At 39.7% G+C, this 529865-nt stretch overlaps 4 protein-coding genes and 1 pseudogene across 11 annotated transcripts; 4 read left to right on the top strand and 1 right to left on the bottom strand.

Annotated features, from left to right (window-relative positions):
* Positions 1 to 14750: 14750 nt before the first annotated feature.
* LOC131393679 (retinol dehydrogenase 14-like) lies at positions 14751 to 15714 on the bottom strand (annotated as a pseudogene).
* A 136688-nt stretch (positions 15715 to 152402) lies between these two features.
* Positions 152403 to 337599, top strand: SLC44A1 (solute carrier family 44 member 1). 3 transcript variants are annotated; one of them, XM_058523704.1, is made up of 16 exons: positions 152403 to 152665; positions 203320 to 203409; positions 212514 to 212656; positions 240041 to 240177; positions 252988 to 253081; positions 260446 to 260615; positions 262563 to 262652; positions 266170 to 266309; positions 267520 to 267706; positions 268973 to 269138; positions 269885 to 270041; positions 270983 to 271066; positions 281302 to 281439; positions 287966 to 288202; positions 290587 to 290667; positions 337524 to 337599. In XM_058523704.1, the coding sequence occupies exons 1-16, from the start codon at positions 152630 to 152632 to the stop codon at positions 337536 to 337538; spliced, it is 1965 nt and encodes a 654-aa protein (XP_058379687.1). In that variant the 5' UTR covers positions 152403 to 152629; the 3' UTR covers positions 337539 to 337599. The 3 variants fall into 3 exon arrangements, with proteins under 3 accessions (XP_058379687.1, XP_058379686.1, XP_058379688.1); XM_058523703.1 differs by lacking the exon at positions 337524 to 337599 and adding an exon at positions 293637 to 295989 and having other exon boundaries at positions 152404 to 152665; XM_058523705.1 differs by lacking the exon at positions 337524 to 337599 and having other exon boundaries at positions 152487 to 152665; positions 290587 to 291152.
* Positions 337600 to 345981: 8382 nt separating this feature from the next.
* Positions 345982 to 407282, top strand: FSD1L (fibronectin type III and SPRY domain containing 1 like). The gene is made up of 13 exons (XM_058523706.1): positions 345982 to 346097; positions 360379 to 360474; positions 362828 to 362959; positions 370100 to 370201; positions 377900 to 377922; positions 382091 to 382212; positions 386608 to 386817; positions 388008 to 388106; positions 388957 to 389083; positions 392758 to 392858; positions 393318 to 393569; positions 396656 to 396744; positions 402104 to 407282. Exons 1-13 carry the CDS (start codon positions 346083 to 346085, stop codon positions 402224 to 402226), a joined length of 1491 nt encoding a protein of 496 aa, XP_058379689.1. The 5' UTR covers positions 345982 to 346082; the 3' UTR covers positions 402227 to 407282.
* Positions 407283 to 423462: 16180 nt separating this feature from the next.
* Positions 423463 to 468577, top strand: FKTN (fukutin). 6 transcript variants are annotated; one of them, XM_058523707.1, is made up of 9 exons: positions 423463 to 423649; positions 428233 to 428292; positions 433674 to 433877; positions 441088 to 441365; positions 446540 to 446672; positions 452687 to 452816; positions 455270 to 455403; positions 456906 to 457033; positions 465914 to 468577. In XM_058523707.1, the coding sequence occupies exons 1-9, from the start codon at positions 423545 to 423547 to the stop codon at positions 466125 to 466127; spliced, it is 1386 nt and encodes a 461-aa protein (XP_058379690.1). In that variant the 5' UTR covers positions 423463 to 423544; the 3' UTR covers positions 466128 to 468577. The 6 variants fall into 6 exon arrangements, with proteins under 6 accessions (XP_058379690.1, XP_058379691.1, XP_058379692.1 ...); XM_058523708.1 differs by having other exon boundaries at positions 452690 to 452816; XM_058523709.1 differs by having other exon boundaries at positions 456906 to 457043; positions 465914 to 466016.
* Positions 468578 to 499126: 30549 nt separating this feature from the next.
* Positions 499127 to 500764, top strand: TAL2 (TAL bHLH transcription factor 2). Its single transcript, XM_058524729.1, has 2 exons — positions 499127 to 499243; positions 499991 to 500764. Exon 2 carries the CDS (start codon positions 500001 to 500003, stop codon positions 500316 to 500318), a length of 318 nt encoding a protein of 105 aa, XP_058380712.1. The 5' UTR covers positions 499127 to 499243; positions 499991 to 500000; the 3' UTR covers positions 500319 to 500764.
* Positions 500765 to 529865: the final 29101 nt, after the last annotated feature.

A 529865-nucleotide genomic window follows, 5' to 3' on the forward strand; every position in this document is an offset into this window, starting at 1 on the left:
AGTGGATATTTTTTGAAAGCCATCTGGGTTAATTTGAAAGTTAACTGAAACCTGCTGATGGAGTATGAAGACTCTCTAGTGGCTCATAATTACAAGATACAACTAACACCCCACATTTCATTCTCTCCTTTTGCTCTTTCTTTAGAGGCATTAATGTGCCCATGATGGGGCTTGGAACAACGCTCAGAGTGTGTATAAATGTGTAATAGCACATAACAGACCTAATAACACTGGGGCTGGGAATTAGAATTAGTTTTTCTCCAGTTTGGGTTTGAGGGTCTTTGAAGAATTTTATCTAGAAGAGAAGAATCACTAGTATGTTAAAGCTAAATGGACTGCTTAATGGTTACAGAGTTTCTCTTTGGGGATAATAAAAAAGTTTTGGAAATAGTTGTGATGGTCACACAACATTGTGAATGCAATTAATGCCACTGAATTATATACTTAAATGGTTAAAATGACAAATTTATATTATATATATTTTACCACAACTAAAAAAAATTAACAATGCAATGTGCCAAAAATCATTGAATGGTACACTTCAAGGAGGTGACTTATATAGTATGTGAATTACAGCTCAATAAAGCTACTGAAAAAAATGAAACCTCTAAAATTTAGTCCCAGAATCTCATTTTATAATTGAGGAAATAGAGGCCCAGAGAGGAAAAGGGACTCTACAAAGGTTTTACGTGTTTTTTCATGTTAAAAAAATACTTCATTTTAATTACATTATTGTATTTTACCACAATAAAAAAATACTTCATTTTGTATTTTGTAACAGAGAGACTCGTAGAAATCCACTGCATCTTAATAAAACTTAATGAATAAAATTGTAAAATATGATTGACTTATTAAGATTTTCTTGGTCCCCAGACTGTTGGAAGATGTCTTAAATAGGAAATATCTGAATAACTTCTCTTTAACAATAAGCTGTAAGACCACTTGAACTCCAAGATAAAAGAGAGAAATTGTAGTTCCCAAAGAAGAGAGGAAAACATGCTCACTTACACCCTAACTGACACTTTACAAAGAACCATGAGGTCTTTGGCCTCCAAGCCTTTGTCAGATGAGTGTCACTAGGCCCCAAACGGTGTTGACCAAAAAGAGGCCCATGAACACCGCCCCGCCATGAACACACCCCATGAACAACTTACACATCAATGGTTAGTCAGAAAATAAAGAGCTTATGAGCCAAGCGAAGAGCTGAGAAACCTTCCTCAATAATTCAAGCTAAAAAAAGAAATAGTCACATAGGAAAATAAAATGGAAAGTTCAGCAAAACCTCCTGAGCTGTTTGACTAGCCCAAGAATTCTCAGCAGGAGTGTCCCAGTATACTTAGGTGTAGAGGTTGGTTGAGAGATGCCTCATTGCTATTAAGGATTAAGATACACATGTTTGAAACTCACTTCTTTTTTTAAAAAATAAATAATTCCTGTGTAACCTACATAAAGCTAAGCCACCACATTGCCCAGTCTCTACATAAAGTTACACTCAATGATCCAATATAAACGACAGAATGAAAGTGTATATTAATCTTCACTCCCTCCCCAAACCCAAATAAATTGATATTAAAGGAATAAAAAAGTTTGTGTTTTTTTGAAAAAGAAAACTCATAAGAATAAAGATGCTGGGAAAGAATAAGGATGAAAGAGACCATTGATTTTTTTTTCAGTGAGGAAGATTGGCCCTGAGCTAACATCCATGCCAATCTTCTTCTATTTTGCATATGGGACGCTGCCACAGCATGGCTTGATGAGCCGTGTGTAGGTCTCCGCCCAGGATCAGAACCCGCAAACCCCAGGCTGCCACAGAAGAGCATGAGAACTCAACCACTACAGCGCTGGGCCAGCCCAAGACCACTGAATTTTTAGAAGATAAAAAGCAAATAGAGATGCTTTTTCCTCAGTGACTTACCAAACCAGGGGAAATTGCCAAGATACTGCAGAGGGGGATATTGATAACATGTGAACTTATTTTTCTAATAATTTTTTTTTCCCAGAAAAGCCTCAGGACTTGGAAACATCAGGAATGGCAGTAGGGATTGGTTCTAACCTGTATGCAACTTCCACTTCCTCTTAGGATGCAGAAAGCTGCAAAAAAAAAAAAAAAAGGATTTCCCCCACTTTTTTAAAAGCCACATAATCTTAAAAAAAGATTACATTTTTTGATACATCAAAGAGCTTAGGTCACAAGGCAACTGAGTAACATGAATTCCAAATAAATTCCTCCAAGGAGAAATAAGACCCATAAACTATTTGCTTTTGGCAGAGAATGGAAAAAAGTAGTGGTTGTCATATAACCAGGTAAAAAGAAATCAACTAAAACGTTAATGAACTGTTAAAGGGCAAGTAGGGGGGTAACATCTCAGCTTGGAATAGCTGGAGGTCCCAGACACAAAGGGAGTATCTCTTCTTTGTGGGCCTCTACTGGGTTGTGTTGTTAATCGGCTCTTTCAATCTGAAAACTCTTGTTCTTCAGTTCTGGAAATTTTTCTTCTATTATGTTTTTTATATTTTTCTTCCATCCATTTTCTCTGTTTGCTCATCTTGGATGTCAGACTTCTTGGACTGATTCCCAAATTTTATCATTTTTCTCTTTTCCGTTTCTTTCTTTTCTTTTCTCAAAAGATTTTTTTTCAATTTTGTCTTTCATATTTTCTACTGAATTTTCAACTTCAGTCTGCAGGAAAGAGTTAACATAGCAGGCCTGATGTTGCTATCTCTAGGAGGTTTAAGGATGCACCTAGAAACTTGGCCTCTGGTATGCACCAGCGCTATTAAGTGATAAGGTTGTTTTGTGTGCCTGGGGCACTGAATTCTGTTCTATCAGCCTGCCTAAATCATTTGTGCAAACAATGTGATTTGGGATGAACACCTGCTTTCCTTCTGAGAGTGTGGAACTTTGGTAATTGTGGCTGGTTGCACAGGCAGAGAGTGTCTGAATGACCAACAATAAAAACCCTGGACTCTGAGTCTTAAGAGGGCTTATCTGGGCAAAAACACTGCACACTTTCCTACATTTCACTGCTGAAAGCCAAAGCATGTTCTGTGTGACAATCCCACGCTATCCAGAGGGAAAACTTGGGAAGACTAGGCTGGCTCCTCCAAACAATTCCTGATTTCCCCCTGGCTGATCATGCTCTGTATCCTTTTGCTGTAATAAACAATAGCCATGATTACAACTGCCTCTGAGTCTGAGTCCTGCTAGAGAATCCACTGAATGTGTGGGTAGTCACGGGAACCCCCAAAACCTTTGGCTACCATATTTTTTTTATTTCTGTGTGTTCTGTTTTGTTCTCTGATTGTACCTCTTTTTTAAAAACATAGCACTCTGCTCTTGCTTATGGGATGCAATATCTTCTCTTCCCTCTTAGAGAATTTTAATTCTAAGCTCTGAAGGTATTGCTCCATATAGTGTCTTTTTTCCCCCTCTACTTGGTTTGGTCTCTCTTTTTAACGTTGGAGGCTTTCCTTAAATATTCTGCGATACTTGATTGTCCATTCATAGTTAATGATGGGGAACTAAAAAGCTGATGCACGCTGTGTTTGCATGGCTAAGGCTTGTTAAATGGTGGGCTTGACTGTTGGGCAAGCTGGCTTTCTTCACAGGGAGTGTCAGTATATATAAGCCTTTCACCTGGAAACAGTTTCTCCAGAAAAGAATCCTTTCATTTTCTCCGTGTGAAGTACATGCAGGGCTGCTGGATTTTTGTGACTAGAGTAGGCAGTGGTTTTCAAACTTCAGTGCACATCTGGACATATGTATATGGGCCTCTTGCTCTGGGGCCAGCAAGTATTTGGGATGGGCCTCCCCCATAGATGTCTGCCCCTAGACTCCCAGCTCCTGATATGTAGACCTCTCCTGCTTCCTCCAGGGTGGCCATTCCACCCCAATTTGGCACAGACCCCTATCTCCTTCTTGTGGCCCGAAGGACTGTCTGCTTTCTACTCTCTTGAGCTGTATGCCCCCTCTCTAGGCTGCCTCCCACTCTCACCCCTGTCAGACAGATCAGAACGCAGCCTCCTTTGCTTCCCCCATTCTCTGCTTCCCCAAAATAAGCCCCATTTTACATAAGTATACTGCTAATCAAGTCAGGGAAACAGAAGAATGGCAAAAACAACAAATGTGAGACCAAGACAGAGGTTTCTGAACTCTTACAAAGTTCTGGAAATTGTTGCCCTTGATTTACAGTTCCTAATTCTATTGGCTCCAGCCCCACCTTGCCACCTCCTCCACCCCATACATACTGTACCGTAAAAGTAAAAATAAAGAATAACTTTTTTTTCTTATTACACAAGTAATATAAAGTTATAGTAGAAAATTACAGATAACCTTCCCCATTTCCCACAATATACACCTGCTCAAATGGAAATTTATAAACCTCCACCCACTACTGTTAACATTTTGGTGTATTTCTTTCCAAGCTTTCTTCTCTTCAAGAATGTTGATTTACCCACATATATAATACATATTTTGCAAAACTAGGATTGTACTGTGTGTATTTTTTGTAACTTCCCTTTTTATTTAATAAATTATAGGCATCTGCCTAGATAAACAAATATAATTCACAAGTCCATTTTCATTATATAGATTTATCATAATTTATTTAGCTAATACCACATTGATGGACATTTAAGTTGTTTTCAATTGTTTGCCGTTATAAATGTTGCAAGAGTTAGCATACTTCCATAAATGTCTGCACATTTGCCTGATGTTAATCTTAGGTAGGGAAATCTAAGACAAGGTGTACTAATTTATACCCAGTCAACAGTAGCCCCTTTTGCTGCATCATTGCTAACACTGCGTATGAGTATCCTTTTAAGTTTTGATCAACTGATGAGCAAAAATTACATTTTATTTGTATATGCATTTCTTTGATATTGAATATGTTTCCACAAGTCTATTGGTCACTTATCTTTCTTTGTGACTTGCTTGTTCCTGCCCATTTTTCTATTAGGATGGTCAGTTTATTTTTTTCCTTTGTAACAATTCTTTGTGTACTAAATATATTAACATTTAGTCTGAAACATATATTGTGAATTTCCCCCAGTTTATCATTTGTCTTTTTATATGCCTCTGGCACTTATCAACAGTTAGAAGATATAGACTTTTCCTAGTCAAATCTGTCCACCTTTCCCTTTATGATTTCTGCCTGTGGTGGGCATTCTTTAAAAAGGCCTTCATTCCCTCCCACCCCTGCCAAAACATTTATCAAGATTTCCTTCCAGTACTTTCATCCTTTCATTTGTTTACATTTAAATCTTTAATTTATCTGGATTTATTCTAGTATATGGTGTGTGTATTAGTCAGGGTTCTTCAGAGACACAGAAGCAATAGGATGTGTGTGTTGAGAGAGAGAGAGAGAGAGAGAGAGTGATTGATTTTAAAGAATTGGCTCATGTGATTGTGGGGGCTGGCAAGCCCCAAAATCTGCAGAGCAGGCTTGCACCTGGAGACCCAGAGGAGTGTTGATGCTGCAGCTTGAGAATGAAGGCTGTCTGCTGGCCGAATTCCCTCTTCCTCCAGCGATCTCAGTCTTTTTTTCTCTTAAGGCCACCAAGTAGATGTGGTCCACTCACATCATGGAGGGTAATCTCCTTTACTCCAAGTCTATTGATTTAGATGTTAATCTCATCTAAAAAATACCTTCACAGAGACATCTACACTGTGGTTGGATGAAATATCTGGGTACCATGGCCCAGCCAAGCTGACACATAAAATTAACCATCACAGTGTGAGTCAGGGATCTAACTTTATATTTGCCCTACTCTTTCTGAAAGTGGGCCCCACGAAGCCCTGATTCCTTCATATTCTCTTCTTTTATTCTGAGGGGGCTAAAAGCAGGTGGTCAACAAATTTCCTTCTCTCTCTGAGTCCAGGCTTCTCTTCTCTAGATCCTGCAGATGTCTTTTCAGGCCCCTAGATCTCAAATAACAAATAGAGAAGAGTTGTGGGTATTATCCAGCGTCCTCTTGTCTCCAAAAGTGGAAAGCTTGAGCCATAGCAGATGAAAGGAATGCCCCATGCTGATATCTGCAGGGATCTTTGCCCATGACACTTCCCCTGTAGAAACAGCCACAAACATGTTAAGTTTCTACTTATCTTCACACTCTAGCAAGCCCCTAGCCCTTGTTTCTCAACTACAAAGCAGGAACCAAAAGCTGTAGTGCTTCCTAGCCAGGACATCATGAGGACATGAGAGCCACAGTGAAAAGTTCTTCCTAAACATATGACATTATTATTATTAATAAGCACTGGCCATTAACTATGAGAGTTTCAGATGAAAAGTTTCACAACCAGGCCAGAGTGTCATATAGGATGAGGATTATAAGCTCCTAAGTGTTTTACACTTGTCTTGTGATCAAAATAGGAAAGTTTTTACATATAAACTATTAAAAAATTTAGATGCCCCTTTCAAGGTGATTAATCAGGTCTGAATTTCCTTCAGACTCTATGATCACATTGAAGATTCACACCCTGGTCTGTCTGCTCCAGAACTCTCAGCTTTTGCCCCCCTGGCTTGGCAGGAATTTGCATGTGAGGCCAGTCCTAGCTCTGAGTGTGAAGGACCAGAAGTGGAGCATCATCTCTTGCATTTTGGAGGGTGCTAAATGCCAACTCCCATTACATGGGGCCCAGAATGGACTCTGGGACATTGGTAGCATGCCAGGCTGCCAGTCTTCTAGTCAGGCAAGTCAGCCAACCTGCAACAAATGCTGCCTGGTCTAGCTATTTAGAACTGAATAATTGGCACAGACATAAATGCCTGCTCACTTGCATTTGGTGCCCCCATCTGAATTTTAATTCTTTCATTATACCACAGAGCATCCTTTTTAAAGGCCCAGATCTTCCCATAATACTTAGGTCCTTCCTAAAGTACCAGGAAGGTTGAATTATTCTTCACACCTCCCTAATCTGGCTGCATTTAAATAAAGTGATATTTACTTTCTGAGTCAACTAGAAGAAAAGAGATAAGTAAGGCTCAACTCCCTTTTCAAAAGTGCATACAACAGTTCTACAAATGCCTCCTGCTGTCTAAGTGGCAGAGATGTGCCTTCTTGAACGCCACAGGAGGGGAGCCTTGAAAAATCGGACTTTTGGTGTGTGTTTCCCAGTGAATTGAGGCACTAACAGCCCTGGGAGGCTCTTTAAGGTTGTGGCAGTGTAGTTTGCGTGTGCCATGATAAAGGGTTCTATTGCTGCTTCAGTGCATTTATAAGCCCTTATTGAGACAGCAGGTGATTAGGGAGGAAAGGAATCCTGTTCAGTGTATTTTTTTAAATCCTTTGGAAAGTTGTCTCTAAGGAGCCAGGCTACATAGAAATGTAATTGTGATTCTCATCAGGCTGAGACTCAGTAACAGAGAGCCAGAAGAATGGGTTTTATACAAGCCATTTATTCATTCATTCATTTTTGATTCATTAATTCCTTTACTGAGTGCCTCTGTTATGTATCAGGCTCTGAGTAGGATCCAGTTCCTGTCCTCAATGAGCTGAAAGTGTTTGTATGGGGAGCAGTTTGTGGGAGCAGAGAGCAGAGGGCAGGGGAGATAGACAAGTAAATAGGTTATTAATACAGTGTGATAATTACTAAAACAGCAGTGGGTATAAGTACCAAAATTCAGATGGGAAGAAGTTATTAGGAATGGTGCCAGAGTAGGGTGGGAAGAGAAGGAAAGGCTTTACAGAGGACAGGAAGGTTTAGCTGAGTCTTGAATGTGAGTAGGAGCTTGTCAGGCAGAAGAAGAAGGAGGCAGAAAAGAAAGAAAGGCACTCACATCAAATACAGGAAAATGTACAAGACAGTGGGGATGTAAAACAACATGGTGTATGTAGGCTACTGTGGGCTAGCCTGCCTATACATTGGGAACATGGAGAAGGGGACAGCAAAAATGAGACTAGAGATAGTCAGGGGCCAGATCTACAAGGACCTTCAATACCATGGAACATACACCCCTAAGGCAACATGTCCAATAAGCTGTACTCTGGAACTTGAAGTCACTTGGCACAAACCATGGCTACCTGCATCTATCCGTTCATTAAGACCTATGAGCCAAGCAGATCCCCCAAAGAGCCAAGGGTATGGCACATTCATCGTTTGACCTGGTTAATATGCTAATAAAGTATGGAGAGGGACAGGCCCAGGGCCAATGCCCCAGAGCAGCCACTGGGGACCTGCTTCCTTATCACTATCCATCCATTAATTGGTATCCACTGGATACAGTTACACAGCCACTACATGATCCCTGTACCCAGCCCATCTTTCCACATTTTGCCTTCAATGATGTCACAAGAGACATGACTTGCTGTCATCTGGATATTCTGTGCTCACTCTACATCCCTACTCAGCCATTCTAATGGCCTTAATCAAAAGAGGAAATTAGATTACTCTGGCATGACCTGTTATACTGAAACGTTACTGGCTTAGAGGGATTGCTGCTTAATTTGTAAGCACTCATAAGCTATTAGTAGAATAATCTTTCGTGGAATTTTGCCTAGGACTGGTGCCAAACTCATGAATTCATAGTTGATGGAGAGCCGGCCCCGTGGCTTAGTGGTTAAGTGCACGCACTCCACTGCTGGCAGCCCGGGTTCGGATCCCGGGCATGCACCGACGCACGGCTTCTCCGGCCATGCTGAGGCCGCGTGCCACATACAGCAACTAGAAGGGTGTGCAACTATGACATACAACTATCTACTGGGGCTTTGGGGGAAAATAAATAAATAAATAAAATCATAGTTGATGGAGAGGGGAAGGGAAAAATTAATTGTATTTTCTAAAAATCAAGACATTTGCCCACCCTTAGTCCTCCAGTATGATTCCTATTTTCTATGAGTCCCTCAGATTATCAACAGTGGTTCTATGGTTTTAGCAGCAAATCTCCCAATAGCTATATAGTGATTTGTTTAGTCCAGAAGACGTGGACTCTTTCAGGACAGCTCTACCCCATTCCTCCCCTCTCAGGGGCTTTAGACCCTTTTATCAGTTTGTTCTAGTCTTTTTAGTCAGAATAGCCTTGTCCTTGACAGAGAAGAAACAGCATAATTGGAGTCACCCATTAATATTTCTGGTTCTTTCTTTTGTTCTGTCTCTTGAACAGATGTTATGTGTTCTTGGTGACTCTCACTTTTTTTTTTAAACTTTGGCTTGCTCAGAGCATTAACTCTCATATTCCATACATTTTGTTTCAATGTTTAACAGTCCTCAACAATCCCTCGTATGACTCAGATTGAGTTCAAATGTTTGGTTTCAGGGACCACCAATTGTCTCTTTGAACTCATCCTCTTCTTTTTTTGTTTTTTTGTGAGGAAGATCAGCCCTGAGCTAACATCCATGCCAATCCTCCTCTTTTTTTGCTGAGGAAGACCGGCCCTGAGCTAACATCTATTGCCAATCCTCCTGCTTTTTTTTCCCCTTTTTTCTCCAAAGCCCCAGTAGATAGTTTTGTATGTCATAGTTGCACATCCTTGCTATATGTGGGACGCCGCCCCAGCATGGCCGGACAAGTGGTACATCGGTGCACACCCGGGATCCGAACCCGGACCACCAGTAGCAGAGTGCGTGCACCCAACCGCTAAGCCACAGGGCCGGCCCCTGAACTCATCCTCTTCTGTACAATTTCGCTTCAGTATGTCTTTTTTGTATTACTTGAATATAAAGATAGATTTAGGGTTGAGAAGACAGATTATCTCTATGGACCTGAGTCTCTTAATTTATAAAATGAAGAACTCAGATAAGATGACTTCTAAGGTCCTTTCCAATTGGAAAGTTCTATAGCTCCAAAAAACTGAAGGGAAGGAGAAGAGAATTTATGGAAAACCTACCCCAGACTAGGCACTGTGCTAGACTCAACACTTGTGACTTCATTTAATGCAGCCAACAATCTTACAAGCTGGCCCTATTTGGCAGATAAGGAAGCTGAAGTTCACAGATATTATGTACCTTGTCCAAGGTCACAGAACTATTAATCCTAAATAAGGGGCAGAGTAAGAATTCAAATATTAATCCAGCTACATCACTCAACTGGGGAGATTTTGTCCCCCAAGGAACATTTGGCAATGTCTGGAGACATTTTTGGTGGTCACACCTAGGAAATTGTTACTGGCATCTAGTGGGTAGAGGCCAAAGATGCTGCTAAACATCTTACAATGCACAGACAGCCCCACAACAAGGAATTATCTGGCCCAAAATGTCAGTGCAGAGGTTGAGAAACCCTAATCTAGATATGCAGATCTAGATTTGCAGACCCAAATGATATGCAAATAATCTGTCACTTTTCAAAATCAGGAAATATTAATTAGTCATTGTTACACACAGTTTTCTATCTAAAGACCCCCAGCCACAGAGAAGAACAAACACATATCCCCAAAAGGGACATGGTCATTGTCCAAGTCTGAGAATTTTTCACTGTATTCCATAATATGCCCACAATTATGTAACAGAAAACAAATTTTCAAAGGCTTCCCTCTCAAATCTTTGGGCAAAACCCTGGAAGACACAATATGCTTATCCTATGGCTTCACATGCCCACTGACTCACTACTCAAATGCCATGAGTGTGGGAGCCCCACCTTGAAAAGCATGTCTTTAGATGGTAAGAAGGAATAAATTGTCTATTGGCAAAACCAGCCATCTCTTGAAGGTCTCTGACAGCAAAAATTATAGCTCTGAATGTAAAAGTGTTATAAAAGAGAAGAGATAAAAAAGTTGAATACGAGAAAAGACCTCAAAATCATCTACTTTGCCCGTTTCAATTTAGAGATGAGAAGGCCAAAGCCCAGAGAGGTCAAGTGACTTGCCAAAAACGCACAGAAAGTAATGGGCAGGTCCAAAGATGACACAGCACTCAACACTAATTAAAAAATTATTTCTTGAGCAAATAAATCAGCCCAGACCAGAAGCCCAGTCTTCTAATGCATAGTCCAGTGTAGCAGACCCTGTCCACTGCCTAAGCAACAGCCACTTCCACACACATAGACTTTGTTCAGATATTAGGCAGACAGCAAAGTGCTCAGGAAAGGTAAGACTCACCCTTCTCCAGGTGATGAATCACCTAAGCCAGTCATGGTAATCGCATTCCTATTTGTCAGTGACTGGTTTAGGAGAGAACCCATGACACAGCTATGGCCAGTGAGACTTTAAAAAGTGAGTGCCTTTATGGAAAGGAGGCCCTTTTTTGCTGTCACACCCAACTTCCCACTTTGAAAGTAGTCTTGAGAGAACACAATGCCTGCAGCTATCTAGGGCAGCCATTTTGTCAGCCAGAGGCCAAAATTCCAATACACTATGGATACAGAATAGAAAGATACAAAACCTGGGTCTATGATAATGTGGAGCTACTGAATCAGACTTTGAACTGCCTACCTCCCGTCTTATTGCCATAACAAATATCTGTAAGATTTAAGGCACTGCTAATTGAGGTTTCTATTGTTTGCAGCCAAACACATCCTAACCAGTACAGGCCAGTACCTGTAACGGAGTGATTTCAAGAATGTCTTCTTGCTCCATTTAATCTTTAAAATTTCAGTTCATAAGTTATCCCCACTTCCCCTAGTGAGAGTTAATCATTCTCCAGTCACTGGGGGTGCAACAGAGGATACAGGAGACAATTCGGAGTAGATGAACTATAAGGCTGTACAAGCAATGAGCTTCTCTAACACCAAGACAGTTTAGGGTAGTTATTAAGGGTGTCAGATTTACAGCCAGACTGCCAGGGTTCAAATGGCTTCTCTAACCGCTACTAGCTGTGTGATCTTGCGATATTTCAGCTTCCATTTTCTGATGTGATAATTATGGGTTAATATTGGGATAATCTGTACAAGAAATAAATGAAGCATCGGTGTGAAGCACTTAGAAGAGTGCCTGGCAAAAGTAAAGGCTTACTATATACTTGTAATAATGATCTGCTGCCATTAAGTAACATTTACTTTGAGGTAACTAGTTACCTATTCAAAATGGACGGAGGAGGCTTCTGTTGCTTGCAGCCAAACTACCAGGGAGAAGTGGTATTATCAGTCAGGGATTTTAGTTGTAAACAAAATCATTTGACCTAGTTTAAGCAGAAAAGAGATTTATTAAAGGCTATTAGGAAACTCACAGAATGCCTGAGAAGGCCAAAGGTTATGGTCCCAGGAATAACCCCCAAATCACACCACAGAGCTGCCCCAGGGAACGTAACTGCCACACCACTGGGTAGAGACACCAGCTCACCTCATCAACGCAGGCAGGGTCTGGAGGTCATCTCTAACACCTCTGCCTCTGATCCCTCCAGGAACTGCATCCACCTGTGACCACCATCACCAAAGTGGATTTTGTGGCAACCCTTCTTTGTGTCACTAGCATCCAAAACAATTCTAGTATCTCTGATTAGTGGAGTTTGATTCCTGTGCCTGGATGCTGGCTGCAAGGGAAGCTGAGAAGGCAAGTTTCTGGGCTTTCCCTTGGGTTGACATGGACCTAAAAGGTGGAGAATTCTCCCAACCAGCTAAGTATGTAAATTAAGGATGTCTAGACTGTTAAAGAGTAAAATTAGTTTAATCATCATCCTGATGTCAGGAAGAAGTAAAGGAGAGGGAGATGTAATTTGGGAGCTCCACCCTCTACCCAGCTACCCAAGCAAGAAACCTCATTGCCACCTGGTCTCCTTTTACCTCCCGTGTTAAGTCCTACGAGTTTACTCTTGAACTTTCTGGCGTCTGATCTCTCCCTCCATCACTGCTGCCCTGGTGTAGGCCCTTATCAGTTCTCACCTGGACTGCTAAAATAGCCACCTAACTGGTCTTCCCACCTCCAGTCTGATTCCTCACACTGCTTGAAGAGTAATGTTTGTGAAGCACAAGTCTGATCATGTCACTCCCCTACTTAAAGGGTTTAATGATTCCCATTGCTCACAGGATAGTATACAAAGCCCTTCATTACCTGACCCTGCCCATCTTCCCAGCTTCATCTCCTGCCACATCCCAAATACACCCTGGTGCAGGGGCACATACCTCAGCCACAGGAACTTACCGGAATCCATTATGATGTTTTTTTGCTCCCCTTGATTTCCTTTTGTTTCTTGTGCCTGGAGTTCTGCCCCATCTCCACCTATGAAATTCTCCTTTTCACTTATGGCCAGGTGAGTGTCACCTGCTCTGTTCCCAGAGAGAATTTGAGACTCTTTTCTCTGTAGCATTTCATCTGCAGCATCTTGCACATAAGTCTCCCACAACATCCATCTTGCGCTGTGCTTCTGGCTTGATTCCATAGATGTTCCTTCTCTAGATCATGAGCATCTTACGGGGATGGGTCTGATTTCAGCACTCACTGAGCACTTACTGCCTGGCTGAATGGATGATGGTTGGAGCACATAACCAAACAGGTAGCAACTTGGATTTGATCTGACCTCCCTTCATAGAGTATTCTAAGGTTTTTTTGGGAGGCAGGAGAGGGTGGAATTTAATTGTAATAAATGAACTGGATTAGGTAGGTTTGATGTTACTTGAATCAAATGGCCCATTAGAGACAGATGATTGGTAGACTGATAGATAGGTAAAATGACACCTTTCAGAATATCCTAGTTTTAAAATAGAGGTTTTTGAAATTTGATGTCTCAAACTACTCCTTTTATACAAACACAAAATTCATAACCTTAACATTTTAGTAAAACTACTGTGTTGACTGATATTTTCAATACTTCATTGCATGAGCAGCTGGAGATGTGCCCATTATCAGGAAGCAACCTACCTAAGAAGCCCTGTAAAGTGCTTTGAGTTCTGAGAGGAAAAACCTCCCGGTGTGCAGAGTTAGGACAATTAGAATTAAGACTGTGTTTGTGTCAATGCTCAGGACCCACAGGAGCAGTGACTTTTGCCTGTTTTGTTCACAGATGTATGCCAAGCGCTTAGAATAGTACCTGGTACATAGTAAACCCTCAATAAATATTTGTTGAACGAGTGAATGGATAAAGAGCTTGCATTCAAGATGGAGACTTTCTCTAAATTCATTGAACTTACAGCTTTACATCTACTGAAATTCAGGGATAGAATTTCCAAGATCCAGAGAAGCTAAAGGAGAGTGATGGGGGTTGCTTTAGTAGTTCAGCTGGTCAGGGAAAGCCTGTCTGAGGCAGGTACACAGGAGCAGAGACCTGAACGATGCGAGGGAGGGAGCCACAAGTATCTGAAAGAACAGTGTCCAGCTTCCCCTACCCCCACCCCAATGACCCGCCTAGCAGTTACATTATTAAGACACAAAAGTGCATCTTATTCTCACTTCCACAGCTCCCCTTGGAGATCTGCTTTAATTTCTTTTTTTTTTGCATTAGTAAATTTATTCCAAGTAAGAATTTTACACAGACACCAGGCATATTATTTCCACACAAAATCCAGCATTGTAATAATATTTAACACTTTGGCCATGAAACTAAAAGATATTTGAAAAACTTCTCAAGGTGTCTATTTTAAGTCACTGAATTCTTTAATATTTGTAATCCATGCTTGCTCAATTGTAATTTTTAAAATTGTATTGTTCATCGTACTTATTGCAGTATTCATTATGCTTATTATATATATTTAAAATATCTTTTCTAAAATTTTATGTTCTCCAAAAAATAACTTTTTAGTAACTGAAAATATCCATATGTAGCTCCAAACAGTACTATTGTAAAACGAAAAATGTGTTTCATGTAGCAGGCGCTCAAGCCACACCATTCCTAATCACAGATACAACTGACATCCAGGTTATAAATAGCGCTCTTACACTCTCTATTCCTATTTTAATACACCAACCACTACTTCACTAATGGCCCAGAGTTTTCTCGCAACAGACTCTCCACAGATTTGGGCTATAGTTCTTCCTCTTTACAATCCCCAAAGGACCTTCCTGAGTGTATCAGAAGGCGTACTTCCACCTCAGGTGAAGAGGCTAAATAAAGCGAAGTCTGGGCACCTTCTGCTGGAGTTGTGAAAAAGGCCCAGGACACCAAATTGAAAAGGGTTTTGACCAACAGCGGGATGTGTATGCACCTCCCCAGATCAGTCCGCACAACACCGCACACACATTGACCATAACGTTCGTGCCTCCCGAGCGCCGGGTCAATTCTCTGGGAAAAAGAATGTTAGCCAGTTTACTTCGACTGTAACAAAGCTGTTACCATAGCTTTGTTCACTGTTCAAGTCTTCAAAGTTGATGTCTCCATATTTATAAAGTTTGGAAGACCACAATCCTGCTGGGAGCTGAACTTTTGAGGAGTCCAAGGAGAAGACTGGTAAGTAGAAGTGCCCCAGATGGCTCACTCCAAACTGTATCTCAGACCCGTCTTCGGTCTTCATATAAGGGCACTGAAAGAGCCCTGCCTTACTGATCAAGACGTCCAGGCTGGGCTCGTCCTCAGCATCTCCTGACAGAAGGCGCGCACTGAGTGCAGTGAGGCGAGATCAAACTCGACAACAACGAGCTGCCCACGCCCCAGCCCCGGGCCGGCTGGAGCCGCCGCCCCGCCGCCTCCTCTGCACGCAGTCCCAGCAGCCGGTGATCACCCGCCCCCTGAAGCGCAGCAGCTGGGCGCGACCCAGGCCGCAGTTCATCCCCTCATCAGCACAGTCTTCCGGTGCATGAGGCTGGAGCCCTGCCTCCAGGCAGCCGCTGCACGCTGCGCCCCAGGAACCACTGGGTCGCCAGCCAGAGGGCCCCAGCCAGTGCGGCCAGTAGTGCCGCCACTGTAGCCACTTTCATAGACGCTGGGGCCGAGGGCCCACTGGCCCCTCTTTAATTTCTAAAATAATTCAGACATGAGGGAGAGGGGGTTGATGCTCCTCCAATTAAGTTGGTCTTAAAATCCCCACTAAATGCCCTATGGCAGTTCAAAGGCCTCCCTGAGATTCCATGGCTCCCCAGGGGCTCGCAACATTCCAAGGGGCTGTCTTGGATCATATTTCCACAGCTGTGGTCTCCAAGTTGACCCAGGTGTTCCACGAAGCGCTTTCCACAATGCCACCCTCCCCACAGGCACACACACACAAACCCACTCACACAATGATTCATGAATATTGATCAACTCTAGCGAAGATTGAGACATGGTGAAGAAAGGAGGTTGAAGTGGTTTGCCTCACTTAAAAAACAAACTCGACATTAAACATGTGGCCTCCCTATTTAAAATGCCTTTTGGGCACCCCACCACAGGGGGCTCTCCACTGGCCCATCACCCCACAGGGTCCTTTACACCATCTTCCCAGCTTCTCTTAGTCCCTCAGCGCCCCCCCAGCCCGCCCGCTTCTTTCTCTGTTCCTCACCTCATCATCCCTCCTGCCTCTTTGTTCTTGGGAGCAAAAGAACAAATTTTCCTTGTCTTCTACAGAGCTGTTTGGCCAGCATCTTTTACTGCCTGGGTTTCTGCTTTCTCACATCCTACCCAGGCAGATTCTCAAGGCATTTCTAGAAGAGTATCACCCAGGAGCAAACTCATAGTGCCAGCTGTCTGATACATTTTTTCACTTTGTTACACCAGGGAATTACAGTATCAGTTCTACTGTGGGGATCAACATGGAGGAGCACTGAGGAGGGGGACCCAAACCAGTCTTGGAGGAGGTGTTGAGAGGAGGGCTTTGCAGAGGAGGTGACAACTGAAGGAGGAATAGGAGTGAGCATGGCAAGAAGGGAGATGGCACAACCCAGGGAGCTTGGAAAATTTAGCATTTCATACAGCAGAACATGCACATGGAGAGGGAAAGCTAGGGAGGTAAGCAGGGCCAACCCATGAAATTTAATGCCTTAGCTAAAGGGTTTTAACTGTATTCAGAAAGCAATGTGGAGCCAGTCAAGGCTATTGAGGGCTAACACAAATAGATTTGCATTTTTTTTTTTCTTTCTAAAAATCACTGCAAGGACCCCATTGAGGATGGATAGACTGGAGGAACGGAGAGAGCCTAGAGGCAGAGTGCCCATGTACTGTGGAAGGGAGACACAGTGCCAGACTGTTGCTGTGGAGATGGAGAAGAGGGGACTATCAGAGAGCTATGGACAAGGTAGACCGGACACAACTAGGTGACTGACCGGGCAGTGAGCCAGGAAGATACAAGGATCAGAGTGAGGATCAGGATCACAGTGAGGATCAGGATCACAGCAGGTTTCCAGCTGGGTGGCTGGTAGATGGTGCGGCCATCTGCTGGGAGGTGGGACACAGACAGAACCACAAACAGGTTTGAGGGCAGCTGATGGATCCATTACCTCTAGACCTCCCTTCCTGCTCATGGTGACCTGATGGGCTCCCAGCCTGTGGGACATCTGTTCCTCCCCCATGCCTGTCAGCTGCCAGAGGAACTGCCACCTCCCCTGAGCTCTGTGCCAGCTGCAGCTGGGTGTCTTTGAGCACTTCCTCTCTTGGCTGGTGGCCTGCGGCCTCAGAGAGGGGAGGCTGGAGCAGCTGAGCAGAGGGAAGAAGGCACAGAAGGCTCTGTGAGGAACTCTGAGCTGTTTAATGGCTGTGTGACTCCACGCAATTCACTTACCCTCTCTGAGTCCTAGATTCTCTATCTACAACTTGGTGATGGGGAGAATACTTACTTCAGACATGTGTTTTAAGGATTTCACATAATGCATGTGGAAGTGATTCTGGAAGTGATTCTGTAAAGTGTAAAATCCTGTAAGGGGAGTGAAGGGAAATAATACTTGTGGGTATATGAACTAAGATTCTCCACCCACTGCTGCTCCTCTCAAGGAAGATCTGGGGGCCATGGATATGGTTTTTCTGGAAGTTTCAATCCATCTTCATTGACTCAGAGTCCCTTTGTAGTGAAAACAGGCCCTGGGAGGAGGAGAATGCACCATTAGCATGGTAATGTCAAGGTTAATGTTCCACAACATGTAGGGTCAAAGTCACTTTAATTGGAAGAATTTCATGTTATACTGGACTGTATGATCTTCATAAGTAAATAATTTTTGTACAGACATTTGCCCTAAGTTTAATCAAGACAAAAGCAGGCTCAGTCATTACTGACAGACAGAAACCAAACCAAAGTCCAGTTCTCACCCTCCCCCAAGGCCACCCCCAGGAAGCCTAACCCATTGCCCACCCACGCTACTCCCTGTAGCATTAGCAGGAGCCTGGGAAGAGAAAAGCTCTGTTCACATCCAGCTGCAGCCTGCAGTGCACAGTCTTGCAAGACACAAGGGACCAGGTACTGGGACTCTGTCATGCGGGGAAGAATAGAGTATCTGGAGGGAGGAGACACAGAGGAGGTCGTAAAAGGGGGTTGTGGGGGGAGAACAAGTAAAAATTGGGGATACAAATTTGGGCAAACAGGGGAGCACCCAGGTGGGACCTCCTTCAAATGCCTTAACAGTGAAACTTGTCCCCACCCCTCAAGGGATGACTTAGCCAGAGTCCCAAATCTCTGTCCTCCATCCTGAGATTCTTTGCAGGGATTTATATGCTCTTTGGTAAGAGAACAGCTCATACCTCCAGCAAAACTCTGTGAGAACCCTGTTTTAGGAAGCTGGGCCTCGCCTGTACCTAATCTCCTGGCAGAAGCTCCCTGCTGCCTTTGGGGATTTCCAGGCAGAAAGGATTAAGGAGCAGCAAATGCCAGTCCCAGCCTGGAGACACTGAGCCAGGCTCCTTGTTCCCCGATTTGGTAAAAGATACTCGCAGTGGGACAGACAGGAAGGCTCTCACCCTTTCTACATAGGACAGTCCAGCACACTGGGGAACACTGCCCTCCCTTTAGGGATGAAGAGGGTCAGAGGAAGAGTCCACATGAGCACCATCTCTCTTTTCCCCTAAAACTCCTTCCCCACCCCAAAATACACACACGCACACACACACACACACACACACACACACACCACAAATGCTGCTGCTGCCACTACCACCTCCACCCACGACACCAAGTTCCACCCCAATAACTGGAAATGGCCTTCCCCCAGGAAACATCACTGTCTCCCACAGCTCCCTGGGCCTGGCCCTGTGCTGGCTCAGGGAAGGGGAGACCCTGAGCTGCCCCTGCCCAGAGGAGCTCTCAGTGTCGTGAGGAGACAGTTCTAGAAGCATGTGACAATGACCTGCCCTCAAAGAGCATCTCAGTTCTGGGGTTCTGGGACCCCTCCAAAAGACCCAACAGTGCTCCCCACTCCATCCTGGCAAGTGGGTGCCTGGGAAGAGGGAATGTTCCCAGGTGGCAGAGGGGGTGTGTGGGGAGCCCTAGGGGGGAGAGGGAGCAAAGAGAGGCTCCCCGACACTCTGATTATTCCTACGCCACCAGGGGCCTCAAGCCTCCCTCCCCCTGCCTAGCTGCCAGCCATCCTGGTTGCCAGTGACAGCTCAGTGACTGGAGATGGTCAGTGTGGCTGGAGGAAACCCACAGGGTGACCGCTAGTAACCCAGCTACACGTGATGGTGGCCAGCTGCCAGTCGGCTCCCTCCTGGAGGCTTCCAGCGGGTAGCAGCTCTGAAGTCAGACAGGCAGTGGCTCCTGGGCTGTCCCAAGGGGATAGTAAGTCCAGGGCCTAAATGCCAGACTGGCTTCTAACACCCACCTGGATAACAGGCTAAGTCCAAGCAGGACTTCCTAAAGGCCCCGGGGTCTCAGGCCAGCTGGTGTGTCTAGACTAGAAAAAACAGAACATGCGAAGCTTACTCACTCCCAGCTGAAGCAGATGGAACAACAGTTCACAAAGCAGTTTCCATTCCATTATGTCATTTCACCTGCCTAACAACCCAGAGGAAGGTTCTGCCGACTCCGACCCTAGGCATGCTATTCCGCCTCTCCGTGCCTCAGTGACCATCTTTGTAAAGTGGGAAGAATAAAAGTGCTTATAGCTACGTGTTCTTTCTAGCTATGTGTTCTTGGCAATGTATTTAACTCCACCGTGCTTCAATATTTCTCATTTGTCAAATGGGGTTAAAAATAGAACCAACCTCATGGGATAGTTGGGAAAATTAAATACGTTAATTCAGTTAATAAGTTAAATAAGTTAAAACAATGGCTGACTACACAGAAAGTGCCCAGTAAATGCTAGCAACTATTATTATTTCTATTATTAATCATAGGATTGTTATGAGGATTAACAAAATAATAGCAGCTGACATTTGTTGCATATTAACCATGTTTCTGGCACTGGACTCCGTCTTTATAGGAATTACCTTGTGGATAATGTTGCGTTCAAGCTGAGTGCAGGACCCAACACATAGAGAACCCTCAATAAACGGCAGCCACTATCATAATTCACCCTCTCTCCCATTCTGCAGAGGAAGAAACTGCTCAGAGGTTTAAAGACTTGTCCCGGGCTACAAAGCTAATAAGTAGGAGCACTTCAACTTGAATCCAGGACTTCTGGAAAACAGATCTTCACGATCCTACAACCCTCACCTCCTCCCTTTGCCTTGTCCTCAACATTTGCTCTGTAGCTAAAGCTGGTTTCCCTTCAAGAAAGCTGCCAGAGGACATAGCTGCTGCTCAGCTGTAGGGCACCGAGGCCGCTCTGCACACAACTGCCATCAGCGCCTGCACTGGGAAGGGCTGAGCTTGCCTCCTGATGGCCTTTCCCCTTCAGGAGGCAGGATCCAGGCTCCAGCAGGCAGATGTGTGCAAAGGAATGAGACGGGGTCATGGACATTCCCAGGAAGCAGACCTGACCCCAACTCCAGCTCTGCCCTTCTACCCAAATGTCCCTCTGCTGAGATTCTGTGATAGAGCCCACCAGAAAAGAGCTCTAAGTCCTCCCTAAATTGAGCGAAACCAGTCCACAACCAGCACCAGCCAGCTGGAGGGGTGACAGGTGTTTGCCCGCATGTTACAGCTCACAGGCAATGTTTCACTGAAGACATGACTTCTGGACTGTGGGCAAGTTACTTCCCCTCTCTAGGCCACAGTTTCCTCTTCTGTAATATTAAAATACTAAGACTCATCTAGTTGGGTTGCTCTAAGGACCAAATGAGAGAATGAGTATCAGAGCATAGGGCCTGGCACCCAGTAACACAAGCAGGAGGGGCATTGGCACACAGTACATACTCCACGAACGCTCACTGAACAGCTGAAATCTGACAGTCCAGAGCACCAAGGTGCACAGTGTAAAGGGCGCATGAACAGCGTGGGGTGAAGAACATGAGGACGTGAGACCTCGGCCTCTACTGAAGGAAGAATAAAAGCATGTGCATGATGCAGGTGGCTCCGACCTGGAGAAGGACACTTTCCTGAGACTTTACAAAACTCCACTTACCACAGATGGTAGAGAAGCTATGTGGCAGAAGGCACAGATGACAGCCATAGGGAGATGCGAGCAGTGAGGCAACAAGGAAGCAATGGAGCTGTCTTTACATTTGATACCCAAATATTCATAGCATGAGCTGATCCTTGTCAAGGAACAGACATGCACTGAGAAGGAGCAGGGGCAGTGGTGTGCTGGGGCTGCCATGTATCTGCTCACAAGAGCGAACTGTTAAGTTTTCAGAACTTTTGCTAACTGGTTGTTACACATGCTTATTAAATATTATTAAAAATTATATAGGGGCCGGCCCCATGGCTTAGCAGTTAAGTGCGCACGCTCCGCTGCTGGCGGCCTGGGGTTCGGATCCCAGACACGCACCGGTGCACCGCTTCTCTGGCCATGCTGAGCCCACGTCCCACATACAGCAGCTAGAAAGATGTGCAGCTATGACATACAACTATCTACTGGGGCTTTGGGGGGAAAAAATAAATAAATAAAAATTATATAAACTTGCAATTAAGTAAATGATATTAAAAGCAATGATAATAAATACTCAAAACTCATCACTTCTATTTTACTATATTTTACTACTATCTATGCTCTTGAGGTTAGTTATATCAATGATATCTGTATAAAAGAAATACTATATCATAGTGTGCTACTGCACATTTGTTCCCAAGCCCATGTTCAGTGATATCACATTTTAACTTGAAATCAGCCATACAGTATTTACACCACAGAAATGGGCAAAGCTACAAATCATGATCCCCTCCCTGCCCTGGAGAGCTGGTTGTTAGACATTTACCAGCACACCACTGACAAAGAGCCTCCCCACTGTTCCAATGCCTCCAAGGGAATGGGATTTTGTGAGACTTTGAGTCGTGCTGTGTTTAATGCTTAGGTTGTGTTTTCTCTGTTAATTAAATCTCTTTCCACAACTTTGTGTTAAGAATGCTTACAGGGCATTTCATGAGGCTAATGGTCCCAGGAGTACTGAAAGGGTACATTTCTGCAATGACTCATACAATGTGGGGGGCTTCATGAAGTGTGCTGCTGGAATGAAGTTACGCAGAAAGACATCAAAAAAAGAAGATAAACGTAGAGACTTTTCTTGTCCTCCTTAACCCTCAGAACATTCCTGCAAGTATTCAGTTAAATAAACAGTTATTCCATACTCACCACAGTCAAGGCCTCAGGCCAGAGGGAGAGAAGGAATACACATAGTCCTATTCTTAGGAAACTTGCAGCATGGTGAGGGGAGCACTCTCTCTCACCATCACATTGAGGCCTATGCTGGCCTCCCTATTTTAAATTATAGCTCCCCCCTCCCCAGCATTCCCAATCCCCCTTACTCTTTTTTCCCCCATAACCCTTGTCACTTTCTAAAATACTATATAATTTACTTATTTTTCATGATTGGATTTACTGTCTTTCTTCCTCTTGTAGAATGTAAGCCCTCAGGGGCAAGGATTTTGGTTTGGTTTGTTTCAGTGCCTCGCATATAGTAGGCCATCAATAAATATATATATATATTTTTTTGGTGAGGAAGATCAGCCCTGAGCTAACATCTGCCAATCCTCCTCTTTTTTTTTTTTTTTTTTTTTGCTGAGGAAGACTGGCCTTGGGCTAACACCCATGCCCATCTTCCTCCACTTTATATGGGACACCACAGCATGGCTTGACATGCGGTGCGTCGGTGCGCGCCCGGGATCCGAACCGGCGAACCCCGGGCCGCCACAGCGGAGCGTGCACACTTAACCGCTTGCACCAGCAGGCCAGCCCCCATCAATAAGTATTTTTTGATATTTATACCTAATATACTAGAAATACAAATTCCAGTTTGTGCTCCCCCACTTACTATGTGACCCTGGGCAAGTCACTGTACCTCTCTGAGTTTCAGGTCCTCATACGTGAACTACAAGATTTGGACAAGGCTACCTCTAAACTGGACAATGAAAAACTCAAAATTCAATGAGTCTCTACTAGACATGCCAGTGAAGGTATGTCTGCGACATCCATAGCCACTTCTACAGGAAACTGTCTTTCTGCAGCCCCCAGCCCCCGACAGCCATGCTCTGAATTCCACCGTGCAGCCATCTGGCTTCCTCTAAACCCTCAACTCCTCTCTCCTGCCATACCAGCATGAGCACCTGACCCCAAGGCAGACAGAGGCTTACTATAAGGCCAAGGAGAGAGATCTGCCCAGAAAGAAAAGACTGCACCAACCTAATTCCACCCTTAAGAATTTAAATTGGGAAATACAGATAGAATCAGGCAGTATGCAGACGCTTAAAGGTCACAAGGTTGAGACAAACTGTAGAGGCCACAATTAGCCATAAATGAACCAAGTCAGAAGTCAGAAAAAACCATGAGGTAGAGAAAAGACACAGAGTATATAGAGAGAAAGATAGTTTTTAGCAAAAAGAGAAGTGGGCAGACACAGAGAAGCAGGCCTAAGGGACGGTATGTGTGGCGTTACTGGGGAAGCACTTTAGAGAAGATCCTTAAAGTCTGCTGCTGAGACCCTTAGAGGTGCTGGTCCACCCTCCACCTCCAGTGCCATACAGTTTGGCCCTATTTTGACTGCTGTTCTTCACTTTCCACGAGATGGTCTCCCCTTTGCCCCAAAGCCTTTCTCGGACTAGCGTGACCGAGTCTTTACGCATTGCAACCAAAAGAACCTGATTCAGAGACTGAGGGCAAGCCCCACAGACAGTCTGTGCTTGATTGAGTCTATGTCCTAGGAACTTGTCAAAATGGCTTGTGTGACTCTGCACCTGTTGACCTCCAATGGGGCACTGCTCAGAAATGAGGTGGACCTATTTAATACAATTTCCTTACAAGATCTAAACAAGGAATAAGATGGTTTGGGAATGCAATAGGAGGAAAGAGAATGAACGTTTATTTAGCTCCCACTGCCTGCAGGGCACTATACTAAGTGTATGTCACTTCATCTTTGCTGCGACCCTATAAGGTAGGTATCACGCCCATTTTGAGGTTTATTGATAAAATGGAGCTTTCAAGAAGTGATTTTTTTTTTCAAGATTTTATTTATTTATTTTCCCCCAAAGACCCAGTAGATAGTTGTATGTCATAGCTGCACATCCTTTCAGTTGCTGTACGTGGGACACGGCCTCAGCATGGCTGCAGAAGCGGTGCATCCGTGCGCGCCCGGGATCCGAACCCAGGCCGCCAGCAGCTGAGCACGCGCACTTAACTGCTAAGCCACGGGGCCGGCCCCGGATGAATAACTCTTTAACATTAAGATGCCAGTGACATCCTAATGCCTTGCCTGCCTACATATCACCAACACAAGCCAGGATGGAAGTTTGAAAAAAATTAAATGAATCTGCATTATCATTCTGGAAATGAGATGACTTGATTTTCAGTGGTCCATGGGAACATCACCAACTCTCATCCCCCTCTCATTTTTCCTCTCTTTGCCTTACTTGGCTACCTAACACTAAATCTACTCATGTCTCTGCCTGTGAGGTCAGCCTCCCAAATCAGTTCCCACTTCTGATAGGAGCAGGAAGTATTATCAGTAGCCTGTGTTCCCTCCCTCAATCCTATGAGTTTAGGAATTAGTCATACTCCCAGATCCAAGATCTGGTGTCCTAGCCTCAAAACCACTGGGCTTCCAAGATCCCACCAACCAGAGACCTGCATCATTTAGGAATAATAATAATGCAGGCTTTTAGGTTAGAAAGACTTAGAGTTAAATTCCAACTCTGTCACTTGCCCTTGCACAGGGACAGAGTATTAGTCAGAATGGAATAAGCAACAGTGATAAAAACTTAGCAACCTAAGAAAATTTATTTCTCATCACAACACATGTCCAACACAGGTTAGTGGAAAGCAGTGCTCCATACAGCCACTCAAGGACCCAGGCTGAAGGAGGCTGTATCTTGTAATGTCACCATCACAACACATGGTCTTCAGGAACACTAAGACAGTAAAACAAGGCTAAAAGGTCAAGCTTGAATTTTTCACCATGGTATCATGGAAAAATGACACAATTGCGCTTCTGTTTATGGTCCATTGACTAGAACTGGTCACATGGCCCTAACTACCTGCAAGGGATGAGAAAAGCATACCCTTCCATATGCCCGGGAAGTGGAGAGAACTGGATATGGCTCAATAACTCTACTATAGCCAGTATCACAGTATGTGATTTGTAAGCTTCCATTAAGCTAGTGGAAGACCCTGTAGTTGGTGTAACTACTCATCAGAGGACTTCATCCCCGCTTCTCCCTCACCCTCAATGGCATCCACAGTGAACTGGCTTATGTCCAGGGCCCTTCTTCCTGGTCAGTCTTGCTTTACTCTCCTGCCTGTCCACCTCCAAGCTTGAGGCCTGCCCCAAGAAAAAATCTGTAAGACAGGAGGTTTCATGTCTTGTCCAGCTCTTGTCAGTTCTTCTTAAGACCAGTCTATCAATGTTTTTAGCAGTGAAGTCATTTTCAATCTTCAACTTCTTGGGGGCAAAGGGGCCAAACAATCCACAGTCACAATAAATTTACTGCTGAAGATACAATCACTCAGCTGTCTTAAGGAAGTGATCGAATATGCAGAAAAGGATTATGTACAAAGATGCTTATTGAAGCACTGTTTATAAGACAAAAACACTGGGAAAAACCTAAATGTCCAGCAAAGGGGAAAGTGTATAAATATAAATCATCCACTGATGGATATACTGGTTCTGTCTGCCAAGTTCATCAGGGTAAAAACAAAAGACAAACTCAGATTATTTATTGTGATGGAGTTAACTGGGAGCTTCCCCGTCACTGTGGGTCACAGTGTGACCTGCTCTCATTTTGTCTGCCCTGCAATTATATTTTCCCAAGTGGATTTTACTGGGTCATTTTAGGGCCATTCTATAGAGAGCATCTCTATCGAGCAGCCTATACATAGTTGGACAGCCTTTGCCAGTGCATTGGTCCCCAATCTAATCAGCTGTGTTTACGGGAGCAGCTAGCTCTCCCTGCAAGTAAGGAAGGTTGTTCTGGTCTCTAATGAATCCCCCTTCAGTCTGTCTAACTCAGTGGAATATTATGCAGTCTTTAAAAATGGTATTTAACAAAAGTTTTTAAAGAAATGGGGAAATATCCAGGAAATACTATAAAGTTTAAAAATATTATAAAGTTTAACCTATAGTCTGACACATGCTACAACATGCATGAATTTTGAAGACATTATGCTAAGTGAAATAAGCCAGTCACAAAAGGACAAATAATGTATGATTCCACTTATATAAGATACCTAGAGTGGTCAAAATCATAAAGACAGAAAGTAAAATGGTAGCTGCCCAGGGCTGGAGGGAGGGGGTAATGAAGAGTTATTATTTAATGGATCCATAATTTCAGTTTTGCAAAATGAAAAAAGTTCTGGAGATGGATGGTGGTGATGGTTACACAGTAATGTGAATGTACTTAATACCACTGAACCGAACACTTAAAAATGGTTAAAATGATCAATTTTGTTATGTATATTTTACCACAATTTTAAAAATTGAATCTATAGTATCATCTCAAGTGTGCGTGTGTGTGTGCGCGTGTGCGTGTGTGCCTAGACCTTTGCCTTTGGTAATGAGGAGAAGATGCTACAGTTTCTTCCCAAATGTTCCTCCTTTAGCTAGTGCAAAGATTGGCAAACTACAATCCTCCAGCCAAATCTAGCCTCCCATTTGTTTTTGTAAACAAAGTTTTATCAGAACACAGTCTTGCCCATCATTTACCTATTATCTATGGCTGCTTTTGTGCTACAATGGCAGAGTTGAGTTGAGAGACAGTATTGCCCAGAAAGCCTAAAATATTTACTATCTGGCCTTTCACAGAAAAAGTTTGCTGACTCCTGCTTTAGTGCATTGAGGGCATACAGGTAGGCCAGAAGAATGATCAAAACTTTAGTGTGGGTTCTAAGTCCTATATTTCAAACCAACAGAGTCCACAGGCCTGGAGATTCCAGAGTTGATGTCTCTTCTCTATTGAATTGTTCTCTAACTTCTCAACAGGCTCAGAGCCTTCATTCTAGACTTGCAGGACACCCCATGAGGCTACCCTGGACCCTACAGGTGAAGGAGACAAAACAAAAAGAGGCTCTCATGGTGGATCTGATTCGTTCTCTTCCTGGACTTGTATTGCCCAAGACCTTCTTCAGTTACCCACAATGTGGAATGTACTAGAAAGCAGGGGGAAAGGACATCATGTCACATTTGCAAACACAGATATAGTTTAGAAATCTGGAAGAATGTGTACCAAAAAATTAACTGTGATATTCTGAGTTGTGAGATTATGGATAATTTTTAAATTCTTCTCTACAAATTTTTATATTTTATGATTTGTTACAATGAGCATGCATTGCTTTTATAATCAGAAAATTAAGTTATTTTCATATTTTAAAAATCAGTAATGGAGGGCCGGCCCCGTGGCTTAGCGGTTAAGTGCGTGCGCTCCGCTGTTGGCGGCCCGGGTTCTGATCCCGGTCGTGCACCCACGCACCGCTTCTCCGGCCATGCTGAGGCCGCATCCCACATACAGCAACTGGAAGGATGTGCAGCTATGACATACAACTATCTACTGGGGCTTTGGGGGAAAAAATAAATAAATAAATAAAATTATTTAAAAAAAATTAGTAATGGAAATAAACAGGAGCATGGCAGGTTGAAACTGAGGGAGAATCACATGGGAAACATTTCAGCAGGGTCAGAAATCTGGGTAACAATTAGCCAATCTGTTTGTTTTCTTGACCTAAGCTCTTCCCAGAAAGAGCTGAAATCTGGCAAGCCCAATATTGTCGTGGCATGTTCAGCCACATGGCCCATAAATTTCATCTGTGCTGGCATTCTCTGGTCTGCCTGAGAACTCCTGTGCCCTCTAGGCCTTTAAAAGTAGCTTCTACGCTGCCACATACTTTTTTTCTCTTTTTAAAGGCCACAGACATTGGTTCTGCAGAGCTGAAAAAGTGAGACAGACCTGAGTCAGACATGGTCTCTGCTTCTTAGCTGAGCTTGGACCAGTTACTCTCCTTTATAAAAGGGAAGTAATCCCACCTTCAGGAGCAGAAATTCTCCACTCTTCTGCCCACATACCTTCCTCCTCTCCTAACACTAATCTGAATTGTAGATGGTGACTAGGTGGGTTCAAAGCTCATGTAGACTGGCAGCCCTCCTCTCCTGTTCCTCCTTCCTGGGGGTAAGAGTGAACAAAGGAGCAGGGCCTTCTCCCACATGGAAGGAGGCAAAACCACTTTGCACTCATTCCTTTGATTACCTGTGAAGTAGCCGGTAATAGAGTGGTCACATCCTAAGATTTGGGTTTAAATTTAGGGAGAGGAAAAAAGACTTTAAAGACTTCACCTTGCCTATATCACAAGGATTTGCACTAAGTTTTGGACACAAGCCTAGATATTTTCTTTATATTATAAAATCAAGACATGTTTCTTACAAAATTTGAAACAATGTCACCTTAATCCATTAAACCCCACCAGTACTCCTTCCAATATCTACCTCACAGAACTATAGAGATGGGATAAAGCAGCTCATACAAACCTAGGTCCATAGTAGAAGCTTAGTATCGAGGAACTTTTTCTTTCTCCTCTTCCTCTTTCTCTTCTTCCTTCCTTCCTCCTCCTCTTCCTTCATTCTGATCTTAGAACCCTTCCTCTAATCACCACAGCATTTATCACATTGAATTATAAACACCAAATTTACTAGACTTTGAGTACCTAGGAGGACTGAGCTGTATTTTTCTCATTCACCATTTAATTCCCAGAGCACAATGCCTGGTATAGAGTAGCTACTCATTTAATATGGGACAAACTTAAACAATGAATATATGAAAACATAATGGCTTGTCACACTGACTCCCTAAACCTGTTCCTCCCATAGTATCTCCCATCCAAATTAATAGCAACTCAATCTTTCCAGTTGCTCGGGCCAAACATATAGTTATCCTAATGCCTCCCATTTTCTAATAATTCATACACAATCCACCAGCAAATCCAGTTGGCTCAAGTTATATCCAGAATGCAACAATTCATCACTGCCTTCACTGCTACCATCACTGCTAGGGCCAACATCTTCCCTAGAGTCCATTTTCAACACAACAGCTAAGGGATCCTTTAAAAATGTTGGTCAGGTCAGCTTACTCCTCAGTTCAAAACATTTCAGTGGTTCCTCATTTCACACAGAAGATAAACTAAAGTTCAGTTCCAGAGTCCAAGCCTGAGAGCCAGCTTTCTAGGGCCACTCCTGATACCAATTGTCTTAGTCTGGCTTCCCCCTCAAAAGCAGAGCCTGGGGGCTGGCCCCGTGGCTTAGCAGTTAAGTGCGCACGCTCCGCTACTGGCGGCCCAGGGTTCAGATCCCGAGAGCGCACGGACGCACCGCTTGGACTCCGGCCATGCTGAGGCCGCGTCCCACATACAGCAACTAGAAGGATGTGCAACTATGACATACAACTATCTACTGGGGCTTTGGGGGAAAAAAAGGAGGAGGATTGGCAATAGATGTTAGCTCAGGGCTGGTCTTCCTCAGCAAAAAGAGGAGGATTAGCATGGATGTTAGCTCAGGGCTGATCTTCCTCATAAAAAAAACAAAAAAACAAAAAGCAGACCCTGACACAAGAGCTGTCAGGGAGCGAGAGTGAGGAACTGGAGGGAAAGAAACAGAGAAAGGAAAAGCCAAAGTGTTATCAAGTTGGTCACCACTTGGAGGATCCGGACCTTAATCCTACCAGGACCTTCTGAGGAGGCATATAGAATGTGACACAGAAGAGAGGAATTGCCCAAAAGAGGAAGGTTGGGGTGGGGGTGGGGGAGCTTTATCCATCAGCTGCCACTCCCTGTTGTCAACGGTTACCCCATAGGGTGTTAAGGACTTCATACCTCCAGGCTGTATATTGTGAGTGCCAGACAGATTTCCATGGGAAATGGGGAGGTAGGGGGAGGCAGAAAGCAAGAGATGCTCAGTGCAGCTGAGGCCAAAAGCTGTCAGGTTACACCTGTGCAAAGTTGGTTGCCACAGCAATGGGATAAAAAGTGGGCCACGTCTGCAAACATTTTCTGTAAAGGGCCAGATAGTAAATATTTTAAGCTTTTCAGGCCACATATGGTCTCTGTCACATATTTTTTTTTTTAAATTTGGGTTTCCAATACATTCTTTTTCCATTTTATGGTTTTTATTGAGGTCACACTGGTTTATAACATTGTGTAAATTTCAGGTATACATCATTATATTTCAGCTTCTGTATAGACTGCATTGTGTTCACCACCAAAAGTCTAGTTTCCATCCCTCACCACACCTATGTACCCCTTTACCCCTTTTGCCCTCCCCCAACCCCCTTCCCCTCTGGTAACTACCAATCTGTTCTCCTTATCTATGTGTTTGTTTATCTTCCACATATGAGTGAAATCATATGGTATTTGTCTTTCTCTGTCTGACTTATTTCGCTTTGCATAATACCCTGAAGGTCTACCCATGTTGTTGCAAGTGGCACGATTCGTCTTTTTTATGGCTGAGTACTATCCTATTGAATATATATACCACATCTTCTTGATCCACTCATCCGTTGATGAGTACTCGGGTTGCTTCCAAGTCTTGGCTATTGTGAATAATGCTGCAATGAACATGGGTTTCAGATATGGGCTAAGGGTTTTTGAATTAGCGTTTTCATGTTCTTTGGATAAATACTCAGAAGTGGAATAGCTAGATCATATGGTATTTCTATTTTTAATTTTTTGAGCAATCTCCATACTGTTTTCCATGGTGGCTGCACCAGTTTGCATTCCCACCTGCAGTGTATGAGGGTTCTCTTTTCTCCATATCCTATCACTTGTTATTTCTTGTCTTTTTAATAATAGCCATCCTGACAGATGTGAGGTGAAATGTCATTGCAGTTTTGATTTGCACTTCCCTAATAATTAGTGATGTTGAACATCTTTTCATGTGCCTGTTCGCCACCTGTATAGCTTCTTTGGAAAAATGTCTGTTCACATCCTCTGCCCATTTTTTGATCGAGTTGTTCATTTTTTTGTTGTTGAGTTGTTTCAGTTCCTTACATATTTTGGAAACTGACTCCTTATCTGATAAATGATTTGCAAATATTTTCTCCCAGTTAGTGGGTTGTCTTTTTGTTTTGTTGATGGTTTCCTTTGCTGTGCAGAAGGTTTTTAGTTTGATGTAGTCCCGTTTGTTTGTTTTTTCTTTTTTTTCCCTTGCCTGAGGAGACATGGCATTCAAAAAGTTACTGCTAAGATTGATGTCAAACAGCATGCTACCTATGTTTTTTTTCTAAGAGTTTTACGGCTTCAAGTCTTATATTCAAGTCTTTAATCCATTTTGAGTTAATATTTGTGTATGGTATAAGATAAGGGTCTACTTTCATTCTTTTGCATGTGGCTGTCCAGTTTTCCCAACATCATTTATTGAAGAGACTTTCATTTCTCCATTGTATGTTCTTGGTTCCTTTGTCGAAGATTAGCTGTCCATCGATGTGTGGTTTTATTTCTGGGCTCTCAATTCTCTTCCATTGATCTGTGTTTCTGTTTTTCTGCCAATACCATGCTCTTTTGATTACTATAACTTTATACTACATTTTGAATTCAGAGAGTGTGATACCTCCAGCTTCGTTCTTTTTCCTCAGGATTGCTTTCACTATTTAGGGTCTTTTGTCATTCCACATACATTTTAGGATTATTTGTTCTATTTCCATGGAAAATGTCATTAGGATTCTGATTGGGATTGCATTGAATTTGTAGATTGCTTTAGGTAATATGGACATTTTAACTATGTTTATTCTTCCAATCCATGACCACGGAATATCTTCCCATTTTTTATGTCGTCTTCAATTTCTTTAAGTAATGTCTTATAGTTTTCAGTACATAGATCTTTCACCTCCTTGGTTAAATTTATTCATAGATATTTTATTCTTTTTGTCACAATTGTAAATGGGATTGTATTCTTGATTTCTCTTTCTGCTAGTTCATTGTTAGTGTATAGAAATACAACTGATTTTTGTATGTTGTGTACCCTGAAACTTTACTGTATTCATTTATTATTTCTAATAGGTTTTTGGTGAATTCTTCAGGGTTTTCTGTATATAGAATCATGTCATCTGCAAATAGTGATGGTTTTACATCTTCCTTTCCAATTTGGGTACCTTTTATTTCTTTTTCTTGCCTCACTGCTCTGGCTAAAACTTCCAATACTATGTTGAATAAGAATGGTGAGAGTGGTCATCTTGTCTTGTTCCTCTTCTCAGAGGAATAGCTTTCAGCTTTTCACCATTGAGTATGATGTTGGCTGTGGGTTTGTCATATATGGCCTTTATTATGCTGAGGTACTTTCCTTCTATACCCATTTTATTGAGAGGTTTTTATCATAAACGGATGTTGAATCTTTTTTTCTTTTTTTCTTTTATTTATTTTTACCCCCAAAGCCCCAGCAGATAGTTGTATGTCATAGCTGCACGTCCTTCTAGTTGCTGTATGTGGGACGCGGCCTCAGCATGGCCGGAGAAGCGGTGCATCGGTGCGCGCCCTGGATCGAACCCCGGGCCGCCAGCAGCGGAGCGCGCGCACTTAACCGCTAAGCCACGGGGCGGCCCTTGAATCTTGTTAAATGCTTTCTCTATGTCTATTGAGTTGATCATGTGATTTTTATTCTTCATTTTGTTAATGTGGTCTATCACACTGATTCATTTGCAGATGTTGAACCATCCCTACATCCCCAGAAAAAATACCACTTGATTGTGGTGTTTAATCCTTTTAATGTATTGCTGTATTCGATTTGTTAAAATATTTTGTTGAGGATTTTTGCATCTATGTTCATCAGCAATATTGGCCTGTGATTTTCCTTTTGTGTGTGTGTGTGTGTGTGTGTGTGTGTGTGTGTGTGTGTGTGTGTTGTCCTTGTCTGGTTTTGGTATCAGGGTAATGCTGGCCTTGTAAAATAAGTTATGAAGCATCCTGTACTCTTCAATTTTTTGGAAGAGTTTGAGAAGGCTAAGTATTCAATCTTCTTTGAATGTTTAGCAGAATTCACCAGAGAAGCCATCTGGTCCTGGACTTTTGTTATTTGGAAGACTTTTCATTATCGTTTCAATCTCTTTACTTGTGATTGGTTTATTCAGATTCTCTATTTCTTCTTGATTCAGTTTTGGCAGACTGTATGATTCTAAGAATTTATCCATTTCTTCTAGTTATCCAATTTGTTGGCATACTGCTTTTCATAATATTCTCTTATAATCCTTTGTATTTCTGTGGTATCCATTGTAATTTCTCCTTTTTTACTTCTGATTTTATTTATTTGAGCCTTCTCTCTTTTTTTCTTAGTGAGTCTGGCTAAGGGTTTTTCAATTTTGTTTATCTTTTCAAAGAACCAGCTCTTAGTTTCATTGATCCTTTCTATTGTTTTTTAAGTCACTATTTCATTTATTTCTGCTCTGATTTTTATTATTTCCTTCCTTGTACTGACTTTGGGCTTTGTTTGTTCTTCTTTTTCTAGTTCTTTTAGATATAGTGTTAGATTGTTTATTTGAGATTTTTCTTGTTTTTTGAGGTAAGCCTGTATTACTATAAACTTCCCTGTTAGTACTGCTTTTGCTGCATCCCATAAGTTGTTGTATGTTGTATTTTCATTTTCATTTGTCTCCAGGTATTTTTTGATTTCTCCTTTGATTTCTTCATTGATCCAATACTTGTTCAGTAGCATGTTGTTTAGTCTCCACATATTTGTGACTTTTCCAGCTTTCTTCTTGTAGTTGATTTATAGTTTCACAGCACTGTGGTCAGAAAAGATGCTTGATATGATTTCAATCTTCTTAAATTTATTGAGGCCTGCCTTGTTTCCCAACATATGCTCTATCTTGGAGAACGTTCCATGTGCACTTGAGAAGAATGTGTATTCTGCTGCTTCTGGATGGAATGTTTTATATATATCTATTAAGTTCATTTGTTCTGGTATTTCATTTAAGGTTACTGTTTCCTTATTGATTTTCTGTCTGGATGATCTATCCATTGATGTAAGTGGGGTGTTCAAGTCCCCTACCATTATTGTGTTGCTGTCAATTTCTCCCTTTAGGTCTGTTAACAGTTGTTTTATATACTTTGGTGCTCCTATTTTAGGTGCAAATATATTAATAAGTGTTATGTCTTTTTGGTGGAGAAAATGTCTCTTTTATCATTATATAATTTTCATCTATGTCCCTTTTTATCTCTTTTGGCTTGAACTCTATTTTGTCTTATATAAGTATAGCTACACCCACTTTCCTTTGATTGCCATTCGCTTGGAGTATCATATTCCATCCCTTCACTCTGAGCCTATGTTTGTCTTTAGAGTTGAGATGCGTCTCCTGGAGGTAGCATATTGTTGGGTCTTGTTTTTTAATCCATCAAGCCACTCTGTCTTTTGACTAGTGAATTCAATCCATTTACATTTAACAATTTATTTATTTATTTATTTTTCCCCCAAAGCCCCAGTAGATAGTTGTATGTCATAGCTGCACGTCCTTCTAGTTGCTGTATGTGGGATGCAGCCTCAGCATGGCCAGAGAAGCGGTGCATTGGTGCGCGCCTGGGATCCGAACCCAGGCCGCCAGCAGCGGAGCGCATGCACTTAACCGCTAAGCCATGGGGCTGGCCCAATCCATTTACATTTAGAGTGATTATTGATACATGAGGGCTTAATACTGCCACTTTGTCTTCTGTTTTCTGGTTGTTCTATATTTCCATTTTTTTCCCCTTGTATTTCTATCTGCCATTTCAGTTTGATGATTTTCTGTGATGTTTTTCTCAGTTTCCTCTTTATTTATGATTTGTGACTCTGCTCTGATTTTTTGTTTTACGGTTACCATGAGGTTTATAAAAAAGATCTCATACAGAAAGACAAACACCATATGATTTCACTCATATGTATAAGATAAACACATGGATAAAGAAAACAGATTAGTGGTTATAAGAGGGGAAGGGGGGGAGTGGGAAAAAGGGGTAAAGGGGTATATATGTATGGTGACAGATAAAAACTAGACTATTGGTGGTGAACATGATGCAGTCTATACAGAAACTGATATATATAATAATGTACACCTGAAATTACACAATGTTACAAACCAATATGATCTCAATAAAATAATTAAAAAAAAAAAAAGATCTCAGGGTGGCCCCATGGCCTAGTGGTTGAGTTCAGCATGCTCCACTTCGGCAGCCTGGGTTCAGTTTCCAGGTGTGGACCCACAACACTCATCAGTGGCCACGTTGTGGCAGCGACCCACATACAAAATAGAGGAAGACTGGCACAGATGTTAGCTCAGGGCAAATCTTCCTCAGCAAAAGAAAAAAAAAAAGATCTCATAGATTAGATAGTCTTTTTTCAGCTTATAGCATCTTATCTCCATTACCCTCTGCAAGTTCCGTCCTTTTCCTCTTCCCCTTCTATGTTTTTGTTGTCATAAATTATCCTTTTTTTATGTTGTGAGTTTGTTACCAAATTAAAGTGGTTATAGTGAATTTTGGTGTGTTCTTTCCTTTTAGCCTTTATGTTATAATTGTTTACTATCCTATTCTGATATAGAGCTGCAATTTTCTGATTCTGTCTATTTATTACCTTGCTCAAAGCTTTGTAAACCTTGCCTTTTTGTTTCCAGTAGGAGGGCTCCTTTCAACATTTCTTGTAAGGCAGGCCTAGTGACAATAAACTCTCTCAGCTTTTGTTTGTCTGGGAAAGCCTTTATTTCTCCTTCCTATCTGAAGAATAACTTTGCCGGATAGAGTACTCCTGGCTGATAGATTTTTTTCTTTCAATATCTGGAATATATCATTCCACTCTCTCCTAACCTATATAGAGTATCTGCTGAGAAATCCACTGATACCCTGATGGGGGTTCCTTTCTGAGTTATTTTCTCCTCTCTGGCTACCCTTAATATTCTTTCTTTGTCATTGACTTTTCACAGTTTTAATATAATATGCCTTGGAGAAGGTCTTTTTGCATTGAGATAATTAGGAGTTCTATTAGCTTCATGTACTTGTATATCCAGTCCCTTCTCCAGGTTTGGGAAGTTCTCAGCTATTATTTCTTTAAATAAGCTCTCTGCTCCTTTCTCCCTCTCTTCTCCTACTGGGACACCTATTATCCTTATGTTCCTTTTCCAAATTGAGTTTGATATTTCTCATAAAATTTCTTTATTTTTTTAAAAACTTAGCTCTCTCTCCTCTTCCACCTGAATCATTTCTATATTTCTATCTTTGAGCTTGCTAATTCTTCTTTCCATATGATTTGCTCTATTTTCAATGCTGTCTACTTTATTGTTCATCTCTTCGTGTTCTTCATCTCCAGAATTTCTGTTTGGCTTTTTTTTAAAGAGTTTCAATGTCTTTGGTAAACTACTCCTTCTGTTCATTAATTTTATTCCTGAGCTCATCGAACTGTCTTTCTGAGTTCTCTGTAACTCAAGTTTCTTCATGACAGCTGTTTTGAATTCTGTCAGTTAGACTGTAATCTTCTGTGTCTTCAAGTTTGGTTTCTGGAGAGTTGTCATTTTCTTTCTGTTCTGCTGTGTTACTGTAGTTCTTCATGGTGCTTGATAAGTTTTTCCTCTGCTGGCACATTTGTGGTAGTAAACACCTTTCTTATTTGGGTAAGGCTTTGGATGCTCTCCACATTGCTGGAAAGACTGGTGCCACTGCTGGGGGAGGGGGAGGAGGCTGGGTTACTGGCACCGCTCTGTGTCCTGAAGCTTCTGGACAGGTGCACCACCCGCCACCACTGAGGTGGGGGAACAGGGGCTAAGCCATGAGTGCCATGTCTGTTCCTGCAGGATCTAGCCACTGGTGCATGAGCTGGTGTGAGGATCCATGTTTTGGATCGCCATTGCCAAGGGAGGGCAAGGGGGCTGCTCCCCTAGTTCCACTACCTCCTGGAGGCCTAGCCTACCCACCTTCAGATGTATAGATGCACAGATCTCTCAGGCATTCTGGTTGCTGTGTAGGGAGTCCTTTGTTGGTCAATGGATGTTCAACTGGTGGTAACTGAGAGAAGAGAGACAAAGGGAACAACTCACTTCACCATGATGCTCACATATTCTTCTCTATCATTTTACAATCCTTTAAAAATGTAAAAAAAACAAAAAACAAAAAGCATTCTTTTTTGTGTGCCTTATCAAGACAGGCCTTGGCAAATTTGACCAGTGGGCTGTACTTTGCCACCCCCTGGCCAAGAGGATATGAGGCCTCTCTTGAGAGAGACCTTCCCTGACCACCTTGTTTATGAGTGCACCTACCCCTTACCCCTCTTGATCTCCTTTCTTGCTTGATTTTTCCCTTTAATATTTATCACTTTCTAAAATGTTATATATAATTTACATATTGATTTACATATTGATTTATTTTCTGGATTCTTCAATAGAACGTAAGCTCCATGCATGCAGGGTTTTTCATCTGGTTTGTTCACTGCAGTATTCCAGCATGAGTGCCACAGTAAATTCTCAATACATTTTTGTTAAACAAATTAAAATAACACAATAGCATGCTTGTGTTTAGCACTTTACAAATGATGAGAGTCTTTGACACACATTTTAATATCTATTTTTGTTTAATTTTAACAATCACCCTTTCAGGTAGGCATAGCAGGTACTATTACCTTTATTTTGAAAATAAAGAAGAGAGGTTAAGCAATGAAGACAGCATTGGAATAGAAGAAAAATCAGGGACTTTGGGTCATATAGACCTGGCTTTGAATTCTGGCTCTAACACTGTGTGATCTTGCGTAATCTCTTTGCAATCAGTTCCTTACCAGTGAAATGGAGATTATAATTCTTCCCTTACAAGGCTATGTGAAGATAAATGAAATAATATATTTGGGGAGGGGACCGGCCCCATGGCGTAGCAGTTAAGTGCACGTGCTCTGCTTCTCGCGGCCCAGATTCAGATCCCGGGTGCACACCAAGGCACCACTTGTCAGGCCACACTGTGGCGGCGTCCCATATAAAGTGGAGGAAGATGGGCACAGACGTCAGCACAGGGCTAATCTTCCTCAGCAAAAAGAGGAGGATTGGCATGGGTGTTAGCTCAGGGCTGATCTTCCTCACAAAAAAAAAAAAAAAAGAAAGAAAAGAAAAAATATATCTGGGGAAATAGTAGTAGTATTTAATGTAGAAGTCATAAATTGACAGCCCTTGAAGAAGAGTGTAGGCAAGGGCTTTGAGCCCAATACTTACATCTTTATGTTCAGTTCCACAGGAAGGTAACAAAAAAACACCAGTCTGCAAATTCTAGCCCCGTCCATAGGAAGAAAGGGCACAAACACATCTTTACTATCCACAGGCACCATTTACACCACCTACACCACCGCCCTCAGGCTGAGTTTTGTTTGACTGGTTAGTTTGGTTTTGTCTACAAGTATGTTAAAAGACAGTTTCTTTAGGCAGGTGTTCAGCTTGGTTGCAAAATAAGCTGCTTCTTGCCAGTTGACTTAATCTAGCTTGATGCATTTATTGAAACTGTCTGGCCTCTGTAGACATTTTGAGTTCTATACCCCTGGCTTAGTGTTAAGAGTTTTCGGCAACAGCCAGACAGAGATTTGAATCTTGACACTACCACTTATTTAATCTCTCTGAGCTTCAATTTCTTCATTTATATGAAACCAGGGTATTTTTGCCTCCCTAATGCCATGTACTCTAAAGTAGAACACTTAAGACCCCAGTTTGTAATACTTCCAGGCCAGTCCCTTTTCTGATTTTCCAAAGGGACCCCAGCCTGCAGATGTGTGAAGGAAATGAAGAGCTAGTTCTGTTTGCTCTCAAGGCTGTAGTCTACAACAGAAATCTCAGCATTCCAAAGAGATGCCTCCAATCCTTGCGCTGCCACTGCTGGTGCCAGAATAGGTACCCCTGGAGCTTATGGTGGTTAGTTCCTAAATATGACCTCCACACACAGTGATCGATTATTACTCTGGATATTCACTCTCTTTCCTTAAATCTGGACAGGCTTCGAACAAACTTTTGACCAATATGTGTGGCCAAAGTCATGCTGTGTGTCTTCCAAGGCTAAGTTATAAGAAATGATGCAGCTTCCATCTGAGTCCCTTGGAAAATACATTGGGAAAGCTAGCTTTCCTGTTAGAATTCTAACAACTCTGGGACAACCATACCATGAGGAAGTCCAAGCTACCCATGTGAATATGCCCTGTGAAAGAAATTCAAGCCCTGGTAGACAGCTCCAGATTTGCTCCTATTCAATAGTCAATACCAACTTGCCAGACAGAGAATGAAGAAGCCATTTGGACATCCAACTCACTTGAGCCTTCAGATGACTCTGGCTCCAACCACCATCTCTGACTGTTACTGCATGACAGACCATAAGTGAGAACTTTCCTACTTAGCCCAGAACAATGAGAGGTAGTAAAAAGGCTGTTATTTCAAGCTACTCTGTTTTGAGGAGGTTTGATATCTAGCAATAGATAATGAGTACAGGACTGTACATACTATTGTTGCCTGCACATCTGAAGCCACATGGCTGGGGCCAAGCTTCTGTTTCCAGTTGCTTCCAGCATAGCTGGTAGAAATTCTTGCCCAGAAGACACTGTTCCTCAAAAGGCAAAAGAGGATGACTCTTCTCTCTGCATCGCACTTGAACAAGGTTACCTCATGACAAAACTGCCTTGGGCTTCCAATGCTACAAATCCTTCAAACCATTCCTCCCACCATTTCTCCAGGACATAGCCTGTCACCAGGATTGCTGGGTTGGAACAGGTTCTGGGATCCACTGCCAAACTGAGTGTATCAAGCAGAGTCACAACAGAAAATATATGGTACTTTCAAATTAGAAAAATAAAGAACTATTTACAGTGTAGAGGTGTAGAGGACCCACAAGGAATAAGGGTGTAACCTCAGACTAATAACCCTAGTGGAATGTTACTACCTCTATGTCCATAAGGATGAAAGGAAGGAGCAGTTAATGAAACGTGAATAGAATCATGCAGAGAAGGCCACTTTGAGAGGAACTGTGTCCTTCAGTCTAGAGATGTAGCCAGCTCTAGTAACACTTCAGGGAACAAGCCAGAGGAAAAACTATCAAGATCTCCTTCCCATTCTCTCCCTCTGATTTCCTGCTAGAGCTTTTCATTGGCCAAAATCAAGCAGAAGCTAGAACACAAGGAAGTCCATTAATGTATTTTATTAGTCTATACAGGTCAGCTTCTTGGGGCTGAGATCAGGATGGAAAAGAGCAAATGGAAGATATCTGGCACACAGACCTGGAACCATCATTACCTACCCCCTCAGCCCAATAGTTCATCTCTTTCTCTCCTAAGAGACTCTCTTAGGAGTCTCAATGTCACTCCCTGCCAATCAGATGCAACCCAACAGCTTTCAATAATTTTGGCTCTTAGATAAGAAGGGTTCTGAATCCTTTCCCTCCCAAAAGGCCCCTGGGTTCCTTATCCAAGTTTGTCCACCCCCATCTCCAGTAATTTTAAAGCTTCAATCACTTTTCTCGCCCTGATATCCTCTCCATAAAACTTTAAGCACAGAACATTTCTGGAAGGCTAGCCAAGGGACTAATTATTGTGGTTATAGTAGGTTTGAGTTGGACAGAAACTTCTTTTATTTATTTTTTTTTTTGTGAGGAAGATCAGCCCTGAGGTAACATCCATGCCAATCCTCCTCTTTTCGCTGAGAAAGACCAGCCCTGAGCTAACATCTATCGCCAATCCTCCTCCTTTTTTTCCCTTTTTCTCCCCAAAGCCCCAGTAGATAGTCCAGTAGATAGCTGTATGTTACAGTTGCACATCCTGCTAGCTGCTGTACATGGGACACGGCCTCAGCATAGCCCGACAAGTGGTGGGTTGGTGCACGCCCAGGATCCGAACCCGGGCGGCCAGTAGCGGCACGTGTGCACCTAACCGCTAAGCCACGGGGCCAGCCCCTAGACAGGAACTTCTAATCATCACCTCTTCTGTTCTGTTTGAAAAAAAATGTCTTTTTGCCATGACCATGTGTTACTTTTTATAACTAAAGTAAAATGAGAATAACAACACCTGTCTCATAGAGGAGAATTAAATGAGATCGTGGATAATTCACTGTTGGACACACAGCAAGTGCACAGTTAATGACATTTTTCTTCTACTCTTCCTCATCTTTAAGTGACTTGCCCAAAATCACAGTAAGGGCTCAGATTTGACTTCAAAGTTCTGGATTTAAGTATAACGCACTTTCCACTACATCACACTTTCTTTAATCATGTAAACAAAATCATTTCCTCTAACAAATACAGGAAGAAATGTGACACCCAAGGCCCACTGACCTCTGTGTGCCTGCAGACACCAAATAAACTTATTTAAATCATATTGCTTCTACAATTAAAAAAAAATTACAGAAACCTTTCTTGTAGCACTGCAAAGCTGTATGCTTGTCACTTTATCCCTCTGAGTCTCAGGTCCCTTCTTATCTTATAGGGCTACTGTGGGGTCCAAAGACAGGATGTTCAGGAAAGCACGTTGAGTTATTACTATTACAGAACCTACAACCTCCTAGTTAAAATCTTTTCGAGTGGGAATCTATCCTGTTTTAAGAGGGTAAGATTGGAAATTATGGAAATCATACTTTTAGCTTTAAAAATAAGACAGATAGGCCGGCCCCAGGGCTGAGCGGTTAAGTGCGCGCGCTCCCCTACTGGCGGCCCAGGTTCGGATCCCGGGCGCGCACCGACGCACCGCTTCTCCGGCCAAGCTGAGGCCGCGTCCCACGTACAGCAACTAGAAGGATGTGCAGCTATGACATACAACTATCTACTGGGGCTTTGGGGGAAAATAAATAAATAAATAAACATTAAAAAAAATAAATAAATAAGACAGATAAATCAGAGCATAATTCTTTACAAATAATTTTCACTTTGCAGAAAGACAGGTTTTTCTGATTGTTTTTCAAAAATATTTTGATTCATCCATAATTTTCAGGAATACACATTTTGCTTAAAATGAGGTGTCAGAGTTCTAGAACAGAGGCCTGGGAGATGTGCTGAGCTCTAGGAACTTGAAGAATAGGAACAAGGGAAAGCAGACCATTACTTGAATTCCTGTGGCCCTGAAGAAAGGCAGAGCAAGGAGGCGAGACCAGGATGGCTAAAGAGAAATACCAGGGTCAGGGAAGTGCCACCTCCTCTAAAAGTGGTTTAAGAGTGACACCTCGTTCACCAAACCTGATATTCCAAGCCACAATTGTCCTCTTAACCCCTTTTCTCAAAAAACTCCCTCAGTCTTCTGGAAGTTCTTTCCAATGGAATGTCTTTCAACTAAAAAGGAAAGACAATGAACATAAATGATTTAGTTTCTAGAAATTTCCTTTGCCTATTACTTTACTGGAAACCATTTATTCTTCATAAACACACTTCAGTGGCCTTAGATGCTTTCCTGGTCAATGCACTGTGAAACTGCTGGAGTCTGTTCAGTGTCCCACCACCCTTACAGATGCCGTTTCTGCTCTCAGACCCTCAAAGGTTGTTGCAGAGCAGGGATATAGGGAGATGTTGAAGAGACATTATATTAGTTCTCTCAAAGGCAGGTTGCCCTTTGTAGTGTGACAGCCCCTGTCTTCACATTCCCTTAAGGGGCTGAATCACTGGGAAGGAATCATCTGATGCTACACACATAAATACCCCTCCCCAGTAACCCCAAGACAGGCTTCAGATCAGGGCTCAGCTCCTCCTTCTTTCTCTCTGCCTAACTGGGACATTCTGTCCATAGGAATGGGGCAACCTTGGTTTCTGTTCTCTGTTTAGAAGCTTTTATTAAATTATTCATTAACTAAAATATATTTTATATATATATATATATTTATATATATTTGGCCCCTGTGCTTCAATCTAACAGGGAAGACAGACAATTAAATAACTACAAAACAAAATTATAATGTTATAAATGGGAAATACAGGGAATGACAGAAGCTCATAGGAGGACCACCAACTCTAAAGGGGTGGAAAAATCCTCCTAGGGGAAGTGTCCTTTAAGCTGAGTCCTGAAGAATAAGTGGAACTTATTTAGGGGTGTGTGTGTGTGTGTGTGTGTGTGTGTGCGCGCGCGCGCGCGCTGAGGGTGGGGAAGCAAAAAAGAGTGTTCCAAGAAAGAAAGTGGCATATATGAGGACAAAGTCAAGAAAGGACAGAGATTTTAAGAAATGGAAAGGATTGAGTATGACTGGAATATACCATTGAGGTAGAGATGGACAAGGCAAGAGATGAACTGGACAGGTAAGAAAAGACCAGTCTCTCTTTCTCTTCCTCTCTGGATGCTTTCATATATTTGTTTATTCAATAAATATTTATTAAGTTCCTCACATTTGCCTATTAATGGGAGATCATGAAAGGCCTTGTAAGCCAGGTTAAGAAATTTTGTCTTCATCCTAAAGGCAGTGGGGTAACACTGAAGTATTTTAATCAAGACTAAGCTAGTGTCCTGGCCAAGCTGGTATCAATCACCAAGACCCTTTTAGGTTTTTCCTGAGGGAAACCTGGGAAATTATCACTCAGATAGGATACAGGAGCCTTAGCAGAGTGCAGAGAACATACCATTCTGGGATTCTCACTACACTATGATAAAGGAAACATCTAGTGAAAATGTAGGTTAGAGACAACTATGCTCCCTGCTTTCCTTGATCAGGGACTTCCTGGGAGACTTGAGGTCCCAGAACAGGAATCTCTTAGGACATCTCCTAGAGTTGAGGTTCCCAGAGGCACCCAGAGTATCTTTGTTATTGGGTGCATAAACTTTTAGGATTGCTATGTCTTCTTGATGAAATGACTCTTTTATTATTATCAAATGACCTCTTTATCCCTGGTAATATTCTTTACTCTAAAATCTACTTTGTTTAACACTACTTTAGCCACTCCAGCTTTCTTTCGATAGTATTATATTGGCATATATTTTTCCATGCTTTTACTTTTAACATATTTATGTCTTCATATTTAAAGTGGGTTTCTTTTAGACAGAATACAGTTGGATTTGCTTTTTTAATCAAATCTGACAATCTCAGTCTTTTAATTCAGTGTTGAGACCATTTACGTTTAACATGACTATTGATATGACTGGGTTTAAATCTACCATCTGGCTATTTGTTCTCAATTTTTCTCTTTGATTCTTTGTTTACTTTTTCCTCTTTTTCTGCTTTCACTTGAATTCATTGATTTTTTTATGATTCCCTTGTATCTCTTTTGTTGGCTTATTATACCACTTTGCTGTGTTATTTTATTCGTTACCTTAGGGTCTATAGTATACAGCTTGAATTTATCATAGTCTACCTTCTAGTGATATTATATCATTTCACATATAGGAACCTTAAAACAATATATTTCCATTTATCCCCTCCTGAAGAGGAGTTTCTTGGCAACAAATTATGTAAGGAAAAACTAATAGAATTTCAAAAAAATTTATTAATCCAATATCATAGTTAGAGACTTTAACATCCCTCTATCAGAAATGAACAGATCCAGCAGGCAGAAAATCAATAAGGGCATAGTCGAACTCAACACCACCATCAACGGACTGGATATAACTGACATCTATAGACTACTTCATCCAACAACAGCAGAATACATATTCTTCTTCAAGCTCACAGGGAACATTTACCAAGATAAAACACACTATAGGCCATAAAACACATCTTAACAAATTTAAAAGAACAGAAATCATACAATGTCTGCTCTCATATCACAATGGAATTAAACTAGAAATTAATAACAAAAAGATAAATGTAAAATCCCCAAATATGTGGAGATTAAACAACGCACTTCTAAATAACACATGGGTCAAACAAGAAATCTCAAGAGAAATTTAAAAGCATTTGGAACTAAATGAAAGTGAAAACACAACTTATCAAAATTGTGGGATGTAGTGAAAGCAGTGCCCACACAGAAATTTATAGTATTGAATGCATGTATTGGGAAAAAATGATCTAAAATCAATAATCTAAGTTTCCACCTTAGGAAACTATAAAAAGAAGAGCAAATTAAATCCAAAGTAAGCAGAAGAAAACAAATAATAAGAATTAGAGCAGAAATCAATGAAACTGAAAACAGAATATCAATAGAGAAAAATCAATGAACCCAAAAGCTGGTTCTTTGAAAGGATCAAGAAAATCAATAAGCCTCTAGCCAGGCTACCTAGGAAAAAAAACAAAGAGAGTACACAAATTACTAACATCAGAAATGAAACAGGTAACATTACTAACAAATCAATGAACATTAAAAGGATAATAAAGGAATACTATGAACAATTCTATGCCCACAAATTTGATAATCTAGATGAAATGGACCAATTCCTTCAAGGACATAATTTGCCAAAACTCACAACAAAAAAGAAAGACAATCTGAATAGGCCTATATCCATTAAAGAAATTGAATCAGTAATTAATAAGCCTTCCAAAAAAAAAAAAAAAAAGCACCAGTCCCATATGGGTTCACTGGTGAATTCTACCAAACATTTAAGGAAGAAATGATACCAGTACTCTACAAAATCTTTTAGATAATAAAAACAGAGGGAATACTTCCTAACTCATTTTAGGAGGCCAGCATTACCCTAATACCAAAACCAGACAAAGATATTACAAGAAAAGAAAACCACAGACCAATATTTCTCATGAACATAGATGTAAAAATCCTCAACAAAATATTAGCAAATAGAATCCGACAACATATAAAAAGAATTATACACCATGACCAAGTGAGCTTATCCTAGGTATGCAAGGCTGGTTCGACACTTGAAAATAAATTAATGTAATCCATCACAACAACAGGCTAAAAAAGAAAAATCCCATGATCTTATCAATAGATGCAGAAAAAGTATTGACAAAATCCAACATCCATTCATGATAAAAATTCTCAGTAAACTAGGAATACAGGGGAACTTCCTCAACTTGATAAAAAATACCTACAAAAAACCCACAGCTAACATCATATTTAATGGTAAGAAACTCAAAACTTTCCCACTAAGATCAGGTACAAGGCAAGGATGTCCTCTTTACCACTCCTTTTTAACACATACTGGAAGTTCTCGCTAATGCAATAAGACAAGAAAAGGAAATAGAATGTGTACAGATTGAGAAGGAAGAAATAAAGCTCTTTACTTGCAGATGACATGACTGTCTATGTAGAAAGTCTGAAAGAATCAACAAAAAAAAAATCCTGGAACTAATAAGTGATTACAGCAAGGTTACAGGTTAATATACATAAGTCAATCATGTTCTTATATACCAGCAATGAACAAGTGAAATTTGAAATTAAAAACACAATACCATTTACATTGGCACCCCAAAAAGTGAAATACTTAGGTATAAATCTAACAAAATATGCACAAGGTCTATATGAGGAAAACTGCAAAACTCTTATTAACAAAATCAAAGAAGAACTAAGTAAGTGGAGAGATATTCCATGTTTGTGGATAGAAAAATTCAATATTGTCAAGATGTCAGTTCTTCACAACCTGATATATAGATTCAATGCAATTCCAATCAAAATTCCAGTGAGTAATTTTCTGGACATTGACAAACTAACTCTAACATTTGTATGGAAAGGCGAAAGACCCAGAATAGCCAACACAATACTGAAGAACAAAGTTGGAGGACTGACAGTACCCAAACTCAACACTATAAAACTACAGTAATCAAGACAGTGTGTTATTGGCAAAAAATGAAGCAAAATATCAAAGGAACAGAATAGAGAGCCCAAAAATAGAACCCCATAAATACAGTCAACTGACCTTTGACAAAGAAGCAAAGGCAATATAATGGAGAAAGATAATCTTTTCACAAATGGTGCTGGAACAACTAGACATCCACATGCAAAAAATAAACCTAGACACAGACCTTACACCCTTCATAACAATTAACTCAAAGTGGGTCACAGATCTAAATGTAAAACAACACAAAACTATAAAACTCCTAGAAGATAACATAGGAGAAAACCTAGATAACTTTGGGCATGGCAATGATTTTTTAGATACAACATGAAAAGCATGATCCATGAAAGAAATAATTGATAATCTGGACTTCATTAAAATAATAACTTCTGCTCTAAGAAAGACAATGTCAAGAAGATGAGAAGACAAGCTCAGAATGGGAGAAAATATCTGCATAAGACACATCCAATAAAGGACTGTTATCCAAAATATACAAAGAACTCTTAAAACTCAACAATAAGAAAACAAACAACCTGATTTAAAAAAATGGGTCAAAAACCTTAACAGATACCTCACCAAAGAAGATATAGGGATGGTAAATAAGCATGTGAAAAGATGCTCCATATCATATGTTTTTAGAGAAATGCGAATTAAAACAACAACACAATACCACTATACATCTATTACAATGGCCAAAATCTGGAACACTGACAACACTAAATGCTGGTGAAAATGTGGAGCAACAGGAACTCTCAGTTATTGCCAGCAGGAATGCAAAATGGTATAGCCACTTTGGAAAAGAATTTGGCAGTCTCTCACAAAACTAAACCTACTCTTAGCATATGATCCATCAATCACACTCTTGGTTATTTACCCAAAGGAGTTGAAAATTTATGTCCACACAAAAACCTACACACAGATGTTTATAGCAGCTATATTCATAACTGCCAAAACTTGGAAACATCCAATATGTCCTTCAGTAGGTGAATGGATAAATTGTAGTACATCCAGACAACAGAATATTACTCAGTGCTAAAAAGAAATGAGTTGTCAAGCCATGAAAAGACATGCAAGAAACTTAAACTCATATTACTAAGAGAAAGAAGACAATCTGAGAAATCTACATACTATATGTTTCCAAGTATATGACATTCGAGAGAAGGCAAAAATATGGAGACAGTAAAAAGATCAGTGTTTACCAGGGGTTGGGGGTGGGGACGGGAGGAATGCATAGGTGAAGCACAGAGGATTTTTAGAAGAGTGAAAATACCTTAATGATACCATAATGATGGACACGTATGATTACACATTTGTCCAAACCAACAGAATGTACACCAAGAGTGAACCATAATGTACTCTATGTACTTTGGGTGATTATGATATGTCAATGTAGGTTCATCAATTGTAAGAAATGTACCACTCTGGTGGGAGATGTTGATAATAGGGAAGGCTGTGAATGCGTGGAGTCAAGCAGTATATGGAAGTCTCTGTACCTTTCCCTCAATTTTACTGTGAACCTAAAACTGCTCTAAAAAAGTAAAACCTTAAAGAAAAATAAAATAAAGTGGTCCCATAGCTCATTGATGCTTTGTTTGTTTGTTTTGCAGTCTTCTTTTCCCTGAGTATTTCATTTTGGATACTTGCTTTTGCTATGTCTTCAAGTTCACTAATCAATTCTTCTGCAGTGTCTAATCTGTTGCTAATTCCATCCAATGCATTTTTCATATCAACTATTATAGTTTTCATCTCTAGAAGTTCCATTTGGGTATTTTTTTATATCTTTAATATCTCTACTTAGTATGATGAATTTTTACTCTAGCTTCTTTAACATATGGAATACAGTTATAACTGTTTCAATATCCTTGTCAATTAATTCTATCATCTATGTCATTTCTGGGTTGGTTTTTATTGGTTGATTTTTCTCTTCATTATGGGTAATATTTTCCTGCTTCTTTGTATGTTAATATATTTTCATTGGAGGCCGGCCCCGTGGCTTAGCGGTTAAGTGCTCTGCTACTGGCGGCCCAGGTTTGGATCCCGGGCGCGCACTGACGCACCGCTTCTCCGGCCATGCTGAGGCCACATCCCACATACAGTAACTAGAAGGATGTGCAACTATGACATACAACTATCTACTGGGGCTTTGGGGAAAAACAGGAGGAGGACTGGCAATAGATGTTAGCTCAGAGTCGGTCTTCCTCAGCAAAAAAAGGAGGATTAGCATGGATGTTAGCTCAGGGCTGATCTTCCTCACAAAGAAAAAGACACATATATATATTTTTTTTAATTGGATGCCAGACATTGTGAATTTTACTTTGCTGTACAATGGATATTTTTGGAGTCCTATAAATATTTTTGACCTTTGTTCTGGGGTGTCATTAAATTACTTGGAAACAGTTTGATCCTTTTGGGTTTTGCTTCTAATCTTTGTTGAGCTGGACCAATGCAACACTTATCCTAGGGCTAATTTTTTTCCATTACTGAGGTAAAACTATCCTGAGTATTCTATTTGAAGCCCATAAATTATGTTGTTTTCTACTCTAGCTGATGGGAACAAAAACTAGTAGAATTGGATAGTCTCAGTCAAAATCTTGGCTCTACCACTGACTATCTGCACAATTTTAAGCAAGTCACTTAATGTCTTTGGGTCTCAGTTTCTTAGTCTATAATGTCAGGGATCAAAATAAGTAACAGATGAAACCTCTCATCAAGGGCTGTTAGTAAAGTCCATTTATTTTTCCTCTTTATTAGTTTTCTTCCTTTCCAATAGTGAAACTGTTAATCCTAGTTGTGAAGAAGGACATACCTTAAATATTTATTCTGTACCCTTAACCTACTCTTCTAGCATCATGTCCTACTATTCCTTTCATTTATCCATGCACAGTGAGTATTTATATTCCTCACACTGGGTTGACAGCTTAGGGGACTCACAGAGTAATAAGACATAGTTCTACTCTCAGAAAGCTTACAGTTCAGAAAGTATGTCCAGTACTCTGGTCATTCTGAAGTCCCTTCTTCCCGTCAAGTTCTCAGGCAGATGACACTAGGTACTTGAAGCATTTTAAGGAGAGGACAGGACTGGAAGATGGGCCAGATCTCAGAGCTGCCTGAGTAATTAACTGCATAGGATCAACTGAGTGGACAATGGATGGTGCCCAATGATGAGGGCAGAAAACATCATCCACGTGTATGTTCATGGTACAGCAGGGCCGCAGGTAATAGACTGGGGAGTGGGCAGCCTAATGGAGTGGTCAGATAACCAGGACAGCAGAAACCAAAGCTACAGGGCCATGGCTTCAGGAATATTATGGGAGCCCAGGAAACATGGAAGTTTTTAGATCTAAAAGGGGTGAAGACAAGCTACCTGCCTCTTGTTCAAGGCTCAAGGCCTTGGATTAAATAAGCTCTTTTTAAATTCTCTTATATAACACTTTAAAGTTCTTCTAATTAATCATCTTAAAGGTCTGTTTTATACTTTATAGTAGAGACTATTATTTTGGTTAAAAATAAAAACTTGAGTGAGTGCAAGTATATTTGAACAGTAAAATCTTGCTAAGCCTCTTACTAGCTTCGTACCCTTGACAAAGTTAAGCTCCCTGAGACTCAATTTCCTCCTTAGTAGCTACATTATAGAATTGTTGTGAAGACTAAATATTTTAAAAACCTAACACAGTAAAGAGCAATGGTAGCCAGAAACGCCAACCAGTAATTACAATGTAGCTTTAAAAATTAATTTTTTTAAATGGATTTTAAAATCAGTCTTCACAGGCCCAATATGTTGAAATACTAGTTCATTCACATTTACATTATCAGCCACTAAGAATTTACTTGGGAATCCACTCTTCTCTATCTTTGTTTGTGTCACTCTTTCTTCTGGAAAACCTTCCCTTCTCCACCTGATGAACTCCTAGTCACCCTTCATTGCCCAGATCAAATGTCACTTCCTCCAGGGTCTTCCTCACCTCCCCTGGGCAAATAGAAGCTTCCTAGTGCCACATACTTCTATGACAAGAGTCATCATGTGTCATTTCAAATACCGCATATCTTTATGAGTGTGTCTCCTCTACTAGACCATGAATGCCTTTCAAGGACAAGGATGAGCACAGGGCTTGGCACATGGTAGGTGCTCAATATATTTTTTATTGTTTGAATGAATGCATGAAAACAAAAATAATTCTTCTGCTTTTAGCTGCTATTTAGTAAATTCACTCATTATTTATAACAAGAATAAAGGGGAGGGCCGGCCCCGTGGCTTGGTGGTTAAGTGCGCGCGCTCCGATTATGGTGGCCCGGGTTCGGATCCTGGGCGCGCACCGAGGCACCACTTCTCCGTCCATCCTGAGGCCGAGTCCCACGTACAGCAACTAGAAGGATGTGCAGCTATGACATACAACTATCTACTGGGGCTTTGGGGGGAAAAATAAATAAATAAAATCTTTAAAAAAAAAAAAAAAGAATAAAGGGCAAGTTAGAGGCCTTGTGTAATTATACAGACTCAGGTGCAAGCTAAAAGAAAACTAACCAGAGTTTTCTAGAAATTCAATCTCAGATAGAAATAGGAAAGATTTTAGTGATGGTTACTGCCTCATGACCAGAAAAAAAAAATCCTGAAATAGAAGAATTTCAGCTCTACATGCTGTTTTTAAAAACATCAGAAAAGCTTCCAAACTCTTGGGAATCACATGGCTCATCTTTTCAAGTCAAGGCAAACAAGAATAAGAACAAACCCAGGATTAGTAGACTATAAGTGCCACCCAAGCAGGCTTAAAGTTTCAAACAAGTTAAATGGAAAACCATGATTTGGCCTATTTTTTAAGAAAATTATAACTCTGTTGCTCAATTATGGACGTCTGAAAACTTAAGCTGAATCATACACATTTATATTCTGGGATCTATTTTCCCAAAATGTAAGGAGTTCAAAAGTTTGAACAGAGCAGGTTTCTAGCCATCACTAATTATCATGGGGACCTTGGGTAAGTTATTTTATCTTTCTGGGTATTAATTTTGTTTATTGAAAAATGAAAGCATTGGAATAGACGATTTTCAAAGTCCCTTTTGACTCTCAGCAAAGTCACAGAAAAGGAGAAGCACAGGGTGTCGTTTGGAATGAAGAGAATTAGTATCAGCCAACATGATATGTTTTGAGAGTCAAGAAGGAAGAGCCTTCATGCAAAAATATCTCTATCCCAGTAGGACCAAACCCCACAAGTTAAGTGGTAGGGAAGCAGTGGAAGACACAGAGGCTTTGGAATCAGCAGACCTGGGCTCCAAACCCAACTCTACCACCAGTTTTCTGTCAGTGAGCAAGTTACTTAATCTCTCGGAGCCTCCATCATCTCATCTGTGAAATGGTAGTGTTCAGTCCACATTCTATTTTCCAGGGTAGATCAGTGGTGGTCAAAGCACAGCAGAGCTCTGAGAGTGGTAGGCCTCCCCACCCTGCAGGGTTAGTAATTAGGCAGCAAATAATGCGTTCGGATTACCAGTCTCTACCCCAGCAAGAAGCAGGATGAGAGGAGACCTACTGCCTTCTAAACTTCCCTAGAAGAATGGACTTACTCTGACCCCTCCAAAAGCCCAGCTCCACAGAGAAAATGAACCCCTCCCAGGTCCAGCCAACATCATAATTACAGTTAATCATCTCCAGATAATAGAGTTGACTATAATTTTGTTTTAACTGAGTTTGTAGATTTTTCTGAACCTGCCATTCCATCTCTCCCTGCCAATACCTCCACCAAATTGAGAGTTGGCTATAATAATATGTTAAAAGGCGATTTTATGGGTTATTTTCCTTTTGTTCAATGGATGTCAGAGAAATCTCCTTTAATGATCAACACTTACTTGTAACAGTTGTCATAGCTAGAAAAAAAACTTCACGTGGAAGTTCCAAATGGTACCAAATAGAAGAAGTCTCTCATTGACTGTACTTACTAAATCATAATGCTCATTTTTCATTCTTAACCACCATTTATACAGAGGTTTTTGTTGAAGTTTGGCTAATAAATTTTCATCATTCTTGATGCCAAAAAATTATTCCTACAAACAAATTAGGAGGGATTGCATATTTATATTTTTTAACAAATAGATTCAAAACCCACCAAAACTATTTGGGAGATTATTAAACATATTGGAAAATTATGTTTCCAAGTTTATTAAGTATGCAAGTGTCAAACGTATATAATTTCCAAAACTAAATGATATAACAATAGAAACACTCCCCAAGAGCCATTTTCAAGAATACCCTCTGGGTTTCTTTTATTTTATTTCTTTCTTTCTTTTTTCCCCCCAAACCCCTAGTAGATAGTTGTATATCATAGCTGCACATCCTTCTAGTTGCTGTCTGTGGGACGCGGCCTCAGCATGGCCAGAGAAGCGGTGCGTCGGTGCGCACCCGGGATCCGAACCCGGGCGGCCAGCAGCGGAGCACACGCACTTAACTGCTAAGCCACGGGGCCGGCCCTGGGTTTCTTTTAAAAAGGAGTTTGCTTCTCATGATTAAATGTCACTTTTACCTTGAAGAGACAACCTATTTAATCTGTGCTTATTTTTCTTTTAATTTATCTGCTAGGTTGCACACTACCAACAACCACTTGTTATCATTAAAAAGGTCAATAAATTGGAGATTTGTCTTTAACTTCAAAACCTTTTTAAGTTCTTTGACACAAGATAAACAGTGAACCTCCATGCTCAGGGCTATTCCTCACTCATTATAAAGCAGGGGTCAGCAAACTACAGCCCTTGGATCAGATCCAGCCCATTTGTTTTTATAAATAAAGTTTTATTGGAACACAGTCACATTCATTCATTTACATATTGTCTATGGCTGCTTTCACCCTACAATGGCAGAGTTGAACAGTTGTAACAGAGACCATATGGCCTGCAAAGCCTAAAACATTGACTACTTTCCTCTTTACAGGAAAAACTTGCCAACCCCTGCTATAGATCATTATAAAATTTTTACTATTAAAGGTTCTGTTTCACAAGATTCACCACATCTTTATTTCTGGAATTTTAAACACTATGGCTTTGAATTCTTTGTTGCAATAGCTACCTATGAATGATGCAGTGATTAGATTTCTCTTGTGGTTCTGTCCCTCTAGCCTTACCCCTTCTTTTATTAAAGAAGGCATTAATATATTTATAATTAATATCTTCCTTCTAGGATATCTTTTCCTCAGTGGAGAGAGAATACTTTTTCATGTATTTCATTACTGAAACAGAATCTAGCAAATATCATAAACTGAGATAAGTTAGGAACAGCTGTACTTTCATCCAGTCATATCAGAAACTTTCCACACTATCAAATCTATCCTAATGCTTGTTCTTCAGATCATCAGTAATGTTTTCTATGCATCTTCCAATGATATCTGCTGACAAAGGAACACATTTTTGCTTATTATTTAGCCAGTTTTTACCATGGCAGAAAAACAAGTGTTTCCTTAATAGTATGTAGGTTTTTAACTTCTGTTCTTACACACACAAAAAAAGTTACTGAAATTATATTAAGTGAATTTGAGCATTGCCTGACTAAAACATCACTGCAAAATAGCTGTAAAGATCTGACCTTCATGCTCTGGATGCTTCGTTTCTAAATGTCACAATACTTGTGACAGCTTTCTGGATAAAACTCAGGCACAAGGTACACTTTGGGACAACGTCTATTGTTAATGGTGTTAGATTTAAATCCATAATTTAAAGAGGCTCCACGAAAATTTCTAATTTTTTGGACTACTTCTTGTCAGATCTGACTAGACCATCATTGTTTTATCTCTTAACACGGCTGACAAAGAACTCATAACAGGAGCAGAAGTGCTTGCTCGGCCATTTTCTCATTGTTTCCTTGTGCTTCCATTAATAGGTATTATCTTCAATTCACAATTTCTTTACAGATATCTTTTTATGCCTTTTATTCATTTTGTGAGGGTTACTTTAGTTAAAGTTAAAACTAGATAATATACTACTCTCGGAATCCTCATCATAAACTGCAATATAATCACAGTATGCTGAAAGCCAACACCCACAAGAAAACAACTTGGTCAAGCCTTCCATGTTGTGGAAGCCTATGTCTTCCCTCAGAGCACTGTGTGAAGTACACTTGACATTTGACCCATGTGAAGGCACCACTGTCAATTTATGTATTTTATGTAAGTAATACTTAATTTTTCTTATTTTTTAGATATACACATATAGAGGTCATAGTATTTTTTTCATACCCCAGTGGATTGTCTCGTGCACTCTACTTTGGAGACCACTGTACTATACAATGATTCTGCCATTTAAAAAAGTACAATATGCAGAACAAGGGAGGTGAGAGTTATTTTGTTAATACTTACTGAGCACCTGCCATGTACAAAGAAAAACAAAAAAACAACAACAGTATATCAGGTGCTATATGAGTACTACAAAGATGAAACAAAATAAATCATACATAGATCCTGCCTTCAATTTCAGTCATTCATTCATTTATTCATTCACTCAGCAAACATGGACTGGATGTCTTCTAGTTCCAAGTATGGGGCTAGGCACTAGGGTTTGGTGGCATGGTGATTTTCACTTCAGACATGGCAAACCATTCAGCCAACCTGAGTTAGCATGAACAGATTGATATTACCAGGGAAATTTTCCATTTTTTGGCTGCCCAGAATTCATTCTCCCTTCCTAGCAGCACTCCAATTTCCTTTTGGGTAACTACCTCTCCCGCAGTGGGAAACACTGAACCAAGCTGAAATTACAGGATCAAAGACACCATGAATAAGGAGAAGTGCATGTTCTGCAGAGAGAAGACCAGAGTGGACTGAGCAGAGAAAAGAGACCAAAATGTCTCAGAAAAAGAACAGTTTTATTACCTTACTCTCTATTTCCCTTCTGCAGACCCTGTAAGGCCCAGCTATACTTAATTTCTTCTCCATAAACATCTATAACATTGCCTCACTGTCCAGGACATGGGGTGTTGTAACCATATAATAAACATACCATTTTGCTTGAGTTAATTTGAATGTTTCTCTTCCTTGCAACCAGTCTCTAATTGAAAATAATTTGGTCCCAGGAAGAGGAGTTACAAACAACAAACACTCAGAGGAAATTAAGAATGATTATTGTAGAAGAACTATGACGTTCTCCTCCCTTCCCATCACTCCAACCTAGATAAGGAGCTAAAAGTTTGAGATATACAACAGAGAATCAGCTGGTTAAACTTTTCCTTGAGTCTCCAAGCAACCTTAAGCAAAGTATCATTAGAAAGAGGAAAGAAAAAACTCAGTTCCAGATTGCCTGACTTGAAATAGACTGAGAAAAAGATCAATTTATTGCTATCCCAGCTTGGGGGGTCTGGTATGGAAACTCCTCCCCATGATTTCATTGAGAATCTAGGGGTCCCCTTTAGTCTAATGATTTTAGTAGAAACACCATAAGGGGTAGTTAGCCAGTGGCAGATACAGATTTACAGTATAAGCTGGTATGCTCAGGATTGCTTCTGCTGGAAGAAAAGCTTTTGAGGATGTCTGAGGTCAAATGATCCAGGTTTCATGAAGAATGAACACTTGATCTTAAAAAGTCCTGGGGATAGGCAATGTAAGGTTTTTAATCCTATGAAAACTGCATAGTTAGCTGGCAAGGTTTCTGATCCAATATGACTCCAGGGCCCAAAGACAAGGCCCATCACAGGAGTCCTCTCAACTCACTTGTCCAGATTTTTCAGGTGGTAGCCCCACTCTTGAACCCCTTTTCTGACTCTGGGTCAATGGCCCTTCTTACTTTCTCACCACATCCCTTTCATCCTTTCACATCTGAAGGCTTATTTCCTCTTGCCCCCAACCCCTCACTAAAGGCCTCAATGACTAGACTCAGGATCACCAGAAAGAACTTTTACGGCCAAGGAAAAATCAAAGCAGGGTAAGAAATCCACCCCCACCCTTCCTCAAAAGCATGAAAGCACTACTGAAACAACAGTCTTCAAAATACTATTGCCTAAATCTCTATTTCCTGCAGGGGAAGGAAAAGGTATATATATTCTATTTGGGGGAAGGTGTCCACTACTCAAAAATGAGTTGAATGATTCCTTGTAATTCAAAATAAAGACAAAAAAGTCTGGGTTTCTATTTTAATACAAATTGAACAAAGAAATATATGTAATCTTATTGAAAAGCCCTTTCTGCCTGCAGACAATCAGTTAAGTTCCACTAACATAAATGCTTTTATTGAAAAAGACTAGCATTCTAGATATTGGAATGGGGGTATCTGAGAGGAACCAGAGGGACTGAGAAAGCTTGACCTCTAGGCCATGTATAAGTACTTCACTTTGGTAAGATTCCTTCTAGTTGGGAGAATCTGAAGCTACCATATCGTGTCTAAGAAACTCCTTCTTTTGTCAGAGAGGTGAATCTTTGCTATCCCTGTTCAATAGGAGGTAATGTTTATCATAGAAAAATTACCACTGCATATTGTGTCCCCTTTTTTCTCTTTTCTAAATTCGAGGTTTTCATTATGGGTATCACATTCCTCAACTAGACATGGGTTGCTGAACCAAGAGAAGTCACATTCGAAGCTGCTTGAGAAGAAGGAAGATCACCCAGAGATTTGGACTTGGAGCTAAATTAGCTGGTAAAGACTACAAATTGTTTTTGCTTTGGGGAGGGGGTGAATATATTCTAGTGATCTGTATGATGGCTGTGTTATTTTGGCCTGGAACATTTTTGGAACATTATTTGTAAGAAGAGAGTTTGTATTAGTCTGAGTAGTCAAGGGGTAGATAACAGTAGACAGTGGTAAAATATTTTCCCTCCCAGGAAGCTTTTACATGTTCCTTCTATTAAAAGATTCCACTACTCTGGCCATGCGCTGGGCGAATGATCCAGGTCTGGCCAATTCTCCTGGCAATAGTAATGGTTCAAGGTGCACCATGGGACACAAGCAAAACCAACTAGAATTCTTCATCAAGACTGAAATAGAGACTCTGGGAGAAAGGTATTTTTTTCTTTTCTCTGAGGTTTCTAAGCTAGGACTACCAGCAGCCATGTCCATACGGAAAAGTAGGAGAGAATGACACCAACACACAAAGAGGAGCAAATGCAAGTAGAGACAATAATGAGAGCAGGAGAAAGAATTCCTGGTTGTATGGAGGCCTTAGCTCTAGTCCCTGAAGCCTTGATTCTTACAGTTCTTCCTTCAGTTCTGTGAACTACTCTATCCCTGCTCTGTGATCCAGAAAACCACCCACCTTGTTCTGTGGAAGCTAGTTTAAATTGGCTTCCATCACTTTAAAGAGTCCTTACTAATAAATGCCCAGAATTATGTGGTACTCAGAGAAATAAACAAAAGTTTAGTTTCTTTGTTGTTTTTTCACCAAAACTGTAATACATGCCTAGGGTAAAAATTCAAACAGTACACAAAGGTATATTATGTAATTATAAAATAAGTCTTCCGCCTACCACCCCCAGAGCCCCTCTGCAGAGGCAAAAACTGTTAACAATTTCTTGTGTATCCTTCTAGGAATTTTCTTGAATTAACTTCATAGCACTCTAAAGGGACAGGAGGGAAGGAAGGGAGTACTAGATATATGGTTCCCAGATCTAGCTCATCAAAGCAGAGATGTATCAATATTATCTCTATTTTTTTCCCTTTTCTGATTATAATGAGTTTAAATTTGCAGTTGTAAGACTGTTTTACCATGAACTTTTATGTTTTATATTTTCAAGGAAAATCTCAACAGGGAAGTACTAGCTAATGAGTTTTGTTTTGTCATCATGTAGGGCTTTTACAACATACTTTAAAACACCCAACATCTTGAAACAATTAACAAAACCATTGAACTTCACAGAAAGTTGGTTTGTTTTTTTAAGGCCTATAAACATAGAGAAATTTATTTTTAACTCTGTATCCATGCTGCCTAGTTTGAGATTTCTCTCCTGCAAAATAATCAAGAGATCAGACAATCTATGCTGTCACTATGGTTTCATTTTTTTTGTCTTTAAATTTGAGGGGCAAAAGAAATTGCTAAAAGACCATATTTAAAGGTACTGCTGATTAAAATACATTATGCAAGTAGCTACACAATACACACACATATGACCAAAAACAGATGCTGCACAACACTGTGAATGTATTAAATGCCATTGAATTATTCACTTTAAAATTGTTAATTTTCTATTATGTGACTCTCACCTCAATAATAAAAAAAAAATGATGCTTAAGAGAGTTTGACATTTTGTAAAGCAAATCTAAATTAAAAGATTTTTTAAAGTCATCATTTATGACAAAAATAAGAACTAACCTTTGTTGACAACCTACTCTGGGCAAGACTGTGCTAAAAGTTTTCTGATAAACAGTAGACATAATAAGTAGATTATTATAGTATGTTAGAAAGGATAGCTACAATGAGGAAAGAAGTAGAATAGGGTAAGAAAGATTAGAATAGACAGGGGGCAGGGGGCAGTGTTAAATAGGGTGGTCCTGGTAGGCCTCATTGAGAAGGTAACATTTAAGAAAAGACTCAAAGAATGAGAGGGAGTTGATCAAGCTGATATCAGATTTCTGGGAAAAGAACATTCCAGGAAGAAGGAAGAGCCAGTGCAAAGGCCTTGAGGTAGTGAGAACATGTGGGACATGACTAACATGTTCAAGAAACAGCAAGGCCAGCATGACTAGAATGGAGTAAACAAAGGAGAAAGTGATAGGAGATGAGATCAGAGAGGCAATTGAGGGCCTGAAGCCCTTGGAGGCCATGATGAAGACTTTGGCTTTTACTCTGAGTAAATTGGGAAGCCAAAGCAGACTTTAAGAGCCATGGCTGAAACTGAAGACTATGTTGAGAATAAACTGGAGGGAGGGAAGAAGCGGGGGCAATGGTAGAATCAGAGAGACCTAGTAGGAGGCTATTTCTGTACCCCAAGTGAAAGACAATGATAGCTATGACCAGGAAAGTAAAAATAGAGATGGTAGAAATGGTCAGATTCTCAATTTATTCTGAAAATGGAGCTCACAGAATTTCTGATAGATTGGATATGAGGTGTGAAAAAAAGAGAAGAGTCAAGGATGAGTTCAAGGTTTGGAACTTGAACAACTGAAAGGAGAGAGGTGCCATGCACTAAAATGAAGATGGCTTTGAGTGAAGCCGGTTTGAAAGAGGGATGGGCAGTGGGAGGGGAGGGGGCAAGAGTAATGATCAGAAGTTCCGTTTGGGACAAGTTGGATTTGAAATGTCTATTAGAAAAACCTGAAATGTCTATTAGAAAACCAAGTAGAGATATCTGAAAGAATTGAGGTGGCTTTTGGAAGTCTTGAGCTATTCAGTCCCTAAGCCTCCTTATGAAGCAATAATATTTAATTATGGTGATATCTATCAAACCCAATGCTTTTTTTTCCCTAAAGATCAAAGTCCTGACCCCGATCTACTGTCAAATTGTAACATGGTTTTTCCTTACTTCTCTTCACTTTGCATCCCCTTGCTTGTTTTTCTAGATGGAAACATTAATTTATGTGAGCCAATGTGTATCACTCTTTTTAAAAAGATGCTACTGCAACTTACTGCTATTTTAAGAAAACTATGACTAAATCTTTTACAATTACGTTAAGAGTCTATAAATGGTGGTTGTCGAGGTTTATTTTCCCAGACTGTACAAGAGATCTAGCCCAGTGAAGTGTGACACCTCCCAAAAGGAACCTAGCCTCTTATGACTGGGATATATCTGACATGAGTTAGAACAACTATATTCAGTCTCCTAGGAGGCAATATTTGGAATCTGACTGAATGTGGGTAAGAAAATTGGTAATAATAGAGACAAGATGAATCAATAAAAATTACCCCAACCATTAATCCGTAGTTTATGCAATTAGTTTCAAACTTTCTTCCACACCAAACCTCTTAAAAAACACGATACAATGAAACCAAATGGATTTTCAGCTTGGGTATGCACAAGGCACTGTGAGCATCTCACAGCCATGCAGAGCAGGCAGAGCGGACAAAGCAAAATTCTGGCCCTGGATGTACACAGCCCGATCTTCAGCAGAAGGAACAGGCCCAGCTGCAAAGGCAAATACCAGGCTGGCAGCCAGATGAGTGAGGCACAATGGCCAAAGGACAAGGCACAAAGCCCAAGCATGATTGAAGCAACTGGTCCAATCAAATGAGTGGAGCACAAAGGAGAAGAATCCAAGCATCCTGTCTGCTCTTCCTAGGCAGGCAGGCAGGCAGACAGGTGGGAGGTTATTTGTCATCAAATTGTCCACGTGCAGCAATAGACCGGTATACAGATCCAGTTCCAGTCCCAGGGAGAAGAGTTGGCAAGTGCCACATAGGATGTCAGAGCCCAGTCCCAGGCTGAGTTCAGTGCCAATGTCCAGTCCTAAAAGGGGACAGCGACTTTGGGCAGGAGAACTAGAGATCAGGTATAAGCCAGATCTGTGGTTTGGGCCAACAACAGACAGGGAGAAGGACAGATGTCACTTGGAAAAATATGTCACTAGACCATCAAACCCCAAGTTCAGGTGGATGACAGGCCACCAGGTCCTACCAATGGCACTGAGGTGGTTGATCTACTTCCTACCTGAATTGGTTTTGACTCAGAAATAGGGAGGTGGGGGTGGGGAGCAGGGGCAGAGATGGAGGGCAATTGAAAGTGAAATGCATCAATGGGCCCAAAAGGGAGCAGCTGGGCAACATAAAGACATGGAAACTGAGGCAGGAGACCAATAGGTTTGAGTTATTCTGCTTGCTCATGCATCATGCCCCCTCCGATAGAGGTGCTAATGGGAAAGAAATGGTTACAATTGAATACCCACTTGGAAATCTAAGGGGGTAACATTAAGAAATATTCATTCCACCAACATTTATTGAGCACCTACTATATTCATAGCTCTTGCTTTGGAGCATGCAAAATGCCACAGACATGATGTCTGCCCTCAAGTATCCTACAGTACAGCAAGCATGATAAAAGATCCACAAAAATAACCATGTGATAAGTCCTAGCCAAACGCTGTGGAGCACAGATGAAAAATGAAGCCAGTCAAAAGAACAAAAAAGTCTCGTAAGCTTCTTAGGAAGAGACCACAGCCATTTTTGCCTGGACAGCACAATTCTAGCCGTTGTTCTATCAAAGATTTCAATAGCCTCCATGTGGTACCAACTGCATCTAACTCTAGGTCTGAAGTCACAGCCATTCTGAGTTTAGCCACATCCACCTCAACTATCTTTAAGTCTTGGGCATTGTGGTCTTATAACAGAGGGAGCCCAAAACTCCGTATAACAGGACTGAAAATTCCTAGCTCTGTCACTTACTACATAAGTAGCCATGTCCACATTTCCTAACCTGCCTGAACTTCAGTTTTATTCCCCATAAAGCAAGAGTAAAGACAACACATACTTCAAAGGGCTCTTTCAAGGATTAAGTGAAATAATGTATGTGAAAGTGTTTTGTGAACTGAAAAAACACATCATTTTAATGGGGTCCCAACTTGAGCCTAAACTGAGTTCAGCCCTATCTGATGTGTTTGATGAACTGGTACATGGGGTGTGGGGAGTCACTCCACGTGAGGATGAGGAAGTGATTTTACTTATATGTCAGAAAAAGGGACAAAGATGGGTGGGAAGCTTCAGACATCTATGCCCAGCTGGCACCAGGGCCGAAAGTCAGAGCTCAGCGGAGAAAAGGCCTCCATGCGGAAGCTGAGGGAGCTGTTTCCACCAGGGGACACTACTGCTTTAGGGCCTAATGACCAACTAAGATGCAAAGTAAGGCAGGAGTGGAGGGGCTGGCGGGTACAGGTGGGAAGGAGTGAGGTGGGGAGCGCTCTTCCCAGCACAGGGAGAACTCCAGAGCATTCAATGCTGCCTAGTCACCTGGAGAGTTTCCACATGAGGGGAAAGTATTCTTGGTGCAAACATGAGCACATAAGGCACCCACCACACCTCACTCCCAAGCTGCCAAGTGATCAGAGATATTGCCAAAATGAGTGTGAGAAGAAGAATGAAAGCAGTACTTGCGAGCGGCCATGAACTGCTCCTAGCGGACGAAGTCTCAGAGGCAAGAGTCAGCAATATATAGGTCATTGCCCCTAATATGATCCCAACAGTGATACTCACAGGTTGGTGAGGCCTGGAGAAATTCAAGTCACATCATTACGAGGTTAGACTGAGTGTTCGATGCCATGTGAGTTCAGGTGCCTTTATATGCCGTTTCTAGTCACTTCTATTGCTTCGTTTTTTCATTCTCAGGGAGCCTGAGAATGGAGGTGTGTTATCCAGGAAAGCTAGAAGTGCCTTCTCTTGATGAAGACCACCCAAAAGTGAGCCAAGGCATTGGAAAGCACCCAACTTATGCTTTCAACAAACGCTGCTGAAATCAGCTGTGGCATCCAGTAAACCATTTCTCCTGGCTCTCATCTCAGTGTTTCCAAGTCCGGAAGAAGAGGGAAGGGCAGGTAGAAGGATGTGTGAGATTATGACATGGGAGCTGCATGGTGGGTTGGCAAAGGAGAGGACAGAAACAACAACTGTATGCCAGCAAGAAAATGTGAAACATCCCTTGTAAGTGGAGATGGAGGTGGAAGGGCAGTGCAGGGAGCTAGGGGCAAAAGTGAGCCAGAGAAAACAAAATGCATCCCCTCTAAAGATACGGCAGGAGGTCTGGCCAAGGGTGGGGACGCTGGGTTTTTATTCCTTCCCTGCAGCCCACCCCTATTAAGTCTAGAATTCTGGGTCAAGCATCTCAAGGGGTGCCTCGGACGTGCCCAGCATTGGACATACCACACAGACGCCTGCATTCACTCAACAAGGAGAGAGTAAATAATTCATCCAAGGTCTGCCAAGATAGCTCTCTGGCACTATAATGCTCTCTGAGGTTGAAGGTTGGCTCTTGCCAGACAGGGAGGAGCCCAGCAAACAACAGAGGTCTCCTTAGCAATTTGGGATCTCTGTCCAAACGCCAGCTCACAGGCCACCCTGACCAGTCCAGCAGTATCTGTGTCCCTCCAGTATGCCTTGGCTCAGCTTCATCCAGCAAACTGCTGCCTCTGACAGAGTTGATGCTCATTTCCCTGGCCCATACTGGGTGCCAATCATGGTTCTGAATAAAGGAGACATGGCCCCTGACTGCCTTGGAAGAGCTCAGTCTTAGGACAGATTAGGTGGGAGGTGTCAAACCCATGGGTCCCAAAATGGGCAGTGAGTGGCTAATGGGTGAGTGGACAAGTGTAGGTTTGGGGAGAGAGTGGGGTTTCATGGAGGTGGAGTTATTTCAGAGGAGTTTTAAATAGTAAGCCGGAGCTCACCAGGCAGGAAAGGAAGTAAAGAGGAATAACTAACTTTGGTAGAGCTTACTATGTGCCAGGCAACGTGAAAAGAGCATTTCAGGCAGAGAGAATAGCACATACAGTCTTAAAAATGTGAAAGTGCATGATATATTTATAGAAGGTGAACTCTGTGTAGATAATGATTAGTGCATTGTCGAAGTTGTCAAAAGATAAGGCTAGAAAGGCATAGGAAGTGAAAAGGCCCCCAAAATTTAAAAAATACATATATTTATGCATAGGTCTAGAAAGATAAATACCAGTATGTTAACACTGGTTATGGTGATGAAGATTCTAGTGAGTTTCATATTTACTTTTTTAAGTATCTATGTTTTTTTTTCTTTTCTTTTTCATCAACAAAAAGAAAAGAGGCTGAGGAGGTGGGCGGGTCTGAATAACATCTTAGAAAGTGCGCACTTGATTCTTCAGGCACTGGGGAGCCACGGAAATTCTCTGGGGGAAGACTGAGTCATCAAGAACTGCTAAGGTGGGAGGCCCTCAGTGACTGACTTCATCCATCTTTCCCCAGCACCGTCTTCCTTGTGCCACCTGCAGAAGCAGAAGTCAAGCCTGTAGGATTAAACCTCTCAGGCCATGAGATGGGAGGCCGCCGGCAATGAGCAGAGGCACAGTCAATGGGAGCGCATTTGTCTGCCCACACAGAGTCCGCAAAACTTGACAGTGGGCACAAAACAACCTGGCTCTGCCCCAAGCACAAAAACAAGAGGGAAAAAAGGACAGGTGGCAAAGCATTCACAAAAGCTAGAAAAAAAGGCAGATGATTTTTTTTTCTACAATGTAGGAGCTTTTATTACTAGAAAATAAAATCCTGTCTGAGCAAATGCCAGGAAAACGATTAAGGGCTCAATTTAGACTGGGAGGCTTGGCCGGGCACTGCTGAGCAGAGAGCTAAACAATGTCAGCCCCACTCTCTGTGCACATCACGTTTGGGGTGAGTGGCCCAAGCCCCAGCCAGGCCTCTCGCCGTCAGTTTCACAAAATTACAGTTAAGCTTTGGCCACTTGGTTTCAGTTAAAAGGATTGTGTGGAAGGAAGGATAAAAGGCTGTTGCGTGTAGACTAGCTACTGCATCTGAGGACTGAGGAGAGATGCAGCCAGGATGGTGCCGGGCCCTGCAGAAACACTTCTTCTCTGCGTTGCTCAGTCTCTCCAGCCTGACCCAGGAAGGGCACGAGATGAGGGAGCAGTGTGGGCTGGTTTTGGAGTTAGACAGGCCTGGGCTGAAGCCTCCATTCTACTGCTCATGGGGAACTTTAGGCAAGATTTTAATTTCTCCATGCCCCAGTGTCTTCATCTATAAAGTAGAGACAGTAATTTATAGAATTATTGTGGGGATAAAATAATATGATATATATAAATTATGCAATAAAGTAGGCTCTTAGTAGCTAGTAATTTCTTCCTTTCCCTTTTTTTCTCCAGGACCTCCTAAACCAAAGATTCGTGGTGCAGTGGGAAAAGCATGAGATTAGAGGTTGGGAAACTAGTGTCCTAGTCCTTGGTCAATTACTAATGAGCTGTGGTGGCCTTGGGCAAGTCACTCAGTCTCGCTGGGCCTCACTTTCTCCTGCTGAAAAATGTGGGTCTTCGATTAAATAATCTCTAAGGGCCCCTTCTAGCCAGCTCTGGTGGTCTAGTGGTTAAGATTCAGCACTCTCATCTCTGTGGCCCAGGTTTATTTTCTGGTCAGGGAACCACACCACCCATCCGTCAGTTGTCATGCTGTGGTGGCAGTATGTTGCTGTGATGCTGAAAACTATGCCACCAGTATTTCAAACACCAGCAGGGGCACCCACGGTGGGCAGGTTTCAGCAGAGCTTCTAGACTAAGACAGACTAGGAAGAAGGACCTGGCCACCCACTTCTGAATCAGCCATGAAAATCCTATGAATACCAGCGGAGCATTGTCTGATAGAGCACCGGAAAAGGAAGGTGAAAAAAGACCAAGCAGGGTTCCACTCTGCTTACACAGGGTCACTAGGAGTCAGAATCGACTCCACAGCACTAACAACAACAAAAGGCCCCTTCTATCTCTGACTTTCAATATTAATTATAATAACTACTACCATTAAGCAGTTGCTATGCGCCAGGCATGTTGCTCAGCAATGCATATGCATTACCTTATCAAGTATGATTATCCCTATTCTACAAGTGAAGAAAATGCGGTTTACAAGAGCTTAGGAACTTGTCCCAGATTGCATTGCTAGTAAGGACAGGCCAGGAAGTGTTTGCCCTGACTTACTTTTTTTAACTAATTAACGTATCTCCAGGGTTCCAAGTCTTTTTACTGAACTGGTAATAAAATCCAACCACTCTGCAGACTCTAGGTCAGGTTTACACAGCTGCCTATTCTTGGAAGTGTAGCTGGGATTTCAGGCCTGAGGAATACTGATCCGCTTGTAGCAGCGTGAAACAGGCCCCACAGAGAGAGAAACTCATATCAGGAGGTGGAAAGGAGGTGCTACAAATGAAAGTCCTGGGGCTTTCAACCGGGCCAGAGAGAGGGCACTGTGGTAGGGACCCAGGGAGCTAGGCAGACAGGCAGTTGTCAGCCAAGTGAGCAAGCAGTCAGCAGTCAGGGTCAGCACAGCAAGGCTGGCAGAGGCCTCTCAGTGGCCCAACACGAGTTCAAGCAAAGATGTAGACCATCTGGACTACAGCACTGGAGAGTAAGTGGGCAAGAGGGAGAGCTGTGACTCGGCAGCCAGCTGCTCTCCCTGAGGACACAAGGGCTCAGTCTGACTGGCAACAAGGAGACTCAGGAAGAAATATCAGAGCCCAGAACCCAGGAAGGGAACCCAGGCCATGAAACTCAGGGATGAGTAAGTGATGGTTGCTAAGCCCTATATCAATTGTCTATTGCTCCATGACAAAGTGCCCAAAAACTCAGTGGTTTAAAACAACAAAGATGTATTATTTCTCACAATTTTGCAGGTTGCCTGGGCTCAGATGGGCAGTTCTTCAGCTCCATGTAGTGTCAGCTGGGTTCACTCACGTGGCTACATTCAGCTAGGAGCTCAGCTGGGGCTAGACCATCAAAGATGGCTTTACTCACGTGTCTGGCAGTGGGTGCTGGCTGTCAGCTGAGACACCTCAGTTCTTTGTCACATGGCCTCTCATCTTCCAGGGCCTCTCTCCAGATGGTCTCTCCACCAGAATAGCCTGGACTTCTTTACATGACAGGTGGCTTCTAAGAGGGCAAAATCAGAAACAGGTCAATATACAAAGAATCAATTGTATTTCTTTATACTAGCAATGAACAATTTGAAACTGAAATTTTAAAAACAGTACCATGGCAATTCCAAAACATGAAATACTTACGTATAAGCTAAAAACTATAAAACACTGATGAAAGAAATTTTAAGAGAGTTAAATACATGGAAAGATGTAAATACATGGAAAGTTAAATACATGTTCATAGATTGGAAGACTCAATATTGTTAATATATCAATTCTCCCCAAAGTGATCTCTAGATTTATGGAAATCCAAACATTATTCCAATCAAGGATGAAAGTTTTACAGATATTTACAAGCTGATTTTAAAAAAAGGCAAAGGAACTAGAATAGCCAAACCAATTTTGAAAAAGAACAGCAAGTGAATTCTTAAACAACTTCTAGTACATCCATACAATGAAATATCATTGAACAATAAAAATGAATGACAGACTGAAGTACACAACAACTTGGATAAATCTTAAAGGCATTCATTATTCTAAGTGAAACAAACTAGACTCAAATTTTATATACTATATGATTCCATTCATATGCCATTCTGTAAGAGGCAAAAATATAGGAACTTACTATAATCAAGACCATGTGTATTGGGGATAGGATAGATAGACAGATCAATGGGACAGAATAGAGAGGCCAGGAAAAAAACACATATGGTCAACCGATTATTGACAGAGGTGCAGAGACAGTTAAGTAGAAAAAGGGTAGATATTTTAACAAACAGTGCCAGAATAACTGAACATCAATATACAAAAACATGAATCTTGACCAACACTTCATACCTTGTACAAGATTTAACAAAATTATAGATATAAATGTAAAATTAGAAAACTTTTAGGGGCTGGCCCGGTGGCATAGCAGTTAAGTTCGCACGCTCTGCTTCAGTGGCCCAGGGTTCACAGGTGCAGATCCCAGGCGCAGACCAACGCACCACTTGTCAAGCCACGCTGTGGCGGCATCCCGTATAAAGTAGAGGAAGATGGGCACGGAGGTTAGCCCAGGGCCAATCTTCCTCAGCAAAAAAGAGGAGGATTGGCAACGGATGTTAGCTTAGGGCTGATCTTCCTCACAAAAAAAAAAAAGAAAACTTATAGGAGAAAATATTTGTGACCTTGCGTTAGGCAAAGAGTTCTTAGTAGGCCAACAAAGCACAATATATAAAAGAAAAACATTGATAAATTGGACTTAAAATTAAAAATTTTTGCTCTATTAAAGACATTGTGGAAGACATCATTCTGGAAAAGGCAAAAATACAGGGGCATAGACTAGATCAGTAGTTGCCAGGGGCTAAGAGTTGATGGAGGGTTTGACTACAAAGAGGTAGTATGAGGGAATTTTGGGGAGAAAACTCTTTATATTCTGACTGTGTTCGTAGTTACATGACTTTGTGTACTTGTCAAAATCACAAAACTATACAACAACAACAAAAGTAAATTTTACTGTATGGATATTTAAAAATATATATATATCTTAAATAAAATTCAGCCAAAAAAATATCAAGTCAATATTCTTCCAGACCCACCCTGGAGAGAATACCGAGTATTATCCCCATAGCAAACAAATATTTTGAAATGTTCAACCTCCCTGTTAATAAAAAATAAAGATTTAATCTAAGAAATGCTATTTTGCCTCTCCATTACACATATTTAGAAACTTTTAATAATACCCAGTACTGGCAAAGGTATGATAAAATGGGCACAATCAAATGCAATGAGTAGGCATGTGAATCGGTACATCCTTTTTGGAAGGCAAAATGGCAATACGTATCAAGAGCCTTAAAAGTGTCCTTACCCCTTGGAAAAGTAAAGCCACTTGTAAGAATCAATCCTCAGGAAATCATCAGAGATTCAGATGAGGATCTTTATCTTTTCTGCATTGAAATGCTATCTCCCTCATCACAGGGATAGATGTGCAGCGGGTCCTAAACAAATGGTGCCGACTATCTGGATGGCAACTGACTTCCCTAAAACATCTGCTTCCAGCCAGGAGCCTAGCAGGAAGAGAAGCTTTCTACCACTTGGGCCTGTTTGGTCAGCATGCTGCTTCTGTGTAACAGCGTTCAATGATTCTCTACACTCACTGTGAATGACTACAGCGGTGGTTACATTCCTAATGAGTTAGCAAGTGATGCCCCTGGCCATGCCCATAGAGACAGCAGGGATCCTCATCCAGACTGACTGCTTCATGAGAGACAAACCTAGGAGACCAGATGGGAGACAATCAAAGAGGCAAGAGAGTTGCTTCAGCAAACACTGGGGACTGCTGGGAAAACCAGGGAATTTGGGCTGAGAGGACACTTCAAGATGGAGAAAGATCCTGGCATAGGACACAGGGTCTAGGCCTTGTGTCCAGACCCTACCAGTGACGCCCATGCCCTAATAACAATTGCTTTCTTTAATCTCAGCTAATGTTCCACTAATCCCCTTGCTCTGTTATTATCTGGACACTGCAACTCCACTTCCCAACTCTAGCTGAGTGGCTGCCTTCTACAACAGCCTCTGCCCTGGCCACAGTGCTTCAGGGACCCTGTCAGTCCTGCTACTTGGCCTTTCTCCTCTGCCCCCAGGCTCCTCCAGCCCCGACCCTACCCACCATCTACCCCACGCACACCTTTCATGCTCCCTTAGACATTACAACAGGCACTGTGCAGGCTTGATTGATGGGACCAAGCTATTGAGGAAGCAAGGAATCTTTCCATAATAGTGTCTGTTAAATTGGAGAACACTGATTCTGTATACTGACTATAATGACAAGAGTAACCATTCCTAACATTTATTGAGTAAACACTCACTGTGTGCTAGGCACTGTGCCAAGTGCTCTACATGCATTATAAATTATTACAATTTAATTCATACAGCAATATTATGAGGTGGGTACTGGTATTACCATTATTAACATCCCCATTTTACATAGAAGGAATTGAAAGCTCAGAAAGGAATTTTCCCAGAACAAGAGGGCTAATAAGCAAACCAAAAATTTAACTTTCAACACATTTAGCAAGTATTAATAGAGGCCAGATGATACTATGCTAGGCATGTGGGCTGTAGGGTGAACAAGACAGATCCAGTTCCTGCCCTCAAGAAACCCACTGTCTAGTAGATCAGGTAAACCTCTACAGCTGCCCTAATTAGCCACAGAGCAAGGATTCAAAGGCATGTTTTCTATGCCAAAGCCCAAGCGTATACATACAACGCTTTCTGCCTCTCTCTTACTGGAAATAGTCCCTTGGTGAGAAACATAAAGTCCTGGAAGTTCTTGGGCTGAAGTGAGCTACATACCTGTATGACCAAGTGTTGACAATGAGTATATATTGTGTATGAAAGTACAGGACACATGGAATGTTTTTTTAAGGCTTTGCTCAAATGTCACCTTCTCTATGAGGCCACACTAACCATGTGCCTTCTATCAGTACTTTCAACCTGTCTTTCCTTGCTCACTTTTTCCATCATACTTATCACTTTCTTTTATAGCATATTATTTATCATGCCTATTGTTCACTATGTGTTTCCTCACACTTTAATATAAGCTCCCCAGGGGCAGAGAATCCTTACCTGTTTTGTTCACTGAGTTATCCCCAGTGCCTAGACCAAGCCTGACACACAGAAAGTACCCAGTAATTATTTTTCGTGTGAATCAATGAAGGTGAAAATTATGTACAGGTTTAGCAGACAGATGGTGCTAATTACACGGGAGCCAAGACCTGGAAAGAAGAATCGAGCGGGGAACTAAGTTCCCAGTCGGTAGGATGAGAGTTAACCTCCTAACAGTCAAGAGAGGTGTGCAGGGAGAACCAGAAAGGGATGGCCAAAGCAGATCACAGCTAGAAAGCAGGAGACTCTGCAGGAGGTGGAGTGGCTATGCTTCTCTGTACTCAGAAGCACGTCAGATCTCTGACAGCCAGGAAGCCAGGGTGGATCAGGAAGTGTACGGCCATCTGTGTTCTGCAAGAATCCAGGGAGTCAGGGGGTCAGATGAGCAGTCAGGGTTTGGGGATCAAAGCAGGCAAAGGCTGAAATCCAGGAAGTCTGGAAGGGCAAGATAATAGTACTCATCCACCAAAACACAGAGAAGAGCTTAATCTGGAGGCAGGGAGTGTGGGAGCTAAGGTTGCTTTCAAGTTTTCTCCCAGGAGGTGTGTGGTCCTTAGGACTGCAGGAGTGAGCAGGGAAGGGAGTATGGTTTAATGGTATGCTACAGCTACAAAGAGCTGATTGTGCTCTCTCTTCCCAGCTTCAAGTTTAGTGGCTTCACATCTGTAGCATAAAATTGACCATGGTGGAAGTATTGACACCATGGAAATTGGCAAATGCTATAAATCAGGGATTGTTTGCTTGTTTGTTGGGTAGCTAGTTGTTCAATTTACCAGCACACCACTGGTATAGTTTATCATAGAACTGAGGCTGCAGACAGGCTCTGCTCCTGGCTGGAAGAAGGGGATGGAATTGCAGGTAGGTACTTAGGCTAAGGCACACTCCATGGAAAGCACCTGTGCCCTTGGGTAACTGCAGATAGAGCAAGGAACCAACTTAACAGAACCCTTCCCTGGGGTCCTCCTATTCACTATAGAACTTACACAGGGATTCTTTTTCTTAAATTTGGAAACCAGAGACTCATTTGAACCCATTTATTCGTGCATTCAACAAGTACAGATAGAGGGCTATCATGTGCTAGGCTAGCACTAGACTGCAGGGGGAGCAAGACAGATTTGTTCCTATCCTCATGGAATTTATTACCTAACATAGAAGACCACAAATTATGGCCCGAGGGCCTCATGTGGCTTGTGACCTCTTTTAATACAGCCTTCAAGTTAAGGATGGTTTTTACATTTTTTAAAAGATTATAAAGAAGAAGGAAGGGGAGGAGGGATAGAGACCACGAGTGGCCTGCAAAGCTGAAAATATTTACTATCTGGCCCTTTACAAAAAAAGTTTGCCAACCTTTCGTCTAGCAACTGAGATAAACCTTACTCCTACAGCTCCCCTAATCAGACGTTAAAAAGGCAAGGTTTGAGCCAGGACTTGGCCTGAGGAAAGAACCACAAGTAGAGGAGGTGATGCTGACACTTACAAGAAGTGAGGCTGGATGTCTCCTGGGCTACAGCTCAGTGTTAGCTGATCAGAAATGTATATTTGTGGGGCCGGCCTGGTGGCGCAGGCGGTTAAGTGCGCGGCGCCCGGGGTTCGCTGGTTCGGATCCCGGGCGCGCACCGACACACTGCTTGGCAAGCCATGCTGTGGCGGCGTCCCATATAAAGTGGAGGAAGATGGGCATGGATGTTAGCCCAGGGCCAGCCTTCCTCAGCAAAAAAGAAGAGCATTGGCAGATGTTAGCTCAGGGCCGATCATCCTCACCAAAAAATATAAATAAATAAATAAATTCTATATATTAAAGACTTAAATGGAAAAAAAAAATTTTTTTTTAAAAAGGACAGATGAAGGGACCACTGGAGAGCCCAACAAACATCCTGTGCCAGAAGAGAGAAGCAAAGGCATACATCCTGAAGAAGGTGGGTCAAAAGCCCAGCAGCTATTAGAAACAGGGGGGGAGGAGCAGGCAGCTAGGGAGCCCAGATCACCCAGCAGAAGCCAGAACAGAGCAAGCAGAGATGGCACAAGGGGACCTAGGCAGGTCTAGGTCTTCATACCATGCAGCCTTCCCTACCTCACAGCTTTATCCCTCATCTTATTTCCTAACACAGCCTCTCCACCAGCCTTATGAACCAGGAACTTGGTGCCCCCTAGTGCTGGGGAAGACCCGTGCAAAGTTAAGTATTTGATGCTAACACTCTTCCCAGGATGAGCTAATAGCCTTCCTCTAAAAGAAAGTGTCAGACTCCCTTTCTCACTCACATTTCTCCCCAGCAACATTCCACCCAGAGCTTAAGGCTGCAGGTGACCTGGCAATGCTGGTGACTTCACCATTCTCCTTCTGAGAACTGAAGCGACTCAGCAGTCATTAAGACCAAGATAATAGTGCAAGTCATCAGCAGTTCTTTGCAGGGCAGAGAAATGTCAGGGTTGTTGGGTGCCTGAATGGAGCCGCAGGTCCTGGAGTTAATATAGCAGAAAAAAATGACAGCGTACAGAGTTGCAGGCTAGTCCAACAATTATCAAGTCCCCAGGGAGCAACAACCAATAAAGACTTGTTGATTCTGCTCTAACAATAGGAAGGGTGGTATGCTAAACCATAGTTCTTCCTTCCTGATTTCCAGCATACGACCAACATGCCTATACAGAGCATTATGGCACACACAGTTGCTGCTGTGCTATTATATTGGACATCCGTGGGACTGTTTGCCCAGAACTCCCTCCTCCTGGGAAGTACTCACCCCATCCCTACCCACATGGCATCTTCCTATGTGGCCTTGTCTTCCCCCACACATTTGATCAGTCAGGGGTGAGCACTTGACCCAAGGTGGACCAATCAGAGCCCTTCCTTGGATTATCCCAACCGGAACAAGAGAATCAGTCTCTCTTTGGTGGTGGAAGTTGAAGTATGTAAACTTTAGGAGCTTTTAGTAGCTACATTTACAGCCAAGTAGAGAAATACTGTCTGCAGGAGAGAAGATTAAAATGCAGAGAGAAGCAGAAGTCAGGGAGATAAAAGAGATGCTTGGCAACATCCAAGTCTAGGTACCTGGTTGTCCCTGAGGCCAAGTTCCTGCACTTTGGTTATTAGATTGGTTATTGGATTCCATGAGCAAGTAAATTTGTTTTTTGCCTAAGCTACTTCCAGCTTGAGTTTCTTCTAATTGGTTATAAACAGTGTCTGAATCAACCTAGACTTCTGGTGGCAAGGACTATGTGGCAGCAAGGAAAAAGCAGAGCTCTCCAGAATGCCCCTAAAGAATTCCCTGCTTTGCTCTCTTAAAGAGGGTGCCAGTGTGTAGTGGCAGTCAGTCCCCAGCCCAGCCAGACCACACCAAGTCCAACATGTAAGGAACAAGAAGCATCACCTTCTCCACGCTTATCCACACCTCATAGACCCATGCTTGCTCTAGCATCTCTCTAACTGCTCATTTGCTCAGCCACTCCAACTGCTGTCTACTTGGTCTGTTGCTCTGCATTCCAACTGTTTCATTCCCGACTATTTTTTTCCTTTTACCATGTCTTTGAAGTATTCAAACCTTCCAGCTGGCAAGCTAAGTTAGCCTCTGCCACACAGCATCAAGGGCTGAGCCTAGGTAAGCACAGTCAATCAGTAAATGTTCAATGGTACAGCATAGACTAGAACCACCGCAGGAAGTCAGAAAAGGAAAAAATCAGTGTGGGGTCTTGTAGAACAAATGACCTTGAATTTGGAGAGATAGAAAGTACATTCCAATCTGGAAAAGATAAACAAAGACATTGAAGCAGAAAAGAGCTTGGGAACAAGAAGACTGGAGACCAGAAATGAGCCTGCCTGGAGTGACTGTTATCAGAATGGGATCAGCATTTACCTGAGAGATAAAATGTAGTCAGATTACACAGGGTCTTAACAATAAAGCAGAGGAGATTAGACCTGACATGTAGGCAGGTATTATGGTAGGTGTTTGATCACAGAAAAGAGAAAAATGATATTTTAGCTATGTATTTCTCACAGAGGATGAGAGAGAGAGCATGTCCCTACTTTACAAAGAAGACAAAAGAGGGTACAATTCTCTCTTATTCTCTCTACCAAAAGCATTCTTCTTTTTCCTAAAGGATTCATCATTGATTATTTTGAGACTTTTTGCTGTTGGGGACTGTTCAACAGAGAAATTTAGAAAATACAGACAGGCAAAATAAGAAATGAAAGTTCTCCCAAAACTTCACACACAAAATAAGCATTAAGACATTTATATACATCTTCCCAGAATGATTTACTATATATTTGTATATACACACTAATAAAAATTGATTTATGTTATAAAATATGTTTCTTCTGACTTAGCAATATATTTCCCATTGGTTGCTTTTGAGTGGTAAGTTCCTCTATTACATTTAAAATATTATTTGATTCAAAAAAATTAAGTTTACATGTACCTTTTTAGAATTTTATTCCACAGCTCAGATCAGCATTTTCCTAAATTTGTTCTTGCAACAGTTAGAGCTATAAGATATTCTGCCCCAAATAAGGGGGTTATGTTTAGGAGAGGCTTCATCCCTTATGGAAATTAAAAGTTCTTAGGTGTCCTACGATGAACTGATCAAAGCTAAATAAAGTTTGCTCCAGAAAATATCTTCTCAATGAAAATTCATCAATATTAGTATAATTCTCATTGAAATTAATGTATTCAGAAAGAGAGAGTTCAAAACACAGTTCTGGTCAAAATATCCTACACCCAACAAAATCATCAAATGAAGCCCCATTTGCTAGGACAATGGCGATTGCCCCATCACCGGAGGAGGCCAGCAATGGCCTCATGGCCACTTCACAAGGACATAGAGACCAGAATTCAAGCATCTGCTTGAAGTTTGATACAGAATTGCTGAGCCCTGTGAATATTCATTGAGAGCATTAAAAAAATCTTTCAAATCCAATCACTCATTTGCCAGCCTCAAGCAAGCCATTTCTCCTCTCCAGGTCTCAGTGTCTTCATCCTGAAATGAAAGGTCTTTGTGTGAAACCAGGGCTGCCATCCAACTCTGGCCCACAATCGCTAGATCCCCTTGGGGTCCCTTTCAACAGTGACATATTCACAACCCCCTGGTCTCCTCGTCTCCTAACTTCCACAGCCTCACTCAGGACCTCCATTCTTTCTCTTTGTGGAGGAAGAAATGGTACAAGCAAACAAAATCAAGAGTTGCTCACGTGTGCACACAGAGCATAAACCCAACAGCTGGAAAACAAAGAAAGTGGGTGAAAGGTGAAGTTGTTTTGCTGAATGGGTGTCAGAGGTCTGCATACAAATCCACAGGGAAGATGAAAGCTCCCCGGAGGGCTAACACTTGCTCTGAAAAAGCTGTTCACAGAACTTTCATCCCAGCAGCCCAGCCTCACATCCCCTAGCTGGTTTCTTCTAAAAGGCCTAGAGGCAAGGAAAGTCTTGCTTGTTTTTTTTTTCCAGGAAAACAAACAGAAGTTTAAAAAAAAAATTTTTTTAAGAGAGTAAGGCTCAATCAGAAAGAGATGCTCCTTCCTCCTCAGGAAAAAAACCCTCAGCTGTTCCAATGCAGCCCCAGGGCCCCACACGATTTGGCTGCTCTGAACCCCAGGAAGGGTCTTGTTTTGTGTGCTCCTCAGAGCTCAAAGAAACCAATTCTGTGCCCTTCTTTCCTCCTGGTGTTGAACAAGAACAAGGGGAAGCTAAAGGGGATTTTATCTGGGATGTTTTGTAATGTGGAATAAAATATCTTTGAGTGGTAGTCACTTCTTGAGGTGACCTTCCACCCATCCTCCAGGCAAAAATACCACAAAGACCAACAAAACTTAAATCTAATTAAGTCTAAGAAAGGCACAGAGCTGAATCCCCGGCTGAACCCCTGAGGATAGGCACTCTGCTCTGAAACCCCCAGGGCTCCTCACTGGCTGCAGAACCGAGCCCATCACTTGTGCCTGAATGAAGTATACAAATTCAACAAGCAGTCTAATATTTTTGGTGCAGTGCCTGAGATCTAGTGTTCCTTTTGTCCATAAAGGCTGTCACTTGAACCTACTGTAAGGTTGGCTGGTTCTGTCACCGTGACAGAAGTGGACATCCTTATGTCCACTTTAGAGAGAACCTGTAAGGCTAGTCCTAGTGCCTAAGGCAGAGAATGGGTCTTCCCCAAAGCCTTAAGAACCAGCTGTAGGACTGTTCTTGTACCTGCTGGCTAATAAACACTCACAGCTTTAGCGGAATTTTGTCTAAGACCTCACCTGGTGTGGAGGTTGTAAAGAAGGGGATCTATAGCCCCCACCAACCTGTAACCACCAGAGGTATGCAGACCAACTCATCCTGGTTTGCCCAGGACTTTCTCAGTTTTAGCACTGAAACTCCCATGTCCCAGAAAACCCCACAGTGCCAGGCAAACCAGGACATTGGTCACCACGTATCTACCAAAAGAATTTCCCAATTGCTGAATGCCAAATTAGCTTGAGTCAGTGTAAAATATCTTGTTTCCCTTCAAATAGCTTCTACAGGCTTAAGTTTCCAAAGGACTAATGTTTTCCTTAAGGACTAAGGGAAAAACGAGGTCTAGAGCCTTGCTACTCAAAGTGTGGTCCACAGATCAACAGCATCTATATCTCCCAGGAGCTTGCTATAAATGCAGAGTCTCAGGCCCCACCTCAGCCCTACTGAATTAAAATCTACAATTTAGCAAGGCCTCCAAATGAGACTTTGCACAAGGGCTCCATGCACTCACCCGGAGTCATTTATTGTTTCTGGGTGTGAGGGATGGGAAATAATCTGGGAAAGCAGGTTGGGGAGAGACTGTGGAAGCCCTTGAACATCAGACTGAAGAATTAGCCCTGTATCTTCCCTACTCTCTCTCCTCTCAAGGCTCAGTCAGCTACTAAATCCTTTTTTATTTTCTGAAAGCTAAAGCCCCTCTCTCCCCCTGGCCTCGTCCGTCGTCTGGCAGCAGCTGGACTCCCACAGTGCTAGCTGAGAAGGGGCATCAGGCCCAGGAAGACCCTCCCCCAGCGCTGCATTCAAGTTCAAGCTCTTCTCTCCTGGGACCTTTGAAGGGTCAGAGCCCTGTGTCTTTGGCTTTGGGAACTCAGTCTCTGACAGGGGAAGGCAGAAGAGATAGCCAGAAGTTAAAGGGATACAGAGCAAGGATCTCTGTTTCCAAATGAAAATTTAGCAAAATGAAGAAAAATGAGAAGTCTGGAGGAATTCTCTTCCATTCTGAGACATAATATGGAGTACCGGTTACTTAATCACTTTGTGCATTGGTATCCTAAGCCACACAATAGGGATAACACTTGTACCAACCTCATAGGTTGTAATGATTCAGTGAAGTAATGCATGCAGAGCTCTTAGATCAGTGCCTAGATCCTACCAGGAGCTCCCTAGAAGGTACTGTCTTGAATTCAACAATTGCCTCTGTCATAATGTGGGAGTTGGAGACATGACTTGCTGAGTGGGGAGCTGGGATGCGGCAGCCAGCCTCCAAGTCCACCCAAGGGACTGTCATCATAGATGCTGGCATTTGCAAATACATTATTCTTTGCTACTTAACATGGTCATCAAATACAGAATGCTAATCAATCAAACACAGGGTGAATTGAGACTTACTGTGTATATTAGTCAGGGGACAGTCAGAGAACCAGAGCCATGATGAGTGATACAGAATAAAGGATGTATTATAGCAGTTAGACTTCAAGCAAAATTGGCATACTACACAGCCACCACACTGTGTATCCCTAGCTTGGCTGGTCAATTTTGAGAACTTCACCAAAAAACTCTTATTCCATATAAGACTAAAGCCCAGGAGGCCTCTCTGGGAAGCCTTTCCTTTAGTCCCTCCCTCTTGGGGGCATATCACACACCGCCCTTGGTACACATCTCCAATAGAACCTTATTACTTGTGTTCCAACTATTTGCGTCCACCTCCCCCCCTGGACTCGGTAAGCCCCTTCAGGCCAGAAGCTGTGTTTCATCTCTGTTTCTCCAGCTCCTGGCACGGCTCCTGTCATATGTTACGTCAAACCATGTGAAATCACTGCTATTTTGTCATCTTTGATCCACAAAAAATTGCAATTCCATAAATTTCAGAGTATTAGGAGGCACTGGGCAAATGTGTGCCAAATAAATGAACACAGGACAACCAAATACCCACAAATCCTGGTAAGCATCAAAGAAAGAAAATACTTCAGGTTTTGGTGTGGCCTCAGGCTCCTTTTTACATACCTCAATTATCTTTGCACTCCTGAATGTGGAGGTGCCAATGAGTGATTCCCAACAGGTCAAACACACAGATTTTGCACCATTTTCATGTTTCTGGAGCTTGGCAGTGTCTCCACACAGAAGATTAGTGATTCCCCAGGGGTCAAATGCAGTTTTCTTTACCGTTTTAGTGTTTTTGGAGGCTGGCAGTGTCTCCACACAGCTGATAAGTGGCAGATTCCGAGAAGGATGAGATTAACTTCTGAGATGGCAAGAGTCCAAGATGGCTCAGAAGCAGGTGCCGAACTCCGCTTGACTTTCAGTCCCAGCATCGCGGGACAGCAAGGAGCCTCAGAGGTCATGGATCTCAACCATATATCACTTGGAACTGAAAATTAACAGATGCAAAATAACTTTTTTAAAAATCAAGACGTGTCAGTGAAAGTGCGTTTAAAAAATAAGAGAAAAGCAAGAAAGGAAGGAGGTAGCTGGTTACAAACTCCTCAGCACTAGGCAGGTGCACCTGTCAAACACAGCCCTTGGCTTCTACTTCTTCTGGTTCTAAGAGGTCTAAAATTGTGAGGTTTGTCAGGCTCCACCATCCAAACGGACCCCACTGGCCACCATTTGAAGTTGCAGAGAGGCCTGAGTTGGTGGGTCAGGGAGAGGTTGTTCTGAAACTGCAAAAAAAAAGAAAGCTCCAGAGAAACGTTATCCATGGAGATGTGCTCCTGCCTGGGCCCAGCCCTGCAATTCCCTGGGTTCTGGCCTCCCTCCTTTCCCCCTTCCTGCTCCTTAGTCCCCATCTCCCCTGACCATGCCTGCCCTCTGCCCTTGGGTACATGATGATTTGACTCTGGGCCTCCAACCTGGGTCCTGCCTTTTGGGCCTGCCCTAGTTATGGGGACAGGAAAAGTGAGCTAAGAGGAGCTAGTTGCCTTAAACAGGCTACCTCACTTCAACTTCACAACAAAATGCTGAGAGGTAAGGATTACTAGCATCCTTTTAAAGATGAAGAAAAGTTAGGTAATCTGCCTAAGGTTACAGAGCTGCTAAAGGATGAAAGAGGAATCAAAACCCATTTGTATCAGGGGGCCGGCCTGATGGTGCAGCAATTAAGTACGCAAGCTCGGCTTCAGCGGCCCGGGGTTTGCAGGTTCGGATCCTGAGCACGCACCAATGCACCGCCTGTCAAGCCACACTGTGGCGGCGTCCCATATAAAGCAGAGGAAGATGGGCACGGATGTTAGCCCAGGGCCAATCTTCCTCAGCAAAAAGAGGAGGATTGGTAACGGATGTTAGCTCAGGGCTGATCTTCCTCACACACACACAAAAAACCCATTTGTATCAGACTCCAAGGCCATATTCTTTCTACTATGCCACACTGCCTCTCTTTCCATGAGTCCTTTCCACCTTTCCTGGAGTCTCATGTGCAGGGTCCTCACCCGATATTCATTCTGACTCCCTCTTCAACCTACAATTCATCCCTTCATCTCCAGCAACTTCCCCTGCTCAGACTCCAGCCAACTCACAACATCTTCTAAGATAGAAGAGCTGCCCACCATTTGTAATCCACAAATGAAGTGAGGGCACCCCTGATCACACCTCACCTGCCTTCCTTGAGTTCCCACTGCTACAAGAAGGGTCCAAATATCTCATCGTGGCATAACTGCCATTCACAATGTGGCCCCTACAGGTCCCTCTGGGCTCACCTCTCACCTGGCTCTTCTATCTTCTTTTTCCACCAGATTTCAACTACACTAAATCTCCTCCCTGAACAAGCTGACTCCAAGACCAAGTGGATATCCGGATGGCCTCCAGTACTTATTGTAATAAGATGGAGAGCTTTTTTTTCTCCTCCCCAAAGTCCCAGTACATGATTGTATATCCTAGTTGTAACTTGTTCTAGTTCTTCTATGTGAGCCACTGCCACAGCATGGCAACTGACAGACAGGTGGTGTGGTTCCACGACCAGGAAGCAAACCTGGGCTGCTGAAGCAGTGAGCACCAAACTTTAATCACTAGGCCATCAGGGCTGACTCAATGGAGAGCTTTTTATTATCTTGGCATCTGGTACTAGAATTTCTCTTTGGGCAGAACCATGTTTATTGGACGAATTTCTTGATAACCCCCACTGGTGCAGAAGTTGAGGTCCCAAGGGTCCCAAGTGTGGGTAGTTTGCAGGCTGGGCTCTCCAGAAGTAGATGCTGAGATGGAGTTTGGGGTGCAAGATATTTATTAGGCCAACTCAAATGTACATCAACTGATGAATGGATAAGCAAAATTTAGTATATTTTTATTTCTATACTACATTTTGGAATATTATTCATCCATAAAAATGAAATACTGAAACATGCTATAACATGGATAAACCTTGAAACCATTATGCTAAGTGAAAGCAGTCACAAAAAGCCACATATAGTATGATTCCATTTATATGAAACATCCAGAATAAGCAAATCTATAGAGACAGAAAGTACATTAATGGTTGCCAAGGGCTGAGGGAGAAGATAATGAGGAATGACTGCTAAGGTGTATGAGATTTCTTTCTTGGGAGTCATGAAAATATTCTGGAAATAGCGGTGATCATTGTACAACTTTGTGAATATATTAAAAACCACTGAGTTGTACACTTCAAAGAGTGACTTTATGGTATGTAAAATTATATCTCAAAGCCTTTTTAAAAATATATTTATTAAGGGGCCGGCCCCATGGCTTAGTGGTTAAGTGCACGCGCTCCGCTACTGGTGGCCCGGGTTCGGATCCTGGGCGCCCAGTGACGCACCGCTTCTCCGGCCATGCTGAGGCCACATCCCACGTACAGCAACTAGAAGGATGTACAACTACGACATACAACTATCTACTGGGGCTTTGGGGAAAAAAAAAGGAGGAGGATTGGCAATAGACGTTAGCTCAGAGCCGGTCTTCCTCAGCAAAAAAAGAGGAGGATTAGCATGGATGTTAGCTCAGGGCTGATCTTCCTCACCAAAAAAAAAAAAATATATATATATATATATATATATATTAGGGATCGATACCTATGAAAAGGAGGAGGAGGAGGCAGGATTGGGAGAGGAAGAATCTGACCTGTTAGCTGACCCAACAGAGCCTCAGCTAAGCAGGCTGGGAGCTCCAGAGCAACTAGTTCCCATCAGACTGTCTCACATGAGGTTGAACTGGCCCAGGCTTTATACCCCCATCTCACTCAGTCATTGGATGTGGGTCACCCTGGGAATGGTGTGACTTTGGGGAAAGTGGCAGCCTGCTGCTGAAGTAGACCCTGAAGGAGCTAACAGTGGGAGACTGTCTGCTGACCCACTCCTTGGAGCTGGGCAACAAGTCCTTCTTAGAAGAGAGTCTGGGTGTAAATACCCTGCAGGCCACTAAGGAAGGAATGCGACAGTTGTTCCAGAAAGGAAAAAGAAGTTGACAGAAGAAAAAGGAGTGAGTGAGACAGAACCAGTGAGATGGCAGAAAGCTGTGCCGTACGCAACAGGATCCCACCTTATAACTCCTCACATTGTCACCTAAATTAAGGCACAGACTATAGACCCTTAACATTTTGTCAAATAAGTAATTCTACTCTAACACTCTACCTTTTGCTCTTAGGCTTTCACTTCTCCCTGAGTTCCAGCTACCTGGAGCATTTACTCAACAAATTTTTTTTTTTTTTTTAATTTTGTAGGAGAGGAGAGCATCTCCTTTTTTCCTTCTCTTCACAGACTTGTTAAAAGACATTAACGTTAAGGTATAATTTATGAATTAGAGTCAACACTATGCTTAAAATCTACGAACAGTGGTGAACAAGAGGACCAGTGAAAGAAAAAACAAGAGGAAGTCTACCACCAAAACCAAGTTGGACTTAGTATCAGGCGTTGTCTACTAGCTTTTCATAAAAAGCACATCTGGAAAAGCTGCAAGAAGGACTGTATTTCACATATTGTTTTTGGTTAAAACAAGAACAATGGGAAAACCAGCAGGGAAAAATGTAAACTCAGACATCTAATAATAAAAACTTACTTTTGCAAAGGTGCTTTCCATATATCATCCGATTTAGTCCTCTCAACAACTCCCTAAAGTAGGGAGTCCAGAATTATTACTAGAATCATCATTTTTAGGTTAAACTGTAACGTTCAGAGTTTAAGCAACTGGCTCAAGTTTACACAGCAACCAACTAACGGCACCAGGACTTGCCCCCAGAGCTAGTGACTCCAAATGCAATACTCTTTCCATGACTGCACCACGCTGTAGCACAACTGCCGCCAGTTCCCTACCTTCTGTGCCCAGAGAAGTAACCATGAGCGAACAGAGAGAAACCTGCTCAGCAATTCAAATGCATTTTCCATGAGGCCACAGCCATTTGAGGATTAACTTCCTAGAGGAAGTTTTTCATTAATTAGCATGGCTTTCAGACAACAAACAGAATGAACAGAACTACCTTCTAAGGAACTCCAGGGATGAAAGAACTCATTTGTGTGTGGTCTTCAAAAAGTTAAACAGTAAAACCCCAGATATGCAACCAGTGACCATTTTTAACCCCAGCTATGGCAGGAAGAGGAATTTTAGATAGCAAGATAGAGGACGAAATCATTGAATAAACGGCTTCTATAGAACAGAGTATCATTCAGCCCAGAGTTTTCCCTTCCCAACAAAAGTCACTACAACAACCCTGGGAAATCCAGGGCACTCATGGGCAGTGATGGTAGACACATTTACAGAACTGGAGGAGAGTGATACATCCAGCATTGATACGGATTGTGCAATTAGCAATGAAGAAGAGACAAGATTCCTTGGACAAAAAATATGTTTGGGAAAATAGGACTCAACCAAGTTAGATGGATTTCTTTATTCCAGGACTTCCCAAGAAGGCAATAGCTTATGCAGCAATTTGAGAAATGGTAAGTTGGAGCAATAAATATAGTTGGTGTTGTTTGTAACAAATGCAGAGAAAACCTGATCATTCTGGACTAGTATGACAAATACATGGCTTGTTCATTTCTCCCTCCACCCCCATGGCAGGCATGACTAATTAATCATGTACTCTTTGCCACTGATTCAGATACAGCCTCATAATCTTTAAAACAGCACTCCAAGAAACTGCTACTAGTTATACATAAATGCATTATCAGCTTTGAAACAAAAAAGCCTGGCACAAACCAGCATGGGATGAAGAAATAGACTAGATATTCTTCAGAGCGCAATGGATGAAGAGCACCCAGATCAGGAAAACCTGCTAGGTACCTCCGACAGGAGGAGTTAAGGGACCAGGTGTCATTATATCCTCCGCACCTAGCACAGTGCCTGACATATGGTAGGCTCTGGATATGTTTGGTTAACTAATGAGTTAACTCCAAAATCATATGGTAGTGATGATTTTACATAGTCCGTAGTTACTATATATGTATATTAGCCACTAGGAAAAACGTATATAATTGTTCCCTATTAGGGGCTCAGTTTCTTTCTCAGCTATTCTTTCTGCTATCTTTATAATAATCCTAATAAAGAACCTCATCCAGTTTAAAGAAGCACTGTTGGGGTCGGTCCCGTGGCGTAGCGGTTAAGTGCGCCCATTCCACTGCTGGCGGCCCGGGTTCAGATTCAGGGCACGCACCAACGCACCACCTGTCAGGCCATGCTGTGGCAGCGTCCCACGTAAAGTGGAGGAAGATCGGCATGGATGTTAGCTCAGGGCCAGTCTTCCTCAGCAAAGAGAGAAGGATTGGCATGGCTGTTAGCTCAGGGCTGATCTTCCTCACACACAAAAAAAATAAAAAAATGAAATAAAGAAGCACTGTCACCGATTAGGCACCTCAAGAAACTCAAAGGTGGGTTTGGAAGCAGTTAACTATTTTTCCAAGTGTTTCTTTGCCTTTTCTATGTTATTGAGATGTAACCACCAACCCTCCTGAAACTGACCAAGCGAGAAACTCAAGGGAGACCTAACCACCAACCATCCTGAAACTGACCATGCCTCACCACAAGAGCTACGCCCATGACCTTTCCCTTATTTTTAATGCAAAGATCTCTGCAGGAGGAGCTTAGGCCTCATTATGTGGAAACATATTCCCCAACTGAGCCTGTGCAAGCAAATACCCGCCTCACCCTTCTGAATACTCATTCCCCAACCAAAATAAAAACTTCTGCTTCCCTTTGTTCAGGGACACCATGACTTTGGAAACAATTTCTCATGGGCTCCTATTTGCTGCAAATATACTTTGCTTTGTGAGACAACTTCCACTGGTGTAGAGTCTTACTTAACTCACCAGGAGGCGAGCCCACTTGGTTTGGTAATAGCATCAGGAACCACAAAGGCTATAACACCAACAGACCTTGGTCTGAATTCGGAATCTACACTTATTTGCTATATAACCTTGAGAGAATTACTCCACCTCTCTGAGCTTCAGCGTCATCAATTGTAAAAAGAGGATAATAATACCTACCTTATGGGGTTGTTATGAGAATTAGGGATTTACTATGCAAAGCACCTAATACAGCTCCTGGTTCTTTTCCTATTTATGCCTCTCCTTGTTTCCAAAAGGATTTAAAGTGGCTTAAAAAGTAAACTACAGGGGCTGGCCCGGTGGCACAGCGGTTAAGTGCACACACTCCGCTTTGGTGGCCTGGGGTTCGCAGGTTCAGATTCTGGCGCGGACTGACGCACCACTTGTCAAGCCATGCTGTGGTGGCGTCCCATATAAAGCAGAGGAAGATGGACATGGATGTTAGCCCAGGGCCAATCTTCCTCAGCAAAAACATGAGGATTGGCATCGGATGTTAGCTCAGGGCTAGTCTTCCTCACAAAAAAAAAAAAAAAAGTAAACTACAATGAAGTAAATAAATTTAAATAAAGAGGTAAAAATTTCAGAGCAAAGGGAAAACAAGCATCGTAAAAAAATAGAGTAAACAAGGAGTGAGTTACAGCATCTTGCACATAGTAGGCATAAAATAAAATGGTGGTGGTGGTGGTGGTGGTACTAATTTGTTTGTACTAATTTATTAGTTTGTACTAATAACATTAGTCATCATTGCTGCTGCCGTCATTTCTGCCTGGGGAATTCCATTGATCCTTCAAGTCACCATCTGGAGACTAGCCCTACCAGATAGTAAACATAACATAAAACCTCTAAAATTAAAACAGTACGGTACTGGTACATGAATAGACAGACCAAGAGAACAGAACAAAATGTCCATACAAGATTTTAGTATATGATAAAGTTGCATATGTATGTTCATAAAGTTTACGATAAAGTTTAGTCTATGATAAAGTTGCAAGATTTTGAAGACTTCAGATAAAGATGTAGAAACTAAAGCAATGAAAAGTTAAGCAACAAGTTCACGGAGCTAGTAAATTATACAACTGGGATTTGAATTCAGGCATCCTGATTCCAGAGTCCATTTTATTAACCACTAAACAACAAAAGCAAAATGCAGACTAGAAAGACTAATACGCTGCCTTTGGGGTAAAAAGAAAAAAAGCTTATTTATGTTTGCTCATGTATGCATACAGAAATTCTGGAAGGATATGCAAGAAACTAATAGCAGCAGTTGGGAGAGCATGGGGATGGGCAGAAGAGTAATGGGGGTTGTGGGAGATATATAAATTTATAAATTTATTTTAAAATATATGCATATACATTTGAACTATATGAATGTATAACATGATCCAAAACTAAAATAAATGCAAAAATAGGAAGAAAATGCTCACCCTGGGCAAGCCTTTTCTGACCCGCCTCCCTCCCATCCCACCAAGCATAGTAAGCCCACTCCTCTTCTATGTCCCTGTATCACCTGTGCCTACATTTTTTCTGGCACATATCACGTTGCTCTGCCTTCATTTATGCTCCACTCCCCTGCTCACCTCGCACCCAGCCAAGCTGTGAGCTCTTCAAAGACAGGGTTCTGTTTCCTTCATTCCTGTATCCTCCCCAGCAGACGGTGCAGTCCCTGACGTGTGGCAAACATTCAGGACATGGAGAAGTGGAAGTGGGAAAAGAGAAGTGAGGCCAACCAGCCAAGTTTGTGGTATTAGCACTGTAGAAAGGGAAATCAACTGGGTCCTCCATGTAACAATGGGAGTCTGAAGAGGAAGTGAAGAGAGAGGAAAATACAACCACCCTTGCAGAAAAGGTGTACCCAATCAGCTAACGCAAACAGGTAAAAAGTTACTGTGGGTCGGTGCTAATCACGAGGAAAGGAGGAAGGAGAACCCCCAGCTGAGGAAGAGGTGAGAGCTGAGACTGGCCCTGGAAGGGCAGGAAATGGAGCACACGACTGAGACCCCAGGAGCCAGGGCTCCCAGCCACAGGCGCTTCAGCTGAAGACTCTCCGCCCCTCTGATGACTGAAAATGGGGCAGAGGGCATGTGAAAGATGGACACTGGAGGAGACTCTCAACTTGTATATGCCGACCACACAGTCGCTCTGTTGCTTTCTGTTCATTTCAACTCTTTGCATACACTCATCTGAGGGCTGAAAAAGAGTTCCACATCGGGTCAGGGATGCCTTTTCCCCAGCAGAATACATCTCAGATTCCATAGGAAGGAAACTGGCCCACTCCAGGCAGACCACACCCACCCTCTGCAAAGCTGGGCGTCTGTAACTGTGCATATCCTTATACTATGAGCCACAGGAATATATTGTTATTTGATTGTGTTAATCATCAAAACCACAGATTCAACAGTCCTTATTTTAGAGATACACACTGGAATTGGTATAGTGAAGCGAAACAGTGGCTGGGATTTGCTTCAAAAGAATAGCAAAATAATATGTAAAAACATGAAGCTTGGATTGTCCAAACAGTAGCCCTTAGGAAGACAATGTGCTTTATGTTAAGAATGCTTCCCCCTAAGAGGCAAGCCAGTTCAATGAAAAAAGTAAAATCCTGAATAACTATAGGAAGTGTTTGCGGGAGGAAATTTTATTTCATTGCCTCAGCCCTAAGTGGCATTAGCAAATATTGCAAAGTAATGAAAGAGGTCATTAGCAAAGAGCTAGAAACACCTTCCAACATTACGGAAAAAATTCTGACATCTTAATTATATTCTGCCACCTAGTGACAAAGGAAATTTAACATACTTACTTAGCCAGGCTCCAAGAGCAGAGAGGGCTGCCCGCCACCACCTGGACACCAGAGCATGGCCTGACCACTCGGGGACAAGCCTAACCCCGCAAGCATTTGGTGCCCGGCGTCCTCGCGCTGCTTCTGCTCGCAACTCAGAAGACGCTGCAAATACGGTCAACAGCCGAAGGAACTGCTCAATCTGTGGCCGACAGACTTCACACGGAGCCAGAAGGTCCACCCTCTGCCACTAAACACAGTCCACTGGCCCCTTTGCTACCTCCTGCCCATTGCTAAGGGCTTCAAGGGGAAACAAACAGCAAGACTGAGAAGACAAGCTGAAGCTGGGCATTTTAATCCTGAAGTTCTACTGTGAGGAAGGAGAAGCACGAGTAAATGCTTTCACCGCCTTCCTGGGAAACGGGATAACTTTTACTCACAAATCTTTGAGATCAGACAAGATGACGGGCACAAAAACTATTAATTCCCAAATATAAACTGAAAGAGTGGACGTTTTAAAACCGCATTCAGGTTCAATCGCACGGGGCCACCTTCCTCTCAGCGAGCTTCGCCTGACTGAACGCGCCCCATAATGCATTGCGAGGCGGGCAGGCGGCTGGGGGCGATCCAGGGCCGGAAGCAGAACTGTGGCAGCTCTGGCACTCGAGACCATCGAGTTTCTGTGCAAGTAAAGGACTCCCCAGGATTCTTCAGAGGGCTTGGGATTTTCCTTTGTCGGTCTTCCGGCTGTGTCAGTTTGTGGAAGACCATTCGTGTTACAGTAGTGGCCTTTAATACGGAATTTGATCCTGTACAGAAACTCTTGGTTGGCAAGATTAGAGAATATAAATCTAAGCAGCCAGCATCTTGAGGACCTATTATATTGGCCCAGAGGATCAGCAAGAGCTGGAGAGGGAGCGTTTTTAAGCTTAAACAGATGTACAGTAAGGCAGATATAAATATGTTCATTAACTTCAAATTTGAAGACCCCAAACTTGAAAGCATCGAAAAACCCCAGCCCTGAAGAAATAACATAAAATTAATCTGGTTATTTGTTATATATGGATTAGTTGTACAACTAGTAAGTATCAGACTAAACTTATGTTTCACAATTGAAAAAAAAAAAAAAAAGTGCAGGGCCAGCCCCATGGCTTAGCGGTTAAGTGCACATGCTCTGCTACTGGGGGCTCCGCTACTGGGGGCCCGGTTCAGATCCCGGTTGCACACCGTCGCACTGCTTCTCCAACCATGCTGAGGCCGTGTCCCACATAACAGCAACTAGAAGGATGTGCTGTGACATACAAATATCCACTCGGGCTTTGGGGGAAAAAAGGAGGAGGATTGGCAATAGATGTTAGCTCAGAGCTGGTCTCCCGCAGCAAAAAGAGGAGGATTAGCACGGATGTTAGCTCAGGGCTGATCTTCCTCACACACACACACACACACACACACGTGCATTCAAAGTTATTCATCTTAGATTTATTTCTAGCCTCCATCTTACCCCCTGCAAAGGATGTAAGGGACTTAAAGCAAGAACATACATAATGAAATTTCAAATTATAAATTAAAGCAGAAACCAAAACCATGTAAAAGTAGAACATAAACATAACAGTTATAAGGAAAAACATAGCTGAAAGACAATTCAGTGATAAGAATCATCTGGAGAGAATTTGTTACCAAAATATTGATATTCTAGGAACTTGCTGCTCGAATTGGGGTCACAGGACCAACAGTATCAACATCACCTGGGAGCTGTTCAGAAATTCTGAATCTCAGGCCCTACCCCAGACCTAGTGGATCAGAATCTGCCTTTCAACAAGATTCCCAGGTGACTTATAAGTACATGAAGTTTGAGAAGCGCTGGTCTGGCCGCGCCCCCATCCCCCCCCATGCCCCACCCCCCATCCCCCAACCTAAGACTGAGATTCAGGAGAGCTGTGTGGAGCTCAGGAACCTGTAGTTTTTTAAGCACTCAGAGCTGTTTCTTATTAGGCAAGTTAGGAAATACTGCTGTAGGTGAATATCAAGTATAGTTTTGAGCTTCCTGGTATACAAAGTAAAATCAGAAAAAAGTAAGCATGGGGGCCAGCTGGGTGGTGCAAGTTGTTAAGTGCACGTGCTCCGCTGCGGCGGCCGGGGTTTGCAGGTTTGGATCCCAGGCTCGCACCAACGCACCGCTTGTTGAGCCATGCTGTGGCCAGTCCCATATAAAGTAGAGGAAGATGGGCACGGATGTTAGCCCAGGGCCAGTCTTCCTCAGCAAAAAAGAGGAGGATTGGCATCGAATGTTAGCTCAGGGCTGGTCTTCCTCACAAAAAAAAAAAAAAAGTAAGCATAATTATTTCCTCAATGGGAAGCCAAGCATTTTAAGAAATTTTTCCTGTGGGACCTTAAGAATTAAGCACATAATGATCCAGTGGAAAATGTTCTCAATGATTTTTTTGTACCAAATATTGCAGCAAATATAATTCTATTATTTCTTATAAATTAATAATTATAATAATAGTATAAAATAATAATTATATACAATTATTATATAATTATATAAAATTATAGTACTAATTATAATTTCTTATAAATTAATTATTTGGTTATTTCTTATAAATTAATAAAAGCTGAAGGTTTAGCATCAGAATAAAGCCTCAATGAGCAAATGCTCATTCATTTACATATTGTCTGTGGATGCTTTCACGCTATAATGGCAGACATAAGTAGTTGCAACAGAGACCAAATGGTCTGCAAAGCCTAAAATATTTACTATCTACCCTTTACAGAAAAAGTTTGCCAACCTGTGCTATGTATGAATTACCCAGGGGAGAACACGGCTTTTAGCCTTTCATGATCATCACTTCTCCCAGCAGGCTTCTGATAGGAATTAGAGATTGTTCAGTGATGGAGGTGTAAGAATTCATTTTTTGGATTATTGGTTGATAAACTGCCACTCAAAAAGAAAAAAGGCCAGACTTGTTAAGTTTGCCAATTTCCATGGTATAAATCAAGGTTTCTCAACCTCAGCACTATCAATGTTTTGGGCTGGATAATTCTTTGTTAAGGGGTGCTGTCTTTTGCATCATAGGATATTGAGTAGCATCCCTGGCTTCTACCCACTAGATGTCAGTAGCAACTCCCCAGTTGTGACAACAAAATATGTCTCTAGAGATTGCCATATGGCGCCTAGGGGGCAAAATTGCCCTCGTTGAGAACCAATGGTGTAAATACTCCTGCTACGACCAATTTCAAGTTACCAACTTGACATCACTGACCATGGATGTGGGAAGAGATGTGCACAGTCTCACAAGCCAGAGAACCATCTCGAGCATACCACTGGGTGAGAACATACTTAACACAGGTAGTAATGTCCTTGCCCTATTTTAAAGATTGAGGTACCTAGCCAAGATCTCCACTTGAATCAAAAGTTACCCCTTCTCGCCGGCCCCGTGGCTTAGCGGTTAAGTGCGCAGCTCTGCTACTGGCGGCCCAGGTTCGGGTCCTGGGCGCACACCGACGCACTGCTTCTCCGGCCATGCTGAGGCCGCGTCCCATATACAGCAACTGGAAGGATGTGCATCTATGACATACAACTATCTACTGGGGCTTTGGGGGAAAAAAAAAAAGCTATGTGACCTTGAACAAGTTCCTTAACCTCATCAGGTCCCAGTTAAAAAAAAAAAAAAAGTTACCCCTTCTCTACAGAGATGAATCTATTGGCAATTTTTTTTTCTTCCAGTGGTGGCCTGGATCCCTCCAGACAAAGTTAGGTCACACAAAGCATGGTTGAGATTATTCTGAACTAGAAAATATCCAAAGCTGATGTTAACAGTCACCCCAATGGTTATTTTTTTTCCCCCCAAAGCCCCAGTAGATAGTTGTATGTCATAGTTGCACATCCTCCTAGTTGCTGTATGTGGGACTCGGCCTCAGCATGGCTGGACAAGCGGTGCATCAGTGCGCGCCCGGGATCCGAACACGGGCCACGAGCAGCAGAGCGTGCGCACTTAACCGCTAAGCCACGGGCCGGCCCATCCCTGATGGTTATTAAAAACTCTCAATAATGTATCAGTGAATCATGTGGCTTCCCAGTGGATTTGGCAGGATGAATTAGCCCCAAGAAAACTGAATGGTTGGACTTGTTATATAGATTTGGGTTCAGTTTTATTGTAATTGTTTTTGTTTTGTTATTTATTTAAATAAATTTTGGGAAATGTCTGCCAATGATAATGACATTTGCTTTGGAATACTTTGCATCAAAAGCACTGACAATGGGGGGGCCAGCCCTGTGGCACAGTGGTTAAGTTCAGCGTACTCCACTTCAGTGGCCCGGGTTTGCACGTTCAGATCCCAGGTGTGGACCTACACCACTCATCAGCCATGCTGTGGCAGCAACCAACATACGAAATAGAGGAAGATTGACACAGATATTAGCTTAAGGCAAATCTTCCTCACCAAAAAAAAAAAAAAAAACAAAACACTGACAATGGTTAATTACTCAGAACCAATTACTGAAGCCACTCTTGGGCCATGACATTAAAACTATATCATCAGCACCCAGGAGGACTGTTACCCTCCTGTTCTGGGAGGGCAGGCATCCACATTTACCTACGGTTTCAGGTCATTAGGATATAAGACTATTTCTATTGTGGGGGAAGATGGGGTATGGCCCTCTGCCCTTTCCCTTAAGGTTCTTCTGGCTGGCCAAATAATTAACAAGACAGGTTAGCAGGAGAAAATAATACCAAGTTTAATAACATGTATATATGGGAGAAACCAGGGATGCTGGGTTTCTCAACACAATAGCAGAAATTCTCATCTTAAATACCATCTTCAGCTAAAGACAAAGGAGGATGTTGGAGATGGGGGGTGTCAGTTACAGGAGATTACCACTAAAGCACAGTAAACAAGAGTAAGGTTATTATGCAGATTTAAGTCCTCACCTTCCACATTGATAAGTTTCTAGAAATGAGGTCGTCCCCCTTCTTCCCAATACAGGGAAGATATCTTTACAAATGGAGATTTCCCTTATAAATGTAAATGTTTGTCTGGCAACTCCTCGCAGGGCCATCCAGAGAATGTGGCCAGAGAGACAGAACTTCCAATAAGATGGGCCTGTTGGTGCCTTTCCTATTGTAACATCTATTTTACATTATATTACAGCCATCAGATAGAAGATCTGTCCCAGGAAGGAGTTACTACGTCAAATTCTTTAGGCAGTTAGTGGGGGAGGTCAAATGTCTGTCAGAGAAAACAATCAAGGTAAAGAGATATATTTCAGGGTGGCCAAATCTTGATCTCCCACACTATCAATCCTGAATTCTTTAACAGTATCAAAATGCAGATTTTATAGAATCATCAATAACAGAGTGTCTATATTGAGTTCATGATACTTAGAGTGACAGACCAATGGAAGGTCAATAAAGGCTGCAGTTATATTATTCTTGCATATTTCTGCATAATGATCAATGTTACCATTTCTGAGATTTCCTTTCCTCTTCCTAGCTGTGGCCTCCCTGGGTTCCTTGAATGATTAAAGAGGCCAAAAGCAGTTTGGATCACAGAATCATAAGAATTTTATCCACTTTGTGATAGCCCCTGGTATCATGTGATTGACAATGTAACCAATTAAACCCATTTCTAAATTCAATATGCACACGCTCACGTGCATTCACACACACACACACACACACACACTCTGAACCATCTACAAATTTGAAGTTCACCTCCAGGCTGGAGGTACTACTTTTCAAGGGTCTCATCTGATTATTTCACCTTCTTATGGGATCTTGGCATCTTGTGACATAGTGTTAACACCTACTCACAAGCATCGAAAAAGTATTCAGGTGGATCTCAGTGCTCCCAACATCTTGGCATCAAGATATTACTTAAGTTTTCATGTCTTCTCCTATAATAACAATAAATAAGATAAATACCAAAATCTATACATCAAATTTGGGAAAATTGAAGAATCTCAACTTGCATTAGACAGGATAAGTGCAAAAAACAGAGATGTTCTAATTATCATAAGGTGACCTTATACAGTGATTTTACATACATGAGCCTGCTGTTACTGCTCTGCTCAGAAACGTCCACAGCTCCTTAGCTTCATTGATTTAAATATAAACTTCTCAGATCCTCCACAATACTGCCTCAATTTATTTTTCTAAGCAGTTTTTCCATTTTTATTACCCAAATATATGTAAACACCTTTTCAAAAAAGTCTCAAAAAATTCAGAAGTGTGTAGAAAAAAATGTGGTAGCCCCACTTTAGCCTCCCCCACTCCGTTCTCCAGAGGTGACCACTCTCACCAGTTTAGTGGGTACCCAGTCAAGTCTCCTTTTAATGCATTTACCGTATATATGTATGAAAATATGGAAGTCTGTTTTTATAAATGTAACATAAATCCTAACATAAGTTGTATAACTGTCCAACTTCGTTTTTGAGCAGAGCAGAGCAGTATTGTTTGGACAGATGCCAAATACTATGACACATATGGTATTATTACTTAACAATATGCCTTACCTTCCCTTTCAATATGTATAGATCTGCCTCGTTCTTTTTAAGGACAAACTGATACTCATAAGGTGGATGCTTTATAGTACAGGACCATAATCCTTTATATGCAATTCCAGATTCCAAAACATTCTGAAAACTGAAAGTTTTTGGAAAGTTTGTAGCAAACTCATTTAGTGGTAAAATTTGACCTTAATTGACATGAAGCTTTTTAGACATTTTGTTTATCTCATTTAGTAAATAGTCATGATTTTCATGGCAGAAATAATGTGTTTGATTAGAGGGTGTTGCCCCAGACCCCACTAATGATGTTGCATAATAAGCAACCAAAAATTCTGAATTATGAAACACATCTGCCCCAAGAGTTTCAAACAAATGATTGTGACCCTATAGTTTGGGGGTTTGAGGGGGTGTGTATGTTTGCAGTTTCTTAAGAAAAGTTTATGAAATATGTAAAACTTACTACTACTAATTAACATTTATTGTGTGCTTATTATATACCAAACACTGTTCCAATGCTTTCCATAAACTAATTAATGCAATCCTCACAACAATACTATAGTGTAAGTAGTATTATGATCTGCATTTTACAGATAAGAAAAACTGAGTTGCAGAGAGGCTAAGTAATCTGTGCAATTTCTACAGTTAGTAATTCACGAAGCTAAAATTGATTCTAAATCAGTTTGGCCCCAGAGTGTGTGCACTCAACCCATCGTGCCATTTTGCCTTAATGCCTTCCGAGAATAGTATAGCAAACATCTAATTAGATCTTAACATTTTGCCCCATTTGCTTGACATCATTTAACAAAAATAAAATCTTACAAATATAATAGACACCCTTTTGTATTGCTATCCAATCCCATTCCCCTTCCTTCTGTCTTCAGTTTGGTGTTTATCATGGTATGCATTTTTTTGTACTTTTATATAACAACTTATAGTATTGTCTTTCATATTTTAAACTTTACATATAGCAGGGAGGGGGATGCAACTGAAAAAAGACTCATAGGACTTCAAATTACTAGTGTTCTGTTTCTTAAATTAGATAGTGAGTGTATGAGTGTTCATTTCATTGTCACTCTTTAAACTGCACATGTGTTTGCATTTGGTGTTTTATATGCATGATGACTTTAAAAGTTTTAAAGAAGGTTAGTATTAACATAAATAATATTGCAATATTAAATATTGTACCCATTTATTCAATCAAACACTAGTATTGCTCTGAAGGTATTTTTTAGATGTGATTGCCATCTATAATCAATTGACTTTATATAAAGGAGATTATCCTACATAATCTGGGTGAGTCATATCTAATCAGTTGAAAGGCCTTAAAAACAGAGCTGAGATTTCCCTGAGGAAAAGATATTCCATCTTTGGACTGTAGCATCAGATCCTGCCCCAGAGGTTCCAGCCTGCCCTTCCTGACAGCCTGCCCTACAGATTTCAGACTTGCCTAGTCAGCCCTCACAATCAAGTAAGCCAATTCCTTGTAATGAATTTTTTTATATTCACACATATCATACTGCACACACATCCTGCTATATATCCTACTAGTTTGTTTCTCTGGTGGAACCGTGACTGATACAGGACAGAAAAAATTATTGGTAGATAATAGCCAAAAACTTCCCAAATTTAGTGAAAAACATTAGGTCACAAATCCAAGAATCTCAACAAACCCTGAGTAGGATAAACAAAAAGAACACCACACCTAAAAGAGTTCAAAGCCAAAGATAAAGAAGCACCTCATCAACTCACATTGATAGGACACGTGGAAGAGAATCAGATCTGGAGTGCATTCTGAACTGTTCTGTAGGGCTTGAAGCGGCAAGCCCACCTGGAGAGACTTGCAGAATTCCTAAGGCACTGGTCTAATTTAAATAATCTAACTTGGAGAAGTAGTTAGATCCTGAGGTAAATTCAAGCCCTGAGGGTAAGTGGTACTTCCCCCAAAATGGGGAGAGATTTAGATGTTGAAGGTTTAAAGAAAGAAACATACCTTAGGATGGGATCAAGGGTAGAAACTGGTATTAAGTGCCAAGATACAATGCACCTCCCAATACTCTCTCCCAGAACTTAACCTACCCAACCAGTCACAGAGAGAGCTGGACAACCACTGTTCTCCCCCGCATCTCATGCCCTCCAAAGGCTTACTTTGTGACAGAGTACAGAAAGCCTGCATTCCCAATAATCTACTGGCTTAGGAAGAAAGAAGAAAAAAGGTGCTGAGCCACCATAATGGGTCCCTTTGCCCAAGCTCAACAATCATGTAAATTACTCTTCCTCTCTTAGGAAGAATAAGAAAAGAGATAGAAATGTTCTACCATGGTTGTGGAGTGGAAATTTTTTCCCCTCTATAGAAATATGGAGAGTGAGGAACAAATTGGTCTCATCTCCCAACTAGATTGTAAATTTCTTAAAGTCTGGGAAACTGACTTAATAAACTTCTGCATCTATCGCAGTTTGGAGCAGAGAGCTGGACATACAGTAAAGAGTGAGCAAATATGTATCAACTTGGCCATTCTGTACCAAATGTGTGTGTGCTATAAAGACTAAACATAATTTTAATGTATTCTAATTTTACCTAATATTTGAACAGTGATATACAGTTTATAAAACATTTCCGTATACATTATCTCATTCAATCGTCAAAGCAACAGAAGCTGGGTGCCTGAGGGTTACTGTAAATATTCAATAAGAACATGATTACCTTTTGACCTTGCTCCCAACACAAGAAGTAGATGAAAAGAAGCTAATCTTGTCAATTTATTGTTTTCTCGTTTAACCTGAGGGGTGACTCAAGGGTCACAAGGATTTATGAGTTTGTTTTGCAGAAGAAAAAGAATGCCTCCAAGGAAGTTATGATCAACAGATAACCAGCCCCTTGCTGCTGTTGATGCCCAGAAGTCGGATTGCCCAAGGGCTTATCTGGAGTGAAAGAAACGTAGATTAGCCCTTTCTTTCTCCAAAACTCCTCCTGCCAAGCCCCTTGGCTCTATAAAACGCCCTGCTTTCTTCTTTTGTTAAGGAGGATTTGAGAGAACCTATCCTCCTGCCTTCTCATTTTGGCCAATTTGAATAAATCTTTCTCCATCTCCAAGCAAGTGTCTCAGTGATTGGCCTACTGCACATCAGACACATGAACTTGAGATTAAGAGGTTCCGTATCATAACCAGTATTATGAATGAGGAAAATGAGGCTCAGAGGGGAGATACCAGTTGCTCAAAGTCATACAGCTAATAAGAACCTGAGTTGAGACTCAAATTCATATGATCCGTCTCAGATCCAAGTCTATCTCCTTGTGTTTTTGTGGTTTTGTTTTGTTTTGTGAGGAAGATCAGCCCTGAGCTAACATCCATGCTAATCCTCCTCTTTTTGCTGAGGAAGACCGGCTCTGAGCTAACATCTATTGCCAATCCTCCTCCTTTTTTTCCCCAAAGCCCCAGTAGATAGTTGTATGTCATAGTTGCACATCCTTCTAGTTGCTGTATGTGGGACGTGGCCTCAGCATGGCCAGAGAAGCGGTGCATCGCTGTGCACCCAGGATCCGAACCCGGGCCGCCAGTAGCGGAGCGCGTGCACTTAACCGATAAGCCACGGGGCCAGCCCTCCAAGTCTGTCTCTATCATCATACCATGACTACTTCACTATTGCTATTTCTTTGTTAGGCATTTTGACCTCCTTAAAGAAGAGGAGAATGTTGCACATGAAGTCTGAGGCAGCAGCTGTATCCCCAGCTGTCTGAAATGCCTCCACCAGGTTTGGCAACAGCTGTCTCAGCTTGACTTCTCACTGGGTTCCTGTCAGAGCCCCACCTTGGGAAATGACAAGTTTAATGAAGAAAAATCCAACCTTCCACCTGAACTCCTAGCTTTGCAAATGCAACTGACATCTGACAGGCTTGGAGGCACTCACTATAGGGAATGGGGTGACCCCAGCCTCTCAGCTCATAGATTATATGTTTGGCAGCTTTCTCTGCAATTGGCTGGCAACATTTGTGCCTTCTCCAGATCTTACCTCCTGGTCCCAGTGGTAATTTAGATGCAATTAAAACAAACACTTATTAAGTATTTCCTATATACCAGGCACTGGGGATATACAAAAAGATAAGTAACATACCATTCCTGCCTTGGGGGCACTCAAAGTCCTATAGAAGAGTCAGAAACTTTACACTGCCATTATTTCTATGGAGACAATACCCATTGCCATGGCAAATGGGCCCCTTTTGAAAAGAGACACTCTAGTGAGACTGCTCAAAAAATTAAATACCATGTTGACTATTTTGTTTGGCAGGAACAACAAGCTCAAATGCCAGCAAGAATCTCAGAAGGGCAAAGGGGATTGAAGAGCTGTGGAAGTGGCACTTTGAAATTAGTATTTGAGAACCAGAGCCTGGTTTTTTAATTTATTTATTTTTATTTTTTTTTAATTTTTATTTATTTATTTATTTTTCCATCAAAGCCCCAGTAGATAGTTTATGTCATAGCTGCACATCCTTCTAGTTGCTGTGTGTGGGACGCAGCCTCAGCATGGCCGGAGAAGCGGTGCGTTGGTGCACACCCAGGATCCGAACCCAGGCCGCCAGTAGTGGAGTGCGTGCACTTAACTGCTAAGCCACAGGGTTGGCCCGAGCCTCATTTTTTTAATCTTAAAAAATAAAACAGTGATCAGCATGAGCAAAAGCTATGTGAAAGCATGTGGTATTTTAGGGGAAAACAAACAGGGCTGTATCTTTGGAGGACAGGGTACAGGAGGTGAGATGAGAAAGAAAGGTGGTGAAGAGGCTTCAGTCTCACACCAAAATGTTTAGAATATATTCTAAATGGAGCTATAAAGATTTACAAGTTGGGCTTGAGTGAGCATGAGTAGGCATGTGATTTATGAAAATGATGCTAGCACTTAGAAGAGAAACAATGTTGGGAGACTAGTCAGAGGAAATGTTAGAATGTCCCAAGTGAGAGATGATGAGGGCCTAAACCAAGGAGGTTGTAGGCGAATAGAATTCTCTACCCGAAAATGTCTCTCTTTGGATTGATTATTTTTAAGAACAAAAGAATCTGGCAGAAACTTTGACCTTCCTCCTAACCTTCTAAAAGAATTTAAGACAGAAGGCCTGTTCCAGAAAGGAGCTCTCGCCATATATAACTATAATACAGTATAAGCTAGGTGTGGGAGACAGGGAGGAAGCCAGCAAGGCCCATTTGATCAGAGTCCTCCCCATGTCTCATTGTCTTTGCAAGGATGGCAAACATTTGTTTAGCAAACATTTGCTTCCCCATCTCCCTGTGAATTGCCTTCCTCCCCTTTGAAGTCCCAAACCACTACCCCCCACATCCTTCTTTGTCTTCAGCTGAAGATGGTGTTTAAGGTGGTGACTTCAGCCATTTTGGTGAGTTACTAAGTTTTCCTGGGTTTCTCCCTTGTATTCATCTTATTAAACTTTGATTTTCTCTTGTTATTCTATATCATGTTAATTTAATTCTTAGACCAGCCAGAAGAACCTAGAAGGGTAGAGGAATATTTCTTCCTCCCCTACAAGGTGGAAATGGAAAGAGGCGAAGAATCAGAAAGATCATTTGGAAGTGGAATAGTCAGGTCTGGGTCAAAGAGAGGTATAAGATATCTAGCCATGTGACTGGGCACTAGGGAAGGTCTGAACTGAGATAGGAAACCCAGAAGAAGAGGTGAAGGAGATGGTTCAAGGGGAAGCTGCTGAATTTGGTTTAGGCTTGCCGTGCTCAATGTGAAGTACATACAGACATCCCAGTGAGGACACTTCATGGGCAGAAAGAAAGTATAGCCCAGGAGTGGAGCAGGCTCACAGATTAAGCCATGGAAGTGCATGAGACCACCCAGGAAACGAGCATAGAGAGAAGGAAAACAGGTGAAGGACAAGGCCCTCAGGAACACTGACATTTAAGACACAGATCAGGAATCAAAAGCAGGAAACAGAGAGCAGTCACAGGAAATAAAAGGAGTACCCAGAGACAGCCAGGGCAGAGAAGGAAGGGTGAGCAATAGAAGCAAAAACTGCAGAGAGATCATAGAAGATTAGAGCTGAAATGGGACCTCTGGATTCCCTCTGGAAATTGATAGGTCATTAGATTTAGAAGGAAAAAAAACAGGAGAGGAATAGATGAAATAAGCTTGGCAAAATGTTGATCATTATTAAAGCTGAGCCACAGGTACAAGGGTGTTCATTATAATACTCTACTTGTGTACATGTTTGAAGATTATTTTCCAAATAAAAAATTGAAAAATTAAAAACAAATTAATACATAAAAAGAATAAAATAAGATGTCATTATTGGCTTCTACAATCAGAGTTTCAGTTGAATATTGAGTAGCAAATAAAAAACAAAGAAGCGGGGCAGCTAGTATTGAATGTCGTATTTTGAGCTTTGTTGGCAATGTGATATAGAGTTGGGGAGGAACTGGACCTTGTGCTTGTATCATTCATTCAGTGTCACTACAGGAAACAGATACACTCAAATTAGGATGGTTCCCCTCGGGTTTAGTAACGGGAGTATTTCTGGTGTAGGAGCAGGGTGTAGGGAAAGCACAAGGAATACTGCAGTAACCCTGGTGCTAGCAACAGTGGGGTGTTACCACCCTTTATCACGCAATCTCCATGGAATGCAGCAATAAGCATGTGTTTCTCATGGTTGTGTGGGTTGACTGGAGGTCAACTGGCTCAGCTGGGGGCTCTGCTACAAGTTGGTGGCCAGCTGGGCTTGCCTCCTCTCCAAAGATCAAGCTCTGATCTGTTCCACATGGGTTCATTCTAGGGCTCATACTGAAGAGGCAGCAGTGCCCAGGGGAAGCTCTTCTCATGGAGATGGCGGAGGCACAAAAATGGCACACAGAAACATAGCATGCTTCTATAGGCCTGGGCTTGAAACTCACATAAACAATTGGTTCCAGTCACATTCCATTGACTAGAGCAAGTCATAGAGCTAAGCCCAAGGGCAGGAGACAACATACTCCTTTTGTGAAAGTAACTGTCACCGGTGTATGGCCTAAGTGGCTCGAAGGAAGTCTTAAAAGTACTTAACACTTCCTCAAGGTTGTTTTTCAGAGTTATGTTAGAGATACCATCATCAACTGGCCTGAACCAGACTGAGCCCCACTGCAAGAGCAGCACCCGTGTAGAGAGCTCGGCGATGACCTAAAACCGCCCTCTGCCTAATTTTAATACTAAAATCTCTGCTCCAGGAGGAGCATAAGCCTTATTAGCATCACATGCAATGTATGTGAGAACATGTTTTCACACTGTGCCTGCGCAAGCTAATACCCACCTCTACACGTGATGATAAAACTTCCGTTTTAAATATTCATTCCCCATCTGAAACAAAGGACACCTGCTTCCCTTTGTTTGGAGAGCCACAACTTTGGAAATGATTCCACATGGTCTATTTGCTACAAATAAATTTTACTTTGTGTGATAACTACTTCTGGCAAAGGCTCTGATTTCAGCTCACCAGGAAGTGGACCCACTTTGGTCCAGTAACATAACTACAAAGTCACATCAGGCAAAGAGCATGGATACCAGAAAGGGCAAAGAATTGGGGCCAATAATTTAATCTATCGCATGCCCTAGGATCAAGGGAGGGAGTGCTTAGCAGAAGTCAGAAAGAGTCGTGAGAAGAGGGCCCCCTTGAGAGGAGCTCTGACTTTCCATCTGAGAGAGCTTGAGGAGATCCCACAGGGAGGACACTGGGGGAGTAAATATCCTGACCTACCCTGGGTCTCCTGCCCAAGCTTCTCACCTGCTGGACCCAGCTGCAACCCAGAAAGCAAAGGAGCTTTCTTTTTTTTTTTTTTTTTTGTGAGGAAGATCAGCCCTGAGCTAACATCCATGCTAATCCTCTTCTTTTTGCTGAGGAAGACTGGCTCTGAGCTAACATCTATTGCCAATCCTCCTCCTTTTTTCTTCCCCAAAGCCCCAGTAGATAGTGGCATGTCATAGTTGCACATCTTTCTAGTTGCTGTATGTGGGACGCGGCCTCAGCATGGCGGGACAAGTGGTGCATCAGTGCGCGATGATCCGAACCCGGGCCGCCAGTAGTGGAGTGCGAGTACTTAACCGCTAAGCCATTGGGCCGGCCCAAAAGAGCTTTCTGATGGGGTCCAAACAGGTCTGCCTCTCAGGGCAGGTAGCAGTGTGGGGAAGAGTAAGAGCAAGTCTGGTGGGACCAAAAGAGGATATGGACACAGCACTGGTCAGCTACTAGAAGAGCACAAAGTGAAGGCAGATGGGCAGGCTTGTAGGAGAGGCTCAGCACGTTAACAAAACCCTCATCTTCCTCCAGTACAGCCCAGGAAAATGGGGAACCTGGGAGCTCAGAAGTTGCAGGAGATCCTCTAACCGGCCACACTGCCATCCTGGGCATCTGATCCAGGGGGATGGGCAGGCACTAAGCCCTAAGAGAGAGGTTTTTCCTCTCACAAGGCAGAGGCACAGCTGGAGGTGGAAACAGGCAATTAAGACTGATTGTCTGACTCAGCAATAAAATCAGGCTGCTACAGATAATGATAGTCAAGGGGCGGCAAGTTGCTGGTGGCAGCAAGAGCAAGCAATCAGCATGGAGATTGACTCTTGAAAGCACCAGAGAAGAGGTTCTGTGTCCAAGGGCTCCAGGGAGCCACCTCCAAAAGGGCACCTTTTACTGAGACCAACCAACACTCCCCCAGTAGGCTGTAAGGAAGCTCTTAATGTTTGTGCTGGTTATGTTTCTGGAGACAAATTAATATAGAATGGAGCCAATGTAATAATAACAATTGACAGTAATTTTTTAAACACAATAAATATATTATTTTATAAGCAAAGAATCTTTACTACTGGGAGGGGGAATAAAATGAGCCCCTCGAACTAAGTTCTAGATTTTTATATCCAGAGCCCCAAATCAGGGCTACTTGCTTTATGAGGCCACAAAAAAACTGAAGTATTGCCCCAAGCAGGCCTTAGAAAGGCAGACGTTAGATTACAGTCATCAAGAGCGTGGACTCTGGAGCAGACCACCTGGATTTGTTACCAGTGCTCTGGGTTCTTGTCGTTCCCCAGGATAGAAATCAAGAGAGACCACAGGCAGGAGTGAGGAGTTAGAAAGTTTATTAGCTTGTGCACAAGGGAACCAATCATGAATAAGGGAGGAAGGGACAGAGAAGCGAGTGGCTCCCCAAACAGCAACCCTCAGGTACCCGGCTTCAGGATGTGTCTTCCGTCATGGCATGCAGAGGTGGGGTTGTGCTTGCGCCTGCACTCAGGATGTTACTACATGCGTCGCATGTATCATTAGCATGCTAGCTCTCCACCCCTGGGTGCGATTTTTACTATGGTAATGAGGCAAAGGTCACTTTCAGCCAGCTCCTGGGTGCTAGGGCGCATGCATAAGCCAGGGAAAGTCCTGAGGCTGTGGAATGTGGATCTTGGTGGTCTCGCTCTACTTCTTAGGTGTTGGGTACTTAGTTCATGGTATTTGAAGGTTAGCTCTTATTATTATTGGCCCCACTCAGCAGACTCGGGGACAGTCTCCTGCCCCAGATCCAGACAGCATCCCTATCTTCTGCCACCTCACCCTGTGTCACAGGTGGGAGCCTGGGGATAGAGTGTTCCCACCTCTATCTGAGCCTAGCTTTCACCTTGGTTTCAGCTCAGCACCGAGCACCTGTGAGCCAGGATTGCTCTATCACCTAAGGTGGAACCCAGGGGAAATTTCCTCTCTCATGTGCGCTCTGACCATCCCATCCAGCATGGACTTAAGGTTGATGAGAACAATTAAAGGAGCATGAAAGAGGCACTAGCAGCTGAAATAAATCAGCATTCTAATGGAAGGCATAACAAACCTACTAGAATGACTTTAGTCCAAGGAAAAGGAGGGATTTGACAAAGGCAATTAGCTCCCTGTGGCCCACACTTCCTGAGTGGTTGAGGCTCCCTGTGTCCCTGAAGCTTTCTGTCTCTGAGCTTTTGCAGGTTGGGGTCCCTCCTTCTTTCCCTCACGCCCTTCTTTCTTTCTCCTTCTTCACCTTTCCTTCTATCCCTTCTCCCCGAGCTCCCTCTCTCTTTCTTTTCAAAACCTGCTATACATTGGTTTTTATAGACACTTGGCCCTTGGCTGTCTGAGAATCCATAGTTCTCAGTACATAATTTTTTTCCTTTCAATTACAACACCTGGGATCTATTTCAGCTCTGTCACTAACCCACTGTATGATGTTCAGCAATAATAATAGCAAACATATATTATGCTTAATGTGTGTCACTCTTCTAAGTTCTTTATGTATGAAATTAGCTCATTTAGTTGTCAGGGCTACCCTTGAGGTAGGGATTTTTATTACCATTATCTTCATCTGTGGTAAACTAGATTATTATTTACCAAATATTTTGGTTTCCCTCCCTGCGGTGCTCCTGCCTATAGCAGATTTAAACATCTTCACCCCATTGGACCAAGAAATGACTGTATGATTTTCTTTAGCCAATAAGATAAGGGCAGAAGTGTCATGTGTCATTTCTAGGAAGAAGCTTTAAAAACCAGTGTGTGTGGGGCCGGCCTGGTGGTGTAGTGGTTATGTTTGCATGCTCTGCTTCGGCAGCCCGAGGCTCACTGATTCGGATCCTGGGCGCAGACCTACACACCACTCATCAAGCCATGCTAAGGCGGCATCCCACATACAGCAACTAGAAGGTTGTACAACTATGACATACAACTATCTGCTGGGTTTGGGGAGAAAAAAGGAAAGAAGCAGGAAGATTGGCAACAGATGTTAGCTCAGGGCCAATCTTCCTCAAACAACAAACCAACCAACCAGTGTGTGCTTTGCCATGTCCCCTTTTCACTGTGCCATGATGACTGGCAGTGTCCCAGTGAGTGGCTGCTCTGTCAGCCTGGGTCTGAGGATGAAAGCGACATGGAGCAGAGACATAGTCAACTCACGAAGGACATGCGGTGTGAACAAGAAGGGAGAATTTGTTGTTGCCCGTCATTGAGATTTTTGGAGTTGTTTATTACCGCAGCATAACCTCATCTATCCTGACTCACAAATGCCCATTTTCAGGTAAGGAAACAGAAGCACATTTAGCGTGTGTCAGGGAGTCTGGCTCAAATCTGAGCTCCTAACTGCTACACCGCATGACCTCTGTGAGCCTCAATTCCTGGTTTATGAGGTAGAGTAATCTGCGCCCACGTTGAAAGCAATGACTGCTGTTTCTTCCAGTCCCATCCATCTGCTTCTCACACATTCCATCGCCTGCTTTCTTTTTAGCTTTAAACATGTTAGGCATATTTATGTTACAGCTGATGCTGGTTAGACTCAAGGGAACGGGCAAGTTCACAGGTGCCTACGGATGTTCCCATCATGTTTATAAGCCGAGATCCCTACTTTCCGTGTTCCCAGCTCAGGACCACCTGAAGGAAAGACATCCCAAACCTCTTCTCCTCACCAGGCTTCCTACCTTGGGTGTTTTGGGAGGGATGATAATTGCTTAATAATTGCATTTATTAAGTAACTGCTATGCTCCAACAACTATTCAAATATGATTTCTAATTCTTTTGTTTGTTTGTTTGCTTTTGTGAGGATGATTAGCCCTGAGCCAACATCCGTCACCAATCCTCCTCTTTTTGCTCAAGAAGATTGGCCCTGGGCTAACATCTGTGCCCATCTTCCTCTACTTTATATGGGAAGCCACCACAGCATGGCTTGACAAACAGTGTGTAGGTCTGCGCCTGGGATCCGAACCTGTGAACCCTGGGCTGCCAAAGGGGAGCGCACGAACTTAACCACTATGCCACAGGGCCAGCCCCTGTGATTTCCAGCTCTTAAAGCCACACTACAAAGCAGGTATTATTCCCATTCTTCTTGGCGAGGAAACTGAGGTCCAATAACACTAAATAAGGTGTCTAAGGTCACACACCTAGTATGTTTTAGCCTCCTGATTCCACTTCAGAGCCATCTGACACTAAAGCCTGTGTTCTCTCCACCAGCCTGTTGCAGCAAGCACTGCTCCAGCTGCTCTTCTGGTGCGTTCTCTTTTATCATTTGTGACCTTGGAGATATCTCTGTCTTTCAGTATATTCTATGCTAAATAATATTTAAAATACTTCTGAAGAAGGAAGTAAAGGGGCAGTGAGCTGAATCTAGGCAAATTCCTAGGAAAGCCTTAATGTAACAGGAAAACAGAGTCTTGAAAAACAAATAAAATGGCCTTAGCAGTTTGAGGTTTTGTATTTAAATAATAGGGCCGAGCACAGTGCTGAGGAGTCTTTGATTCAAATCTTTCTGAGCAACATTAATGCAGCAAACCTCCAAGGGAGGCATCCCAATTAGCCTTATTTTCCAGACGATCAGACTGGGACCCTAAAGTCCGATTTCCTGTCCCTGGTGCTTACCTTGGGACAAAATTATCCCTATTGAGAAGCTATGCACCAAATACCACAAGTACAAATAATTCCCTAATTTTTCCAACAGGTCTACATTGAACCATTGATCTTCATTGTGCTTCAATAAATATTTTTTCCTGATAAGGAGCCAATTTGTAATCCAAAGCCAGACATTTTCAGGCCTGGGCTCTTTTTAAAAAAAATGTATCATCATAATTATTATTATTTGCTATTGCCATCTGGGTCGCATTTTAAAAAATAAAAGGCTTTCTTGTGCTTCTGGAAGCTACTTCGTCCGGAATACTATGTCCTCAAGACACCCCCTCACAGCATGGCCTCACAAATAGCAAGTCATTAGTGTAGACTTCTCAAAACACTTTCTGCTACATAATCCTATTTTCAACAAAACTCCCAAATCGTAATACCCCCTTATTCACTCAGCTGCCATTTACAAGGGCCTACAATATGCCATGCCTAATGCCAGAAGCTGTGAAGAATGCAGAGCTATGCAAGGCACAGTGCCCTCACCCCTCAGTCTAAGGGCATTAAATAAAAATTAGTACTATTATGTGATGTTAAAATTTGGAAGCCATGGAGAGTATTTCACTTTCCAGAGGGAAATCAAGGTTCCTTCTACTCTGCCAAGCCTTGTTGTGCCCCCACAACCAAGGAAAATGGTGTTGGTATGGATTGATCAGGCTTAATATTTCTTGGAACACAGTGCGAAGAAGTGGTGCTCTTGGTGTGAGAAGGAAGGAAAGGAAAGTGCTAAGGCCTCCTGGGGCTCTTTCTGGCCCCTCTTTGCAATCTTCTCACTCCCTAGACTAGAGAGTAAGAGAAGCCTGGGGCTACCTGCCCCCTCCAAAGGACCTTCTGTTTCCCAGAGTGGAACCTAAGGGGAGGCCACTAGGTCAACCTAGGCTGGCAAGATGCATGCTTGCAATTCTTCAGGAAACGACATTAGGGTATGAGTTGTTAAGAAAAATTATCCAAAATGTGATAAGTTCAAGAGAGTGCAACCTGTCCCTTCAATGTCATACTGAACCATTGTTTAACAGGCCTATCCAAGAAATATTTAATTTCTCATGAGAAGGTACCATTCTATGACTTTGCTATTGACTATTAATTAAGGCTCAGACTTGGTGACAGTGCATTTTAACTTGTAGATTTGTGACTAGTAGAGATGCAAATTATTTCTGCCTAGTAGATAAGATAACCCCAAAGGTTGTGGTTTTATTGCCTGGTAGGACATTCAACCAGTTTTGTATCTAACCCAGTGATATTATTCTTATGTTCCCTTTTTAAAATTGTCTGCAAGTATTCTGTCCCTCAAATACTCTTTGAACCAGCTTTACCATCTTACTGGTTCCCACACTAATTAATGAGTTAAATAAAATCTCTGATGTGTTTATTCTATATTTTTAAGAGAGCCATGTTTTCAACTTTTGAAATTTATACTTTGAGAGAGACCAGAGATCATTTGAGTGGTAGGGAGAATTCCTTTACCTGGCTTTGTCATCTGGCATTTGTGTCCCTTGGGAACCTCAAAGGGGAGTAGCTGTGGCGGGAAAGGACTCCAGTGTTGGGATCTTAGGTTCTGGTCAAATACCACCCCTATGTCATCTAGTCAAAACCACAAGCAATATATTATAAAAAGCAGAAGTCTAAAATCAAATTATGTGCAACAAAGTAAAGTACTATTGGATAATAACCCAAAATATAAAATAAATACCCATGAATTCAAACCGATATAAATAAACAATTGAATAAATAAATTAATGGGGGAGAAGAGACAAATCTCCTGGGCAGAAGAATTTCAAATAATTTACATAGGTACTCTGCCCTTAAGGAGGGGGAGCATATCTCCCCACTCCATGTGTGGGCTGCACATGACTTTCTTCCTAAGAGTACAGTATGAAAAGTGCAAAAAAAGAGTAAATTTACAGTGGAGAAGGCTGGTAAACACTAACTCAGCCAGATGATCCAGGTTAACATCAACAGTGATAAGAGACCAACTTGCTTTAACTATACTCAGTAAGTTGTCTGTTTGCAAAAGTAGTTAGACAATGCATTAGTAAAACCCACCCTATAGATAACATCTCTGACACTTGGGTCACCATGATAACGGGTGCTTAAGTTTTTCAGGAACTGAGAGTCGACTCCTTGTCCAGTTCAGGCTGGTTAAGACCACCAGACTCATCAACTGGGCCTGCAGGGATGACTGATAGGTGACTCTTTGACATCAATGAGCCGAAAACTCTACCCTCAGATCATGCAAATGCTGCCATTTTGTGAACATGTCCTATGAAGAGCCATGAAGCTTGACTACACTTGTGCAGATCATCAATTCCCTCACTTCTCCTTACCTCCAATCATCTATTCCCACACTTCAGACTACCCTCCCCCCTTATCCCATAAATATCCCTAATCCCCATTTTTGGAGAGGCTGATTTGAGATTTGTTCTCCCATCTCCTCGCTTGGCTGCCTTGTGAATAAACACTTTCTCTGCTGCAAACTTGCTGTCTCGGTGTTTGGCATAATTGTGCAGTGGGCAAAACAAACCTGGTTCAGTAATATGATGTCATGAATATGGCGCTTTACCTCTGTAGTCTTCCTCCCCAAAATATATAACTCTGGTCTAATCATGAGAAAACATCAGACAAATCCCAACTCAGGGACATTCTACAAAATACCTGACCAGTACTCCTCAAAACTTTAAAGATCATCATAAACTAGGAAAGTCTAAGAAATTGCCACAGCCAAGAGGAGCTTAAGGAGACATAACTACAAAATGTAATGTGGCATCCTGGATGGGATCCTGGAACAGAAAAAAGAATATTACAGAAAAACTGAAGAAATCCGGACAAAACATGGACTTTAGTTAACAATAATATGTCAATATTGGTTTGTTAATTGTGACAAATGTACCCTACTAATAGATGATAATAATAGGATAAAATGGATGTGGGGCATATGGGAACTCTGTATTATCTTCATAATGTTTCTATAAATCTAAAACTGTTCTAAAATAAAAAGTTTCTTTAAAAATAAATAATAATATCACATACAGATTTTTAAAAAAAATCAAATTAACCTGATTTGACTCCCAATTCCACAGCTTATTGACTATGAACTTGGATAAGTTACTTAATGTTTCTAAGTCTCATCCATAAAGTGATGGTAATATTATCTGCTTCACGAGATTGTTATGGGGCTGACATGCAAAAACACCTGGTTCTCCCCACTTTGACTTTAGGTCTATTACAATGCACTTGAATGAACCCGGCAGGGGGAATGCACTCTTTTGCCTGGAAACAGATCTCCTTTGCACCTTCTTGAAACACTCTTTAGCAGTGCCAGGTACAGGGCCCACCCAGCACAAAGCTGAATAAATGTAACCTCAATTCCCGAAATACAGTTCTAGTGCCCCAGCCCCTGTCTCTGAGGTTCTTGACCTACCAAAAAGAAAGGGTGGTGTGCAAAATGTGGTTGAGCCTGCCTGTGCTTACAGAGAAGAGCAAACCCTGAGTGGAGTATGGTGGGGGAGGGGCTGTCTTCACTTAGATTAAGCCTGAGGGTATTTGGAGGGTGATTAGCTAAGGAGACCAGCCAAGCTTCTTCCCCAGGAACTTCTGTTTGGATGGGAGAGTCAAACAGCACACATCGGGCTTGGAATTTGTTGGAGCAGGCTGCTGGGCAAAGCTGGGGTGCTTCCTGGCATGCCTTTCTGGGCCATGAATTGGGCAGTGGGAAGATGTTAGTTAGATGTTTGATAATGTGGGGGATCATAATTTGTCACCCCAAAATGTGTCTCTTTGGCTTGATTATTTTTAAGAACAAAAGGCTCAGGAAGAAACTTTGACCTTCCCCCTAACTGCCTACAAGAATTTAAGATAGAACGCCTGGGCTGGCGCCATGGCTCAGCAGTTAAGTGCGTGCGCTCTGCTACTGGCGGCCCGGGTTCGGATCCCGGGCACGCACTGACACACCACTTCTCTGGCCATGCTGAGGCCACGTCCCACATACAGCAACTAGAAGGATGTGCAACTATGACATACAACTATCCACTGGGGCTTTGGGGGAAAAAAAAGGAGGATTGGCGATAGATGTTAGCTCAGAGCTGATCTTCCTCACACAAAGAAAAAAATGATAGAAGGCCTGTTTCAGGAAGGAGCTAATATCATAGATAACTGTCGTGTAATAAACTAGGTGTGGTGGACAGGGAGGAACCTAGCAAGGCCCATTTGATCAGAGTCCTCCCCATGTCTCATTGCCTTTGCAAATGGTAAATATTTGTTTACTAAGCATTTACTTTTCCATCTCCATGTGAATTGCCTTCCTCCCCTGGGAAGCCCCAGACCATGACTGTCAACATCCTCCTTTGTTTTTAACTGAAGATAGTATTTAAGGTGGTGCCTTCAGCCATTCTGGTGAGTTACTCTGTTCTCCTAGGTTTCTCTCATGTCTACCTGTTGCTAAACTTGTTTGATTTTTTTCTGTTATTCTATCTCATGTCAGTTTAATTCTTAGACCAGCCAGAAGAACCTAGAAGGTAGATGAATATTTCTTCCTCCCCTACAATAAGCTGTCCCTGATAAGTTGTCCCTTTTTCTTATCCTGCTCATGTTAATGCTGTTACTGTGTGCAATAGGTTTCTCACTGCACATTTTAGGGAACTTTGGATGTGGTGGAACTGGTCAATTGGATCTGCTTTACTCTAAAGAGAAGAGACTCCTGTGCTAGGTTGGCATCAATATTTCCACAGTTTTGTTAACCAGGATTCAGACAACCAGATCCTTTCTCAGAAAGGGAGTTGTACTTACACATGCCTGTTTTATCAGAGATCTACACCAGAGGGCAGTATGGGTGCTCTGTGCTGGAGACACACTTTTCTCCTAGAGAGTACAGCTGAGTAATGGGTCTTCTCTGGGTGTTTTCCTGAGTAATGAAAGAGGAAGGTAGGTGTATTCATTTTCTATTGCTGTGTAACAAATTACCAGAAAGTTGGTAGCTTAAAACAACACCTATTTGTTAGCTGGCAGTTCTGAGAGTCAGAAGTTGATCGCTTTCACAATCACAGATACAAGGCAACAGTAGGTGTGTCTGGCTGGGAGAAGTGATTCAGGAAACTAGACTATTTACATTTGAGCCATAGACTTGGCTAGTGATTTCTCTCATGCTACAGTCATTTTAGTCAAGGAAAAGAAAAGGACAGGATTCAGAGTGCTTGTGAAGAGTGCCAAAGAGCAGCTGAATTGGGATTTTGCTAGGTTTGCAAACTTTCCTGGGTGTTCCTGAAATCTGACTTCAGATCAAAGTTTCATTTCCTATAACAGGATACTTGGGACTGTGTTCAATACATCAGCACACTGAAATTTTTCTAAGTCTCGGAAAAAAACCATCCTCACACTAGAACCTTTCTTCTATGATCTAGACTCCCTTGAGGCTGCTCTTTAATCTCTTTTCCAAGCTACCCAGGAAGATCAGGGCTTCAAAATGCAAAAACAGCCAAAATCCTCCCTCCACTTTCCATTGCTGTTGCAATAGACCTATAAATTTTACTTTGGCTTAAAAGGAGGGCACAAGCAGAATTGGGTTTAGTTGTACTGTTCCAGCCTACGACACAGAGAACTTGAAGACTGCCTTTCTCTTCTTAACTTTCTCAAACATGCTGCATTTTCACTTTTAAAGAGTAGAAGCAGGGCCGGCCCCGTGGCTTAGCGGTTAAGTGCGCGCGCTCCGCTGCTGGCGGCCCGGGATTCCGCTGCTGGCGGCCCGGGTTCGGATCCCGGGCGTGCACCGACGCACCGCTTCTCCTGCCACGCTGAGGCCGTGTCCCACATACAGCAACTAGAAGGATGTACAGCTATGACATGCAACTATCTACTGGGGCTTTGGGGGGCGGGGGGGAAATAAATAAAATCTTTAAAGAGTAGAAGCAGCTGAAGTTAGGTCTGTGTTCTCTCTTGGCTGGAGACTTTTTTTACGACCAACTTTGTTAACCAGTAAGGAAGCTTTACTTCTCTCTTACTTGGTATTTAAGATATATGGTGTTCCGCTGCGGAAATTTGGTGAAAAATCACGTGCATTTAAGTAGTACCTTTGGTTCCAAGATGTCAGGAGAGGCCGGATACCTCTATGTCAGTAGATCCTTGGGATCCAGTTACCAGGCAGTCACAAGAGAAAGAGAGTGTGAATGGGCTCTTTAAAGAGAAAGAGCAAAGGCTCCTCTTTCTGCCTCTCCGAGTAATAGTCCCATTTATGGGATACGGTTGTTAATCTACAACAGGAAAGGGATGCTAAATCTGGTGGAGAGTGGAAAAGATATTACAATAAGGGAAAAGGATTTAACCAATAAATACTTTGTGGGGAAAAGGCTTATTACTCTGAGTTGACTTTGAGACATTTCATTGCCTACTTCTGTGCTGCCAGCTGGCTTCACACGGAAAATAAAGTCCCCAAAAATACTTTGTGTAAGATTGTTGTTTGTCTTCATTAATTTTCCCTGGTGACCCCGAGTGAGACCACCTCATAAGGAGAGGTAGAGTCCCAGGACAGCCATCTAGCCACTCACTGAATTACCAACGGCCAAATTCTCACAAATAGCCAGTTACCCACTGCTTCCTTTTTGGCAGCCTTCCCTATGGTTGAGGCTACACCCTACTTCCCTACCAAACCTGATTTTGTATTTCTCACTTGTATCTGTGCATTCCCACTCAGAAACCAAGCTGTCCTTGGCCAATGGCACTGTTAGTCCCTATGCCAACACATAGCAGGCACTTAAGATTCCTTAACTAAACACAACACTGCCTCCTTTATTTCCAAATTATCATTTTCTCTCAGCTGGATGGGATGTATTCCTTCCTTATGTAGACGCAGTTTTCTCTGACTCTGTACCAGGACTTGCTACATGAGTAAAGACAAATTATCCCCACTTTCAATGACATTGCCCCACCTGGGTGTCACATACTTGTAAAGATCCTAAGCATTCATTTTGTTAAACCCACCTTGAGAATAGTTATTCATTAAGCTGTTGCTCCTCAGTTCTAAATGGACATTGGGCTTATTTAGGCCCTTTCTGACAAGTAGACTGTCAAAGCATATGGCTCTTTTCTTTACTGACACCACAGCATCTCTCCTTCAGGTTGACACCAGAAAAAACACTTTAAACCTCTAGACACATGAGGGCCCTGAGGAGAGGGAGGAGAGAAGAAGAAAAGGCCAAAAAGGAGGTAGAGTATATTGGAAAAAATGAGATTATGCTGAGAAATAATCCCAAAGCAGACAAATGCCAGGTATAAGAAAAATGTTATTGGCATTCTTGCCTTTCAAAATTTGAACAAACTAAGTGCCCAATATTAGAGGAATGTTTAGGTAAATTACAATCTATTCGTGCAATGGAATATTGTGCAGCGATTAAATGTTTATTTTGAAGAATGTGTTGCAGCAAAGAAAAAATGTTTATGTAAAGATAAGTGAAAAAAAGCAAAACAGAAAATCATATTGTACTATAATCTACTCATCAATTTGTGTGTCTGTACTACCTTTAGACTGAGAGAAGGGTAAGAATGTGGAGGCAGTCAGATCAAGGGTAGAACCCTGAGGGACCCTGATATCTATGGAATGTTCCAGGAAGGGGCACCTTCAAAGGAGACAGAAAAGATGAAGCAAAGAAGCCATGAAAACGAGTGAACCAAGAGAGCACGAGGTCACAGAAGCTGGGAGAAGATGGCACGTCCAAGGTTGGACACCCTATATCCATTACCACACCTAGTCCTTAGCAAAAGTGGGAGATCCTACTATAACCATTTTGCTATGAGCAAACTTTGAGCAAAGTTTCTAGAGGAACTTAGCAAGTCGGACAACATCCCAGGATAAGGGAGAGAGAGGATTTGAGCTGAGGTCTGCCTCTAAGCAAAGCCCATGCTTTCTGCTTTACGCCAAGCTGCCTCCCTGCCATGTTAGAAATATCTCCTGAGTGTATGAGGTCATGGTTTATGAGGGAGCAGTCAGTTATATGTTCTATTCAATAAGTACACTTCTGCTGCAAAGACAGAAGTGGCGAAGAAGGTGAGAGAATGGACCCCAGGGTAATGGATTAGGATGGGGATTGCAAACACTGTTGCCTACAGAGAGGGGAAGTAGTGTGGCAAACTGGAGCATGCACACAGTCTCAAGGGGGCACAAATTCAGGAATGTGACTCACTGTTGTCAGATATTCCAATTTGTTTAGAGAAGGCAGAAATCTGGATTTTATCTTTCTCTGTGTCATTTTCAATTTTTAAATGTTGGCTTTTTTGTATGTGTGTGTGAGGAGATCAACGCTGTGCTAACATCCACCAATCCTCCTCTTTTTAGCTGAGGAAGACTGGCCCTGGGCTAACATCTGTGCCCATCTTCCTCCACTTTATATGGGATGCTGCCACAGCATGGCTCGACAAGCCGTGCGTCGGTGCGCGCCCGGGATCTGAACCAGCGAACCCCAGGTAGTTTGTCTTCAGGAACTACACCTTTAGTTGTGCTCATTCTATGCAGAGCCAATCCCAGGCTAGGAGGAAATCCCTGAGCAGGCCTGGGGCGGAGAGGTGGGAGGGGGAGCTTCTCTTTCCATCTTCCTTCCCCGGCTTCTCTCATTGGGCCTATCACTCAACTTTCCATGATGAATGCTTTGTTGGGTTCTGTTCCATGGAGTTAAAGGAGCATGGAGTGTCTCTCATCAGAGCCCTTCTTTTCTAGGAAAATAAATGGCCAGCTCTCTGGAGTTGGGGATTTTTTATGCAATGACTTTCCTCTATGAGATTTATTGCAACAGCTTTGTGAGAGATTTGTAGTAAGTAGTGTTCGGGCTGTAGGTCTTAAATCCTCAATGCCACAGTCATAACTCTGCAGGAAGGAAATGATAGAAGATCACAGTAGCTAATATTACATTATGATGATACTGTCTCCGCAAAAATGATTGCCGTCTTGCTGCTGCTGTCTTACTTAGGAAACGTGAGCTCTTCAAATGTGCTTGAGATATCTATCCCAGTGGTGCTTTGTGAGATCCAGAAGAACCTACAGACAAGGGGAAGAGAGCAAACATTTACTGAGTGTCTACCACTCTCCTTTTCACATATGGGGAGACAGAGGCTCAAAGAAAGTAAATAATTTTCCCACGGACCCCAGCTGTAAATCATCTCTGATTTCAAAGCAGATCTTGTTCACCATGCCACGTGGAACATATTTTTACATATAAGAGAATGTCTAATGAATCAAAGTTGATACGAGTGAATGATGAAATATTTTTTATCATTTTAGGTTTAACCTGAATTGATTTCACTTTTACACTTAGTGTACAGTGTACGGGAAGTCCAGGAGATAAACAGTCTAAATGACACCATGAAGAAACAATCAGACAAACCCAGACTGTAGAATAAAGACAATCATTCCGGTCACTTCACAAAGTCAATGTCATGGTGAAAAATGTCAGAGTACTCTTCTAGATTAAAAGAGATTGAAAAGACAAATTAACAAATGCAACATATAAACCTTATTTGGATCCTGGTTCCAAATGGAACTATACAAGATATTTTGAGAACAACTGAGGAAATGTGAATATGGACTAGATGTTAGATGATATTAGAGATTATTATTAGTTTTCTTGAGTGTGATAATGGTATTGTGGTTATGCAGGAAAACAACCTTATTCTTAGGAGATATGCGCTAAAGTATTTAGGAGTGAAGTATCATGATGTCTGCCCTTTAATTTCAAGTAATTGATTAAAAATTATGTGTATCTGTATGTGTGAAATATCAATTGTTGAATCTAGGTGGTGAGTATGTAGGTATTCACTATACTATTCTTTCAACATTTCTGTGCATTTAAATTTTTCATAGCATAAAGTGAAAATATACAAATTTTAAAAACTTGATTGGATTAAGTTGCCTCAGAATGATGGAGAGGGGGCTGCGCTGAATAGGGTAAAAGCATTTTGAAATTCCTTTAGAAGATCAAAACTATGGGCAAACTTACATAGCTTAGATTATGTAATTCTAGAATAGTAAATGTAAGAAATATTTTAAAAGGATAAGTGGATATAATTATAGCCATGTAAAAATACATTTGCAGGTAGACAAGAACTAGAAATATATCTGTTAGGTTAATGGAACTAGAGGTAATCTTTTTAAAAAAATTATGTACTCTTGCTACATCATCTTTTCTATTAATATAATCATCAAAAAGTATGCTCATAGACCAAGATAGAAAAAGATCATAACTCTTTTGCTATGGTGTGGGGTTATAGATGAATATTTTTCTTTTAAGAGTCATCTTTGAATCCCATTGCAAAGAAATATTCTGCATTTTTATAATCTGTAAATGCACTGAATTTATTGCGTTACTAAAAACAAATCATTGTGGGAACTTCAGCTCCATAATTCTAGCATGGTTAAAAAGATCTGGGAAGGGGCTGGCCCAGTGGCCCAGTGGCCCAGTGGTCAAGTTCACACGCTCCACTTTGGCAGCCTGGGGTTCTCTGGTTTAGATCCCGGGCTCGGATCTACAGACCGCTCATTAAGCCACACTGTGGAGGCATCCCATATACAAAGTAGAGGAAGAGTGCATAGATGTTAGCTCAGGACCAATCTTCCTCACCGAAAAAAAAAAAAGATCTGGGAAAAATAACAATAAGTGAAAATTAAATTGTTAAAAATACAAAACAGCTTCAGAAAGCTAGAAGTTTGGGCCATGAATGGCCAAACAAATAGTTTCATCTAAATTAAGAACGACTGTCTAAAACAGGGGTCTGTAAACACAGGCTGGCCACTTGTTGTTGTAAATAAAGTTTTGTTGGAACACAGCCATGCTCATACATTTATGTATTGTCTATGGCTGCTTTCACATTACAATAGCAGAGTTGAGTGGTTTTGACAGAGACTATGTGGCACGCAAAGCCTAAAATATCACTCTCTGGTCCTTTGTGAAAAGTTTGCCAAACCCTAGTCTAAAGTATATATGTATATGAAAAAGATTAAACGAGAATATGGAAAAGTAAAGTTGATTTATTATGGTGACAATATTGTTGTGATTATTTATTGACATTCAAAAAATTTACATTGCTATAATGTGGTTTGTTCATTAAATACATATTTTAAGGAAAAAATAATTGAAGAGACTTATTACTGTTTTAAAATGCGTGAAATGTGATGGGAGAAGCAAATAGCAAATACATATTATATAGTTATTAAAGCCTGACGTGGAAATTCTAATCCTTAGAGCTGAGCCAAAGAAAATAATCAGAAGTACACGGGGACATTACCAAGGTAATTCTCATAGGATTGTTCATAATAACAAAATAGTGGAAATAACAGGGTGGCCATTAAATAAATGATGACGTGTCTATATGATGGAATATTACACAATCACAAAAAATGATACTCTTTAAAAAAGCATTTATTACTTTTGTAATAAGAAAAAAATATTTTTTAAAGGATAAGATAATGGAAAATGTTCATGATAGTGATATTTAAGTAAAATAAATTACAGAACATTTCAAAATATCTATTTATAAGTATTAGCTACATAAACTTACAAATATATAGAAAAATGTCTGGAAAATGCAAACTATCCCATCAATAGTAGTTTAGGGGCCGGCCCCGTGGCTTAGCGGTTAAGTGCACACGCTCCGCAGCTGGTGGCCGGGGTTCGGGTCCGGGCGCACTGCTTCTCCGGCCGTGCTGAGGCCGCGTCCCACATACTGCAACTAGAAGGATGTGCAGCTATGACATACAACTATCTACTGGGGCTTTGGGGAAAAAAAGAAAGGAGGAGGATTGGCAATAGATGTTAGCTCAGAGCCGGTCTTCCTCAGCAAAAAAAGAGGAGGATTGGCGGATGTTAGCACAGGGCTGATCTCCTCACAAAAAAAAAAAAAAAAAAAAAAAATCTTATGTATCATTTGAAACCTATGTGTAAGAGAGAAAGGAAGAAGAAGACAAAAGCACAGGCACATATTACCTGCAAGGCTCCTGATATTATGGAAAGGATAAAATACTCAAGTCCTTACAATGGCCAACAAGGCGTACATGATTTGCACTCTCCCCACTCACCGCTACCCCCCGACACACACACTACTCTGATCGCGTCTCTCACCACTCTCTGCATCACTCTTACATTTCCTTCAAGTCCCCACTCAAATTTTATCTTATCGTGGACACCTAACTTGGGCTTTCACCAACTCCACAGACTTGGTTTCAAGGTATAATCAAAATATGCTTTATTAAGGCTGAATAAAACTATCATAAAAATGAAAAATTGCTGTGATAGTCAGCTCCCAAGATGGCCTCCTGACATTCACACCTTTGGATAGCCCCCTCCCACACTGAATAGAGCTTATCTGTGTAACCAGTTGGATGCTGCAGACATGACAGACTGTAGCTTCCAAGGCTAGGTCATAAAAGACATTGAAACTTCCACCTTGTTCTCTTGGATCACTAGCCCTGGAGGAAGCCAGCCACCATGCTAGGACACTCAAGGAGCCCTACAGAGGGATCCATGTCGTGAGGAACTGAGGCCTCCTGCCAACATCCAGCATCGACTTGCCATTCATGTGTGCAAGCCACCTTGGAAGCAAATTGTCCAGTTCCAGTCAAGCCTTCATATGACTACCATCCTGGCCAACATTTTGACTAAAATTTCTTCGGTGACCTTGAGCCAGAACTACCCAGCTAAGCTGCTCCCAAATTCCTGACCCACAGATACCATGAGGGATAAAAAAAAATCCTTATTGTTGTTTAACCCACTAAGTTTTGGGGATAATTTATTACACACCAGTAGATAATTAATACACTCACTAACCTAACTCTCAAACTCTTTTAATCCATGTAGCTCTAATTCCTTTAAGTGACCCACCCATCCACACAAATCCATACAAACTCAAGTAAAGAAGTAGACCACTGTCCCTGGGATTTGTCCAACATACCACTTTACACATCTTCTGGGCCACTCTTTTCTTTTCCTACTTCCCTATGTCTCTAAGCCCCATCTGTCTCTACATCTCAGTGAATAATACTCACCCCAGGCCTATTACGCTCTTAAGGCAGGTTTGGGGCAGATTTCAATCTCCACCCTCTCCCATGATTCTATTATTCTCCATCCAGAACCTCACCCTAAAATCTCAGGGAGGAGACATTTCTCAGTTTTGCCCCCTCCCCTCAGGATCCAGGCAATGTAGGCTGGCCATACCTACCCAGCCTCCCCTGGGGACAAGGATTGAACAGTTTACATGGGAAGTTTATCTTAATGAGTCTCAGTCAACCTGCTGGGTGGATCAGATTTCACAACCCAAACTACTGCTAGGATAGACAGCAGTCCCCTCTCCACAAAGGAAGAACAATTTTCAGGTAGAAGAGGGTCAGTCTTGCCCTGACTGTTTCATCATCAGTGTTCTTTAGTTCTCTCTCAGCACACTTCTACTTCCATCAACTAGTTCAAATTCCATCGAGAAGCATCCTCAATATGTACAGAATGAGCCCCTAATTCTAAGAGACATCATGTGTGTGTATCTGTATGTATGGTGTGTATGTGTGTCTGTATGTATGGTGTGTGTGTCTGTATGTCTCTGGGTGCATGCATGTTGTATGTATGTCTGCATTGTGTTTTATGTATATCTATGTCTGTGTATGTCTGTATGCGGGTGTGTATCTGTATATATACTTTGTGTGTGAGTATGTTGTGTGTATCTGTATGGATGGCATGTGTGCATGTGTGTTGTGTATATCTGTATTATTTTGTGTGTCTGTTGGGTGTATGTGTTTGTGTGTATGATACGTGTGTAATGTGTGTGTGTGCTTGAGCATGCATCCAGCTTCACCAGCCTGGGATTTGTACAATTTCCTTCCGCAAGGACACCTAAAACACAACAGATTCTTAATTTTGATAAGTGTACCACAGTTATGTAAGATGTTGGCATTAGCTGTATACAGAGTACACAGGAATGCTTTTGTAAATCTAAAATATTTCAAAATAAAAAGTTTAAAAAAACAGTTGCCCAGATTAGCAGAAAATTCAAACTTCCCCTCTTCCTTAGGTCTAACACTTCCCAGGGGTGCTTAAGTTTTGTCCAAAGGCGCCATCCTGGTTGTGACTTCCTCCAACTGGAGTTGGAACCAGGCCTGATGCCTGCACAACCACAGCCCAGACGGACAGCTCTCTAACTCAACAAGTTGGCATTCCTACTTGCTAAGCCTGTAATGTGATCACCAACGATTCAGATCCCCTTTCAGACTTGTATACTAAAACATTTAAAAGAAGATGAAAATACAAGAGAATTCTTAGAAAAAGACAGGGGGAAGAAGTACAAATTGAAGGGCCAGTGGCTGATTCAGGCCATAACTGCATTTTTAAGGGAGCAGTGGGTAACATGGGCCTTCTGCTCCACTTTGATGCTGCGAATCTAGGCTGGGCAAAGGGGAGGGCCCAGAGGAGGAGGAGCAGAAAGCTGCCTGCTTAGTGGGCGTGGGTCTTAGATATTCAAATCCTCCCTAGACCTGTGTGTGTTGCCATGGGCTTGACATTTTACAGATGGCTATTTGGGGTTTCAATATTTTTCCCTCTACCCCCACCCCACAAGTCAATTAAGACTGCTTTGGGGAACAGTGGGTCTGCCCTGCCCTGCTAGGCTGGAAACAGTGTTCGGCTCCTGGGGGGAATATGGTCTGTCCTCGCTCTCAGCTCACTAAGCAACCTGTTGACGAGCTTGTAATTACCAGAACTGTGTGCTACACAATGAATGTTCTTGGGGATTTTAATGATCGAAGTGAATGAATATGCTTCAACATTTGGAAACGTGCTTGCGAAGAATAATTGCTTTAATGTGTTTCATAAATTGTTGCTAGGAGACCACATCAAGATGGGCCTTTTTACTTACAACTTGAAGTTCAACTGGCAGGAAATTCTCCCATTCAAAATGTAGATAAGCAAACAGAACAATTCAAAAAAGAAAGAAAGAAAGACAGAAATTTACTGGCTGTTAGAGAAAATCTTTCCCCCGAAACAAAATGGAGAACAAGAAGCAAGACGATGTTGATGGCAGGTATGAACTTGCATCTCAGTTCTTACTAGTTATTTGATCTTGGGCAATTCTTTTAATGTCTTTTAGTCTCAGTTTTATTATCTGAAAAATGGGGCTATCAATAGCTCACTCATAGGATTAGAGATAACAAACATGTGAACGTACTTAGTACGTAATACTCAATATTTAGTTTATTTAATTATTTATACTCACTTGTTCCAAAACGTTCTGAGGGAGCTTACGGAATTATGTCCTGTTTTAGTTTCTGTTCCCCTCAAAGTAGCCCCTGACGCAAGCAATTGGGTACAGGTGCCTATTTGGGAGTTAATGCCAGGAAGTTCAAGTGAGACAGTGAAGAAAGTAAGAATGGGAAGGGAGAAAAGTCACTAAAAGGTGCATCAATGAGCAGGAAAGTCCATTACAGATCAATCCTGCTGGGAACCCTCTGAAGAACCATGGAGAACACATCTCAGAATTCTCCTGCTGAGGGATCGGGAAGCTCAGGTATATATCCCTTGACTCTCGTCTCTCAGCACCTCCACAATGCCCTGAGCACTGTGTAATTTGGGGAGGAACAGAAAAAAACCCTCAGGAGGAGAAGCAGGAAACCACAGGCACATGAGGTAGGAACCTGCCAGTGTGCCCAAGAACTATCCCACTCCAGCTGCGTGTGAACTCAGAGGTGGGCCAAAAGGCTATGGGGTGGAGCATCAATGAATTCTGCTACACGTAGGATTCAACAAGGTAAAATTAGTTAATGAAGAAATCAAAATCAAATAAAACAGGTGCTCTGTAAATGTTGCTGAATCTATCAAAAGGTTATTTTGTAGAAAGGCTGGCTGTCATGACTGATAATATTTTTTTCTTTTTTCTAGACTTCCAATCAACCAAACAGCCTGGAACTTGAGCAAGGGTACCATATTAGGGTGGACAATAAATGGTTGAGCAAATCCCTTATATACAGCAGTCCCTTGTTGACCAAGATCTAGGGGATCTGAAACATTCTTATGGGATTTAACTAGGGCTGGACTTTAGGCTTCAAGCATTAAATTTGAACTTTGGGCATCAAACTGTATTTGGAAATTACATCCCATTCTGCATGGGTCAGGAAGGACGTACTTCAGCTGCTTCCGTGTCTAGCAGTCTCTCCCTTGCCTGACAACCATTTGCCATCTGGATCACTAGCAAGTCAGGCAAAGTTCAAACTTGGCACTCCCTAGTGTGGAGAAGCAAAAGCAGTTAAATGTTAACCTCCAAAGTTTTCTTAGCATGTCTGTTCTCCATCCAGCCCTGAGAAGAGCTTTAGGGGCACCATGATGTCCCCACAGGAATGGAAAGCCATTTTGATGGCATAGACAGGAAGCAAGGGGATAAGGCAGGGCAGTACCCCAGGAGGGGGAAGAAAGGCTGGCAATCCCTCCCTCCAGCCCCCCAACCTCCAGCTCCCCTGCCAGGAATCAGCAAGATAAGATTGTTACCACCCAAAGGGGGTCGTCTGCCCACTGCAAGACATGCCAGTAGTCAAGAGGTAATGTGGCAGGAGAGAAAGGGTTTTATTACAGCTTGCTAGCAAGGGAGAGGATGGCTGATTAATGTCCGAGAGAACCAGCTTACAGAACAAAGATTCCAGGCCACTTATATCGGGGGCTGGTCTCTGGTGTGTGAGGCATCTGGTCTTAGTTCCTGATAATCTTTTGTTTTGCTGGATATGTATCAGATACCGGAGCAATGCCCTATACCCAGATCTTTCAGTTGTCATTGATGATGGCTATCAGTATATACGCTCTGCCTAGGGGTCATCACATTCCTAAGGATCTCAAAAGAACAAAGTTATTGACTTATAGCAGCTGGGAGGGGCCATAAAATCTACAGAGCATGTATATCTCCCAGAGGGTGCATATCCAGCTGTAGTTAATCAGAGGTCATTCAAAGTTACAGTATGGTTTCTTTTATACAGTATGGCTTCCCTTATGTCAACCTTGTGTTGAGCTGGTATCAAGATATGGAAAGGAAAGAAGGAGGGAAGTCAGGAAGGAGGGAAAAACAAGCAGGAGAGAGAAAACCAGACATTATATGCCTCCTGATGGAAGAACACAACACCACTTACAAAGCAGTCTGGCTGAAAAATTGAACTTGAGTTTGATCAAGACTCTAGTTTTAACTACCGATGTACAAGAAATGCAGAGGTTGGAGTAACATGTTAAATGCCACCACAGGGATGAATGCAAAATCCAGGCTGTGGGAAACTCTACAGAACAAACAACCAGGTTTCAAGAAATAAAGATAAACCTACAGAATAAAAGATATATTAACTAACTACAATGTGTGGATCTTATTTAAATGATAAGGATGATTTTAATCTTCATTCAAACTATTAAAAAATTATGAGTTTATGAGAAACTAAATTTGAATACTTATTTTTTTTTTTGTGAGGAAGATCAGCCCTGAGCTAATATCCATGCTAATCCTCCTCTTTTTGCTGAGGAAGACCGGCTCTGAGCTAACATCTATTGCCAATCCTCCTCCTTTTTTTTTCCCCCCAAAGCCCCACTAGATAGTTGTATGTCATAGTTGCACATCCTTCTAGTTGCTGTATGTGGGATGCGGCCTCACCATGGCCGGAGAAGCGGTGCATCGGTGCACACCCGGGATCCGAACCCGGGCCGCCAGTAGCAGAGTGCATGCAATTAACTGCTAAGCCACGGGACCGGCCCTGAATACTGATTGAATATTATGATATTATGAATAATATCATGATATTGTTAATTGCTTGGGTCATGTGATAATGGTATTTTAAAATAAAAAGAGTCCATATCATTTAAAGATCCATAATTAAATATTGATGGTGAAATTAAATAATGTCTGGAATATTCTTTAAAAAGAACGCAGGAGTTGGGAGTGGATGATCAGGCTTGGTCATGAGTTGATGATGGACACCTGGGGCTCTTAAGCTATTTTTGTCTAGTTTTGGGGGTGTTCGACATTCTCCATAATAAAAAGTTAAAAATACGAAACAGGGCCAGCCCCAGTGGCCTAGTGATTAAGTTCGGCGCACTCCACTTCAGCAGCCCGGGCTCAGTTCCTGGGCACGGACCTATGCCACTCGTCTGTCAGTGGCCATGCTGTGGTGGCAGCTCACATACAAAAAGAGGAAGACTGGAAACATGTTAGCTCAGGGCAAATCTTCCTCAGCAAAAAAAAAAAAAAAAAAAAAAGTACAAAACAACAAAACCCAACAGGAAAGTGGGCTGCCTTCAGGACGTGACCAGGAGGCACATGAAATGTTTCAGCAAGAAGTGTATTTTGGATCTGAGGATGTATTCTGCTTGTGAGGAAGCTTTGGTTTTTCAGCTCTGAAAAGGATCAGGGTGAAAAACAGAGTGGGGGGAATAGGATGCAACTTCTCAGATTGATGCTGGATCTTAGGGATCCAGCCCCTTGCCATGTGGCCTTCACTCCACTCTGAGGGGACCCACCTTAGGTTTTTCATTAAAACAAGTTTTCCACCCCAGACATGTGAGAGTGCCAGGAGTTACTCCTGTAGGCCTGGCTACGTTTGTGATTATGATGGACGTGGAGTGGAATTCATAAAAGAATTTGATGGGGCCATGGCATAATGGTTGAGTTCAGCACACTCCACTTCAGCCACCCGGGTTCGCAGGTTCAAATCCTGGGTGCGGCCCTATACCACTCATCGGCCATGCTATGGCGGAAAACCACACATAAAAAAATAGAAGGAGATTGGCATGGATGTCAGCTCAGGGCTAATCCTCCTCAAGCAAAAAAAGAGGAAAATTGGTGGCAGATGATGGCTCAGGGCCAATCTCCCCAGGCCAAAAAAAAAAAAACGAAAAAAGAATTTGGAGCCGTTTACATTTCATTATACTAAAACTACATCAGGAAGCTAAAAAAATTACCAAGAAAATAGTATTATAATAATAACAGTCATAATAATGGCAGCTAACATTTATTGAGAAATGACTTTAGGCTAGGCACTAAGCTACACACTTTATATGTATCATTTATCACAATATCCGTTTGATTACTATCCCTATTTTACAGATAAGGAAAGTGAGCAGTAGAAAGACGATGTCACTCATCTAAGGTCGCATAGCCCAGATGTAGCTGAGCTAGAATTCAAACCTGCTATATGAGTTTGCTAGGGCTGCCAGAACAAAGTATCACAGACTGGGTGACTTAACAGAAATTAATTTTCTCACAGTTCTGGAAGCTAGAAGTCTGAGAGCAAGGTGTTGGCAGGGTTGATTTTTCTAAGGGCCATGAGGGAAGGATTTGTTCCAGGCCTCTTTCTTTTCCAGGCACAGCCGTTTTGATCTCTGAGAATCTCATCTCCTGCCTCAGCTCCCCTGATTCTCATGCCTCTGCCCTTTTGCACAAGCTAACCCCTCTGCCTGGAAGGCCTTTCCTCACACATCTGCCGAATTCCTCTTCATCTTCCAAAGCTGACAGCAAGGACCAGCTCCTTAGGGAAGCCTTCCCTAACCTGCCGGATTCTTTTTTTTTTTTTTTTTTGTGAGGAGATCAGCCCTGTGCTAACATCTGGCAATCCTCCTCTTTTTCTGTTGAGGAAGATTGGCCCTGGGCTAACATCCGTGCCCATCTTTCTCCACTTTATATGGGACGCCGCCACAGCGTGGCTTGCCAAACAGTGCGTCGGTACGCGCCCGGGATCCTAACTGGCGAACCCCGGGCCGCCGCAGCGGCGCTTAACTACTTGCACCACCAGGCCAGGCCCCCTGCCAGATTCTTCTGAGCTTCTCTAATGCCATAGTTTTGTTACTGTGTCCTAAAGATCTCTCATCCAGAGAGAGGGGAGCAATGTCTTAATCCCTATGGAATCTCCAGCAATGGGCCTGGCACCTCACCATGTTGAGGAAATGTTGGACAATTTCATCCTCTGCCTCACTCAGATCCCATAGCATGGGCACACCCCTGAGTGGTGATTGTTTACCTGGACCTTGAACAATCCCTGCAGCCTTGTCCTTCAGCCTTTATAAGTTGTTGGTTTCCATTGTCTAATCATCCTCTGACTTGTAGCTGCCCTAGCCCTGGGCACCATGCCCATTTCTTCAAGCCTGCTGGTACCCTAAGCCTGTCATGTCACAGTATGATAGAATAATCCTCCTTTTACCTGCCTCCACCCAGTGCTCCTTCTCTATCACAGTGTAGAGGAGTAGGACAGTGAGTGTGTGTGTGTGTGTGTGTGTGTGTGTGTGTGTGTGTGTGTGTGTGAGAGAGAGAGAGAGCGAGAGAGAGAGCCAGATTGGCTTAAGCAAAAAAGGGATGTCATGGGCTTATGAAAGTGAAAAACTCAGAGACAGTGTTTAGCTTCAGTGCAGATACCAGACTCAACCTCTTCACCAATCTCCACAAGATAATCATGGATACTAAACATTTCCTTCCTCTGGCATATTTTACCAAAGATTCGTGCATCCACACGAAGGGTTACATTGTGCAGTAGGCATCTCTCTGCTGTTGCATTGTGTGCACTCGCCCTCCATCTTCCCGCTCTCCCCCTTCTCTGCCCTCTCTTAGGAGCAATACAATTCCTCTCCCTGTCTCATGCAAAGCAGTTGAGCAGACATTGTTTCTTGATGGAGAAGGCCCTTGGGACTTCACCTTCCACCCCAACTGTCACTGCAAAGTATTTCTTCTAATCAAATAGAGAGCTCTCCCTAAGAGAGTTCTGGTGACCAACATTTTCTCCACCTCATTACTTGTCAGTCCTCACAGTTCTGCCATTTGGCTGTGGATAAAGCTTGTACCTCAGGCCTCAAACCAGAAGAGTTCATGATTAATAGAGCAGAGGGCTTACTCACAGGAAAGCGTCCCTTGGGCCAGGAGCCTGTCCGATTCATCCCGCTGAGTAACCACAGTGTCTGGCACGAGTAATGGATATTTGATACTGTTTCTGGAATATGGAGTAGTTTGAGTGACTAACCAGCATCTTTTATGAGTCAGGGAAAAGATGACGCACAACACATGGAGAAAAGCAAGGCCTAGAAGGGCCTAGAAGGGCCAGAGGCCAGGCAAGATGTACTCAAAGGGAGTCATTTACATGTCCTATCTTGAGTGGAAGGTGACTTCCTGTACCTAGAAAATGTGCCCATTTCTCTGTTTGGTGCTGTCTGTAACTATATATTTCCTTTATATACTTGTTTTTTATTTCATCATATATCCTATAACTACATACACATATCTCTGTTTTTATTTCATTCGTTTTGGAAATACAAGCCTGTAGGAGCTATTTTAAGGGAAATCAAGATGTTCTGAACTGACCCAAGCTAATTTGGCCACTCAGCAACTGCCAGGCTCTTTGGGTAAATATCAGTAGCCTCTATGCTTACAGCTGGGTGGTGGCATCCATCCTCTACCTTACAACCTCCACACCAGGTGAGGTCTCAGACCAAATTCTGCCAAAGCTACAAATGTTTGCTAGCCAGCAGGAACAAGAACAGTCCTACAACTGGGTGTTGCGGCTTTGGGGACCCATGCTCTGCCTTAGGCACTAGAAGTAATGCACACATGATTGGTTCTAAGGTGGACACAAGATGATGACAGGACGAGGCAGCATTTTGTAAGGTCAAGTCAGCCTTCACAAAGGAGAGATGCACAGGGAACGCTAGACCTCAATTGCTGTACAAAAGTCTGATTACTGAGCATGCTGGAGCCATACACTCATTCACGCTAGAGCAGCGGGGCTTCTATCTTTCTAACCAACAGTATGTCTTGGACCATCGCTCATCTGTTCAAAAATATTTCTAATATTCCTTGTATGAATTTAAAAACCTTCAAGTGAGATTTTGATAAGGATATTTGAAGTGTTATGTAGCCATCTTTAGGGAGTTAATTCCTGATAAGAGAATTTCAAAAGCTAACTACCCATCCCAGTGTATATATTAGAGGTCACTTGTACACATATATATTACACCATGTGTAAAAAGTATCTGTAAAGTAAATGACCATGCAGACAATGTAACATTGAAAAATAGTGTCTATTTCATGATAAGACAGGAGTTGCAGGGTTATAAGGAGAAAGTAAAAGGCCCCTTTTGGTAGGGACAGCAGCAGGAATCCAAGTGAGAGAACCTCAGGGAAAAGGAGAAGAGGCACAGATGGGGCTGGAGTCTGGCTGAAGGTCTGCTGATAATCCATTAACCATTAAATGACTTAAACATTAAATGACTTGTGTTTGTTTTCATGTTGGAGGCTGTTCCATCCTCCCTGGACTTGAAAGAACTAATTTCATCCCTCCTTCTATAACTCCCCTTTTTAGAAGGCGTGGTTTATTCTCCTGCTGTCAGCACAAATGTAAAAATTAGGAACACATCTGATTGCACCTGTAGTTACCCACTTGCAGCCGCAATTAGCCATAAGCACTCTCCAAAAATGGCAATAGCAGTTAAGCATGCCTGCAATTAAGTAGCTGTGGGCATCATTAGTTGCATCGTTAGTCACATGAGTAACTTTTATGGTCGCCATGGCTACCTTCTGATACCAAATTACCCGTCCAGTGAGGGAGCACTTGGGCTGAAAACTGACCCCCCACCACTTCTCCAATTTTGTGAAAATTGTGTGCTTTTTTCTAATTATTTCACACAACTGAATGGGCAATATTTGCAAATACAAACTATTTATGTCAAACCAAAAAGAAATGGTCACTCTGGGCCCTGTGTGTTATCTGATAATCATTTTTTTTTTTTCATTTGACATACAACAAAGCAAAGCTAGCTTTTTTTTTCCTGGAAGAATAACTCACTTGTGGTATCTAGGTGACAACATAATCTTTCATTTGTATATTCTGTCCAATAAAGAAGGTGTATTTTATACCATAGTTATCATTTCCCAATTTGACTACCTGCTACAAATTTTCAATTGGAGAGCTTTACTTCCTGTTCGAATTGAAATGATTAGATCTTTTTTCCCCAGAGGGTTTTAATCTGAAAGGGAAATGGGCCCAGACCTAGGAGGATAGTTCCTGCTTGGAGAATGATGATCTGTGGAAATGTCATTGAGAAATGTATTCATATTGAATCACCAGCCTGAGAATGAGACATCGTGTTCTTCCATATCCCAGGAAATATATATTCATGTACTAGATCAGAGTAGGGTAGGGAGATGCGTGTTTTAATTTATATTTATTTATATAATAATTTTAAGATGCTTGATATAACAAGAGATTAATCATTCCTTACTAAGTAGCATGTTTCAGATTTACCCATCCCAGAGATGAGTAGCTAGGACCAATCAACCCCACTTATGTGTTTAGAAAGTATGGAATAAACAGCTGAATAGCTCAGGGTCCCTCATCTGTCTATTGGCCTCATTTGCCATTTGAAGAGAGGAAAAAGTCTATCAGGCTTTCTGACCCTGGTAACTTTGAATAAAGAAGAAAATCTGTCTCCAGAGCAGTGCTGTCCATCAGAATTTTCTGTGATGATGGAAATGTTCTATATCTGCACTGTCCAATATGGCAGTCGCTGCCCACATGTGGCTAGTGTGTGCTTGGAATGGGACTAGAATGACTGAGGAACAGATTTTAAATTTTATTTCATTTCAATTAATTTAAATTTAAGTATCTACATGAGGCTAGCGGCTATCATACTGTACAGTGCAGCTCTAAATATGGCTACAGCCAGAAAAAGGAGTCAACAGTGGCTCCAAATATGATCAAAGTGTGATAAACGGACAGCAAAGTATTTGAATCCAAAATCCCAGGCCATGGTTTTGGCTTCACTGCCTCTTAGCTCTATGACCTTGGAAAAAACACTTGTTTCTTAGCCCAAGTTACATTTTAAAGATATCATGCTGATGGTAGGGTGGTGACTGGAGAAAAATCAAAGATCACGATGAACAATCTTGTCTTCCTGTTGCCTGGGTGTCTACGGAAGACTGTTCAGGAGAAGCGAGATGGGAAATGTTCTTACACGAATTAGGACCCTCTTCACTACAAGTGGCAGAAAAACCCAACCTAAACCTACCTTAAGCAAAAAGGGACACTATGGGTTCACATCTTAACCCTTAGATCTAGTGCTGGCTTCAGGCAAGTGGATTCAGGATTCAATTGAAGTCATTTGGATTTAGTTTCTCTCCAATCTCTTGGCTCAGCCTTGTGCTATGCTGGCTGCAACCTTGGGTTCTATATGAAATATGGTAGCAGCAGGCCAAGTCCCTATGAACTCTCAAATCTACTTTCAGGGTAAATATCGAAAGTCTCTGTTGCACATGTCTTATAAGATCCTTCGTTATGGCTCATTGATTCTGAAACAACTAACTAGCCATATCTGAAGTCCATGGACCCCTCTGGAGCCTGGAGTTGTCTCAGCCATACCCAAGCCACAAGGACTGAGAATGGAGGAAGGGGAGTTTCCCAGAGCTAAAGCAGAGTACTTCTAGGAGGAGGGTGAATTGATGCACCGAGGCAGGAGGCAGAAATCAACGGACATCCTCTAGAGTCCTGCTTCCAGGACTTTGAAAGACAAAAACTCTGACCCCTTGAGTAATCACAGCAGAAATCAATCCAAGTCAATTAAATTCAACTCATTTCAACAAATACACCCTAAGACTACCTGGGAACCTTCTGTTTCTAAGCAGATGCATGTGGTAGCCATGAAAAAGTATCTCGTTTTGGAAATGTATCTGGCCTTCAACTTTCGTACATAATATTGCTTATACAACAGATCAGAGTTAGTATTTTCCACCAGCTGGGTTCTGGGACTTTGTATCCTTTAAGGATTGTGCAAAGAATGGGCAACAGTTCTTCAGAGATTGAATTTCCACTTGACTGAATGACATGAGTGGCAGAGATCCCAAAGGTCATTCATTCATGCTGATAATACTGCTTGGAAACCCCAAACACATTCTGCCAGTTTGCCTTCTTTACTCCCTGCTATTCTAGGAGGAAAAGGAAGAATTGGGCAGTAAAGTAGCTCTGTTTGTTTCTTCGTTCAACAACAATGGCACTACTATGTGCCAAGAACGGTGGTGCTGAAATGGTTGGTGCTGAAAGAGCCATCAAGAAAGCCAGATACTGTAGGAGAGTGCTGTAGGCAGAAAAAGCACTGGGTTTCAAGTCAGAAGACCTGAGTTCAAGTTCTGACTTTGCCTGTAATTATCACTGTGATGTGGAGACAAAGGTCTCATTTGGAAGCTTTCTAAAAATCTCTTAAATTGGAAAACTCTCTGTTCCATGAAAGGTTAGATCCCCATTAGCATGACTAAGGCATGCTGCCTGACCTTTGAGAACTAAGAGAAAAACACTCCCTCACCCTCAGAATTCAGCACACATACCTCCTCTGGGATTCAAGCTGAGAGGATCAAATTAAAGTAGGAGACACAAAAGGAGTTTTTCATTAACTCTTAAAAATTGTTTTTCTCCTTGGGACCAGCTCATTACGAAAGAATCCCCAGGAGCCAGGACACACCCCTACTGCAGGGTGGGGTTCAGAGAAAGAATGGTCTGGCAGAATGAGCAGGAATTTGCCAGCTGGAGGGGCATGGAAGGACATTCAGGCCCTTGATAGGCCTGGGGCAAGACAGACTTGAAGCTGGAGGCTGACAGCAGTGGTGATCGTTTGCCCCTCTGGATCCCCAGGCCTGGGAGTGAAGGAAGGCTGGTTCCCCAGAGGTCACACTTTTCCCAGGTTGGCTCTGCATATCTGCAGTCTCAAGTTCTCTGAGTTCCAGAATCCTGTATCCAATTGCTTATCTAAGATCTCTATGAAACGTCCACCCTGCAAGCAAGCTGGAGCAGGAGCCATGGGGTCCCAGTGTTCTTGGCCTGCTATGCCTTGGACAGAGGCTCCACCTATATGTGGAAGCTGGGTGGAGAAAGTGAGCCACTGACTCTCAGCCACACTCACCAGAGCCAGAGGATGAGAAATACTGGTGGCCTGTCCTTCTATATCCCTTGACTGAGAGATAAAAGTGATACTGAACCTCTTAATCTCAAGTTTGTGTGCCCGATGCACCATAAGCCCATCACTGAGACAATGATGCTTGGAGACGGAGAAAGTTTTATTTGATTTGGCCAAAATGAGAAGGCAGGAGGATAGGTTCTCTCAAATCTACCTTAACAAAAGGAGAAAGCAGGGGCCCGCCCAGTGGCTTAGCAGTTAAACGCGCGTGCTCCGCTGCTGGCGGCCCAGGTTCGGATCCGGGTGCGCACTGATGCACCGCTTCTCTGGCCATGCTGAGGCCGCGTCCCACATACAGCAACTAGAAGGATGTGCACCTGTGGCATACAACTCTCTACTGGGGCTTTGGGGGAAAAAATAAATAAATAAAATTAAACAAAAGGAGAAAGCAGGGGTTTTTACAGAGCTAAGGGGCTTTGGTGGTGAGTTTCAGAGAAACAAAGGGGAAATCTGTGAGGCCGGCCCGTGGCACAAGTGGTTAAGTGCGCATGCTCCGCTGCGGGGGCCCGGGGTTCGCCGGTTTGGATCCTGGGCACTCACCGACACACTGCTTGGCAAGCCATGCTGTGGCGGCGTCCCATATAAAGTGGAGGAAGATGGGCACGGATGTTAGCCCAGGGCCAGTCTTCCTCAGCAAAAAAAAAAAAAAAAAAAGAGGAGGATTGGCAGATGTTAGCACAGGGCTGATCTCCTCACAAAAAAAAAAATAAAGGGGGAAATCTGTGTTTTTTCACTCCAGATAAGCTCTTGGGCAATCTGACTTCTGGGCGTCAAGGGCAGCTGGGGGCTGGTTATCTGTTGATCATAACTTTTTTGGAGGCATTCTTTTTCTTCTGCAAAACAAGCTCACATATCCTTGTGACCCTTGAGTTACCCCTTAGGTTAAACAAGAAAACAGTAAATTAACAAGATTAATTTCTTTTCATCTGTGTCTATGTTGGGAACAAGGTCAAAGAGTAATCATGTTCTTTTCTTTTTTTAATGAGAATATTTTTATTTTTATTTTATTTATTGTTTTTGTGAGGAAGATCAGCCCTGAGCTAACATCCAATGCCAATCCTCCTCTTTTTGTTGAGGAAGATTGGCCCTGGGCTAACATCTGTGCCTATCTTCCTCTACTTTATACGGGACGCCACCACAGCATGGCTTGACAAGCAGTGTGTTGGTCCGCACCTGGGATCTGAACCTGTGAACCCCGGGCAGCTGAAGTGGAGTGCACACACTTAACTGCTGAGCCACCAGGCCGGCCCAGGGTAATCATGTTCTTCTTGAATAATTTCAGTAACTCGCAGGTACCTAGCCTCAGGAGGAGAAAGAGCTCCATTTTTCCTGGTGATACCTTCCCAGATTGGAGCTTCTGTCATCAAGCTGAGGTGGGAAGAGGGGAAAGAGCAGGTTGTATCGCAGATTCTTGCTGTTCTTATCAAGATCTAATAGATTTTCTTAACAAATGTTTCTTCATTTGCTATATGTCCTTAGGACAATTTCCAGAGATTTTAATCATTGGGATACACATATAAATAAATAAAATATTTGCTAGTTATGACTGTTTCTCTGAGGAGTTGGTCCATACTGCTCCTCCATCACTGTTCCAGAAATGGAACTCCTGAGGGATTTAAAGAGGGGTTTTAAGCATGATCAAAAGATCCTTCTGGCTGTTGGGTGGAGGATGGATCAAAGGGAGATCAGAGTGTAAGCAGACATGTCAGTTAGGAGATAAATGGAGCTGTCCAAAAGAGACAAAATAGTGGCTAACATGGTGGTGTGGAGACGGTGAAATGGACAGGGACCATATCTATCTTTTGTTCATTATTGTAATCTTAGCACCTACCACATTAGTAGATACTCAATAAATATTTGTTGAATGAAAGAATGAATGACTACTGCCAACTTTCAGCTTTGGAATTAAATTTACACATTTTCAAGCTTTCTATTATTGACTTCCCTTTTACTCTGATTCTGGAATATGGCAAGACTTGTTTTGTGAAAAGGGATGAAAAATTATAGTAGGAATTCTGGTGTATCAAGAAGCCTTTGTGTATACACAGATAGTCATCTCATCTGAAGCAGGAAAGCTTCACAGAAGAGAGGACATTTGATCAGGGCTTGAAGGATAATGCTGATGATACTATGAAGGAAAAGGGGGTAAATTTCAGACTCTGCTGACTACTTTTTTGAGGAAAGAAACATTTTAATTAGCAGAGAGCCTCTGGAATATTGGCTGCATTTGTTATCCTGATAAATTTATCTTTGTCTTTTCCTCCATTCTTAAGTGTAAATTAAGGAGGTGAGTGATCTGATCTATACAGATCCAGCCAGCTCTAACATTCTAAAAGTCTATGTGTCCATGAATGGAAATCTGGAAGGAATAAATTATGAAAGGAACAAAATGGTCTTCCTACCAGATGCTAAACTTGAACCAGGACCATGTGTTTATTTGGAATATATGTTGTGTTAAAAAGAAACAACAGGCCCAAAATGGAGTCACTTGTGCTAAGCAAACCAAGACTTAATACCTAACCTAACTGTAGTTAGAACCTTCTCCAGGAATGTAGTATTAACTGCTCCGTGTGGAATTTTCTGGTCAACATTAATAAGGTAATCCTTTCCATCCTCCAAAGGAAGATGAGGTAATCTGTCACATAGACCTCTTCCATCCCCCATAGGTAAATTATCTAAACCTGAAATAATCTTTTTTGTTTATAACTTCCTTGTCTTCCCTTTAAAAACGTTTCCCTTTCTGTAGCCCTTTGGAGCTCCTCTCTATTTGCTAGATGGGATGCTGACCAAATCATGAATTATTCAATAAATCCAATTAGATCTTTAAAATTTACTCAGTTGAATTTTGTTATTTAACAGCGATTTCCCTCTTACCCTTGAACTTCACATCCAAGGAACTATAGTTTAGAAGAGAATAGCGTAAATATGGTTTTATTGAGCAAATAATCATTATCATGGTCACTGGCAGAGATTTAAAAAATTAAGTAACATTTAATTGAATAAACACTAGGCATATCTGCTGCCCTCTTCCTGTATTTGTTTGATTTCTAATAATGATTTCTATTTTCAATTACTTTTTAAACGTATTTTGGAAGTCAATGAATTCTTTGAAAATCTTATGAAATATATGGGCACCTTTTGACACACACATAGGAAAATGCACATATCCACAAAGTAATGAATGCAATTTGAGGAGGTTCCCCACACCTTAAGAGCCCTGGGTTCCAGAGTAAGTTTATATTGCAATTTACAAAAGGCATGCTTAAATCTTGTTTGACGTTTATAACTCTGTGAGTGAAGCAATATTAGCCCCATCTTACATATAAAGAAACTGGACCGCAGAGGGGTTAACTACTCATCTTTTTCCAGGAAGGTAAGAGAAAGCACTAAGGATGCTTTGCCCCCACCCCCTAGCATGTAGATAGTCTCCCAAGGCAAAGAGGAGGGACATCAAAGCCCAAGTCCTGCCCAAGATTGATTCCCAAAGGAGAGATTCCTTTATCCCAAAAAAGATGGGGCACCAAAGGGTTACACCTCTCCCCTACTTCATGGGCTGCAAGGAAATTGCCTTGTTGCTGAGGCCCAGGTTGAGGTGGGAAAGATTGAAAAGTCATAACAATAACCTACATTCAAAGTTGCAGCCTTCGATCACGTCATTGAATTTGGGTGGTCCAAAAAATTGCAACTTCTGAATTTATTTTAAAATGGTTCTGAATTGGCAATGACTTGGAGGATCTGGCAGAATCAAATGTATATCCTCTCTAGAGGAAAATACCTTCATCCTAGACCGCAAAGGATCCCATGTATAATTTTCAAATATATGAGCAGCACACAGTCAAAACTAATCAAGCACACAAGCAAGGCACCATGAGCAAGAACCTTTAGAAACAGTAGAACAAACAGACAACGTAAATAGACTTGCAGATTTCTGATGTGAGAATTACGAGACCCAGGCTATAAAATAATACAACTACTATGTTGTAGTTTTAATAGCTTGGGAAGGGGTATTTTAAAAATATTCCTGGAGAGTGGCCAGCCCGGTGGCGCAAGTGGTTAAGTGTGTGCGCTCTGCTTCGGTGGCCCAGGGTTCACAGGTTCGGATCCTGGGCGTGCACCGATGCACCATTTGCCAAGCCATGCTGTGGTGGCTTCCCATATAAAGTAGAGGAAGATGGGCACAGATGCTAGCTCAGGGCGGATCTTCCTCAGCAAAAAGAGAAGGATTGGCAACGGATGTTAGCTCAGGGCTGATCTTCTTCACAAAAAAATAAAAATAAATAAAAAAAAAATTCTTGGAGAAAGCTTACTTCCAATTAGAGAAAAAGAATAAGGAACAGGAAATTATAAAAAGTAACCTAACATGTTTGAAAAAGAACCAGAAAGTATGTCTATAAATAAAAATTACAATGACCAAAATTGAGCACTCTGTAATAGCTTAAATATAATTGAATACAGAATAAACGAACTAAAAATAGGTCAGAAGAAGTTACCCAGAATGTCACATAAGAAATAAAAATATAGAAAATATGAGCATTAAGAGACATGGAGGATAGAATGAGAAGTCTGATATACATTTTGAAGCTCCAGAAAGAGAAAGAGACAGGATGGTTGATATGCCTCTTATATCTCTTTATTTTTTATTATAAAATTATTTAAGCATACATGAAAGAAAAAAGTAGAGAGAATAGTACTATAAACCCCATATGCCCATCACCCAGATTCCACAATTATTAAGATTTTACCACATTTGTTCATTTTCTTTCTTTCTCTTTATGTCTTTGCTGATATATTTTAAAGCAACTCCCAGAGCTCATATCGTTGCTCCTAGAAGGAATATTTGAATATTGAATGGCTGACAATTTTCCAAAACTAATAAAAGATACCATCCACACAGATTCAAAAATTTCAACCATTCCTAAGCAGGATAAACAAAAAGAAATCCACATCTGGACACTTTGTACAGAAACCACAGAATACCAAGACAGAGAAAATCTGAAAAGCAACCCAGGGCTTACATAACTTGCTCAAGGCCATGTGGTTAATAAATGGCAGTCAAACCTCCCTTCGGAATCATTTAATTCTAAATTCAGCATCTTTCCTCCATACTGCATTAAGCCCCTACACTATAAGCCGCTTGCTCAGGTACCATTCAAAGAGTTGATGTATTGACAGCCTCCGTCAGCATTGGGACCAGAAGAACTAACACTCAGTCCTTTACTGGTTGTTTTTCCCTAAGGATTAAGATTAGGCAGGGACTTTAGAGCTCAATGACATTGTGTCTTCATTTTATAGATGAGAAAAATGAGTCTCAAGTGAAGAGACATGCTGAGGATCCCACAGCTGTCATATCATTGCCTGGATATCCAGGAAGATTACACTTGTGATGAAAACTGCTAACCACGTCCAAAATTTCTGGAGAGAGCAAGCTACAAGGAGAAATTTTTAAAAAGATAGGAAAAAAATATTCCATCTGTTTGGAGAAAGTTGGGCTGTGTAAGTATTTCTTTCTTTCATTTCCTAATGAAAGGAATTGGATGTCCTTTAAAAAAAGCAGTCAAAGTAAATGAATGCCTTTTTCCTGGGAAGGTTAGGAGCAATGAAAGAATTGGTAGAATGAAAGCCACTAGCAGCTGAGGGTTAAAGCAGACATGAGTGACGACAATAAAGCAACATTTAATTCCAGCCTAGTTCATCCATTGTTGGAAAGTGTGAATTGTATAGAACCTTTTAATCAAACTTTGTATGGAAGACCAATGATTTGAAGATTCACCAAAAATTTACAAACATTTTCAAAAAAATTATTTTATTGAGGTCATATTGGCTTAAAACATTGTGTACATTTCAGGTGTACATTATTATATTCCAGTTTCTGTATAGACTGCATTGCGTTCACCGCCAATAGACTCGTTTTTATCTGTCACCATACACACGTGTCCCTTTACCCCTTTCGCCCCCCCACACACCAACATTTTTTAAAATAAATTTTTTTCAAATTTTTAGAAGATTTCATATCTTAGAAATTTCACGTTCATGGGCTGGCCCCGTGGCTTAGCGGTTAAGTGCACGCGCTCCGCTGCTGGCGGCCTGGGTTCAGATCCCGGGCGTGCACCGACGCACCGTTTGTCCAGCCATGCTGAGGCCGCATCCTACGCACAGCAACTAGAAGAATGTGCAGCTATGACATACAACTACCTACTGGGGCATTGGGGGAAAAAATAAATTTAAAAAATTTAAAAGAAAAGAAATTTCACGTTCTTATTATAGAAATTTCAGAAAATGTTGAAAAATATACACATTAAAACAAAGATCATCACTAATTCATTAACTGAGTTACCATTAGTAATGCATTATTGTTTCCTTCTCATCTTTCTTCCTTATGCATAAATATGTTTTTACAACTATCACTGTAATAAATATCCTCATCCATAAATCTTTGAAAACAATTTTGCTTATTTCCTTTGACTATATTCCTAGAAGTGAAGTTATAAAGGAATAAAAATAGCACAGTTGTTAAGGGATTGGGCTTTTAGTCAAACAGAGCTGTATTTGAATACCAGCATTGCCACTTAAGAGCTCAGGCTTATAACCTTGAGCTACTTATATAACTTCCCTAGGTCTCAGTTATCTTCTCTGGAAAAAAAAAAGAAAAAATGAAAAATGTAAAAAATAAACCTACTTCATAGGTTCATGGTAAGGATTAAAATAATGGAATGAATGTACAGCTCCTGGGATACATACAATAAGCGATCAATAAATGATTATTATTGTTGTCCTTGGATAACATGACTATAGGGGCTTTTATTGCCTTTTGTATACATTTTTTATACTTTTGTATATTTTCTAAATTAAAAATCATCTATTGCTATTATTTCAGAAAAACATCACTCTTCTGAAAAGATTATGCTACTTCTTCATGGGGGAATTAAGTCATACTTCCATGTTTTTGTTTTTCTCTCTCTCTCTGCAACACAAAAGTAAAACTCTAGAAATCTCTCTGGTTTCAAAAGACGTGTAGAGAAATAACAATAGCTGACACATGTTCAGAGCTTACAATATGCCAGGAACTTTGCAGTGGTGTGCCAAGGGCGGGGCAGTGGGGGTGGTGGCCCTGGTGCAATAATAGAGGGCGCATTGTCTGTAGAGAATCTTAATAAACAGTCAAGCCTAGTCTGTCTGCTTTTATTATCACCATGTGCCCACAATTTTAAACAATGTCAGTGATAAAATGCTCTTCCCTAAAACATCTTTGGTTGGTCTACCTTCTAAACTGTTGAGTTTTAATAATATGTGTGTGTGTGTGTGTGTGTGTGTATATATATATATATAATGTAATATGTATATATGTATGTATATACAAACTTATAGGCATATATTTATTATATAATATGTATATATAGATACATATGTTTATTATATGACATGTGTACATAATACTTATTATATAACGTATATACAGTCATGCGCCACATAACGTTTCAGTCAATGATGGACCACACATATGACAGTAAGTTTAGTACCATGTAGCCTAGGTGCGTAGTAGGCAATACCATCTAGGTTTATGTAAGTACACTCTATGATGTTGCACAACAACAAAATCACCTAACGAGGCATCTCTCAGAACGCATCCCCAACATTAAGCAACTCAGGACTGTATATATATTTCAAATGTTTATTCCTTATCTCTTAATAAACTTGTATTCTGAATGGAAGTTAACCCAGAGAACTCCCTAATTACACAGTCACCCTTGACACGTGTGGACACAGCATCAAGGGTTTGCTTCAACAGTAAGTTCATAATGGTCAGAAATTGTTCAAGCTCGCTTAGGCATTGTTCGTGACTCCATCCCCTGTGGTATGATATAGCCCCACATTTAAACAGTAACTATAAATAAACAATGATAGCACCGTTGTTCTAAAGATGAAGAAACAAAACTGGAGTAATTTAATTCAGTCATTCTATGTGACAATTTGTCTTTTTAAATTAAAGTTTAAAACTTAAAAGAGTAAAATTGTGAACCGTAAGGTGTATTACCTTGTTTTGTAAGTATATTTTGCTTCACACAAAACATACATTTTAGTTCTTAAGAATTAAACTTATTCTTTCTAATTAATTGTTTTGAAACTAAAGGATAAATTAAGAAAATGAATATTACTGATAATAATTTTGTCCTCTAGAGGAGTGAGTTAAAAATGATCCCCTCCAGGTGTCAGACATGCCAGGTACACCACTGTAACCTTGCAAAGTGCTCTCTCACATTTAATAATCACGATGCTGTGTCACAGACGAGGACACGGGTGCTCAGGGAGCTTACGTAACTTGCACAAGGTCCCACAGCTAGTAATTTGCCAAGCTGGTTATCAAACCCACATTTGTCTGACTCCAGAGCCCGAGACTGCAAACAGCGTGTCGGGATATTTGAGTTGCTAAGAAGACAGCAAGGAAGGAATAAAAGTTGTCGCACTTCAGGCTCCTTTTGAAAAAGGAAACTTGCTTAGAGGAGTTCATTACATTTGCCGTGAACGCTGGCTCCTAGATTGTAAGTTATCTCTACTGACACTCTCCTAAATAATTGCCCAGAGGCCTGAGAGCATTTACGCATCTTCCCATAGGAAACAATTTACTTTCACTTCCCAGGAGAAAGAGGGCCATTAAGCTTCTAAATAAGACATTTTTTCCTACTACCTGGTCACTTTAATAGATGTTTAATTTTTTTTTCTAAGTAACATTAAAATAATATAGAGGACCTATTCTCAGAGTTTAGTAGAGGCTACAATGATGAACCAAACGGGCTTTCTCAATAGGCTGATACCTGAAGGCTTCGGTGCTCACTCTATATTAATATGCCTTGACATTTACGTCCTAGAGAGGCTCCAACATTTACAGTGTTTTTAAATGCAAAACTGCTCTCAAGCCACAACTTTTAATTCCACTGTGACATTATTCTTTCCTTTTACCCGAAGTCATGAATGAGTTGTGCTTGGAAACACATGAAGAAAATTGCTGATATCAGGAAAAAGACTGGTAATATAATCAGAACTTTAATGCTAGAAGTGTTGCAATCAGGTTACTGAAGTCTTTCCCCTGGCAAAATGTCAACTAGGATTTTCAGTGAAGTCTCCCTATGGATGGACTTATATCCTAGGAAAACACCTGTGTGACAGACAGAGGGGCAGAAGGAGAAATAATGAGAATTCAGGCTCATACACTCGTTGAGGGAGCGTTACAGGTCGTGAATATTCTCATACTTCCATCTTCACAGTGATCTAATGCGTTTTATTCATCCCTATTTTATAGATGGGAAAACTGCTCTCAGCAGACAGGGGAAGGGACTTGCCCAAGGATTCACAACTAGTAAATGGCAAAACGGGTATGCAAACCCTCCTGTCTCAAGTCTGGTGATCTTCCCATGATGCTACAGCTGCCTCCCACGCCATGGCCACTTCTTTCCCCAAAATGGCCTAATGAAGTTATGGGGAAAAAAATGCAGTGGTTAAGAACATGGGCTTTGGAGTCAGACAGCTGGTGTCTGGATGCCAATCCTGATACTTAACAGCCATGTGACGGTGGGCAAATTATTACCACATAGAGCAGTGACAGTAATGTTTACCAAATATCCCATTTCTCCCACAGTTCCTCCCCTTTACTGTCATGTGAGGACATGTGACTAGTACTTGCTAATGAAATGAAACCAAAAAAATGTGTGTCATTTCTGGGCTTGAAGCAGTGAAAAATCCATGGGTAATTATCCAACTCTTTCTTCTCTGCGAGAAGTTGAAAGACCTCAAGTTACACAGGATGCAGCTAAAATATCTTCGAGCCTCCATAAGCCTGGGTACCTGAATGACTATGTGGAGCAGACACTACCATCCCACCTCTTCCCAGCTGGGCCACCTGCTGTGTCATATATACACTGTGAAGGCCAAATAAATCTTTGTTCTATTAAACCACTTAGATTTAAGGGTAAATTTGTTGCAGCAGCAGAATCCAGTCTATCAAGACTATTTTTTTACACCTCATTTTCCTAATCTCTAAAATAGTGATAATAATTTTTACTTAGTAGAATTATTGTGAGAATGCAATAAGATTCTTATAGGCCACAGCTGAATATATTGTTAAACTAGCAAGAGGCAGGAGGAAAGAGTTCAATATATGGCAATCTTGGTGAATTATTGTCTCTATTTTTTCCAAAAGTAAAGGAAAATAAGCTATATAATCTCCAAAGATTCCTTGCCATCACATGCAATGTTCTGCTACTACTCACCTCTAAATTTCTCTCTGACTTCAGAATTTGGTCATTCGGTTGTTTGACCCCAATTTATTGGTGACTATTCTGTGTCAAATGTTGTGCTAGGATCTGACCTCAAGGACAAGTCATAAGAAGAGATGATCTGGATTTTCTCTAAATTCAAACTGAAGACAGAGCATGTATTTTCTGGGAATAGAGAGAAGATGGTCTGGAGAACTTTGGCATAGTCCCTCTTTCCTACTTTTGAAGAAGCCATAAAATGAAACTCTCCAGGAGGGAGTGTGGGGAGTCTGCTGACAGTCATGAAACGGCCCTTGGGAGGTGAACAGTGTGTCATTTCTGCTTTAGTACTCTTTTTAAATGTCTTTCTACATCCCTGCAACTAGCTGAGGGGGAGTAAGAGAGCAAAGCTGTCAGACCAGCAGCATCTTAATTATGGAGATTAGAAATATTTTATGCAATTGACACAGCCTCTACTAAATTACATAGTATTAGGGAAAATGACGCTGACTAGTGTCAATGAGAAAGGAAGAAAGGGGTTCTGAGAAAGAACAGGTGGATTTTGACAGTTTGTCCAATAAAATAATAATAGTTGGGGGTAAAAAAAAAAACATTAAAAACCAGGCTAATGCTATAATTTTCATTGCCTGACACACATCTCTTAACAGGACTTGAGGCAAGCTGGGAATGACTGAAGCTAAGCTTCAAATTGCTAGTCCAGCCAGCCCTCACAGCCTCCCCGCCTCCCTTTCTCCTTCCTTTTGTTCTGCAGTACCACACTAGGAGACAAACTATTGGAGCACTTGGGAAGTGAGTGAGTTGGTGGTCAAGTCCGGCTTAATTCCCAGATAATCTATGTCCTTCGCTCGGTGGGAGAAATATCAGTTAGTATCCTTGAAGTGGTACCTTGGTATTTTCAAAAAGTTCAGTTACTTCCCATGGCCTAGTAATTTCCTGCCAGGCACAGGAGCATCTGGTTCTACAAGAATTGAGGTCCATTGAGAGCATCCTGAAGACTGAAAGCTTTGGTAAGAATGTGGAGGACTCCTGTCAATCACACTTAGGCATAATTTTGCTGAAATGAGCAGGGGAGTTGATGAGTAGGGGCAACAGCTTTAACACCTACTGTTTTTATTATTTAATCTCTCCTTCCTCTAGACCTCTCTGTAAGATATCATCATAGTAATATTTTTAAAGCAAAAAATTCCCTCTGTTACCTATTTGCTCCAAATCCTCTGCTCCTCTTGTCTATAGGAAGGACAAACTCCAAGGTCTATGGATGCCAGGGGGTAATGTAGGTGGGAGAAGCTAGCCCCCATCAGAAGAGACTTTGGAGAGTCTTGGGAACTGTGGCAAACTGTAGAGCTAGTGGCAAGATCTCCCATCCTACATATTCTCCTTATAGTGTGACATCGATATTTCTTCCATCAGGGGTGTGGTGGGGGTGGCATCTATGGTCCCTTCCCTTGAATCTGAATGGGCCTGTGACTATAACAAAAGTCATACTACATGCTCTCTGAGGCTAAGTTATAAAAGGTAATGCAGTGTCAGCCTGGTCCTCTTGGGATGCTCACTCTTGGAACCCAGCCACGATGCTGCAAGGAAGCCCAGGTCACACAGCAAGGCTCCCTGTAAGTATTCTGGTTGACAGCCAATAGCTGGCATCACCCACCAGGCATGTGAGGGACGAAACTCTGAGATGACTTCTGCCCCATCCACGGTGTGTCGGCAACCCCATGAGAACCCCCACGTTAGAACTGCCTGCCCGAGCCTACCCAGTCCCCAGTACCGTAAGAGATGATAATAAATCACTGTTGTTGTCTTAAGTCAAGAAGTTTCAGTTTGGTTTGTGATACAACAATAGATATTTTGGGACATCCAACAGGTCTCATTCTTTTCTAAGCCCGCATCTTTGCATAAGTCATTTCATGCCTGCGAATTCTCTTTTTCTCCCCCATCTTCACTTATCGAAAACCTACCTGTTGTTCAAGGACTAGCTCAGTGCCACTTCCTCCATGAAGCCTTTCCTAATCATCACATTTAACAATGATCTATTCTTTCTCTGTCCTCTGGACACTTTGCATAATTTATCCGTAATTAAAAAGTCATTTGGGAGGACCTCTTCCCCCTACAGTCATTTTATTAAAATATTTTAATATAGTTTAAAAAACAATATTTTTTTATAATTTTAATATAGTTTAAAAAATATTGTTTGTCAAAACTACAAACAATACAGAAATCTAGAGTTCAAAAAGTGTTTCCCTTCTGTCTTGGTCTACCTCACCCCAATTTACTCCTATCTCCTCTCCAAAGGTAACTGCTCTAACAGAGTGGTGCATATTCCTCATAGCCTCTTCTACAAATACACACACACACAATATTTGCATAAACAGGATTCCATCGTAATGCTGTTTTGTAAACTGCTTTTTTAGTCGATGGTATATTGTAGTTATCTTTCCATATCAGTAAATACCAATTTACCTCATACTTTTTAATAGCTGTATAATACTTCCTATCATTTAACCAATTATTTCACCAATATTCTGCTTATAGAAATTTGGGTCTTTCCCAATTTTTCCTTATTGAAAGCAAGACTGTATTGCTGTTGGATACGTTCCTAGGAGAAGAATAGCCGAGGTAAAAGAAAGACATCTTTTAAATTTTGGTATAAATTCTTAAATTCCTCTCCAGAAAGAGGTAACTATATCCCCATCAATAGTACATGAGAGTACTGTGACCTTCTCTGACATCAAATATTATTAAGCTTTTAAATCTTTGCCAACTTGTTAGGTGAGGAAAGATAGCTCCTAATTTTTTAACTTACAGTTTTATTGTGAGTGAGGTCGAGCAGCATTTCACATTTTATGAGTCCCTGCATTTCTTTCACTGTGGATTTTGCCTTCTATGTCCTTTTTCTATGGGGTGTTTTCAGTTTTTTTGTTTTTAATAGGAACTTTTTGCATATTATGGATAATAACTATCTTAGTCTATTCGGGCTCCTATAAAAAATACCATAGACTGGATGGCTTATAAACAACAGAAACTTATTTCTCACGGTTCTGGAGGCTGGAAGTCCAAGATCAGGGTGCCAGCATGGTTGAGTTCTGGTGAGGACTCTCTTTTGGGTTTCAGACTGCCGACTTCTTCCTGTGTCCTCACATGGTGGAAGGAGTTAGGGACCTCTCTGAAACTTCTTTTTTTTTTTTAATTTTATTTATTTATTTTTTTCCCCCAAACCCCCAGTAGATAGTTGTATGTCATAGCTGCACATCCTTCTAGTTGCTGTATGTGGGACGTAGCCTCAGCATGGCTGGAGAAGCGGTGCATCGGTGCGAGCCCGGGATCCGAACCTGGGCTGCCAGCAGCAGAGTGCGCGCACTTAACCGCTAAGCCACGGGGCCGGCCCTCTGAAACTTCTTAATAAGGCACTGTGGGAGATCAAGATTTGGCCACCCTGAAATATATCTCTTTACCTTGATTGTTTTCTCTGACAGAACTTTGACCTCTCCCACTAACAGTCTAAAGAATTTGACATAGAAGATCTGTTCCAGGAAGGAGTTACTATCTGATGGCTGTAATATAACGTAAAATAGATGTTACTATAGGAAAGGCACCAACAAGCCCATCTTATCAAAAATTCTGTTTCTCTGGCCACATTCTCTAGATGCTCCTGCAAGGAGTTGCCAGACAAACATTTACATTTATAAGAGAAATCTCCATTTGTAAAGGTATCTCCCTCTCTGTACTAGGAAGAGAGGGGGATGACCTCATTTCTAGAAACTTATCAATGTGGTAGGTGAGGCCTTACATCTGCATAATAACCTTATTCTTGTTTACTGTGCTTTACTGGTAATCTCCTGTAACTGACTCCCCCCACCCCCAACATCCTCCTTTGTCTTTAGCTGAAGATGGTATTTAAGATGAGAATCTCTGCTGCTGTGTTGAGAAACGCAGTGTCCCTGGTTTCTCCCATGTATACATGTTAGTAAACTTGGTATTATTTTCTCCTGCTAACCTGTCTTGTTAATTATTTGGCCAGCCAGAGGAACTTTAAGGGAAAGGGTAGAGGGGGATTCTCCCTCTTCCCCCACAGCACTAATCCCATTCATGAGGGCTCCATTGTCATGACCTAACCACCTCCCAGATGCCCACCTCCTAAAACTATCATCTTTGAGGGTTAGGATTTCAACATGTGAATTTCAGGGGACACAAATATTCAGAGACCATAGCAGTAAACCTTTTATACATCACTTTGCAAGTATTATTTATCCATTTGTCGGTTGTGTTTATTTATGGTACCTTTTGCATCCAGGAGTTTAAAAATGTTTATGTGGTTAATCCTATCTGTCTTTTGCTAAGGTGTTAGACTATAGTGTCTTCCAGCGAAAAGTCATCTATCTATACTTCCAATATGCTATACTTCCAATAAATATATTTTATTCCAGAGGCTTTACAGAATAAAGCCAAACCATTTTTGAAAAAAATAATCATTTAGTATTTCAGATAACCTTTCCTTTGAGACATTCTAGACATTCACAAACCTAAATTCCTAGGAACACATTGACAAAATTCATCTATTCATTGAAGAAATATTTATGACACGTTCCTGGATACCAAGCTCTTTTCTAGGCTTTTGGTGCACAGTGAGAACTTGTCCAGTGGAGGTAAGGCTATAAAGGTTAACAGGAAAAAAATGAAATATAGCATTTTTTACGAACAAAATAAATGGATCTCTGTGGACCTCCTCTGAGCTTATAGAGCATGTACACTCATTCCTCTCATTACATTTAATCTATACTCTAATTCTTGATGTAAATGTCTTTCTGCCTCACTAAAATGTAAACGACTTAAGGGCCAGGAATGTACCTCATTCATCTTGAATCCTTGGCATTTAGCTAGGTATCTGGCTCATTATAATGGCTCAAGAACTATATTGTTAAATAAATGGATTTCTCTACAAGTTGCCTCTTTCCCTCTCCAATGAATATTCAAAATTCTGCCTCCTTCCTCACCCCATCACCTCAAAATAAAAATCAACACTAGTTTTATGTTGGAAATAGCTCAAATCCCTGAGGACTGATGTTTGCACAAGTGATACTTAAACATGCTTAGCTCATAAGGAGGACTCAATTAAAAAATTATTGAGGGGCCGGCCCCGTGGCTTAGCGGTTAAGTGCACACACTCCACTACTGGCGGCCCGGGGTTCGGATCCCGGGCGCGCACCACGCACAGCTTCTCCGGCCATGCTGAGGCCGCGTCCCACATACAGCAACTAGAAGGATGTGCAACCATGACATACAACTATCTACTGGGGCTTTGGGGAAAAAAAAACAAAAAAAAGAGGAAGATTGGCAATAGATGTTAGCTCAGAGCCGGTCTTCCTCAGCAAAAAAAAAAAAAAAAGAGGAGGATTAGCACGGATGTTAGCTCAGGGCTGATCTTCCTCACCAAAAAAAAAAAATTATTGAATAAATGAATAACTACAGATTAAAAAAATGTCATTCAGAAAAGTAATAGGAGAAATGGTATCCCCCTCCAAACACAAGTTCACAGCCAGCATTTTTAGAGAACTTCTAAGTTTTCTGATCTTACAATGAAAATCCTAAATAAAAGCCAGAGTTATTAATCAACTCTGGAGAAACATCAACGGTACAAGTGTGGGCAGAAACAAAGTTACAGAGCTAAGGATTTATGATTTTCGCCAGAGTCTTGCTGGGAACAACGTTGTCTTTTTCTGACACATGCCTGAGTTCAGGGAAGCTCTTTTCAGGGGTTTCTAACTTCAAGGCTTAACTAGGGGGCTGAGATACATTTCCATCTTCTCAACTAGAGACCTGCTCTTTCCTCTCTGGTAATGAATGAACAGTTACAGCCCTCGGTTACAATTAGTTTTGGCTTTTGGAGCATTTCCCAGGGGTGATATGCGAATGCTTCTTCGAGGAGGAGGTTGTGAGGCAGATCTGGAAGCTGGAGCTCTGCTGAAGCAAATGTGCTCTTGTGGGATGTGGCTGTGAACACAGTATGTGCTAAAATGTAAATAACACAGCCAAAGCACCAAATGCCATTTTTTCCCCTAACTTAGAGGACTATTCTGAGCAGTTTTAGACATACATACATACAGATGCATTTATATTTCTGTTACCTAAAACCTGAAATCATGGGAGCAATGAGTCAGGCTTTATTAAAATCGTTGGAAAGACCATTAGTTCAGTGTTTTCCCTCAATGAGTGACCAGCACCAAGCCTTCCATCTGAGACTGGAAACACTGGAATTCGCATGGCCAGTCATGCAATACTAGCCCACTGGGAAGCGTTTCTGGCTGGCTCAGCTGGCGACCTGCTTTTACGTTGCAGCACCAAGATTGATAGACCTTGTAATTTTATCCTGGTTAGTGTAGATGCTGTTCTTGCATAAGTTTTTACAACCTCCTCTTTTTCTCAAAAGAAAAAGGAAAACAAACCTAAGCCCTTGCTAAGTGGCTTGCCTCTATGACACCTCATGGTGGTGAGATCTGTACCCTGATCATTGGCTTGAGAAAAAAAATTCCTTTTCGCAATTTCTGAATTTGCTGTAGTTTAATTTCATTGACTGCTGTATGTGCTTGTTTATGAGAAAGAGTGAAAAGCAACTGTAATTTGCCCCCTTCTAAATCATCCCTTTTATGAGGCTTCTTTGGGGGTGGGGGTGGGAAAGAGAGGGGGATGGGAAAGAGGCTCGTTCTTGGAAGGTACAGAATATCAATTCAGGAGCCGCAGGTAGTTTCTCTCATGCTAATGATGAGGTATAATTTTAAAACATCACATTCATATTCATATATGGCGCATACATACATAATTAGTATATTTACAAAGCACCTTGTAGAATCTTAGAACTCCTAGCTCCATTAACCCTTAAAGGGAAAACTGAAGTTCAGATCAGTCAAGCACAATGGAATGTGCTCCCTTTCAATTATTTTCACCCATCATCCTTGTCTAGGAAAGAGATCTCCAAAAAAGTGAAATACATTTTTTTTTCTGAAGCACTGCCATAGTCTGTTCCGTATTTATCTGCTTCTGCAGTTCTAATTACAAAATAAGCACTAGTTACTACATGGAATAACTACACTAGCCAAAAAGATTTTTATAATCTGAGAGAAATGCTCCCATACTGACTCTGCTAAGAGAAACAACTCCTCTTTCCTTGATTATAAAGAGGGAAGACAGATGGCTTCTTGTTTAAGACTGTAATTTTACTTTCAGCCTCCTCCCTCAGTTAAAAACAAGATGTACTTTGAGGCTTTGAGGGAAAATCTCAAGGGAAGGGTTTTTATTCCTGGCAGCATTGAATAATTCAACAAACATTTGAGAGGGCTGAAGGAGATACAAAGGAGAAAACGCTTTCCCTTGTTCTCAGGGAGTTTATAATCTAATTGTGGAGTTTACAATCAGAATTGGGACTACAGCCATTAAAGTTTTATTTTTTCACTTCTATTTAATGGCCTAATGGTTACTGGTAACACACAGGATTCACCAACCCAGCAGTATGATGGACCCTCTGATCAAATTGAAAAAGAATGCAGGGGAAGAATTAATGATCTCAGGTAGTACTTGCTGAGTGTTTACCAACCTACTAAATGCTTTCTTATTTAATCTTGACAACAACTCTTCCTGGTCATCCCTATTATTCTCCTTTCACAGAGGATGAGAATGAGGTTTAGAGAAGTGATTCATCTACAGCCACAGACCTAGGAAATGGTATTGGAACACACCAACTAGGAATTTTTCTCTGGCCTTTTCTTTGGCTGTTCCCAGGTTCCCATTTTGACTTTGCTTAGATTCCCTTTCAGTGTACTAAAGTCAACTTACTTCTGTGCTATTCCCCGCCTTAGACTTTGAGTAATCTTTAAAACTCGCTGTCTTTTATTTGGCTAGGCCTTCTAGAGTCTCACCGCCTGGCATCTTTGCAAATAAAATTTTTTTTCTTTTCTGATTCTGTCTTTAAAATATTCTTTGACAGGATGTAATGAAACATATAAAAGGCTTATAGTAGCGCCTGGTACGTGGTTCTCTTAATATGAACCCTGATCTTGAGCTTTATTCCTGCCACCTTTTAACTGTTCTCGTCTCACACTATTTCCAAGGACTCCGGGTTGTAAATTTCTTGAAGGTAGTGACCACGCCTACTCTAACCAGCTGCTACCCCACAGTGTATTAATGTAGCAACAAGGACTTGCAAGAGAGCAGAAACTTTGTCTCCTTTGTTCGCCTCTTTATTTCCAGTGCCTACAAGTTACTGAAACGTAGTATGTTCTCAGTAAATATTTTTAATATGAATGAATGAATACGCGCTTCTTTTTTTGTGGACTATCTTGTATAAGAAAGTTTAGTTCAGATCCAATACGTCTGTAAATTGAGAGACCTGGAGAACGTTCCGCTTTTTCCCTATTTTGGCTGTTTATAACAATTTCGACCTTGGGTGCATTTCATTAGGCTCTTAGTCCCCTTCAAGGCTCAGTTTCTACATCAGCAAAATGGGACCAGTAGCAACAGATGCTTGTTTCTCCTCGTCTTCTATCACGCACTCCTTCTCCAGGGAAGGTTTATTGTGTACGCTTTCCTCTGGATAAAAAAGCAGCCGTCGGAGCAGTAAAAAGCCATTCGGCTCTTCGAGTTGCGCGCCCAGTGGGGCTAGAGAGCAGCTCCGCGTGCCTCGCCTGTGCCTCCCGGGTCCGAAAGCAACCCGGCCCCATTTCGGCTGCGAACCCGCCCAGCCCTCGGGTGCCTCAGCCCCGGGCGCCCTGTCGCCCCGAGGCAGCGCTCTGCCTCGGTGCCACGGCTAAATGGGCTCGGCATCGCGCAGGCTCCCACTCGCGCCGAAGTGCCCGGCCTCGTTTCGGCCGCCGCCGCCCCGCCGCCCGCGCGGCGCTGCACTGGGGGCGGGGAGTCTGATGGGAGAAGCGCGCGGCGCTGAGGAGGCGGCGGCCCGGGAGAGGGAGTGGGAGAGGGACTGGGCGCGGGAGGCGGGAGGCGGGGGACAGGGGGAGGCGCCGCCGCCGCCGCCGCCCGCCCCTTTCCGCTGGGGAGCAGCTGCAGCAGCAGGAGCGGAGCAGGAGCCGCGCAGCCGCCGCCGCCGCCGCCGCCGGGGGATGTGGCCGGCGCCCGCCCCGAGCCGCGCCGCCTTCTGAGTACCAGCCGCCGCCCGAGCCGCCGCCGCCGCCGCCGCCGCGCCGTGCGGGGCCAGGCCGCGCCCTCCCCGGGCGCCCGCCGGCTCGCATGCCGAGGGGCTCCGGGGCGTAGCTGCGCGCCCGGCGCCGCCTCCGGGCTCCTGCGGCCCCGCCATGGGCTGCTGCAGCTCCGCCTCCTCCGCCGCGCAGGTGAGGGGCCCCCGCCTCCCGGCCGCCCGCCGGGATGCCTCCCCCGCGCCGTGTCGCGGGCGCCCGCCGCCGATGCCTCCCGCTACCCGCGAGCCTTCCTTCAGCCACATGCACTCCAGAGACACCCCCCCCGGCCTGTCCCGCCGATGCCCCCGCGCTGGTTCGGCGGCTGCCGACCCGCGGGCGCCTCTGCGGGGCCCCCAGTGCGCGCCCAGCAATCCCCGGCCCCTTTCCGACTTGGCCTCCTCCTCCCGGTCACACCTGAGCGGCCCGTCCCGCCCGTCTGCAGGTAGAGGCAACACAGGCGCCTTCTCTCTGCCCAGGTGGCACCCTTCCCTTGTCTTCCGGGCCTTGCTCCTCTCTTGCCACCTCCGTGGAGTCTTCCCCGTCCCCAGCCACCGACTATTTCCTGTGCTCCCGGGAGGAGTACCCCCAGCACGGGCTCTTTGCCCCTCTCCCACCTTATTCCCGCTTTCGCTCCATTACATATTCTGCCCCTTGTCCCTTGCCCGCCGCCCCCCGTCCGGGTTCAAGTGTTTAAGCGGGTCCTGGAGCCCTTGCCTGGCCCACTTCCCAGATCCCCCCCGCTTGTCCCTTGACCCCGGGCACCGCGGCCTCCTCGCCGACCGAGGCCCCTGCGGGAGCGCCGGGACGGGGCTGGGAAGGAGATTGGGCACGGGGTGGGTGACGGGAGCGTTACGGAAACTCCCTCTTTGTTGCCAGTGTAACAGGAGGAAGAGGTGCCGAATTTAGTTTTTCTGTGGGCACTGGCTGAATGTTGTCGCTGAGGGCTGAGATGCAGAGATTTCTCCCAGCTTCCACCCTGCCCCCATCCAAATTTTGCTAACCTCCCTCTCCCTTGCCAATCCGAGCCCTTAACCTGGATGGAAATGTTTAGACAACTGTATAAGGATCAAATGTAATAGGACTTGACTGCTGGCCGCTAATAACTGGAGAGGACCTGTTTGTAAATTACCTAATTTAGTGGATTAGTGAGTGTATTTACAAATAAGATAAAAAGCAATCAGGAATACTGCATCAAACTGTCTGGTGGTGGTGTATAAAAAATAGGCTCCGACAACGCCTGGGATGTAATCTCACAGTTTCATTAGCGTAGAATTTAACTGTAATCCTTGATTTGTTTGTTTTGGGGAAGAGACAAGGGCTCTTGTATTTAGAAGAAGAAAGATGCTAGTTTGGGAAAAAAATTCCTCCAGAGATCTAGCATCTGTGATAATGCCAGAAGTGTTTTGCTGCTGCTAAATGACTATATATAACTCAGTTTTAAATAACCTGCATACTTGTTCTGAAAACCTGAGATCTGTTAGAGAGAAAATGACTAGAATTGCAGATGGATGGAGGACATTTATGTTTTATGAAGTACATATCCATCCTGTTTGTCTAGTTCTTTTTCTGGGTATTTGCTTATCCTTGTGGGTTTTCTTTTTTCTTTTTTTCCCTACTAGGATCATAGGCTGATTGGTTTAGGTAGTTAAACCTTTCTATTGAGTTAGAATAGCAAAGAAAAACTATACGTGGTGGTGTTACGAAGGAGAGGTTGATAAACCAGGGTTTTCATATTAACAGATAAAGGTGTGGAATTCCACAATACCTTTCAAACTGGTTAGGGATTTTTGGGGGGCTGGGGGGATCTAGTTGGTCACTATTCATCTAATAGTTACTGAAATACTATTTTCACCAAAAAGGTACCTTTCATATTGCCTTTCTTTTAAGAACTGGGTTACTTTACATCCTCTTTTGGTGTTGAAATGCCTTTAAGACAGGAAAGTATTGATAGTTTATGGATGGCTTGTTCAGTGCATGAACAATTAAATTTGGGAGAGATGGATGCTGGACCAAAACTCTGCTTTAATAACAGATCTTGCATTTGACTCCACATGCAAGCTCCGCATCCTACTTTTCGGAATGCTGTCACATACATTTTCTTTGCTTTTTCCTTTTCTTGCAGCCACTGTTTCCTTCGTGCCATGTTCTCCAGACAAGATGCTTGTCATGCACCCCAAGGGGTGCATTTTTTTGTGTGGATTCCTATAACCAATTAGCAGCTGTCACATGCCTTTAAGTTCAGCTTTAGGGAATTGTAGTATTCAGTGGAGCATTGAGGACCAGGTTTTGTGCCAAAGAGCTGGTCATCATTTTTTTTTCTTATTTGAGATTTTGGCATCATTCTTTATTTGTGAAATGTTACCAATCTGTTGGCATTTTCATGCTCCTTTCAGGAGCGTCACCAATTTTAGAATAATATAGTATCCATATGTGTTGTGTTGAAACAAAATAGGGATACAACTCCACATATGAACCTGTACATCACTTTGAACCTCTCTGAGAGGCCTCAATTGTATTTCCGGGCAGAATATGTTTCTTTCATCTCTTTTACTGGATTGTAAGCTTCTTGGGTGGAGGAACTGCTTTTGTTTTCCCCATCTTTGTATCCATTGCATTACCTCACTATACCTTGTATGTAACAGTTGTTCAGCAGTAGTCAATGAACAGAATATATTTATGCTACCAAGTAGCATTGATTATGAATCCAGCCCTGACCCCTGTGCTCTTGTACTTCCATGGGCTGCTTGACTAATTCCACCAAGCCATCCTCTTCTAAGCTCAAATTTGAGCTAAGTTAAAATTCACCTGCCTTTTCCACATTCCTAACTCTTCTGTCAGTGGTACCATCAGTTTGCAGAATTGAGCAGGTTTTTCCTTTTCTCCTGGTACTCTCCTCAATGCTTCTATTTTAGTTGGAGCAGTGGCTATAACATCTTAAAAGAGCTTGTCTGCAAACTGTAATGATAACCTGCACAGCACATCAAAACAACGAGCTTTGAGGTAATCTGCAGTTCAGTTTAGCTTTTCTCAATGGTATTGTCAGCAATTTTAAAGCCCTGGCAGGTTTTATCAATGTAAATATAGTGTGTTTCCTTTTTGTAGTAGGGTTTCACTTTTGAAATACAATTTATTTTCCCTCATAGTCTCTTGCTATGTTCTAGACTCATAAAAGAACTTATGGTCTTCCAAACTGTGTCATCTCTTGAAGTCTTTTCCTGGTATTATTTTCATTTTTTGGGTAGTGTCTGGATATCATAATTTGTCATCAAAATAATTACGCTGTTTTAGGATTTAGATCAAAGAAAAGTGTCACATTCTATACTAACTTGTATTTCATTGCTGAAGGAGCAGATTATTGGCAAAATAATTATTGGCAAAATAGTGAGTCAGGGCTCTATAGAACTCTTAATTATGTACTACTTTTTATTAGTGACCATTACAAGGTATTTGCTAATACTAGTAATTGCTCAAAACAAGCCAACATATGATAGCCTTTGCCTAAAAATCTCTTTGAAGGGAACATAAAAGTGAGATAGTCTTGAGTTTCTTTTTACAGCACTAATCCTCCCTAAGACTCTTAAAATTTATTCCCAACTCTCCATAATTCGTTTGTTCTTTTATAACCTGACATAATTTCTATTCTTGTAATGTTAAACTTCAAAGGTCACTTGTAAATCTTCAGATTTATGAAATATTCTTTCCCATTGACAAACTGGTTTGAATGAAGGAGGCTTTTGAAAGATTATTTAGCAAATTGCCCTAAGATTTGGTCCTTAATGGCTCCATCATTATTTCTCACAGCAGTGCATTGGAGGCCAGGAGATTTTGCAAGTGCTCTGAAGTTCTGTGTCCTTTGGTTCTAACCTTAGAAATAGTGAGAAGGATGGAGGAGAATCTTTCTGATTGAACAAACTGCCCCTTGTCTGTCTGACTTTGCGAGAGATTGTACTTGTCTACTGTCTTGTCTTGGAGTCTTCAAATTGAGAACTATAAATTTAACTGTCTTTTTCTAGCTCTCATATCTTGTCTTGGGAGTAATGAAAAACAATCAAGTGGTTCACAAATACTGGTTAACTTTTGAGTGTGTTAACTGTTCCTTAACTGAATTTTAATAATACTGTCGTCTCCATCTGCTTTATGGAATTGCAAGTTAGATGGTAAAAGTGAAATTTGAGGAGTGTAGAGGGAATTACCAACAGAGCCCAAGTTGTTTCACTAAAATATGTCCAGCAAAGTAGACTTGCTTTAACTGGAACAAAAAAGTCATGGCATGCGGACAGCTTTTATTTTTCTTCTGAATACTGTGCTATTAGCATAGACGATCCACTCCTCAAAATATGGAAATCAAAGTTAATGTTAAAATTGGCTGGAAATAATGTAAAAATGGTAATACTTTTTGTATAGCTATTTTTCACAGCCATTTTCATGTTTTGATTTCTATGGTAACTCTGAAGTTGACTTTGCTTCCGTTGTACAGCGGAGGAAATTGACACTTGGAGTTGAGGAAACTTGGCTGGAGTCACAGAGCTTCTGTGATAGATCCAAACTTTCACCCATCCTCTGAAGCTGAGTCTTGTGCTTCTCTTTCTGTGTTCACATGCATGCTTCCCAAATCTTAAATTGCAGCTCACTTCATCTTTCGAAAAGGTGCACTCAATAAAATTTTGAATTAAGGAATTTCCAAGTTAAATTCATGCCACCATTTTGAACTTCCTGCAGTTACTAGCTGCAGAACAACATAGTATAATATAGTCCAGTTAAAATGTTCCCAGGTGTAGCAAATACCATCAAATACTGTTTGATGTGTTCATCCTATCATTTAGAAATGTTATTGGCTTGAGAGGATAATTATTTATCAAAATAGATTCTATATTCTACTACTGGTAATTGCTTAATAGTTGTTTTTCTATCCCCTCCACCCCCCAAAGAAAGAAATATTTCAATTTTGTAACTTTCGCCCAGATTTTTGGAGCTCTAGGGGATATGAGAGATAAACTAGTCCTACGATCTCGCTTTTCTGTTGAGCTAAACTAGAGTTTAGAGATATGAAGTAGTCTGAGGTCAGAGAGATACATTATGAGGCAACTAGGACTAGAAACCTCCTTAGTCTCTTAATCTCTTGATCTTTCTGTAGTACTGTTAATTCTTAATGTCTGAAGCCTTCTTATCTTCGCAGCCTTGACTGCACATTGGAAGCACTTAGAGAATTTTCAGAAACGTTGGTGCCTGTGTCTTGCTCCCAGAGATTCTGATTCCATTGGTCCAGGGGTACTGCCTGGGCATCAAAATTTTTTAAAGTTCCCCTTGTGATTCTCATGTGCCACTGAGGTTGAAAACCACTGTTCTCTACCCTTACTTTAGGTTAATTTCATCTCCTCCTATGGTTTCAGTTATAATCTGTATGCTGACAATTCTTGAACAGATTTACTGCATTGAAACAACCTCTGTCCTGGCCTCTGATCATTATATCCAACTGATTACTTAGCACTTCCACTAGAATGTCTTGTAGGTGACTCAAACTCAGGATGTCAAAAACCGAACTCAAAATTTGTATGCACACACACACGCGCGCATGTACACACACACACGTCTTTTTCAGTATCTCTGATTTAGTGAATGATACTAGGATCCTGGTGTTGAAACTGGAAACCTGAGGCATGTAGGGAACCTGATTTTCATTTTTCCGTATCTAGTCACCACATCTTGCCTCTTCTACCTTCTAAACCCCGCTGCCAGCACCCTAGTCTAAGCCTCTGTCATCTTTGGCCAGAACCTTGCTTACAAATCTGTACAAATCTCCCTGTATTCATTCACATACCCTTCTAATTTTTCTTCATACTGTAGTCTTTGTGATCTTTAAAAAATCCAAAGGGGCTGGCCCCATGGCGTAGTGGTTAAGTTTGGCGTGCACCACTTTGGCGGCCAGGGTTTGGTTCCCAGGTGTGGACCTACACCACTCATCAGCCATGCTGTGGTAGTGACCCACATACAAAATAGGGAAGATTGGCACAGATGTTACCTCAAGGCTAATCTTCAACAGCAAAAAAAAAAAAAAAAAAGAGGAAGATTGGCAACAGATGTTAGCTCAGGGTGATTCTTCCTCAGCAACAAAAAAACAAAAAATCCAAAGCTGATTGTGTCCTTCTCCCACTTGAAACCCTTTAATGGTTTCTGACTGCTCTTAGGACAAAGACCAGAATCTCTGACCCTAGCCAACGAAACTCTGTGTAGGCTGGTCTCTTGTCTTCCTCCAGCATCATTGTTATCTCACACCATGCTTCTCACTCTTTGTGCTCTGGCCTCACAGATTCCTCAGTAGATTTTATTTCTTATTCTTTTAGGGCTTTCGCACATGCTCTTCACTAGTCTGGAAGGCTTTCTGCTTTTCTCCCTGGATTTTGGCTGGCTATTACTTTCAGCCTAAAAGTCACTTCTTTGGGAAAAGCTTCCTGGATCCTTCCAACCAGGCTGTGTCTCCTCATTAAACTCTCATAGCCTTATGTATTTTCCCTTTGAGCACTTAAAGCAATAAACAAATAATTATACAGTTAATATTAATGTCTAGACCAGGAATTGGCAAAACTACAGCCCATGGGCCAAATCTGGCAGGCTACCTGTTTTTGTGGGGCTTGCAAGCTAAGAATGCTAAAAATGGTATCTATATTTTTAAATGGTGGAAAAAAATCAAAAGAAGAACATTATTGCATGAGAGATTTATTTCATAAAAATTATATGAAATTTGAAATAAAGTTTTATTGGGATACAACCACACTCATTCGTTTACATATTGTCTATAGTTGCTTTCCTGCTACAATGGCAGAGTTGAGTAGTTAGTTGTGACAGAGACCTTATGGCCTGCAAGTGTAAAGATGTGCTGTGTGGCCCTTGACAGAAAATGTTTACTGACCCCTGGTCTAGACTGAGCTGATGGGGAGAGGGGCCATCTGCTTGTTCATTGCTGTTATTAGTGTCCTGTGCTTAGCTGGTACATGGTAGGTGCTCAGCAAATATTTGAACAAATTAACAAATATGCCTTTCCTTCTATGGATGGATGTAGATGAACTCCTACCTTTGCAATTCTGATGTTTTAAAATTCAATACAGGGGCCGGCCCCGTAGCTTAGTGGTTAAGTGTGCGTGCTTCGCTGCTAGCAGCCCGGGGTTCGGATCTCGGGCCAGCACCGACGCGCTGCGTGTCAGGCCATGCTGTGGTGGCGTCACACATAAAGTGGAGGAAGATCGGCCGGATGTTGGTCCAGGGCTAGTCTTCCTCAGCAAAAGAGGAGGATTGGCAGATGTTAGCTCAGGGCTGATCTTCCTCACAAAAAAAAAAAAATTCAATACAAAAATTGTTAAAAAGGACAAATATTTTGAAGAAGATTCTCAACAGAATTTTCAGCAGCAGTCTTGCAGCTTGTCTGTTGCAGCTGTACCTCTCAGGTGTGTTAGCAAGTGTACTTAGAGAGGTGTAAGTTACCGGGTCAAGGTGGATGGGAAAAGTCTGGTCCACCCCAATAATGGGCCATGTGGATTGACAGTGCTGATGTTTTTATAGCAGGCACAAATGGATGGGACTTGATGTGTAGCGTTATAAAGAACAAGTATTTGAGCTGGTGAAAATTTCAGTCATTAAAGAGGCATTGTTATATCTGCTGTGGGAATTCACTCTGTGAAAATGGTTAAAGTTTCTGGCATGGTAATATTTCTTCTCTTTTAGTACTTTTTGTTTTCTCCTTCATTTGGGATATAGCATAGCATAAAGTACCAATTTTGAATTTATGTGTTGTATCAAATTTAGTGCTTACTTTTAAAACGTAATTTTTGAAAGAGATTTGCATTTTTCAGTATGTTTTAATATACGGGTGGTGGTAGTTTTTCCCCCTTGTTGGATTCGTTTCTGATTTCATGTCAGTTGTATAATAGGATTTACTTAAAAAACATTTGGTTGATAAACCGCTGGAATTTATTTTTTTGTGAAAATACTAATATTACTCTTTTTAGCTGCTCTCTACAGTATCTCACAACCAAATATTTAGACATTTATTCAGCAAGGAAAATCTTAAAAGCTATTTTTATTCTAATTTTTAAGGTTGCCAGATAACACTGAAAAGTGTTAAACGTAAGTGTTTCATTTCTGGATACATTTATATGATATAAAATAAGGAAAACAGCAAAAAGATGGAAAAATAGATGGTTACTTCAAGATGTTCAAGCAGCAGTGAAGTTATTAAAGTTTGCTCTTTTTTGTTGTAGCATTGTGATAATGTGATGATGATAACAATAGTGTAAGATTTTTCATTATGAAGAATTTAGGATGATTCAGCTGTAAGGAATAAAGAAACCTTAAATATAAATAGCTAAAACATTAAGGAAAAATTATCTCAGGTTAGTTGAGAGGTAGGGTGGCTTCCAGGTTGGTTAGTTCAGTGGCTTGATGATGTTGACAAGGACCCGAGTTCTCTGTTTCTCTTTTTGTCATTTTAAGGAAGGTAGCTTTTCCTCGCTAGCTCCCTTCTTGATCCCAAGATGGATGTGGCTCATCTTACCTTCTTTTGTGAGCTGACACTCCAGTGGTTTTCCTTTAGTAGGAATTAGGGAGGGCTGCATATTCATCTCTAAACAGCCTCTAGCAAGGGGAAGGCAAAAGCCCTGGTAATTGGCTTAGACTAACCAGGATTTCCCTCTGAGTCAAGTGGAGGGCGGAGCAACCCCAGAACAGAATTGGACTCTGCCAGTAGTGCAGAGGGTGGGGATGGTGACTGGGTAGGACGCCAGTAGTATCTGCTACATAGTTCTGCCATTTTCTTCTGCCTATAAAATCACACTTCTATAGTGTCTCCTAACATTTTGCTTATAGCTCCATTATAAAACTTTTCACAGTTCATAGTTGAAAATCACACAATTATCTTCCTATTCCCGCAAGGATTCTGCTCTAGCCACTGCTGAGCTCCTGTCTCTTTTCCCCACCCCCACTGCCTCTTTTCCGTTCTGAGGCCAAGATAGCTTCAGGAGGAAGAAGAGCACTTAAGGTTGAAGCAATGGCTGAGTAGCTAATTAGTATTCCTGCAGTCAGTGGTCCCCAAGAGAACCTTGGGGGTTAGTATGACCTCTGCTCTAGCTCTCAATTTCCTTTCCTACCTCTTCTAACTTCTCACTTCTGTATGTGTTTATCTCTGTCTGATTGGTACTCGTTTTTTCCTCTTTCTCCCTAAAGTTTTCTTGTTCCCTCCTTTTCCTCCCACCCTTCCCTGATGCTCTTAAGAAGCCATAATATGGAGTGGGATATACTAGGATAGAGAAGGAAAAAGAGAGTGCCTTTCTTTCCTTTTTGTCTTGTTTAATTTCTTTTTGTTTTTTTTTTTTTGTATAAGCAATGATAAAACTGAAGATTCACATCATTATTTAGAATATCTTTATGATATAAAGAGCTCACACAGTGCAAGAAATGAAACTCTGCAGCAAAGAGCTAATTTACAGAGGCGAAATAGTACACTAATATGTAAATATATTCAATCTTGCTAATAATCAAATTAACTCAAAGCACAAAGACCCCCTTTCACACCTGTAACTTTGGTGAAAGTTAACAGAATGATATTAATTGCTCATGTGGTTTTGACTCAAGTAAACTTTATTGATTTGATGAATAAATTGGAATGACTCTTGGGTTACTGTTTGATGACATACATTGAAAGCCATTAAAAAAAGTTAACACCCTTTATTTAGTAATCCAAAAGTATAGTAAATGCTATATGCAAGAATCTTTCCACGTGACATTATTTAAAATAGCAAAGGAGTTTAATTTTAAACATATTTCTGGTTTGAAATTTTCTTAATATAAAATTCAATTGAATTTAGTCTATTAGGCATGGGAGTTGAGATGGAGACTAGTATGTGGGGAGGGGAAGATAAATTTAATTTTGTGTAGACTGAGTTTGAGGTAATACTGATGTTAATACTTTTGTGTAGCAATTTCCCATAAGCAGTGGAAGACCCAGAACTGGATTTCAGAAAATGCTTTAAGTCATGCGCATAGAGGAGATGCTTTAAGGATGAGTAGTGTCCAAGGAGAAGGCAAGGGCGTGAAATATGAGAGCAAACAAGTAGGGAATGAGTACAGGGAATAGCGATGACCAGTCATTAACTGGAGGTTTCTATGTCCTCATTCCCCAATTGTCTGCTCTCATGTAATGAATTTCATTTTGTTATCGCAACTCTGAGATGGGTACTAGTGTTAGCCCTATTTTACGGATTAGGAAACCGAGGCTCAAAAAGCTTAGGCACCTTGCCTGAAGTCCCCCAAGTAGTGTAAAGCCGGGAGTAGTTCAAAGCCGGTGCATTTCCTGCTGCCCTGCGTTCCCTTCCCTCTGCTGTACTGAGAACTACTACATTTAAATAGTATCTTAAATGTACTTCAGATACCATTTTCTGTCCCTTAAATTCAGAGATTGTTTGCACTGTTTATTCTCCCCTTAAAGTGTATGTGTGTGTGTTGGTTTTAAATCAGTGCACCCCACACGAGAGGTCAGAGTGTGACCATTTGGAGCAGAGTCTGTGGTCTGCGTACGTGGTGGTTATAAACCTCAGACTCTAGGGACCCTTGACTGCTGTGCATTTCCTCCTGGGCCATTCTACATTTTCTTCTAAAAACTTAAGTCTGAGCAAGTCTATCATGGCAGTAAGTTTACTAAATGTGACTACATTTGTGCCCTTTCCTCATAACTCAGATTCTCAAGAACGCAGTTTTAAATAAGAAGTAGATATTTAGTCAGTCTTAGGAGATCCATGGCCTCTGAAAGGGTTAATGTGATGGATGCCGACTTGATTTAACACTGAGTACAACAAGGCTCTGGAGAACGCTAAGAAGGGCAAGCATGAAGAAAAGGGGCAGAGTGAAGTTGTCTCTGTAGCATAAATGATTAGCATGCACGTTGGGATCCAATTACGAAGGCAGAGATTTTCACCACCGGGGCAAAAGCTGGAATTTTTCTTTTTTACTAAAATGTACTCTAAAAACTCAGCATATTTAAGAGAGTTTTATCCCTTGCTTGCTAGGCCATGAAGTTTTTTCAAATCTGTTTTGCATGTGATTTTGTATTTTCATGACAATTCTGAAAACATCGTGTTGGAAGACAATTCTAAAGACATCAAGTTTTAAAGTCTAGCATATTAAATATATTTTGAAAGTAGCCATACTTTTACATCAAGAATACGTTTTGGAATAGACACTTGTGGTTGAAGCAGATTCAGTTATGAAGGTTTGGAAATAATACTTTAATAAAGATAGTTCATTTTAAAATTGAATGCAATTCTAGTTTTGGTGATAATTTTAAACAGTGTATACTTGAATCTGAGAAAGGAAGCCAAGACCAAGTGGAAACAAGTTTCTCTTGAAGTGGTGGCAAGCAGAGCAGGGAGCCTCCTGGGTGGGAAGGGACACTTCCCCATGGCCTGCTACTTACCCGGCTCTGTGCTCCTGGGTGGTGCGCCACGTGCCATCCCTTTAAGGGTACAAGTGTTACTTATGTAACAATACCTTAACGGTTTCCCCAAGTATGTGCTCCCAAGACACCAGGGCTACAAGATGGTCCTCCAAGAAAGGGTTCTGAGGTCAGAAAAGTTGGGGAAGTTCTTGTTCATTCCATACCGTCTCCCCCGTTTTTAGAGTCCTAGCACATATTAGCATATTAAAGGCTCATTGTCCCACACTGCCCATCCCCACCCCCAGGAAACCAATTTAACTTTGCTTAACTGGCCTTCATTGAATTTATTTGTCCTTAAAAAAATTTTTTTTTCCGTTACATCTTGAGAAACTGTTCTTCTGCAGAACGCACTTTGAGAAACAGTTCTTGAGCTATTCCTCCTCAGTTCCCTTCTCTTACGTGACAACAAAAGTGAGCGTGGCAGCAACAAGAATATTGTTGGGTCAGGTAACCCTTCGGAAGCACTCAGCCGATCTGAAACTGAGTTTGAGCACATCACAAACTTCAACATGTTCTTTAAAATAATGGCCAAATAATGTAAATAAATTTCACATCACTGAAGTATCTTATGATAATTTAAAAGCCTTTCATGTGTGTGTCTCAGATTTGTAGTTGGAGGTCTCCAAGAAGTTAGAGAAGGGTACGTTGTTTACAGAAGGGTCCTTCAAGTTTGAAACTTCAGAGTCTGAGCTGCGGTGAGGCCAGCTGGGCCGACAGCAAGAGATGGGACCAGCCATCTGCGCTTGGGAGTGGTGTTCTCCTTTCCTCCAGGGCTGCTGCCCACACTCTAGGGCGGTTATAATTACCGCTTAACACTCCAAATGGCCATCCGGAGATGGGGCCTGCTGATCGAATGCTGACTGTCTTTTGTTGGAGAAAGAATTGAGATGATGTTATAGGGGCTAAGCAAATAACACATCCTCAATAAATGCTTGTTGAATAAATGTGGGGGGATGGGGTATTCAGAGACTAAAATTTGAGTTTATGATGCTAATGATACTCGTCAAAATTACTATTAAAACAAATATAACCTGTCAATGGAGGGAAATGGGAATGAACCTGAAAATTAAAATAAACCACTGTTCAAACTGTTTTAAGTTAATTCGGTGATTTTGAACCTGACGTTGTTAGCATGTGGCCCTACATTATAATGAAGTCTAGGTGAAGACGTTAATACTAGCCAGGCAGGAAAAAAGGGAGCACATCATAAGCTAGAGACCTGTGGGCCTTGTCAGCATCTAAGCCAGTGCCAGCTAATCAGCTCTGGTGATAGATTTATGAGAATGAAGAGTTCCCATCCCTTCTGCCGTCCCCCCTCCCTTTTTCTTTACTAGCCCACAATGCAGAATGCACAGTGGAAGCTCTTCCGGCCCATCTTCTCACTGCCTGCCCAGGAGCAGAGTGGGTAGATCTACAGATGCTACTTATTTTGTTCAAGTTGTGACTAGAAGCGTGGAGAGCAGCACTGCAAAAATGACCCCTGCTGGGGCCAGCCCCATTTCATAGTGGTTAAGTTCAGTGTGCTCTGCTTTGGTGGCCTGGGTTCACAGGTTCGGATCCCAGGCACAGACATAAACCACTCGTCAGCCATGCTGTGGCGGTGACCCACATATAAAGTAGAGGAAGATTGGCACAGATGTTAGCTCAGGGCTAATCTTCCTCAAGCAAAAAAAGAGGAAGATTGGCGGGCCGGCCCCATGGCTTAGCGGTTAAGTGCGCGCGCTCCGCTGCTGGCGGCCCCGAGTTCGGATCCTGGGCGTGCACCGACGCACCGCTTCTCCAGCCATGCTGAGGCTGCGTCCCACATACAGCAACTAGAAGGATGTGCAGCTATGACATACAACTATCTACTGGGGCTTTGGGGAAAAAAAGGAGGAGGATTGGCAATAGATGTTAGCTCAGAGCCGGTCTTCCTCAGCCAAAAAAAAAAAAAAGGATTAGCGTGGATGTTAGCTCAGGGCTGATCTCCCTCACACACAAAAAAATAGCATTGGTGGGAAAAGAGGCCTGTGAGTTGCCAACTTGCTAAGAGCCTTGGTGGGTTTTCAGGAGTCTTAGGAAGATAGTAATTTTGTGGGGATGAGCATCTGGAGAAAGTACCCCACCTACTCCAAGAAAAGCACAAATGTCTTATTTGTCTGCTGATGCCTCAAATTCTACAACCACGACCAGATCACCAAGAGGGCTGCTTAATATGCATGGCTTCCAAAGTTCTCTAGTAGACACTGTCCAATTTAACCCTCCCAGCAAAGAGAGATGACACTGGGGCTTTGCGGGGGGGAAAATAAATAAAATAAAATCTTTAAAAAAAAAAAAGAGAAAGGTTGGCAACAGATGTTAGCTCAGGGCTAATCTTCCTCAGCAAAAAAAAAAAAAAAAAAATAGACCCATGACTGGGGCACAGGAGTGAGGAAGCTCCAAGGGCAGTGGGAAGGCACTGAAAATAAAAAAGTAAAAGAATCAAAAATGTTGGTAGAATAAAGAGAAAATTCCAGGCCACTCACGTGCTTTGGTTTGGTTTAACATTTACTGACCAGTGTGCTGCTCAGGTTGCTAAGTACTGGATTCAACCAAGAATGAGACTTTCCCTCTGGAAGTATACTGTCTATGAAGGGAGATGGTACAGAGGGTTGTAGGGGCTTCCACAGTGTCAGAGCACACCTGAATCTCTATTTCTTAAGTAGCCAAAAGTCACACTGGTTTACAGTGTGTAAAGGGCTGATAATTTCTTGGTAGATTCTAAACTAATTTTTAGAACTAAGAGCTGGAAGTGCAAAAGAACGGTAAGGGAACATAGACATGATTTTTTTTTTTTTTTTTTTTTGTGAGGAGGACTAGCCCTGAGCTAACATCTGATGCCAATCCTCCCCTTTTTTCTTGAGGAAGATTGGTCCTGAGCTAACATCCGTGGCCATCTTCCTCTACTTTATATGGGACGTCGCCACAGCATGGCTTAACAAGTGGTGCATCGGTGCGCGCCCGGGGTTCCGAACCTGCGAACCCTGGGCCGTGGCAGTAGAGCGTGTGCACTTAACCGCTTGCGCCACCGGGCCGGCCCGAAGACATGATTTTTGAAGTATGATCCATGTCTATTCTTAACTAGTGAGGATGGAGCTCAGTAAACTTTGGGAAAAATTTATTGCATTTGTAAGCACGACAGTATTTCATTACACAGTGTGAAAGAAAAAGTGTCCTTGAGTAGAAAATAAAACCTCCCTCAAGCCTGTAGACAAGTCACACAGCTCTTGAGGCAGTCCCATAGAAAAGATGGTACCTGTAATATGTTTAATATTTTTATTTCCATGTTGAAATGACCAACATTTAAGATAAGGTGTGATTTTTGTTTTTTGATAGTGCAAGGTTCTAGAAACTTTATTTAAAGTCGAACAAAATTATTATTTTGTTGTTGTTCACTCATTTCTGGTAGCTCTGTTGCTGCTCATCCACATCTGTTGACTGAGTGACAATCTCTGCCCGTTCACCCTGCCAGGAAGCCCCAGTGCTCTTGTCATGGTCCCAGAGTCTCATACCTGACCAGGTACCGTGAGCCGTTTAATGTCCCACGGCCACTGAACCACCAGGCCCAGAGTGGATTCTTCAGTTCGTCTCTTAGCACTACATCAGACCATCGTCTCATTTCTCTTGCAGCTTTCTCCCACTCAGACATGCATTTTCTCTTCTACTCTTTAAGTATTTACACCTCATCTGCTTCTAAAAATGTTTTAGGTGACTTGTAATCAAATGTAAATATATTTAAGACTTTTGAAAGGAAAAATCAAAAGCTCCAAGGAGGAGGAGGTGGGATAGAAGGAAGCAGCACGTGTCCTAAGTGCCGAAGCTGCTTCACCTCCCAGTGCTTCTGGTCTTACTTCAGAATGGCGCTTATTCAAAGGGGATTACTACATGGAATCCTTTAACAGAATCCCACAACTGGCAGGGACTTAAGGGGTCTATAGTCCAACCCACCAAGGTGTCACGTTCACTAAGTGGATTTTGTTTGGGCTCTGCCTAAAACCCCCATCAGCAGAGAACTCATTGCTTCCTGAGACTGGCTTTCAGGCAGTTATTAGCAATTTCTTCTTTTCTGCACAGCTGAGCTCTGTGTCCATGTAACGTTATTGTTGGTTCTGATTCTGCATCCATTAGCCAGGTAGAATAACTGAAGATAGAACTGAAATCAGCCTCTATTATGTGCCAAGTTGTGTGTGTGTGTGTGTTTTGGGGAGGAAGATTGTCCCTGAGCTAACATCTGTTCCAGTCTTCCTCTATTTTGTATATGGGATGCCACCACAGCATGGCTTGATGAGTGGTGTGTAGGTCTACGCCCAGGACCCGAACCTGCAAAAGCAGCATGTAGGTCTGTGCCCGGGATCTGAATCTCGAACCCTGGGCTGCTGAACCAGAGCATGCGAACTTAACCACTACACCACCAGGCCGGCCCGGTGTGTATTTTAAACTTAAAAACCCTTAGTTTGTACAACCATTTCTAAATGTCATGATTCCAGATCCTGTGCTTTTCTGGGTCCCCCTGTTTTTCTCCCCTCTTATGCTTTGATTTTTTTATTTATTTAATTTATATTTTTATCAAAACTATAGTGCATATATTTTTAAAGAGTCGAACGTTTCTCGCAGGATTTTTTTTAAGCCTCTCCTCCATTTTCCGTTGCCCTGAGGCCGTTACTTTTAAATCTTTGAACTGTCTTTTGCTTTTCCCCTCTATATCTCTAACCTGCATATATTGCTATCTTGATTCTTCAGTTTTCCACACTAATTTTGGGCTCCACCATGGAAGATGAAGACTGAGCTCTCTTCCAACACTGTTCTTTGCCCCTATCCCGTCTACATGCTTCCAGCCCCCTTATCCTTCTGCTGTAGACATATTGTAATTTTGTTTGGATCAGTGTTCACTCTTTACGTTATGACTCTGTAAATGCTCTTTACGGCTGAGTCCTGTAATATTTCATCATTCCTACATAATTTTTTGCTCTTGGAGATAATAATTGTCTTGTTTTGCTTTCCACCTAGTTTTCTGTGTACTTATGACTAATCGGCCTCTAAATTCTTGCCTACTTGTATGAATTTCTTTGAGTCAGCTCAGATACCTTAGATATTCTTTCAATTTCAATTTCCTGACGAGATCTTTCTCAAAGCTCCAATCTGGGCTGGCCACTTTTCAGGCTTGCTGCAAAGCTGTCAGTTTGAGATCTCCCTTCACATCATACCGGGGATTCCCTTAGTCTTTCTTGTGTTGGATTCCCAATTACCTGAATCCTATGCACCTTTAAAAAATTTATTAAAAAAATTTTTTTTAAATAGCTGTATGGCTTCCTTATTTTACATATCTGTTTAAGGAAAGTAAAGGAGGGAAGAAAAGGTGAAGTAGAATTGGAGGAAAAAAACTTCATTCTGCCTTCAAACTAGAAAGCCTGGGAAGAGTTCAGAACATCTGTATGTTTGGAATGAGACCAGTGAATCTGGTCAACATGGTGGATTGAACACAGATAACTTCTCTCTGCTCCTTCCCCAAAATCCATGGCATAGCATAAATACAGATCCAGATCACCAGGCATCGTAAGGCCCAGGGATCTCTAAGGGCATTGGTGAGAAGAGAGGCTGAACATGACAGAATTGATTCATAGTCTGTGTCAGGAGTAGGTGAACCCTCAGATCGCTTCCCCCACTAAGCAGCTAGGTAACACACTGCCCTGCAATTTTCTATTTTTACATTTTATGCTAAGGTCTAGGATCCATTTTGAGTTCATTTTTGTATGAGGTTTGAGATATAGGTTAGGTTTTGTTTGTTTGCATAGGGGTGTCTAATTATTCCAGTACAATTTATTGAAAAGGCTATAGTTTTTCCATTGAATTGCCTTTGCACCTTTTTCAAATATCAACCGTCTATGTGTGAGTCTGTTTCTGAATTTTCTAGTCTGTTTTATTGATCTGTTTGTCTTAACACTAATACCACAGGTCTTGATTATTTTATAGTGTATGTTGAAATCAGGTGGTGTGAGACCTCTGACTTTTGTCTTCTTTTTGAAAAACTATTTTGGCTATTCTAATTCTTTTGCCTTTCCTTATACATTTTAGAATGAGCTTGTCAATATCTACAAAATAAATCCAGCTGGGATTTTGATTTGGCTTGTGTTGAAACTGTAGATCAATTAGGGAAGAATTGTCAAGTAATGTTGAGTCTTCCAATCTGTGAACGTGGTGTAGTTCTCCATTTATTTAAACCTTTGATTTCTTTCATCAGTGTTCCTGTCCTGGTGTTTTCTTTCTTGGTTTACTCTCTTGATTTGGTAAAATACCTCCTTTAGTAGCTTGCTAAGAAAGGATACGTGAAGTAATTTTTTTGATACTTTGCATGTTTTTATTTTTACCTCATACATATTTAATATTTGGCTGGATGTAGAATTCTAGATTGGAAATTATTTTCCCTCAGAATTTAAAATGTGTTCCTTTGTCTTCTTCTAGAGTGGCTGTTGAAGTCTGATGCCATTCCGATTCTTGATTTTTTTGTATGAAATTTGTTTTAGGATCTTCCTTGTAATCTGTGTTCTGATGTTTTTCAGTGATGTGCCTCCTCTGGATCTGTTTTCGTCATTATGCTGGACACTGTGGGGTCTTTCAATCTGGAAATTTGTGTTTTGCAGTTGGGAAAATTTTTCCTGAGTTCTTTCTTTGATTCCTTCCCATCTGTTTCCCCATCTATTCTTTAATTTTTTATCTTTTCTTCCATTTCCGAACTCCTTGTCTTCTACTCCATGTTCTGGTAGATTTCCTCAATTTATCCTTTAGTATTTCTATTGCTTTTTTTTTTTTGGTGAGGAAGATCAGCCCTGAGCTAACATCTGCCAATCCTCCTCTTTTTGCTGAGGAAGACTGGCCCTGGGCTAACATCCATGCCCATTTTCCTCCACTTTATATGGGACGCCGCCACAGCATGGCCTGACAAACAGTGCGTCGGTGCGTGCCCGGGATCCGAACCGGCGAACCCCAGGCCGCCGCAGCAGAGTGCGCACACTTAACCCCTTGCACCACTGGGCCGGCCCCTCTATTGCATTTTTATTTCTGCTATGAGTGCTTAATTTCCTAGGGTCTTTAATTGTTCTTTTCAGTATTTTTTGTTTTTGCATTGTCTGTTCTTATCTCTCTGTGCATATATGTGTGTGCATTTAAGTTCACTTCTCTCTGTATCTGCATCATTTCTTTCTTCCAACTTTCTTCTCTTTGTCTCTGACTTCGTGTTAAAAGTTTCCTTAAATGTCTGGTGATCCTTAGCTATCTGCTCATTATTTAAGTAGAGGGCTCTAAAAGGTAGTTTGAAAGCCTCGTATTTATTTGGGAGTGGGATTGTTGACTGTGGAGTTCACTGTAGGGTGGTCTGGCTGGCCTGTTTCCTTGGGAAATGCCCAGTGTCAGTATCTTTGGTCTTATCTCTTGGACTGTCAGATTTTCACAAAGAAGTCTCGTTTAGTCTCCTGGAGCGTATTAGTCTGGCTGCCAGAGTCCTGGGACCCAAGTAGGGAAGGAAGGTTGGAATGCAAGTTGGTCTCAGTATTTAATATGTAAGCTTCGACTTAATCCTTTTGTTTTCTGTGTGGTACCTCTGCCCACAGCTCTTCTGGGTGGAAGAGGGGCAGTTAGTTGCTCAGCTGCACAGCAAGTCTAACTGCTCTTAAGCAGCCTTTCATCGAATCCTCCCATTTTTAGCTCCGCTGTCACCTCCCGTTCCTGAGATATCTTATACCACTAATTCCTGAGGTTTGGGGGAGTTGGTGGCATAATTGGTTTGCTTCCTGACTTTTCTCACTGTTGACTCAGAATTTAGCTTTTTGGAGTCTGCTGTGTCAATTATCTCTCTCCTACCTGCTTCCTAGTTCCAAATATTTTAAATCCCTTTACTGTCATCTTAGTGGTGTTTTGGAAGGGAGCAGAGTTAAATGCATGTAGTCAGTTAGTCAGCATTTACTGGAAGTACTACCCAAGTCTCTTTCATCTGTCTGAGTTCTAGTTTAACAGTTTCATTAAAGTGTGGTGCAAAGAAAGAAACTCACTAAACTAGATGTCCTCAGTCCTTTCTTCTGGATTCTTAACGTTGCCTAAGGCTGAATTAGCCTTTTTAACAACTTCGCTTACATTAGCTTGCAGTCCACCAAAAGCCCTAAGTCATCTTTTTCCCGTCCTGATGTTCTTATAAAGTTAGATTTTTAAAAGATAAGTACAAAACTTAAATTTCCCTGGGAAATTTAAAGCTGTTGATTTTTGCCCAGTTTGGTAGATTGTTGTGAACTTTTGGAATTCTGACTTATCTGACTATTGCGTTCTCAAATTTTTATTATCTGATAATTTGGTCAGCAAGCCAATTATGTCTTCATATTCATTTGAGGAGGGACTTGTTGATTGTGGGGTTCGTTTTAGTGTGGTCTGGCTGGCCTGTTTTCCTTTGGAAACCCCCATTGTCATTATCTTTTGGCTTTGGTATTATTTATCACTTTATTTTGTTGTTAAAAATATTTTTCGTTTCTTTTCAGAACCTCTCTATAGTTGGTCAGCTCTTTTCTCAAGACCATTCTAGCAGTTCCAAATATACTTGACCCTTTATTTGGTCCATTTTTCCCCGCCTATCCCCAGAGATAGTATTAGAAATAAGATCAACAAATTTTAATAAAAGTCAGCTATATTGTGTGTTTCCCAACTCTGTTCTCCTAACTATCAAACAAGGACATGACGTGAGCCAGGAATAGCTCTTACTGTTCCATTGCCCACAAACCCTCCTTTGATAACCTGTTCTGGAATTTTACGGGAGGTGAAGTTATGCTCAGTTGAAATTTGTGGTATTCACTTTCTTCCCCTTTCTAAAAAGGAGGATGCTAACATGTTTTTCACTTTTTTGTATTCTTGTTCTCTGTCATAGAGGAGGGCATGTAAGTTGTCTAGACCACCAGGGTGTGAACTCTTCCCTGGGAGACAGGAGAGGCAGTGTCTTAACTCTCTGTGTTCTCAGCGTAGTGCACTGGTCTAACGTGTAGAAGACACTCAGTAGATGTTTCAGTAAGCTTGTTTATCTGAAACAGTGTATTTCTGAATTCCCTCACCTATTTACCTGTTAGGGCTTCAGTGTTTGCAGACCGATGTTGAGTCTCATCCTACTACATTTTGGTGATAACCTGTAAGGTTGTACTTTTTGCTTGTGTTTAAAGTGTCAAGATTTATTGAGAAAAGTCTTTTCACAGAACCTGCTGGTGTTCCAGGTATTGTGCTGGGCTTGGAGATAGAGCAGCAAATAAGACAGCTCCTGTTCTCATGGAGCTCGCCACCCAGTGGGAAGGAGAGGATTAAAGATATGCTAACATCTATTGGTGGACATTTGGGTTGCCTCCATATCTTGGTTATTGTAAATAATGCTGCAGTGAACATAGAGGTGCATGTATCTCTTCGAATGAGTGTTATTGTTTTCTTCAGATAGATACCCAGAAGTGAAATTGCTGGGTTGTATGGTAGTTCTATTTTTAATTTTTTGAGGAACTTCCATACTGTTTTCCATAATGGCTGCACCAATTTACATTCCCATCAACAGTGTTCAAGGGTTTCCTTTTCTCCACATACTCACCACTTGTTATTTTTTGTTTTTTTGATAATAGCCATTCTGACAGATGTGAGGTATCTGATTGTGGTTTTGAATGAATAAAGAAGATGTGGTATATATGCATACGATAGAATATTACTCAGCCATTAAAAAGAAGAATGAAACCTTGCCATTTGCAACATGGAGGGACCTAGAGAGTATTATGCTAAATGAAATAAGTCAGACAGAGAAAGACAGTGTGTGATCTCACTTATATGTGGAATCTAAAAACCAAAACAAATGAACAAACAAAACAAAACAGAAACAGACTCACAGATACAGGAAATAAACTGGTGGTTACCAAAGTGGGGAGGGGTTGAGGGTGGGCAAAAGAGGTGAAGGAGATTAAGAGATACAAACTTCCAGTTATAAAATTACTAAGTCATGCGGATATAATGTACAGCATAAGGAATATAGTCAATAATATTGTAATAACTTTTTGTTTGGTGACAGATAGTAACTAGATTGATCATGGTGATCATTTCATCAAATCACTATCTGAAACTAACACACCTGAAACTAATAGTTTATTGTATGTCAATTATACTTCAATTAAAAAAATCTTTAAAGTATTTAAAATTGAGGGGAAAAAAAAAGTTAACAGTGAAGTTTTGTGCATGACCCATCCCGTGTACGTGTTATATTGACATTGAAGGTCATCTATGTGATGCTTCCCTTTTTCCAAAAATGTTCTCCCAGGACTGCCTCTGGTCTTTCTTTACATATCCTGACATGTGCTAACTTTGCTGCCACCACCCTAGTCCAAGTCACCATCTTGTGCTTAGATGCCTGCGGTCCTTTCTTCGCACAGCAGCCTCTGTAATCAAAAAGCTACCTCGTGGCCTAGCCGGTGGTGTAGTGGTTAAGTTCGAGCGCTCTGCTTGGGCAGCCCGTGGTTCGCAGGTTTGGATCCCTGGTGTGGACCTACGCACCACTTATCAAGCCATGATATGGCAGGCGTCCCACATATAAAGTAGAGGAAGATGGGCACAGATGTTAGCCCAGGGCCAGTCTTCCTCAGCAAAAAGAGGAGGATTGGCAACAGATGTCAGCTCGGGGGTAATCTTCCTCACCAAAAAAACAAAAAAAGCCACCTCAGATCCCATCTCCTCTGAGCTTAGAGCCCTCTGGTAACTTCCATCACACTTAAATATGATATCCAGACTTCCTCTGTGCCTTAATCTGGCTCTGCCTACCTCTTCACCTCTACTCCTACTGTTGTTTTAATTCATTACGTTCTGGCTGAATTCATTGTCTTCAGAAGTGTCGGATCCATCCTTGTCAGGGCCTTCCTCTTCTCTCTGCCTGACTCTACCCTCAGATCTGTCACCTTGCTCCCTCAGTTCTGAAATAGCCCTTCCAGCCCAACCCTGTCATTTTCTATTTCTTTACTTGGCTCTATTTTTCTTTAAGCCAATCATCACTGGAAGTCATTTATGTATCTTTATTGGCTTTCTTCCTCCATAAACCAGGGGATTTGTCTGTTTTGTTGATTGTTGTATCCCCAGTCTTGCACCAGGGCCTGGCACCTAGGAGATGCCAATGTTTGTTGAATGAACGATGCATTCTAGTATCAGTTTATGTCGTTTCTTCTACCCCTCCACTTTTGGTTCAAGGCCTTTCTGATGGAGAACTTCTGATGAGATAGGCCAGTTTCCAGGCAAAGGCATTCTTCCAGACTTAATAAGGTGCCGTCTGATAGAGTTAAGTGCTTAATCTTTGTAGTGTCTTAAAAAACTAAATTCTGTTCTTCGATGCCACCTGTGTAACCAGTGGTTAACTTGCCACATGCTTCTTAGTCCTGTTGGAATAATAGATGAAAAGACCAACTGTGGCTCTAAGTCCTTAGATCTTATAATTCCTAGGTACATTTCTCAGATTTCTGCTGCGTTTTTTGTTGTTGTTGTTATTCCGTAATCTTGACAGGCTTCCCCTCACCTCTTAGATTCCTCCTGTTGGACCTTGTTAGACTTGTTAATTTTCTGTGTAGCATGGGATGATGGTTTTCTAGAAGATTCTGACAAATCCTTAGTCTTATATTTATCTTATAGCTTCTCTGGTACAGATTTTTCATTCCTTTTCTTTTTCCTCTAGTTCCCTGGTATCATTTTTTGGTTTGTTTGTTTTGTTTTAATCACCTGCCTTAATTCCAACTGGGCGTGGAAAAGGCTTTGTGAAGCAGAAGGAATGAGATTTGGTTTTGAGGATGAATAATAACTTCAGTGGGACATAGGTAAAGGGATTCTGGCCTGTAGGAATGGCATGAGCAAAAGCGTTGAAGTGTACAATGCATAATGTGTTTGGCAGAGGTGGTTTGGGATGACTGGAGTATGTGTTTATCTATAGTGTGAGATCTGGCTGAAAAGGTAGATTGTGACCTTAAATGCTAGGCTCAGGCTTATGGAGATTCTATACTCTGGTCTCATAATATTTTTGTATTTCTAGTGTAGGAATTATTTTTTTCTTTTTATATATTGGTTAGTTGAAGGTGAAGAACTTTTAATTTTTTTCCCTGTCTTCAACAGCACCTGATATAATAGCTTGCACATAATAGGTGTTCAGTATTGAGTTGAATTGAATTCTGATAAGAGGATTTAATTTTCACAAGAATCTAGAAGGCCAGACCTTTTCTATTGAATTGATCTAAAAAAGGAAAAAAAATTTTTATTGCATACCTTATATGAGTTTGCACCATGGATATTCATTTTTTGTCACTTTTCCCATTTATAGTATGTGATCGCTACAACAGGCAGTGGTGGCATCAAGGAGGAGCCTGGAGGATATTTAGCTTCTTCAGTATCTCCATCAAGTCCCCATTCTTGTGTGTGTGTGTGTGTGTGTGTGTGTGTGTGTGTGTGTGTGGAGGACTAGCCCTGAGCTAACATCCGATGCCAATCCTCCTCTTTTTTGCTGAGGAAGATTGGCCCTGGGCTAACATCCGTGCCCATCTTCCTCTACTTTATATGGGACGCTGCCACAGCATGGCCTAACAAGTGGTGCGTCGGTGTGCGCCCAGGATCCAAACCTGCGAACCCGGGGCTGCCGAAGCAGGGTGCGCACACTTAACTGCTGTGCCGGCCCCAAGTCCCCATTGTTTTTTTTTTTTTTTTTTGTGAGGAAGAGCGACCCTGAGCTAACATCTGCCAATCCTCCTCTTTTTGCTGAGGAAGCCTGGCCCTGGGCTAACATCTGTGACCATCTTCCTCCACTTTATATGGGACGCCGCCACAGCATGACTTGACAAGCGGTGCGTTGGTGCACACCCGGGATCGGAACTGGCGAACCCCGGGCCGCTGCAGTGAGCGCGGGCACTTAACCGCTTGTGTCACCAGGCTGGCCCCCCAAGTCTCCATTCTTGATAGGGACAGTTAATATTTTCAAAATCTTTAGTGCACATCTTCATGCATCCCCTTCCAATCAGAGAATTGCCTCTGTGTCCCTCAAAGAAGAAAATCTGGGGCCAACTTGAACTATTGTGTGTTAGGTGTAACTGTCCTGTTTACAGACGAGAAAACCAATTGATAGAGATTAAAGGTCTAAGATTATTTAGCTGGTAAGCAAATAACCTGGAATTAGAAACACAGGTCTTAGGTTATTTTTCTTTCCTCTATTTTTTGGCTATCCCACGTTCCACTTAAGGTTGATGAATGGCCTACTGACCAGTTGAGAAAAATGTCATTGGTATAGCAATGCCTAGTACATAGGCTGAAAGTGGGCCTTCCCCATCTGCTAACGGATATAGGCAAATTCAAAGCCTCTGGCCTTTCTTGTGACACATGCATGGAAATAGATAGTAAAAAGAAAAATAAATATTATTTTATACCACATTAAATATTATGTTAAAATAATTTCATTCAACATGTTTAATTTTTAATTTTTTATATTTTCAACAGGGACGTAATTTTCAAAATAGCTTTCTCTATTTGGCATAAACTATTCCTGTTGACTGATAGTTTAGATTAGAGTGAGAGTTAATCAAAATTTATTTCTGGAACATACAGTGTTGATGAATTAGAGGTGGAGGTGTTATTCCTTATTGTCAGACGTAGTTACTACGGACCATGGAGATGAGTGCGCTACAGTTTGCTTTTATTAATACTTGTCAGCTAGGTTCGTCCTTTTTTGTTTTTCCAGTTCTGACTGAACAGGTGCCCACTGATTTGAAAAATCCATATGTAAACTCAGGATCCTGGGCTCTTGCATCTTTTCATGGTGGATGATTTGTGTAAAATTGCAACTGAGTGAATTTCATCCAAACAATAGGAGTCTGGAAGATGTGAGTCCATTGTGAAAAAGTGTCATGTTCTATGTATGTTGTCTGATTTTTTTCCCTGTAGTCACAGAGCAGTGATAGTTTATACCCTTGTATATATCAATATCCTAGTTCATTAACCAGTTTGGCATTGCTCTAAAATTGCTGTTTTGTTTTTTTCTTCAACAGAAGGTGTCTAATTTTTTTGTATTCTTAGTAATATTAATTATAAACTACCTTTACTGACTCTGAAGGTCTTTAGAGATCAAACAGAATTTTTAAATTGCAAGGAACTGTCAGTCCTGTGTCTTCTGTATTTTATCCATGCCCACAGACAGTCACATGTGAATGAGTATGACAGTTCTCTAAGTTATCATTTCTCTATGCATACAAATATGTTTCAAGTGCTAAAAGACAGGGTAGGGTAGGAATACTGACACTGATGTTAGAGGTAAAAATAGTGAATAAAGCGAAGGAAAAACAGGATATATCCAACGGTAAGATTTTGCTTATGCTCATTATAGCAAACTCTTATTCATGCAATCATTAGATAAACTACTAATTCTCATTTTCCTGGATATTTTCCTATAAGCAATATGAAGCTTCTCCTTTCCCACTATTATTCTGTTTAGCAGTGTGTCTTTTATACCAGCATTACATTCAAAGTTCTCTCTGGACTCTGCCCTCAGTTTATTCATCTGGCATTTGTCCTCTGGGCAAGAATTGTACTGGAGGCATACTCTGCCAATAAACGTATTTACTCTGGCCTCACTGCTTTTCCTTATGATGTTCTCCTTGTTTGGAATTTCTCTCCCTTCTGTCCAAATGCTGTCCTGATTAGCCAGCTCATATTCCTTCCTTTCAAGAAGCCTTTCTCTTTAGTCCACACCGATCACTCCTTTCTCTGAACACTTAGGATTTAATCATACGTATACATATGTCCTGGGTATTGTTGTCTAAGTGTTTCATGTCCTCTACCTATAGAAATATTGACCTTTTTTAAAGCACAGAGAGGAGGTCCTATCATTTTGGGCATGAAACAAGTTCTCATGCCTGAAACAAGTTCTCATGCCCAGAATTTAATAACATATTGTTGAATCAAATAACAGTAACTGTTAGCTATTTATCAAGTGTTTACTTTGCTAAATGTAGTGCTATGTATTTTATACATATTATCATTAGTCTCACAATGTTACAGATGAGGAATTAAGGACACATTGGTTAAGTGAGTTGCCCCAAGGTCACATAGTAGCTTCTTTGTAGTAGAGCCAGGATTTGTAAACAGGTTTGTAGAGCTTCAAAACCTGTGTTCTTTGTACTCTGTGAAATTCTTTGTATTTCCAGTTCAAACATTTTTGTGTGCGTGTATGAACAACTGAGAATTAAGTAGAAGTCTAAGTTTCCCTGAACGTGATTTTCTTCTTTGACAGACACTGAGTACTGCTACCCTATGTTGTTGTCATAGGGTCCACGTTGTGAAGGATAATAATTTAGTTGTTCCTGTCCTCAAAGCTCTTGAATCTAATGGGTAATATAGACAAACGTATTGTTACCTAGATGTAAGGCAGGGTGAAATAAGATCTAGACAAGGAAATTAAATAGTTGTGTGGGTCCCTGGAAGAGATTAACATTTCCAGCTAGAGGAATTAGGGCTGGTACCAGAAGTTAGCATTTGTTCTGGGACTTGATGAAAGGGTAGAAGTTGGAAAGAAGATTGTGTTCAGAGTTTGGACTTTGGAACTTGGGAGATTGGGGTTCAAGTTCTTATACCATTGCTTAGTAGCCAGATAACCTTGGGAAAATTAGCTAATAGTTCTGACTTTTCTTCGTTTAGTAGCACTTACCCCTAGGAGTTGGTGAGAAGACTATAGGAAAAAATGACATATAAGTCTCTTAGCATTGTGCCTAGCACATAATAAGCACTCAGAAAATGTTAGCTAAAGAAAGTAATTTTATTAATGAGAAGGGCCTGAACAAAGGCTTGGAGGAAGCTTAGTGGTGGGTATTGAGTTTGAAGAAGGGTTTAGTCTCTTTGGAAATACATATGATGGGACGTGGTGGGCTAAGCCTTGAAAGGTAGATTGGAAATTATGACTTCAGTGAATCATTTCACCCTTAGAATATTATTTTCTCCTCTTTAGACAGTAGGTAGAGCCATTAGAGTTTTTTGTGGTTTTTGTTTTGTTTTGACAGAGAAGTGTTATGTTGTAACCTGAATTTTTGGAAAATAACTTATAAGAATGGGAAAAATAGACGAAAGGTGAGTGGAGGGGTGAAGGGAGACTGGCTGATGATGTAGTAGACAAGGGAAGAACTGATCAGAGTCCATACCAGTGCAGGTTGCTGGGGACGAAGGGAGAGCAAGAGGGTGAGAACTTGCAGGAGTAATTCCAGCACGCAGAAACAACCACTGTATGCTTTTAAGTCCCTTCCAAATTTAGAATGTCCTCATACCCAGCATTAGTTGAAATAATGGTTTATTCTAATCTTCACTTCAAGTCTATATAAATGTGATCATTGTTGTTATGTCGAGGTTGTTTTTCTTTCTTTGTTTTTGGGTATTTATGTTTTGTTGTGACAGATCAACGGAAGATATTTTTGTTGTTGTTCGGTGTAACTATTTTTGACAGTTTGCTTATTGAGAGGAGCTGAGTTTACCCATTTCTGTAGGCTTTCTTTATTCTGTATTAATAACTAAGTGAAACCAAATTTGTGGCATTGGCTTTTTTTTTAATAGATCACCCTAAAATGGCTGAAATTTTTCTAGAATTAGCACCCTCTTTTTAATTTTTAATTTGAAATAATTTTAGATTTACAGAAGAGTTGTAGAGTACAGAATGTTCCTGTATTCACTTCATTCAGCTTCTAATGTTAACATCTTACATGACCATGGTACTTTTATTAGAACTAAGAAATTAACATTGGTTCAATACCATTAACTAAACTACAGCCTTTATTCAGATTTTCCTAGTATTTCTGCTGTCATCCTTTTTCTGTCCTAAGGTCCAATCCAGGATCCCACATTACATTTAGCCATCATATCTCCTTGGTTAACTCCTCCAATCTGTGACAATTTCTCAGGCATTCCTTATATTTCATTACCTTGTCCCTGTTGAAAAGTAGCTACCTATGCTTTCTTTTTGTGAGGAAGATCAGCCCTGAGCTAACATCTGTCGCCAATCCTCCTCTTTTTGCTGAGGAAGACTGGCCCTGGGCTAACATCTGTGCCCATCTTCCTCCACTTTATATGGGACGCCACCACAGCATGGCTTGACAAGCGGTGCGTTGGTGTGCGCCCGGGATCCGAACCCTGGGCCGCCACAGCGGAGCGCACGCACTTAACCACTACGCCACCGGGCCAGCCCCTACCTATGCTTTTAAAGTAATGGATTATATAATTTGAAATCCACACATGTGTGGCCCATGTGCAATTTAAATTCTTAACAATAATGATATAAAACATCTATAATATTAAGATTTTAAAATTAATTCAAAATCAGTTTGAAAAATAATTCTTGAGAAACTTGTTAACCCCAAAAGTGCAAAGTGACAGGCCCGGAGGTAGTGATATAGCATTCTTGATCTAACGATAGGAAAGTGGCATTTAGGAAACAACCACGTTCTACAACTATAGGGTGGATAGTCAGGAATATTTCTTTTTTTTTTTTTTTTTATAATTTTATTTATTTACTTAATTTTTCCCCCCAAAGCCCCAGTAGATAGTTGTATGTCATAGCTGAACATTCTTCTAGTTGGTGTATGTGGGACGTGGCCTCAGCATGGACGGAGAAGCGGTGCGTCGGTGCGTGCCCGGGATCCAAACCCGGGCCGCCAGCACTGGAGCGTGTGCACTTAACCGCTAAGCCATGGAGCCGGCCCAGGAATATTTCAATTTATGATGACTCTAGGTTACATCACAGGTGGGGGCTCCAGGGTTGATTTCAGCCCTTTCATGAAAAAGAATATGTTTTCACAGCATCAGGGATAGTAGACACATCCCAGAGTTGAGCACATGTCAAAAGTTTTAGGATTGCTCTAAGCTTTGTAAATTCATCTTCAGAATGTCATGAATATTGACTTTTTGTTAGTCAGATTTTGCTTTCACTTCTTGCATTTTGTTCCTGAAAATGTGAGCCATGCTAGGGGGACAAATGGTTGTTAATTCAGGCCTGTCACCAGGAGGTGCACTTCAGAGGCCACCACAGATGCTGCAAGTGTGATTCGTTCTTTAAAAATTTGTGAATTTCTTTTGAAATTGATTTATAAGATTCTCTACTCTTTAAATTCAATGATTCTGTTGAGTAGAGGGGCTGGTCAGTTGTGGAAGATGAAGGCAGTCTCTAGTTGCTTCTTCATGTGTCCAGTTTGAGTCAGAACACTCATATTTCCTTGGTCATATCAGCAGTGCTTCTGTTTTTTTCTCCCCGTGCTCAGATGTCTTGTCACATCATGGAGGAACAATCTTGTGAGTCACTGGGAGGTCTGACAAGTCAAGCTACTCAAAGCCCTTTAATTCCAAGTGTCCTTGATCTGAGGAAGCAGCTCAGTAAATCTCTTGAACAAGTTTTTACAACCTAGCCATCTGACTGCATTAAAATAAACTGTGCACTGCTCACCTTCTTCTGAGTATTCCTTGAATTTGTAACAGTGAAGGCCATAACCTCATGTCATAATCTGTCGCTTCTTTCATCACATCATGCAGTGAACCTGATTCATTTATTCAGTGAGTAGTTATTGAGCATTTCTTTTTTTTTTTTTAAAGATTTTATTTATTTATTTTTTTCCCCCCAAAGCGCCAGTAGATAGTTGTGTGTCACAGCTGCACATCCTTCTAGTTGCTGTATGTGGGACGCAGCCTCAGCATGGCCCGACAAGCGGTGTGCGCCCAGGATCCGAACCCGGGCCGCCAGCAGCAGAGCGCGTGCACTTAACCGCTAAGCCACAGGGCTGGCCCTGAGCATTTCTATGTGCCAAGAACTGTTTTAGGTACTGGGGACACAGCAGAGAACACCAAGCTTCTTTTCTAGTGGACAAGACAGGTACACAAATAAGTAAAATACACAGTTTAGCAGATGAAGATATGTGCTGCTATGGAGAAAAGTAAGTTAGAGAGGGGGTCTGGGGAGTGTGTGTGTGCGATGTACAATATGGTAGTCAGGAAAAGCCTCACTGAGATGATGACATTTGACCAAAAACCTAAAGGAAGTAAGGAGGCAAACCAGCTTGATTACCTAGGAAAGGAGCATTCTAGGCAGAGGGAACGGCAAGTGTCGGTCAGGAGATGGAAGCAAGCCTGAGCGGCTGGATGGGCAGCACGCCCAGAGTGGCTGGAGGAGTGTGTGGAAGGAAGGGAACAGCTCACAGATGGTTGGTGCCAGAGCACCTAGGGTGTTGTAAACCACTATAAAAACTTTGGCTTTTGCTCTGAGTGAGGTTGGAGGGCAATGGGGGGTTTTGAGCAGAGGAATAACATGGTCTGGCTTGCTGGTGAAAAGGGTCTCATTTTATTGAAACTAGTGTTGATGGGACAAGGATAGAAGCAGGTAGAAGACTATTGCAGAAATTCAGGTGAGAGATAATGGTGGCTTGACCCAGGATGGTAGCAGTGGAGAAGTGATGAGAAATGGTCAGACTCTGGACACGTTTGGAAGGTAGAGATATCAGCATTTCTTGATGAATGGGGTATATGGTGTGAGAAAGAGAGGCCGTAAGGTTTTTAGTCTGAACACCCGAGAAGGTGGAATTACTGTTTACAGAGATGAGGAAGATTGTTGATGAGCAGGTTGTGCAGGAGAATATCAGGAGTTTGATGGTAGATGTGCATCGTGAGGGAGAGAGTGGGACCTGAGTGTGGCCAGCCTCATCTCATGAATATACTTCAGAAATTTGCACCCTCCCACCCCCATCCCCCGTCTTCACTCTAGATGCTCCATCTGTGATAAATGATTTAAACTTCTCAATATTTAAATCAAGTATCTTAAATTCCTTGATGGGCAGGTGCTTTATGTCTGTTAGCTGACGGGTTAAAAAAGAAATCTACTCTCAAGTGGGCTACACTGTGATAAGCAGGTTGCGTTAGATCCAGTGGTTCTATGAGGAATACCGATGTTTCTGCTGCCACACCATATAGGTGAACCTGGAAAATATAAACATACGAAAACAGCAAAACTAAAACCTCAACAACAATTTAAGAATAAACAACCTCATGTTGTGCAAAATCACACACTGAAAACAACAGGGTTGATGGGAAAAATAGAGTTGGGACAGAATACTTAAAACTAAGGCACTCTGTAACCAAGTGGTCCTGATAAAAGTACCAAGAAAGGACTAGCCCAGTTTACTCTACTGGTGTTGGCACCTAGGATCACAGTCAGAAATTCTTTGTGGCTTTAAACCCTGGAGCTTGTGCTTTCACTTTGAGCAGCAGGTCTTGGAGGGTATTTTGCTTCTAATAGAGACCTTTTCATTAAAATTAAAAATCTGATCCAAGATATAGCCTTCTTAGTTAATCCATTGTTTTAATACAGGGAGAAATGTCTTTGCAGCTTCCTCAGCTGCATTTGCAGCTTTGCCAGATAGCTTAAAAGAAGGAAAGTGTAATGGTTTTTGAAGCCACTGAATCAGTCACCACTTAAAACCTAAGTCACTTGTGTAGATTTTTCAGCTTTTTTTCCCCCCTTAAGGTCTTCTTTATGTTGCTAAAGCTTTTCCTTTAATAAGCATGAGAAAACTTGAGTCTGATTGCTTGGAAACATTAACATGCTGGGAAAAAGTGCATGGGAGCCTATGTGACTTCTCCATTATACCAGCATCATTCATCTGTTTGCTAGCCGTGGTGTTATGAGGTCATACGTGTCAAAGAAACATGCTGCGGCAGAACAGACAGTACTGCTGACCTAGGACCCCTCAGAGCTGACATACACCAAGGACCAAACTCAGACCTACCTCCTTCCTGGATAGTCTAGAATTTTTCTGTTTAAAATAGGTATTCAGTAAGAAAAAACCTAAAATTATCTCAATAGTATGCTCAAAAAACATTTGAAAAATTTCAACGTCTGTTCTTTTAAAAAGCTATTTAAGGGGCCAGCCTGGTGGCGCAAGCGGTTAAGTGCGCGTGCTCCGCTGTGGCAGCCCGGGGTTCGCCGGTTCGGATCTCGGGCGCGCACTGACGCACTGCTTGTCAGGCCATGCTGTGGCGGCATCCCATATAAAGTAGAGGAAGATGGGCATGGATGTTAGCCCAGGGCTAATCTTCCTCAGCAAAAAAAGAGGAGGATTGGCAGATGTTAGCTCAGGGCCGATCTTCCTCACACACACACAAAAAAAAAGCTATTTAAAAACCAAGAAGTGAAAACGACGTCTTTAACAAGATCCACTCTCTTGAACCAACAGCCAGTATCATACTTGACAATGACACACTAGAGGATTTTCTGTTTACTTCTGGAACAGGTAAGCAAGCCTTCTGTCACCATTAATATTGTTCTAGAAGTTCTGACTAGTGCAACAAACCATAAAACAAAAATAAGTATAATGGTCAGAAAGGAGATAAAATACAAAAACCAAGAAAATCAACCAAAAATTATTAATGAGGGCTATATATGGTAAGTATACAAAAATCAGTAGCTTTCTCAAGTGTCAACAATAACCAGTTAGAAACATATAATGGAGAAAACATCCCATTCACCATAGTAACAACAAATACAAAATACAGTCATATGTCACTTAACAACAGGGATGCGTTCTGAGAAATGCATCAATAGATGATTTTGTCATGCGAACATCGTCGAGTGTACTTACACAAACCTAGATGATATAGCCTACTACACACCGAGGCTAATCTTATGGGACCACTGTCATATATGTGGTCCGTTGTTGACCAAATGTCATAATGTAGTGCATGACTGTACCTAGAAATAACCCTAACAAGAAATATGTGCAATCAAAATGAAGAAAACTATAAAGTAAAACTTGAATGAACTGGAGGGACATACCTTGTTCCTGGATCAAAACCTGGAATATTGAGATGTTACTTTTTCCTAATTAATTTATAAATTTAACATGATCTGAGTAAAAATTACATATATTTTTAGAGGGGCTTGACAAAATGATTCTAAGCAATAAACATAAGGAGAGACTAATACCAGATAATAAAACTTAAAGCCATAGCAGTCAACAGTGTGTTACAGTTTAGCATGTGGTCATGAGTTTAGGTGTTGGGGTACTTGGATTCCAGGCCTACCACTTGCCAGGTGTGTGACCATGGCCTGCTTAATCTCTCCAAGCCTGAGTTTCCTCACCTGTAAAGCTTGAGATTAAATGGTATAATGTAAATAAAGAGCTGAGCAAATTGCTAGTACATGGGAAGTACTCAAACGATGTTAGCCTCTATTTTGTTGTTGAGACAAGAGTAAAATAGGTCACTGGAAGAGAATAGTCTAAACATAAGACCACAGTATAGAGAAGAATTGATTATTTATAAAAGGAGCCATTTTGAGTCAAAGATAATTGATTAAATATTATATTTAGTTAAAAGTTTTTGGATAACTCATACATCAAAATAAATCCCATGAAACCATAAACAAGTAGAAGAAAAAAATATTTATCAAATAGCTGAAGAGCTTAAAAGCAGTGAGAAAAGGTCCAAAGTCAAATTAATTTGGCTATATGAAAATTTATTTCTGTGTAAAAGAAAAACTCATGAATTGGGAGATAAACTGAGGCACAAGTAGTGGTTATTGGTAAATATTTAACAATTAACTGTGCAAGGGAAGAAAGAAAATGCACAGATTTGTCACATTTGTAGATTTCCATGGTATAAATATTCGCACCATACGGGTTTCAGGCTACCAAGGTGAAGTTGGTGGGCAGGAGTTGGGAAGAGATGTGTGTCGTTGGTTCTCATGAGCTGGTGCCAGCTGACTGCAGCACACCACTTGCACAGATGTGGTAGAGCATGCTGAGAAACCAACTAGAGATCACCCCAGGCCAGAGCACGTTCTTGCTTGAAGCTGCCTTCCCTGGGAAGCATTAGATGGAGATAACTGAGAATAAAAATCCACCGTGTTGTATGGAGGGTACCTTGAGCTGGACCTGTACCAGCACAGGCGTCCTGGCCCTGCAAAGAGTCTCCAGGGTGGAAAGAGCCCTGTCGGGTAGCTGGGGCCTACCCTGGGAGCAGCCTCTTTGGGGCCAAATCTTACAGTGGCTGAGGATTAAGGGCAGAGGTGTTGCTAGGCAAACGCTTAGCAGAAAAAGAACAGTTGGACCAGAGCCGAGGGTGTCTCGCCCTTGGTTTCATCTCCTTCTGAAGCCCATGATACTCTTGGCAGTGGTGCATGTCTTTTTCTGTCTCTGCATATTTATATTCTCATCTGTTTTTTATTCTCCTTTCAGTACTGTTCAATTACTGTCTATAATAGTTTTCATTAAGTGTGGTCATCAAATCAATCATGGGGTGGGGTGGTGATGTGCGAAAACGTGAACGCTTGTGTCTAGACAGTGATAAGGTGACCCAAGTGATATTTTGTAGTAGACCAGGAGGCCAAAGATGTGTCTCACCATTGTCAGGGAGTCATGGTATTGTCAGGAAGGGAAGCTTCAGGGTGTGGAGCCTTGGGGTCCTATCTCACGTTTGGACGCACGGATTCCATCAGGGGCTTGCACTTTTTATTCCACGATGGACTACTAGCTGCTCATTTGGTAACCCAGTCTTACATGTACCATCTTAGATGGGTTGTTTCTTTGTGATCATATCTGTAGCTCTGATAGAAGGTTGCTTTGTTATAAGGTCAACTTTGTGCAAAGAAGCAGGATTTAATTGAGTTTCAGAGAAGTGGAGACTTTCTGAATATGGGAGAAATATTGTTAAAAGTTGTATGGTTGTTTGAAGCCTATGATTGAGAATCATTACTTTGGGTAGCGCAGAACGAACCAGTTGGCATGGGGTGGGAGAGGAGTGTGGAGAGAGGGAAAAAGTAGTCACTTTAGGGTGTTAATGAAGATTAATCTTAGGATGTAAGAAAAGTAGCTTTAAAGACATGGAGAGGACTGGCTGGTGGGAAAGATGGGTTGCCAGAATTGGATACAGGCCAGTCAAGATATAAAATGAGGTCTGCCTGAGCTTGAGACTTGGCTTTGGAAATGGACAAAAATGGTTTCTTATGACTGGGATGTTTTAATGACTCATTGGGCGTGGAGATTTGCAGATGCTTATGTGTTTAGAGCATTTATTTATTCAAGGTTGGTCTGTATACAGTAATTTTTCTTGGTTAATTTTTTTTTAAGACAAAGTTTAATATCTGTCATTTATAGGGCTATTAAATTGATGATTCAGTGTTCCTCCTCACTTATTTGGGTATTTCTAGTCTTTTTATGTGAGTTTTCTTTAATCACTCTAAAATCTTTAGCTGGTTTTCATTAATTCAGCTTATCCTGAAAACCTTTGCTGATTGTAGAACCATTGTATTTCAGGGTTGGAAGGGACTGTAATAGTCTTCTAATCCAATTGTCAATTTGGTGCTTGAATCCCTGTATTATTCTTTTTCATTTCAGACTTAAATAATTGACATCTTGATTTTTAGTAGTTGTATTTACCAAAAAGCAGAATTTGGGGGCTTTGTAACAATATAGCATTCTCAGACTCGGCAGTCATTTGGAGATAACCAATTGGTGATACCTTGGGTGACTGAGGGCCAGATGGTTATCTGATGCTGAAATGTTGGCACCATTCAGTGGCTCCTATTATAGGGTACTCTTACCTCTAACTTTAAACCCCAGGCCGGGGGTGAGAGTGTTGTTCGACTTAGGCCACAGATTCCACGGCCAGGCTAATAAACCCAGGACTCTTATGTTCCTAGGCTTCCTCCACGTTTCTGATCTATTCACGAGCAGGGGGAGGATATTGGTTGTTGGTGGTACAGAACCAACCTCTTTGCTTCCAAAGCTACTTCGCTAAGGCCAGTCTGTAGGTGCAGAAGCTGCCTGTTTGTAAATTATGCTGAAATTCTGAGACAGTTTTCTAGAAGGATTCTAAATTGTAACTCTTTAAGATTTTCTGCTTATAGAATTTGAATGCAGAGTACTTTTTCGTGGTTCAGGTTTTATGAAGGAAGCCCGGCTCAGGGCTGCCAGGAAGCTTAACGAGTATCATTGATCTTAGACTTCACCAAGCCCTGGGGCTTTGGAGGCTCAGAAACTCAATTTTGCTAGTACATTTAGAGTGCATCCTTTCATTAATAGTAGATTCATGTAAAACAGTCATAAGACATATATGTCAACTCAGAAGGCTAATTTATCAAGCTGACATATAGACCAGAGAATTTTTGTCAGCTTAGCTAGTATTAAGGTAAAGAGAAATTATTATTTAAGAGTTATCATATTTATTCCTAATAGAAAAGTAGTATGGTTATTTTTTTTAAATTCCAGTCCAAATATGGAAATGTGTAAGTAGAAAGTCCTTTCTGATCCCACCTCATGAGATAACAATTGTTAAGAGCTTAGTCTGTGTATATTCATCCCGACTCTTTGCATGTGCCATAACCTCTCTTGCTCTTCTGCTTTCTTTTTCTGTAGCTCTCTGGTTATGTTATGTGCATTGCTTGTCAACTTGTGGGAAGCCAGAGGACAGTCAGAAGGTTGCCTAATGACATGAGATCAGATGAAGAGGAGTAGGCTGGGTGACTCATGGTGCTGCAGTAGCCTGAATTGTTTATGCAGCAATCGAGAGGCTGCTGCCCTGGCACCCCTTCCCCAGGACAGGTTGGAAGGGCCGTGCCAATGTTAATCTCTCAGACTCTTATTTTTCAGTATAACTGGCCAAGTACAGATCTTGGCACCTAACAGATGCTAAATAAATAATAGCTGTGTGGGTACCTGCCCTGTCCAGTCCCACTTTTCTGACAAGTACATTCTTTCTGTAGCTGCATTTTTACCAAAGTCTAGTTTTGCCTCGGCAGTTGTGTCCTTTGGTCTCCTTAAGATGACTTTTCTTTCTCTACTTTGGTCTATTTTATTTCAGTTCTCTGCAGCCTTTTTTCTCTTTTCCTCTTGTGCTGCCTGCCGAAGGATTGAACTATTGTGTGAAAATCAGCACCTTATCTAGCAATTCTTGTAACTTCTGATTTCTCAGAAAAATGCTTTCTTTCACCAAATTTCATTATTACTCAACTCTTTACCTTAGTCAAACCTATTCTGCTTTTATCTTGTTGTATATCAAATGTAGCTATATTAAAAGTGTTCATAGGGAGTTTATCATGAAATCAGTAGAAGTCCACATGTGAAGTGGACAATGTGGCCCTCTTTTAAGTGTTTTTATGTGATTTCTTTTATACATATAACAACTTTATTGAGATATAATTCATATACCATACAATTCACCCATGTAAAGTAAACTATTCAATGGTTTTTAGTACATTCACAGAGTTGTGTAACCATCACCACAATCAATTTTAGAACATTTTTATCATCCCAAAAAGAAACCCCATACCTATTAGCAGTCATTCCCCATTTCCTTTCAACTTCCGTTCAACTCTAGGCAAGCACTAATCTACTTTCTGTCTCTATAGATTTGCCTATTCTGGACATTTCATATAAATAGAATTATATAATATGTGGCCTTTTGTGTCTGGCTTCTTTTGCTTATGGTGTTTTCAAGGCACATCCATGTTGTAGTATGTATCACTACTTCATTTCTTTTTATTCCAAAATTTATATTCCATGCAATGTATATACCACATTGTAATTTATCCATCTATCAGTTGATGGGCATTTGTATGTGATTTCTTAATAACAAAATAGCACTTTAAATATTATTACTCTTGTTGAAATCCAAACAAGTGTTATCAGTAATATACGTGCAAGTTACAGAAGGCTGGGAGGAGACAAGAGTTTGTTTCTACCTGTTAAACATCACTGCAGCTGTTTTCTTCAAATATCAACAGTCATATTTGGATATTTGGAAATTATCTTTGAAATAATTACTTAACCCTTCTTTGCCTCAGTTTCCTCATCAGTGAAATGGTAATAATAATAGTATCAACTTCATTGGTTTGCTGTGAAAATTAAATGGGTTAATATAGGTAAAGTGTCTAGCACGTGGAATATGCTTAGTAATGTTAGCCATAGTCTGCATTTAGTGTTACACAGTCACTAAGTAAGTACTTGGAATAAAACATTATTTTGGTGATCATAATTAAGGTTGATCCATGACCCTTTTCCACCTCAATAAATAATGTGCATTTTTGTCTATCATTTCACCAACCCTCACATGTGAACTCAAATGAATTGTGTATTTATAAAAGGGAGGTGAGATAAGGTAGAACCCAGAGATGAGGCAGGTAAATTAGCCAGAGAAGAGTAGGAAGGTGCAAGTCCAGTACCTGAATCTCTTAAGTTCCAGCGTAGTTCCTTTCATGTGGTAATAATTATTTATTGAATGAGTGTTTTTTTAATAGTTTAGTTGGCTATGAGTTTTAGAATTGAAGTTTTCTTCAATTCCCTTTAAAAATTTAAGATATAGGAAGCCATTTCAGTTGCTCTTAGTGTGTTATTACTTGAAAGTTACTATTGATTTGTTTCTTACGTTTACCACGATTATCCATACAACTGTGCACTCATTAGTTTCTCCTGGTTGTATTTCCTTTACAACTCGTTTTTCACTTTTCAGGCACATATTTTAGAATGTATACAATATGAGAGCAATTTAAAAATGTTTGAGATGAATGTTTGTGAGAATTCACTTTTTAAGATGCTTTATAGGGAAGAATTTCCCCATAGTCCATTGGGAAAGGGCATTATCAGTGGTTTAGGGCCTGGTCCTAGCTAAGAGCTTTACTTAAGATCATTTAATCCTGAAAACAACAGTGCATGATAATGGGACAGTCATCGTTACCTTACAAGTGGGAAGATCAGGTCAGCCGATCATATTCCTATTTAGAAGAAGAGCTAGGATTCACACCCTGGTTTGAGTTCCTCCCTCTTGCTACATGGGTGCATCACCTCTCTGATGTTTATTAGACTGTATTACTTCTCTGATGTTGGCAGTTCTCCTGCATTCTTCAGGAGAAATCTTACTCTTGCCTAGGTGATTCTCAGCATACAGCTTTCTAGTGAAGTTTGAAGTGTTCTCATCTCCTGTCAATAAGTGTCAAATAGAATGGCTTGAACATTTTCTGGTGTTTTTTTTTTTTAACATTTTTTTTAACTTTATTTATTTATTTTTCCCCCCAAAGCCCCAGTAGATAGTTGTATGTCACAGCTGCACATCCTTCTAGTTGCTGTATGTGGGACGCGGCCTCAGCGTGGCCGGAGAAGCGGTGCATCGGTGCGCGCCCGGGATCCCAACCCGGGCCGCCAGCAGCGGAGCGCACACACTTAACCACTAAGCCACGGGGCCGACCCCTCTGGTGGTTTTGATACTGCCTCTGTTTATAGCTGACGTTATACTAAGGAAGTAGAAAAGGAACAATATGGAGAAATAGTAGCCAGTATTTCTCTTTTTCTGTTATTTCTTCTATAATTAAATAGCATTAATGGCAATCAAAAATGAGAAAAATGCATTATAAGTCAAAATAGTTAAAAATTGTGCCATCCCCTTCCAATGCTTGTACATTTGCATATGCTATTTTACTAGTTGTTTAACCAGAGCATAGCTATAATTTCATACCATGTTTAATACAACTTTTTATCATTATCATTTTTCTATTTTACTGTGCAAAGTTTTCATAATTATTTTTATGGTTGCTTAATATTCCATTCTCATACTTAACTCATTTCTATTATTAGATAGTTAATTTCTAGTTTTTCTCATAATAGCACTATATTGAACATGTCATGTGCAGCTACTTTAATGTTTTAGATTATTTCCTTGGGATTTTGAAATGTATTGCCAATTTACTTTCCAAAAGTGTCTAACCAATTTACATTGCTTTCAGTTTGTAGTAAAACTACACACAGCACATGGTTGTATACATAATCGTGGTAAGCTTAGTCTTAACCAGTGTTACCAGCCTTTCCTTCTGAAAGTGTTTTTCACTGGGAGCATCATCCTAACCATGAACCCTTGTGCTCTGATTTCCAGAAATGTATTGTGAGAGAGGTTGGCACTGTCTGTATTTGTGTCTCCCAGTGGGTGTATGACCAAATTAGTTTTGGAGAGTCTCACAATAAAGCCTCAGAGAAGTCCTACTCAAAAGATTAGAATTCGTTAGCCTGCATTTCCAAAACTTACTTAAATCTGGAATTTATTTTTCTCACAGAATCCATTAACAAACATCTTTGGGAAAGACCATACTATATAGTATCTGTGAGGAAAGGAGCCAGCCTATGATGCAATAGAACGCTTTTTAAGGAAACGATCTCATGCAGGAGGTGCAGTAAGGATGTTTGCTCTAACATTATGCCACTCCAGTGGTAAGTGACCTGGCCTTGTTCATTCATTCATTAAATAAATTTACTGAGGGCCGGCCCGGTGGCTTAGCGGTTAAGTGCGCGAGCTCCGCTACTGGCAGCCCGGGTTGGGATCCCGGGCGCGCACCGACACACCGCTTCTCCGGCCATGCTGAGGCCACGTCCCACATACAGCAACTAGAAGGATGTGCAACTATGACATACCACTATCTACTGGGGTTTTGGGGAAGAAAAAAAGGAGGAGGATTGGCAACAGATGTTAGCTCAGAGCCGGTCTTCCTCAGCAAAAAAAAAAAAAAAGAAGAGGATTGGCACGGATGTTAGCTCAGGGCTGATCTCCCTCAAAAAAACAAATAAAAATAAAAAAAAAATAAATTTACTGAGAGCCTACTATGTGCTAGACACTGTTCACCTCCTAGGGATACAGCAGTGAATAAACCAACAAGTCCCTGCCCTGAAGTAGGCACTAAGGTGGGAACAATGGACATGATATGTTCAGCCACTTACAGAAAGATTCTGTACACATTGTTTTGCATAGAATAGGCTTTCACTTGAAGAATTTTAAGTACCTCCTGTAAACAATGCCGATCCATGATTTAAACAAAAAATAGACACTTTACCCTCAAGAAGTTCGTAATCTACGGGGGAAGCAAATAATTATAATGTGAAACGATAATTACTGTGATGGTGAGTAAGAATTCTATATTGAGTACCTATGAATTCCTGCTTTAAAAAAATGGTTACAGTATAGTGAGAAAACTCAGTAAATCCACTAGCAGTCTGGAAACCGGCTGTACTGTAGCAGGTGGGAGGTGCAAAGTAGAGCTTTGGTCTTGTCAGTCTGTCCTTGGTGTCATCAAATACTGAAGAAGTTCTGACACTTATAGGATGTGATGGGGAAAAATGAAGCCCATCAAAACTGTATAACTTTTTAAAAATTAAATAGTAATTTTGAATTAAAAACATTACTCACCACTGATTCAGAAGACAAGTTATAAGTACTGTTTGAGGATTACAGACAAGGCTTGTCTGTATAATTTTGATTATGTTTCATTGACGATGGAGGTAAAAGATGCTATGTCACAGAGCAGGATGAACTTGGCTTCTGCCCAGTAACTGTCATGTGCTCATGTGCAGGAAAGGCAGTCACTGAGAAGTCTGGTGTAAGAAGGATGCCTTTGTAACAGGCCTGCAATTTTTTTTAGGACAGTTGGAGGAAGAGTGAAGGCATTGGCATCTCTCTCCATGATCGTTCCATCACTATGTAAATGCATAACCTATAAAACAGCTCTGGTTGCCATTTTTCCCCTTTTCCTTAAATGGATGAATGTTTGTGATTTAGCATAAAGTTCATGAACTAAGTAAAGCCGTTGAATACAGATGCCTATATCTTTCCACTCAATGTATCTTATTACGCTTAACTGCCTGTTAAAATCATGCTTTTATTTTTACCTTTCAAATATGAATTGCCATCACCAGGCTTAGCAAATGAAACGGATTACTTATGGTAACTGTAAGTAGTTATGCACTCCAAATCCTTGACAGAGCTTTCCCAAAGGACAGGCAGTGTCTTTCAGAATCCTATTACAAGATTTTATTTGCAGGTGCTGTGAACAGAAGGCTGAAAGCCTCCATGTTTTATTGCTACCCAACTTCCTCAGGTCTGCTCACTCTATTGAAAATTGTGGCGAAAATGATACACATCAGCTCTTTTATTCTTTTGTTACTACTCTACACAAATAAAAGCATATTGGGGAATTTAATGAAGCAGTATGTCCTTGGAGGGAGCTTTGAAGATTGGAGTGTCTATTTGTCTTTAATACTGGAGGCTTTTGTGTAAAACAGATTAGCATGAACAAAATAAAGTCCTCACAGATAGGCTAGTGTTTGCCACATATGTACTTAAATCACAAAAGTCGACGTAGCAGTGGCCTGGGAGATGCATTCAATGACTGCTTTAGAGGCTTTCTGGGTATAGCCAAGGAATAGTTGGGACAATGAGAACTGCAGCAGAGCCACTGGGACTATGAGCCTGTTTTGGAGGTGGTCTGTCCACCAGGACGTAGAGACTGTGATGTTCAAGAAAAAAACTGGGGAGGGGGAAAGGAGGATTTGATTATTCAACAAACTAACAAACACTTGCCAAGGATACATTCTGGGAATCTGTGCTGGACGAGAGGCCACATCTCAGTTTACTGTGGCCTTCACACGCCGAGTTGGCTTTTCTCTGGAATCTGGGAAAGGCAGCGTGGATGGAAACGATGGATCTGGGCTGCAGAGATCTAGGCACACGTGAAGGATGGCATTCGTATGCGTGTCATCAGGTGTACGCTTCAGGTTATTGCACTTCCTGGCCGACAGTTTAACTCTCCTTCTTGCTGGCCTGTAGGAGTGGAAGCATGTGTCGATGTCCTTATCAGGATAATCTTGATTCTGCTTGCATTTCTAAGCTTTAGTACTTAATTACTAGTAATGAATACTCGTGGTATACCTTCAAACTGATTAAAACACCGAAGCATGGGCAGTGCTTTAGTTGTGAACTGCTGGCCCAAATGGCGTAGGAATTGATGCTGGCTTGTTTATTTGCAGAGGTAACACTGCCTGTACACCACTTCTCTTTCTTTGGACCAGCCTCTCAGGCCGCCATTTCTTGTTGCTTTGAATGTAGGAGAAGGCAGTTGTCTGGCTCACTCTGGGGAAATGACAAGGGAGCACGTAGTCATTTAGCCTGTCAGAAATTCCAAGTTCCAGCAACTGTGGATGTATGTGACCAGATAGTACTTAATGCAGTAGGAAATCTCACCAGTGACATCAACATGAAAATATTATTCCCGTAGCTTTGTCAATATAGCACTGCACTAATGTGTCAGAACACAAAGGAAGATATTTTTCTTCTTTTCCAAGACCAAAAGGTCTGTTCCTAACTGGAGCAGCCATAAAATCTTTAATGTAAAGAAATCTTAATGGATACGAAGTGAGAAATGGCTGATTTTTTGTTTTAGACTGACTTAATGTTCTGTTTGTTTACTACTAAACATTTCTGAGTGGAATAATTCTTATTTGGCAGTCAACATTTCTCCATCATAGCTAGCAAGAATTTTTAGTATGTTTTGGACACAAAACACATTCTGTTTTAGACACCACAGGATCATTTTCCAGTTTTTGCCTCAGAAGTGTATGAGGTAATTTCAACAGATCTCACAAATGTTTGCTTAATGGTTCCCCATCTCTGTTCCCGCGGTTTTTTATACATCTCTCTTTTGGCATCACTCACGGTATCATAGTACTTAGTTTGCTTCTCTTGCGATAAACTAGAGCTCAGTGAGGGCAGGGACTATCTTACCTGCTTTTGGATCTCAAGTGCTTTGTGTGGTGCTCAGTATTTATTTGAAGAACCAACAGAATGCTTAAGATTATTGTCTGAAAATCAAGTAACTTCTTGGTATAATTGTAACCTTTTTGTAACACATTTTCCATTATTTTTAAATCTGGTGTATCGAGGAAAGATTCATGGCATTTGGTAATACTATATTACTATAAGAATCTTTTGGGAATCTTTGTACCTCTATATTAATTAGGAGAAAGTCATGCAGACAGTAAGCACAGAATATAAAAAGAGGGCAGGGAGCATTCAGTCTTTGCCATTCAGTATCACCTGGGTGTCTTCTGACCTCTTGGATTTTGGACCCTACCTGCCTCCATATTTGAGACCTAGATGACTCTTTTTGTCTTAACTCTGGATTGTTGCTGTTGCCTCTCTGATCTTTTTCTATCTGCCTAATCCTTCCTGCCCTGCCTACTTCTGTGAACTAGATTCACATCTGCCAGACCTTTTCCTACCTGATTGGTCCCCTGGCTTGGCCCACCCTGCCTGCCTTGTTACTGCTGATGCCCTCCACTGATACCTGATTTGACCCAACAGGTTATAACATACCACTTACCAGAACCTTTGTGTGTTACTATTATCTACACATACATTTACTTAGCAACTGTATCTTCATTCGGAATAACATGGAAATTTAGGATAAAACTTTTTTACAGGTTTATTTCTTAAAAAAATACACACTTACTAGAACATATCCAATTCACTGGAAGGCCTTGGGTTTAGCTATTAGGGCTCATAGTGAATGTGGAGTCTAGGACATAGTTGCCTGGACTATGACTTCTGTAGAGATACTATGGAAGCTATTATTTATTTATTTATTTGCATCTGTGATGTGCAAAATGTAGGAAGGAATGTGAAGATGTTAAACGTTGTTCCTCCCTAGCTTTAGGGATATGAATATATGAGGTATACATCAGCTGTAGTCTGACTTAGAATTGGTTTTTAATGGTCTATTACTAGTATTAAAAATTGTAATTCTTGGGGCTGGCCCCGTGGCTTAGCTCTGCTGCTGATGGCCCGGGTTTGGATCCCGCCATGCACCGACGCACCACTTCTCTGGCCATGCTGAGGCCGTGTCCCACATACAGCAACTAGAAGGATGTGCAGCTATGACATACAACTATCTACTGGGGCTTTGGGGGAAAGAATAAATAAAATTATAAAAAAAAAATTGTAATTCTGCCTTCTAGATTATTAACCTTGTATAAGTGTGCAAAAAGAATATATAATGTGAATTTTATATACATATATTCACACCCTTAGTTTTTTAAATTAAAAAAATTTTCCTTATGGAAAATTTCAAACCTTAATTTTACCTGTTTTTGGAAATCTTTGTTTCTTTGTATACATGCAAGTTTGCCTGGTATCATATTCTTTCTGCCTGAAGAACTTTCTTTAACATTTTTGTAGTTCAATTTGGCTGGTAATAAATTCTCTTAGGTTTTGATTATCTGAAAAAGTCTTCATTTCTGAGAGACATTTTCTCTGGGTATAGAATTCTGGGTTAATAGTGTTTTTAAAAATCTTTCAGTAATTTAAAGATGTAATTCCATGGTTTTTTACTTTGCATGGTTTCTGACAAGAAGTTTGCTTAATCTTTGTTTGTCTGTATGTACTGTGTCTTTTTCTCCCTCTGGCTGGCATCAAGGTGATCTCTTTATCTTTGGTTTTAAGCAGTTTGAGTATGTGTAGGGTACGTATGTGTGTGCGTATGCACGCACACATGATGTGTGTGTTGTATTTATCCTGCTTGGGATTCTCTGAGCTTCTTGAATCTGCTTTGATTTCTTTTGTTATTTTTGGAAAATTCTCAGTCATTGTTTCTTCAATATTTCCTCTGCTCCATTCTGTCTTCTCCTTCTGGGATTCCAATCACACACATGTTAGACCATTTGATATTGTCCTATAGTTCTTGGATGCTTTGTGCTGGGTTTTTAATTTTCACTCTTTTTTTCTGTGCGTTTCACTTTGGGTAATTTCTATTGACCTATCCTTGAGTTGATTGATTCTTTCCTCCGCTGTGTTTAGTCTATGATTAGCCTGACAAAGGTATTCTTCATCTCTGCTACCATGTTTTTTATTTTTAGCATTTCCTTAACTCTTTCTTACAGTTTCCATCTCTCTGCTAGAGTTTGAGGACTCAGGTTTCAGAAATAGATTTTCCACTTATTTTCTCAGAACCTTGGTTTTCTCTTTTACAAAGTAGAAAAATCAGAAATATGTAAGAATAACTAACACAATTGTTTTGAGGATCAAATGAGGTCCTTTGGGTAGGTCCCTTCTTTTCCCTTCGCTGGCTCTCAATCACTCTCATTAAAGGCTTGGACTGGATGATTACTTTGATCCTATTTAGTTCCTAAATTGTAAGATTCTCTGAAGGAGAAGCGACCCAACACTTATTGACAGCCTGTATTAATCTCACGTAGAATTTGAGAAAGGGATAAAAATCACATTTAAAAAGTGCTTTGCAAAACATTTTACTTTTGCCATGTCTATGTGTATTTTAACTGGAAGAAACAGACAGCATTAAATCCAGTTGCCACTTGGTTAAATCTGTTAAAGAGTCATTAAAATTTTTCAACTGTTGGGTTTCCGGACTCACTCGAGAAATTTCATGGCTCATAAAACATCTCACTCTCTTTCTCTGTGCCTACAGATTTTAAATTATTGGGTTGGATCCCAAATTTTGCCATGTGAAGAAAAACTAATGGAGGCTTTTGCTCTTTACTGACTAGAGCATATGAATCATATTCTCATCGGATTTGGCTTTGCAGTCACAAACTTGGGTTCAAATCCTGGTTGCACAGCTGTGAAACCTTGGGCTGATTATTTAACTTTTGAGCCTGAGTTTCCTTATCTGTGAAACGAGGATGATACCTATATCAGAGAGCTGTTTTGAAGATAGCTCTTCAAGCTATCTTCAAGCTATGTTTTGAAGATAGCTCTTCTTTTGAAGATGAAGACATAATATGTGTAAAGTCTTGGGTATAGTGCCTAGTTAGTAGTAATCAACAACGGATAGCATTAAAAATTAGCTAAAATGAAATATGCCACTAAAATTTTAGTAAATAGAAGGCGAAAGGGGAGCATAATATTCTTTTTATCCCTTTTAGTGGAAAGGTCCACCTGGTAAAAGGATATTTTAACAATAAGGAGAGGGTTAACTGAAAAGTGGGTATTGATGAATAATAATCACCACCAAGAATTAGCGCTTCCTACGTGACACGTGCTCACATTTAATCCTCAGAACGGCGTTATGAAGTAAGCTGCCTCTCCTCTGAGAAGCCTTGCTTTATCTGAGTGAGGTTGACCGCCCCTCGTCTGTGTTCTTCCATTGTACTCTGTCACTAGTTTTTATTTTTTATTTTATTTTATCTTATTTTATATTTTATTTTAATTTAATTTAATTTTATTTTAATTTTTTTGTGAGGAAGATCGGTCCTGAGCTGACATCTGCCAATCCTCCTCTTTTTGCTGAGGAAGAGTGGCCCTGGGCTAACATCTGTGCCCATTTTCCGCCACTTTATATGGGACGCTGCCACAGCATGGTCTGACAAGCGGTGCGTCGGTGCGCGCCCGGGATCCAAACCGGTGAACCCCAGGCCGCCGCAGCGGAGTGTGCGCACTTAACCGCTTGTGCCACTGGGCCAGCCCCTGTCATCAGTTTTTACGTGTAACCCCTATCCCCTCTCCACTTCTCATCCCCACTGAAAGGCTTTCTATGTATTTGGTTCAGAAGTGGCCCACAGTAAGTTGAACTGAATTGTTGAAATGTTGAATCTTTGTGTTTTTCTGGTCAATCATGAAGTCCCACTTTCTTTATACTATAGATGAAATTTTTTTTTTTTTTGTGAGGAAGATCAGCCCTGAGCTAACATCTGTACTAATCCTCCTCCTTTTTGCTGAGGAAGACCGGCTCTGAGCTAACATCTATTGCCAATTCTCCTCCTTTTTTCCCCCCAAAGCCCCAGTTGATAGTTGTATGTCATAGTTGCACATCCTTCTAGTTGCTGTATGTGGCACGTGGCCTCAGCATGGCCAGAGAAGTGGTGCGTCGATGCGCGCCCAGGATCCGAACCTGGGCCACCAGTAGCGGAGCGCACGCACTTAACCACTAAGCCACGGGCCGGCCCTAGATGAAAATTTAAGCATTAAAATCTGAGTGTTAGTCTGGAGTAAAAATACTAAGAAAATAGCTGTGGATAAAGAAACTGCTCAATCAGTCTGAGGCTCCTTCCCCGCCTTCTCCCATACATAGTATTTGTTGAGATAAACAAATATGGTATTTTAAAGAAGCTGTTGCTCTGGAAATTACCTTAGAGTAAATATAATGAATTTCAAAGAGGTGTCCAAATTCTATGTGTGTAAATAATTTTACTGTAATGGGTATTATTCAAGATTGAAATTATTTAATACAAAGAAACATTCTTTATTCATACTGTGAGCAACTGTCTTCCAAAACACAGACCACAATGCAGGCATTCTTATTTGAATAACACAGGGAATGATGTCAAATTATTTTTGCAGGGTTTTTTTGTTATAACAAAAATCTTCACAAAACTGCATCATGGATTTTTAGAGTTGGAAGGAACCTAAGAGATCCAATCTAACTCCTTCCTGTCACCCCGAGATATGAGGCGGTTTATCTAAAGTCACAGAGCTAACTAATGGCAGAGCCAGGGAGAGAACAGAGTCCTTCATCCGTTTGCTGTAGTGTTACATTCCTCTGGAAAAAACTGCCTACTCACTCTTGGTGTTTAATGCTAGTTAGAGTCTTGGGGTAAGGTTTTTTCCATGACTAACTAGTGCTGTTTTGTTTTCTTGTGTGGGTGTCTGGGAGCAAGCTATCCAGGGTGGTGGGTTTTTTTGTTCAACAGTTGAGGCGTGTAAGGCACTAAACAAGGAAAAGGCATTTGTCTGGTTAGCGCTTCAGGGTCAGGAAGAATTGGTTGGTGTTCAAACTCTCTGCCCTCAGTGTTGATAGGCAGGTATTTTAAAGTTGAGTTTCTTAACCTGGGCTCTGAATTCCCAAAAGTTTTATGAAAATTATGCAAATATATGCATACCTCCCAAGAAAAGAATCTGTAGTTTTCATCAGGTTATCCAAGGGTACATAGTTAAAAACTATTGTTTTAGAGGCAGGGAAAGTTAAGCAAACATGATTGAGAACTAGTTCCCCACTCTTGCACTCTAAATGCTACTTATACTAGAGGGCTTTCTTATCTCTAGCCCTCTTCTGCTTCTGCCTTATCCTTCCCAGATGGCTTCCTGGATCTTGTCATGGAAGCCGCTGGAAGACCCAACCTCCCTTTTTTTTTTAAAGCTTCAGTACACGGTTGTGTATCCTAGTTGTTAGTTTTTTTTTGGTTCTCTTTGTGAGCCGCCTCCACAGTATGTCACGGGCAGACGGGTGGTGTGGTTCCACGACCAGGAAACGAACCCCGGCCAGGCGGTGAGAGTGGCACATTTTAACCACTAGACCACCAGGGCTGGCTCGACTCAAGCTTCCTTTCGTGGGACCTTTTCGCATAGTTTTCCCAAGGCTACCTTCTCTCTCTCTCCTCTGCTTTCCGTTTCCAGGAGAGGCTGCGAGACTCAGGGATTTTGGTTCATTAGAAAGCTCAGGAGTGTTATTTCAATTACATTCTGGTTAAAAGGAATTTGTGAGCTGACTTGAGAACCTAAGACTGTTGCTATAAGAAAAAAATGGAATTTAAAATTCCAATCAATACTTTGCACATTAACTTTTAGAGTGCCTCTAGTCCTTTAGTTAGGGAAGCTCTGTGTTTGATCTAGAAACTGTGCACTTCCCAGAAACAGAATGAAAATCTGAGGATGGTGGTTTAGGAGTTGCCCAGATCTGTCTATAAAAGTGTTTTAATTTAGTTTTTCCTTCTTGAATTTTATGAGACTTAAAAGAACCTACCCCTGAATAGAATTCATTTTAATGGGCTTCCTTTCTAGAAGAGAACTTATATAAAGGACATTCTAAATTTATAAGACTACCATCTGGACACACAGAGAAAAAGCTACCACTAAGATTGAACTTGGAAGAATTTATTCGTTTGTTTATTCGTTTTAAAAAGCTTCAGAGCCAGCCCGGTGGCATAGTGGTTAAGTTCGTGTGCTCCGCTTTGGCACCCTGGGGTTCGTGGGTTTGGATTCTGGGCGCGGACCTACACACCACTCATCAAGCCATGCTGTGGCGGTGTCCCACATACAAAATAGAGGAAGATTGGCACAGATGTTAGCTCAGGGCCAATCTTCCTCACCAAAAAAAAAAAAAAAGCCTGTATTGAGTACATATCAAGAACCCTCAGGTATCATGTTAGATGCTGGGAAATGAGAAGTGGGTTCTTCCCTTGCGAAGCTCATGATCTGCTGGGGACACAGCTCAACAAATATCAATTCATTATGCTAAATATTCTAATAGCGGTCCCAAAAAAGCATTGGAATCAGCACTCTGCCTGGCCAGGAAGAGGGGTGGGAGTTAGGGTAAACTTGCCAGAAAGGTGACAGATATTTGAGTTGCATCTTAAAGGTTCAGTAGAAACTTGTCAGGCAAAGAAGGGATCTGGGTGTGAATGGTGTGTTTGTGGCTTCCTAATTTTAACGAGATTTATTTGCCACTCTCTTATTTTGTATTTTCGATTAGAGCTCCAAACGAGAATGGAAGCCACTGGAGGACCGTAGCTGCACAGACATACCGTGGCTGCTGCTTTTTACCGTCTTCTGCGTTGGGATGGTAAGGAAACTCTCACGGATGGTCAGAACCTGAACTCATGATCCAAGGGAATGATGGGAGTGATTGTTATTTATCTATTTATTTTTAACCCCTTCTGAATTGCTTAGAAGTGGAGGTCCTAGGATACCATTGAAGCCAGTTATTTTTCTCCCATACAATTCACTGGTATTTGGTGCCTGTTAATTTTTTGGGAGGGTCTACATGAAAACTGAGATCAAAATTAAGGGTCATTGGAACTCTCTGTCTTTGACTAGATCATTTCAGAAAGCCAGGTCATTTGACACGAATTTCTGTGAACTGTGATCTTGCTGGGGTGGTGAGTGGAGCACTGGCCATGGAGTCAAGAGTCCTGAGTATTGATCCAACCCAGTCACACAAACCTGACAATTATTTTTGCAGTTTTCCTCTCAGCGGCTTGCTGTTCCTTTGTCTAAAATTAGAGGTTTTGCTCAATGATATCTACAAACAGTGCTTCCAGTTCTGACATTTTTTAGTTCTTCCTAGAGGGGAGGCTGGTTGCTCACTGCTTCTCCTCCTGCCTGTACTAGGCCCCTGCTGCCTGCTGTAATGAGTGGCATCTCTCAGTTAGAGATCAAGAGACCTGGTGATTCTCCAATGGATGCAGAGGATGGAGGAGCAGAGTCCCTGGTGCAAGGTGTTGGGGGTGTGCTTATGCAAATTGCATACCCACTCTGCCCTGCGGGAGCTTCCCACACAGGCTTCAGGGACTTGAGAGTCACTGCCAGTGTGCTGGGCTGGAAAAAAGATAGAAAACAGCTGTTTTAGAGCTAGCTGATGTTGAGAGCTAAAAAGGACTTGGAAATCCCTATTTGGTGCCTCACCGTCATTTTACAGATTAAAAACATCAAACCCAGAGATGGAAATGACCATCCCAAGGCCACACTGCTAGTTAATGGCAGAGCTGGGAACAAGAGCCCCGGTCTCGTAACTTCTAGACCAGTGCTTTTTTCTGCCATCTTGCTTCCCCTTCCTCAAGGGGACTGTGCAGACAGTATTGCTCTCTCTTTCTTAGTCTTTACAACTCAAAACACAATTATGCTACCTCTGGCAGCCTTTTTTCATTTGTGTAGGAGTATTTTTAACCCTTTTTTCCCCCAAACCTTTTATAGAGGTTTTTTTAGGAGAATCTTATTCTGTGTCTCTCTGCAACTGCCCACCTTGCAAATGCCACTTGAGAATCACAGAACAACCCTAATCCTGGCTCGTAGGCATAATTGTAGGTGCCAGCTGTGCCCTGGAACCAAGGAAAAGAAAGCAGTAGCTTTTAACGAGATATAATAAATCCAATAAAATAAGAGTGTTCATTTTAAAGATAATAGATAGCTCAGTTTCACCAAACCTAGGATATTTAGAAAACATCAAAATACCCATTTCCTAACGTCATACTCCTAAGATATTGTTCAACAGTCCACTTAGTTTAATGGAGTAGCAACTGAAATGCAGTGTGCATGCAGAGTGTGGAAGAGAGTCTTTGCTAACAGAATTAGTCCACGACCTCTTCCCACCCCCTGAATTTAACCCCGGGACAAATAGCAGCTGACCTTTCAAAATTATGTTTATAAAAACATATACTTGCCGCCCAAGGTGCTTTTGATTTTCTGTGCTAAAATAGCTCAGGAAAGTGCATTCATTAATGTTAATAGACTGATTTGGCAGTGACTTGAGAGTAAGGAGCTATTTGTTTACTGAAACGTTTTAATGCAATGGTAATTAATATAATGTTGATTTCAGCACGGTGGTAATTAAGACCCACTGTGTGTACTTTTAAATGCAGGCATAGCGTTATTTGTTTTGGAATGATTCTTTTAAAATGATTGCCTTCATGGAGTTGAGCTAACATCAAGTTTTGCCAAGTGGAAACTGGAGAAATCTCAAAGTTCTGTTGCCCACCATAGTGGCACAACAGTAGTTCAAAGTTTGTCTTCTGAATATTTGTTTTACTATATGATTTTTTTTGTTATTTTTTTTTCTTTGGATTTCGTTCTCTAGTTCTTTTAAGAGAAACATTCCACAAACATTTGTTGAGCATTAACTTAAGGACGCTTTACGCTTTTGTATATGTATTTATCTCATTAAGTTCTCCCAGTTACCCTTCGAGATAGGTTTTATCCCCAGCTTACAGAGAGTGTATAGTGAGGTTAAATATTAGCTCATCCAAGAATATACTGGTAGTAAAAAGTGCCAAAAATAGAATAGAAACTGGAACTTTCTGCCTATCTTCTTTTCAACTAGTGGTCCAACTGTCTGCTTCTTTTACAGTCTTTTTTCTCAGTCATCTTACAGCCTGATATTTAAACCATATCTTTATTCTCTGTCTTCACTTCTTTGCTCACTCCTTGATATCTGTGCTCTGGTTCTGAGATATTTTAAGATCTTGTCACCTTTCACTCATGCTCACCGTTAAATCTTTTTATTTACACATGTTCATCTCTTCATAAGTATTTGTACCTTTTATTTATTCCCTTACTTTCAAGGTTTTTCTATGCTCGAATTGTCTAGAACTTAAGGTATTTTTCAAAGTAAATTGCTATCAGCCGTCTTGAGAGCTATCATCTTCCACATTTGAACTTTCATCAATATTTTGAAATTTTTAAACGTGCTTACCCTGTTCTGAAAAATTATACATAACATTGTACTTCTAAATTTCTATTTTTCCATTAAAGTAATAAATAAGTCGTTCTCAACTCTAGCTGCATATTACAATCAGCTGGGATTTTTAAAAAAAATACTTGTTCCTGGGCCCCACCTCAGTGATTCTGATTTAATCTCTGTGGTTCTCATGCACAGCCAGGATTGAGCCCCGTTGTTGTAGGTGCTGATAAACTACTGAAGAGTTTTGAGCAATAGATGATAAGACTGAGTTTAGAAAGATGGCCCTGGTAGTCAGTGTTAAAGATGGCTTGTAAAGCCATTGTAAAGGGGGAGGAGATTTCAGGCAGACAACTCTGGAGGCTGATGCAGCAGTTTAGATGAGTCCAGACAAGAAGTGAAAAACCTGAAAAAAGGTAGTGGTAAGGGAGAGGAGGAAAGAGATTGAAGAAGTAGGATTTGGTGTCATCAGTGTTGCATGCCAGTGGGAGAGAGATTAAGGATGACTAAGAGGGTCTTGTGTTAGGAGTTCAGGGTAGGACTTTTCAGCTCAAATGCTCCTCCAGCTCCTCATAGGTTCCAAACCACAGTTTCTGTACATGTGAAGGAATGAGAGTGGGATGGATAAACAAAGTACTACTTTATTAGTAGACGAGCAGTCCTCTGATTATGCCAACAAAGCACTCCTTGGTCAACATGACTTACAGAGTGAAGCTTGGGCCGTATGGGCTAAAGGTCCTTCCCATCTTGGATGGTCTGCCTTCATTCTGTCTCAGGGAGAGGTATATGTACGAAGAAAGAAAAGAGGTCCCCCTGGACCAAATCTGCCCAGGTCAGCTTACCACAAAAAGGCAGCAAAGAGAGGAGGCTGGATGGCCCCAGCAGGAGTGCTTACCATGGAACATGGAAGATATAGAGACCCCCTGCAATTTACCCCTGATAATTATTGCTGCTTACTATGGACTAGGTGCTGTTTTCTGCACTTGACACAGAAACTCATTTAATTTTCACAACTGCTTAATGAAGTAGATACTATTGTTATCATCATTCCCATTTTACAGAATAAGGAAACAGAGGCACAGAGACATATTAAATAACTTGTCTAAGATTACACAGTGGCAGCACTGAATCCAGGAGAGAAGAGGTAGAAGGCGAGGCCTCAAGAGATAGTCCCTTCCTTGTTGCCTGCAATTGGGAACAACAGAAGAAGTTGTCGGTCAGAACATGGATCTGTAGAACACAGTGACCTCACTTGCCAGTAAAATGTGGTCTAATCAATATTTCAGACTCTGAGCAAATAGTTTAGCATTATCACTTCTCTAATGCAGAGTTAGGAAGCTAGGGTGATGGCCAGAAGCCTGGGGAGAGGAGACTGAAGAGTCCTCTCACTCCGAGTCTTATATGCGCAACCTAGTAGATAATGATGCTACAAATGGGGATGGGGCGTGCAGGAAAGAGAAGTGGTTTGGGGAAATGTGGAATGAGAAGATGAGTTCTGGACATGTAGAATGCGTGGGTAAGGATAAGCAATTAGAAATGCAGGGTTGGAATTTTGGAGAATGATCTGGACTAGAGCTCGGTTTAGGAGACATCCTTGCATAGTTTGTCTCTTCAGACTGCTCCCAAGAACCTTTTTTGTTTTATAGCATTAGTCTAGTTCCCAGAGCATAGTGTTTCTACCTCATTAACTATTGTTGAGCATGCAGCACGAAGTGAGAGACTCAGAGACACGCTGCAGTGTTTTGTCACCTGTGTGACTATCTGTGCTTTGCCAGGATCACAAAACAGAAAGAACAGCATGCTGAAAATTACCTTAAGGTTTCCTGATCCAAATGACTGCCTACTTTCTGTTAAATACTTGTTTTTTTTTTTATTTTCTCTTTTAATTGTGGCAAAATATACATGACATAAAATTTACCATTTTAACTATTTTTAAGTGTACAGTTTAGTTAAATCCATTTTGCTTTTAGTCTACTCTTGTTTTTTTATTCTCAGTCGCTGTAGGGGACCAAGTGGGTTTATACTTCTCCCTGCAAGTATACCATGAAAAAATTTACTTTGTATCTGCTTTCCCTTAGATTCATAAACTTTTGGAAAAGGAAAGAGTGTTTGAGATGATTAATCTAGTCCAATCATTGTTACAGATAAGGAAACTGAGGCTCAGAGAATTTAACGTGACTTGCCCAAGATCATAAGGAGTATTTGCGGCAGAGCTGGGTTCAGTTCCCCGTCTTCCTTGTCTGTGTTTTTTTTTTTTCATTTCTCAAGCTGCCCATGAAACTGAGCTTCCCTGATTTTGCTCTCTCATGCCCCATTATTTTCTTCTCTGTTGAGAACATCTCAGTTCTTTTGGGGTGAACTTTATGTATTATAATCCTTTCGTACCTTGCATGGCATCTTGCATTTATATATGCCCAATAAATGCTCATTGAGTGAATATTTCGTAGACTTCCAATCATTCTTGTTTTTCTCTCTCTTTCTTAGAGTAGTGCATCCTATTAAACGTTAAAGAAATCTGGCAGATTGGCAAAAATTAAAAAAATTTTTTCTTAGTTTGCATAAATAATAGTTCTGTATCAGGTGTTCTAATCGTATCCTGTCTGCTGGGTCCTAATAACACTCCTTATCTTGGGGTTCTCAGAAGAGGAGGAACAAGCCAAATTTATTCTGAGGTTTGACAAATTAGTTATTAGGAGATTGGCTGTAAGCACTGATTGAGATAAGGGATGGATAGAGCTAAAGGAGGTAGTATTTGAGAAAACAAGAATCTGGATATAATTTCCTTAATCCCTGGGACAGGACTGTAAGCATGAGTCTTTTTTTCCCATCTTTTTCTCTGGAAACATTTTGCCATATTCATACCCCGTCCCTGCCTACCACACATGTTTTTGTTGACCCTTTTTTCCCCCAAACTAAACTAAGACCTTCTGCCCTGCTTAATTGCAGGGCCTCAGGTGTGAAATTCAAACATGCTTGTGCAATAAAATATGTCCCCTTTTTTGACTAATAGTGAATGAAACTAAGCAAATGCTCTTACTTAAGCTGAACTAAACCTTGCAACGTGAAGGGAAAATGAGCATAGTCCGTTAGTTAGCATGTTGTCTTTCTCCTCCTTAGGCAGTAGGTACTTATTAGTTGCCTGTGCTCCACCGTCCCTCTGTGCCTTTATCTGACTCCAGTCACCTCCTGTTTGTGATTAGATTTGTCTGCTCCTCCTCTCTCTCCTAAAATAACCCTTCTGAAAGCACCTCAATAGCTCCGTCATTTTAAGATTTTAGCCATGGTTCTCTTCCTTACTAATAGGCTTACTTTCTCTCTAGTGATTGCTCCCTACTATAGGCTGATAAAAGCTTTCCTCATCCCTCTTATCATTTGCTTCATTATGTGATTTCCTTCTGTTGAATGTCTTCCCCCGCTCTGTGGAGCCATTAAATTATTGAGTGCATTCTGTAAAGTTTCTCTCACCTGATTTTAATTTCATGTACCACATTTTTTCTCATCTGAAACTATATTGCTTCCTGCATTTGGATTTCAGAATTTTTTTTTTAAGAGATCGCATTTTTAATTATATTTGGCCTGGTTCTCCATTGTCAGTGCTTGTACCATATGGGAAGTCCTTGAGATAGCAGTCATGGTTTCTTTCTATCTTATTAGCTTACGATTCTCCTTCTTTTCCCCGCTGCAACTTCTCGCCCTCTCTACTCTAATGCTTTAGGAAGCTACTAAGAAGTTTAAATGGCCTATGTGAAAATGTGTCAGTGTCCTGTTTTACCACATATGTGTAACATTTATAATTTATGCTCTGCCTACATCCCAGAGGGATGTGAGGTGGCTTGTGATAAAAAAAACAAAACCCACGTGTCCAACAGTGCTATTAAAAATAGTCAGAAAGGGAAATCAGAAACCATTTAAAGGAATCTGTAACACGAAATACTTATCAAACATAAGAAGAACATTCCTATGAAAAGTGAAAGGACATAACCTTTTAATTATGCGAGGGCTTTGCTCTTTTAGACTAGTAGTGAAAGACTGTAATTGTGGTGTGAATGGTTCTTTGTAGTAACAAAATTACTGACAATGTTTCTTGCTTTTTCCCCTAGAAATTTTTGTTCTAAAATAGAGAACTGAAGGCATTTTTGACAATTACCATTGTCAACCTCTTCAGTCTGACTTCCTCATTCAAATTTACCGTAACAGCTACCATATATTGATTACCTGCCGTGTCCCAGACCTGCGAGGGGTTAGAGATGCATTATCTCATTTAGTCCTCATCATTAGGCTGTGAAATAGATGTTATTACTCTGTGTCAGGGATGAGGAGGAAACAGTCTTAAGTAGGTAATTGGATCAAAGTTACACAGGTAGTAAGTGGTAGAATGAGGGTTTGAATCCAGATCTTTCTGGATTCCCTTTCTATTACTCTGTGATGCTTCTTGTTAAAGAACTGTAGTGGGAAGGTTAGCCATTAAACCTCCTAATATTTATCTCCTCTTATAGTTTTTGTTCAGTGTAGGGTGTCCTAATTTGAGGTTCAGAGATACGCTTACAGTGGCGTGCTGATTGGTGCATGTGTATATATGTTAGGGGATTAAATATTTTTTTTCTCATGTATTAGTATTGGCTTGAAGTTATGAGGTGGGGCTGATTGCCCTGCATTCTCCTTGGAGGAGTCAGGAGAGAGGGAGGGGGGCAACCGGGTGAGGGTGAATGCGTGAGTACTGACCAGCCTGTGCCTAACCCTGGTACTTGCAGTGAGCTGCTGCTTTGAGGCAGAAGGGTACTAACATTTATTGAGACAGACACTTTGCATGTATTATCTCCTCTAATTCTCACAGCAGCCTTTGTGCTAAGTGGTTTTAACCCCAACTTATAGGTGGGTAAACTGAGGCATGGAGAATCAAGCAAGTTTGTCCAGTCACACAAGTAGAAAATGGAGTCATCAATATTCCATTGATCATTGCAGGTTTACCTGACCCGAAAGCCCATGGTCTTTCTCTTAAACATGTGCTTAATTCTAACAACAATAATAGCTAATGTTTATTGAGCTCTTACTGTGTGCCAAGCAGGATTCTTCCACTTTCCTGGATTATTTCCTGTAATCCTTACAGCAGTCTTATAAGTTACGTGCTCATTATCTCCATTTTACAGGGGAGTAAGTGGAGGCTCAGAGAGTTGAAGTCACTTGGCAGGGATCAGAAAGCGAGAGAGTAGCAAATCAGGGATAGTCTCCACTCCGAGTCTGCTCCTTACAAAGGGTACTTACAAGAAGTTTCTACTAGCTCAGCTACACTCTGTACTCTTCCCGCCTCACTTTCCTTACCTGCACCATAAAAATAGAGGAGTTAGTTAGAAAAAAGAGTGTCTGCCTTTTTAGGAAAGTGTGTTTAAGGGGGAAATACTTTTCTCTGAGGAATTGCCTGTGAGTCCGACATTTACCACTGTAGGCCTGAGACCTCGCAGGGCTGCTTCCATCAGTACTAGTCATGACCCTTGGCTGTGATGAGTTCAACAGTGATAATCTCCGCCTCCATTAGCCACTTTAATAAAGATAACAAAAACTCAACCTTTTAATGACCAAGTTGCAAGAATATTTCTTAACACCAGTCTTTTCTCCCAAGTCAATCAGTTTATCGGTAGTGATTCACCTTACTTCTTGTTCTTAGGCCCAGTAGCCTGCAGTTGAGAAGAAGCTTTGATTGCTTTGTTTTGGTCAGCGCATATTTGACTTAGCAAGCATGATGCGGTTCTGAAGCATCTACCTTTTGCCTTTGGCACAGTGGTGAAGCATATTCCCATCAAAGGAAGTGACCTTTGCGCTCACAGACCCAGTGCCTCACTCTCCTTGAGTCTCCAATAGTAAGAGCACGGCGGTGCTTCATGTGTAGTTCTTTGGCGTGCAGTATCCGGCTTTATTGGAGGAAGGAAACAGAAGTGTTGTGTGCACTGAAGTGATAACAATTCAAAACCCACGTACCCATTGTTCTTTGAATTTTTTTCTTCCGTCCGTTGCTGTTGTTCCTTTAACAGAACTCCTTTACAACCAAATAAAACTAAAGAATGAAGAAAGCTGAGTTTGATTCTGTGCTCTGATCTTTACCAGCTTCTATGCCTTGGGCAGGTTATTTACCCTCTCTGGGCCTCAGTTTCCCCATTATGAGGATTAGAGATAAAATATGGCAAGCACCCAGTACAGAGCCTGGCACAGAGCAGATGTTCAATACAGAGAAGCTGTTATTAGTATTATAAAATGCAAAGATGATCTTATGATGTCAAAGCTTGAGATTTGTTTTGTTGTGGTAGTAAACAGTGTTTCCCTGAGGACTTCTTTGTACTGCTTATTTGAAATCCAAGGAGAACAGTGGAATAGTGTTTGCAATGAGGAAAGCTAGCTCTGTGTTCCCTTCGACAGACAAAAGAAGCTCGTTATCGTGTCAAGTAGTGACTGTTGCTATTGAAATGGTTTATTTGTATGTTTTTTTCTGTCTTTTTCTCTAGGGATTTATTTGTGGCTTTTCAGTAGCAACAGGTGCAGCAGCGAGACTAGTGTCAGGATACGACAGCTATGGAAATATCTGTGGGCAGAAAAATGCAAAGTTGGAAGCAATACCAAACAGTGGCATGGACCACACCCATCGGAAGTGAGTAGACTTGCTCAATGACGAACACTGTGGAAACTTTGAAGGGGGGGAGAAAATCCTGCTTTTCTTACTGTTATAAAGATGATATCTTACTGAATATTTTTATGTGACTCCTGTTGGTGTTTTTCATTTTTTTTTTTTTTTTTTTTTTAACTATCCACTTGAATCTTCCTGTTTTTGGTCTATAAATACATTTTCCAGGAAACAAAATTAGCTGCCATGTTAAAAGGGGCTACCTTGGTGTTTTCATGCGTAAAGGCTTGATTTGAGAGGGTCACTCTTGTACTCTGTTTTCCCATTAGCCTTTAGGTTGTACACTAAGTTTTACCCAGAAAATAAAATATTTTTTTTTTCCTAAGATTGTACTAATGAGAGACAGAGGGATGATAATGGATTTTGAAACATTAAACTTATAACAAAACATTTTGTGATTCATCATTTATAAGTACACGTTAATTTCCAATTTTATAAAAGATACATTTTCTTTGTCAGACTTTAAAATTTATTTTGGGGGGCCGGCCCGGTGGCGCAAGCGGTTAAGTGCGCGCGCTCCGCTGCGGCGGCCCGGGGTTCGCTGGTTCGGATCCCGGGCGCGCACCGAAGTACTGCTTGGTAAGCCATGCTGTGGCGGCGTCCCATATAAAGTGGAGGAAGATAGGCACGGATGTTAGCCCAGGGCCATCTTCCTCAGCAAAAAAAGAGGAGGATTGGCGGATGTTAGCTCAGGGCTGATCTCCTCACAAAAAAAAAAAAAATAAAATAAAAAATAAAAAAAAAAAAAAAAAAAATAAAATTTATTTTGGGTTCTCAAGGTTCATCTTTTGGATTTCATGAAATTCCTGACTTAATCACCTTTTTTCTTCAAAAGGGCTATTATTTCATTTTTAATGTCTGGGGAAAATATATTTCATCAAACATATTCTATGTATGATGTCAACATATTTGTTCAAACTGTATATTTATGCCGTATCTAGACTTTATTAGACAGATCTAGTAAATAAAGACAGGTCTTCAGAATTAACCAAACTAGTTTTAAGGTAACAGCTTAACCAATTCAATTAATGAACTTTATAGGAAAAGGCTAGGCAAACAAAAACAGTTTTTAGGCTATAGTTCTATTAGGAAGCATTTTCCAGGGTATAATAACTATATTTATTATTAGATAAATCTGTTGGTTAAATCTGGGTCCCTACTGGAAAGTATAAGATTAATTTGATAGTTTCACAAACTTGAAGAAACTTGGTTAAATTGTTAATCATATCTCAGAGACATTCCTCAGTTTAATGAAGGAATAATGAAGTTCAAATAAATAAAATTTTAAATAATAATAATGAATACTTGTATAGCAGGCCATAGTTGACAAGCGTATGATACCACCCTGAGAGGTGGGTGTAGCAGAGGCCTAGAGAGACTGAAATGACTTTCCCAAAAGTCTGGTGGGCAGCGGAATATCCAACACAGACCATGAACTTTTCTCTTGATGTGCACCTGCATCCCGTGACAGGAGAAGTGAAAATTGGACTCTTAGAGAGTAGTTTGGAGGATTGTTTCACTTATCCTTCTTTTTGATTGCTTCATGAAATTAACGCAAATTTTAGGCCTTGTGTTACTTCTTGTAGCAAGACTACCCGTATATTTTTTGTTTTTACTTTTTATTTTGAAATAAATTTTAGACTCATATAGAAGTTGCAAAAATAGTACAGAGTTTCACATATATTTTTTTCTGTAGGTAGTGTCCATGCTGTCAAATCTTGTGTAACTCTGAATGCTATTGACATGTACCAAACATAAAATATTATCATTTAGATAATTGAGGAGAGAAGAGGAAAAGAGCTCTACTCCTTCAGGTCTACTGCTCACATGAGGTCGTAATCATTTTTATGACTCCCTTTATAACTTGCCGATGACTCCAAGCATATTCTCACCGTAAGATTTGTGTAAATGTCACTCTTCACATTTAATCTTATGGAGGTTCATTTGATCAATTTTTAATTTCAAATCCTTAGGTTATTCTATGTACATTTTGGCCTCTTGCAAAGAGAGCCTGCTTATTATTCCAAAGAAGTGGTTACTTTTCCCTGAATGCTTAGCATAGTCTGGAGCCATTCATGGAAAGCTGTAGGGGAAATGGTTTCCCGAGTATAGCTATGTCCTAACTCATGTCTACATGTTTGAAATTTATTTTCAATCTCTACTTCTCTGCATGTGAGCATTTTAGTGCTAGCTTATCTAAGTATTTCTATCTATAAATGATAATTTTAAAAAAATGAATGGTGTATTTTTGAACATACCTTTTTCAGGTAAGTTTATACTGTTTGGATTAGAAGAGGCAGAAAGTCTGTGTTTGTTACCTTTACTCCATCCTCTTCTTTTTCCTGCCAAATGCATTGGTTTTCTCCTTTCTCACTCATTTCTTCGTACATCTTTGGCTTTATTATGAATACCAGACCTTTCCATAGCTATAGAATTGTTTTATACTTGTTTTGTATGCTATTACCTTAATTTGACCTTGATCACTTTCTCCCATCCCTCATCCTCAGACCCTAATACCTGGTACTTACTAGGACCTGCATACATATTTGTTGAATAAGTTAATGAATGAATCCTCTAAAGTCTTGAGTACAACTAAATCCTTCTTGCCTTCATGAGTATTGTTTCCTTGATCAGAAAAAAAAATTCCTCTCGTTCTTCACGTGGCTAAATTCTATTCTTCATCCTTCAGCTTTCAGAATAAGTGTTACTTCCCAAAAAGGTCTTTTTTGATCTCAGAATTTAAATCAGGTATTTAAAAATACTCTCTCACCGTGTCCTGTAATATGTGTAATTATGCATTTATTTGTGATTATTTGTTTTTGTTTTTGTTTTTTTTTGTGAGTAAGATCAGCCCTCAGCTAACATCCATGCTAATCCTCCTCTTTTTGCTGAGGAAGACCGGCTCTGAGCTAACATCTATTGCCAATCCTCCTCCTTTTTTTTCCCCAAAGCCCCAGTAGATAGTTGTATGTCATAGTTGCACATCCTTCTAGTTGCTGTATGTGGGATGCGGCCTCAGCATGGCCGGAGAAGCGGTGCGTTGGTGCGTGCCCGGGATCCGAACCCGGGCCACCAGTAGCGGAGCGCGCGCACTTAACTGCTAAGCTACCGGGCTGGCCCTGTGATTATTTGTTAAATGTTTGTCTGTTCTAAGTTCCATGAGAGCTGAGGTGAGGTCTGTTTTGTTCACTGCTATATTCTCAGTACCTAGAAAGTAGTAGGCACTCACTTAAATGTTTGTTAAATGGGTAAATAAATTTATTATCTTAGAGTATGTTCTAAGAAGTGAATTACTGAGTCAGAGGATCTGAATATTTTAAGATTGTTAGTGCATGTTGCTGAATGGCTTTCCCTGAGGGCTGCTCCATTTACATTCCCACTAACAGTGTCCGAGATTGCTTTATCATTACTAGTTTTTATTTTTACTCATTTGATCAAACAAAAAATGGTGTTTTATAGTTTTAATTTGCATGTCTTTGATTATTCATGAGCGTGAACCTTTTCCCCTCACCTCTTTATTGGCTTCTCATGAAGACTGTCATGCCAGCATATCTGTTCTTGGTCTTCTTATCTCTAATCTTCTCCATCCTTTATACTACTGTGATGGGATTAAGTTCTTTAAAATACTTTTTGTTGTCAATTCCCTGCTCGGGAGCCTTTCCTTAGTGTTGTTTCCTATAGTATCAAAGAGCCCACTCAGCCCCTGCCCTTCCAGGCTTCCCATAACCCAGACCCATTGTACCTATTCAGTCTTCTCTTACTGTTTCTTAGTCTTTCTCTTACTGTAGTAGTATTGTTGTCCCTGCTATTCAGTTGATTCTACCTCTGTGCTGTTCCCTCCACCTCTCTGCCAATCTCAAGTCTTGAAAGACTTCAAGTGGGTCTCATAACTAACCTGTATGTGAAATATTTCAAAGCTAACTTTATCCCATGGTAATCTTTCCTTTATTACCTGAACTTTCCTACCTCACTCTTGTTTTCCTATTGCCTTTAAGTTGTTCTCTAATTATATTGTGTGTTTCTCATATGCCTGTATTAGTTATCAGTTGCTAGGTAACAATATGCCTTAAACTTAGTGGCTTAAAAGAAGACACATTTATTATCACAGTTTCTGCCTGTCAGGAATCTGGATCGGGCTTAGCTGAGTCTCCTGCTTTGGATTCCCTCACAAGGCTGCAATTAAGGGGTTGGTCAGGGCTGGGGTTCTACTGGGGAAGTCCCCCTTCCAAGCTCATGTGGTTGTTGGCAGTGCACAGTCCTTGAGGATTGTTGAACTGAGAGCCTTAGCTCTTTACTGACAGCGTGGATGTCAATGCATGCTATCTGGGCCTCTCCATATGGCAGCTTACTTCAAAGCCAGCAAGGGAGAGCGTCAATAGAGTCATCAATAGAAAGTAGGCTAGCAAGACGGAAGTTACAATCTTACATAATGTAATTATGGAAGTGATATCCTGTCCCCTTTGCCATATCCTACTGATTAGAAGCAAGTCGAAGGTCCCACCCTAACTCAGGAGGAGGGGGTTACTCAAGGGCATGAATTCTAGGAGGTGGAGGTAATTAGGCATCTTAGAGTCTGTCTGCCACACTGCCCAGCTCTGTCTCCCTGGAGCACCATGTTTTGTATAACTCCGGATTTGAGCACCCAAGAGTTACTTCAGAAGGGCTTATTGAATTGCAATAAAATCAGAAGGAGCAAAGTCAGGAGAGAAATGGGAGGGAGAATGCCTTTGACCTATTCTAACCAGGAAATATAAGATGCCAAAATGACTATAAGAATTCTATTAGCAGTAAAGAAAAGGCAGTATTTTCTTTCCTTATCATTCTAATTGTAATGTGTTTTTTTCCTCCAGATAATATTTTTCACCTGATAATATATTGACTGTAGTAATCAAGATGTATAGGAACATGGCAGACAATATTTTATGAGATACAGGAAGGCCTCAACTGCAAATGGATTATGTTCCCAAAGTTGATTTTTAAGTTGGTTGCTTGAGATGTATAAAACTTTTCTGCATAGAAACAATGCTATAAATAAGGTTCTAAGGCTGGGTCAACTCAGTAAAGCTCATTTATTTTAGAACCATAAAATGCCAGAGATGAAAGGGATCTTTAAGATTATCTAGTGTGTACTCCTTAAAGCATCCCATCAAATATTTGTGAGTGCCAGCTAGGGCTGGGAGAAGAAAATGGCTTGTTTTGTAGCTGAGCTATGTGGTAATGGTGGTAGTGGTACTTGTAGAACAAGGTATGGCTTACAGCCATTTTTTTTTGGTGGTGGAGAGTGGGGTGGTAATAATATATTTTGAACTCTGATTGACAATTCCAAAAACATCTCTTCTGCTACATTCTAGATTGCCTACCATTTTCAAAACCATAAAGCTAGACTTAGAGTGTATGTGCCAATTTTTAAACAGAGAATTATTATTATTATAGAAATTGTTCCTAGAGAGGAAACTCCCTATCTTCCATGTCATTTTGGATAAAGAAGGGATGCCTCTAGTTCTAAGATACCTGACTTAGTGGATATGGGGTCTGTGCTGGGGCAAAGCATCTGGCTCTCTTGGCCCTGGGGAGACGATTGGAGGAGGGGAGGTATTGTGTTTCTACCATGGGCGTTCCCTTGTCCTGGGTGTCTGGGGTGGGATGGGAGAGGCTATGGCACCGTGGCAGTGGCTCTTAGTGTGCATAGGTTATTATGTAGGCATTACTATATCATTATTAGAACTCTGTTCTCCATTCTGTAAACAATCCTAACGTAGAGCTTGGTGTTCACTTCCTTTGTTACCGTAAGCAGTTTTCCCAGAGTATCTCACTTATCAATATCGATTTTTTCATAGAGGTTCTAAAGATATATTTTTTGCACAAATCTATCTTTTCTTCTTTATCTTTTTGTCTTTCCTCTAAAGAAGCCATTTAAAGTCCCAATCACTGATAAAGGCTCTGTGGCTCTAAAATGCCTCTCAGATTTCAGATAATCAGTGTTAACAGGTTGTACAAGAAGTAGAGGTCTGAGGAGGTTGATGGCATGCATATGTGAGTAAAATCTATAGGGGGCATTTTATTTGAGACCTTTTTCAGTTACCTTCACAACCTTTAGCAGGATATCTAGTATGAGTTTTACTTCTTTTCTTTAACTGTCTCATTCCCCAGAAATCCACAGCATAGACTGTTTGTGCTGGAAGGGGCCTTGAGATCCCTGAGCCCCTTTATTTCACAGGTGAAGAAACTGGGGTCTGGGAAACATAAGTGACATGATGAAGACAGTAAGTCAGGACCAGCGCTCCACTCTCCAGGCTGAGTCTAGTGCTCTTTGTGTGACGTCCTGCACTGTCTCTGGTAAGCTACACAGTGATTCTGGTGTTCCACCTTCTTTGGTTTTGGGGCCTCTCCCTCTTAACGTGTAAAGATGAAGGCCACTTGGTAGAACATGGAAAGAAGGGGAAGGTTATATATATATTAATAAAGTTATAAATAAAGAAACTTTGACAGGAACCAAAGCACCTATACAATCTAGGAAGGCTTTGAATAATTTGAAGGCAATCTTGTCTGTTTCCTTCTCTGTCAGATAAAGAATATGAAATTTTTTTTTTTTTAATAATTTTATTTATTTATTCCCCCAAAGCCCCAGTAGATAGTTGTATGTCATAGCTGCACATCCTTCTAGTTGCTGTATGTGGGACGCGGCCTCAGCATGGCCGGAGAAGCAGTGCGTCGGTGCGTGCCTGGGATCTGAACCCCGGGCCACCAGCAGTGGAGCGCGCGCACTTAACCGCTAAGCCATGGGGCCGGCCCAAGAATGTGAATTTTAATGATGAAATGAATTATTCTCCTTTTATATTTGGATATTTTTACCATTTGTATGTTTTATTAATTTTTAATTTTTAATTTTTTGTAAGATTAGCCCTGAGCTAACATCCGATGCCAATCCTCCTCTTTTTGCTGAGGGAGACTGGCCCTGGGCTAACATCCATGCCCATCTTCCTCTATTTTATACGGGACGCCTGCCACAGCATGGCTTGACAAGCGGTGCATTGGTGCACACCTGGGATCTGAACCTGCGCACCACGGGCTACCGAAGCGGAGTGTGCCCACTTAACCACTATGCCACCGGGCTGGCCTCTGTATGTTTTAAATATTTATTGAAAAAACCTGTAGCTTAAACTGATAATGTTACTTTTTTTTTTTTTTTTTGGTGAGGAAGATCAACCCTGAGCTAACATCCATGCCAATCCTCCTCTTTTTGCTGAGGAAGACTGGCCCTGGGCTAACATCCGTGTCCATCTTCCTCCACTTTATATGAGACACCGCCACAGCATAGCCTGACAAGCGGTGCATCGGTGCCCGCCTGGGATCCGAAACCCGGGCCACCAGCAGCGGAGTGCTCGCACTTAACTGCTACGCCACGGGGCCAGCCCTGATAATGTTACTTTTTAGTAAGATAATTGATTAATAGATAGTAGTCTTATTTTAAAGAAATGGTCTATGTTTATTTTTTCTGCATGGATACAGAATAGGACTTGAGTGACCCCTGATTACCTTCCTTAAAGCTCCGAGTTCTGTAGGTTTAGTGTCTCTGGTTCAGTCTACCTCATAATTGATAATTAGCTTATTAACTTTTATAAAGGCTTATTTAGGGGGTTGGTAGTGATATTATACTGATATAGATACTGTGTTGACTCTTTAAACTACTCATGAGAAAATTGCCAAGCTTTCTGGGCCTACACCATACCACATAACCATCTATTTTAGAAAGAACATTTTTCTTTTGTTAATGTGTAAAACACACCTCTTTTGAAGACCTTTTAAAGAGTTATCAGTTCTTTTTGACTGCATACCTGTTCCTGTTTGAAAAAGAAAAAGAGCTAGGGAAGACAGAAAAAGTTTGCTGAAATATTTGCTTTAAGGATCCTTTTAAGCAGTTGAGTTCTTCATGTTTATGTGACAAGGAGTTATTTCTCTTCCTCTCTATGACTGAAGTCAAATTACTGTCTACTGAATGGACTATCCTTCACCATTCTTGAAAATTCTGTTTATGATTTTATTTAGTCCTGAACAAACATGTATTGAAAATCTTCTGTGTGCTAGAGACCTCTATTAGAAATAATAAAATAGGAAACCACCTAAATGGCTGAAAAAAGAGCTTTGGTTAAATTCATTCATTCATTCGTGAATTTCTTGGCCATCTTCTTTGGGTTAGGCATTGGGGATTATGAGCAAAATAGGCACACTCTTATCTCCTGGAAATTACAATCTAATGGAGAAAACAGAACTTAAAATCATCATACAATCACAAATGTTATTACAGCTGTGGAAAGTGTTATGACGGGAGAGGTGTGAGGGCATGAGAGAGGTTCTAATAGGAGGACCTGGCCCATCTGAGGTACTATGGAACAGTCAATGTGATGGGGTAGAATTGACATGGAATATCCATGTGATGTTATTAAGGGAAAGTAAGTTATATAGCAGTATATATGGCGTGGTTTTTATTTATATATATAAAAATATACATGTATGTAGAGAAGCATAGAATAACTTCAGAATTTTAACAGTGTGGCCAACTTTTGAATTATGGATGGTTTTAATTTTCCTTTATACTTCTTTTTTTCCTGAATTTTCTATAATCAATATATGTTATTTGCATAATGAAAAAAAACTAAAAAGAAAAAAAGGCATTCACAATCCCTGTCCTTGAAGAGCTTGCATTCTAGTGAGGAAGAGACAAAATACACAGATAAACTGTGACAGAGCAATGTGAGACACCCTATAAAAGTGTTCTGTATTGAAAGCCGGGTGACTCCAGTTTCCTGGGTTCCTAACAGCAGGCTGGTGGGGAGAGGGAAATAAGGCAATTTGATGGTAGCATTGCGACTTTTATTGTATTAGTTTCTACTGCTGCTCTAACAAATTGCCACAAACTAAGTGGCTTAAAACAACAAAGTTCTGTAAATCAGAAGTCTGTGCACTGCATGGCTCAGCTGATTCCCCTCCAGGTTTCCCAGGGCTTGAAATCCAAGTGTCAGCAGGGCTGCATTCCTTACTAGAAGGTCTGGGGAATGAATTTTCTTCCAAGCTCATTCAGGCTGTTGGCAGAATTTGGTTCCATGTGGCTGTAGGACTGAGGTCGCATTTCCTTGCTGGCTATCAGCCAGGGGTCATTCTCAGCTTCTAGAGGCAGCCTATATATTCTATAGCCTGTATTCTATGGCTCATAGTCTCGTTCCTTCAACAGTAGCGGGTCAAACCCTTCTCATGCTTTGATCTCCCTGACCTCCTCTTCTTCAGGGTAGCATCTCAGTTTCAGATTGTCCATGTGGGTCGAAGAATCTCTCAGCCAATAACTGAGGGTTCACCGACAGAGTCATTTTAAGTAGGATTTTAGAGCCCCAGTTAGGTGGGTTCGGGGTTTGGAGCAGAGCTTGCACCCTAGCCAGGGAAAAGCAAATAAAGCCTCTGGAAGGAGGGAGTACATAGTAGTGATGGCAGGGGAAGCTGGTGAATGGTTGGTCATGTGGGTTCTTGGGCTGAACAGTGGCTCCAAGAGCCCATCTCTAGTGAGGACGGGATTCTGATTAGAATGCCAAGCTTGGTTCTTGCTGGCTGAAGAACAGCATGGGCTGAGTCTATAGCTTGGAGTTGTGTAGGCCAGGCTAAAGCTGGTGAAATCTGGCACACACAGGAAGGAGCTCCTGACCCTGTCTTGTGGAGTTGCAGAGGCGTAGGAGGAGAGGGAGTGCGTTTATCCCTTGTGCTAATGCTTGGGTTTTATGGTGTTTGCGGTAAACAAAGCTCACCCAGGCCTCAGTGTTCAGAATTTTTATTGGGGCTCCATTCAGCAGGCATGATTCATTGACCATTGCTCATTCTTCACAGCATCCCAGTAGATCCCCTGCTCGTTCCCACGCTTAGGGATAAGTTTGAACAAATGGAAATACTCTAAGCCTTTGACAAGTTTGGCTTTGCTTTGAGGGAAAGCACTCTCCTCTCTGCCTCCTGTCGAATACTCTCTGATTCCAGCATTAGCCTACCACCTCTCCTAGTTTGGCTCAACATGAAAAAGAGCAGCCTAGATACTTCACTTGAACTTGTATTTGTGGACTCACTTTCCCATGAATTTACAAGCATTTGGAAACAGTAACATTTATGATGTTCTAAATTGAAACTTATTATTTATGCAAATTTTCCTAAACTTTCATTTTTCTCTCGTGGCACATGTTAGAAGTTGTACAAGTGTACTAAATTTTCAGGAGGGGAATTTATGGAGGCATCTTTGGAAAATATTTTTTGTCATTTCATGTCCACACCAGTCTTTAGCTTGAATTTTTTAAAAACTCTTTACAAAGGTAACATCTATATTGCCAGTATAATTCTACTTGCTATGGATGATACTGCTAGCAATTTGAAAAAAGAGCTCCAACTGCATACCTTAGAAAATGCGGGAGTTGAAAGTTGAAGTGTTTTGCAGATTCTAAACCGGGAAGTAAAGAGCTACTTAACAGAGTTAGATAACATGCATGCACCAAGGCAAGGATGGGATGATTGGTTTTTCTCTCTCTTACCTGCCTAGGTGTGTATACTTGCCATGGCTAGATTAAACAACTGATTACACATGTTCAATCCAGAGTCTCACTACTTGGGTTGGTTCTAAGTTGACCAGGCAGCTGTAAAGATCCTAAAAAGCTTTTGTCATTATACATAAGCCTATAGATATGACCTTTGTAATATACTTTAGGTAATTATTAACCACTTCAACTATGAACTTTATAGTCATCAGTTTGCCATGTATATTTATGTTTATCTAGATGTGAGAGTTTAGGGCAACTGAGAAGTTAGAGGGTACACAGTCCACACATGACCACCCTCATTTCTGACACCAATTGCAAGTTCACTGGTCCACAAGACCACCCTCAGGTTCAGTAATTTGCTGGAAAGACTCAGAGAACTCACTGAAATCTGTTATACTCACAGTTACAGTTTATTACAGGGAAGGGCTACAGATTAAAATCAGCCAACAAAAGAAGTGCATAGTGCAGAGCTTCCATTTTTCTCTCCCTGTGGAGTCACAGCATGTTACTTTCCTGGCACTGATGTGTGACAATACATGTGCAGTATTGCCAACTGGGAAGCTCACCCAAGCCTCAGTGTTCAGAATTTTTATTGGGGCTCCATTAAGCAGGCATGATTCATTGGCGACGTGGCTGACTCAGTCTCCAGCCTCTCTGGTCAAGCTGATACCTCATGATCCAAGACTCCCAGTCTAGGTAACATTGCTGGTCCTTCTAAGAGTGGTCAACCCCACCCTAAATTCTGTCTGGTGTGGCCCGCCCCCGCCCTAAATCACATTGTTAGACTATCTGCCATGACCCATGGCCCTGGGCAAATAAAAACACTCCTAGAAGGCTTAGAGGTTAACTCCCAGAAGCCAAGGGCAAAGTCCAAACCTCTTTCTGAGTAGGTTAAATTCTTTACTATCCACTAGGGCTCTTTAGGTTAAGTTGGATTTTGTAAAGTGCATGTTCAAGATGGAATTTAAAATATTTTGTTTTGTTTTTATAGTTTTATTGAGGTATAACTTACATATAGTAATGTATCCATTTTAAGTGTACAGTTAGAGTTTTGGTAACTGTGTATAGTCATGTTCCCTCCACCACAATCCACACTTCTGTTGCCCCCAGAAAATTACCTCGTGCCCCTTTGCAGTCAGTCCTTGCCTCCATCCTTCTCCCCATGCAACCACTGATCTTTCCATCAGTATAGTTTTGCCTTTTCTAGAATTTCCTACACAAGGAATCATATAGTATGTAGTGTTTTGTGTCTGACTTTTTTAACAGAGCATAATAATGTTATTGAGATTCATCCATAAATATATCAGTAATTTGTTCCTTTTAAATTTCCGTTGTGTGGATATACCACATTTTATGTGTTCACCAGGGTTTTGGGTATTTGGGTTTTTCCATATTTAACATTATTTTTTTCTATTGTGAATAACACTGCTTTGAAAATTTGTATACATGTTGTCGTATGGGCGTATATTTCCTTACTCTTGGGTAGATACCTAGGATTGGGAATTGCTAAGTCATGTAGTAAGGGTATATTTAACTTTATAAGAAATTGCCAAACTGTTTTCCAAAGAGGTCGCACCATTTTGCATTCCCACTAGGCAAGTAGGAGGGTTACAGTTGCTTCATCTCCTCACTAACATTTTGTATTGTCAGTCTTTTTAATTAACTATACTAGTGGGTGTGCAGTGGTATCTCATTGTGGTTTTAATTCAAATATTTCTAGTGACTGATAATGTTAAGCATCTTTTTAAGTGCTGGTGACCATCCATATATATTCTTACGTGAAGTATTTATTCAAATCTTTTGCACATTTTTAAGTAATTAGGTTTGTTTGTTTTAAAATGTTATGGGAGGCCCAGCCACGTGGCCAAGTGGTTAGAGTTCCGAGCGCTCAGCTTCAGTGGCCCGGTTTCGCGGTTTTGGATCCCAGGCGTGGACCTACTCCACTCACCTGCCACGCTGTGGAGGCATCCCACATACAAAATGGAGGAAGATTGGCACAGATGTTAGCTCAGGGCTAATCTTCCTCAGAAAAAAACACTTATAGAGTTCTTTATATATTCTGGATACAAAACCTTTGTCAGGTATATGTTTTGTAAGTATTTCTCTAGTCTGTGGTTTGGCCTTTTGTTTTCTTGATGGTGTCTTTAGACAAGCAAACATTTTTAATTTTGATGAAGTATAATTTATCCATTAGATATATTGTAAAAACACGCACACAAAAACATGTCTCTTTAATGGTTCATGCTTTTTGTGTTCTAAGAAATCATTGCTGTACCCTAAAGTCACAAAGATTTTTTTCTATGTTTTATTCTGGAAGTTTTTTATTTAGCTCTTATGTTTATGTCTGTGATTCATTTTGATTTAATGTTTGCATACGATGTGAAGATGTCAAGGTTCATCTTTTTTCCCCCCATACAAAACACCAGTTATTCCAGCATCATTTTTTGAAAAGACTATCTTCCCTGTTGAATTACTATGGCACCTTTTTCAAAAATAGATTTTAAGTCTGAGGAAAGGAATGAAAGCACGAAAGGAAGCTAATGGAATTTCTAGTAGTGGCAGGTACCAATATTATGGAAAAATAGTCTATCTAAAATTAAAATAAGGATATCATCTTTTTTATAGCATTGTTTTAAGTAACTGGTTGCAACAAATCATATGAAAGAGATAAATGGAATGTGTGTAGGTCACTCGAGAGAAAAATAATGCTATTTGCCAGTGACAAGGGACTATATCCTGAATGTTTAGGAGATTCAACAAAAACATATCTTGAAATGAGATGCTTAAATCATGGGTTATAAAACATAAGCCTAACTGAATTCAGTCATTTTATCAGTAGACAGAATATAATGAAAAAGATAATACTTGTTTTATTAAAAAAAATAAAATCTAACAAGATACACAGCCAAAATCAGAGAATTATGATACTTTAATAGAAAGAAAAGAAAACAAATAATAAGAGAAATATAATCTATCCTGGCTGAGTAGTCTTAATATAATAAAGATGACAATACTAACAAAGTTAATTTATAGATTTAATACAATACCAGTTGAGATCCCAATAGGATGTTGGCTTGAACTTGACTGATAGTATAAATCACAGAGTAAAGGATCAGGCAAGAACTTCAGGTGGGAAATGTGTTTAAAAATTATCCTTGTTCACAAAATAATTTGAGAGGATTAGAATTAGGTGCTTATATTGTAAGACAGGTAAATGGGGTAAAAGTTCAGGAGCCCTACCCTGGAAGCAGAGAAGAGATTAGACAAAAAAATCTAGGCCACGTGTAGTTACTGAGGTTGAACACCAAATTAACTGTGGACTTTCTGGCTTTGAAGGCAGAAAGGGGAACTTGTGAGTTTCAAATCCAAAGGCAGACACTGGAAGTCACTTAAGTGGGCCTTTTATGGGGACACACTTTATATGTGTGCCCATAAAAGGAGATAGCTGCTACTCAGTTCTAGTTGATTTTTGGCACGTGGGTAGATGGGCCCAGTGATGCTAACTTTTCAAGGGAAGCTGGAGATTGGTGGTGGTGAGTAGGGGAGCACACATGACCTATTGTCTTTGTCTATTTGGGCTGCTATAACAATATATCACAGATTGGGTGGCTTATAAAGAATAGAAATTTCTCTCAGTTCTGGAGGCTGGAAGTCCAAGATCAAGATGCCAGCGTGATCATGTTCTCATGAGGGCCCTCTCTCTGGTTCATAGCTGGCACCTTCTTGCAGTGTCCTCACATGAAGGAAGGGGCTAGGGATCTCTCTGGAACCTCTTTTATAAGGCACTAATCCCATTCATGAGGGCTCTACCCTCATGACCTAATCACTTCCCAGAGGCCCCTAATGCCTCCTAATACCATCACCTCTAGAGGTTAGGATTCAACATATGAATTTGGGAGGGACACATTCAGATCATAGCACCTATTGATCTTCTGATTTTTAAATATTGGCCATTAGTGTACTGGCCAAACAAGACATGTGGAAGGGAGGGATTACTCATTGTCTGAGTAAGGGTTATGTAACTATAGTTCGCATTGTCTAATTAATAATTGTGTAGCTTAGAGGAAAACAAAAGTTTTGCCGTTCTAGACCAAAACCTATTCCAAAGTATATTAACAGGATTACCTGAATGTAGGTTAATAACAGTGATGGAAACAAAATAGGAATATCAGAAATAAACTGATAGTGGTTTAATGCAGGCGTACATCCGACATATTACGGGTTTGGTTCCAGACCACTACAATAAAGTGAATATTGCAATAAGCGAGTCACACAAATTTTTTGGTTTCCTAATGCATATAAAAGTTAAGTTTACAGGGCTGGCCCAGTGGCGTAGTGGTTAAGTTTGCGTGCTCTGCTTTGGTGGCCCAGGGTTCACCGGTTTAGATGCTGGGCTTGGACCTATGCGCTGCTTATCAAGCCATGCTGTTCCATATAAAGTCACATATAAAGTGGAAGATGTTAGCCCAGGGCCAGTCTTCCTTAGGAAAAAGAGGAGGATTGGCAACAGATGTTAGCTCAGGGCTAATCTTCCTCATACACACACATACAAAAAGTTAAGTTTACACTATACTGTAGTCTGTTAAGTGTGCAATAACCTTATGTCTAAAAAACAATGTATATACCTTAATTAAAAAATACGTTATTGCTGAAAAATGCTATCTATCATCTGAGCCTTCAATGAGTGGTAATCTTTTTGCTGGTGGAGGGTCTTGTAAAAAACACAGTATTTGTGAAATGCAATAAATCAGAGCACACTAAGATGAGGTATGCCTGTATATGAGAAATAAACTAAAATAAAAACTGAAAGCAATCAGCGTTTAACAAAAAACGTTGTTAAATGATAATATGAAGAAAACTACATTTAGATCTATTTTAATCTCATACATTTTGTAATAGCATACAAAATAAATTCCAGATGAGTTAAATATTTTTTTTTTGTGAGGAAGATCAGCCTTGAGCTAACATCCAATGCCAATCCTCCTCTTTTTTTTTTTCTTTGCTGAGGAAGATTGGCCCTGAGCTAACATCTGTGCCCATCTTCCTCTACTTTATATGGGATGCCGCCACAGCATGGATTGACACGCGTTGTGTTGGTGCACGCCTGGGATCCGAAATTGCGAACCCCAGGCTGCCAAGGCAGAGCGCACGCATTTAACCGCTAGCGCCACCTGGCCGGCCCCCAGTTAAATATTTTTAAACAAATATTATAGTTACCTTTGTTGTGCAGAGGAGATCATTTATACATTGTTGCAGCAATAAAGAGATAAAGTAGTACTAAGATGGGCATGTTTGGTTATCAGAAAGTTTGATTCTCTGATATAAAGATAAAAGCAACACAATGAGAATAGCATTTGTAGTTTTTTTATGATAAGTTAAGATTTTTCATAAGGGTAGATCCAGTGGACAGGTAACCAATGATGGTTTACACTGTAACCTATGACAGTTTACACTGGAGAAAATAACATTATTGTGTTTGGCCTAAAGATCTTCATTTGGAAAATGAAGATAACACTAGTACCTACTTCCTAGGGTGTTTTGGAGGAATAAATATGACAAATGATGTATACTCCTTAGTACATTGCCTGGAACCATAAATGTTAACTGCTATTTATCATAATCATCTTCATTATTATAATCTTCCAAAACAGGTTTCAAAGTTACTTATCAAAACTTTTTAACCCAGGTGTGGAAAACACAGCTATTTTAACCACCTTTCCATCTGTGTAGTTTACAAAGCACTTTCACGTATTCTGTCTCATTGATTCTCACTCTAGCCCTGGGAACTGTTTGAATTTCTCCTCAGTGGGGTGATGGATTCACTCTTCCATAATCACGACTTGGTCTCGGTCATCACCTTTAATTGCTCCACCTATAAATCCAATTCAAACTAATTCAAGAATTCCCCATTCTGACCAGTCTTTTCTCCTCCCAGCTCGCGTGTTCTTCTTTGCCCATGGAGCCATTCTTTGACTTCTAGTCCTCGATTCCTGTACTTGCTAAGTGCTCTTTTCTCTACTTTTATCTTTATTTCTCTTGTAATATAATTTTTTCATAATGATGTGTCAATATCTAGTCCCTGTCTCTGTCTTACTCTGTGTTTCTCAAAGATTAAAAAGAAATCTATGATGGGCAAAGGATTTGAAGGCACATTTCTCCAAAGAAGAGAAATGAATGGCTAATAAACATATGAAAAGATGCACAGCATCATTGGTCATCAAGGAAATGCAAATCAAAACCACAGTGAGTTACCACTTCACATCCACTAGAATAGTTATAATAAAAAAGACATACAGTTAGAAGTGTTGGCAAGGGTGTGGAGAAATTGGATCCCTCATATATTGCTGGTGGGAACATAAAATGGTGCAGCCACTCTGGAAAATAATCGAACAGTTTCTCAAAGTATTAAACATAGAGTTACCATATGACCTAGCAATTCTACTCCTTGGTGTCTACCCAAGAGAAATAAAACATGTCCGCACAAAGACTTGCATACAAATGTTCATAGCAGCATTAATCATAATAGCCAAGAAGGGACAAAGACACAAATGTGCACCCCCTAGTGAATGGATAAGCAAAATGTGGTATATCCATACAATGGAATATTATTCAGCCATCAAAAGGAATGAAGTACAGTAGACCCCCCCCTTATCCACGGTTTCACTTACCTGCAGTCAATGTCAGTCTGAAAATATTAAATGGAAAATTTCAGAAGTAAACAATTCATAAGTTTTAAATTGCATGCCATTCTGAGTAGCATGATAAAATCTCACACTGTCCTGCTCCATCCTGCCCGGGACATGAATCATCCCTTTGTCCAGCATATCCACACTGCATATGCAACCTGCCCCTTAGTCACTTAGTAGCCATCTCAGTTATCAATCAACTGTAGTAGTATCGCAGTGCTTGTGCTCAAGTCACCCTTGTTTTACTTAATAATGGTCCCAAAGCACAGGAGTAGGGAGGCTGACAATTTGGATATGCCAAAGAAAAGCCTTAAAGTGCTTCCTTTAAGTGAAAAGGTGAAAGTTCTTGACTTAATAAGGAAAGAAAAAAAAAATATCGATGTCACCTGCTCCTGACATCCAACCATCGGCATTGTCATGGCTCGATGATCCTCCTTCTGACGTATCATCAGAAGATCAGTAGGACCCTAACACTGTGTGACAGTGCCTATGTCATTCACCTCACTTCATCTCATCACATAGGCATTTATCATCTCACATCATCACAAGAAGAAGGGTGAGTACAGTACAATAAGATATTTCAAGAGAGAGAGACCACATTCACATAACTTTTATTACAGTATATTATGATTGTTCTATTTTATTATTGTTGTTAATCTCTTACTGTGCCTAATTTATAAATTAAACTTTATAGGTATGTATGTATAGGAAAAAACAGTATATATAGGGGTCAGTATCCTTGGTTTCAGACATCCAGTGGGGGTCTTGGAATGAAACTCCCACAGATAAGGGGCAACTACTGTACTGATACATGCTGCAACATGGATGAGCCTTGAAAACATGCAAAGTAAAAGAAGGTGGTCACAAAAGACCACATATTATATGATTCCATTCATATGAACTGTTTAGGATAGGCAAATCTATCAAGACAGAAAATAGATCAGTGGTTGCCTAGGGCTGAGGTTAGGGAGTGTGGGGAAGGATCAGGAGTGACTGTTAATGAGTATGAGATTTCTTTTTGGGGTAATGAAATGTTCCAAAATTAGATTGTGGTGATAGATGAATGACTCGGTAAAATATGCCTAAAAATATTGAATTGAATTGTACAGTTTACAGGTGAATCTTATGGTATGTAAAATTATACCTCAACAAAGCTGTTAAACTAAAAAGAAAAATAAATCTCTGGCCATGGGCTCTTAGCACATGTTATTTCTCAGTATGAGTGCTGGAACAAGTTGATTTTGAGAATGCTCTCTCTGACTATGTAGCATTGACAATGAACTTGGGTTTGGGGGTGTTCTTCCAGTTAACTAGATTAAATAGAAAACTTTTTCCTTTTTGTAGCTCTTGTGAAATAGTTTGAAAAGGTGTTTTAATTTGCTTTCTTGTCTCAGTTTAGTATAAGGGACACAATTTGATGTCTGACTCTTGATTACCATTCTGGCAATATTTTCTCCCTTTATAAGTACATGTATAAGATGCAGACAGACACTGTAGCAAAATAGGAAGATCATTTTTTCCCCATGCTTTTCCAGCTCCATGCCTTTGTTTTGCAAGTTAGCATCTCTTTTGGCTCTTTGCTCGTCTTTCTTTACTCTTAATTTTAATCTCTTCGGGGGCCTTTGACAGTCCATTCAAAACTGTGAAGTATGAAGTCTCTTTTCAGAAAACTACACTTGAATTTGCACACCAAATTTTGCTTATAGTTTCAGGAGGGTCACAGATTTCACCCGGGATAAGAACAACTCTATACACTCACTTTGGTCATCTCATGCACTCCTAGAGGTCAGATTACCATTTATATGCTGATAATTCCAAAATCTCTGTCTCCTGTCCAGGTTGCTCTGCTAGAACACTGCAGCCAACTGTAGAGGTCCACTTGGTCACTCCACAGATACCCCAGACTCAAACTATCTAAAGTTGAAACATGATCTTTGTCCCTCCATGTTCTGCTCCTCCTCCTGAGGCCCTTGTCTTATTGAACAGAATGGGAGTCCAAACCAGAATGCCCTAGCCACTTTGGTCTAAATCAGATGCTGAGCATCATTCTTTTTTTTTTTTTTTTTTTTTGATGAGGAAGATTAGCCCTGAGCTAACATCTGTTGCCAATCCTCCTCTTTTTGCTGAGGAAGATTGGCCCTGGGCTAACATCCCTGCCCATTTCCCTCTACTTTATATGTGGGACACCTGCCACAGCATGGCTTGATAAGCAATGTGTAGGTCCACGCCCGGGATCCAAACCTGTGAACCCTGGGCTGCCGAAGCAGAGCACGTAAACTTAACCACTACGCCACTTGGCCGACCCCTTAAGCATCATTCTTAATTTCTTCCTTTCCCTCTATGTATAATGAGTCATCAGGTTTTCTTAATTGTGCCTAAATGCTTTTGAAATCTTTTCATTGCCATTCCCACCTTAGTCCAAGTCACCATTTCTTGGCAGAGATTCAGGAGCCTCCTGACCAGTCTCCTTACTTTTTGTCTTGCTTACCTTTAATTCAGTCTCCACATTGTAGCTGGTGAACTTTCACCGGCTTCTGGTGTCTCTAGGATGAACTCCAAACTTTCTGACATCTTCAGTACCACTTATAAGGCCCTACGTTATCTAGCTCCAGCCTGCCTGTCCAGCCGTCTGTCTCTTTCAGAGCGGTCCATCTCAACCATCCTGACCTTTTCCATTTTCTCAATTGTGCCATGCTGTCTCCCACTATATAAGCCTTTGCATCCTCCGTTTCCTCCCTGCTCCCACCTCTTTTCCTTTAGACTTTGTTAATTCTTACTCCTTCTTTAGGTCCTGGCTTTAGGTGTCCTATCTTCTAGACTCCTGTCCTGACGCTCCATTCATGGGGCCATTTTGATGCATCCTCTGCTATCCTCTTTTCTCTGCTGTAGCATTTACACACCATTTTGTAATTGTCTCTCTACTCTCCCACTGTAAATGCTGGGAAGGGAGACACTTGTTTGTGTTAGTCTTATTTATCGCTGTTTTGCTAGTGCTTCTTTAGCCCTGCACCTGGCAGAGGTGTTCAGTAAATTTCTATTGAATGAATGAGAGTGTTTCTTTCTACCAAAATATCTTCTTTCTTACCTTCCCTCTTTACCCCTGCCCTACTTTGCAAAATGTTACACAATTACAATCCATTTATTAATTCAACAGATGAGAATGGAGCTCTCCTTATTCCAGGCACTGTTCCAGGCACTGCGGATTTAGTGATATATCAGACACTCAAATATCTCTGCCTTCCGGGAGCTGACATTCTGCTGGTGGAGACAGATAATAAACAGATAAATAGGTAAAGTATACATTGTGTTAGTGAGTGTAAGCGCTGAGGAGAAACAAAGCAGGGAAGATGGAAAAGGCACATCGGAGGAGAGAGGTAGCATTTCACATTGGGTGGCTGAGGAGGCTTCGAGAAGGTGACTTTTGAGTGAAGACTTGAAGCAAGTGAGGGAGCTAGTAATAGCTGTGATGCTATCTGGAGAAAGAGCATTCCAGGTGGGTAGAAGTGCAGAGGCCCGAAGGTGAGAGTGCACCAGAGTGTTTGGGGAACAGAAAGGAGACCAGTGGGAGGTGAGGTCAGAGAGGTGAACATTCTCTGAGTATTGCTGTCTTAATCTGATCCCCGGGCTTCTTCCACAGTTTTAAGTTGTCAGCTCACGGTGCTGTGCATTTACCAGAAAGGACCATGGAAGTTTCTCTTTTTAGCCTGTGAATTAAGGGCTATAGAAGTGCTAGAGTGGAAGGCTGCCATGCTGGTTAAAGTTCAGTGGCTTCTTTGGAGGCTGGTGAGGTGCGTGCTTAGGCATTTCTTTAGCAAGCGCTGCCTCTTTCTCAGGACATTTTTGCCTTTTCCTCATTAGGATTGGGAGGCCGTGGGGAAGTGGGAGGTCACTGTCATCAGCCTCGTGGGGCGTGTCCCACAGTTCACCTCAGACCTTTTCTTCTGTCCTCTGGTCTGTGACCGTGCAGTCTTGGGGGCATCATGAACCTTGTACAATTCTCTCAGCCACTAACTAGAGTTACAATTTTGAAGACAAATTGCTGCTCTCAACTTGTTTCTCTCTCCCCTTAGCTTTGTTCCAGAAAGTCAAGGGCCAACAAAGTTTCAGTTAATTATGTGTTGCAGTTAGTTATGTTGGGTTAGTGGATCTTTTTACTGACTTTTGTGTGCTAGCCCCATAGCCCTATCCTCGTATAACACAGCTCTTCACGGGGCGGTTGGGTCCCACGCCGACAGGATGGCTCGCCTTATCTTGCTGGCACCCGGCACAGGACGTAAGAGGCTTCCTCTGGGCAGAATTCCACTGTGGGTGGAGTACAGATCCGGGGCTCTCTGCAGCCTCCATTTAGCAGTAGCAGAAGCCTCTGCTAGGCTGTCATGTTTTTCCTTTTGGTGTGATTCACTAATGGCAGCATACTCTGTAGAAAGGGGCTATAAATTGTAAATTGATGTGAGGTAATAATTGGAAAAATGATCAGGCTCCATTTTATTCCCCTCTGGGGAAAACACGTGTCAGGAATCTCTAAAGCAGAAGGCGACGGAGGGCTTTTCATCCAGCTTCCCAGCTTTACTGCTGCAGTGCTTCCGTCCTGATTAGAGAGGAGAGAAGCCAAATTCGGCAGGAGGCGGCCAGCAGACCTCGTATCTGCTTGCCACCTTTTGCTCCAAAAAGCGTTGCTGCAGAGAGTTGCCATGGCAGCAGGAGGCAATTTAATGGCAAAGGCTCATCTCTGGAGCAGCGCTGTTGGTGCCCCAGCCTTCCCCTCTCTGGCCTTCAACCCAAGGGGCTAGCTGTACCAGCGCAGCACTGCGCCGTGGCCATTTGAAAGCACGTTGCCTAATGGAGTAGAGCTGTAAGATCCTCCAGATTCTAAGGATGGATACTTCTTCTGTCCCCTGCCTCTCCTTGGCGCATAGCCCTTTGACGTCCCACTCTATAGTCCACCTTATCAAATTATTTTCAGTTCCTTAAATATGCTCTTCCATGCTTCTGTACTTTTATACATGCAGTTTCCTCTGCCTGGAATGTTCCCTTCACCAGCTGTCTAGAAAATTCCTACTCATTTTCAAAATGTGGCTTAAATACTGCCTCCTGCTGCATAATGCTTCCTCTAACCCCTTATCCTCTGTGCAGAATTACACTGTTTCCTCTGCCATCTCAACCTTGCCACATATCACATGATTTTGAAATGACTCTGTCTTTTTGTCTCTTCTTCTCTAGACTGTAAGTTATTTGCATTCAAGAACTGTTTTCTATGAATTTCATATCCCCAGGCCTAGCCCAAGAGTGGGCACATAGTAAACACTTAGTAATGTTTGTTGAATAAATGAAGCGTTTCCATGTCATCCTATTTAATCCTTATCATGAGAGTGTTGCATCCACAGAGAGGACAGCACTGTGCCAGGTCCAGGTAGGGCTTCGTCTGCTCTGGGGTTTGACCTGATTTAATCGGCTGACTTGATTGGTCTGTAACTCACTCTCCATCACCTTTATTCTCACTTCCCAGTTTGAATTGGAGTGGCAGTGGTGGAAAGAGCAACACTTGGGAGTCAGTCTTCCCAGGGTTCAAGTCATGTGGCCTTCGGTTAGTAACCCAGCTTGTCAATCTTACTTCCCTCTTTGAATTAGGATGTGTGAGGACAGTGCTAAGATGCTGTGTGGCCCAAAGTAAATTCTCGGTAATCTTACTTTCTTTACCTTGCTCTATCTTCTGTGAAAAGGGTGAAAGCACGATAGAAGTTGAAGCTAATTTGGAACCATCCCTGGCATCTTCATCTGCATCAGGTTACTCAGTGTTCATCTTCTTGCTCTGAGCACAGCTGTAAAAGTCTCCCCATTTTGTGGTTCTTGTCCCTCCTCCTGAGCTTCTGTGCATCTGTCATCTCAAGTTCACTGTGTATAGATATTTTATTTAGATCTCTTATTTAGGTCTCTCTCCTTTCCTTCCTTTTTGGAGATAATTTGTTATTTCAAGAATTATGATTTAAAATGAATTTTTCTCTCCTTCAGTAATTCCCAGAAACCATCCCAACTGTAATATATATTTACAGGCCTTATCTGCTACCCTCTGTAATGTTTGCCTTACAGTTTGGTCTGAGCATTTTTCTCCATCCCCCTTTTAAGTTCAAAGCCTGCTTAGGCTGTTTTGCACTTCTCTTTGCGAATGTGTTCTTTTCAATATCATGTGATCATGATGAGCGTGTGTTGTATATGCCGAGGCCTGCAGGTGTCTAGCCTGGTTGGCTTGTGGAACATGTTTCTTTTGTTGCTTCTTCTCCTCCTTTCATTCCCAGTTTTAGTGTTTTATTCATTCCAGCTCCTCTAAAGGATATAAAACTTGAAGCTGTTTTTAAGTTATTAATAGGTCTAGTAAAAGATTCACTGAGGATAGCGATGAAAATTTGCTTTTAACTTAAGTTTATGGATTATCTATGACAGTGGTTTCTCCACCCTGAAAGGATGGGGCACAGGGGCCAAGGCATGTAATCAGAGTTGCCTGAGGTGCTTTCTCAAAATTCACATGCCCCATCCCTTTCCCAACCATTTGCCTGGTAGAAGAGTGAAAGGAGGCTGAGTGTTTTAATAAACCTTTCTAGAATGTTGTATAGCCTCTAACCTGGTGTCTCTCACCCTCTCAGTTGAGAAACACTCATCTGTAGATTTGTTAGTTGTAATCTGCTCTGCCAATTCTATGCTTATTTGAGAGTTGGTTATTTGTTTCATTTCGAAAAAATAAAATTGTTGCATATAGTTCATTTTATTTAAAGTGAAAACTGAAACTAATGTAAAGATTTATTTACTTGGCTAAGGACATTTTCAAATCAAAAGGCAAGAAAGTGCAGTTTTAATGAATCATAAATTTGCCTGTTTGATACAAGTACTTTTCCTACTCTGTATTCAGTTAAGTGGCAGTTAGTTAAAATATAATTACTTAAACATGTTGCCATGGATTGGATGAACTTCAGAATGCTGGAAACAATATTCAAGTTAATATAGAACAGTTAAAATTATTAATTATGTTTGTAGGAAATATTTTGAGAATAGAGCAGATTGGAAACAGTGAAATTCAGAATCAGAAGGACTAGATTTGAATTTATGCTCTGGCACCTCCTAGCTCTCTTGGGCCTTGTAGTTAGTCCCTTGGGGTCTCAGTTTCATCCTCTGTGGAATGGGGACGGCCTCTGTCTCATCAAGTTGTAAGGATTAACTAAAGTCATGAACATGACGGTTCCCAGCACCTAGACATCTAGTAAGTGTTAATAGAATCTGAATTTAAGGCCTATCAATTATTTTAAACATTGTGTATGTGTGTGCACACGTGTTGTGTGTATGTGCGTTTGAATATGTGAAATGCATAGAGAATTACGTTTACTAAGTTCTTAGACTGTGGAAGTGTGTGACTTTTGAGTGTAATGGTATGTATGTATGTGAGTGTATTTCCTGAGGATACCATTTCAAATTATTTTTTTAGTTCTGTTGAAGTAGATTCTTCCAAACTATATACACAGGCTAAAAAATGTGCAGTGTTAATTTTGCAGTGTTATAGTCATTGTAGAATTCTTCTCTCCCTCTTGTGTTGTTTTTCTTGTGCTAGATCAGTCCTGGAGACCTACTGAGTTCTTATCAAGGCTAATGAATTACTCCCAAACAGATTTTCTTCCAAATGAAAATTAAATATTCGTATTGTAGTCCTGTTTTATGTTCATATCAGAAAGTGTTGAATTTAGTGCCTTACTATCAAAGATAAAATTTGTGAAAGGCAAGTAGTTTACTTAATGATAAGAATCATTGAGTATATACTGCATGCTAGGTGCTTTATGTACATTATCAATAACACTACAACAAGCTATAAAAGAGATAGTATCCAGTTTTACAGATAAGGAAACTGAGAAGGATAAATATATCCCCCCAGGTCAGAGAACTGTTAAGAAAGAGAACCAGAAAGCGAGCTCAGATGGGTCTGCCCCAGGTGTGGGATAAGGCTGCTGCCCAGTCACTAGGATAAATCGAGAGAGTGTGCTTTAGGCTATAAAAGAAGTTGGAGATACAGTGAGGGCACTTTGGGCCTAGGAGGGAGCGGAAGGCTGCAGGACAGTCAGACAAGGCATCTGTTCTCAGGAGACTGTGAAAGGCACTGTCGATGCTCCAGCCAGGGTCTAGCTGCAAAGCCCTGGAAGCCTCTGGCTTCCTCTCCTTTTCCTCAAGCCTGTTTTTCTACTGTCATGTGATGATTTCTCCAGACATTTCCCGAGGTGTTGCTCATCACTTAGGACCGTGCGCTTAACTCCTGTCCCCCACCCCAGTTCCATTTCCCACCCTCCCAACCCCCTGCCTAACAGAAACACACAGCAGGATTGTTGTGAGGATAAATGAGTCATTCTATGTAAAGGGTTTAGTACTGTGTCTCGTACATAGTAAGTACTCAATGAATGTTGGCTACCATTATTTTTATTTTTATTGTTAATAATATTGTTATTAGTGGTGGTGGTAAGTAATTCAAAAGTTTTATGACACCGTCCTCAAGGACCTGAGTGTTCCTCGCCCAGGGACTGGCTTTGTGCAGTTCGTTGCACAATTGGAATTGATTGTTTCCACACAAATGTTGTCAGAAAGTTTTCTCTATACTCAGTTCCTTGTCATCAGCCACAGAAGCACTCCGCGAATCCCACTTCCACACCACACTTTCTGCCTGGCTTCTTTTCTTTCCTTTTATCTGGGTAGAGCATTAATGGTATTGGAGTCACTAACAGGGTTACAGAAATTTCATTTTTTTAGTTTGGTGGTTTGTAGCTTATACCTGATCTTCAGGCTGGGTTCCTGGTCCCCTGCTCCACGGAAGTGTGCCGTGTTCCTCCACGTGCAAAGGCCTCTCTGGTCCATCCCACCCCCCCATCCCCACTTTTTTTTATTTAATTATTTTTCTGGTATCCCTTTATGTTGTCCATCCTAGCACATATATTGACTTGATATTTTTGCTTTTCCGTTTTCTCACCTAATTCTTATATTTGGTTATATTTCCTGATTTGAGTCATATTTCGTATAGCGTATTTTTGTATAAAGTTTAACAATGTGGGAAAGGCTGATATATGATTTTGTAAAACTGTCCATGGACCCAGTAGAATTGAGCCAAGGGCTGGAGGTCCTTCAGCTCTTACCTTGCGTGAAAGTGTTCCTACTTGTCCTCCCTACCTTGATCCATAATGTTAGCCTTTCTTATCTCAGGTAAGAGTGTTTGGCTCTGCAGTCTTTGTCATGTCTGCTACTTTATAACATTTCAAAAAATCTGTTTTAGTGTAATTTCTAATTAATCTTCCCTTTTCTAAAATATAAATGCCCAGGACACAAACGGGATAATTTAGGATTTGGGGATTTTTTGTTTATACGACGTGGACCTTTTTAATAAAAAATACTTATTGTAGTATTGAATCTCAATTCAAAAGTCATTTGCATTCTTTCTAGAAAATGAGAATTCTAAAAAGTAAAAGAAAGAAAATTAAACTCACTTTATTCTAACACCCAGAGATGACTGTAGAATATTGGTATATTTCCCTCTAGTCTCCATTCAACTTTATATATTCAATTTTATATAACTTTATAATGCATTTTTATAATTATATATTCATTAGCTAAAGTTTATATATGCATTTTTATAATTATACATTTTATATATAATTATATATTTGTCAACTAAAGTTTATGTATAAACTATAATTCATGTTAGATAGCAATATTGGGATATTCCAGTAAATTTTTTGATACAAGTTTGACAAAAAAAAAAACTAAAATTAATTATTTAAAAAATACTAAAATAGATACTTTCTGATTATAAAATATGCATTACAAAAATCGAAATATTAGGAAAATAGATCATGAAAAAAGTGAGTCCTACAATTCCTCCATCCCCACTGTTAACAATATATTTACAAGCAATTATTTTCAAAAAATTTACCTGTGATTAGATTTGTGAAATCTTTGTTCATCTATGATTCAATTTGTGAAGGAGTATGGGATAGATGTTCTTTGCTTTTAGGCTTAGTCAAGTATGCAGTTAACCAGAAAGTGTTTTGTGAAATAATATCTCAATATTTTTCTCCATGCTTTAGGTATGTATTCTTTTTGGATCCATGCAATCTGGACTTGATAAACCGGAAGATCAAGTCTGTAGCACTGTGTGTAGCAGCATGTCCAAGACAAGAACTGAAAACCCTGAGTGATGTTCAGAAGTTTGCAGAGATAAATGGTGAGACATTAGGCCATCTGAGTCTACACCCTGGTCACTTATTCTCTTAAATAGTATGTGTTTGCATTCCAGTATAAATGTATCCTAGCGTTAAATAAATCATCAAAGAACCTTAAGAAGAAAGAGAGAACTGAAAGTACTTTTGGACTTCCTGGATAAAAAATTACTGTAGTCACCTAGGGAGCTTGTTAAAATTTCAGATTCCTGGGCCCCACCCAGGGAAATTCTGACTGAGTAGCTCTTTGGGCTCTGGAAATGTGTACTTTTTACAAATGTCTCAGGTGATTTTGATGTAGCCTATTTGAGTATTTGGGAATTATTAGATAACTCTATGTAAAATTTTGGTTTTTGTTTTTCTCTTCCTAAGTATTGATTAAAAGCATTTCAATTACTGTAATTTATTTTTACCCCTGGATAACAATGTAATATATATCTATTAAATGAAATTTGAAAAGTTCAGAAAGAAATAATGGAGTGAAACCAAAATTCCACCATTTTTGATATGTTGTTATGTATATGATGTTGTGTTTTGCTTTTTTAATTTAACATTGTGTCTTACCCATTTTTCTAAGAATAAAGTTTTGAGAAACTTTGAGGTTAAATATGTGGGAATGAGCTGAGAAAACAAGCGTAGTCAATTTATGAACTCTACCTCTGTTCTCCTGGGTTTCTAATCTCTAGGTGCTATCTTCAGCTCCACATGACTCGCCTCTTCAGAGAATTTTTTTTAACCTCTCTTCGTGGAGGGCCACATACTGATAGCGCCTCCAGTGTTTTTGAACTTCCATGAGGTTTCATGTTTGTATTTTGTGTGTAGGAATCCTCAGAGCTGCCTTAGTCCTGCCCAGATTCACAGGCTAGTTCTATTCCTTGGAACCAGGGCTGACTCAGGCATGCACGGGGTATAACTTCTAGCTGGGTAGAGAAATAGCCTAGGGTATAGTAATACACACACTAGCATGGCTCCAGAGTCTTCCAAATGGGAGTGGTAGCCGTCTAGGGGCAGAAGGGCTGCTGCTTTCTGGACTGGCAGTATTCCTGTCCCACCGCTACATGCCTGCAGCATAAAATAGTGAGAAGAGCATGGGATTGATTTGGATCTGGATTCTAATTCTGCTTCTGTCACTGACTGGCTCTGTAATGAGGAACAGAAGGTGTAGCCTCTCTGAGCCTAGATTTCCTCATGTGAAAAAGTGAAGATTTAAAATAATGCCCCTCTTGGGGGCTGACCCGGTGGCATAGCGGTTAAGTTTGCACACTTCACTTCGGCGGTCCGGGGTTCGCAGGTTCGGATCCCGGGCACAGATCGACACATCGCTTGTAAAGCCATGCTGTGGCGGTGTCCCGTATAAAGTAGAGGAAGATGGGCATGGATGTTAGCCCAGGGCCAATCTTCCTCAGTAAAAAGAGGAGGATTGGCAACAGGTGTTAGCTCAGGGCTAATCTTCCTCACATACACAAAAAAATAAATAAATAAAATAAAATAATGCCCCTCTTTTAGGTGGTTTTAAGGATTAAATGAGATGATGCATGAAGAATACTGGGCACTTGGTGGACACTGAATAAAGAGGCACCCACTACTCTTTAAGATCTCATTTTCTATTCCCATATGATATCCTAACCTGTGTTGATTTGCTGAGTCTCATACCAGAACTATCAGCCCTGTCATGATCAGGTTTCTTAGAGAGGGACGAGTTATTCCTTAAGGGTTTTCTAAAATCTTAGACAATGTGAGCATATACACTGTACTCTGGGAGTTGGTGTCGTTGAGTGGTTCAGAGTGTAAGCTCTGGAGCTAGATTATCTGGGTTCAAATGTTGGTCCTACCCCTTAAAAAGTGAGACCCTGGACAAGTTAGTTGATCTCTCCATGCCTCACTTTCCCCATCTATGAAATAGGGATAGTATTTGTACCTAAACTACTTCATAGGGTTGTTATGAGGAGTTAATACATGAAAAATGATTAGAATGGTCTCTGGCAAATAGTAAGTTGCTAAAAAAGAGTGTTGGCTACTGCTGTTACATCATCATCATCATCATCATCATTATCTTCATCATCATCATCACCATTATTATTCCACCAATGGAATGTAATAGTCTTACTGCCTCCAGTCTCTATTTCCAGCTCACTTACATACTGCTGCCATATTAATATTCCTAGAGCTTCAATCACATTAATCCCTTGCTCAGAAATCAGTGGTAAAAAAGTAAAATAGGGGCCAGCCTAGTGGCATGGTGGTTAAGTTTGCGCACTCCGCTTTGGCGGCCCGGGGTTTGCAGGTTCGGATCCAGGCACAGACCTAAACACCACATATTAAGCTGTCCTGTGGCAGGCGTCCCACATATAAAGTAGTGGAAGATAGGCACAGATGTTAGCCCAGGGCCAGTCTTCCTCAGCAAAAAGAGGGGGATTGGCAACAGATGTTAGCTCAGGGCTAATCTTCCTCACACACACAAAAAAGTAAAATAAAAGTCTATATATCTTACCCTGGCATTCAAAGTGATGATCTAGTGTTGAACATGTTCTCTTCTAACATGTTCTCTTGAAACTACTAGATGTGAGTCTTGGTCCCTTGAACCTGACTTTTCATCTAGAGGGCTAGAAGAAAGCTAGTTCCTTGTCGGCTGTGTTGCCTGCTGTGATGATCCACTGGGGAGAAATGCCCCCTGCTGCCCTGCTGGCATGCTTTGTTTCCAGCCAGTATCCTTCTAAGTGAGTAAGATACTGAGATTGGCCTGTTAAGGTCCTGTTAAGAAGACCCTTCTGGTGAATTGCCCAGCTTTGTATTTCCCACAGTGTCTTGCACAAAGTAGATGTTCAAGAATATTTATGAATAAACAGTATTTCAGAAAACAAACTTCTTAAATTGGTGCCTTGCTACAAAGGCACCCTTAGGCCTTTGAGGCAGCTGTTTGCAAAATAAGTCCACAGATTAGGCATAAAAAATAATAATAATAATGGCACCATCAACAAGCAGGCAATAGAGGATGGGAAAGATAATATTTTTACAGGCAAATAGAAAAACTATAAAATTATAGTAGAGAGGGAGCCTTTGGTGTAGGGGCCTAAACACCTTAATTTTAACAGCAGCCTTAAGTTGAAATTTCTGAATTTCTCAAAAAGAATCTGTATTGTTCTTTGTTGGTAACTTAAAACTGGACCTGGTAAGATTTCATCCCAATATAACTTTTGTTACTGAGAGAATTCCTGCATATCTTCCCACCACCTTTATCTTTCCATCATTTGAGGTGCAAATTGATTTGGAAGAAGCAGGTAATTTTTATTTTTATCTATGTTCACCTGTTGTTACAGCTATATTTCTGTTAGAAAATACACAGGCCCTTTGACCTAAGATCTGTAGTTCTCAATCATTAATTTCAGAGTGGAATATCTTTAAGAGATAATTTAGGTTTAGGTGGGAAATTTCCAAATCTGTAAGAGAGAATTGTTAAAAGGCCATGAAGGAACCTAAATGCATGAGCAAACTGTAAAAGCTCTTATGAGAAAACATAGAGGAAAGCTTCATGACGCTGGATTTGGCAATGATTTCTTGGATATGAACCAAAAGCCTAGGCAACAAAAGAAAAAAATAGAGAAATTGGATTATATCAAAATTTAAAATTTCTGTGCCTCAAAGGATGCAGTCAGCTGAGTGAAGAGGCAACCCATGGAAATAGGAGAAAATACTTGCAAATTTTATGTCTGATAAGGGGTTTATGTCCAGAATATATAAAGAACTCCTATAACGTAACAGTAAAAACAAACAACATAATTTAAAAATGGGTAAAGAACTTGAATCCTCATTTCTCCAAAGAAGATACATGAATGACCAATAATGACATGAAAAGATGCCAAACCTCACTAATCATCAGGGAAATCCAAATCAAAATGACAGTGAGATGCTGCCTTACACCCATTAAGATGGCAACTATCGAGGAAAAAAAAAAAAAAGTACAAAACAGAAAATAACAAATGTTGGTGAGGATATAGAGAAATTGGAATCCTTGTGTACTGTAGAATGGTAGAAATATAAACTAGTGTGTCCACTATGGAAAACAGTATCAGGTTCCTCTAAAAATTAAAAATTTTACCACAGAGGATTTTTTAGGGCAGTGAAAATATATAATACCTTAATGATGGAAACGTGTCATTATACATTTGTCCGTGCCCATAGAATGTACAACACCAAGAATGAACACTAATGTAAACTATGGGCTTTGGGTGATTATGATGTGTCCATATAGGTTCATCAGTTGTATCAAATGTACTAGTCTGGTGGGAGATATTGATAATGAGGGAGTCTGTGCATATGTGGGGGCAGGAGGTATATGGGGAATCTCTGTACCTTCCTCTCAATTTCGCTGTGAACCTAAAACTGCTCTAAGAAATTAGTCTTCAAAAAAAATAGATTACTATATGATCCAGAAATCCCACTTTTAAGTATATTTCCAAAAGAATTGACAGAGGATTTCGAAGAGATATTTGCACATTCACGTTCATTGTAGCATTATTCTGCCAAGAGGTAGAAGCAACCCAAACGTCCATTGATGGGTGAATGGGTAAAGAAAATGTGGTATATGTGTACAAGGGAGTATTAGCCATAAAAAATAAGGAAATCCTGTCATATGCTACAACATGGATGAACCTTGAAGACATTACGCTAGGTGAAATAAGCCAGTAACAAAAAGAAAAATACTGCATGATTTCACTTATAGAGCTATCTAAAGTAGTCAAACTCTTAGAAGGTAGAATAGTGGTTTCCAGGGGTTGGGGGGAGGGGGAAATGGGGAGATGGTGTTTAATGTTGTCTAGTTTCAGTTTTGCCAGATGAAGACATTCTAAAGCTCTGTTGCACAACAATGTGCATACAGTTAATACTACTATACTGTACATTTAAAAAATGGTTAAGATGGGAAATTTTATGTTATGTGTTTTTACCACAATTAAAAAAAAAAAAGGAAGGAAGTGCTGACACATACTACAGTATGGATGAACGTTGAAGACGTTATATTAAGTGAAATAAGCCAGTCACGAAAGAACAAATACTGTGTGATTCCCTCTATATGAGGTACTTGGAGTGGTCAAATTCAGAGACAGAAAGTAGAATGGTTATTGCCAGGGACTGTGGGAGAAAGGAATGAGGAGTTACTGTTTTTTGCCTAAAGAGTTTCAGTTTTGCAAGGTGAAGAGTTCTGGAGATGGACGGTGGTGATAGCTGCCCAATAATGTGAATGTACTTAATGCTACTGAACTGTACACTTAAAAATGGCTAAGATGGTACATTTTTTATGTGTATTTTACCACAATTAAAAAGTTCATGAAAGAGGAAGATTCTTTTTGGGGTAGTAACTTATTAAATGATCATTTTAACCCTTATTTTAAAATACCAGGTAAAATAACATTTTTCTTACCAGAATGAAAAGACAATATAAATCCTTTTCGAAGAATTTTATGTTTCCAAAACAATATTTGAAAGTACTTTTTAACACTTACAACCACCCAGTCGTGTGAACTTTTGTTATCTTTACAAATTATTTAGAATCTTTATAAGGGAAAGTTCTTGGTTCCTGTAGTAATGTAAGAAATACATTTATTAGGCAAATAAAACATTTCCTCAGTTCTTTGTTTCTTTTAGACAAGAGGGAGTTGTTTTCTTGGACACTTAAGTTGGTGGAATGCTTCTGTCAAGTATGTCTGTCTAGAATAGAAAGTTTGAAAGATATAGCTGGGGATTAGATTGGTTCTTTGGAGTTGCTGCCATATTACGAAGAGCTTGGAAAGGCAAGCAGAAGAATTTAGGTGAATATAAAAGTATGAGTTTTAGTACATGAGTTGTCTGGTAGGTATACAAATCTGGATTTTATTATTAAGGTTCATAGTTTATATATGACACAAATATCGTAAATATATGATGCTGGAGAATAAAACAACTTAAAAACTGCCTTTGAAAGTTAAAGTTGCTGAATACCATAAGGAGTCAGTATTAAACTTCTTTAGTTCCTTATCTTCCTGCAGTAGTGCGTGAGTTTCCTGGGGGCGGGATCATGCTGTATTCATCTCTGAATATCCAAGCCCTAATATATGACCTCACACAGTAGCTGTTCATAAATGTTTTTTGAAGAGACAGTGAACTGAATTTCCCTCTTCATTTCTATTGCCACTTAATAATTTCTTTTCCTCAATACACGTTCTCCTTTGCTCAATTCTGTATCCATGTGAGTTGCCGCCAGCAGGTAAATTGTTTAGCTTCAATCTAACCAGAATTGCCGTGAAATCAGTTCTTTTTATTCCTCTCTAAAGAATTCATTGCATTCATTCATTTATCTCTCTTATACATACTCTCTAAGTGATTATTTATACCTTTTCTCTTAGGCCGTCTTGTTCTTCCTCTTTCCTAACCTTATGCCCTACAGAGAAAACTGAAACCATCTGGCGAGAGCTCCCATATGAGTTCTTATTTTCAGCAGAGCATGAATTCCATCAGCTTCCCTTCCCTGCAATTTCCGATGAACAGGTTTCTTTCCTTCGTTATTATCAATATTTTTGAAAACTCAGATAGTGTATACATTGAGAAAAGAATCCCCCTCTCTCTGAAGCTGACTTAGCTGTATGTGAGATACTCATCTCAGCCCAGCACACCATGGCAGGTGGTGAAGGGAGGGGAGGTAATGCCTGTTCAGACGGTTCTTCCCCCTCCTCGCTCCCCTCTCTGCTTCTGGCCCCACCACCTCTGGCCCGTAGTCCACCCTTCGCTTTACTCCACTGTCCCCGTTGTTCACCATGGGCATCCGAGCCTGAATAGATAAATCAGATGTAAGCCCCGTGTTTTGTTTCAACGTACCATTTATTCATGCCTACTTTGTGCCATGCACTGTGCCGGATGCTTTGCATGTCATTTCATTCTTTCTACTTGCAATCTAAATTCTAAACAGCAGTTTAGACATGAGAATAACCTGTAAGGTTATTCTTACAGGTTATTCTTATTCTAAGGGCTGACTGCATGTTCTCAGTTGGTGCTAATATTTTACATGGAATTCCTTGTTACCTTTTGCGTTACTCTTATCAAACTATTTTGTAATATATATTCTGTTTTCCCTAACACAGTAGTAACTGGCAGAAATCTTATTTTCCTTTTTTTTTGTGCTCCATTTATAGCATGTGAAAAAGCACTCCCATTTAAAAAGAGTGCTTCTTCAATGTCCTGTATTCTGTATAAATTCTGAGAGCTTTGTGACCTGCTGTTCCCATTTTGAGTAGAGACTTGCAGCTTGGTGCTTTCTCGGTGATCATTGTTTTGCCGTTGAAAACCTTGAAAGATTATGTAATGCATTCAGATAAAATTTGTAAATACAATAAGCCTTTGATTATTATTTAGTGTCTAAGTTTAGAGTTAGTATCAATAAATGATCAGTATATTACCCTCTTTCTTACCAGATGGTAGCAATACATCTTAAACCACAGGGTTAATGTGGATTCTTTTTGGCACAGTGAACCAAAAGATTGGACTTGGTATCATTTGTAAATGAATGAAATGATCAGCCCTAGCAACTAATTTAATTGCCTCCAAGTCAGAGGCCAGCAAGGGAAGCTTGATTATTAAAAAAGGAAAAAAAATATCCTTACATTTGATAATACAATTTTAACTAATTCCTTCATTCAACAAATAATTAATTAGCATTAAGTATGTGCCAGAGAGACAAGGTACAGTCCCCACGTTTAAGGAGCTTGTATTATAGTAGGCAGTCAAACTTCTCTTTGTCCTCCACGATACCTAGTAGAAGTCTTGCACATACGTGTCCAAAGTTAATTCACTTAGCAGATACTTGTTGTGTGCCTAGTATGTGCCAGTAGTGGCCGACAGGTGATGTTATACCATGAGCTGGTTAATGGATGCTACTTGGGAATTGCAAGTATGTCCATGCTTTTCATTAGTTACTAGAAATTAAATTGGAAGATTGTCTTGCATTGTTGCAGCATATAAATATATCACACTTTTCTAATTAGAGAGAGAGAAAGGGGTTAAACTCATTGGACTTCACACAGCAATGTAATTTGTTTTTCATAATGAAAACTGTTCTACATTGAGAGATTTTCTTTTTTTATTAACTACAACTTTCTAAATCACCAATTTTAAGGAATCTTTTTTTTCCTTAATTTGAGTGTATCCTACAGATATCACTGTGATTAGCACATCAAAATTTTAAAGCAAGAAGAATTAGCCTCTGACTTACCAGTTCTTTGTTTTGTATCTTTGTTTCAAATAATTTCGTGTTTTAGACCAGTGGTTCTCAACTAAGGGTAATTTAATTGTCCTCTCTCTCCCAGACATTTAGCAGTGTCTGGAGACATTTTTGCTTGTCACAACCGGGTGAGGGGTTAGGGGATAGAGACCAGGGATGCTGCTATACATCCTGCAACGCACACGACAGCGCTCTACAACCAAGAATTGCCCAACCCAAAAAGTCATCAGACCAAGGTTGAGAAATTCCAGTTTAGGTAGTATACTTTGTAATGAATGGTGAAAAGCATAGAAACATTATATATAACATGTAACACCAAAATATAAGAGATTAGAAATAGCTATTTCATTTTTTTTTTTTTCAATCAGGATGTCTGTTTTATTCAACAGATGGCTTTTTAGTGCTGTCTATGTGCCAGGAGATAGAAATTCCAGATATTTTGAAGGCATAAGGTCCCAGTTCTCAAACAGCTTACATTCTAAAAATAGAGATGATGTGTAAACCAAGAAGTTACAAAATAATCTGCTAAATTTATAATAGAGCTAAGCAGTAAATGGCTTGATTTGGGTGCATCAGAGGCAGCTTGACAGAGGAGGTGAAGCTTGAGTAGTTGGTAGAAATTCTTCTCAAACTTGAACACTCACTCAGATGCTAGTTAGGAAAGGACAGCCCAAGCAGAGGAAACAGCATGTGAAAAAGCCTGGAACCTGGTTAAACAGCAAGAATTGTAAGTCCTTCCTTATGTTAAGATGAGGCTAGAGTTTTAGATAGAGGCCTGCTTTAGTTTGGAATTTATCCTGAGGGCAGGGATGTAATACAACTAATACCCAATTTACAGAGACCCTTCTGAAGGTTGTGTGCAGGATGGAGATGAGAAACCCTTTGGGAGAGTAGTTTAACTGACCCAATAAGAGCGCATGAAGATCTGAGATAACACGGAAAGGTCTCTTTCTCAGGACGTGGCATCTTGAATGGTATGGAAATGCGGTAGATAAAGAGGATACAGGATGACTTCCATGTTTCATGTTGGGGAATTCCTGGGTGGTGGAGCCATTAACCAGGATAGAAGATATATGGGAGGAGGCAGAGCAGATTTGGAGAGTGGATGATGGAAATGTTTTTTTTCAAACATGTTGTTTTTGTGGTATCTGTGGAACGTATGTTTTTTGCCCAGGAGCTTGTTGAATACTTGTCTGATTATGATTATTAGGAATGACACGGAGGAAGCATTGTGGCCTGAGAGTAAAGAATTCTATTTCTCAATTTGCCAGTGATTGCTTATAAAGCCTTGGAAGTATTACTTATGTTTCTCATCTGTAGTGTTTGGAGCGTGGTGATGGAAACATACCTCCTGAGGGGGTTGTTATAAGTGATATTGAGCTAAAGAATAAATAATTGAATGTTATAAGGCATTTGAAAAATTGTAGTAGTTAAACATTCTGGGGGCTATAGCAACCATTTACCAAGATAAATGTTTATATACCCAAGTTAGGTTCCTAAGATCACTCATTTTGATGGCCTTTGAATAACATTGGCTGAGTTGCATGGATTGCCTCTGGTGTGGTTTAGATAAGGTTTATTTTTTGTTTTAGACTTTTCATTACTCAAGTATCGTTTTTCCCTGCTTTTTGCATTAGAAGAAAATCATTGTCTTACTGTTTATGACCAAGCCTCTTGTGCTAAGTATTGTTTATACTTATATTATAAAAAAAATAAAAAAAGACACTACCTTAAAAATGTTCGCTGAAAATGCATTAGCTAATAAGCAGGAAAAGAAAAACTTTCGTAAAATGTTTGCCATTACTGGGTTATTTTAATGTTCTTCATTGAGGCTTCCCTGTCTATCAGCCCTTTGAGTGGAAGCAGTTTAGGGTTTCTTCTGATTGTTACTACGAACACATTGTCAAGATCTTTTTCCTTTAATCTATTTAGTACAGGATCTATTTAGTACTGGCGTGTGTCCCAGAATACCATCAGAGATAAGGCTATTATCCTTTCATTGGCTGTTATCCTGGGAAAGTATTTATAGAATTGAACTCTGTCGCATCTGCTGACCTCCTTTTACCTGAAGAAAGGTGGGGATGGAGATGATGTTCCCCGAATTCACATGGAGCGGTGTGTGTGACAGCACTGACACAAAGGGCTTTCGTTAGGGCCTTTTAGATTGTGCAAATCGATTCCATCTTAGACTCTGAAAGAAGTTGACAATTCAGATCAGGATGGTGATGATCATGTTGGGTGCTCTGCAGTTATTGGCATAGTTGCTATTTTTTTGTGGGCAATTCTGTAACAGGACTCCCAGCTATTTCAGGATTATCTAAAATGTTTGCTTGCCATTGCTGTCGTGTTTTCTCTAAAATTGCTATAAGTAGAATCTAGTGGCATTAGCGTCAACATGAAAGACTAATTTCAGAAGAGTTAGGTATTTAATATTCATGCTTAACTGAAAAAATGTCATTAAAATGGAAAAGAATGATCAAAAACAGCTTCAAAAACTTAGTTTCCTATTGAGTCTATCTGAAGAAGCTGAAGAAACATGAAGAACAGTGCCTTGTAACTTTCAAGTATCGCTTTAAACATATTTTACATTGTCAAATTACTTGAATTATATTTATATAAAATAGATGCTACATGTGTTTATGTAAGTATGCTACTAAGGGCCATATATTTAAACATTTAACAAGTTGGTTGCTGGTTTGGAGGCAGCATTACTGAATTCAGTGCAGGTTTGTGGCTTTCTAAAAATTCTTTTGATTGATAGAATAAGATACAAATGAAATAAAATCACTCCTAATTTTGTTGTCCCAGCAAATCTTTTTTCTCTCTGTTTCCTTCCAGTTCCTTCTCACATCCTTACACAATGTTTTCATAATTAATTCAATGTTAAATTTGCCATTTTCACTTCATATTATATTTTAAACTTTTCCCATGGTGGTGCAGTCTAAAAGTCCATTATTGCTATAATATAAATGCAAAGCTATTCTATTTCTATTTATTTATTTGTGTGAGGAAGATTAGCCCTGAGCTAACACCTGTTGCCAATCCTCCTCTTTTTGCGAGGAAGATTGGCCCTGGGCTAATATCCGTGCCCATCTTCCTCTACTTTATGTGGGACACCGTCACAGCATGGCTTGATAAGTGGTGCATAGGTCCGTGCCTGGGATCCGAACTTGCGAACCCTGGACCGCCAGAAGCAGAGCGTGCAAACTTAACCACTGCGCCACTGGGCTGGCCCCTTTATTTGTATTTAATAATAAAATATTTGACCAAATTTGTAATCTGTAGGAACTTCAATTAATGTAAACAGTTTACATGATATAATGCAGCAGGTCCTCAGCAAAATTAGAACTAGAGCCTAGATCGCCTCAGTTACCGAAATCTGTTGTACAATGAACAACTAGTATTCTAGTTACTGTCTTACAAAATTAGTAGGTCAGTAAAATAAGACTTATCAAGGATTTGGTGGGCTGTCTCTATCTGAATTTTATATATTGTTTAGGTGTGTATTAGCTATATAGTTAGAGAAATTGGTGGTGGTTTGCATAACTAATCTAGGATTGAATTTAAGCTGTTTTTAAACTATCTGAAAACTGGAAATCATTTTATCAATTTACTGACTTTATCAATTTGTTCAGTTTATTCACAGTTAGTGTTTCCTGCCTTTTAAATAAGAAAAAAATAATGTATTATCTGAATGCATATGCTCTACATGCAGTGATTTTAAATATTTAGTAATGGAAAACATACGAAAGAGAGATGGCTTGTGTAGTTGAGGATGGGTTTTGTAGTCAGAGATCTAGGGTTTAATCCCAGCTCAGCTGCTTAGTAACTGTGTCATCTGGGACAGGTTATTTACCTTATCTCTTAGCGTCTATTTCCTCCTCTGTAAAGTGGGCTTAATAATGCCTGCCTAATAGAGTTGTGGTAAATGACATAATTAATATATATATGGAGTGAGAGGAGAGGCTCACCCCACCAGTGACTTTCTAAGAGTTCCCAGCATGATGGGAGGAGGAGACAGCTCCCTCACCCATCCCCAACTCTCCTCCTGGGATGAGAAATTTGCATGGGGAACAGAACAAGCTTCAGGGATGAGCTGCTCTTGTCCTAACCCTCAGAAGCACGGGGACTGGCAAAAACTCCTTGTTTATTCAGTGGGAGAATTTTATCATGTTTCTTTTGTTCGGTTATTTGGAGACATTCCTGGATGCAGTTTGGTCAGTTACAATTAAAACTTGACTCTTTAAAATATATACTTATATATACATACATACATATATATATGTATATCTCATCTTATATAAGGCCTAACATATGGCAGACACTCGATAAAGGTAGTACTACTGTTGTTATTACCCTTAATATTATTAATTAAAATTTGTACATAAATTACCAGGGAAGAATCATTTTTAAATGATTGAGGACTGATACTATAGACCATATCAAATTGTTATTAATTCTATAATGTTTGAAAGTTGTATATGTTAACATTAACATATAAAATTAAAGTGAATTAAAAAAAGAATGTTTTCAGACTCTGCCAGTTAACATACAGCTTTTCTTTCGACAGGCTCAGCACTATGTAGCTACGACCTAAAGCCTTCTGAATATACTACATCTTCAAAAGCTTCTGTTCTTTGCCCCAAACTACCAGTTCCAGCGAGGTAAATTTTATTGTATTTTGTTAGCTTGTGACTTTTCTTTCTGTAGGTAGATTTTAAACTGTGTGTGTGTTGGCCGGCCCCGTGGCTTAGTGGTTAAGTGAGCGCGCTCCACTGCTGGCGACCCGGGTTTTGGATCCCAGGCTCGCACCGCCGCGCTGCTTCTCTGGCCATGCTGAGGCCGCGTCCCACATACAGCAACTAGAAGGATGTGCAGCTATGACACACAACTATCTACTGGGGCTTTGGGGGAAAAAAATAAATAAATAAAATCTTTAAAAAAAAAAAAAAAAAAACTGTGTGTGTTATTCTGAGCAAAGAGTCACTGGATGATACCTGTGGCCCAGGTCCAGTACTTTTACAACAAAATTTTAAAAGTGGTAATAGAAATGACAACGTGTATTTCATATCTTAAAAAAAAATACACACAAACAACTTTTCTTGATCTTGGATATTTTCAATTTCTTTTGGGGGTTCACTTTTTTTTAATGCCATAATTTTTTACATACAGAAAACTGCTGAATCATTATAAAATCTACAACAAAACTAGAAGCCAAGTCTCACAGTCTCCAAAGATTCTTTGAAGTGGATCCTAGTAGTACTTACTAGGATTAATTTTTAACGTAGTTTGTAAATTTAAAAACTATGCCAGTGATTATTCTCCATAGTTTCAGGCTATATCCTTTAGGTACGTTCTCTGTTATAGGCTGTTTACCATATCTTATCCAAGGTCATTTTCAACAAACATTTATTGTTAAGTACCTACTGCATATAATGGATATAAAGATGAAACAAGAAATGTTCTTTGTTTGGAGGGATCTCACAGTAGTTTATAAGTAAAGCAAATTTTAAAATTATACATAGATTTTTTAAAAAGGAAATAAATTCTCAAGCATTGTAGAATATATCCTCAGAATTAAGTGTAGTACAGGGTTTAGAGCATGTCTAGTCTTGAGAACCTTAGTGTGTATCACTAACCATGTATGACATGAGTTGACTTCTCCAGGAATGCTGAATCAAAACCACTTTTATTGTATCTCAGTGTATTATAGCAAGCTATTGGTTAAAATTTGGAGACTGGTGTCTCCTTTCCTTTTGCTTGTTTATGGGTGTAACTAGTGCTTTATTAACTTGAATTTGAAATTTTCTGTTGAAAAGGAGACAAAGGATATATCAGTTACATTGATTTCCAGCTCTTTCAGTCTTGTCAAGTTGCTATTGAAATTAAAATTTAAAGCCTGTGGATATAAAAATGAAAGGACTGTTTTAAAAGATACTAAGTAAGAAGGACCTACAAATTTTGGGCTTAGAACAATAGGCAAAGAGACTCCATTCATGAAAATGGAGAATATTAGGGAGGCTGTGACAGTAAAGAAAAGGAGGTCCTTTGAATAGAGTCATTGAAGAACATTTATCAGTATAAAAACAAGAAAAGCCGTGTTGTCTTATCTACTCAACGGTTAAAGCCTCTTTTAAATGCATCCCTTGAGTATAGAGTCACTATTTTAAGGCATAAACGTTTGTAAAAGGATGACCAGAAAGCCTTGCTTTGAGAAGGAGGTTGCTCTGCTCCTATATAATATGGATGGGGCAGGGATAGGGGGGCAGCTCCTGTTGCAAATCCTCCTCTACCTCTGGTCTCTGACTCTACCGTGTTGAGAACTGCCTGTTCCTGATTATCCTGGTCATCTCCAGTCTTGGCTGCACACACACGCACATCTCATACAGCACCCTAAGGGCATTCACTAGAAGACAAAACAGTAATAGGGCGTGGGTTTTAGACATGGACAGACTAGGCTTCTAACAAGGTCAACCACTAATGTCTTAGTAATCCAAGATGCAATAATGAACCTATTCCATCTGAAAACTGAGTATATACTATGTTTATGCTGTATTTAAAGGTCCTCATGGTTTACTTATTTTAGTACCTCACAATCTAAGTATCTTATCACTTTTGTCTGAACTCAGCCTTTTGGAAAGTAAAGGAGAAGGAAAAGTTGATAGAAAAAAGGCAAATTAGGGCCTTGTATTTGGCAAGCAAAGTGAAAGGATTTGAAAACAAGAATAAATTTGTTTTAATAAAAAACTCAGGGCATTACTCTGTTCCACACATAGTATTAGCTACCAAATCTCCAAAGATGAGTAAGATCTAGTCTCTGCCTTAAAAAAAGTAGGGGCTGTGTTTTTTGTGACTTTTTAAATATACTCCAAAAGACCAGCACTAGGCAAACCTGTGATGCAGGCAAACGGCCCTCGGCATCTTTCCCATCTCTTTTGCTGTTCTTCTAGGAGCATCCTAGTGGAGCAGAAAGAGCTGAACTTTGAGTCCAAATAGGCCTGGGGGTGAATTTTCTATTCACCCCCACTTTCTATTTGTCAGCTTGAGCAAGCCTCTTAACCTCTCTGTGAGCCAAGTTTCCTCATATGTACAATGAGAATATTAGTACCTCTGTCATAGAATTGTTGTAAAAATTAAATAAGATAATATGTGTTAAATATCCATTATTATGCGTGGCATTTGGCATAGGGAATGTTATTTTGCTCAACCTCTAGAGCCTCCCCTTTCCCTCTAACCTTCTTGAATACCCAGACACCATCTGCAGCTGAAGGCGGTGCCTGTTTTAGAGGACAACAATTGTAGACTAGTCTGCAATAAAACACTAGCACCACATAATTGCCAAAGGGTGGCTATTCCTAAGAGCTTTGGAATTTTAAAAGCAAATGCCTAGAAAGGGCCATATTTTATCCAAATTCATAACTCTCTGTTGGTGAAGTGCTAAGCATGGTAGCAGCAGGGAGACTAGCTAGCCCACATACTTGCAATGCTCAAGGGTTTAGGTGCAGCTGGAGAGAACTGCAATGCTAGGAACAGATTACACAAATTCAGTTTATTCATCAAACATTGATTTTGGTGCCTCTGGATGCCAGAAAGGATATTTGGTGTTGGGGAATTAATAACATGATATGGAAATGAGAAACTAATAGCCAAGAAAAAAAATGTTACCTATTTATCTTTATTAAATGAAGGATTCAAGGTAAATTAACATTTTTAAGTTGTCTACTGTGTGCCAGCCACCACAAGCTTCTCATATGTATTATCTCATTTAACCCTCACAAAAGCCTATATTGTCCCTAGTTTATATGTGAGGAAATAGAAGAGAGGTTAAAAGAGTTACCCAAGGCCTCACAACTAATTATTAGAAATCAGATTTTGAATCTAAGGTCTTGTAAAGTCTATACCACAGTTAGTTTAAAAAAAAAGTACAGGAATGAAAGAAGAGAGAAAAGGAATGAAATGTATGAAAACTTTGTATTTTGTATGAAAACAAAATATTGCCATTAGATTCTTGACTTACTTATTTCCTGCCTTTCCTGTGCTATAGAGATATTACTGGAACCCTTTATTATTATTCTTTCTTAAATAAAACATTTAATTAGAAATCAAGTGTAATTGCTTATTTATAACCTGAAGTGTTAAAATAATTGTGGGAGATGTACACTCCTGTCTTCTCTTATGAAGGCGTATGGATAAGAGATATTAGGGATTGTTTGTCACAATACTTTGAGGGAGCTCATTAACTGTGATAGTCTGACTTAAAGGTAACAAAGGGACAGTATGTTTGCCAAGGTAAGATACAATTTTCCTATGAGTGGCTAATTTTAAAAAAATCTTTAAAAGACTCATTATAAGTTCGTTTTGTTCTTGTTGACTAATGTTTCAATAATGTGAAACAGCATCAGTTCGTAATGGGACTACATTGACTTCTTAAAGATTCAATATTCTGTGGGCTTCGAAAGGTAGAAAAATCTTACTATAAATAGAATTTTTTATGCTTGTCCTCTTAATTAAGAGGCAGAAAGTGTGTTATTTAGGTTAGACACTAAAGTAGAAATAATCTCATATAGCGGGTTCTCAGAAGTATTATTTTCTGAGAGGTATATGAAATCAGCTAACTCATCTCTTCTTAGATTCATTATATCACATGGGATTTAAATGGTAAAATATAAGACAAACCATTTCAATGCCATGATTACTTAGATTTTTGAATAAGAACATAAACTCGTCATGGTTGGTCAAATTGTTCTGTTAGGGGAAAAGTTGAGAAAAAAGAATGACATACAAGGGAATCTAGTGCTTTATAATTTAAAGTGAAGTATTTAATTTTATTTTTTACTACTCTGTCTAAACATCATCTTCTCTTTTTTTTGGCTTCTATTTTTGTTGTTCCTTACCAGTAAGAGCAGATTTTGACCATCAGGTAGATGATGTAGTTAATCAGCTTGTGCTAATTTTATAACCTTCAAATTTAGATCTGTCAGGGATTTTTTTTTTTAACTGACATAGATTGAATTATAAGGGACTATTGATATTGTGCGCCACTTCTTTGAAAGATCCTTGTAAAGCACTCCTTCCAACTGGCCAAGTGTTTATATACAGTGTAAAAATGACTTGAAGGGGTAGAGCAGATATTACTCAGCATTTCCTCTTAAATAAAAATGAAGGATTCGAATTTTAATAGTATAAATCCTTCCCTTTTCAAATCATCTATCCTCATTCTAAGTCTGAAAAACAGAAAAATACTAAAGGTATTGGGCATGCTGCTCCTATTAATTTACAATTATTGATCTGTGGGTGGGCTCTTTATTATTATTATTACTAAGATCTGAAAAGACTTACAGAGGACTTACTCCTGCCGTTTCAACTAACAGATGGAGGAACTGAGAGAGAGGTGGAATGACATGCAGCTGTGTAACATTAGGCGAGTCACCTGGTGCTTTTGAACCCAAGTCCAGTTTTCTTTCCTTTATCACAGGCTCCACTCTCTTTTGGAAATGATGTGTATTTCTCTTTGAGTATAAAAATACATCAACATCCTGTTAGGATATGGGAGACGTAAGTGGAGCCACCTCTGGACAGCAGATAAAGTTCTCTTATAGTTCTCTGACAGGAAAAAGGAAACGGGAGAGCAGAGCCAAGAAAATTGGTGGATATTAAAAATAAGAAAAAGACATCAGCATCCTTAAGGTGGATCTATGTTATGTTCAAGGTTGGAGGCAAGTGAATTATACAGAGGCTACTGCAGTGATGATAAGGTAATAAATAAAGCAAATAAAGATGTAGATAATCAGGAGCAGAGAGGACTTTAGTTTTGAAGGACAAAGAACCAGGCTTTAGTTAAAAATATGGTTAGAAGTCCTTAGGGGCGAGCCTGGTGGCGTAGCGGTTAAGTTTGCATGCTCCGCTTCGGCAGCCCGGGGTTCTCAGGTTCGGATCCCGGGCATGGACCGACGCACTGCTTGTCAAGCCACGCTGTAGCAGCATCTCATATAAAGTAGAGGAAAGTGGGCATAGATGTTAGCCCAGGACCAATCTTCCTCACACAAACAAAAAATATATGTGGTTAGAAGTCCTAAGACAGGGACATTAACCTGGTAGGGACAGTATCTAGACAGCATCAGGAGAAAAACAGTTACAGGTCACAACAAAGTTGTCAGTTTAAAGGTTTCTTTCCCAAATCTACCTCCATTGACTTAGGAACTTAGTAGTTCTTCCTATTTGATTCGTTCCTGTATTATTTCTAACTAAATCCATTTCATTTAAAAGTATTCTGTAATTTAATATCTTTTTACATCATTAGTGAAACAACTTTTGGTCAAAAAAATGATAGCCTGCATACCTGTAATTCAGGCATTACTCAGAATGCTCTGGTTTTCTGCAGTTTCTGACACAATATCAAATCTTTGGCGTTAACTTGCACTGACACCATTTTGGAGGTATATACAAATACACCACAGGCTACAAGAGGCAAATTTTTTTAAATGAACAAAAATCATGTCATGTTGTCACATCATCATTTTTGGATACATTTTACTGAAGCATAACTAAGATAAGGCTAGATCTTTAAAATTATATTATCTATTGTTCCATGTAGATAAACAGCGTAGAAGGTGTTGCTTATTCTTACTCCCAGTAGTACTCATTTACCAACATGTAAGAAAAATCAATACACAGTTCACTTATAGTCTTATTGTTTTCTGAGGAAGGAAACAAAGATAGTGTTTTGCTTCGGGTCATATAAGGTTGCTTGGCTGAGATTAGGAACCTTGGAATTTGGTGTTCAACGATATAATCTTATCCACTAATTTGACCAGAATACAGTGCCAACCAAGAATGAAAACAAACTTATATCATTACAGTCAAAAATGTTATGTTACAGCTGTGACTGATAGTCCCACAAATAACTCTCAGAATGTGAGATTCATGTTAGTGATGGCTAAATTTTAAATTAATGCACACGTAAGTGTGTATTCATGCATGGACGCACATACGGGCTCTCTTAGAATCTTAACAATTCACAACTGAGAGCGTGTTCGTGGAGCTTTGTTTAAAATCTCTCATTGATTAGATGTATACCATGCTCTCAGAAGCTGAAGTGGAACCATATTATAACAAACCAGATTTATGTCACAGTTCACACACGGTTTTGTTCCTTCACAGGTAAAAGCTGCAGTCAGAATAAGCCTGATAGAACTGATTACCTCTTTTTTAGACACAAATAATCTCATGATAATAATAACATGTAAAAAGAAAGGAAAATAGCCCAGAATCCCATCACCCTAACAAATCAGGGATTTTTCATTTGTTTATATTTTTTCTGTTCTTATTCTTATGGATATATCTTTTATACAGAGGTGCAATCATCACATTAGACATAAATTTTTGTTTTTTCCCCTTGTACTATTAACGTCGTGTTTCCATACATTAGTATTCATGGTTATTGTTTTAAATAGATGCATATTATGCTGTATATTGAGGTCTCAGAGTGACTAATTTATATGAGAGTTATTAAGCTTCTGCCCCAAACAAACATTCCTCTATATGCTGTTCTGATAGAGGAAACAGTCTGTTAACGGTGGCACATTTCAAGCAAAAGCATGTGTGCCTTTTATTTTTAAATAGCTTGTTTGTTTTCAGTTCAATGAAGTATATGTTTGTAAGTTTTGTCATCTGCCATTGATTGATATAGATGTGAAGGCTGAGGAGTTCAAGTGTTTGGTTTTGCTCTTGGTGGTTTTATATGTGCGTATGTGTGTGTATACGTGTGTGTTTCTTTTCAGAAGGGGCGGGTAATGTCTTCTGTTGGAATATGCACTCCACCCTCTGTGATAAGGTTGTGGTAAGATTTGCGTCACTGCCCATGACAGTCATCTTCATAGCATTAAGCTCACAGCTCTTAGCTCCCATATGATGTGTGGAGGGTGGAGTGTATTGCAGTCATATTCACCTTTCATTTGTGTGTTTGATGTGGCATTTATACTAAGTAGGAGTAATTTTTTTTCTGATTTTTTTTTTCTTGTGTCACCAGTGCACCTATTCCATTCTTCCATCGCTGTGCTCCTGTGAACATTTCCTGCTATGCCAAGTTTGCAGAGGCCCTGATCACCTTTGTCAGTGACAATAGTGTCTTACACAGGCTGATTAGTGGAGTAATGACCAGCAAAGAAATTATATTGGGACTTTGCTTGTTATCACTAGGTAATTGTTTTTCTCATTATTAGCTATTGCATAGTACTACAGTAGAAGACTGTTCTGTCTTTTAACCAAAATATGAATACAACTGGGGATACTTGTCAAATGTTTAACTTCCCATAGCCAAAATAATTGTTTCAGATTATATATAGTTAAAAATATATACATAGTTTAAAAATTTATGTATATATATCTGAAACTCATTTCCCTTCTTTTTCTTTCAATGGAGAAAACTGGTGTTTTCCCAAACTTTGGTTACTAAGTCTATAATAACCTTTAATATGATAGCAGGAGGCTTCTTTTAATGAATCAACGCCCCTTTGTTTTTAGTTATGATTCAAAAAGTCTTATTTGCTTATAACAAGAGGCCACATATTCTCTTATATATTTTCATTAAAGAACATAGATTTCTGATAGATTACTTTTGAAATATGTAATTTTTTTTTCATTGCTACAGTTCATAATAACACAGTATTGCTGGAAAAATTAGGAAATCTCCACTTGTTAGCCGTTGAGTTTTCTGACCAATAAGTAGATAATGTAATCAAATAAAATGTTATTTTCAAGATGTAAATTCCCTATATTATCCTAGGACTATATGTAGCCATATCAGAATATAGAAACCTTTTTAGTTGGGTAGGAACCAAACAACTATTTCATTATATAAGTAAAATGAGTATTTATACCTGTTAACAACAGTTATAGACACTGAGAAGACTAGCTGTATTTCCGTCTTGTCATGAGAGAGTATTTTCTTTTTGCTTAGGTAGTACTTGACTCAATTGAAATAATGCTGTCCATATGAAAAACTATTTCTGTGATTTTGAAACACTCCCATCTGTTTTTGGTTCCTGTACATTTGTTGCAAAAGTGAGTACTTTAATAATGTTACCTAGTGACAGGTCCCAACCATTTATTTGGCTTTGCAAATGGCCCAGAGAAACTTGACTGTTAGTCTACTTTTATATAAAAATTATTTGGCTTTTGAAATAATTGAATACTTTAACCAAGAAGAAGAAGTCCAAACCGTAAAAATAGTGATAATAATGTTAAGCCATGGGAATTCCATTTTTTATTACAATGGTTCTCTTTTAAGGCTTAAGATCTTTGGTCATTTGTCTGTGAAATAGGCCTTTAGATACTTAAAGATGAACAAATTATAATTTCGGAAATGAATTTCCCCATGCAAGGGTTAAATCCTCCCAGTTTCTTCTTTGAGATTTTCACTTAAGATTTTAGCACGTTGGAATTGAGCTTGGGGTGGATAGAGGAGTTGGCTAAATAACTCAAACTTAGCCTCGCTCCTTTTTGAAGAGCTTCTCAATTGGGACCCCTGACCTCAGTTGAGAAATGAGGCCAGAGGAATTTTGGCCTCAGTGGGCTTCAGGATATTATTCTATAGGGTCAGATCATCTCTTAGAGTGTTAGAGGAGAAACAACCAGAAAAAGATAAAATAGGATCTAGTTTGTTGACCGCCCATCAGAGAAGTTGGTCTTGAAATGCACAGATTACTCAAGGCAGTGTAGTGGCTAATTTTACTGATCTCTGTCTATGTGTGATAATTTTCTGGTCACCAACATGACATGTCATTCTCTACTTTGTGTGTGGGTATGTGTGTTTGCATGTGAGTTCTCATGTCTTCCCGTGGTGAATCCACAACAGCCCTGTGCTGTTTTTGAGTCACCATGTGCATTTGCATGTATTCTTTCCTGTCGTTTGTTTATAAACCCACAGTTAGGTGCCTTTGGTTTCAAGTGATGCTATTCAAGTGGCACAAATACCAAAGTCCAAGTGCAAAAGCAGCCAGTTTCCTTTCTTACCTAAATTGGGATTAAGAACTTGTCAATAGCAACAAATTATTTTCCTAGGAGGAAACAATTGAGAGTTTCTCTTTATATTGTCCAATGTTTTCAAATAATATTCTATGTGTTCTCTGTTTATCTTCCCTGCAGTTCTATCCATGATTTTGATGGTGATAATCAGGTATATATCAAGAGTCCTTGTGTGGATCTTAACAATTCTGGTCATACTGGGTTCACTTGGTAAGCTGCTTATTCCTTTGTTTTTTAGTAATTAGAATTGAGAGTTCAAGTTTGCTTTTAACAATCCCTCAATTCAGAACTACTTTATTTTAAATAATTTTCCTCTTATAAGACCTGTGAATTCAATTATAAACTGTAAAAAGACTGGTAGGTGGATTAGGTTGAGGTCAGTTCACTGTGAGATCACTAAATCAAATAAAATGGCAAGGTCATTGGCATTTGGAGTAAAAGCAAGTGGAGATATTTTTTAAAAGGGGCTAACGTTTTTCTGTCCGTATCAGTTTTGTGGGAAGAGCCCAAGAGAAAAGAAAGCGATTGAGGCTCTGTTCTGCTTCTTGCTCTGTAATTGTCACTGGATTCCTCCCGTGTTCCCTGCCTGGCAAGTGAAGGGAGCCTTTGCTAATCAACTCTTGATTATCTAAGATTGTCTTTGCCTTACACATGTGAATATTGAATTTGTGGCATGTAAAATTCTTGAGGTACGCTATGTTCCCATGTGTCTGTACTTTATTTCAGAGAAGAACTTGAAGACCAGCCTAAATTTTGTTCCTTGGCCCATAACCTGTCTCACTTACCTAGATGTTTATATAATTTTTTAACTTATCCTTATAATGTAAACTTTTTGTCTAGTTCTGAATCTTAACTAAGTTTGCCTATGATCTCTTTTTGGGGGGTATTTTTCAACTTTGAAAAGTTTTCTTTATTTCTGTATTTGATTATTGTTTCTGTTCCAGTGGTTTTCTTCTTAAGGTCATATTCATTATTCTGCTATCATCTTCTAAATTATCATTTTAATCCTTTTGCCATTTTGTTTACATTCAGGAAGAACTCCTCAAGTTTATCTTCCATATCGCTGATTTAGTTTTCTTCACTCTGAGTTCTGTACTCGACTACCTAATTTTGTTATTTCAATTTCATCTTATTTGTAGTTCTTCCTTCTCTTAGCCATCTTTCTTTTCATTTCAGCTTGTAGCCTTCATATCTGATTCTGTGTTTAGATGGTGTCTTAGTCAGTTTGGGTTGCTGTAACAAAGTGCCATAGACTGGATGCCTTGTGAACAACAAACATTTATTTCTTACCGTTCTGGAGGCTGGGAAGTTTAAGATCAAGGCACCAGCAGATTTGGTGTCCGGTGAGGACTGGCTTCCTGTTCTGGCCATCTTCTTGCTGTGTCCTCATATGGCAGAAGTGGGGAGGAGCTCTCTGAGGTCTCTTTATGAGGGCACTGATCCCATTCATGAGGATTCCTCTCCTATGACCTAATCACCTCCCATAGGCCCACCTCCAAGTACCATCACGTTGGGGATTAGGATTTCAATATGTATATGAGTTTTGGGGGGACACAAACATTCAATTTATAATAGATGGATAGTGTTTATAATAAAAGTTGACTTGAATCCCAGCTCTGCCACTTACTAGGTATGTGACATTTGGCATGCTTTCCTAAATTTCAGTTGTACACTTGTAAAGTGAAGCTAATACTGCCCACTTAATAGTATTGTAGTGATTAAATTTGGTCACATCTGTTGCACAGTTCCTGGCACAAATTTAAATGTTTAATAAATGATATCTTCTGTGGCTGTTGTGAACAGTGTCCTTCTTGATGTCATCATTATTTTCTCAATCTATTTTCCTTGAACTTCAGGCTTTCTGTTATAACTTTTTATTCCTGTTTGTAGAGAATGCATTTTATTCCATTTTTTGAGAATATTAAACAGTTTTCTGGGCCGGCCCCATGGCTTAGCGGTTAAGTGCATGCGCTCTGCTGCTGGCGGCCCGACTTCGGATCCCGGGCGCGCACCGACGCACCGCTTCTCCGGCCATGCTGAGGCTGCGTCCCACATACGGCAACTAGAAGGATGTGCAACTATGACATACAACTATCTACTGGGCTTTGGGGAAGGAAAAAAAAAAAAAAGCAGGAGGATTGGCAATAGATGTTAGCTCAGAGCCGATCTTCCTCAGCAAAAAGAGGAGGATTAGCACGGATGTTAGCTCAGGGCTGATCTCCCTCACCAAAAAAAAAAAAAAAAAAGCTGACTTTGAAAAAAAACAGTTTTCTAAACAATTTTCTTGAACCTTCAAGATTTCAAAATAGAAGTGTTTCCCTTTCTCTGAAATAGTTTTCATAGACTCGTGGTTGTTGTGGTTTGTTTACCCATCTTCAATAAAAGAAAAATTCATGCTCAGTGTTTGCCAACAGGTAAGGTTGGAATTTCCCCTTGACACCATTCACTCTTGAGTGCAGATGGAGGGCAGGTTGATTTGCATAGATCTCAGCCCAGTTTCATATCTCCCAGGCATTTATTTCGTCCACCTGTGTATACACAGCTCTACTCTGAATCTTCCGTTTCCATACCATGGCCTACAAGGCCTTACAGTATGATCTGGTCCCCAGCTCCTCCTCTGCCCACATCTCTTACCGCTTTCCCCCTTGCTCATTGCTGTAGCCACAGTGGCCTCCTCCTATCAGGCATGGTGGTCCCATCTCAGCATCTTAGAACTTGCTCTTACCTCTTGCCTGGAAAACTCTTTCCTTAGATAGTTTCATAGATTGCTTTCTCCCTGTCTTTGGTTCTTTTGCTCAAATACCAGCTCCCCAGTGAGGCCTTGCTTACCCGTCTTATATAAAATTGCAGCGCTTCCCCAGCCCCAGCACTCTCTGTCCTCTTTCCAGGTGACTTTTTTCTTAGACTTGGGATACTATGTTTTCACTTGTTTACCTATTTTTTTGTTTTCCCATTACTATGTAAGCTCCATAAGCGGAGAGGGTGGGGACTTGGTTTTGTTCAGGGCTCTATCTCAGCACCTAGAACAGTAGATGGTACAGGCTCTCGGAACGTTTGCTGAATGGATTGAAAGAAGGTGTCTGCTGCAGCTCTCTTATATGGAGGCAGGCTTGCCTCTCTTCTTCAGTTTAGTTCTCAGAATCTCTGAACCGGTAATGAAGGTAAAAACTCCCATCCCTACTGCCCACTGCTATCAAGCTATCAAAGATTTCCTACCTTTGGTGGGGACTGCTCTTTTGATCTTCATTTATTCATTGTGCAGAAAACTGCACGACTGTGTCAGTGCCCGGCTCTGGGGTTACTGTGATGAGTACAACAGAGAAGATCTTTGCCTTCTTCAGCTGCATTGCTAATTTCTATGACCCTTACTTGCTTCCTACAGGCTCCTCAGCTTAAACAGGTGCTGAGGCTCTCTTTGTGACCATTTCCTCTCAGGAGTCTGTCTGGCTGGCTGTCTCTCAGCCTCAGAGTCAATAATAGATACAGTTGAAGGAAGTTCATTTGATACACTGAATGATTTGTAAGTGCTTAATGTGGAAGATGATAGTGGAGTAATTGGAGCTCCCCTTGTGAAGGCAAAAAGTTATAGCCACGCACCTCCCAGCCAAATGGATTGTTGCTGCGTTAGTCCCACGATGATTTGTAGGGAGGGTCCGGAAAATTGAGGATTTATGTTACACATTTTCTTGTGCTAATTATTGCAAAAACAATTCTTTTTTGTCTCCAGGTGGCACAGGTGTACTGTGGTGGCTGTATGCAAAGCAAAGAAGGTCTCCCAAAGAAACAGTTATTCCTGAACAGCTTCAGATAGCTGAAGACAATCTTCGGGCCCTCCTCATCTATGCCATTTCAGCCACAGTGTTCACAGTGAGTGTAGGCTGAGCTGTATCTTTCAGGTCCATGTTTTTACTTACCGGAGATCATTAATGAAGCAGAAACTCACCTCTAGCTATTGCATGCCTAACCCTGATCTCCGTTACATGCAGTCTCTGTCCCACAGTGCAGGACGCACACAGAAGTCTTCAGAAGGCTTCCCTAATTGATGAGTGCTGTTTGATGCAACGTTTTGTTCTGCGCTGCCTGCTTTTTGAGAGAGGATTTTCACCTAGAATATTTACATTATCATTTGCTAGGAAGAACATATTTCTGATTGTCATAAGACAATGTAATTACTTTTTTAAAAACAGTTTTCTTTACTACAGAAAAGTATGTTAAGAAATAGGCCACCTCATATCATTCCATTTACTTGTTCACTAGTATTTTCCCATTTTTTTCCTTTTAAACACTTCTTTTAACAACATTATTTTAAAAACATAGGTCAGCTTCTCTGCCAGGCCACTATACAGTAAAATTACTAGTTAACGTGGTTAAATAATCTATACTCATATCTTTGGTTCATCACCTTCTCCTCTTTGAGATAAGGGGAAAAAACCTCAGTCCACTTCTTGGAGTAAGTTTTTTTTTTTTTGAGCAGTAGAAACAAAAAATAAAGCCACCATAAAACCATTGGTGTGAAAAGATAGTTGCTTGCTATTATTGTACAGATATTTATTAGTCATCTTTTAAGTACGATTCTCTGTGCCAGGTGCCAGGGCAAGGTGAGGGGGGACAGAGGGTGAATCTGGCATGGACCCTGCTCTTAAGGAGCTCTTAGCCCAATAAAAGAAATGAAGTACAAATACCTCCTGTGCTTTTGTAGTCATGGTATGTGGTCCTCTCCTCTATTTTCAGAGTGACAAGCGTGTATCTATTCAAATAAGTTGAGTCTCATCCTGACTGACAAACAGCATGTTTTGATTCGTAATGAATGGAGAAAAGGAAGGTAGAAGAATTTTAGGATTTATTAATAAATCAAGAAATCCTTTTATGTTTAGTTTAAAGGACATTTTCATATACAGTTGAAAATGATAAGTGTTGTAAGAGAGAGACAGACTGATAAAGTATTATTGGGATTCAGAGAATGTACTTCCCCATTTTGGAATGAAAGGTTATGTTAAAAATTTCCACCATTGTTTGGTTTCTATTTTTACTGCTTAAAACAGTAACTGAAACCTTTCCCTCCATTCTCTCCATACAGGTTATCTTGTTCCTGATAATGTTGGTTATGCGCAAACGTGTTGCTCTCACCATCGCCTTGTTCCATGTGGCTGGCAAGGTCTTCATTCACTTGCCACTGCTAGTCTTCCAACCCTTTTGGACTTTCTTTGCCCTTGTCCTCTTTTGGGTGTACTGGATCATGACACTTCTTTTTCTTGGCACTGCTGGTAAGAAGACGTGTTGTTTCTTTCTCTTAGTGGTGAATCTGGTTTGCATTAAAATATTTTAAAACATCAGAGAGCTATAATTCTTAAGACATTTATTGACTAAGGTTTCATAACCATCAGAACTAGTAGTGGTTATGGCTCTTCAAAACCCATTCCCTCATCATGATTTTTAGATCATCTTAGCAAAGTGGGTCTCAACCAGATAAGGCTTGGAATTGCATCCTAGTTTTGAGATGGTCATGGATTTGAAGTAAACTTCTGTACTGACTCAGATATTTGGATTTATTCTGAAATGAACTAATGAATACAGTGCTATTCTGGAGTTGCCTCAAACCCCATTTATAGTCAAAATCAACTTGCTGCCTTGGGATTTTCTAGTTTGGAAATGACCTGAACCTAGGGGGAGCTCCTAGTGATGGTACAGTTCATAGTTAGACTGTCAGAATTGCTTGTAGCCATAGTTAATATCAAAGCTTACGCCTAAATGGAATTAATTGTGAGGAGTGGTGTAAGGATTGTGAGCTTGTATGTAACTTCTTTGGCCATTCAGTACACATTCACCAATTGACTATAATATTAATTTCTGTACTTTGCTAATAATTTAGATCTAAAATTATTGGACAAGTAATACCTCTGAAAAAAAAATTGAAGTATTTGAAAATTCACGCATAACCAAATAATTGATAATGTGATGGTAGTTACAATCAAATGATTAAACCAAATTAAACCAAATAATTGATAATGTAAGAACTATATTCAAATGGGACAACTTTTTTGTGTGTGTGTGTGAGAAAGATCGGCCCTGAGCTAACATTTGCCAATCCTCCTCTTTTTGCTGAGGAAGACTGGCCCTGGGCTAGCATCCATACCCATCTTCCTCCACTTTATATGGGATGCCACCACAGCATGGCCTGACAAGCGGTGTGTCGGTGCGCACCTGGGATCTGAACCTCGGGCCACCGCAGAGCAGCACGCACACTTAACCGCTATACCACTGGGCCGGCCCTGAAATAGGACAACTTTTAAAAGCTATATGTGATACCTTAGGGGAAAACAAAATGCATAATTGTATAATGTTTGGCTTCACAACTTTTCAAGCAATAATTATTTTTATCCCTTAATGAAATACCATTGTGACCATAAAGTTTGTGGTTTGGGGGTAGGGACCTGTTGTTGGAAATGAGATTAATCTTTTCCATTTAGTAGCCATTATTTCTTCGTTTATACTTTATGTGCTTCTCCTTTCCTTCCTTGGTATTTTCCTAGGCAGTGCTGTTCAGAATGACGAAGGCTTTGTGGAGTTCAGAATTTCCGGGCCTCTGCAGTACATGTGGTGGTACCATGCGGTGGGCTTGATTTGGATCAGTGAATTTATTCTAGCATGTCAGCAGATGACTGTGGCAGGAGCTGTGGTAACATACTACTTTACGAGGTGAGAATTTATACTGTCAGAAAACTTAAGATCATCTAAGTGATTGTGTCTGAAGGACGTGGAACTGAGGCTGGTAAGAGCTTCATTTCTTTAAAAAGTAATTGAAAGTGAATATGACAAAATGTTATAGTTGACAAGTCTGGGAGGTAGGAAAATGGGAGGTTATTATTTTATTCTTTATATTTTTTGTAACTTTCTCAAAAAATGAATCAGAACAGCAAATCATGATATAACTTAAATTGTGTTTAGCAGAAGAATAAATCTTGTAGTAGTGTCTTATATAGTTTTGCATTATATAAAAGTCCATCAAAGGACAGCAAGCTTTTTAAATTTGTTTGGATCAGAACAAGTGTTGTGACTCCCTTTCCTGACTTCAGAGCTGAAATAAGCTCTAGGCGTTATGATTTTCTATTATAATAAGGTGCCGGATCTAGATTGAATATCTTTTTAAGTTCCATTTTCTAATTGTACAATTAACTCCATAAGTATTTACTAATAAGAGCTTTCAAAGCACAGTTTTATTTAACTTAAAGTATTAGAGCATAAAAACCCCATGAAACTACCATAGAGAAAGGAAGCATTAATTTTATATGGTACATCTGTTGCATATTACTTTGCCGTTTTGTTGTAAAGCTAGACTAGGAAAAATGAACTGATTTTTCACTGCATTGGACTCTAAACTGTTCCTGTGTTTCCATCCTGGTCTAGCCTTGTTTTAATTGTCTTTTTGGTCATTTTTAAAATAGGGATAAAAGGAATCTGCCATTTACACCAATTTTGGCATCAGTGAATCGCCTTATTCGTTATCACCTTGGTACTGTGGCCAAAGGATCTTTCATTATCACATTGGTCAAAATTCCACGAATGATCCTTATGTACATGCACAGTCAGCTCAAAGGAAAGGTAAGGAAAAAATACTTTTCTGGACTTTCTGTGGGCACATTCCGGACCTCGGTTCTGCATGTAAAGCTCCCGACAACGTTGAGTCCACAGTTGCGAACGTTTTCTTCCAAGTCCTTGCAAAGTAGAATCCTGTCCTCCCGCTTGTCTCCTGCTCTTGTGCTCCATATGCTCTGGCAGAATCCATCTGATCACTGGTTTCCCAAAGGGTCCTATGCTTCTCTTCCTCTATGTTGACTCACCTTCCTCCTTGGAACCTCTTCCCTGTCCTTGACTGTGGAAATAACATGCATTTCAACATAGCTTAGCTCAAATGCCACCCCTTCCTAGAAACCTTCCCTCATTCCTCCCATCTCCCCAATGATGTCGTCTCTCTCTGTTCTCCCCTCTCATAGCGCTAGTATCTATATCGTATTCTGATTCTAACCTTTTAAATGTTTAGCTTTTTTTTTTTTCCTCCTCCTAGATTATAAGTTTCTTGCTGGTCTTATATACCTTACTGCGTCTTGTATGCAGTAGGTAATAAATAAATGTTGAGTTAAACTGATTAAAAAGAATTCAGCCATTACATTTTGAGAAAAAAAAAGGATGGGTGTGGAGGCTTTCAAGCATAAGTTGTGATTTTTAAAAATTTTATTTATTTTTCATATAGTTAGAATATTCTAGGGCCGGCCCCGTGGCTTGGTGGTTAAGTGCGCGCGCTCCGATGCTGGTGGCCCGGGTTCGGATCCCGGGCGCGCACCGAGGCACCACTTCTCCGTCCATCCTGAGGCCGAGTCCCACATACAGCAACTAAAAGGATGTGCAGCTATGACATACAACTATCTACTGGGGCTTTGGGGAGAAAAAAATAAATAAAATCTTTTAAAAAAAAAAAAAAGAATATTTTATATGATGGTTTGATTCTTTGGTTTTTAATTATTTCTGTTTTTCGTCCTTTCTAGGAAAATGCTTGTGCTCGATGTGTGCTGAAATCTTGCATTTGTTGCCTTTGGTGTCTTGAAAAGTGCCTAAATTATTTAAATCAGGTAAAATATTTTAAAAATAAATCTAACATTCACTTTCAAAGATAGATTTACTGTTTCTTTTTCCAAGATACAATAATTGAGCTTAGTTGAAAGATGTTATGTTTATCTTATGGTGTTGTACATTGTATATATCTATTTCAATCATATTTTTAAAAGTAACATATGTGCTTACCAAGGCTCATAACTAATTAATTGTAATACATGGATAAAATATCATTAGAGTTCATCTTTCAGGAAAGACATTTATCTCTTAGCCTTTAATTCACCTTTGATTTTTCCTCAGAATCTGTCTACTCTAGCCATAGTTCTTTAATTCTTTTAAATGTTGTTTGAAAGCTTTAATTTAGTCAAAAGCTCTTGTGAGACTCCTTTTTGCAACTGTCTACTATTATTGAAAACTAGTGTGCTTTCTATGCTGATACTTTTTTTTTTTTGGCCCAACTGCAAAGACTAGGGTACTAGCCTGGGAAACATTATCAAAGGAAGTGCTATTTCTAAGGTCAATGGAGGAATTGATACTTAGGGGATAACAGTTCTTAGGGGAGTGGGTTGGTTCTCTGTCTTTCTGTATCTGAGCATGCAGGGCTTGCTATGAAGCACTCTTTCTATCTTTTCTTCATCTTTTTTTTTTTTTTTTTTTTTTTTTTACTGCTTCTTTCCATTCCCTGAATATCAATTCTAAAGTACTGATGCCCTCATCTAATAGACCAGAGATAAAAATTGACTTTCTCATCATTTACCTCTGAGTGATTGAAGAGTAGCATTGTACTTTCCATTCACTCAAGGATAGTCAAAGGGTGATAGTCCTGTGGCCATGGTGTTGAGCATGCCTGGAGTTCGCTTTATTGGAGTTCCATGGTTAATATGAAAAAGTAGGTATGAGATTTCATTAGGAAAATACATTCTTGTAGATCATAATACTCTGTGGATGTAAAGTGCTCGGAAGGTCATTATTAAAATAACGAGTAAGAGCCATAACAATCTGAAAAAGTATGTTCTTTAAAATTTGGTTTGGGACCAAGTTATCCTTATCAAAAAAATTGATGGATGCACTAAAGATAATCATCATTATGTTTTGTACCCATCACTAAATAGCTTATCCTCAGAGAGATATGCTAAACCCAGCTCTCTATTCTCAGTTCCCACCACCTTCCTACAGGTACCTTTTGCTCTCACAGTTTCCCACATGTGCCCAGAACGACTTCCTTCTAACGCTTGACTAATTCCTACTGATCCTTAATGATTCCGCCTGAGCATCACCTCCAAGGAGCCTTGCCTCATCACCCCAGTCCCTCCACTGCCCTTTTACAACACCAGTTCATGCCTCTGAAAACACTAAGGACACTCTATGGAAATTGTCTATTTACTTCTTTATCGCCAGCTTTAGACTTTCAACTCCTTAAAGACAGAGATCTTATCTTATTTTTGTCTCTCCAGAAACTATCACAGTGCCTGGTACACTATAGGTGGTCTTTAAATATTTTCTGAATGAGTTATTAATCAGTGAATATTTGCATTAAAAAAGACTAATAGGATGATATAAAAGTGTAAGAAAGAGTCTCAAAAGGGAGATGTGCAGTTAGACTGAAGGAAGAAAACAAGTCACATGATGTCAAGATGGTCAGTCACCAGGGGAAAAAATCCAAAGTTTTCAGCTCACCCCAAGCTAAACATTAATGATTTAATATGGATAGTTCTGAGATGTAGATCCAAACTGCATGTTGGTCTTTCTTGTACAGGTCTTGTCCATTTTGGATCTTCATTAGGTAGGCATGATGTTTGAAGATTCAAGGGAAGCATTAAAATAGTAATAAATCAAATACGTGAGCGAATTAGAGAGAGTGCTTCTGAACTAATCCTTAGTAGTTCTGTTCGGGAACGTGACGTGCTGCGATGTGGGGGCTGATTGCCAGTGGTGCTTCATGTCAACGTATTGAAGATATTAGAAAACTTCCTGCCATGACAGGTTAAGCATAAAAATCGGTTGCCAGTGGAATTTTTTTAACCCTCGTTCCTGTGGAATGTTTCAGAGCTGGGTGGGCACTCATCTTTTTGAAGTCTAAGATGATGAGGATCATGGCAGCACTGGATAGATGAGCTCCAGAGACTTTTCTAAAATTCAAAAAAACAGTGGTGTATAAGGGTATGATGTGCGGTGCCTGAAGGGGCGCCCTCTCAGTGCTGTCACACATTCCATGGTTTTGAGCTTCGTGCTTTGCTCGAGATCAAGCCGTAGCTGGCACCCAGATGAGAGAGTCGGCTCACACCTTTCATTTTGTCTCTATTACTTATCAATGCTTTCTGAAAATGAAGTTCCTTTTTTCCACACACGTAAGATTGAGCCCACACTTTTATAGCCTTGTCGGAGAGGGTACAATGTATAATTAGGGGGATGTAGAGTGGAGAGAGCCAGATGTTGAAGATGCGTTTCAATTCTAACAGTGTAACTGTTTGGTAAGCTTAGTGGAACTTCTGAGTCACAGTTTCCTTCTTCAGAAAGTGGAGGAAAATATACCTATCCTCACAGGCTTTAGGGCAGGATGAAATATAATGCAGATATATCAACACTTACAGTGCCTGGCTCTTGGTAGGCACCTAGTAAGTGTTGTTATTGCTCTCCCCCATTTTATTGTTTTATAAAGAACTCCCAATGTTTTACTCTAAGATAAGAGAGCTGTGGCAAAGATAATCCAAAAGGTAGTTCTAAAGATGTATCTATTTTCTCTACAAATAAATGTAATATAAAATACTGAAGAGTTTGGAAAACCAAGACAACAAAACATCACCCATAATCTCACCATGCTAACAAAGTAGTTACTTTCATTAAAATACATATTATTAGCTTTGACAAAAAGTTTGTAATATTTCACTTCAGTGTAGTAAAGTCTGATAGTCTATAAACCTCATCTGTAAAATGGGGATAATGATAGTGTCTGTACTGCCCATTACCGTAAGGATGAAGAGAGAGAGAGTCTACAGCGCTCTGTAGGCATGCTGGGACACAGCAGGCCCTCAGAGCATGGCGACTCTTATCCTGTAGTACTGCCACAGTTTCTTTTACATTTTTTAACGTGCAGCGGTGTTTATTTTTCTCTTGTCCGGTCTTTCAAACTTTTCTTTTATGGTTTCTTGGTTGGCTTTTATGCTTACAAAGGTTTTCCCCACCTCAAGATCAAATAATTTATATAGTTCTTTAGAGGTTTGCTTTTTTTTTTGGGTTGAGGAAGATTGTCCCTGAGCTAACATCTGTGCCCATCTTCCTCTACTTTGTATGCGGGGTGCCGCCACAGCATGGCTTGACTGAGTGGTGTATAGGTCCGCACCCAGGATCCAAACCCATGAACCCCAGGCAGCTGAAGTGGAGCGGGCAAACCTAACCACTACGTGGCCGGGGCGGCCTTCCCTCCCACCCAACTCCCCCTTTTTTTTTAAATGCTTAACTCTTTTGTTTGTCTGGGATTTGATCAGTTGTCCCAGGACCAGTTAGTGATTAATCTCTTCTGCTGTGAAATGCCGGTTTAATCATGTATTAATTCCTATATATCATGCTTCGCTCTGTCTCAGGACTTTCTTTTCTGTACCATTGATCTGCCTATTCTTATACCAGTACTGCAATATTTAATTATTATAGCTTCATTATATATCTCAAGTATCTTATGAGGCAAATCCTTCTCATTCTTATTTTTCGATTTCTTGTCTATTCACCTGTTTACTCTCTGAAATTATGTTTAGATTATTCAGTAGAGTTCAGTGAAATAATAATACTAATTATAAAGCCAGCTGACATTTATTGAGCACTTACCATGGGCCAGGCAGGCACTGTGGCTCACACATTACATGCAAATCTCCCATTTAGAGTTCTGTTTTGTCTAGTACTCTTTGGAAATAGTTAACAATGAGTTAGTTAATGTCCCTTTCTGTCATTTTTTCTCCTGTCCTTTCTTTTGCTGTCACTCCTAAGATCAGCATGCACCCTGAAGTTAAAAGCCTTTGAGTAGGTCAGACAACGCAAACCCCTGCAGGGCCAGTTGAGGTCCATTACATTACTGATGTGAGTGAGTGCAGCAGGCAGGGTCCAAGGCAATAGAGAGTGGTAGAGACTGTGGTAAACTGGCGAGCTCATATTCCATCCAAACAGGGCAGTCACTACTTAGCTCTAGTATATTATTGCCATGGGAGAGTTTATAGGCACCTTCTAACTCTTCCAGTTTCCCAAGAGAAGCCAGGATTCTGGATGTTTGCATTTTATCTCCTGCCATTAAAATGTTGACAGCTAATTAAAAAAAAAAAAACAACTCTGAGTGAGCCAGAGCAAATAGGTCTTTGGGCCACACAATGTCAGTTGTCCATGGGCCACCAGTTTGTTGCCACTGCTCTAAAGAATTTAGAGGATAATAGTAGAAAAGAGTGTTGGTAGGCGGGTAGAGGAGGCCGGACTCATTTTGCAGCACAATATGAAATTCCATAATCCCAAACCATGCTCCAATGCCAGACAGCATGGAAAATACAGCTGGCTTTAAAAAAGAGCTTTAGATTTTTAAAATAAGCCATTAACTATTTATAGCATAGATGCTAGAATTTTGTAAATAAATAGAGTAAACTGTGAACTGCTCTTTGTTTCTGCAGGTGCTTATCTTAATGTGACGTGAAGGTGATTGTACATCTAATCTAACAGATAGAATTCACTTTAAGTAGAGAGATTGTTACAACTAGAATCAGTATCTTTTGGTCATTGGATTACTCAGACTTTGGTGGGGTTCTTTGTTGTTGTTAGTGCCATGGAGTGGATTCTGGCTCCTAGCAACCCTGTGTAATGCTCTGCTGCTCTTCATAGGGTCTTCATGGCCAGTTTTTTCCACAAGTGGGTGGCCAGGTCCTTCCTACTCTGTCTTAGTCTGGAAGCTCCACTGAAAGCTGTCCACCATGCGTGATCCTACTTATATTCGAAATCCTGGTGGCATAGCTTTCAGCATCACAGAAACACGTACCCACCACAGTATGACAACCGATGGATGGGTGGTGTGGTTCCCTGATCAGGAAACAAACCCAGGCTGTGGCAATGAGAGCGCAGAATCTTGACCACTTAACCACCAGGGCCGGCTAGGCCTCAGTTTACTTTGACACCATTCGGAGATAGTATATTTAACACTGGAGGGTATCTGATCTCTGGCTGATAAGCTCTTAGGATTATAAAGCTTTTCTCTACATAGTAAGAGTGAGAGTCATAGAGAATATTATTTGATCACTTTCTACCTGATACTATACTAAACACTTTATATACATTATCACTTTCTTTCCACAACTCTGAGGAAGGCTCATTTCCTCTGTTTTATAGATGAGAAAATTGAGACTGGCATCTTTTGGCAGATCACATGCCCTAGAGGTGGAGGAAGTTTTCAAATCTAAGTTTGCCTAGCTCTTGCCATGATATCGCACTGCCTCTCATATAAATATATACATGTTTTTGTGTAACATATAGGAAATTAAAATATAGTTTATTATAGAGAATATGCAGACATCTCAAATTTTTATGTATCATGCTGTAAACTAAGACAAGTGATGGGTTTAAAGACAATCTATTTAATTTAAGATTTGCAACATATTTTTAATTCTTATACCCCTTAAAAAGTCTAAGAATTTAGAACCAAACTGAATGAAATATATAGTAGAGGTTGGACTTTGTGGCTTCTCCATCCCCCACTCAAAATAAGAAAGGGATCATTTTAATTGCCTTTTCTCTTATTTAATTTACAATGATCCACACATAGAGTGGCACATACCTATTCACCTTTTCCTACCATTGCTGTCTACCTTGCCCCTATTAAGTGAGTTATTATGTAAAGATTTTAAACTTTAAGAGAATTTCTGGGTAAGTGAAGAAAGGAAAGAAGGTGTGAAAATGTGACAGCCGTGCAGGCCTGGGTTACCTGCATGGTGACCCTCTGCCCTAAGATATTTTCTTCTACATGACCAGTGCTTTTTCACTTTATCATGTCAGTCAAGAAGCTACTAGTGACCGCTTGGCTAATAATAGGCATCCTTTTAAAAAGATTCCTGGATGGTGTTCATCTTTTATCTTGCTTCTGGGAGTTGAATAGTCTCAAGCCTGTGTCCTGCCTGAGCAGATGTTAAACATCGGCTAAATGGTAATCATTGATGCCTCCCCGTGGGCAGGTTAGCTCCGGATCAGGAAGGCTGTCTGAGAAGGAGGTAGGTGGGCTCTACAAATCTCAACTAAGTGGTCTGCAGAAAGTTCAGAGAACAGTAATAGCGAAAACCATAAACGACTCAATTTCTGAAGAACTTGAATGTGAATCCTTTTAGACTAGGAGGTATAGAAGTGGAGGAAAAATTCCTTGGCCTGCAGTGATCTGTAGCACGTTTTTCTTCCTGAAGAGGTCGTCTTGACCTTCCTGCCTTGGGAGTGAGAGAAAGAGCTTATAAAACATCCACTTAGTTTTTTCAGAGAGGTTGAATACAAAAGAGTTGCACAGATCTGTAGGAATATTTCCAATAAGCCTAAATTTCTGTGAGCATATCCAAGCCTGGAACTGATGAGTGGAGAAAAGAAATCACTGCTGCCTCCTTCTATGTCTACAAATAAATAGGCTACCACTCTAAAAGTAGATGTAATGGGCAGGGCTGGGTGGGGAGAGAAGAAAAAAGCAGCAGAGGAGGAATAATTCTCACACTGAAGCTTCTGAAAATTAATGAGGGCAACAAAAAAGCTTTTATAGTTTGGTTTGGAAGTGTTGGGCCCTCTCCAGGAGTCAGCTGGTCTGATGATCACAGAGGAGAGATTGGAGGTGTGTGGATCCTCTCTTGCCTCTATCTAATGACTTTCACGGAAAGTCATTTTCAAACTGGAAAGGGTAGAATGGCATAGGTGAGAGTGAGTTGTCGGTCCTCATTGAGGGGGCGTGATTTCAGACAGTACCCAGTTGATTTAAATGGGTTATCCAATATCTTTGATTCTAGGCATTATAATGCTTTTTTTTACTTCAGGAAGCTTCTCATAATCAATATACATAGTTAATATGGTAGGATATTTTCCCCTGAAAACTTGTTATTAAAGAACTGGTTCGTTAGTCTCTTATCATGTCTTAGAATAGGGGAAATAAGGTATTTCTCTCCAGGGAAGTTTTATCTCAGTTCACTAAAGACATTTGTCAGTTGTTGAACTGAAGAATTATAGTGCAAGATCCTACAAGACTGGAAGTTGTGGAGAAGGGTACTAAAAGACTAGAAAAATGGTCAAATGTGTTTGTATTTCAAAAGGGATAAGGAGATGGTTTGCATAGACTGTAAAGGAGGTTGATATTGATCCTGGGCAATATTCTAGAACAGGGGTCAGCAAAGTTTTTCTGCAAAGGACTGGATAGTAAATATTTTTGGCTTTATGGGCCATATAGTCTCTCTCACAGTTGCTCAGTTCTGCCATCGTAGCATGAAAACAGCCATAAACAATATGGAAACAAATGAACGTGGCTGCGATCCAGTACAACTTTATTTACAAAAGTAGGCAGCGGGCCAGATTGGGCACACAGGTTGTAGTTTGATGACTTCTGCTCTAGAATAAATTATTAAATGGGTTTTTTTGTGAGGACATAGGGAACTGGTGAGAACCGGGAACTAATCTGGGTTCTTTGAGAGTAGACCAGGCTTGGGAAGTTCTCCATTGTTTTTCAGCAGAATTGCTATTACACAAGATCAAGAGTATAGTTGATGTTGATGTCATTGAGGCATTTGGCAAAATGTTTTGAAAGAGGCTTTGTAGAAGATGAAGAAACGTGGACCACTCCAGTTAGGTAGTTAACTCTTTGGTGCCTCCTATCTTTAACTGATAAGAAGCACTGGCAGATGACAATGTAAGAGAGCAAGCAGCAAATGAATGCTACCAGAACAACTTAATAGTATGAGTTCTTTAAAATATTGTATATATTAACTTTTGAGATAAAAAGACCTGCAAACATAATGTAGTAATCTATTCTGATAATAAATTACCCTAATTTGTATAATGGGATTTCATACACTAAAGTCATCCTATGTTTCTCAAAGGGCACCATGATTTCCTACTGCTCCGTTACTGAAAAAGTTAATGAGCCACAAGTAGTGACCTACTCAGTACAGTACTCTTTCCTTGGCCCTGAAATGTTCTGCATTTTTAATCAGTGAATTTAATCATATAATGGCAAATTAAATTTTTGATAACTCAAACCTCATCTTCACACCAGGCTCCTAATAACTAACTAACAAGCATACATTTGGAACATTCATAAATTAAAGACTATCTCTCCCAAGCTCAGTGTTTAAAACTTTATAGACAACACAACGTAAAGTAAGTCCTTTGTGTCTAGCAGTTTTCCAGCACCTTCAGCATTTTGGACTCACCAATAATTTTTTAGGTCAGCACTAAACCAAAAATTCCTCAGGACCATAAGTTTTAGTCACAAAGCTCATATACTTTCCCTTCCTAAGACTCAGACGTATTTGAGGTTATAATACTTATTCACATTTCTCAGAAAATGCCAATGCTATTCTAGAATGTACTGTAAAAAAGAAGGGAAAAAAATCATAGTCTGTGACTGGTGGGTCAAAGAGGACATGGGGCAGCAGAAGCAGCTATAATTGAATCAAAGTGTGTCAGCTGGAACTCAGTACTACAAAGGACACAAAGCCAGCTCAGTCTGGCCTAAAAAAGAGAGAGTGAAAAGGGGGAGGAGGGGGGAGAGGGGAGAGACTCTTAGCAATTTATTAGCTTCTGTAACTGAGAAGACCAGAAATCTGGCTAGTTGCTAATCGTGCAAACGTTGTCACCAAGTGCAAGCCCCTGGTTTCTTTCTGCTCTGACTTCTGTGATGTTAGCCTCACCCTCAGTTTCACACTGTGACCTCCAGCAGCTCCAGGTTCTTCCCATTATGTTGACAAAACAGCCAAGATGAGGAAGATTGGCACAGATGTTAGTTCAGGGCTAATCTTCCTCACCAAAAAACCCAAACCAAACCAAAACAAAAAACAGCCAAGGCAGTTCATACCCTCACACCTCGCGGTCCGGGAAAATGAGAGAGAGGCTCTGTGAGGAGTGCCTATGGAAGAGAAAAGAAACTTCTTTTTCCCCAGAAGCCCCAGGGAACATCTTTACTTTCATTGGCTCTGATTAGTTTATGTACCAATCCCTGAACCAATCATGTGGCCAGGTGGGTAGAACATGCCGATTGATTGGCTTATATCAGTCAAGGCCTACCCCACTAGAGCTGGAGGTGGTGTCAGTCCCACTCAGAGTGGGGACGGGCTGTTTTCTCAAAGGGGATTTGGGGTCCTGCTCCTAGGAAGGAGGCGTTTGAAATGTTGGGCAACAAACAACTGTCTACTACAATAACCGTGAGAAGTGACATCATAGAAGAAAGCACCAAGGAGGAGATGATAGGTTCCAGATAAAACAGCACAGCAATCTTATGACTTTACACATTTGTGTAACTTTTAAGTCATCGCTAAAATGATAATATTGCGTCACAGATATTCACAGTGATGCACCTGAGACATCTAGGAAAGGTTAAATTGTTTGATTTACTAAGATAGAGAAGAAGTTAATGGATGTTGGAAAGATTTGTGTGTATTTTAATAAATATCAGTGTTTTTAAAGGACCAAAACTAAGCCAGCTGAAAAGCCCTTTACCATATTAGATATTTTTGTTGTTGTTGAGGTCATATTGGTTTATAACATCGTGTAATTTCAGGTGTACATTATTATTTATCAGTTTCTGTATAGACTGCATCGTGCTCACCACCAATAGGTATATATATATTTTTAATGTCTCATGTTTCCTTGTGCTTAATCTTAATCTGTACCTCATCAAAGCCATGGGTTTACCTGTGAATTTTTTTTTGTTTTTTTTGTGAGGAAGATCGACCCTGAGCTAACATCCGATGCTAATCCTCCTCTTTTTGCTGAGGAAGATTGGCCCTGGGCTAACATCTGTGCCCATCTTCCTCCACTTTATATGGGATGCCGCCACAGCGTGTCTTGACAAGTGGTGCATAGGTGCGTGCCTGGGATCCGAACCCGCGAACCCTGGGCCACCGAACCAGAGTGCGCACGCTTAACCACTATGCCACCGGGTCTGCCCCTAATTGTGAAATATTTTTATAAGCTATACTTTAACTATGTTTAGTTTATATCTTAATAGAGTAAGATTATGTTTATTAGTGAAAATATTGCTTTTGCTTTTGTCCAGAATGCATACACAGCCACAGCTATCAATAGCACCAACTTCTGCACCTCAGCGAAGGATGCCTTTGTCATTCTCGTGGAGAATGCTTTGCGAGTGGCTGCCATCAACACAGTGGGGGATTTCATGTTATTTCTAGGCAAGGTAAGACCAAGTGTATTATCTGAGACCTACAGTAAATTTTTGCATATATATATATTTGCTCTTTAATTTCAAAAATATATAACCCGTCAAAAAACTAAAAGTAACATAATATGAAGCAAGTACCTACAAAGCTCTTAATATGCATCAGACACTGTTCTAAGTACTTTACATGAATTGTGCTCATTTAATCCTTACAACAGATTTGTAAAGGAAGTTCTATTATTATCCTCATTTTACAGATGGAGAAACTGAGGTACAGAGCAGTTAAGTAATATGCCTATGTTTCTCCTTACATATTTTCAACTGTAAAGAAGTAAGAAACAGTCTGTGTAGTGGTTAGGGATACTGCATCTGGAGCCTGAATGCCTGGATGTAAACCTGGCTCTGTCACTAGCTGTGTGACCTGAGGCAGGGTCCATAACCACTCTGTGCCTCAGTTTGCTCATCTATAGAATTGGGATAATAGTAGTGCCCAACCTCTAGGGTTGTGAGGATTAGACCAGTTAATACATGTAGGGTACCTAAGACAGTGCGTGACACATTGTAAGTTCTTGATGAATTTGAGTTGTCGGCGTTGTTACTGTATATAAACCCCTTTAAAATAGAGCCGTTAGGGAATGAGGCTTAATGAGTGTCTGAGAAGAGGTCATTTTTTTCTATACTATTAAAATCTGCAAAATTAACATTATAATTGGATTTCATGGTATCTGTATTTCAAACCACAAAATATTCAGAAAATTTTAAAAATTGAATTAATAAAAAGACACCACTGCTGTAACCTAATAACAACTATCATTTTTATATATGCCTCCCAGTGTTTTTCCACAGGCTTATATTTCTATGGTATGACAGTCATAGCGTACATTCCTGTTTGTTCTGCCCTTTTCACATCATATTATCATACACATTTTTAATATTGTGTTGATAATTTTCATAATTACTCATTATCATGATGGTCAATGTTCCATCAAATACTATTCCTAAATAGTCTCTTAATACTGAACACTTAGATTACTCCAGCCATTATGCTTTTAAAATGCTTTGAAAAGGAAAAAATTGATGGAGAAAGGCATTGATAGCACTGTGTGGTTTAAGTTCTTAGGCAACTGTCATCTAAAAAGAATTATAAAACTCCGAGGATAGTTTATTTTGAAAATTTGTGATTAAACGTACATTATGACTGTTGGATTTGTTCTTGTCATGTTTTTACAGTAAGAAGAAATTTTTTATGGTGAAGATTGAATGAGTTAATCCCTGTTAAGGACTAAGTACAGTGCCTGACACTGTTATTAACGATTATTTATATGCTATGCAACTAATTCAGGAGGGCTTCAAATTCTTTGTTTATTTTATAATTTATCCCTACTGCTAAGAAAGATAAGAAGCAACTTAAAATAAAAACCTATATACACAGAGCAATTAAAATAAAAGGGAAATAAGAAGCCATATGGAGGAATGAGGGAGAAAATTAAGTGGCAACGTTGGATCATTTTGGTGATTTTGGTAAACTCTGATTGAGATATTTGCTGGGCACCAGGTACTGAGGGAGGTGCTATTTATGTGGAATGTTGTATGTGGTCCTCCCCTGTAGGGTGAGCTATTAATATTATCTTCATTTTATAGCAGAGGAAACCAAAGTTTAGAGACCTAAGTAGGTTGCCCAAATTTAGAGAACTAGAATGTGGCAGAGCTGGAGTTCAGACTCAGGTCTGTCTGACGTCTGAGTTTTCGGTCGCTGTGTGCTGTAATTGCTTCAACAATTTGCTTGAACAATATCATCAGTTGATAAACAATCTACTGCTTATCAATAGAGAAATGGTTGGAAATAATAGTCAACAGACTGTTATTCACCTATTAAACCATGTTTTTTATTGAGTTTATAGTATGATAACACATATAATATGATAAGTGAAAAGGCCGAGTAAAACTACTAGACTGTGACAGTACTGTTTAAAAATGTGCCTAAGAAGAAGAATCAAAAGTAATATCTCAAAGTGTTAATAATGATTGTCTTTGGATGTTGAAAATATGAGTGATTCCAAGCCCCTCCCCCTACTTTACCATAATAAGGTAAAATTCTCTATATTAAGTATGCTTTCCTTTTATAATGGAAAAATATATAGACGATAAAATACAATGTTTTAAAATTGGCTTTGAGTTTTTCAGCAGCCTACTGACCTGTCCATCAAAATTTTTTCTTTAGGTTTATCATAACCTTTCATTCATTCAACAAATATCTATAGAGTGACTACTTGTAATGTGCTAGGCGCTATTCTAGGTGCTGGTTATATAGTAGTCAATAAAGAGAATTTAAAATCCAGTAGAAAAGACAGTTTTGTATCCCTCTTTTCACTTAGTATTATATTATGAGCATTTCCTATTTTATTAAAAATGTTTTAAACATGGTTGTAGAATGGCTGTATCATCATTTATTTAACCAAGCCTCTGGGGTTTTGTTATACTTAAACTGTTCGCAAGTTTTTACTAATATAAAATATGCTACAGTGAAACCTTTGTATACAAATCCTTGTCCACATCAGTACTTATTTCCTGAGTTCGGAATCCTAGAAGTGGGATTAATGAATCAGAGTACATAACAGGGTTCTTGATATACATTGCTAAATTGCTTTCCCGGAAGGTATAATTTTGAATAATATAATTGTATATTTTTCAAAAAATGACTTTTTTTTTTTTAAAGAAAAGCCAGAAATGGCTCCAAGTCACTTATCTTTTTTTTTTTTTTTTTTTTTTTTTTTTTGGTGAGGAAGATTGACCCTGAGCTAACATCCATTGCCAAACTTCCTCTTTTTTTTGCTGAGGAAGATTAGCTTTGAGCTAACATCTGTGCCCATCTTCCTCTATTTTATATGTGGCATGCCGCCACACCATGGCTTGATGAGCGGTGCATAGGTCTGCACCCGGGATCTGAACCTGCGAACCCTGGGCTGCCAAAGTGGAGCGCATGCACTTAACCACTACACCAGCAGGCTGGCCCCCTAAAAAATTACTTTTAACACCATGAAAGATAAACATTTTTTCTAATCGAGAAATCCAAAAAGGAGAAAAATAAGAGGGAAAAAATCTTCTGGATTTCCAACATACTAAGATAAATTCTTTAGTTTTCCTTTTTTTAAAAACATAGTTCTGATCACAGAATACACAAAAGTAAATCTTTTGAAAAGAGTTTCTTTCATTACAGTTAAGTGGCTGCTAGTGTGCAGAAATAGTTTCTGATCAGGTAGTGCAACTAGATAGATCATAATAAACATTGTAAAAGACAGTGTCAGGAACGAACTATGGATACAACAACTTGGATGAATTATGCTATGTGAAAAATGCCAATCCCAGGAGGTTAAATACTGTATGATTCCATTTATATAACATTCTTGAAATGACAACATTATGGAAATGGAGAACAGATTTGTGGTCGCCCAGTTAGAGATGGCGTTGGGGGGAAGTAGGAGTACCTATAAAAGGTTAAAATAAAGAATCTTTGTGATGATGGAAATGTTCTGTGTCTTGACTGTATCAATATCAGTGTCCGTCCTGGTTATGATATTGTACTATAGTTTTACAAGATGTTCCCATTGGAAGGAACTGGGTAAAGGGTACATGGAATCATTCTCTGTTATTTCTTACAACTCCATGGGAATTCACAGTTGTCTCAAAATTTAAAATTTACTTTAAAAAACTCTGAATTTAAAAAAAACACAAAAGATAGTGTGATGGATTCCATTTCTTGGAGCCCCAGGGGTTTCATGGAATGCTAAGTTAGATTGGGAAAGGACCTTAGCTCTTCTAGTTTAGTGGCTTGTGACCTGTGATCATTGGCCTGAAGGGTCCTTAAAGGTAAGACTAGAGATTTGCAAGCTATTTAAACATTTATAAGTCTTGTAGATATTGCATATTTGCCCCAATAAAACTATACAAAAAAAAAAAGTCTTAAGTTTCATCGCTTCTGTGTGAAATTATTTTACCTCTATTTGATAATACTTTTTCTAACACTAATTATATGTTCTAGTTGACAGTTTATTTGGCTTTGATTAATAAAAGATGAAAATTCTATTTTATTAGTAAACAAAATCTTCCAAACCTGGATTCTGTGGGAAAAGAGCATCATAAATGCAAGATTTGTGGTGGAAAAAAAGAAAGAAACTAAGATTGCCAGGCACTGTGTTAAATGCTTTCAGAATTCTTATTTTAACAATTATGGGATGTATGTACTATTATTGTCTTAAAGATGGAAAAACAGGCTCAGAAAGGTTAAATGAACTTGCTTAAAGTCACAAAACTAAGAAGTATTAACTCTGTGATTCAAATCCACGTCTCTCTCTCCAAAACTAGCATCCTTTCCTTCCTGCCTCTCGCATCCTACCGTATGTAGGAATCTCTTCTGTTATATCACCAATAATTTATCCTCTGGAACGGGAGTGTCTAAACTTTTTAAATCATGCATCCTATTAGAAAAAAAATTGAGCACACTTCCCCAATATATTTGCATTGATTTCTTAATGATATATGTACAGCTTTTACTAATATATGCATTATAAAGTGTAATATAAAATGAAATTTAAATATGTGAGAAATATAAGTAGAAGTCTCAGGTGATCCTCTTGAGTAGATACTCCCTTGAGTATGTGTACCCTACCATGGAGACCACTGATACAGACCAGCACTTGTGGTAGGCTGTGGACTTTTATCAGAATCTTTTAAAATGAATGTTGCTGGGCTTTATCTTAGATCCAACCAGTCAGACTCTGGGGGTAGGGCCCAGGAATCTGCATTGTTCACAGACTCCTCAAGTGATACCTAGCCCCTCTGTAGTTTGAAAACCCAATAATGTATCCTCTGCTTGAATAAGTGCATGACACCCTTTCATCATGGTTGGGAGTAATTATGACATTTCTTTGACTTTTTTGGCTAAACATCACTAATTCTTGAAGTTGTTTCTCATGTGACAATGTCCAGCCTTCCACCTCAGCAGCTTTTGTCTCAACGTCTTGTTTGTCTGAACCACACCTTCTACCTATAATTGTCTTTAACATTTCAAATGTGGTTTAACTTTTAGTCGCATAGTGAGAGCATAAAGAACCTCAGTCCTCCCATGGGGTGTATAAAAAACTTGAAGAAGCGGTTAAGAAATAGCTCACTCTAAAATTAAAACCAAAAGAGTGAAAGAAAATGGGTGTAATTAGCTATCTCTGGAAATAACCCCAGAAAATAAGTCATTATAGGAGAATGTTCATAAGTGTTTGCCACTAAATGTTTGGGGGGTCTTTCGGATCTTGGGCAGACCCAGATTTGTTCCCTAAAATCATCTGAGAGAGGGATTGATTTATAGCTTAAACAATATATTGTCTAATGCATTATGACTCTTGATGAAGAGAATCTTGAATGAGAGATGCTTTCATGTTGATAAATAGTAGGGAAAAGGCCAAAGAAGAATTCTCAGTCTAGCTGTCCTCAGCACTGGACCGGGAAAGGCTGCTGTGGTTCTGGAGGACTATTTCTTTTCCTTTGTTATTTAAAACTTGATACTTGGCCAAGTAAAGGGCTGGGCAAGAGTGTGTCTGGGATTCAGTATGACCTATTACTGCTTTGTATCAGTACTCAAGTATTTGCTGAGTTGTTACCTGGAAAGAGCCCTGGAGTTGGCATTGGAAGACCATTATTTGGGTGGTATCTGCTCTTCTACTCTGTGACCTTGAGCAGGTCGGCTAGCATCTCTGAACTTGTTTCCCAATCTATAAAATGACGATGATAACATTTGCCATAAACTATTCATAGGGTTATTGAAAAGCTGAAATAAAATGTATTAAAGGAACCACAAAAAATTTAAAGTGCTACGTGTGAGGTGATGAAGCATCAGAGTAGGTGGTTCATAACAATAAGCAACTTGGCTATTTCTTTTATTCTTATAGCATGGATGTTTTTGGCAACCTCTTTCCACACAGATAGTCCAAATCTAAACTTCATGGCAAGTCACATTAAATTTACCACATATTCTATGTGAGATAAAATATGAAACAAAGAAAAAGCTCTTAGAGATGGTTGTTGCAGCATTATTTATATCTGAAAACAATATAAATCGCCAACTGTAGGAGAATGGTTAAATAAATTTTAAATCACCCATAAGATGAAATTATGTAACTGAATAAGTATTTATGAAACATTTATAAGGATACTATAAATATTAATGAAGAGCTTTTAATAATTTGTTTATATAATACTATTTTATATATGTAAAAATGCTTAGAAAAGAATACATCGCAATACCCTGAAATGTCAATAATTTTCTTCTGAGTGCTAAGAGTGTATAATTTTTTTTCTGAAATATGCATACATTTATCTTAAAAATTGTATTGTGTATATGGGTATATATGGATTATACTTTTTAATTTGAGATGAAGTGCACTCACGCAACCATCATTTATAAATAGTAAAGAGAATTTTAAGTCTGCGAAAGATAAAGTAGTGGTTTTCTACGGTAGGATATTAAATGTGGTCTTTGCTCTCTCTGCTTCAGGTGCTGATAGTCTGCAGCACAGGTTTGGCTGGGATTATGCTGCTCAACTACCAGCAAGATTACACAGTATGGGTGCTGCCTCTGATCATCGTCTGCCTCTTTGCTTTCCTAGTCGCTCATTGCTTCCTGTCCATTTACGAAATGGTAGTGGATGTATTATTCTTGTGTTTTGCCATTGATACAAAATACAATGATGGGAGCCCTGGCAGAGAATTCTATATGGATAAAGTACTGATGGTAAGTACTTCAAATGCCCTCTACTGCTTTAGGGATAAAATTACTAATAAAAATATTTTGTAAAACATTATTCTCTACATTTAATTCTCATTTTATGCACTGAGTAATTCAGAATTAAACCTGTAGCACTCATGGATGAGGTTAGTCTTGGGGAACACCCTTGCAGGACATTTGATCTTGTTCAAAATGTCCATAAAATGTTTGGTCCATCAGACATTTGGTCTACAGCAGAAGGTCCTTGATATGTGCTCATACTTGGTTCTCTCCAAAACATCCATAGAGAAATTGAGTCCACGCCAAAAGGTCCTTGATATTTGGTCCTGTCCAAGACCATTTGGCGTGGACCAAATATGCTCATGGGAATTTTGGACAGGACCAAATGTCAAGGACCTTTAAGGGTGGACCAAATGTCTTATGCACCAAATGTCTTTATGGATGTTTTAGACAGAACCAAATATCAAGGACCATTTGGCATGGACCTGATATCTGATAATTGAGGAAATCAAGAAAGAAGGCCCTCTTGTCATAGGCAGGACATGGATTTCAAATCCACCTAGCTAGAGCAGTACCCATTAATAGTCCTCAGTTCACACTATTCCATACTGCTGTCCCTCTCTTTGCAGTTAGATGGTTTTGCATTGACTTTTTAAACTTGACTTTTAGCCCTTGAATTGGAACATTGGACCACTAGTACCCTAAGTGTCCTTTCCTGAAGTGGGGCTCAAAGACAAAAAGTCTTATTTCTCAGGTTGTAGTGCCTACCTATATTTCTCCATCCACCACCTTTCCAAATATTATTGCTATCAACTCCATTAAAACCCATTATCCTGAGTATGCTAGGCCAAATTGAAGGTGTTTTGTGATGAATACATGTTAACAGACCCATGACTGGTAGATTGTATTGTTTTCCATTAGTCAAGATCTCAACCTTTGCACGGATCTTATATTCAGATTCTTTATAGTTATGTAGCCTCTGCAGCTTCCCTATATTAGAACCTCAATTAAATTTTTTGAAAAATTTAGAAACCGTGTTAAAATGGTTTAAATACTATTATCATCAATGTCAAATGCTACCAAATTAAAGATGCTTCTCCTCCATCCCCCCCCCCCCCCCGCCCCGGCCCCAGTACATAGTTGTATATTCTAGTTGTAGGTCCTTCTAGTTCTTCTATGTGACCTGCCACCACAGAATGGTTACTGACAGACGAGTGGTGTGGATTTGCGCCCGGGCAGCAAACCAGGGCCACTGAAGCAGAGCACACTGAACTTTTAACCACTAGGCCATCAGGGCTGGCTCTAAAGATGCTTTTTAGTAATAGGACTTTGCTATTAAGCTGTGAAATATTCCTATGTTGAGAATAAGTAATATTGAAGACTAAACATTACACATTGAAATAACAAATCATCTTTCAGGAGTGTGATTTATCTACTTAAATCTAAAATAAATGTATTAATAAATAAGCTAGATTTTTTTTTAATAGCAAAAATTACAAACGATTTAACTGACTTACTGGGTACTGATTATCACTGTTACTGAGAGAATCATCAGCTAAATTTTGGACGTTAAAATTTCTAAATTGTAATTCTAACGGGTTATTTTCATAATGGAATTTGACCTATGAGCATTGCATCTCTCTGATGATTAAGGCATTCAGAAGAAGAGTTGGTTTTTGTTTTTTTAAGCCACTGATTGAAAGCAGAGTAAAAAAATATTTTATAGAGAAATATAGTTTTCTCTGTAAGAATGATGAGGATATTTAATGAAGAAGTGCTCTATAAACTCTGACAGAATGGAAACGTTTCCTTCGGGGCATAATCCCATTTTCACTACTTCTGACCACAGGTTCTCATTGTTACTTTCTGTCCTCCTGCTTTACAGAGTAATTTCAAGGCCAGATAGAGTTTTTTGAAGTAGCTTATTTATGATTTGGTAAATGGTTTTAGTAGTATCGGTGCTTTCTTTTACCTTCTAGGGTTATTTTAAAGAGGAGGCTTATGGAGTAAAATGTTCTTGTTTTTCCATGTAACCTTGATATGGAAAAAGTAAAACCACAAATAAAACAATATTCTAAGTATGGGAAATTAGTCTTTTTTAAAAACCTTAGGTATTTTCTCTTCCGGATAGAACGAACATTCTCTCTTTGAGCCTAAGTGAGATTGTCACAATGAATGGATGGAAAAAAGATTTTGTCCCAACAGATTGCAGTCCATCCCCACAGATTTAGCAGCTCCTGTGAGTGATACTAAATATTATTTATTGCTATGGCTTTAAGCCATCCATTTACCAATATTGAGTCAAAAATGTAAATGTTCTTTAGAATTCGTCCACCAAACGAAATCTGAAAGGACCTAAGAATGCATGCGATTTGGTCCATATTTTGCAGGAGTTTGTGGAGAACAGTAGGAAAGCAATGAAAGAAGCTGGTAAGGGAGGCGTTGCCGATGCGAGAGAGCTAAAACCGATGGTAGGTGGACGTGAGGAGGTGGCCGCCCTCCCCGAATTTCACTTTCACTTCCTGTCTCTCTCTGTCTTCACTGACTGCACTTCCTCGGGAGAAGCTTTTGTTATCTGTATCACGCAGGACCTGCTGCTCTTTCTGTTTGTGTGTTTACCCATCACTTGGATGGCAGAATTCTTGTCACAACTTAGACCACCCTCTGTAAAAGTAAGCTGAAAGGAGCCACATCTTCGGTGTTCCTGGCGGGCTTGGGGATATTTTTGCCCCTAAGTTGAAATTGCTGTTTCTACTTTTTTCTTTTTAACTGTCAGTGTTTAGTTTTCCTCGGACTGAGCATTTGTTTGCGTGCTTGAACTGGCAGTTTGATTTTTATCATTTTGGAAGGTGATGATAGCAATTCCTTTCAACTTGCTCAAATTCATATTCCACTTTTTTATAGTATTGATTTGTTTATGTTGCTTTTGTTTTATAATGTTTTTGTTTATGTTTGTTCGGTTATATTTTTCTGTTCCCTGGTTGTACTTTCTTTGTTTCTTGAGCTATTTTTCAGTAGCAAACAAGGCTCTTTCCATCAACACCCACATTCCCACTCAGTAAGACGATCTGCCCTTCTCTGACCTCAGCTTAACTGTGAGAAGGATAAATTATCTCTGGTCAGTGATAGATGTATGTATATATAACCACTCTACTATCATTTGAAAAAAGCAACTTAAAGTTAGTCAGTCTAAGAGAATCCCAAGTTGCTTCCCCATAGATATTCTCACTGTTGCATAACGACAGATGTCTTTAGCATATATTGGTCTAATTACTGCTTATTTTACAGATGTATTGTTCTTAAATAGCATGTTTATTTCAAAATATTATATAATTGTCTACATCCTTACACAGTTCATTTTAAATAATGTGCTTTCTAATCAGAAGTGTGAGGTGAAGATTCTCTTTTCTTTCTTATTTATACTTTAATAAATGGTTCTATTTATAGGTTTCTGACATAAGAAATACATAGTATAAAACAAGCCCATGTAAGTATGTAAGAGTAAAGAAAATGGGTTCATTTAAGTTGGAGGGAGGAGGCTATAAGTATATGCAAAATAATTGCTTGTTCAACGTAAATTAAAGCCTCAGCAGAATGTTTAGATATAAACTCTTTCCTCTGTAACCTCTTCCAGTGTCTGATTTGGTGTTGCTCTAACAGTATTGATAATTATAAAGTCAAAACTTCATTGTTTAGATTCCCAAGGCACAGATCACTCTAATCATAAGTAAAAGGATGTAGAATGGCCATGTAGCTCTTAGTTTTAAGTCTGCATCAGCCAGAACTGGATTGAGTGGGGAGGGGCACCAGTCAGCAATCCGTCTAGTCAGGTTCCTGCCTCCCTCCTCCTTTCTGCATCCGTCTTCTTCCACATAGGCTGAGCGGGATGGCTGTGAGGATTCTGCCAACCCTGTGATGGCATGGGAAAATGAGGAAGGCTTCCTTCTGGCCACTGCTTGGTTGTCCTAATTGTTCAGGAAATAAGGTTCCAAGCCTAAAACTTAAGACATATAAAATCTTAAAATGTAAACCATCCTTTCTCCCATTTTCTGACTTTCCAGTGGTTGAACCTTCCATTATTAAATCATTCTTCAGTAAAAAGCATTTAAAAAAGGGGAGAAGTATTTGGAAGTTTAAGACTAACTCATCTGACCATGAACTGGCCTGTATTTCTGTATTATTCTTTAGTGAAAGACAGATGAATTGTAGTAGGCCAGAATGCGCGTATACCTTCTCTTACCTAAACCCCTAATTCGTAGGTAATAATACTGGGAGAATTGCCCAGGTTATGTGGCATTCTACAAGAAGCCAAACATTTACAAAGATTTTTTTTTTCCCTAATATTACTTTCAGTTTTAAATTAATGTCCCTTAACTCAAACAGTACATTAAAATCTTCATTTTTTGTTTTAATTTTATGTTGTTCATCAGTTCATTGCTTGCAATTAATGGCAAAACCCTCTGTTATGTCTCAAAATACATCTTTTATGTGCATTGTTCTTCTGGTGGTTTGGACATTGTAGCACTTGGTTCCTAAGAGTGATGTTTTAAGTGGTTAAAAAACTCCCCAGGAGAGAAGTGTGAAATGTTGCTGACAGGGTAGTTAAATTTTTTAAGCACATCAGTACCTCTAATTCTTATCTCTCTTTCGCAGTGTGCGTGAGAGTTGACCCCTACCACCACCACCATCTTCAGTGTGTCCCTAAAGAATTATCTGAGAAATTCCCCCCTGATGTTTGAGGATTGGTAGAATTTAGGATTGCTTATTTGTATTTGCTTGGTTTAATTCCCATGTTATTCCCTTAGATGAAAGTTCTGTAAAAGAGCGTCATACGTATTTTGCCGTATCTGTAGAGACAAGAGTTCGCTGTCCATCTTCTTCCTTAATGGGATATTTTAATTTAGGGTTTATTTTCAGCCTATAAAATAATGTTCAGGAAAATGAGGTTTTAAATTTTCCTTTTGACAGGGGATCATTGAAGTAAATATGAGTCCTTCCAGTTTTCCTCTTGGGTTTTTTCTTGAGAGAGCCTCACTTGTTAGGGAAACTTTGAGAGTTTGTGAAGTCTTTCTATAAATCTTTGAAAATGATTTTAGAAATATTTACCAAATGTAATATAGAAATTTAAGAAAGAGACATTCTGGCCATCTGCTTGTGCAGAAAAGAAGGTACAGAGGAAAGGGAGAAAAAAACCTGGCCACTATAGCGGCATAGACCAGAGATGTACTCTCTGTGTATCTCAAAGATGATCCAGAAGGAAGTGTGACTTGCAATATGCATAGGAGTTTCAGCCCCTGGAATAGAGGTTCAGGGGAGAAGGATTCTCAGTTCGTTTTGCTTTGTTGCTGTTTGTGACCATCTGTGTATTTGTGACATCATTTATGACCTCCTTTTAATGGTAATTGTCTAAGATTATACTCTGTATGACTTTGTTTTCTAGGCTTCGGGAGCAAGTTCTGCTTGAACCTAGCCGACGGTTATGGAACCCATTGACATTCCAAAACAATATATACACATAACTATGTATTTGTGTGTGTGGGTGTGTGTATATATGTATATGTATGTGTGTATGTATATGTATATGTATATACACACACACACATAATCAGCCAAAATCAGAGAAAAGGAACAGGGATTTAATACCTTTTTTATGCTTATTTTTGTCAAACATATACTCCTTTCATACGGGTGGCTTTTACAAGGCAACTGCCGTCATTTAATGTTTTCAATGGTAATTGTCTTAATGGAAATGTTAAGATTCATATCTGATTAACATTTTTAATAACTTAGAGGAGATTTTAACTTTAGTTATTTAAATTAGGTAAAATTATTGTACTGAATCTTCTGTCTAAAGTTGATTCAGGGGTGATTTCCCTGACGTGTGCGTAAAATCAAGATCTTATTTGACTGATGCATAAGTCCTAGTGGGACAAGACTAGGCATATGCTTTCAGATAAATAAGAAATTCCTCCAATCAGTTTTCCCCAATCAAAGAAGCCATGTCATTTTACTTTTAGAAACATACAAGTGGATCCAATGTGGGAATTTTCATAATAGCTCATGCATTTGTCAGCCAACATTAAAAAGTAACCAACTCCTCAGGTATTTGTAGTTTACCCTAATGCTTCTATAAGAGAGTAGGTCAAAAAGAAAAGGGTAGATAATCTTTCTTATGCAAACTTTTTTCTTCTATTTTGTCTTTTTCATTTTTGACTTCAGTAGCATCCTCCACACATTCGTGTGCCTGATTTGGAAGGAACCTGGGGCACCCAGCAAGTTCAGCCTTTAAATTTCTGTGTATTGATTTGCAGATTAAGTAATGCTGGGAGGAATAAAGAAGGGAGAGAAACATAGAACACAAAGCATTAAAAATTCCAGTGCTTGGGCTTCTGCTTCAGAGGAACTTCAGTGGTTTAGGGCTAAATGGCCATTTTATTCAAATGCTTGCTGTAAAATCTGAAAACAGATGGGCAGGTGCTCCTCTCCTTGGCAATTCATTAAGTATTCAGAATTCTACAATGGGTTTAAAAAGAATTGGTTAATGTCTTGATCTTCAAGTGTTGAACGTTCTTTTTGTTTGGGGATGGGTTTTGGGTTTTTTGGGTTTTTTTATTCCTGAAGCTTACCAGATATGAATGGCTAATATTCCATTGTTCTGCTTATTGTAATGGTGAATGCTTTAAGAAAAAAAAAAAAAGTGTGATTTGCTAAGAATAATTCATGATCTGTTTTATGTGATAACTCCTTTTTGTTACAATTTTTTTAAAAAAAGCTATTTTTGTTAATGTAAAGTAAATATTTCAGAGCAAATTTTTTAAACTTATTGCACTAAATACAGGCTCTGTACAAAAAAAAAAAAGCCTCAGCATTTTATCATTCCATGGAAGGAGAATCTTTTGAAAGAAAGCATTGCCTCCTACCAGAATTAGACAGTAAACTAGACCGGTATTATGGAAATGCATACAATTAATGTCACTAGGGCTTAATTAGCACCTGTTTGCTAATGTGCTTCCTTTCAAAGGGTTGGACCTTTAAATTGCTGCAAAAGGTAAATTGTATTTTTTTTTAAGTATCCGTGTTCTTTACTCTAGCTAGGCTAAAATTTGCTAAATGCCTTGGTTTCTTTTCAAAGCTCATGTAATATTTCTGATTTTTCAGAATATTTGCAATAAGGGTCTGGATTTTTTAAAAAACAAAAACAACACACAATTAAGAGCTCATGTCTTGGCAAGATCTGGGAAACTAACATTGTGAGAGTAGCTATTTTGAAACAGTACTTCTCCAGAAGTTAACATCTAATGTCACCAAACAGTATCGTTGTACTCTTCTATCTCATTTGAAATGGAATAAATATAATTATGTCACTAACAATTATCCAAATAGATGAGAGAGCAAATCATGTAAGAAAATTCAGAATACCTTCTGTTTCGTAGCCACACAGATTTTGGACATTAAGAAACATTGGGAACTAAATTTAGGATTGGCAAAAGTCTGGAAGATGGGTATCAAAACAGAAGACATTCCAGGAGCTAGCTATTAAGTGACCTGATGGAAGTCTTGAATTTGGAAATTAGGTTCTACTCACGTGGACATCTCAGCATCATGGACTCTTGCTGCTCCCTGTTCCGTATGCTCACAATCTCAGCTATTTGGAAGCCACCGGGAATGCTTTCTAATTATCATTTGCAACTAGAACTGTAATCAGAAAGAAATTTTGTATTTTTGTATAACTTGATTGTGTGCCATTTTATATAACAGGTCCTGTTTTACAAATAAATTTTGTTTTACTAACATTGTGTTTAGAAATTATGATCTATGTGTAACCATGTCATTTGAGTTCCAAATTAATTGCCAGGCTGTTTTCCCTAAGCATATGTGTGTGCACAAAGGTAGATATATGCAAATATGCATATATATGACACAGGCATGCACAGAGTGAGATTTGATATATAGAATATCACTCTCGTATGAGCTTCATTCCTTGGTTCATTTTATAAAGCCTCACAGAGACTTTTTAGCAATATATAAATGTTTTGAAGTTATGTTTGGATATTCCTGCTGCCTCTTTCATTCATTGCAAGTCATTCTTTAGCTAGCTATGGGCTGCCTTATTGCTGTTTGCTCACGGCCTCCATTTTCTGCCCAAGTGAGAACAATAGATGAAGAACAAAAATTATCTGTGAAATGTGGTTCCCTGGATAATTTGATAAACCATTGACTCTGTGTTGTGCTTTTTGTCTTTTTCTGTGGTAGATCTTCAAAACTGTACTCAGGACTCCTATCTCCAGAATTAGAGTTAGGGTCCTCTATTGTAAGTGGTGATCACTGTGACCAGAGGACCATTATGGTTTCTGGCATCAGATAATTAAGGCTCTGGTGCATGATTTAGACTTTCTAGGCTCTTGCCTCAAAAGTGAGCTCTGCTGTAATATAATATGGAAAGGAAAAGGTTATATTTCAGCATAAATCCAAGAGACCGGTCTTCTATGGGAGGCTCACCGGTGCGTTAGGTAAACATTAGGAATTTGGCTAGGGCATTGAGATTGTCTAATCCTTGCATGGATGAGCAGAGCTCAAAGCAGGTTGTTCCTTTAAACCATTTAATGCAACGTTTAGTGTTTAAGATTAAAGCTTTTATCCTATCCTATACCATAATTAAGTCCTAAGTTACAGCAATTTAAGTAGCTTAACTGTGTGTTGGTCCCCAAATTTTTTCCATAATGGTTGAGGAGGAGGCACTCACTGAGTCTATTTAAAAATTATGCTGGAAATAAGTTTTTCCTTTGTAGAGATGCTCCCTTGCTCATTTTTTCTTTTTACAACAAAGGGCATTAAGCTGCCAATTCCCAATACCACTGACCTTGGTATCTGCCAAGGGCACCTTTGTCTTCCCAGGGCAGTTTCAGGATTTCACCCCAGTAAAGGGTAGTGAGGAGATGACTGCGTCCCTTGTCCTGGTCCTCAGCTGCTTTAAACCAGAGTAATGCTTCTCCCACCGTCTTCCTCAACCAGCTACGGGAACTGCAGGCACCAGATATTTGTGAGGCCATGTCAGTGCCCCCGAGGCTTCCACCATTTCCACCCTGCACCACTACTAGCTAATAAAGGCCATTTCAGGAGGTCCCTCCGCCTGCAAAGCAGAATTCTGGGGTCAGTTCCAAAACCAGAGCTGCCAATTATGGTGACCTGAACATTTTATTTTATTTTTGGATAGCAATCTTCTGATTTGAATTTTTGGAGTTTTCAGTAGCCTTAACATAGGCTCTGAGAAGTTTCCTTCAGAAAGGTCTTTAAGCTTGTACCTTTGAATAAGTTCTCTACTGCTTTATCTGCCGCTACTTAAAAAAACAAAAATCCTCAGACTCTGGAGGCTTATTAGTGCACCTGCCACAGTTAATTTCTGTACTCTTTCTTATATTCCATCTGATAGATAGGAGTGCGCTGTAATGGCTTGCCTAGAGTTGTTAAGATGTGGCCTGTGAATATATATTGGAAAATTGTGGGTTCATAGGTAAATGCAGATAGCAGAGACTTGTGTATTATATATTCACAGCATAGAATGCCTTTTGCTTTAGATGCATATTCATGTATCTCTGTGTACTAAGGATGGTTGTTAGCCCTTTTGGAAAGTAGGCACTGTTCATATACAGTGGCTACTTTTAGAATTAGCTCATCTTTGCTTAATGGCACATAGCCCAAATTTTGAAAAAGCAAGACCCTTGAATGTGCCAAGAGAAAATCTAAAGCTAGCAAACTTGAAAAAAAAACCAACTAAGCATGTTGTATACACTTATCAATTTAAAATAGCACACTTTCCCCATTCAAAGTTCACAAATTTGAGCCGAATTCTTATTCTCCAGGTTTTAAGAGGAAAATTTTAATCCGATATTTAAATCTTTGAAGGTATCTTTCTTATAGAAAACTTCAATGCAAAGTTTTTAAACTTGAGAATTTCTGTGGAAAACCTTTCTTTTCTATAGAAATACTATAGTACCCTTTTTTCCTCCCCATCTCCTTGATTTTTATCTGTGAAAAAAGACAAATGATGTTTTAGTTTCAATATTGCATGAACGGTTATCAACTTTTGTAAGTTACATGGACAGGATTTAAGTTTGATATTTTCTAAAGGAATTCATTAGTAAATTTGTGGAAAAGACATGAAATTATTAGGAACCCAAATCTTAGGCTATTTTATTCAGTTTTGATACTCAGTTTTATGACTTAAATGATTTCCTGAGGAATAAACATCCAGACCAAGGAGTTCAGAATAATCGAGCTTTCAGACTCCTTATGGTCTAGTCAGGATCAAGCTGGATGTGAAAACATTGTAATTTCCAAATGTTTCAGAAATTTTCACCTTTATTTGCTAAGACCTGAATTTAATATTTGATATTCTAAAGCAGGTTCTTAATCTTTTGAGGGGACCATGGGCCGCCTTTGAGAAGCTTATGAAAGCAATGGACTGTCTTTCTCTCAAATGCACATAGCACATCTATGAATATTTAAAATGCTAGTAGAATTTCAGGGCCCTCAGACTGCCAGCCTCCACCCCACCGTCCCCTCAGGGCCTGAGGAACACACGTCAAAGGGTGCTCTGCAGTTGGTTTGATAGTGTGTTTGAAATGAGGTAGGGATAGGCCTCCACTGAACATACTTTTAAGATGATATTTATCAACTTCTGGCCTGGAATCATTTTTATAACTTGAAGATTTTAATTTACCAGCTTTGGAAATAGAAACCACACTGGTCTGAGTGAATGACAAGATGGCCAACACTAAATCTTCAAGACAGTAAGATTTCTTTCCCTGGAGGTGTGAGGATGTGTGTGTCCTGGGGCAATTTTTGGTAAGGTACCAAATTATTTGTAATGGACAAGAAAATCCAAGAAGAAATGAATAGGGAGTCCTTGTGATTATCCATCTACCAAAACACTTGATTCTTTTATTTTTTTGTAGCTCAGATATGACATTGGCACAGGGTTATCAGTAGATCACTATCTAAAAATATATCAGTCAACATGGCTGAAAACAGTTGAAGATGATGATAAATTAGCAAACTCAGTGTAGTCCACAGTTGACAAAACAGTTGTGGTGGAAAGTTGGAGAAATAGATGCTGGCAGGAAAAATTCAAAAGTTGTTTTTTCTCCCTTCGTAAATCAGGGAGGTATTTCCTGTTTTGAGTGTTTTCAGTGACTCACTAGAGCAGCCTTGGACCACTGCCAGTGGGATTGTTCCTGACTCCTCCAATCCACCCCATCTTCCTTCTTTAGGGAGCACATGGATTTCTTCACATCTGTACCTTATTATTAGGTAAGGGTGCTGGATCTCCATGGAGGGCCCTCAGGGCCCTTGAAAAAGCAGGCAGAAACTCTTAAAGGAGTTTGAAGCTCTTTTAAGATTTGATTCCAGTGGGTCATGATTTATACTCAAACATCAAACCGTTACCTACATTTTCAAGCTGAAGAAAGCATGGAAATCTCATAACTGGCTGGTGAAGAAAGGGGAAATTCAGCTCCCTACCCCACCCACACCCAAAAGAGCTTTAATGAGCCTTCCACAGTAGTAAATGGAGAGACCACGGGTGGAAATTCCCAAATCGGGTGAAAAAGGGCCAAAGTCTAACGTAAGTATATACGTTTGATATGTCCTTTCATCATAGAAGTGTCTGACTTAAAGGGAATGTTCTGACCTTCACACATCAATCTGACCCACCCATCTCGTCAGCTAGGAGTATAGTTTTAATTAGTTATTTTTTGAGGAATATGTGTTAAACCGTTCCATGTGAGGGAAAGTAAGTATTCAAAGGAAGTCTTGAAGAATAAATGGGCACAGAACTGGAGTGAAGCTATAGCCGGCATGCCACAGACCATTCCACCTGCTACTAGAAAATGCAAGCACTCTTATTATTCACCATGTTGATCATCAGGCCAGGATTTTTTTCATAGATTGTATTAGGTAACTCAGGAATGAGACAATAATAGGACAGATTTGGAGGCTGATAATTTGAGACAGACAATTAAGTAAAATTTCCCCATCCTCTGGGTTCCAGTCCTCTTGTTTTTGTTAGTTTCAATTTCAGAGACATCACATGGGGAAAGTTAACCTTTCTTCTATGTTGCTTTAGTGCTACCAGATTATGTTGGATTGTTGAGGTTTTCTGGTTTCTTTCCTCCTATAAAAGGGTACTGCAAGCTCCGTAATGAAAAGAAGTTTCAGTTATACTGTCTCAGAAGCTTCTTGACCACCGAATGCGCTTTAGATAGATCTTGTACCCAATGAAGTAAGTTCAGTGGGTTGTTAGCTGATTTGATTATAGAAGGAAAAAACTTTACAGCTAACAGAAAGGCGGGGGAAAGAGTGTGGAGGGCACCTAACAAAATGACAGTGTTCTGGAAAAACAACCAAAGACAAAAGCATACCTTCTGAAGACCAAAGGTCCAACACCAAGGACTTGCTGGCACAGCCTTTCTGAACTCCTGGAGTTTAGAATAGGCTTCTAGCATAAGGCAGCCCAGTTTTGAAGATCAGTCATTGCAATAGGGACCTTCTATTGATCTCTCAGGCTCTGAGCCTTCACATCCAGTGTCTGGCCTGGCCCAGTGTACAGGGTGATATGAACAGAAATGCCATCAGTGTGTGTTGTTTTCTCACTGCTGTGTAAATCTAGCATGAGAAGTATGTTGTGGTGCCGCATATTTCTCAATCTGATGCCTTTTTTGTCTTTTTTTTTTTTGCCATTTGCATCCTATTTCATAGTGTCAAAATGAATTTTTGTATCCCGTCCTGTCTTTGTCCATTACGAACTGTGGGATCACAGTGAAGCCTTCCATGAATTCCATAGTTTGGGATCTTTTACCTTAGCATTATTTTGAGTTTTTCCTTCTTACGGTGTCACTACCCTGTATTCAGGTGGGGAAACAAACATGTAGGTGCTTGAACATGCCCCACAGACATGGTTGCAGCCCTAGTATCTATGACTGTCATTACTGACACAGTGCAGACTTTACAGACAGAGCGTTATGCTCTCAGAGGACTTTAAAAATGTATATATTAAGCAATTAATTTTCTCGAGTTATCAAATCTTGCTGGGAAATTTACTTCCAAGAGCTCTGAATTGGATGGCATTCCATCTGGCTTCAGAGTACAATGAGCCTATATGACATGGAGCTTTGAAATGTTTTTCTTGTGCAGAAATATGAACTAGAAAAAAAGTGCTGATCTAATGCTAAGTTTTCTCTGTGTACTGACTCAGTTGCCAGAATTATAATGAAAACTGTATTTTAGTCTAACAATGTATAGAATTTTTTATGTAATAAATAAAATTTTATAGGAAAGAATGTCATTGTCTACTGTGTCCTAACACTTTCCCATTCCCAGGATGGTGATTAATAATGTAGAGGAGGAAAATAATTTTTCCCCCTACTCTTCTGAATTCTTAGGTGAGACCCCTGAAATAGAAGACAGATTAACAAGAGAAAAACACAGAAATTTATTAACATGTATACCTCATGAATACGTGGGAGATACCCAGGGAAAAATGAGTAACTCTCCAACGTGGCTTAGAATTCAAGCTTAAATACGATCTTCATAGGGAAAGGGGAGGGGGGAGGTAGGCCTCTCGGGAAGTAAATGATTCTTAGGAAAGATGAATGGGCCCTTACAAGAATAGATGGAGGTATGATAGTTTGTGAGAAAGCGTGTCTGGGTGTGGTGTTGACTTCTAGTCTCCTCTCCTATGATAAGAGTCAATCTTCTCTGGTGAATGAAACTCCCGAGAAGGGGATTGATGATAACTGAGTTCCTTTTGGAGGATCTGTCTTTAGGGAGATAAGGAGAGTTCAGAGAAAGCCTCTTCCTGCATTTGTTGTTTTTCAAGTGCCAACAGCTCAAAATGATCAATTTCCAAAGCGGCATTTTTTTGAGGTGGCATGTCCTGAACCCCTACAGTCATATTTTGCGGTGGCATATTCTTCTACTCTTCGGTAAAAAGTGATCGTGGGCAACATCTTGCTTTCAGATTAGGTCAGTATGCTGCAACGGTGCCCTAGAATTTCCTAGCTATGACTTTCTGGCATCTCTCAGCATGTCCTGGGGTTCTTGAAGTATGAAATATAAATGTACTAAAAACTCATTTCTGAAGTACAGAGCTCACCCACTGCCCGGCCAGGCTTCCTAGCTGGAGTCTGAGTCGCCCTGTGAATGCTAAGGTTGCAACTGAATTCAATCATCAGGCAGAGTAGAAAAACCTGTTAGATAACATTTACCATGGAAAACACTCGTGCCTCGTATGGTGCCCTGCACATAAATTGAAGCCTGGATCTGTGAAAAGTTAGTGGGTTTGTGAAACTGTGGGATGCCAAAATTTAGGCGGTAGCTGTGCCCCATTAAAGTTTGGAAAAATCAAGTTTCTTTAAAACTCATCGTATTTTAAATGATATTGGGGACTAAGGAAGGGATGAAGACCTTTTGCAATACCAATAAACCTCTTCTAATTCATTTTGTAATTTTAGATTTTTCTTGAGATGCTGCTGTGCAAACTGCTTTTCATTAGCGAATGTGTATAATGCCCAGATCATAGCACTGGATGTTTATCGATACCATCTTGCCGAAAGGAGTTGTTATAGAACATTTGTGGAGCGTCCTCAGAGACTAGAGATGTTTGAGATACTGAAGAATATTAACCAGTCGGGACTGTTCATTCTTTTTTTTTTTTTTTTTCCATGAGGAAGATTTGCCCAGAACTAACATCTGCCAGGCTTCCTCTATTTTATATGTGGGTTGCCACCACAGCATGGCTGACGAGTGGCGTAGGTCTGCTCCCAGGATCCGAACCTTGGCCGCAAAAGCAGAGCACACCAAGCTTAACCTCTACGCCACAGGGCCAGCCCTGTTCATTGTTTTTTTTTGGGTGGTTCTGGTGCAGATTTACATGATTTCTTGTTATATGGACCACCTAGTGATTAAAGAGGCTGTGAAAAGCCTGACATCTCCTGAAAGTCACCCCCAAACTTTTTCCTTCTGTCTAGCTGTGGAAAGTATACTCTGTATTCAGTCTCAAATTTTAGGACATAAAGAAAAATCTAGAGGATTTCTTTCAGGAGGCATACTACTTGTGCACTCTAGGTTAATATGTGAGCGATGATTCAAATGTGAGCTTCTTCAAATAGCTGTATAGCTCAAAGCTTTTACAGGTGTTGAAAGATTCAGAAAGAAGCCAGTGTCCTAGGAGGCTCCTTGGCCTTATCGCTGTGATCATATCCTGTGGAACTAACCCATGAGACCAGGCCTCTTCACATTATTTTTTTAGTTGTGGCAAGTAACGGTGAAAGTAAGAAATGCTTTGTGCTTATAATTTGATATTGTGCATTTACTGTCCAAATCCTGAGAAAAATAACTTTAAAAGATGCACCTAGGTTAAATTTAGGATTGTAGAAAAAGCAAAGGTAAGCTATTAGACCATTTCCTGGGCTTATCGGCAATTTCAATAGAAGTCTTAAAGCTCGCTAGGTAGTTATAAGCTCCCTGACCAGGTATGTTGGACTAGAGAGGAGACAGTAAGGAATTGCCTTCAAGGCAAAACCAAAGGGCTTTCAGTCATCAAAGTCATCCTGTATCCTTACACGGAGACAGGATATTAGAGGTTTGTGTTTGGTGTGCTCTCTCCATCTCCCAGAAAGGATTCTCGTAGGCTACAACAAAATAGAAACAATGTTAACACAAAAATTAAAAAAAAAAAAAAAAAGGCAAGTGAAAATGGAGAAAAGATTAGCTGTTTAAGAAACCCCAGGCTGAGCATAAGACTGAATTCCAAGTTTTCTCTCAGTCCTGCAAAGTGGAAATCAAGAAAGTACCTAGTTTTACATTTCTAATAAAAGGAAGCATTAAATAGAACTTCAACAGGAGGGACTGGGCAGGCATAAAAATGATGTAAGTAATATTTAATGACTTGGAATAATGTCTACAGTATAGCCAATGAAAAGGGATAAAGCCATATTTATAGCATGATCTCATTTATGTAAAATCAATATTTTTATACATTTTTGAATGACTGAAGGTATAGTAGATGCTCTCTTAACTAATTCTGTAGGCATTGGTAGTTGATCAGTTAATTGAAAAATTTGGTTAAGGAGGAGAATCATTATAAATGAAATGTTTTTTAAAAAACTACAAGTAAATATTCATTGGCCAATCTTTGACACAGGTATAATTCTTTTTTTTTTAAATGACTTTTTGTGTGTGTGTGTGAGGAAGATCAGCCCTGAGCTAACATCCATGCTAATCCTCCTCTTTTTGCTGAGGAAGACCGGCCCTGAGCTAACATCTATTGCCAATCCTCCTCCTTTTTTTTTTTCCCCCCAAAGCCCCAGTAGATAGTTGTATGTCATAGTTGCACATCCTTCTAGTTGCTGTACATGGGACGCAGCCTCAGCATAGCCAGACAAGCGGTGTGTTGGTGCGCGCCTGGGATCCGAACCCGGGCTGCCAGTAGCAGAGCGCGTGCAATTAACCGCTAAGCCACGGGGCCGGCCCCAGGTATAATTCTTTTTTATGACTTTTTGACTCCTCTGAAGTTGTCTGCTGTCTTTTTTGTATTAAGCACCCCAATAATGTAACCACTCAAAAATATAATCATGTGAAATATTGATTTCTTTCAAATGGATCAGGAATTTAGAGATGCTTATGAAGTCAGCTGCGTATAGACTCCCAGATTTTTATAATTTCTTTCCAATGTTTATAATTCTCACACACACATAATTTGAGAATAGTATTTTTAGGAGCTTATCTTTAGAGTCTTTCCAAGGCATTCAACTTAGTTTTCATAGAAATTACTGTCTTCATACTCGTTGTTTTTATCAATATACATAATATTTAAATATACTGTTAGAATAACCACTGTACCTGGCGTAACATGGGAGTAAACACACCTGACTCTTGCTAAGCACAGTCACTGATGCTGAGAACCCTGGGCCCTGAGCGTAGGCCCCTCTCTGGGAACATGCAGCCAGCTGTGGACATCAGCCAGTGTATTCTACAGAGGATCAGAGAATGTCAGTTAATCTGGCAAGATGGTTAAGTGGAAGTCGACTAAGAAAGTCACCCTTTTTACACCAGAATGATAATTATGGTTATCTCTGTGTTATGGGATTATGGATAATGTAATTTTTTTTCTTGGCTTATCTGTATGTTTAAAATATTCCTGTATAGTGTTTTAATATGCAAAAATACAGTTACATTAAAAGCAAATAGCCAGGTAAGTATAATAAAATGACAGTAACTAAACCAGTGTGATAATAGAACAACGGAATAGAAGAGAAAGTGCACAAAACAAATTCTATTATTTATAAGAATTTAATAAAAGCCAAGGATATACCTCACATGGATAAGAAAGAAAAGAATTCATTTAATAAGTAGTGCTTAGGACAATTGGCTTTCAGTTTGAAAGCAAATCTAAGTCAAATCTAAATGGATTAAGGAATTCTTTTTTTTTTTTTTCCACTGGGGAAGATTCGCCCTGAGCTAACATCTGTTGCCAATCTTCCTCTTTTTGTACGTGACCCGCCACCGCAGCATGGCCACTGAGGAGTGGTGTAGGTCCACACCTGGGAACTGAACCCAGGCTACCAAAGTGGAGTGTGCTGAACTTAACCTGTAGGCCACTGGGGCTGGCCCAGGAATTATTTTTTTTCAATTAGACATGGGGAAGGAGTAGGGAAGACTTCATAAATGTAGAAGGATTAGAAAAAAATAGAAATGGTAACTGATGGGAGTTGGTGAGAGCCACATCTCACATATTGTAGAAAATATGAGTGAGGCCCATTTCAGATGCATTTACTAAGCATGTCTACAGCAGTGTGCTAAGTGTATCCACTTTCATTCAAGAAGTGTTTCCTGAGACCTCCTTGGTCAGCCAGATTTATATTCTGGGAACTCAGTAGTAAATATCCACTCCCTGATCTTAAGTAGCTCACAGCCTAATGAGGGAGATAGACAGCAGTGAGGATTATGATGAGAAGCACAGGGTGCTTTGGGAGCACGTAGGGAGGTGTTGGGGTCATTAGGAGAAGCTATCTGAGCTGAGTCTTGAAGGATGAGCAGGAATTAGCCAGACGATGAAAGGGAAGGTGGGGAGAGGGGAGGGGAGAAGATTCTACCCAGATAAATAGCATGGGCAATAATATAGCAACATGAAGAATGCCAGTCATTCAAGATGTCCAGAGCCAGGAATATGTGTATATGCAGCAAGAGATGCCACTGGAGAGGATACAGGAGTCTCATGAGCGTTCAGACCCAAACTGAGCTGTCAAGAGCCTGTGATGGCATCGGAAGGGAAACTCAAAAGAGGGAGGAGACATGGGAGAGAGGAGGTCGGGGAAAGAGGAAGATTCCAGTGGGAAATCTAACAGGCCTGGTGACTAATTAGATCTGGGAGGAAGATAAAAGAAATCATGGAGGCCTACACTCAGCCTGGTGTATGCCACCTCTTCATTTAAAGATAGGGGCTTACAATGCATGGTCAGGTTCATCAGGCTCGGATTCTCTAATTCATTGAATGTTGGAAATATCTACCTTTTGTTCTCAGTGCTGTCTGATGCAAAATCTCTGTAATGATAAAAAGAAGCCCGTTGGAGAAGAGTTGGAGAGCCTGAAGCTATTTCTCTGTGCCAGCAAAATTTTTTCCCACTCCCTGATGAATGAAATCCATCTAATTTCTGGTTTTCATCTAAGAGACCCCAACCTGACAATGGCTTGTGTGGCTTAGGTAACTTTGTCTCAATGGCTCTAACTCGGCTCTTCTGCATTGTCTCCTTAACCATCTGTGTGCTTCTATGCTAACAAGAAATACATGCAATGTATTTTTAGAGTATGTAAATTCACATATTTGTGCTCCATTTTTTTCCCAAAAAGTTATATATACAATAAGATTATTGAAGTAAAAATAGAAAAGCAAGAACATAAACAAGAAGAAACAAATATGCTAGACTCTAGGACTAATATGGTCACAGTACAATGAGGCATTAAATACTTTGAGCTTCTTTTGAGCTTCCTTGTTTTCCTGAAAAGAAAACACCAAGATTTATAGAATTTTGTTCTTTGACAGAAGAAGGTATATGTATTTTTCAAGTTGCTGTGAAAGCAAAAATAATCTGCATGTGGCTCTTCAATTGGAGTTTGGAGGTGCTGAGCTGGTAAAGTCTGAGCATGTAACTTCCTGATTCTTTAACTGGATTTATTACCTCATCCTTATCCACCTCACCCTCTATTAGGACTTATAGGACACATCCTTAAGAAGAAATAAAACAGTAAGGTAGTGTTTGTTTATTCCCAAGACATTTACTGAGTCCTATATTTGCTAAGGATACAGAAATGAGAGACCCAGTCTTTGCCTTCCAAAATCTCAGTCTGTTTAGGAAGGGGTGAGCAGATGATTGTAGTATCATCTTCCAGCTTCTCCACTGGGCGGGCATTAACTCAGGAGTAGCATAGAGACTATCTAAAGGGGGGGGGGGCGTGCAGGGAGACAGGGTTGTAATAAGGCAAAGAAGCCTTTTGAGAAAGGGAGGTCGTGTTCCAAGCAGAGAGAACAGCATGTATGAAGCAATGACGTGTCTGTGAATCTGTACTGAACAGTGGTGTGGAGACATGAAATTGGAGAAGTCAGTAGGGATCAGATCTTCAGGGTCTTGTGGGCCATACTAAGGGACTTAATTTTATGCTGAAGAACATGGGGACTCACTGAAGGATTTTAAGCAAGGGAGCCCTTGATGATATTGGCATTTTAGGGGGAAAAAATCACTGTAACAGCAATGGGGGCAACTTAACCTGATAAAGGGTGTTTATGAAAACCCACGGCTAACGTCATACTCAATGGTGAAAGACTGAAAGCTTTCTCCCTGAGATCAATAACAAGACAAGCATGCCTACTCTTGCCATTTCTATCCAACATTGTACTGAAGGCTCTAGCCACGGCAATTAGGTCAGAAAAGAAATAAAAAGCACCCAAATTAGAAAGGAAGAAGTAAAATGATCTCTCTTCTCAGATGACATTCTCTTATATATAGAAAATCATAAAGAATTCACACACACACGCAATTAGATTTAATAAAAGAATTAAGCATTGTTGTGGGATACAAGATCAACACACAAAATCAGTTTTATTTCTATGCACTAGCAATGAACAATCTAAAAAGAAATGAAGAAAATTCTATTCGTAATAGCATCAATAGAATAAAACACTGAGAAATAAATTTAACCAAGGAGGTGCAAGACATTTACATTGGAAGCTACAAAATACCCGTTGAAAAAAAATGAAAGAAGACATAAGTAGGGGCCAGCCCCATGGCCTAATGGTTAAGTTCATCATGCTCTGCTTCAGCAGCCTGGGTTCGGTTACAGGCTTGGACCTACACCACTCATCAGCAGACATGCTGTGGTGGCAACCTGCATGCAAAATAGAGGAGGATTGGCATGGATGTTAGCTCAAGGCAAATCTTCCTCAAGCAAAAGGAGGAAGATTGGCAACAGATGTTAGCTCAGGGTGAATCTTCCTCAGCAGAAAAAAAAAAGGCATAAGTAAATGGGAAGACATTCCTGTTTGTGGATTGGAAGAGTTAATATTGTTAGGATGGTAATACTACCCAAAACGATCTACAGATTCCATGCAATTCCTGTCAAAGTCCCAATGGTCTTTGTATGTATAAGTGAAAATGGTAATTCAAAAATTCATATGGAATTGCAAGGGATGCCATATAGCCAAAAAATCTTGAAAAAGAAGAATAAAGTTGAATTACCACTTCTTGATTTTAAAACTTACTACAAAGTTATGGTAATCAAAATAATGTGGTACTGACATATGGATAGACAATGGAATAGAATTAAAAGTACAGAAATAAAAGTATGTGTCTATTGTCAACTGATTTTCAGCAAGATTGCCAAGACCATTCAATGAAGAAAGAGTAGTCTTTTCAATAAGTAATGCTTGTACAACTTGATATCTACATGCAGAAAAATGAAGTTGGACCTTTACCTCACATCATATACAAAATGGATCAAAGACCTAAATATAAGAGCTGTGGATTTGGATATAAGAGCAATGACCTTGGATTTGGCAATGGTTTCTTGGATATGAAAGCAAAACACAGGCAACAAAAGAAAAATGAGTCAATTGGACTTCATGAAAATTAAAAACTTTTTGCTTCAAAGGATTCTATTTTTTAAAGTATGAAAAGGCAACCCACAGAATGGGAGAAAATATTTGCAAGTCATATATCTGATAAGGGTCTAGTATCCAGAACATATAAAGAATTCTTACTAGTCAACAACAAAAACACAAACAACCCAATTTAAAAATGAGCAAAGCACCTGAATATACATTTCTCTAAAGAAGATTAAAAAAATGACCATGAAGCACATGAAAAGATGCTCAGTGTCATTAGACATTAGAGAAATGCAAATCAAAACCACAATGAAATACCATTTCACACCCACTAGATTGGCTATAATCAGACAATAATAAACATTGATAAGAATGTGCAGAAATTGAAACCCTCATACATTTCTGATCGGAATGTAAAATGGTGCAGACTCTATGGAAAACAATTTGGTAGTTTCTCAGTACATTCTCAAGCAGAGAATTACTGTATGACCCAGCAATTCCACTCCCAGGTATATACCCAAAATAATTAAAAACAGACGTTCAAACAAAAACTTGAATGCAGATCTTCATAGCAGCACTATCCACAATAACCAAAAGGTGGAAACAATCCAATATCTGTCAACTGATGAATGGATAAATAAAATATGGTATATCCATACAATGGAACATTATTCAGCCATAGAAAGGAATTAGGTACTGATATATGCTACAACATGGATGAACCTTGAAACGTTATGCTAAGGGAAAGAAGCCAGACACAAAGGGCCATATATTGTATGATTCCATACATATGAAATATCCCAAATAGGAAAATCCATAGAGACAGAAAGCAGATTAGTGGTTTCCAGGGGCTAGAAGAAGGAGGAAATGGGGAGTTACTGCTTAGTGGGTATGAAGTTTTCTTTTGGGGTGATGAAATGTTCCAGAGCTATAGAGTGGTGATGGTTGCACAACTGTTTGAATGTACTAAATCCCACTGAATTGTGCACTTTAAATGGTAAATTTTATTAAATTAAATGGTAAATTTTAATTGTAAATTTAAATTTAAATTGTAATAAATTTAGATTGTAAATAGTAAATTTTAATGGTAAATTTAATGGTAACATAAAATTTACCATTAAAATAGTATTGTTAAATAAAATTTTATGTGTATTTTACCACAATTAAGAAAAAAGCTAATGGCACTGGTAGATATTACTTTTTTAACTTAATTTTGAAATAATTTTAGACTTACAGAAAAATTGGAAGAATAGTACAAATAATTCTTATATATTCTTCATCCAGATTCCCAAAATTAGTATTTTATTACATTTGCTGTATCATTTTCTGTCCATCTTGCTCTCTCACTGTCTGTCTCTGTCTCTGTCTCTGTCTCTGTCTCTGTCTCTCTCTCTCTCTTTCTCACTCTCTTTCTGACTCTCTGTGTATATATATTCTACAGATTTTATTTAAATTTTTACAGTTGTCCCACTAATGTCCTTTATGGAAAAAAAAATTTCTGGTAGGATCCCATCTGAGATCACACATTGCATTTAGTTTTCATATCTCTTTAACATCCTTTAATTTGGAGCAATTCCTCAGTCTTTCTTTGTCATTCCTGACCTTGACTTTTTTTAAGTCAGGCCATTTATTTTATAGAATGTTCTTCGCTTTGGTTTTGTCTTAAGTTTCCTCATGGTTAGATTCAGGTTATGCATTTTTGGCAGGGATACCACAGAAGTAATGTGTGTCCTTCTCAGTGCATCATACAGGAGGCACATGGTATCTGTTTGTCCTATTACTGGTGATGTTAATTTTGATCATTTGGTTGAGGTGGATCTTCCTGGTTTCTCTACTGTAAATTTACTGTTTCTTTCTTTGTTATTAATAAGTGTCTTGTGGGGAGATATTTTGAGACTATGTAAAAATCTTGTTTCTCATCAACCTTTCACGCACTAGCTTTATAGCATCTATTCATGATTCTTCTCTGAAACAACTGTTACTACTGTGGTTTTTGCCTAATGGTGATTCTCTGATACCGTCATTGCTTCTACACTTATTAGTTGGTGTTCTATTGTAAGGACGAGCTTTCCCTTCTCTCCCACTTATTTAAATAAATATCAAATTATGGATTCTTATTTTTTTCTATCATTATTTTTATGCCCAAATTGTCTCAGATTTGGCCAGTAAGAGGCCATTCATGCTGGCTCCTGTGTACTTTTGACCTGTCTTCATCATTCTTTGAGTAATTCTGTGTCTGTTGACACAACCCAGATGTTCCGGGCTCACCTTGGGTTTTCCCTGTCTCAGTTCTGTAATCAATCATGTCTTCAAGGAGCCCTGGTTCCTTTTAATGAACATTGGTATTTAGAAACCAAGATCTGGGCACTAGATGTCCTCGTTGTGGTGGCTATTATTGAAAACATAGAAAACTGACTTTCTACCTAATGGCACTTGGAAATGCTTTTGTTATTATTTTATTGAAAAGACAATATGAAAATATTGAAAAAATTACACCCCTTGCCGACATCCTTGTACCAAATCTGTTTTTATTTTGTACACATTCCTTCTGGTTCTGCATAGGAATAAACCTGTATATATATAGTTGCGCCTATATGTCATGTCACTGTGCCTTCCTTTTTTCACTTATATTAATCCTAAACATTTTCCCACACTGCTACAAGGGCTCAATCCCTCTCCTCTTACTGGGTACCTGTGGTTCCGTTGAGCAGCTGTGCCCAGAACATGAAGCTCTTCCTTCCCCAGTGTGGGCAGGTAGGGGCTTCTGGGTTTGAACTGTTAAAAGATAGCCCTGAAAAATCTAGCATCTGTGTTTTTGCTTCAGTTGAATTTTTTCCTTTGGATAAATTCCCAGAAGTCAAAAGGATAAAAGAAAATGTATAACAATTTATTTTCCTGTCTTTTCTACCTTTAATCTTTTACGATTCTTTCTCCTTCACGGATGCCTGCAGCTCTAGCAGTGGGCTGGAGTTTCACTGGTCATCATCACGGTAATAAAGTAATGCGTGCCTGCGAGGTGCCAGGTTCTGTGCTGCGCGGTTTACAGATGTGTGCTTGGGTGGCGTGTGAGTGTGTATTCTACTCCTCACCCGTAACGTACAAAATAGGTCTTATCTGAGGAGACTCAGAGACAAAGCGTTTGAGGAGCTTGTCCGGTGGCAAATGGCAGATACAGAATTCAACCTGAGGTCTGTCTTGCTGCAAAGCCCTGGGACAGTCTACAGCACTCCGTGCTGCCATGATGTTTCTCTGGGCTGCCTGACTTGCTCTCCCCAACTAGGTTGGATCTCCTGTTTTTCTTCAGCATCAGCCTGGTTCTGGGATCTGATTCTGTTTATCCAAATTACAAAGGACAAGGCTTTCAGGAGCCAAGCCGACCTGAGAGGAAATATGGGTGGAATGGCCGTTAATTGAAGGACCAAGCCTAAGGCTTGCTAATTAATTTCAACCCAAGGGAGGATTCCAGTAGAGGAGCGGACTCCGGATGTGAGAACAAAAATCCCAAAATAGCAGTTGGTGAAATAAGACAGAAGTTCTCTCTCTGGCACATTGCCCAAAGGCAGTGCATTCTAGTGATTCATGAGGAACATGAGCTGCCATTCCAGCACACCTGTGTCCCTTATAAGCTGAATGACCTCGGGCTTCAGCCTCTCTCGGCCTCCGTGTACCCACCTATGTAATAGAGTAGTAGTAGTGCCGAACTTGAGAGTTTTTGTGATGATTAACTACGTTATTACATGGAAAGTGCATAGGGCAGTGGCTGGCCCATAGTGAATGTTCCATAAATATTAACTCATTGTTGGTCTTTTGCCTTTTTCTCAGTCTTGGATGGTAACAGTCACCTGATCTTTAAATGGACATATAGCCATCCTGAACAAAGACTACATTTCCCAGCCTCCCTTGCAGCTAAGTTGTGCCCATGTGACTCAGTTCTGGCCAGTGGGATTTAAGTCAAAATGACATGTAACTACTAGGAAGTGTCTTTAAAGGGAAGAGCCACTGCCCCTTTCTCAACTTCCTCTTCCCTGCCAGCTGGAATTCAGACATGATGGCTAGAGGTCCAGCAGTCATCCTGGACAACGAGGTGACCTTGAGACAAAGACATGCATGATGGAGCAACAAGGTAGAAGGTGCCTATATCCCTGACACTTGGGCATACCATGTCAACTTGGGCTGACAGCCTCCAGACTTCTTGAATAAACTTCTGTCTTATGTTAGCAACTGTTATTTGAGATTTTTTTTTTTTCATTACAGCTGAACACAATCCTTACTAATACCAAAGATATATCATATTTTAAGGTGACTTAGAACTCAAAACGCTAGCTGTATAGTTCATTGGGTAACAGCCAGAGCTTGGGAGCAATGGACTAATCTGACAGCATGGAGTTTAGCAGTGATAAGGCAAAGTGCTTCCTTGGGTCCATAAAACCAGCCTTCATTGCCCAAATGAGGTTGATATGGCCTGGGGGGTCTTCTGAATGGATGTCTTATAAAGGAAATGGCACAGTGCCCGTCGCAGGGTAGTGCTCAGTGGTGTGTGTCCCCTGTGCCCCACCCCTTGCCCACAGCATCTGATTTCAAGGCTCCCTCTGTAGGAACTGACAGTGGGACATTTCAGTTCAGGGGATTTTAGGCTCTGTTAATTGCATCGTGTACAGCAGGGGAAGGAGATGACTCTGCACTGCTTTTTTAGGTCAGTCCCACCTGGAATGTAAATAAATGGGAGTGTTTTCAGAGACAAGCCCGGAAAAGACATCTACTTGGAAAAGAGACATCCTGGGGTGGGGGAAAGGAAAAGAAATGATCACTGTATTCAAATGTCTGAAGGGATGTTACAGAAAAAAAGCCCCCCTTGGGGGCTTGTCCTAAGCCCCCAAGGGGATCTAATGGTTGGAAAGACAGATTTCATCAGTCAATTAACATGTTAATCACCTGATCTTACTATCAGGCTGTGCAGTGACTACTAATTGCCCTACCCAGTATCTGTTCTGCCTTTCTTCCTCATGAATATAACCCACATGTTGTTCTGGTCAGCAAAGTGCCCAACTAAAATACCCGCCTTCCCACACTTCCTTGAAGTTTGAGGTGGCCATGTGACGTAGTTCCGGTTAATGAGAGGTAGCTGAAGTCTAATGGGGAGTTCCAAGAAGGTTTTGTCTTCTCAATATAAATGCCACCCAACCTCCTAGTTTCTCCCTTCTTCGGCCTGTCTGCAGATGTGATGCCCAGAGGAGCAGCAGCCATCTTACAAGGGTGAAAAAAAATCACACGCAAAAGATGATGGAACAGAAAAATAGAAGGAGCCTGGTTTCCGGAGGACACTCTTGCCCAGCTTTCCTCACTTGGGCTTGCTGTCTTCTGGGCTTCCGGTTACACAAGAAAAATTAATCCTTTGCTTGTTTAAGCCACTGTAACAAGTTTCTTGTCAATGCAGCTGAGATGCAGTCCTACCAAAGGCACCATGCTAAGTTCTAGGAGGGAAAAGCCTTTCTTGTGGAGCCACTGGCTTTTCCTGCTTGTCGGACAGGATGTGAAGTAGGACTTCCTACAGACTGGAACAGTCTCAAGACTGAGTTCTGGGAGGGAAGTGATCCCCCCCACACACACCAGCCCGCCGGAGGAATGCATGCAGAGGCTGTGGGGCACTTTTGCAGCTGCGATGTTGTAAAGCAGTATTGAGTGGGGAGTGAAAGGTTGGATTCAATGACCTTTAAAGTCCTTTCTAGAACAAAAGCTTTTCTAATGGTCAGAAAGTTAAAAAAAAAAACAGATGGATTCAGAGCATAGTAAGATAGTGTTTTTCAGCTGTAGTCTACAGCGAGATATACAATTTTCATTACAGTTTCTAAGAAAGCGCTCTTTCTCAACCCCCGTGGGTAACTGTATCATGGCAATTTCAAGTTTCTACTGGAATTTTAGTTTACGTTTTATTTGTAGTAATGTAATTTATCCCACTTTTTACTACTAGGATTTTTATTTATCATGGATTTGCAAAGTTAACATGGCAGTGAAACATAGGAGCATTTTGATTTTCAAATACTAATGGATTTATTATTTTTGTCTCTGTTTTAAAGAATCAATCTTGGGAACAAGATTCCTTCCCAACTATATTAATGGAATGTTTATGTCCTATAAACTAACCATTAGAGATCAATTTATTGGCAAAATTTCTGTAAACATGTGAGTGTTCTCACATGAAAAGAAGGACCTTTTTTGTCTCACGGTGGAAGCCAGGTTCTTTGATGGGGTGAACATGAGAAAGGATAGGTTGAGTCTTTACTGGATTCTATGCCTGATCCCTTGATGGTGATCTCGAGCCTGAGGTAGGAAGATGCGCTGTACGGCTCTGCGAAGGTACCCGATGGTGGCTAGCAAGTTCTAAGAGCTCAACAGGTGCTTGTTAAATGAGTGAACAAATGAGTCCCTTTCCAGCCTGAGTGCGTCTGGGTTGAGGCTGTGAGATGATACTGTACAGTCTATGTGGGTGCAAATCAGTGTTTCTCAAAGTGCGTTACCACGAGGGTTGGCGGGATGATAAGAAGGTGGTGCTTAAAATGGAAATTACTTGGAGCCCCACCCAGACTTACTGAATCAGAATCTCTGCAACTGGGGCTTAGGAATCTGCATTTTTAACCCCCCACCCACCCTTCCCGAATATGATTTTCCTGTATAATAAACTTTGCGAACTATGGGCGTGTGTACTGGCTGTTCCAGCTGAAGCTTCCACAGAGGGACTGGGCCTTGGGAGGCAGCAGGAACTCCAGCTGGAGCAGGATTTTTAGTGATGGTTCTCGAGAAGGCAGCCACCGCAAATGTGATGGTCTCTGGCGACACCTGCTGGTTGAGAGTAACAGTTAGCAAACGCTCAACCCCTCAAACTACACAGGTGTTTTCTGCGTTTTAATGTTTGAATTCTAACAGTGATGATTAATATACCCAAAGCCCCAGGCATCTGGGGGACCCCCACTTTTATATCTGCATTCTATTTTCACTAGCTTCAGGTAGAATCAACATATACGTGAAGAATATAGTCCTTCAATTATCTTACATGTTTCTTAGAAGAAATAGTCTAAATATCATGCTCATTTGAAACATTGACAACTTTTGGATTTCTTCTGAAAGGATTTACTGAACTCTTTGACTAGGGAACTTATTCTTTGTGGTTGTTTTAGAGAAATAGTGCGAAGCCAGCTTTTATCTCTCCTTGAAGACTCCAGGCAAAACAAAGAAAAAATGTTTCATGATACCTTAGAGCAATTGGCTCCTTTCCTTTACTGAGCACCTACTATAGCCAGCCTTCCTCTCAGGGAGCTCACAGGTCAGGGATGGAGAGGGGCCAGGTGTGGTCAGGGCAGTGGAAGCGTGTGTAATGTGTAGAAGCAGTTGGGGAGAAGGGGTAAGGTGAGGCCTGGGAAAAATGCGTTCTTCCAAGTTCTATGCAGACATTACCAGGTGAGAAGTTCCTAGAAGAGAGACTGGTATGTGCTAAGACACAGAGGTGAGAAATGGCCTTTGGGGTGTACACACTTGGAAGGGGGTCACCTACAAATAACTTGCTCTTGTAAAGTGTGAGGCTGGAAGTGATGGGAGTTGGGGCCAATGAGTCAAGCCAGGCCTCACCCACCTGCCAAGAAGGTTAGATTTCACCCACTGAATTGTGTACATTTAAGATTTGCTTTGTATCAGACTGTTTATTTCATTGGTATATCGATACACAAAGTATAGCATCTCCTTTTTATCTGAAGATGGTCACATCCAACTGAGTCCAAATTCCGGATTAAGATTGTCTCTAGGAGTTGAGAATTTCATGCCGATTGAACACAAGGTCCCAGTCCATTTGGAAAGTCTCTTAGCGTCCTGGGAACGAGATTTGGCCTGTGGGCTATACCGGGGGGTCATGTTGTGGAGCTAGATCTGTGCCTTTTATTTCAGAGCTTCTGCACTGCCTCTCCTTCCTGTCCTAACAGGGCACCGTGCCCTCCCCCCCCAACCGCACCCCCCCGCCCAACACACACAACATTGCCCGCCACGCAGACCCCAGGAACATCCCACAGGTGTCCTTATAGGGCCAAAAGCTGAGCACTGGTTCGTATTCAGAGCCTGAGGCATGAAATAAACCAATTCATTATTTTGTGCATAATTTTTCACCTTTTAAAAATAATAAGTGATAATGGATATATTTCCATGTTGCTTTTCACAGTAGGGTGAGGTGCTCACCTTGTGGTCGTGCTACACAATCGAGACCGTCCCTCATGAAAGATGGACAAACACAATCTCTCCGTTTCTCCCCCTCCCTTCTGCTTGGTTTGAGCCACACTGTGCATGCACTTACACCCCCGGCGTGGTCTGTGCACTTACACACCCGGCGTGGTCTAGTGGAAGAAGCGTGGGACTTGGAGTCTGAGGGGCTTTTATTTGAGTCTCGCTTCTCCACCCCCATTATGTCGGCAAGTCACTTAACTTTTCCTCTTTCTTTGCCTGGCAAAAGGAGCTAATCCTCGCTTGAGGATTGGATGAGAAAAATATATATAAAATGCCTGAGACCAGTGCCCAACACACAGTAGGTCCTTAATAAATGATAGCTCCTTTGCCTTCTTTTTCTATCCTTCCCTTGATACCAGTGAGTCATCAAAAGACCAGGAAGCACACAGCCACAGTGGTAAGTAGCCCTTAGTTCATGCTGTTCTGTGCTGTTCTGTGGGGTTTTCCTCTGAAACAGGTTAATTAGATAAGAGACCTTTTCTTAGCCTACAGATTTTCTGTCCCAGTCTCTCTATAGTGATTTTGAGCTCTTTCCAGCATAGAGCCTGACGGTCATTAGCCAGCCACCCACCCTCCCTACCCCCTTGCTGTTCTGAGGGGAATCCAGTTCTGTCAATATTTGCTCACCACTGGACAAGGGCCACAACCCCGATGTGATGCCCAAAGCCAGGCTCTCTTGACCTATGGGTGGGATGTCCTCGTCTGCACAGATAAGCAGCTTGTGCCCTCTCCAAATCAGGAGAGGGTCTTTTAGCCACTGGTGCCAAAGTGTGACTTTTTTACTGGCAGATATTACCTAACAGACTGATTTTTCTTGCTCATTAACCAAGTCAACAGCCCAAAGACGTGGCTCTCAAAGATTTGGTCCAAAGTTAACCTTTGACTTCAAGGGACAACATTTTGGAGGACAGTCCCCATTGCACGTTTTCTGTTCTCATCTACTCTTAATATCCTGGAAATGCTGAGATATTGGCAGATTGCGACTGAATAAAGTTTGGCAGTGAACATGACAGTCAAGACAGAGCCAAGTGACAAAAGACTGAAAAGCCACAAAAGAAAAAGACTCACAAGCCGAAGAACCCTAATGTTAGCACAGAGAGGTGTGGTAGGAAACGTGCTCATTTGCACATCGTTAGTACTTCTGAATGGCACTAATATAAATGCCTGTCCACAGGCGGCTACAAGACAGAGCTGGTGACTAACATGGGGAGATGATGATGGTGAAGTATTACCCTGCTTTCTTTGTACTTGAAGGATGTGGGGGTATGTTCAAAGTAATTTATATTTTAGTGTTTAATAAGCTCAAAAAGGGTAGGAAAGGGAATTGTATCTTTGCTGTAGTTTTACAGAGCGAATGTCTTCCAGGAAATACCCAAATCAGAAGAAAAAGCTTTGGACAGAACATATGTCCAAATCTGGGATTGAGAAGGTATGAACATGCTGTGCTCCTGGAATCCTCTTGTTTGCTCTGGAACTCCTAACGTACAGGTACAGCCAACTGGTAATTATTAATAGAAATTAATTTAGTAATTCCTACCTTCTAAGAGGTTCAGAAGTGCTCTTAGAAGGCAGCCTGTCTCCATGCCGGCTGCTGTGGTGGTTAGAGAGCAGAATCTGCTGCTTTGCCCTTCCAAGGTGCTCTGTGCTCTGTCTTCTGGAGCAGCTGGTGCCTGGAGGGCTTTCAAAAGCCCTTCAATCGTTGGATCAGAGGTCTCTTTTGTCTGCCATTACTCTGTACAGATGCCACGGTCTCCAGAGCCCTTCCCATCCAGCATCCCTTGTTCCCGATGGAATGCACCCTATTGCCTGCAGCACCTCAACGTTTTGGCAAGAAGAGAGGGGAGACACCAAATATCCTATTTTACTTCTTGTTAGATTCCTAGGAAGAGGGAGGACGTTAAAGCACTTGACTAAATAAAAGTCATGGTCATCTGTAAGTTTTATCATTTACAAAATGGTGGCCTCCAATTGGGAATGGAAATTAAAGTTACCACCACATTCTTTAACTCGTCCTGGAGACATGGTGGGGTATGAGGGGAATTACAAAGACTCTTTTCTTTTACTGAGAATCACACATCCCTTTTTTATACGTTTCTTTTTTTTCTCCCAAAGTGAGGAAGTCTGCAAAGTGCCAGGAAGTTGAGCTGATCATAGTACGATGCTTATTTAAATAGGATGCTCTAAATAGATCTGCTGTTTTGTTGCTTCAATATCCTACTGAGCAAAGAACTGCAAGAGACCATTCAGAAAGACACAGATCTATAGCATAATTTTGGTAAATAACAAGTGTTCAGCAAATGTTGAATAAACTAACAAATATCTAGAATTCCAGAGGTTCAACCACATCATATATTTTAAAAAGGCAGATATTAAGCCTTTTAAAAATCATTTTACTTTAAGTTATTTTTCATTATAAAAGCATACCTGGATATGATTCCTCTGGTTTTCAAATAGATGGTCTGATACATAAAATGCATTAATGTTTGATGAATCAGATATGCTAGCATGGCGCCCATTGCTCCTGGAACAGCCACTGTTTACTGAACATTTACTAAGTGAAAGCTGCTTTACTGTGGGCTTATGTGCCATATCTCTTCAAATCCTTATTTATAAGAATCATGAGATTAGAATTGTTCCCATTTTAACAATGAGAACACAATGACTCCCAGACTTAAGTAACTTACTAGAGGGCAGAGAGCCTCTAGCAAGTTACTTAAGTAAGTGTTAGAGCCACGGTCGTTAACAGAGCTCTGAAGTATAGGGGTTTATATGACAGCCCATGTTTAGAGAAGAGAGCAACAATGCTCACAATCAAGTCCTGCGCTGGTTCACAATGCTCCGGGAATCTCCTTTTCATTCTTTTGGCACATAGATGCATTATCATTATTTTCCAGCCTTGTATAGGGCCTAAGTCTTCCAATAACTAGCAGTAAATATGGTGTTGTGCTCGCTGAAGTCTTTTACTAAGTGCCAGTTGAGAGGAGAATAGATGTTGTTGGGTTGGACTCTCCTGTGTGAGTTACAACAATAAGGAAGTCCACCAGCGCCTGTTTTTCCTCAAGGTCAGAGTCAAATCTAGCAACTTAGGTGCTCAAGCCAAGCAGTATGAAAGGTATTCTCAAATCAGGAGGTGGTGCTGGCCCTAGTGTGCACAAAGGGGCCTCATGCTGGGAACTCCTGACCTGACCTGGGCTCTGCTCCGTCCTTCTCTATCAGCTGCCCCGAGACAGCTGGCTAGGGCAATCCTGCCTCACGGCCTGGAGAGGTGATGTGTCCATTGGCTAAGAGGATAAAGTTTGCATAATATTTTAAAAACTTCTTATAAAATGGTACCCTGTAAATTATAGTTCCTTGGGGTAAAGCCTGGTCTCAGTGTCCTATTTGTGGTCTGCACAAAGGTAAACATTTTTTTTCCCAAATTCTCAGAGTGGCATCACCAATCTAAATGAACAAGGAATTTTAACTTATTTGGCCTGCTATCTGGAGCTAAAGAAGAAATTTGTGGGTAGGATATCCATGTCATCCAATTCAAAACTCTAGAACCTTCCATGGCTCCATGGCTCTTCCTTCTCCCCAGTCATCTCCCCGCATGCAGCAAGGAACAAAGCTAGATTTATCTCAGGCCCTGTGTGGGACATGGTAGCTACTTGACAAAAGTTTAGTTGTTGAATGGACAAAGGAAAAGTGGGAGGGAGGGAAGGAAGGAGAAAGAGGGAGGGAGACTTAGAACATCAGTATTCAAAATCTACCCTAATGTTAACAGCGCGAGGAAACAGCTCTTTTAAAAGTTATTTGGCAATGTGTGTTAAAAATCTAAAGAATATGCACAGCCTTTAACCCAGCAAATCTGTATTTAGAAATTAAGGGTGTGTGAAAAGATTTTACTGCAAATCAGAGTATTGTTCCTAATTATACAATGTTTCGGCCAACCTAACAGTCCAACAATAGGGAATGAGGTCAATGGGTTACGACACGTCCGCAGCTGTTCTTCCCCTGGTCTTTCCCATCTCAGTCAATAACACCACTGTTAAACCAGTTGCTCAAGCTGGAAACCTAGAATCATTCTTAAATTTTGTTCCCTCTCTTTCAACCTGTCATTCCAAGTCCTATCGTTTTCCAAAATATACAGGGAGTCATCGTATAGATGCTTTCAAGGGTTTACTCACCACAGATAAGAGGAAACACATTGTTCAAGTGGCCGGGTAAGTGGGCATTGATGACCCCACCAACATCGTGGAAGGTGAAATTAATTTAACTGAGACCATAGAGAAACATGGACAAGGAAGTGTTAGAAAACAATGATATGGGGTTGTACACGTGAAACTTAGATTCTGTACTATACTTGATGGATGATTTAAGAGATTTTGCAGAGTTAATTTAGACTAGATGCAATCAGTACCTCCTGTAGACCCTGAGCATCAGGGTCCTCACTCTTACCATCCTTCCTCTGGACCCCTTCCACAGGGCAAGGAGTCCATGAGGCTGAGGGAATTTGTCCACCCAAAGCTCACTTCCTCCTCGCAAGACCACATGGGAGAAACCAAGGACCCTAGAACTCCCTCCCCAAACAAGGCTTGCCTGGGTCTCTCCTCCAGGTGCTTCCTCCTAAGGGAGGATCCTGGCTGTGGCAGGTGGTGTGGACGGAGCTTGGACTAGTGGGCTCAGGTGTCGACAGGTGAGTGTGAGCAGCCTCTCACAGTGCGGCCTGGAGCAAGGGGTGGGAAAAGAATGGGAGCAGGGTCTTCCATTTGTCCTCTTGCCTCAGATCCCACGAACGTTAGCAGCCACCCTGGATGCAATGTTTATTTCTGACTATCATGACTGACCAACACCCCCCCTCCATTATATCTCATATCCAGCTATTACTCTACGATACTCCAAGCCCCATCATATCTCTCTCTTTTTTTTTTTTTGTGAGGAAGATCAGCCCTGAGCTAACATCCATGCTAATCCTCCTCTTTTTGCTGAGGAAGACCGGCCCTGAGCTAACATCTATTGCCAATCCTCCGCCTTTTTCTCCCCAAGGCCCCGGTAGATAGTTGTAGGTCATAGTTGCACATCCTTCTAATTGCTGTATGTGGGACGCGGCCTCAGCATGGCGGGACAAGTGGTGTGTCGGCGCATGCCCGGGATCCAAACCCGGGCCGCTAGTAGCGGAGCGCGCGCACTTAACTGCTAAGCCACAGGGCCAACCACCTAAGCCCCATCATCTCTTGTTTGGGTTATTCCTGTACTCCCCTAACAAGTCTCCCATCTTACACTTCTGCTGCCCAATCCATTCTGCTACACAGAACAGGCAGAGTAAGCATTCTAAAATATAAATCAGATCGTGTTACTGCCACAGACTGAAAATACCGTACATATACCTTGCCACGGCATAGAGGGCCTCTAGCTTCCTCTGTCTCAGCCTCAGTAAGTGCAAGCTACATTGACCATCTTTCAGTTTCTACTGCTTGCTGAGAAGTTTTCCGCCTCAGGGCCTTCAAATATGCTTCTCTCTCTGCCTCGAACGTTCTTCCTCAGCTTTCACATGCCAGATTCCTCATCTTCAAGTCCAAATTTACTCTATTCCCTCAGACAGACCTTCTGCAACCAATTTGTGTACCCCTGCTGTTTTCTCTTGTAGTGTCCTGTTCTTTTCCTTCACGGCATTTCATCACAAGTCAGGCTGCTGTATTTATTTTGCTTGCTTGTTTGTCCAATGCCTGTTTCCCCCATCAAATTGTAACCATCATATTGAATAATGTATATATCAGAACTTAACACCTGTGCAATTAGTCTATATAATGGAATACCATTTACTCATAAAAATAATGTTTTTGATGGGTATTACTGGCATAGAAAGTTGTACATAATATAATTTTAAATGAAAAAAAGCAGGTTATGTAGTAATATAAACCCATTTTGTTTTAAAAAAATGTAAATATATACTATACATGTTTACATATATATTACACATATGTGTGTGGTAAAAAAGTCTGCAAGGTGTTACAGTGCTTATCTGGGTTGGGAAATTGTGAGTGCAGTTTACTTAATTTTGCTTCTCATTTAAAATACCAATTGTGTATTATTTTCGTAGTAAGAATATATGTTAATTTTTGTAACTAAATAAATACACTAAAATCTATCTGTACAGAAACTATCACAGTAAACTGACATTTTTCTGGAAGCCGTCTCGATGTCCAGCATTGAGGGAATGTTGAGCCTGGGAACAGCACATCCATTCAATAAAATGTTAGGTAGCCATTAAAAATCAGTGGGAAGAATGTCACAGCATGGAAAATGCTGATTCTATAATATTAACTTAGAAATGAAAAGAAAATGAGATGAAATAAAAAGAATTTTTAGGGGGCCAGCCCGGTGGCGCAAGCGGTTAGGTGCGCGCGCTCCGCTGCGGCGGCCCGGGGTTCGCTGGTTCGGATCCCGGGCGCGCACCGACGCACTGCTTGGTAAGCCATGCTGTGGCGGCGTCCCATATAAAGTGGAGGAAGATGGGCACCGATGTTAGCCCAGGGCCGTCTTCCTCAGCGAAGAAAAAGAGGAGGATTGGCGGATGTTAGCTCAGGGCTGATCTCCTCACAAAAAAAAAAAAAAAGAATTTTTAAATGATGTTATTGCTTACAGTGATAGAATTATGGTGATTTTTTTTGTTTGCCTAAGCTCCTTTAACATCACTGTCTACATTTAAAATTTTTATTTTTAACGTAAGTATATGCTTGAACAACTTATGTATTATCCCACCTTGTTAGATGTTAGGTTTTATTGGTAAGAATATTTGTGTAATTTAGCCTTTCTATGTAAATTGCTTCAAAATAAAATCTCAAATTTGCTGGGATATGTAATGCATCACCAATTCCACAAGGTGACAGTATCATAGTGATTAAGCAACATTGGAGAATTTGCTGCGGTTAGTGCATTTACTCCTAATGTTATTTTTCCTTATGTTTGATCTTAGATTTACATTGACATTTACATTCCTTTCAAGTCCCAAGAATGTAATGTATTTTATGGTTCTTATTATAAAATTGTAAGTTAAATAATTCCACTAACTGGGAGAATGTGAAGGTCTCTGCCCACCCATTTTCTTCCCCACTACTTCTTCGTTTTCTACAACTTTTTCATTTTTAAAAATAATAAATAATATCAATTGCTATTTCTTGAAAATCTTTGATGAGTGAGTCGTCGTGCTGGGTCTTTATATACATCACCTCATTTACTCTTGCAGAGTAGATGTTGTTCTTCCCGTTTTACAGATGAGAAAACAGAGGCTAAGAGAAGACTGGTAATTTCCCCAAAGTCACACAGTTACTAGTTGCCAGAGCCTGAATTCAAGCCCAGTGTCTGTAAAGAAACTGTTAAGTGAAGAAATTGGGGAATAAGCAAATAAATGAGTAAATAAATAAAATGACTATGTATAAATAAATAGATGGATTGAAGAAATCGTTTTGCTCATTATGGATAATAAAAAATACCAGTTACAACAATAAAGTTAAAAAATAAACACAAAATATGCAAGTATGAAAAAATAACCATATTCTCATAACCCAAAGATAATAACTACTAGTCATCTGGCACATTTCCTTTGTGTGTGTGTGTTTATGTGTTATCTATCTATTTATCTATCACATATCTACCTAATTCAGGTCATATTAAAAATAAAAAGCAAATGAGATATATATTAAATAATTTCTATCTCCTGTTTTCCCTTAACATAATACGTGAAAATTTCCCTCCTGTTATTAAAAATTCCTTGAAAGTAAGACTAATAGATTTATAATATTCTTTCATTTGAATGTACTGTATTTTATTTATTTCCTATAATTGAATTTAGCAGTTTCCTCTCAAAATTAGGAGATTATTAATGATGCTAAAATGATCAGCTTTGTATAGAAATCTTTATCTTTATCTCTACCCATTGTTAAGGGTACATTCCTAGAACTTGAATGACTTATTATTAGACTTATTGAATAACTTATTAGCCTTATAAAAGGCTCTTGTTAAGTTACAATTTTTAACCTGATTGTTAAAGTAACAAATTTTCATTTCAAATCATTGTAGCAAATATTTCCAGAGAAGAGAGAAAAACTATGCTGCATCCCTTTAATTAGAATAACTAGTTTTATGATTTTTGTGTATTTCCTGCTAGATTTATATATTTATATATCTCTGCCTATAATATTTCTCCACATATATATACCCATTTTCACAGAGTTGATAATAAAATATATAAAGTTTCATATCCTGTCCTTGTCATTTAACATTATATAATATTTTATATGTATAAGTATACATATAATAAGCATGTTTCATATCATTAAATATTCTTCAAAAACATGATCTTTAATAGTGGATTTATATTCTCTTATATTAATGTTTTATTATTAAACTTTTAGATTATTTATAGTCTTTTTATTGTAGAGATATATTTGTCATGTGCTAATTATTTCTTTAAGATAGACTTCTGGAAATATTACTAAATACAAATAATATTATGGTACTTCTTTATGAATGCTGATACATATGCCAAATTGCTCTCCAGAAAGGTTCTACCAATTTACATTTATTCTAAAGTCTGTGAATGTCCCCATTTCCCACTCCTGGCAGATATCAGGACATCATTGTCATTTACCTCTGAAAACCCTAAAGGCAAAAGATGACAGTCCTTTGTTGTTTTCATTTGCATTTCTTATTAGTGAATTGAATATTTTGCATTAATTTATCAGCTTTTTATATGTCCTTTTCTGTCAACTCTCTATTCATGTCCTTTGTCAATTTTGCTATTCAGACATCACTGCTTTTCTTACTGATCGATAAAAGATTTTTATATATTAGGGATATTAGCACTTTTTCAGTCACATTTATGGCAAATATTTTATCTTCTTTATAATTTGTCTTTTAATTTTGTTAGTGATATTTTTATCTATAAATGATTTAAATTTTTACAGTAGACAAATTGATAATTTATTTTGTGTTTTCTTCCCCTTTTTTAATTCAAAAGTCCTTCCTTGGGCCAGCCCCGTGGCATAGTGGTTAAGTTCAGTGTGCTCTGCTTCTGAAGCCCACGTTTCCGGGTTGGGATCCCAGGTGCAGACCTACACCACTCGTCAGCCATGCTGTGGCAGTGACCCACATGCAAAATAGAGGAGGATTTGCACAGATGTTGGCTCAGGGCTAATCTTCCTCAAGCAAAAAAAGAGGAAGATTGGCGACAGATGTTAGCTCAGGGTGAATCTTTCTCAGCAAAAAAAAAGTCCTTCCTTATCCACCAAAACAATAAAATACTTACCTATATTTTCTTCAATTAAATATAAATTTTTTCTCTTTTTCAAATTAAGGTATAATTTATTTTCTATTTTTAATGGTTTTGTTTCTTTCATTTTTCATATTTATTAATAGGGGAAAATAATTTTATAATATAATATGGAGCAAGCTGCATTTGAATATTTAACAAATTTCCTCCAAATCATTTATTAGTGTTTTATCCCTTCCCCCACTGATTTGTGAAGATGTTTTATCATATGTAGTAGACTCTTAATAATCTGAGAAGTATAGTAGTTAAGAGTTTGGACTTGGTGATCAGCCACATCTGCGTTCAGATCCTGGCTCTGCTATTTTTCTGTTTCGGCAAGTTAATTAAGCCCATTGAATCCTCAGTTCCCTCATCTATAAAAGACGCACTGTAGGGAGGATTCCATTATATGTCCACGTAGAGCATTTAGCATGGAGTGTGTGACCTGGGAAACACTCTAAAAAGAACATATTAGTTGCTATGATTATGACCATGATACTGATAAAGTTATTCCATACTTTAATAAATCCCAACGTTCTTGAAAGATATAGAAAGCTTTAATAAGTGACTGGGAGTTTACCTGAAAAATAAAACGAAGCTGCATTCACATCTCCACAATGGGCATTAGCGTGGCTCACCCACAGCCAAGTGATACACTTCCCCATCCACGGGACACATGATTCATATCATGCTTTAGAAGGAAGATCTGGAAGGATGGAAAACCAGATTATCTCAAAGGTTGGAGGGATTTGAGGGTGGGGTTTTTCTGAATTACTTTATTTCTTTTACAATAATTATGTATATTTATGGAAAAACAATAAAGATGTTTCCATTGGAAAAATGCATCCCTCAACAAAGTTAGAGCAGAATTATCATTCAAGGTTTAGAGCTCGTTGCAAACAGTAAGAAAATCAACACTTTGCAAATGCAGTGATGCCTTTTAGGAACTGTTTCCAGGTATATCTCTTGTTTCATTGCACTCTCCATGGTTTCTTGTACCAGTTTTATTTATTGTAGTTTTAGATAGCACTTTCATCTCTGTAAGGGCGGTTCCCTACACTAATCTTCATTTTGAAATTTTCCTTAGAACTCTTGCCCATTTTTCTTCCCGGTGAAATTTAGATTCACCCTAGGCCTTTCCATTTACCTGTGGCCTCCACTTGGATTTCTAATGAGCATGTCACACTTAACATTCCCAAACCAAACTCCTTTCTCAGTAAATGGCAACATTGTGCTTCCGTTTGCTGAAAATGAAAGGCATGGAATGATCCTTGACCACTCATCTCTCGTACCCCATGTCCAGTCCATCAGCAAATCCTGGAGACTCTATTTTTCCATAGAGATCCATAATCCAATCACTCTCACCTCCTCCACTGCTACCACCCTTTATTTCTTGCCTAAAAAATTGCAAGTGGGGGCTGGCCCGATGATGTAGTGGTTAAGTTTGTGCACTCTGCTTCGGCGGCCCGGAGTTCATGGGTGTGGATCCCTGGCACAGACCTGCGCGCCACTTACCGAGCCAAGCTGTGGCGGGCATCCCACCTATAAAGTAGAGGAAGATAGGCATGGTTGTTAGCCCAGGACCAATCTTCCTCAGCAAAAAAAAGGAGGATTGGCAACAGATGTTAGCTCAGGGCTAACCTTCCTCACCAAAAAAAAAAAAAAAAAATTGCAAGTGGTTCCTAACTCATCTTCCTGCTTTCAGCCTTGTCCCCCTACTTATTATTCTCAACACAGGAGTCGGAGTGATCCTTTTAAAGTCTAAGTCAGATCTCCTCACGCCTCTGCTCAAAACTCTCCAGTGTCTTGCCATCTCACTCAGAATAAAATTCACAGTCCCTACATGGTTCACCCCCACCCATCCACCTATTACTGCTCTCCGATCATTTCCCCCTACTCTCCCCTCATTCACTCTGCTCCAGCCCCAAGATTCCTAGCCCCTGGCTGTTCTTGGTATAACCAGGCATATCGGAGGGCCTTTGCACTTGCTTCCACGTGTCTCATGCCCTCATTTGCTGCAGGTCTCAGTACAAATGTTACCTTATCAGTGAGGCTCTGCTTGAACTACTTATGTAAAATGGTAACTCCACCACCGCATTCCCAGTCTGGTTAATATCCTTTATTTTTCTGTATAGCCACTTATTATCCTTTGACATATAAAATCACGTATTAACTGTTTACTGTCTGTCAAAAAGGTCTCTGCAGTTTTAATTAGAAGACTATTCATTATATAAATTAACTTGTAAAAAAATAATTTTTTAAATAATTATTCTTCCCATGAAGAACTTTGGTATTATCTCAATTTTGTTGAAATCTTCTTTCCTGTCTCTTAGTGTGTGTGTGTGAGTGCCTTAATTACAGTTCTTATCATGTAGGGCTAAAACATTTCTTACTAAAGTTTTTCATTGTTATTTTCTTTCTCTTTTTTTATTGAAATTATAGTTCAAATATCGTAAAATTCGTGGTTTTTAGCATATTCACAAAGCTGTGCAACCACGACTACAATCTAACTCCATAACATTTTCATCATCCGAAAAAGAAGCCCCATGCCTTTTAGCAGTTGATGCCTATTCTCGTCACTCAGGACCTGGCAACCACTAATCGACTTTATTTCTCTATGAATTTGCCTATTCTGGATATTTCATAGAATAAATACAAAATAGAATAAATAAAATGTAAATGTAATAGATGTAATAAAATATAAATGTAATAGACAGATAACAAAATGTAAAATGTAAATAGAATCATACAATATGTCGATTTTTTTGTCTGGCTTCTTTCACTTAGTGTAATGTTTTCAAGGTTCAACCAAGTTGTGGCATATACCAGTACTTCACTCCTTTTTATGGCTGAGTAATATTCCCTTGTGTAATATACCCCATATTGTTTATCTGTTCATCAGTTGATGGCTATTTGGGTTGTTTGCACCTTTTAGCTATTATGAATAATGCTGCTATGAACATCCGTATACGAGTTGTTTTGTGGATCTGTTTTCAATTATCTTGTGTATATATCTAGGAGTGGAATTCCTAGGTCATATTGTAACTGTGTTTAACTGTTTGAGGAACTGTCAAACTGTCTTACACAGCAGCTGCACCATTTTACATTCCCAATGGCTATGTATGAGGGTTCCAGATTCTCCACATCTGGCCAAAATATATTTTCTGTCTTTTTGATTATAGCCATCCTGGTGAGTGTGAAGTGTTATCTCATTTTGGTTTCGTTTTGCATTTTCCTAATGACTAATGATTTTAAGGACCTTTCCATGTGTTCATTGGCCATTTGTATATCATCTCAAGAGAAATATCTATTCAGGTCCCTTGCCCATTTTTTAAATTGGGTTGTTTGTTTTTTTGTTGTTGAATATAAGAGTTCTTTATATATTCTGGGTCCTAGATCCTTATCAGATACATGATTTGCAAATATTTTCTTTTCACTTTCTTATAGTGTCTTTTGAAGCATAAAACTGTATAATTTTGATGAAGTACAATTATCTATCTTTTCTTTGGTTGCTTGTTCTTTTGTTGTCATGTCTCAGAAACCACTGCCTAATCCAAGGTCGTAAAGACTTAGCCCTGTTTTCTTCTGAGAGATTTATCATTTTAGCTTATACAGTTAGGTCTTTGATCTATTTTTGGTTAATTTTGTACATGGTGTGAGGTAGGTGTTCAGCTTTCTTCTTTTGCATGTAGATATCCAGTTGTCCCATCACCCTTTGTTGAATGACTGTTCTTTCCCCATTAAACAGTCTTGACACTCTTGTCAAGGTCAAAATCAATGGACTGTGGATGTATGGGTTTATTCCTGGACTTGCAATTCTATTCCATTGGTCTATATGTCTTAGCCGAGCTAAGTGTCTCTAACAAGTACCTGGAGTATAGTTGAACATTGGCCCATGCTTCTTACCTGTCACCTGGCATGGTAGGAAATGGACGTCCTCTTCTGGGACATGAGGACCGTAAGAAGGGGATGCACCTGAAAAGAGGGTGGAACTCTGATCAGTTCCAAGAGTCTCCTTAGAGACAAATTGACGAATAAGGCCCAAATTCCAGTCCATATAGCGTGGCTAAAAGAATTTGCAGCCTAGTAAATTTTAGGCAGATATAACTCCTGACACCCATCTCAGCACCCTCAAATTTATCTGATAAATGTTTATTGAGCCCCTACTCTGTACTGTGCACAATAAATTGATTTGACCTTGATTTGAGGACTTTTATTTCTAGCATACTTCCAACATAAACTATTTGCAAAGTTACCAAAAACAGTAAGTTGACTATATGAAATTATCATGTTTTATACGTTAAAAACAGTTGAATGGTGGCTCTAGTTTTTGAGCAGTTGATTTATAGCCCTGCTCTGTGTCAATAGCTAACTAGTAAGCCAACTATCAGTTTGGGCCACTCCTTGTTAAAGGTAATAAAACCTTGTTATTTGTGTATAAGAGAATGCTTGTCTTTCTGTTCTGCTTTGTTGAAGGTAGGTGGGGGAGGTATCTGCAAGATTGTATAAGACTTATCCAAAATGATATCAGATTATTAACAAGCAAAGTGTAAAGAAGGGGGCCAGAGACAATGATTCCCTGGACCTGGAAGCTTTGTCCTTCTGTCTTGAGGAACCAAAGCTTCGTTGCAGTATGATCTGTCTGAACAACCAACGATTGATCCCTCTCTTCCTCTTTACAGGTACCAAAGATCCTAGAATAGCATAGTATAGTTTGTGTCTGGTAATGTTCAATCTTGATGACAGCTGGAACAAGCATCATAACCCTGAACCTTGGAACGAAGATGGCTTTCTGCTCAGCACAAGTTCTATTACAATGCACTACAGTGAACTCAGAAAGATGGCCCAGACTTTTAAATGAAATTATTCCTTTTTAAGTTGATTAAAATTGAGCCTTCCGTTTGACATTATAAAAATTAAGAACTTTGGTTCATCAAAAGACAAAAAGGCAAGCCACAGACTGGAAAAATGATATTTGTAAAACACATTTGATAAAGGACTCCTATCCAAAATTAATAAAGGCCTCCTGCAAATCAATAAGAAAAAGACAGACAACACAAATTGCTAAAAGACTTGAATAGGCACTTCACAAAAGAGGATAGTCAAATGCCCAGTGAGCATATAAAATGATGCTTAACGTCTTTAGTTATCAGGGACATACAAATTAAAATCACAATGAGATACCACTACCCACCCACCAGAATGGCTAAAATTAAAGGTGTTGGCTAGGTTGCAGGGCAGCTGGAACTCTCACATACTGCCAATGGGAAAATAAATCAGTACGAACACACTGGAAACTTGTTTGGCTGTATTGTTAAGGCTAAAAATAAAAATATGTCCTAAGATCCAGCAAGTCCATTCCTGGGTATGTACCAAATAGAAATGTATGCACATGTGCACCCAAAGACATGTTCAATAATGTTCATGGAAGGATTATTTGTAAGAGCCCAAAACTGGAAACAACTCAAGAGTCCACAACAGTCAAATAGATTAATAAATTGAGGTATATTCATACAGTGATATACTACACAGAAATGAAAAAGAATGAACTACAGCTAACTTGAAACAACATGAATAAATCTCACAGGAATAATGTTGAGCAAAAAGCTAGACACAAAAGAGTACGCACAGTGTGACTTCATTTAAATCAAGTTTAAGAACAGGCAAAACTGAGCTATGGTAAAAGAGAACAGAAGAATAGTTACTTTGATGAGTGCTTTGACTGGGAGGGCACAGGAGGGAGTCTTTTTAGGTGCTGGAAATATCCTCTGTTAATCTGGATGGTGTTACATGGATACATACATGTATAAAAATTTGTTAGCCGTGTGTGCTTAAGATTTGTGTACTTTATTGTATTTACGTTATAATTAAAATTTTAAAAGGTATATTAAAAAACTAAAGTTTTCCAGACATCATCCTCTATTCTGTGAAGTTAGGCAAATGCTTCTTCTCATCCCCAGCAGACAACTAGAGGGGTATTCTCTGAAGAGGGTAAAACAGGACTTGGGGGGATTAAGTGGAAGTGGAATCAGGGGGATTAAGTGGAAGTCTGCATACAGAAGGTAGAGGACCTGAGGCCTTCTTCCCCCCCTTAGCCCCCGGAATGCTAGCAACCAGGCCTTCACCCACCAACCAGGAGATTGGAAGATTATTGTCTGGGGAATCTGACTAGGCCAAGGGAAAATACCTTAGGATGTTAACACCAGGAGTTCGCCAATTGAACCCTAGCCAGATCACCCTAGAGTGAAGCACTTCAATTACAAAATCTACTCACAAATAAAAAACTTCCAATTAAGAATTAACAGACCCTTAAGGCAAGTCTCTACCATGAAAGAAACCAAAAGAAGGAAAACAACAACAACAACAAAATGACTTGGAAGAAACAGACTGTAAGGTAGAATAAAACTTTTTAAAAAATTACTAAATTAAGATAGATAATAGAAAAGATTATATCTATGAAAATAGCTTGTTATTTAAAAGAGGAAGAATGAGAGAGAAAAAAAAGAGCTCTTGAAAATTAAAAATAGAATAAAAATGTAAAACTTAATAGAAGAGTTTCAAGATGAATTTGAGCAAATCTCTCAGAAAGTAGGACAAAAACAACAAGATGGAAAAGATAAAATGTTAGCGATCCATTCCAGGGGATTCGACATCCAGATAATAGGCACTCCAGAGAGGTGGGAGGTGGGGACAAAGGGAGGGAGGAGGGGAGAGAAGGGGACAAGAAAGAATCAGAAATCAGAATGACAATGGCTTTCTCCACAGAGCACTGGGAACTAAAAGAAAATGGAAGGTCACTTTCAAAATTCTGAGGGAAAATGATTTCTATTATAGAATTCTCTACCTATCCAAACTATGAAATAAATGTGAAGGTAGAATAAAGACATTTCAGACATGCAAGGGATTTACATGGACTCATACCAATCACAGCAAGACCATAATCAAAGAAAATTGATCACTGTAAATGTTTTCTACATAAAAGAGAGATAATAATCATGATAAACTGTTTTTATTTCAAGGAAATAGAGTGAGAAAAAATTAAGTCAAAAGAAAGCAGGATGAAATAACAATAATAATTATAATAATAAATGACAGTAAAAATTTGAAACCATTTAGATTCACTTTTTATTCAACAAATATGTGCTGAATGTCTACTTTTTGTTTTAAATGCTGAGGGTACAGGGGTGAAGAAAACAGACAAAAGTCTTTCCTCTCATAGAGCACATTAGGGAAATGTTTGAATAATAATTATACATATACTTAATGAAATATTATATAACCATTAAAAATTTACATGAATACCAGAAACATAGGAAATGTGTATAATATAATATGAGGTTAAAAAAACACAAACTATGGACAAAGGCAAAAAGGAAGTCATAAACCTGAAAATAGGTATGCTAGGATGGTGAAATTATGAATGAATTTTTCTTTTTTCAAAATTCCCTTTACTTTTATGTTGGGTTTTCTAACAGACAAGGGAAACATCAAAAATTAAAAAAAAATAAAATTAATAAAAATCTTATGTTGCCTGTTTAAAATTCTATGCCAAGTATTTCACTTGGGAAGAGTTGCTGTCACTTTTCAAATATTTTTATTATCTGAAATCTTGATAACTATTAACCCTTTGAAGGATGCCAATTTAAATTCAGGTGCCATCTAAGAAATTCTTCTAAGAAGGGGTTTCTCTTCCTTAAGAGAGAGAATGGGAAATTACCCACTCCTGATGGGAAAAACATGGCCACTTGGTTAGATGGTATCATGAACTTTTTCTTCTACTCCAGCTTTGCAGGGAAAGATGAGGGTGTCGGAAGGAAGGCAGATCCAAGTGTCAAATTGGAGGCTAGAAAAAGGGATTAAACCTTGCCTGTTAATTAGCTCCATGAGCTAATGGGCTCTATGAGTAGGGTGAATAGACTCCCTATAATTGAACCAGAGAAAAGTCATTAGCAGCTTAGGGGCAGTTGATACTATAGTTTTCCATAAAAGACACTCTAATAGTCCTGGCCCGTGAGGGAATAATGCCAGCAGTGATGTTACTGAGGTCCTTTCCACAGGCAGTAGTGAAAGCTCATTTTAGCACCAAGTGTTTGTGTCAAACACGAGATTTCAGGAATCTTCATGTGGGTTACTGTCTAGAGAATTCCTTTATACTGTATAGGAAGCAAAGCTTTCTTGGACCAGCTAATTAGATGTAGCCTTGGACATGAAATCTGAGAAGGGTGTTTTGGGCTCCCAAGGGATCTGACACAAAGAGAAAATTCAGGAAGCCTTAAAATGAATGTTCTTATCACGTCTTGGGATGAGTTAGATGCTGTAGTTTTTTCGTGTTCAAGGGTAGTAGGAAAGATATTGCATCAAAGTGTCATATAAAATCTTATTCGATAAGACTACATACTTTATTTACATTTGGCTTTTTCTTTGGTGAGAAAGATTCACTCTGAGCTAACATCTGTTGCCAATATTCCTCTTTTTGTTTGCTTGAGGAAGATTGTCCCTGAGCTAACATCTGTGCCAGTCTTCCTCTATTTTGTATGTGGGTCACTGCCACAGCATGGCTTCATGAGTGGTGTAGATCCTCGCCCAAGATCCAAACCTGCGAACCCCAGGCCACCACAGCGGAGTGTGTGAATTCAGCTACCGTACCACCAGGAATGGCCCCTATGTTTGGCTTTTTAAATAATATTTTAAAATTTAAAAATACGAGGAAAGCTAAATGTAATGTGATCTCCTAGATGGGATCTTGAAATAGAAAAGGACATTAGGGAAAATAAATGAAATTTGAATAAAGTATGGAGTTTAGTTAATAAATATGTGCCAGTGTGGGTTCATTAGTTGTGACAAATGTGCCATAGTGATGTAAGGTGTTAAACAATAGGGGAAACTAGGTGTGGAGCATGTGGGAACTCTCTGTATTATCTTTGCAAACCTAAAACTATTCTAAAATTAAAAAGTTTATTTAAATAAAAAAATGAGAAAGAACTTTTATCTCAGTCTCAGACAAATCACAGCTTTGGCACAAGCCTAGCGTTCAGGCCACATGACAGTAACTAAGCATCAACCACTATCGGATGTCAGGTTAATCATAGGTTCTGTTATTTTCAGTGATGGGGAAAAAAATCATGAAAGTTGAAGCTGCAAGTCAAAATATGTAAAATCCTAAAACATGGAGCTGATGACACAGCAAAGTTTAGATAAAGTGTCGTGGAAAATAGGAAGCCACTGTAATTTCTTGAGTGAGGAGCTGATGTGGTGAGAGCAATGATTTAGGGATTTATTTTATTAGCAGTTTGCAAAATGGATTGAAGTTGGGGAGGAATCTGAGGCAGGGGATCAGCACAGCGGCAATAACTGGCACGTGAAACAAAAGTCTCGAAACTGAAACCTAAAATGAAACTTGCAAGGATTTCAAGCAATGTTATTCTTACTGCCACATACAACCTGGTTTAGGCACCTGGGCACAAGCAGAGCCTATTATGGAGACAAGTGTGTCTGGCGATCTTAGCCTGTCTCCGTTAGATTTTGACTCATAGAACTAGTTTACGTCTCCTCGTTCCAAGTCCAGGCTCTCTTGGCACCTGGTCAGGACTGTATCTTGTCACCTCTACTTGTCCTGCAGTTGCCCCGTGCTTCTGTGATAGTCAAGCTTGAGTCAACACTTCTATTTTATTTTTAACCCATCCTAGTGGATTTTTAAAAACTTTCTATTTGGAAATGATTTCAAACTTATAGAAAAGCTGCAAGAATAAAAATAGTACACAGAACACCATAGACTCTTGTTACACTTATTGTTAAACATTTATTTTTTTCTCTCTCTATACAGATACATGAATGTATGTACACCTAGTATTTTTGAAGCATTTAAGAATAATTCGCATATAGCATGGCCCTTTAGTCCTAACTGCTTCCATGTGTATTTCCTAAGAATGAGGATATCCTTTTACAAACCACAATATAGTTGTCAACTTCAGTACATTTAGTCAGTTGCTGTTTCTTGAATTGAACTCAACTATGGGAACACCCGTTTTCCTGGTCTCACCTGTCCCACTGCTGAGTCATAAGAGTGAAAACTCCAAAGTTTCATGTGAATTTCAGGTTTGGGTCTTTGAGAATACCATAGAATCAGATTTTCCGTGTTAGTTTTGAATTTGCTTCCTTAGGTGTTTGTTTGATTCAGTTGTTCAGCTATTCTAAAAACGTCTTTGTCAAAGAATAATACTGATACCAATAATAGCTATAGCATTCTTTACTATGTGTCAGGCACTGTTCTAAGCACTTTATTAATGCATTTAATTCTCACAACAACCTTAAAGGAACATACCATGATTATCTTCATTTTATATACGGGGAAATGTAGGCACAGAAGTTAAATAACTTACTCACAAATATACAGCTGATAAGGGGGTAAAATCAAGATTTGAACTCAGATTCTCAGATATCTTCCTTATTTGTTAATCTAAGTGTGTGTGTGTGTGTGTGTGTGTGTGTGTGTATTTAGCCTCTTACATTTCAGTTTCTTCCCTAAAGATTATCCCACGTAATTTCTTGTTATTGATTGCTTCTCATGTCTCGTGTTCCCCTAGGAGAGAAGCATTCATTTTCTTGATGTGTTTATTTTCCAGCTGAAGAAAAGGTGACTGGTCCCATGAGCCCGGAAGAGTGAACTCAGAGGAGGCTGTTTACACGAGATTCTCCCACTCACCAGCTGTTGCGAGTCTGAGGATGAAGAGCAGGATCTTATTACTTCAATGGAAGCGTGCGACCATGTTCCCAAGCCACCAACAGCCAAGTGGATTTGGTACAGTGGGGCTGCCTAATAAATGATTCATCAGAAGTATTTGATACAAATCTGTCTTGCAGCAGTGTCTTCAAATTTAGTGTTGCCTTCTTATCTAGCCTCGTGTATAAGTGATCCCGGCTGCTTCTCACTCTAGCGCCTATACTGGCCTGAAGGCTGGATCCACCCTGGAATTCTCTCCATTCAGGCTGGATCTGTTCTGTTTGACTGCTATTTATAGAGCCATAGTGGATTAATAATTATTTATTGAGTGCCTGTTCCATGCTAGTCATTAGGCTGGGTGCTTCACCAACATTTAATCCTCACAAAAACCCTGTGAGGTTGCACCTATCATCTCTATTTTGCCCACGAGCAAACTGGGCTCAGAGAGGTTGTGTGCTGGGATCACACAGTTGGCAGAGTCAGGGCTCAAATCTCGATCTAGATCCAAAGACCCTTCACTTTAACACTCTGCTTTGCCCATCATTGCTCCAGAGATCATTGGCCCATCACATCATCACTGGTCTTCCTCTCATCAATAGAGGTGGGGATGGCGGTGGATGTGTATGGGAAGTGTCTGAGAGGGAGGATCAGGGAGACTGTATAGGCACAGAAGAATCACAGAATTATTTTCTAAGAAAAATAACAAAATGTTCTTTTAGATCAGGAGTTGATAAACTGTAGTCTGTGAGTCAAATCCAGCCCCCAACCTATTTTGGTAAGGTTTTATGGGAACACAGCCACACTCAGTCGTTTATGTCCTGTCTATGGCTGCTTTCTCTCTACAGTGGCAGAGTTGCATAGTAGTGACAGAGACCAACCATATGGCCTACAATGCCTAAAATGTTGACTATTTGGGCCTTTCCAGAAAAAGTTTGCTGACCTCTGTTTTAGATGATTTAGGAGGAAAGCCAACAGTTTTCTTTAAGGCCAATTTATTATTTTTTCCATTTGACTGAAAAACTAAAGATTTGTAATGCTAAGATAATCACTGTATTCTAATGGTGGTGGAGTAGGGGATGGGGCAGGGGGCTGTAGGGATCTAACCAGGGAAGGTGGAGGGACAGGGAGTAGAAGGGAGAGGTCTGGGTCTCTGGATCCCCAGTCAACTCCTCACCCCAGACTCATCCCACTTCTGTCTTTCCTATTCCTCCTGCCAAATCAAGTTTCCCAAAATAACTCATTGCTCATGAACTTGTAAGTGGCCTCCCACTTGCAACATGCTCAAATCCAACACCCTAACCTGAAATTTAGAGAACATAACAATCTGACCCCTACTAATCTCTCTCTCTGTCCCTTTTTCTTTTTTCTGTTTTTTAATCATGAGGAAGTCATGCCAAACTTGAGTTTATATTTCAAAGCCAATTCACTTGTCTTTGATTTGCTTTCATGTAAGCAGAAAAGTAAACATCTAGTACTTGTAGGTAGTATATTTCATCACAGGAAACCAGGCTGAGCTTCCGTATATGATGCCACTCACCTAAGCTAAAAGTTATAAACGAAATAAAAATTTATAAATGTATTAGTTACTTTTCTACAGTAGACATTATGCAATTGTATTTAGAAAAAAATATTCTAGCTAAGGTTTTGTTTTGTTTTTAAGTTGTAATATCATAAGCTTTCTCCCACATTGCTCTGTATTTTTCTTAAAGATAATTTTATTTCAATTATTTTATTGAGATCATAATGGTTTGTAACATTGTATAATTTTGGGTGTACATTATTATTTATCAATTTCTGTATAGACTGCATCGTGCTTACCACCAGTAGTCTAATTTTTATCCATCACCATACATATGTGCCCCTTTACCCCTTTTGCCCATCCCCCAACCCCCTTCCCCTCTGGTAACCACTAATCTGTTCTCTTTATCCATGTGTTTGTTTATCTTCCACATATGAGTGAAATCACGCAGTATTTGTTTTTCTCTGTCTGGCTTATTTTGCTTAACATCACCCTCAAGGTCCATCCATATTATTGCAAATGGGATGATTTTGTCTTTTTTATGGCTGAGTAGTATTCCTTTGTATATATATACCACATCTTCTTTATCCATTCATCCATAGAAGGCACTTGGGTTGCTTCCATGTCTTGGCTATTGTGAATAATGCTGCAATGAACATAGGGGTGCATAAATCTCTTTGGCTTGTCAATTTCAAGTTCAAGATAATTTTTTATGGCTGCAGAATATTCCATCTCCTGTATGTTCCAAAGTTTTCCTCCTACTTCCCCAGCATTTGGGCATTGAAGGTTGCTATTTCCATTCATTTCATCTCCATTTCCTGGAGTTGTTCTCATTTTTTCCTACCTTTGCTCAGACTGGTTCCTTGGCTTGGAAAGGCTCCTCTCTTCCCTTCTGTCTGCTTGTCTTAAATCCTACCCTTCCAGCTTAAATCCTGTCACCTTCCCTTTTCAAACTCCTATTGCTATGGAAAAGTTCAGATTGACTTTCAGAATGAGAGATGGATTTCACGAGACTTATTTCCCTAGGAAGTGCTGACACACTACCACCTGAACCTGACAGCCATGGCATTGCAGTATTGGAGGGCTCACAGACACCATTATTTCTTGGTGCTGAACTCAGGAGAATGGCTCATTTTAGGAAATAGTAATAGATAGCTAACATTTATTATGTACTTTGTTTATGTCAGGCATTATTCTAAGCACTTTACATCTATTGATATTTCTCTTCATGACAACCCTTTCAAGCGGGTGCTGTTAATACTCTCATTTTACAAATAAGAAAGTTGAGGTACAGAGAGGTTAAGAAATTGCCTAAGGCCACACAGCTGGTAAATGGTAGACTTGACATTTGAACTCAGATAGTCTGGTATCAGGGTCTGGGTACTCAGCCAATGCAATAGAAGTGCAGTCATTCACTATGGCCCTTTATCTCCCTAGTCTCAATCACCCGCTCTCAATCTGGCCCATACCATTTTCACAGCATATGCAGACAGAGAGGGGCTGCTGAGTAATTTTCTTACCAGGAACAATGAGCCTGTTCCTCTGTTGGAGAGACCTGGCTGGGTGCCAGCATCCTTTCACAATGAGGAGATCAACAGGCAGATAAATTTGCTTTGTTCTTGGTCATTCTCTGAATATGATGAGTCCAGAGACATTTTCAGAGCCACGTCAGGATGTGATGGAAACACCTGTGTCTGCCAGACCTCACTCATTTGTGTCCCCAGTGTCTAGCATAAAGCAGGCCATCACACATGGAGAAGGTATTGTGACATAGTAACATCGTAATGGCTAGAGTTGAGTTAACTCTCTTGCACTCTCCCAGGAAGGAGTGGGGCCTCTTGCAATGGATCATATGAGAGTGGGGGTGGGGAGAAGAGATTCAGAGTGCATTCCAGAGGTGAGTACAATTGCAAGGCTGAGTCAGAAAGAGAATAAATAGTTATTGGCCTCTAGTTTGCAGAATGATAGAACCTGAGGGTTCAGAAAGATGTTGAAGGTTATCTCTGCCAGGTACCCTTCCAGTGACTGATCCTGCTGTGACAGCTCTGCCAAGCAAATGCCCAGCCCCTTCTTGGATACCTCCACTGATGGGGAGCTCACTACCAAACAAAGTCCATTCCAGCTTTGTATGGCTCTGTTAGAAAGTTGGACTTCTTGTTGAGTGGAAATCTATCTTCCTGTAGCTTCCACCAATTGGGTCTAATTCTAGCATCTGTGGGATGCTAGAAAATAAGTGTGCTCCCTCTTCCACACAAGGGCCCTAGAGCAATTTGAAGTAAATGATCATGTCTCCCCTGAGTTTTTCTTCTCCAGGCTAAATATTCACAGGTGCTTTTTATTTTTCTTTTTATGTGGAGATGTTTATTTTTATTTTCTCTCTTTCTTCAGTGAAGTATAACTGACATACAATATCATAGTTTCAGTTGTGCATCATAGTGATTCAATATTTGTATACATTACAAAATGATCACCACGATAAGTCTAGTTACCATCTGTCACCATACAAAGTTATTACAATATTATTGTCTATATTCCCTATGACATTTATTTTATAACTAGAAGTTAGTACGTCTTCACAGGTGCTTTAATTCTGTCTCTTCTCACATGCTTTCCAGGCCCTTTGCCAGCAAGGTTCGTGACCACTGACTGCCTCCCACTTTTTTTTTTGTGAGGGAGATCAGCCCTGAGCTAACATCCATGCTAATCCTCCTCTTTTTGCTGAGGAAGACTGGCTCTGAGCTAACATCTATTGCCAATCCTCCTCCTTTTTCCCCCCAAAGTCCCAGGAAATAGTTGTATGTCGTAGTTGCACATCCTTCTAGTTGCTGCATGTGGGACGCGGCCTCAGCATGGCCCAACAAGCCGTGCGTCTGTGCGCGCCCAGGACCCGAACCCGGGCTGCCAGTAGCCAAGCGCGCGCACTTAACCGTTAAGCCACGGGGCCGGCCCTGCCTCCCACTTTCTTAGAGCTCTCCAAGTATGTGGCTAGACCACTCCACTGAGCGCCAGCCAATGTCAGAACAGAACCATCCTTTCCCTCCTATGAGAACTCAAATGTCGATAACAAGTTCCTAGGGTCAGAAATTAGTACTCTGAGTTCCAAGCGGTTCCAGGGCTTTTGGGGAAGTTTGGTTTTTAGTCAAAAGGGGGCAGGAAAAACAGAATTAATTAGGTTTCTATGGTTGGGAAGAGACGAGAATAGCTAATATTTTTTAAGTGCTTATTACATGCCAGACACTGCTAAACACTGAACATGAATTATCTCTTTGCATCCACACAACAACCCTTGTAGGTTTTCCTGTTAGGATGCCTATTTCTCGGCTGAAGAAAGTGAGGTTTAGAGAAGCTCAGGGTTTTCCTGGGCTAGGTGGCATATGCTACGACTCAGACCAGGTATTGACAGGGAGCAATGGGTGAAGATTTGGGGCTTCAACAAAGAACAGCATCCGGCCAGTGATTATGCCTCAGAAAAGCCAGGTATAACAGTGAAAAGGGGAGGTAGGGATGAGAATAGGACTCCTAAGGCCCCAAAGACCGAGAGGGACAAAGCCACGCAAGGGTGGCCCAGAAGGATATGATGTGCAGGGGACTAATAATAGTAACAGCTACCATTTGTTAAATGCGTTCTAAACCAGGCATTTTGCATACATAATCTCCTTTAATCCTCACAACAACCCTAACTGGGAATTCCTACTATTATGATCACTATGTTAAAGATGAGGAAATTGAGGCTCATTGAGGTTAAGTGACTCACTGAAAGCTACACGACTGGTAAGCAGCAGTGTCAGGATTTAAATTCAGACGGCTAACTCCAGGCCCACGGCCCTATACTGACTCCCAAAGGGGAAGACTGTTGGCAACACTTAAGGCAAGGAACTTTCTCTCCCAAGAGATGGAGGATTCTCAGAATTTATGAGTGAATTCAGGGCTGCAGGCAATGCCTGGCATAAGAGGACAGGGAACCTGGTTCTGGAAGAGACAACTTTGCCAGGCTGTTTACATCAGAGGTGCCCACCCTGAGGCTGTCCTATTTGAGATTTCCTCAGACAGGCGGTCCCAGAGGCCCAGGAACCTCAATCAAATAAATATCCATGGCTAGATATGCTGTCTCGGAATCAGAAACCTGAGTTGAACCGTTATGCCTCTGTAGTTCCTTTTAACAATTTGCTTTCTCTAGGTTCAGTGGTTCTCAAGCTTTAGTGCGCATCAGAATCACCTGGAGGACTTGTTAAAACACAGATTGCTGGACCCCACCCCTAGACTTTCTGATTTAGTAGGTCAGGGGATGAAGCCTGAGAATTTGCACTTCTGACAAGTTACCAGGTATCCCTGATGCAGCTGGTCCGGGGATCACATTTGAGAACAATGGCTTTAGTTTATTAGTAAAGCTGCTTTTGAAAACTTCTAAAGCAACCTGGCTGTGAAAAGGTTAAGTATGAAAAGGCAAAGGACTTGCCCATAAGCCAGAGCAGCGGGAGTGGGCTGGGGGTGAGACCTAGTGCCCAGCTAGGTGAGTGACTGCGGCGAGACCGCCCACATGGGCTGGGGAAGATAGAAGTCACAGCCAGAAGAGACTAGCTGTTCCTGGACAGGAACGAGGGGAAGCAGAAGGCCCGGAGTGAGCGGGGCAGGGGAGCCAGACTGGCCACAGAGCCAGAGATCTGGGGAGGGCAGAAGTCAAATAGGGTAGAGCTCTTGTCAAAAACTGCAGGCTCCTGGCTGGGCTGCAGGGAAAGAATGAGGGGAGCGAGGAGGCAAGGAGCCAGGAATGAGCTCTTGGGAGGTGACCTGCGACAGAATCTGGCGATCACATTTCAGCTGTGACTTACTGTCTCCAAAGCCTCTTTCTGCCTCCTCCTGTGGTTATGCCCACCAGTCATAAAGTGCCCAGGAGGTGCCCTCTGACAGTAGTGAGGTGAAGTCCTTGCAGCAAGAGAACTGGGCTCAGTGCTAAATGCCGTTTCTTCCCCTTAGTGGCGGGTCCCACAGTGGCAGGCAGGGGTAGGGCTGGGGAGCTCACAGTCAGGAGGTTTGACCTCTGATGTTCTCCAACCCCTAGGCTGCCTTTCTCCTTCATGGGAAACTGACTCAGCTGCAGTGCGTGCCCAGTGCGGAGAACGGCCTCTGTGGCTGCAGCAGTGCGCTAGTGGCTGGGTGCCTGGCTGCTCCCACTGCTCCTCATGGAATTAGGGCAGCTTGGATAGGAGCCTCCTTTCTCTTGGTACCAAGAAAGGGAGCATCTCTTTGCAAGACTGCATGCCATTACTCCTTTCAGCTGCAGGAGCAAAACTGCGCATGTAAGCCCTCCCTGGACCCTGGCCTTCAAGCACTACCCATCTAGCCTGAACCAAGTTCCTGTTTTCCCTTTTATGCCCTTCATCCTGTTTCTTGTACATGTCTGTCCAGCTAAAAAAGGATTTATTGAGTGCATACTAGATGGCAGGCTCTGTGCTGGGGATACAGATGGGGTAAAAGAAATCTCAACTCTCAAGGAAATCACAGTATAGTCGGGGAGACCCATGTATAGAGATAATTACAGCCTTGTAGGATAAATGCTGTTTCTTAAACATAGAGCTCGTGCCCTCTCAGGGCCTTTGTATTTGCTATTCCTTCTGTCTAGAATGTTCTTCCCCAGACCTTTGTATGGCTTATTCTCACTTCACTCAGGTCACTCCTGAGAGAGGCCTTCCCTGACCTTCCTATGGGAAATGGAGCCCTCACAGTTCTGAGTCCATTTACCCCATGTAATATTTCTTTATAGTGCCTCTAACCACCTCATGTTATTTATTTACCTATCTATCTATGTATCTATCTATGTATCTATCTATCGGTCAGCCTCCCATACTAGATTGTAAGCTCTCCAAGTGAGAGCAAGGCCTTGTCACTGCTGAATTCTCCATTTGCAGAGCTGGTACCTAACAGGTACTCAATATATATTTCCCTTTTGTTCATTCATTATAAAGGATTGCCCAGGTGAACTTTTCTGAGCCTCTCCAGAGTCATTAGAATGGAGGATGAAGCCTGTCTGCTTGGAGAAGAACATTTTCAAGCCTTCCTTCCCAAGCTTTCTACAATCTGGACTGTCTCCTCAGTTGAGACTGAGCAGGTCCACGAATAACTATAATTTACTGAGCACTAACTATGTACTAGGCACTTCAAATACGTTATTTAATCCTCACAATGCTCTGCAAAGTCAGCATTATTTCTTTTTTTACCGAATATGAAACAGGCTCAGGGAGAGTGACTTGCTCAAAACGACAGATAGCAAGGTGCCCAGGGGGGCTCTCGGGAAAGATCTACCAGGCTCCAGAGTCTTTTCACGTTCCCGCCACAGTCCTGCAGGCCCTTCCCATATTTCCACTACATTCCCATTCCAGCCCTTTTCTTCCCACGGGATAACTGGGGCTGGTCTGGCCTGGCTGCTCCTCCACGGCCAGTGTGGGGACGTGCTTCAGATGCGTGCACGAGAGGGGGCTGATCTGTCTCCAGGGCCAGAGCTTTCCTTCCCGTGGCCTCCCCACGGGCCCGGCTGTGGTCCATTCCAAGGCATGCAGCGCTCGCGCACGCCGGAGGGAAAAGGATGGAGGAAGGAAGGAGACGCGCCCTCAAAGGACCAGCAGGACCTAGAAGCGCGCACTGCCTCCCAGTACCCAACAACCCCCCGCCCCGGCCCGTCCCCGGCAGCGCGCAGGCGCGGGCGCTCCTCGCCCCCTCCCTTCTGCGGGCCGCCCTTTCACCCTGGCAACCGCGGCGCGACGGCGGCGCGCGCGGGGTGGGCGCGGACGGGGCGGCGCCGGTGCGCGCTGAGGCTGAGGGTGAGACGGAGGCGGCGGCCGAGGAGAGCTGCGGCCGCGGCAGCGGTCTTGGCGTGTCCCTCTTCCCTCCGCCTCCTTACGCGGTTCTGCGACGCGGTGTCGGGCCCAGCGGACTTAGCCCCTGGCCATGGACTCGCAGAAAGTAAGCGGGGGTGGAGGGTGCGGGCCACCGAGGCCGGGCGGAGGGTGGGCGGGGCGCCCGGGCGGGGTGGGCGGTGGGCGCGCTCGCTGGCGGGGCCCGGCGGGGCGGCGGGGGCGGCGTGGGGCGAGGCCGCCCGGCCTCCTTCCCTGGCCGGAGCGCGGCGGCGCCCGCAGGACTGCGGGGACCACGCCCGGTGACCCAGGCTGGCCTCTGCCCTGCACTTGGTCTTGGGCCCTGGCTCCTGAGGGCAAATGGCGAGCCGTCCCGTTTTTTTCCATCAATCCTTTTCTGCAGCCCTCTAGGCCCCCTTTGATTCTTGCAACATCCCAGCGTGCGAGTGAGGGTTCATGCCTCCTCAGCAGATGAGGAAACCGAGGCACATGGGCTCTCCCTGCTGACGCCGGAGCTGATGCTCTTGCCTCGACCCAGTCTTCTCCTCTTGGCACAGTACGTGCTTCTTTAGAACCAGATCTCCTTAGTACCGCCCCCCACCCCCCTCGGGACTAGTTCTTAAGCAGGTCTTAGTGCTTAGAGTTGGTTGAATTGAGAGAAAAGACCGACAGTTGTCAGGGCAGCGGTCCCACCCTCTTTGATCAGTTCAGTGTTGCTGGTCGGTTACCTTGGTGGTTGTGACATGTTTTATACTTTCTGAACAAGTTAATGAAAGGATATACAGAACTAGCTGTTTCAGTTAAGAAAAAAAAATATTTAGAGAACATAGCCAATGTTTTGAATATAATTAGAAGTGAGTTATTAATATTCAGTCATAATCCCTCTATAGAAATCAACCACCCTGCTCTCTTTTAGATTATAGTAATTGAAGTATAGCACAGTACAGGAAGGAAACACAAGTGTTATTAATAATGTAGCAGGGGAAAACAAGGGCATATCCAAGAGGCCATTCTTGTCTATTAGATAGAAAGCACTGGAAAGACTTATTAGAACAGTGTTTTCTATAATTTTGCCTGGATTCACCTCCTTGAGGAGCACTGAGGGCATGAGAGAATACTGTAGTGATGTGTTAAACATTGACTATTATAGTATTTAACAAAAGTGCACGTGATTTCATTGCGTGTGTGCATGTTGAAACTCAGTTGGGTATGCCCAGTTTTTATTTTCATGACTATTAGTAAGACATTTTAAAAAAATTACATTTTGTGTGTCTTGAATATATCTACATTTAAAACATCTCTTTCTAAATTTGTAAAACATTTCACAACTTATTAACTTCTTAGATAAAAATCATATGATATCTGAATGGACATTAGTTCAGGGTAAATGAAAGGGAAAGACTTGGAGTCCAGAGACTTGGGTTCCATGTCCTATTTACTAGCTCTGTCATATGGAGCAAATCACTTAACTGTGATTAATCTATTTCCTCATCTATGCAGTGGAAATAAGAATATTTTATAGGGTTATTGTAAAAATCAGGTAAAATAATTCATTATGAAAACACAGCGTTTTAAAGTTTACAAAGAATAAGTGCTAATGCATGCATTAATGCTAAAGCATGCATTATTTTAATGAGGACTCAAGAGTTGCAGGTTGTGACTCTTGCAAAGTCATACCAGTAGCCATAAGGTTAAGATTTGAACTTATTTGGTCTCATTCCAAATGATATGTTTGAGTACCTACAAGTACTGTGTGCAGTTTCTCCAGAGATAGCAAAGAATTAGGTGTTCTTTCTTACTGGTACTTATGTATCTTAATTTGTGATAACTTTGAGAATCAACTTTTCAATATTAGAAAATGTGTTGAATTTCGTTGGTGGTATCAAATAATATTTCTGATTAAAAAAATCTTTTGTTTTATAGCTTAAAACGAGTATCTGGTGTTAATGCTTATAACCAATTTAGTGCTCTGAATTTGAGCATCCTTTTCTTATGAATTACTACAAAATCAATTATATACCTCAACTAATAATGAACTAAACTGGATATTTAGTTCTCTTTAAATAAGACAGTAAGTATATACCCCTGGCATGATTTTTCTTTCCTGTTACATAATGTTACAATGACAATAATACCAGGGATGGTACCTCAGTCAGTATAAGGAAAATGATTAGGTACTGCAAGTAGCAAAGGGTGAGATGGCTTGAATATATACCTATTTGTAAGGCATTGGGATTTGGGCTTTAAATTTTAAGAGGGAGGCACTGGAGCCAGGTCTCCAGTCCTGTTTATGAGCGAATGATCTTAGGTAATTTGCTCTGTGTCTCCATTTCCTCATCTACAAAATAGAGATAATTGTATGTAACCTCAAAGGGTTATCGTGAGGATTGTGTTAATTGTTAAAAATCACTTGGTGCCTAGCACACATAAGTACTGTTAGCTGTTATTAATTTCGTAATCCTAACTTCAGAATAACTTGCTCTTTTTGTTGATAATTTGTATAACTATTTTTCTAAACCAGTCTAGTCATTTTTTACCTTTGTCCTTAAATTTTAAAGTATGTTTTCTGTTTTTTTATCTTTAATAAATGATTTCAAATGGTGGTGCCAAAGAAGAGTTGTTAAATCCTAATTGAAAGCGGATTGGAAGTTCTGACTCATTCAATCTGACAGTAGAGGTTAAGTTAACTGGACAGTCTTACAGAAGCTTGCTGGTGGCTAGTCAGCAAATGGATTAGCTTGACTAGCTGCTTTTTTGTCTGTGAAAATAACTTGGACTTCAGTGTTGTCTTAGCAACAGCCGCTCTGTTTGAGTAGGGGAAGAAAACATAATTGCCTGGGTATGGGTATGTAACACATACTGTTGGTTACAGAAGACCACAATGTTATCTTCTAGAAATAGACAGAGGGATTTTGTTTATATTGAGTTTCTGGGACACTTGTGAACAGGATGTGTTATGGATAGGTGGCTTTGTTTGACACTCAGACCTTTTGATTATATCCTTAAGTAGTTTTAAGATAAAATCCCAAAGTTTTCTTTACCTGATGAAATGTGTAGGTTCAAAGAAACCATTGAAACAAATAAGACATTTACACCTCTCTAGAATCTTGGTGCTTAGAATTTGATAATTTAAGTTAAATTTTTGTGCAGGAGATCATTCACATTCACAGGGGTTGCATTTCTAGGATAGGTACATGCTGTGAGAATAATAAAGGTGGAGAGGAGGGGGTAGGGCTCCCAGAGGAAGGATGTCACCACGAGCATGCATTGTCAATTGTTTACTTTTCCCCACTTTTTGCTGCTTTATTCTTTACTTTTTACTTGGAAAGGGGTGGTGGTAGTCAGGTGAGGCCTGACTGTATGAGACTGGAGAAACCTAGGTGGGGAGATTGAACTGAGTAGGGGAGTTTTAAAGCATGACAACCTGCAGCAAGTAGCGTGTCTACACTTGGCTTCCTTCTCCCGGTTTTCTCCTCTACCCTGGTATTTGTTATCCTTTGCCTTCGTATCATACCCTAGCAGTTCAAAGAACCTCCACCATATCCAGATAACCCACCAACTGTCTCATGTTCTAAAATTACTCCTCTTTCTTGGTGAAAAAAATATTTCCTGAGGAAAGGAAGAAAAATGAAATTTGAGTCGTGTTCTGCATCTAGCATTGTGTTAGAGTGCTTTAACTCTCACAATAGCTTATTCCTGTTGCATAGATATGGAAAGTGAAACTCAGAGAGGTTAAGTGACTTTTTCAGAGTCACACAGCTAGCAAGTGGTAGTCTGGATTCAAACCAGGTCTTTCTTCATAGGCTAAGTTTTTTTCATTACCCCTCTCGTGGTCTGAATCCTTTGCCTTAAAATGATGCTATGGTAAAAGTAGTTAAAACTTAAGATTTAACAGGAATAAACACCTATAAAGTAGTATTTTTTTTGTTTAAGAAGCTAGTTAAGTCTACTGAAAACAGTTGGTAGAAAGTGTAGAATATGATTTAGATAAAAATCTGGAATTTAGCCTCTCTTGCTGCCCCAAATAAGGTTATTATTTTTCTGTAGTATATAAATCTCCCCTCTCTCCACCTCTTTTTCTTTTTCTTTTAATTTTATTGATTTTTTTTAGGAAGATTGGCTCTGCACTGACATCCATGCCAGTCTTCCTCTTTTTTTTTTTTCTCCCCAAAGCCCCAGTGCATAGTTGTGTATCCCAGTTGTAGAGCTGTAGCTCTTCTGTGTGGGACGCTGCCTCAGCATGGCTTGATGAGTGGTGAGTAGGTCCGCGCCCAGGATCTGAACTGGTGAACCCACGCCACCGAAGCGGAACGTGCGAACTTAACTGCTACACCACTGGGGTGGCCCCTCTTTTTCTTTTTTGAGGGAAGGGCTTAGCTTTCTAAAGTAGAGCTGTGAACAGGAAAGTATAAGTGGGGTTTTCTACACCCCAGCCAAGCACAGCTGCCGTCATTCCAATGAAATGGATCAAAGTAATCTGGGAGGTACAAGGCATGAGGTGCCCTCTTCAAAGGACCATATGACATAATCGTGATCACTATATTTAAATACAGATATCTTCATTTTTTATTGAACTTGCAGTTTTAAAAAATTAGAAATATAGTGAAGCAGACCTTTTTTTTTTTTTTTTTTTGAATTTTAGCACAATGCTTTTTTGCAATGCCTGGCTGAGTGTAAGGAGGATTATTTATGCCACAAACTCATAGTGAATGTTTGCCATAGTGATAGATATTCCACTCCAACCTAGGGTGGACAAAAAGTTGGTAGATTTTGTCTCTGGCTTTCTTTTTGTATGTTTTACACCCTCAGTTGGCACTTCTTCCCAGCCACAAAGTTCTGATAGAATCTGGTCTCAGTTATCGATACTTGTTGATTAATAGCTAATTATATTTTGAACTAGTTTATAATAAAGTGGTGGCACAGCCAGCCTTTTGTTACATTGTGAGTATGAGTAATAAAAGTTTATTGTAAGAAAATAGAAAATATAGATAAATGAAAATAAAATAAAAATCACCCATAATCACATCACCCAGAGATAACCTCTTTTAACGTTTGTATGTATTACATTCCAGTCTTTTTTTTATGCCTATAGAAACTTAAAAAAAACTATGGTATCATGCTATGTATATTGCTTTATACATTTGCCTTTTACTTAATGTGTTATGAATCTTTTACCATGTTAATATCATTCTACACCACTTTTAATGATTCAGTAGAATTCTTTTGTATGGATTTTTAGTCAGTATCCTTTTGTTGTGGATTTATGTCAATCCCAATCTTTTAATGTTAAAAATAACACTGAGGTGAACATCCTTGTAGCCAAGTCTCTGCTTATACCCTTATTTACTTAGAATAAATTAGTAGAAATGGAGTTACTGAGTCAATGTGTATATACTTTTGAAAATCTTTGATGTATATTGCCAAGTCGCCCTTCAGAAGCGTTTTGTCATTTTATACTGCTACTAGCAGTACCTGTGACTACCCCCATCTCTACTTCCCCTCCCTTAAATAGATGATGGAAGCTCTGGTTTCCTTGGCTGAATATGAGCTTCCTATATTTCAATGGATGGAACATCCACTTCAAAGGTCACTGAATATGGATAAGGCTTCTTCAGTCTCTGACGCGCTATATTTCCTCAAATCCTAGATGAGAGAGTACCTCCTCTTCTGGCCTCGTATCTTACAACTGGTCTCAGGGTGGAAAGGCAGTATTCCCGACCAGGTCCTTCATTGGATTTTTTTCTGTGGTTCACCTTGGTGGCATCCGTATATGAGTAGTGTTCCCAATTGTTTAATTGTTAGAGAGGGCGTGGCTTTCTACCAGTTAACTATTTATGATCAGATTCCTGAATTCCTTAACAGTGTATAATTGTCCTTTTTAGCTCTTTGAATTACATCTGAGCACAGTACTCTTGTTTTTGTTGCTATAGCTATGATCAACTGGTAAGATTCTGGTTGTCTAGTTTATCAGCTAGTTGGAGTCTTCTGGATTTCAACTCTTGCTGCCTAATTCAAAGGAGAGGTCTGCTGTGTGGAGTGATGCAGGTGGCATCATTCCTAGTGGTGTTAGGGTATTTTCCAGGAATGCTGTGTGCTGGCTTCATTGATCCCTTTGCTCTGGTTGCAGAAACCCTGTGATTGTTTTGTACAGTCCCCAGCAGTGTAAGCAGCCTAGGGTAATGTAAAAGTACAGGCTCTGGAGGCAGCTTCCTGGATTTAAATTGTGACTGCCACTTGATAGCTGTGTGACCTTAAGAACGTTTCTTTTTTTTTTTAAATCTTATTTATTTTTTGTGAGGAAGATTGGCCCTGAGCTAACATCTGCCAGTCCTCCTCTTTTTTTTGTTTGCTGAGGAAGACTGGCCCTGGGCTAACATCCGTACCCAGCTTCCTCCCCTTTATATGGGACGCTGCTGCAGCATGGCTTGACAGGTGGTGTGTCGGTGCGCGCCCGGGACCCGAACCGGTGAACCCTGGGCCGCCGCAGCGGAGCGCGCGCACTTAACTGCTTGCACCATTGGGCTGACCCCAAGACAAATACCACTTTTAAAAAATCTATTGTGGTGATTGAAGAGATATTCCATGTTAATAGCTTAGCATGGTTCCTGGTACATAGAAAGAGCTTAATGAATACTAACTGAAATGGCTATAATAATGGTTTGACTCCCTTAAATTGTAGATTGATTAGTGATATTTGCAGTGGTTCTAGATTTGTATATCTCAGCTGTCTGGAAAACTAATGTAGAATTTGAATCAGAAATCTTCTCCTGGTCTGAGTAGATACTGGTGAGAAACCCTTATATCAAAGTGTTTCTTTAGTAATGAACGCTTGGTTATTGATGCCCCTGGATTCACAGTAGCATATAAACCTGGGTGTAATGGTTTTCTGCCACTGGTTCTAAGAACAGGCAGTTTTTGCATCGTAACTTTGGGGGCTGGTTGCACTGGATAGTTTCCAGTTAAGTAGCTCGAGTTGGCAGAGTTTTTTGTTGGATAGAGCAGAATTAAGGCTCACGTTTGAGTTTGTCATCTTCGTATATATTAAACTAAAACCAGTAGAACCATGCCATTTCAAATGGTGAAAGTCGTTGTGTTCTCAGGCTTATAAGATGATCTGCCTGTAGTAAGAATAGCTGTTTCTGTTGCCCTTGTATCTGGCAGGGTGGTGCGTGTTACAACCTGTTGATCAGTTCCAGTTTTTTTCAATCTTGAAGTAAAATCTTAGTCCTTTCGGTGCCCTTAGATGTTCTGACCTCCTTTTCATGAACTTGTGATCTTTACTTTCAGGTAATACGGCACAGACTTAGGAGTCAGACTGCCTTCATTTGAATCCTGGCTCAACCACATATTAGGTCTGAGATCCTGGGCAAGCTACTTAAGCTCTCTATACCTCAGCTTCTGAATTGGAAAATGGGGATAATAATAGTATCCTACCTCATAGATTCGTGAGAGGATTAGGTGAATTAATATATGTAAAGAGCTTAAGATAGTGCTTGGCACTGAAGAGTATAAAAGAGTTATTATTATTTTGCTCAAAGTCTATTGATTTTGCTTTTACATCACATAATTTATTGTGGCTATAAGCATAACTTTAAGCTATGCTCCTTTGAAGAGGGGATCTCATGCCTGTACATCCCAGATTACTTTGATCCATTCCATAGGAATGATTGCAATCATGCTTGGCTGGGGTGTATAAAACAATTTCTTGTTAGAATAGCAGTTACCTTAGCCTAATTCCATAGTCAAGTAATTGAGAGGCTTAATCCTGATACAGTAGGTTTTTTTGAGGTCCTCATAACTGTGGTGCATGACCAGAGGTTAATGGCTAAGACTGCCTGTGCACACTTCCTCTGGAGACATATGTCCTATATATTTTACTATGATCCAGCAGAATGTTGTCAAAGCGTATCTTCAGCCTATATCACCTTAGTTATGGCCACGTGAAGTCTTGTAAAATACAGTTATCTTATGTAGATAAGCTTTAGATCATTAATATTGCCTTTATCCATCTGTGACTGTCAATCACTTTATCCATCAGTGTTTGGAAGGTAATGGGAGACTTGAGATCTAAGATGAAATTTGAGACCCTTTCAGGTTGATAGAATTCCACGGAGCAGATGAAAGTTGTCTTTGCCCTCCTTCACCATCAGGTTTTGGTAATAAAAGAAATGAGGCAAATATATACCACAATAGGCTTATTCTATAACAATACGTTGTGTATATGTTTTAGGATGGTGGTTATAGGCAGAGGAACTGATAAATGTGAGAAGCAAGGCTTATTAGAGAAACTTACAGCAGACTACTGCAGCTGGAATACAGCAAGCAAGAGGAAGTCTGGTGTGAGCTGAAGCAGGTGAAGTAGGTAATGAGAAGATCAGGCAGGGTCTTACAGGTTATGTAAGGTCATGTTAAAGGTCATGTTAACAGGTTATGTTAAAAGATTTTCGATTTTGTCCAAGGAGCAGTGGGAAGCCATTGAAGATTATTAAGCAGAAAGAGTGATGCTATCATATTTCTCTAGCTGCAGTGTAGAGAACTGATTATTGGGGAGACAGAATGGATCAGAGGCCAGTTAAGAAGTTTTGCAAGAGCATAAATTGAGATATGATATTGACTTGTACTAAGACAGTAGTAGTGATTATAGAGCTAGTTAGGGGTAAAATCTGTAGAACTTGCTGAGTGCATGCAGAGCAAAAGTGAGAAGAGAGGATATGATGATGGCCTAGGTTTCTGGGTTTGCAGCTGGTAGTGCCATTCAGAGAAAGAACACTGGCTCAGGTTTATTGGGGGACATTATGACATGTTGAGTTTTGAAGTGAGACATCCAGTTGGAGATTTCAGGTAGGCAGTTGGGTTAAAATGGTCTGGAGCTCAGAGGAGAGGCACTGTATCTAATGGTGCTCTGTTTGTGCGCAGCTTATATTGCATTCATTGAGACTTCTGGCTTTGCGTTTCCTCTTCAACTTTATCAGTTACGTGTGTCTTCGTTATAACAGCTGCTGATTAAATTTGGAGGCCCTACAGGGGTAGAGTAGAAAACTCAATGCGTTATAGTATCCGTTATTCTTTTCTGCCCCTTTCTCTAAGTTTCTGAATATAGAATATGTAGATTACCTGCCCTGGCATGTTGCCGGCCATATTTAGAAAACACTTTAAAAATTCTGCTGGATTTGGTACCTATTCAACCAGCCTCCCCTTGCATACCTCCTATATTAGGCACACACTGTCCCTGTATACACGTCTTCCCTGACTCCTACCACCTGGAGAAAACTTGAGCTTCATGTCACGTACACAAGCTAGGTTTAAGTTTCAGAACTCAGCTCATAATCCTAATCCTTTAGTTTTCTTTTTTTCCTGAGGGAGATTTACCCTGAGCTAACATCTATGCCAATCTTCCTCTATTTTTTTTTAGTACGTGGGCCACCAGCACAGCATGGCTGCGAGCAGAGTGATGTAGGTCTGCGCACTGGAATCGAACCTTTGCTGCTGAAGCGGAGCGCACCGAACTAACCACTAGGCCACCAGCGTTGGCTCCTAATCCTTTAGTTTTTATAAATTTTGGTGTTGGTGGTAGTTTGTCTTAAATATTTTGGTTGCTTGTAATTTGTTTTCCAGTTCTATGGAGCTCCGCATTTCTTAGTTCTTTCTATCTTCATGCCGTTTCCACCCTAGGTCTAGCTAGTCCCTGTCCTTGTGAGGGCCAGGGTTGTTGAAGCCCTGGTCCCCTTCCTAATTTATTTCTCAGCCCTCCCTGATGAACTCTCACTGTAGTAGAATACTAAATGTGAGCTCTTGGTTACACTCTTTTGCATTTGCTTATTCTCTCCACAATGACAGAGTAAAGGGCAAGTGGCTTCAGAGCTTCTGGAGCCCTTGTCTCAGCAGCCTGCCCTTGGGACACTTTGAGGATACTGCCCTTTTTTTCTTTTAAGCTCACAATAGCTTAGGGTAGAGGCAGCACTTTATCTGTGTTAGTTACCAAGGTCACATTGGTTGCTTTGGGTTCTGACTCTTAGTCATCCAGATGATTGCTTCTTCTGCAGCCATGTTTACTGATGCATTTGGTAGCTGTGAAAATATAGGTGACCTTAAATGCTGAGGCTCCAAAGCCCTCTACAGATGGCTTGTCCATTCTTCCAGCATCTTAGTGGTGCATATTACAGCAAAGGCTCTGAAGCTCTCCTCACCTAGGGATTGGAGTAGCACCGCCCTGAGAATCTTAGCCTTCAGTCTTTGTTACTTCGGCAGTAAGATAAAGCTGCCTTTCTTAGGACATGGGCCCTTTATCTGGGTGTTCTGTGATAGACCCTCGTGCTGTGCTAGAACTCCCAGTTAAATTCAAAATGTGAGCCATAGAGTGTTCTCTCTTCAAAGAATGAAGTGATGTTTCCCGGAAATACTGTATCAGCCCTTAAAGACCTTTGCTTTTTTTCCCAACCACTTTCTGGGGGAGTGTAGTACTTTTAAAGCGTTAGGTAATTCATATAGAATACCAGTCCCCCAAAAGCTTTAACACACATCGTAGGATTTCTTTTCAGAAGTATTGCTGTTAGTACTTCTTGGGCCGATACAAATGAGAAGGGTCACTTTTCGTTCTCTGGTGATAAGCAGAATTTTGAATGAATTAAAGGGGAATGGTAAAGATAAGATTAACCGTGATCTAAGAGTATTATATCTTGGAGGTATGGAACAGTCTCATTCCCCAAGGATGGCATTATCCTGATGGTTCTTTAAGTTTGTATAACTCATACGTCAGCTGTCCTCAGGTGCAGTCTTGTTTTTGTCAGATGCCAGCCTTGACGTGGACGTTTGTACGCTGTGATCCCCAGAGTCTTTTCTAACCAAAACCAGTGGGCAGTGTAAGTTTTACGGGAAAGAAGAGTATATTTCTCCCTTTATTATGGTATTAGGGGGATCCCCAAAGAGTGCTGCTGATGCTCCAATTTTTTTTGAGAGGTGGTGGTATTATCATATTACCTTTCCATTTCTAGAGGTAATATTTACATAAATAAAAACTGAGAAATTAGTGAAATTCTGGTAAAGAAACTTAGTTGTAACATTTTAGCTTATATCCACATTCAGCTATTATAAGTCAAGAATCTGGCATAACGTGAGCACACATAGAAATTCTGGTATTCCATGAAACAAGTTCAGAAATCTTTTAGGTTATTATTAATTGCAAATTAAGCAGCTCAATATAAGATCTTTGCCCTATCCCCACACTTGGAAATATGTGGAGTGTTTGGGTGGTATAGGTTTCTAAGGCTATGTTGTCCAGTATGGTAGCTTCTAGCCACATGTGGTTATTGAGCACTGGAAATGTGACTAATTTGAATTGCAATGTGCTCTAAGTGTAAAATACGCATTAGATTTTGAAGACTTAGTACCAAAAAGAAAGGAAGGAAGGAACTCAGTAATTGTTAAATATTGATTACATGTTAAAATGATAATATTTTGGGACAGTTGGCTTAAGTAAAATATTAAAATTAATTTCATCTGTTTCTCTTTTACTTTTTTGATGTGGCTGCTATTGGCTCTCACTCTATTTCTGTTGAACAGTGCTGCTTTAAGGAGAAAGAGAATGTTGCAGTTGGTAAAGGCAGTATTTTGCCCTCTGACATCACTGTTAGAACAGTCTGGGGGCCGGCCCGGTGGCACAATCGGTTAAGTGCGCGCGCTCTACTGCAGCGGCCCGGGGTTGCCCTGTTCGGATCCTGGGCTCGCACCGACGCGCTGCTTGTCAAGCCATGCTGTGACGGCGTCCCATATAAAGTAGAGGAAGATGGGCACAGATGTTAGCCCAGGGCCAGCCTTCCTCAGCAAAAAGAGGAGGATTGGCAGATGTTAGCTCAGGGCTGATTTTCCTCACAAAAAAAAAAGAACAGAGTGTTAACTTTCAGTAGGTGGGTAACTCTTAAAGGTATAAAGGGTTTAGCTTGAAGACCTAAAATTAGAGCATTTAGATGTCTTGGACTATACTCAGTAAATAGCAGGGGCTTAAAAAAGGTAGGAGGCTTCTCATTAAAATTTTTGGAGCTTAGAGCTTACCTAGCTGGGACATTATGCTTCAGCTATCTCCAAAGAGTTTTTGCCACAAAATCCCACCAATACAGTTTGCTACTAAACTTAGACAAAAAATAAGTAAAAGTGGAAAACTATTTTGTGCGAGGGAGATTTTTTTCGTGCTCTGAATTAGATCTGCCTTTTTTTATATACCAATGTTTCACAGTTTTTTTGTGGAATTTCCTTCAGTTTTTATTGAATTCACATATATCTTGGTGATTGAAATTTTGTTGTTGGGTTGAATTCATTGGGCCTGGCTCCTCCTTTTTGTAGGATAAGATGTTTTCCAGAAGACTCTTCAACTCCTGTTCTGATAGAATATTGAAGTTCACTAGTTATACCTAGCAGTGGACAAAGCTTAAGCTCAAGCTGTGATTCTCTACTGTGAAAATTCTAGCAGTTTATATGTCATTGAAGAATCTTAGCAAACCAGATTTTTAAAAGAATATATAATTTGTTGTATGGGTATTTCATATGATGGGCAAATTGGTTAGAATTAGAGCGTTCTAAAGTGGTAAAGAACATGGGCTTTGGAGATAGACTGAACGTAATCTTTATCTTACTAGCACTGTTACTTTGGGCAACTGGTTGAATCTCCATTTTCTTATCTGTACAATACGGATGTAACCCTGCCGTTAGGATGAATAGAAGGGGAGGCGGATACAGTCCATTAACCAGAAAGAGCCCAGTCTTAATTGAAGCTTACTATACACAGTCTGAGAATTGTGCAGAACCATTTTTAACTGTTCCATTGTGTTGTTTTTAAATATATATAGAGCCTCTCTTGGATGAATACTTGGAAGACTCTTAAGTCCTCTGCCCTCCTTTTCTACATCTCTGCACTACCACTTGTGCCTCCAATGTGCCCACCCCTCCCCCAAGTCCTGGCTCCATTCTGCCAGGTGCAAATCTTGGTGCATCTGTTTCTGGGAGGACTACCGACAGGATAAACAGCTAACTCTTGGTGTCGGTCTTCTTTCATAACATAACTTTATAGTGGTGTTATACTAAAATACCATCAGTAGTGAGGATGGAAAGAAATAGTACAGATAAGTGAACATCCCTAGGCAGCCCCAGGGATGATGATAATACCTACTTATCTCCAGGGATTGTTGTGAGAATTAAATGAGAACTGTTGTAACTATTTTTAATTTTTCACTACAATAAAGCTTTATGAACATTTATATAAAATGTTATCCTTTTATCAGATTATTTCCTGAGCTCTTTATATATAGACTTTTATCAATATCTGATTCTATTTTGAGGAGAACCTTTATCACACAAAATCTTATGGGAAATTATTACAATATTTATGCTTGAAGTGCTTACAGAAACAAGACTTGTGCTTTTGGGAAAATTATAAGGTAAAAGTACTTGCATTTCATTTTTACTGAGAATAGAAGCACCTTGTTTGAATTTTGCTATTACTACCCATGAAGAATTATTAAACAACTAGAGCCGTGCTGTCCAATATGACAGCACTTGTCACATGTGGCTATAAAAAGTGAAATTAATTAAAGTAAAAAATAAATAAATTTAGTTCCTCAGCTGCTCTGTTGATGCTTCAAGAGCCCATTAGCTTCATGTGGCTAGTGACCACCATATTGTATGGCACATATATAGGACATTTCCATCATCACAGAAAATTTTATTGGACAACACTGAACTAGAGATTATGAGAAAATTAAATAACCAACTGTTTTACTTAAATAGAAAGCATTATCAAAAAGTGAGATATTTGCTACTAAAATTACTTACCTTATTTATTATGGTTCCATAGCATCTGTAAATATGAATACTTGGAAGACTCTTAAGTCCTCTGCCCTTGTCTTTGCAATGAATGGTGTAATTTTAGCTACAAACTTATCATCTTTTGTGTTTCTAAAATATAATTTTTTTTTAATAAATAAATAAAATGTAAAATTTCAGTGTCTCTTTGCATTTATTCCTCATATCTTGATGTTGTGTTAGAAGCTTCCATTTGTATTTGCAGGGTTTAAGGATTTGGTTCTATTCCTTTGCCATGGCCTTATGACCTAAAATAATACTGTCGATATTAAATAATATTGATCATCTTCAGTGTGAAAGGTATAATTATGATTAAGTTGTATAATAGGAATAAGAGATTTTAAAGCAGTACAAATACATACCCCATGTTTTGTAAGTATTAGCCTTTGGAAATTCTGAACAATGAGGAGCTTTCCATTGTTCCTATTTATTATGTAATAGACTTTTACATAAAGGGTTTGTTTAGAGAATTGTTGTGAAGTTTGTAATTCTCTTTTATTAAAATATTGTAATATTTAATTTTTTGTTTTTTATCCTAGGAAGCTCTGCAAAGGATCATTTCAACTTTGGCAAATAAAAATGATGAAATTCAGAACTTTATTGATACACTAAACCAAACACTAAAAGGAGTTCAGGTATGAATCTTTTTTTAAAAAGTTTCTGTAAATATGTCACAATGAATGATTGTTGTGTCAAATCAGAAGTATAAATATACTCCATCAACGATGATTGATTAGATTATAGATTAATGGAGGTGAGAGCAGGGTTTTTAAATGGCAGATCGATAAATATGCTTTCCTGCTATTCCTTCATTATCCATGGAAAGATCAAATAGTAAGAGAAAAAGAAAACTGAAATAGTAGTTGCTAGGAAATATTGTAATTCTCACTTTTGTCTCTTTCCATTTTGTGTTTGTCTTTTCTAATTCCAGTGAAGAGCAAATTGTACCTTTTCAAAGGTACTGGGGAGCTAAACATTTCTTTTACAGTAAATAGTGGAAGGAAAATGTAGATGGTAAGAGGTCTGCTTGTAGAACTAGATAAAAGTAAAACATAGATGTAAAAGGTAAAGTGCCCAATGAGGAGAGAGAAGAATATGTAAGAAAATAGTCCCAGGTTTGGACAGATAATCCAACTGTAAGTAATCAAATGTTGATTGTGGAAGGGACTTTAAGATGATCTGGGGATGCTTTCCCATGAATGTGCCTTAAAGAATTTAAGGATCATTTCTTTGTGAAATAAACATAGAAGGTTTGTAGGACACTTGTAGACGGTGAATCCTTCCCTATGGTTTTTGTTTGTTTTAACCTAAGTAATTGCCTGGTTCTTGGCCTGTTAAACCTTATGGTCTTTGTAGTTTCTTTACTTCTGAATTTGCTGTGATTGAAGTTAGTTGATTATGATCTTCACCACTTTAACTGTCTTTCTCTAACTATTTCTTTGGAAAATTTGGTGAATACATGAATCCACTTTCTTTAAATAAGCAAAGCTAGTGGTTCTAAAACTTTTGATCTGTGGGCAAGAGAATCATGACATTTGACATCTGGAAAAAGAGACCTTAAGATAGAGCTAGCCCAGCCCATTTTTCTGGTAGACAAATTATTAGAACTCCACCTTAGCATCCAGAAAAAAAAATAGAGGGGGAATTAAGCTACACCCTTGTCGCTGAAGATTGGGGCATAAGAGGTAGTGTGCGAGAGACTGTAAGAATGTGCCAATTGGTTATTGAGGGAAAAAGAGTAGTTCAGTTCCTTTTTTACAGATGAATAAACTGAGGTCCAGGAATTTAATTGACTTGTCCAAGGTCACACTTTCTGTGTGGTAAATGTGGGATTTGGCTTAGGTCTTCTGCCTTCCAGACTGCACCTTTCTTCTTCCACAGCTTGTTCTTACCACTAAATAAACTAGTAAGATTATTAACACCACTTTTGGTAAGACTCCAGTGAGATGATGTCTGTTTTTTATAAACATTATAAGCAAAAGTTTGGATTATATTACAGTAGATTGTACGTATTAGTTCTCTTTACCAGTGTCAGTTTGCTTCTCTTAATTGAATGATTCATCTAAGTTGAAAAACTCCTTAAGATAATTTCTTTTATCTCATAATTGCCACAAGTATGGAGATTGCTTTTTTAGGGATTTCACAGATATTTTAAGTTATTTCTTGTTGAAATAGCAGCATCTTGCTTAATGAGGCAATGAGGGACTCTGGGAAGTCAACAGACTTGAAATGCTGTATCGATTCTGCCACTAGGGACTAGTTGTATGGTTTGGGCACATCACTTACGTATGTCTTTTAGTTCATAAAATTTAGGACTTTGACTACAAATTCTAGTCAATAGATGACTTCTGAGGTTCCCTCTAGCGCTAAAATTCACTGTTTGATAAAACTCAGGATCCAGTAAGGAATTGCTTAGTCTTTTAAGTTCTGTTTATCTTCTGTAAATGCGGTGTTTTAGACAACCTGAAAGATTTTAAAATTTGTGCAAAATCAGCCCCATCCCCATATGCCCAAACTGTTCCTCAGAGTTATGGAATCAGAATCTCTGGAATATTTTGTTAAAATGCTTCACTGTTGATTTTGATGCACACCAAAGGTTGAGAACCTTAGGTGTGCCTTAGGGTGCTTAGGGTCTGCCTTAGAGCCTGGGGGTCTGGACAGAGTTCATAGCCTTAAAACAACCTTTCACGCTGTCCTGTGGAAACAGTATTTTAAAAGGTGAAGAGTATGGTCTAGTCCATAAAAGGCTGCGTAACTCATAGCATAGCTGAAATAGTACTATCAGCATTAGCAGTGAGCTGCTTGGATTTATCTGATTTTAACCTTATGTCAAATATTAGAATTTTTTGATTTTTATGATGTTAGAATACTGAGATAGTTTATAATATGAATTTATTCTCTCCTTTGATAAGTGTATATCTTTTGGTGTCATAATGTTTGACAGCTCTTTTGTAAAATCATGTTTTGTTTTGTTTCCTTCTTAAACAGGAAAATTCTTCTAACGTACTTTCAGAGTTAGATGAAGAATTTGATAGTTTATACTCTATATTGGATGAGGTGAAAGAAAGTATGATTAACAGTATCAAGCAGGAACAAGCTCGTAAATCACAAGAGTTACAGGTGAGATCATGCAACTATTTAAATATGAATAATTTTAGTCTCTTTAATGCTTGATTTATTGAAAGGAAAAATTTGTGAATTTCTATGTATAACTGTACTTTTATCTTGTAGAAGAATGATTCTTAACTTTGTTTGGTCATAAAGTCTTTTTTTTTAATTGTGTGAAAAAATATACTATAAGATTTACCCTGTTAACCATTTTTAAATGTACGGTTCAGTAGTGTTAGCTATATTTACATTGTTGTGTAACAGATCTCTAGAACTTTTTCATCTTGCAAAACTGAAACTGTATACCCATGGAATGACAACTCCCCATTTGCCCCTCCCCCCACCACTTGGCAACTGCCATTGTATTTTCTGTTTCAATGAGTTTGAATACTCTAGATATCTCATATAAGTGGAATCACGCAACATTTGTTCCTCTTGTGACTGGCTTATTTCACTCAGCATAAATGTCTTCAGGGTTCATCCATCTTGTAGTGTGTGCCAGGATTTTCTTCCTTCTTATGGCTGAATAATAATCCACTGTATGTATATACCACATTTTCTTTATCCATTGATCTGTCAGTGGACATTTTGGGCTGATTCCACCTCTTGGCTATTGTGAATAATGCTGCAATGAACATGGGTGTGCAAATATCTCTTTGAGATCTTGTTTTCAGTTCTTTTGGATATATACCCGGAAGTGGGATTGCTGGTTAATAGGGTAATTCTATTTTTAGTCTTTTGAGGAACTTTCATACTGTATTCCATAGCTACCGCACCATATTATCTTCCCACCAGCAATGCACAAGGGTTTCAATTTCTCCACATCCTTGCAAACACTTGTTACTTTCTATTTTTATTATTATTATCATTTTAATTGAGATATAATTGACATATAATGTTATATTAGTTTCAGGTATACAACATAGTGTTTTGATATTTATATGTATTGCGAATGATCAGCACAGTAAGTCTGGTTGACATTCATCACCACGTAGTTAACAAATTTTTTTTTCTTGTGTTGAGAACTTTTAAGATCTACTCTCTTAGCAACTTTCAAATATACAATACAGTATTATTAACTGTAGTCACCATGCTGTACATTACATCCCCATGACTCATTTATTTTATAACTAGAAGTTTGTACCTTTTGATCACTTTCACCCATTTCCCCCACACTTTCTATTTTTTTGATAGTGGCCATCCTAATGGGTGTGAGATAATATCTCATCGTAGTTTTGACTTGCATTTCTCTAATGATTAGTGATATTGAGCGTCTTTTCATATACTTGTTGGCCATTTGTATATCTTTGGAGAAATGTCTATTCAGGTCTTTTGCCCATTTTTTAATCGGATTACTTGTTTTTTTGTTGTTCAATTGTAGGAGTTCTTTGTATATTCTGGTTATTAACCCCTTGTCACATATATGATTTGCAGTTATTTTCTCCCATTCCATAGGTTGTCTTTTCGCTCTGTTGATTGTTTCTTTTAATGTGGAGAAGTTTTTAAGTTTGATATAGTCCCATTTGTCTACTTTTGCTTTTGTTGCTTGGGCTTTTGGTGTCATATCCAAGAAATCACTGCCAAATCCAGTGTCATGAAGCTTTTCCCCTATGTTTTCTTCTAGCATTTTTATAGTTTTATGGCTTTTGTTTAGGTCTTTAATCCATTTAGAGTGAATTTTTATACATAGTGTCAGTTAAGGGTCCAAATTCATTCTTTTGCATGTGGGTATCTGGTTTTGCCGGTGCCATTTGTTGAAAATTTTGTAATTTCCCCATTATGTGGTTTGGCACTATTGTAAAAGATCATTTAACCATGTATGCGAGGGTTTATTCTGCACTCCCTGTTCTGTTCCATTGGTCTATGTTTCTGTCTTTATGACAGTACTGCACTGTTTTGATTACTGTAGCTTTGTAATATGTTTTAAAATCAGGAAGTGTGAGTGTGGTCTTCAACTTTGTTCTTCTTTTTCAAGATTGTTTTGGTAATTCGGGATCCCTTGAGATTCCATATGAATTTTAGAATTTTTTTTCTATTTCTGCAAAAAATGCCATTGATTGCATTTGATTTGTAGATTGTTTTGGGTAGTATGGACATTTTAACAATATTAAGTCTTCCAATCCATGATCGTAGGATGTTTTTCCATTTGTGTCTTGTTTCATTTCTTTCAGCAGTGTTTTGTAGTGTTCATTTTATAGGTCTTCTACCTCCTTGGTTAAATTTACTGCAAAGTATTTCATTCTTTTTGATGCTATTGTAAATGGGATTATTTTCTTAATTTCGTTCTTGGATTGTTTGTTGTTGGTGTATAGAAATGCAACTTGATTTTTTATGTTGATTTTGGTCACAGATATCTTTGAGAATCTGAAAGCTATGGAAGAATATAAATGTTTTTCTTTTTCCCTTAAACACACACTGTACACACACTTTCCAAGGGTCAAATACCCTTTCAAGTCTTTCCGTACTTCCCAGGTTGAGATTTGTTGTTTATATTTAGGAGGTGGGGTTTGTATTACTTAAATCATTTAAAGATAATTAGTTATAAAGTATCCATAAATTTCAATAAATAAGAAATTCATTCCTTTAAAAAACAAGATTGGAGAAGAAAAGAAAACTCAGCATCTTCTGAAGATCTAACCTACAACTCATTCTGTACAGATTTCTTTTCTGTCTTGGACCTAGATCCTTCTTCACAGCATCAGTTTGGAATACCTTATTTTAAGCATTCAGTTGGTTAATCTCCAACTTCCCTTCCTCCCTCCTTGTACTTTTTCTCTGCCAGAGCAGCTGTAATTATCTTCATCTTCATTGTGTTCACCAGCCAACATTTCTGTCAATGTAGCCCATACCACATATTAAATCTGCCACCAAAGTGGCCATGAGCCATATTTTTGCTCCTACCTGTCTCTCTTCCCATCAGGTGACAAAAATCTCATGTAAATTGAATGTGCATTATCAGTTTTTATCTGCCACCTTTAACCATTCCTGGGATGAATGATGTTCCAATGCTGCTGATATTATTTTCCTTTTCTCTTACCTGTAAGCTCCAAATATCTAGTTAGTGCCTGTTTTTGATTGGGACCTTCTTTTGCCTCACTGTGTATGCAGTTTGTTTTTCTAGCATTGTTAATAGGGGAGCTAGAAGCAGCCAGTAGACACGTTTTTTAGAACTTGCAATTGGCTAGATAAAATTAAACTGTTATTAATATCCTTCTTTAGAGTAGGAACTTTGCCATTTGTGTTTAGAAAAATACTTCCTACTTGTCCCATATTATTCATGTATCTTATTATATGGCTAGCCTTTAATTAATGGCAATTGACTAACTGAAAGAACTTAGGTTCTTTTCTCTACTCTCCCGTTCTCCCTCTCCTCAAAATTCACATACGTTGGATAACAAAGATCTTACAATAATGACTTTAGGAAAGCGTTATTAGAAATTGAAATCATAATTATCATTAGATTTTTAAAAATTATTTTATCATTTTCATTATGTCTTATCTTTCCCCTAAAGATAGTTTATAGTTGTAAAATAATTTGAAAAACCTTGAAAATGTTCCACATCTTAATGTTCAAAATTCATATTTGAGAAGCTAGTTTAGAGTGTTTCTTATTAGTACAATTTATGGCGTAAGTTAGTGATAATATTTGAATACGTAGATTTCATACATTCATTCAGTAAAATTTGAATTACTGCTATGTTTGATTTTGGTTATATAGTAGTGAGCAAAACAGTTCCTGCCCTCGTGGATTTCACATTCTAATGGAAGGTAATTTGCAAGAAATGCTAAAGAAAGGAAAATCAGATCCTTTTGCCAAAGAGATTAGAATTTATAAGAGTAAGCAAAAATGTATATAAGATATAACTGATTTAAGAATAATGTTAATGTAAACACTATACAACTGTATATAATGCAGAGGGATCATGAAGGGAATTGAGTTGTGAAACAGTTCCTGAGAAATTAGTTTGAAGTACTTTGAGGGAGGAAAGCCTTACTTAATAAAGGGAAGAGGGGGTATTTCAGGGAAGAGGCAGTTCAGTTGTTAAGATAATCAAAGATCAAAAATCCAGAAGATTCTTAGAATCATCTGAAGCCAAGTCAGTGCTGATTTGGAGGAAAGATCTAATATCATGTATGTCATGGTGTGTGGGTTTTGATATTTGGGAGTGTTGTCCTTTTTTTTTTTCTTTGTGAGGAAGACTGGCTCTGAGCTAACATCCACTGCCAGTCTTCCTCATTTTGTGAAGAAGACTGGCCCTCAGCTAACATCTGTGCCCATCTTCCTCTATCTTGTACGTGGGATGCTGCTGCAGCATGGCTTGATGAGCGGTGCGTAGGTCCGCACCAGGGATCCGAGCCTGTGAGCCTTGGACCGCCAAAGCGGACCATGTGAACTTAACCACTATGCCACTGCCGGCCTGGCCCCAGGAGTGTTGTGCTTTTTTTTTTTTTTTTTTGAGGAGGATTAGCTCTGAGCTAACATCTGTTGACAATCCTCCTCTTTTTTGCTGAGGAAGATTGGCCCTGGGCTACCATCCGTGCCCATCCTCTACTTTATATGGGATGCAGCCACAGCGTGGCTTGATAAGCTGTGCATAGGTCCATGCCTGGGCTACAAACCTGCAAACCCTGGGCCACCAAAGCAGAGTGCGTGAACTTAACCGCTACACCACTGGGCCAGCCCAAGTGTTGTCCTTTTTTAACTCAAGATGTTTGAGGTTTTCAGAATTAAATAATCTCTATCCATTGTGGATTTTTGGTTTAAAATATGTCTTTAGACTTCTAGAATAAGTATGATAATTACGTATCAGAACTTATTTTCTGACAGCCATATACAGAGCTGGATATATGTTTGTACATGTAAAATCCACAGTGCTCTTCTTAGAACAGGCTGCATTTATTGCTTTTGTAAACTATTGAATTTATATTTCTAATTGTTGACTAAATTACCAGTAATACATAATTGGGTCATATAAATTTATGTAAACTCTTTTTCTCTAGACTCTCAGATGAACTTTCTCCACTTTGGGTTTTGTGACTCTTGATTACAATGGTAATGGACATAATAATTTTTTTTTCAACTGATCTGATTTTGGAAGTCTTCCATTAAAACTGCATTTGGGCTCTTTTTAAATGGGATGATTTTACTCTGATTTTTTGATCAGATATTCTATCAGATTTGTCATTAGCTGCTGAATATTGGTGGGGAATTCAGAATGTTGTAGAAAATGGGGAAAACAGTTCTAAATACTGTTTGGAAGTGGTGACTGCAAGGATGTTAGCACCATCCTCTCTTCCTGTATTATCACTTCAGATCTCCATTTTTTCCCAGTGATTCCATTATTTTATTTTTTTCCTCCTTTTATCTTACAATCTCTTATCCTTTGTAATTCTTAATACTTACCGCTCCTTCTCAATGCCACAAAAATTTTGGTGATTTTTTTATAGCAACGATGATGTAGGGGAGATCAAGTGATATTGAGGGGACATCAGGTTGTAAAATGAGACTAAGTTATTGAAAATAAGCTTAGTGAGCATAACTTCATTCTTGAAGATGCTCTTGTGTTATGATTCAAAGGAAGAGCTATGGTGATATCAGCCTAATGGTAATTCAAATCATAAAGCTTTCTTGGGATAGTTTAAAAATGATATATTAAAAAGTATCACAACTTGGCCACTGATGCCATTTCCTTCTTTAGTTGAAGATAGTAGAGCATCTATGTTCTTCTTTTGGGTTCACAGACTGGATAGTGTGTTGTTTTCATTAAGGTATTTTAATAATTACTCTGAATAACTGATAAGTTAGTACTCTTTAAGTTGTAGTCCTTTGTACCCTCCTTTTCTTTTTTTTTTTTTTTTTGCTTTTCCTCTTGACTTCAAAGCAGATAAATAACATTTTCTTAGAGTAAGATATTATTTCATCTCACACTTTACTTCAGATTGGACTCTCTTACTTTAATAGTTCCTTGAGATATATTCTTTATTTTTCTTGGTATTTTTTACTCTCCTACTACATTGACTTAGTTTGCCCTAGTGATCATTTACACCTGCCATCTTGTTCTCAGTGGTTTTGCTTAAACCTTGCATAAAGCTCTTCTACAAGTGGGATATTTCAATTGGTGGTTTGTTAATTCTTTTTTGGAACTCATAAGAGATTTACTTATGGGAGGAGCAGTATTTTTATGAAATTGTGGTTAGGTTCTTAGAATAACACATGAAAACCTGTTTTGACTCAAAATATGGATGAAATATTCTGCTTTTCCAAAGTAAAATAGAACACATCAGAAACCAATAAAATGAGCTGTAGTTTATCTTTAGTGCTGATCTTAGGGAAAAACTAAGTAGATTTGAATATGAAATAGATATTAAATATTCTGAAGAAGAATCTTGGATACATTTAAAAGCTTAGAAATTGGTCTGTTTCTTTGTTTAAAGGTATCACTAACAGTATTTTCACATGATTGGGCTTAGTTTTAGATCTACAAATGATAGTGTGAGAGAGGGAGAGAGTTTGTGTTAGGTGAAATTAACACATCACTATAACAGTTATCATCTTTGTTCCTCTTTTTGAAATTTAGGCACTTGCATTTGTGATTCCTGTGTTATCTAGTTTTGGAAACTATACATTAGCATTTATAGTAGTATGTATTACTTGAGTAATGTGATAAATGGAGTAGTAAGATTGTGCTCGACTGAACATACCTGTGACTTGATTCATAAACTTTAACTTAAGTAGTTAAATATCATCAAGAAATTTAGTCTTCACAATAGAGGATGTTGTCCACAGATGTATTATTTTGGTACTAGTTTAAGTTGTTGATAGTTTCCTTACTGCCCTGATTGAGAAGAATCTTTAAGTAAATTTGACCCCAGCTATTTTTAATTGCTTTATTTTCTTTTGTGTTTTTAAATGATGAATATATCTTTATTTGTATGCAATTAAGCTATTTTGGACAAATTATGGAAAAATGTTAAGTACAATGTGTTAAGATAATTAAAATGGTATATATATGACTAGTGATTACCTTGCTTCAATAAGTATTTTTGTTCAATTATTGTTATTAAAATTGTAAGTTCATTATAACAATATATATTTAAAATTTTGATGGCAATAGGAAATTTTATTTTAATGATTTATCATTTTTTTTCCAGAGTCAGCTTAGTCAATGTAATAATGCCCTGGAGAACTCAGAAGAATTATTAGAATTTGCAACACGGTCATTAGATATAAAGGAACCTGAAGAATTTTCAAAGGTACAAAAAAAAACCTACCAACAAAACTAAACTAATCCACTTGGAAAGGAAAATTTTATTTAAAAATGGTGTTTTCCCTTTTAATTTTGGATTTATTCAGTCATTTCTAATACTAAAAAAGGCTTGGAATTTCTTATTAAGTAAAATGCTAGCTATGCATTTATTCCAGAGCAGACGCTTAGAATTGTATGAGATGAATCAAGTTATTCTCTTTTTTCATTTACGTCCCTATTGGTCATTTATTTTAAAGGTACTTGTGTACTTTAGCTGAGTCATACCTTTGTTAGAAACGTTTCATAACTAAAGAAAGGAGATTGATGTTGCTATTAACATTCTTAAAAATCTAGTTTTGTATTCCATTCTATGAGCTGATTAGGAAAACATCATCACTTGATGCATATGAGCACTGTAACCTAGTAAAATTTGTTACTAAATGTCCCCATGTGTAGCTTAAGTAATTGTTTGAATATTTTATTAAAATATGAAAATGTAGATCCTTGTTTAAGGGATATGTTTGGTATGAAAATATAAACAGTAGAGCAAGAAGACTGGTAATGTTTTAACCTAGATCCTGGTATTTAAGAGATTCTGAATTCTAGGTTCTAATTCTTATTTTAAGTAGGATTGTTTTTAAATGATTACCAATTTATCAAATTAAATCTATTTTATTTGATGTAAAATAAGGATGTAGAATATATAAAAAATGGTCTGAAAAGAGCAGGAAACTACGCTGTGTAATTAGAATATATACTATTAGGTAGTCATTTTATCAAGATAGGATATTTGAGTTTGATACTATTTTCTTGGTCTTTGTGGACTGTGTAGTGAGCTGCATTAGTGTTAGAAAGGTGGCTTTATAATCCATTTGTGTCCACCTAATGTTCTCATTTTATGATTTTTCTGTGAACTTAAGGGTAAAAAACTTCCTTGAGAAGGTAACATTTGCTGGCTTATATCACTTCATTTTGGAAATGAACTTTAAAAATTGATTCCTTTTAACAAAATGAATAAAAAAAAGTTGTTTTGCTATAAACCAGTGAACTTTTGAATTTGGAGGTGGGTTGTAAGGAAAAGTTTGTCTTTGCACTTGGTAGGACTTATATAAAGGAATTATGAGGAAAATATATTTTAAAGTTCTTTAAAAGTACAGATATGTCACTTCTTCAGAGGGCATTTATGTGATAACCTCAGATATCTTAAACATAGCCAAAAAGCATGCAGAAAGTAGATGTCTGAGTCATCAAAATCAGTGTCATGGAGTTCATGGCAGGAGTTAATATCCTCTATTCGTGATAGTTTCTCAGAATCTGTTGACTATTAATATGTACGTGGTACTACTAAATTTTTAGTTTTTTTTCTTTCTGTTTCCTGGTTGTCAACAGAGTCCCCTTCTAGTGGAGTAGGGCAGCTGTTAATGTCAGGCATAACCATAGCAGCAAGAATTAACAGCTGAGAGCCTGAGAGTAAGGAAGAAGACGGGAAAGCTATAAATTGTGGACACAAGTACTCAAAAATAAACTTGAATCCAGTTGCATTTAAATAGAGAATGATGCTTGGAAAAACTGATAAAAGTTTGTTTCTCCCAAGTTTCTCTTCTGTTGACATTTTCAGAGTCTTTCTCTCCCCTTTCTCTCAGAGGCTACTGTTCTCTCTTTCTCTCTGCTTTGTTCTTTCCAGCTTTGTTTTCAGCTTTGTTAGAACTTGTTCCTAGCTGATTGTAAATTGGAAAGGTTCTGATAAAATAAGTCACATTGTGGTTTAAATATATTTTCTTAATGTGCCCCTTTGCTTCTTATCTTCCTGTTTTGTCTTGTCTTGCAGCATTTTGCAGTACTGCTTAATAGCTTAACCCATTTGGACTTGTGGTGAAACGAATTATTTGTCAGTGTTTCCTAGCCAGAAATCTGAGTTGATTGTTCAAGAAAAATGCCTGAGAGTTGCTTGCAGTTATTTTCTTAGTATATCCAAGTAATATCCAGGTAATGGTTTGATTCCAAGTCAAAAACTAAGTTCACTCTCCTAGCTGCAAGGACTATAGGCTTGCCTCGAACACCTGATTGCTGACAGAGGAGAGAAAGATGACTTGGAAGATTAATTATTGGACTAGCAGTATATTGTTAGATATTTGGAGAAAGAAAATCTTTTAATGTATACTATTTGTGAATATCCCATATTAAAGTGAGTAAATCAGATATAGCTATGCTCTTCACCAGACTTAGACAATATGAAAGTAAACAAGTAAATATAGCACAAATGGAAAAGGATTTTAGAACATACTTTCACTGGGCTGGCCCCGTGGCTTAGTGGTTAGGTGCGCGCGCTCCGCTGCTGGCGGCCCGGGTTCAGATCCCGAGTGAACACTGACAGACCGCTTCTCCGGCCATGCTGGGGCCGCGTCCCACATACAGTGGCTGGAGGGATGTGCAGCTATGGCATACAACTACCTACTGGGGCTTTGAGGGGGAAAAATAAATTAAAAAAAAAAAATAAAAAGATCATACTTTCACTAATTTTTTTTTAAACTGTTAGAAGTTTGATTGATAGTAAATATATGCAGAAAGATCACCAGCAAATGAGATTTAGATCATTAGCTTTATTTCTGGATGGACAGATAGCCAAACTCCTAGCTGATCTGCAGAACACTGCTTGGATCCTTTGCCAAAATTAATATTCCTATTCCCTCCCTGCCCCCCAAATTTAGAACTTGAGTTCTACCTACGAAGAGAGCTGAGTCAGTCACAATCTTGCCGCACAAAACCCACATGTAACCCAGTTGTCAGACTAGAAGAGAAGGAATGGTTACCTGCCTGTGGGTGCCTACAGTGGAATAAAAAGTACGGAGAAAGGTGAAAGGGGAACAGTGTGTTCTGCCTTTGGTCACAGATGAAAAGGGAGAATGCCTTTTGTGTATTTCCCACTTCTGACTCACAGTAACTCACCATTGGAATATTGTTCAGTGAGTATCAGTCTCTGACCGTTGGGAGGAGCAAATAAGGAGAGAGGAGTGAAAGCTCTCTCCGTGTTTTCAAGGGAGTCAAAGTATTGGCAGAAACTCCTGTGGGCTGAAGTCAGGAATGCTGGGAGAGGAGAGGACCTTCAACAAAAGCATGAATGTTTCAGTTATGAAGGCAATTTAAAACAAATATAAATCTTTGTTAAGGATAGCTCAAACTATAATTTTTCACCTTTATTTTATTTGTGGGTGTTTATGTCATATAGAAATACAGTCTCTTGTTATATAAATGTACTTTTCATTGATCAGATGTGTGTAGTACTGTATTCAAAGTTTATTTCAAGTTATTTACTATGGCTTTGTGAAGAAGACTTTTAAATGATCATGTGTTTTGAAAAGTAGTTATTTTTATAAACAGGTATATATATAGAAAATATAAAACTTCTAATGTATAGAATCAACTGGTATGCAGTGTTTTTTTTTTTTTAATTTGAAAGCTGATATTTTTGCCTAAAGGAAAGTAGCATTTTAAAACTCTTTTTCATTCTCCCTGAGTCCCTTTCATTTCCCAAGTTACTCTTTAATATGTTATTTTCGAGGTGAGGGTAGAAGTCTCAATTATATACTGTAAAAAGTATTGAAAAAGTATTAAATATTTGCCCCTTTGTCATTTTCAGATTGTCTCAAGGAAATATTACAGAATTATCTGTCCCATATCTAATAGGAAAATCTGAAGTATAAAAATATAAAACAATGTGAACACATAGACAAGACTGGAAAAGTTTCTCAGTGTTGTGTGGCGTTCAGATTTTTGCTAGGAACTCTATTGGGCTTTACTGCAAATCGAAAGATAAGTCCTTTCAGGAAAATGCCAATTTTGACATCTAGCTTTTGCTAGATTAATTGTTTTGACAGTGGTAGTATATTTTTCTCTCAGCAGTTATCCTTCAGAAACAGATGTATTCTTATTTTTGTTGCTGTTTGTCAGTGCTCTGATTTTAACTAACTTTTCTCTTGCTGCCTCTTTCTCTATTTCAGCCTGTACTTCAGAGAATTAGATTGTCAAAATGTTTATTTTAGGTAATTTTAAAAAGTTATCTACAAAAAAGATGGCTTAGGATGGACTTTTAGGGTTCGAAGATATCTTAGTGCTCATCATTCTATAGATGAGATAACTGAGTCCTAAAGGAGTTAAGTGACTTGCTGGTTAACATGATGGGCTGAAACTCAGATCTCTTAAACCTTGGTCTAATGCTCCTTAGTTTTTGCTGATGAGTTTCAAAATTTCTGCTGATTGGGAAGAAATTTGGAAATCTCAAAATTTGTTTTGTTTGGGTAAATGATTTCATTGAGTACAGTAAGTAAGATCTAAAACTTCTTTATTTTATTATTCCCATTTTAACTGTGTCAAGAAAATACTATTCAATTAGCTACTTCATAAATAGATTTAGTTTAGAATACGTTGCTTCTAACATCTTTCTATAAAAGGAGAAAATGAGGATATTAAGAAGAAATATAGAAACAATAAGATTTTTACCTTCCAAGTGTTTGATAAATTCACAGAAGAAAATAGTTTCTATGTTCACTCATTGCAGATTAAAAATGAGAGATTGGAAAAAGATCTGGCTTAACTTCTTTATATTTAATTGATAATTATGAAGAATCATTTGTGGTTACTCCTACATTGTACTCTTAGTACAATTTTATTTAAGGAAGTTTGGCCTCAGGTGACAGATTTCCCCTATAACTGATATAATAAAGCATCAGAATTGTAAGATTTATTTTAAAAACAATTGAGAGATGGAGGAAGGGAATGAGAGAGAGAGTGAAAGGAGTCATCTCTGATATGAATAGAGAGAAATGAAGTGTTGGCAAACAGGATTTCAGTAGAAGATTGAAATAGAAATAGTGATTGAAGTAGAAAATAGTGATGTTGAGCAAAGTAATATGACTAATGCTTCTTGAAGGCTTTCTGATAATATACGGTACCATAACCTAAAAATCGAAGCATTCACTGAGGCCTCTTCATAACTCAGTAAGTGGAATTTCGTAGATGCAGATAAATGTATTGGAGACAGAGCAGTGGTAAATCCTGGGATTAGTTGGTACTTATTAAGCAGAGATGTTTAGTTGACAAAATGCATCACTCTTGAAGTTGAAACCTAGCGGAATCAAGCAACAAAGTAATATATATCTTTTGGATAGCTTTCTGCTTTGGGAGAAGAAATTCCAGACAATCTATTTTCCAATTTAAGACATTTCTTGAAATTGGGTCCTTTTAGAGAAATAGCTTTCTACCCTTCTATCATTACTCAGAATAACTTCTTGAAGCCTTTACGTTTACACAGTATACATACTGTAAAATTTCAACCACAGAGGCTTCAGTTTTACCAACTGAGTATGTTTATTTGTAAATACATGGGACAACAGTTTTTCCTAGATTATCTGGCTTCTTATCTATTCTTTTTCTGGTTTGTCACAAACAGCCTAGTACATTAAATGATAACACGAAAGCTTTATATGCGTGTATATGTGTGCACACTTGCTCACAGACACTAAAAAATGGCATCTTACCAAATTAAGTAAGACTAGACACAAAATTAAATCATTATCGTTGGTTTACAAAACAGTAATGGTCTTCATATTGTTGCGTTATTTGAGAGTGACTAGTAAGTAACATTCCTCTAGCCAAGTTCTAAACCAATTGGGAAATAAGAGAAAACAATCAAGCTGATAAAAGGCCAAATACCAATAAAATGATGTTGGAGAATTTGCATTATATTAATGGGCAAGCTTCCTAATACAGTCATGTGTTGCTTAACCATGGGGATACGTTCTGAGAAATGTGTTGTTAGGTGATTTCGTTGTGCCAACATCATAGAGTGTATTTACACAAACCTAGATGGTATAGCCTACTACACACCTAGGGTATATGGTATTAATCTTATGGGACTATCATTGTATATGTGGTCCGTCATTGACTGAAACATTGTTATGTGGTGCAGGACTGTATTGAATCCTAGAATTAGACAGACTTACCCACCCAGGTATGGTCACTACGGGGCTACCTCAAGTCCCTGTGTATGGGGAGCCTGTTTCAGTGATACTATGTAGAGGGAAAGAACAGAATATATGTTCTCTGTGGGCAAGAAAGCTGCCAGAAAGAGGGAAAGGTGCTCAGCTACTTATTTCTAGTTTCTCCTTTCAAGCTCATAATCAAATTGTCATATCACCTCCCCAGGAGAAATGAGAGAATAGAGAGAGACTGAAGGAGTAATGCTAGTGGCACTTATTCCATATGTAAAGAAACGTCAAGTGCAGAGAAGAGTCTCCTCTTCCCCTTCCTGACACTTATATTAAAATCTTTGGTTTGTAATTCTAGCTATAATGACAGTAATTTTGAAAAATCAATGTAATTGACATTCTTAACATTTCTTATCCGTAGTACCAAAGTAGTGTCATAACTTAAAGTTCATATTATAGATGCCACAGAATTGTGTTGTTTGTTGTAGAATGTGGAGCTTGGAAAGGATCTTTAGAAACATTAAGGACCAAAATCCCTTAAAAAAGAAATAGAAAGATTAGTATAGAAGGTCACAGAATTGATTATGGTAGTGCTGGGACTGTTTAGTAGGCTGATCTCTTACATCACAATTCTGTTCTTTTGTGTAGAAAGGTTCTCAGACCAAAATATTTTAGGATGGGTATAAAAATAACCAATACCAATAAGAACAATATTAGAACTGGAGAGGTAATAGAAGCATTGCTATATACATCTAATTAATGTTTAGTTAAATTTAATAATTATTAACTATCACTATGTGCCAAGCTTTCTGTTAGACACTGGGGATAGAGTATCAAGCAAAACAGTCATGGTCTACATTGGATGTATCATTAATTATGCTGGTCAGTGTGGGGAAAAGCTTTTGTTGGATATATTGTATTGTAAATGTAAAGGAGACAACAGTTTTTGCGTGTACTTTTCAGTGACTGTACAGCACCAAGTAATAGGTGTGCCCCTTTCTAAACTTGTACTAGCTTTCTCCAAAAAAAAAAAGATATTTTATGTGGAGTAGGTTTAAGTTGGCAGCGTCAGTGAAGTCGTCTTGGAAAGACACCATTACTAGAAGTATTCCTCTGGTTTCTCCTTGTCTTAATTTTCGCCATTACAACTGCATTCTTTTGGGGTAAAGGATTGTAGAACTGCAGCCTAGTTTTATATGTTAGCAGGCAAGCTCTCAGAATACAAAGTCCTTGCCCAGTGGAGGCATGTAGAGAAAACTCGGAACAGTCATTGTGAAGTGGTGACAGAGATCTCTGAAGAAAGATTGGAGAGCAGATTTGCAATGTGTAAGAAAACCATCAGAATGCATAGAAATGTGTGCCCCATGAAGGCCATTGATTGTTTTAGTTGAAGAATGTCAGACTGAATGAAAGTGTAGGTGTGTTTTGATAATCTTAAGGTAAGAAAAAACATTTATAGTCATCTGGAATTAGTTTGGAGTGTTAAATTTTCCTCCTGTAAGGTGGTATATAGGTGGGGTCTGGATTTTCTACTATAGTTCTAACATCACATTATGCAGGCTGATGTGAACTGTACAAATTTCCTGTAATTTGTATTTTGGTGAATATGAACTAATCTATTCCAGGGTTTATATCCTAACTTTTCTTGCATGTCACTGCCATTGAAACTTGCATGAAAAGCACTAACTGCCTTCTTTCTCTTCTCCCTGATTTGCTCCAAGGCTGCCAGACAGATCAAGGATAGGTATGGTATAAAACCTACATTTTTATTTAAGTATTGATATTGAAGTCAGAAATGAAATTCAACAACAGTTTCTTATTAGAATCTCGTTGGTTAAAATAAAAATACCTAATGGCCAAGTACATAAAAAAAGAATATGTCTTTTGCATATCTTCTGGAATAAGCAATGTATCAGCAAGATTTTTTAAAAACATAGTGGTGGACAATTATGTACTTCCAAAAGAATTTCATTTCTGGTATAATATAGTTAGTTTTAGTACAGTTCTTAATTAGCTATGCTAATGGATGGGGAACCATTTTGAATAATAAAAAATACATATTCTTGGAATGCATTTTTGGTTGTTCTTAAATTTTATAAGCATGTCTTATTTTCTGAGAAGTCACAGCATTTAAATAGTCCTCAAGAGGTAAAGCTCTCTGACTACACCGCTCTTCTGTTTAACACCTTTGTGTTCTTATTCCATTCTGTTCCTGGTGCCATCTCTTTCTATTTCTAATGCCACTATTATCTAGTCTGTGGGAAGAGAAAATTAAAGAAAATGATGAAAGGCTTTGGCTTGAAACATCTTTCTCATTGGTAGAGCCAGGATTAAGAAAGGGAGATTCATGCTGTAATGAATACACCAAAGGGCTAAAAGAGCTGCTGGCAATTCTGGGTGGCTTACCCCAGAAAGGATGGTTTTGATCTGCCTGGCTAGTCGCTGAGCATCGACTGTGATGTTATCACTTAAGGTTTCTTCATTTGAGAATTATGAGATTCTCTGAAAGGCACAGCTCTTCAAAGCACCACTCTGATTCCTAGATTAAATTACTCTTCATTAGATAATTCACAAAATTATTCATTATGGATTGTGTGAAAACCAGTGTCTCTTTTGTTAATCTTGGCTGAAGACTTCAGTTCTGTGTTTCTCTCGGGGGCTTTTATTTGACTAAAGGCAAGATTTACGTGGCAGTTACAGCCTTCTTAGCACAAATATTAATTTTTATATTTTTTGTGTATTTTATATTAGGGAGTAGTTAAAGACATGGATCATTCTTATAAAATCATGGATGTAGAAAGGAGATTGTGAGGGTTTGAAGGTGAAAAGTAATGGCTGTATGAGGAATGGATGCTAGGTAGGTCAGTTTTTTGGATAAGGTAGATTTGGGTTATGTCTGCTGGAATTCACTATGAGTGATCCATCTTCCACCCTGGCTAGATTATTCTTCTATTTAGCCACCTACTCCACTAAGTCCTGCTCTGGTCCCCGATTTTCTGGATTAGAAGTCTCTCCTAATCAGGCTTTGGGCTGTCCAAAGACTTAGCGAGAGACCTTGCAGTCTTCTCTCGTTCCTCTCCTAGGAATCTGTATGATTCTGTGCTTCCCAGAATCCTGTCCTTACCCTTGACCTTTTCTCTTTGTCCAGATTTGTTGGCCAGAATTTAATTTTATGATCAGTTTTTATGACTGAATGTGTTCTTCAGTGAAGCTTGACTTCTTTGCCTCTTCTTCTAAGCCAGCCTCTTGGGTTGATTTCATCAGTATCCAGGTGATCTCAGGAGTCAGGTTTCCTTTTATCTGTCAGGGCAAACTTGCATTTTTGTTTTTGTTTGTTTTTCAAAGCATATACTTTTTTTTTGGCTTCTCACAAAATTTTTTCTCCCTGCCTAAGGAACATTTCTGGGTCTTGGCTTGATTTTTTAAACTTGATTTTTAGCTTTGTAATATCTAGGTTTCTCTGATGTAGTTTTTAGGTGCTCTCCCAGGAAGCAAGCTTCTAGAATTTCATCATTGCTATCTATAATATAAAAATAATTTAAACATATAGTCATAATAAAATAATTATTTTCACTAAAGGAGAGAGGATTATTCCTTTATATGAGGGCAGAAATGGTATTTTAAGGAAGAATGTAAAACATAGCTGAGCAGGGAATCACATATATAAAAATGAAAGTATCCAAGAACTCAATATTTATCACTTGCTGTGATAGAAGTTATGCAGGAGGAACAGCAGAAGTGACAGGAAAAACTAAAGACAGAAATGAGAAGATAATGCATAGCAGATCTCCAGAACTTGATAAATCACTGGTATACACTCCTGGGTGCTTAGTAATGTTGGAAGATGGTTACTTGAGGTGTATTGTAGGATTTATTGGTTCTTGAAAGAAAGGGGTCATGAAAGAGAGAGTCAAGTTAATTAGGTAGGTAGTTTGAGGAAATTGAAAGTGTTCATCCGTATGTTTTACAGTTATTTTCTTTTTGCAAAAGTAAAACTAGGAGGAAGGGATCCTTGTATTCAGCTTGTAGTATTAGGAATAAACCAAGAAGGTCGAGGTAAATTAAAACTTTCCTAACCACATGGATGCTGTAATGTAGAGACTATCTGTGGATTTTAGATTGTTAGTTTGGGCTTCGAGGCACAATTGTCTAAATATATTCAGTTTAAAAATGAAAAGTTCAGTCTTTTGAAAGATTATAGCATTGTTGTACATCTTACTTGATTTATGGAGACTGAAATTTTCAGTGACCAGACAATAAAAGTCATTATTCTTGTTTTTTAGCTTTGATAGACCTTTCTAATGCATTTTTGGGAGACAGTCTTTTTCTTTGAGGCCATAGTGATTATATCAAGTTGTACAAAGTTTCAGATTTCAGTTCCCTAAAATACTTTCAGATATTTTTTCTCAGCAGTTCTCAACAAACATTTAAATAGTCAGGTTTAGAAGCAGCCAAGTAGGTTCGAACCCATTCATTGATTAGTTGGGCATTTACTAAGTACCTGTCTGAATATGGTTCTTTCAGAAGTCTTCAAATCAAAAGATACTTGGGGCTGTAAAGAACAAAGTATGTAAGACTTAGCCTTTGTTCCTACCTTCTTATTGATATAATCTGAAATTTTATTATTGAGATCAACAGCTTCAAGTAATATGTATGAAATATTCAGGGTTATGCTTGGCTTCAGTAAGTGTGAGTTCCCTTCCTCATAAATTGTATTTCAGTGTAGCACTTTCTTCTTGATAAATAGATCAGCTATTGTTGACTCATTGTTACTATTGTGATTACTTTCCTAGTTTTAAAATGAAATAAAATAACTGAATACAGCAACAGTTTGACATTTTTCATCCCAAAATAACCGCATACAGCAAGAAATTTCATATCTTTCATACCATTGATCTCTAGGGTAGATTTGGCATATCTGAATGACTAGGCCTGATATTCTCTTTGTTCCTCCGCTCTATTTACTTCCTCTCCCAAATTGTATACTAGAAGCACAACATTCACGGATAGTACTTTTGTATCATTCTTTGACCAAAGGTAATAAGGGGAGTTACTTTGTGATACTTGTGGAAGTTTACTGTAATATGAAAAATTCAAATTTGAGATAAAATGACAAATAGAATATGAGAATTTCTTTTAAACTCCAGTTTTATTTGACAGTACAGTTTCCCCGTACTTTGGGTGGAATGAGGTCTGGTATGACTTCTTTCTTTTTTTGTTTTTTATACCACATTCATCTAATCAATATTTATTGAACTCCTATTATTTCCATGGATATGGTTTCACAGGGCTGTTTCTCCTCGTATCCTTCCATGTAGCTGATGTTGATACATTAGAGTGACACCTACTAGCATGGTATTCAAAATCATGATTTCACTTCTCTCCTTTCTCATCCATGCCCTATCTTAAGTAGCTTCCAAGCTATACAGTATGTCGACAGTGTACCTCTAGTCTTATTTGAGGATACATGCAGAAGCTGTGACTACTAGGGAGATGTTTGAATCAGGGTGTATGTACGGTTTGTTATTTGGCATGTGAAAAGGAGTGAGGCTGGCATCAGGAAGTCAGTGAGACTGAGTGTACAGAGATTCGGATGACTGTTGGGTCTGTTCAAGATGATTTATACTGGATGTTTCTCTCTTCTGATACTTGTATGCAATTTTATGAAAGTGGCTGGAGGAAAGTTTCTTCACGTTATCTTAAATGTCTTTAAATGTAAAAACATTTCACAGCTTTTTATTTAATTAATTTTCAAAAGAACTCTAAGAGCAAATTTCTATTTAATTTTGTTACCTTTGTTATAGTTTCTGAAATCACTAGAGTGAAATAACTTCTATCTTTTCATATTATAAATTAAATGTATGATCCTCGCCATTCTTTTGTTTTTGAAAGTGTGTCTTTGTTTGCCGTAGAGTGACAATGGCTTCAGCCTTTCGCCTTTCTTTGAAGCCAAAGGTCAGTGACAACATGACTCATTTAATGGTGGATTTTTCTCAGGAGAGACAGATGCTGCAGACTTTGAAGTTTCTGCCAGGTAAGTACATAGATCACGTGTAAGGTTACCTATGAAAACTTTTTTTTTCTGCAAGATTTTTCTGTAATGAACATTAGAATGTAAATATTAAAGAAGTATAGTGTAATTTTTTTTCTTCATTCAGCTAAGAATAATTAAATTTGCTAGTCTTTATTTTTAGAGAATTATTTTACTGGTAGTAAAAATTCCATTTGAAGAATCCTATCGAGAGATACCTTTTATTGCTAGTTTGGCGGAGAGAAGCAGTATACCATGATGGTTAACACAGGGTTTGGGGACCATACTTCTTAGATTTGAATTCTGGCTGCCATTTATTTGCTGTGTAACCTTGAACAAGTTGCTTAACTTTGCCTCATTTTCATTTTTAAAATGTGATGTTATCTTTCTTGGGTTTTTATAAAGATTAAGTGAATTGAAACCTCTAAAGCGCTTGAAATAGTACCTGGCACACAGTGAACACTCAGTGAATGTTAGCTGCTCTCATTACCATTATGGTTGTGGTTGTTGTTGGCTCAGTTGGAATTTTATTTCCAGTAATAATATGTTAATATTGGCTTATTAGAGTATTGGTATGAGGATATTCCAGTAGCCAAAACCATTTGAAATTGAGTCCCAAATTACTGTCCATTGGTGAAGGAGCTAATTAAGGACCTTTTGATTAGTATTCTCTTTTTAGCTAACATCAAGCAATATTGTTAGTTGATAGGTAAAACAATTTGGACATAGTGATTTGGGGCATCAGGAAATCTCTTGAAAGTGAAGTGTTTTACTTACAGGTGCTTTTGTAGAACTGGCTTTTATTTTTTGGAGGTTAGCTGCTTTTGAATAGAGAATGTTGATGATATGAAACCATTCTTTTCTTTGAATATTTGGTCAGGGACTTTAAAATATGATTGGAAAGACAAGGTTAGTAGTCATGAAATTATAATGGAAATAGTAAGAGTAGCATAAGTGAAGTGTTAACTTGTGTGGTATAGATCAGAAGTTCTAGAGCAGTTTGCAGAAGGAAAAGATGAGAGAAGGAACCATAGTTGTGGAGGAAGCAAGTATACTTATTGGTGGAGATCTACCTGTAAATTGGCCTTTCAGAATTACTAACCATTATACTTTTATTCATACTACTTCCAAATTCAGAAGAAGAATCAGGAGTGATGGATTGTGAATATACACATGAGTATTATTATTTTGTTTTATAAATAAATTACTAAAAAAGCAATCTTCTCACTATTACTTTCCTTCTTTTGGGTTTTCAGTGACCGTTTAACAGACCAAGGCCATGCCTACTGTACAGTCAAGTAGATTGCATGCACAGTTAGGATTTCTACTTTTGGCAAACTGTTAAGACAGTGTGAAGGAATGAGGTATAATAAAAAACAAGAAACCTTTTTGTGGAGGAGTTTCATCCCAAAGGAAAAGTCTAGTAGGTTGTTAAAATTTATGAAAGATGATTTCATATTGCTAATTTTTATATCCTGCTGTAACATAAAATTTCCTGTAAGATATAATCAGATTAACTAAAAAAATGAATACCTTCATTCCTTAATAATTCATTCCATAAACACCACAAATGTGCATTATGTATAGGAGGAACATGAGTTGTGGACTTATCTGAGTCTGAAAATGAAAAGGATAATGATGGATGATAATAATTACAAGTCTTTTTCTTCTACTCTAAGCCATTTTTTATACACTGAAATTTAGGGTTTATATCCTTCTCCTTTCTGAGCTTCCACAACTGAGAAACATGTTTGTGACAATGTTGATGCCACTTGTCCTTTTACATTCACATGCAGAGACAACCTTAGTAAAATTCTTGAACCAGTTTCCACACTATTGCTACTGAACTATTGCTCTATGGAAATTGCCGTGAATTGCTTTCCATTCTCATTTCCAAAGAGAGTTCTGCGTTTCCTAAGTAGTATTTTTAAGTTACAAGTTTACCACCTTTCTTCTTCCCCTTGAGTATCATTTCTCATTTGATGAACTCTTCTCTTACATCTGTATAGAATTTGGGTGAACTTCCCACATTGTAAATCCAAGTCAACCGTAATTTGACATACCACTCTTAAATTATCTAAATTTTCTTTTTCCCTCCCAAGTATCACCATTTTCTTGGATTTTTTTTTCATTTTCACCTCAGTTACCACTTTTAGCAGTTTGCTTTCTTTTGGGGGCCATTATCCACAAGAAAGAAGAATCTACTTGCCAGTACATTGAGATGTAGGTAGTTAGCCAGGCCCATTAACAAATTGAGTGAGTCTCTCTTTATACTAGCCTCTTGGGACTTTCAGTGCAGGTTTTGACTCAGTGAAATTATAAAATTACTACATGCCATAGGCCTCTACATTTCCTCACATGTAGGCAATGCAGAACATATTAAATTCGTGAATACCGGTGGTCTATTCTCTTGGCAATGAATGGTAGGCTATATTGCTTAAGTGCCAGTAATAGAGACGAACATCTGTTATGGATTATAGGGACAAAAACCCCACAAGATAGATGAAGGAAATTAACCATAATGACAAATGATATATACTTCTTTGGTTGTTGTCTTACGAATTAAGATATATCAGATTTTAAGTATTTATTGTATAATAACGCACATACAAGGGTTGAACTTTGGAGTCTATAGCTAATGGAGATCAATTGTCCCACCTCTCTCCCTCCCTCCCTTTCTTACTAGTTAGGCTTGAAGATTTAAACTTGGTATCAAATTCCTTTCATCTTGCTGTTGATTATTTTATCTAAGAGATTTGTTTACTTTGTTATTTGTTATGTCTCACATTGCTTTGCATTTTAACTTATGTATGTAATTCTTTTGTTGTAGCTTTTTTTTTTTTAAATTAATACTTTGCTTTTTAGAACAGGTTTAGGTTAATGGAAAATTGACCAGGTAATATAGTGAGTTACCATATATCCCCCTCCTCCCCCCATACAGTTTCTCCTATAATTAACATCTTGCATTAGTGTGGTACATTTGTTATAGTTGATTAACTAATGTCATTGTTATTAACTCAAACCCATAGTTTACATTAGGGTTCATTATTTGTGTCATAGAGTTCTCTGGGTTTTGACAAATGTATAATGTTATGTATCCACCATTACATTATCATGCAGAATAGTTTCACTGCTCTAAAATTCCCCTGTACTCTGCCTGATCATCCCTTGTGTTCTGCAGCCTTGCTATAATTGCTTCTTAGTTCCAGGAATTTTTTTGTTGATTCTTTGGGATTTTCTACATAGACAAGCATGTCATCAGTGAACAAAGACAGTTTTATTTCTTCCTTCCTAATCTGTATACCTTTTATTTCCATTTTTTGTCTCATTTCATTTAGCTAGAACTTCCAGTGTTGAATAGGAGTAGTGAGAGGGAACATCCTCGCCTTAGGGAAACCTATCTTGTTTCTCAACATTAAGTACGATGTTAACTGTAGGTTTTTTGTAGATGTTCTTTATCAAGTAAAGCTCCCCTCTATTCCTAGTTTGCTGAGAGTTTTTGTCATGAATGGGTGTTGGATTTTGTCAAATATTTTTTCTCTATCTTCTGATATAATCATCTGATTTTTCTTCTGCTGATGTGATAGATTACATTCATTGATTTAGAATGTGGAACCAGGCTTGCATACTTGGAGTGAATCTTTTAAAACTCTTTTTTTTAGCAACAAAATGTCTAAATACAATACCTATACAGTTTCACATATTTAAGATACATCTATATCACTGGAAGACCGTGTTCTCCAATTAGCCTTTTGTTATGTAAATGGAACATCTGTTAATGTTGAGGAGCTATGGAAAATCTCTTTTATGGAAAAGAAATTGATTCATGTTCATACATGTTAATTGTGGCTCATTTACCCCAGTTTATTTTAATGAATCATAGAACTCTTTGGAGAAACATGTAAAAATTCTTAAGTATTTTTTGGGGTTGGGGACATTTTTGTTTAGTGCTGAGAAATTACAGTTCTTTGATAAACAAGATTTAAAAAATACATTGGAAACATCTTGAATTATTTTAATAATTAGATTCAAGGCAAGTTAATCTGTTTTGTCAATAGTGATTTAATTTATGTTCTACAGCTGTTTGAAATAGATTAAAAGTATGTGTTGAGAAGTAACAAATTATTCTTGGTTCTTTATCCTTAGCACGTTTGAATTGCTTTTTGCCAACTAGGATTGTAATAGCCTTGAAATATCAGTCTATGAAAAAACTTTGAAACATGAATTTTTAAATGGAGCTTTGCAAAAAAATGTGTTGCAGTTATAGGGTATCCCTTCTCTTAGCTTCATTCAATTGAACAGTTCAAAAGCAACATGAAAAAGCGTAGTTTGAATGACAAACCTAAATATTGGATTAGAACTATAATAAATGAGAAATGAGCCTTTTTTTTTCTTCAGTCCCCAAAGCTCCAGAGATAGATCCGGTAGAGTGTTTGGTGGCTGACAACTCTGTCACAGTAGCTTGGAGAATGCCAGAAGAAGATAATAAGATTGACCATTTTATACTGGAATATAGGAAAACTAATTTCGATGGACTTCCACGTGTAAAGGATGAGCGATGCTGGGAGATTATTGATAATATTAAGGGTACTGAATATACACTATCAGGTAAAACGACTGCATTCATGAATCTCGTTCTCAGAAAATAAATGTAATGGTGAAAAATATCTTGAGTTACTATAGAAGATAAAGTTAAGTTTCTTTGCCGAGCTGACTTTTTATATATTCATTATAGAGGTGAATTTCTCTTAAAATATTAAGACAACCTTCATTTTGATTACTTCTGGGTATTTGCCACCTGGCAAAACTATATATATAAAGCAAACATGAAGGGATGTCTGGAAACGATATTTCAGAGTAACATTTAATTTTTATCTTGGTTTTCTAACAATAAAAAAGTTGTTGTTTTTTTTAAATGTACACACTACATTTTGGTGATACAGTAAATTCTGTTGCCTTTACCCTTTTATGATACCTTCATGGTACTGCCTAAAGTGACTTGGTATTAGAAATTTGTGTTGGCCTTTTGAAAGTCTTTAAAAAGATATCTCCATATGTAGGAGACTTTGGATATTTGAAATGGTGGAATGTTGGCTGAGTTGTTCAGTGCTTGTTATGCATGAGCAGTACCATTAGTAACGTTACCATTATGGAGCACTTATCGATTTGTCAGGAGCTAGGCTGAAGTGTATGACACACTACATCTCATTTAATCTGTAAAATACATCTCGTTTAGTCTGTACAATTATGAGGTTGGTTTTATCATTTCTGTTTTACAGATAGAAAACTGTGGCCTCGTCAAGTTGTTGAAGGTCCCATAGTTAGTAATTTTTGGACTGAGATTTTAATCTAGACCTGACTAATTTCAGAGTTTTGCTGTTAGTCGTTATGCTTCACTTTCTTTTTAAATTCATTTTTCACATAAAAAGACAATGTTTCATAAATATAAAAATTCTTTGTCTACTTTCCAGAAATTGAATATGTTATTTTAAATTGTAGCCTCTCTTCTTGAATGAAACATTACTTTTAATGATGCTTGAGAATACCTTTTTATCACTAGGTTTAAAAAAAAAAACCCATTGATAAAACTGTATAGTTTATTTCTTTTGAAAAAAATAATAGATAATCATGATTCCTTTTATTTCGGGCATTGTCATCCTTTTAACATAGATTTGTATGCTTCTTGAGTAAAGAGATAGTTCCAAGGAGGGAAAAATGTCTGTTTGAAGGTTCATACTCACACTTTTGGAGTAGATTTCTTTACTTTTCATATCTGAAAACAATTTTCATTTTTTCAGGCTTAAAGTTTGATTCAAAGTATATGAATTTCAGAGTGCGAGCCTGTAACAAGGCTGTGGCTGGAGAGTATTCTGATCCAGTGACTCTAGAGACCAAAGGTAAAATCAATAGCTATTTATACAGCATAAAACAAAAATTAACATCTGAAGTTATTCAAGACTTTGTGACAGAAAGCATTTCACGTATGGGTGCATTCCTTACACACACACACACGCACAGAATTCCCAGCAGTAGGAATTTTAATATGGGGAAATTAGGACTACAGTAGTGGTTTTCATTAGTTTTTCCTTTATCACGTTAATCAGATGGGTAAAATAGACTGAGGTGATAGTGTTATATTCTCTGGTGGGTGCTTAGTTTACAAACTTCAGTCTAGTATAAATACATAAGCATCACTGAGATTTGCCTAGAGTTTTCCCAGGGAATGGATTATGGCTCAATAATGGGGAAGTACCTTTTCAGTTTAGTTCGGGTTCTGTCTGTTTTCTTAAATCATATTGTAGATTTTTTTTATATAGTTTTATATAAACTTTATGTAGTTTTATAGTTTTATTTAAACTTTATATAGTTTATTAATGTTTACAAAACACTGTTACAGTTCTTCATTTGATTATTAAAACTATCTTGAGAGAATGGTAGGATAGATATTAACAGGAAATTGAGGTTATTTTGTGTTGATGGAGATTCCAGCAGGACCAGTGGCCATGCAAGTACATTGTATTTGGTTGCAGCATAGGCTATATAGAAAAGCATAATGGGAAATATAGTGGGAATTAGTTAATTATGGCCTTATCATTGGAGACTTTAAATGCTAGGATTAGGAATTTGAACATGATTATCTATATACAGTGTTGAATCAATTGAGTAAGGAAAATAATATGATAGTTGTGCTTCAGAAAGTGGAGATATGCTACATTTTTTTAAAAATTGAAATATTGTTTTGGATAGCACTTAACTTCAGTTTGGATAACTCATCATCCCATTTGAACCTGAGAGTTGAAGATACCTGTGTAGAGTGGGATCCTACTGGAGGAAAAGGTCAAGAAAAAATTAAGGGAAAAGAGAACAAGGGCAGGTAAGCTAGTTCATTAAATCTGTTATCCGGACAATGCTTGTACATTGATTCTTATTTGACAATAACTTATAATGAAATTCTTCTACATATAAATATAATTTATGATATATTAGTAACACCAAAGTGAAGAACATACTATTGTGTCAAAAGTTTAATTTGTCATTAACATTTTTCGTTACTTTTTCTTTGTTTCTTTCGTATCTTCTTCTTATTTATACATTTTTATTTCAGTGTTCAATTTCTTTAAAGTTATATCTACAGCAACTTGAACTGCTTAGAGAGAAGTTCCTAATATAGGTGCTGAATTTTAGCCTTATAGATCACCTGTCTTACCTGAAGGTCTGCATTGAATGACAACTTGTAGCATGTACAACCCCAGTGTCTTGCCCCTGATTAGCAACCTTATGAACCAAAGAGGCAGGCTTGGGACCTTTTGTTGTCGTCAGACTTATTTAGGTAGTCTCAAAGTATGGGGACCTCTTTTTTTTAACGGAGGAAAATTTTGCTCAAGCTGAAATAAGGTAATATCACTGTGAGTTGCAACAGTGAATAAAAAAATAATTTTCTCAGTGGGCTTTTGATCTAATTGATTATAAGCTGTTAAATTTGAGTTGTAAAGCAGTCTCTTAACAGTTACCTATTTTTATCTGACAGTGTCCATGTTACTTCACTGAAGAAACATACAAGGTGATGATCTATGTCTGTCTAGTTCTAGGACTTAGTATATCTAGCTTGGCTGAATAACTTTAATTTTTTTCTTTTAACCAATAAGCCGAAGCCATTGCAGCAGCCTTCATAAGCTAAAATACTGCTCTGTGTAGACTGTCTGTATTGGTAGCTTATGTTTTGAATTTACAGCATTATAGTATGCTGCATATTATTTGGATTACGTTGTATATGATAACAAAACAGTAAGCTCTGCTTTAAAGTCTTTCTTGAATTATTTTCCCTCTTCTTATTTTTTTCTGCATTTACTTATACCTGGCATCTTTCTTGTTGTGCTGTATTCAATATATCTAACATTACAGCTTTGCTTTTATTTGTATTTGGAACGAGGCAAGTTTGAAGTGTTCTGTATTTTATAATAATCATGCAGTTTCAAAAGCATCAAGGATAAAAAACAAAGGTCATTACTGAAATTATTAGGACAGTGCCAGAAAGATGAATCAATTCAAATTTCATGAGTAATAATGTGCTAATTTGAAGATACCACATATCTTTACCAGAAATCAGAATGTGTTCTCTTTTCAAAATTATCTTCCTCTCTTTTTTCTAGTTTATTTGCTCATTATTGGTGAAAGTAATTTCATAGTGTATTATAAATTATAAAATGCTGCTGGATTTAATAGAGTCTGTGACGTTTCATTTGATCACTTGGAGATTTTTAGACTGCTTGTATTTAGCATTTCAGATCATATTATTTCTCTTTCTCCCTTCCCTCCTTTTAAGGGTATTTTGTATGTTAAATGTTAAATTTGTTATATACATTTATTCTTTCCATAAATATTTGTTCACTGTAGGATGTCAAATGGATGTTGTGGAGTTTTTAGGGATAAACACTGTCTCTGTCTTCAAGAAGTTTGCCCTAACTTATGTAGATGAGATATATATCTATATACAGATAACAGTAATACAAAGTGTAGAGATTATGTGTAATGGTAAGTGTGAATAAAGAAGTTTAGGGGAAGAAAAATGTCCTGAGCTGCTGGGGGTTGAAGTGGTTAGTTAGGACAATGAGCGAAACTGAAAGTTAACAATCAAGCCTTTATTCACTTACTGTGATACTATAAGCAAGAAGCCACAAAAAAAAGGGTGCTAGCTTTCCCAGTGTTCCATTTTTTTGTTTGTTTGTTTTTTATTGAGGTCGACCCAGTGTTCCATTCTTCCCGACAGAATGGCGCTGGGTGAGGGTCAGGTAAATGAGCAGGTTGCACATGGAGGATATCTGGAGGATCATCTCACTGCTGAGGAAGCCCCCTACAGAAGGCTCTGGCTAGTGATTTATGGACCTGAGGGCCAAGAAGATGGCAAGGAGGGAAAGGTTAGGAGTGGAAAAGTATTGAGACAGAGTGGGGAAAAATACCTTCAGACTACTCCCCCTACCCCTGCCCCCTTTATGGAGGTATCCCCAGAGGGAGCTGAAAAGAGTCTCAGCTCGGGCCCCCATGCCATAAGGGGGCCTCTGAACAGAGGTGCCTAAGCTAGGAATGCAGTTATGCGTATGAGGATGGGATGATGGGGACGATTGCAACTCCCTCCAGAGTGGACTAGCTGTGCACCAAGTCCCCTGTGGGGAAGGCAGCCCCCTAGGCCTGCCAGTAAAAGCCTTTATAATTGCCTGTGGTTGGGACTGAAAGGTCACACATAGGATTTTGGCCTGGAGCTGGACTACTCAGAAGAGTTATTTAGCCTGGTAGGATCTGAGGGACCTTCATTAAGGGAATGGTATTTAGGCTGGTTCTCAAGGAAGTGGAAGAATGTGTGGCATTTGGACTTGCAATGAAAGAGGGAGCAACAAGAGGAAATGCACTGAAGCAGATTGTGTGAGTTTAAGGAACACTTTAGCTGGTACATGGAGCTGAATAGTGCTCTCTGTGGGTGAGAAGGCTAGAAAAGCAGGTTGGGACCAAATCAAGAAGAACCTGAAATGCCAAGCTAAGTCGTTTGCAGGCAGTAAGGGACTACTTAAAGATTTTAAAGTAGGAGAATCAGTTAGGTTTATCTGGTAACAGTGAACAAGATGAATTGGGTTGCAGAAAGATCATTTGGGAAGCTGGTAAAACATGTAGATCATGTTTGACATAAGACAATAAAAGCTGTTATACTTCTTGCAAAAATGTTCTTAAGAGTTGAAAGTCTAGAATGCTGCAGTGGAAGAGATCTCCTTATTTAACTTTTCTCTGAAATTTAAACTGACATGCTCAATAGTTATGTCTATTTTTCTTTTCTCCATGCTTTCCCTTTATTTCTTTACTACTGGTAAGTTATAAATTTTTGTTTTTTAAATGCAGTGATTCAATATAATTCAAATGTTATTTTTTAGATATCTGTGGGATTTGATATATTTTGAGTTTTTGAGAGTTAGTGAAAGGCCTAATTTCATATAAAGGGAGGTCAGGTTGGATCTTGTCCATTGTAGTACGAGAAATGCTTTATCATACATGATATTATCCTGTGCATGGATTTGGACAATTGCTATTTCTTCTTTTAAGAAGAAAGGTTCCAGAACAAAAATGCTTACTGCTTATAAAAAAGGTTATTTAGTTTTGATTATAATAAACCTACTTTTGCCTTTGCTTTTATTTAAATTTAACTGCAAGAAATGAAAGCTATAATCCATTATCTTTCTTGAGTTCTTTTTTTTTTCTTTAGGTTTTTTTTTTTCCTTTTTGTCTTGTCTCATTTTGGCATTGTTTCTTATTTCAACTGTGTGTCCTTTGTACAAGCCTGGCTCAGTCTGCATGGTGTTCGTGTTTTTAGCCTGCTTTGTATTGATGACTTTTTAAGTGTTTATAATTGACAACTCTGTTTAATAATAATTCAGATAAAATTAAATGGTGCTGTTTGTGCAACCTAATTAGAAATCTTTTCAAAGGTTCCTGATTTGTAATTTTAGTTTGTGAAGCATTGACAACATAGAATATTTGTTTTTCTTTTTATTCTTGTTTATATAGAAGTGGTACACCGTCCCCTAAACGGACATCTGTGGGCTCCAGGCCACCAGCAGTAAGAGGCAGCAGAGATCGTTTTACTGGGGAATCATACACAGTGCTGGGTAGGATAAATGTAGTAGTTCTTCCTTCTCTCAGATTAGAGGCATCACAGTCACACTGGTGGATTTCCACTCACTTAGACCTGGAGTGGCTGCCTGTGTATTGAGTGAATGTTTTGCTGAAGTTTTTCCCTCTTGAGGCCTAATTACTTCAGTGGATTTTCAAATTGTCTTATTATCGATATGTTTAAAACTCTACTTCAGTTTACACAATGCTCCACATATATGTATAACTCTCGAGAGAATAGTAAGGAAGAAAAGTTCTGAAGCCTTTTATATTCAGAAAAATTAGTAATATACAAGTAAAGTTATAGCAAATACTCTCGATTTAGTGTCTGTGTGTTAATATGATCATTCTCCTGAATCACATTTTTTGTGCCATTTTGTGGGATGAGAGGTGAAAATCTATGTGACTCATAACGAAGAGGTAAGAGTCAAATTTACCTTTCTGATCTTTTGTAGGAGACACTGCTATTGAAAGTGGACAACATTATTGGGAGGTCAAGGCCCAGAAGGATTGTAAATCCTACAGTGTAGGAGTAGCATACAAGACTTTGGGGAAATTTGACCAATTAGGAAAGACAAACACTAGTTGGTGTATCCATGTCAACAACTGGCTACAAAACACATTTTCAGCAAAGCATAATAATAAAGTCAAAGCCTTGGATGTTACTGTTCCTGAGAGAATAGGTGTATTTTGTGATTTTGATGGGGGTAAGTTTACTGATTTTCTCATAAGTCCTTTCATCATAGTTGCTTGTATTTCAGTACTTTCACTGATAATATCTGTACAGAATTTCTAGTAGTATTGTGATAAGGGTGTTTTGACCTGCTAAGACTTGATCACAAGCATAATTTCAGCTCTAGAATTGACAGGAAGGGTGTGTGATGTCTGCCTGCAGCCCTACAAACGCACTCATCTATAATATACTAAATAAGTCTGAAAGAAAGATTTTGCTAATTTTATTACCTGTAAAGAGTGGTGGAGTCAGATTTTTTCCGTTGGAGTACACCGTAGAACTTACTGAGTCCATCTGCCACACAGTATAAAATCCTTGTTATATTATGTCTGCAGGTAGTTGCCGTCCTGTGCTTGAAGAACTGTTTTTATGTGGAGCTTATTGTCTTAGAAGGCAGCCTGTTTCATTGTTGGATAGCATTGGTTAGAAGGTTTTTCTTAAATTAACTAACTTTGTCTCCCAATAACTTCTGAGACTGTTGCTCTTAAATTTTGTCATCTGGAGAAACACAGAATTATGTTGCCTAATCCACATTTACATGGTAATCCTTATTTGTTTAAAAACTACTAGCATTGCTTCTCTTGCCCTGTTTTTCCAGATTATACATTCTCTGTACTATTAGCTGTTCCTTACAATTTAGTTTTTCCAAACCCCTGTAATCTCCTATGGTTGTATACTGTGTCAGTATATTTCTTAAAAGATTGATTCTCAAAGTAGAACACAACTTCCGACCATCATAGGACAGTGATTTGACAGCACAATTTCTAGTTATTTTACTTAATAGCGCTGTTGACCTATATTAAGCTTGTAGCCACATAATGCAGTAGATCTTTTTTCATGGAGTTCTCTCAAATTGTCTTTTTCCTCTTATATTAGGCAGTTTAGGGTTGTTTTTTATTGTTTATAACTCAAATGAAGAATATTACATTTGTACATAAGTTTCATCTTAATAGATTTGATCAAGCTTTCCCTTCTGTTAAAATCATCTAAAACTTAACTTGATATTTATCTTTTTCAAAATTTCTTTAAGCTTTTGAATTGGGTATTTGAAAAGTATCTTCTGTACTGTCATCTAAATAGTTATAAAAATTTTGAAGATGACATACTATTGAACTAGGGAACAAAAGTAATTCCCTAGGTGCTTCTTTCCAAGTTGATATTTTACGCTAATAAAACACAATTTTACCATTTTAAGTAACATTGTGTCCACATAATTCTATGAGCTGTCGACCTAGTTACTCAAAAAAAGAAACAAGTTAATTTTGGCTTGATTTATGTTTAGTGATAACATGTCAGTTTTGCTGCATTCTTTTTTGTTTATTGACTTTGAATCAGATAAATAATTTTCCTCAGAATAAATGATAAATTTATTGGCACACATTTTTTTTTTCCTTTTCAATTACCAAGGTAAGCATTTGCTTATCTTCTTCTGTCTCCTTTCCCATACTTTGTGGTTCCTCAAAGAAAAGTGAAAAGTGTGATTTTTATCTCAGAGCAAAGGGTACAGAAAGGAGAAGTTGTAATGCAAAATGGAATCAGATTCTGAGGGCTTTGAAAAATAGTAATAGGCTAATTTCTTTTTAGTAGTTGAGGGAGGGGAGTTTCTGCACATTTTAGAAAACTATAGTTATATGATGATAATCTAATTTTAGACATATTAGAGAGTTAATGGCTAACCATGGAACAGATTGCAAAGATAGTGTAAGAGTTTTCAGGAGTCAGTCTTTAAGCAATGTAGGCAAGACCATGTCTGTTTTAAGTATTATATCCTTATTGCCTGGCCAGTGCTTTTTGTATAGTAAGTCCTTAATAAGTGTTTGTTGAGTGATTAGTAGTAACAAGGGCCTGGGCAGTGGGGAATCAAGAAGAATGGATTTGATGGTGTGAACGTAGAATTCATAGGACTTGGTAACTAAATGTGGATTGGAGGGAGAGACAAAGAAGAGTTGAAGGTGACTCTGGGGTTCCAGCTGGTGTGATCAAGAGAATGATAGTGTCATCAACAGGATAGGAAACAGAGAGAGTCCTGGGGAAAGATGAGATGTCAGCAGGACAACCATGTGGCACGTCTGACAAATATTTAGAAATTCAGTGCTAGAACTTGGAAGAGAAGTAGAGCTGAAGCTAATTATTAGAGACAGCATCACAGAGTGGCTACTGAAGATTGCACAGAACAACTAACTAATTGTCTAACAATTACTAAATTTGTGATCATATATGGGTTGCTTAATATTTTGAGGTAATATATATAAAGCACCCAAGGCTTTAATAGTAGGCATAAATGTTAGTTTCTTTTCTGTTCTTCTCTGTTTGGTGGAAGCTGATTTATTAAGGAAGCATTGTGGAGAGAAACAGAGCCTGGACAAGCGCCTACATTTAGAATAGGAGAAAAAGAGGCAGAAGATATCCTCAGGATTAGGGTACAAACCAAGAGAATAGTCATGGAAGAGGAGTTTCAAGAGGTGATAACAGTTGTAAGGAGGCCATCAGGTTGGACAGTTAGGTGGTCAGAAAGACAGAGTTTAGTTGTGTGATCATGTTGAAAGACAAACTGTGAGGGGACTTTACAAATTAACAGAGCTGAAGCAGTGATAACTATACTGTGATTTCAGAGACTGAAGTATGAGTATGGCTTCAAGTAGTTAGCAGACAAGGGTTAGTAGAGTAAACCTTAAATGGTGATAGGATTTGGGTAGAGAGGCTGGTTATAATAAAAATGAGGAAGAAATAGCCTTGGTTTTTACTCGGCTAGGGAAAACATTTGTTAAATAATGATAAAATAAAGAAATAGTTTACATTGAATAGAATAGTGCTGGATATGGAAGCACTATGGAGATCTTGAAAACCAAAGAAAACTGGATTTGGGCTTTTTCTTAAGCGTGTTCACTACTGATTTTCAAGTGAGAATTACTAAATATAGTCCTCACAATTTGTAAGAAAAAAATGAATATCAAAATATGCATTTAGTTATTACTTTTATGCATGATTATATGTTAGACTTAATTAGATGTTATAATTTTTTGTATGATAAATTAGGCTTTTTTTTTTCCTTCCTTTTAGGTCTACTTTCTTTCTATGATGCAAACTCAAAACAGTTGTTGTATTCCTTTAAGACAAAATTTACTCAGCCAGTACTACCTGGTTTCATGGTTAGTACCTAATTTATATTTTATTTGATTTGGCAACTTTAAGGAGAACAATCTATGGTGTATATTTGGGAAGCAGAATATCTTATATTTTCCTCATAATCCTCTCCCTTTCCCCAGTCCACCTCTCCCAAATCTGTGGTTGTATATTTTTGGTATATTTTATTGAAGTTAATGTTAATACATAAAAGTATGCAAATCATGGGGCTGGCCTGGTGGCATAGTGGTTAAGTTTGCATGCTCCACTTCGGTGGCCCGGGGTTCACAGGTTTGGATCCCGGGCACGGACCTATGCACCGCTCATCAAGCCGTGCGGAGGTGGCGTCCCACATAAAAAAAAATAGAGGAAGACGAGCACAGGTGTTAGCTCAGGGCCAGTCTTCCTCAGCAAAAAGAGGAAGACTGGCAACAGATGTTAACTCAGGACCAATCTTCCTCACAAAAGATAAAAAGTATGCAAATCATAAGCATGCAGTTTGATGAATCTTCATCGGACTGCACTCATTTTTGTAAACCAGCATCTAGATCAAGAAATGGAACATTACCAGAACCTCTTAAGCTCCCTTTTGAAGCTTGGAAATGTGCTCATTTCCAGTCCCTAATGGGGCCTCCTCCAAAGTGGTTACTATCTTGAGTTTTAATACCATAAATTCATTTTGCCATCTTTTCAACTTTGAATAAATGGAATCCTACAATATCTTTTGGGCTCAACTCTGTGTTTGTGAGATTTATCCATGTTGTTCTGTGTGGTCGTAGTGCGCTTGTTCTCATCTGGTTTTCCATTATTTGACTATATCATAATGTACCCATTCTAATTTAGTTGGATACTTGGGTGGTTTCCATTTAGGGACATTTACAAATAGAACTGTTATGAATATTCTTGTTCGTGTCTTTTGGTAAATGTATGTATATATTTCCATTGGGTATATAACTAGGATTGGGGTTGCTAGATCATGTGGCATGTGCGTAATTAACTGTAGTAGGGTTGTCCAAAGTTGTTGGTTATACTAATTTACCACCAGCAGCGTATGAGAGTTTGCGTTCCTCTGCGTCTTTATCCACACTTGGTATTGTCTTTTTTTAAGTTTTGGTCCTTCTAGTGGGTATGATATATTACGTTGTGGTTTTCATTTGCATTGCTTTGCCGGCTAGTGCTATTGAACACCTTTTTGTGTGTTTATTGACTGTTTGAGTATATCCTTTTGTGAAATGGTTGTTCAGGTCTTTTGCTTGTATTTCTATTGGGTTGTCTTCCTATTTCTTATTGATCGATTAAGAGTTCTTTATGTAGTCTGAGTTCCCTGCCAGATGTATGTATTGCAAATACCTTCTCCACTCTGGCTTTCCTTTTCCCTCTCTTATTGGTGTCTTTCGATGAACAAAAGTTGTTTATTTTAATATTGCTCAATTTATCAATTTTTTCATTTATGGTTATCACTTTTTGTGTTCTGTTTAAGAAATCTTTCTTTACCCCCAGGGTCATGAAGACATTCTTGTGTTTTCTTCTAAAGGCTTTTCTTGTACATTTAGACATAGACTACATTTACAATGCAAGAACAATGTAAAATTGATATGTTTGGTATGAAGTTGGGGTCAGGATAAATTCGTTAATTCCATATGGATATTTGCTTATTCCTGGACCAGTTATTAAGATGATCATCCTTTTTCCATTGCAGTGCAGTGTCATCTTTGTAAAATATTAGATGACTGTGTGTGGTAGGCTGAATGTATATGTTCTATACACACACATATTATTTCAGGACTACTCAATTTCAGGTTGATTTATTACAAGAAAAAGTCATGATTCTCCACATAAAATGAAACTTGGTTTTTGAATTTATTTTTTTATTAAGCAAATGTTACGTCTTCTCACAACTTCTTAATCCTTTGCATTTCTTTATAAAGTTAGGCTACTGTGGGGAGTTCTGCAACCCAGTTAAGATCTTCATTATTCTGGGTAGAACATTCCTTAATTTGGAGGCTACTTCTACAAATCAGGATGGTATATTTCCCCTAGACTTGGTGGAATGTTTTGTTACGTGTGATTTTCCATCATCACCTCCAACTATGAGGAGAAAGTATTCTGGGTATTTGTGAGTTTAAAATAGAGTACTTTTAAATCTCACAATTGACAGTGATTATTTCCTCTAGATACCCTAAAACTTTTAAACTTAAGTTTAAAACAATGCTAATAACCAAGACTCTTACTTTTTCATTAAAAAGTACAAGTGATTCATGAACAAGGTTATTGTTCATAGAAAAATACTTACAGATATTGGAAGGGTTATTTTTTATTTATTTTTTCACTTTGCCACAAACTGCTACTGTATTATGTATTTTTGGCTGTTTTCCAAATTGGTCAATCAGGGACAAATTTTTTGCCACATAGAATGCAAAGTTATCTTTTTCCCTAAGTCTTAGATATATTTTTATAAAAGGGTAGATTTCATATTTAATTTGAGTTTATCTCAGGTAGATATGTCAGGTAGATGTTCATTGTTTTTCATTCCAAATAATGAAACTATAATTACATTAGTAAATGTTGTAAGATCCTTTAGGAAATGTATTTTCAAAATGGTTAAAATTGGTTTTTTTCCTTCATTGAAGGCTTGCTTTTTTTTTTTTTTTTCTGGTGGGGAAGATTGGCCCTGAGCTAACATCGGTGCCAATCTTCCTCTACTTTGTATATGGGATGCTGCCATAGCATGGCTTGAAGAACGGTGTGTAGGTCCATGCCCGGGATCCGAAACTGTGAACCCTGGGCCACTGAAGCAGAGTACATGAACTTAACCACTACACCACTGGGCTGGCCACGAAGGCTTGCTTTTGTTTTTGGTTTTTTTTTTTTTTTGGTGAGGAAGACTGGCCCTGAGCTAACATCTGTGCCCATCTTCCTCTATTTTGTATGTGGGACGCCGCCACAGCACGGCTTGATGAGCGGTGTCAGTCTGCACCTGGGCTTTAAACCCGTAAACCCTGGGCCGCTGAAGCGGAGCGTGCGAACTTAACCACTACGCCGCTGGGCTGGCCCCCTGGAGGCTTGCTTTTTTAATTAAGTAAATGACTGTTAAATTTTTTGTATATAAGATTAATTGTTTTTTAAAGTTAGGTTTATTGAGGTGTAATTTACGGTAGTGTACAGTTCTATGGGATTTGACAAATGCATTCAGTTGTATAACCACCACCATAACAAGACAGAACATTCCATCACCCTGGAAAATTCCTTCATGCTCCTTTGTAATGGACCTCTCCTGTCACACCCAGTCCAGGCAATTACTAACCAGTTTTTAGTCCCTATAGTCTTGCCTTTTCCAGACTATCATAGAAAAGGAATTGTGTGGTATGTAGACTTTTGGTTCTGTACCATAATGCATTTGAAATCCATCCATGTTGTTGTGTCATCAGTAGTCCCTTTTTTTTATTGCTGAGTAGTGTTCCATATATGTATGTACCACACATTATTCATCCATTCACCAGTTGAAGGACATTTGGGTTCTTTCCAGGTTTGGGCAATTAGGAATAAAGGCACTATAAACATTCATAGATGGGTTTTTTTGTGAATATTTGTTTTCATTTCTTTTGGGTAAATACCTAGGAGTGAAGTTGCTAGATCACGTTGAAAGTATATGTTTAACTTTATGAGAAGCTACCACAGTGTTTTCCAAAGTGGCTGTACCACTTTTGCATTCCTGCTAGCAATATATGAGAGTTCACCAGATCCTTGCCATTATTTGATATTGTCAGATTTTTTGTTGTTGTTAAGCCATTTTAGTAGGTGTGTAATGGTATTTCACTGTGGTTTTAATTTGCATTTTCCTAAGGAAAAATGATATTGAGCATCTTTTCATGTGCTTATTTGCCATTTGTATAATTTCTTTGGTGAAATGTCTGTTAAAATCTTTTGCTCATATTTTTTATTGGGTTGTTTTCTTATTAGTAATGAGTTTTAAGATTTCTTTATGTATTCTGGATATGAGTCCTTTATCAGATAAATGTTTTGCAAGTATTTGCTCCCAGTATGTGGTTTTTTTCATTTTCAGAACATTTCGAAGAGAAGTTTTTCATTTTGATGAAGTCTAGTTTATTAATTTTTTTTTTCTTTTATGGATCATGTTTTGCCTAACTCAAGGTCACAAAGATATCCTCCTATGTTTTCTTCTTGAAGTTTTACAGTTTAGGTTTTACATTTAGGTCTATGATCCTTTTTGAGTTAATTTTTGTATATGCTACCAGGTATGGTTTGAGATCTGTTTTTTAGCATATGGGTGTCCAGGTGTTCCAGTGCCACTTACTGAAAAAGGCTAACCTTTCTCCACTGATTTGCCCTTCTACTTTTGTGGTAGATATTTTGAGTAAATATCTGTGTAAATAGCTTAAATAATTTCCGAAAAAATAATATAGTAAGTAGTTTTAGAATTAGAGAGTTGCTTTTTTGTTTTGGTAGTTGTCATTACTGAACCTGCTTTTTTAAAAATTTAGAATGTTAATTATGTAGTTATAAATTGCACAGGTCAGTAGATTCTTTGGTACAGTACTATAGTTACTTAGTAAATACTGAACACTTTAGGATATAGTCAAAGGTGGGAATACTTAAACAATTTCTAGACTCTCCCCAGCCTTAAGCTTGTGTCTGCCACATACATGGCAGTTGATGATAGTTTAAATGATCCATATTTTCATATTTTAATTCTCTTGACTCTAAATCAGTTATTGTTGACTTTATTGAAGGATAGCTGCTTTGTTCACAATAAAACAGTTTTATCTTTCATGAACTCATTCACATTTATGATAATTAATAGAATATGGCAAGTGTATCTGGATATTGCCATTTGCATTTTCTCAGGAGTCTTTCTTAAAGAATTATAAAAGAGTTCTTATTGTTAAGAAGTTAGGGAAGAAACTAATGGATTTTACTCTGTGAACAGAGGGATGTTAGATGCCTACAGTCTCAGGGCACACCTCATTATCAACATCTAAAGCAGTAATTGGGGTAAGGAGGTTGGCTCTTTGTGCACTTCTCTTGAATAGTGAAGGTTAGCATCAATAATGATCGCCAGTGTCTTTTGCCTAGATTAATCTAATTTAATCTCTAAATTTCTGCAGCTCTTAGTTCCCTCTTGTGTGCAGTTCCAGTGGGTTCTGCTACCACAAAGACTTCCTCTGGCCTCTCTGGTTCTAAAAGACTCTTGAGTTGTTAACCTTTCCACTTCTCCTCAGTTCAAATATGAAGGTTATCAGTTTGGAACTTGTTGATGTTCACAGATGTGGCATTTTGCCTTTCAAATGGAAAGAAATTTAAGGATCATTTAAGTTCTAATTTGATTTGAAATCTGACTGAAGCTTTGTTTTTGTCTTTTCTTAGGTTTGGTGTGGTGGACTTTCTTTGAGTACTGGGATGCAGGTTCCAAGTGCTGTGAGAACACTTCAGAAAAGTGAAAATGGAATGACTGGTTCCACTAGCAGCCTGAACAATGTTACCCAGTAATGACTACTCAGAATACGTTTACCCCCCCGTTTGATTGGGTGGCTTTTCTGTGGAGTTACTAATCACAGAAACTTGAGTGGTGGAAATCAGATTTGCTATGTTCTGCTTTAAGGCCTGGAGTCTTTTAGTGTTAAGCATCTAGTATGAAGCATTCACAGGAATCTACTGTGCAATATCATAGAAGCAAGCAGATATCAAGCGAGAAACTAATGTTTGAAGAGTAAATGGGAAAAAAGGCAGTGTTTAAATAGTTACATAGAAGCTCATTTTTGCTTTTCTTGGATTACTTTGGCTCTTCTAATATGTTTAGTTACATACGGTAGCCCTGGGGCCTGAGGTGAAAAGCATTGAAATCTTGCCTTCTTTCTTCTATACTTACTCTTTTTTTATCTCATCATTACTCTTTTTTTATCTCATCATTACCTATTATTTAGTTCTTACACTGAAGCTTTAAAAATATACAGTGCTCTTAAGTGTTTCTAAAAATTCAAATAATTGGTTGGGGATGCTAGAAAGTTTTTCTTACAATGGTTTATTTTTCCCCTTTTATAAATAAGTTGAGTATTGCTAAATTATCCTCTTTTGTTTATTGACTAGATTGAATATCGTTTTCTCTTTTCCAAATATCGTGATATTTCTCTTGTGGTTACAACTCAAAATAGAGAGTGGATAGGAAGAGTTTCTAGACATACACAAAGGGATATTCTTTATATGTTGCCCTGTTTAATTAGACTTCTTTTCATTCCATCATTTTGGATGATGGGTAAGATTTTTTAAAAGCTTTATATTTTCTGATTTTGTCGTCTGGTTTAATACAACCTTTAATAGTTACTTTGGTAAAATTCCCACTTGATTTTGGTAATAACTGATAAAAATTCTACTGGTTTTTAACGTTTCTGGTTGGAATGAAAGTTTATTAAAGTTATATAGAAGGTAGGAAAACCTACACACCCAAGTTTTATCTAAGAAGGATAGGTTATAAAGGGAGGTGCCTAAAACTATTCTTTACTGAAATCATTTATATCTGCTTTTTAATAAGATATGGAATGGTTTAAACAGTGTTTTGAAAAAAATCTACATATCTCTGACTTATTTGACACATGAGTTTTTCAAACATAACTATTCAGAGGTTATTTTCCTTTAGCTACCTTCATTTGCTTTCTAAGGAGGTATAATTCTTGCAAAAATCAACATAGAATAATCTTTCCCAAACTTAGGGAAATGAGTAAAAACCATGGTTATTAAGCAGAACTATCTATTTTTAATAAGTTGATTAAAATTTGTAACACAAGTCTTTTGGGCCAAACTGAAAGTTGTAATTACAGTGTTTAAGAAGTCCTTGAGCATTTTAAAGAGGGCTGAATTTGTATATTCCTTAATTTTTGGAACCTTTACTTTCTCATGTTGACTTTCTTTCGTTTTAAGTATATTGTCCTATGACAACTTTTCCCCAAGAAATGACCATTGCTATTTACATTTGAGTTTCTTTCTACAGAAAGACCTGTGGAATAGGAATACCTCATTCTCTTTTAAAGTTTACTGCTTACTGATGTGATGTTTTGTTCATTGGTAAAACAAATCTAAATAAGGAATTTATTTGAACTGGGTTTTATTTTTCCAGAGGACATTCATATCTGCACCATTATCTATGACATTTTGGTAATTTTAAAGATTATAAGGCAGTCTAGAGAATGAAATACGTCAATAGATAGTCTTTTGATTCTCCAAACAAATATAATTTTTGTTTTTGTTCCTCGTAGAGATTTTGAAAGTAATTTTTGGATGTTCTGTTCCCTACAGCGAGGTTTTTCCAGGACCTAAGGAAACAGGAAATTATCATTCTCTTTCATGAGTCAAACCTGAAAGCAGTAATTTAGTGGTGGAGCTGCTTTATGTGAACAGTTACACATGCATATTTTAGCAAAAATGACACAGAAAAAGCCAGAAGTTCTTGTATAAAATTTTTTACTATTATGTCTTATGTAATTGTGTCTTCTCTTTAATTCAGTGCCTTCTTCCTCTAAGCATGCTCTTGCTCCATTCCCCATGCAGTGTCAAGTGATATTTAAGTCAGAGATGATTATGTTGTACTGGTGAGAGCCTTCTATTGCAGGGGCATGGGGAAAAGGACATATTAATCAGGGGCTGGAGGAGTGCATATGATTCTTTCCTGTGCTCATGCCATCATTTGAAACCCTTCATATAAAATTTTCGAATAATCATTTGGAAAATTCATTTGAAGTAATATGATGATTACTTCAAAATAAGAATCTGAGGTTTTCCTCTTACTATGCTTCTTCTTAAAGATCTCTAAAAATAAAGAGCAAAATGTATGGGTTTTTAGTTTAGTTGTTTTAAGTTTGTTTGTGTTAAGTTAAACTGGAGCAAGTTTGTCACCCTCATTTCAAACTGGAAAATAAACAACTGTAGTGCCTATTTAAATAGTCTCAAATTAAGGTAACTATTAACTTGACCATAATATATAACATTGTCATTGACATTTGAATTAAAAAATATTGAGCTCTTTTGGTCATTTAATACATTGTGGAAAGTTGGTATACCCTTTCAAACATTCTTTATTGGTTTATTTACTCTTTGTTTTGACAGGTCAAACATGATTGCTTTCAAGTAAAAGAAATGCAAGAGAAGTGACAGTAATGGATGTATCACAAGTGTCAAAAATTATGTTTTATAAATACATGCATTTGGTGTTGCATTTCTCTTTTAGCAGCTGAATCCCAAACCAGTTTTAGTAAACTGGATAAAGAAATGAAGGAATTGCCTTAAGCACTTTAGAAAAAGAATTTTTTTACAATTCATTTTGACTCTCTGGGTTGACCATGTCACGATACATCTTCAACTTTTGGTAAATATGTATATGCCAAGCATTTAATAACTGAATGCACATAGAAATTTAAATATACAATGATTCTTTGAATATTCTAGGTATAGGTAAACAAACTGAAAGTATTGGGGGCGTGCCTGTCTGTACATGGGTTTAATTGATGGCGTCTGTGCCATTTTGACAAGCCGTGAACTGCTGCTGTACAGCTAGACTTGGTCTGCTTTGTTCTGCAAACAGTGATTTTTCCTCATGTTATCATCTAAAGAGACATATTGGCTTGGTTTTATTTACTCATTTATGAAATTAAAGCGTGAACAGTATCATGTATAATTGAATTTTTTGTGACTGATCCTTGTTGGTATAAATAATAGAAGTAAATAATTGCTAATGAAATCTTTTAATTAGGCTAAGATACTCTGTTTCATGACTTACCTAGGATGATTAGTTTTTCTCTATATACCTTTTCCATAAAGTTATAGTCACTTATATATTTTTAGTTGTTTCTTTTGGAAACATAGGGGAAAAATGGAAAAGGGTATATATGGAAAATGGTTATTTCAAAGAGTATTAATTTTAGAAGAGGACAGTATAGACTTCTTACTGTAAAATGTGTGATTCCAGACTAAAAAAAACTAAGGACTGTATTTTCAAGTTATCATAATAATTCTTTTTAAAAACCCCATATTTGTTATATCAGTGTTCATTCACTGGCTAATTCATACAACAAATATTTAAGTGTCTGTGATATGGCAGTCATACTTTGTATTCAGATTTCCAAATTTGATTTACTGTGCATATAGTTTTCCAGCTTTTGAGTGGTGTGACAAAGTTTGCATCTTAAAAACAATGTTTTGCTAATAAATCAGAAATTTTAAAAAGTAAATTTGTTATAGTTTATAAAAAATTCAAAGTAACTGCATATAATATGAGTTACTTTTATATAGGCACATAAAGTGAGTCTAGAAAGGTTTCTTTCTTGATTTTATTTTTACACTGGATATATTCTTTTGGGGAAGAATATGGTCAGCATAAATTTACTCAGCATCCAAGCAACCATAAAGTTGTTATTTTAAACCAAAATGTACACTTCATAATGCCAGTCCTGGAGCATTATAAGAGATCATGAATGTTTCTTTAATCATCACAGAAAGATTACCTCATGTTCAGTATAGTTTTAGTTTTGTGTGTATCTTACAGTATTCACATTATGCAAATATTTGTGATCCTTGTATGTCACATATGATAGCTTTGTTACCTGGAATATTTGATTAATGTAAATACTGTAAGCTTTTTGAGTAATTTGGAGTTTAAATGGATTACATTTGGTATATATTGTTTTTGTTGAAAAGATATTGTTGGACATGCCATATAAAGGTTAGTCTTGGCTTATAAATAAATACCAGAGGTTACCATAGTACTTTTCTCCTCAGACTACTCGATTATTAAATTAAAACAGTATTTGTTATTTCTGGGTCAATATAAGGTACTGACTTTTGAATCATAGTCATTTGAACCATGTTAGTTTAAACTGATATATTTTCTTAATGGTACCCGTTCAATATAAGTTAGTCCTCGGGAATGGACATGTAGAGGATTTCATAGTATGTAGGGCAGAAGGTAGGTGAATGTGTTTGCTTTGGCTTGGAACTTCTTAAGTTTGAACCAATTTTAAAGAAAGTCAAATTATAAGTGATTGGTAAAAAGCATTTTATTAGTATTGGAACTTTTTGGAGAGCCTAAGGGCTATGAGAATGCATAATTTTTTTTTTAACATTTCCAATATCTTTAAGGTACCAAAGTGCTGAGTCTAATTTACCTTTTAAAAAGGAGACTCTTTAAAATCAAATTTATAACTAATTCATACTATAAGATATATAATAGCTAAAGTTTTAGAGTAATTTATATTAAAAACCACTAGTCTTTAAAATTTCTGGATATAATGTAAAAGGTAGCTTGGCTTCATTTCTTCTAAAGTATTTAAAATTAATTACCTGAACTCTACCATATACAAGATCTGTGACCTCTACATAAATCATTTCTCGTCCTTGGGCCTCCATTGCCTTACATAAAATAACTGTAACTTGTTCAGCCTACCTCACAGGGCTATTGTGAGGAATAAAATGAAATGGAGTATGTGAAGTTGCTTCAACAACAGTAAAATGCTATATAAATGTAAGGTATTATTTTCAATTAATAAAAGATTTAAGTGTTTGGATACTTCCACATTACTTTGATAAAGCGTGTGCTTCAAGTGGTATTACCAGAACTTCAAATGTGATTTAAAAAAAAAAAAAAAAAAACCCTGATTAAAATGTCCTTTAACGTTCTTTAGTTTTTGCATGACCTGTGGTCTTTTTGTATTTTCTCATCAAGGCTGTTACTCTATATCAGTTTCTAGAACTGTAAAATTTCTCCCACAGCATTAGTGTGTCAGTGTAGAATAGGAGCATAAATAAATGATGTAAGCTATGTTTCCATCCAGGCATTTGCACTTCCAATTTATGACTGCTCAGTGCCACATGCAAAGACTGAATTTGGCTTAAATCTTCCCAAACAACCAAATGGTTCAATAGTTTGTTGTAATTAGATGAATGATGTAAGGTGTACCTGCCCACTTAACATTTGACAACTTCTGTTGTGTTTCATTTTTTAAAAATATGATGAAGCATTTAAAAACCTGGTTAACCTGCATATCATTTAGTGTCTCTCCTAACATATTTGTTTTGCTTTAAATTGGATTTATTAAGTGGTTTACGGGTTATCTTGATCTACAGATTATTTGGTATGTCTATCATCTGAACATGGTTTTGCTATGCAGTCTGATGATAAAAATTCTAATTCCTCAGGTTTAACCTGTAAGTTACGGATGAAAAACATTAATGATCTACTTATAATGTACTCTGTGCTGCAAACTAATGTTTTAATAAGCAGATTGCCTCATTTTCCTTGGAAACAAGACAAAGCCTTTTAAATGGTTTTTTAACTTTAAAATAGAATATTCAAAGTGGAGTAACTTGTATGTCTAAATGATTGTATGTTCTGTATGGAATGACTGCGTTAAGTTTTTACAAAAGCACCTGGAATATCTCATCTAAAAATTAAACTTTTTTCCTGCTTTCTTTTGCTTCAGTGCTTGCATTTACCAACCCCTCATTAAATATCTACAATGTCCTGTTGGGGATGAGAAGATAAAAAAGTCTTCCTCTCTTTGCCCAAAAGCTTACATTTTAGAGCAGTGCTGTTCAACAGAATTTTATGCAATGATAGACAGGTCTCTGTTTGTGCTGTCCAGCACAGTAGCTACTAGCCACGGGCAGCTGTTGAGCACTGTAAATGTGGCTAGTTCAACTAAGGAACTAAATTTTTTATTGTAATTTAAATGTAAAGAGCCACATCTTGCTAATCGCTGCTGTTTTGTATAGTGCAGCTATGGATGGAAGATGAAACATGCTGTAACTATTACATAAATCAGGACCTTAGTTTCTGTCTTTGGAGCTTGTCACATCTTGGGTTACGTTTTGGTAGATGATAGCTAAGAGAATCAGAACCAGAACCTAAGCCTTTTTAAAATTTGTATTCTAACTTGAAAATAATTTAGGAGAAAAAAAAATCAATCAATGACTAGATGAGACTGGAGCTCCTGTAACTAAGGTCATTTTCACCAAGAGAAGAATGAAGGTTGACCGGATAGTCTTGAGTCAGAGAAAGGAGCATGACAAAGATACTGAAAAACCAGTGCCCTCGTATAGAAGGTGGAGTGTGAATGGGTGCAGCATTTCTGGAGAACAGTTTGGCAATATCAAGATTTTAAATACACATACCTTTGAAAAGATAATTTCATGTCTAGGTATTTCTCTTAGATACTCACAAATAAGCCAATAATTGCAGCATGATGATAGCAAAATACAGGCAACCTAATTGTTAACTGAAGAAAAGAATGGGCTACCAGAATTTCGAAGGCTCCCCTTTTTCTAACTTGCTGCACCAGTAAGCTACCGTTGTTAACGTAGTTGTCTAGATATATTGTTAGCCGCCCCCTCCCCGTAAATGTTATGTAGACTGTTATAGGAGTTGGCTTCCATTAGAGCCCTTTCCTTGGTATACCAGTCCTACTGTGCCTGGCTGCATCTCTGGGATAAGAGCCCAGGAAATTGTGTGCCTTTCTGTCCAAGTGTTTCCCTTTCTAAACCCTGTTTTACATTTACACTGCATCGTACTGGTAAGATATTTATGCCTCTTTTGCGCAAGGTCACCGGGATGATTAGATTGTGGTGCTTCCAAGTAACGCCACACAGCTGTTACAGAATATGCTATTAATGGAAGGGTATTCATGATATTATGAAATGGAAAAAGTCCAGCCGTAATATAGTATGATGGGTGTGTATGTGCACTTAGACTTGGGCAAGAGGGGTCCCTGCCCTGATCCTCACTCTGGCTGTGCCTCTCTCCATGGAATGAAAAGTTGAAGGAGCCAGGGGATTGTATCCACTTGGAGTCTGTCTTCCGTCTTCCTCTACCCAGTTGTAGACTATGCACCAGATAGCCAGCACCCCAGAATTCCCTGCCTGACCACCCTAAAGCTTGCTTCCAGAACACATGCAGTCCTCCCCAAGTCCATCCTGAAGAAAGACTGCACTACAGGTGTATATACCCTTATACTCGAGGGGTGGCAGTTTGTAAAGAGTGTGGATGGAGCTTGGATGTGCAGACTGGGGTGTCCACATGCATGCATACCAGGACCCCTGTGGCAAGCTGAAGCTAGAAGTAAAAGGAGACACACCCAGGGGCTTAGCGGAAGAACCAGCCTAGTTCTCAGGCTGTCACTTTCCAGCACATGTCTGAGAATTCCAAATTTGAACTTAGATTTCAGTTCCTTGAGAAGAAATACTTGTCACGGTAGAAGGATCGATCGATCTATCTATCTGTCTGTCTGTCTGTCTATCTATCTATCTATCTATCTATCTATCTATCTATCTATCTATCTGTCTATATCTACAGAGATTGCTTTGATTGATTGATGGTTCTTACCTCTTTAGACACTTAAAATATGTCAGGGTTGGCCTCTGTTTATACTCTTGCCCCAGGCTCCACAGTGTTAGGGTGGGCCAGGATGTGTGTGTGTTCCTACATCTGAGTGATTTTTCAAAGATGGATGTTTGCTTATGAGAGAGGCTGTTTTTACCCATCCTTGTACCCCTCCTCCAACTGGATTGGCTAACCAGGTTAAAACATACTGACATTCATTCACGGTGAACTGAAGGCTCACCGCTGGGTTTCCTTCTGGTATGCTGGAGAAGTACTGCTCCCACCAGTTGTATGTTGACCTCCAGTTAGCTGTTTGTTCCCAAACCTGTTTATGCCAGTGGCAGTCACTGTTGTAATTATATAATTTAAATATTACATAAACCAATGAAATACGAGTATGAAAAGTTACTTGTAAGTGGGGGAAACTTTAGAGATGAAAAGCTAAAAAAGTTGCTGACAAGTTAGTTGTGTTCGAGATCATTGTAAATGATAGGGAAGAATTGTAAAAAATAAAAATAAAATCTAGGACTCTGAGTTCAGATTCCTTCACTTGTGTCTTTAAGTTCCTGGTCCACTTTAAAGAAACAAACTAGAAATTCTAGATGCATTATGTCTGTGGTTTATGTGAGAAACTCTAATCAGTTGATCCATACTTAAAAAGACCTTAGTTCAAATCAAAAGATTGGCGAGTGTAATCCTCTGCTATAACTGCCTTTTTTTTTAGGTTTACGTGGAACAAGATTTGTTATGCACTTGAAAAGTATTTACTTCTAAGAACCTGATAATTTTTCCTTTGTTAATTTTTGTGATGACAATTTTCAAACATACATAAAAGTAGAGAGGCTATTAGTAATGAACATCTTTATGCTCATCACCTGGATTTATCAATTAACATTTTGCTATGTTTGTGTCTTTTTTTTAAAGTTTTAAAAAATTTCACCTGTAAGTACTGCAATATGCATCAGTGATGACTTTTTCTTTTAAATACAGCCACATTCTGTTAACATTCTTAGCAAAATTAACAGCAATTCCTTAGTATCATCTAATGGCTCAGTACATATTAAAATTTCAGTTGTCTCAAAAAATGTCTTGACGGTTGCTTTCTTCAAGTCAGGATCCAGACAAGGTCCACACATTGCATTTGGTTATATGTCTCTTAAGTCTCTGATTTTGCAGTAGTTCCCTCACTCCTTTTTAAATGCCATTCATAAACTGGGGCATTTGTCTTGCAGAATGTCCCACAATCTGAATTTAGCTGATCTCTATATCCTGTGTTAAATTTGGAGTTCTGATTAAATGCAGGTTCAATTTTTAGGCAAGAATCCTTCACAGGTGGTACTTTCTGTTGCATCACATCAGGAAATACGTAATGTCTGGTTGTCCCAGACTTGATAAGATTGATCCGTGGGCGCAGGTGGTGCCAGCTTAATCCATCTATTAAAAAGTTCCCCATCAACATTTGACCTTAATTTTAGCATCCATTGATAAGTGTCCTTTGTATTATTTCATTAAGAGTAGCAAAATGGTGATTGTTCTATCATTCATTCTTCATTTATTAGTTGGCATTCTCATTAGCATTTTGGGTACACTGAAATACAGCTCATACAAGAAAGGACGGATCAATGCCCGATGTTTTTCCCTTTATCAAGTTTCAGGATAGTGATTTTGGTACGCTGGCAACCTTCAATCATGACTAATGAGTTTCATTGTTAAGGAATCATTATGAAGTCAAGAATTTTTATATCTTTGATGTGTTTCAATCAATGGCAGTTCTTCATTTTGATGCTCAAATTCTCCCATCTTAGGTCCCTCAAATAAGCACCTGTGTTCAATGATCCCATTAATCATTGATAACTTCCTTCCTCTGGGTGTTACCTACTTTTTTTCATTAACTTACCAACTACTGGTTCTAATTATATAGAAGAACTAGTTCTAAGTAATAAATTAGGACTTCAGAATAAGCTTGTATGTACACAGAAAATTTCTGGAAGGAAAAACAAACTGCTAAGAATCATAACTCCTGAGAAATGAGAAAGACAGACTTCATTTTATACTTTTCCAAAAAAAGTTTAGAAAACAACTCACCTGTGAGGAGAGCATTTCCAATTTTTACTATGGGCTGATAACAAGTAATTTTTGTAGAACTTAAAATTACAATAATTAGTGCTTTACAGTTTTCAAAATTCATGTCAAAATTGATTTAGATTTGATCCTTAACAATAATCTTATGGATTACATTGTTAAAAGTTAAAGAACCAGGGGCTGGCCTGGTGGTATAGTGGTTAAGTTTGTGCGCTCCACTTCTGCAGCATGGCTTCCTGGGTTGGGATCCTGGCTGTAGATCTACAGACCGCACATCAAGCCATGCTGAGGCGCCGTCCCATATAGAGCAACTGGAAGGATGTACAACCATGACATACAGCTATCTACTGGGGCGTTGGGGAGAAAAAAGGAAAAAAGGAAGATTGGCAACTGATGTTAGCTCAGGGCCAATCTTCCTCAAAAAAAAAAAGTATAAAAAAAAAAGAGGAGGACTGGCAACGGATGTTAGCTCAGAGCTAATCTTCCACAAACACACACGTTAAAGAACCAGGTCAGGAATTGTATGTCTGTATGTTCCCAGACCTAAACCAGAGTTTAACAGTCCGCTGGAGCTTGGATGTCACGCAGGCACCTCAACGTCCTGAACAATATTAAACACAGCTGCTATTTCCCACTCTATCCCCCATCTCACTTGATGGTACCCAAACCAGAATTCAGGGAGTTATTCTGAATCCCTCTGCATAGCTTACTCACTAAAATGTTTATCTGAAATTCACATTTAACTGGCATCCTCTATTTTATCTGGCAAACACACGCTTTGGGAAACAGCTTAGCAGGTGCCTCTCCAATTCTTGGTCCACGTCCTACAATCTGGTCGCCTCAGTGCGCTGCTGTACTTCTAACTCAGGCAAGAGATGAAAGGGCTAAGTGGCTAGATTCCAAAAGCGAGGAAACCGCCGGGGATGAGGCAGGAGTCGTGCACAGGCCGAGGCCCGGGTCAGGACCGTGGGAACGTCTCCAAGACCAACCAGAGCGGCATCCGCGGCTTTGCGCTTGACGGCGCCTTTTGCAGCGGTTGCTGTGAGTGCCGTAAAGCGGAGTTGCCGCCGCTGTTGAGTGAGGTAAGATAATGCAGCCTCAGCTCGGTCGCCAGGGATGGGTGGGCACCTTTGGACAGGTGTCGCTGGTGGCTCACGTGCCCTCACTGGGCATCCCCCAGCACTCTGGGCACCTGCCCTGGCCCTCGGCGGCCGCAGGTTGAGCGCGAGCCGAGCAGGGGGTACTCAATGAGTCAGTTTACGAGCACCTGGTGCTAGACGCTCACTCGGGCAGTGCGTCCCAGGCTCCTGGGCGTGTCAGCAAGTAAAATCCTCATCCTGGGACAGGTGCAGTTTTGGAGGGCGATCGGGACCCTTGTAGGACCCGGGTTGGGGTACTGACGTTTGAGCAGGGTCGTGAGAGCCGTCTGGAGGTTGGCGAAGATGAGGGTGGGGGGGAAGGGCATTGCAGGTGGTGGGACCGGTGTGTGCAAAGGTGCCGAAGCATGAAAGGAACTGGCAGGTTTTCGCAGCACTGATTATTAGGGTAATGGCTGGAGGGATGGTGCGGGGAAGGGAAGGCCAGGAATGTGCCGGAGCTAATGTAGAGTCTCAACTGGGAAGGACCTTGATGCCCTATGTAGGAATGTGGCGTTCTTCCGTGGGCGGTGCGAAGCAGCCTTATAGAGAGGGGGTCATTTAATTAACCATCCCTTTCTCTTCTGATGCTTTCCCCCGGGGTTCAACTTTTAGTTCATTTGAAAGAGTATTTACTGAAGCGCCCCCTTTGTGTGCTTAATAATTGGGCGGACACTAAATAAAGCTAGCCATACTAAATAAAGCTTCATATGGCTTTGACGTCTGCCTTTTGTTTGCGTTATCGATTGGAGGGTGTTGGGAAAGACAGCATATGTGTAGAGGTGACTGTTAGAAGCTTTGAATTGGAGTCCGGAGAACTGAGTTCGGGTTTCATCACCATCACCAATTTCTCAAGTAACATAAGGCAAGTCACTTCTGGCTGGGTCTCAGTTTTCTCAGATGTAAAAAGAGGACTTAGGTGATATCAGGTTCTTTCTCCTTTTGAAGATAGCAGGTTTCCAAAGAATAAACATCAGCCTATGAACAAATATCAAAGTAAATGATGGGGCAGTGCATTAGGAATTGGGAAAAGAGGGAAGCCCAGTAGAAAAGGCTGGGATTGAGGTGTACTCTGAGGATGGATAGAGTTTGAATCATCAGGAACCATCTATGTTGAGCATCATGGATAAAGAGAGTAGGCAGGAATAGGCATTCATATTTTACAGTCTATTTGTGGAGGTAGGTTTTGAGAGGATAGAGTATTTGGGAAGGATGGCATTGGATGTTGAAGGAACCCCCAAGTGGAAAGAAGTGCAGTATCTTCTGAAAAGGAAGAAAAAAGGGATGAGAGAAATGTCAACAATATACAGGACTTGATTTTTTGGATCTAGGTGATTGATATTTTGAACCTGGGTTTCTAAAAAGTGAATTTAAGTACTGTTGATCAAAATGAGAATTCTATCAGAATTCCAGCATGCGATAGTGTACTGGGAGAAAGGGGATTTAGAGTGTAACGATTCTGGTGTTGCAGATAACTAACCTCTTGGGCTGTCATTTAATTCTGCCAGATCCTATTCTCCTCTGTAAAGTGATGTTGTCAGACTAGGTGTTCTCTCTTCTCTAAAACCTATAAAACATGAATCTGTGAGGATGGAAAACTACTCTCTTATGAAGGGAGGAGGGAGATAGTTGATGGAGAATAAAATTGTTAATTTTGAACATGTTAAATTTGAGGTGTAGGAATAGAGTTGGAAATATAGGCAGATGGAGTTCATAGGCTGGAACTTAAATAATAAGTTTTCTCTCAGGGGTGGTAGTTAAAACCTTGAAAATGAAGATGGGGACATAGATTAAGTAACCTCCCCAAGGTCATACAGGCAGCAGATGGTAGAGTGGGATTTGAACATAGCAGTCTGTCTTCAGAGCCTATACTCTTACCTACTCAATAGGCAGTGAGGGGGCCAGGGGCTGGAGGGAGAAAGCATTGTAGATAGAGGAAATAGCATAGACAAAGGCACTGGGGTGAGCAGCGCCACATGAGTGGGTTCATGTAGAGGAGTAGTACTAAATAAGCCACAGAGGGTCTTAGAGTAGGGGAAGTGACACAAAGAGGTACTTTAGAAATAATTGGACTTTGGTCTCTAAGATGGGTATTCATGTAGGAGGCTTTCTATCTAAGCAGGGGTAATAAGGCCTTAAATTAGGCTAACTATACTGGAAATGGAAAAGAAATGACAGCCTTTAGAGGCACTGAGAAGAATATACACAGTTTGTTGACTCATTAGATGTGGAGTTAGAACTACAAAAACTTTTTTTTTATTTTTTGTGAGGAAGATAGGCCCTGAGCTAACATCTGCCAATCCTCCTCTTTTTGCTGAGGAAGACTGGCCCTGGGCTAATATCCGTGCCCATCTTCCTCTACTTTATATGGGACGCCGTCACAGCATGGCTTGACAAGCAGTGCGTCGGTGCGTGCCCGGGATCCGAACTGGTGAACCCCAGGCTGCCGCAGTGGAGCGCTCGCACTTAACCGCTTGCACCACCAGCCCCTACAAAATCTATTTTGTTTTGAACATAAGTAATTGAGAAAATAGAGATATCATTAAAAGAATAGTTGGGCAAATCATGAAAGAACTCTGGTTTGAAGGTGAATAATGATTTGTTTTAGGTGCTACTGGAATGTTCAAGAGGACATATCCGGCAGTCAGCTGGAGTATTTATAAGTAGTAATTAGCCAGTAGATACCTAATAAAATGATTAACAGCAAGAGAATGTAAAGAGAGTATCCACCCAGATTTTATATCAAGTACAGAATAGTGGACATATTAAGCAATACTACTTCATTTACCCTTTTACTTTGCCTCTATCTTATCAGTCCCCTCCTAACTTCACTTCCTTTCTTATCTAGCCTTTCTTATCAGGGTCTATGATTTAGACACTCTTTCCAAAACTTCCTTACTCCATAGTCATTTGGAAAGGAGTCACTGTATATTTATGATTTTTCTGGAGCATCAGATGGAGAGACTAATTTTTTATCTTTGGGTGTCAGCATGTTGAGGTAGAGGTTATATTGCAAAGGGTTAAGAAGTGAATGAGTGGTTAGCAGATAAAGAGACTTCTAAAACCCCTCGCAGTCTAATTTTTACTTCCAAGTTACTGACATTCTTGTGAGAAGTTAGCAGTGATAGGAAAGCACATGAACAACATGGAGGTCCAGCAGTGTTTAGGGAAGATGGATAACATGTGTTGCCACTGGGCCTTTTTTGGCTTAGAGCAGCTGAAAGTGTTGATTTTTTTCATGTCTTCACTCTGAACACATTTTCAGAAGCATTTTCTCTTTATGCTTTCCAGTCTGCTACCTCATCTCTCTTCCATGCCTTTGCCTAGTTAGACTACCCTCTTTCTTCTCTGTAGTTTAGCCTCCCATTTTATTTTGCAGTGCAGCACGTATTTGAATCTCAGTTCTGTCTGATTCATACTGCCCGTGCCTCCCTCTTCCTCCCCAATGTCTCTGAATAAGTTGGGTCTGGCAGCATGGAGGGGAGCAGGCTAGCACACACCATCTTATGAACCTAGATTAGGTGTCAGGCTGTCATTTCTTGTCCACAGGCCTCTGATATCAAGAGAGGTGATCCAGAAGGCAGGAGTGGGGAGAAGTGGAAAGAAAAAGGCTGGCATTTAGACATTCTTTCAAACAGATCCCTACCCAGCTAATTCTCAAACGAGTGGTGGTGGTGGCGGGATGTCAGGGTAAGCCAGGTGCCAAAGTCTTTCTGCCGTTACCTTCAGAGAACAAATGATGCTGTGAAAGGGCAAGTGGGAAGCTGAAAGAGTATGAAATGCTGCTCTTGGCTGTGGAAAGAGCCTAAGAACTGTCTTAACTTCCAATCTGTACATTTTTCCTTCACGTTTGTGTATGGCTTTCATCTATCTACCACCAGTTTTTTTTTTAACGCTTTTCATGTCTTGACACAGTGAAATTGATGATAAGGGATGAAAGAAAGGATAAAAGAATGTGTTTGTTCTTCTTGGGCTGGAGGTGACCAGTCTTGGGCTCTAGCTACCCCAGACCCAAAGACTGAGAGGATTGATAGCTCTGACACCCATAACCCATTTAAAGGTTCAGTTGGGAAGCAGATCCACCCATTCCTTGTTTCTTCATTGACAAATCTCAGTTCATGCACTGGTTGTGACCTGCTTGCATGTCATCTAAGACTAATTCTGTGCTGTAATATACCACACTTACATTAACCTTCGCATATTTTCATTGGAATGTGAAGGTACCTGGGCTGTTTAAACCTCATAAGTCCCCTTAGTGTCCCCATTACATCTTTTTTTTTCCCTGAAAACATTTTCCATCTTATTTTTTTTCTTTACCTCCTTATTTTAACTTACTATCTCTGCAGCACTCTTTTCTTCTTTTCCATTAGACATGATATGCTCTCTTCTTCGGGAAGTTTTGCCTATATATAAGTAAGAAAATACATTACCTATCCTCCTGAACATTTTTTTTATGATAGCTAAAATGTCACATATAAAAAGAAATATATACATAAAGACTGTTTTTATTTTGGTTCAATGCTGTATTTCTCCATGTTATTTTTAAATGTTTATTGTTCAGGAGTTGGAACCAAGTATGGGCTTTAAACTAAAAAAAATCACTTTGTCATATTTCATATTCTGTTTTGTCATAAAAGTTCCTGTGGACAGAGAACTTTTTTAAATAAAAACTTTAAGAAATAGTTTTGTGTACTCTTGAGCATTGTGCAGTGTTTTGGAGTATACTTAGCATATGTATTATTGCTTGGTATTAATTCTGCCAGTTTTAGGCTGGTGGGGGAGGGGATTCATGTATACTAATAACTGTAATTCAAAACAGAAAGTAGTAAAAGCTTTAGAGTTAGTTGCCTCTCTTTATGCTCCCATGGTAACCTGTACTTACTCCTTCATAGCTATTACACTATTGATATTGCCTCTGTGTTCATCTCTGATAGAGCCTATTACAGACTAGAGCAGTGGTTCTTAATAGATGTGTGGGTAGTAAGGGATAGGGCTTGTGCGTTTTGGAACAAACTTCCCATGCTATTCTTTAGGTACATCACACTCTCCACCACCATCACCATCACCATTCTCCTTTTTTTTTTTTTTTTATTATTTTTATTGGTGTTTTAATAGTTTATAACATTGTGAAATTTTTGGTTGTACATTTTTGTTTATCTATCACCATATACATGTCTCCCTTCACCCCTTGTGCCTACCCCTCATTGCCCCTGGTAACCTCCATACAGTTTTCTCTATGTGTTGTTTTATATTCCACATATGAATGAGATCATACGGTGTTTGTCTTTCTCTTTCTGGCTTATTTCACTTAACATAATGCCCTCCAGGTCCATCCATGTTGTTGCAAATGGGACGATTTTGCCTTTTTTGTGGCTGAGTAGTATTCCAATCATCTTCTTGATCCAGTCATCAGTTGAGGAACACTTGGGTTGCTCCCACTTCTTGGCTATAGTGAATAATGCTGCAATGAACATAGGGGTGCATAAGCCTCTTTGGATTGTTGATTTCAGGTTCGTTGGATAGATTCCCAGTAGTGGGATAGCTGGATCATAGGGTATTTCTATTTTTAATTTTTTGAGGAATCTCCATACCGTTTTCCATAGAGTCTGCACCAGTTTGCATTCCCACCAGCTGTGTATGAGGGTTCCTGTTTCTCCACATCCTCTCCAACATTTGTTGTTTTTTGTCTTGGTGATTATAGCCATTCTAACAGACGTGAGGTGATATCTTAATGTTATTTTGATTTGCATTTCCCTGATGATTAGTGATGTTGAACATCGTTTCATGTGCCTATTGGCCATCTGTATATCTTTTTTGGAGAAGTGTCTGTTCATTTCCTCTGACCATTTTTTGACCAGGTTGTTTGTTTTTTTGTTGTTCAGTTATGTGAGTTCTTTATATATTATGGAGATTAACCCCTTGTCAGATATATGTTTTGCAAATATTTTCTCCCAGCTGGTGGGTTGTCTGTTCATTTTGATTCTGGTTTCATTTGTCTTGTAGAAGCTCTTTAATCTGGTAAAGTCCCACTTGCTTATTTTTTCTTTAGTTTCCCTAGTCTGAGTAGGCATGGCATCTGGAAAGATTCCTTTATGATCAGTGTCATATAGTATGTTGCCTATATTTTCTTCTATGAGTTTTATAGTTTCAGGTCTCACCTTCAGATCTTTGATCCATTTTGAGTTAATTTTTGTGAATGGCGATAGCAAATGGTCCACTTTCATTCTTTTGCATGTGGCTGTCCAGTTTTCCCAACACCATTTACTGAAGAGACTTTCCTTTCTCCATTGTATGTTCTTAGCTCCACCGTTCTCCTTTTGAAAACTCTTATGCTCGTCTCTAAACTTAGAAGATATGGAACTGGATCTTATCATTTTCTCTCTGGTGTTTAGCATTTTTTTGGCATCTGTGCCTGTTAAGGTAGACAGTAAATATTTATTCCCTGAAAGAGGGTAAAACTAGGAGTTTAATGCTAGGAGAGATCACTTCTGACTTGGAAGAGCATGAAAGACTTCATAAAAGAAGGGTCACATGAGAGGAGCTGTGAAAAGAGGTGTAGAACTGGTTTTATGGAAATGAGTGAGAGCATTTCAGACAAGGGGGAATGAGCAAAAGCAGAGGCAGGAACGTTGGTATGTATTCCAGGAATACTTGGGCAAAAACAATAGACTGTGTGAAGTGCGAGAAAGCTTAGAAAACTTGCCCATGTTCAGTCAGATTGTGAATACCCTTGACTGCCATTGTATGGAATTTGAAATTTATTTGTAGGTGGTAGAGAACCACTGAAAAATTTTGATTGTGGCATAACTTGATTCATCTGTCAGCAACTTGATATATCTGTCAATGTATAGGTAAGATGATGAGTAGGTAGAAAGTAGAGACGGGGACGTCAGGTAAAATTAGGACATTAGATACAATTAGAGTCTAAATTGGAGTGACAGTGAAGAAAGAGAGTTGATGCCAGAGATAATTTTAGAGGTAAACTCAACAAGCCTTGGCCTCTCTTATTTTAAATATCCCATTCTTCGTTTTAAAGTGGTAACTATGTTCCTAATGAAGAGATAGTGCTAGCAAAAATGAATGTTTTGACATGCTAATATTCCTCCCTTTGCAGTTGAATTGCCTTGGCATTTATAGAAAATAATGAAGTAAAGTTAATTGGATATCATTTTGATAATAAAAACGTAGTTAAGTGATTGATTTTGGAGGTTTATTTCATGTAAGCATTAATTGTAGATTAGAGACGTATCCAAAGAGAGAACAAGATATTAATTTCAACTTTATGTTTCTGTAATGGTTTATATAGGCATTTTATGCTTTCTTTCCCATTTATTAATTCAGACGTAGAAGAGGCTGAGCTATGGCACACTGAATGCTATTTTCGATTTCACTAGGAATCAGTATAAGATACGTTGATGCACTGCTTAATACAAGGACAAGAAACTTAGCCCCAATATTAAAAATGAAGGGTATTCTCCTTGTTATCTTGTGAGCTGCCCTTATCAGAGTATTTGAGTGTTTTATTTTAGCAGGTTTTAGCTGACAGCAAAAAATAATACCATCATCAATGTTGTTTTATGTTGCTACTTTTCAGTTTTAGGAGATAGAAAATGATTGTGATTTATTTAGTTATCTTTGTATATTATCTGTAGATCAAGTAGATTAGTCACATCACTGTTGATATCATTTCTCTTGAGTTTGTTGAACTTATATTTCTTATAGTGTTTGCTTTATATAGGCTTCAGCTTTGGAAGCTCATTTGGATTGTTTTAAAAGATTTCTGATTAAGATGGCTGAGTAAAGACATTTGTGCCCTCTTCCATCTGAAATTACCCTGAAACAACGAGAATGAGAGACAGAGTTGTAATTACATCTTCAGTGAGACTGTATGTCCTGTAACCCCAAATCGAAAGGTTTGAGAAATTGTTGTCAAATGTAAGCAGGAAGAGATTAAAAGAGGGTGCTGGTAGAAAGAGGTCTCAGATAGAGCTGGCAGAGCATTGAGAGATAGATGGTCTGTTTACAGTGGGATCAGGATACATAGGAACTATGGCAGCAGAAGCTTCCTTGGATTGTTTGGCCGCATGAACTAGCAGGAAAAGACGAGCACATGAGTAAACACACAGATACACCATCTTTGCAGGAAGCACTCTTGGTGAGGCAGGAAATAATGGCTAAACAATTTTCTCTCACTTGTTTTGACACACATTCTTTGTCTCTTTCTCACACATGCACATGCACAAAAGAATCTTTCTTAAAGAGCTTTCTTGTATTCCAGAGAGACTACCCTCTAGTGCAGAACACAGCCTTGTTTCTTCCTTCCACAGTCCTCTTGCAAATACTGATCTGAGTGGAGTTCACGTCATTCAAAGATAAATAATAATAAAAAGGAAATGAGCACAGTATCTACAAAAAATTCAACAAGAAGAAGGAAAAAAGAAACAAGGAAAAACAAGTGATGAAGAACCCATGAGAAAACTATATTGACCTAACAAATTTAACAAAATAATCACTTCTTCAGAATCATAGACAAAGTTAATTGGTCCAAGAACCAGGAAGAAATAGTAAGAGAACAGTATATGGTGAACCATAATCTGACAGAGCTCAAGAAAGAAAACTAAAATCAGAGAAATAAAAGGCCACATTGGAAGCATAAAAGGAGAATTAACATGGTTGAAAACTCAGTAAAGGACATGATGACAGACTGTTGAAAGTTGAACAAAGTGAAATGGGAATGAAAGGAGATGAAACAAATGCTTAAGTGTAGCTCTGGAAATAGAGGATTCAACATTAGAACAGAAAAATATGCAAACATATAACTTAAGAAAACTTCCCACAAAGAAAAGAAATCTTGATTCTATAGATTGAAAGGGCACGTAGTGAGAAAAAACCAATACACAGTCATCAACATCATTATATAACCTAGTTTTTTAAAAAAATTGGATGTCAAAGGTGAGGAATGTATTCTTTGTTCATCCTATTAAAAAGATGATCTTACCTATAGGGCAGTGCAGTGGGGGATCAGATATTGTCAAGGGAATATTTAGCGTTACAGGACAATGGTACAAAGCCTATAAGTTGTCCGGGGAAATAAATCGTGACCTCACAGCCAAACTATCAATTGACAACCGTTTTTGAACAGTCCAAGAACTCAAGGTAGATGGTACTCAAAGTTCTTTTTGATAAACTATGAGAAGATGAATATCAGCCATCCAGTGGATGAACAGAGATGATACTGCAAAAGGATTGGCAGGGAACATTGTAGGAATAAGACAACAATAACTGAGATTTGTAGTTACAGAGTAAAATAGAACTGTAACATGGTAGAAATAACTAATAAAAGTCAAGATTGAATGAAGAGAGAAGGCAGGCGGTCGTATAAATTTGCTAATTTCTTATTTTATAGCTGGAGAACAAAAGACATAAAGTTCAGACATCAGATAATAGAGGTGTTAGTGTATTTAAAGGACTAAGGATAAACATTTGAAGAACTAATTACCATATGTTTAACCAAAATCAAACAGTGGAGAGGAGGTAAGAAGAAGGAGAACTATATTAAATTTCTTGTCCTAAAGAAATAATGCGAGATGGGACCAAAGATGAAAGAACAACAATTTTCATCATGGCATTCTTTATTTACGCTTGCAAGAAACAGAAAACATACATGGGGTGTTTATAAAAACTGATCACATCCTAGATCACACCAAAAAAAATTTCAAAAAACAATAAAGAACTATCATACAGATGGTGTTCCTTGACCAAAAACTTTCTGGCTTTCTTCCATGGAGGCGGTTCTGAGTATGGTCAGCAGCAGCATCGCCTGGGACCTTGTCAGAAATGCCAGTTCAGAGACCCCACACCAGACCTACTGAATCAGAAACGGGGGGAAAAAATCTCTGTTGGTCAGTTTTTATTAATATCCCCTTTATATTTCAGTTTTTTGCGAGTGTGAAGAATGCCATGATAAACATTTTTATTCTTTCATTTTTGGTGTCATACCTGGTTATTTCTTTAGGACAGGAAATTACCAAATCAAAGAATGTTCTGTAGAACTTTAGATAACTTTTTCTTTGTTCTGTTGTTGGTTATTAGAGGTGAAAAATTAAAAATGGGTTTTGTCTCTTTTGAAATACCCTTTTTGTTCACAGAAAACAAGATTATCTGCTCATCCAAAAAGATGCAACCGACTGGGTTCCTTTCACAAGACAACCACGTGAGCACCGCAGACTGATGAGTAGAATCAATAAGAACGTGATTTTGGCGCTTTTAACTTTGGCAAGCTCTGCGTTTCTGCTGTTTCAATTGTACTACTACAAGCGCTATTTATCAGCAAAGGTAATTTTTTTCTCCTTTCTCATCATGAGGCTTCATTTTAGCTGTATACTTTCCTAACATACTTCCCTTTTGCAGTACATAAAATTAATCACAGTTTTTCAAATCCTTACAGAAAAATTTCTTACTGAGATTCTTTTTTTGTGGGGTGGGGCAAGCAATTCAAAATTGTTAAATGTTATTATAATACACTGAAAGTCAAAGGTGCCGAGTTTCACTGATGTTTAATCTATTGAAATTTTCTGATATAGTTATGTAAAAATTGTTATTCTTCTAAACAGATCATCCCTCATTTAAAAGAACTCAGTGATAAATAACTTTGATACAATATCAAAATTAGTTTATTTTAGTACAATATATATTTTAATTTAGTATCTATCAGGGAAGTGTAAGGGTATAACTTACCTTTATTATAAATCTATAGGTATAAAGGTGTAGAGACAATGGTTTGGAAACTAATAGCTTCTGAAGATCACACAGAATATATTTCTGTGGTCCAGATGAGAAAGTCCAAAGTTGAGAAGGCATTCCTAAATTGTGAAAGGTTGCCCAACACTCCTACTGGGGTTTATTATTATAATAACTACCGTTATTAAGAACTGTGCTAGATGCTTCCATGCTTGATTTAATCCTGAAAACAACCCTGGGGAAAAATATGTTTTTTGTTTTTGTTTTTTAATCTTCATTTGATAGTTAGAACTATTCTTCAGAAATAGTTACTTCCCTCTCCCTCCCACTAAAGGGGAGGATGCTTCCCTGCCGTAGTTGGGCTTCACCACAAGACTTAGTTTGGCTGGTAAAATGTTACGGACATCTGCAGAGACTTCAGATGGGCTCTTATAATTTGACTCACCCTTTGTGCTGCCCTGACCTGCGCGGAGAAGAACATGCTCTGGGTGGATGCTGCCCCTTCAGCCTGGGCCCTGAATGAGATGTATGGAGCAGACCAAAGCATAGCTGCCCAGCTGACTCACGGCTCTGTGAGGGAGAAAATAAATGCTTGTAAGTCTTTAAGACTGGGGGAAGTTTATTATGCACCATTGTTACATGGAATCGCTAGACCTCGTTTTACAGTCAAGGAAACCAAAACTCTTAACAGAGATGTAGATAACTTACCTATGCAAATCAACCAGTTTCTAACATGCAGGGCTGACAGTTATACCTAGCTCCATTCCTTCCAGGCTATGTTATTTTTAAAATAATTGACAACTACTGAGGTTACCAGCTATCTTAGCTATTTATTCAGTGAATGTCTGACATCTTCAGCCTTTTCCTGATTGTTTTCTTAGGATAAAGTCCTAGAGTAGAATTTCTGGGTCTAGTATGCACGTTTTAGATTTTGTCACCTGTTGCAAAGTTACCTTTTATAGGGGTAAGTAGTGTGCCTGATTTCCTATACCCTTTCCAAATGTGGGAATAATAGCAATAATAGCAATAGTAATGGCATCTGTATCAGATAGAGATGCTTGGGGCTGACTAATAGTAGCTCAAACAAAGAAAGGATCATTTGTCTCTTATACCTTTAAGTCCAGAGCCTCTTAAAATTTCCTTGACGTTTTCCTTGTGCTACAGTCAAGGCTGGAAGAAGAAACAGCACATTCTAGTGGGCTTCTACTTTTGTGACATTAGCTAGCAGATTCCCATCTGTAAAAGAATCTGGGAAAGAGAGGTTTTACTGTTAGTGTTGTTGTTGTTTGTTATTTAGCTTTTCCAGCTTTTATAATAGAGATTGCAAAGGAGAAGGGGTTTGGGAGTGGGTGTTGGACAGTCAACTTACCTACAGTGTTTGCCAGAGCAGCTAACATTTTTTGGTGTGCTTATAGGCTAGGCATTATGCTAAGCACTTTACATACATTTAATTCTAATAAAAACAAATTGAGTAGATCCTGTTGTCCCCCTTTTCCCAGAGAAAAAACTGAGGTTTGGAGAGATTTATTAATTTGTTCATTGTCACAAAATTACTAAGTGGGGACGATAGAATTTAAACCAGGGGAGTCTACCTCAAAAACCCTTGGAAGTATAGATGCTTCCTGTATGTTATTAGTGTGAAGATAAGATACTATCTGTAAGGAATACAAATAGTTTCTCTATGCCAACAAGAAAAAAAATGCTTTATTTAAAAATAGTAGGGGTAGTTAAACAGATGCTGAAGCTACCAACTTTTAAAATTTTTTCAGTTTTGTTGAGGAAAATGTTTAAACTTTTGGCTTTTTATTAAGTTTCAAGATCTCGCTTATATGCAATGTTTTCGAACTCAAACTTCAGGGAAGTATTCTAATATAGTTTCTCCAGATGTAGGAAGAGAACCCAGAATTTTATAAACTTTGTTTATGGATTTATCTAAATTGCATTTCTTGTTTTTTCAGTGAACAACATTTTGTGGGATTTTCTTAGATAAATAAAGAAAATTCACACAAATAAAAATGATTTCTACTTCAATTAAATTTGTTTGATTTGTTAGCAGAAGAGTACAGAATAATAGCCTTGATCAGTACTAAGTTATAAGTCAGCATCATCAATATAAAAACCATGATTCTAGGTTGTCCTTGAACTTCAGGATGATTTAGAAAGACACTTGAGATTATGTATTAGAGCCAGGGCAAGGATGAAAAATGGGTTTTATATTTGCCCCACCCCGCATCTAATAGTAGTAAATGCCTGCAGTAGTAAATGTTGAGAAGGACTGCAAAGGTTTTCAGCCTCTTCAGGAGAGAGTACTCCAGTATCTGTCATTGGTCAGGGAAGAAGAGGTATTCGCTATCTTGGAATTAAGGAAGCCTACTTTTGTCCATTTCCGGAGCCTCACCACAGAATTCCCTTTTGGCCTTGGCTGGTTAGACAAGTTCAGCCTTTCTATGATCCCCTAAATGAGGTCTGAATAATCTAGTTATCTGATAGCACTGAAGATAAGGAATTAGTATATTATATCTGTTGGGTCTGCTAAAATTCCATAGATGGGTAGAGTTGACTCTTCAGATTCCAGAACAGCCCACCAGGTCTTTGAAATACACTCTGGTAGTGTGGTGGCCTCATGAGCATTTTTTATGGGCTTTCAAGTAATTGGCTTGCAGGTCACACCACAAATGAAAGGACATGTCTCTAGGACCCTCTGGGGAATATTCAGTTGTTCATTGTTTTTTACTGCACTTAACAGGATAGTGTGATTATAATTCTGTGTGCTCATTCAGTCTGTATTTATTGATTATTTATTATATACAGGGCACTTTGCAGGAGTACAGAGATAAATAGAACACAGGTCCTACTCTCAGGGAACTCATAATTTGATAGAAGTAGCAACAGCAGTAGCTCTTGAGTTTGGGGCCTAGATAGTCCTGAGTTTGAATCCTCATTTGGTTATTTGGCTTTTAGCAAGTCACTTAACTTCTTTGAGCCTCAGTTTCTTTAAATGGGGCTGATAGCAACTTTGCTGGTTGAGATAACATATGTAATGCATCTAATGTAGTGTCTGATACATGGTAGATACTCAGAAGATCGTAGCTATTAATAGCTCACATTTTCTAGTGCTTTTAAGGTTTACATTCGAGTTTGATAAATAAAATCATATTCAATTATAGTATCCTTATGAACTTATAAAGTACTTCAAAAGTATCAGGAGAAAGAATGTCTGATGGTCTAGACACAAGAGGAAGAATGTATTTTGGATCTTATCAGATGAAAACTGATAATGCTTTCTTCCTGCTGATTCTCTAGACCTGAATTTTTTGTGTGTGTGTGAAGAAGATCAGCCCTGAGCTAACATCTGATGCCAATCCTCCTCTTTTTTCTGAGGAGGACTGGCCCTGAGCTAACATCCGTGCCCATCTTCCTCTACTTTATATGGGATGCCGCCACAGCATGGCTCGACAAGCAATGCGTCGGTGCGCGCCGGAGATCTGAACTGGCAAACCCCGGGCCACCGCAGCAGAGCGCGCACACTTAACGGCTTGCACCACCAGGCCGGCCCCCTAGACCTGAATATTTAAAAAATGTTATTTAAAAAACCCGCAACGTTTGAAATTATGATGTGTTAGGAAAAGTGTGGGCCCTGGAGCTGTCTGCAAAGCAGAAATAATGATGCTTACTTTGTAGGATTGTTATGCAGGATAGATGAGAATACATAATTCATATGTGGAAATGTCAAACACAGTATACTTAGGAGCTGCTCAATAAATATTATTTACTTTCTTATCACTTTGCCAAGGTCTGCAAACACTATCTCAGTGTGTGGAGAAAAGTTGAAGTTAGGGATATGGAACTAAATAGATTAACCCTAATTCCAAAGAGATAGCAAAGAGTTTACTATTCGTTGATGGAAATTAATTAGTTCAGAGATGTTGGCCATATATATACCTTACTGTTCCATAACTCAATTAACTTACTGTGTTCTGTCACTGTTTTCCATCTTGGGTAGTTATATTGTATAATTGTAGAATTCTTAGCTCATGACTATATGAAAATAGATATTTGGATAATGCTTTTTGATGATTATGAGCCAATGATATAGTTTGAATCTCATGCCTACCCTAAATGTAATGTTGCATGCTGGGCTTTGAATTTACTAAAATGTTCTTTTGTTATCTTCCTAGAATGGAGCTGGTTTATCAAAATCCAAAGGAAGCCGAATTGGATTTGATAGCATACAGTGGGTATGTACAATACGCGAGAAATTCCTCAATTGCCATGTTCATTTAGTTCATTTGTTTATTGTTTAGTAAGTGTATGTTGAGTGATGACAATGGTAATAGCTACCTTGGTAGAGGGTGGAGGTAGGTGGTAGAGGGAGAGGAGCAGGCCCTATGCTGCGTGCTTTACATGCAGTGTCTCATTTAGTCCTTATGGAAACTTTAAGTTGGTAAATGTTGTTATCCTCAATTCACTTAGAAAGATTAAGATTAGTTGGCTGATAAGTGTCTGAGTAGACTCTTAAGTGTTTGCCTCAGAAACCCTCATTCACTGACCTATGGTGCTTCCCCAAATGAATAAATATGTGAATAAGAATTGAACTATGAGGGGCCAGCCTGGTGGCGTAGCAGTTAAGTTTGCGCGCTCAGCTTCTGTGGCCGGGGGTTTGCAGATTCGGATCCCAGGCGTGGACCTACACACCGCTTATCAAGCCATGCTGTGGCAGTGTCCCATATAAAGTAGAGGAAGATGGGCACGAATGTTAGCCCAGGGCCAATATTCCTCAGCAAAAAGAGGAGGATTGGCAACGAATGTTAGTTCAGGGCTCATCTTCCTCACAAAAAAGAATTAAACTGTGAATAAGGGAAAATAATGATTAGGAATAAAAATCTGTTCAACATGTTTCCTTTATAACATAAGAGAAACTAGCAATATATACAATATAGCCCTGTTTTGATTTATAAACTTCAGAGCCTACACATTTATAAAATATATTTTACCCTTTTCTAACTAAATTTCGAAGGAAAAACAATCTAGGTTACTAATAAAAAATTACATTTATTCTGTTAGTATACATTTTGGATATGACCAAATACTTCTTGTAGATGCCCTTCAATCTTTGGCTTCTCTTTAACCAGAGACATGAAAGGCTTTAGATTAGAAGTGGGGTTTCAAATCACCAAGCAGCAATAAAGTAGTGATAATTTTAGGTCATTGCTGACACCAATTGGATTTGAACTACTGTTTAAAAGGTAAAGTCTGGGATTTCCTATTATCAGACTCCTCAACTCTGAAGTCTAGAAGAATCAATGTGAACTTTAATTTATTAAAAATAGTGGATGTTTTACTCTGTGAACTTAGGGTAGTCTGAGGGGAAAGGGAAGTATGATACACTTGGAATTCGTACTCCCCAGTCACAATTATAAAGACTCTAGTGGATTCAATAAAAAGGCACATTTTGTGCACTTCTCTCTAGCTCTGCTCTGTCACCCTTAAGAAACACACACACATAACACTTGGACCAGATTTATTGTCCTGTGTGTGAAATAATTTCTTGAGATTTGAAATTAACTATTTAACAGCTGGGAAATACACCCGTCTGAAGGTAATGGGAGTGCTCTGTCACAAATTTTAACACTCTAAAATGTGATGATACTTACATTAATAATGTAAACTTTTCAAATTTGCCATTTGTTGAGAGTCCTCATGTGTGCACTGAAAGAGCATGTGCAGAAAAAGTTTTAAAGCTGTAATAGCTTCAGTGGGATAGAAGCCTTTGCTTTGTCTGGATTAACCGATAACATTCTGACAACATTCTCGAAGCCTGTGGTACATAAAGCAGTCAGTGCGGGTACAGATTCACTGGTATATTTAAAATGGAATTTGTGTATCATTTAAAGCTTAAAATAACAGAGAAAAGTAGAGTGTTCCCATCTTTTTCTTTTTTTTTCTTTTTTTTTTTTTTTTGTGAGGAGATCAGCCCTGAGCTAACATCCGCCAATCCTCCTCTTTTTTTTCGCTGAGGAAGACGGCCCTGGGCTAACGTCGGTGCCTATCTTCCTCCACTTTATATGGGACGCCGCCACAGCATGGCTTACCAAGCAGTGCGTCGGTGCGCGCCCGGGATCCGAACCAGCGAACCCCGGGCCGCCGCAGCGGAGCGCGCGCACTTAACCGCTTGCGCCACCGGGCCGGCCCCTGTTCCCATCTTTTTCATTCAAGGAATGACCCTTGAGGTGGGAGAAAATAAAGAATTTTTTAAAAAGAGTTTACTTCCAAGGTAAATGAGCAAAAGATGAAAGAGCAGCTTACTACATTCAGTGAGTTCTCTGAAATTATTAATTGTTCAGAAAACAATTAACAATGTAATTGTTAATTACATTTCACGGTACTAAAAATCAATCTTTATAATATTTGTAAAATCATAGGAAAGGGAGGGGCCTGCCCTGTGGCTTAGCGGTTAAGCTCGCGTGCTCCGCTACTGGCGGCCCGGGTTCAGATCCCGGGTGCGCACCAAGGCACTGCTTCTCTGGCCATGCTGAGGCCGCATCCCACGTACAGCAGCTGGAAGGATGTGCAGCTGTGACATACAACTATCTACTGGGGCTTTGGGGAAAAAAAAAAAAAGGAGGAGGATTGGCAATAGATGTTAGCTCAGAGCGGGTCTCCCTCAGCAAAAAGAGGAGGATTAGCATGGATGTTAGCTCAGGGCTGATCTTCCTCACAAAAAAAACCCAAAAAAACAAAAAACAAAGACTATAGTAGTTAAAAAAAAAATCATAGGAAAGAGAGAAGTACTAAAATACTTTGTTCTGATATTTTTGAAGGAATGAAAGGTGAAATCTGATCAATAAGTGTGATACTGAGCTCTGATAAAATTCCATAATGAGTTATTAAACAGATGACTTGAGCACACTTAGAAAAGAAAATGATGATTAGGAACTAGCCTTTTGTTAAGAACAAGTCCTGCCGAGCCCTTGTAGGTTCCGATAAAATTGTAATACACTGACAGGTGAATAGGCCATTACAGTCTCAGCGTATCCTGTTTTCAACAAGGCATTTTTCTCTCTTGTAAATGAAATGAATTACTGAAGGCCAGATCGTAATAGTCATGTTGATTTAGAATTAATTGGATTTAGAGTCAATTGGACGTGTGTTTCCAAGGAGCATTGACAATTGCATTGATAACAACCTGGAAGGCATATTTAGAAGGTGAGTTATAGAATCTCTCCTTGACCCTGCCCTAATCTGTATTTATATTAATAATTATAGTGAACCCATAAATGTGTTCATCATGTTTCTATTTAACAGCAAGTTGAAAGAGATTCATTCAACAAACGTTTATTAAGCACCTTATATGTACTAGTGTCTATCTCATCTTCCAAAACCATTTCTTTCCCTTTTATTCTCCTAGGATAAAGCACAGAAAGCAATAACCATAAAAGAAAAAAAATTTATTAGACTCTCAAAATTTAAAGCAATTGCTCATCAAAAGACACCATTAAGAAAATGAATAGACATGCCGTAGACTAGAAAATATTTGCAAAATATGTATCTGACAGAGGGAGAAAGTCAAATACCATATGATCTCACTCATAAATAGAAGATAAAAACAACAACAAACAGTCATATGGAGACAGAGATTGGATTGTGGTTACCAGAGGGGAAGGGGGGAGGGAGGAGGGCGAAAGGGATAATTAGGCACATGTGTGTGGTGATAGATTGTAATTAGTCTTTGGGTGGTGAACATGATGTAACCTGTGCAGAAATCGAAATATGATGATGTACACCTGAAATTTATATAATGTTATAAATCAGTGTTACCACAATAAAAAAATATGTATCTGACAAGACTGGTATCAAGGATAAATAAAGAACTACAATTCAATAATAGATTTTTTGTTCATACTCTTAATCAAATTGAGGAAGTATCCTATTCCTGGTTTGCTGAGAGTTTTTAATCATGAATAAGTATTAAATTTTGTCAAATACTTTTTCTGTATTGAAATTATCATAAATTTTTCCCCCTTTATTCTTTGACATGATGAATTTCTTTGATTGATTTTCAAATGCTACCTTTCTTTCCTGGGATAAACCCTACTTGGTCATAATACTTTTTTTAAATTACTGGCATTAATTTTCTAGTATGTTGTTAAGTGTTTTTACATCTATGTTCATGAGGGTTGGTGGTCTATAATGTCCTTCTTTTGTAATGTCTGTCAAGTTTTGCTGTTAGGATTACACTGGCCTCATAAAATGAGTTAGGAAGGATTTCCTCCTCCTCAGTTTTCTGAGAGAGTTTTTGTAGAATTGGTATTATTTCTTCCTTAGATCTTTGATGGAATTCAGTAATGAACCATCTGAGTCTGGAGTTTTTTCTTATCGTTTTGAGGGCAGGCTGTTTTGTTTTTTTTAATAACAAATTCAATTTTGTTAATAGGTATAGGGCAATTCAGATTTCCTGTTTCAACTTGTGATAGTTTTGTTAATTGTATTTTTTAAAAAATTTGTCCATTTCATCTAAAGTTGTAGAATTTTTTGGCATAAAGTTATTTATTCTAACTAACTTTTTACTTAGCTGTCTCTCTCAGTAAGAGATAATAAACCCCTCTAGAGCAGAGATTATTGTATTCTTGGCGTATGCATAATACTCTACACTAAAAACAAATGAGAGATTGATTCCTAGCTTTATCTCATTTTTTTCTATCTTTATAATTCTTGATATCCTTGTCTATTTATTTATTATTTGTATATGTTTTTCTGAAGTTCCTTCAGATTTTGTGAATAAGAATTTATCCTTAATTCCATGAAGCACCTTTTTGATGGACATACATCCCTTTGAAATCATAATTGCTTTCATTGAAGTAGGCTTTTAAGCAATAATGTATACCAATTATTCTATTTATCTTTGCTACTCTTAAGTATTATTTACTCCTAAGAGTAATTTAGTCTGTTTCCACTCTAATTTTGAAAATTTTTTTTTTGGTAGAGGACTCTAGTTACTGTCCTGCAGAATTGTATTGAAAAATATTGCAATATTATTAGAAAATCAAACTATATATGGGAATGGTCAAACAGACAATGTATTTTAGTTTGAGTCTTTTGCTTAGAAAAATTATTAAACAGTATTACAAATAGGAAGAAAAGTGGCACATAAAATTGATTTTTGGTTTTGAAAAGGTTGACACGATTGATTTTTAAAAGCTGACAGATCTGGTATTTCCTCTCGTACTTTTGCTTGAAAAGATTTAGCTAATACCAAGGGAATAATTTGCAAGCCTAAAGTTGTCATCTCTGATACCATTTTCTCTTCGAAGATTTTCTTTTTTGATGTATGGTTAATTAGTAGCTTACTGTTACTTTATAATATGTTGCATATATTTTTACTGTAGCATATTTTACCTTATATTGTAAATATTTGTTCATCTTTCTCAGTAGACTGTGTATGTCTTAAGAGCAGGGACTGTGTATTATTTATTAGTTTTTTTTTTAGCACAATAATAAGGATGGTATCCGTTGAGTAAACACTCTATATATTCTCATAAAATTAATGGATAAAAATTTAATAAGATAGATTGTTGTACTGGTTTAGTAGAATTAAGGGAATTTTTTTCCTCTCAAACAGCGTGCAGTCAAAAAATTTATTATGCTAACATCCACTCAAAATGTACCGGTGTTCCTTATTGATCCTTTGATTCTGGAATTGATTAATAAAAACTTTGAACAAGTCAAAAATACTTCTCATGGCTCCACTTCAGAATGCAAGTTTCTTTGTGCTCCAAGAGACTTTACTGTGTTTGCACTACAGTATCACCTGTGGAAGAATGAGGTAAGAGGATTTGCTTTCGGAAAATGGAATGTGTCTTTTACAAAATAGTATGGGATTAAACCAGTTTAAAATATAAAACATTTAAAAATTTTCTTAAAATTTTTTATAAATTGTATCAGGAATATTTTCAGCTATAAGTAACAGAACAGAATTAATAATGGCTTAAGCAAATAGAGGATTTGTTTTTCTTGTATAACAAGAGGTTAAAAGGTTGATATTAGTTCAGCTGCCCACTAATGTCAGGGCTTACATCACTGAAGTTCTTTTTTCACATCCCTCATCATCACAAGGTAGCTGTCATAGCTCCCAGGCATAATATCCATCTTCAGGGCAGGAAGATGAGAGGAAGGGATGGTGACACTATCTATCCTTTGAAGGAAAGTTTTCTCAGAAGCGTCTGGTAAACAGCCAATAGTTCGCTGTCCAGAACTGTATTCCTATGTCTCCTTGTTGTAAAGGAGGCTAAAAAGACAGGTATTTAGTACTTCAATCAGTGTAAGCAGGCAAGTAGGAAGGGATTTGGTGATGAATTTCCAGTATCTGCCACATAAGGTATATGTGAGGGTAGTCTCCCTAGTCTGTCGCACTGTTCTTTCCACTTTGGAAGTGCACAGTACTTGTTTGATAGTCGAGTAGAGTGCTTCTTAGGTGTATCCAAAAATTCAAACTTATATTTCCATCCTGCTTAGTGGTTACAGGCACAAGTCAGATAGTAGTTAAAAAAAAAAAAAATTCTCAACCAAATATGTCAAAAATTTGTTTACTTCTTTAGTTGGAATACATCTAACTTCCCAATTTCACTATTTTTAATTCTGAAGTTATTCAAGTAAGAGTAAGAAAATTAGCATCAGATTAAATGAACGCACTAGTTAGTTAGCCCCCTATGATAGATGAACACTAGTTCTGCAGTGGGATCTGTTTTCATTGTGTTGACCCTACCGGGGGGGCTTACACTCCGGGGTGATGGTGTGGTCTTGGAAAGCAGCGTGAGCTGCACGTCTCCTTGACTGCCCCAGACTCTTAAGCAGGGCCTCAAGAGAATGGGCTTTGACTTTTTTCTGGCCTATGGTTCTTTCCGGACAGTGATGCAGGTGGTGAAGTAGATGATGTGTATATATAAGTACAAGATTTTTGTTTGCTTACTTGTGTTTTCTTTCCTCCCAGTTTTATATTTTGAAAATATTTAAACTTATGGAAAAGTTAGGACATGGTATTTTAAATTTAATTTTTATTTTTCATCAAAATAATACTAGTACTAAGTTTAAAAAGTCAGATAGTAATGCAATGCTCACAATGAAAAAGGGCAGCATCTGCCTTTCCCCTCTCCACCCCTATTCCCGCTTCTAGAGCCAGCCGCTCTCAACTCCCTCTACCCTGTTTATCTTCTCATTTATAAATGAAATGTTTATACTTCTCTTTTTTAAGGTTTCATATTTAGATTATGAGTTATGAGAATTTAGCTCTTGTATCCATTTTGGCTCATACATATACACACGCATGCACATGCACACACACACACACACACACACACACACACACACACACACTCTTATTGTCATCCTAAGATGACTGTATCACATTTTGTAGTTAAATCAGTGTTTACCTTATTATGAGTATATAGATAATCACATGGATGCTACCTACTTTATACTGATTATATTCTTCTTATACAACTCTTTTTTCTCTGTTTTTGTTTGCTAGTTTTCTATATATTTATCAATAATCTATCTATGAACTCTGCAACAAAAACATAAACCTTTTGGTAGGATCTCACACATCAGATAATCTCTTAGTTCCATTTTTTTTTTCCTTGGGGACATCCCTCCTAGAGCTGTTGGTCTTTCTGCCCTAGTACAGGCCGATCTGCTGAGCAGATACTGTTCTGTAACTCCCCTTCACAACATTTTAGGAATTCCCTTCTGAGAAAGGGTCAATGGGAGGTTGAAACTTTGCATATCTGAATATCTTTCTTTTTACCTGCACATTTCATATCTAATTTGGCATATATAGCAGTTAGCTTCTGCTGTGTAACAAATCACCCCAAAATTTAGTGGCTTAAACAACAGCCATTTATTTAGCTCATGATTCTGTGACTTAGCAACTTCATAGGATTCAGCTGGGCAGTTCTTCTGGTCTCAGCTAAGCTCCCTTATGCAGCTGCCAGTCAGGTGGCAGCTCTGCTGCTTTTACATGGTTGGCTGTCAGATGGGGCAGTGGAGGTGCCTGGGCCATGTGTCTCTCATCATCCAGCCTAGTCCAGGCTAGTCCAAGAAAGCAACATGCAAGGTCTCTTGACATTGTTAAAGTAGTAAGATTTCTTATCCATGAACATGACATTTTCAGGTGTCCTTTGATATTCTTTAATAGAATATTCTAATTTTTTTTTTTTTTTTTTTTTACAGATTTTATGCATCTTTAGTAAGATTTACTTCTTGCTACCTTATAGTTTTGTGTGTGTATGTGGGGGGATGGGGGTTAATGGGGATATTTTTCCTCTTCTATTTCCAACCATTATTATAGGTTAATGAGAATGCTATTGACTTTTGTATTTTGATCTTGTTTCCCAGCAGCTGTACTGAACTCTGAACTCTAAAAATAAACTCGAATAGTTTCTCCCTCCTCCCTCCCCTCCCCACTCTCTTTCCTTCCCTCTCACTTTCTTTTTCTCTCTCTCTTTCTCTCTTTGAGTATAGGTCATTGTATTCTCTGCACAAAAAGACAGTTTGGCCTCTTCCTTTCCAACTCTTAAACCTAATTTCTTCTTCTTGTCTTATTGATTTGCATAGAACCCACAGGATAGTATTGAATAAAAATGTTCTTTCTTTCTGAGCTTTTTATTACTTGGATGTTAGACTTTCAGAATTCATCCTTTCATTTTCTTATCTTTGCTCTGTATTTTTTCATCTATTTTTTTAACTGTTCTACTTTTAAACAAAATCTTGAACAATGCCATTGATTTTTTTCATATTTTTCCTTGAAATTTTCACGTTTTTATTTCCTGAAAGCTCTGTGTGCTCTGATTATTTCTTGTAATAGCATTCTTGTTTCATAGGTATAGTTCTGTCTTTTTTGATCTGCAGATTTTAAAGTTTTGGTTTTTTAAAAAAGTTTTTTGCTCCCTGCTACATTTTTTTTTCTAAATCTCTTTTTTGTGGGTGTTTGTTTTTTGATATGGTTATTTGTTTTATTTGTCTGTTTTGCATGATACAAATTTTCTACAGTCTTGTTGATCTTTGTTCATATTTAAGAATGAGGCACTGAAAACCAACTGGAAGCTTTTCACTATGCTCAGGCGTCAATAATGGGTGGATTTCACTCCAGGATAATAAGAGAATAACAGCTTCTTTCACTGGAGAGACTCCTAAATGTCAGTATTTGTAGGTCATTCCTATCGGACTGCTTGATTTCCTTATAGAAAAAGCCTACAACGTTTATAAACCTTTTTTACAAGGAGTATTTTATAATGTTCCTTTATTTTCCCAAAATGAAGTTCCTATAAATTATAACCTACCTGCATATATAATCCCCCAAATCAATATAATGTCTTAACTATAATATAAAGTGGAAATAAAAGGAAACATACATTTCACGTGTAAATGCTCGGGCTAGGCTGCACTAGAAGACGTAATGAAATAATTCAGATCTTACACTTATCAGTAGGATCACTGAATTTGATAGCTTCAAAGAGAGACTCATGTTATGAATGATGTTGTTGTTAGTAATGTGATTTTACAAAACAGTGAACAAGTTTCCAACAACAAAAAAGTAAAATTGTCTCTCCTTTAAAATGGCTATTGTATTCCTGGGAAATGGAGGCTCAGATAATTATAAACAAAGTTTTTACTACATGATTATCTGATACATCATTTGAAATTATGCAGAACACAGGATAGATTTTTGTATTTTGGATTCTAGGATGTCTGATGTTCCTGGCCTAGGCCTGTAAATGCCAGTTGTGTCCCCCTCAATCATTATGATCACCAAAAATATCCCCACAAATTTCTACAATGTCTCTTGGGTATAGTACCACTTGCTTTGAGAACCAGTACTTTAGAAGAAAGGGAATATGCCACAATTGGCAAAACTGATGTGGTCAGAGTCAGTGGGAGAAGCAGAAGGGCAGCAATACCCAGAATAAGCACACAGGTTCACATCTGTCCTTTTATACATATGACATCATACAGAGCCCTTGGATAGTCCTCCCTAAACCTTCTCCCAAGATAGAGCTAATGAGACCACTAGATCTAGTTACTGTAGACTTAATTTACCTGTGATTTTTCTTTATTAATACCATTACCATCAAGTAAGCAAGCCACCAGGAAGGCAACTGGGAGTCGATTTCTACAGCCTTGACCTAGGCCTTTGCTCTGTTGGTCAGAGCAGCTACTTTGCTCTTCAGTTTTTCTCTCTCGTGATTGTAAGAAGGGAAGCTGTTTCATAGTTCTGCCTATTTTGTCTGTCAGTCTTTCTCTCCTCCACAACCCAAGGTCTGATTCCTCTTCAAGTTCTGGCTGGCCTTTTAAATTTTTCCTGGATTTACCAATTTATAATGCCTTTCTTTCATCATATATGGTAGATTTCTTCTCTGAATTGGCCACCCTCACCCTCGATCAGTACTTTCCATCTCCTAGGTATACCAAGAAAGTAAAAGAAAAAGGGGAATCCTACGGTTGATAATTCTGACATAAGGGGAATCAAGGTGAAATTGTATTAGCTAGGGTAAGTTACATTAGCTGCTATTAAAAACAACCCTAAAATCTTATTGACTTAGCACAAGAAAGGAGTAATTGTCTTTGCACGGAATCCAGTGTGGATATTCTTGGTCAGCGATATTCCTGGATGACTTTCCTCTAAGCAGAGACTTAGGGATACAAGCTATTTCATTTGTGTGGCTTTCCCACCTTGGAGTTCTTTGCTTTCCTACATGCAGATGGAAGAGGGAAAACGTGGAAGATCTTATGGGATATTGTAAGGCCAGGCCTGGAAGTGGTATATGATACTCTGTCCACATTCCTTGACCAGAACACAATTTAGCTCTATATTCAGAAAGGAGAAGACAGTTATTATTGCTACTAGTTAGCATTCTCTACCAGAATTATCACTTTCTCTCATTTAACAATATAAACTCAACAACAACAAATATCTATTGAACACCTGATGGATACCAGTCACTCTGTTGATTCTTATGGTTGAGGAACTTGTAGTCTATTAATGGAGTTTAAACAGACAATTAAAAAACAGGACAATCAGGGGCCAGCCCTGTGGCTTAGCGGTTAAGTGCGTGCGCTCCGCTACTGGCGGCCCGGGTTCGGATCCCGGGTGCGCACTGATGCACTGCTTGTCCGGCCATGCTGAGGCGGCGTCCCACATACAGCAACTAGAAGGATGTGCAACTATGACATACACTATCTACTGGGGCTTTGGGGAGAAAAAGGGAAAAAAAGGAAGATTGGCAATAGACGTTAGCTCAGGGCTGATCTTCCTCAGCAAAAAGAGGAGGCTTGGCATGGATGTTAGCTCAGGGCTGATCTTCCTCGGAAAAAAACAAACAAACAGTACAATCAATACTGTGATAAAGGACTGTGAATGTTATGATAGCGTAGATGAGGATACAACTGATCCAAATGACAACATTCAAAGGCGATAAGTGATGTGAATAAAGTACCTTTGAAAAACGTTTATGAATACTATGCTAAGATAAACTTCCAGATATAGATCCATCATTTAATAACATTAATGTCTGATATTACCACTTAGAGCTTTATTTTCCATAACTGTAGACTAGACTTAATAATATCTTCCTTGCTGACCTCACATAGTTTCTGTGGGCAGCAGATGAGATAATGAATGTGAATGAGCTGTGCACATGTTATGTAAATATAGACTAGAGAGGTAGTGTTATAGAGTGGAAAGAACCTTGGATTTGGTTGGATAAGACCTAAATGTTGGCAGCAGCTTTGCCTCTTATTAATTTTGTTTCTTTAGACTTGTGTGAGTCTGTTTCTTTATCTATAAGACCTGTGCTACTATTTTATAAGACAGATGTCATATGTAAACGCAATAATGTTTATACAAGTTCCTTGGAAATTGTAAATTCCTATTAAAATGTAAGGTGTTCTTAATCATTAATACTGTTTAATCATCTATGGTACTGGTTTTTGAGATTAGGACCAAAAATCTATCATATAGATTAATCTTGTTACATGAGATTTACCTTTTAACTAATGATGGTGGCAAAATGCACTTTGTTTTATTGTATGTCTGAATCTGTTTTCTAATGATTTGCATTGTGATGGGCTTCTGTTATACTAGCAGTTTAAGGTGTTGGGATATAAACTATGAGATGAAAGCACTACTTTTCTTTTTTTTTTTTTAAATTTTTTTTTCCCCCCCAAAGCCCCAGCAGATAGCTGTATGTCATAGCTGCACAGCCTTCTAGTTGCTGTATGTGGGACGCGGCCCCAGCATGGCCGGAGAAGCGGCGCGTCAGTGCGCACCCAGGATCGAACCCGGGCCGCCAGCAGTGGAGCGCGCACACCCAACCGCTAAGCCACAGGGCCGGCCTGAAAGCACTACTTTTCTGAAACACTTTTGAAGATAAAGGTTTTTAGAAGTTAAATTGAAAATTATAAGTTTAATTTTAAGTGCTGTCCTTATATTAACATTTACTTTAGGGCCAGCCCCGTGGCTTAGCGGTTAAGTGCACACGCTCTGCTACTGGCGGCCTGGGTTCGTATCCCAGGCGCGCACCGACGCACCGCTTCCCCGGCCGTGCTGAGGCCACGTCCCACATACAGCAACTAGAAGGATGTGCAGCTATGACATACAACTATCTACTGGGGCTTTGGGGGAAAAATAAATAAATGAAAAATTATAAAAAAAAAAAACACACAAAAAAAAACCCATTTACTTTATAGATACTAACCAGAGAATGCTAAAATGAGCATTCTCATTCCAAGGAAGAAATTTGTATTAATTTTCATGACGAGAGTCTTGGAAGGTGTCTTCCATGCTTTGTAGTTTCTCTTTTTGGTACTTTGCTTTAATCTCCCACCACCACCTTCCTCTCACCACCCTCATGTTTAAATCTTCAGTCAAAGAGCAGATTAGCATAAAAATATGTATGGCTTAATTCAGTGTAAGAATCACTTTAGTTTTGCTACTAATATTTGGTTTTGTCTATTCAAACTTGATATTTCTTTGGTTTTAGGAAGGCTGGTTTCGGATAGCTGAAAATATGGGGTTTCAGTGCCTAAAGATCGAGAGCAAAGATCCCCGGCTGGATGGGATAGACTCGCTTTCTGGAACTGAAATCCCCCTGCACTACATCTGCAGATTGGCCACTCATGCCATCCACTTGGTGGTCTTTCATGAGAGGAGTGGCAACTACCTCTGGCATGGCCATCTGCGACTCAAAGGACACATTGACAGGAAATTTGTTCCTTTTCGAAAGTTACAATTTGGTCGTTATCCTGGAGCTTTCGATAGGTAAGTTCAGGATGTAAAGGGGAAATGTGAAACCTATATTATCCACTCATGAATTCTCCCTCTTTTTTACATTTAGCATTGAAACCTAATATATAATTTGCATAAATCAGTTTCAAAATGTAAATATTCAACGGGAAGAAACTCATGTACATGTACACCAGGAAATGTACATAAGGATGTTCATAGTAATGTTCTAATGCTCCCAAACAAAACATTGTCTATTCATACAGAGAAGTGTTGTAGAGCGGGGAGATGGGTGAGCTGGTACCCTGTGCAGCAGCATAGATGAATCCTACAATGTAGAGTGACAGAAGCAAGGCATAAAAAAACACAAATCTTATGGTTTATAAAAAGCTCAAACACAGGATAAAGTATGTTCATGGATATATACTTACATAGTAAAAGTGATCAAAATGTACAAACTTCCAGTATTAAGATAAATTCTGGGGGTGTAATGTACAGCATGGTGACTATAGGTAATATTACTGTATTGTATATTTGAAAGTTGCTAAGAGAATAGTTCTTAAAAGTTCTCATCACAAGAAAAAATTTGCAACTATGTGAGTTGATGGATATTAACTAAACTTATTGTGGTAAGCATTTCACAGACATACATGTATCAAATCATTATCTTGTACACCTTAAACTAATATAATGTTATATGTCAATTATATCTCAAAACTGGGGGAAAAAAGTGAAAAAAACCCAATATATATAATAATAATATAATACAGATATTAAAATCAAAAAGAGTAAAGAAGACGGACAACCAGAAATACAAAAGATTATAAGAGAATACTATGAAAGGTTATATGCCAACAAATTGGACAATCTGGAAGAAATGGATAAATTCTTAGAATCATACAACCTTCCAAAACTGGATCAAGAAGAAGTAGAGAATTTGAATAGACCAATCACCAGTAAGGAGATCGAAACAGCAATCAAAAACCTCCCCAAAAGTAAAAGTCCAGGACCAGATGGCTTCCCTGGTGAATTCTACCAAACATTCAAAGAAGACTTAATACCTTTCCTTCTCAAACTCTCCCAAAAAATTGAGGAGTGGGGGAAGCTCCCTAACTCATTCTACGAAGCCGACATTACCCTAATACCAAAACCAGGCCAGGACAACACAAAAAAAGAAAAGTACAGGGCAATATCACTGATGAACATTGATGCAAAAATCCTCAACAAAATACTAGCAAATCACCTACAACAGTACATTAAAAAGATTATACACCATGATCAGGTGGAATTTATTCCAGGGATGCAGGAATGGTTCAACATTTGCAAATCAATCAATGTGGTACACCACATTAATAAAATGAAGAATAAAAATCACATGATCATTTCAATAGATGCAGAGAAAGCATTTGACAAGATACACCATCCATTTATGATAAAAACTGTGAACAAAACGGGTACAGAAGGAAAGTACCTCAACATAATAAAGGCCATATATGACAAACCCACAGCTAATATCATCCTCCATGGTGAAAAACTGAAAGCTATCCTTCTAAGAATAGGAACCAGATAAGGATGCCCACTCTCACCACTCCTATTTAACATAGTACTGGAAGTCCTAGCCAGAGCAATCAGGCAAGAAAAAGAAATAAAAGGGATCCAAGTTGGAAAGGAAGAAGTGAAACTGTCACTATTTGCAAGTGACATGATTTTATATATAGAAAACCCTAAAGAATCCACCAAAAAGCTTTTAGAAGTGATAAAAGTTGGTAAAGTTGCAGGATACAAAATCAACATACAAAAATCAGTTGCATTTCTATACACTAACAATGAAGTAGCAGAAAGAGAAGTTAAGAATACAATCCCATTTACAATTGCAACAAAAAGAATAAAATACCTGGGAATAAACTTAACCAAAGAGGTGAAATATCTGTACACTGAAAACTATTAAAACATTGCTGAAAGAAATTGAAGAAGACACAAAGAAATGGAAAGATATTCCATGCTCTTGGATTGGAAGAATTAACATAGTTAAGATGTCCATACTTCCGAAACCAATCTATAGATTCAATGCAATCCCTATCAAAGTTCCAACAACATTTTTCACAGAAATAGAACAAAGAATCCTAAAATTTTTATGGAACAACAAAAGACCCCAAATAGCTAAAGGAATCCTGAGAAAAAAGAACCAAGCTGGAGGTATCACACTCCCTGATTTCAAAATATACTACAAAGCTATAGTAACCAAAATGCATGGTACTGGCACAAAAACAGACACACTGATCAATGGAGTAGAATCAAAAGCCCAGAAATAAACCCATACATCTATGGACAGCTAATCTTCGACAAAAGAGCCAAGAGCATACAATGGAGAAAGGAAAGGCTCTTTAACAAATGGTGTTGGGAAAACTGGACAGCCACATGCAAAAAAATAAAAGTAGACCCTTACCTTACACCATACACAAAAATTAACTCAAAATGGATTAAAGACTTGAATGTAAGACCTGAAACTGTGAAACTTCTAGAAGAAAACATAGGCAGTACGCTCTTCGACATTGGTCTTAGCAACATATTTTCAAGCACCATGTCTGACCGGGCAAGAGAAACAATAGAAAAACTAAACAAATGGGACTACATCAAACAAAAAAACCTTCTGCACAGCAAAGAAAACCATCAACAAAACAAAAAGACAACCTAACAATTGGGAGAAGATATTTGCAAACCATACATCTGATAAGGGCTTAATCTCCAAAATATATAAAGAACTCATGCATCTCAACAACAAAAAAACTAAAAACCCAACTAAAAAATGGGCAAAAGACCTGAACAGACATGTCTCCAAAGAAGATATACAGATGGCCAACAGGCACGTGAAAAGATGTTCAACATCGTTAACTATCAGGGAAATGCAAATCAAAACTACAATGAGATATCACCTCACACCTGTCAGAATGGCTATAATTAACAAGACAGGAAACAACAAGTGTTGGAGAGGATGTGGAGAGAAGGGAACTCTCATACACTGCTGGTGAGAGTGCAGACTGGTGCAGCCAGTATGGAAAACAGTATGGAGATTCCTCAAAAAATTAAGAATAGAACCACCATATGATCCAGCTATTCCACTGCTGGGTATTTATCCAAAGAATGTGAAAACACCAATGCGTAAAGATACATGCACCCCTGTGTTCATTGCAGCATTATTCACAATAGCCAAGACTTGGAAGCAACCTAAGTGCCCGTCAAGGGACTAATGGATAAAGAAGACGTGGTATATATACACAATGGAATACTACTCAGGTATAAGAAACGATGAAATCCAGCCATTCACGACAACATGGATGGACATTGAGGGTATTATGCAAAGTGAAATAAGTCAGAGGGAGAAGGTCAAATACCGTATGATCTCCCTCATTAAGTAGTAGATAATAACAACAAGAAACAAACACTAAGAGACAGAGATTGGATTGGTCGTTACCAGAGGGAAAGGGGGGAGGGAGGAGGGCGGAAGGGATAATTAGGCACATGTGTGTGGTGATGGATTGTAATTAGCATTTGGGTGGTGAACATGAGAACATGATGTAATCTGTGCAGAAATAGAAGTATAATGATGTACACCTGAAATTAAAAAAAAAGCAATATATTTATCATATTAATAAATAAATAAATAAAAATAAAACAAAGCCTGACACACAGTAAGTGCTCAATACATGTTAGCTATTAAGATTGAAAAGAAAAAAAAAAAAGAGTAAGGAAGAGATACCAGAAAAGACAGAATAGGGTTTATCTCCAGGGGGAATGAAGAGAGTGTGATGAGTAGGACACACAGAAAACTGCAGGGAAACGGACAAAATTCACTTTCTCTAGTGGATACACGGATGTTCACTTTATAATTCATTATTTTGTGCCTGCATGTTTTATGTGCTTTCCTGTATATTTTTTGAAAACTATGTGCAAAAATATATCCTTAGCTATACAGTTATTTGAAGGGACTCGTAAAATTTGATTAGCTATAGTTTATATTAACAATTGCAGGATGAAAAAGACATTCTTAAGTTAGATATTGAGTATGACGTTTCTAACCGAGAGTGGTACTTTTCTTCCCCTTTTGAAGTCACTAGTAGTGATGTTACAGTCTGCTTTACATACCAGAATCTGATGTGAAGGTAGCAGTAAACATTTCTCTTTTGCCTTAAAGTTTACCATATTTGCAAGAATTTTTATATTGAAAACTCTTTCTTGGCAACTTCCTGAGAGACATTGCTTATTTGTTACACTTGAGAAGTGTAAGAGTATGTTTCTTCTTGCCTTCTTATTAATACTTAAAATCACATATTTGAGAAACAACTGAAAAGTGTATTCAAAACTGGAGCCTTCTATTTTTTGTGTATATCAAGTCAAACCTTTTCTGATCCAATCCAAATTTTAGAAATGTTATCACCAAAAAAAAGTAAAGAGTGGAAAAAATACTTTGTTATTAATATTGGCTCCTTTTATTAATGATTTTAGTCAAAATCTTAATAGCCACTATTCTCTTACCACTTTTATGTCTATTTTTTTTCATTCTGTATTTCAAATAAGTTTCTTTAGGAAGACATTACTTTTTAGTTTTTTAAAGCCTTGAAATTTTATTTCAAAGTTTAATTAATAATTCAATAAAGTTTAAATTGGTCAGTTAATACTTATTAAATATATGTGTGCCAGTTCCTAGATAAAAAGCCATTTCTACATTATATAATTTTTATATAAAGAGGAATAGGAAATGCTCCAAGAATATTTGTGGAATATGGGATCCTAAATAAATAAGACTAATTTCTGGATTTGCATTTTGCTTACTAATGAGACTCTCTCTCAGGCTGTTGTAATTTACTCATATGTCTTAAGTGTTAAGAACATTTACTTCTCTAAAAGTATATTGATAGTTTAAAATTATGTCACAACTTTCCTTGCTTTAAATGCCAAAGTATATATGAGTAAGTGCAAAAACGTTTTAAAATACATTAACCAAAATACTTAAAACTCAGTTGCTGTTTGATATCAGATTTGCCAGTCTTATTGAAGACCTAGGTTAATTAGAGATCTAGGCTAATTGATATCTGAGGTAATTGAAGAAAATATGCTTGATGTTTAGCTATTTTGCTTATGTTGTATATTTTAAAGAGGCTGCCAGTATTCTGGGTTAAGTCCTTATAATAAATTTTAACTTTTGTTTTCAGGCCAGAGTTACAACAGATTACTGTTGATGGACTAGACGTTCTCATTCCAAAAGATCCAGTGCACTTTCTAGAAGAAATACCACACTCTAGGTTTATTGAGTGTAGGTATAAAGAAGCTCGAGCATTCTTTCAGGTTAGAGATAACCAAATATTGTACTTTTTAAATTAAAGGAAGTGTGTTTATTTTTAATATTTCTGGGGAGAAATGAAGGGACTTATGGAAAATAGGTAAGAAAACATCTTTTTCGATTCATCTGTTTTCTTCTAGCTTGTTTTGTTTTAATTTTGTAAAAAGTAGATTAAACATTAACCTTAAGAAACAATTTCTTGCTTAGTTGAATGGTTGGGTATTTATGGAGACCTTGTTTTATTTGGATAGACTTTGATAGGTTCAGCAACGGCCTCTGCTTTCAGTTAGGATAGCCCATAAACTTGATAAAAGATGGTGTATTCTGTTCTTGAAGCAATCCAAGTAGGGTGAAGCCGCTTGTAGAAGATGGCCATGTGGATTTAGCAAAGATTTCGTGGAAAATATAGTTTTTCTCAGAGGATTGGCACTGAATATGAATTTTTTGTGTGTTTATGAAGGTTTTTGAAGATAAATGCTACACAAAGACCAAGTGCTTTTGAACTTTACTTTATTCTGCTGCTCTGGCTTTCAATTCAATACACATTTATTGAGAGCCTGTTTGTCAGGAACTCTGCTAACCCTGGGGATATGAGGATGCTTTGAAGGGCATGAAAGTTCAGCTCTAAGAGACGACATGAAACAGAGATACAGTGAAAACAGTCAGATTTATAGTGGGGTTTGGGTACCCTAATCATTCCGCTTGCCCTTTGTTTTCTGGAGTTCCCTTCCAAGAAAGCTGTATACACAAGGACAGGGTCAGAATGGGAAAATGAAGTGCCAGCTGTGTCATCACTGGCCCGGTGCCTAACACCCACAAATTCGAGGTTTTTCTGGTAGGCTGTGCTGGCACCTGGGACCTGGGCCTGACAGCCCAGGTGGGCCTTCCTAGTCCTATTCCCTTAAACCTAATTGCGGAGCTGTGAGACATACCCGGTCAGCCTCATGGATGAAAAGCTGGACGAATAACTGTGTGCGCGGATGGGCCTGCTCTAGTGGGCACGTGCTGCCATCACATCCCCACCACAGAGGAACAGGAAGCAGGAGAGATGCAGGCTGCTGCTTGAACTCGACCGCTCACTCTTCCTGCCTGAAGGGGGTTGTTCTGGTTACCACCTCTGTCATAGCAGCTATCACAGTGAGCTGTGAATGTCTGTCTTGTCCCCCACTAGAAGATGAGAACTTCTTGATGGCAGACATCTGATTTCATTCACCTCTGTGGCCCCAGTGTCTGGCACAGTACCTGGCACAAAGAGAAGATTCTACAATTATGGAAAAATGCATGGAGAATAAGGTGGTCATCCAAGTCAAATGACTTTTTTAAGGACACTTACTAGGGCTACTCCATTACCTAGCAAGCATTTCTCCAGATCCATTTTGTTGATCTTTGGGGGAAGGCAGTGTAAAATGTTTCAAAATATTGAGAAATCATGAGGATACTGTCATATTTTTTTACTTCCGTGTTTCATTCTTGCTTTTGAAATTTTAAGGGCAAGCACTCACTTAGTCAGCATTTGAGTGAAGAATATGGATGACAGATGCTCAGAGGTCTTACCAGCTTTCCGTAGCCTCATGGCTTTGGTGTTTAGAGTACCTCACATAGCAAGACTGTAATGCTGTATGGACGTTTATAGCCATAACAGCATCAGGTGGAGCTTTGTATTCATTCGTCATCGTGTTAGTTAAATGTCTCCTTCACTTGTAGCAAGACAGACTTGTGATCCCTAATTTGTTTTTCTCTTCTGCTAATGTATTGGTATTGCTGCTACAGAATGCCTAATGGGATTGATAACCATTTTTATCCTTATTCTCTTACATGTTTCATTCTTCATCATTTCTTATGTTAGAACCATGATTAAAAATACCAGCAAGGTGTTTTCAAATTAAGATGAACATACATACTTTTGACCACTTGATGGCGCCAAACAGCCTCAAATACAATGCCTGGTGTAAAACAAGCAATGAGTTAATCTAATAGATCTTGTAAAGCAGCCTCTGAACTTTCTTCTTTTAATACTGATTTTTTTGAAACATTCTCAAACTTTCAGAGACAAATACAATACAAATCATTTTTTTCTTGAAACGTATACCCCACAACCTCAAATAATTTAGTATTTCCTAAAAACAGGAACATTCTCCTACGTGTCTTACTATGAAATCAGGAAATTAACACATGGATTATTACCACTTAATCTCTATTCAGGTTTTGCTAACTGCCCTGATAAGGACCTTTATAATAAAAGAGTTCAGTTCAGAATCTTATGCTGTGTTTAATTTTCCTGTTTCTTTAGTCTCCTTCAGTCTGGAACAGATTGACAGTCCTTTTTTGACTTTCATGACTTCGATACTTTTGAAGATTATAGGCCACATATTTATCAATTACCCCTCATTTGGGGTTTGTCTGTTTTTTCCTCATGTTAGTTCCATTGTACACATTTAGTAGGAATAACACAGAAGTGATGCTGTGCTCTTCTCATTACGTCCTGTCAGGTGCTCCGTGGTTTTGATTTGTCCTGTTACTGTTGACGTTCACATTGATCACTTGAGTAAAGTGCTGTCTGCTAGCTTCACCCCAGTGAAGTTTCTGTGTTTTCCCTTTGTAATTAATAGGTATTTGGCATGAAGGTACCTTAAGACTGTGTATATATTGTCAGTATCCTCATCAAACTTTCAATGTATTTATTTGTTTATATCGGTACGAACTCATGGTTTCCTGTTTTATTGAATGGGTTACAGTCCATTATTTTCATTATTTATTTTGCTTCTCAAATTGTTCCATATTTGGCTAGTGAGTTGATGGCTTCTGTCTTTTTTACAGGTCTCCATCATTTTTTGATCATTTTCTTGCTTTTTGGCACATGATGTTTTAGATTCATCTTACAATTTCCCTGCCGTAACCCTGGAATCAGCCGTTTCTCTGAGTTCTGTTTCCTTTTAGAAGCCATGATTGGGTTGCCAGGAGTGCTCGTTGCCATTTGGATTTTGCTGCACACAGGCCCTCTCCGTGACAGGAGTAGGGTGTTTATGTGTGTGCATTTATTTCTATATCCATCAAGATCCATGAATTCACATTGATATCTCTAGTCTAATAAATTTATGTTTCAGTTAAACAGCATAGGGTTCATTTCCATATTTGTGACTCCCTTCTCAAACAGTGAGAAACCTGACTCCTATTATCCTTAATATATTTATTTATTTGTTCAATCTTCCATCGTTTCTGCTGCCCTGTCTCCCACGTGGATGGTGACCTCACCCTGCTTGGGTGTTCCCGTCGCCTCCTGGGCTGCCCTCATATAGACAGACTTCTCACCCTGCTCAGACTCTGACTGCCCACACTGGACACCCCCTCCATGTGGTGCCCTCATCCCTTGCTCAGGCTGTGATGCCCATCCCAGGCCATCGCTGTGCACTTTCATGCTCTGCTTCACTAAGGGCTCTAGTTTTGAATAGTTCAGGAAGGGAGGGGGAAGAGAAGGGAAAGTGCTCTCCTGACTGACTTTATTTACTTTTAATTATTTTCTCAATCTACTAAGAATTTTAGAACTAGGATAATATACATTTTCCTGAACTTGATTTTGTCTTAGCAATAACCATCAAAAAATAATTAATGAGTTTCAGTCTGTTGAATTCTGGTGAAAAACCAGAGGGGAATATGGAAATGTCTGGACACCTGGCCTAGAAATATCTAGAAAGCTATGTTCTTATCCTCCTTCTTCTACGAATTTGCTCTGAGACTTTGGGCAGATTTCTGAACCTTAGTTTCCTCATCTATAAAACGAGTGGGTACTTTCTGTCCCCTTATTATTTTTAATCTATATTTTGGCGGAAGGTGGGGGGAAAGGTTGCCTGAACAGGAAAGATCAAAGTGACATGATATTTAAATTAGGATTTTGTCTTTTTCTAGAGGCATAGTAATCCCAAGATTTATATAAGACATTCTTAAATTTAAAAAAAGTATGTATACTGTTATTTGTAAAGTCTATAACAGATGTATAGGGTATACAGGTATATACATGTATATACTTGAATACATATGAGGGTCAATTCTAAGCAATGGAATTTCTGGGAGTGTCGTGTTAGGAAAGCTATGTCTGTCAAAGGTGGAAGTATGTCCGTGCAGTGGGCAGCCTCGGTAGGATGTAACTACCAGAGTAATGTTTTTGTAGAGCACAGAGTTTTCCTATCTGTTATTAAATTTGATCTTTTCAGTCACTCTGAAATAAGGCAAGTATTTGCCTTTATCTAGTAAGAAAACTGAGGTTTCCAGCTGTTAGTTACATGGTCATAATTGGCTGATCATGGACTAAATCCCGGGTCTCCTAGCTGCAGGCTTTTCCCACTACAACAAGGATAAGAACATGCGTCTCTCATTCCAATCCTGTGTTCTAAGAGAAGTTATTGCTCTGAGGATGTTCTCATCTTGAAGGAATCTTGTATAATTTCTATATCCTGGAGAAGGCTACTTATCTTCAGGATCCCAACTTTCTTCCTAGGGATATTTTTTGCTTAAGATCCTTGTAGTCCTTATAGGAACTATGTTTGCTCCTACTGTACTGTGAAAAAAATGACAGAATATTTTAGGATATTGTAGGCATGGGAGAGGCTTAGTCAATCATTTATTCATTTTTTCATTTATCAATATGTATTGCTTACATACTGTGTGCCAGGCACCATTCGAAATTTGTACATACAGTGATGGAGATTCAGTACCTGCCCTCAAGGAACCATCTTTACATCTTTAGCCTAGTGGAGGAAATCTAAATAAAATCAACAATTAGAATTAAATGTGATAAGAATTATAGTAAAAGTGTGTACAGGTGGTAACTGTTATAAGCTCATTGAACAGATTATTTCATTTGTCTTTGTCTATATCTAGTACCAAACATAATTCTGTGCTCTTTAAATGTTGAACTGAAGAGGAGCAGTGGGAGAATAAATACATACGTCTTCCTGGGAAAATCAGAGAGTGTTTCTCAGAGGGTGGGACCGAGACTTGAAAGATTTTGTTAGTCAAGGACACTTCAGAGAAAGGAAACAACATGTATAAAATGGCACAGAGGTTTGAAAAGGTGTGGTATATTTGGGGAGTTACAAGTTATTGCTGTAATATGAAGTATGAAGAGGGTGGAGATGAGGCTGGACCAGTAGTCAGGGACCAGAAGACAGCTGTCCTGTCTGCCATGCCAAGAAGTTTGGATTTTGTCCCATGGGTAGTGAAGCATCACTGAAGAATTTGTAGTGCTTTCCTCAGTCCCAGAACACCCTAAAAATGAAGAAAATCGGAAAAGCAAGAAGACTAAATAGATAATTGTTTGTATAGAACCTCATGATTTGTGAGACATTTTTCTGTCATCCATTATCTCATTAAATCTTTACAGCAATCTTGAAAAATGTAATTATTGTCCTTTAATTGCTGATGAGGAAATCATATCTCAAAGAAGTTTGTTGTTGCATTCTCTCATTTATTCAGCAGATATTCACACACTACTCTAGGCACTGGACGTACAGTGATCAATGAAAATCCTCAGAGCTTACATTCTTCTGAAGTCATATGCCCACAGTCACAGCTAGAAGGAAGTGCAGCTAGACTTGAACACAGATAATCTGATACAAAATCCCAGGCTCTTTCTGCTATACTGTACAGTCTCTAAAGACCAATTGTATCAGCGAATGATGAAAATGTCATTAAATGCATTTTGCTTCAGATATGCTTGTAGCTCTCATAAAAGCCTTCTTTTCCCCTAACTGCCCAATCTGCTCAATTGTGATGTGGAAGAGGGATTTGATAAAGGCATAAGTCTCATCCTTTGGGAATCCTGGTTATATTCCTTTTCCTTTAACTTGCTTCTCCTAGAATCTACTCCTATAGTCTTATTTTATAAAATAAATGTATGACTAACAAGGAACTCTGATTTTATAATAGAAAAATATATAATATGGGGTTAATTTTCAAATTTAATTTAGATCTTTCTAGCAATTTAGAAATGGCTGTAATAGCTGACTATTTATTATATCTGCAGCAGTACCTTGATGATAACACTGCGGAAGCTATGGCCTTTCGGAAGAGTGCAAAGGAATTGCTGCAACTAGCAGCCAAAACACTGAAGAAATTGGGAGTGCGGTTCTGGCTGAGCAGTGGGACTTGTCTAGGTAAAACTCTCGTTGCTTTTCATTTGTCTTTTTATCATTTCCTCCTCTTTGGCTTTAGGGATGATTGCTCGAGATGACAAAATATAAGTGATATTCAAAGTGTCATATTTATGGACAGAATAAACATAGTGCATGGAGCAAGGGTTTATTGATTTCTTTAAAGAAATTAATTTCAGAAACATAAAAGAGAATTAGGAAGGCCATGTTTGTGTTTACCGAAAGTTATGTCATGCGTATAAAATTTATATCAGAACATGTAGACTATATTTGATTCTCAGGTAATCTTTAGCGTTTAATTTCCGTCCCAAAGATTGTTATTAGCTTTAAAAAAACCCCTTCTATTCTGTTTCTTTACTTACACACCACACGAACAACTTGCATTGCACCAAAAGTTTCTACTGAGAGGAATATTGAAGGGAGTGTAGTAAGGTTTTCCATCAGCCTTTTCCAGGTCATTGATGGTATCAGTGATGGGGCCTCACTGCCTTTCCCACATTCTATTCATTCTGAGATGGGAAAACGTAGACTTTTCTGGAGTCTAAAGGCAAGTTGCTGTTAGACTCTGAGAAAGATTTCTGGATCTCTTTGCACTATACCTTAGATCAAACTTCTTTGGAATTTAGAATCATTTAGAATCTTAAATTTTGCTGTTTTTATTCCTTCTTGTTTATAACTGTAGTTGGTTATAACTGTATTTGTTCTTTCTTGATTATAACTGTATTTGTACAAAAATTAATTCTGTTCCTGCTTTGATAGGATTACCATATAATTTATTGTCCAATTCAAGAGATTTTTGAGAGCGAAAGGGAGTGCCATTAATAATTATGTTGGTACAACAGGTGTAAACTGGGATATGTGGTTTTCCTATCTGTTAGGCTTTGTGGAAGATTCATATGGTTCTTCCTGTCTAGGATCTTACAGCTAGAGTAAGCCAAAAAAAGAGTACATCTTACACATTTATGTGATATATACTTTAAGGTTTAACTTTTTGAAGTAATATTGTTTTATAGACTGTCATCAGGAATACTTCTTAATTGTTTGTCATGGTTTATTTTGAGTTTTTAGTCCCATGGTTGTCTTTCTTTAAGGGAATTTATAAAATGAGGAAGTTAGACTAGATGATATTTAAGGAGCCTTCCATTTTTAATAGTTTATGATTTTTTGTTAGATGTGGATTGTAGATTTTTCTCAAACTAAAGGTGAGACCTCATCCTAGGCTTCAAAAAATCTGTCTTAAAATGAAATTAAAGTTTAGAATTCCAAAGAGTATTGCCCCATAGCAGTGCCTATAAAGATAATTTTAGATTTTTATTTACTTTTTGAATAATCTGGTGGGAAGGATTAGAAGGATAGTAGGGGAAACCCAGGAGCCCTTAGTAATATTAAGGTATAAATTTTGTTTTTTTTAGAAAGTACTATAGCACCTAATTGAGAAGTAGATACATAGTAAATACCTAGAAATATATATATATATATTTTGTGTGTGTGTGTGTGTGTGTGTGTGTGTGTGAGGAAGATTAGCCCTGAGCTAACATCTTTGCCAGTCCTCTTTTTGCTAAGGAAGATTGGCCCTGAACTAACATCTGTGTCCATCTTCCTCTGTTTCATGTGGGATCCCTGCCACAGCATGGCTTGATAAGCAGTGTATAGGTCCGTGCCTGGGATCTGAACCTGCAAACCCCAGGCCGCTGAAATGGAGTGCGTGAACTTAACCACTACGCCACCAGGCCAGCCCCAATATATATATTTTTTTTAACAAACTTTTTTTCTCCCCAAAGCCCCAGTACATAGTTGTATATCCTAGTTGTGGATCCTTCTAGTTCTTCTATGTGGGACGCTGCCTCAGCTTGGCTTGATGAGCAGTGTGTAGATCCGCGCCCAGGATCCGAACCAGGGAACCCCGGGCCGCCGAAGCAGAGCACGCAAACTTAACCACTATGCCATTGGGCTGGCCCCCCTAGAAATATATTTTGACAGTGTGCTGAAAATTGAGGCTGATACTGCTCTTCTTTTTCATATAACCCATCAGACATGAGCCGTTCAGAGCTGTTAAGTTCTACAAATTATCATTCAGGAAAGGGACAATGGTTAAGCAAAAGAATTAAATTATATTTTTTAGCATATCTTAAAGGCAGCCTTTGAGGTTGCTGTGTGCTCAGACCAGTAGGAAGGAGGGAAGGTGGGAAGGAGGGAAGGAGGGAGGGAGGGAGGGAGGAAGGGGGTGGGGGGGAGGGGGGGGAAGGAGGGAGGAAAGGTTCTTCAACAGGTGGCTCCTGTAACCACAATTTTAGTTTGGGATTTAATTTTTTAACAAGTAATTTTGGTAAAGCACCCTAAGTTTTATCCTGTGAAATAAAATCCTCTGTTACAAAGATCATCCATTATAATAACGACTAATTTTTTCCAAACGTAATTTTTTTAAAAAGTTTTCTTCTTCTTTTTTTTTTTTTTAGGATGGTATCGGCAATGCAACATTATTCCTTATAGTAAAGATGTTGACCTAGGAATTTTTATACAGGATTACAAATCTGATATTATTTCAGCATTTCATGAGGCAGGACTTCCACTCAAACACAAATTTGGGAAGGTCAGTAATAAAAATCTGCTTTACTTCATAAGTAACATGTCTCAAAAGTAAAGTTTATATTAAGCAACTCAGAGATGCTTAAGAACGTTGCGTTCATCATTTTGTCACTCAGTGTTGGCCAGGATGAGTTCAGCAGAAGCTTGTTACCACTTGTGATTTCTGCACTATTAAAGGAAAATTATAAAATCTGGCTTTCTGTTAACAATGAGGAGAGAAGGATCTTGGACTCTTGCAGATGAATTTATTGCCATAAAATTAGGCAACAATATAATATATAATTAATAGAACATGTAATATACAATTAATATAATAAATAAGAATCCCATCTACCCTACCTGAAGTTACATTTTTTCTCATGAGTCATTTAATTTCAGTGTTCACTTAGGCATGGATGTCATTATCAACATGAAACATTCCATTGATTGCTAAGGGTTGGAAATACAGAATCATTTCAAACAGTACTTGAATTTCTTGTTGATTTCCCATGTCCTGCATCATAGCAGTTTTCTCAGAGGTCAGCTAGGAGTAGGTCATCGTGGCTTAGATGAAATCTCCTTTTAGACAATTTGACTGCTATGCCCCAAGCCCTTGATCCCTTGCAATCACCTTACTCTTAAATTGCTTGTTCCTGGGGACATGTTGTCCTAGAAAGCAAGTAAGAGTATATTTAGTCTCTGAAAAATTACTTCCCTCGTCATAATCATTCTAGTTTATTAAAAAATTTAATAAAATATTTTCCTGAGGTCACAGTCAAAGCAATAGAACTCTAGTCATTCAGCAAATGTTTACTCAACACTCACTCTCTTCCTGGCACTGTGCTCTGTGCCTGGGACACAGTGATGAATAAGTTACAGTCCTTGCCCTTGAGGAGTTCACTGTCTAACTGGGAGGAAAAAAATGCATAAATAATTATTACGTGATTAGTGCTATAACAGACAGATGCACCAAATCCAATGGGAACATAATTATTTGTAGAATAAATTTCTTTGGGGAAATGCTTTCAGAATTCTTTGTACCTTTAACTTTTATTTCTTCTTTTTTTTCATGTACATAATGTAATGATCTATGGTATGTTTATGAGTTTCTATAATACCACATTTACTTAAGTACCTATTTATTGATTGTTGATTGTGATGAGAGACTTATTTCCTGATAGTTTTACTTGGTTATTAAAGAGAATAATTTCTGTTTGGTTCCTTCTTTGGTCAGAAAGGGGCTCAGGAACAGGATGTTCTGCTGAGTGATACCTTAACTACTGTAAGTGATTTACTCTGAGTCATCATCAGTTGTAAGAAGCAACATTATTTTATCTGCATTTAAGACAGAAAACAAGCCTTGGCATGCTACTGATGCATCCTGATTTCACAGGTGCTCCAACCTGAAAAAACGTGTGTCTAAAAATCAATACTCTCTCTCTGTAACACACAGGAATCTTTTTTTTTTTAATTAAAAAATTGTATTTCTTTTGTTTCAGTCTGTGAAGGTTTTCATCTTCCCCCTAGGTAGAAGACAGCTTGGAACTATCTTTCCAGGGAAAAGATGATGTAAAACTTGACATTTTTTTCTTCTATGAAGAGACTGACCATATGTGGAATGGAGGCACTCAGGCCAAAACAGGCAAAAAATTTAAGTATGAATCAGTTAAGTACTTATAAAAGGGGTTATAGAAATAACTTCAGAAAGGTAGAAATAAGGAAAAAACTGAAGGAAAAAAAAAGACTGTTGGGCTCCACTATTAGCTAATACTTTCTCAGCTTACCCATAGAGCCCACTTATGCTCGCAAAGTGAGGACCACCTGTAAGGACAGGCTGTGAGGAGGAAGTGCCCCTGGGTTTGTCAGTCCAAAGAGTTATTATGATTAGAAGCCACTGAGTCATCAGAAAGGGAAAACCAAAACAAGGAACACAAAACCTTAGAGGATATTTGTTGGGCTTAACAGTTACCATATTTTGTCAAATGTAAGATGATATTGATTGGAAGATGCGCCGTTATTTTATGTGCTACTAAGAAAGAAAAAACACTGCCAATTATAATTGTAAGACACATGATTGACAGATGGAAAAATTTGGGGGGAAAGTGTCTCAGAATTGATGGAATGCAGTATGTTAGATTGGCATCTTTAACATTTCTCCCTCTCTCTCTTTGTTTTTTAATGCTGCCATAGTCATATTCTTTGATGGGAAAAGACAAAAATAACGTTAGAGTAACTATGCTCTCTTTTATGATGCAGTTGGCCTGTTCTCATTTCTGAGAGAGAGACGATGAATAGGAACGAGAACCCAAAGAGCGTGGGCTTTGGAGTCAGGCAGACCTGGGAAACCTCAGTATACCCTAACTAATTTGTGGCCTTTAGCTTTTCTGAACGTTAATCTCCCCATCTGTTCAATTTGGGTCATACTATTGTGTGTCAGGCACTACTCTGAACATTTTACGTGTGTTAACACATGTAATGCTCACAACAACCTTAGGAAGTAGATATTCTGTGAGGCACTGAGAATTTAAGTAATTTGTTCAAGATCACACAGCAAATAAGTGAAGGAGTCAGACAGCAGCCTGTCTCTACAGTTCATGCTTTTTACCTCTATTCCCCACTGATCCCTAATACACCTGACATATGAGGCACTTAGCATAATACTTAGCACTCATTAAGTTATCGGTAAATGGTGGTTGTCATTGTTATTATTATTTAATATTATTAATATTATGATTACAATGTGATTACTATCAGTACTGTCATTATTATGGCAGTTATGTGACCACTAGCATAAATTTACCTCACCAACTAGCTGAGATTGGGACTTCTATCATTGAATAAATTTGTGCCATTGGGCACAGTGGTGAATGTTCTGGAATTCCTGGAAGAGGAATTCCAGGCTCAGCCTGGTTTCTCCTGGGTACGTTGATATACCCTACTGAATCTTTATTTGCAGTCAAGGAGTCTTCATGTAAGGTTAAACTTGTTCTGGAGGTTTGAGAGTAATCCAAAACCTTTTCTCAAAGTCATAAAAAATTCCCAAATTGGCATGGACCCCAGAGCAATTCTTGAAACTTTTATTATAAAAATTATTTTGCTTTATGACAATAAACACCTTCATGCTGGATATGCTCTGATTATAAGACAAATTAATAAGTTAATGAATATGTAATTGATACTCTCACTGTCTCTAGGTGAATGGGGGTCAAGTGTTTTTGACATTCAGCTGTAGTTTGTTTATTCAAAATATGATAAAGATGCCAAATTTAATGTATAATTTAGAGGATTTTTTTAAAATTATAAGATAGTGTAGCATAGAAATTAAAGGCATGGAGCCAGTCTGCTTGCTTTTGAATCCCAGCTCTACATTTTACCAGCGGTATTACCTTGGGCAAGTTATTTAACCTCTTTGTGCTTAAGTTTCCTCAAGTGTAAAATGGGAATAATAATAGAAATTGCTACATAGAGTGGTTTTAAGGATTGAGTTAATACACAAAAAGGTTTTGAAGAGAATTAAGCGTGTCCTTAGTGCCGAGTAATTATGAGCTGCTATTATCAATACTACCAGCAGTAGTAGAGAAAACCACTCCTCTTCTTAGTCTTAGGGGAAATTTACAAATTAGAAACCTGTATAATTATCTCAATATTAAACTGCCACATCTATTCTTAGAGAACTCATATGAGAATGTCACGTTTTATCTAAGAAAGATAATTTCTACAGCCATTATTATAATCCTGTTATTCTTAAATTTCCTTCCAAGGCTTGAATTTCTTTCTTCTCCTGACATGATCTGAAACCCACAAGCCTCAAAAGAACTGTTCATTTCTAACCACTACATTTCTGGATAGAAAGAGCTTCTTTCGTTCTGCTTTAACTGCTCTTTATAGTAGCAGTGTTTGGGAAGTGTGAAGCGTTCCGATTATTTAACAAGAGAAATGAGCAGTGATAGAACTGTCTGGACAGATGGTGTGAGTCCCAGATTTTCTATCATGTTACCGTGACCTTAAAAGGCAGAGAAAAGAACAGGGGATGGCTGTGTAGAGTAGTTTCTTGGGAAGATTCCCCCAGCCATATGCCATTTTCATTCTTTTCAGCACTATTTACTTTAAGGAACTGTAGTATTTTCACCACTACTATTCCTAGAGGAAAAAAAAACCCTTTAAAGCTAGCCTAAGGGTCTTTTTGCCTTTATAATAGTCTACTTTGTATTCATGTATAGTTTATTCCGAGAAAAGCTTAACAATATTGTAGAATGCTGAACCATTTTTTAAAAGGTGGAAGAGGAACTCAGGAAGGAAGAATAAAGTTCCCCCCTTTCAAAACTTTACTCTGCATACCTTCAGAATGATGTTTTTGGTCCTAAGACTTAATAATAATTATAATGTTAACAGCAGTAATAAAGATACAGCTACCAGGGTATCCGCTATGTATCAGGCACTATGGGACGTACGTTATAATCTCACATAACCCTCACATTATCTCTGTGGGTTAGGTGTTCTCACTCCCGGTTAGATATGAGGATACTAAAGCTCAGAGAAGTGAAGTAACTTACTCAAGGTTACCTGGGCATTAATGGCAGGGCCAAGATTTAACTCCAGACCTGTTGGACTCTTAAGCCTAAACGCTTTCCTCTAAGAGTTTATAGGTTAAATGAGTTAATACAAATAATGCATTTAGAACAATACCTGGCACATAGTGACTACTATGTAAGTATTAGCTACTGCTGCTACTGTCATTACTATATTATTACTACTATTACTGTAACTACTACTGTGTTGCTCTGGCACAAAGCATAGCACCTTCAACACAGTGGTAACTTGGATTAGTTATTCTCTGGCCAAGCATTTTCTTCCCGGGTCTCATATTCATTCCATCCTTAGTTCTCAATCTAAATCCATTCTTTTACCTAAAATCTATATTCCATTCTTAAAGATTGTCTGGATTTCTTATATTTATTTTTCTTCTCCAGAGTCCCAATCACTAGTAATAAAAAGTGATGAGTATAATAACTATGCCTTTAGGATGTGAAGTTTTTATTCCACACCTTCACAGTTCCTACAGATGCTGCCCAGATTTCTTTGGCTTGTTTCTTTCCTTCCCATCTGAATCAACTGATGTAAATAGAGGCCAGAAGTTTGAGAGGTAATAATAATAATGGTAATAATAAAAATTAACTTTTATTGAATATTATCTATGTGCTAGGCACTATGCTAAGCTTTTATATGCATCATTTCATTTAACCCTCACAACAAGTTTATAAGGGAGATTTTATTATTGTCACCTTCATTTTATGGATGAGGGAATTAAGCAGAGCTAAGACTGAGACCTAGGGCCATGTCACTTCAGAGCCCATATTCTTATCCATCGCAATGTTAGTGTCACCACGATCTCTATCATACTGTTAATACTCCCTCCATGGAAATAGCCTTTTTGTTTATTGACGTTGTCAGAGTAATACAGCTACCTCTGTATTCTCTGATAGGAAATCTACTACCCCTGGGCTAGTAGCGGGTTCCTTGTACCTTGTGATGTTTGCAGCTTCTGCTTATTTTATAGATCTTCAGAAAATCTGGATTTGTCCTCTGTGGGACTAGACTCCCAGCCAAGTGTGACTTCTATATAATTTAACATTTCATTTCTGCAAAATTTATTTGCTAACTGCTATGTGCTAAGGATTCTGATGTGAATATAACTGAGCTTCTGCTCTCAAGGATCTCATAATCTAGACCATGAAATAAATACTAAAGTACTTTATCAACAGTACAGTAATTGAAATATGTCATGTATAGTTGAGATACAAATCAACTCTACCTAGACTCAATGGCAAGGAAGTGTGGCTTAAAAATAGAGAAGTTTGTTAGGCAGACTTAGTAGGAATTTGGAGAAAGTCCTAATAATAGGTTGACTTAATTATTTTTCTATTTAGATTTTTCCCATTTTTTTGTTATTAAAATAATTATATGAACATCTTTGTACATAAAGTAAAAGCTTTGTTAGGGATTGTTCCTTGAATAGATTCCCAGAAGTGGAATTATTATTATTGTATGTGCTGTTTGAGAAATAGAGGGGTAAGTGGGCAATGTTCTAATACCAGTAAAAGTACAAGATTTTATTCCTCAATGTCTTATTTTTCCTTTGACTCTTTAAGGCTCTTAGCAGCTGTACTGGCCTCCTCAATCTTTCTTGTCAGCATGCTTTATTCTACCTGCCTTTTTTTTCTTATTTTTTAAAATAAACTTTTTATTTTGTGATAATTTTAGATTTACAGAAAAGTATGAAGATAATACAGAGAGTTCCTATATACCAGTCACCTGGTTTCCCCTAATGTTAACATATTGTTATCATGGTGCATTTGTCAAAACTAAGAAACCAACATTGGTGCGTTACAATTAACTAAACTCCAGACGTTATCTGGATTTCACTAGTTTTTCCACTAATGACCTTTTTCTGTGCTAGTATCTAACGGAAGATACCACATTGCACTTAGACACCCAGCCTTTGGAAATGTGAGTTTAGTCCAAGATTTTAAGCACATCACTAATAGTACCAGGTTATTATACATCACCATGTTTCCCGGTTCTGCTCATTCAAGGGCATTGAGCTACCTCTGTTTTGAAGTTGCTCCTCAGTACCTCTAACTGGAAATAATCTCCCCTTCCTCTAAATTTCCGTAGATTTTTTTCCCCCTATACCCCTCTCATGCTTTATTTGAGTACTTGTGCTGATTTGTCTGTCCTTTCTGAGTTATAGATAGATTCAGGCCTGGTAAATCCATCGGGCTGAGTGAGATCTGAGCCCTGCATGAGACTAAAATCAGGTCTTCTAAAGTGCAGTCTAGTGTTTTGTTAAGATGATAGGGTGACACCAGATTGATGACTTGATCCAACCTAGCACCTTTGGAGAATCAAAGCCATAAAGTCAAGTCACCCCAGTTTTCAGTCATTCTGCTTCACAAGAAGTTAAAGACTAGAGTTAGTTGTTGAATCTCCACTCATAGGTTCTCTCAGCTTCATAGATTGATACTATGTTCCTATAGTTTTAGCTCTCAAAAAACACATTTGTCTTTTTAGTACTTAGCTGTGAAGCTAAAACGGCAAATTTGAATAATTTCTTTACATAAGTATATTTGAAACATTGGCTTTTCTAAAAATGAGCTCACATTTCCTACTCTGTTTATGCCTTCACATTTTACAACATATAGATTTTGTCTTAGGTCTTAATTACACCTCCAAAGCTCTCGTGAGTAGCAGGTACAAAATTGAGTCATTGAGGGAAGAGCTTTGAATGCATATTATATGTTAATTGGATACTTATATAATAATGATTATTTATATAGTTAGCTTTGTTTATTTGTTTTTGTTTTTTTTTGTGAGGAAGATTAGCCCTGAGCTAACATCCGATGCCAGTCCTCCTCTTTTTGCTGGGGAAGATTGGCCCTGGGCTAACATCCATGCCCATCTTCCTCTATTTTATATGGGACACCACCACAGCATGGCCTGACAAGCAGTACGTAGGTCTGCGCCCGGGATCAAACCTGTGAACCCTGGGCTGCCGAAGCAGAGCACGAGAACTTAACCGCTACACCACCGGGCCAGCCCTGTTTGTTTGTTTTTTTAAGAGAAGATTACATCAGCATGAATAAATAGCAGACTTTTCGTTTATGTGAAGTGAATTATATTTTTTAAGACTGCCATATGTTTGAATTTAAATCTATTCACATTTTGGATCCTTTCTCAGAGCTTTAAAATACAAACTGCTTAGCTGAACTTAATTGTGGCTTTAAAAGCTAAGGTAACATTGCAGACCTATGGTGTACTTTAGTCTTAGTCATTATTTACTGGTAACCTGGACAGATACATGGCATGTGCTGTTCTGTGTCACACACCCCCCTCTTCCTCTCCACAATCCCATTTTACAATCAGTTTCCACATTTTATGGTTTGTTTATCTTTCTTCTTCTGCTAGGAAGCTGGAATTTTGTTTTTGCTGAATGGATTGAAAGTTATTTGGTGAAAAGAAAACCCTAAAAGAGTTTAGGGATGTTTCTATTTAGGAACAAAAATTAACGTTTGAGTTAAATTGTCTTTGAGTTATTTTAACATTGTTTATGTATTTAAAATGGTTTGGTTTTGCGCTTAATCTTTCATTTTTCAAAACATCGCTTTTGTAAAATTTGTAGTATTCTCATCCACCTGTCTATCCTGGACCTATGATTTTTCTTTCTTTCACCTCTTTGATGAGACTCTAGAGGCTAATATTTAAGAGAGAGAAGTTTCCTGGCCCATATTACTAGATAGACCTCATTTCAACTTCAATGTGTCATCTTGATAGGATGGGACAGGTGGACATTCTGCTGACCAGCATCTGATTGGAGAGGGTGGAGGCTGGTGATGGATGGGTATGTCTAATGACAAAATAAGCAATTCCATGAATATGAGTGTGCAGAGTAAAACTGGGACTAGCAGATGGTGGAGCTATGCTGTATCTTATTCCTTCCTCAGCTATGAGATGTGCTGTGTCCATCTTTTCACAGGAGCCAGCTGGGATTGTCCATTAACTGCCAGCACCCATTGGTTTAGGTAGAAGGGTTGTGTTGCTTTCTTTAGAATTGGTTCAGCCTCTCATTTTCATGTGTGGCTTTATATTCATCTGGTGGTAATACATGATATTCAAGAGCAGAATATATGAGAACTGACCTTTCCTTGGAGAACATCCCAGTTAGAGCCCATTTCCACAATATGATTACATTTTGACATCTGGATTTTTCTTGTTGCTTTTTTTTTTAATCCTCTGATATTTTAAGTTTCTGTGATCTCTGCTATTGCCACTTTAGATCTCATTGCTGAAAGTTCTTCCGGGTTATGAAGAGAAGAAACATTTCTCAGAAAACACCAACACAGAATATAGGGCTATAATATAAACTTAAATCTAACAAACCTGGTAGTTTTAGCTTTCCTTTGTAATATATTGAATTTAATTTACACTGATCCAGAGTACCTTTAAGAAACGTGTTTTGGTTTAATTTCTGAAACTTACCTACTAATCGAAATGGTTCTGGTACAGATAGAGTTAAATTCATTATAACTAATATTCCTTGGCCTGGCTTAGAGATGTTCTTTGGCATTTGAAACAAAAGAAAGGCAGAAACTAACAAGTAGGTTCATGTGAGGGATGAAAGCCTGGGAATTCGTCTTGGAGTCATGCTCACTCTGTATCCTTGGAAAGTCTAGGTTGTGAAAGAAAAGAAGACTCACCTTACATGTGTGCTGTTTATTTTAGTGTTCTTTACTTAGGTTCTTTTAGTACCAGTTTGAATTTGATAGGGAGTTAGTGATGTGTAAACTATTAAAAATAAGTAAGAAAAAAGTAAGATTGGGGCTGAGAACAGAGATAAAAACGAGCGGGTGGTAAAATACTAAAAGGCAGAGCAGGAAGAGGCGGCTTGTATAGCTGTCCTTTAAGAGCAGTATTGTTGAAGTACAGTACATCCAAGCATTAGATGTGTATTCCTGCATTTAACAGGAGTTAAATGCAGGGGGTGGGAGTGTGAGGCTTTGCTCAAAAAGCCAGGTTAGTGGGTCCTACCGTGTTCGCGTATTGTGGTGTGAAATTCTCACCACAGTATAAGTTAGGAAAGGAGTCTGAGAAATACCCTGGCTGACCCTGGGAATTTCTCCTTCAACTATCTAAACTGAGTAGGTTATCAAAAGCCATCTGGGATTGCAGTGAAACCCAGACTCGGGAATTAACATGACCTATCACAAAGGCACAAGCTCTTGTGATTTGTTGTTGGAGAATGTCATACATTGCCAGGATTGATTCCTGTTCTCTGGCTGACTAGGAGGGTTTTGTTTTCTCTCTCACTGCTACACGTGCCTCCTTCCATGTATTAGGAATCGCAAGTATTAGAAATATAGTCAAAAAGGATATTTACGTATTGGTTCGCCTGCGATGTTTAAGGAATGGCCACACCAAATCCAAGCACTTGCCCAGGGTTTTCTGAACTCTGTCATTTTCCTTCATCTTTTGGCAGCTTTTTGCTTTGACCTCAGTCTCAGACAGCTCTCCCTGCTAATAGAAAAAGATGGCCACCACAGCGCTCAGCTTCCGTCCTACCAGCTCAGAAACCTCAGCAAAAAGAACACCTCTTCTCCCCATAGTTCCAACAGAAATCCCAAGGCTGACTTTCATTTGTGTAATTTGTGTGTATTTCAATTCCTGACCCAGTCACTATAATTCACTGGTTAGGCCTGGGTCTTCTTTACCCATCTCTGGAGCTTAGGGGTGGGGTCAGCCCCTCCTGAACCATATGGACTGGGAATAGGGGAGGGAAATTGGGGTACTGTTAACATTAGAAGAGGAAAGGGGTGCTGGGCAATCACAAACAACAAAATGGCCATTGGATCTCTCCCGAAAGCTATTTAGTGGGAGAGGACTGTCCTTCAGCCAAGAGTGCACTAGCAGCTGGGTTCCTTTGCTGAAACTCCCACTGGTGAAGCCTAACCCCTCTCCCCATTGCTTCTGTTTTGCCACAGATACCTGTTCCCCAAGTTTACACTGTGCTGGACTGAGTTTGTAGACATGAAGGTTCATGTGCCCTGTGAAACCATCGAATACCTTGAAGCCAACTATGGTAAGACCTGGAAGATTCCTGTGAAGACATGGGACTGGAAGCGCTCTCCCCCCAACGTGCAGCCCAACGGCCTCTGGCCTATTTCTGAGTGGGATGAGGTTATCCAGTTGTACTGAGACAGGAGGTTGAAATGGTAGAATTCCCCTCGTGACAAAGGTAGATAACTATTTAAAAAGGTATGTGTCTATTTGTCAAATGTAAGTAGGAGCCAAAGAAAAACGACATGTTTGAAGATACAGAAGGAGTCCTAACTCCTGAGCCATCTGGTTTAATTCTCTCATTTTACATTTATTAAAGAGTCTCCATGTGCCAGGTACAGTGCTAGGTTACAGTGGAAAAGCAGAGATGGGTGAGACAGAGCCTGCCTCTCCTACCCTCCCTTTGGTAAGCACCCCAATTTTCCTTCGAGGGAAACACTGCCACCCTTTGAAGAGCTCATATAGAATGTGATATGTTCTGTAAATGCTTTAAAAACATAAGATAATGTTTGGACTGGAAGATGAGCTCACCAGGCAAAGCTAAGGAAGGATATACTAGTTAAAAAGAATTGTCCTCAGCATTTAAGCTGGTGTGTTAGTGCTGCTCTTAATATTGTGGAGTCTGAGTTCATATTCAAGTGATCAGACTTGAGGTGGCATCAAGAAAAGATGCTAGCAGAATCATTTTACAAGCCACCTGATGTGGACTTGATTTAGAGCATAGGACATCATTCTATAAGAGAATGAGAGTGTATTTCTAGCCTTATCAAAGAGAAGTAAATTTTCATACACTTATTATTTTCATATTTGAAGTGAGAAGAAAGCTTGTGCTTGTGTGATGCTTAGATTTCCAGCCATTGTGAGAATATTTCCGCTGACCTCTGATAACACTTGTTGACAAATCATTCAAGTAAGACCATGCTATTAGATGTGATTTTGAAAGGGTTGTGATTTCACAAACTTGCTTTTCATGACATTCTCAACCGTCCGTTATGTAAAAATATGAGCTGTTCATGGACATTTTATATTTTCTGAATTTATAATCCTTATACTCCCAATTTTAATGTTAACTCTAAAATATTAATAGAAATACCTCTAATTTTTCTAAATGTACTCTTCAGTGTATTCATTCGTCAATTACAGCTCTATATCGTTCATTTATGGCCTATAAACCAATTTAAATGGCATGTAAACCTCCCTGTCCCTTCTCCTCTTTCAGTACTACATCAGGTCTCCAAAATGAAGATAAATGGCAAACCTGGCAACTGTTCCCACCCCAGATCATAGTGTTTGTAAAGTCTGTGTCCATTCCTAATTGTTCTTTCTGTTGAATATTGACAGGGCAAGAACTCAAACTTCCCCACGTTATCAAGTACCACCCTCTGAAACCCTCCAGTTTCCTTTTTCCCCTCAAGATACATCCCTGAGTGGGCTGGGCTGGCTCTGTCTCTTTCATCTTTTCAAGAGTCACTTTAATTATATATTCGAAGTAAGATGGGATATGGAGGCACAATGAGCACTACTCTCTTTTTCTTTGTCTGGGAAAGGAACCTAAGTCTTACATTTTATCTAGGCTGCTTAGGACTACTTCCTGGACCAGACTGGCAGATTTTCCTCTAAAACAAGAGAATAATAGGAGTGTCAGAAATGGCAACCAGAAAGTCTGAGGGAGTGCGCTAACAGAGTTTTCCTAAAACAAAATTTTGGGAAAGTAACCAACAACCACTGCACTCCAGATTTTAAACACAATGAAAATTTTTTTTGATAAATGATAACCAGTGGCCTTCCTCTCTTATGGTGAGTTCTCCATGCATAATCATTGGGTCTTTTCATAAATAACATAATCAGGTTTTCAGGGACCTTCAAAAATTATCAGCAAACTTATCCCAAAATGATGGGCCATTGTAATCAGCTTTCTCTTTGCTTAGAAAGCCAGTCCATAGAAATCATACCCAAATTCTAAGTAGCTGAACCTAATTTCATTTTTCATGGTTGAAAAAAATATAACAGATAATAATAGTGTTCCTGGGAAAAATCCACCCTGTTTATTGAGGACCATTTGGTTGTGCTCAGCATCTAGAAGTGCATACACTCCACATTTCTGCCCATTTCAAATTGAGGTTCCCACTGTTAGCCAGGGGGTCTTACCTACCCCTATTTAGATTATTTCTTTTTTATCTGACCCTGGAGTCCAAGGTCTTGAAGTGTCCAAAATCCAAGATATCTTGGCCCCATTGGCAGAAGTTGCATATTCTTCCCTCCATAGACCACTGGCTGCTGAAATACTTTTTTTGATTGCCTTCTGGTTTCACAGGCTTCAGGTCTTGGGTCCTACCCTAATTTGAGGGAATGAAAGCCTGTCCCCAAACTCTGAAGGCCAGGCTTGCCCCTGATACAGATCCAGCCATACTTCATCCTGTCCTTCTTAACAGTTGCACTCTGCTGAGTGTCCAGAGACCTTGAGTCAGGTGGATCCACCATCAACACCTCAAAAGATCACTTTTCTTTCCTCACCTGAGTATCCCAACAATAATTCTCCTAATCTAAGCACTATCAGGTCCAGTTTTCCTGGCTTACCAGGAGAAAACCTCTTATATTAACTTGTTAGAAGTTAAGCACCCAGGGATGTCCCCAGAGAGATCCTGAGAGGCAAGATTGACAGCCTCTCACTTCACAACCAGGGAGCCGCTCAGTCCTTCTCTAAGCAGGGAGCACTCGTCCTTCTCTCTGCTGCAGCCACTCACATCTGGCCCCTGGAATAAAACGGCAGTTCCCCAAATTGAGCATCCCTGAGAAACTGGTCAGTGGGTTAGCAGGTATCCTTGATTCTGTAGCTACAAACTCTGAAATATGACCACTAGATGACAGAACGTCTGCCACCATTTCCCCAAAACAAGTTAACACTCAAGTGAAAATCATCTTGCTCTTGAAGGCCCTCTTGAGCTCAGGGCCTCACTGCAACATTCGTTCTAAGCCTCTTATTTTATGGCTAAATAAATAATCCCAGAAAGGAGTGATTTGAGCAAGAAACAGCTGAGGCCAAACTCAAGAGTGTCATGACTTCTCCCTTAGGGAAGGCCACATGTTGGCATAAAAGACCAGAAACTTTTGAATTAGGCCTGGGTTTGAATCCCAGCTTCATCATGTGGGATTTAAGGTGGGGGGGCCTCTTAGCTTCAGTTTCCACACGAGTGAATTGGGGAAATGATGCGTACTTCTAAGGAGTTTTAGTTAGGATTTAAATGAAATATAAAGTGCTTAGTATCAGGCCTAGGATTAAGTAAGTACTCGAGAAATGTTCCCTTTCCTACTTCCAACTCTCTTTTCTAATTATTCTTCAAATGGGATTGAAGGACCTGGTTCAGGACACAATCCTTACTCAGAAAGCTGCATGACTAAATTTGTTTAGGAAAAAAATTGTTTCATTGTATCAAGGCATTAAAGGACAATTGTGTGGTATATGAATTCAGAGATATTACCAAGCTGCCTCCTTCTGTAAACAGAGCTTGTATTTTCATTTTCTTGGTCAAGCCGTTGTCTTCTATGGTCTCCTTATACTATCCCATATACTACCCAGTTCGTTAGTCCCAAGCAGTTCATTCTCTGTACCTCCCTTGATTTGGTGCCTGCTCTGCCCCGGACTTCTTTTTCAATATTCTAGCTTTTCCTGGAAGTAAACTCTCACCTCCTTGCTACTAAATCTCTGCCCAGCCAAAATCAGATGTAAGTCATGATTTGGAGAGGGAAAGAATTTGGAATACTTGGTTTCATTTAATTATCTATGCTGATGAATGCCTATATCAGTATTAATAAAGGAGAATTGACAATACTCCTTTGCACCTTCTTCCCCCAGATTTGTGTTTCTGTCTCAACTAGGCAAGAATCAACAGGGTATATGATGCTATTTTAAGCTGCTCCACATCACACTGAAATCCTAATTATTAGTTTATAAGTCAAACAGACCAATTAAATAGTGATAGTTTTTATACAGGACCAGTGCTAAAGTAGGCACGTATAAATTTTTCTAATGAGAAACCTCTGCGTCTATATTCTCAGAACTTCTAGCTTAGAATGCCCCCCTTACCATCCCCCAACCCAACCCAACACAGAGATTATGTAGGAACCTGTTAGGCAGCCAAGCTGTATATACTTATGAGCAGCTCTCACAGTGGGGCTGAAAGGGAGTATGAGGAGGATCAGAAGTACTGTATTTTGTTCTATAAAACAATAAACTTTCTCATGCACCATTAAAAAAAATTACAAGATTTTATAGCCTTCTGATGACTCATTCAGTGCATGGGGAATTGTTCATGTGTTTGTTCACTGAAAATCATATGTGCTGTTTGTGGTCCCTTCCACTTCATAAACAGAAAAACATGTATGTAAATTTTCTAAACAAAGTGATATTTTAAACATGAGTAAATTTCAGTGTATGCTTACCAGTTTACTATTTGGTTTTATCGTCAGGTACAGATAATTTGTGGTACTACTGAAAATACCTTTAATATTATTATTGTGATCAGAATTTGTAATATATAATCCAGTTTGGGATGATGAATAAAATTTTTCTAATCACTTAAGATGTTTTGTGTTTATTTTTAAAGTTTGCAGTAGAAATAATAGCAACTAACATTCATAAGCAATCTGGTAAAATAGTAATCTTGCCACTGGTACAATATTCCTAAAATTAAGGTAAAATGAGGTCATATGGGTGATCCATAATCCGATATGTCTGATGTCCTTATAAGAAGAGATTAGGATTCTTAGGCGCAGAGGGAAGACCATGTGAAGATTTAGGGAGCAGATGGCCATCTACAAGCCAAGGAGAGGGGCCCTCAGAAGAAACTGACCCTGCCAACACCCTGATCTTGGACTTCTAGCCTCCAGAACTGTGAGAAAATAAACTTCTGTTTTAAGCCACTGGGTCTGTGATACTGTATTAGGCAGTCCTAGCAAACTAATGCAGTAATCAAGACAGTATGGTATTGGTAACAGGATAGACACGTAGATCAATGGAGCAGAATAAAGAACCCAGAAACTGATACACAAATATGCTCAACTGATTTTTGACAAAATTGCAAAAGCAATTAAATGGAGGAAGGATAGCATTTTCAACAATTAGTGCTAGAGCAATTGGACATCCATAGGCAAAAAAAAAAAAAAAAAACCTTTCAACTTGAACATCATACTTTATACAAAAATGAACTAAAAATGGATCACATACTTAAATGTAAAATGTAAAACTATGAAACTTTCAGGGAAAAAGAATAGGAGAAATTCTTCATGATCTAGGATTAGGCAAAGAGTTATTTCTTAGACTTTGCACCAAAAGCTCAATCCATAAAAGAAAAAATTGATAAATTGGACTTCATCAAATTAAAAACTGCTCCTCTGCAGAAGCCTGCAAGAAGAGGATGAACGGTCAAGCTGTGGACTAGGAGAAAATACTTGCAAACTACTTATCTGACAAAAGACCTAGTATCTAGAATATATAAAAAAACCAGACCACTCAACAGTTTTAAAAAAATCCAGTTAGAAAATGGGCAAAAAGACGAACAGACATGAGGATGTGTAGATGGCAAGTAAGCACGTTAAAAAGATGTTCAACGTGTTAACCAAGTAGCCAAAAGCAATAGCCAAAGCAATCCTGAGAAAGAAGAACAAAGCTGGAGGCAGCACATTTCCTGATTTCAAACTATATTACAATGTCATAGTAATCAAAGCAGTATGGTAGTGGAATAAAAACAGACACGTAGACCAATGGAACAGAATGAAAAACCCAGAAACAAACCCATGCATTTACAGTCGACTAATATTTGACAAGGGAGTCAAGAGTACTCAATAGAGAAAATACAGTCTCTTCAATAAATGGGGCTGGGAAAATTTGGATATTTACATGCAAAAGAATGAAACTAGACCCCTATCTTACATCACTCACAAAAATTAACTCGGATTGAAAACTTAAATGTGAGACTTGAAACCATAAAACCCCTAAAAATAAACATAGGGGAAAAGATCCTTGATACTAGTCTTGTCAATGATTTTTTGGATATGACACTAAAAGGACAAGCAACAAAAGCAAAAATAAACAAGTGAGACTACATCAAACTGAAAATCTTCTGCACAACAAAGGAAACAACAAAATGAAAGGCGACCTACAGATTGGGAATAAATATTTGCAAACCATATATCTGATAAGGGGTTAATATCCAAAATATATAAAGAACTCATACAACTCAATAGCATGAAAACAAATAATCCAATTTTAAAAATGGGCAAAGGAACTCAATAGACATTTTTCCAAAGAAGATATTCCAATGGCCAACAAGTACATGAAAAGATGCTCAACATCACTAATCATCAGGGAAATACAAATCAAAACCACAATGAGATATCACCTCACACCTGTCAGAATGGCTATTATCAAAAAGACAAGAGATGACAAGTGCTGGTGAGGATGTGGAGAAAGGGAAACTCTTGTGCACTGTTGGTGGGAGTGAAAATTGGTGCAGCCAATATGGAAAACAGTAGGATAGTTCCTCAAAAAATTAAAAATAGAACCATCATATGATCCAGCAATTCCACTTCTGGGTATATAACCAAAGAAAATGAAATCACTATGCTGAAGAGAGATCTGGACCCCCTGTTCATTGCAGCTTTATTTACAATAGCCAAGACAGGGAAATATCTTGATAATGGATGAACGGATAAGAAAATGTGGTATATATATATAGAGAATGGAATAGTATTCAGCCATAAGAAAGAAGAAAATCTTGCAATTTGTGACAACATAGGTGGACCTTCAGGGCATTATGTTAAGGGAAATAAGTCAGACAGAGAAAGACAAATACAGTATGATCTCACTTATGGGCAGAATCTAAAAAAGCCAAACTCAGAAACAGAGAAGAGATTGGTGGTTGCCAGAGGCAGGGGGTAGGGGCTGGGGGAACTGGGTGAAGGTGGTGAAAATGTACAAACTTATAGTTATAAGATAAATAAGTTCTGAGGATGTAATGTAAAGCATGATGACTATAGTTAACAATACTGTATTTATTGTATATGTGAAAGTTGCTAAGAGAGTAGATCTGAAAAGTTCTCATCACAAGAAAACTAAAATTTTTAACTATGTGAGGTGATGGCTGTTAACTAAACTCGGTGTGGTAATCATTTCATAATATATACATATTTCAAATCATGATGTTGTACACCTTAAACTTATACAGTGTTATCTGTCAATTATATCTCAATAAAACTGAGGGGAAAAGAGTTACCATTTTTCTTTGTCTTAATTTCTCCCATGAACACCTCACGAGATCTTCCTGAAGTAAATGTTAATAAACCAGTCCTGACTCAGCTGGTAATTAGGAACCATTTTCTGTGTGGTCGTTGGTATGAGGAGTGACTCTGTAATCAGAGCTTCCGGGTAGTTCAACCTGTGCCTCAGCTCTGCTTCATCACACATTGTTTGGCTCTTATTTTTATCTTTGGACACGAAAATACAAAATATATTTTTTATTTTAGCATATTTTAGCATATTCCTTTTTCTAAATGTATCATTTTCCAGAAATTTTTTGAAAATGTCTGTCTTTACTGAAAGTTACTACTACTTTTATTTCTAACCTAACTTGATACCTTCCACTGTTCCTCCAGTGAAGAAAGTTTCCCCCCATGTAACAAATGCTAAAACTATGTATAAACTGCTAACCAAAGGTGGGAAATGTAAAAACATTTTCTGGAGGATGTAAAGGTTATTGATAATAAAGAAGTAAAGATAGAGGACTATAATGTTGATTATTAATATAACTTAAAAAAAAGGTGTTCAACATTGTTAGCCATCGGGGAAATGCAAATTACAACCACAATGAGGTATCACTGCACACCTATTAGAATGGCTAACATTTAAAATGGTGATAACACCAATTACTGTAGTTGTGTCTTTTATGCTTTTCTTTTTGAATGTGTACTATGCACCATTGTTTTTTTTTTTTTAATTTTTTGTTTATTGCAGTAACGGTTTATAACATTGTATAAATTTCAGGTGTACATCATTATACTTCTATTTCTGCATAGATTACATCATGTTCATCACCAAAATACTAATTACAACCCGTCACCACACACAAGTGCCGAATTATCCCTTTCGCCCTCCTCCCTCCCCGCTTCCCGTCTGGTAACCACCAATCCAATCTCTGTCTCTATGTGTTTGTTTATTGTTGTTATTATCTACTACTTAATGAAGGAAATCATACGGTATTTGACCTTCTCCCTCTGACTTATTTCACTTTGCATAATACCCTCAATGTCCATCCATGTTGTCACGAATGGCTGGATTTCACCGTTTCTTATGGCTGAGTAGTATTCCATTGTGTATATACACCATATCTTCTTTATCCATTCATCCCTTGATGGGCACTTAGGTTGCTTCCAAGTCTTGGCTATTGTGAATAACGCTGCAATGAACACAGGGGTGCATGTATCTTTACGCATTGGTGTTTTCAAGTTCTTTGGATAAATACCCAGCAGTGGAATAGCTGGATCGTATGGTAGTTCTATCCTTGATTTTTTGAGGAATCTCCACACTGTTTTCCATAGTGGCTGCACCAGTTTGCACTCCCACCAGCAGTGTGTGAGAGTTCCCTTCTCTCCACATCCTCTCCAACACATGTTGTTTCCTGTCTTGTTAATTATAGCCATTCTGACGGGCGTGAGGTGATATCTCATTGTAGTTTTGATTTGCATTTCCCTGATAGTTAATGATTTTGAATATCTTTTCATGTGTCTGTTGGCTATCTGTATATCTTCTTTGGAGAAATGTCTGTTCAGGTCTTTTGCCCATTTTTTAATTGGGTTGGTAGTTTTTTTGTTGTTGAGATGCATGAGTTCTTTGTATATTTTGGAGATTAAGCCCTTATCGGATGTATGGTTTGCAAATATCTTCTCCCAATTGTTAGGTTGTCTTTTCGTTTTGTTGATGGTTTCCTTTGCTGTGCAGAAGCTTTTTAGTTTGATGTAGTCCCATTTGTTTATTTTTTCTATTGTTTCTCTTGCCTGGTCAGACATGGTGCTTGAAAATATGTTGCTAAGACCGATGTCAAAGAGCGTACTGCCTATGTTTTCTTCTAGAAGTTTCACAGTTTCAGGTCTTACATTCAAGTCTTGAATCCATTTGGAATTAATTTTTGTGTATGGTGTAAGGTAAGGGTCTACTTTCATTTTTTTGCACGTGACTATCCAGTTTTCCCAACACCATTTGTTGAAGAGACTTTCTTTTCCCTATTGTATGTTCTTGGCTCCTTTGTCAAAGATTAGCTGTCCATAGATGTGTGGGTTTATTTCTGGGCTTTCGATTCTATTCCATTGATCTGTGTGTCTGTTTTTGTGCCAGTACCATGCATTTTGGTTACTATAGCTTTGTAGTATATTTTGAAATCAAGGAGTGTGATCCATCCAGCTTTCTTCTTTTTTCTCAGGATTCCTTTACCTATTTGAGGTCTTTTGGTGTTCCATATAAATTTTAGGATTCTTTGTTCTGTTTCTGTGAAAAATGTTGTTGGAACTTTGATAGGGATTGCATTGAATCTATAGATGGCTTTAGGAAGTATGGACATCTTAACTATGTTAATTCTTCCAATCCAAGAGCACGGAATATCTTTCCATTTCTTTGTGTCTTCTTCAATTTCTTTCAGAAATGTTTTATAGTTTTCGGTGTACAGATCTTTCACCTCTCTGGTTAAGTTCATTCCTAGGTATTTTATTCTTTTTGTTGCAATTGTAAATGGGATGGTATTCTTAATTTCTCTTTCTGCTACTTTGTTGTTAGTGTAAAGAAATGCAACTGATTTTTGTACGTTGATTTTGTATCCTGCAACTTTACCATATTCGTTTATTACTTCTAAAAGTTTTCTGGTGGATTCTTTAGGGTTTTCTATATATAAAATCATGTCATCTGCAAATAGTGACAGTTTCACTTCTTCCTTTCCAATTTGGATCCCTTTTATTTCTTTCTCTTGTCTGATTGCTCCGGCTAGGACTTCCAGTACTATGTTAAATAGGAGTGGTGACAGTGGGCATCCTTCTCTGGTTCCTGTTCTTAGAGGGATAGCTTTCAGTTTTTCACCATTGAGGATGATATTAGCTGTGGGTTTGTCAAATATGGTCTTTATTATGTTGAGGTACTTTCCTTCTATACCCATTTTATTCAGAGTTTTTATCACAAATGGATGCTGTATTTTGTCAAATGCTTTCTCTGCATCTATTGAGATGATCATGTGATTTTTATTCTTCATTTTATTAATGTGGTGTATCACGTTGATTGATTTGCGAATGTTAAACCATCCCTGCATCCCTGGAATAAATCCCACTTGATCATGGTGTATAATCTTTTTAACGTATTGTTGTATGCGATTTGCTAGTATTTTGTTGAGGATTTTTGCATCGATGTTCATCAGTGATATTGGCCTGTAGTTTTCTTTTTTTGTGTTGTCCTTGTCTGGTTTTGGTATCAGGGTAATGTCGGCTTCGTAGAATGAGTTAGGGAGCTTCCCCCCCTCCTCAATTTTTTGGAAGATTTTGAGAAGGATAGGTATTAAGTCTTCTTTGCATGTTTGGTAGAATTCACCAGGGAAGCCATCTGGTCCTGGACTTTAATATGGGGGAGGTGTTTGATTACTGTTTCAATCTCCTTACTGGTGATTGGTCTATTCAAATTCTTTACTTCTTCTTGATCCAGTTTTGGAAGGTTGTATGATTCTAAAAATTTATCCATTTCTTCCAGATTGTCGAATTTGTTGGTGTATAGCTTTTCATAGTATTCTCTTATAATCTTTTGTATTTCTGAGGTGTCTGTTGTGTAATTTCTCCTCTTTCATTTCTGATTTTACTTATTTGTGCCTTCTCTCTTTTTTTCTTGGTGAGTCTAGCTAAAGGTTTGTCTATTTTGTTTATCTTTTCAAAGAACCAGCTCTTGGTTTTATTAATTTTTTCTATTTTTTTTTTGGTCTCTATTTCATTTATTTCTGCTCTGATTTTTATTATTTCCCTTCTTCTACTGATTTTGGGCTTTGTTTGTTCTTCTTTTTCCAGTTCCTTTAGGTGCATTGTTAGATTGTTTATTTGAGATTTTTCTTGTTTATTGAGATAGGCCTGTATTGCTATAAACTTCCCCCTTAAAACCGCTTTTGCTGTATCCCATAAATTCTGGCATGTCGTATTTTCATTTTCATTTGTCTCCAGGTATTTTTTGATTTCTTCGTTGACCCAGTCGTTGTTCAGTAGCATTTCGTTTAATCTCCACGTATTTGTGGCTTTTCTGATTTTCTTCCTATAGTTGATTTCTAGTTTCATACCGTTGTGGTCAGAAAAGATGCTTGGTATTATTTCAATCTTCTTAAATTTATGGAGACTTGTGGCCTAATATGTGATCAATCCTGGAGAATGTTCCATGTGCATTTGAAAAGAACGTGTATTCTTTGGTTTTTGGATGGAATGCTCTGTATATATCTACTAGGTCCATCTGTTCTAGTGCATCATTTAAGGCCAATGTTTCCTTATTGATCTTCTGTTTGGATGATCTATCCATTGGTGTAAGTGGTGTGTTAAAGTCCCCTACTATTATTGTGTTACTGTCTATTTCTGTTTTTATGTCTGTTAATAATTGCTTTATATATTTAGGTGCACCTACATTGGGTGCGTAGATATTTACAAGTGTTATATCCTCTTGTTGGATTGTTCCCTTGATCATTATGTAATGCCCTTCTTTGTCTCTTTTTACAGTTTTTGTTTTAAAGTCTATTTTGTCTGATATGAGTACTGCTACCCCAGCTTTCTTTTCATTGCCATTTGCATGGAGTATCTTTTTCCATCCCTTCACTTTCGGTTTGTGAGTGTCTTTAGGTCTAAAGTGTGTCTCATGTATGCAGCATATATATGGGTCTTGTTTTTTTTATCCAATCAGCCACCCTATGCCTTTTAATTGGAGCATTTAGTCCAGTGACGTTTAAAGTAGCTATTGATAAGTATGTACTTACTGCCATTTTTTAACTTTTTTTTTCTCAGTGTTTTAGTAGTCCTTCTCTGTTCCTTTCTTCTTCTATACAGAATTGATGGTCTCTTTAGTTTGACCTCTGTCTGAACGTTCTACTCTTTAACTCCCCTCCTCCCTCCTTTTATGTTTTTGATATCATATCTAACCTCTTTTTTGTGCATTTGTATCCATTACCCTCTTATCATGGAAGGAGATAATTTTTCCTATTTGTGGTCTTCTCTTTTCCCCTTAAATCAGTGCCTCTAACATTTTTTGTAGCACTGGTTTCTTGGTGACCAACTCCTTTAATTTTTGCTTGTCTGGGAAATTTTTGATCTCTCCTTCCATTTTGAATGACAACCTTGCTGGGTAGAGTATTATGGCTGTAAGTTTTTTCCTTTTAGCACTTTAAATATATCATGCCATTCTCTTCTAGCCTGTAAGGTTTCTGCTGAGAAGTCAGCTGATAGCCTTATGGGGTTTCCTTTGTATGTAACTTGACGTTTTCTTGCGGCTTTTAGGATTCGCTCTTTATCTTTTATTCTGGACATTTTGATTATGATGTGTCTTGGTGTGGGCCTCTTTGGGTTTATCTTGTTTGGGGCTCTCTGTGCTTCTTCTACCTGGATGTCTGTTTCCTTCCTTAGGTTAGGGAAGTTTTCATCTATTATTTCTTGAAATAGATTCTCTGCCCCTTTGTCTCGCTCTTCTCCTTCCAGGACACCTATAACACGGATGTTAGTGTGCTTGATATTGTCCCAGAGGTCCCTTAGACTGTCCTCACTCTTTTTCATTCTTTTCTCTTTTACCTGTTCAGCTTGGGTAATTTCTTCTAATCTTTCGTCCAGCTCACAGATCCGTTCTTCTGTATCCTCTACTCTGCTTTTGAGTCCCTCTAGTGAATTTTTCATTTCCAGTATTGTATTCTTCATTTCTGATTGGTTCTTTTTTATATCTTCCATTTCTTTGTTGACATTCTCACTGAGTTCATCTATTCTTCTCCCCAGATCTGTGAGCATCCTTAACACTCTTTGTTTGAACTCTCTGACAGGTAGGTTGCTCATTTCTGTTTCACTTAGTTCCTTTTCTGGGGTTTTGTCCTGTTCCCTTACTGGAATGTATTCCTTTGCCTCCTCATTTTGCCTCTTTCCCTGTGCTTGTGTCTACGTATTAGGTAGGTCAGCTACGTCTCCTGCTCTTGGATAGGTGACCTTATGTAAGTGATGGCTTAGGAGTCCTGCAGTGTGCTTCCCTCAGTTCTCAATGTTCAGGGGTGACCCCTACGTGGGCTATGTGTGTCCTTCTGTTGTGGCCTGTTTGCTCTCCCTGTAGGCACCCAGGGAGGCTGAGTTATGCTCCTGGCCAGCTGTTGTAATGCTCAGCTGCTTGTAGTTGTTGTGGGCCCTTCAGTCTCTTTATCGGGTGTGGGGAGCCCCAGCATAGTTGGCTGCAAGTTCTAGTACCACATTTGTGTTGCAGTCTTTCTTTTAAGTGAGTAGGCCCCCTACGTGGCAGGTTGTTAGGCTCAGGGCCTTACAACTGCTATAAGCGTCCAGCCTTTAGGTCTCTTGTCAGCTCTCTGAGGATTACAGCTGGGTGGGGCTGGCCTCAGGCATGGGTGCACGAATTGTTTCAGGCTTTGGAAGGTGGGGCAAACCCCCATGTGGGTCTTTGGGAAGCACAAGTCTCCTGCAGCTGACAAGCCCTTGCCGCCCACAGGTGCACACACACAGTCAACACAGTCGTGCCCCGTGTACATGCCCCGACCTCCCGAAGTGGACCCAGTCTCTCCACGGCGGGAGTGCCACACAGTCCACCACTGCCCCACACTCTCCACCCGCTCTTTGTGCACGCCCTGCCCCACTGAAGTCGGCTCAGTTGCCAGGCTGCAGAGAATCCAGTCACCAATCTATGCAGGCCCACAAGTTGCCTGAGTGCTTGTTGGGTGGGGCCAGTCTCTAGGGTGGGCTGCCTGCCCTGGCTGAGCTGGATTAAATCTGTGTGCTCTAGTGGGTGGGGCAGACCCTGGGCTAGCAGGCCTCAGGGAGAATTTCAATGGCATCGGTGTCAGCACGCCCACACCAGGCCACAACAATGGCCACTGCCAATGTCCCAGTTCCTGGAGAGGTCTCACCTCTCACCGAGATGCACTCAGGGCCTATTAGGTGAGTCTCTTGTCACCAAAGCACTGTGCACCTTTCTTTCTGGTGATTTTAGGTTGCTTTCTGAAACAGGTGAGTTTGCGTGTGGGCCCTTTAAGAGCCGGTTTTAATTTCTTTGTGAACTAGCTTTTCTGGGGGTATTCCCCAATGTTTAGTAGCCACTCGTCTTCATTGTGCTGGGTCCACAAAATGCCCCCAGCGGGGGCGCTCCCTGGCTCAGGGCCCCGCGCCTCCAGGGAGGCTGCGTACCTGTGGGCTGCTCCCCGGGCGGCGGTGAAGCTTGCGGCTTGTGAAGGTGGTGTTTTTCCTCTCCAGAAGAGAGTTTCTGCCTCTTCTACCTCAGTTAGGATTGTCCGTTGTTGCAGGAGTTCCTCTTATCCAGTTTTCAGTTCTGTCTCAGGGGCAATTTTTCCATGAGTAGTTGTAAATTGGCTGTGTCCGCGGGATGAGGTGAGTTCAGAGTCTGCCTACGCCGCCATCTTGACTCCTCTCCCCTGCACCATTGTTTGTACTATGATTTTACTGGAGATTGTCCTTAAACATTTTACAAACATTCGTAATATATAACACTTTTTATCATAAAATCAAAAGGAATAATCTTGTCTCAGTTTTAAGGAAAACAGATTTTTAGTTTTTTATTTTGTTTTGTTTTTCTCCTTTCTTTCCTCTAATTCTTCATTGATTTGCTCTATAAACTTAATAACTCTCTTTAAAATTTATTTTCTCATTTATTATTCTTCTATGTCTTTGTAGTTGACTTTTCCCCAATTAGATTTATCAGCAAATGCCCTTCAGCAGCTGGTGTCATTGTTTTTAGGTTTCTATAACTTTAATCAATTTCATATTTATCACCAGTTTTCTTTTCATCTAAAACTTCTAAATTCAATTTTTTTTTCTCTAGTTAGTCTCAATAATTTGAAGAATATTTTCTAGTGAATGTTGGGTGATTAATTTTCTGAAAATTTATTACCACCAAATGTCTTTCAGGTGTCTTAGAATAAAGATAGTCTCTTGTTTGGAGTGTATGTGAATTTGGTTTGGAACCTGAACTCTGCAACTCTGTAATCCAGCCAGATTCTGTTTAGCAGAAGAACCAAAGGGCGACTTGACAAACAAAGGGAAAGGCTTTGCTTTTAGGAGGCTGTCCTCTCCTCATACCATGCCAGTCATAATTTGCTAGGAGCCTTCTTTCCCCCATATCCTAGTGGGAGACCAGAGAGTATCTACAGGAGGGCTGTCCAAATGGAGCATTCTGTGATGCAGGAAATGACCTCTATCTGCACTGTCCACTACAGTAGCCATTAGCTACATGTGACTATTGAGCACTTGAAATGTGGCAAGTGTGACTGAGGAACTGAATGTTTATTTGAATTAATTTAAATTAAATAGCATCATGTAGCTAGTAGCTAGCATATTGGACAATGCAGATCTAGAGGCTTTGATGGGACCAGCAAGGGCTTTGGAGTTGTAGAGATCTGCATCTCCTCAAATCCAGGGGCTGTCACTTCCTAGTTTTGTGATCTTGAGCTAATTACTTAACTTCTAAATTCCATTTTTCCCAACTTATGGGGCTAAAATTAATATCTATCTTTAAGAGTTATTATAAGAATTATAGGAAATCTACAGTATCTGGTATACTGCTTAATACATAGTTGATGCTCAATAAATGATAGCTATTGTTAATATTATTATCTTTACTTGCTTTTACTTCTACTTTTGGCATAAATCCTGTAGACTTGTATTTTCCTGATAATCCCAAGTAATAATTTTTCTATAAGATTAGGAATTTCAGAGCCCTTATCACCCTGTCCTGAGGACTGGTGATAAGAAGTGACCGTGGGCCTCAAGGGCACAGGTGCAAGGCTTGCCCTTTGGGGAGATAGGACATGGGATCAAAACATAACACTTAGAATTGAGTCTTAAAGACCAGGCTTAGGTAAGGGGACCAAAGGTCCCAGACTTGGTGGAAGGTGGCCTGAGCACCTGAGGCTAGAAAAAGCTCCAGGAAGGAGGGCAGGGAGAGGGACAGCGAGGTTCAGCTGGATCTTAAGGCTTAAAGAACAGAAAATGTGGATAAATGAAGAAGGAGAAGAAAGCAGTCCCAAAGTAAAAGGAGTCAGTAAAGTCACAGAATGGGCTTTATTGGATGATGAATAAGACGCATATATGGATCTGCTTATATATGGACAAATAGTAAAAAAAATACAACTAGAAAAGTGGGCAAGGAGCAGATTGTGGGGGCACTGAATATCCTGCTATGAGGTTTGGATAAGAAAGTGGAGAAACGTTACTTGAATAAGAGCATTATACCTTCAGTAAACACTTCTGGCTAGATTACTACTCACAGGCACTGTCCTAAGAATCGAAGTTCATTCCTTGACTCAACAAACCTTTATGAAGCCTTTTCAAGGCCAGAGTAGGGACTGGGGAGAATTTAGGTTCACTGAGACTGATCCCAGAAACGCTAGGATCCCTAAAGTTGCAGGGACAGAGGACAGATGCTTAGCCAGGTGGGCATTAGACCCCAGGTGGCTCAGGTAAGGTCACTCCTAGGAATTCCCAGCCAGTGGCAGGCGTGGACACAGGGAGTCCAGGGGCAGGAAGTGTTCGAGACAGAGGGGCCTTTGGTGTTGGTCTGGGAAGTGGAGCTCAAGAGTGGTGCTGCGGGCCACAGAGAGGAAGTAGATGGGACCAAGGTAGCATCTTATCCAGAGGGTTCCAGAGAATTAGAACAGGCATTCAAGAACCAGGCAAAAGCTCAGTGAGACGAATTGGGGCAGGAGAGTTGGTAGTGAGGTCCTAGGCTCTGGGGAAAACATGAAGGCAATTTCTGGAAAGGGCTGGGGGAGTGGGGACACAGGGAGGCCAGTGATCAGTATTAGGCCTGGGCACAACAATGCAGGCAGTGTCAGAGGGGTGGGGAAGAGGCTGGAGCCATTTCTACACCCGCTGCTTCAGTTAGAAACCAGGACAGGATGGACTCTCCACATGGGGACACCTTAAGCTTAGCTGTGTGAGCTGAGGAAAGCAGAAGCCAGGAAAGGAGATGGGCCGAGTAGAGATGTTGAATTCTGGGTCTTACCTTGGTCCTCATTTCCCTGTTGTCTGTTCACCTCTGGAGACTCGCATCTCCAAATGGTAAAGTGGAGCTGTTCTTTTTTTTTATTTATTTATTTTTTTTTTTAATTTTTTTATTTATTTATTTTTTCCCCCAAAGCCCCAGTAGAGAGTTGTATGTCATAGTTGCACATCCTTCTAGTTGCTGTATGTGGGACGCGGCCCCAGCATGGCCAGAGAAGCGGCGCGTCGGTGCGCGCCCGGGATCCGAACCCAGGCCGCCAGCAGCGGAGCGCGCACACTTAACCGCCAAGCCACGGGGCCGGCCCGGAGCTGTTCTAGTTGTCCTAGGAGTGCAACTCGTGTTAACACCTGACCCCACTCTCTCCACCCTACCTCCTACCCTCATGAGAAGTCTTGGGACCCCATTGGCTTTCTGGGCCATTCTAGGCTATTAAATCAGTCCAGGCCAAGTCCATCTTGTTTTCACTCTTCCCCATTTCCACCCAGCCACATTCTGCTGCCTGGGTCAGAAAGCCCAGGCTAGGACTGCTGGCTGATGGGGGCTGGGCCCGTCTAATGCCGCCTGGGATCACACAGGCGGTGAGTGGGAGGGGAGCCAAGCACAGGTTGTGTCTTGTTAAACAGTCTGCTTCAGCTACAGTGTGAGTCTCAGAATTGGGTGTGAAACCCTAGCTGCTAAGCTACTTATTTCAGACAATTTGCAGAGAAACCAAATCTCCACCAGCCAGAAAAGATGGGTATGCTCTTGGGTAGTGCAGAAGTATCTGGGTTATGAAGAGCAGAGGTGAGAACAGTGGTGAGAAACCAAGGTTTCCTCTGTAGGTTTTTTACTAGTTAGATTTAAAGTGACATCCTCTAATTTTCCTAAGCAGCCCCAGTGGAGCCTCCTGAAAACACCTGCTGGATTTGAGGGGTAAGAGAGTCCCTCTCTCATCTGCTTGGTGTGTGTGTTTGGTTTCGGATTTGTCCTTCTAGGAAGGCTCTGGGCAGCTCTCAGGCCTGGCAGATTTCCCCCACCTGCCTGAAATTCGGCCCAGGGGGCAGAGGGCCCCTCCCCAGCCCAATCCTGCACTTCCACTCCCTAGCCCCTGGAGCTGTGGCCTTTATTTCAATCTGGTCCCCAAGGGGCTGAGTGGGGAATGAGGACAGCTGATAAGCCTGACAATGTTGACTTTATGGAGAGTATTCAATGCATTTACTCTCTGCAAGAAGGCTGCACTCTTATCTGCTGTCCACAGAGCGTCTAAATCCTCATCTAGGGGACCCATTGATGAGTTATGTCCCTTATACAAAGACCAAAGAATAAAGAGGAAAAGGATATTCACACCCTACCCAGTGCCTGGTTCTGCCCACCCCCACCCACCTTGCTTTCCCACTGCCCTTGGGTTTATTGGCTGGAAATAGAAGCACTCACAGCTCCAGGCCTACAGAGGCAAGGCCATACCAGCCTGGTCTTGGGAGCGTCAGCAGCTGGGCACACCCAGGGCTGTGCGTCCCTTTTATTGGTAACTATGGGAAGAAAAAGCCATTCACTTGAAGCAGTTATGTGCTCCGTAATGTTACAGTCAACATTTGCTCTGGACAGAAATACCCGCCTTGCCTCAATACCAGGTGTCTTAGTGGGCAAATGTGTGTGCATGTGGGTGTATGGGTGTTACCAAGGGGTCCTGAGTCTAGAGAGCTGGAGAGTGGAAATTAATTGTAAGAAAGAGCCTGATGCTCAAGAGAAGCTTTTCTTTTTCCTCTCTGACATCTCCCTTATCCCAGCCCCGGGCTCTGTTTGCTTCCAATAGTGGAAGGAAATAAATGCCTCTTAGTAGCGCAGGACCCAAAGCAACTGGAAGGAGGGAGGTGGGAGCCAGGATACTGGGTTGGGCAAATGAAAGAAAAAAATGAAAAGTACCCTTTGGAGGAAATTAGAGGCATGTGCTCAGATTCCCCATCTAGTTTTTGGATAGAGTTTTTCTAGGTAATAAAAATAAAATAAAACAATTATTTATCAAGCAACTATGATTTTTATTAGATGCCTATTACCACCATTTTGAAGTATTTACTCCAAACTACTAACTTTACATACATTCGCACAATGAATCTTCACAGTAACCCATGGAGCTGATATTATTTCCAATTTACAGCTGAGAAAATTGAGACTTGGAGAAGTTAAGTAGCTTGCCCAGGATGACAACTGGTGTCAGACCAGTCAGTCTGCCTCCAAAGCCAAATCAAAGAGCTTCTCTTAGCTACTCCACTAAACTGCCTCCCACTTGGTATTTCTCATCCCACTCAATCCACAACAAATCAATGAGTATTTATTAATTCCATTTTATAGGAAACAGGCTTAGAAGGGCAATTTTTCTTTGGCAATTCTACCAGCTTTTTATTTCTTAAATAAGTGACCAGTTTGATTGAGAAAGTGAGAAAGCAGCAGTGAACCTCTAAACCAATTAATAAATTCCTCTACTTACAATCCAAACCAGTAACCTCATCACTGTACTTACCCCAGCAAGGCGGAGGATGAGAGCCGACAGAGGAAACAGGAAACAGGAAGAAAGGGCATCAACAGGATGGTGTTAACAACGGCGCAGGAAACCTGTGCAATTCTGCTTCCGGATTGTGGATGGATCACTCGCCCTCACCTCTCTTCTTTATCCAAACAGGGCTTGTTACATTTGGATCCAGTTGAGGGCCATCCCTGAGAGTCCGTGTTTACTGCTCCTTACATGGAGGATGTCTGGAAACTCAACTAAGCAGCAAGCTGTGGCCATTTCCCAAGTAAGAAGACCTTTGTTTACAGAGTAATGCCGTTTCTCCTCCTTTGTCAATGAAAGTCGCTGTATACTGCAGGGGAAAAACCCAGTGGATAGCAGCCTTGTTTCCTCCTAAATCTATACCATTTTCCCTTTATTGTTCCTATCTATGAGTGTGTCCAGGGCCACACAACCAGTGTGCATCAGGGACTCTGGTCTACAGATTCTAGCATTTTTCCTTTTCTGTCATGAGTAGAGAATGACCTCAGGAAGTCCAGAAATGATGATGAAACAGCCAAACCTGTCTTTCTTTGTGAGGGAAGACCACAGCTCTCACCCCTCTGGGACCCCTCCCAATGCTCTGTGGAGATGTGGGCCAGGTCAGTGTATTTCTCCCTTCCAGGTGCCCTGGTTTCCCACGTCGCTGGCTCTCATCTGCGGCCACTTGCTTTATTATTTTCTCATTTGCGGGAGGTTGGAGTAGGGGAGGCAGGAAGAGCCTCAGAGGAGGTGAGCTAATCACAAAGTTGCCGTATGGGTCTTGTGAATGGAATGACATTAACATCCATGAGAATTTACAGCCTCTGCCGGCCCTGGAAAGACGTCTGTCTAAGAATCGCTAGTAAACCAGAGTCAGCTGCATGCCGAAGCCTTGTTTCTTTGGGTATACTTTTTAGTATGTGACTTGTTTGAGAGCAACATTTTGTTTTGTCTAGGATAATAACTTGTTGTTTTGGAACTTTATAATCAAAATATATACTTCTCATACTAAATGAGAAAATTGGGTGAAATGCCCAGGATGACACGTAGTACTTAGTACTACATATTACAGGTAGAGAATTCGGTGCCCGGCCCGGAGTTGGTGCTCGATGCCACCCCTTAGGTCAAGCCATTATCCCCTCTTGTCTGCATTCCTGTCACAGCCTCCTAACTATTCTCCCCACATCCTGTCTTGGCCCCCTCCATACTGCAGCCAGAACTCTCTTCTTTCCTCCTTAAAAGACAAATAATCACCAAAACTCCTTCCGTGGCGTTGGAAGCATTCACTTCACAGAAACAAGCTACGTGTCTTCTGACAGAAAGCAGGACAGGCTGGAGGCAGCTGTTTGGAGAAATGAGTCAGCGTTGTCTTGGTCTCATCAGGCAGCTGTAATGTGCAGTGAGCTCAGTTCGTGGGGTCTAGTGATTAATGAAACTAAGTCCTTGCCCTCCTGACGTTTACAGTGTAGTCAGCAAGCCAATAAGCAAGGAAACTAGAAGGAGACTTGTTTTGAAGAAATCAACATGGAGATGGGGCTCCTTTAAAAAACCAGAGACTCAAAGGAATTTAAATTTACCAAATAAAGTTTCACAGAAAGATAAAACCCATGACAAACAGTCACACCCACACACCTACAAATTAACTATAAAAGAATGGGTATAGGTTTATTTGGAAAATGCAAATTTAAAAACAGGGGGTGTAATAATATAAAATAAAATGGAATTCGTGACAAAAAACAAGGCAAAGAGGGTCATTTGATATTGACATGGGGCACAATTCTCTAAGTCAATAAAACTTCCATGAGTCTTCATGTACCAAATGCAATCCATCAAAAGGTATAAAGATCTAAGGCAAACACTCCTGCAAAAACCAAAAGGAAGGAGCAGACATGAAGTAGTAGAGGGAGATTTTCACACAACTCTCCTAATGGATCAAATAGACCAAACTCCCAAGAATATAGAGGATCAATTTAGTGGATGTGTATAAAAAACATTTTATTTTTCAAACAGAGGATATACCTCCTTTCTATTACCTATGGAATATTGTAAAAGTTGATCATATGTTTTACCAAAGAGAAAATCTCAATAAACATCCCAAAGCGAAAAACATACAGGGCATGTCTTTGACTACACTGCAATAAAATTAAAAGTTAATAGCAAATGGTTACCAAAAAAAATACGACAATAAGGAAAGTTCAAAAAGACTTTCTACAAGAAAACTTAAACAACAGATGTTAGAAGCTAATAACAAATGGAAACACTGGATGACACCAAAGGTATGTCAGAAGAAAGTTCATAACCTGAAATGCTTTTCTTACTAAACAAGAAAGAGTGAAAACACTCAATCTGAGAATGGGAGGTGGAGAGAGAACAAAATAAACATAAACAAAATAAGAAAGAGCAGATTTAATAAAGATATAGTAGAAATTAATGCATTAGAAAATCATAAAAATGATGAATCACAGAGGTAGTTTTGTTAAAAGGACAACAATATGGACAAGCAAAGCTAATCAGGAAGAGAGTCATAAACACATAAAATGAGGAATGAGAAAGGCAATAACACAAATACGGAGATTTTTTAAAAAAAATCATTGAGGGGCCAGCCCGGTGGCGCAAGCGGTTAAGTGCGCATGTTCCGCTGCAGCGGCCCGGGGTTCGCCGGTTCGGATCCCGGGTGCGCACCGACGCACCGCTTGTTAAGCCATGCTGTGGCGGCGTCCCATATAAAGTAGAGGAAGATGGGCATGGATGTTAGCCCAGGGCCAGTCTTCCTCAGCAAAAAGAGGAGGATTGGCATTGGATGTTAGCTCAGGGCTGGTCCTCCTCACACACACACACACAAAAAATCATTGAATAACTGTATATAACATTACTAATGAATCTGAAAATGTCAAAATTGACTTAAGAGATAGAACACTTGAAGGAACAAAACCTACCTAGATGGATTTACTAGTAAATTCTACTAACTATCAAGAACCTGCTCATTCATGTGATGAATAAATTGATGGATGCATACACAATAGGTGGAGGGAAGAGGGGATGGATGGATGACTGGATAAATGGAGAGAGAGATGGATGCATTGGGGCCTGGATATGCAGAATTGGGGATTGAGAAGGGGGCGAAGGATGAGGGGGGAGGAGGGAGTTTTAAGACTGGATAAGGCTGATGCTTGACCTCCAGCCGAAATGACCTTGGCCTACAACCACCTGGGCTCACAGAAATCCCGTCTGAAAACCTCAGGTTTGGTCTTTCCTGAAGCTGACAACCCCTGCACACAGAACTAGAGGTCCAGTATTCAAAGGCTAATCCAGATAGATCAATTAAGCCAGTAGAACCAGAGAGCCGGACAATGCCCAAGCTCTCCTAGCGACCTGCCCTTCCCTCCCCAGCCCGCTCGCTCTTCCCTCCCCGGGAGCCTACAGGTGCAGTCTCTCCAGGGGGCGGTGAGAGCCATGAATAGTAAGGGTTTTAGCTCAAGCACACAGAGGCGTTTAGCTACCCAAACCTAATCCCCCAATAATCGGATTATGTAAATTCCTACTTCAACCCCTTCCCCTGCTGGACCTAGCCCCTAACCTCTCCACACTGGGAGGCTGGGAAGGGAGAGAGCCCGTCATTCTGAAGCATCGCTGCTAGTGGAATGGTGCACTGAAATTGTTTCCCCTGTTTTTAAAATTATAAAACCAACAATAACATGTAAGAAAGTTTTGAGAAGAAAACAAACGTCAACCCTGGTTCCAGGGTGCCGACACAATTGTGCTCCTTACTCTGCAGTCTTCGTCCTTTCTCTCAGTCCCTGGCCAACTGTACACAGATCCTATTTTACAGCTTATTGTTTCACTTAGCATCACACATTTCTGATCTTGCTACCCAGTTGCCACAATTCTTTTTTACAACTGTGGAATATGCCATTAAGAGAATATATTACTTCAGAGGTTTTTGGCTAAGATGAAGGTAGTATAGGTTCTTAGTTTAAAATCTAACATGTGCTCTATCAGAATTGTGATACAGTAGGGCAGGGTGGAAAAGTATGGACACCATGAGGCAGCAATTTCCCTTCTAAGAAGGCAGAAGGGCAGAAAGAGGACAAATTTACTGCAAATATTAGGTTATGTTTCTAAAGACCTCTTTGTGCCTATGCAGGAATTGACCAATTAATTCTCTCCAACCCACCCGCCAGCCAATCCATCCTTTGCACTGCCACCAGAATGAGCCTTGTAACTGTAAGTCTAAACATATTACTCCCATGTTCGAGGCACACAGTTGCCTTCACATGACTGCCCTCTCCTCCACTCCCGTATGTGTAATTCCTACCCAGCCTTCCCACCATTTTCCTTCCAGGCATCCAGGGAACTGGGGCCCCTGCCGTGGGTTCTGTGCTTTAGATGGCCCTGCTCTGGCACCCCTCCAGTGCCATCTGGTGCCCATTTCCCACATTCTAGACCATACTCTGGGTATCCAGGACCCCTGAATTTCTGCTCAAATGGCCCTGAGCCCATTTTCGGAGCCTGCACAGAGCTCTTCCTTAGGTCCCTGTGGGCTGGGAGTGCACATCACATACACAAGGCCCTTCACAGAGCAGGACACAGAGAGCTGGAGGATGGGAAAAGGATGGGGATAGGGATGGGTCAGGAGCCGTTTGTACCCTTGTCCTGGGCCCCACAAGTGTCAGAGGCAGCCCTGCCTCCAGGCCTAGTTAAATGCCTCCCTCCCATGAGCAATCTCTGGTCCCCAGCTAGAATCTTTTGCCTCCCTAGCTCCGATTTCACACTCTGGCACTCAGGACTGTCTGTCCTGTACTTAGTCATTTTTGTCATGTCCTCTCCCTCCCAAAGGCTGTGAACTCCTTGAAGGCAGATGCAGAGTTTTCTTCATGTTCCTGCCCTTTGAGAACCTAGCAATTCATGAAACAGCTTTTTAATTTATAATAAGAACTGTATTCATTTTTTTTGAGGAGGGGGACAAACATCCCTAAAGTCTCGGTGGCTTACAACAGCCAAGATTTATTCCTCACTCATGTTACACGGGGGCTGTGGTTTGCTATGGGTTTGCTCCATGGCTTCCAGGCTGAAAGAGCCACTCCAAGCATAACTCGCTCATGACTGAGCCCAACCAGCAATCATTCTCAAAGCTTCTGCTCCATCACCACAGATGTCAGGTCTGCTCACATTTCATCAGCTGACGCAAGTCACAAGGCCAAGCCTGGAAGAGGGCAGGGAAGTGCTCTCCCTCCACTTACTGAGAGGCACTGCCAGTCACATGGCAATGAACAGGGCTATACAGTCCTCTCACAGAAGGGAGCCAGTAGCTGTAACAATAATACAATCTACCACAGTAAAATTTACAATATTCTGACTGAGTGCTAGGCACAGTGCTAAATGCTTTTACCTGTTTCGTTTTTCCCATTCCTATCATTGTCCCCATTTTACAGATGAGGAAACTGAGGCAGGGAGAAGTTACATAATTTGCCTACGGTCACATATGTGGGTGGACCAGGGATTTCAACCTGGGTAATGCAACTCCAGAGTCCTTTGCCCTTGTCCACTAAACTGTAATGCATTTGTGAATTTGCTGTGCCAGATCCTATACTGGGTCCTTCAGAGAGTGTGGTGCCTAGAAATTCATTGCTTCTGCATTCATTGACCAACAACATTTGATGAACGCCTATTCACTGGGGTTGGGAGGAGACACAAGATAAAGAGGTAAAATATTACATGGGGATGAGTGCTAATGAGAAGAACAAAGCAGGGCAGGAGGATGAAGAGTTTGTGCATGAAGGTGCAATTTTAGATATTGGGGTCAGAGAATCTTCATTGGGAGGGTGACAGGTGAGCAAAGACCTGAAGAATGTCAGCTCTGAGGGCAGGGATTCGTGTCTGTTTTGTTTGAAGTTGTGTCCCCAGTGCCTAGAACAGGCACTGGCCCATAGTAGGTACTCAATAATTTGTCAAATGCACGAAAGGAGGTGAAGGAGGGAACTAGGTATGTGGATAACGTGAGGGTAACATGGGGGCAGGGTGCTTCAGGCAGAGAAAACAGGGCAAAGGCCCTGAGGCAGGAGGGTGCTTGGTGTGTTCCTGAAACAACAGAAGTCAGAGTGGCTGGAGCTTAGTAAACCCGGGAGAGAAGCAACAGACAGGTCAGGTAAAGGGTATCTTGGGAGCCATTGTAACTCTGAGTGAAATGGAGGGCCACGGAAGTGTTTTGAGCAGAGAAGGGACAGGAATCTGACTTTCGTTTTCATAGGATCATTCTGGGTGATGTTGGAGAATAGATGGAAAGAGGCAAGCGCAGAAGAGGAAGACCTATTAGGAGGCCTCTGAAATGAGCAAGTCCTGTGCTGGACGCTGCGGGAACTGAGATGAATGCATCCGGGAATCTGTCCAGCGCAGAGGCTGTTCAACTTCGTTGTGCATCTCAATCTCTCGAGGTACTGAGTAAAAACGCAGATTTCGGATCCCACCCCTAGAAAACCTGATCTGGTGGGTCTGGGTTGTGGGTGTGGAGATCTGCCTCCCGTCACCCATGATTCTGAAGCAAGTGCATCTTGGACTAAAGTTGGCTTAAATAATTGACATCTGATGAATTCACGACGGGGCCCGAACTGTCAGAGGTTTGTCAACCTTGGAGAAGAGGGTCGGTAAGCCACACGCCCGGGCTCTTGCTGCAGCAGGGGTGGGTGGCAGGACCCCTCCCGCCGCAAGCTTCACACAAAGCGGGGTTCTCCTTCCGCCCCTGCCCCCTCTCCAGGGCACAGGGAGGGCTGGTCCGGCAGGCGGGGGCGCGGAGAGTGGGGAGGGACCGGCGGGAGTCCCGGGCGAGCAGGGGTCCCGTGGGTCCCCCCTAACAAAGGGCGGTGTCCTATAAAGGCGGCGTTGGAGGCGCGGCGTCCAGGCGAGGGCGCACACGGCGGGCGACGGCGACCACGACGGCGCGGGCTCGGGCTCCTGGCGAGGAGGTGCGTCAACTCCGGGGGATGGGGGCGCCGCCGGGGCCGGAGCCGGGCTCGAGGGCCAGGGGGTCTCCCGCGCAGCGCCCCGAGTCCGAGCCGCGCTCGCCCCGGAGGGCAGGGGCGTGGAGGGGACTTGATAGCAGCCACCAAGGCGACTCGGTGAGAAGACCTGGCGGGCTTTCCGCGGGGCAGGGCCGGTGGCGCGGCTCCGGGGGAGCCAGGCCGGTCCCCTAGCGCCTGCGGCGCCGGGGCCACATCTCCGAGGGCCATTTAGGTAGCTCCTGCGTCCCGGTGAGCGATTCCCGGACACCTGGCAGGTGCGACGCTTTAGCACGAGATGCTTTCCTGGACGCCTGAACTACTTATTCGTAAGGCAGGGCACTGCAGGAAGGGGGAGCAAAGGTTATAAAGAGAAACAGGGAGAAGCCGGGGAGTGGGCGGGCAGGCGGCAGGTCCCGCGGGGTGGGCGGCGAGGCGCGGGTGTTGCGCGCATCCGGGAACAGGCGGCTCTGCCAGTGCGCGGGGTGCCGCCCGAAGACTGGTCTTCAAGTAAATGTACTTGTTTAGAACATCAACAAGCAGAGTTGTCTAATGAGAAAAGTAACTTGCGTAATACTATGTATTCTGATTTTTAAAGGATGTATTTCTAATATATAAAGAATATATAAATATATATGTACACACCAAATTGCCTACTTGTGGGGAAGAAGATTGAATAAGTGGATAGATAGATAGGGAGCTTTTTATTTTTTGCTCTATACGCTTGTGTACTGCCTGATGTTTTTTTCCCCTAAATGAGCATGCGTTACTTGTATAATAATTTCAAAAGGCAAAGCTGTGCCCTGTGTTGGAGGTGGGGCACTTTCCCCTAACCCAACCGTGTAAACCACGATCACCTCCCTCTTTCTGGGGAGTGTTTTCCCGCACTTCCAGGAGAAAGATGAAAGAAGAGACAAAGACACAGGACCCAATGCCAGGAAGAGAAATGTAAAGTCTTATTCAGCCGTCTGAGTCTGAGTGCCTGGAATGAGCCCCCGTCGGAATGTCAGCCCTGCCCCTGTGCTGCGTCCTTGCTGGTTGACCTGGGCTCTGTGTCCTGGAACCACCCACATGGGGCACTGGTCACCTTCTCTAGGGGCGTACTTGTCATTCTTGTCTCTGGTAATGTTACCTTCAGTGGTAACAATATAAATAGAGAGAAGTTCGTGCACACCTATATTCCTGTTGTATTTACCATGACATTCCTCCTCCCCAGGCATTCTTAACCCTGGGGTGCATGACACACCCACCCAGGCGTGTGTAGTTAGAATTCAGGGGTTCTATGTATTTGGACTGGAAAAAATTGCATCTTTATTTCCACTAACCTTTAATCTAAATTTAGCATTTCCTTTATTTATGAATGTGGGTAATAAACTACAGTGGTATTAACAGTACTGGTGACTTGGTCATCAATAGAAATCACAGATACCTTCATCTTAGGTTACAGATGTTGCAGATCCTTTGAAAAAACAATTTACATATCACTTAGAAATTATGGTAATAAATTTAATTACTTAATGTGTTAAAAATGAATCACATGCATTACTGTATTGCATTTTTAAATTATTTTAATAACTCTTAAGTAGAATTGGTTATTTTGTGTGTCTATGTATTTTAATTCATGCATTTAAAGTTATTATTCTAAGAAGAGAACCAAAGGCTTTTTACTTCATGTAGGTGAAATAATTGTTCTGAGATGGAATCCGTCCCGTGGTTTCCCCAGACTGCCAAAAGGGTCCTTGGCCCAAAAAGTGTTATGGCCCTGATCCAGCAGGAGTCAGTGGTGACATAGATGCGTAAACACCCAGGCTGGGGATACAGGCTCTGCCACTGATTCTCTGTGTGACCTGGGACGAAATGCTTCACCCCTGTTTCAACATCTGTCAGATGTTCTCTGATTCTGTAGCATCTGGAGTATTTTTTAAGCTCTTGAATTACTCTGAAATCAAGATTAGCAGCAATCAGTCCTTGCAACTGGAAAAACACTAAATGCAATTTCCTTTGATTTAATCAGTACTTGAGTAATTTCCCAGTGACCTCTACTTTGAGTTTTTCCAGCTTGTTAAATCACTGATTTCTGTTTCCCCCTGTGGAGAAGGAGAGAAACACACTTGAGGATGAATCAACAAGGAATTATTAGGCACCTCCTGGGACGGGAGGCTACCTTTCAGGAGCTGTCTTCTCTTCTTCCGTTTCCTCTGTCTGCTTCTAGCACAATAGGATTGAGGCCTCTTGGAAGAGCACACCAGTTAAGTTATCCTGCCTAATCTTTTTCTTCCCAGCTTGAAAAAGACCCCCCATTGGCCTAGAGTTGACTTAGTGATGAGTTAAGCCCTCTTTTGACAAGAGAAGCTTAACAGTAACTTTGCTTCCACAGTCCTGGCTGCAAAGCAGCCAGCCTCAGTGTGAGCAAAATTGGATAGTTTTCTGTCTTAAAATCCCCTTGATTTAGGTTCAGACTTTCATATTTTGGATATAGTTGGGTACAGTTCTGACAACACTCATATTTTCGTCGTAGACACGAAAGCCAGGTTATTTAGAAATGACTTAGGTACGATAAAAGGCAATAGGCAGGGCATCGTGGCATTTCAGAGCAGAAAGAGGCCTTGGGGATCACTTGGTCTGCCCCCTTCAGTTTGGAAGGATACACGTTCTGCCTGGAAGCCCCCTAGAATGCCAGGGTTAGGTGCTGTTTCTCTGCCCTACAGCCCCGGTGCTTCCCTCTCCACGTCACGAGGCAGCGGGCTCCTCGGTATCCAGCAGCCAGCACAGTGTCTGGCACGTAGGATCAGCAAGCGTTGATACCACATTGATACTTGGAATGCATATGATTGTCACTGGATCGAGGGTCCAACTAGGAGCGTCTCCATGGAGAGAGAAGTGGACCTAAGGGCCTGGTGGAGGGAGCCTGAAGCCAGATGGTGAACGTGGGGCTGCCACTTACCTCTGGTTCTCAGCCCAGCACTGGACTCTCCAACACAGACGGAAGCAGCAAAGGCAACGAGAACTGGGATGGGGAAATGTCCTGGGGGCATACAGATGATTGAAAAATGCTATTCTTGGGAGTAATGACACTTCTCATCTGTGTGGGGAAGTGGACCCTTGTATTTTTTAAGTATCCATGTGCTGGAGACATCGTGTCTCGTTTCTATGTTCAGATACTTTATACAGTGTCTCATTTAATCCTCACAAGAAGCATGGTAATGGCTTTATGCTCATTTTCCAGAGAAGAAAACTGAGGCTTAAAGAAGTTAACTGATTTTCTGAGAATCATATAACTAGGAAATTGGGAGCTGAGATTCAAAGCCAGGTCTTTCTACGTTAAAGCCCGTAAACTTTCTTAATTTTTTTCTATTATCAAGCAAATAATATATGAATACTTTGTTATAAAAATGTAAAACAATACCAAAGTATATCAAATAAAACACGCACGTCCCCTTTTTCTATCTTCCCCCAACCCACTGTCCTCCCCAAGGAACCGTTGTCAGCAGCTTGGCCTGAATGCTTCCAGGCGTTTGCTCTGTGTCTGCACGCACACATATATGTCCACATCCCCCGTAGAGAAGCAAACCAGGGCATAAAGCTCGGACCTTTTCTATTGCAATATAGCTTCTTCATTAGAAAAAATTTATAAATTACAACGAACATTGACTTTTCTCTGTTTTACTTGTAGAGATAATAATTGTAATCATTTGACATTTCTTGAGCACGTGCTGTGTGCCAGACACTGTGCTAAAGTGCTTTATGGGTATCGTTTTATGTGTCCTCACAGGTAGTACCCTGAGTCACCCTTTACTTGCAGGCATTTGATGCACAGAGAGGTTAAGTAGATTGCTCAAGATCTCACAGCTAGGAAGAAGAGAGCCAAAAGTGAAACCAGGGTTCTGGCTCTGGAGCCTGTGCTCTTAACCACCACGCAGATGCCTCCACTGGCGACGGACTCCCATGGTGCCAGGGCTTGGTGGTGACACGGGCTTGTTCCAGTTACCTGGGATCATCATTTGGTTCCTACGGAAGCGCAGAGATACTAACACACTGTATCGTGAAATGACTTCTGGAACACTTTGGCATCCCTCGGCTGATCCCAGCAATGTCTACAATACTGTCACTACAACCAGCGCGGCTTACACGCGTGTCTAGCAGGAGTTAATTCACGAAAACAGTGCCTGGCACAAAGCACTGCTCTGTTTGCTCTTGTTTTCCTGACTTGGTAGTTCACAGAATGCTTTCACGTGCAGCATTTCACTTAGTCCTCACACCAACCCTGTGAGGAGAGACGGTATAATCACACCCAGCGTGCAGCTGAGGAAATGAAGCTCTGGTTGGTGAGATTACTTAGACAGCGGCTCGCGGCTGGTTAGTGTTCGGTGAGGGCACGGGTGGCCCTTCCTCTGCTCTGTCCTCCTGCTGCACCTTGCTCCAGGATGGCAGGTATCTTGTGTGTGAGGATCTGCTCACCACGGGCCGCACGCTGAGATCACGTGGACGGGCGCCGCTTGCGTGTCACTTCAAGAAAGAGCTTGCGGTTCAGCTGCAGGGAGTGCGGGTCACCCACTGCCTTCAGCTGCAGCCCCTTCGGCTTGGGCCTCTGTCCTGCCCCGGCAGCCCCAGCCCAGGACTGAGCACTGGCAGGGCCGCGGGCTCTGGCTATTTCTGCCCCGTGGGGCCCTGCAGCCTGAGGCTCTTCTGAGCCGTCCTGCTTCCTCCCTGCTCTGCTTTCACAGGCGTCAGACGCTCACTGCAGTCTGAAGCCTTCTTCGCCCGGTTCTGCTTTCTTCCCTTTTTATCTTTCGTGGGCATTAACCCCCACCTCTAGCTAAATCTGCTTCCTCGAGGACCCAGCTGATCTGCCTGGAAAGTTTTAAAAAATACGGATGCCCTCAGATATTTTGATTTGATTGGCCTGCGGTGCAGCCTGGGTAATTCCAATGAGCAGCTCAAGTTGAGAGTCACTGGAATAGAAGGAAAGTAGAGAAGCAAAAGTTCCACGTGTTTTAAATTAGAAAAGTACCTGCTTTCTCACCATTCCCTGGGGCCTCAACGAATCATTTCTATAGGTTAATTTCAAATAAAATGGGCCCACCCTTTCCTAACATACATGCCAATGTTTAACCCTCCAACTCATTCCCCAGTGTGCACTGTTCACATAAACAACAGGGGTGGAAGGAAGCTGGCGTTTTGAGGGGCATCTACTGAGTTCCTGGCAAGCCACGTGATGCTTTGTATAACTTATTTCAGACGTGTGGGGTGTTTACCCACAAGCTCACATCCTCGTAAAAACCCAAATGAAAATAAAAGGAAGATAGAATTTAGGGAAAAGTTCAATGTCTTTGACCTGATCATTTTGGTCTTGACATGATTCTTTTACACCTTTCTCTAGTCAGCCGGTGTTGTTCTGGATTTGGCCCTTAGTGTGTGGGACCTTGTGCTGTGATTTTTAAGTGCTTATGTATGTGCTGCCTCCTCCACCAGACCATCCAGCAAGCTCCTTGAGCACAAGCACCTCATCCAACCACATCCACAATCCCAGCTCATAGCACAGGGCCTGGCACAGAGTAGGTCTACACAGAGTAGGTCTACATTTAGGGTTAAAATAAAAGAACAAAGGCACCGAACTGAGAGATTATAGCAGGTTTGGTTATAGAAAAACAAGATATCACCCCCTATGGATATTCAGTACCCCATAAGTCATTTTTACTTATAAATAGATTTATTATTTTGTTGTATTTATTAATCAACACTTTCATAGCAATTACTAAGTGTCAGGCACTGTTATAAGTGACGTACAAATATGAATTTATTTAATCCTCCTAGCAGCCTTTGTCCACCACCAAGGGCTGCAGGGGTTCAGTGAGGGGAAGGGAGGGGGGCTCTGGGATGGCCGGAAGGCTTCATAGAGAAGGAGAATTTGAGCTGCCCTCTAAAGAATGTGTAGAAATAGGCAAGGAGAGAGTGAAGAAGGAATTCAAGGGACAGAGAATGGCATGTGCAAAGGGATGCAGTTAGGAATATTTACTACTCTTTGACTCTTTGGGGGAACAGGAGGGGGCCACTGCCCAGGGGAGCTAGACTGGAGCAGGCAGCAGTGAGCCAAGGGCCCCAAAGTGTCGGGCGCTGGGCTTTGGCTTGTTTGCTGATGCATCATGAACTTTCCCATTAACGCGTGTTAATCCAAGCCACCGGAGAAAAGGGGCCCATGCCTGCAAGAGTTAAAAATGGCACAATAAGATTTGGCAGTACATGGTGATGATCACCTCTCCTAGGACCAGAAAGGTCATCCAGATGGGGATGCCCGAATACCGTCTACAGCATCCCTGCCAAATCATCACCCCTAGCTGCCCCTTGTCTTTTTTTCTTTTGTCACACTAAATATCCCCACTTCTGTTCTTCACACAACAGGGTTTCAAGACTCTTCATCACTCTGTTCATCCTCTAAATGTGCTCCAGTCTGGATATTTTAGCTCTTGCACAGTGGGCCCTAGCCCTCCAGGTGAGGTCTGACAGCTAAGAGGAGAGCTGTGCTATCATGATCTTCATTCCAAATATTATCTTATTAATGAAACCTAGGATCACAGCTTTTTTTTTTTCTTTAAGAATCCATATTCAATTTTCTATTGGCTAAATATGTTTTTTTCACACATATACTCGATCCTATACTGTGCCTGATTCTGAACAATTAGGAAGAATTGGTTATAAAAGAAGTTTTGGTGGGGGCTGGCCTGGTAGCGTGGCGGTGAAGTTCGTGCACTCTGCTTTGGCTGCCCAGGGTTCACAGGTTTGGATCCCGGGCACGGACCTGCGCACTGCTTATCAAGCCGTGCTGTGGCAGGTGTCCCACATATAAAGAGGAGGAAGATGGGCATGAATGTTAGTCTAGGGCCAATCTTCCTCAGCAAAAAGAGGAGGATTGGCAACAGATGTTAGCTCAGGGCTAATCTTCCTCACCAAAAAAAAAAAAAATGTCATGGGAGTACTGGGATAAATAGCCTTGCAACTGGAGGCTTCAAAACAGAGAGAAAAGGGCTGAAGGGTGATGTTCCTATGCTGCCTTCTCTTCTGCCACATTTACTTCCCTTATCAAAAGGAAGATGCAAAAAAACCTGAAAATGAGGAAATGAATTTTCTAAACTCTGAGTCGAGAAGATCTGACATCTCAAGTTCTTGGCGGGACATGTGGTACCCACCAGGCCTCTTACAAGGTATTGGCCCTCGGGGCCCTTTCTCTTTCCCGTCTCAGGAACTCAGACATGACCAGGAAGATCTTCACGAATACCAGGGAGCGGTGGAGGCAGCAGAATGTCAACAGTGCCTTTGCCAAGCTGAGGAAGCTCATCCCCACTCACCCTCCAGACAAAAAGCTGAGCAAAAATGAAACGCTTCGCCTGGCGATGAGGTATATTAACTTCTTGGTCAAGGTCTTGGGAGAGCAGAGCCTGCAGCAAACGGGAGTGGCTGCTCAGGGAAACATTCTGGGACTCTTCCCCCAAGGACCCCACCTGCCGAACAGGACTCTACTTGGTGACTACCAGGTTCCTTCACCTGGCCCAAGCCACCACATTCCATAGTGTGGCTCTGGCTGTCACCACCCAGGGCAGCACTTGTTCAGAAGTCACTGGCTGTCAGCAGCCCTTTGTATGTTCCAGAGTCAACTTGATGAATAATTTGTGAGGTGTGAATTTAAGCTTCCTAGGAGGTGGCTCACGTTCAGCTGCAGGGAGCCAAAAGGAGGCCATGAGGAAGGTGACTTAGGAGTCCCACCGCCTGGGGCTTCAGGCAGAGCAGCCTGTGTCTCTCTGTTTTATATATCCGGATCTGCATAAGATGTTTGAAAAAAAAATCATAGGTTAAAAACAGGTTTGAAAATCATTGTTTTACTCAATATGTTTCCAGTTATACGAAAGTTTTCTCAGGGGCTGGCCCGGTGGCGCAAGCGGTTAAGTGCGTGTGCTCCGCTGCGGTGGCCCAGGGTTCGCTGGTTCGGATCCTGGGCGCGCACCGATGCACCGCTTGGCAAGCCATGCCATGGCAGCGTCCCATATAAAGTGGAGGAAGATAGGCACGGATGTTAGCCCAGGGCCAGTCTTCCTCAGCAAAAAAAGAGGAGGATTGGCAGATGTTAGCACAGGGCTGATCTTCCTCACACACACACATAAAAAAGTTATCTCATAATGAATCTCAGATGGATGAGTAGAAAATGCTTCCCTCAGAAGGAGGCACATTTGATCAAGGGTGAACAAACTAAGTCTCAAGGTTGATGAATGGAAAGATAGCCTGTGCAGAAACCAGCCTGGAGACCTGTGGGAAGATCTGTGGAGAGAGAACCCTCCTGAGGTGAGGATTACGGGAACACAGCAGACACGTGTGGAAGAGCTCTGCATCCTTCGTCTCCGTGGCAATGTGAGCTGTAACCTGCACGCTCACATTTATATGTGTGTTATCTCTAAAGCCAAAAGGTGGATTATATCTGTGAGACGAAAGGACTTGATAATTTATGAATTAGAGTTTATAATTTTCTTATGAAAAACAGCTAAAATAGGTTATCTAACCCCTTAGTTTCACATGTCAGGTGTAAAAACTTTTACTTCAGCCTCAGTTCCTGCTGATTTAAGACCTGTAAAATTCAAACCTAATTATGAAAATCCAAACATTACCATTTAATGACTCATTTACACAAAGCTTAGTTTAAACAAAAGATTTAGAGTAGACAATAGGAATGTAATACCAGACCCTAATGAATTAATGAATTTATGATTTGTCCTCCCTGCTATGGAGCATTAGTTCAATCTTATGCTGAAAGGGGTGGTACCCACAAGTCAATGAAACAGTGTGGATCTGGCAGAACTCACCGCCACGTGCAGCCCTGACGATGCGTGGATTCCAAGATGAATCCCACAGTTGAGCCCAGAATACAAATAATGTGATTTGATTGTCCCTGGGACATTTTATTTCCCCAAAGTTCTTGATGGTACATAGGTTTTAAAACCTTCTGAGCCACAGGTAGGAAATTGGTGGCTTTTAGATTATGGATTTCCACTATATACACAAGAGTGGAATTTAAATTTCCTGCCACTCTAGAAAGAAGATATTTGATTTATGAAAGGTTGAAATGAGCCTCTTTGTTTTGGTGATCAGAAGAAAGCTGGATGAGGCTCCTTCAAAATCTCATTCACCCAAAATGGCAAGGTCATAATGTCTTTCAATATGCAGCATTCACACTTGTAGCACAAAGCGCTTATTGGGAGCAACAAATTTTCCTTCTAGGGCCTTTCTTTATACTGCTCTCAGTAAACTTCCCTACAGACCCAGAATTGTCCGAGGAAATACATAAGCACAGAGACCAGGGGGTTTCTCCTGAATGTGCACCTCTGTCTCACGAGCTTATGTGGACTTAAGTTTGTTCCCAAACTACCACGTGATAGTACATCTCAAAGCATTGATGACAGGTGTCAACTGAACAACATTACTTACTCTCTCATCTGGCATTAAAACAAAATAACGCTTTTGACGGTATTTTTATATTTGCTTCCTTTTAACATGATGCTGAAGAAGGCACAGAGGACCTCTCTGCCTGAATGCAGGATTTTATGGCTTCTTCTCAGAAGGAGTACACTTTTATGCTGTTGAGGCCATGTCTTTGTGCAGAAGGCCTTTCCACTGAAATGTAACGGAGTGCTCCTGAAAAGTCAGGAGGAGATGGAGTTATCATTAAACTATATGAGGGGATAATTACTTAAAGAAACCCTGCAGGAAATTCCTTTGATAAATGAATAAACATTTAAAATATTACTTTACGTAATTCACCTCTTAAATCATTTATTTTGTAAGCTTGGATTTTGGTATACCAAGTTGTGTTAGGTTAAAGTGACTGTCAAAAGGAATTGTAGGTACATGTGGACCAAAACCTTGGCAAGGTATCCATGAGACTGGACGCTAATTCAGAAATCACTCTACGGTCTTCCTTGGTGTCCTATACCTAGGCTTGGAGATTGCAGGAGTAAGAATTTATGGTTCAAACACATTATGGTTCACTGATGTTACATCTCTTTATGGATCATTTGAACCCAACAGAAAAGTTTAGACAGATTGTATCATCTATGCTACTCTGTTACTTGAAAAAAATGGTTTGGTCTGCTATGGACACCACTGGAAACTACTTTAGTATTATGCTCATCCCTTTTCAATAGCGTTCAGTAATCTTCTTGATATGCCTTTTTATCGACGTTGAATTATTGTGCTTTCTAGAACGTGATTAGATGTATCAACCAAAGATTTTATTTGTCGATATGTTTTGTGAGTTTTTAACCATCAATTATAATTTGCTATTTAACTATTAATTTATTGAAAATAAATTAAGAAAGAAATTGTCCTTTTTTCTTTGTTAGAGAGAATTTCATAAGGGTACTAAGCACATCCACCCATTCTCTTCGTCCTCACAGCCACTGTTCTGACTTTGACCCCCTCCCCCAGCCACTGTCTTTAGTTTAGAAAAAATCTAGCATCCCCTGGTTAGTCTCCTTCTCTCTGTCTCTCTAGCTCTCTCTTCACTTCACCTTTCACACAGCTCCCTAATTGTCCTTCTCAAATCACAGCTGTGGTCAGATCACTCCCCTGCTACCAATCCTTCAGTGGCTCATCCAGCAGACTGAGACAAATGCTATACCCCAGCAAACCAGGCCCTCTTGCAGCCTGGCCCCAGTGTGCCCTTCCCTTCACCTTCCACAGTCCCCTCAATGTATTGTACATGCTAATGAAACTACTTCACTTGATGGTCCCCAAACATGCCCCACTCCATAACACCTCTGACTTTACTCTTGTGATTCCATCTCTATGCATGAATGTTCTCATTCTCACTGGTTCTACTCACTCCTCCACCTCCACCAAATTCCTCTTGCTAAAATCCTTATGATTCCTCTTAAACACTGTCTCTTACATGAAGTCCTCCTAGATTTCCACCATTCAATCTAATCTCTCCTTTCTTAGAACGCCTTATGTGCTTCATGACCCTTATTTCCTCTACCCTCTGTTACAGACATCTGTGTATATTCTGTCCCACCGTCGTCCCCCCCCCCACCCCGCCCGAAAAAGCTAAAATCTCCTTGAGGACAGGGACAGTCTCTAACATTTAATCCTCGCAACAGCCCTGCAAGTGACCTCACTTTCAAAGTGAGAAAACTATATCAGGACTGGCTGTGTTAAGAATACTCCTCTAGCCTCCCCTGAAAGATGACATTGAAATGCAACTTGAACAGGCTGAATTTTCCCGACGAGCCCAAAGTCTAAAGCTCTTCCTAAAAGTTTGTTTCTCATAATATGCATTCAACATGGCCCTGGCAGCGCCTGCCTCATGAGGTTTCATCACCTAAGAATGGCTTGAAATGACCAACATATGTATAAGTTATGCACAACAGGCTTTGTCCTTAAGAAGGCAGAAGATGAAAGGGATCTGGGAGAATGGACAGCTTAACTGCTGACCCTTGGGCCAGAGGTTAGTTAAAAGTCACATCCTTAAATAAAAAGGTCAAAGCTATGGAGGGAATCTAAAAGCTCAATGGCAATGCAAAGTGAGGGATTTAAAGTGGCAGGTGTTAGGAAGGAATGCAGAGAATGGATGCAGTTAAAGGATTACAGGAAGCCAGGGGCAAGGTCTCCTAGATCTCTCGCTTCTATGACTGCTGGAGTTGACTAGAACAGGGAGACTTTCCGCTTTATTTTCTCTTTATTGCTAATGACCTATTACCAAGAGATCTTAAAGAGCATTAGATTTTTACATAAACCTTAATTATGTTTGTAATCTACTAAATGATGTTTAAAAATTTAATTTCCAGAGCTCAAGAATTTCCTGGGAGTAGAAGGAAGCAAGTGGTTGACTTGCCTTTTCTGGATCACTTTAAAAAACAGGATTATTCAATATGTTCATACACTTGGACCTAAGTAATTATCCTTCTAGGAACCTATCATAAAGAAATAATCAGAATTATGGTCAAAGAATTATGTACGTGGATATCTCTTTCAGAATTATTTACACTGTAAATAGAAATAAAATTATAATAATGAGTAAAGCCAAGATTTGCTGAGTGCTTACTATATGCCAGGCACCGTGCCGAGAGCTACCCATGTATTAGCTCACCTAATCTCCACAACAATGTTATTGTTAATATTACATTAATTATATGTATTGTTCTCACTTCACAGATGAGGAGACTGCGGTGTAGGAGACTGACTTGCCCAAGTTTCCACTGGAGAGTCAGAATTTGACCCTCAGTCATTTTTACTCAAAATTACTGCTTTTCACAGACAGATTTTTTGCATCAGAGTTCTAAATTCTTTTTGATCTGTGGGAGACCAAGATTTGGCCACCCTGAAATATATCTCTTTACCTCGATTGTTTTCTCTGATGGACATTTGACCTCCCCCACTAACTGCCTAAAGAATTTGACATAGTAACTCCTTCCTGGAACAGATCTTCTATCTGATGGCTGTAATATAATGTAAAATAGATGTTATAATAGGAAAGGCACCAACAGGCCCATCTTATGGGAAGTTCTGTCTCTCTGGCCACATCCTCTGGATGGCCCTGCAAGGAGTTGCCAGACAAACATTTACATTTATAAGGGAAATCTCCATTTGTAAAGATATCTCCCTCTCTGTATTGGGAAGAGGGGGGACGACCTCATTTCTAGAAACTTATCAATGTGGAAGGTGAGGCCTTAAATGTGCATAATAACCTTACTCTTGTTTACAGTGCTTTAGTGGTAATCTCCTGTAACTGACACCCCCCACCCCCAACATCCTTCTTTGTCTTTAGCTGAAGATGATATTTAAGATGAGAATTTCTGCTATTGTGTTGAGAAACGCAGTGTCCCTGGTTTCTCCCATGTATACATGTTATTAAACTTGGTATTATTTTCTCCTGCTAACCTGTCTTGTTAATTATTTGGCCAGCCATAAGAACCCTAAGGGAAAGGGCGGAGGGGGATTCTCCCTCTTCTCCCACAGATCCTAATCACCTTAATGGAACCTCATGGACCGGGCATATTACCCAATAACACTACTGGGTAAACAAACACAACCCCTTCCTCAAAAAGCCTCCTGTTCAGGAGCACCAAGCTGGGGGTGCTACTACGATAAGGCGCAGTGAGTAGGCTGTCCTGCAGAGGCCGGCTTCAATGTGAGCCTGCAAATGTGACAGGTTTGTTGCACTGTCCGGACCTGGCGGGGTGCCAACATGAGATGGCTTTATTTTTTTCCAGCTGCTGCCACCAACCATGCTCTGTCTAATCTTCTTTTCCCATGCTATAAATGATGTCGGGCAGAGCCCATGTTTTCCTAGTCTTTCAGTAATAAAAAGACCAGTTCAGGCCAATTCAAAAGCCGATCTCATCTCCTTCCCACCTCCACTCCCACCCTGGCTCAAGCATGACCTATGGCTCAGGGCACTGGCACTTGTGTGTGTGTGTGTGTGTGTGTGTGTGGGTGAGTGTGTGTGTGTGTGTGTGTGTTGTGTTTATGCCCTCACAAGGGTGGGAAATCTGCTCCTCCACATCTCCTACCTGTCCTCCTTCTGGTTTTAGCTCCTCTAGAGTTAAGGAGGAAAGAGGGTCTAAGGAAATAGACAGTGTTTTCTTCACTGGATATGGGATGAAATTCTCCTATATTCAGTTTAGACTGTTTGTATTGTAGGGGGAATAGGGAGAATCACCCTCTGCCCTTTTCCTTAAGGTTCTTCTGGCTGGCCAAACAATCAACAAGACAGGTTAGCAGGAGAAAATAATACCAAGTTTAATAACATGTATACATGGGAGAAACTCAGAAATGAGCAACTCGTCCCTCTGTCTAAGCTGCTTTCTTAAGTATTGCAGCTAAAGGCGAAGGAACGTGTTGGGGGTGGGTAGTGGCCTGGGACTTCAGAGGGCAGAAGGACAATTCTTTTCAGGGTCATCTATTGATAATTTGGTCAGGGAGAGATAGAGTTTTTTTGATAAAAGGGGCTTGGTGCCCCTCCCATTGTAACATCTATTTTACATTATCTTTATAGCCATCATGATAGAAGATCTGTTCCAGGAATGAGCCACCATGTCAGATTCTTTAGGCAGTTAGTGGGGGAGGTCAAATGTCCTTATTGTCTTCAGCGCGAAATAATCCGCAAACCAGAGTGATGCTTCCTGGGGCAGCTTGCCCTGAGCACCATCAGTATCAATTCTTTTTAACTAGTGACACAAGTCCTGGGTTTAAAAACCCAGGAATAGCAGAGAATTAAGCCTCTTGGATTCATCAAGACTCTACTTTGCGCATAGTCTTATGGCCACTGTGACCCTGTTCCCACTTTGTGAGAAGTGGAGTGCTAAGCTGAATATTTTGCATCTGCTCCCGTAGCCAGATCACTTCAGTGTATTGTCTGTATCTTTCACTAAATAAACCAAGATTTAATTTTACCTTATGGTGTGTGTGTGTGTGCACACATAAGTGTATGTGTGTGCACATATTCTCTTTCCACTAGCCTACAGGACACATGAGAGTGTACAATTGTGTCAGAAATGGGGACGCATAGACCCCCTCACACCTCCTATAGGCACTGGACAAAGAATGGATTTTGAAAGATTTCAGAAGTGAGACAATGGTAACTGGAAAATACCTGGAAGGTGACTGGATAGTCTGTTACGTGGGATTGTTGGGTCTCTAAGAGAAGTTTGGGATGAGAGTTCCCATTTCAGTGAAATCTATCAGCATTCCCCTCATTCCTTCCAGTTTGGACCAATGAATAACTAGAGATGGTTAAAGCTGAGGATCAGCTGGCCTGAGATCCAGTTTCTTGGTTTTTCTTTAACATTCTAGCCAAGGAAATATGGTAATATTCTGGAGGGACAGGCCCCAGAGATGCCCCCTCTTTAGTCCCTGCTAGGCTGAGGATCGATGACTTTCTGGGCAAAAATTGGATACGCGTTCAGCTTTTAAGCAGGATGTGAGACTAGAGCCAAAAATGCTCTACCTCTCCCTGACTTCCCGCTCCCTGGATGAGTGGATTGAAAAGTAGGAGGGCAGAGGGCTGCCGAGGACAAAACAGTCAAGTAAACAAATAGCAAACATAGTGTTTGCCAGATTGGGATCCGTGTCCTCTAAAAATCAGCTGTTACCTCGGACCACTCATTTGGGCAAATATATTGTAAAAGACTCGGGTGTAAAAGTTAGTTTTCAGAAGACAGTCACATATATACTCAAAAAGAGGATTTTCTAAGCAAAACTTTAGAAATACAAAATTTCCATGGTGTAAACATCTTTTTTTCCTGAGTACTTCTGTTTAAAAAATAAATGTGGGGGCCGGCCTGGTGGCACAGTGGTTAAGTTTACGTGCTCTGCTTTGGTGGCCCAGGTTTGCGAGTTTGGATTCCAGGTGCAGACCTACACCACTCATCAAGCCATGCTGTGGCAATGACCCACATACAAAATAGAGGAAGATGGGCACAGACGTTAGCTCAGGGCCATTCTTCCTCAAGCAAAAAGAGGAAGATTGGCAACGGATGTTAGCTCAGGGCCAATCTTCCTCACCAAAAATAAATAAATAAATAAAATAAATGCATAAATGTTACCTGGTCAGGTAAAATGTTTAAGTTTATGGGCTACATGTGTAAAAAGTTAAAAAAGCTATACATTTTATCATTTGTGATTATAAGTGTGCTAAATTAAAATGTTCTCGATTCAACTGCTATGTTTAATAAATTGATAAAGTGATTTAAAACCTTTTGTTTTTGACTTTCCAAAGTAATGTTTTTAAAGATATGATTGAGATAATAGGGGGCTATGGTAATATGCTCAAAAAATGGTTATCAAAAAGTTATTTTCCAAGGCTACTTTTTTTTTTGCTAAGGAGGATTTGCCCTGAGCTAACATCTGTTGCCAATCTTCCTCTTTTTTTTGTAGTGAGCCACCACCACAGCATGGCCACAGACAGATGAGTGGTGAAGGTCCAAGCCCGGGAACCAAGCCCGGGCCACTGAAGTGGAGTGTGCTGAGCTTAACCACTAGGCCACTGGGGCTGGCACCAAGGCTATTTTTAAAGAAAAAAAAAAAAAATAGAGCATGGGAGTGGGGTTAGTAACAGTTGTATTTTTTCTTTTAAAAATACAAGTTTTTCTTCTTTTTTTTTTTTGTGAGGAAGATCAGCCCTGAGCTAACATCCAATGCCAATCTTCCTCTTATTTTGCTGAGGAAGATTGGCCCTGATCTAACATCCATGCCCATCTTCCTCCACATTATATGGGACGCCGCCACAGCATGGCTTGCCAAGCAGTGCGTCAGTGCGTGCCCGGGATCTGAATCGGGGAACCCCGGGCTGCCATAGCGGAGCGCACGCACTTAACTGCTTGCGCCACCGGGCTGGACCTCAATGTGGTTTTTTTTTCTTTTTTTTTTTTGTGAGGAGATCAGCCCTGTGCTAACATCCGCCAATCCTCCTCTTTTTTTTGCTGAGGAAGACGGCCCTGGGCTAACATCTGTGCCCATCTTCCTCCACTTTATATGGGACGCCACTACAGCATGGCTCGCCAAGCAGTGCGTTGGTGCGCGCCCGGGATCCGAACCAGCGAACCCCGGGCCGCCGCAGCGGAGCGCGCGCACTTAACCGCTTGCGCCACCGGGTCGGCCCCCTCAATGTGGTTTTTTAAAAAATTATTTTATTGAGGTCATATTGGCTTATAACATTGTGTAAATTTCAGACGTACATTGTTATATATCAGTTTCTGTATAGACTGCATCGTGTTCACCACCAGTAGTCTAGTTTCTATCTGTCACCATACATGTGTGCCCCTTTACCCCTTTCTCCCTCTCCCCACCCTCAATGTGGTTTTAATTTGCATTTTTCTTTTTACAAGTGAGGCTGACATCATATGTTTATGAGTTGTTTGTATTTCTGTTTCTGTGGACTGTCTGTGGATATTTTTTGCCTTTTTTTCTGTTGGGTTGTTGGGCTTTTCCTTCCCATTTTCTAAAAGCTCTTTATATATGAAGGAGATCAACTCCTTTTCTGTGACATGAGTTACAAATATTTCCCCCCTACTTTTTCATTTGTCTATGACTTTGTTTATGGTGTTTGTTTGCCATGTATAAGAATTTGATTTTTAGGTAGTACCATTTATCAATTTCATGGTTCTGGATTTTGAGTCATAGTTAGAAAGGCCTCTTTCACACTGAGATTTTTGTCTTTTTGGATTCAGTTTAAAATCTTGCTGTGAGACCCCATCTTTGAGATTTCTGGGGCAAGAAATGGTGTGAGGGGATGCTGAATATTCCCTCCCCTTTAATAAGAAGGACTTGTTAAGAAGTTGAAAATTACATATTTCAGGTAAATTCAAATAGATAAAAATTGCTCCCTCAGCAAATTCTAAATTTGGCTGTAATAAAGAGAAGTTTCAACAACTTGCTCCCTGGAACTCTGACACAAGGAAAGGGGGAACCCAGGGCCCACTAGGTCTGAGATAGATCAGCACCCACCATGCTGACCTGGCAGAGCTAAGAGGACATACATTCCTGGACTGGAAGAAAAAGAAAGATCCAGAAGGAAGGAAGGAAAAAACAAAAAGAAGAAACGAAAGTTCAGAAGAACAACTTTCTAAAAAATTAGAGCCCCAGAAAGGGACAGCTGAGTGCAGGTGGGATCAAAGTCTTCTGCTACGCCCTGGTATCCCCAGCGTTACTGGAACCCAGCAAAGATGTGGCCACGCGGATGGGCTGCCTGATAAGAGCTGTGGTTGCAGAGGAAGGGGAGTGGGGATAAATACTCTGATCTCTTTTTATCCTCTCACCCTCTCTTCTGCCGCTACCTTCCATTGGCGAACCCAGCCAGAAGCCCGAGAACAGGGAGGCCAGAGAGATGGAGGCTGAGGTTTGTAGAGTTCTGCCTCCTGGGGCATAGAGCAAGGCAGAGTTTTCACTGCCCCCTCCCCTAAATAAGGATCAGGTAATACATTTTAATGAAAGGTTTTTTTGATATCTATTGAGATTGATATGGGATATAGAATATTAATATTTCCTTGCATTGTTTGGATAAATCTTTACTTGGTCCTGGTATAATTGTATTTTCATATACTGTCAGATTATGTTCCCCATCTATACCTTGACCATAATGTAAAATATCTCTGAAAAAGTCAGACTTTTTCAAAAGGAACCTTTACTAAAATCTTTGTGGGAAGGCAGAGCATCTTGTCTGACTAAGGCCACCTTGCACCATTTCCTTTTACGCCACTGAACCACTCTGTCTATGTAAGAGGGTGTGTGAAATGCAGCCATTTCAGCTCACAGCCCGAGGGAGATATGGCCTTCCTCTAATCTGCTTCTTACCCTCTTCTCTGGATATCAGGCCTCCAGACCTCCATCTCACACTTAAGGTGTTCTGCATGCTCACTTGGACTCCTAGCAGATAGAAATGATTTTCCTACCTGCCTCCCCAGCCTAAATTTCTTCCCTAGGCTCCAGAGCTTCTGAAAACAATCTCCTTCATCTCTCTCTGAGAGGCTGAATGGCTCTAGGCTCCAGGAGGAAAGATGCTCCATCACAGAAATTGAGAAGTATAGATGTACTGGTGAAAAGACAGGGGAGGTCAGGCAGAGAAAAGAGCTCTCCTGGGACTAGTAAACTCTGCACTGTGTTTGAGGATCACGATACACTTACTTGGACACACAACATAAACAGATCTGAATATGCAAGTTGAATACTGCCTGAATATTCTTCAGGGATGGGTTATTGATATTCACCGAGAGCCTGTTGTGTGGCAGGCATTTTATAAGTGCCATCTTTGATACTCTAACAACCACTTAATGGAGGTATTTGCTGCAGTTTACAGTTGGGGAAATTGTGGCTTAAAAGAGTCTAAGACACAAACTTCAGATCCTGCAGTGAGCAAGCAGCAAAGCGAGGCTCTGAACCCATGTCTGCCTTTCAGCATAGGCCAGATTTCTTTTACTATGTTCTTCTGCCTTGAAGAATATCAACCTCGCGCGAAGAAATGCTCATTACAGGTAGACAATGATTGAAATAAAGAAAAAAAAGAAAGCACAGAGTAATTTTGTTGGTGATCTGGGTTTCCTATCCAGAGGAATTCTTTGATAAAGGAAAAATTACCCAAGGGAAGTGATGGGGGTTCCATTCTTGTTGCATTTAGATTCTGTTGAACAGCAGCGCAGAAGATGTATCAACAGAAACGAGCCTTCTCTACCTGGCCTTAGATGTTCGGCACGTCGTAAGTCAGGCTCACACGAGGCTTCCTTTTAGTCCCGTAGAGTTAAACACTTTTAGATGTTCTCTGAGAATCGTGTATACTTGTGCAGATGGTGCTCAGTCCCCAGCAAGTAAAGGGACTTCGTCTCAGGACTCCTTCATCTTTGGGGGGAAAAAATCTTTCTTCCACGTAAGAAGGGTAAGAGAAATCACTTGCTTGAAACTCAACAATTACCACACACATAGATTAAAGTCCCTTTCGTACTTTTAAAAAGATGAAACTTTCAGTTATACCCATAAACTATCTATAGCAGAGGAAGGTGCACTCAGTCAAAATTTCCCTGGCTTCACCTATCATAACAAGTTGATTGTCGAGTTTTTCTTTTGTGGTTTCTAAGCACACATTACCCAAAAGCCTAAAACAACTACCTCCATCTAACTTTTTTTTTCTTTTCCAGAAATAAAGGAAAGATACAGAAGACCAATTCAGAAAGTACTGAATTCAAACATCCAATGAACTTTGTTCCCTACAAGTAAACCCCTTATCAGTCTCTTGCAGAGATTCTAAAACGCTTATCTCGATAGACCAGATTATGGGGCTGACCCACTCTCAATGCTGAGTAGGAATCAAACGGGCATTCTCTTCTGTCAGCAACCCCCGCTTTGCCAATCCAGATAAATCAATTAATGGGATGCAGAGCTGCTGTCTTGCCTTTCTCTTCCCCATGCTTACCTCCCCCGGAGTCCTCAGTCCCCTGTTTAATACCATCTAAGAGTCCTTCTTTACAAGAGGGCTTGTGCAGGTGCAAGCTTTCAGGCCAACAGCCCAGGAGCAATTGGGACCCCTCCCCTTCCAAGCTCCAGGCTCCCCTCTTTGTGGGACACTTCTTTTCTCTGCTTTTCAGACCAAGACGCCCCTCAGCCGCTAATCTAATCGGATTATGCTAATTGTACTTCATGAACCTAAACAGCATAACTAGATCTGCAGAGGGCTAAGGCCGGGAAGAGAGGGACAACGACTTTGTCAGTAAACCTACCCCCAAAAAGTGCAGAAGGAAAGTACATCCTGTGTTTAGCCACACAAAGCTGCTGCTCTGGGCAGCCCGCAGAGCTCTTGACAATTTAGAGTACCCGGAGCTGTCCGTGTTCAGAACAGAGAAGGCAGCGCAGTGAAAGCACAATGAGGACCACAGTGACAAGGCTGTGTCCCCTGGGGTCAAATAAGATTCCTCTTCTTCCTCCTTCCCGACTCACTCACATTTACCCTCTTGGCTAATCAATATATAAATTTGGAACTTGAACCCAGGTGGTACAATTCAACAAATATTTATTGGCACCTACCACCCATTAAGGATGACAGTTGGTCTGTGGGCTGCATAAAGGTGTCTACGACTTAGTTCTTGCCCTTCAGAACTTACACTCAAGTAGGGAAAGATATTCTAGGTACAGAAATTAGAAAACACCTCAAAGAGGCGATTGTAATTCCTCTATTTGTTCCCTGCCTCGTGTTTGCTGACCCTGCTAGTCATCTTCCACAGATGATTTTTAAAAATGACTTATGTTCATATAAAGCTTTGTTTCATCAAAATATATAACATAAGTATATAACTTAATCTTCATAACAGAGTGTGAGATAAATAACACTGGTATTTTCAACTCCATTTTCAAGTGTTGAAACTGAGACTTAAGAGATGTTAAATGGCTCAACCAAGAAGAATCTTCCAGTTAATAATTGAGCTTCTGATTCCAAATCTAGTGTTGTCCTCCCAATCCCACCCTGGAGGGACCTCAGGAGGCCAACTACTCTATTCTATTGCGTATGAGTAAAACTGCACACAAAATGTTAATATTTTACTCTAAAGCTTTAAAAAAGCCTTCATGCATTGTGAAGCTGGAAAAACTAATTTGCATTTTCAAATGGGTAAATGAAATTGTTCAACTGGAATAATCTAGATGAGTATTTTTGATCAACTTCAGCTCATTTTTAGCCTTTAACTTTCCTGTCACTGTTCTTGTGTGTTTATACAGCTCAGTTTCTTCCTTTCTTGGTCAAGACATCAACAAATGCTCCCTGAGTTGGTCTCTCCCACTCATTCTGGGGTCCGACCCTTTCACTCACCAGGTTTTTGCTGCCCTGGGTGGTTAGCACTCATTGAACACTTTTGCTAATTGGTTTCTAAACTGGTTACACCCTTGGGTGATGAAGCCCAGCAGGTGCAGGTATCTTCCCTGGAGATTGCCACTACCTGTCTCTGTCACAACTTGAAAAGGAACACGTCTTTCTCTTATTCCAAAGCCCTCATTCCCTCTGGGATCTCACACTGAGTTCCTGTATCTCATCTGAGAGACTCTTGTAATTCACAGTTCATTTATGGAGCTGAAAAGATTGACTCTCCTGAAATTAATGGATGATTGAGGCCTTCTCAGTTCACATGCTCACTTCACCATGTCTCCCTCTCCACCACCCCTAAAATAGCCTAAATGTGCAGCAATCATCACTTCCCATCACAAGAAGAAAAGAAAGGCATATTTCATCTTTGCTGTCTGTCCCTCCTCCCACTTTTTTTTAGAAGCTAAAAAATTATTCTTATAATCTCATAGCCTCAGATCCTAGTTAGGATGGAGAATGGAAGGGCAGAGGGTTAGAGGTGGAAGATTTCAAATGTGTTTAAAGAAATCATTTCTAAACACAAAAATGTTATTCTTACTAAACTTACAATTGATTTAAGATACTTTTTTGTCTGAAAAGTTTCCACCAGTAGTTTTTTTTTTTTAAATAATTTTATTTATTTATTTTTTTCCCCCAAAGCCCCAGTAGATAGTTGTATGTCATAGTTGCACATCCTTCTAGTTGCTGTATGTGGGATGCGGCCTCAGCATGGCCAGACAAGCGGTGCTTTGGTGCACGCCCGGGATCCGAACCCGGGCCGCCAGCAGCAGAGCACGCGCACTTAACCGCTAAGCCATGGGGCTGACCCGCCACCAGTAGTTTTAAATGAATTTCCTTATATGGTTGAATATTATAGGCCAATTTCAGACTTGCTTTTGCTAGTAGTTTAATATTCAGCAATCTAAACTGTAATGAATATTTAAACATCTTAATTTTGCTGTTAATTTTGCTGCAAATGGCCTTCTTTTGCTGCAAATGATGCCCTATTGGATTTTTGTGTGTGTGTGTGAGGAAGATCAGCCCTGAGCTAACATCCATGCCAGTCCTCCTCTTTTTGTTGAGGAAGACTGGCCCTGAGCTAACATCTATTGCCAATTGTCCTCCTTTTTTCCCTTTTTCTCCCCAAAGCTCCAGTAGATAGTTGTATGTCATAGTTGCCCTGTTGGATTATTAGTGCTCCATCCATATGCTTTTGTCAAATTCTCATAATGAACTGAGGGCTAGGGGTTAGGGTGGATGTGGGCTGAAGTCTTAGGACTTTGCCAAGCTAACTGCCTTGACCTCTTTCAAATCAAGTGTCATAGACATAGCTCAATGAAAAAGATGACTTCTTTATGAAAATTGTAGTGAAATAGACTTTTTTAAACCTAGAAGACTAAAAAATTTGGCTTACATTAAAAACACTTGAATAGAAAATGCTTGTATCATATAAAATTAGATATTTCATAAGATATGCTAATGTACATTATTATTATGCTAGAACACTTATTACTGAATTCATTCTGGAAGTTTTTTCCCTGTGTGTTATGTAGAACCCAGGACTTTCCAAAGCCAGAACCCAGCAAACCTTTGAATGTAGAATACCATGTGAGTGATCCTCCCCACTCCAGTTATACAGCGGAGTGCAGACTCTAAGAGATGTTACTATTGAGGCAAGCATCCTAAAGACAAAACAAAGAATGGGTAAGGAGTTATATACCAGGTTAGAATAGATTGGATACCAAAACAAAGTTCAAATACCTTTGGGTATTTTGCCTAGGATCAATATCTAGGACAATGGAAATTACCACATGCAAATACAACATAAGAATCAAAGTCCATTGTCACTTCTGGGATTGAAGCCAGAGAAAGTCAACAAATAGAAAAGATCAGAGGATAAACACCAGCAAGAGGGCAGAATAGGAGGTTCCAGCCCTCACCTCCTCCAAAGAAACAATGATTTAACAACCATCCAAGGATGAAAATACCTTCTTTAGAGCTCTGGAATCCAGGTGAGAGGTTACAGCACCCCAGTGGAGCACAGAAATGAGAAAAGATCAATGAAAATGTAAGAAGAACAGTTTCACTTTAGGCACGTCACTGCTTCTCCAAGCCAGCACAGCACAATGCTGAAAGACATCCCCTTGGCTCCTGAGTCCTCCATGGGGGAAAGAGAGAGTAAAGTGAGCACATGACTTCTTCTGCCTTTCAGGATGCTACTTGTGAGCTTCCTTCTGTTGCACTTTACCCAAAACACTGAGAGAACTGGCAAGGTGAGGTCATTAAGGAGTAGCTAAGAACAAAGAAAAGAGGTGGGGGTTCTCACCAACTAGTGCACAGATCTCAACAGCTGGCCTAGCAAACCCCAGTAGCAGACTGCCCTTGACCCCTGTGACCAGGCCCCTCTGCCTGTTGATCCTGGCAGCAGGCACACCTGTGGACCCCACCAGGTAGCCCACTTATGGACCGCACCAGCCATCCCACACAGAATCTCTGGCTGGGCTGACTGGTAGAGGGCTTTTCTTGGTGAAAACAGTCTGTAAAGACTGGAAAAAGTGGCTGCTTCTTCAAATGTGCAGACACCAATGCAAGGCTACAAGGATCGTGAAGAATAAGGGAAAGAGACATTACCAAAGGAACAAAATAAAGCTCTAGTAAATGACCTTAAAGAAATGGAGATCTATGAATTGCCTGACAAAGAATTTAAAATAATAATCTTAAAGAAGCTCAGTGAGCACAAGAGAACACAGGCAACTAAATGAAATGTGGAAACAATACATGAACAAAATGAGAAGCTCAGCAAGGAGATAGAAATCATAAAAAGAATCAAACAAATTCTAGAGTTGAAGAATACAATGACTGAACTAAAAATCTCAATAGAGAGCTTTAACAGCAGACTCGATCAAGTAGAAGAAAGAATCAGCAAACTCAAGCACGTCATTTGAAATTATCCAGTTGGAGGAACAAAAAGAAAAAAGAATAGAAAAGAGTGAAGAAAGCCTATGGGACTTATGGCATGTCTTTAAGAAAACCAATATATGAATTGTGGAAGTCCCAGAAAGAAAAGAAAGAGAAAGGAGCAGAAAGCTTATTTAAAGAATAATGGCGGAAAACTTCCCATTCATCAACAGATGAATGAATAAAGAAAATGTGGTGTATATGTACAACGGAATAGTATTCAGCCTTAAAAAAGAAAGAAATCCTGCCATTTGCAACAACATGGATAAACCTTGAGAACATTATGGTAAATGCAATAAACAAGACACAGAAGGACAAATACTATATGATATTGCTAACATAAGAAATCTAAAATAGTCAAACTCATGGAAGCAGAGAGTAGAATGGTGGTTGCTGGGGGCTGGAGGGAGGAGAAACAGGGGGGTATTAGTCAAAGGGTACAAAGTTTCACTTATACAAGATGGATAAGTCCTAGAAGTCTACTGTACAGCTTGGAGCCTATAGTTAACAATATTGTATTATATAAAAATAACAATATTTTATTACATAAAAAATTTTAATATATATATTAAAAGGGTAGATCTTAAGCTGAGGGTTCTTATCACACACACAAATAATAATAAATAAAGAGGATGGGAGGAAACTTTTGGAGGTGATGGATATGTTTATGGCATTGATTGTGGTGGTGATTTCATGAGTGTATACCTGTCTCCAAACTCATCAAGTTATATACATTAAATATCTATAGCTTTTTGTATGTCAATCATACCTTAATAAAGTGGTTTTTTAAAAAATAGGAAAGATCAAATGGTTATCAGATCTAGTGGTTTGGTGTATTGGGGCTTCTTACAAAGATATGGAGTCCCATCCCTGTGACTGTCTTTTGTTCTTTATAAAGACCTAACTCTCTGGACTGGTATGTGATACTAGCTTCCCACCATGGTGTTCTTTCCTGCAACTCTACGCCAGCTCTCCAGTCTGAGTAGTGGCTAGTCTTTGTACTTTGTGCAAGGGTTGTGGTGGAAGGGCGTCATATGTTTGAAGTATTGTAGAAGTTGGCACCAAGTTTTCAGTTTCACTCTTTGACCATTTTCCAAACTCCCAATCCCCATCCACTAGATGCTGCAAGTGCCCTGACACCAGTGGGAGTCCTTGAGCTCTTGGCCATTCTGAAGGATATAAAAGATTATCTGCTTCTTGAGCCTGGTCTTTCGTAGTTGAATATGTCACAGAACAGGGGCCACCTGAGGTACCAGTAGACATAGCAGTGGGCCTTAGAGAGCACGTAAGATGATCCCCGGGTGAGGGGGCATATATGGAATGCTTGGCCCATGCTTCTGTGGTTGGATGTATAAACAGGAGCATGAGAAGTAGGTTGTTCTACAAATAGTCCATCAAATAAATAGTGGCTGACTTGCCTGCAAAACAACTGTTCTTCCGCCTACTTTAAACAGAAATTGTTGTATCAGTTCATGGACTTGTATTTGGGCTTCTAGGAGACAGCTGTTACAAATTTTAGACTTGTAGACCAGAGTCCTGGTCAAGTTCCAAGTCTCTTGTTTTAGTTGGAAGCTGGACACACTGTGAATTAAGATCTGGGAGAATGTCTGCTATTCAGTGGCCTAATTTGCTGCCATGTGATTGGCTAGGAGCCTGCTGAAAGAAAAGCCCTGCTTCACAGCCAGAGATGGCAGGCAAAACACTGTGGTGTACAAAATGGGGTTATGACTCTAGTGCGTTTGCTAAACAGCTATTTCCCAGACTTCCTTAACCTCTTGAGTTTGGGTTAGGAGCTCATCCTCCAAGGGCTTTCATAGTACCTTGTGCTTCCTGCTCTTATAGTACTTATCATGCTAGACAATCTTTGTTCATTTGTCTGTGAGCCACTAGAGCAAGGCTCCCAAGAGCCTGGAGGTGTTCTTCATCTACACATAAAGTTGATTAGATGTGTGAACCAGCCTGTTGGAATTTTCTCACAAGTATCTCACAAGAGTCTAATGTAGGCAGTGATAGTGGTGGTCATTTTTCATATAGCTGTTGAACCGTTCACCATCCCACTTCTGAATGGCAATCTTTAGGGGAGTTGATGTGTTCTCATCCCCACCCTCACTGGCTCTCATGATCTAGCAGCCCGATGGAGAATAGCTGCTTAATGAATTTTGAGCCTGACTTCAAGTACCCTTGCCACTCAGCTCTGAGTTCAAAGTTTCCAATAAAATGTGCATGTCTGGAGCCCAAAGTATATGTTTGTTCAAGCAACAACACAAGACAAGAATCTTACCCCAACTTAGCTGAAATTACTTCCTTTTCAGGAAGGAGAAGAGAGCCCTTGCAATATGCAGATGCATGTAATTGAGGGGCACCACAGTGGACTTGGCGTCTGATCCCTCTCCCCCTACTTTTTAAGCATCTCTGCCTCTAAAAATAAAACAACAGTAAATGATATAAAGAGCCAATCATTTTTAAGACCCAAGATTACTGGCACCTAAAGATTACCTCCAGCATGGATTATTATTAACTCCATCTGCTCTGGAGGGAATTCTTTAGGAAACAGACTCTAGAAAAGTATGGAACAAAGGAAATTGCATGTAGTTTAGCTATTGTGTCTCAGGGTTCCAGAAGAAACCTCTGGCTGAGCTGATAACATAACAATGCCTTTGCTTGGACTACAGAAACTTAAACATGAATCAGGACAGACTTTTATACCTTGCCTCACCATGCTCCTCCCACAGAGACTGGGCTTCTTCTGGAGAAACAGAAAACCTAGACAGGGCCAGACTGCCTACCCAGCCCCAACCTGCCTAGTAAGTTTGTTAGAAGATGCCATTCCTCATCTTTAACTGAAATTTTTTGAAGTATAAAATATATATCAAAAAGTGCACAAATCATAAAAGTGCAACTTTATGAATTTTCATGAAGTAAACACACCAACATCACAAAACAACACCCAAACTCCAGAACCCCCCTCCTCCTGTCTCCAAGAGCAACGACTATTCTGACTTCTAACTTCATATATTAGTTTTGCCTGTTTTTGAACTCCATATAAATGGAATCATGCAGAAGGTACTCTTTTTTTTTTTTTTTTTTTTTTTTTTTTTTTTAAATCTCTGGCTTCTTTCTCTCAATGTTATGTTTCAGATTTATTGATCTTGATGCAGGTAGTGGTATATCATTCATTCTCGTTGCTTTATAGAATATTGTAAACATATTGCAAGTGTATACCACAATTTGTTCATCCATGTTACTTTGGATGAACATTTGGGTTGTTTTCGGTTTTGGGCTATTATAAACAATGCTGCTATGACCATTTGTGTACATGTCTTTTGGTGTCTTAGGATCGGAATTGCTGGGTCTGAGGATATCTCTATGTTCACTGTTAGCAGATACCACCAGTTTTCCACAAAGTTTCTATCAATTTGTACTCTTACCAGCAGTGTAAGGGTGTTTAAGTTGCTTCACATCCTTATCAGCACTTGGTATTGTCTCTCCTTTTCATTTTAGCCATTTTAATGATCACATAGTAGTATCTAATTGTAATTTTAATTTGCATTTCCATGATGACTACTGAAGTTGAGCACCTCTTCATATGTTTATTGGTTATTTGGATATCCTCTTTTGTGAATTACCTATTCAAGTTTTGCTTAGTTTTGTATTGAATTGAAAAAAAAACAAAACTGGTTGTCTTTTACTTACTAATTTATGTGAGTTCTTTATATTTTTCTGGGTAAGATTCCTTTGTTGGAGATATATACATATGGCAAATATCTTCTTCCACTTTGTGCTTGCCTTTTTATTCTCTCACTCTTGTTGTTTTTGGTGAGGAAGATTGTCCCTGAGCTAACATCTGTGCCAATCTTCCTCTATTTTGTATGTGGGATGCTGCCACAGCATGGCTCAATGAGCGATGTATAGGTCTGCGCTCAGGATCTGAACCTGTGAACCCCGGGCCACTGAAGCAGAGTGCACGATCTTAACCACTACGCCATGGGGCCAGCCCAACCTTTTTATTCTTTCAATAGTGGCTTTTGATAATTGGAAGTTTTTAATTTTAATGTAATCCTATAAATTTTTTCTTTTATGGTTAGAACTTTTTGTAAAAGGTGTCATTTGAATAGTAAATCTTTTTCAGTGCAACTCTTCACCTGTCTAGGAGAAATCCTCCTCCTGCCAAGTGTTAGCATCGGTAGTTTTACTATGGCTCGTCATCCACCCCTTGTCACTGAGGTGTTTCTTGCTTCATTGTCCTGACTTTTTTCACCTAACATTTTTGGCCTGGTAGGGTTTGACTTTGTTTTTGCTTAAGTCCGCTACTAGACCTCATCTGGTCCTCAGGTTGGATTTCTTAGTCTCAGCTATGATATGACTTACCAAACTTGCCAATTATCCATTCTAATTAGCTACTCTCAACATCTAATTTTATCTCAGCCTCTCTCCTGGTTATGGATTTGCAACAACTGTTGGACCAGTTGTCCTGACCTCAGTCTAATTGGGAATGTTGCCATCTCTCCTTTAGAATACGTCCTGGCTAACCGTTCTTTTACTTTGGCATCTCAAACTTAGGTGAATTTAGAGGATTGGAGGCCCCTGCTAGACTTTTCCAAACTGAACTAGTAGATTTCAATGTGGATGACTTCCAACTGACAGAATGTGATAAGAGAACTCCTAGAAACACTCAAACACATGCCTTTAGTTAAAGCAATAGCATCATCTTCATATATTAAGGAAGCATCATTGTCATTTCTATTTGGGCACACATTACTATCACTAAGTATAACACTAAAGAGAAGAAAATAATGAAAAAACAAAGCATAAAACCAAAAGGGAGGAAAATAAAGGAGAATGCCTATACCTTTTCTTGGAATGCTAAAGGCAGTTTCACTGAACTTCCTAAAGTCTCTCACCTCAGCATCCTTTTTTACTGCACACTGATCATTCTGTTCCTTATTTAGGTCAATACACTAGAACACACATTTGAGTGCTTTTATGTAGTAGGCATTTTCTATGAAATTAGGTCCAAGTTGAATTCTATTCTTGATGAGAGAAAATTATTAAAGTCCTTATAACGTTGGGTAAGTAAATTCTGAATAATAACTGACGTATAAATGAGGGCAATATATATAACAATAATGAGGGCTTTCTCTATGCCCTTTGTGTGTTCTTTACAGTATTAACATATTTAATTTTCACAAAAACCCATGAGGTCCAGAGTATTATTTTCACCATTTTAGAAATGAGAAAACTGAGGCACAGAGAGACTTGCCCAAGGTAATTCAGCCAGCAAGGGGCAGAGCCAAGATTTGATGTACGACATTTGGCTTCAGCATCTGTACTTAACCACTATGCCTCTAAAAGTGGTATAATCTAAATAACTTTAGTGGTTAAGAAAGCAGTAGGAAAGGAACTTCTAAATCCCTCCTATGATATTCCTTTGAATATCACAGGAGAAGAGCAATAACTAAGATTTATCAAGCAGGTATCATGTGTCAGGTACTACGCTAAGCAATTGATATGCATGCTGTCTTAATTTTGAAAACAACACTGTGAAGTAAGTACTGTTATTCCTAGGTTAAAGACGAAAACACATGCTTATAGAGATTTAGCAACTACTTTTTATAAGGTTACAAGACGGACTCTAGAGACTGTGTGTTCTATGTTACCACTATGCTATACTGTCTCCCAAGATGAGAAAGTTTCCCAAGTGAACTCCTTGGTATAAAGTCAAGAATGTAGTTTGATATGCTGCTACTGGCTGGCTAAACCTAACAGAGAGGGGTAGCTGAAGAAGTGGAGGGAAAGACTTTGCTATTATGATCTGATGGGCCCCACCTGAAAGATGAGATACATATTTATTGAGTGAATGAACATTATAAATAGCAAACCTGATATAACCTTTAGCAAACCATATAAAACCTGATAGTCCAACTGACTATAGTGGAGGTAGGAAAAGTTTTATACACAGTTCTCTAAGCTGGATTTCCAGTTTCATGAACTGCTCGGAGGGCGAAAAAATAGATTTCCATGGTTAAATAACTTTGGGAAATTATCCCTTCCTAGATAATCAAAATGCCTATAAGAAGTTGGGCTGTTATTAAAAACATTCTCTTTAGCTTTTTGTTTTTTCAGACTAAGGAAACTTATTACTAATTTTTGTATGAAAAACTATACGATTACCCAGCATCATGGATAATAAATGCTAAAAGATTTTTACATTTTACAGATTTTACATCTTACATGACATACAGATTTACAGATATTTGAAGAACATACAGTGATTGGAGCAGTCCCTGGAATATACATTCTAGCTATACATACATATACAATTCCACTAACTGAACATTAACTTTAAAAATAGAGCCGGGAGATATGTAACATAGACACATTCTGTATGAAAGCTAGACAACCTTAGGGGCCGGCCCCGTGGCTTAGCGGTTAAGTGCGTGCACTCCACTACTGGCGGCCGGGTTCAGATCCCAGGCGTGCACCAACGCACCGCTTCTCTGGCCATGCTGAGGCCGCATCCTACATACAGCAACTAGAAGGATGTGCAACTATGACATACAACTATCTACTGGGGCTTTGAGGAATAAAAAGAGGAGGATTGGCAATAGATGTTAGCTCAGAGCCAGTCTTCCTCAGCAAAAAGAGGAGGATTAGCATGGATGTTAGCTCAGGGCTGATCTTCCTCAAAAAAAAAAAAAAAGAAAGCTAGACAACTTTGGGCTCAAGCGATGGAGTATGTATTTATTGTCAATCATCATATAAGGACAGCTTTACATTGGAATGATTTGCCTTCATAATGGTTACAGGTCAGAACCCACCTGCACCTGCGTTTGCCCTCTCTTTGTACTCATGGACTCATCTGTTATTTGGACACATTTATGGATCCCTAGGTAGGATTCCTTTTGTTTGCTCAAGGATCAGCTGCACACTGTGTTCTTGTTGCTAATGTTTTGGTTTAATCAACCCATCTACACAGATCACTGACATTTTGTGAGCTCCTAGCCTTAGCTATGTGCGTTTTCTTTCAAACCTCACTCATCAACCTCATTTTCTAATCTCTCTCCTTTGCCTGTCTTCTGATGTAACAAGATGTTAATTGGGACTTATTATCTTGGAATTCCAGCTAGACCTCATAAGACAAAAGATATTACCTCCACATTCTAAAGAAAGGAGCTAGACTGTCTAAGTAGGACTTCATTAAAGATAACAACGGGTCCAGAGACCTTCACTCTCATCCTAAGAGGTCACAAATTTGAAAGGAAATTCATAGAAAGGAATTCAAAGAGAATGCTTTGCTTTTCTACTCCTCTATGAGAAGGGAGGTGCTTCCCTCCCCCAAGCCAATTCAGACTCTATTTAAACAGGTAAAGGATGATTTTTTCTCGCCTAACAGGAAGTCTGAGAGAGACAGCTGATACCTTCAGTTATCTGCTCTTTTGTTGACCTTTCTCCCATGGTCACAAAATGGCTGCCCCAGCTCAAGGCAGAAAGAAAAGGAGAAGGGCCCATCTCAAGGCCTTTCCCTTTTATCAGGGAAGACACATTGTTTTCATTGATCTATTTGTCTGTTCTTTTACCAATACCACACTGTCTTGATTAACGTAGTTGTATAGTAAGTCTTGAGGTCGAGTAGTGTCAGTCCTCCAACTTTGTTCTTCTTCACTTTGTTTTCAGAAACATGTCAACAGACTTCTTCAGTTTCATTTGCCAATATTCTAACACATAGCCACCCCTTGTTGAGAGGCTGGAAAAACCATATTTAGTGTTTTAACTCAACATGCAGAGTTGGATATCCCTGTTGGGTTAGCCATCTGATGGTGTCTGCCATAACTGTAGGTGTGGGGAACGATGCTATACAGAGGTCCATGGCATCATCATGGGACCCACAAATGTACCCTGTGAATGAGTCAGCACTGGGAGCTTGCCATAACAAAGAATATCAATAGTCAAAACAAAAACAGAAACTATAACCAACACTTGCTAACTAGAAGGCCTTTCGTTCCTTTTTTCTAATTCCCCTACCTACTACTTTGACCCTCGAGGATGTAGAAGATGGAAGGGGCAGAAGATGAGGAAAGGTTGAAAGGCCATGCCATTCCCCTTTCCCCCATTGTAAGTCTCTGGACCAGGCAGATCTGAATTAATGAAAGAGGAGAAGCTCTGAATTAGATGTAAAATTGACATTTTAACTGAACTGGACTTTTAATTTTTTATTTTATTTTATTTTTTGGTATCTTAAACGACAAGGAAGCTGATGGGATCTTAAATGGGATCTGCTGAGATAATGTTAAAGGATGGGATGGGGAGATCTGACTTAGGATCATGGATGGAGGTTTTGTCTAAAGGAAGATAAATCCACTTCCTGATTGTACCTCACTGAGTTCAGCCCCTTCAACAAACTGGTTATACTGGAAACTACAAACTCCTTTAATCCTGACTGTTGACCCACAGGCCTGACTCCTAGTGGGTCTTCCCAGATCTCATCTGGTGGCCTTTTCATTGCTGTAGAGATGCTGGATTTGTCAGTAAAGGACAACTTTAGAAGTATTTGGGGTCTGTGGGACATGAGAAAGCCCAGTAGGAGCACTTAGGGGAGTTTGATTGTAACAGGATAATAACAAATCCTGATCTGTCACTGACTGCCTTTGTGATCTGTCTCTAGCCCTGAGTTTCCTACTCTGAAAAACAGGCTAAAGAAAATGATTGTAACAGACACTTCTTGTGATGGCTGCCTGGTTCCTTCCTTTCTCAGGACATTGCCTCCAATAACAAGGGATGCTGTGAGTCCCAGAGCTGATTAACCAGGAGAGGACATCTGTCCCAGGCCAGGGCAGGCTCTCTTTCCTGGCCATAGTGAATTGGGGGACACAGAGACTGAACAATGTTGACACTCACTGTCATTAGTGACTGAGAACAGCCCACACCCACCTGCTGCTGCTGGCCCCAGAAATGCCCAGCCTCTTGCTCTTCTTGGAGCTTGATGGCTCAACTCTACCTTGGCTTTCATGAGATTCCCTGAGAGCCTTTCAGTAAGTCCTTCACATTGCTTAAGCTGCCCAGAACTGTTTTCTATGACTTGCAATCGAAGGTACTTTTTTTTTAAAAGGGTCCATTCAATGACCACAATTCTATTATTCTTTGATTTAATGGTACCTGTTACTCTTGAATAGAGATGAATTGTAACCTTGAATGCTGGTAACCACAGACACCTGGCAGCTATGGCACTGGTGAGTGACGGCAGTTTTGGCCATCCTTACATGGATGAATACTAGAGATATTCCCATTAATAACATCAGTTTTTTTAATTAGCTAAACTTGCGCTTGTTACACATGGAGAACATTTTGGGTCTAATAGTTTATATTAGAGGTATAAGTGATGTTTATAGAAAAGGAGTTTAGTTTCCAGTGCAAGAAATAAGTGAGTCAGGTCAGATTTTCCAAGTCACCATATCCAAGGCACTATTATTAGATATCCACTGAGTCTAAAGAGTTGAGTGTATACTTGAATTTGTTTATCACTTAAATCTCATGCATCAGCAGCTCATTGTACTGATGGAATTCGGTGGGCTTTTTGAGGGCAATTAGTGCTCTCTAGTTAATTCTGTCTGATATGGCTGAACATTAAAAAAGTTGAATTCAAATTAAACACATTTTGTCTTAAATGTCATACATTGTTAAGCTATAATTTGATATGATGTAGTTATCAAATACCTATCAAAATAAACTTAGAATGAAAATGCCTAATGAGAATACTAAAGCTTAGAGGTGTAATTGATCCTTTTAAAGTGAAACTTCCTAATCATAGACTCTTTATGGTCCTTTAAAATGTTACTGTTATTGATTTCCCAAAGCGGAAGGCAGGCCACTCAGTGGATCGAAAGCAGTATTGCAGAGAAGAAATAGCTAGCACTGCATTTGTGATACTGGGTTTCGGGATGTTGCCAACTTGAGCCAGGGGATGGATGAACAAGCTGAGACTAAGAAGGGTTATGTGAGTTGTTTTAGAATTAACCTGATGATTAATATTAGTGGCATGACCACAATGTTTGTACAAATAGAGGCATATGATGCCGAAAAAATAATTTATTCATTTATGACAGTAGTTTTGAACCAAGACTGTTTTTGCCCCTCCCAGGGGACATTTGGCAATGTCTGGAGACATTTTTGGTTGTCACAATTGGTGTGTGTGTATGTGCATGTGCACAGGTGCGTACGCATGCACGTGCTACTGCATCTAATGGGTAGAGTCCAGGGATGCTGCTAAATGTCCTATGATGCATAAAACCCCATTGCCCACAGTAAAGAATCGTCCAGCCCAAAATGTCAATAGTATTGCTGCTGAGAAACCTGGTTTATAAAAATTAGCTTTACATGTTTTTGAACTCAATGCTTTGAATATGTTTAGTTAAAACTCTTTTTCAGATGTTCATACAATTAGACCAGTTTTGCTTTCTAAAGGATAAACAATACTTTGGATTCATTTTATTCGTAATAATTATGTAACTTTGCAGACAGCTTCCAAAAGTCAGGAAAAGTTTTAATTTTCACACATAATTTCCCCAAATCTTGCTTTTCCCTGTTGCCAGTTCAAACCTTCCCTCCTTTCATTCACCATTTCCTTCTTTTTGTCCCATTTCATTACACTAAATAACTGAAGCACTGACTAGAAGCAAATACAGTGAGCACATTTAAAATTTAGATAAGACTTGTTTTCTGGTGAGATTACTATTTCATTTCCCTTAGATCTTTTTTTGAAATTTCTTTAGGGTCTCAGCAGATGGGGACCCAGCTTATTATTACACTTTTGAAATGAAACAAATTTCAGATTACTTACAGAGTCTGAAATGATTAATTCCTTTCTCTGGAATTAATCTGTTTAGGTTAAGTAAAATGTTTGATTTATCTTTTAAAAAAAATCTCTGATGATTTTCACTGTTGCCCTATTGTTGTTAATAATAAATTTAATTATACCCCAGAATGATACTGGCATAGACATATGACTTAGAGATGTGGTAAGAACTATTCATATTTAGTATTTTTTTTTAAGTCCAAGGACAAAACATATGTTTTGTGGAATTTAAGACGGTTGAAAGGTAAAACCTTTTGGGAAATAATATACAAGTTCTGCCTCTAAATTCACAACTCTATAATTCCAAAGATAAGGGAATGTTTAAAAAGTATGAAAAGAACCAACTGAAACATGAAAGTATAAATAATCACAGGTGTTGCTTTTTTTCTGTAGTTTTGCCAGAGGTCTAAAACCCTTTCTCCAATAGGAAGTGCTTACTTAGAAAACCACATATCAAAAGTATTTTAACAAGTCTATTCTTTCTTGATAAGTAATGAAATGTGGAGATTTACTACAATTTTCCCACCTTTTGAACACTCAGTGTTTAGAGTGGGGCCTCTGCCATCCAGCAAAACGTCTGCTACATAGCAGGCACCCAAAAAACATTTGTTGACTGAATTAAAATCCACAGATAAATATTCAGATAAAAAAATCAGTGGAAGTCTTCCTTTGCAGTGTGTACTCCCATGTGGCTCTTACCTATCTAGCAACTCATTATGTATTTCTGACTTCCTGGTGCCAGCATGATCTATTGACACATCAAATAAAAAATGTACCAAAATAAACTTGTGTTTTTCCTACCCAAACCTGCTTCTCTTTCTTGTTTCCTGCTTCTCTGAATGCAACTGTAATCCTCCTCTCATCCGTTCCCCATATCCTCCTTTGACAGGAGGAGTGACACGCCTCAGCCTGTTCTGCTCCTCTTGCATCTTTCCCCACCCAGGTCCCTGCTCCTACTGTCCTCAGCCTACCTTGTGCTTGGACCAGCGAATACCCTCTGATTTTCCCTGTCTCTAGTCTCTTCTCACCAATCTGTTCTTAATCTTGTTGCTCCCCTCAAATCCCGCCCCTCCCCCCCCAAAAAAAACCCAGTTTATCATAATGAATGGTTAAGAGACTGGATTCTGGTTCTGATTTGCCTGAGCATCCCGTAGTGATCAAGAGCTTCGCTTCTGGAGCCAAACCGCCTGGTTTATGGTCTGCCATTCAAAGACTTTTCCAACCTATTTCTCACTTTGTAGTCTAGCCCAAATACCTCCCTCCATCTCTGTCCTAGCTTTTTAAAAAATTTTTTTTATTTTATTGAAGTCATAAGATTTTATAACATTGTGAGATTTCAGGTGTACATTATCATCAGTTTCTGTATACACTGCATCGTGCTCACTACCAATAGTCTAATTTTTATCTGTCACCATATATATGTGCCCCTTTACCCCTTTAGCCCACCCCCCAACCCCCTTCCCCGCTAGTGACCACTAATCTGTTCTCTCCTCCCATGTGTTTATCTTCCACATGTGAGTGAGATCATGCGCTGTTTGTCTTTCTCTGTCTGGCTTATTTTGCTTAGCATAATACCCTCAAGGCCCATTTATGTTGTTGCAAATGGGACCCTTTTGTCTTTTTTATAGTATAGTAGTATACCATTGTATGTATATACACACACACACACACACACACAGTGTATATATGTATATATATATATATATACACCACATCTTCTTTATCCATTCATCAGTTGATGGGCACTTGGGTTGCTTCCATGTCTTGGCTGTTGTGAATAACGCTGCAATGAACACAGGGGTACATAAGCCTCTTTGGATTGTTGACTTCAAGTTCTTTGGATAAATACCCAGTAGTGGGACAGCTAGATCGTATGGTATTTCTATTTTTAATTTTTTGAGGAATCTCGATACTGTTTTCCATAGTGGCTGTACCAGTTTGCATTCCCAC

Source organism: Diceros bicornis, chromosome 28, assembly GCF_020826845.1.
Source record: "Diceros bicornis minor isolate mBicDic1 chromosome 28, mDicBic1.mat.cur, whole genome shotgun sequence".
NCBI lineage: Eukaryota > Metazoa > Chordata > Mammalia > Perissodactyla > Rhinocerotidae > Diceros > Diceros bicornis.

Coding starts and splice junctions, on each gene's coding strand:
- TAL2 (XM_058524729.1), top strand. CDS start 500,001: ATGACCAGGAAGATCTTCACGAATACCAGGGAGCGGTGGAGGCAGCAG.
- FKTN (XM_058523707.1), top strand. CDS start 423,545: ATGAGTAGAATCAATAAGAACGTGATTTTGGCGCTTTTAACTTTGGCA. Junction 423,650..428,232: donor AGCGCTATTTATCAGCAAAG/GTAATTTTTTTC, acceptor TTATCTTCCTAG/AATGGAGCTGGTTTATCAAA. Junction 433,878..441,087: donor ATCACCTGTGGAAGAATGAG/GTAAGAGGATTT, acceptor CTTTGGTTTTAG/GAAGGCTGGTTTCGGATAGC.
- FSD1L (XM_058523706.1), top strand. Junction 382,213..386,607: donor GACTTTGAAGTTTCTGCCAG/GTAAGTACATAG, acceptor TTTTTTCTTCAG/TCCCCAAAGCTCCAGAGATA. Junction 389,084..392,757: donor GGAAAAGAGAACAAGGGCAG/GTAAGCTAGTTC, acceptor TTGTTTATATAG/AAGTGGTACACCGTCCCCTA.
- SLC44A1 (XM_058523705.1), top strand. CDS start 152,630: ATGGGCTGCTGCAGCTCCGCCTCCTCCGCCGCGCAG. Junction 152,666..203,319: donor CCGCCTCCTCCGCCGCGCAG/GTGAGGGGCCCC, acceptor ATTTTCGATTAG/AGCTCCAAACGAGAATGGAA. Junction 260,616..262,562: donor ACTTTGCTTGTTATCACTAG/GTAATTGTTTTT, acceptor TCTTCCCTGCAG/TTCTATCCATGATTTTGATG.